The sequence below is a fragment of the Anas platyrhynchos genome, chromosome 1, assembly GCF_047663525.1.
Source record: "Anas platyrhynchos isolate ZD024472 breed Pekin duck chromosome 1, IASCAAS_PekinDuck_T2T, whole genome shotgun sequence".
Lineage (NCBI taxonomy): Eukaryota > Metazoa > Chordata > Aves > Anseriformes > Anatidae > Anas > Anas platyrhynchos.
The window spans coordinates 67,495,674-68,064,895 of record NC_092587.1 but is presented as its reverse complement, the minus strand read 5'-3'; the positions used below and the strand labels follow the sequence as shown (position 1 = coordinate 68,064,895).

Genomic DNA, 569,222 nt, shown 5'->3' with positions numbered 1-569,222 from the left:
TACTTGACTTTATTTTCTTTTTCAATAAAAGGCAGCCAAAATTCTTGCATCTCAGAAGAATCAACATTCTGAAAGGCTGCAATGTAGATTAGATTTAACCAGAGATAATTAACATATTTGCTTCCAGATTAAAGAGTCTTTACATGCTGTTAATTTGGGGAATGCGTGTTTTCTACATTCTTATGCAAAACAGAGCTGGGTTCCAGCATTAAATGAAGGTGTGCACCCAACCACAAATACAGGGTTGCCACCACTGTGTCCATTTGTTTTCTGTAGGTCAGTTACTACAGATCATTACAGCAAAAGCAGGGATGGGTTGTTGCAACAGAGGGGATGATTCTGCCCAAGCACGCTGGCCAGTAAATAACAGCTTTTTTTTTTTTTATTTTTTTTTCTAAAAATGTAGATGTGATGTCAAGAGCAAGTCTTTCTTTGCACACATGGAGAATGTTTTCAAAACCAGAAAGATAATCAAGATCTTGCATGTTGCAAAACCGGTGTGTAACCATTACAACCAAACAGAAATGAATAATGAATTGAATGCTAATTAAATACAAATCACAGCTTGGAAGGAGTACAAATATGCAGCAGATTTTCCATGTTCTTCTAGGATTACTTTAAACTACCATTCTTCAGTTTGTGGTCCTATCAACGATATACGTTTTTCATAGACCGATCTTAATTTTTTTTTTTTTTACATTCATAGTTTATAACATTTAAATGAAAACTCCCTTGCAGAAATCTAGTTATAGTGTTTTTCCTCTTTTTTGTTTTGATTTGTTTGTTTTTGTTTTCCTGAAAGAATCTCATGATTTTTCAAGATCAAACTCTTATGAAAACGTGTCTTTCTGACCACAGTTCTGGGCTTCCCAGAACACACTGCAGTGGGACAGGCGAGGGGCCCTGGAGATGCTTAAGGATCTGGAGTATCTGTCAAATGAGGAGAGGCTGAGACAGCTGGGATTGTTCAGCCCAAGAAGTGAAGGCTGAGGGAGATCTTATCAAGTTGTATAAATACCTGATGAGGAAAGTAAAGAAGACAGAGCCAGTCTCTTCTCAGTGGTGATGGGCAAGAGGCAACGACATAAAATGAAATACAGAAAATTCTATTCAAACATAAAACAAAACAAAACAAAACAAAAAAACTTCTCACTCTGAGCATTGTCAAACAGAGGAGAGATTGCCCAGAGAGGTTTTAGAGTCTCCATTCCTGAAGATAACCAAAACACTTCTGGACATGGTCTTGGGCAACCTGTTCTAGCTGATACTGCTTTGAGCAGGGGGTTTGGACTAGATGATCCCTAGAGGTGCTTTCCTGCCTCAACTATTTTGTGATTCAGTATTAGTGAGATTTTATCCCTAAGTTACACAAAAACACAGCCATCATCAAATCTGCAAAACCAGCAAATATTTTTCTGTGTTCCCAGACATAAACATGTATCCCGGCTTTGTCCCATGTCCCTGCGGGGTTGAAAACCATGTTCACAGCAGTCATCCCTTGCACTGGGATTTCTGAAGAGCAGAAGGGAGGCCCAGTTGGCAGCTACAGAGGCTGAACCTCAGTTCATGACAGGGACCAAGTAGTGAGCCTCTGCAGGTAGATTTAGATGCAGCCTAAGAGACTAATAAGTGAATTCAGAATTCCCGTGACAGCATGTATAACAAATTCAGGGTCCTGCTAAATTCTGTGAGATTAAAAGTGACCAGCAACTGAGAATACATATGTTTCATGATTTCCAGATCTTGGCATGCTAGAAAGTTAAGGCAGAGAGGTTATCCTTAAGACGGGCATTTATCACACAGGCTGATCAGCCTCAGGCAAGATGCTGTCATGGATCAGGGTGTCAAACTCTAGATTTCCCAAAACCTTAGCAGCTGGACTAGTCCTCTTCTCTCCCCCCTACTCTGCTAATGTTACAAGAAAAAATCAAGTCATGGAATGTTTGTCAAACAGCTAGAGACAGATAACATTAGTGTATATAAATAGAAGCTGTTATTTGGTAGGTTTGAGCATGAGCAATCGAGTACCTGAATTTCAGAAAAGTTCAGATCTACATCCAAAAGCTAGCTTTTCTGTTACTTCAGTATTCACTCAACAGCAGACATTATGCTTAAAGTCATTGAAACTAATGTAACAATTACAATATAATTTTATTGTCATGTGCCACTAAGGACAAATATTTATTATAGCTAGTGTATTTCTCTTCTGAGCTATCAGGGTTATGTTTCCAGTTCATAACTCTTCAAGCCTCTCCTGTAAAATCAATGATCTCTCTGTCATGTTCATGGAAAATTAGCCAAGTCCGTAGATGTACAGTGTCCCTCCTTACTCTCAATCAAACAAATCTCAGAGAGAGAGGGAGATTGATGAGAACAACCTACTTTTCTGTGCGTGGCATTTACTGCATGTGAAAAGGGGTTTCAGCAGGCCCTAGAAAGTAGCTGTTGTCATGACAGCACTGGGAAGCCCAGGGATTGAAAAGATCTTCATCAGCTCACTACAGTGATTCTGTGCCAAAGGAACCACATTGCCTGTCCGCAATGCTGACAACAGAGCCAGGGGAGTGCCTGCTTGTCAAATACCCCTCATTTGACTTTGCAAACTTTCCCACTCTTGCCTTTTGAAGCTGGAAAATACTTGCAATCTATTAAAAACTGGAATTCTCCTGCACACCTCTTTCCCCTTCAGTACCCCTGCCCCTTCCCTCGAATTAACCTATCTCGTATAACAGGGCAGCACCTAGCCTTCCTGTATTCCCTGTTGCCTCTTTCTGGCAACAAAAATGCCTTGGAGACAGCAGCAGTAACCTGCAGAAAACCTATCCAAGTACCAGCACATTCTGTGATCCAAGGCCGTCAGTGTAACAAGTGTCACTACTGTTACCTCAGGTGTTAAAGGCCAGTGTGCCTTATGCCATGATGTTTGCACAGCAGCCTTGGGGCAAGAGTCTGAGAGGATTTCTGTGGCACTGTCAGCTGCTTGGGGTCATACTCTGACAACAGTGGGATCCTATCTGGTCAATTCTGGCAATTCCATTGCATGTAAATGAAATGTCTTTCATGCTGCAGTTAGGAACCCTGCTGGGTAATTGCCACAGGCACCAGCTTTTGGAGACCTGTGAGACTATTCCATTCACAGTGAACCTTTTATTTTACCAAAGTGACTGAAAATGATCACTGCATGGCTGAGGTCTTCATGATGTAGACCAGGAAGGGCAAAGTAAGGCTTTTTTGACTATGCACAGGTTGATTGAGTTCCAATACTGTTTATTTGAAGCACTAGGAAATATAAACATGAACATTTGGAAACTTGCATTATGCCCATGCTGATTATCACTATTGGAACAGAAATTTAGCTTTGACACTTCCTGTCTTGGAACTAGCACCCTAATTTAAATATCAGAGATGCGTGCTCTCAGGTGAACCCTACAAGCCATGTCTAAAATCCGGCCTCCCTGGGACTGATGGCAAAATTCCTGTTGACCTCAGTTGGGCCAGGATATCAAAAAGCCCAAGAGCTGGGGAACTGAGCAGTTTTGAGAAACACATAGCAAATCCTGATATTGTCGGCCTATGGTGAATGGCTGCAAGCAGGTGGGGAACTCTATGTATCACAGGGGAGACCCTAAGTTTTACTGTGACCCTCCCGTAATTCAGAATTTAAATAGTTCAGAGGGTCCCTCTCTCAGGAAGCTTGGAACATGCTGCAGAATCAGGAGACCTAAAGCCTAAATTAGCTTAATGCCCCAATGACCTGCCCTGCAGATGTGCTACGTGTCTTCTAATAAGCAAAGCAGTGATTCCCTCTCCTGAAGTCTGTTCCCAGCTCAGTTGCTCACATACTCACCAAAGCAGTAGATTATATAGGACTCCACAAACCATTTTATTATTTTGTCCTGCAGCAATTTAAGCATGGTTAGGGTGGGCTAAATAGACTCTCTTTCACAGGATTTCTCTGAGCTCTAGTAGTCTGTCTCTGAAGCCCTCCACTGAATGCTATTGTGAAACGTATACATACATGGAGTGCCTGCTACAAGTTTTTAATCACATATTGCTTGATGCTATTGAATCTTTGAAAAAATATTGTTTCAGAGATGAATGTTCATTGTGTCCTTAATATTTTTTGCCTATTGACACATTTAAATTGTATTCAAGAAATAAATACCTTCCAGCACTACTTTTCCTAGGCAGTTCAGTGACTCCAAACAATCTACTATACTACTTAAGATAAGATACAAAAATGTGGCACTATAAATTCTTAGCAATCTGCTTCTTGCTTGGTGTATCAGGACAAATGGCAGTGGTTTTGCTTTATATTACATTCAACAAGATAATTTATCAGAACCATTAACTTCAGAGTTGAATTTCTAGATGGGTTTGGCAGCGCTAAGTACTTGTTTCATCTTGGTGAAAAGTAGATTCAGTTATTTAAAGCCTGGAGAACACAGGAGGCATTTTTTATTATAATGCACTTCAGAGCAAGGTGAAAAAGATCTAATTTTAAATGTAGTGCGTCTTATGACAATTCATGTCTACAGACATGTCTTTCACATAAAACTGGGAATGACAAGTTGAGAAAACTATTTGATTTAGGTTGTGCTAGTGTGTGAGAGGCACAATGAAGAGGCATATATTCTATAATAAGTGTAACTCAGGCACTGAAAGGTGTTACAGTAGCAGCTCTGTAGAGAGCGATGACCTACTTCTGCCTTGTTTCTTCCAAGGAAAATCCTTTTGTCCCCACTTCAAGTCACGGTTTCTCTGCTCCTTGCTACTTTGAGCCCCCACTTCCTAATCTTACACAAATGTTCCTCAGCCATATTTACTTTCCAATTTCCCTCACAGCCACAAGTTACATGTAAAGAGGCAGCAAAGCAGCCAGTTTAAAATGGGACTTTACAGAGGAACCTCCCCCCCCCACCCCAATTTATTTTCATGTGGTTTCATGTGGATTAAGTGCTGGACCAACAACCACAAGCCATTTGTCTTTCAATTTTGTCATATTTGCACGTCTTGGAGATCTTTTTCATACTACTACAGTCAGATCTGGAGAGTTTCTTTTATTGCTCTGGATGATCTCAGTCCATCACCTGCACTCAACTGCAGTAACTTGCTTTGGCATATTGCATGCACATTCTGTTGCATACAACTTATTATTATCAACTTATGCTCTGTAGTACAATATATATGTAAATCTAAACAACACAGTTTATATCATGCTTAAACTATGATAAAAAGAAACATTGGTTTAAAATATATGCATATATTAAATCATGAAATATTTGAGTTACTCCCCTCCTCCCTTACCTAATTATAGTATTAATGAGCAACACGCTGAATTTCGACTGAGATGCAGTAACCACAAGAGGTTGGGCTCTTGCACAAAAGATCTCCTGTCATAATGTCTGCAGTATGTGTATATTTAACTTTTAATCATAAAAGCTGTCCACCTGAAACCAAGTGGCTGCTCCCCTTAGGGCTCAGGTCTGCTGTATGAACATGAACTCTGTTGCCTTGATTGTATGAGACTCCAGATTCAGACGAGAACATATTCTCTGTTTTTCTGTAGTTCCAGTTTAATATGACTATCCAGTTCCTAATGGTTACTGTGTATGATAAAGCAGCAGCAAAACCATAACATTTAAAAGCCACTTTATCTTTATGGTTGGTAAAGCAACCCTATTTTATGGGGCAAAAGAAAAGGCTCTGAGATGTGGCTACAGCCCTGCAGAGAAACCTGTTTATGCAGAGTCACATTGAGAACTTCTTTCATGTAGTTTAAAGTATCAGCCCTTAATATTTGAAAATACACAATAAACACACAACACTGGATCATTGAGTATGGAGGTTAATAAAAATACAGCCTTGCATTACCATTAAAAAGGCTCTAATTTTTCTTCACAGGTTATTAGTTCACACAATGAAATAATCTCCTTTCTTATCCTGGAAACACATGCATAAAACAGCTCAGATAACATAATTTACATACGGGCTGCCGCGTACGCATGTTAATGTCTGGCAGTGAAAAGTTCAGACAAGTTTGTAATCCCAGATTTCCTGTGCGTGCACCACACCCAGATTCCCAGAAAGGATCCCTAAGGGATGGGGACACCCCATGTCACCAGGGTGGCAGGTCCGCTGCTCTCTGCACTGTGTCTGGACAGCTTGCAAGTCACCCAGTTTCCCAGCACACAAGACTTGTGACAGTTCTGGGCATTTTAGCATCAGAGCTCTTTTCAGCACATGTTGGTATTCGTGTGTCGCAGTTTCTTTTGTCACTCATTTCTGCTTGTGGCAATCTTTCTAAGCCTATTGTGCACCCTCCGCTGCCTTTGTTGGGGTTACTATATTGCTTACTATTGGAGCCAATCTGCATTCCCATTTAAAGTGCTATCATGTCACCCATCACCAATCATTTGCTTTCATCCCTTAAAACTTCCATACAATGGCAACCACGCCATGAGGACAAAAGCTGGAGCAGAAAGGGAAAAGAGGCAAGCAGCAGCAGCAGCAGCTGGGCTAAGTTCATCCTGCGGGGTCCTTCCAGGTGTGCTCTCCACCTCCGGCTGACAGTGTGCATTGCTTTCCTGCCCCTGCTTCCCCTGGCAGCACAGCTTTGCTTCCCATCGCAGGTACTGGATACGAGCTCACGGCAACCACTTTAGAGTCAATGCCAGCAGGTAGTCATACCAATTTTATGGCACAAGCCAGTGATGCTTTCCCTACTGAAAACTGCAAGAAAAAGGGAAGACAGTGTGGGAGGGAAAAGAGGGAAAGACTCTTATTGCAGTAATAGTGATTGTTAGCAACACTTTTCTAAGCAAAAATCCAGCTTGCTGGGCACCTTTAAAACCACCAGCATATAGCCCTACTCTTGCTGGAGGCAGCCATCTCATTAACTGACTAGAAAGTCAGTTTGCTGCAAAAAAGACAAAGATGCAGTTAGAGCATTTGAGGGCTTTGGAACTGTCCCAAAAGCATGGAGCATTCCTAAGCACTCTGGGATTTGCTACTCCTTTTGCTACTATTTTATCTGGGATTTGCTCATATATATAGCCATCCTCCTAACAGTTTAGAGCTATCAGCTGTAAAGAGATCGAAGACTTCTCAGACTACCTATAACTAGTTGCTTGAAAATGGTGCAAGGATTCTGTGCAAAGGTGAAATAACTTAAAGTGTTCTAGCCTGCAACCAGGCATACTGGGAAAGATGTATAGTAATTCATGCAGAGCACTTCTCTGAAACAGATCTCCGAAACAGGCATGGCTCAAAGCAAAGCTTTAAACCTTTTACAAACCTACCTTTTACAAACATGACCTTACTGTGTTTCATGGGGGCTACAGGATTTTAATGAGTTAAAAATGACCAAAATGACACAACTTCTGTTCCCCCTTGTCCTATATTCTGTGTAGTTAATGAAATGAAGCTTAGCTATGTTGTATTTTGCTGGTTACACAGAATGGAATAGCCTTCAGACCATGGATGAAAAGTTCTAAATAAAATGTTGTGAGTTCACAGTTATTATCCCCTCATTTGCCAAAAGTTCCAAATGTATATTATACAAACGAGTATAATTTTCCCAATGTTGTGATTTGAAAATTAATTGATTCCTCTTATCTAACACTGTGCGCTACATGGTTGAGAGGCTGATTCTCTATTAACTCCTGTCTTGTAAATAATGATCAGTATCTCATATGTAACACAGACATTTTGTCTTTATTACAACACTTACTATTTGCAGCATAATGCACTAGAAACAATAGTTACAAAATAGTAGTGTTGATACAGGCTAAGCAACCACACTTTTTTTTTTTTTTTTAAAAAGGTGCTTTTAGATCAAACAGTTCCAGGTTTCCCAGCAATTTCCTAGCTCAAGAAAGGACAACTTTAGCTAGTCCCCACTAATATACAAGTTTGCTTTAGTGCAGTACCAGTGCCTGCATGTGTAAAGTCTCTGGAACAGCCTCCAGGCAAGAAATGAAACATGAAATATCAAAAGTCACAAACACCAGAAAAAGTTAATTGGAAAGTTCAGCTTTTATTTTTTTCTTCCCATCTAGATATGACCATTACAGCACTTAAATTGAGAAAATGCAATAGCCGCTAGTGGCTCTTTCTAAAACAGGCTGATAAGCATGAAAATATTAAAAAAAAAAAAAAAAACACAATAATTTATCTTTAAAGCTAAAACATCTGAAACACCCTCCTTGTTCTTGCTGACTTTGGATTTTACCAAGAAGGAAGTTGCACGATACACAGGACAGTCCATTACACATGCAGTAAGTGTCAAGACTGAGAAGAAATTTGTGTCATGACAAGGTGACTTATGACCTGAGAGTTGCTGAATTCTACGTTTTATTTGCAATCACTTTAAAATGTACTTTTGTCAACTAATGGCAGTGTTTTTTTTTTTTTTTTTTTTTTTTTTAAAGTAAATTCTTATATATTTGTACCTACTATTTGATTTCTAGTAATGGTACTAGTACTTTGAAAAAATCTTCTCTTCTAAATAGGCTTTATTGCCTGAAAACGGGATATTCATATGCAAGTTACTTGGAAGTACTGGATGCCTCACATGATAATGTTTTGAGTCTTCAAGATATTAACTACCTGAACTTTTTATCAGTTTCAAGCAAGAAACTGGTGAGCTGGATTCAGTTGTCTCTATGCTTCTGTAGGGACAACTGTTGTATGGATAAGGCATTTTTTCTGCATGAGAAAAGCAGATTTTACACACTGGGCTGAAGGAGTACATTTAAAATTGCAGAACAGAGTTCTGCAATCAATTCCCTGCAGTTTATGAAAACCACCGGGTGAAAGATGAGGAACAGGTATTTTTTGGAAGTTTTCAGCAACCAAATCTCTAGGTCAGAGATAAATTTTGCTTCTTCTACTTATGAAGTTAAACACGCAGGGTCTGGATTTTTCTTCCCCTTTTAAACTACACTAATTTCACCTTCAAAAGAGGAAGACGGTGTTTCCATTTTTAGTCTGAAATTCTTTGAAGTATTCCCGTTCCATAGAACAGGGATCTGGATAGAATTTGACAAAAAAATTAATTCCTTATTTTAGGTTTGGTTTCGGCAATAAGGAAGTTAATGAGATCACATCTGTTTTTGTCCTGTTATACTCTATAGCAGTCCACTGGAAACAGCACCATTTGCCTATAGCTTTTTCTTTTATCCTCAACAGACTAACCCAGTCTAAACACTGTTTATAAACACATCCATAGCAAGACTGTGCCATGAACCAATTAGCAAACATTGTGATGTTACTTACCCATAGCTACAATTAAGAGTTGCAGTTTCGCAACAGCAGCTACCTGATGTCTAAGGCAGACCTTAAGAACACTTTGTTTGGCATAGAATGGAGAAACATCTCCAAAAACTACCAAAAACTTAACTCCACAAGTAACATTTGAATACCGATACATCTGGAACAGCTGGGTAACAAGTTGTGCACCTCAACTTCAGAAAGCAGCTGCTTTTAGCCTTCATTTTGAGCCAGATATTTGCTTTCAGCCACCAGTATATTCTATTTTATTTTGTAGCAGCTTCTTCAGTGTTCCCATATGGACAAGTTAAGCAGTTCCAAGGATATAACTGCAAGTATATATAATGCTTTTTAGAAGAAATAGAGGCCAGATGTTGCTTTTTTATCTTCATGTGCATTTATCCCTTAAAAAAAGTTAAATTGTTTCACATAGTATTAAAGCCACGTATAGGCAATTTGCTCATAGGCCATTTAAATGTCAACTTTCTAAAAGACAGAAAATAACATTTTAACCTACAATTCAAACTGAAATAAAATGAGACTACCCTAGAATAACTTCATAAAATAAATACAGCAGAATCCAGGATCACGGGGACAAAAGAGAATTGTGCAGAAAAGGCGTGGTGACCCATTTCTGAGATTTTAATGAGTACTATTTATGGCTTTATTAGAAAAGAAAGAAGTTACTTCATTGTTATAATACAGTTACAAGTTTGACGTAAATGCTATCCAGCACCACCACTGATTAAAGACCTTTCACTCTGCTGCTTTACACCCCCAGGATATAACCTAACCCATCCATCCAAACACTAGAGAATTTAGTACATCTGTTACTACCACTGTAATCCGTTAACATCTCTCTTGTATGTACTCCTGGTTACTACACCTTGTGGGTCCAACAGGGTGGGTACTAATTCCTTCTCAGATTGTCCAAGAAAAGTAACTTAAATAAAAAACACACTGGTTTTAATTTCCCTGATTTCCTGAAAATAAGGCATTATTGCACTAATTTAATGGCAGATGTTTATAAGAAAATATTAACCGATTACTCTCCCCCTCCCCCCACAATAATACTTATGAGCTCTTTCTCTGTGAGACAGTCCACAACATACAAAAACTGCCAAGACACCAACTACAACTTTTTGAGTAATGTCACTTTATTAAGGGACTGAAAAGAATCACATTCTCTAGTAGTCTTGGAACAATGCAAACGGTGAACAAAAGACAAAAATAGATGTAATTGGTTCCGAAAAGCATGAACATCTGTAGAGAATGTGTTGTGTTATTCCTAAGGACTCTTGCTTTTGAAAAAAAGCACATGTTCTTTATATACAAGTGTCAGTGCAATAGCCAATAAAGCAATCAGAAATATAAAAATATCCTAGATACAAACTTAAAATAAATGTTTGAAAGCTGACAATATCAGTATTCTGATATTTCTATATATCTGGAAGGAGTATGATCACTGGGATGAGTTATTCCGATGAGGTAAGAGACATTAGATGCTCTGTGATAACACAAAGCCATTAATCTTTTTCAGTAAGACAAAAATAGAGCACCCAATGAAGCTGCAAGTTTTTGCAGCAGGTGCCCACAGGAAGTGAAATTACAGTCTGTGAGCATTATTACATTCCTGCACCATTTATATTTGCCATCTTTGCCAAGAGTTGTACCAGCAAAAACTTGCAAATTCTCCCACCCTCCCCCAACTTCAGTATAAACTGTACATACTGTGCAGATATTCCAAACTGACAACTGCTTTAAACACAGACAAGATCTATAAATGTCCAAAAACCACTTAGTCATTCTTTCCTTTATTGGTTGCCATTTTTTATTTTATTTTTTTGGCAGCAAGGACAGGAAGAGATTGCAAAGCTTGACAGCTGAATAGCTCTCTCTATAAGAAGGAGAGAACAGGGTGTGTAGTATTTGTTTTGCCCCAGGTGTTTCAGTGATGACACTGAACTTAAACCTCAGCTGGCTGAGCTATAAAAATCACATTCCTCTTGTTTGCTCTGCAGTTTGCATGGAAGGATGCATTAATCTGGGGCTACTGTTCCAACAAAGGAGGAAAGGCTATTTGGTCAAACTTTCAGCTAGATACTGTCTGCCTACATCATGATTCATCTTCTTTCCTTCAGCCATCTCTTTCAATATGACCCTCCAAGCTCTGCTGCTAAATTCTGCCTCCTAGTTTTTAACTTTTCAGAGAAAAAGGCAAAATGACAGGTAGACAGCACACTGTGTCCTTTGTGGCAAAGAACCCCAGGAAGAACTGACAGCAGAGCAGGGAGTGGCAGAAGAGTACAATGAACACAAACTCCTTTTTAAGGTGGTAATGGGGATTTAATTTCAAACTGTGTGTCAATCTCAGGCACTCCTCTTTGGAAAACACTGAATTATATAGTCTCTAGTACATCAAGATTAACTTGAACAGGATATGATATGTACGATAAAAAAAGCACAATGAGAGCTGGCAGTCGCATTCTTATGAAACTTTCCTTACCACTTATGGCACGCACATGCATTGAAGCACACAGCAGTTGCTGGAATCTTTAAAGGATTTCTTAGCTTTACATCCTAGACTCAAAAGCTTTCCTTTTAAATCTTCTCATTTTTCATCATTCTTTTCTAAACCTCTTGTCTCAGGCAAATTGAGACAGCTGTGCAAGATGGAAAACTGAAGCTAGCAACATCTGTAGTGTGATGACACTTGACAAATGATTTCAGGTTTTCTTTCGTTTTCTGGAAGATGCTTTGCAGATGTCAAAGCCTCAATGAATCATCATACATCTCTCCTTAACCCGACTGAATGTGGCATTCAACATTTCCAAATATTGAATTACTGCTCACCACACCCCAGCAAGACAGGCTATTACGTCTCAAGTAAACAGGCAGGAAATGGAGGCACACAGAATGACTAAGTGATTATTGCAACATCATGATACACGTCTGGGAGAGTCAGAAGCTGAACCTGTATTTCTTGCATCTCAGTCTCATGTTGTCTTTTTTTTGTGTGTTGCAGCCTTTTTCTTTCCCATAGAGGAAGACTGGAATCTCTTAAGAGTCTGTCACTGCTACTCTGGTTGACAGGTGATGTCGCCAATGAGATAAGAATCGTTGCATTCCCCACATCAAAAGGTGGAACACACTGTATGACATCTGTTTGCTGGAAGAAATACTAACCATAGAAGTCCTTAAGAACATCAACATTTATTTAATATGATATAAAAGAAATGAGATATGAACAATCGTATCTGAACAGTAAGTGGTTTCTTATACTTACATCGTATGTGCTCATTGTATAGTATATACACAATGAACATAATTACATTTTTACACAAACTAAGCACTGGATTGAAAACCTGCTTATTGCTGTACACACCCTAACCCAAAGGAAAAGCCCAGTACCTCAAAATACCTACACTCCATTTTATTTAAGAAAAAGTAAGCACTAACATTAATGTATTTGTTGACAGAAGTGTGGCAGTAACTGCTGACTTTGCAACCTGACCAAGAAGTAATTACAGCAGAAACAGGACATATTTTACTAAGCAATAATAAAAATGGCACATTTTAAATATATCTATATGCATATATATATATAAAAATTTTACAAATAAAATGTTAAAACAATAAATTGTAGTGTTTAAAAAGTGTAAAACAGGTTTAGTGGTGATATGTAAAATTAACTGTTATGCATCTAAAAGAAGCAAAAAAGTAAACTTATATGATCCGTAATTAAAAGAACGTTAATTCTGGAAAACAAAGTTCTGACTGTAGGCTGCACATTAAAAAGAGCCTTTATTTTATGTGCACAGAAATCATAGCAGCAAGCTGGTATCAGGAGAACAATCTGAAGGTTGTTGAGTGTACATGTGGGCCATTAAAGCTCTCTTGGAATAAACATTTTCCAGGAAGTGATAAAATGATGCTCTGTGGCCAAAAGCATCAGTACTATGAATTTCATAGATTTAAAATATACTGTACAATATCTTCTCACATTTCCGTCGGTCAGGTCCATACATCTCAGGCATGAATTGTTTCAACAGAAGCCATTAGTGCTGGAAGACAGACATAGATTAAGTTACTCTATTTCAGCAACAACAGAATATTGTATAAAATAATTCCTGGGATTAAACACAGCATGGAATTTCTGACCTCATCCTAGCAGGAGTTATCAGTGATGTAGAACATCATGAAGTATTTTAGGTATAAGTTGTTTCCAACATCAGTTTTCCTGATCATTCTCTGACATCAAGAAGCAGAAGTAAGCTTTTTTTTTAAATTTATGCAACTTTGCATGAAAACCCACTCTGAGAGTTTTATCTTGATTTACTTAACTATCTCCCAACATTTTTAATATAAAAACAGTAATAGTATCCATGACCCTAACTGTTTTGACAAATGACAGGTACAATTTGAAAAGGGAAGCAACTTTATTTGAGTGCTAAACTGTGATGTCAGTGTAGCTGTGAAGTGCTCTGAAGTTCAAGTGCTCCACCCAGAGATTGCTGCATTTTGGCTATTGCTGAAATGACTTCTATAAATAGCTTTTAACAGTTTGTTAGTAGAAGTGTCTGAACTTTAGATACAGGTGCTGCTTAAAATTTCATTATCCCTCCATTACTCAGTGTAAATGTAATGCTTAAAAAACAACAGTGGTATGCACCCAGATTCTCTTCTGCAAAGCAGGAGCCGTAATGAAGGAAGTAGCTTTGTGTTAATGGTTTTTTCCTGAGTCTTAGGATATCCTATGCCACCAATTTCCTATGCCAAATTCTCCTGGCATTGTGCCAAGAGTATCATTTTACTAATTGACCGTATAAGCTAAATATAGGTATTATTTCATTATTTTCTGAAATCTACCATACATTTTCCAGATGCCGTGTATAAACAGGACTGATCCCACAGCTCTGAATTTCCCTCCAGTGCATAGTATTTCTTGCATTTGAGAGACACCAAATTCTTGTACATTAAAAGACCTATCTTTCAGCACTGCACAATACTGGAATGGCAGCCACAGAAGGCAAGGGGCAGTAAATGCTGCAGGCAAGCAGACTATGCCCCTTACATCTTCTGTGTATACTAGGCCCTGCTCGTGGATTGAATTTGTTTTGGAGCTCCTAGGAAACAACCAACAGAGGCATCAAGCGCACCAAAGAAATGGGGAATGCACATGCACATTGTTGAATAGTTTTTCCAACTCAATTCAAACACTGAACAGCCAAAAGGGATATATTTTAATTTCTGAAATCCTTGCTTCATTATAGCTGTGCATAAGCAGAGCATTAGTTTTACAACTACCATCCCAGATGCTCTGTTTTGCCATAAGCATAACAATACAATTATATTGTTGCAAAAAGTAATGTAGAATCATACTTAACATGGAAATGTTATACCTACAGCACTACCTGTGAGGCTACATCACACTGTGGACGTCAAGGCTTAGGCATTTAATTACAAAGCAGATCACAATAGGAGTGATTCAGTTTTGCTAATCTCACATTTAGCATAAATACTTTAAAATAAATTTGCTAATCTGATCACTGGAACCAATGACAAAAGGTGAAAGCAACTTAATGCAACTGGTAAAAAAAAAAGTCCTGGTGAAGGTACAGGTTGCTTTCCCTTTCAAGACAGGTGTGCTGTAACTACAGAAAGAATTCAGCAGTGCAGTTTCAGTCACACTACTGACCTGAAACTAAGTTGACAGGGGAATACTTGTCCTAGTTAAAAATAATATGCATAAGAATGCATAAGCATATACAATAGAATTAAAAAACCATTAACACAAATCAGCGTTTCCAGAAAAACTGAACAGTCCCACTTTTTTTTTTTTTTTTAAATAGTTCCACAACAATGCTTTTGAATAAAAGTACAATAATCCAAACTAAATTTAATTATGGCAGACTGTATCCAGTAGGAAGAAAGGAACATTGGTGTCAGTATTGAATGTAGTCTTTTCATGCAAAACAAGAAAAAAATGAAAATATCCTGCCCCCCCTTTTAAGAATATTAATAGATTCCCGCATGTAGTTCATGTAAATAAGGTATTTAAGATGACTAATAAGTCTAATTTTGCTAAGATGAAAGCTTGGCAATACAGGCTGGGCAGTAAATAAGAAAATGTATTTTCAGATCTCCCAAAGGTAAGTGACTGGAAACATCTCAAATTTAAAGTTTTCTTAAGTTGCATTAGCTATGGCATTTAATGTTATCATTGAAACAAAGCTCATTCTTTTAGTAGAAAGCTTACTTAAACAGTTACTTCCTGACAACAAAATGTTGATTGATTTAAATGCTGGCAAAGTGCTAAAGTGTCTACATTGATATCATATTAGTTCGTTTAAACACTCGTATAAACAAATATGCTTCCTTATATTACCATTTCCATTTATTGATTGGATAACACTACAGGTAGGAACATGTAAATCTAGCCAAACTCATGCTTTGTAACTTCCTAGAAAACACCTAAGATGAAGGGAGAGAAGCTGTGTAGAGCTATCTGTATAGAAAGAAAAAAAATACGATTTTGTAATTGTTACATTTTCATCCACCCTTAATTTTTTCCCCTTCCTGTTTGCTACATTTCATTCATCCATGCACTAAGCCATAAACTCTTTGGACTATTAGACCACTCCCTCTTATGCATTGCTAAGAGATCCAGCTCTAGTTGCCCATTACCCAGACTGAAGTATCAAGATTCATTTGTATCTGAACAATGATGTTCACAGCATAATTGGGTATCTGTTTTTTAATAGCTTAGGTCTCTCATGTAATACAAATTCTCTTACCTTGCCAGTTGTGGAGAATGTGCTTGATAAGCCAATTAGTCCTTTCTTTTTGTATTTTAATATAGTATACATTACTTGCAAGCAAGTCAGTACATTTATTTGTTTTGTTTTATGGTTAATTTATATTCAACATTGTAGACACCTTTGTGTGTCTCTTGCCAAATACTGTCTACAGACATTTCTCAGAAGGATAACAACAATATAAACACTCAGAAAAAAAATATTAGAGAAATGGCAGGAGGGGTGGGGAAAAAGGACGTACTTCTCTGTAACTATACACACATGAAATGTGATCCTTCTGTGAGCTGTGGTTGTGTAGATGGAGCTGGTGACAATAACGATTCTGGTGAAGAAGGCAAACTTTTCACTGCGAGTCATACAGCAAGATAAATAAGAAAACAAGTTACAGAAGGCAAAAGCTAGCTGGTCTGAAATCATGATTTCAAGCCATAATAAATATAAGATTGACAATCATAATTTAAAACCATAATACGTATAAACAGAACTAAATGGAAGTTACACAAGTTAAGACTTCAGATCTGATCAACACAATGAGTACAACTTCAGGGGAGAAGACAGCTGTTCTCAACAAAGATCATTTCTTTCAAGAAAGAAAACATCCCAGGAAAGACTCAGGCCTTTACAAGACCAAAAGAACCTCTCAGGAACAAACAACAGACACATGAATGCTGATGTGTTATGTTACAAAGAGGAAAAAATATGAACAATTTAACTACTTGGGACACTTCCAGACCCACTTTTATATCCCAGCACAGATTAGCTAAGCATTTGTTATTCTGCCTGGCACTATACAGTGCATTGTTAAATGGTTCTGGTTTTGATTATCAAGTCACAGAAAGGATTGCTGACTGCACTGCAAAGGTCCAGGTCACCTTTTATGCCCATATATTGAACCATTTGCTTTACTTAACCATTCCCATCACCAAATACCTTAATAATGTCTTAAATTCTATTATCTTCCTCCTCTCCTACCTGCTCCCCACTCATTTTTCTCTTTGCAAACAATTTTGCTTTACTCCAGCTTTTCATTCTAGCAAAACACACCACCAAATGTTTTACCAGTCAGATAGTATCTCCTGCTTCCTCATCTGTTTCTTCTTCTGAAAAGATGACCAACCTGATCTTTTACTTGCTAGTTGAAAATCTACAGAGTATATTGGAAACTTTCAGATTCCTCAATCTGTGCAAACCTGAGGCCATCCCTGACTAGGATGTAAAGGTAAATAGTCTACACATATCCAAGACTGAGGTGGTGTTCTACAAGATGAACAGGGAGGGATTTGCTCCAACCAAATCCAATAATAATACGACTCAATTTCTGGCAATAGTCAATTAATTCCCTGAATTAAATGCCACAAAATCTACATTAAAACCTCAGAAAAATGGAATTTCTGTAGCTATCTCGTGGGAATCTACTTTTCCCTGTGTTATAAAAACATATGCACAGCACCTAGACTAGCTCAGAACTTTCAATTCAGAACGGTTTCAGAGCATCAAAGGACATGTAAAACTTGATTTCATTGTGATGATATGTAATGTCTAATTTGTGCTTTAGTCAAATGTTTTTCCATACCTGCTGTTGCCTGATTTCCTTTTGAAGACTGTGCTGCTAATTCAAACGGAGAGATAATCCCTCCTTGCTCTTGAACACTAACTACTTCACTTTCTTCTGAACTGGTTTTGGGTTTGTGGTTTGTAACTGTGGTTACGCTCTGCAAGCTGATTGAAAAAAAGCACAGCATTTAGAACTCACTCGAACTTAATTTCAGGTGTTAACCACTGATGAGTTAAAATTTAGTTTTCTTCTGTTAACAGAAAAAAAAGTTGCAGTAGGCAAATTTGTGTAATATAAATTAAATATGTATTTTCAAACACATCTACCCTATAAGGTTAGACTTAAAAAAAACACCCTAGAAACCAAATTCCCTTCTTTTACATAGCCATACTGTTTCCCACTGCATGATACCTATTTTGATGAAGCATGCTATGAGATAGTTATGATCTGATGTAAGAGCCCGCTTAGGGTCTGCAGTGTAACTGTAGAATCTGTACAGCTTAAAATAATGTTATGAAACATTAAAGAGTAACATTCAAAACACAATATTTGTCTAGTTCTGTAATATTCCTAAACTGTGATGTAAAGGTTAAAGCAGGAGGTATAAACTAAACTGTTTAACCTGTTCATAAATGTGATGTTTTCCTAAATGTCAGTAGTGAAAAGCTTATTATAGAAGCTCTGGATGAAGCTTTCATAATAAACTGATAAAGCTTGAACTGATGTTACCTAACACATTTTTTAAGGTAAAGCAAGATTATGAACATATTCTATAACTAGGACAATACCTGAAAATAAGCATCTCCCCTCCCACCAACTCATCACCTCTTACTGAATCTTGGCAGGGAGTTAGGTTTCTCACTAGATTTCTCTATAGGTGAACCACTCAAAAACATATAAATATACCTTATAAGTATTTACGACAGTATTTCATTAGTTGCTTAGTATGTTCAACTAATAAATGCAATATGTAAGTTTAAAATAGCTCTGAACATCTTGTTTTGTTTTTACCTTATACCACCATCATGCGTTTTATCCAATTTATTATTATTTTCCTTTTCTGCTTTCTCTTCATTATTCATGTCTTTTGAGTCAGATACAACATGTGTATCTGATAAAATATCACCAGTTTTTGTCAGCTATAAAAAAAAATTGAAATCATGAAACAGAAAGCTGTAACACACAGTGGTAGATAAGAAATACAGTATCAGGAAACAGTTTTATTAACAGACAAATTTTGCCATCATGTATAGTTAGTAACTCAGAATTACATAGCTTAAGAATTTTTTTTTTAATCAATACCATTCAGGTTAATAGAGTTATCCTGAAACTTATACCAGAGGCAATGGGCAGGGCTTGCCTTAATAACTTTCAGAACTTATCTGAACTCTTCAGATTGCAGCCTGCCTAAATTTTGTATGCTATATGCTATCCCGCTCTTCAGAATGCCAGAGATTCCAGCAACTGGAGTACATTGCAGAGGAGCTTGAATTAGATACCTAAGGTCTTATTAGATATAACTGGTATTAGTGTATTACGTAATACTCCTTTAAGGGATTTGCGTACTTAGCATAAAACAGTAGACTCTCAAAAGAGAGTATTCTTGAAGACTAACAACAAATGCTAGGTATTTGATTTTTATCTGTAAGAAATGTTTTAAAATAGCTAAATATAAAATCAGAAAGCAAAAGGAAAAATAAGGGAAGAAAAATACAGATTGAAAAAGAAAAACTTACACACAAAGAGATTAAAAAAACAAGACACTGCAAGTAGGATATAACTATGTGGAAATACTTTCTGTAATCTGTTCTTCACAGTCAGTTTGCTTTTGCTTAGTGTTCAGGGCACTTCACTACCAGAAACACCAACGTAACTCACTGTCAATTGAATCTGAGACTATTTCAAGACAGAAATAAATCTGATGACCAAACAGCATGAACTACAGTTACTGCCTAGTTCCATGTATAAATTGCTGTGTCAGCTTTATTCTGCTTCCTGTAAAGTATTTGGTGCACTAAAGCCGAGCAAACAAAAAAGTCAGATGTATTAAATGATCATCAAAAAATACACACACAATGATTATTAAAGATGTATCAGTAGTGGGTTTGTTTCCAAAGATGTAAAGACCATAATTTTGTCATTTTCCAGTCAATCAAGATAGTAACAGATAATTTGAAATTAAATAAAGTTAATTTAAAATTCAATAAAATTAATTTGAAATTAAAGTTAATTTGAAATTAAGATGAAATTTAGGAAGGCTATATATAAAATAGTTCAATTTCTAGGCTACTGACAGATCTGAAACACTTTTGCACTGCTCTACAGAACATTTGTTTATATAAAAGATATCTTAATCTTCGATGCAAAGGAATTTTGCTTGATCTCCCACACTGAGGTCTGTGTTTAAAAATATTTTTCTATTGAAAGACAGGCTGATGAACAGTTCAATTAAGGACAGTTTAGTACCTCTTTAGTAAAACCCGAATTATGTTCTTGTTCTCCATCATGCTTTAGTTGTGCTGTTTCTTCTCCAGGATTTCCATTATTTTGTTTCAAATTATTTTCTTTACTGGTGCTCTCCAGTTCCTTTAGCATGTTACTAGATACATTATCATCCTTTTTCCGATTCTGTGGAACAAAATTGATATATAAATGTGTACTCTTAAAAAGTTATTACCATTTCAGTTCTGAGTCTTGTACTGTGCTAAAAAAAACGTACTTAAACATCTGATCTCAAAACAATCTTTTACATAGCATTCCACTGCAAAAGACACCACAATACAATAAGGGTTTTTTTTGTAAAACTTATAATTTTCTAATTTTTATGCTTCCTAAAGCAATCAACCTAACCATTTTTTTCTCTTCAACACTATTGCACTTTTTTCCCACCCATAAAAATCCCCAGCATTTCCATCTTCTGAAACTACGTTCATATTTAGCTTAGTAACACACAGGTTTAGCAGTATTCTTATTTGTGATCATAGGCCTTGATATTTTTTAAAAATACTTTTTCCTGGTTAAAAAAACCAGATGGATAAAAATATGCTCCTAGTGCAAAATTCACAGTGCGCTCGTATGCTCATTCACCAACTGTCTTGGGTATCTTCCAAGCCTATGCTGTTAACTGATTTAACAGAGGACAATATAACATCTGATAACGGCAGAGTATGATCAAAAAAAATATTCTATCCAGGATATTATTCCTAAAAAAAACAAAACAACACACAACAACAAAAAAAAAACACCAACACACGCAAACACTACACACAGAATACAGAATACATGTGAACATTATGTACGTGTATATATATTACACTATGTATAACTAAAGTTCATACAAGTCAAATCAAACTAAGTACTAGGATGAATATCAATAACAATTTCTTAGCAACTTGCTTTAATATTTTGGTAATAATTTAAAAAATACATATTTGTTTATAAAATATGTTTTTCCTTTTATTCTTCAAAAAAATTCAGCTGAAAAAACTTCCAGCAGTTAAACGCCACTGCATCATTTTCCTGTTTAAAAATAAATAGTCACAAAAATTATACTTTTAAAAATAAGAACTATTGCTACAGTATAATACCTCCTTTTGGGGCCTTCTGATATATTCCCTTCTAGACGGACAGAAGTTGCCATAGGAAAATGGTTTTGTATCATGGACAAATAGCCAAATACTCAATTCAGACATGCTCCCATTTATTCTCTAAATTTTTCTTCTCAGCTCATCCACACAGAACTGATTTTGCACCGAAGACTGAAGAACATGCTGAGATGAACAACATCCTTTTGAAATCTGCATAGCAGGTAGTGCTGCCACTAAGGATTTGACCACTTTCTCACCGTGCTTCCAATGTGCTGGCAAACCAGGTATGACACATATGACTAGTTTGCTCATATGGAGGTATGAAATAACTGAGGAAGGTGTTGAGGCTAGTGACACATGTGAAAACTACTAAAAGAAACATCTGCAAAGTTTTGTACTTCCTCTTCTTGAGAAAGGCAATGTTAATCACAAAAAAAAAAAAAAAAAGGAGGAGCCACCCCCTTCCTATGTGGCATTCCTGATTTCATCCCAAATGCAGATGTTCTAATGTAAAAGGAAAACTTGAATTTTCAGGGTCTTCTGGGCATCCAGGATTATTGAATGAACTTTTGTATAGCTCTAATAACAATTCAGCATGCTCAGAGGAAAAAATAAAATGCTAAGATTTATTTTATTGACCTCTAAATGGTGCATTGCATTTAATGTCTAGGTGAAACAGATGTTAAAATATGTACAAAACATAAAAGATGGTATTCACATGTAACTGTAAAAAAAAAGACAGCATGATCTGAAGAAAAAAAAAAGTATACCAGAGGATAAAAGAGGTAACTCCTTGAAGCTATTCAAAATGAGAACTAACTTCCTAACTCAACAGTTAAAAAGTAGCAGTAAAACCTACTACGCTGAACCTATTTTATTTTTGTTTTTGTCATGAGGTTTGTTGGTTGTTTTTTTTTTTTTTTGGTAACATCTCCCTCTTTCCCTACCCTTATGCATTTAATGAACTCAATGCTTTGCCTTAGATGTTTAAGAATGAGTGAAAAACATAAGTGAAAGTTTTATTTTTATGTATTTAAGGGTTCAAAAACCACAACTAGAGTGCACCATTATAAATATGGTAATGCATAATAGCATAGTAAAGAGCTACCATTGTAAATAAACATGCCTATCTAGAAATGTTTTATAAATCATTTTACTGATGTTTGAATATATTACATGACAGAAAATCTTCATAATTTACACATCAAATGAATCATAATCATCCCTGATATTGCTTTTAGTCACAGAGATTGCAATTTGATGTTGTTTGCAAAATTTGACAACAAACATAACTTGTTAACAAACAGCACAATGCACAATCAAACGTGTAGATTTGAACTACTTATTTTCCAAAAAGAAAGGTGATTTCTATTATCATTAGGTATTGACATGAAGAATGTCATCTCTCTCTCTTGTGTCTGACAGAGAATTGTGACTGTCATTTTATATGAACAATCGCAAATAGACAGGTACCTATAGTATCACGTGACTTTGGAACCAGAATTACTCCTTTTTTTTTAATTTTTATTATTGAGCCTATTAAATGTTTTGAAGAACTTGGGACCAACCTGTGCTGATTTGAATGGATTATCTCTTACAAAAGACAGACTCTGTGAAGGTGACTGGTCTGAAACACCAATAATATTTAGTCCTTTTCTCTTTTCTCTCAGGCAAGCTTGTTGGTGTCTTTTTATTCTTTCCATCTGTTCCTCCACAGTCATTCGAGGACGTGTGCTTTCTGCAAGACACAACTGCTCCACTGCACTTCTTGGTCTTTCCTTAAATGGAAGAATATATAGATTTTTTTAAGAGAAAGCTTCTAAAATGTTTAGCGTATCAGAAAAGGTCACCTAATAGTAATTAAAAAGCAGAGGAATAGTGGGCAAGTAAAGATTTCCTATGTATGCAAAGAAAGCACAAGAACCAATGATTAATAAACACAAACATTCGAATGCACTTTTTTAAACAGTGACATTGTGACCGATGATAAACATCAAGAGAATAGGCAGATGCTTTCTCCAAGTCTTCCTCTGAAGCTGAAATAACTTACCAGACATTATACCAAAGCAACACAAGCTACTTGATTGAGACAGAAATGTAGCTGAAATTTAATGATCAAGGACATTTATCTAATATTTATCTAATATTCACTTCTACCTTTTCATTCCAAGAAAAAGTACAGCTGGACAATATTTAATGGCAAGTGCAGGCTGAAACAAACTAAATTTAGCACCACTTAGAATACATAGTTCTAAGCACTGCATTACTCTTGAAATAACAATGATTTTAGTTGTATTCCTGAAATTCACTGTTTTTCAAACAGCTGCATTCAGTACATTCATAACAACTGATTTAACTTCTGAAGTGAATTGTTTCTCCAGTTGACACCCTCTCTCCTCCACCATTTTTCCTACTTCTCCTCTTCTGTTCATGTTACAAAAGTTTTTTCCCCTTTTGCCTGAACTACATGCGTCTGCCTTCTGCCCAGAGACAACAGAACTCTCTAACCTGAAATTCCATGCTTATTACTCACTTACCGCTTCATTTTCTGTCTGCTTTAGTTTTAGCCCAGATCATTCTAGTAATAACAAACAAAAGGGCATTTATTATACAGAGGTTGATAAGTTTCTCCAGACCCCAAATTTGTCTTTCAAAAGTTTTAGTCTAAGATGCTTCTTGTCCTTTCAGCTCAAGCGTGAACTTCATTTTTCAGTTGCTTAGTAGATTTATCACTACCATTTAGTTCTTTGCCAGCTTCAGTGTAATGAAATCTCTGTGCAGTTTAACATACATGACCTTTACAATTTTGTCATTCTTTCTACAGCTGTCTCCATTAACCTAGTATAACCTAGTATATTATATCTTACTTTACAATGCAGTGATTTTTATCTAAAGGAACTTAAAAAGGTAACTACAACTTTTAAAGTAACTACAGAAATTAAACTTAGAAATTAGCACATCACTATCCATCAACACTTAATTTATTTTAAAGTACCGTTCTTAGATCTATCTTCTTATTCTTCCTTAAAGTGACATAGGATGCTATTGTTGAAGACTCTGGAGTTGGTGATTTGGTTCTGGGTGGTACAACTCCCACAGGAAAATGTGAGCCTGTGAAATAGTAAAGCAATATGCTAAGCACTACACAAAACATCACCAAAACAGAACACTTTTCTAGAACACTGTTTGTCAGCCTTGGAAACTAAAACTTATGCCTAACTCTGATGCCATTTGAGGTACACAGGCAGATGACTAGCTCCAGGCATGAGGTTAGGCTGAGAAATCCATAGTTAACTACTGTGCATGGCATGAGAAATTGCTGGACACGAAAATAGCAGTGAAAAACTGACAAAAGTTGGACAGCACTGTGTGTAGTGGCTGGATTTCACAGATGGTTAAGAGAGAATTGTGTGAAAGATGGCCAGACTTCAGAGATAACTGGAAGGCAGCATTTGGGACTATATGTGGAATACAATTTGCAAGGTCAGCAGTGTCTAGGTAACCATGTAAGTACAACCATTTAAGGTGTTGAAATAGCATTGAAAATTTTAACAGTATCAAAGTGGGACTAATGAAAAACAACCCACCCATAATAACTTGTGGGAAGGAACTAATGCTGAGAAAAGGAGAGTGCAAGGCAGATGGGAAAGAGTAGGCACAGAATAATACAGAAGAGGGGCATATAGAAAGGGTTAGCATCACACAAGCAAGCTGTTTGTCAGTATGCTTATCTGACCAAGCCCTGTGCCTGATTATTACATCTGTCCTATCTCATATTAAACTATATTCCTATGTATTTTCCATGTGAGTAGGCTTTCCCTTCTGTGTATGAGTGCCAAGAGATGCTAGTCACCTTCAAGTCAGGCTAGCTTTCCAGCAGGGTAAGAGGAGTGGGAGACAGCTATAGAGAGATCACAGGTCTGGGGCCAGAGATGGCAAAGACTGAAGGTCTGCAGGCTGGCTTCCAGAGAGGCCATAGGTCTGGACCTGCTATCCAGGAGGACTCTGTTGTCTATGTGAGATCCTGACAAACTTAAGGCAGTAAGCAGGATACAAGATGTGGGAGTCAGCTGTCAAGAGATTTTAGGTCTGAGATGTGGATACTGGAGAAACTCAGAGTCGACTGCAGGAGGGACCACAGGTCTGGCCACCTCCTGGAGAGGGACCCACTGGTGTGTGCACATGTGCTTATATCTATATGGGTATAAGGTCAGCTAACAAGCTTCGCGTATCATCCGGGGGCAAGTGAGAACAGGGTCATGCTATATGTGTTGTTCCACTTTTTTTTGAGTGCTGTTTTTGTTTATGCAGCGCTTGCAATGGCACTGATCTCAAATCTGTTGTTTGGTTGTGGTTAGCCATGTCTGTTCAGTTTGTGTGCTTTTGCATGGAGGGAGCATGTACTCTGCCTCGCAGCTCATTGTACGTAGGGACAGGGAACTGTAGTAGCCAGGCTGTGTCTGGCTGGGAGCTGAGAATATTTTGTTTCCTGATGTCCACCACATATTCAGCCTCTCCTAATAATAACCTACCACTGGAGTTTTTCTACTTAGAGAACCCTTGCCAAAATGTAATTAAGCTAGTAGAAAACTGAAGTTAAGACCTACCAAAATATATATATACATATAATTAGATAACGCATGCTTCATTCTTCCTGCTTGATACATAAAAGAAATCAAATTAAAAAACAGTTTTCTTGCTGTTTTTGCCTAAAATAATAAATGTGTCTTCTCTGATAGCCAAATTATTTTTCCTAATTTTTCCTGAAGTCACAGAGATTTCAGGGGATTGACTGACTCAGTGAAGGCTCAACTGTGTCTCCCAAATTGTTCAATAGGCTGACAAAGTAGTCTGCAGTTATTTGAATGCCAAACACATTATTCAAAACACAAACTATAAAACAACAGTTTGGGTCTCCTTTACACATGAAAAGGATAAAATACAGCTTAAGTCCATTTTCCTTTTGTGTCACCTTTATGTGCCACTCAGGTCATAAATATTCCTTTGCTTGCAGAGAGCTGCAAGGGTTACTTTACATAGCCCCATTAAAACTTTTCTCTTTGATTGTTGACACTTGAAAAGAGAGGGAAATGGCTGACAGAAGAAACATGAGGAGTGTCTAGTACAGTAACACGCACAACAAACTAGAAAAACATTTTAGAAGTTTCCTCTGAAATTTACTTAGTTTCCTATTTTGGATGCTTAGTTGTGTACTTTGGATACGCCATTTAAGCATGACTTCTTAACACAACAAGAACAGAAAATTTCAGATATGAACTCTGAGTTTGCTTCCTTTTCAGCTTACAAACTGTTAAAATAGAACGGCATAAAAATGTTTGTTGAAACAGCACTTGGTTATAACGGCATATGCACTACAAAACACCACCACCACAGGAATGGTTTAATTTTTTCTACTGCATCATGTTGTTTTAAGTGAATAAACAGAACGTGAAAATATCCACCAGAAAATTCACATGTTCAGAAGTGTGAACCAGATGATAAAACACTGCTATGATAAACCCACTTCACTCTGTTTTTTATGAAGATAAATAGCCTCCACTTACTTGCTACCAACTGCAGCTATTCTCTCCCCCAACCCCAGATATTATTTATATTAGAAGAATTTCTATTTTTGGTTCCCTTACTGACGGCTGTTTTACTGAAAAATAGAAAGCAGACTAGGTTGCTCAAGAATTGTCAGTTAGCTTTATATAGTCACCATAGGTTTTCTTGCAGTGTCTTTAAAATTAACTTCCCTTTTCTTGTAAATATCTATAAATAGATACACTGTAGGTCAATAAAACCTACATACATTGTCAGAAAGGCAACTACCTCAATTTAGGTGGCTGATGACTAGTAAATCTCAGACTAAACCTCGCATTTTTCACTACCAAGTTAAAAGAGATTTAATAACTGCTCTAAGTGAACATTATACCTCAGCAAATACCATACTCAAACTAAATTGAGTAATAGTCTGGTAAACACAAGCTTAATTGTATCATCTGTCATAGGGTCATTCACATTGTTTTGCACCCAAAATGTACACTATCTTTAGTTTTAAAAGCCTGTGTAACTGATCTGATGAAAGTAATATCCTTAAATGATCATTGTTCTTGGGTCAAATTCTCAAACTGTTACACCAACCTGCTACAGATGCACTTAGCTCAACTAAGAGAAGCCATTGATCTTGCTGGCACTGGAAACATTGATCATTACGGAAAAAAAAAGGAGCAAGCTTAGGTATTCTGAAAGCTCTTAGTATGGTTTTTGGGTAGTGTTCAAACTGCTTTTCCTGGAGTCACCTTTAACAAACTATTCTGTGTGTTTTAACAAACAGAATTGAGGAGCACTTCCTGGTAAAAGACTCTACCAAGCAATTAGTAGCTTTTATAGAAGCTAGATGAAGAGAAGAATCTAAAGTATTTAGCAACTGCAAAGACCTTTATTGTCTGTACGCTCCAGGGTCATGATCATTATTCCTATTATATCAGAGGACAGAACGCAATTCAACAATTACAAGATTAAAAAAAGAAAAAGACATTGTTTCCCTGCCTTATAAGAGTCTGAAAATTCTCTGGTGCTGCCTTTTTGGACGTTCCAGTGACATAACATTGGGAGCTTGATTCAAAAACTGAATAATTGTTCAAGGGCATGAACATAAAATGGGTAATTGTTCAGGGGAACGGTGTGTGGGGAATGTGAGTGATGTGATTAGACATGGTGTCAATAAGGATTTCAGGGTTGTTGGTGAGTATAATGTTTGATTTTTCTGTGGTGTAATTGACTGAAATCTTTCTCGTCATACAATTAAATGATTATTTTATTGTGGAAGTTGTTTCATCATATTAAGAAATGGACAGGCTACAAAAATACAAAGGATGAAATAGCTTCTGTAGCAGTGAAAGCTTTGTATTCCTTTGAAAAAGGCAGAAAGGTCACAAACAACACTCCTGGGGACAAACCTTTAGCTGTAGATTCTGATTCTGACATTTGTTCTGTTTTTTCTTCACCATTAGATTCATCCACTTCAGCTACAGTAGTTAACTCTGGTTCACTCTTATAAAGCCTATAATCAGGACCCTGAAGAATGACAAGTTATGAGGTAAATAAACTGGTATTTTTGTACAAGCATTTATGTCTTAAGACTCAAAACAGTTATTTTGCGATGAGACTGCTCACTTCAGGACAATAGCTCATTGTTCAACTACTATTGCGGTATTCCTTTGTAATTAATTTGAGTAACATTTGCAGACTTTCAGAAATTACAGAAAAACTGCCATAAAAATATGAAGGGCCTTTTTTTATTGAAATGATCTGGAAAAAACTGTACAAGACTTCAGCAAAACCTGATTCTGAGGCTAGAGTTTTCATAAAAGCTCATGAGTCGAAAAATGTGATTTTCTGAAATTTACTCAGATACACAATGCACATATTTAAGTCTTAAGACTTTTTAAAAAATATACACAGAATATATGACAGGAAAATATGAAATGCAAATGATGGAGCTATAAGTAAAACCAAGTAGCAAAAAGTAAAAATGCAAAAAAAAAAAAAAAAAAAAAAAAAAAAGTAGCCAGATGGCAAAATGAAATTTGTGACTGTGCAAAGGAAGGGGAAATGCTTCAAGAACACCGTGGCAGTTTAAGCCACTTACACAGTGAGATCCATTTCTCTGATATCCTTGAACTTGGTGAATCTTCTTTTCTTCTGGCAGATGTACTGGGCCCCTGCTATAACAGAGCAAGGAGCTGCTATCACTGGGCAGAGGGGGGATTATGGGAGGATGCTCTGTAAAGTCATAGGACCGAGGGAGTGGAGGACGAGGTGGGACTACTTCCTCTTCCTAAAGATTGTAGAATAGTCACCTTATTTAGATGTGCACACCTGTTACAGTTATTTATAACTTAAAAATAAAAAAAAATTATATTACCATAGCTACACCAGCTATAGATTTTAGAATTAAAGGGACAATGTCACACTAAAATAGAAGCCAAGACAGGATTTTTTTATTAATTACTACCATGTAGATTCACTACCATCAACAGCTTCAGTATTCAGCTTATGAAGGTATTCATTTCTGTTACCTACACTTTCTGTTGGACATGTATGAATGCTGAATCATCATTTGAAAAATTAAATTCTGTATCTTTTCAAGGATTTGTATATACATGAGTCTTTCAAAAAGTTCTAAAAACCATAGATATATTTTCACATACTTTTGACAACCATGACAATGTCCCTTTAGAACTGTTACTTCTAGCCAGACTTTCAGAGGAACTAAACATTTGGGAGCTCCCACAGTTTCAGCTGCTCTCGTGGGTGCTCTGGCCATCTGAAAACCAGGCTCAATAGGTGAATAGACAAATAAAGCAATGTATTTATTCCCATGAAAAGTGTGGTGGGGACAAAAAGCAAGTCCGAAAATCAGGGTTTATACTTCTAGGATAAGAGCCTATGAGGCTCTTATGAGGAGAGGAAAAGGTGAAAAATGGAAAAGAGAAATACTGGCGAGAATATAAAGACAAATAACAAATGAAAGTGTTAGAATTACTAGCTATCATTCTTTAAAATTAATTCAAATTGCAGTATTTTCAAAGAAACATACTGAATACATACTTCATACCTTATAAACAGTTCAAATAATGTTCATTTTTATCATATGTACATTAGAAATACAGTGATGCTGAAATTGTAAATATGATAAAACCATACCTCATTTTTATATTTAATAGCTGAAAATGTCCTTGATCCCATGATGCCTGTTTGAGGGGCACAGAGTAGGAGGAAAGAGAAAAATTGTTTTCACTAAATAGATTATAAAACAGTATAATAAAGTATAATCTGTTGCTAATACACAAATCATCAACTTAAGACATCTGATTACTTCATCATTCTCAGCAATTGTGCCATTATTCAAACATACAAAAGCAAATATGTTTATCTTACAAAAATGCATATAGAATACGATCCAATCTCACTTCCTAAGAGTTAAAAACAACTAGCTTACCTCCATCTGAAGAGCTTCTTTGCTGTTTATGTTTACTTAAACCTTCCATGACATCCTGAATTCTCCATAGCTCCTTCTGAATCTGGGCACGCTGTATCCCTGCTGACTCAGTCTGCCAGTAAAGAAAGAGCATATTTAAGTGACAAACCAGAATACACTGCAAGTGAAAAGAGGGAAAGGAAAGCTTTTCTTTCTTTTGACTATACCGCATATCCTTTCCCAATAAACAAGAATAAAATGCAATAATGACACCCTCCCATTAAAAGGTAATATTCAAATGTTGTCAGAAAAAAGCTGAATGATTAAGTCATTTATATAACATGAGTCTTATTTTGATAGTAATTTGCCAGTTGAAACTCCATTTAACAGAATGGCATCTACTCTTTACAAAGAAAATCAAAGCCAACTTTGCATAGGAGACCTGCACACAAAAGAAGAGGAATCATCAGTTCCAATTCTGAAATAATTGGAGATGAACATGGTGCTTGCAGGCTAGCATATAAAACGTAGGCCTATTTGCATTTGTGGTTACACGTGCATTGGGTTGCATAACCAAATTTCTCAGCTCTTTGAGTTTCCTTGTAATCTCTCTTTCATTACTGCATACAAAATCAATCCCTAAAGCAAATAGCCTTTAATACCTCACAGCATAAACCACGCCCATCTGCCCATTTCTATACATACACACACACACGTTTGTGTCACAGAACAATTTCCTTAGAAATTCAGAACTTATACTAATTGGCCAATCCTCCAGCGTATAGCACAAGCAACAAATAAGATGCATATGAAGGGTTCTGATGTTTAACAACTGAATACCTAAAATATATTTTTTTATTCATTTGGATAGAATGATTTAATTACATTTTAAAATGTTCACTTAAAAGAAGGGATTTGTATAAACATTTAATATGACTGTCATAGCAATTAAGGTCTGAGAAAAATTCCCTGCTTGGGACACGATCACTCAAACAGAAAGAGGAAACATGGGAAAACACTATAGCTTCAAAATATAGGAAAAGCTGAAGACCCCCGCAGAACTTATGAACTTCTAATTTCTCTTTATACTTTGCTAATGTACCACACATCCTCCTTCCTCCCCCTCCCCCCCATTTGTGCACAGTTTTTAAACAAAACCACAGAAAATGAAAACTACTTAAATGCATCTTTTAAGACCTGAATGTCTTCAAATGCCACACCTGAATTTCTCCAAGACGATCAAGTTGCTCCTGCATATGGTTCCGTGTTACCGTTACATCATACTCCAGTTTATCATATTCTCTCCAAGCTCTTTCCAGTTCCTAAGTATGTAACAAAAGAAAAGTATTGGATATGTACTTTGAAGTAAAAAAAAAAAAAAAAAAGACTTTTTTTTTAATTCATTCAATATCATGAAACTTCAGGAATTAGCTCATAGATATTGGCAATAAGTATCGTGTAATTTTAGAGAATGTCATGTTTAAACAGTTTTTGCGTTTTCTGATGATACTGAACAAAATACAAACTAACGGCGTTTTGTCTATTCACAAATTGAAAAATAGGCCAGGGTGAAATCTTTAGAATATGCTGTTACAGTTAGCAGGCATGCATGTCTCAAGTTGTCCTTCCACAGGGTCAGAAAACCCACAACAATGGATGCAATTTCTCTATTTTATCACATAGAATAATAAAAAGATAGTAGCACAAGGCACGTGCATGTATATGCAATTTATTATGCAAGACTACTGTAAGTCATCCAACCCTGCCTGTAGGGTTACCAGTGAATATCCCAGGCTTGCTAATACGTCACTATATCTATGAAACTGGTGTGAAACACCAGAAGGAAGAAAATGCAAAAAGAATCCTAGAGGCCAGGTTTACCACCCCCCTTACTAAGCCTGGATCAAGCAATTTACTCTATTTAGCATAAATTAAAAAGGTGATGAGGGGAGTATATTTTGAATATTTCCTTTAGAAAGAAGATTTTCCCTCCTCTGCTTCCATTTTCCTCATCCAACCAATCCCTTTTACAACATAGTTCAGACAAAAAACAGTATTTCAGGGCCTACATCATATCAAGTTCACCACAACAAACCAATGTAACTTGATGCTGAAATGCTTTTTTGGATACACACAAGTAAGCAAACATGTTTCTTTGCCTTGTCTCAATGTAGAAAGCATCATGAAGTAGAAAAGGACAGTAAATAGAAACTCCTTTCCTTTCTTGTAAGGTTTTCAAAAGTGCATGACTTGAAAATCTTTGAAATACAATGGACCACTATAAAGACAGACCACAACATTATTATCTTTTCATTATGTAGTTATTTTTCACTTAAAATAAATTACGTATCTGATGGAATATCTGATAAAAATCTGTGTTTTTCTTTATTTACTATCGCATGAAATAGCTTATTTGCTTTATTTACTTCTTTTGTAATCACATACACATTATAAAAATACTGTACCAACTGGAGTCAGTATGCACTCAATTCCTGGCAAAAGCAAAATTCAAGAAAGACTACTCGGTGAATAGAGTGAAAGTTCCAGCTTTGAGGTTTGTTGGAATGTAATGAAAAATAACTAGAGACAAACCAATTAAGAATACAAAGATAATTGTTTAATGGTCATTGAGTTTTAACTGGCAAGAATGTATTACTTACTGCAGTAGCTCGTGATACTTCTCGACAAGTGCCCAGTAGTCCATTCTGCAAGTCATCTCTCTGTAAGACTACATTTTGTATGGCTGCTGGATTATCTGCATTCATTTCTATTTCCTGACTTGCTGATAGCAAAGCTTGCTCAAGCGTGTACTATTATAATAAAAAGAATTATTTTTAATGTTCTGCATCATTGCGCTGATTTTCATTTTATTTCAGTTATCATTGTTCTGATAATAAGCATGTAAAATAACATCCACTTTAGGTAATAAATACAATTGTCCTACTTTCTCCTTGTGTAGCTGTTGAAGCTTCTCTTCCAGTGCTTGTACAACTTTATCTTGTTCACATAGGCGGCTAAGTTTAGCCTAGTATATAACAGAAAACGATCACAGTTAGGATTGTTTTTAACATCTTTAGTAACCAATACATAACTTCACCAAATCATTACGAGAAGCTACTTAAAATTTTATTACCACAAAACATGAATTCTCAAGTTCTGAAGGCATCAGTGTTGCATGTTCAAATTAACTTCAAGAAACCTTCTTAAGATAGTACAAAAGTGATATTGTAACTTGAAATAACACTGCTCAAAACAGGACTTATGATTCTACAACTGGACCTTTACAATATAATAATACTGTTTTAATCAACATATTCTTCATTATTATAAAGAATATTGTATCATTCTTAATCCTTCCCATGGCTTACTTCAGGTGTTAGTTTTTGATAGTTACTTACTAATACCAGACATACTCTGCTCTGTGTTGGCTCCACTCTTGGCTTAGCTATGACTAAAACTGTTCCACTCCAGCTCCCATTTGGAGTAACTGTTCAGTGGACTCTAATCAATCTGAAACTGTTTACTTTTCTATTTGAACAAATTTTTGGTTCAGTTTGTGCCACTCTGACTTTTTAAACTGTACGTTAACACTGAAAGCCTGCTTTCTTTTGTAGCCTTAAAATAACTTGCTTAAATGTGCTTAAATCAGTAAGTCTACTCTTAGTTGCATTATGCAAATATGACTAGACATGCATATCTACGCATACACAGTATGACTATACATGTGCATTTTTCACAAGCAATCTCCAAACTGACCTTAATTATCAAGTCCCTTTTCTTCAGTAACTAGCAACTCAATACTTTGAAAGGTAACTTCCCATGCCAAATTTCAGTTTTGGAGCATCAGTCATATTTCCTGAGAAATTAGTTTTCTCATGCTTATAACTGAACTACATAGTTTTTTCTTTCTAAATAAATTCCTTTCTAGAAGCATTTATTCTTTGAACAGATAGAATGCTTAAAGTTTCAGTCTAAATTGTAACCATTCCTGCATGTTACAAACTTATTAAAAAAGTCCTACGTCTTCTCTCAAGTTCATGGACCAATTTCTGATGGCAGTCACCTATAGGAAGTGCATTCCAAACCCCAAAATCAAGGGAGAGATTATTATCGAAATAAAAAGGCAAATAGCAATATTTCCAAGGAAGAAGAAATACAAAGTACTTACATCAATATCCAGCTCTTCAGCTCTATATTTGTATAGTGCACCCCTACATTCTTCTTGAGTTAACTATAAGGAAGAATAATATTGCCATAAAACAACTTAATTTGACTATGAAAATTAAACTAATGTTTAGCTTAGAAGTTTTAATACAGCAAAACATCTTTTGCTTGAATGCCAACGTCACATTAAACAACACATATTTAGCCAGTATATATTACTGAAGGTAACTAAACGGAATGACAAGCAGGCTGTTGGTAGAAAGTTATATAAACAGAATATGCTATGTTTCTAATGCAAACTGGATATTTAGGAAGATACAACTCAATCAAACATGAATCACGTAGAAAGAGTAAACTGCCAGAGTACACCCAAACACAGTTACACATCGTAACGTATGTTTCCATATCTGCATTCTAAATACAGGGACTCATTCTACTTGGAACGAGTCATTCTATAGATCCATTAAGATCAAGTACATTCACAAGGAGGATATTCTGATGCAAATCTGAAATCTGAATGATCTAAGTGTACAAAGTATCTGTAAAATATATCACATCACATACGCACACCCAGTAAGTGTTGCCAAATACTTTTCTGCCTACTTTTTCCTATGGATGTCCCCCAGGATGGAATTCATAGTATGAACACAAATGGCAGAAACAAAAATTCTTGTTTTTAATTTGGACCTATGCAAACTTGTCTTCTTATGCTAGTCGGCATGTAAGGTATCCTCCCCAACTACTTTTATACAGCCCCTCACATTAAGTTCTTACCTCTTTAAGTCTGTAAATTAATCAGTAACAAGATTTAAAAATATTCTACATGAAAAGAGGCAGCTTTCCATTTTAGATAGACTGTCATATACTGTATCTATTTACTGTTCTATATAGTAAATACTCACATAACACTATCAGCCTTCATACTCTATTTAATTAAAAACATGTGCACACCGAGTCTCAACATATATGCTTTCTTTTCATGTGTATAGCAAAACTAGGTCATCATGGCTTAGTAGTGCAAGAAAGACTATAAAAACACAAGTCCATGTTAAAGGACATTTACAAATAAAAGGACTAGGGAAGGGTTAATCAGACAAGCATTCCAAACACAATAAATCTTCAACACACTTAAGTGTTTCATTTCAAGACGTTATGTCCACATACCTCATGCAAATGCACCTGGTGACAATTTAGAAGTATGTATAGTGTATTAAAACCACAGAGTAACTTTCTTTGAAATGGACATTTTATGAAAATGAGAGTTGGAATATGAAAAAAGCCACAGCACTTTTGCACCTCATGAACGTCATAAACATTAGCATTTTAAGATATCTATTCAAGCCCACACCGTTGTAGAGTTGTGTTTTTTAACTGTTGATTTTATCTTAATGAGAGAAAAATGAGGAATGGAAATATTTAAAAAAACTCATAAACATGGTCAATATAAATTTAAGGCCAAATGTCTTTAACTTACAGTGAAAACCTAGGTACATTTCACAACAGATTTTACATGAGAAAAATAAATACATCTTTGCAAGACACTGCTCAACATTCCATATGCCTTGCCTAGCATTTTTTTTTTCCCAAGTCAGTATACATATGTGTATTTCTTTTATTAAAGAGTCATTTCTTTTGCAACAGTTCAACCTTAATTAGAGCAGAGTTGAAAAAAGCTTGCTCATTTAGAATCCCTGTCCCTGCCTTCCTCCTAGAAGGAATATGTTTTACATATTCAGAAAGTGAAACATTTTCAAAGAATACTATGCATGTGCTAATTCCTCTTATTAAAATTCCACCACACTTTCAAAATTGCTGCCAACTTCTTGCTTTTGTCTGTATTTCTTAGTTTGCCACAACAGACACTGCTGGAGAGCTACTTCCACTTTCTACACTTCTACTGCAACATTTTACATAGACTTAACACAAAAGACTCTGAAAATGGTATGAAACACTTAATCCATCTCTGACAAAACGGCGGCTTCTCATTGCGCAGCACATCTATAAATCAGCTTAAGGCAAAACGCATAGAATGCTATCACACTCTACTGGAATTGTAAGAGGAACTGCAGTAGACAAAATGCAATTACACATTACAAGCAAGGCTAACAACGTCATAACCCTGGAAAATGCATTATAAGAGCTCCAACGATCAAGTTATTGAAATGTATTATATGTCACGTTCAACAAAAGCCTCCTTCACCAAATCGTCCATACAAACGCTTCACCAGAAGAGTAATTTCAGAGAAAGAGTGCCACCTACTGAACCACTGACACAGCTTGCTGCAAGCTTCTACAATTTTCCTCGACAATTTCCTACTCAAATACAAAAAAAGTCCATCTGTTAACATGCTGAAGTACACTGTGTGTTACTGTTAAGTAGCAGCACCTTGAATTCTGAAATGCAAACTGCACAGCGTTCAGCCAAATGTGTAAATGCAAAAAAGTAAAGTGACCTTAATTGAATCTTGCATTCATGCTGGAAATAATTTCTGTTAATATGCCAGTCTCACTGGTTAAAATGGCCACATTCATATTCAACTGATCTTCATTGTGAACGTGCATATACAACAGAATTTAATGATTTTAGGTTGTTAAATTAAACTTTCTAGAGGACGAGATGTCATATACCATGTAGTCCCACCATTAGATACATCATCATGTATGTCAAAAGCCAATACCAGATGAATAATGAAAGTGGATAAACCCACCACGATGGACACGATACAAGACGTCTTCATTGGGAAATTTCTTCTCAAAGAAATGTAAATTAGGCAAATCTCCCTCTTGAGACACGAGCAGTTAAACCTATCTAACCTGCCAATATAAAACACATTTATGTGAAGGTATGACTTCATTATCTTATAAGCTATTTTCGGATTCCAATAGCCATTTTGTCTCAATAGCTACATGGCAGCAAGTTTCACATCCTGAGAGGACACTAAGCATCTCTGCAAAATTATGTCACTCAGGAGATTAAAACAGGATAAAATATAGGACATTTTGTGGGAAGCATAATACTGAAGTCAACCATGATTTATTTATTTTTAATAATTCTAATAATAACAAAAGGGGTAGCATTTTAAAGTACCGAGAACAGATATCCAAGTTAAGAAATGGATGTCATCTTGCTGAACTCAGATTTTCATTTTCTCCCCTTTAGTAAACACATACACACGTAAAAGGAACTGAGGTTAATTCTCTCTCCCCCTTTCCCACTTTAGAGAATGAGATTAACACTCCTCACCCCTAGGAGTGTTAAAAAAAAAAAAAATGTAGAAATGGGTCCAGGCTGCAAAAAGCCTGTATTTTTCTCATCTGTACATATGGAATCAATGCCCTGGCTTACACCTGCATACTTACAGTACAGTGTGTAGAACAGAGTGATGCAAGTCAAAGTGATTTAAATAATTTCAAAGTGTTGAGGATTGAACAATTCAAATAAAGGTTTTCTAAATAATACATTTGGAGTAGTATAATTTTTAATTATGTTACTAAAGAACCACTGATTGTTGTAAACAAACAGGTCGCAAGACATTAATTTCTAATTAAATACAAGTTTTTTGCTTTCTTTACTTAATTCTGAATGAACTAAGTCATAAAACTGAACTGAATAGACTTAAGCAAAGGAAGGTCCTTTCTGTACCCGCAGGAATGGTTCTAGTAAACAAAAACTAGTTCAACTTGACAAGAAAATAGATTTATATCACTTAAACAGAGGGTTCTCCCAATTGCTGATACTTCTTTTAAATTTCAATGGCAGAGAGAACTGATGAAAACAATTTATATTATTCAAATAAAAACTTACGTTACTTAATCTTTAAAATAGGCTACCAGAGTTTTAAATGTGTTAACTTTGCATTACAAAAATTTAGAAGACTATTTAAGCAGTGAAGTTTTAAGTATATTTTTATCCTTTCCAGGAAGTCAGTTTATGCAATATTTTGTAAAGGAAACTGTCTGCTTTGTCTGTAAAAGCAGGTCTTGGTGTTCTCTAACACATGGGTTCTTCTGCACAAGCCTGCCAACATATCGCTCGAACTCTTACCTGAAGAGACCACATCTCTAGTGACAAAAGGTTACTTAATCTTTGTGACCCATTAGATTTACCATTTCTCTGACAAGGATCTCAAAAAAGATGCTTATTCAGTGTCAAATATGAAAGAGTGGCTAAGTCTTCAAGGTGAAGGCAGTACTTTGCGGTAATACTTTAGCAGCACAGCTTCATCAAGACAGCATTTTGAATTTTAGTGGTATTTCTAAGTCTAAGTAGCTGGGCAGACCAGACCAGGCACAGCTGTACCTCTAATGCATCTTGAATAACATTTCAAGTTTTATCCTGACACATTCAAAGCACCTCTGATCATTTTAAGTATGCTGATTTATTTCTCTGACATACTCTAAAACAGAAACTTGATTTTCTTTTTTTTTTTTTTTAAAAAAAAAAAGTTTACAACAGTGAGGCTTCTTTAAAAAAATAACAAAAATAACAAAACTGCCTTCATTTAGGACTTGAGGGCACCTTACTTCACCCATTCCTCTCCAAATGGTTCCTTCAGGTTATGTGTTAAAGCTTCTGTTTTGCACATGGGAGCACACACTGGATGATTCTGAAATCAAAGGCACTCAAAGCATATTCCTTTACTCCTTTGGAAAGCTCAGAAGTCTCTAGCTTTTTTTTTTTTTTTTTTTTTTTTTTTAAATCTCAAGCAAATCTACAATGGCGAGTGGACTTCCAAAAAAAGACCATCCATGAAATTAAACTCCAGCTGTTTTTTGTACCTTTATTTACCTCTTTTTTTTTTTTTTTTTTAATTTTGGCTCATAAGGACAGAAATGTGAGCTTAAGAGAGCTGCTCCCTTCTGACTGACAGCCAGAATTGCATACTTCATCTGCTGCAAAAAAGCACCAGCATTTAAGTAAGAACAATATCTTCATTGCAGTTGTGGCTAGAAACTTCTAAAACATTCTCTAATATGACAGGATCCATTGAGCTAAGCCCCAGTAAGCCTAAGACACTGCAGTGCCAATGGATATGTATTGGCCATGCTCATAAGTTAATGCAGGTCTCAATTCTTGTACAATATTTCCATTCACATTTCTGATTCTTCTTCCATCTTACCATTTACAAGCATCACTAGATACTCTGTAAATGTGCACTGTTAAGTCTGCTGTGACTTTATTAACAGACACTGCCTTTTGGATTTACAGTCCCCAGATCAAAGTAATTTTGATCCATCCTTTCTTCGGTAGCTAAAGGCTTGTAAGGTGCAAACAAAAACCTGTAAATCCACTTCCTAGAATGAAACAAAATTGCCAGAAATGACCAGGTAAACACCACTCACATGCTTTTGTAGTGGTCAAAATAAAGAAGCACCTTTGAACACTAATAGCATAGGATCATGCTAAGACAGATGTTGGAAGCTTATTGGAAGTTTTATGAACTTACTGGACACCTGCATAAGACACCAACTAATTAAATAGTCCAGACAGTTATTCAAAGGGGTACATTTAATACTTAACAACAAAAACGCAGCAAAAGCCATGCTAACGATATTGCAGCATTTTATAAAGCATGGATGACTTGTGGTTTTCCAAAGCAAATAAGAGAAACACCAATGTTATGAATAAATCTGAGGAACAACCAAAACTGTCACTAAGAAAAATTTTCGCAGATGATAAAGCAATTTCATTCACTATCCAAGACCTTACTTGCTGGTACAGTTGCGGTCTTAGCGCCGAGTTCTCAATCATAGTGTGAACCATGGTGATTAAAGGTTCATTCTCTTTCATCTATTTCAAATCAGGAGGAGCATACAGCAAACATCAGTTTACAGCATGGCTAGATTTGAAAGACGACACTGTAAAATATAGCCTCTACTTTAATTTTTTCTAATAATGCAGTAGATTACATTTTACCCCATGCTTTTTATATATATTCCATCATTCAGTAATATCAAACATCTGACAAATTCAATGATAGCAAACAAATGCAGCAAAACCACATAAAAATACTCAAACCAACGAAATGTTAATTGACCAAACCTCTCCTTTTTAAAAAATAAGTGCTTAAAATAAGCCTGGCTTTGCAAGATATGGAAATGAAAAGTATTATTGGATTATTCAATAAGAACATTCAAACCTTTATTAAAAATCCTTTAAATTATAGTTTTAATAACTCAATGTACATTAAAAAGATGTAAGCATCCTCTTGGAATACTGAAGAAAGGTTTAGCCTTACGTTCATGTATCACAAAATGCCTTTATATACTGCACTGTTTCATATACTTAGGAACTTTGAATCATTAGTCTTTGCATTTATCCACCCTCATATATAGTGTGCAACTACTTTGGGGCTTACATTTCTGAGCTGGTCAGACATAATTTCATATAATTTGTATTTATTTCCAAGTGTGCAAATGAAAAAAACAGGTCCACTGGTTACTACAGTAAAAACTGCTTACATCTAGGATTTCAAAAGAGTATGCAAAATATACTAGCACTGGATTTTTCATTTTAAAAATAGACCTTCCTAACACTAAGTGAAAAATTAAGAAAACTTAGCTTTCATCTCCAAAACTGCAAAGTAACCTAAAAAACACTATCCCCCTACTATTTTTGTTAGGCACTTTAGGACCTATTTAACAGTAACTGCTTCATGTATGGTTATGCAGGAAAGAAGAGTGTTGTATGTGTGTGTACGGATATTTATGACTGTTCACTCTGCTTCTGTGTGTGTATACACACACCATAAATTTGCTTTGCAATGTTTAGTTTCTCAGATTGAAAATGCTACAGAAAGCCAGAGTTTTTGATGCCTTTAAGAATTTCTTGCCTCTATCTAATGATTTTAATTATTAAAAAAAAAAAAAAAACAAAACACCTAGGTTGTACATCTGGAGAAATATTTTTTTCTCCTTATAGGAAACATTTTTGTTGTGTCAGATACAGGACTTTTTGTTGTTATTGTTGTTTTGCTTTGTTTTTTTTTCTTCTTTTTTTTTAAACATAGTATGATCAGGTGGTAAGTTAATTGTTCAAAAAGGACAATTTTCTTAGGAAGGCAAGTTTACGATGCTCTGTTTGTGTAAGGCAGGGAAAAAAAAAAAGCAAACAACTGCTTCCATTTGCTTCATCTTCTACAGCACTACATAAACAAAAATAGAACTCATACAAGAAGTTGTTCTCCTTTACAATAAAATTTTGCCCAGAAAGTGGGTGCATTTGGTGATACCAAAAGATATATCAATAGTAAGGTCCAAAGCCAAGCTATCAAACTACAGACAACTGAAATATTTGTAAACATTAAAATTACTGGCTGAAATGGTTTATTAGCAGTATGCTGGTTTGCAAGGATTTTTATTAGGAGGATTTCAAGAGCTTAAGCCTATTCAACTTTTTTTTTTTTTAATATTTTTCTTTTGACTGATAACAGACAGTGCCAAAAATAATTTCTATGGAACTGTTAAGAGTTTTTTCATCCACATGGGAAAAAAATGAAAAGCGTTTGCTCTAAAATTGTTCCGAAATAATGTTTTGTCCTCCAGCCAGCTCCAGCTTCATCTTATATGACCTTCTCCGGTATTTTTACTACCACTGGCTCTTAACCACGCTTACTTAACACTGTCTGAAGACACCAGTTACTTCCAGAAAAGTTCCAGTTACTTAAGAAATGAGATCAAAAAGCAGATCGATAAAGTAAAGCCAAAGTATCTTCATAGCAGTCAAAAATATCCAACCTTTTTTTCCCTTTAGGAAATCAATGCTTCAAAAAAAAAGACATTTAACTATTGAGACATTCGTGAGAGAGTATATACCTATCACATATTTGTTAACTAAAGCTAGCACACACAAGGCGATGTGCACTGCGCAAAATTCAGTGCAGCTGGATACGGTGGCAATGCTCTCAGGTAAAGAGAACACCTCTTTAGTGCTCTTAAAGCATTACCAACAGGCTACTCTCAAACAGAAGCTGGACACTACTCACATTGAATAAACTTCTACGTAGGTCAAGGAAAAATGCTTGTTCATAACAGAAATCAGCCAATTTCCTCTCACTTAAAAAAATCTATTTTGTTTCTCAAACTTCTGTATAATAAAGGGGACCTCTTAAATCCTGTAATACGTTTGTTGTCTATAGATGTCACAAAAATCTCTACAAATTGGAATTAAGATTTTCTTTACACATAAGCAAACCGAAGCGTAAACTGCCTGATGCCACACAGCAACAAAACCAAATATAATCCGGCAGTCTTAGTTTTCTCACTCAGCCATTCTAGTAAATACCTGTTTCTCCCCAGTCACTATCTTTGCTTTTCTCTTCACTGATGTAGGATAGAAAAGCCTTTCCCAGTTGGAAATACTGTAAAATGCCTCTTTGACATGTGATATACCTGAACAGCTCCATTACTGATGAGATAGGATCTGACTGGATACTTTGTGTTTTAAACTGTAAACCCAAGCCATTGACAACTTTTTCTTCCTGCCTCTCCCTAAACTCTCTGCTGCACCTGATAACACCCTAGGACTGACAACACTTCAGTCTGTACTGTTCTGGTGGCATCCATCAGCTGAAACAGCGGCTCCCTATCAGGGCAGCTGACCTCACTGACGAGATAACACTGTATGCTATAGGTGACAGACTGCACTCAGCTTGGCAGTTTTATCTGTTTCTTCTCAAACTTCCTGAAGGTTAAAGTAGCTGTAACAGGACCAGCCCAAGCTTTTCTTCCTGCCTTGCCTCTGCTCTTTACTTCTCTGTGCAAAACAAAGAAGGAAAAAGCAGTCTTCCTTCCAGCAATGCTGCTTCTGTGCAGTCTTTTTTCCACACAGCACAGCCCCTGTCCTTGGGTCTGTCTTGTTCCTCTAGAAAGGAAAAAGGAAAAAAAAGAAGCAACAGAAAGAACAAGAGTGGCAGCAGGGTCACCTTGCTACCCTTTCCAAGTAACTTGAAAAACACAATTAAGAGTAGTAGTAACACAAAGTGCTGCTAATATAGGACACAGAACTTGAGGCTGAAACAAGAAATAGGTACAATACAAGATATGTGGCAACCCTATCCAAACATCCATTGCTCTGTTCTGTCCTTCTCTAATTTATGACCTTTTTCCAGAACCACCTTCATTATCCCACAAAGAGGGCAGTGAAGAGGAGGAAACAGGAGCAAAACATCGAGACAGTAGGGATGCTGGCTATTGGACCTTCACTCCTTTATTTGACAACTTCTTGTTCAAGTTCTGTTTATTTTTTACACACCCCTTGGAAACCAAAAGAAACCAAAAAGTGAAGGTACCAGAAAAAGTGAAAGAAATATACAAACAATTTAACACCTAAACAATATACATAAATAGCCATTTCAACAAAGACTAAAAAAATAATATGTAGCAGTGCTTGTTAATGAGACAAACAAGCCTGGGATAGGCTGAGGTCACTACAAGAACATGCACAGAGAATTTGAGATAGCCTGAGTTCACTAGAAGAGGATTTTTTCAAAGAGCACCAAATGCTCTGAAAAAAGTATTTGGAAAAAAGAAAAGAAGTTTTTGATACTATTTATTTTCAGAGATTAAATATGAATCAAGTGGAAATACCTCATTTAAATACATTGTGCATTTAAAAGTCAGAGGGTAAGTGATTATGCAATTTGGTTACAAATGTGGATAACTAGGAGGAAAGGCCTCAGACTAAGAGAAATTTAAGTCTTTTCTTTACAACATAAAGAAAAAATGATAAAGGACAAACTAGTAAAACGATGTGAGACACTACCCCTAGAAGCAAGGGTACTCAAAAAGTCTCAGAAGACTTATTTAATACAAGTTGATGGCAGTATTATACTACAATAAGGGAAAGAAGAAAAACTGAGGAGAAACTAGGACAAATATTCCAACCTGCTCTTCCATGATTTTATGATTAATATATTTTAGACTTGATAATGATTTCTTACTGTAAGAAGTGCAGTAACTTCTTGCATCTTTTGTAGCGGCAATTTTGATACGTTCATAAGATTTAGGCACTTCCCTAAATTAATTAAACTTATTAATTCAATTAATAACTTTATCACATTACATTTAATCTGATGCAAGTTAAAAGGAAATCCTTTGCACCACTTTGCACATTATACAAAGGCCATTCTCCCCTCTTTATCCTGTCTATTACACTGACAAGCCTTGCTAATCAAGTAGCAGCATGGAAGAGTTTCACATTTCACATGGAGTTGTTGTTCCTTGGCAATTAATTACATTTTTGTATATGGAATTATTCCCTTATTCGAAAACATCATGAACTGGAAATATTTGAGTTGAATTAAATATATCAGTCTAATTTAGCAATTAGGAAGGGCAGTTTTCCCTACTTTTAGGCTTCCTGCAGTCCGTAAAAGAAGATAAAATCCTTAGAAATGTATAGCTATCTAAGTGGATTGGTCACTATTTATGCCTTGTTTCCAAGAGATCATAGGAAGATAAAGTCACTGGCAAATACGCACTTGCACGTACATGTGTGTTGAAATACTACCACTGGAATATAGAGGACATAAAGCTAACTATTCTTAGAGCTTCTAAGTGCAATGCTGTGAATTATGCAATGCCGTTCTAAGTATTCTTAGAACTGTTAAGTGCAATTTTATTAGTAGAAAGAATATGAGAAAAAGCACTCAAGAATTCCGTATTTTTTAACTAACAGACAGGTATGTGCTTATATTTTCTTTAAGCTCTTATGATTGTCTTTTATACGTGCTGTTGAAAATTCACTATTTAAAAACTTCTCAAAGACAACTTGCAAACAAGTCCCATTTGATCATGCAACAAAGACGTAAAAAATGTGGTAACTGCTCCCTTGACAATAAAGTAAGTTGGCAAAGACAGACTTATATCCTCAGACCAAAAGTTAGCAGAATTTATAAAGAAGATCTTATATGAATCTTTAAGAAATTGCTGAGTACAAGGAGAAAAAGCCATTAACCACACTAAGATTTATCTAAAAAATTTCTACATGTTTGACTTCCCTTTCATTTTATGTCCTGTGGAAACAGTTAATTATTCTCAATTTAGAAACTAAAATAATCAGAAGCACTGATTTTCTGCAAAATGTATGAGTATCATATGAGCTTGGAAATATAGTACCACTTTGGTTAACAGTTGTAAAATGCTACAATTAGTGTAATTAAAGGAAGGATATGAAGAACAGAAAAATTAAGTGGAGTACTTGGAAAAGTTTAGTTTGAATTTATTTTTTCCATCACATGCCAAGTCTATAATAAATTAAGATACTTTGTGCTACCTAAAATCATCATGTATTAAATATCCAACTTCATAAAAAGCACTAAAAATCATTCTCCCCAAATATTTCCAGCTTGACAAGAGCAGGCAAAAAGCATTAAGAAATGTAAACACACAAGAAAACTGCAAATCCCACCTGATGATCCAAATATATGGCATTCCTTTGAAGGTGATGCGAAAGAATCTCACTCTAGCAGGCAGCAGTCAGAGGGAAAAAGGAAGGGAAGGGACAGAAGGTGCAGAATGCATGAAAAGAGTTTTTAAAGATGTAAACTAGACAGTGATCTGTTTTATGTAGAAATACAATGCCTTTTTTTTAAATGATCTATTAACAAGTTTTGACCCCAAAACAGAAGCAATGAAATTTCGCCATGAATCAGACTATGAACTAAATACTACGTCAGATTTTGGTTTTACACATAAAATATAGTATGCTCACATGAAATGCCTACTTAGACAACTATAGACAAATGCCTACACAGACAACTATAAACCCCTTTGATAAATCTGTTTTAAACATATCCTGATTTTTGTACAGAATTCATTAGGATTATATCTGATACAAGGCAATATAAACAATGAAATTAATATCACAATCTTTCACTGCTATTTTTGCTTATAACAGCAATCAGTTAGAAGCCTGTAACTTTAAACTAAACTACAATACATTTAAAATATTCCTATGTCATTTTAACTCAGCTAATATCAAAAAGCTATGAGCTAAAACCTCCAAGGGTTAATAGCAGAACATCACATACATAAAGAGACAACCGTAATCTATTCTACACCCACAGTAGTCTGAGAGTTTTGCACTCAGGGTACAGTGCAAACTGATTAATGAATAACTAACAGTTAGTGAGAATGGTACATGACACACATTGCTTTATAGCTGACCTTTGGGCTGCTGGCCTCAAGTTTTAGTTGCATGAGCTGTGCTAGTGTGTGTTCCCGGATACTACTCAGTTCAGCTTGCTGCCGTCTCAGCTTTATTAGCAGCAGCGTGAGCTCCTCTGGCTGAAGGAGTGCAGTGTGAGAAGCCAAAGAGTAGAAAAAAGGTTAATTGGTATCCTAAACAACACTTAACTAAAATAAGGGTTCTTAGAATCTTTCTCACAAAACCTTTTTATAGCGATACAACAAAAGATATACCATTTTCCCAAACTGACCGCTTTCAAATATATAACAAAGAGTTAACTTTTAACTACTCAAAGTAATTAACACTGCAAATGCCATAAAAATCAGAGCATTCTGAATAAAGGACAAAATAAGTGGGGATTTTACAGGAGAAAGTCTATGTAGCCCTCAAACTTTTTCTGACATGCGTATCAAATTGAAGATACTGACTTAAATGAAGGGAATTAATTCCAACCCTTAGGATATCATTAACTGTACACAGACAACCATTTGAGCTTGGGGAAAGAATCAGAAAGTACCCTCAGAAAATTTAGGTTTCTAAAACAGTTCTTCAAATTTCTGCATCAAGATCAAGAGTAAAAACAAAACAAAACAAACAAAAACAAAGATAACTGAATTATGTCAGAAACAAGCATCTTTAACAAACAAAAAAAAGAACTATCAGGGCAAAAAAAAAATAAATCAGTCCCTCCTTCCACAGGTCTGAGGCATTAATTTTTATGACTAAGAGGTACAATACAGCCTTAGGAAGGGATAAAGAACAGTATTTTAAACCCAAGATTATATGAATAGAGTTATACACAAACTTTTTTTTTTTTTTTCCTAGGTAATTCTACAAAGCTTAGGTCAGTTTGGAAAAATCTACCTGAACCATTCCTGGGAACCACTTCTATTAGCAACACTTCAAAGAAGATGAAACATTATTAACATCACAAGTATTTTTGTTATGTTCCTGTTTACTTCTGTTTCTTACACTTCTTCAGATCTAAATCTTAGGTTAAATATTAATCCAACATTTTGATTTACTTACAAGTTCCGTGAGCTTAAAACAAAAAACAAAAAACAGCTGCTTGTTCCCTGCCACAGTCACAGAATTTCCCCGAAGAAGAGAATAAAATGGCTCCAGAGAACAAGGTATTAAATTAGTGAAAACCAAATGCCAGGTTTTTAGAATAAAGAAGAAAAATGTCTTAGAATAATGCATGGCCCTGTTGTGAGCGTGTACCTAAGTAGCCCACAAGAGGGAGCAAGGGATTTCCATGTAGCTTCAGTTGTCAAAACCAATTGCTTTTAAGGAAAACCTACACCAAAGCCAAATTGTCCAGTGGCCAATCTTGCTCTTACATTACCCTTTCAATACCTGGATTTTAAATATTTCATTTCAGAAACAATGCATAAAAATCTAGACTGCTATACAAGATACTTTCAAGTTCTCTCCAAAAATAAGCGCTTTCAGTCTGATATTTTTTTTTCAAAGCCCAAGAAAACTCATATTTGGAAAAAAGAGAACTGGAAGTAGCGTCTTTGAACAAAAGGAATAACGAATCATATTTTTTTCAAGATCAAAACTTTTTTTCATATGGCCAAATCCCAGTTTTAGCACATTAACAATCAACTACTTGATGGTACTTAAATACAATGTTTGCAAGCTTTTTTTTTTTTTCTTTTTTTTCTCAGAGGAGTCCGACCCTTCCCTTGACATTCACAGTATTGCAAACAATTTTTAACATATCTGTAAGTGCTGTAGTTTTGATATAACTCTTGGGACTCTTGCAACAAACATAACAGACTTTTGTTTAAAGAGCTACCTGCAGATTGTCCTCCTTCTGGCCCCTGTAATGCTTGTGTACTTCTGGTTTCTACAAGCAGAAGCTTGGACCTCCTTGCCCCCTACACCCTGCTCATCACCCCAATTCCAGTAGCACAGCCCAGGAGAGCTGATGGGGCCATGAACCCAAAGAAATGTCTGTGAAAAATAAGGTGCAGAGATAAGGCACCAGCTGCCAAAGGCTATCCCATAAGTTGCTAAAGATGCCAGAGATTCATGCTGGGAAGTGCAAGAAACAGGGGGTTTAAGCTGTGGAAGGATTAACCCAGGAGATGTTGCCCACGGTATGATTCACAGTCTGTAGTCTCTATTCATAACTGCCTCAAAGATTACAGAAAAAAGATAAACACAGTTAAAGAAATCAAATAAATTTAGGACAGTTTCTTTGCTTTTAGCCAAGAGTCTTGTTTCAGTTAGGGAGATGGACTGTATTCCCCAACATTATTTTGATGAAATACCTTCGATGAGAGTTCCAAGTCTATCACAGAAGAATGGGAGATGTTCAGAAGAGCATAATTTTACCAAATGCAGTTTTAGTATCCTTAAGATCTCCCCAAAAGAGTAAATGTTGTTTCTAGAATTTTCTTAGTAAGTATTGGAGAAGTAAGTATTCTGTGATACATCACTGAAATTCCTGAGAGGGTGGGATATATCAAAGTTGATTACAGAAATCCTTATTTCTGAAAGAAAATCTGGACTTAGTGACTACAGAATATTAGAATTCAACTTAAACACAGAGAACTTCTTTACTTGTTTAAAAAAAAAAATCCACCAATTAAAATAAAGTTTTCATTTAATGTAAACTCTGAATAGACTAAGATTTCAGTGTTGCCTCTTCATACTTAAAGAATTATTCTTTAACTAAAGAAAGAAGATAAAAATGATGTACCAAATAAAAATACAACTCACTGTTTTGCCTTGGAGGCTCTGAGGAGTAACAGGCTGTAAACTCAGACCTGCTGGCATTGACCTTCTCTCAGGCACAAAGACATGCTGTACAAAAACAAAATCGCACAGTATGACCCATAGTTATCTAGAGACTGAGCAACTATTCAATGTGAAAAAAAAAAAATAATTAAGCCATCTTCATGCTCATGACTTCATGCTCTCTCCTGACCTACCATCCATGACACTTCAGTAGGCTACCTCTATGTTTTAGAAATACCTGATTTCATTGTTCATATATAGTTAACAGCTATCTCATAGTTGTTGCCCTACTGACAAGCCCACGTAAACAACAGCAATCTTAGTTTTTCACTTATCATTGAAAGATGTTTAAAAACTTAAGATCTTTACATAGGTGAGGTGGTTTAAATCTTAAGTTTATTCTACTGATTTTAAACTGTCTCCTAATCACCTACCTCTTAAAATCAAGTTAGTGTTTTTAAGTTAATGGGAAAGGCTAGTTATGTAACTAAAAAAATACAAACAACTGACGGGCATGAAAAAATGAAGAAAAACAGGAGTCTTGTGTAAAAGACGCTAAATATGAAATGAAATACTAATAGGAAGCATTACAGATGGTAAAAAATATCAGAAAGCAAAACATGGCTGAAATGACAAATAAGCACATACTCTGTATCACTGATTATAGTGATATTTCTCAGATTTGCGAGAAGAATTGATTGCTAAATTTCTAGTGCAGTTGAGACTTAAAGGATGCCAAAACAAAAAGACTCCTCTGTTTATTATGGAACTAAATTTTTTTCAAAAAGAAGACTTAATAAATAACTGTACAATGTTTAAGCTGCTTTAAAATGAAGTTAAAGATTTTTTGCCTGCATCAGCAGATACTCCAAACTATAAGGATACCTGAGCTAAAGATTCAGGAAAAAGCTTCAGGAGCATTTTACACAGTCAACTCTAGGAAACCACATTCTAATTTTATATTAAACTTAAAGAACAATTCTTTTGTAATGAACTCCAGTCTCTTTAAAAACATGCATAACACAAGCATGACAGATAGAGCAGAGCCACAGACATTGGCACTCAGGTTTACAATTTTTAGTCTCTCTTCCACTGATGAGGACTAGCCAAGTTATGCTAGTCAGGGGGTAAGGTTTTATGCAAATGGTCTGATCTTCTTTAGTGATTTCCCTAAGAACTCCAAGGCATCAAAAGAAACTCTTACACTCAGTTTTCCATTGGAACCCAAGGCAGCCGAAGTTGTGGCTGAAGAATAGACTAGTAATATATGGAAAGAAATGTGGGACTTTCAGTCCTCTTGGAGTTCCAATTAGAGAAGCTAGAAGGAAAAAAAAGATGTCTGTACATACAAAAAATGTATTATATTCAGAACAAACTATTCTGAATAATTCACCTACTGTCTCCTTTTCTTCCTTTTAGAGAAGTGTAATATCACAGACAGTAATCTTAGGACATGCTTTGCCCAGCATGTTGAAAAATTATTATTATTATTATTACTAGTTTCTTATAACCATTAGATTTTTAAGTGCTTTTTAAAATCACACCTTTCTCCATGAAAACAGCAATACAATTTAATCTTCATTGCAATCAAATATGACAGTTCAACATGAGCTCTAGAGTAACTGTACACTTTCTAATAGAAATACTTGTAAATATGTTTGACTATTTAAATAAGTATTTTACCTTAGTATGATGCACCCTATGTCTTCGATCAATAGTGACATCTCCTCTTTGCACCGGTGAAGACACTTCTGACCTGTAGGTGCGCTGTGGGGAATATCCTTGGAAACCAGCTATTGAACCATGGGAAGGTGAGGTGGGAATTGAATGCATTGTCTGATCAGAAATATTAATCATAGTTTTTGGGCTACTTAAAGTACTGTGTCTAGTAAGAGTTGTTTGCTTATTGTAAAACTGGCGTTGCTGCCACTCATAGAGCTGCCACATTGTGTCGTCACGCATCGACCTTCGTTTTTCCTCGGCCGTTACTGCTCCCATGGTTCTGTCGTAAGTTGAAGGTGTTACACTACAGATGCTTTCTGGCCTTGCTTTGCTGTTTCGTGGCAGTGTTCTGTAGCCTTCTGGGTACCGTGGTAAAACTTGAGGTCGATGGCTTGGCATATTCCTTGGTAATGTCTGATAGGAGATTATGCTGAAACACAAATTTTCTTTTTATTAGTGGACAGTGTTAATATTATGGCAATATCAAGTCACTCAATACAGATGAGGTTTATCTACCTATTACCTTTTTTGAGTACTGAAAGTGTCATTTTAAAAACATGCAAAATATCAAGATGATTAAAGGATCACCTATCTTGATTGAATGCACTGTAGCAGCTGAAACTGGATCCCATCTCTGATGAAATACTTAACTAAATTCAAATGTCATCTTTTTACCAGTTTAATAGTCTAGTGATGACAATTATAGATCAAATCTGTTCTATATGCTAGATAGGTCCATTTTTTTTACGCTTATAATTTCTGTACTGTTCCAAATATAAACCCCTCTTAAATGTTCATTTTCAAAAGTGAGAAATTTTCCTGTTGCTTATCTAATAAAGCCTAAAGCAATTACTATGGATATTAAATACTCATTTTTAACAGAGTAAGAGAAAATAGCTGTAATTGTCAGAGGACAGAATTGAGGTCATAAACACAAATAAGGATTCATTCAATCCTTATCTAAAATTCTGATAAGTACAACTTAAAGCCATTTTCTGCTGATTGCATCTGTGACAGATACTTGCCTAAAGACAATGAAATGATCTCAGATTGGACACGATGCAGCCATCAGAGGGCAGCAGCTTCCAGCTACACCCTGGCAAGCCTACTTCAAACTGAAACCCTGGTACTACAAGGCAATAGGATCTGAAGTCAGTTCTGTGTGACTTCTGTGCCACAAGCACATTAAAGAAATGATGTAGGGCAAAAGGCAAAATAAAACAACATTATGTATGTTAGGTACTTATGAAATAACTTAAGGAAATTGATGATGGTAAAAAAACACTTTTCATTGAAAATAGCTAAACTGAGTATTTATAATCACCTGTATTATTTTGTTGATGAAAGCTGATACAAAAAGCTTTACATGCAAAGTCTGCTACAGTTTCTGAAGCTTTCCAAGAATTACTGAAGTATTATCTCCATTCTGTAGGTTGGGCAGCTTTCTAATATCACAGAAAATTTACAAAAAAGGGAAAACGGATTCTCAATCCTGCTCTTTTGTTGCAGAACCTACCTAAATGCCTCTACATTTCTTCACACAATGTATTATTAATGATAAGGGTTTTTCTCCATCTCCATACTAGAAAAAAGCAACCAGGACACTTCTAAGTTCAATTTCAAACTTTCAAAAATACAATTTTAGCTGTTCACAAACGGGTGTGGCAAAGTCTGATATTTTCCTGCAGATGGCTAGTAGCTAGATATGCTTCAGTCAGTGAAGCTCCTCTTCTATTTTATTAAGGGCACAGTAATCCTGCTGGATTCTTTAAATATCCGAGACAACCTGAAGAAAAGCTGCCCGAAGTTCTTAATACACAAAGACTGCAATTTAAAGTCTACATGCAATCAATTACGTGTATTCTGGAACATGTAGGAAGGTGACATATCCATCATTTATTACCAAATGAACAAAACTGTAAGAAGTCTGACCACCTCAATATTAAACCTTGGTTTACATTGTTTGGTTAAAAAAACTACAATTGATTCACCAATGTCCTCTAGATACTTGCAGAAACAACCTTCCAGTCAAATCCCAAACTGGAGAGTATTGCAGCTTGCCTGGCATGCAAAATGACTTTCACAGTCAATCAGGCAGTCATGCAGACCATGAGGTTGCAAAATATTTCTGCAAACACCATCATAAATAGCTCACTACTTATGATGAGGTTTACATGGGCAAGGTGAGGAGATGGAGGTTAAACCCTGGATTAGCAACAACAAAACAACACATGTGATACCATGCAACCTCTCCTCTGTATTTTTCACTTTTCAGGAAGACTACTCACTTTTCACCAAAGGTGTGTTTTGTTTTGTTTTGTTTTGGGTGGAGGAAAATTAACCCTATCCTAGCTGAAACCAGGATATTTACTCATGACTGGCTTGTTCAAAATTCATTCCATAAAATAATACTAAGTAGAATGATTTTGTCTTTAATAAAACAAACAGGGTTTGTCCTCCTTACAGCATCGGTTCTCTTTCAAAACTATGTCTAGATCCATGGAAATGGCAGATAACTTCAAGAATTAAAACATGTTACCATCATTCCCATTAATTTCTGAGGCAGTCAAATTACCAAGTAGACAGCCTATTCTGAAAAATCAGTAGTTTTACAGTGAACCCTCTTCATTCCAGACTGAGGATAGCTATCAGTTCTTATTTTGTACATAATTATTTAATTGAACCTCTCTTTGCTAACACTTTAGTACTATTAAAGTCCTAATTTTTGTTTTTTCGCAGATTCAGTTTGGTCCTTCATGATTGCTCTGAACGCAGAGTTATTAGAAAGCATTTTTGTTACAAGTCAGCAACTTCACCCCATAAAGTCAAGACTACTTTTCTCAAAAAACGAAGTAATGAGTTTAACAGGTCTTACCACAGCCTAATTATTCCCTCACCCCAAACTTTAATATAAACTGGAGCTTCTTCCTACTCTCAGTCACCAGCTACAGTTGTACTTAAATTTCTGTCTCCAGACAGAATCTGACAAAAACAAAACCAAAAAAACCCCGCACATTTTGAACACACCACTAAGCATTCCAGTAATTATTCAAGGCCACTTCCACACAAAAGTAAAGAAGACACCACGAGGTCAATTCTTCTTCAGCTGCTAGCTTTATGTAGAGTTACAGTTCAAAGTGGCTTGTGCTATCACTGCCAACCTTAAAGCAACAAGTGTTCTCTATAATCAAGAATAAAATATTGCTAATTAGTAGCATATTGTTAACAGTACTTCCTAGTACAATGAAATCAAATTTAGGGTTTTATGCTTGCTCACAACTGAAAAATGGCACAGCTATTCAAATCTCTATGGTTCAGATGCAAGTTTTAAAGTCCAATTTAAAAAAGTTTAATTGCATCATAGAACTTTCTCAGTTCTAATTATATAAGCATGCATATGAAATAAATGTTAGGTTGTGCAAGTCACTCTCTGTAGTGCAAATTTCAAACCTGATCAAGCTACTTATGTTGAGTACTTCATGAAACAACGCATTAACAATCCCTAATTATATTTAATGAAGGAGTAAATGCAGTGGGGAAAGTTTGAACCAATTTTGGCAAGTGTAGGTCAACCTAATGTAAAATTTTTGCTGTTTTGCAAAAACTGAAAAAAAAAAACAACCCCCATATTTTGACATTTGAGGAAAACAGATTTTCTGAACTTGGTTCTATTTGAAGCTCTAGTTCCCAGATCTTCAAAATATCTTCTGTGATACCATCTCCATTATTTCTAATCTAATGTAGCATTATTATTTTTTAATACTTTATTTCTAGAGCTTCCTGTTTGTAAGGCAGCCACAAAGCAGCGTCCCTATACTTCTGTCAGAGAGAAATTGCCATCAGCACAAAATTCAATATTGTCAGTCACTCACATGCAATTTTAAATGTTCAAGAATAAGCATTGGAGCTCAATATTAAAACTGGAAGGTATTTAATTTCACAAGGAACAAATTGCTAGGCATCAAGTTAGTTAGACTTCTATGACTTACTCCTACATAAAGCTTCTGTCTCTCTGATTAAAACCTGTTTAAAGTTTAAAAAATGCATGGAATATATTTAAGATTTTCAGATAAATATTATTATAATAATTTGTAAATAAAAACACTGTAGACAGGGCACTTTCAAGAACAGACTTTAAGAAGGATTTTTTTTTTTTTTTAATTTATTTTTTTCAATTTCTTTCTGCTAGGACAGAGATATTTCTAACAGCCCAAAGGGGTATCTGGCCATTTGTATTTATTATTAATAGTTTAATAGTTTATTATTAATAGTTTAATAGCTTAATAATTCAATGTTAATAAAAGACAAACAAGAAATCTGTTCTGAGTGGGCACTTTGGTCCTTCTTACAAAGCACAGCATATTATTTACTTACATAATAGGGACCGAAACATAACATAACTAGCCAGGATAGAAGTTTAAATATTATTTGGTAGAAAGACTACTTTAAAACAAACAAACAAACAAACAAACAAAAAAAACCACTTAGCACTTACCCTCTTGCTTCTTCCTCTTGCCCTTTTCCTCTTTGTATTTTAATCCACTGTTCCAACTGCAGCATTGAATTAGTTCTCTGCATAACTCGTTCAGACTCCATATGTGACTGAATTGCATTGTGCTGCCCTCCATCTCCAGCATCTGCCAGGACAACTCCAATGGCTTTATTCTCAGACCCATTTAAATGAACTGGTCTAAAGTGTCCAGCCTGAACTGTGCTTATGGGTAGAGTCCTGTATTCTGATCCCAAAGGATTTAGCTTTACACTGTTAATTTTCGTTAATGGTTTATCTTGCCCAACTTTCTGAAATCCATATTTTTCAGCTTCCAAAGCTTTCTTCTCTTCATTTTTGTTCGCTTCTTTGTTTTTCTGGTTATTCTGTGCCTCTGGCTTAATTAGCACCCGATGGTTTGAAACATTATTGGCCTCTCGAGGTGGTGTATTTTCAGTGGTTAACTTCTCAACTCTACAAAGGAGAATATATGACATGTTATAATATCAACAAAACATTCATTAAAAATAATATTAATAATTAAAAAGTGAATCCCTTTCCTGTATACCAGGGTTTTTCTGGTGGTCACTATCCATATATTTTAAACTAATATCTTGTCTTTGAGAAAAAAGTCCAGGACATGTTTTCCCAATCATCACTGGTAACTTCCTTCCCTCCATCCCCCAGATTCTTTTTCTTTGCTGTTTTAAAAACATTTGTAACATAGTTTTGTTTGTTTGTTTGTTTGTTTTACAGCCAGCTTTATATTAATCCCCTTTCACAAAACATGCACTAAAAAAGAGGAAATAAAGGAAGAGTCTGAAAAGTATACGTTCAATTCCCAGAGGGCTGGACATTTAAACAGTAAAAATATTCAGTAGTTATTCAAAGCTTCCAGATGTCAACAGCCTTAAATTCAGACTATTTTTACGTCCATCTTTAAAAATGGTAGCAGATTACACTGTTGACTAGCTTGTGATTCACAATACCACTGCATTTAACATATAACGATATCCTTTAAAGAAAACAAACAACTTTTCATGGTCACTCACATCAATTAGGTTTCTCTGGTATGCTATCACTTCAGCTGTCATATATTTTAAGGAAAATAACTGTGGCTTCCCTAATTTTAGGGGAGAAGACAGCTGCTGACTAAGGGAACTGCACCACAAAAACAATGGTATTTTTAAACAGCTACTGCTTTACAGTACTTACACAAGTAGTCAATGCACATAATTTTATTAACTAATGTTTCAAAAACGTCGAGAAACTGCATCTTTTTCAGCATAAAGACATGATCTTAACATCCAGCTCTGATAGCGACATTTTTTATTTCCACTTACCAGAAAAACAAAACAAAACAAAACACAAAACAAAACAAAAAAGTTGAAACATATTGATCAACATTTTTGGGTATGAGATGAAAGGTGAAGAAAAAAATGTTTTAAATGTATATCTCTTTATAAAATGAAACTAAGAACAAAGCTATTTTAAGACAGTGTCAAACTAATCTTTCAGACTGCATGTTTTGGCAACGTTATTCGTCTTTACAGTTTTGTCCAGTTCAAGTGCCTCATCCATTTGCAGAGAGGCCATCACATATATTTAATTGACCAACAGCAAACGAATGACTACTCCACTGAAAAGTGCTCTAGTTCCAGATAAATACAATCACAACAGTAAGCATTTTTGCTTACCCAATTCTTGAACATAAGGCGAAAATGTATAACAAGTCCATATAGCTTAAAAAATGTGTTGGGGAAGTGAACTGCAAACAAGCCAAGTACTTGAGACATAACTCTAGTATATGTATAAAGGAGCTAAGACTGTAAGGTCCTTATGTTACCTGCTGTTAATGAAGTTGGATACTTAATTTTAGATGCATCTCCCATTATCAGTGTACTCTTGCTATGAATTCTCAGTGATACAAAGGGAATCAAGAACTCATCTTGATAACTACACCATTTCAAACAAACAGCAAGACACCGATGTCTGCTGCATATGGTACATGAGTTAGTGTGTGAAATGCACATGTACTTTGTGTGCATTTCATACTGTGATACTTCACATGTGTATATGAGATGTGATTTTCTGGGCATTTCTGACACAGCTGTGATGATCCCAATGTCTCCTAGGTATTTCACTACAGTATGAAAGTCCTATAAAATTAGTTCTATTAATGTAAGCAGCTCAAAACAGTCTTTTTAAAAAAATATTATTTTCTTCCAGTGATTATTCCTGAGCTGCTGACACAGAAGTGTGTACACATCAAGTGTATTGCAAACAAAAATATTCACATCAATGACCTAAAACATATATCTCTGGCTACGTGTATCAGCATTATTTTTAAACACTATTTTTTTTTTCTTGAACAACATTATTAAATGAAAAGGCTAGACGCATCTGGTGCTTTTTCATAGCATAAAGGGGAGGCTAAAATTTCAGCCAACAATAGCTTTTAGAGGAAAAAAACCCTTGATGTAGAACCAGTTTTTACGTAGACGGATACCTAAACCATATTTTCTATAGTTTCCAAGTATCAGCAAAGAAATACTATGCTAATCTCCTGCTATGCTTTAAAAGTGATTTTTTTTTTCCCCCAAAAAAACTTTAGAGTGTTGTCAAGACCCAAACATTTCTGACAAGGTTCCTCCTTAAGGATATTTGAAGAACAGGATCACCTCCTTATTCCATCTCAAAACTGTACTACTTAGTGATTTAACGTTAGATAAAGGAACTTCCCAAGAAAAAAAGTGAATTAAAAATGCCATTTCCTGCAATTATCAAGCCAAAAGGGATAATAAAATTTAATCTTTTAGCCAGCACTCAATAGTTTGCAAATAAATTCTAAGTAATACTTTGGGAATAATCCCAAATACAGGTAATATTATATGTAGCGTGCCTTAATCTACCCCCTTACATAACACTTTATATCAATCTGCCTCAATGTGCTTTACTGTAGAGAAGCAGTAGACATTTTATGGATGGAGAAACTGTGGTGCAGACAGAGTATGGCATCCCTCAGGACACTCATCAGATAGGTGGCAAAGTCAAGGCTTAGCATAGTGTTCTATCCATGTTATCATACTTCTCACTGGAGATCTTAATTTAAAAAGAAATGAAAAAAGAAAACCACATAATTGTTTTTCCATGCTACCTATGTGCTTTACCACTTGTTACTATGGTTATATGCAGCAGAGCCAAGCATTTCTATTTGACATCCTTTCTGATGGTGCAGTGGCTGAACGACTGACATTCGAATCGATAAAAATAGACTTTTGGGCTCACCTTCAACTTTGTGCATCAGATCAGTCAAATCAGTGTGAGCAAGAGATCTCTTTCAATAGCAAATTTTCCAAGAGGGAAAGAATTATCAGAAACTAGCATGTAAATCTAAGAAATATAAATCCATATTTATTCATCTCCATTTTAGTATCCGCCTCTCAAAGACATTCAACAAGACTCATGGGATATTCCAGAAGGATAACAGAGGAAAAGAGAGAATGAGCATCAAATACGTGTGTTTTGGCTTATAAATTGCATTCAGTATAGATTTCTACTAGAAAATATGTATGGAACAGTAACACAGGAAAAGTACTAATTTTAGCTCTTACAAACAAATCTAAAAGAATAAAATGGATGGGAGGGCTATGTAATCAATTATCAGATGGACATGAGGACTGCAAATGTACCAAAGCCAGCTAGAGGCACTTAAAAAGAAAAAGCCATGTTTTTCTAACAGAGCACTGTCAGTGAACCCCCACTGTGGATGCTGTTATGCTAACAAGTGCTTTTTTGGCATCTTTGCTTATTCTGTTCAGGGAGAATAACTACTAGGAGAAAAAAAAACAACAGTTCTTAGTACATGCTGCATCATTCAGAAGAATGAATGAGGGCTCTAGAAGCTGACAGAGTACAGGAAAATCATGCTCAAACCTAAGAGTGTAAAGAAATCAGCATTTAGAGTAAAATGATGGTTGATGGACATCAGCATCCACAAGCACAAGCAAACAATCAGTAATCAGACAACTTGACTGGGGTCTGCAGTGTTACAACACTGAATGAATAAAATGTTCTGCTAATCCAGAGAGGTTGTTTGAGGCTGTATTTTGAGTGATAAGCTTAAGTAGTTCCTCACTGATTACAGTATTTGTTGCTAACGATTTTGATAAGTTCCTCAGTACATTATTAAAATTGAATTTACTGCCTAAGTTAAAAAAAAAAAAAGTGTAGTAAGGAAGAATTACAGTCAATAGGACTAATTTGTAACTGTCCTTTCCCACAGTTATATGTCATAAGGGAGTTTTTCTACTGCAAGTTTCAGTTTCAGATCAATTCTAAAAGAAATGGTTGTATTTTTGTCACCTCATTTCTATATTATGTTGCTCATTATATGTGGAAAGAAATAATTTTTTATGGCAAACCATGCAAAAGAAACCCACAAGTTATTTAAAATATTTGTTTTATCTTTCTTTCCCCCTCTAAGAAAATCACAGGCTCAGAAAAAAATCAAGACAGATTCTAGCTCTGAAGTTATTTCAACCTGAAACATGCCATTTGACAAACTCTTGTGTTTAAGTGGTCAGAGTACCATAAGCATGGAAGTCCCTTAACTTCTAGATTAAAAGAGCTATACCTATAACAATTCTGATTTATTACTGGGAAATTTATATTAACAAGCACAGAAGAGTTCCTCGATGTCAATTTGCATAAATATTTAAGAAAGTAAGCTCCTAACAACTCCAGCAATTGTATCATAAGTAACTTGGTCTGTTAGAAAACTGTATTCAATATAATGACAGAACCTCTATGAAAGATAGAATTGAGAAACAAAGGCACTAGCTGATTTTTTCTTCAACACAAATCATTTATTCTTAAAGCTACTTGCATGCCAAACTCTATTTTACTTAGAGATGAGGTAATATGATACTTAATACTTAACAGAATTGTACAGTATTTCTTCTGGATAAGATCATATCCTGCTACATGGTTAATTTTAAGAATTGGATTGATAGCCAAAAGGTGGATTCTTTAGAAACAGATGTCTGAGGGATTTTTTCCTTATTATAGCTAACAGACATGAAAGTTTTTAGAGACTTCAATAGTTTTGAAATGTGTTCTCTCTCAAGTAATTATTTCAAGACTACTAGCAAATTTTTCAAATAGGTCAAATTTCTTCTGTTCATTTTTTTCCTTCCTGAATTAAAACAACAGGATAGTGTTACAGAGATGCTTTTTGTGTTTCTGTCACTTGTTTTGTCTGTCAGTAAGCCCATTCATCTTGATAACCAGGCAGGAAACTTCAGATTTTGCTGCTGAGTGCTTTTCTACTAGTTCCATGTACTACAGTGATTCACCAGGGACTAAGATAAGCAGCTGAAGCAATGTAAGTCAGATAGCAGGAGCATGTAGCTGGATGAAAATCATTAGATAAGTTCAGCTACACTGGGAATCCCCCCCATTTGCCTATACGCTATCAAACAGGCAGACATCAGTGCTGGAATAGGCACTGCAGCTGAAAGAAGAAGATAGGTGCGTGACCAAATGTTTGTGGAGGCTGGAATACCCTTAATTGCAATGGACTGCACATTGGTTATTATAAAGCAATCATGGAACCGCAGCCTAGGAAGAATGACGATCACATAAAGCTGGACCAAAACACCAGCACAAGATTACTATGCATCTTGATAGGCTCTACGTCAGGAAACATGACTGGACAGCTACATTACAAACCAATAAAAAAGTGAATGTTTACATCAACAAAACTTGTGATTGCTTATGTTCAAACAAATACCACAAGTAATACTGTAGCATTTGTCCATATATTTGAATTCACTAAGCATGTTCTATACAACATACAGAACTATTACATAAGACTACAAAGACACTTATTAAAGAGGTTCTGTCAGAGATGTACCTTTTTCCAATTATTTTTTCTACTATACAGATGGGCTTTCACATGTTCAATCTTACATTGCTGCATACCTCAAATGAAGGTTCTTTCATGGGTTTAGAAAGATTCAAAATGACCCACTTTAGTATTACTACCCCTACAGAGTGTTTATATAATCAAGACTTTTTTTTTTTTTTTTTTTTTTTTTTTAAGTTCAGTGGGTCTGATTTGGGTTAACCATTTCTCTGTCTATAAGCTACCACAGCTATCTGCAAAACATTTGCAATGAAAGCCAATCCAGAGTTTTAAATTAAATGTATTATTCACTAAGTGAAATGGAGATATTTTGTTAAGGTAATCTCATTGCTTTAAATGCAATCTCTTTGAAGAGCTCTAAATTGAGAAGTTAAAAGGTGAAAATGCTATTATCGAAAAAGTATCAACGTTTGCATTCTTATCTCACTCTTGCTCATCCCTTCCCCACATCATCTATTGTTCCCAAACAAGAGGGGGGGTTACAGGAGTCGAAGAATAAAACATGTTTATATACAGTATGAAACCTTACATCAATTTTATAACAGTAATCAGACCTACCATTCCTCATTTCTAAAAGCTGAAATCTTTTATTTTCAACAATTTGGGGACAATAAACAAGATAGCTGACAGACTGAAGCATGTGTTATTTTTTTCTGAACTATAGAGAACAATGTGATTCCTATTAATCTACTTCACTATGCTATCCAATGTTAAGAACAAAATACTTCATACGATCTCCACCTATTCAAAGAATATTACAGTAGACAGCTAAGATTTCAACCTTTTGTTTAAGATTTGTTACTAAAAGATTGCACAGGCACCAATTTGGAACTGTTACTTGTTTACTTTTATCTGTCTGAAAGTCCCACAAATTGATGTAAAGAAAAGCTTCATTATATTTGACTGAGAATCTCTCAAAACATTAAAACATCTAAGATTAAAAGTATCTAATCATTCTGCATCCCATTTAATACTTCTGTCAGCACCATATCAGAACACAGGATACAGAAATGACGCAAATGAGTTAAATAAAGTTTAATGTGCTCACTCAAACAAAAAAAAGGTACCTTTTCTGTCTTTAGCATCTATGTCTATGGAATTTTATTTTATTTTTTAACTAAAGAGTTCTTAGCATTGCTGCCACTTATTTAACTCCAACATGGCAGGAACCAGCAGACTGCAGAAGTAGATCAACTGACAGCAGCTATCAGCAACAATTTCTATGCCATCAATAATGAGGAGCTTTTACATTTTGTATTGACGAGGTTTCCATTATAAATGCCATGGAGCTGACCCAAGGGACCACAATCAGGGAGAAAATGATTTTTACTTGATAGCCAGCAGCAGGTAATATTCCATTTCTGAGAACACAGGGCTTTCAGTGATGACTCACTTTTTATTGTCAACACATGGGTACATAAAAGAAAAGGCTCCAGATCAGGTAAGTGTAATTTTAATGTTTGCTTAACAATATAAAAGAATGTGCAGACTCACAGATGCACCTGTTTAATTTGGCCAGAACCTACAACTGTGAATTTGACACTTAACACAGGTTTTAGCCAAAGACTACCACCATTTGAGCTACTGTTGCTCTTCAGTCAGGAGGGCAGAGCACATCAAACACATCTGCGCATAGTACTTGCCATTGTACTCCTGATGCCCCTGGCTAAAGGAACTAGTCTTCCCCCCCTCCCCCCCCCCCCTCTGCATTCAAGGCATCCATATTTGGAACATAATTCCAAAACTGTATCCAATATTGTTAAATTAGCAGGGAGTCTTCAATACAAGGAGAAATTATCTCAGACAACTGATGATCTATTTTAAGGTACATCCTTTCATTTAAATAAGTCAAAGTAAACACGTGAAAGAAGTACATTGTTCTACTGTTTTATCAGTCCACATTACCTTTTCACAGGCTCTGTCTGCACAAGTGCTGCATCTGTCATGGCTTTCATCCACAACTCCATTTCCTTTCCTGTATCTGTGCAGAAATAATACGTCCTCATGTTTGGATGAGCTGCCTGATTGGAAATGACATGGTCATTGCAATTAAAATATAAGATTCTGTAAAAGAAAAGAGGCAAATAATGTTATTATATATTTGCTGTAATTTCTTCTGTAATAAAATTTCTGAAAATAATATCAGAAAAAATACCAGAAGAAATACTTGTTATATTTCTTTTTCACTCCATTCATATCTCCAAAACAGCATCATACAATTTTCAATCATAGCCGTCTCTATATTAACATACCTGATAAAAGATCCTTAATTTTTCATTCTATTAAAAACAGCCTCAATTAATCATTAATGTAAGTTAATATAGTTAATTAACATGAATAAGACTGGCATAGATTTTTGCCATCCTAATGATACAGTATGTTTTAATTTGGACTTACCACAGTAAATGATGTGCTGTTTAGCAGGTCAAATGAAGAACCAAAATGAGCTCATAAAACACAAAAGAGTGAAGAGAGAACATTTAGTGGAGTGAGTTATATCATGATTATAAAGATTAACTATGAAACATCAGTCATAATAAAAAGTTTAAGTGATAATAAAACCTTATTTTTATGTAAAGTTACCTTGTACCTAAATAACTACAAAACTTTCATTAGTGGCTAAGTCTAGCGATGGTCGTAGTTTACAATTCTAAAACATCACACAGCATTTAAGAACAATGAACTAGAAATAAAGGACTAGCTGTATGCGATACTTATCCATTTTCTTATTCTAGTAATAATGTCTGTATTTACATCAGACTAAATACTTGAATACTCTGCTACTGTATTATGCAAAAGTTAATCTCAGAAGCTGTTTGTCAATCCTATTTTGCATCATAACTCAGTAAAACGAGTTCTCATCACTAGGTTATTGTGTTATCAGAGAAAATTAAACACCCCAAAAATCATTCCCTTACCTTAAAGGCATATTTGCGGTTAATATGGTCCTCAGGAGAAAGCACAGATATCTGAAAACTAGGTAGAAGTATGCTACCTAGTATTCCTTCTTCTTTCTCATCTGTGAATATACATATTTTTTTATTAGAGAAACAAAATATTTTGATATATAATACTCATATTCAATCACTTAACTGAAACTCTGTATTTAACAGTACATGATCTGTAACAAGATTTTACCTTGGAGAAAAATACATTAAAGAATCACAAAGCCAGATCCATTTGTTACGTAGGTATCTGTATAGTCTCATAAGTGTGTAGGCCCACAATGGTAATTGTGCAGTCTGTCTCTGCCAGCTCATGCCACATAATACATATCACACAAACATATACACTCCCCAAAGCCTGCTCAGCACACCAAAATCTAGGCCATCAGAATATGGCCATCTTTATGCTCTTCCATCTTGGAGGAAAAAGTCAAAAAAACACCTCCTGAAATTGCCAATTCTGTAAAAGCTAAAGTATCTCAGCTACTTTGTAGCAAGCAACATGAGTAGCATTAACTAGAGTTTTTCTGTGAATCATTGTTTACCTACAGAAGACTTCAAAACTGAAAAACAGAAGGAAGTTAAGACTAATTCAGTAACAATACCTGCAATCTGCTGTTTGTTTAGTAAAAAATTTGCACATCCTTTTAACTGTTCACTTATATCAGGCATATGAAGACGGGAGATTGTTATAATTCTCAGGAACAGTTAACACTCAATTACATTTGATTTGTCAGAACAGATGTGTCAGACCACTTACAAAAAACAAGCAAAAAACCACCCTTTTCACTGAACCCTATTTTACATACAATTAAAAAAACTTATAAATAATAACTTGACATTTTAACTGGAAGCCACAACCAGCTGTCAAATCCAATTATGATTTAATAGAAGAATAATTGGATACAATTCTCAAAGTCATTCTTAATTTTATTTCAGACACAGAACTTCTATTCACAACCAGAATCTTAAGATATGGCCATATAATGCTTGTCTTAGTTGAAGACGCTGCCCACAATAAATGACTATATATCCATGAAATTAAGACCAAATTTAGATATTCCGAAGTTTCAAGCATAGAAAATTAATACTGCTACAATTAAAAGAATTGTAGGAAAATACATGTAAGCAGAACAAAAGGACTACCTTATATGTGGATTTACAAATCTTCCTTGTTCTGATATGATCTACGTACTAAATTCTGAAAAGCCATAGCTTTCTTCTGTTATCCAGAATTGTAAAGCTCTGCTCAGCTATACTAGCATCACACAAGATGTTGGATGTAAAAATTAAGCTGTCTTGCATAGGTATTTAATTGAACTTAATATAAAAACATTTTGTATAAGATAAAGATACGAAGGGAGGACTTTCAGGTCTACTCAGAAGCATGCCTGAAACAATGATCCACCACTATTCCCTTATCCCCAAATATTTACTCCTTGCTAGACACACACAATGGAATATTGCTGTTTTTTGCTGTGTCCCAGAACGAATGGCAAAGCTGGGGTTTTCTACTTCATTTGGACTGGTTTGGGGGGAAACTTTTTTTTTTCTGCTGCTAGATCACACTTCAACTTGTTTATTGCACTCAGTAGTGCCATATAAAAGCATTAAGCATTTTTGTTCCACTAAACAGCTGTGTGTCTGGAGGTCTTTGGTCTTTGTTAAAGACATACTGCTACATTCCATTTCCAGATTTTTGAAATCTGTTTCCCATCAGAGTAGCTTTTATCTACTCATTACACTGCCCCATACCCATCTTTACTTGTATGCCATATATGAATAATACAAGGGAAAAACAGCAGATCTTCTGTACAGCTCAAAGATCTTTTATTTGTTCCAACAATAACTTTTTGGTATGAAAGCAGGCAGTCTTTTATCCTCCAGTGAGAGAGAACAACATTCTCTAAGCTCTGAAAAAGTACAGTGAAATCATTCTTCATCTATAAATTAGATTTAAGTATTAGCTGCTAACATTGTAACAATATCATAAAAGTCCAGTAAGATTTAGTAACAAAATGAAAAAAACACACCAAAAACAAACCGCAACAAACCACCAACAAACCAGTAATCATAAACAGACAGACAGCTAGAAGCACTGTTTGCAGTCTAGCATTAAGTGCATTGCTCCCCTTTTCCATTTTTTCCAATAACTGAAACATAATTAATACAAAAATTTAAAAGCACGGGGTTTAGAGTGTGTATCTTTTCTTCTAATATTAGTAGTCATTTCTAACACTTTTAAGATTCACTAAACATCAGTTTACTTAAAGTTTATAAGCTTTAACTGCTTTCTTGTAAGACAATAACAGCTAAAAGTGATGTTTATTATGTAAACAATTTAGACTGCTTTGCTTGTATTTCAGCTTATTAGGTACACTAGAATATATAACAAGAAAGATTAGAGAGCTGCCTGGATTTATTTATTTTTTTTCAATCCATTTGCAGCGCTTTAGGTCAATTTGATCTGTTCTTAATGAAACGACAAAGCAGCAATTTCTTTACAACCTTTCAAAGAGAAAGCCTGAAGACTTGTTTAAAATAAGAAAGCCCCATAAGAAAGCACAGAGTATGTAATGACCACCTAACTAACTGCAGTGTAATTGTAGAGCAATTGATGCCTGCATGACTGAAATGACAGATTAATTTTGACTCCACAGCTGTTTATCCACCAATGTATACTTTTCTGGGTAAAGAGACATAGCTAGATTAAGTTTCAATAATTCAGAATCTGTTAACTAAAATTACAAAGACAGAGCTTCTGTGTTTTATGACCTGATTTTTCTTGATTAGCACAGAAATACGCTGCACTTTAACAGAAAAGCATTTTAATTTAATCAGTCACGGCTTTCAATGTCACCAGCATCAACACTTTTGCCAATTCCTAGTGTCTCTTGCAAACTGAAACTCTCTCTTACTCTTCACAAGGCTGTGGAGTTCTGTTCATTTTCCTCAATTTTGTCATGCTTTACACTCTTCTTTGCTCTTAGCCTCCTTTAAAACATTATTATTGTACACCTTATTTCAGGACCGAATACGTTTCCACAGGCACACATCCTGTTTATCCTCTAAGGAGCACTACAGCCAATAATCCATAATGGTTAAGAAATCAGTTCTCCAACATACATATCGCCAGACTAGAATTGCAAGCAGCTTATTTTTCCCCTGTAAAATACATGTGACGTAGCTACATAAAGGTACTAACAGATTTCCTCTATGTTTCAAATGCAGCAGAGACTTCTACTCATATGAAACTGGACATTTACATTACAAGTATTCATGAGCACTGATTAGATTCCCAAAAGGAATCTAATTTCTCTTTCTCTTTTTCTTTCTAAAGGCAGAGCTTCAGTCTCCCTTCACTATACCTTTCATATCCCCATTTCAGTTACTTCATTTGCATGAGAAATCAGATTTAACTTGACATATTTACTTTCTAGCAACACAAGTAGTGAGAAAAGTACAATCTAGAATGTGAATGTATTAAAGAGGTGGTTGTGAATGGATTTGCCCTTTGAGCATACTTGACAGGAAGGAAGTAATTATATGAAATTGCTAATTAAGAAAGGAAAAGAAAAAAATAAAAGTAACAGGCCTGGATATTGGCAGCTACACAACTATTTCTTCCATTAAGTTAAGTAGCAGCTTATTTTTTCTTACATTTAGTAGCGAGTCAAAATTTATCTGCTTGCAGTGAAACTAGCAAACAAACCTTTCCTGAGCAGAACTTACCTCTGTAATAGAAGAGGCACAGATCAGAGAGCACAAACCACCGCTTCTTCCACAACTTCATTCCGGTACTGTCCTGTATTAATAAAAGCAATCACATAAGTACTTTTACATCTGCAAACAATAAACAGTTCACAAAGTAAACAGAGTACTACGAAACTGTGGTAATGTGCTAGTTTTCCTAGCTAAGTACTTATTTTAAGTACCTTTGACTTCTTTTTACAGACCTGATGCTGGAAACCCAGGAAGCCTGACTTTAACATGGTTCAAGAAGTGATGCAGTGGGAGCCCATTATTTCAGCATACTAGAGACTATAATCTACACTAAACAGAAACAATCTACACTTTTTTGTTAAATGAGCAAGATAGTACTTAAAAAGCCATCCTTTGCTTTATGAAGAAACTGTCTACTAAAATTCTAATCTTCTACTACTGCTCAAGTATCTAGAGCAAATTCTTTCCCACAAAGTTTATTCCTAAAGCTATTTCATTTTCTTTTATGTTTATAATCAATTTACACCGCACAACTCCGAATGAAGGACTGCCACTACACTGCAGCATAAATAAGCTGAAGCATTGCAGCATGCACATCCTAGCAGGATTAGATTTCATAAATATGATAATCTGCTCCAAGAAGAAAGGTACGTGTGAATTATCAATATTCTTTTCATGAATAGTTTTTCTGACAACCAAGAAGGATTCTATAATGAAATCCGAAATCTTGAACTATACTCAAGAAAAACTGTTGTTTTTAAAGAAATGTTTGCATCATTTTTAGCCTCTTATTTCGAACTTTGCTCTTTTTGGGGTGGGGGCAAGTTCTGAAGGATGGAAAAGGAATAAGTCAAGAATTAGCTATGAAATATTATTCAGAAAAAGTTAAAATAATCATCTGCTACAAAAGTCTTGATAAATAGAATAAGTAAACATTTCACAGACCCTTTCTTCTAAGGACTTCAAAGTGATTTAACAAATACTAATGAAGTCTAGAAGCACTGTCCGTAGCAGTCAGCTCCTATTTCACAGCTGGCAAAGCAGACACAAAGGGGGCAGAGACTGGCTTCCTCCCCTTACTGACAAGGTCACTAACTCAGTAGTGGATTAGAATGCAGGACCCCTGGCCCAAAGGACGCTGCTTATAAAAATCAACCTTATGATTTGAAAATTTCTAAACTTCTTCAGTACAAAGGATTAATTCAAACCTTCAGACAGGCTTGCTAAAGAAGCTGTTATGCAACATCACATTTCTCCCATCACTCAAAGACATCAACAGGTTTCTACATGGTCATGTACAAAAGTCTGTCAAAAATGAAACACTCCAGGAATGATCATTCTGCTTTCCTTAGACATAGCAGAAAGGCACAAAAAATGACTATGTGGTTCTCATATTTTATTTTTTTCTTATTTGGAAGTAAAACCCTTCTGTATCGGTAACTCACAAACTTTTTTCCTCATGATTCTGATTATAATAAATAGACAAAGAAAATTGGCATTACATGCAATGAGATACCACACCATGGGTCAAACAAAACTTACTGTACTCTGTGATTATATGATTATGTTAAGTCATTTTATTGTCAAAAAGAAACCTGCACATACTTTTACTGTAAATTCCTGAGGGATTCCTGTAGATTCCTGAAGATAATATCTATTGGTTAAACTCATGAGTAAATCAATTTTCATTTACTACTACAACATGAAAACATACAGCAATCATTCCTTACACAACACAATCAAACATCAAAGCATTTAAATCATTTTACACACAAAACCATTCCAATGGACAGTCCACTTCATTTGGACAATGAGATGGACTGAAAACTGGCTGAAATGCCAGGCCCAGATGGTGGTGATCAGTGGCACAAAGGTTGTGGTAAGTCTTCATCTGTGGGAATATTCAAAACCAGACTGGACACAGCCCGGGGCAACTGGCTCTAACTGACCCTGGATAAGCAGCGGAGGTTATGCTAGATGATCAAGAGTTCCCTTCCAACCTTAACAAATTTGCAATCTTAAAATATAGTTACTGTTTCTTCATGAGTTAAAGAACTGTACACTATAATGGACTTAGTTTTTGGGAAAGCAACATCTTTACACTACTTTGTATACTGAATATCCATTCTGAATATTTCACTATTGGATTGAAACTAGCAGGTAAGAATCTTTAGAGCATTCCACTAAGTTGATTTAGGTGCTTAACTTCACTTTCCACACATGTAAAACTCAATGCAAAGGACCTCAAAATGAAAAGCCAAACCATCAAAATGAGGAATTCAAAGGGCTCTAACTTATTCAGAAGTATGAAGCAAAGTATCAGCAAACTTCTGTTTCTACTGCAGGGGGAGATTTTTATACTTGCATATATACCAGAAAGACAGATTGTGTAACACTGATACTCATTCACACAAGTACCTGTGCTGTAATTTAGACTTTGTATTTCAGTCAACTTAGTTGATCGTCTCAGGATTAAAGTTGTGTTTTTTTTTCTATGCCAAGAAGTGTAATATAAATAGCCCCATAAAGCAAAAAAAAAACCAAAAAAAAACAAACCAACAACCTGTTACCCTCATGAATTTTCTCTCTCAACACTAAATGAGAATAGAGGCCACAAGAGTATCTAAACATGGACAAATCTACAAATCTACTACTAAACAGATACTTACTACTGAAAAAAATGCTAAAAAAATCTGTTTAGTAGTAAATTTTCAAAACTGACTCAACAGAACCCAGAAAGCTACTTTATCAGAGTAAGGAGAATAAATGACAGTGGATATTAAAAATTATATACAGGCATTCACATCTTGATAGAGTTTACATGACAAGTTCTTAGAGGGTTCTTGATGGACTTAAGAAGACATACTCCTAACATGACAATCAGTTTTGTTGTTTCTTGCAGAGTAAGAAAGTGCAGATGGTCTGGTACTGCAGACTAGCAAATCTGCAGGTATACTGTCACTAAACAATAAAGATCAAATGCTTCAGATTAGTTTACGTTCAATAAGAAAACTAAACTGCCCTCTATGATCATCAAGATGATCATCTTTGATTTAAGAAAACTATAATGTATATTGTCATTCCCCCATCTTTTCATATGTGAGAAATTTGCTTGATTGACAGTTTGCATTGAAAATATTTACTTAATTAAAAAAAAATGTTAACAGATACATCCTAAAACAAGAAATTTCAGAATTTCAAAAACAATATAATGGATCATATATCCTTGTCCCGTTATGTAAGTATGCCTCAAATTCATTTGTCTATTTACCACCAGCATCGGCCTAGACTTTTCAAGCCCATAAAGGCCTGGAAAAAAAATGCATATTTCTCATTTATATCACAATGTTGCCTAATAGGTAGATACTTAATTGAAATATTACATCAGTTTCTCCTACTTTATACTTTCACTCTGGCATTACCACAATTACATTTTCTACAAACATTTGTCTTCTGTATATTATACACCTTACCAAAAAGAAACCAACACCAAACAACCAAAAAAGCAACCCAAGATTAAAGGGGAAAGCGTACCTGTTTGTAGAGCCATCCACGTCTGACAACTGGTGCATTAGGGTTCCTCTTTATTGAGTTTGATCTCTTTCCAAAATTATGAACCTTCTTTGAAGATCGTGATGTCTAAATTAAAATGAAAAGGTTAAAGAAAATGTGGTATCAATATCTGTCAAAAAATTATAATGAATTTTCTTTGAGATCTTTTTCTATCAGGGGGATTACAGAATGCGAACTGTATTCCTTTTTAGGTGAAGAATTATGATAGTTACACTGGCTTCAAAATTTCTTCCTTATTTCTTTGCAAAAAATGTAGAGACAAATCCCAAAACAAAGATTTTTGTTGTTGTTGTTTAAATGATAAAGAACAAATACATATCTGACCTTCTTATCAGTCGGGTAGAAAATCTACCAAGTTGTAGGTCTAGTTCCATCCAACAGAACTGTTGTTAATTATGAAAAATTACATCACCTGGGTATGAAAATTCTACTCTTTCCTTTTTTAAACATAGGCCTAATAAATGAAAACATGCTCAGATTTCAACAAGATATAATTCACAGAGTTCTTGATGAGTCTTCCACTTTTCTAACACATAGGGTAACTTTCTAAAATTATTTCTTCCCCCTCAAAAACCTCCACACCATAAATCCCTTGGCTAGTTTGAATATTCAATATTTTACCTACTTGCACTAAGGCCTATTTTGAGTCTTTAGTCCTTAAACTCCGGCATTTACTTCTGCTGTCACTAATATCTTTTACATCCTTACAGCTATGCAACAATCACAGATGATTAAGAAAAGCAGGAAATATAAACCATTTCAGATTTCATTCTTCTTGTACTTGAGAAACACAAAGAAAGTGGAAAAGGCATAAAGAAATGCGCAGTGCTTTTCCAATTCACACTTCATTCTTTTCAGTCTACATTTAGAAAGTTTGTTGTGCAACTAAATCTGCTAAGTGTGTGTGTTTTAAATTCTGTAAGATTGGTGCCTCAGAAACCATGCAATGCAATACAGGAAAGCATCCCATTCTGCAGAAAAAGAAACATTCAAATAAGTTTTCTAAGCTGTGTTCTTGGCTCTGCTCCAAATCTACTATTTGAGTTTAGACAATATAATCTTGTGCTTCAGCTTCCCCATCTCTACTACTGAGACTAATTGAAAAGTTATGCAAAGTTTCTAAATAAGATGCTCAAATTGGAAGGCTAAACACACACTCAATTTTTGTTGCAAATTAGGGTATGGGTTTCTCTAGGAAAACTCAACATACCTCACAGAATTGCATTATGATTTATACATGCTTTAGAGAGAATTCCACAGTAGGTTTAAAATCAAACTGAAAGCTGCAATTTAAAATGATGTGCAGCTTTTGTCAACAATGCCATTTACTGAAGAGTACAATATAGCTTAGTCTAAAAAGAATGACATTACAAAAACTATGCGTGTTTGTCTGAAGTCTACAACACAATGAAACAAGGACTTTTTCTTTTTTTTAAGAATCGGAAGGGAATATAAAAACCATTTGAGTGCTTTTATTTCCCTTGGAGATACAGAAATTTGACTCAGATCTGTTTGGAAAGCAAGACAGATCAAGTGATTGAAAACCTAATTCAAACTGTAAATCAAAATCTTTCAGATCTTCATCTGGAAAATTCTACCAGTGCAAAATGGACATTTTTAAAGAAGCTAATAGAACTATGACATCTAGATGTAAAAAAGGAAAATACAAAGCACCTCTAACAATTCAAAGCACATTATAAAATTAATTCTATATCTATTCAATTAAACCACTAAAGCTCCTATATTGGCATGTTACATAAGAGCTGTGCCAAGAGATTTGGATCAGAAATAATTTATAACACTCATCCCTTCTCTAGCATTACATATTAAAGGGTCAAAAACTCATCAGATTTCTCCAGATGTCCATTACTTGTAACACGGTTAACACATGACTTCTGAAAACACAACCAACCACAAGTACTACTATTGTCACATCTACTAAGAGATTCAGGTAATTTAAATAGATTTCTCTTAGATAGGTCTGACTATAAACCATATTGACTCCAATTTCACTGAACTCTGAGAAAAGACTTAATGCATTAATTATATGTATTTGCAACTGTAAATACAAACATACATCAACTATCAACTAAACAGAACATGAAGTGATTTCTAATTTTAGCTAATACAGAGAACGGCTTAGAAGACTTCTGATTATTTTACCACAAGAGAGTATTTGTTCACAGTGATTTCTCAGCCTCCTTTGAGGCTGAGAATACAATACGTACTGTGGGATTTAAATATTGTAGGTGTATATATATAATAATTATTATCTGGTCTCAAACTTTTTAGACCATTATTATCCGGTCTCAAACTTTTTAGACCATCTCCTCCTCTTTTTATGTCTGTCATCCCAGACCATTCCACCACACGTCTAATATATCACATACTGGGGAAACAGTATGAAAGGAAATAATTAAAAATGGAAGGGTTCAAATACTTCTCACTCCACAGCACTGTAAGTACTATTCTATGCATTCTGAGGAATGGTCCTAACAACTGTGATGCTTCTGAAAACAGAAGCTACAGGACCGTGCACAGTCCCAGTACTGAGAAAGACGCTAGGAAATTCAGCCAGTGATAGTCACTCTTTCCCCAGCCTGAAGAAAAACACGAGCAAGGTTTTTGAACTCTGGACAAATCCAGAATAGCTGGAGCTGCACATTTAATCACTATATTAGCTGCTCTTCCCTCTATTCAGCTGCTAGGGGACACAGAATTTACGTAAAGCTTCTTTCCCATTTTCAGAACTGCTAAGTACACTTAAAAATGCTCTTCAACTACCAGAAAAGTGATCACTAAACTTACTGCTTCAGTATTTGAAAAAACAGGGCTCGAGAATCTTCTGCATGTAAAATCAAAACAGCAGGAATCTAAATTTTTGGAACTTTCAACTTCTGTTCAAAAATATGTTTCTAGTCTTTAAGGCTCAAATTTTTTTCCAAACCACAAACCAAGATGATACTGCCTTCTAGATTTTGTAGGCAATTTAGGTGCCTTCCAATATTGCAGTTTTCCATGAACTGAGTGGGTTTCTGCCTCAGCATTTTATTTTGGATTAGGAGGTTGCTTTTGAAAAAAAATCTCCCAATCATTCCTTCTAACTGTGCTTTGGTATGCATAGTAGAGAAAACTGGATTTATTTTAGGTAAGACTAAAATGTAAAAAGCACAAGGAACACTATTGGACTAACTTGAAGATACAACATGAAAATATCGTACAGGTGTTTGGTCCTGAGCACCAATAGTACCCTGCACATATAGCTCCTGTTTACTGTGCTATTTGCTAATGTAGATGTATCTCATGGTTATTACTCTGAAATTTCTGTCTAACCAGAACCCCGATAAGATGTGCACAGCTATGCCTAAACTAGCCATTTTAAGGCTGGACTGGCTTGAGTACTCTGTGAAATATCTATCGACAAACTGATGCACATTATTTATAAACAATCTGACATATCTCCTGTAATGTAGACTCCATTCCACTTACTGTGAGAAAACTGTTAGCACTGTTCTGTTGATAATCAGGGCTGCGATGAAAGAGCAGGGGAGATGAACTATGAAGGGGAACTGGCGACATGCCTCACTTTATGTACACATCAAAAAAAACGATCTCCCAAATTAATTTCAGGATATGTAATCATATTGGTCTAGGTAGCACTTAAAAAAGAGGAAAAGAGCACAATAAAAATGAGGAAGACTTCTTCATTTTAAAAAGAAAGTTAGAAATGTATGTATCTGTAGCCATAAGCCTACGGAGATCTTCCTCAGAGGTCTATGCTAGTGGTTTTAAATCTAGAAATACACTCCAAGCCAACACAGGAGAAACAATACTTTTTTTAAAAAAAAGTACTATGCCCAGGACTATGGTGTATTAATTGGTCACCATGCTTTATACAGTGGGGAAGAAGGAGTAGCAGTAAGACTTCTGTCTGGGAGAGAGTCATTTTTGTCTCACCTCATATGAACTTCTGAACAACAGTATCAGACCAATGAGTCTTTCTGCCACAAAACAAAAAATTCTTCAAGTGCCATGTCTATTCTGAATCAGGTAACATTCATGAAAGGGAGAATTTATTTCTACACCCCTCAACTGTCTTCAACTTAAGTTCTACCATAAACTTTACCTCCATTCCTCATTATCTTCCAACATTAAGCACATTCATTAGCTCTCTCTGCAAATAGGAATAAAAAAATAGGTGTTGTCATTTTGCTACTCTATAACCTACTTTCCTCACTGATATTTTATCCCTCCGATTGCATTGTAATACACATAGCCTCTACATACTATATTCAAATGTTGTTAAGACAGCTAAGAATATCCCAGTTGCGAGACAAACAATGAAAACGTAGATAAAAATTAGTTGTTGCATCCAAGTTGAACCAGTGGGCAACTCCTATATAGTTGTCTTTAAAAGCAATTTAAACCTTTAGCCTTAAACAGCCACCTAATAAGAGTCACCTAAGGCTGACTAATATTAGTTGTGGTTCCATTTAGCAATTACTCTCCTCCTAAAAACAAAACATTAAAAACAGGGCTGCAGAAATTCAGACAAGTTTACCTTTGAAAAGTGATGTACAGTAATTGCATATACTGTCCAATGCACTTATAACATTAATGATTAATGTAAAAACTAGAATAAATAGACAAGAGGAACGAAGAGTAGTGCAAGAAGTCCTTCAAAAGACAGAAGTATGCACAAGATGCTGAAGTGTCACTAATCAAAGACTGTAAAGAAATTAAAATTGGCCTGTAGCAACCTCAACTTCCTTCTTGAACACTGTGAAACAGACAGACTACTCTGAACTACTCTTTCGAAGGGAGAGTATGAAAATGTTTGTAGAATGTGTGCTCCCTAGATTGGAATTAATTTCCTACATTTAATCTGAAAGCGCTTCCTAGACAGCACCATTGTAGCTAATTTTCTGTGTAACTATTACTACAATCTGCACCACTATTACAACTCTTACTGCTTCATAAGCTGTCTGTCCTGCACAAATGGAAACATACAAAAATTGAGATTATGGATTTTATTACTGTTTATAATTAATTTGTGACTCCTTTTTTTCCCCCCAGCAACAATGACAGATGAAGACACTGTTTAAAAGCTAGACATCTTTTCTCATTAAATAACATTTTTCTTATGTCTCATTAGACAGCCAGAATCCTTAATTTATATTTAAAACAACAAAAAAAGGTGTTTCAAAAAAGCGCTTTAAGAAATCTTAGGATGTTTCTTTTCTACTACATGGAAAACAAATTATATCAGTTCTTTGAAATTAAGGAATCTGCTCAATTGAAAGACATTCCAAAATCTATTTTCTGTTGCAGGGTGGATTAATCTGCCAAAAAACACTTCTCGGGGCTAAGGTTTTCACTGGGTAGTAAAAATGTGTTTGTTTTTTTTTTTTTTCCCACTTGTTTAAATGATAACTGCTTGGTAGAAGATATTAGAGGGCTTGCATCTGTCAGCACCGATCACAGCGTTCATCTTGGTATTCTAACAAATTTAATGAAGGAAATTAATTTTGTTTCAGCTGCACTTTCTTTTTATGAAAGGTCTCCGAAATGGAAAAAATGCAAACAATAGCTTTGCCAACCTTATTCAAAAAACTTAAAGTAGATATAATTGAATCCATCACATGTATAAACATCTCGGCATTCATCTTAGCTTTCTGAGAAGCTGGGTAAATGAAGGAAGAGGGATACAACATAAGGTAGTCTTGGAATCTCCACGATTTTCCCTAGGAATTTTCTTTGGAAACCAGTATTTCTGGTTCAATGTCAGTAAATCATAGTATCGGCCCTTTTGGTTTACCACAGGGTCACCTTACATCTCTCTCTCTTGTAACCACTTCTTATAGATAGTTACCTTACCAAAAGAAATTAGCCAATTGTGTATCCCTAACAATGCTTACACCCACATGTCTGAGCAGTGACTCAAGATTTTTCTCATTTACACTTAAGTAATTATAAAGGTTATATTCTGTCAACAATTTAAGTACGTGCAAGTCATAAGATCTGAGATATCTGATAAAAATTACAGCTTCAGTGATAATTTCAAACACCTCAGTTTCCAAGTAAAACATCTAAAGAACTGAATGTCCTGAAAAGGTAACAAATACACTTTGTTTCTCTTTTAAAATGGAATACTAATAAAGTACTGTCTAGTATCTGGTGAAATAAATAAATAATTTTAACTTAATTTGGGCATACTTACTCTGCCCACAGGGCTCATTGGATGAGCAGCATAATCTGATGTCAGATTGTAGTTAGTTGCTTCACATAACATGCTTACTGGTCGCTCCTTCTTTTCTTCAGACGTCATCGCTGCAGCAGTCCTGAAAATAGAGTATGTAATAGCACTAGAACATGCTGTGTATGCAGACTGCTATTAAAAAGCACCCCTAGATGTAGCCTAATACAGGCTGTGTCCTACTTTTTCAATTTGAAAGCAGTTCATACTTCATTGTAAAGTTACCTACACTGTATTTTAAACTTAAATGTCATAGATTAATTTCAAGATTTTGTTTTGAAGTAGGATTTCTGTATTAGTTTATGGTGTTGGTGGGAGGGAAAAACATGAGACAAACAGGAAGAAATGCTCTCCAAAGGCTCCACATGGCTTTACCCTACTTCTGTGAGAATATGCACATTTGTGCAATTTCACATACTGCAGTTCTGGCAGTTTCCATTCTAGCTACGATACAAGAGGTGTCACAGCAATGATGATGAATTGGACACCCAATATCCAGCCACATATAGTATCTTGAAGTCAGGTCTTATATTCTCACTTTTACATTTCATTGTATATGCTACAAAATTAATGTGAAGATAGCAAAGCCAAGTTATTACTCAGTGGTTCAGAAACTGTCTCAGCTGGTCAAGAAAATAACCAATAAAGGAAAAACCATCAGATAAAGCAAGGTAAATTACACTTGATTGTTGCTATACAATTAAAAATGAATTGTTGGACATTTGTTGGATTATTAAATAGTATATGCATTGTTTGTTAACACTGTAGAATAACTGAAGTGAAAAATAGAAATCTACTCAGTTAAACAAAGTGCATTTCTACCATATATAACCAATTTGGGTTATGGCTTTTGTCTTTTTAGATAAAATAATATTAAGCATTTAATATTGCTTTCAAACAATTTAAATAAATAAAACTTTACATATGCTAATCTGACATGGAAAAAATAAATTAAATATCACAATTAGCAATCACTGAAGCTTAGCTCAATACTATAAAACATACAGATTAAAATTCGATAGCCACTTACTGTTCATTCACAACAAAAATACAGTTGTCCTGTGAAGGCTGTCCTGTTACTGGATGCTTACAAGTTACTTTTCGTTCATTATGACTGTGGAGAAGAGATAAGAAACAAGTTGTAGGCAATTCATAGGCAAAATTATTTTTCAAATTTCCAGCTCAAGTATATAAACCTAACACATCAAGTGTATCAAACCAGTGAAAATCATTACCAATGTTTTGTTAAGACATAGCACACACACATAAACAAAAAAGGATGATAAAAAGATGATAGAATTACTCAAAAAATCTTCATGAATATTCTGAAAATAGAAGACATTTGTGTTAGGTTGGTATTGCTTTTGAATTTAAAAAATAGTACCATAAGAGTATGACTAGTTTATACATGATCACTAATAATTTACTTCAGTGAAATCTGTATATACTTTTAAATAAGACTTCAGCTATGCAAGGAGTAGGCAAACTTAAGGCATAACTGCTCTGTAAGGATAAAACAACAATACACTGAAGGCAATTGTCTTCTAGCCTAAAACACAAAATCACTCAGTTAAAATCTTCAGATAAAGCAGATAACTATCCCGTGACTGGAACAGAGCAGGGTGCCACAGGCACAGGTCTGTTTTGGCCGATGACAAGCTCATGCGCTGCTCCCCTGCGCCTCCCCTGGGAGTACCTTCAGGTGCCAAGCAGCCTGTCAGCCTACAGCTTCACTCTCAGCAACACACACCACTCATTTCACATGATCTTGTTCCTGAACCGCAGCTGTTGCTGTATCACAGCAGCTCCCAGAACTTAAAAGAAATTGCCAAACTTCAACAGCTATCAGTTACCGCCACTCAAGAAGGAAATATTTCCACTAGCGCAATCCAGTCCAAGAGGGGATTGGAGGGATGGGGTCAAGATGAGTTGCATTTACTGCCCCCAGGATGTGCCAACCAGCTCATTCCTGCTGCAGACCAGGGCCTCTGTACCTGTGGTGTCCCTCCATGCTGCAGGGTCTCACAGCCCCAGTCATGCCACGTGTGAACACACCTGCAAGCGCGGAGCTGCCAACTGGCAGAGCAGCAAGCCTGGGACACAGTGAGGGGCAAGGAGGATGGACTGCAACACTCCCCCTGGAAACTCTCCCCTATGTCATGTAGGAAGAGAGCTGGAAAGGGGCACTGATGAAATTTAAACTTGGTTCGGTGATTTAAAAGCACACAGGCTGTATTCAGACTAAGGCCAGGCAATGAACACAGACTGCAGGTGGATATAGCACAGGTGTTTCACAATGAACTCACCTCATATTATTTAAAGTGTTAAAAGCATAAATGTCATCCAAATTATATAATGCAGAAAGCAAAACAACAGTAACTGAAAACAGCACTGTAAATGATGAAGAAACAATAGAATCATAGAATCATAGAATATCCTGAGTTGGAAGGGACCCTTAAGGATCATCAAGTCCAACTCTTGACACCGCACAGGTCTACCCAAAAGTTCAGACCATGTGACTAAGTGCACAGTCCAATCTCTTCTTAAATTCAGTCAGGTTCGGTGCAGTGACCACTTCCCTGGGGAGCCTGTTCCAGTGTGCAACCACTCTCTCTGTGAAGAACCCCCTCCTTATGTCCAGCCTAAACTTCCCCTGCCTCAGCTTAACCCCGTTCCCGCGGGTCCTGTCGCTGGTGTTAATGGAGAAAAGGTCTCCTGCCTCTCGACACCCCCTTACGAGGAAGTTGTAGACTGCGATGAGGTCTCCCCTCAGCCTCCTCTTCTCCAGGCTGAACAGGCCCAGTGCCCTCAGCCGTTCCTCGTACGTCTTCCCCTCCAGGCCTTTCACCATCTTCGTAGCCCTCCTCTGGACACTCTCCAACAGTTTCATGTCCTTTTTATACTGTGGTGCCCAGAACTGCACACAGTACTCGAGGTGAGGCCACACCAGCGCAGAGTAGAGCGGGACAATCACCTCCCTCGACCTACTAGCGATGCCGTGCTTGATGCACCCAATAATTCCATTTAAAATATTTACTTCTGCAAAGAATACTTTTTTAAAAGTTATTGTTCATTGTAAGATTTTATATAACACTATGTCTTCTTTTATCACAAGTTCAGCCCTAAAAATACTCCTGGACAGAGAACAAACCTGGAGGAAAAAAATGTGCTTCAGCTGTAAGGTGGCAGAAGAGGTGCAAAACACCAGGAGTCCTGAATGCCACGTTGTCCTTAGCAGATACCTCTTTTATTGCCTGTTTGCCTCATCTTTTCAGCTTTCAAAACTAGGAAGCACAACTCATCTTGAAAATGTTCTGCTCTCTACCGTTCTCACTTTATCAAACAACCTAGACTTTACAAGACTATCTTAACATTCCCCAGGTTCTAGAAAATCCCTTTGAATCATAATCACTTTGCAATTTTTGAGCATAACTTAATTACAAGTTACCTCCATATAAGAGCCTAATAAAATATTCACTCTACTTTCACGAATGGATAGTTGGACGAATCTGCATAAACCTGAAGTCCAAGATTAGAATTCTAACCTAGCTTGTTGCACACTCTGTCTCCCCTTGCTGCAGTTTACAGACACCTAAATGGATAGACATGTTATGGAGCTTAGCTAAAGAGATGAACTCCAGTAATTAATCTTTATCTTCTCACTAAATTCAGCAGAATCCGAAGGTCAGCTTCTAAAGAAGCTTCTGTTGGAGCAGCTCATCCATCCCAATGAGGGGACTGGAGACAGACCACTGGGAGAATGTTTGTACCATTCCAAACAGCCATGATCCCACAAACACCTTTCAAGTGAAAATGGTCCAGAAGTAAACTAAAATTAAATATTCCTGAAGAAGCATCCCGTGTTTGCTTTATTTATTTAATTATCCCCCTTCTTCACTTCCAAAAAAAACTTTTTTTATTCACTCAAACATTTCAGAAACTCTCCTACCAAGCATAAAATAAAATGGAGATGAGCTAGCACTTCATAGGTTTTGACAAAATGATACTGTTCACGTTAAACCTTGACAGCTGGCTATCAGCTGATGTCCAGAAACATTCAAAAAATGGACCAGGACTTCTGGTCAAGGAGCAACAATAATCAGACTGCTACAGTGGTAGCGCATCTCAGGAACTGTGTGAGTGCACCCGGCCCACACTGACAAAGGAACAGGCAACACTCAAAGATCCTAGAGGGACAGTCATACAAAACCAGAAGGGAAAATGGAAATGGGGAGGAAAAGAGTAGAGAGAAGAGTGGGTGCAAAGACGGATCTGTTTAAGAATATTTTGTTTCAGTCTCAAATCATTTCGTGAATCAGTACTCTAAAAGTATCAAAATGGTTTTGGACAAAACACATTTTTTTTCCTTACTACTCTATTTGGCATTGAGATGTATCAAAGTGTAGCTGACATTATATACAAAAGGCAAGAAAAATCATAGACATGAAACGCTCTCCTGTGGGATATGAAATTCTTTCTAGCATTTTAGAAATCTTCCCAGTCACTTCTCTCTAAACAGGGGAGACAATGGAAGAACAATCTTTTTTTTTATCTTCTTCTTAGGAGGAGATGAAATCTCATGAGTAAATGCTGGAAAATCAGCTTGTACAGAAGTGTGACTACTATAAATACTATAAAACTGGATGAATAGACTTCAAATAAATCAATTTGAAAACCTGTTCATTACTCATCTGAAATACTGCATTTTTGGCACTCACTTAGCTGGTATTTTGACAAGACTCCTCAAAATACTTGTGTAAAATGTAGAGCATCTTGGTAATTATTGTCATAACTCTCCTACGTAACAGTAGGTAAAGGCATTCGTTTTAAACCAAATCTTACAGAAAGTTTCATTAAAAGCTACCACTCAACAGTCACAATCTTTTCTACATCCAACTTAGACAGTTGTTCAGTCATCTAAGAAACGTAACTTTGGGTCTACACACGAGCTTTATATCTCATCAATAAATCTTAGGGGAAATAAAGCAAAAATATGTTCTTTTACTGAAAACATAATTTTCAATTTTATACAAACTCCAGTCTGCAATTCAGAGTTTCAGCTCTGCATATTTTTGTGTCTGTACTTTTATTACATGGTAAAGACTGATTTACTTTGACAAAGGCAGAAAGAAGCCAGCATGCTAACTTTCTGGTTGTGCAGAGATAAAGCCTCCAAGACATATGGAAATAACGCACTTATGGTTGAGGTTAGAAGGGGCCTCTGGAGGCCATCTGCTCAAGCAGGAACACCAAAAGCACGTTGCCCAGGACCACATCGAGGCAGCTTTTGAAGATCTCCAAGGAAGAAAATTCCACAAAAGTCTCTGATCAATTTTTGGTAACAATACTTTGATAGCACAGGGTAACTATACACAAACACTGCTGTGCGTATACTAAAGGATGTAAACTGGCCTTTGGTATTTTAGCATCCATAGTGAGGTTGTATTAATGGCTTGCTACACACTAGAGCAAAGGTAGAAAAAAATTCCCCGTATATATCATCAGTATTCGTGAGGATAGTCTCAAGACTCAGTATGTGGCACAAACTATTAACATTTTCCACTGGGATGTGTTGGACTCCAGAAATGGACACAGCTGACTGAAATGACACAAGAGAGCAGCAGGATAATTCATAGTTCTTGCATGTATCAAGTTAATTCTTGGTTCTTGATTCCCATAGTGGGCCTGAACAGTCAACTGCTGTAAAAGGATTTAAACAAAATCAAACAACATAAGAAAAAAAAGCCACACTAAAATAGCTTGCTCAGGAATAAGTTCCATTTTTAGCTATCTCAGAGTAAGACAACTGAACAGGACAATTTGACCTATTTTCTCTGAATTTCTAAACTTCTTCCTGATCCACTCCTCTGAACACTGCAGGCTTTGGCATCATTTAGCAGGTAGCTCAGCTTTGGCACATGGACAAGCCCTCAGAGAAAAAGAATTTATCTTGTTTAAGTTAGAAGTTGACTACAACCTTGAATTTGACTCGCATTATTTGCCTTCTTATCCACTCTTTCTCCTTTCCATTCCTGGAGAGTCTTTGTCTCTTTAAAAGGCAGTATTATTTTTCTTTTCATCAATGCTAGACATGTTTAAAAAATCTTGGTTTTAATCTACTCCATAAAAGTATAGTAAACAGCAATCTTTTTGATAGCCAAATGTGATACAAGGACTACTAAAAAAAAAAAAAAAACTCAAATACTTTATTCAGATATATTATTCTATTTGTGAGTAGCAACATAATGCACAACTCCAGGAGTGGCACTTGCTGTTTTGATTTTACCTTGTGTTTTACAGGATTGCTGACCCCAAAATCCGGTGTATTCCCATGTTTTCTTCTAACCAGCAGCACTGTGAAATCATCAAATTGAAAATTCTGTCCAGTTTTGTCATTTTGAAATTGCTATGATCTTTATTAGTACCAGGATTTTTTGGATAGGAAATCAATTCAGATTATAGCACTAGAAATGGGAGGAAAAAAAAAAAGATATCCAGTTGGTAGAGGAGGATGCACACAAAATTGAAGGGTCACACTATCTTTCTCTGGAACAGGGCAGTTCACTCCAAGGTGAAAGTGGTGAGAAAGATCTGAGTACCAGGGTGGGGATATCTAGTTTGGTGTCTCTCCACTGTATGATTTGCTTGAGTTCCCTGTACTCTCAAAAAAAAAAACAAACAAAAAAACAGAGCTGAACCAGAGCTCCCAGAGACGCATCTGGTTTTCTCCCACTGAAATTAAAGCTAGATGCCACTTCAAAGCTTCTCTCATGCCCTTTCTTTATATACTTTATTTATATGGCCCTAGATACTAAGACCTTCTCATTTGCTCATTCTCATTGTGACCATCAAAGCAAAGGCTGAGTTCTACTTCACTGAAAGAATACAAACAAAATCATAAACCAAGACACAACTTTCAACAAAACTCCATCTGTAATTTAGAAAGACTGCTCCTTTTGGCAATGCTGAAGAATACAATTCAGAAGACTGGTATACCAGACATCTGCCTCCTAACATTTATTCTAAGCCTTAGGTAAGACTTACAGTCTGACAATCGAGACTGTATTATGCAAGCATGCAAGCCTTTTATGTCACACAGTACATAGAGATACTTTAGATGAGAGGCAAATTTATACATTTTTTATACATGCTTCATTACAAAATATTTTAAAATTACAGATAAGGCAAAAATTACATGACCAATGAAGTTCTCTTCTCCAGATTAATGCCTTTTTTTTTTTTTTTTTTTTTTTCACTGACATTTGAAGGTAAGATTAAACTGGAAACACATATAAGGACAAGTCCAGTCCAGTTTCATTCAGCTTCTTTGAAGCATTTCATTCCTGTACTAAGAAAAACAATAAAAAAAAAAATCACATCAGCAATTTTTTACCATGTATGCTTGCTTTCTAACATAAGAATGTCTCATTACTAGCTGAAATAAATGCAGTAACTTACAGTTATCTAATAAAAAGTTGTCTGAATTTGGAAAAAATTTAAGTAAATGCAGTCCCTACACAACTGTTAGAAAGGATGTGGTCTGTGGTTGTACAAAGTCTTCTGCTTTACTAAATCTGTAATGCCACATTGTACAGTAAATAGCATATGCAAGCATTTTTTTTTGTCAGTATTGTCATACTCTACAATTATGAGTCTTTTTTCAATTAAAGTTTTTAAACAACAACTTTGGAAACCACATTGCTTGGCTTCACTCAAAGACATACGAGTACAGTAATTTAACATCAGGGAGTCTCTACAAAAGAAGGTATGAAGAGACAGTAAGTTTCAAAGCACACAAAGTGCTGACAGACCTGTATAACATCACATACACTGCTATAAGCAAAGCATTTAGGATCCTTTGGGCATGCACATACTTAGGAAGGTGCTCGCAAAACTCTAATTTTTCTTGGCAGACAATGCAACAACTAATCTATAGGTGCTGCTGCCACCAATTTCTTCATCTGCTTTAAGGTTTTTCAGACAACAAGTCTGTTGTCCAGATTCTTTCAGTTCAAAGGAAGGCTGTTACAGTCATGGGAGTTTGGGTATCATTGCTGCTGCTGTAGTAAAACAGCACCTGGACATCTCTATACAGCTATATACATCTCTATACAACATTTCAATCATTATTGATATTTATTTCTCAAAATAAACATATATTCATAAGATATTAGTATTTATTCCCCCCCAAAACAAACAAACAAACAACAACAACAACAAAAAAAACACAACACCATTGCCCTGAAAGCATAACCCTTTCCTACAGTGGGACCCTTCTAAAACCAGATTTATATTTTAATGAAAATAATTATATAAAAGCAAAGCCTTCTCATGATAGAATTAACATTGTTTTCCCAAAAGTTTAGGGGAATGTCTAATTCACTTTATAGATAACATTTGGGAAGTTGTAAGATACTAAGATTCAGTAAAGGCCACAAAAATGTACCAATTTGTGAAATGTACTTGCTGTGTGTCACCAATGTACGTACGATTTTGCTGTATACATTTTAAGCCCTGTGTACAGTGTATAACTTAGTTTGATAATAGCACTGCAGTTGAAGAGAATTGTCAGTTCTGTATTATTCTACAGTAAAAATGGCTACAACATTGTTTGCTGCCTGAGACTGTTTGAGAAAACGGGAAGGTAGGTGTTTACAAGGCACAACTATCTGTAAATCTCAGATTAGATATTGGAAATCTTAGTGCTCCTTAACGGTTAACTACATAGAGAGCTTCCAGAAACTAGCGTAACATAACCCTTTTGTATTAAAAGCCTACAATGTATTTTCTAAAGAAAAATAAGATTTGGAGTAATATGGTTCAGCAGGTGGCTTGTGGACCAGAAGTAACACTGGATGCTCCAATCCAGCTGCTACTGCCTCTCCCTGTTGAAGACTGACGGCAGATGTCCAACCAACTAATGCTGCCCAAATACCCACCTCTCCCATCCAGCAAAGCTGCAGCCTCTCCTAAAGAGGCAGTGAGGGCAGAAGAAATAAAAGCTGAATATTGGAGGACAAGAACTGACAGACAACAGCTGTCCTGATAAAACAAGCTAGCTCTCTTTGCTGCTACAGCTAGATCGGTCATAACAGCAGACTACACAAAGCCACTGAGTTAACTTAGTTAAGAAGAGTTAACTAGAAAATATTAATTGGTATTTACTTATATGTTATAAGTTTTCAGAACCAGAAATAACCCCGACTTGAACTTACATGGTCTATGTGCATTTGTCTCTTTTAACCGCAAGCTCACAACCGTACCTCAACCTGGAGCAATTCATCACACCAGATACTATAATTTGGAAATTAGACAGGAGCCAGGCTTTCTTAGCCACCCTCCACAAATTGAAGCATAACTTTCAGTAAAAGTTTTTTAGTGAACATTTAGCTATTTGATAGCTGTATAACAGCTTTAAATGTTTTTATCAAAGCTCACTAGACGGAGTATCATCTCTAACACATATTATTGAGCTTAGTTCTGCAAGCCTGAGCTTCGTGATTTATTAGTGTTGGAAGCATAAGTGAAATGCACTATTGAGAAAATATTAGAGAGAGATGTACGAACTTAAAAATCAATATTGATTTATGCTTCCATTTTACTTCATTATAAATTCTAGGGCTATTTTGCAAGAGAAGCCTACTCTAATAGTTCCTTAAACTAATTTTACATGTTTTCCAATAATTATGCTTTGAAAAAAAATATAACAAGGAGAATGAACGCAAACAAATTAAGCTGCTTTATATACACGTGTACACACACACACACACTAACATTGATATCTGGCCCATGCCAACAATAATCTTGTTGTCAAAAGTATTTTCAACTGAGAATGCTCTGCAAGCTCACATGGTTTCAAGAACTAAATGTCTCCAATTCATTACACTAGATAAGGTCAAAGTCGTGGTGCAGTGTTTTAATTTCCATTTAGCTTGAAGAGACCATCACTTCTCTTCATCTCTCAAGCACTGACAACCATGACTATCCTGTAATTCAGTCCAGACTCCTCCCCACTTGTGGTTCAAAAAGGAGCTCAATAGAGCTCAGAGACAGAAAAAAATAAAGAAAACTCTTCTGTTTCACTGATAAATAGTTGTGGATGTAGGCACAAGAACAACAGATCTAATAACAGAAATAGTAAATCCTACATATACTTTGGAGCTCTCTGGTATAGAACAAATATTCCAGGACAGCAAGTGACTTATTTTCACAAAATCTAGGTATTTAGTAAATTGCTGTAATCCTGCTTATTATCAGTTCTCTGAACTAATGTTATTCCCCCCCAACATACATTATGTATGAAATTTCTTTTCATACTAATTTCCACCATATTGCAGGGCTGTTTCCCTTAAGCACAGAGAAAAGAGCACACTATGAATTTTCAGTTTATGATCTGCTGCTTGATTGCTATTTTGCTATTTTCAACATTTAGCACATAAACCAGCCTTATCTCTCTCTCCCTCACTCCCCCCTTATTTTTTTTTTTATTAGAACACCACAAAAATTCTTAACTGTGCATGCATTTCCCTCCTCAACTTTCCACTCTTGTGCAAATATTCCATACTTTCACTGTCATGTCTTCTTCCCCTCCCTACTTACTACTCTTGAATAGAAACATACAGATTACTGAAATAACCACCCTTTCTCTTTAAACTCTCATTCTCTCAGAGCTCGTATTTCACCTTGTTTCCACTTCTGGTTACCTTATATTTCAGCTGTTCTTTATCTTCACTCAAGACTGCTTGATTGTTTGTTAGAAGACACAACTTGCTCAGTACTTTTTTTTTAAGCTCGTATCATATAACTCCAAATGTTGTTTGTCTCAAACTTACAGCAATGACATCCTTTACAAAACACTTTTGAAGTATAATTGTAGCATTTACAGCACCACTCAATTGTTCCATTAAACTCTTGCTGTAGAACTACAAAAAAGCAAAGCTGCTTAATTTTATTGTGTTATAAATGCAATATATACATACATATATTTTTATTTCAGTAAATTAGTACCTCAAGATCAATGGCAGACTTTAAAGAGACTTGGTGAAATTGCACTGCCTTGCCTCACAAATCAAGCTAAGCACATCAGCAATCAGTTTGCTATGTGTTAACAGAAATAGTTAAACTCCTTATTTCTCTTGAGAGCTTTCTCCTTTGGACAAATTTCTATGAATATCTTCCCCTTATCCCATCTGCTATTATTAATGATCTATTTATTTCAAACATTAGGTGAATCATGCTGTCAGTGAAGCAAATCCCATTTTTATTTTAGCCAACATTTTATGCAGGAGTGTAACAACATAACATTGTTTTCAGCTACATGACTTCCATAATTTCTTGATGATTTTTCCAATGCCTTAGAAGTGGGCATACTTCCACAACCACATCCATTTTTATTAAATATCAACACTTATCTGTTAATTACCTAGTAAGTCTTAGAAGAAAGCCATGCTTACTGAAATCTTTTATCAGAATATATTAGGACACAACTAGACATTTCCCCAGTCTACTGAGCAAGGAAAATGGCCTGGCAAGCTTCTGCAAAGTAGAAGTATTATCATCTGGGAAGTGCTTAGAAATATTTAACAATCTGACAAAAGAAAGCAGCTGAAATGATGGCATATCTACTAATTTTAATCATGGCACCGCGTTCAGATACATCCTTTATTTCAGGCTTTCACTCACAATAGATCCTATTTCTTATGAAGTAAAGGCAGACATTGAGAATTTATAAAAAATAATTATTGTAAAAGTAAACAGCCATCATTAACACTTTAATTACAGGTCTTCTTAAAACCATTGCAAGGATTTAATTGAATAATCTTGGTGGTCCATTGGTACAGCATATGCAAATATGTGCACCAGACCCCAGAGGATAAGTAATTAAAGCTTACAACGTGTGTGGGCCTGCATTCATCTCAGACAAGAGAGTACAAATCCTATTAAAAATATCCATTGCTTATGACGTAGAGTTCAAGTCCATAGACACACAGGGTATAAACCATGGCAATGAACTGGAACGCTGAACGTGCTGGCTGTCATCCGCAAAGTCTGAGGGCACAGCTCAACCTCACACAACTTTAGTGTTGTCTTCACCATTAGGAGAACAGGAGCAAGTTGTTTCAGGAGACTCCAAATGAGAGAAATGTTAGCAACAAATAAGCAGTTTTACATTTGCTTGAAATCACAAGAAATTATTTAAATATTTTCTCTGCACACACACGCACACCTCAAAAGACTACACTGTCTTCTTGAAATGGTCACATGTAATGTTCATATGTTTGCCTGCTCATCTTTCAGATGAAAGATCTTAGAGGAGATGGAACGTACTTCAGTCTAGAGGTATGGACACCAATCAGGCTTGTGGGAAACCTTAATATAAGTCAGAACTGTTCTGTCAGGAGTGGATCTAGCTGCTGAGAGGCCACATTTCCTCTCTTTTCTCTGGTCATCATTCCCTGCTATTCTTCATCTTACTGCCTTCAAGTATTTCTAAAAAAATAGACTGGCCTCAACAGTTTAGCAAATACTACTTTCCAGAAAAAAAGTAGCATTATAATATTAAACACAGAAATACTGAAGGGTTCCTAAATATCACACTTCAGTGTGGCATTAATTACTCTTACACATCAGTACAGCTCATTAGCAGGGACAGAATGCAAACCCAGATGGACCTACAGTCTGATCTACGGGGATAACACCTATGTTCCTACAGCAAGTTTAACTTTGATTATCAGAGTTAAGTGTCTTACTGCTGCCTTATGCCTAATTGCTGGTGTTAAGAACACTCATCAGCAATTAGCAAAAACAGCTCTTTATGGAACTGGATCTTCCATGATATTTAATGATATCGGTCTGCAGCACCAATTCCTTTGCTTTGATGCACATCATCAAAAAGCAATGAAGTTCAGAGTTTTATCCAACAAAGAAAGGTCTGAGAAACATGGCCCAGAAACAGGCAGAGAAATTATGACTGGGAGCCGGAGATCAGCATCCTCCCACTGCTACCAGACACAAAATGGAAAATTGGAGAGCACACAGAGGTGATGGTCTAATGGAAACTGTGCAAAACTAGGTAGCAAGTGATTATTTAGATTCACATCCAAAATGCAAAAGATCAAGTCTTCCTTCAAAACTAGTTTTGGTATTCTTTCTCTTGACCAGTTACTCTATGCATCAGCAAAAGTGTCAGGAGTCCCAGACACCTTCTGTTAATTCAGAACGCAAGCAGAAAAAGATTGTTATCAATATCAAATACCTTCCTATGACACTTAAAAACATCTAGAATCTTTTACATCTTTCACAAACCTTCCCTTAAAGAACTCAAAAATGCGAACTTTTAATTAAAAAAGAGTACTAAGAAAGAAAAAGGAATACTCCCATATATAGATTTTTCACATTATAATTAGTTATGATACAATGCAGTTATTTTAGAACTACTACAAATAGAGGGGGAGGGGGGGAGAAACAGAAGTCAACCTGAACACAAGATTAAGTACTGTTTTCCTTTCTGTGGTATTTTAGATGCTTTTTCCCATCTTGGAGCTAAGTTTCTTATAAGGTAAGCCCATAATTTAGACAAATTTCTGAAGTAGCAACAATAATTTATGAAAACTTCAGCAGCACTGTTATTCATTTTTAGATAAGGAAATGGAATAGATGAAGGGAAACTATAAATATACATTCTTCTGTAGATGAAAACAATTTAGCTTTTTTTTTTTAAAAGAAATAAATGAAACAAAAAATGTTCTGCGATGACTGAAAGGAAATGAACTATATAAGTTATTTTCTTCTAGGAAATGTCTGCATTACACGAAAAAATTGATCTACTGCTTAGAATTACTTCTGTGTTTCAATGCATCTAGTCAAGTACTATAAAAGCTCAACTGGCCAAAGCAAATACAAAAAAAAGAGGGTCTTTCAGGTAATAGGTTACATCATTATTCAATTTATCAGATAAAGTTTCAGTACTTCCTCTGATTAAGAGTTTGCATCCACCACTCAGTGCTTAAATGCAGACTATCAACCCATTTGATGCCAGTTGGTCTTAAATAATCAAACTATTAGCTCTAAAATTTTGGAAAATTACACTCAAAAGTGTAATTACACTTGGAGTAATTGTACTCTAAGTAATTACACTTTTGAGTGTAATTTTCCAAAACTTTAGAGCTAATAGTTTAAATAATAAAAAAAAAATATTCTTATCTCTCTCCCCTTGTATTTTCACATCTTCGGTTTCAACAGTGACACAGATTGTTCTGCATTATCCATTTCCTTTATAAATGCAAAGGAATAACTCTAGCTTATTTACAAAATGAACTGTCAGCAGTTTTGATGGCTATGCAAAAATAATACGTGGCAAAAGAATATTACAATTCAGTGTCTTAATTTTACATCCAGAACTTCACAACTGTGTCCTTATCCCACAACACAACAAGTGAAATAACATTTAGTTTTAATTAATAACTACTACTTCCCTAGGAACACAAACTCTTAATAGAATGGCACTCTATGAAGTCTTTCTATTATAATTATAGGCCCACTACAGCAACAGAAAAAACTGTGGGACAAGTATTTCCGTCTCAACAGACACAATGCCACTAATGACCTTGCCAGCACTTTTTTTTTTTTTTTAATATATATTAAGTTTCTACCACAGTGGGAGCTAGAAGCTGGAAGCTGTTTTCTTTCACAGATGGTTTCTTCAAGCTGTTGCGAGACTCCAAGCTTCTGGAATTGTGGCATGCCATTCAAAGTCCACACACAAGCCATCTTTGGCCAACTCTGGTAGGATGCTCTCCCACATACCGAGTAATAAAATGCTAAGCAGCATCAGTGATGACTTCTTGAGTCTTAAGCCCAAGAGCTAAAACTTTCTGACATGAAGTGCACACACACACCTGCGACAGACCACTGAAATGAATATAATACAAGGGCAGCTCTAACAATGAAGTATTTGATATTACATAAAAATACACCCCACGACTTTTAACTGGGATAGAAGCAGCACAAGCTATCAAGCTGAGCCTCAGGGCTACATTAACATAGGTATGTAGCTGCTCATTGGGAGTCTGTGTGCCTGGCCAACCTAGACAACCGAGAGCTGTCACCTGTGCAGACACGCTCTGTACAGGTCCATGTCTTCCACTCAAAGACAGCTCTCAGGGCTATTCTCCACCAACTGCACTGAGAAAATGTCTGTTCCAAAATGACAAGCCCACTCCACCCTTTGCTCCTGTGGCAGCACCAGTGCTCACACAGTCACAGCGTGATCCAGCTCACACCACTGAAAATGAATCACTCACTGTTCACAGCACTAACCTTCCTGCAGCACCTGACGTGGTGCAGTGAGGGAGATGGAAGTCTCCTTCTGACAACTGCTGATGATTGCATTGGCTCAGCTATATCCTCAGCATCAAGACAGCAAGAGTGATGTTTTTAATGTCAGAGTAGTTCATCTGTCCTGTTTTTAACAGTGTAACTACAACAATGGAAACCATTGTAGTGAAGCCCCTCCTTCCATGAATAAATACTTTACATGAAAAAGAAAAATCACTTTGTTCCAATGGTGAGCAAGATGTAAGGGAAAATGGGACACTTGGATAGCATAGGTCACACTCAACGTCAAAGTAATGTCAGTGGGATTTTTAAATGACAAAAGCCAGTACCATGCTCCATACTGGTGGGAACACCATCTTCTATTCACTTAAGAACTTATTTTACTTTTTTTGTATGTTGAAGCTGGCTTTAGAATGGATTTTAAAGGACTAGTGTATCATATTCAAGAATATAAATTAACTGCGATTTACCATATGGAGTATTACTCATTTCTCCTTTTACCACTAGAAAACATGAACATAAGGAAGAGATTTGTGAGGCAGTGATTTTTCATGAGAAGCCCAGAAGTGAAAACTCCTTCCCTCAATTTTTTTCTTTCCAGATTCCACAGACATTCTACCAGAAAAGCAGATTTTAGGCTACAGTTCAAGACTATAAAATATATAAGTATTTGTAAAGAATGATGTTTTTACAGTATCTCTCACCTTATAGAATGTTTCCAGAATCAGCGACCTTAGAGATATTACAGATCTATAACATAATTTATACTATGCAAAATTTTTTGCTGCATTTTTTTTCCCAGATCTCCAGCTACTCCATTTTACAGGTTACATGACTTCTGACATAAAACTGTTTTGAAATGTTTTTCCTCCAGTGTATCGAAGTCCCAGCATTCTTCACTGGAATCCAGCCCCACTACTTGCTATGAATTTTTTTTGTTTTGTTTTGTTTTAAGGTATATTTATAGGCTGTGGGCTTAAAGTCACACAATACCATCACAAAAAGAAAAGAGTATTGTTCACTTGTTTGTTTTAAACTCATATTGCTGCTGTGTCCAACAAAGATTTGGGCGCAGTGAATAACAGGTATTGCAGACCAGCTCTAACTCCTGTATGGCTGCTCTCATCAACACAGCGATGAAATATCTAGAACAGGCTACTGCCTACAACTTTATGTACATTACTGTTACACCTTAACAGTGCACATCAAAATAAAAAGAATCTGAATGAAGACAGCCTTTGAGAATCCTTCTGTACCATGTTTAGAACTGGCCATTCAGTAAGCATCAAGAGATCATAAAATGACGCCTACTTTAAAGACAGCAACTTCATAAGGTTGAGGTCTTCACTCAGACTTAACTACTATTTATGAGCATTACTAAGTCTCCTATCCTGTTGGAGTCTCATAAAGCAAGGGTCAGGAATTTTAACACTGTGAGGGGCATGGGAAGACAATTCACCAGCAATTTCTTATTTTGCATGAGAAACGGGCATAAGAGTAAGTAAGTCCTGATGATGAAGATGAAATGCCACTTGAATAACTCTTCCAATATTGGATGAATGTAGAGAGTTTGGCTGTACTACTGACTTTGGCTGGGAAGTTTCCAGATGTCTGTTGACTGCTGGATATGATAACACTCAATTTGCTCATGTTCCCTAGCTACTCAGGGCAAGGAGTCTGAAAACACTCTGCCAAGCTAGCAAGAGTCAGCAAAAAACTTGCTGTGGTCTCCGCTCTTCATATACTTTCCCTCCTTGGTAGGCCCCTAGGGCTATGTGTGCCCTCCCCAAGCATTACCTGAATAGCCCTGGAAAGGAAATAAAGAGACTAAAGCCAGATTTATTTCTGTACTATGTACTGAAGTATATTTTCAATTTCACCCAAATTTTATCTTAATAGCATTGTATGTAAGAAGAAGTACTCTCATTTTTCTTCTTCAATGTTATTCAAATAAATAAATCTTGGTAGGCTCCAGGACTTCTAAAATATTAGTAACTCAAAAAAAACAGAAAAAATGAAATTGACAAGGAAGGAACTTTTGTCAGATCACTCAACATGGCTTTGTTTTTATCATCTCCTAGCTTGAATAAAACAAAGATGCTATTTGTACACAAGGTAAGAGCCAACAGCATCAAATCTTTAATGTAAAATAAATAAAAATCTTTTATTTCCTAGACCACCACCAAATCTTCTACTATAAACAGAGAGCTCTGACATTTGGGATAATTGAGGCAAAAACATCCAAATTTAAAAAATTAACACACTTTATGCTTTTTAAAGGGGCATAAAACACACAAGCCAAAATCAGCTATCAACTTCAGACAGAGCTTATTTTCTCTTTTACTTAGATAGTTCCAACCATGAAAATTATTGGTGTTGCCATATTTTTAATGATTTAAAGGTAAGTTAAAAGTTAGGTCCCATTATGTGTATTTTATATAAACAAACATTTTCTTCAGAAAGTGGAAAGGCAGATCAATGTATAAGAAAAATCAAGTAAGACGTTAACGTCAAGAAATAAAATCATCAGCTTTAACAAGAACAAGTGTGAACAAGTGGTTATACTTGCCATGAATGCTGTTCGTACTTCTCATTAGGCAGAAGGTATTTTGAGATAAAGAATTTGTTTAATGATCATTGCTCTAAACTATTTCACTGTTCAGATGAAATCAGAAATTTGTCTCTTCCTCTCTACACCCTCCCGCCTGCTCCAAATAAACACCACACTTGTAAATTGTTGAAAACTTCTGGTAGTATGATAGCTTTCATTCTTTTCATGACTGAAGTTTGTTTCTAAAGCCAGTTAAAGGAAAAAGCACTTTGCAATGAATGCTCACAGTTTATGCTTATTTAGAGAACCTATTATTTAGATAAAATAGCAGTTTCAAATAGCAAAATAAGCTTAAGTGCCACTCCCCATTTCTTGGCACTAAAAAACAGAAACAAAACAAAAAAAACAAAACAAAACAAAAAACAAAAAAAAAACAATAAAAAAAGCAAAACAAACCACCACAGGAAAAAAAAAAAAGACCTATCAAACTGGCTCAATTAGGAAGCTAAGCTAGAAGTGTCTTTCCATCATTTGGCTAGGTGATGTATACTTTTGAAATACACCAATATATTCCTCTCTTTTAGCTCATTAGTTAGCTACTTGTATTTAAACTGTGTTGTTCTCTCCTTTAAAAAAAAAAGAAACAGAAACCTAATCCTTCACGAGGATGGGAAACTTGTGAGCAAGACTATGACTCCTATAGGAAAGGAAAAGTAACTGGAAAGCTCCCAGTATCACAGCAGTAAGTCAGACTCACTATGACGCTATTCAGACAACCAACAAAACCAGAGTTTTGTTGAGTATTAACAGCTCAACAGTTTTAAGAAACAGAGTATTAACAACTATGTGATGAAACTAACCAATGTAATAAATATCTGTAGACCTACATTTAAGAAAAGCTTCTCATTCCATGTTCTTTACACCCCCAGAAAGGATTTAAGCACATTACACTAATGTATCATAAAAAAATCTCCTGGAAAGGATTCGAGCAACTGATCCTGATTCATTTAGAAGTACAGCTGCATGATTTATTTACGTAAAAGAGAAGCTGAAAATTAGAAGTTTACACACATTCTTATATTCCAGTCAACCAAACAAGAAAACAGCCATTTGTGTCATACAACTCATATGGCTCCTAACCTAGAAATCTACAAACAACTGATTGGTGTACAACTTCTCTACCCTTTTCCATTTGTTAACAGAACATTCAAGAGGGTTCACATGTATCAAAAAGCACACTTCCAATATTTTTGATGACAGTCAGAAACTGACATAACTGCCTAAGAAGTCTTAACTGCATAAGAAGTCTGTTTCAACTAAGCCCAAATTACACTAAACAAATTGGCAATAAAAAAATCGTTCAGCTTAAAAAAGAGCAAAGTAGGTATCCTAAACACCTCATTAAAAATAAACATTAAAATATTTTTGAATACTATAATGACATAATAAATAGTTATATTTGTAGAAATATATTTTAAAACTATTTTAAAAGCATTTACCACTATTATCACTTTCACTTCTGTGTTGGAAGCCAACCATCTACATTAAGACTCAGCTACAAAGGAACTTTTATGCTAATAGTAATGTGCCAAGTATCATAAATCCTAAATATATCAATTCTGCATCTGCAATATAATATCATCACAATACTGTATCATAAAAATTGTCAGCTGATGCATTAAAGACATTATCTTGAGCACAGGCTAATGCATTATATCCACGGAGCTACCTAAAGCTCTGATTCAGCCCATCTAAACTCAATCTGGAAATGATTTCCTGCTGGAAATCAATATCTAACTCCTACCAAGATGAGTTTCACTACTCCCAGAATCTCCAAACAGATGAAAAAGATGCTTTTGCATGTATTCATCCATCAAGACCTTAAAACAAAACAAAAATCACCAAAGTGACACAGCAAAACCCTGGCTTTCTCTTTTAAAATACCTCTGTGCAGATAGAGGTGCTGTAATTTTCTAACTCTAATATGGAAGATGTAATCCACATGTTGAAAGACAAACCCTGTCAAAATTGGAATCTGCCAAGATTTCTAAATGTAGTAATACTGCAGCACTTTTATAACTAGGCTTTTAATTGCTAGGGAGGAGAAAAGAGGACATGTATTTTATATTTCTTCTGCAATGAGAAAACAGTTACCTTGAAGTGGAAACTACAGTATATTTCAGTTATTTAAAACTTAAGCTGTAAATGGATACAGTTCTTTGTTGTCGTCCTCCCATCCCCATCCCAGTTTTTAGGCTGACAGATTTTGCAGCTCAATATATGACATTCACAGAGAATGTAACATACATCCAGGCAGATGATATATACTCACTGGAAGTGCATCTGTTATTCCATTTGGTCCCCCCCTACACACATACACAACCCCCAGGATAACATTTGTAAGATAGTCAACTATTAAAATTACCTTATTTTAACATACGGCTTATAAGGCAACTTCAAGTTTCTATTTTGAGAGTATTTCCACTCAGTGTTGCAAGCTAATTAAAAAAGCTCAAATAATTCCTGCTACATTCAATGTCTTAAACATGAGCACATCTACTAGATCACATACGAATAAAGATCTTGGAAGTTATACACAGAAAGTAATAAATCAGTGAACACAATTTCTACATAAAATTAGGCTTCTATTTAAAATCTTAACTTTGAATGTTATAAATACTGTGCTGCTTTGCATATATTGTGAATTATTAAACACTGCATTTGAAAAATTTGTTTTTCCAAAGAAGGAAAAAATGCCTTACGTCTAAAAAAACAACCAAACCATAGTTGTTAAAATGTACGTCAAAGAATAAGAATTACTCACCAGTCTCCGAGGAAATTCATTTTTCACTAAAAGCTTGACATGCAAACAAGAAAATGCACACCAAGATGTGAGGTACAGCCTTTTCCTATCTGAAGCTGCTCCCCAATGAGTACTGCACAGCCCTGACCCAGGGAAAAAGCAACTTAGCTGTCAGGATTGCTAGCCTCCAGAGAAAGCTGATACTGGAGTGATGTCACATCTTCTGAAATGTTGCTGCAGCCCCAAATTATCAACTCCCATCTACCAATAAAATCTCTGCTTCTAAATGATGGAAGACAACATATTTAACAACAGCATTAAATTCCAACAGGAGCTGACAGCAAAGATTTTTGGGAGCATGTCTTGGGTTAGACAAAATGCTACAGCCAGAAAAAGTGAAAAAGAACAGATGTTGGCAATGTTATTTGAATATGTTCTTCTCATTTACCTTCACCCTGAAAAGTCTGTCTGTTGTATATTCATAAAATAGAGGAATGACACTTTATGAGCTGGAGGAGGAAGATGAAAGACTAGTACAGGGACAACATCCTAGAGCATAAGACATCTTTCCGCGGGGCTCCAGCTAATTTAGCTCAGAAGTTCTTGACTCTGCTTAGTAGCCCACAGCAGGGCCACCTTTCTCATTTTCTTCACCTCCTCCTTCCCCAGCTCTCGCCTCTCTATCTGCTGGTCAGAGTACCTCGGAGCACTCAAGATCCTCAGAAAGCACTTACCTAATTCCACTAGGAAACAAAAGGCTAGGGAACTGGATGAAAAGATCAGTAGAAAGTAACCCTCCTATGCTAAGGTCAGAAACTTTGATACCAAAATGGATGCTTCCAAACTACTAATGCAGGCTGTGAGGCTATATACACCATGAGGAATACCACCGAAAGAAAAAGAACAACCAAAACTGAGGTGCCAAAGAAAATTTTTATAGAGGAAAGAAAAATATGGACTAACAATCTACTACAAAAATATAAATAAAAAAGGAGATGTATTCCATACCATGTAATTTATTCATGCCAAATGTACTTTCACAAAAATAATAACAGAAAGCAAGAACAAAACCCTAGAGTTTCAGCTGTATGGACAGCTGGGGTCCTCTACAAACCCCCAAATTTAGACTTGGATATGGACAGAGATCTTTCTTATTAAAATATGAAGTACAAAGCATTATCTGCCTGAATAGCTTCAAATTCATGTAGAATTTTTTTAAATTTGGCAGCCCACAGATTTTAAGCAGCCCTGAAATAGGAATATCATATTTAGGTTTGGTTAAGAATCAACAGTGTTATGCTGTTAAGCACTGTCTTCAGTCAGTTAAACTGAGGGCAGTACAGAAAAGACCAGAAATTATTTGACATGAGTGAAATTCTCTGCGATCTGTGAAGAAATGGACCTCCCAGAAAAAAAAAAAGCTAAATTCAGCAGGATAAATCACTCATTTAAGAATAAAATAATGCAACGAGTAAGGTGAGAAATTCTAAGGAAAGGATAGAAGAACAAATCAAAAAGAAAACACAGACCTCTGAATTGAAGAAGTTGCAACTAGGTCTAGATACTAAAAATACTTTGTGGACAGAAAAAAAAAAAAAAAAGAACTGGTATGCAGACGGAAAAGGGTTCAAAGGAGAGCTAGCCAAGACAGAGTCCAAGAACTGAATAATATTCTGTCCCATTTTTCAAAGTGAGCAGTGTCAATCTCCAAAACGGGGAGGCAGAGTGAACTAAAGGAGATAATGCACACAGATTGCCACTGAGGCAGGGATGAAACTGGTTCAAAACTGGTTCAAGAGAGGAAGCCAGGTGCAAAAACAGGAACCAACTGATGCACACTGGACTACTGCCAGAATGCAATCCTGTTCAGGAGGATAACTTAAAATTAGTATTTTCATTAGTAACTAAAGAAAAATATGAAGTCTGCTGGTGACATAAAGCCAGGGGGCATCATCAGACATATGAACAGTATTTGATAAAATATGAGAAATAGATGAGTTTCACGTGAAAAGAAATGAATAATCCAGAAGAAGAAGAATGAAAATGGAACAAAATTCAGGAGCACAAATGTAAGGTCATACCCTGAACCAACGAAGTATGTGTTACAAAAGGAGACAAGAGGAGATAATTACTGAGAACAGCATCCAGTACGTTTGCAGTTGCTTCTAACCTGAAATCTCTATGCCTTTGTGTCCTGTGTCTACTTCTGTGGTAAAACACACAGAAATCTGCATTTACACTGATTTTCCCCCCTTTCCTAAAGGATCCACAACTTGAAAAGTATGAAAGACAGCAAAATCAGAATATGATTAAGTAACACACCCATGCCAATTAATTCTAACTATTGGTTTAAACTGCAACAAAAATAAAAGTTTACCAGTGTAAGTATGCACTCTAGAGAGAAGATTGTAGGAATATGCCTCATCTGACCCAGTGGACCACCTGAGGTGGGACAGGGCTATATAAAAGGGATTCAGAGCTGTACATATAAACACGAGGAAAGGTAAAAAATGCATGAAGATAGAAAAAAAATAGATACAACTTCTCCAAGAAATGTTAGATATTTTTTTTTTAATTAAGTTGGTCTCATTAATGAGATCATTAGGATCGTTAACAAAGAGGTTAACTTCAAAATCTCGCCTTTAAGGCAAGTGACCTATTTTGAAAAAATTTCTCCTATCTGTCACACTTGGAATGGCAAAATTTGGTAGTTCAAAACCTGAGCAAAAGTGTTTTGGGAAAGGTTTGGAATATGAGATTTAAAGCCAAAAAATAACATTCCAGAAATTCACCAGTTTTACCATCAGTCACAGGTTAAGTGGTCAATACTGCAGAGCCTATGCTTCCCTCTCTCACTTGCTAGTATGTTTCTTGTATAAAATTAATCCTCTACTCAAAATTAAGTTGTCAATCTTTTCCTCCTTTTTTGTTAGCATATGATAAGATTCATAGAAACGATTAATCCTGTTAGTTCCAAGACATTAATGCCTCTCTTTGTAAGATCTGTGCTATTTCCGGCAAAAAATCTAACTTTCATTAATAGCCTCCAGCCCTGATTTCAGAGTACGATTTGATAAAGTATTAGCATATGATGTTTGGAGACACAGACAAGTAGGACTAAGGCAGCTGAAAGAGAGAACTAACGAGTTAGTTCCTACTAAGATACGGTACCTTACTGTGGTACCAGTAAGGGCTAATTTTGAATGAGAAAAACTTAGTATTGAATTACATCAGCTTTTCACTATTTTTCAGTTTTCTGCTTCAGTAAAAAACAAACAAACCAACAAAAACTTCGAAGCAAAAAAAAAATAGCTCTCCACTCCAGAACAGCCTGCAAACTGAGATAGCATCCAGTGCTGAATCATTTTAAATTTTAAACAACTAGCTTAATATCATAAAAATGCAAGTCCCTAAAAATCTAAACCAGAGGAGGGCAACTAGCCATAATTTCTCACTGTTGAACATACTACTCCAGAGGGTTATGGACTGTTCCAGTAAGCCTATCTTGATACATTCAGCTGAAGAGAAAAAATATTTTATTCACCAGTCAGGCCAAAATAAAGACAAAATAACATAACTGGGTCAAAGAAGCAGGGGGAAAACAAATTTGCTCTAGGCACTCATGTACAGATGACCTCACGGCAACCTTACCTATATTTTCCACTGGATTTAGGGTTGCGTGTTCATGTTCATTAAGGTCTAGTTTGGTTTAAGGAATGTGCTTCTGATGACTTTAATGGACTATTCTGAGACAGTCCATAAGACAAGTGCTATGTTACATAAAAGCCTTAAGTCAAAAGGTATTCCATATAAATAAGATGTACAAAAACGGAAGTTGGACAAGACCCCTGGAGGTCACCAAGTTCAATCTCAGAGCTAAATTTAAATCAGATCAGGTTGCACAAGCCCGTGTTGAGCTGAGTTTCAAAGATCTTCAAGAATGATGATTCTGCATCCTCTCTGTGCTCAACAGCTTTGTGATTTATTTTAACTGTTTAGCATGTACTTCATTTCAATTCATGACCACTGCCTCTTGCCCTCTCTTCATACACTTCTGAGGAGAATGCCTCTTTCACAAAGCTCCTTTAGGCAGCAAAGGACTTCAGTTACATCCCTGTTTCAGCCTCCTCTCATGCTGAACAAGCCTTCAGCTGCTTCTTGTACATCACATACTCTGGACCCATAACCAGAGGCCTACTGCTCTTGTGCTGGGCTCACCCATGTTTCTCTCTCTGACACTGCTGGGACCCAAACTGCACACAGTACTCCAGAGACAGCTTTGAAAGTGATAAAGTGATGACCTGATGACAATCACCAGTCTGGCCAACAGAGCTCAGCACATGGTTAACCTTAACCATCCCAGCGGATGAGATCAAGGCACTGACTCACAGCTTGCTCACCCTCCAGTTTACTGAGGTGTCTCTGTGGCCACAGTGACCTCCAGCATGATCCCTTTTCCCAAGGCCAGGGTTATCCAGGAACTCACTGGCTATGAGGATACCACATGAGGATACATCACAAAGTTATAAGTGACATTCACTGGTTTCCCGTCGCTTGAAGAGGGGTCATCACAGAAGGTAGTCTGGTTAGTCAAGCATGACTTTTCCTTGACAAATCCATGCTAGTTGTTTCTATTTAACTCCAGGTCCCTCACAAGCCTAGAAATAGTTTATATGAGAATTTGCTCCATAATATTCCTAGGGACACAGGTGAACTTCACTGGTCTTTAGTTCCCTGCATCCCCTTCCTTGCATTTCTTTTGAAAACAACAGTAATGCATGCCTATCCCCAGTCATCAGGTTTATCCACAAAAACCCAAGACATTTCATAGCTGATAAAAACCACTTACAATGACATCTGTCAGCTCACTGCGCACCCTCAGATGCACAGCGCCTGGTTCCACGGACTTGCACATGTAACTCGCCTAAGCAGCAATGAGGTATTTATTTCCTTGCACAGGAAAAAAGTAAATCATAAGCTACTCATCCACATTAGACCACAAGACTCTTTAAAGAGAAGGGATTGTAATGGTGCCCCCCAAAAGAAAACAGAAGTCTCTCTACTTAATGAAGAAATCTCTTAAAGGAACAGACTATTGCAATTTCTGAGAAACACAACATGATCTATGTTGTCTGGATACTAATGAAGTGTAGACAATATGCATGAGAGTTACTAATTATTTTTAAATGACAGTTAAGCTCAGCTGAGCAAGCTGCTCCAAATGTCTGGTTATTCATAGCAACATGCACTATTTAAACCCTAGGCTTTAATAAAATGCAATACCTGTATTTTTTTTTTTTTTTTTTTTTTATTACATGCATGTAAAATAAACAAAAATATTGCTTAGGTTACAGGGTTCTAAGAATAAAAGGTTGCTGAACTGTTTTTGTCTGGTCAGTTGGTTTTTAATGGTTATGTTCTCAAATTAAGAATCCATAGCTGCTTCAAAGACGATTCAGAAAATAATTTATAACAGAATGCAATATTAAAAAACAAAAAGAGCAAGGGGGAGAGACCTTGAGTGAGCTTATGTTCATCAAAATTAAAAAGAAGAGGCAGAACGATAAATAACTCCATGGAAAAGATATCAGCAGTCCTGGTTGCAACCAAGCCCAGCTAGCGGGTGTGCTCCAGGACCTTCTGGCAGGCTTCTGCCATTCCGACTACATCCTCTAAACTACTGTAAATCTATCCCTGAAAGCACTGATGTGTTGTTCTAGCATTTCATCCTTGTCCTGCTTGGTTCATTTAAGTTCTGTACACCATGAACAACAAAATTAATGAATTCTGAAGCAGGAGTTTTGACTGTTGGCAGAACAGACAGAACAATTTTTTTCAAAGGCAAAGCCTAATCTGGGCTTGCAACTGGAACATCTAGCTCTGCCCTAAACATCAAACTGGTTAAAGATATGCAGTAGGATCTGTATGTAGCTTGAGCATTAGTTCAGCAGTTTTAGCAGGGAAGGCAAGGCCCCAAAAGCCTGTGGGACACTTTCTGAAATATACTGATATACAAAACACTGACAGAAACTTAAAAAACTATCTGGGAATAAACAGAAGCAGCCCTTGTAGGTGTTAGTCTTTCTGAAGCAAGATGTTTATAGTACCCTAAAAGTATATAGCCCTTGATTCTACGCAAATAAAAAGAAAAAAGTAACAATGAAAAATCAAACTGTTTCCTCTCTTCCAATGCTTTTAGAGAACGGAAGGAGTACTTTTAGGTTTACTACTGGAAGACCAGGATTAAAGCAAATGCCTATTAAAACAACAGCCATGCGTACGTTAATTAAAATAAAAAAAACCTATATTGCTCAGCTGTAGCACCTTCTATTAAACAAAGCAAACTGCATGTCAATCTGAGCAATGTAATTACTTACATTAGGTACAGCTATAATAAAATTTCAGAGCAGAATTTTAAGTTGTACTAAAGCTTACACCAGCCACAATCAATTCTTGATATCAGTAATATAAAGGATAATTTCTTCCTTTCCTTTCATAAAGCACACTTTGTGATCCAATCCCAATTTGGAAAGCAACTATCTGAAAAAAAAAATAATAAAGAAAATATCAAGCAAGAATCTAGGGCTTTTTCAGCGTAGAGCAGATTTTCAAGCGTATGCCGGACGTGAATGGTCCACAGTCAGTCACCCTGAAGCCAACACTAAGACCTGAATCTTATTCCATTCCCGGAAGCTTGTGAGAACCTTCTGCTCCCCCCAGTGGAAAAAGAAAAAAAGAAAAAAAAAAAAAGAAAAAAATAAGAGAAATAGGCAGCCATTAAGAAGTTTCACTTTTACATACAGTGCTGCTCTTCGATGTTCTTCAAAACCCAAAGTTCTGTACTTAAAAGAAAAAAAAAGATTTTGACCTACAAAAACTATGTAGAAGAGTCTAAATCAACATTTACCCTGAACCCTTATTTATGGAAAGAAAAAAAAAAGCTTTAGGAGCTGATAAATACAAAGTAGCTGATAATGAAAGCAAGTTTAAAATTAATATAAATATAAACTTGACAAGAATTTCCTGAGTTCATGATAAAGAAAAAAGGCAAATTTTTATAAGGAAAAACAAAACACTCTTGATAGAAGTCTTAGCAGCAATCTTCTGTTAAAAAAATCACAAATGACTAGACACAGAAAGCTGCTGCCATACAGAGGTATCACTTACTTAAACTTATCAGCATCCTGATGTATCCCCTGTAGTAAATTTCACAATTTTTTTTTGTTAGTTTTTAAATATGAGAGTAGTAAGAATAGTATTTCTGAAACCTGAGGTTAATGAAAAATTTAAAAAGGAATCCTGATATTTAGTCTATATATCATATACAATAAACATTTATGAAGTAGCTTTTCTATACTCAAAGCTTGGCTGCAAAATTACGTAAGTTCAGATACTTTGGGCTTGTAACAGTGACAACTAATATGTAATTTAGCCTCATCTAACAACTACCTCAAATTTTACAATATTTACAAAAGGTGACTATTGATCTAACTCTTCAAAATCTGATTTCAATGTGATGAAGCTAAAGTCACTGAAAAACATGATTGTTGAGATGTGTGTAGTACCTTCACTATCACCAGAAAATTCAGCAGTTTAACAGCGGAACACAACATCAGTATCCGTAACATTAGCAAAGTTTCTGGCAGGCATATTGAAGTATTACTAAAAGGCTTGATGAACAGCGTCATGCCATTTTCTAACTAAGCAAATGTTTGCATGTAGGCAGTTAATAATAAGCAATGTTGTGGCTGCTCTAACTAGAAAGAACACGTTCTGTCAGTAAAATGAATGTAGTCTGTATGAAGCAATCATCTCGGTGTTGATGTGAGCATTACTATGAGCAGGACCAAAGATAGCAAGGCAAGGTTTGCACAAGGATCAGCATCTTTTATTGCACCTGGTCACAAAGCTGGAAATGAGTTGTAAGCTTACAAAGCAAAAGCCATTGTTTAAACTTGAAATAAAAGCAGCAGTGCTCACTGATTCATGCCAGCTGAAAACCATTATCTTGAGTTGAAATTAGGTAGGTTTATCAGACCACCTGAGAAGGAAAGGAGGTAGCAGCCAGTACAGGAGAGCAAGATTTATTCATCCTCCTTGTCCTCCCCCCAGCTTAAAGGGAAGGTGCAAAAATAAAATAAAATGGGGGGATTAGCTGAAGTGAACAGGAAGAGAGTTGATACTGGCACATAGTGTCTCTGTAGCCTCTCTGGCAGTTTGCAAAAGAGCATTCCATTGAGGTACATCAAGTATCAGTCATTTTGATATGTTGAAAATATCAAATATTCAATATTCAAGACTGAAAAAGACATTTTTTTCCCAATAATGATATGAAAATGCACATGCAGAACAGTTTAGATCTTCACAGAGTAAGTTCTGGTGATACACATAATTAGCTACATAAGCGAATACTGCCTATCAGAAAATCTCATTTTAATATTTTGACAAAAATTGAATTATTGGTAATCATCTGTATTTTTATAAGGGATTTGCCAAATAAATCATAATTTCTGCCTCCAAAATAAGGACTCTGATGCAAACAGAATCTACAAAAAAAAAATCAGCAGAGAAATGTTTTGTATTCCACCTAATTTACTTTCTAGATCAAGAGCAGCAGGGTCTTACTGATTATTTTTATTACGTGATACTGTAATTCCTTGATTAAATTTCTATGTTTGTTCCACAAGAGAAAGCTGTAGAGAACTGGAAGTATATTCACCAGTCACAACGTCCAGATTTTTAACAGTAAGAATGCTACTGATGTGTGCAAGAGGCCCATTTTTTTTTTTTTTGTAAAGGAGTACTCTGTTTGTAGATAGACTGAGAAGCTTTTCTCTGAAAAAGGGGTCAATCTTCTAAATCACAAGCTTTTCCTCAACACCACAGTGTTACCAAAACTTCACAGAGAACCAGCTGGAAACATTTTACATCTATTAGTAACATTTTTTTCCTAATGTCTTTCGGGGAAATGGCTCTACTATTTTCATTGAACTTTTTAAATAAAACTATGAAGATGAAAAACAGTCTGGGAAGCCAAATTTCTTTCTAGACCTGAAAGTCTAGAATCTAAGTATTACAGATACTACAAAATGGTGAATACTGTTAAATACTGGCTAGACTTTACATACACAGATAAATACACACACCCCTCCTATCCATTCACACTGCCGTGACTCCTTAGTTTGTATTTCCTTGATTTTTGTGTTGCTGCTTTTTCACAATGTTGTCTTTTTTTTTTTCTTTCCCAGCATTACATAGGCACAGAAGTTTTCAGAAATGTTTTTGAAAACGAGGAAGAGGAGTGCAGTCACAATGTCTCAACATCAACATAACTCTCAGATGACACAGTGCTTGTCTAATAGCTGTGTCACCGTACCAGCAAAATGAAGAAATTAAATATCTTTATCTGTGGAACTTCAACATTGGTTAATAGACCAGTTGAAACAAAGAAACAAAACCCTAAACCGTGCTTGCTTGATTTCAACACTAAATAGTGTTAAAGAAATTAAAAACAATATCTAATAGACCAAATTATCAATCTGAATATATGCTGCAAACAAGAATCGCTACAGAACAGAACCAGGAGGAGGATACCTTAGAGGTCAGGATCCCAAGTTGATGAATCAAGGACCTAGAGCGAGCAACATGTAAAGATACCAGAACCAGCTCCAAGTCGTCTGTAACTTCTACATGGTGTAATGCAAAGCCAGTAGCCGAAGTACAAAAACACTACAGCCTAAAGTTTCTCTGGGGCTATTTGGCTTTTCTTCTCGTTGGGCCAGGTGCAGCTTTGTACTGACATGCATTTCAGTTCCTGAGATATTTCTCTGACAGTCGCTCAGGGATCACATCAGGCTAATTACATCAGGGATATGCCCTTTGGCTTTACTTTCTGCTTCATTAGACTTTGTATGCGACTGTGGTTAAGTAAACCTCTGTTTCCATTCCCAATTTGTAATACCAGGATACCGAATACTCCCCACCTTTAAAGCAACTAAATGCAACAGACACTGCAAGATACAAATGCTGCAATGGAAAGCCATGGGAATAACATCAACTATTCTGATTGTTAAAGGAGCCAGAAACTAAATTCAGCTAAATCTATTGCGTACCAATTTCAAAACTCAAATCATTGGGCCCAAAAAACAATCAAGAAAAGTCTCAACTGCTTAGTGCTGGAGTACTCCAAAGGGTAAGCCATTCAGTAGCTGGTTTTGCTTTTCCTCTTGCCCAATTACCAGTTTACAGATGTCACTTGATTCTTTAAGTTGCGCTTTAGGATATAATTTTAGTGATCTGGCAAAATTCCACCACTCTGTTTCCTGTGATTGTCACCACCTTCTCTTTCCCTCATCCTCTGGGCAAATCCTGCCTAACGCTGGCGGTGCTATCACCTACTGAGCAGCAGCCAGACTCTACCAGAAAGGTAACAGAAGTTACCTCTGCAGGGAGTGTGTAAGGTCTGTAACCATACAGCACTTTGAAGTACTTTCAAAGGCAGCCCTAATGCACTTGTTTTGAAAGTTTCAATGTGAGGGCTAGTAAAAGATGTCTTTTTTTAAAAAAAATATTTATTTCTCATATAGAAAACAAACGTACTGGGTGATGTGGTATAAAACAGCATTACAGAAAATGCCACTGTTCAAGTTGTGCCTTTCCCATTGTTGCTACAATGCAAAAACCTTGATGCATCCATCAGACTTTTTTTTTAAAAAAAAAAAAAAAAAGAAAAAAGATCATAATATTTCTCAAAAAAGTGAAAAACAAAGAAAGAAAACTATTCTAGATCTCCCAATGAAGATAAAATGTCTTATTTTAGTGATATTTCTGGAAACCTTTTCACATTCCTTGATTCTCAAAACACTTTTTCCCCTCAAAATGCTTCATCATATACTGAATACAGCTTCATATATCACAGCTTGTCAGAAAGTATTGGCAGGGTTTAAAACAGCATGAGGCAGGCACTTTGTTTCTTTGTTTTTCAAATAATGATTCTCATTTAATTTGGCCAAGAGAAGACCTCTAAAGACTGCACAGCAAATATTATTCTATTCAATGTAAGCTTCAGGGTCATTCCACCAGTTCCTTAGTTTTGTCACCAAACACCATGTTTTCACTGATTAAAATGTCTTCATTCAATTGCCCATATGTTAACTTTCATGCAAATGAGGGATCCTCTGCCAGCATGGTTACAGTATGATGCCAATGTAATTCCCTGGAAAAAATCTGCACACTTTATATATAAACGCACAAGATAGAAAGGGAGTATCTGAAATATAAATACAGAAGGAAAGATTGCTGAATGAACTTTAAATACTGAAATACTAATTAATCATTTCCATATAAATAGGAGACTATAGAACATAGAAACCTTTCTGGATTAAGGTTTTTGGATAAGAATGTATCACCCATAATATATATTAAATTAATTCCCCTTTCAAATAGCCTGAAGTACACCAAAATCAACTCTCTCTTCCTTTTGATTATAATGGTTTGAAAGAACATATTTGTGACTGGCTTAGACACAAGTAAATTGCTATACGGCATATGCTTTCGTTAAATTCAGATCTGTTTCATGAACACCCAATGCCATTCTAGTATCCTTAAGGCCACTGAGATATTTAAATACTAAGCCAGTGTTTCCTCTGCCGCAGTACTGAAACACACATTAGACTGAATATTAAAAATATTTCAAACATTGATGCTCTCTGGAGCATAAACTAGCATTCCACATTCCCTTAAAAATACTGACGTATGCACATACATAAGGTGAAAGATGTTTCCATTATTTTTGTTGCACTGCCTGAAAACACATTGAAACAGTTAAAATTTATGTAGTATTTTGAGAAACATTGCCATACATCTCCCTCCCCCCCACTTTTCCTTTCCCTGTGTGTTTTTTGGCTGATTGAAGAACTTCTGACCTATCAAATAGAATGTTTTAATCTTGGTCTTCTTTCAGAAAATGTAAAGCTTCTGTATAAAATAATTTTCTAATGTTTTATTGATGGAAATCCCCACCAAATACCTATTCACTACTGAATAGCAACAATCTAGTAAATTCATGGATGAAATCTGCCTAAATTCACAGGGCTGTATCTAAACCCAACTTTAAACTTCAATGTACTGAAAAGGCAGAGACAATTCTCAACTCATTCCGACAAGAGTTAGCTACTCCTTTCTTGTACTCCCTTGTTACAGGCCAGCCAAGGAATACAAAAAATAAATAATGAAAAGAATAAGCAACTTGTGAGAGACGTGAAGCATTTTAGATTTGCATTTTAATAAAACTGTTTCTCAAATTATACTACATACATATAGGAAGAACCAATAAAGCTTTTATTATTTTTCCATAAAAATCTCCCACTCAATACAGACATAGCAAATTAGTTTAAATGAATACTGGTGTGCAGCTCTTTTCATTTTGAAAAGTAAATTTAGATCATGCTTGTGAAACAGCTCAACTCCTTCCTTCACTCTATAAAGAAAAGTAACTAAAAAATGGCATTCTCTTGAAAGTATCAGATTGTAGCATACTGTCTAAAATGGGTCAAGACTTGGTGCAGAATGCTGACAAGGATTTTAGACACAACCTTCAGTCTAAAATTGTCACAGCTCTCCATCTGGTACATGAACAGACTACGCTCAAATGTCAGCATTAGTAAAATCTTTCACTTAGAAGACAACCTGAACAAAAAAAGACAAAGCCTTCACTGGCCAGAAGATTTAACCACTCAAAAAATAGCTGGAAGGCAACTTGACTGCAAGAGATCCCCCTTCACCCCACATCCCTAACTTCCACATCCTTTGCTAATGTTTTTCCTTAGTTGTGTACCAACATCGATATTCAAAAAAATTCAAGTGGTACAAAGTTTATTTAAACATTATCTCAGCAGTGGTACTACCTCTAAATGCTTCAAAGTGACTCTACTACATTCTTAAGACTACACAGCCCTCCTAATGAAAAAGCGCCCATTTTTTTTTAATCCTCTTCTAAAAACAATAAAACAAACAAATGAAAAAGATGAATTATATGTCCTACATTTCCAGTCACATGAATGGACAACCTTGAAGATGCTTCCAGAAACCTATAATTCCTGAAAATTTGAAGGGCAGCAGAGCTATACTTAACTTAAACTTTGCACTCTTGTATTTTACTGCAAGCTAAAATATACTGAACTACAATGAAGTAAAATAAAATCCTACTGATGACTGGCTTGTGTTAAACAACTAAATCACAACATGATTTGAAACCAAATAAATCTGACTGCTGTTTTAGTTTTCAATTCAGAATTTAGTTACATTCTACATAAAGGTATACAATCAGCAGCCCTTGTACTCAATTCACCCTCTCAAATACAACCTTTATAACTATAGGAAATGCTCTTTTTGGAAAACTTACTAGAGTCAATATTTATTTCAAAGGAAAAGATAAACATTATTTTGAAGAGTAAAGCACGTAAGACAGGTTATAAAGATAACTTGGGATATTGAACACTTAAAAATTTCTGCTTTCCTTGAGACTACTGCTGTTCCCTTACAATCTGTAAAACATAACTTTTTATAGCTTAACATTAGCTGTTATTTCAAAGGGATGCCCCAGGAGAATCACACCAAGTTCAAACTCCTTCAGCAGAAGTCTCCCAGCCTGTCATGCTGGCACTGACAAATGAGCACTGCCAGGGCAGCTGATTGCTACTGTCTCAGCACGTGATTATGTTTCACACCTCTGTTGCTCTTACACTGCCATTCCCATTGCCTGCTCTGCAGCCACAAGCACAAGTCTTCAGCTTTCTCATCTCTTTATTCCCTTCCTAGAAGGTCTTGAGTTTCCTAGGTCGGCTGCTCCTCTGGAAACTCTCCTGTGGTGAACCTGTATGGATTCTTCACATTTTCTACATCTCCAGGACTCACAGCTAGCGGAACCTGAAGGTATCGACACTATGAAGTTGTCTAGTCTAGCTACAAAAGCAAAAACTTAGAAATACATTACATGCTTTGAAAATAACAAGTTAGCACAGTAATATTTGTACAACACAGGTTCACAGTTAGCCCTTACTGTCCTTCTTCTATCATTTGTCAAACAACTGCACCCTAGCATCCTGTTTTAGCAGCCAAAGTGCAGGTTTTCTGATGGGTTCTGACAACCTTTTGACACAGCAAGGCCTCAATTAAATGCATTATCCTCAGGCTTTCACAAAAATCTTCTTTTCTATCCATTTAGACCATTTCCTGTGGAACTCTGTATCAGAGGGTCAAGTGACCTGACCTCCAGCACCTCCAGATCCAGACACACCAGCCTCCGGCCTGCCTCTCTTCCAGCCACGAGTGTCGGGATGACCACGAAATGTACAGGTTTAGGGATCTTCCACTTGTGAATCCAGTCAGTCTGAACCGTAACGGGGTAATGTTTAGCAGCAAGTACTTCTATGAGGCTCAAGGAGCCCACTGACAAGCAGTTTTTCCCCGTTGTATTCCAGCTCTTCTATCCAGAGCAATGTTTTAGGTCTATATGCACCACCACCACATGATAAAGTGCATTTTTTTGCATAAAACAAGCAACCCTCTCCAACCCCAAAATGTGTTTGCTTTTTAAATAATTAAGACCTCCAATTTCAATCCAGTGATAAGCTGTATTTTAGGCAGTAATATCACAACTGAAACCTCAGAACACTCATGAAGCTTAATTAAAAGGTGGATCTTAAATCATCTTTATTCACTGGGGGAAAAGTGCAATTAGGAACTGACTTGAGTGGGGCAGACATTTTGCAGATGCTCTTGGAGGAAAGTAAGTATTTAAATCAGTTGCAAGAACTAAGCTTTGACAATGCTTTGAATCATAAATACTACCTTTCTTCAGTTAATTAAAACCTAATTGAATGTTGAGCTCTATCACACACATACATCAGCTACTATGAAGGCTAAAAAAATTTGTTCAGAAATTCCTGTTATTACCTACCAAAGTGCAAATTGTCAGTCACAACACAGACCTAAAAGATGTTTTTTCTATTTCTTAGCTGATTAAAAAATAATTACGTGCATATCTATCAGCAAAATTAACAGATGACAACAGTTATCTTCTGCTGTTTAGTGATTTGTGCTGAAACTGAGTACTGTATCTTTCAATACTGTCTTACATAAATACAATTCTTTTACAAGACTATTGAAACTCCCTTTAAAATGTTAAGATACACAAAATAGCCTAGATTTAAACCAAATTATAAAGGACATAAAGAGCATGAAAAATGACTGAGAAGTGGCGGTTCCTTAACAAGAACTGTTGTTATATTTGGAACAGTTAGCTAATTTGAAGTCAGAAGAAAAAAAGACACCCATTTTTTGGACTTCTGAGTTAAACAGCCTAACATTCTTGTTAAAAAAGCAATTCTTTACAAAATTAATACATATATGCCAGAATTATTTTACTGAAGCAGCAGAGACATTTCAAATAGATGCCATTATTAGAGAATAGAGACAAGTATGAAGCTGAGCTTTATCTGAGGTATCTAAAGGCAGTAGAAAGGAAGAGATTAATCTCAACTCACCGACACCACTGACGTTCTAACAGCAAGGCTGAGCTCACATCTCAAGTTTCCAGTTTCCAGAGAAATCATATGTGCACTGATAGAAAGCCGACAAAAGGGCATGCTGTGCTCTCCCCTGCTTCAATTGAATGACAGCTCTACTAACAGGGAACCGAGACACACGCTGCAATATCTGAAAGAGTGGGTACTTGGTATGAGCATGCTCGGTATCTCATTTTAAATGGCCTGATGTTTCAGCTCAGCATGAGATGGCCTACTTCCAAATAATTTCAGAACTTTAAGTCAAATCTAAAATCGTTAATTGGAATACACAAAACTCAGCCAATGAGCAGTACAGATTTTGCCTGATTTCCCCCCCAAGTCCCCTCACCCCATTTATTTTTATTATTTTTTTTTAATCTGAATTGATGCACAGATAATTGTTCACATTATTTCCCTGCAAGACATCCTAAGGCTTAAATACTATCATCATGTACTTCAATGTAATTGCATGATGCCACTGTAATAAACTGAAACCCTTTTCAGGATAGCATATGATCTGAACACTGAGCAGCACGACTCATAAATCAGACAAAGGGAACAAATCTCCTAAATATTCTCTGAATCAATTTAAAAATTATCCTACCCAGTGATTTCTGGGCAGCTTTTTTTTGGGTGTAGGAGAGGCAGCAAGGGAGAATAAATGATTGTCTAGCAAGAGGTTTATGTTCAGAAGCAAATTATCTTCACTTTAAATCTTTTTATGTATAAAGAAACCATCTAGATTCCTAATGTAACTATTCATGTTGGTATCAAAAGGCAGGTTTATTCACAGATAAAAATTCTATGCCAAAGAAAACAGATATTTAAAACCATCCCTTCAGAGATTAACATTTTTTAATTCACCCAAACACAGATACAAGTGGTATAGAGGTCTTCTATTTTTTTTCCCTCCCTATCTCACAGGCTTCTTTCCATGTTTATTGTATATTCATTTTTAAAAATGAATACGCTACATCTTCCTCCTCTTGTGGGAAGAAAAAAGCTATGCCCCAGGCAGTAGATACTTTATTTATTTATTTTTCCTTAAATGCTTTCATGTTTATCATTCAAGCTCAAAGCAAAGCCAAGCAGTCTACTTTGTCAATGCTATATTTTAAAAGCTGCCTTATAAGCACTACACAGCTCACCTCATAGCAATTCCATGCCACCGCAGCTGGGCACTGAATTACTTCGCTGAATTTGAAATAAATACTACCACTTGGAATGCATATGTCAAATCCTCTTTAAGTATAGAAGACAAAGATTAATAGAATGATACGCAGGGAAGCAAGACATTCTTAAGCTTCGCTAGTATCTTGAACTTAAAAATGAGGTTTTCATATCAGTGCAAAAAAGTGGTTGCCTTTAGTATGTGCATCTGCAGCTTCAGCTATCGTGATCTGAAGTCTAAGGCTCACACAGCGCACTCCTATGCTTTGAAAACCCTCTTGGCATGAAAACAAAATATTTATTAAGGTAAATAACTTAAAATTCATCCTTACCCTTTGACTGTGAACTTGCACAAAATGAATGGAAACCTTTCTACTTCAGAAATTCCTTCCAGGCATCAACCTGGATATCAGGATGCACAATGGAGCTATGCCACCATTAAACCCACTTTGCATGAACAAACTGAAACATCCTATTTCATACTCCAGAGATAATATTACGTGACTATACAAAAAGATCAATCATAAGCATGTAACACTAACTGCATTCATTTGATTTTTATCACATAATACCTCGGTATTTCATTTTCTTATATCAATACATAAGAAGACCCAACTCTTGGTACAAGGTCTGTCCAGGATGCAAAACTCAAATGAATTCCACCATCTAGTGCCAGGCTAGGAAAAGCCTGCACCATGATAAGCATTTCAGTATTTCCTTGCCAGCTAATGAACTCTTTAAAGAAACAAGAAATGAGTATTAAATTATATTCCACATTTTTATTTAAGCTCTTCTTCCTGCATCACCTAACTTTCAATTATTTACACCTTTGCTGTTCTTAGAACTTTCTCAGAGATTCAGATTAGTGAAACACAGCACAAAAAGAGATGTCAGGAGGCAAGAGTTGCCTCCTGAATGAGAAATATTGTCATCCAGGTAGGTTTGATTTCTTTTTCTAAAAAAGAAAAGAAACAACAACAACAAAATGCCATTGGGGGAAGATTAACTCTACAAATCTCTATCTAATAGTTTCTATTTGCCACAGATGCATGTGGAAGTGTGTGTGTGTGGGGGGGGGAGGGAATGGAACAGAAGCTAATATAATCCACTACAATTGAAGCTAACATCTCTTCTTTCAGGTATATTCCCATTTTATTCCAGTTAAACAGTTTCCAAGTTTAAAAGCTCTGCTCCGAAGTGAAATTTCTTTATGGATACAATCTGCCATAAAAGACAGTTTTTCATGAAAGAACTCTCTGCATTTCTTGGACATCTGCTCAACTTTGCAGAAAAGTTTACAGAAGCTTCAGAACAGTTCTTGTGTTGTTTTTTTTTTTTTTTTTTTTTTTTAAATGTATCTGTATTCTATTCTCTTAATGACCTACCACATTTAGCTACAATGACAAAATTTTTAACAGCTACAAATAGCATGCAAAAGCAAAACACTTGGTTCCACAATCAACACAAAACGTTACTTACAAAATAGAAGCGTCTCACTGAATCTGAAACTACTACTTTGCAATGACATACATTTGAATATCAAGATCTGCACATTTGATAAGAAACTTACTGTAAATGAATAGAAATTTGTCAATTTGATAAACATTTTTGAAAGAACAAAAAAAAGGACACAAATATGTAAGTAGGGAAATATACCCTGTATGTATGATTTACAAAAACATTCTTCTGATTTGTACTCTAGCTTTCCCCTGACAAAGCTAGTGTTATATTAAAATCGGAATTGGAAGCTGAAATATTTTTCTAAAGTTTCTGCATCGGTTTCCAAAACAAAGCCTTGTTATCACACAATACCCTAACACTATACCAGACTTGTCTCTATGTTGCTATAAAGATAGAATTCAATGAGCCCTAGAAGAATATTACAGGCAGAAGATTAATTTCACTGATCTCAGCACACAATTAGAAGACACAACAGAAAACGTTTAATCACTTATGTGTTGCTCCCCTCCTTTAATGTATTTGTCAAGAAATCAGATGGTGAATACTTAAAACACCTTTGCTCTTTTCTAAAAGCTTCTTGGCAACACACACAAACACTTTTGATCATCTGTTCTGACAGAAGAGCAGCTCATTTTAATAAGATTGCTGTTCTGCATTATGCTTAGGTCCATTTTAGTCTCAATATCAAACTCACCACTATTTCAGAATGAAACATGATTCACTTTTAAGCTTATAACTGTGCTTTGTATGGATTTTATTAAAGGTTTGACTTATGCAACTGATATTTTTAAAGGAACATGGTAAATTCTTCAGTAAATTATATACAGCTGCATTTTGCAAGACCTTAAATATGTTTCTGGCATCCTAGAAAGATTTCCACAATCATATCTTTTATACACGTCTGTTATACACGAGGTCTTTCAGCTCTCTTCTTGGTTTTGGCATGGTCACACAGGCAGCTTTCTTGAATTTGGTCTACTAAAAGCAACACCTCAAAATGCCTTCTCAAATACTACATCACAGAAATCTGAAGTTTCTTCCTTTTCTATACAGTTGAAAGCTATATTCTCCAGAGATTTTCACCAATTTAAAATCACACTTCCCATTAAGTTTTTCCAGCTTAATTATCAACTGACTCTTTTATAATGGGTCACCTATTCAAGTGGATAAATATTTTTCAAACAAACCAGGACTGTATCTGGGTCTAGAGAACCAAAGGAGAAAAAACATTTATCATGCACAGAATACTACATATACAAAGCTCAAATAGTAGTCATTTTCTATTATTTAAGTAATATAATTTCCACTTTTGTTTCCATTCACTGTTTTGCCTGTGCTAGATATTTCCAAGTGTGCTGATATTGTAATATTTAAGTCTTCCCACACTAACAAGTATATTTCTCCAGGTCCTTCTTTTGCAATTATTCTTTCAGCTCATTCAAAAACATTGCCTCACTTCACAACTTTCCTTTCCATTCCATATATGCAACTTGCTTTTATTTTTCCCCTGCTATTAACGAAGATTCAAACGTCCTCAATACTGAAAGCAAATTAAATAGCTGGTTACTATTACTCAAAGACGGTAACTTCAAACAACCAAGAACAAAAACACTTCAGAAAAAGGAATGCACATCTTCTCCCATTTTATTAATGCACATATCATATGGCTACCAACATCAAAAGCTGACTAACACCTAAATCTGGACACGGACAGACAAACACTGTAGAAAGACAGCATTCATTTTTCTGTGTTTGTTTTTCTTCTGTTACTATCTCCGTTTTCATAACTTATAGGAATGGTTAACTCCATGCATTCAGAGCCAGACATTCAGAAGTTTAGCACCTACAAACTTAAAATGAACAGATAATCTTCAACTATCTTACAGTGCTTGCACAAACTGCAAGAGGACATAACATTACCCAATGCTAAACACCTTCTCTAAAAGATATCCTCCCTCAACTCATCTCTTCATTTGTTTAATAACTTGCAAGTTACAGGACATGGCATGAAGGGGCAAATAAGGTATACAGCAAAGACATTTAGTAAATCACATGAGAAGAGACCTGTATTCTGTTCTTCATTAAGTTAGTGCAAGCCTTTTTTAAGTCTGTCTTTTTATAGTCTTTCACTCTTCATATGACCACAATTATTTTGAATAGTCAACCACGCTCTACCGTTTATATTGCCATTTCATTTCCAGATATAGGTATACTAAATGTTTTAGATAAAACAGTTTGTGCTCCTGCTCTTGTAGAACTACAATAGAAAAATAAGGTTTGTATCTGTTGTTTGCAGCTTATAAAAATACATTGGTCTTTAATATATCACCATAGATGATTCATCTGGAAAATTATACCAGCCTCTGCCAGAGAATATAAAACTGTCACTACTGCTCTGATTGTTAAAGTTGTTTTCTAAGTTTATATATATTTATATTGCAGGGTCTCTAAGACTAAGACCAGGCCTGAACCAACTAAATACAAGCCACATTCCTGCCTACACTTCTGAGAAGCTCTAGCCACAGAGACAGACAACCCACTTATCCTCAATGTAGAGAGAATCCCCCCAAACCCACTACTGTCCTCAAATTGCTTTTCTTTTAAATTTAGCAATTAGCTTTAGAAATACATTCAAGGTGAGCGAAAGAACAATAGCCTGACAAAGGATCCCTATTTGGTAAGGCAAATTCCTGACCATTTCTTAAACTCAGTCTGTTTATGCTATTCCTTTTCATTTTATGACTATTCCTAGAATTGCCATTGCAAATCTAGGAAGTGATTCCATACACAAATATGTTTATGTTTGGATTCCAGAAATACTGTTTAAAACAATTTAAATAGTTATTCCCAATGTCCAAATGAATTTTCTGCAAATTTCCTATCTTACAAAAATGTTACTTTTTTTTAGGGCAACTTCACTACGGATCTGGCTTGCTGATGACACATCCTTCAGTTTTACTTATGAACAAAAGCAACAAAGTATTTTCCAGTTTTGGATGCAGCACAACACAAGCAAAATGATCTGTCAAATACAAGTTTCTGTGCAGGAAACATTGAAACTCAGCAGCACTTTAGTGCTGCAAGACCTACAGTTATTTTCCAGTCCTTTTTTAATAACCGCGACACAGCACAATCCCTTTTATTAACTAATAAAGTCCAAGTTAAAACTGCTGAGATCCCATTTGGAAGGTATCTGAATTCTCTAACTTAATAGCTAGCGGAAGCTCTCTGCAAGGTTCTTAAACTTACTCAGAATGACAGTTACACAGGCATCCATTAGCTTATTCTTTATACTAATGGAAGTAATTCTAAAAGTAAAAGCATCCTTTTGTAGATTTATAGCTTAGTATTTATAAAATAAATGAAAACATTTGCTGCATTTACAATTAACTATTTAAAAAAGCTATGTTACTCTAACAACTCACTATGTTGTACAGAATACAGAATTACTGACAGCAATTAAGTTGATGAGATACCTGTAGTGAAAGACAGGAAGACAAACTTCCATATGACAGAAAATGTAATGCATTGCAAAGAGAGTATTATTTATTTCAAAATGATTTAAAACCAAAATCATCACAGAATTCGTAAGTAGAGAAGTTTACTGAAAAAAAAGAAAAATTCTGAAAGTGTTCAAATTGAAAAAAAGAGCACTTGTAGGTTCAATGAAATCTCTCAAATGGGCAAATAAAAAAAATATATTGCAGGCTCTGGGGAACCATTTGCAAATGTGTGAAGGGTAGAAAGAGGAGAGACAGACCCTGTATCTCAAGCCTAGAATCAAGCCTCAATCAAACTTCAGAATCAGGAAGCCTCCAACCAATAAATAAGTAAATACATATACAAAACCCAAGGGGACTGATGGAAGATAAGCTCACTGCAGAAAGCTCAAATACCTGATTTTCTACATTTGTTTTCATAGTTGGAGAAGCCTTTAAGGAACACATCTACACCTAACTGATTCAAGAATGAGGAATTGTCCAGTGAATGCAAGGACCTGTAGGAAAGGGTTAAGCAATCAGTCCATGTTTCCCTTCTGTAAAGAAAGGAGCTTATCTGTTGTTCAAAGTGCCCAAATTGCCTCAGCCCCACAGAATTGGAAGATGCCTGACTTTACATCTGGTTTTATGGAGCTACTAGTATTAGCTAGAGAACCAGGTGCACCTAGAGGATGCACGCAGTAAAGTAGAAAATGACATTGTTTAATAACAATGACGTAAAACGTTGCAAATGGAAAAATCTGCTATATTTTACATATTCAATAACAGGTTTTTAGATGACCATTTCTACTAGGGAATAAAACCTTCATCTTACAACAAACACCTTTTACAAAGAACTCACAGACAGTACTGTGTGCAGGTTAATCATTGCACGTATTAACATACACAAAACAAAACAAAACAAAAGGCAACAAGGATGAATAAAGGGCATATTTCCACAAATAAACAAAAACAGATTAATAAACTGGCTATGGTGGTTTCAGCCTGATGGACAACTAAATTCCACCAAATCACTCCCCCTCCCCCCCCTTATAAAGGGAGGGAGGGAAAATACAATGAAAGATGGCTAAAGGCTTAAGATAAGGACAGGGAGATCACTCACAAATTACCATCACAGCCAAAACAAACTGAATGTAGGGAGATTAATATAATTTATTGCCTACCACTAGAAGGCTAGAGCAGTGAGAAACTAAAAGCAAACTAAAAACACCTTCCCCATCATCCACCTTCTACCTCTTCCCCAAAAGGGGCACAGCGAATGGGGGCTGTGGTCAGTCGTCACTTCGTCTCCACTGCTCCTTCTGGTCACTCTCTGCCCCTGCTCCCCGTGGGATCCCTCCCACGGGATGCCGTCCTTCCCAAACTGAGTGTGCGGGGGCTGCCCACAGGCAGCAGCTCCTCAGGAACTGCTCCCACATGGTTCCATACCACAGGGTCCATCCCCCAGGAGGAAACTGCTCCAGCACGGGTCCCCCATGGACAGCAGCTCCTCCCAGCCCCCCTGCTCCTGTGTGGGCTCCTCTCCATGGGCTGCAGCCTCCTCCAGGCCACATCCACCTGCTCCACTGGGGGCTCCTCCACGGGCTGCAGCGTGGAGATCTGCTCCATGTGGGACCCATGGGCTGCAGGGGGACAGCCTGCTCCACCAGGGCCCTCTCCACAGGCTGCAGGGGAGCTGCTGCTGCCTGCCTGGAGCACCTCCTGCTGCACCAGCCTTGGGGTCTGCAGAGTTGGTTCTCACTCCTCTCTCCCAGCTCTGTTACCCAGCAGTTGTTTGTTTGTTTGTTTGTTTTTTCCCCCTCCTTTCTTCAAGCTGCTCTCCCAGAGGCCCAACCAGTGTTACTCACTGAATCAGCTCTGGCTAGCACTGAGTCCCTTTTGGTGCCAGCTGGAGCTGGCCCTGGTCTGACATGGGGCAGCTGCTGGGCTCTGCTCACAGAGGCCACCCCTGCCGCCCCCTGCTACCAAAACCTTGTCAGGTAAACCAAATACACTGTCATGACAAGAGATATGATAATGATCCTGTTATCACTGGGTTTTATTGTAAAAAATGCACTCTGTCTCTTATACTAGAAGTAGGATGCTAGGTGGTAGTGATTAAACACAAAAAAGGTGGTAGCCCTCCATACATTTAGCTGCACCTTTGAACTGTGTTCAGCCTCCAAACAAACTTGAGGAGAGCTGCTGTAGGCTTAGGAATGCGTACAATAACCCATCATGTGCAGCTATATACAGAAAGTAGTACCTCAGCCTCTGGAGGTTACTGAACCACACATAGCTATTGGCTGGGAATTCACAGGTAGGTTCTAAAACCAAGCCAAAACAATAACAACACCACTACACAGAGCAAATCCTCATCTTCCAGCATTTCAGTTTCTGGCGATCGATGAGAAAACCTTAAATACACTTTGTCAGAAACCTTGAAGACAGCATGGATCCAGCTACCAGACATCATTTCTCATATTTGGCTGCTTACCTCAACTACTTGTAGAGCTCAGTAGGACTAGCATTAGTATCAACGTATAAAAAACAGAGTTTCTTCAACTTTACAAATTTCTTCAGTTTTTACTATTTCCCTGGTTTCTCCAAAATCCTTTTCAACAGAATAGGGAATGATCCACCAAGTTGTGGCATGGGGTTGACTTTTGCTTCCAATTCCACTAGCTTGTCAAAAATACATCTTCCTCCAGCAGGCCAGAATTTACAGACCACTCCCTATTTTCCTGAAAATTTACACAAAGGTAGCAGTTTTGGTTGTGGAAGGGAAAGGTGAGTAATTCTCAAAGCAGAGACATTGAAAGATTGAAAGATTATTGATCCAGAAGGGGAATTGAACTCTGAATGATCAACAGTTAATTTACAGTCCAACTTTACTAACACTGATGTGTAATGATATTTTCAATCATATAGTTGATATAAGAATCCTTGTTAGGGGGTTCCCACTGATATATGCCTAATACAAAGTTACTGTATACTAGTATATTTGGACAACAGATTCACAAACTAGCATAACTGTTTAATTCTATTCTCAGCTGAACCGCCAGATCCAGCACAGTGCCAGATTAGCTGCTAATACCACAGGCTTTTCTTTAATACAAGCTGAGACTAATTCAGCCAAGCCATTCTTAACAAGAACTCCCACTGTCAGACACCAGCCACTTCAACCTGCTGAAAGCAGATCTCATCAGAGGGACAGTTAAAATAAAACTAGCACAAATCAAAATCTTCATATTATGGACTTCCCTTTTGTTGAAGTCAATTTAACTGATCTAATGAGCTTCATATTCTTCAATATGAAAAAGTCTGTATCACAGAATCACAGAATCTCTAGGTTGGAAGAGACCTCAAGATCATCGAGTTCAACCTCTAACCTAACACGAACAGTCCCCACTAAACCATATCCCTAAGCTCTACATCTAAACGTCTTTTGAAGACTTCCAGGGATGGTGACTCCACCACCTCCCTGGGCAGCCCGTTCCAGTGCCTAACAACCCTTTCAGTAAAGAAATTCTTCCTAACATCTAACCTAAAACTCCCCTGGCGCAACTTTAGCCCATTCCCCCTCGTCCTGTCACCAGGCACATGGGAGAACAGGCCAACCCCCACCTCGCTACAGCCTCCTTTAATGTACTTATACAGAGCAATAAGGTCACCCCTGAGCCTCCTCTTTTCTAGGCTGAACAAGCCCAGCTCCTATATGATTCATAAAAACTAGAGGGAGCTACACATTAAATGCTTTTTTTAATTGACTTTTGTTTTCAGGCCAACCGCCCAGGGATAAAGTTTTTTTATTACTCCAGTATTTCACAGCCTTCAAAAAAAGTATACAATTTGCACTCGGCATACCATTCAAACCAGGAAATAAGCTAAAAAAAAAAAAAAAAACACCACAAAATCCACATTAAATTGGACTTACTTGACTAGTAAACATCTCTTTAATTTTGAATCCTACAGTCAGGTTTTTGTTAAGATAGTAAACTCCAAGGATACTTTGCAAGATATTGATATTTTCTTAAGATACCCATCTTTAAAGTTAAGATGTATACTCACACTGGAAGTGGGATAATGCATATGTACAGTATCTTTAAGAATGAGAAGGTAAACACTGAAGATCTGACTTCCTATAAATACGTAAGAGACTTACTCTCATCCAAAGCCATTAATCACAGGAAATTAAGTTTCTCATGAAAAATAAGCGTGTGATGTATTACATGCTGAAACCAAAATACACAACCTAATTAGTCCAGGAAGGAAAGAAGACAAATTCATGAGAAAGACAGCCAATGCCTGTAACTTCAACACAAGTAAGAGGAATTTCACAGAATTCTATCAAGACACGAAATGGTTGATATTAGCAGGGACCTCTGGAGGCCATCTGGTCCAAACCCCTGCTCAAGCAGGACCATGTCCTGGTGGCTTTTGAAGAGCTCCTGTGCCAGCACTCTGTCAACCACACAGCACAGAAGTACTGCCTGATGTTTAGACGGAAACTCCTGTATGCCAGTTTGTGCCCATTGTCTCTTGTCACGGCACACGGAACCACTGAAAAGAGCCTCATTCTGTCTTCTTTACCCCCTCACTTCAGGTATTTATATACACTGATAAGATTCCCCTGAACACCCTCTTCTCCAGGCTGAGCAGTCCCAGCTCTCTCAGTCTCTCCACACTGAGGATTGCTTAGTCCCCTTCATGATCTTGGCAGCCCTCTGTTGGGCTCTCTCCAGTAAGTCTAGGTCTCTGCTACTGGTGGACCCAGAACTGGATACAATACTCCAGGTACAGCCTCACCAACACTGAGTGGAAGGATCACCTCTCTTGACTTGCTGGTGATAACGTTGCCTAATGCAGGCCAAAATACTATTAGCTTTCTCAGCAGCAAGGGCACGTTGCTGACTCATGTTCAACTGGTGTCCACCAGGACCCCAGCTCCTTTTATGCCAAGCTTCTTTCCAGCTGGGGTGCCCCAAGCATGTCCTGGTGCCTGGGCTTGTTCCTCCCCAGGCGCAGGACTTAGCATTTCTCGTTGAACTTCATGAGATTTTTGTAAACTGAATTCTTCAAGCTGTCAAGATCACTTAGAGGGCTGCACAGCCCTCTGGAGAGTCAGCCACCCTCCTCAGTTTTGTGACATCTGAGGAATTGTGTGTTCACTCTACCATATGAGTGGGCTATTGTTAGAGCAATTATCAAATTAGTTATGGATTAATATTCTTAATTGGTAAATCCTTAGAGATGCTGCCACTGTACAACTCAGATAATTAATAGTATTACAAAAATGCAATACCATGCTCTCACTAACACACAAACACCAGTCACACTAAGTAGGTTGCAAGTAGTGAAAAAAAAGTTTTGGGTACATTTCTTGTTTAGCTTGGAGAAGAAAAGGCTCCAGGGAGACCTCATTGCAGCCTTCCAGTACTTGAAGGGAGCGTATAAGCAGGAGGGGGAACACCTGTTTATGTGTGTTGGTAGTGATAGGACAATGGGGAATGGTTTTAAACAGGGGAGATTTAGGTTAGATATTAGGAGGAATTTTTTCACTCACAGGGTGGTGAGACACTGGAACAGGTTGCCCGAAGAGGTTGTGGATGCCCCACCCCTGGAGGCATTAAAGGCCAGGCTGGATGTGGCTCTGGGCAACCTGCTCCAGTGGCTGGCAACCCTGCCCAGAGCAGGGAGGTTGAAACAAGGTGATCTTTAAGGTCCTTTTCAACCCAGGCCATTCTATGATTCTGTGATACGCTTCCTCAGAAAAGGGTGCATTACAAGTGTTTGCTTCTGGCAATATTAGAACTGGAAGTTTGATAAAGGAAAAAAACAGTAACAGTACTTCTTAAAAAGTTTCAATTTAAGTACTAAACACTAAAACCCTAACCTTTACTAGCAATCCTGCCACACTGCCAGCAAAGGTTTGGGTTTTTATAAACATAACGAAAGACGTGTTCGGACTTATGGGTTGTTTCTATCTATATTAGCCTAGGGTTCTTACCAGACTGAAACATCAAAACACTGCATGAATAGAATTTAAAAAATTAATTCTGCCATGAGTGTTTTATTTTTGTTGGTTTTTTTTTTTTTTTTTTAAAGTAAAACACACATACTACCACTTCTTGGAAGTTATTATTAAATACTTGCTGTTAACAGCAGGAGTTGCAGCTTTTTTTTTTTTTTAATCATTTGCTTTAATTCTTAATACTCAGAATCTTCACCCACCTGCCCTCATATTTTAGGATTACCATTTCCTTTAGGTTTTATAATAGGAGGTAAAAACCTCCCTAAGCAATAGCATAGTGCTCCACTGCCGATCAATGTAATTAAGAATCTTCCAGAAAGAACACAAAGAAACAGACATGTTATCTAAAAAATATTACAAATACAAATATCTGAGTTACATGCATACAGACATTTTAGTGCCATCACTGTACCTTCATTCAAAATTATTACCACTTCACATTTCAAATACTAAAGAACATCAAGCCAAACTTCTCATATATATGTAAAATACATATGGGTATTTTGATTCTGTACCACTACTTCATGGCATACTATTATGCTTCTTTTAAAGAAAAATCTGTTTTGATAAATGGTTCCAGACAGCTGGGTGACTTGTTTAAGTTGACAGTCATTTGAATTTCTTGTTGGGTCTGAAGATAGAAGTAATCTTTGATAATTATTCAATTTATTCCTTCTGGATAAGAACACTGAAATGTACATGGTCTGTTCTAAAAGTAGTAGGACTGGCTTTTTCCTGGGCGAACAAGAGGTGGTCTGCGCGTGCAGGATCGGTGGAGGGGGATATTGGTAATGCTGGGAAAAATCAGCAGTCGGCTGTTGACCGTTGAAGAGAGCAGGTCACTTGTACTGTGAACACCTGTTGAAACGCCTCGTCACGGAGAATCATGGAGCGTTTACTGAAGCAGCAATACGCGATCAAGTTTTGTGTAAAGCTTGGTAAAAATGGGCAAAGAGACTCACGACATGATTATGGAGGCCTACGGTGATGCTGCCAGTAAGCGGCAGAGCACAGAATGGCACACCCCTGCTTCCTCACGCCCCAAGAAAGAACAAATGAGCAAATCCAAGCAAAAGTCCATGCTCATTTGCTTTTTTGATCAACATGGAGTCATCCACAAAGAGTTTGTACCACCTGGACAAACAGTTAATGCAGTTTTTTACGTCAAAGTCTTCACAAGACCGCAAAAATGCATTGCTCGTGTCCACCCAGCCATCGTCAACAATTGGCGGCTGCACCATGACACCGCGCCGAGCCACACAGCATTCCGTGTAGTGGGGTATCTTGCCCAGCACAAGGTGGCAACGCTGCCTCAGCCCCCCTACAGCCCCGACTTGGCCCCGCCAGACTTTTTTCTATTCCTGAGAATAAAATTGACGCTCAAGGGGAAGCATCACGCATCGGTAGAGGCGCTTCAAGAGGCCGTGACGAGGGAGCTAAACAGCATTCTGGTCCAGGCGTTCCTGGAGGCGTATGAAAACTGGAAAACTCGTTGGCAGCAGTGTGTAGATGCGGAAGGGTGCTACTTTGAAAAATTCTAATTGTTTTTTCTATGAATAAATTTTCATGAATAATTTTTTTTTAATATATATATATTTTTAAATGAGTCCTACTACTTTCAGAACAGACCACGTAGATACTTATTTTAAAGACAAGATTTAACATTTCTGCTATTTTAGAGTATCTCTTACCAGGGTATAAAGTGTCAGCATTTACATTTGTCTGTAATGTGCAGTTACCCCGAGGCTCTCAATTGCATTAACACAGAAGCAGTATTAACCCTCAAATATTCTAGACAAGTTTTAAAGTTTAGGAGCAACATTAGAAAGCTGAACTACACTGCAACCAACTATTCCAGCCAACTTTCCGCTTCCAAATAATCTACACATGATTTGGGCCTCTTGTATGAACGCACAAGACATTTGGCTACAGGTCTCATTAACATTCTCAAGTCATCTCTTCCACTCCTCTTCCTTTTTGGAAACTTCAAGGGTTTATACTGTGAACTTCCTTTCCCAGAATCCTTACTAGTATCCCAGAATAATCTGTATTTAATTAATTCATATTAGCATAACTTAAAGAGTTGGAAAAACAGAAATTTACAAGTTTATTCATGATGGTAAGTGTGATGCAATAACTAATTGTAGGGAGTACATCTGCAAACAATTACACATATGCTAATCTTTCTTTGGCACTTCAGTACTTGGCACCATTTTTACAAACTAAGGTCACTTCACCTGGAAAAACCTATTCCTATGCCAAGGAGTCAATTATCTTCTCTATTAATATTTTAATATGGAACATACATAACTTATTCACTTGAAGTACTTCAAAGAAGTTGACGTGCAGTGTAACTAACATACAAATGCAATATAAAAATGGAGACAAAACTACTAGATCCCATCTAAGCATTCAGCTTGTACCAAAGTGAAAAAAAAAAACACAAAACCAACACTTGTAAAGAGAAAGAAACCCCTGTAATAGAAAAAGGTCTGTGTTTATTAAGGTGAGCCTTATATGTGGTTTTGTTCTTGGTTTGAATAGCAAGAGCAGCAAGGTCGTTACAGGGTGTAACCACACACATCTCAAGTAGTGGAATGGACACAGTAAGTTTATTCAAGAAAAAAAACACTTATTTGTTTGTCTATATCTTCACTTAAGACTTCAAAGATACTGAAAAATGACATACCTAAGTTTTTTATACAAAGAACAGAATCTGCCTTCAGAGCACGGAAAAAAAAGAATAAATATATTTCTTCTGGGCTGGACTCAAGGCTGGAACAGGGAGGAAAGCAAAGGAGAAAGAGGGATAGGACAAGAATGGTTTAAACCAGGTCACAAGTTTGTATGCTTAACGATAACTTTACATATACAGTCATTATCATTACAAAAGTATTTCCTCTTCTGAACTAATGATTTGGTTTATTCACATTAAGATACTCCTAAAACACCAGTTAACTTTGCCTTGAAGACAAAGATTTGCTCCGTTTCAGTAAATTATTGGCCCGAAAAACATGCTACGTGTTAGAGAGATTCATTAGCTAAGTGACACATGATTTAACATTTACGTCCCAGGTATTACAAAGTTCTTCCAGAAAGGCTAATGCTTTTACCAGCCAGTGAATTGTTAAGTTCTTCAGGAAATTTTAGTGAAAAGCTGCAAAGCTTAAAACTACCTTTCTTGCTGCCTACCCTGCCCTGCCCCTCATTTAGTATTACTTCAGTCCCAGTTTACACACCCAGTAGACTTAGTTTTAGACTTAGACTTAATTTTTTAGTTAATTAAAATAAGGACAAGAAAAATTCTGTTATGTGGTAAGACTGCAATACACATTTCCACATACTTAAAAAGGTTGCAACCACACAACACACCTACATGCATAAACGAAATTGTACATGCGAGAGAAAATAGCATGCAATGTTAATATAAAGCTACTGAGATCAACTTTCCAGATAAAGAATTAAATTGTGTTACAAAAAAACAACCCCCAACAACCCAGTCACTAAGCATTTAGTCATTCCTAATTTCTGAGTTCCTCAAATCCCAACACATGGGATACACTACACTGTTTGACTATAAGTAGTCAAACAGTGCTGTAACAAATAAAAGCAGCTTTCTAAAAAGCTCAACAAACCAGAGGGATGCATGTGTCAGGAAATAAAACACTTTTGCCAAGAAGGTGCTTATTTAATTCAACTATTTAGCAGTAGTATCTAATCATGCATGTCACATTTATTAAAAAAAATCAATACCCATTTCACTTAATTCAGCTAAATTGCTTCTGAAAATTAATTAAAAGCCAGAAATGTTTTCCATATGTCATTTAGGAGTTATGTAAGAAATATTGCTGCTGTCACTGTCAATTTGAAGCAAGTTCCATCAATAGTCATTAATCATAAAATAGATTCTGGATTTCTTCTTCACAAATTCTGCTTTACAACAGGAATGGGTTATGTTACTTGGATTTGAACCATTATATCATGATTTGTCCAGACTAACAGAAGTTTTAATCAGTTTTCATATTACTGCGTGCTTCCTGCTGGTCTTACTATCTTGCCTTCCTAAAGAGAAAGAATTACCTCTGAATGTTTTACTGTGTCTAGGGAATGATGTCTAGAGACATAATAAACTAACCCAGTCTTTCAGGTGATAGTTCAAATCAGACAACACACCACTTTTCTTTGTCCATCTGGCACATTCTGTTTATTTTCTTTGGCAATTTTTAGGTGTGCAATAAGGGAATATACCCTATGCAGGCCATTCTGTTGAGACCAATTTCAAAAACATTACAAAGGATTAACAAGCATTGTGCACTTTGGTGTCACCAAAATTTAACACAGAATGATTTATCCAGAAATAATAATAGAGAGGTAACATAACAGAGATGATTTGCTGGTAATAACCAATCATCAAACTGAATGACAGGTCATCAATATAACAAGTTCACAACACCTGAAGTAATAAATCACTACAAATTACAATGGTAATTTTAAGTAGCCAACTCAACATTTGATTTCCCATACATGCCCTAGTAGTTTTAAAGTACTTTCAATATGATTGGCAGAAGACATTCAGTGCTTTTATTAACTGGAACAACATAATGAAAAATAGTTAAAAAGTTAAAATATTTGTTCATTATGTTCCCTGAATTGATTTGGAGTCAAAAAAAATCAACATTCCAGTACTGCAATGAGTTATTTTTGCTCCCTCCCCCACATTCAATCATGTCAAGGATATGCAAAGCAATAGATTTTTGCTATTCCCTTTTTCCTCTATATATACCACCTGCTTTAAAGCATAGCCATCCAATGAAGCCAAGCACATTTGTGTTTAAAGTAAGGACAAAAAAGCTAGATACAGCACTCATCTTCACCTGACGTACCTATTATTCACATTCATCGTCATTTGAGTCCCATGAAATTTTACTCCACATCCTACTCCCACATTACTTTTTTTGTCCTCATAGTTTACTTTTAGGCTCATGACAAAGTAAAAATATTAATCTGGACACTGACTGTTTTCATAGCAGGTTTACAAGAGGGGAAAAAAGATACTGAGAGACGTAAATAAAGAATGAAAATATCATCTGCTTCTAGTGGTCTGGATAATCTCTCCTGCTAAAATAAGACAGTCCTAATGGCAGATTTCTTACTAGAAGAAAAATCTTCATTTTTTTGTTCAGATACAGAGCCTCAGCTGAGTTTAACTATATAGTATCTGTATTTAAGATATATGTAGACTGCATACAGCATTTAGCATTCGCAACAGACTAGCCTCCTACGCAGGCGCTGAGCTAATCAGGCATGTCTGAGAGCTACCATAAAAACTAGAATCTGAAAAAGGAAAAACACTCATCAATTGAGAGGCTTACAGCAAGTCATGCTAATGCTTCAGAAAAGGGAACAGCACATCCTAGAATTTGGTATCACTGTCTTGGCCATGCTCACTCCAAGTTCAACAGAAGATGACGAAATTTTTCCCCCTCTCCTCCCTTGTTTTAACATGCTACTTCTACATGAGCACATATTAACTAGTCATCACCTCCTCCAGCAAAGCACTGGAACAGGAAAATACTCAGTATATGCTGCCATCTATCAGAAAGTCAAGAATTTTCCATTTCAACTGAGGTAAGCAAGCGGGGAGGTGCTGAAGAAGGCAGGGAGGCTGCTGTACAAATAGCAGCCTGTTTTCTGGTTATAAACGCAAAAACACAAAAGCTACTATATAAAACCACACACAAAAAGAGCTTTCAAAAGTGGGATGCATGTCCAAGCACAGACGACAAAAACATGAAGCTGTGATTTGGCAGTCCATGAAAATTGCCTCTGGCACATGCCACGAAACAGAAACTTTCTCCAAGCAATCATACAAGAACCTTCCAGAATGTGAAGTAGTAATAAAGCAAGATGAGAAAGGTGCACTTAAGACTGACAAAACCATGGCAGAAGAGCTAGTGTTCCATACAGGAGAAACTAAGTTCCCCCCAAGACTGCCAACAGTCTTTCTTTGTAGTCAAGAATGTTTTATAAACTGCTTTATAAAATGTTTATAAAATGTTTTATAAACAACATCAGTACAAGGGATTTATTTTGCTGAGCTGACACAAGTAAATTTCAATAAAACCACCAGGTCATATTAGTATTTATTCAGTAATTCCAAGGACATTAGGAAAAAAAAAAAGAGTAGTATGACATGATGGCATACCTCTCAAACTAACTTTTGTATCAGGGGAATGACACCTGACAAATTGTGATCCTATACTTTAAAACGTGCTCTACTGTTCTTTTTTGTTGTTGTAACAGCAGAGCAGTAAGTTTAACTTCTGTATTGGATAAGTTATCAGTTGTGATAATGAAGAACAGAATTAAGAGATATATGAATATATATGATACATTGCAAAAGAGTCAGCATCACCTCTGTAGAGGAATGCCTCACCTTGCAAGTCTACTGCAATCAAATCATCAAATCATATTAATCAGATCTGTAGGCTTATTTCAAAAAAAAAAAAAAAAAACCACGACTTTTTTTTTTTTTTTTAAGTCCTTTATTTAGACCTTTGAAAGGAGCCCAATTGTCATCAGACAAAACAGAGTCCTCTGTATGTATTACTAACAGGTAAGAAGGTGCAAAATACAAGAATGGATTATATATTCATACCAACTTATTCATAAGCTATCTGAAAATGCAAGTGAATAGCACAGGAATAATTTGCAATTGATACAAAATTATTTAGGACAGGCAAAATTAGATTGAAGAAAGTTGCTGAGAAAACCCATAATACATGTAGTCTGTGCCTGAGATACAAGGTAAGAACTGAAACCAAGAGCAGTAACTGCCAAGTGATTCTTGCAGGAAAAAGCAGCACGAAGATCAGGTTTAAATTAGGTGTTACCTCACAGGAAGAGGCTGGAGATCCACCCAGTAGTTTCAAGGAGTCAGCTCAGTGGCAGACACATCCATATATGCAGAATAAAGTGCTAACAAATACCATGACATGCTCTGGTGTGGTTTTTAGCTCAGAACTCCAAAAACCGAAGGGCAAAGGGTGTGGAGGAACAGAACACTGCACTCTTCATAGTTACTCTATTTTTATTATGCTTTTCCATAAAGGTCTTCGCATTCATTAAACAGATGTCTTTGCTCTGCAAAAGACAGCCATTTTGAAGTTATAATCTAGATGACCACTGATTAAAAAAATAATTTTAAAAATCTCCGTTTATTGTTCAATTAAGATTGAGCTATAAACTACCACTACTTGGTCTAGACATCCCCAGGGCAGTCTTAATGTTATTTCTACCATAGGAATGTGGATATCACTGTAATAAAATAGAACATTTAAGATCACAATAAAAATCTTATCCCCAAATATGCATTTAGGGAGCACGCTAGAATTGTTTTGAAACTAGCATATAATTCTTCATGAAAGCAAGCTGATGTTTATGAGTCTTTTTTCCCCTCAAACTATTAAAAAAAAAGTTAAATGAACATTCATATCATAGCACAGAACCTACGCTCTCAATTCACTAGTTCGTTAACAAACAAAAAAAAGAAACCTATTATTCCCAACAAGAACATTTCTGCACCCTAGAGCATACTTTAATTACTAATGGCACTTTAAACTTCAACCCAAACTTCCAATAAAAGCCAAGTTGTGGAGCACCCTATGACATATGCTTTAAAACTGCATGGTCTTGCATCCTACCTTATGCCACAGCAAGTTTAATATTGTAAATTAGGTGAATTAATTGGGCTTTCCAAAATGAAGCTTCCCAACAACAGTCACAGAAAAGCAACATTTTGGCAGGGAACAGAATTAAAAGACCATTTGTTTCACAAGCAGTCATCTCAGCCATTGCTACACATGTATACGCAAGAAAAATATCTTTAACTCCCTAAAGACAAAAATTAATTTCCCTGCAGAAAGAGCATTTGCATATAAAAACCATCTAGCCAGGCAAACAAGGAAAAATCAGAAATTCAGCTCCCCAAAGAATGTGAAAACACTTGCTTCAGCATGCAACGCTAAGTTGATTCTTAAGTATGCCAGACAGTAAGTTACAGTACACTACTTCCAGTCTTTAATAATGCACTGAATAGACACTGTGTAAGCCAGCTGCTTTGATGCACTGATATCATTCATTATAGATGTATGCAGGAGACCAACTCTATCACAGTTTCTACTTCGAAGACCTCTCTCCTGTCCAAAAAACTAAGTAGCATTTTGAGTTGTACATGACATGATACAGGAAGACAAAGGATCTTTGTCAAGGACTTCTTACCTTTCACAGAAGAACAGAAGGAAAACCCTCTCCACTTCAAATAGGTTATATTCAGATACAGAGAGAGAGACAAACTGAAAAAATGCAGACAATACGCAAGACCATAGCAGTCAGCACACAGTTTCACTGATGAAAACAACAAAAAAACACCTGAAAGTGATATGCATTTAAAGAGTCATACAAAATGCAAAGAGCAACATAAAAATAATAACAAAACAACTCACACACAATGGTTTAGAAAGTTTAACATGTCTAAAGTGACATGTTAATTTGACAGTGGGAGCAACAACCTTCATGTGCAGTGTATTCTTAGCCAATAAATCCAGGCTGTACATAGATATTTTAGTGATTTCATCACATTAAAAACAAAAAAACAAAAAAAAAGCACACAACAAAACAACAACAAAAACAAGTAAACAAAGAACATGCAACAAAACCAATGATTTGCAGGTACGGTAGCATCATGAAAGCATGGAAACACAAGTCAACACTGTAGCCTGCCCTATCAAGGCTTACTAAACTACCAGGGACATTCTTCCTTTCAGACCATTTTCCCCCAGATCCAATTTAAGGCCATTATTTCTTGTCTAACTACTAGAGACACAGAAAACCAATTATTCCATTCATTTTGCTGTAACCATTAATGTATTTCTAGAGTTACTTTCCCTTTCAGCTATCTCTTCTGTATGCTACATGATCTCTCTTCATAGGCTGTTTCTTTACCCACCTCTCCATTTGGCTTGCATTATTTTTTGATGTCTCAGAAATTTTCACTCGCTCAATGTAATTTCACATGTGCAGTTGATTATTCTTACTTAAATATAGTCCACACATGAGCTTAGTCATTTTACTAATTCCTACAATACATTTTAGGTAACTTGTGGAAAAAAAACACACACAGCAATTTGCATATTCTGAAATCCACTACTGTCTTTCAACAAGGGTCTAATTAAACTCTGAACAAGTTATGAAGGCTCCTGCTCTAAGGAAGTAGACTGGGGACAACCGTCTTCCACAATCCAAAATCTGCAGCACTGATGAAATCACCGAGACATCTCATTCTCAATAGGCAAACTTCATGTTTCTAGTACTGGTTATTTTCCATCTTTCCACAGTTAAAAATATACTTAGAAAATAAGTCTTAAATGATTTTATAACAGACGAGACTTAAACAGTAACAACCTCCAGATACTAAACAATGGATATCTAATCACAGATATAAACACAGGTAACTAATAAATGATGGAAAGAGAAGCTGACTAGCCCTCAGGATTAGCTATGTACCCACTACACACTAGCACCAACAATCTTACAATGGAAACTTCCACCACACATTACTAAATGCAAAGGAATTCTGCTCTATTTTTAGAGCACCTCCAACAAAAGGTTCTGCAGCAGAGGACGGATCTATGCACTGCTCTCACAATAAGACAGATCAATTGTACAGCAACCGCTGAGACTCAGTTTCAAGTCCTATCCAGCATGATCAATTTGTGGCAAGAAAGAATACTAACAAGATTGTCCTCCAGCAAGGACATAAGAATTAGCAAATTATTATTATAAACCACTACACTGCTGACAAGGAAATCAAGATGCTTTTGAAAGTCAATTAATTACAGATAGGCTTGAAAGGGATCTTATGTGGAAAGCTTACTGGACGATATACAGCAGGATAACCTCCTATTGCTCTTAGGATAACACCCACACTTTCTTTTAAATGGAGAAAATGCATCACTAGAATATGTACATCCCATCAATAAATTTCCCTTTTGTGGAGGAATGTTTAGGCTATTTTACAAGCGCACAAAACTGCTTTAGTTTTTCTAAAGCAACATTACTGGTATGAACATTCAAAATACTTTATTGATCTGCATGACTTGTGTAAATGTTTTAATTTTTTTTCTTGAAAAAGGCAAACAGTTTTTTTGAGGTTCCTTCCTTGCTGCTTCCTGGGGATGAAAAAAACAGAAGCAACAGGAGGACTGCAAAACCCACACAAACCCTGGTGGTGATAGTGGACATTGTTTGGGAGTGGTGCAAACACTGACAAATATCCTCAACTTCTAGATAGAAGTATAACTTCATAACAACAGGTATCAGAAGATACCACTGGATCAAATATCTAACGATACATCTCTTTACTCATCATCTCTGTATTTATTTTTTAATACGAACTTGTTTTGATTAACAACTCCAAAGATTTACACTTTAAGTACATCAGTTGTCTAATGGAGTAATAGTGGTACCAATTCAACCTGTTAATTTTACTAATACATCAGTGTTGCACCAAAAAAAAAAAAAATGGACTGCCACTTCCTTAAACGGAGAGAGTTATTTACTACCTATTCTATTTTAGAAGTTACCTATGTATAGTTTTATTTTTATGTGGGTGCTCACTCATTCCAGAAAATATGGCAAAAGTAGATAAAAGAATCTCATTGTCAATGTAACCCCCTGAAGCATTCAGAGAGCTTTTGCTCCTAAAACTACTGCAGAGGTGATTGGTTTTAATGGGACTTCAGCGCCAGATGTCTACGTATCAACTTCTACAGTAACTGAGGCTGACCAAAGAGGTCAATCTCCAGGACACTCCTGAGATAGAAGTGGATTCAGCAAAAAAACACACTCAAAAGTTTCCCAAAAGGATAACAACCTAGCAGCACTACCAAAACATAAGCAATACATTGCATTTGCAGTCTTTGCATGCAACAAGATGAATCAGAGAAAAATGAGTTGAGTGCAAGACTACACTAGTGGCAAGCCTGGCTTTGCTATTAATTCCATAGATACGTACTGAGGGATTAAATTTCATAAGAATACAGAGATCAAAGAAAGAAATCATTAAGTATGAAGTCACAAAAGAATGGATACAGCATTTATAAAGGAATAAACTGGTCATAATCTGGAGAAAACACAACAAGCCATGCAGGCACAAAAGAAAGTTTGGCCAAACCCAGTCCCTCCTCTCAAATCACTGTAGTCGATCATTTAACTCAAGGTTAAAAAGCTACACAAGAATTCTGAAACAGAAATCAAGCTCATAAGCTACCAATTAGTTCATCCTACTGTTGAAGCACTTCAGGGCTACTTTAGCCCAACTAATTATTTTATTCTTCAAAGACTTTTCCCAGACTTAGAGACTGTTTTTCCCCTTCCAATATTCTATTAAATGTATTATACAGAATCACAGAATTTCTAGGTTGGAAGAGACCTCAAGATCATCGAGTCCAACCTCTAACCTAACACTAACAGTCCCCACTAAACCATATCCCTAAGCTCTACATCTAAACGTCTTTTAAAGACTTCCAGGGATGGTGACTCCACCACTTCCCTGGGCAGCCCGTTCCAATGCCTAACAACCCTTTCAGTAAAGAAGTTCTTCCTAACATCCAACCTAAAACTCCCCTGGCGCAACTTAAGCCCATTCCCCGTCCTGTCACCAGGCACATGGGAGAACAGGCCAACCCCCACCTCACTACAGCCTCCTTTGAGGTACCTGTAGAGAGCAATAAGGTCACCCCTGAGCCTCCTCTTCTCCAGGCTGAACAAGCCCAGCTCCCTCAGCCGCTCCTCGTAGGACTTGTTCTCCAGGCCCTTCACCAGCTTCGTCGCCCTTCTCTGGACCCTCTCAAGCACCTCGACGTCCTTCTTGTAGCGAGGGGCCCAAAACTGAACACAGTACTCGAGGTGCGGCCTCACCAGAGCTGCGTACAGGGGGACGATCACTTCCCTAGCCCTGCTGGCCACACTGCTTCTTATACAAGCCAGGATGCCGTTGGCCTTCTTGGCCGCCTGAGCACACTGCTGGCTCATATTCAGCCGACTATCAACCATCACTCCCAGGTCCTTCTCTGCCAGGCAGCTTTCCAACCACTCATCTCCCAGCCTGTAGCTCTGCTTGGGGTTATTGTACCCCAGGTGGAGGATCCGGCACTTGGCCTTGTTGAACTGCAAGAGCCACCACAACAGAAAAATGTTTATTCCTATTTCCCTTCTGTTTTGTTCCACTCTTTTCCTCTATATTGCCTTCTCACTTTACTGTGTTTCTCATATCTACAACCATCTTAACTTCTCCAAGTCAAGAAATCCCTTTGTGTCAGACTCACCTCTTATATCAATTCGTCTCCTCTCATTTTACTTCCTTTTATAGTAGATCCAGTTTCCATCATACCACCCATATATTAAAAATGAACAAATCTAACAAAATCCCTAAAAGGTTCTCACTAGGAAAACAAAGATTAGAATGAAAAACTGCATTTTAAAGGTGGTATGTCTCTCAGAGTACATCCTAAATTGCCTCTCATTTCACACAGATTATTATTCCTCATACATCAGTTTAGTAATAAACATGATCTTTAATTTCCTTTATAAAACCATCCAGTTTCATTGATATTATGGCGGTTTTTCCATTTTTGTGAGATCTCAAAAAACAAAACAACACAAAACCTGACACCCAACCTTAGGTCAGTTACAGTCCTTCTTCATGTGCCATGACTCCAGGGTGATAGCCTAAAGGCACTGGTAGCAACTTCCTCAAGGCATCATTTTTATTTCAGAAGACAGTTCGAACACATTTAGGCAATGTGGAAACAAGCTTTTGTTTATACAGAGTCACACATGAGGACCACAGGGATCCAAAGAACAGACGCAAACAGCAGCCTGAAGGTGATGGTGGTGATTCTGATGCTGATGTGATGAGATTCTTCACCTCCTGAATTGAAGGGTTCAGTGTATTTTTAAAGCAGCAACACAGTCTCAAATTGCACTTAACACTGAAAATCAGTTTAGTAAGGAAAAGTCAATTTAATGAGGATATTATACTCTCAGCTGCTATGACACCAAGATCTACAGTTTCCGGAGAGCTGGTATAGTGAACTCAAGGGACTTAAGAAATGTCATGTAGGATGTTAAGCAACTCTACTGCCTACGGTGGTTTCACTCTGGCAGCAGCTGAAAGCCCTAGTTTTAGATTGCACTTCTCATCATTGATACCTGGCTGATGAGCAGGAGCAAGAGAAACAAATACTCATCACAAGCAGCTCTTTGAGTAACAACTCCTCTTGGAAATATGTAGTATTATGCTACATGAACGAGGTGATTTAATTTGAAGTTCTGTTTTGCAAAACACAGGGCAATCTTGTTAAAAAATACAAAAACATTTAAAATTCAGCAGGAAGCAATACACAATTACAGATGGGTAACAAAGGAATGGAGAAGCTGTCAAATGTGCTTGAAATGATGAGCTTCACCTAGGCAGCAGCAGAAGAGCCTTGTATGCCCTAAAAGCTGTCACAATAGAAAGCAGATGAAGTAACAGGTGAAAATATGAAAACAAAGGAACCACTAGTGAGGATTTTCAGAGTGGGTTTTAAGGTGGAAGAAGAACTAAAGCATCAAGAAGACACCTTCAAAAACATGTCAAGTTCTGTCTTGTGCCATGGTTAAACCAATTTCTGTATGTAAGTAAAGTCTTTATAAGTCAGCCCAGGAATCTCTACAGTGCAAGTGTCAGCACAGCCATCACTTTTGAAATAACCTCATAGCTTTGGCTACCTAAAAAATTAATTCCCTTCAAAATTCCAACTCAAGACACTATCCTATCTGCAATAATAACTTGAGCATCGTTGATTTGGAGGTTCCAGCAGACTTTTTCTGGCATGCTAACCTTCTCAAGCTCAATTTACTGTTCAGCTACATCCAACATACCACTCAGTTAGGTCACTTCGATTGAATAAAAAGCAAAGACTAATCCGTGGGTGCTTTTCAGAAACTCACCGTCTGAAGAGATGTGATTTATTCTTGGCTTTGAAATCAGGACAGAGCAATAGGCTGAGAACCAGAGCATAAACATTCTGCTTCTATTCATAACAGATTGCAGCAACACAGCAAGGTCAGAAAAACATTCTTCAGAAGTCAATTTTTCTGCTGTTTTCCCGATTGTTTCCCAAATCATCTTCCAGCTAAACAACACTAAATGTAGATGATAATTATTAAAAGTTTTATCATCGTGTTTCCGCCTAATAAAAAGTCACCTAGACAGTGCTATTTAGGTCCATAGCATTCCAGCTATTCAAGTGTTCTGGAGTTTGAGAGGAAAACATGGGGAAACTTTGCTGGAATGCATTGAGCTCTCTAGCAACAGTAAATAACCACCCATTCCTCTGCTGTACATGAAAGAAGGGATAAAACTACAACTTCATTTCCATGTTGCCCAATAGGTAATTCTGAACAGTTGCAGGACACTGCTATGGTGAGGCCATCGTTTAGGGTTAGGAAGATCACTCTGCTGTTATGCCTTAGCCTGAAGCAGCGGCATTCAAAACATCTAGATGCTATATTTAGTAGTAGAAGATTGTTGTATGTTCAGTGACTAAGCAGAAGTGAAAGATGATCTTTGCTTCCAAGACAAAAAAAACAAAGCACCCAAGGCAATGTTTTTTCCTTCTAGAAATATTAGTAATTTCACTTCTCCAATGATAGTTCACTAACAAGCAGAGTGAGCACTAACCCTGACTTGACACAGGAATAACACAGTACACACAGTACTTCAATCTCACAAGCTGCAGTATTTTTCCTGTAAACATACCATGTAGTTGCTGGAACTCCTAAAAGTCAAATTATGGAGGTACAAATCAACCTTAAAACTGGTCATTTTGAGTTAATTGTCATGTTCATTTCACACAATATTGATCATTTCAATAAGCATGATGCAAGCTCTTTAAGGAAGATGGTGCTGCAATCTGAAGCTTATATTATGCAACTTGTCTTAATTAGGCACTTCATTGTACAGCATGACTCCATTAGCTGCAATCTGTGTGTGGCTACAGTAAAGGGGTAGACTTTAAGTAGACTAAGTTTTTCCATAACTAAACGTTACTGTTTTAAAACTGGAAATATTTTATTAGAAAAACAACTTCTTGAAGTTTACTAAGATGTTTGTGTTTTTTTTTTCTTTTTTGACAATTTTAACATGCTGTGCAGCTGAGATGTCAGATAGAAATGCTCAGTATTAAAAAGCTTTAAATGAAATTCAGTATAAATTCATTTACAGACAGCTTCTAGACTACTATTTCTTGGTTATTACTATTTATGTATCAAAGCCTTGCATCCCTCAAGAGGCTTTTCCAAGTCCCTGCAATTTACAAGAATAATATGTAATAGTTGCTGACAGAATTATTATTATTATTTAAGGTAAAGGTCTTATTCAAGAAGAACATATTAAGACAACCCATTTGAAACAAAGTGAATAAATAAAACAATAAGGAAACCCAGTAAATAACAACAATTTGGTTGGGAAAGCAGAAAGCCGTAGTGCAGCTCAATTCCACATGGGGGACCCAAACATAACACTTAACAGCTCTGACACAGAAAATTATTGAGGGCAGATATCTAAGTTCTGGAAAGAGTTTCAAGTCTTTCTAAAGGTGCATGCCCAATCAGACGATGAATCTTTTGGATTACCATGTAGGATAAGCGTTACAGGTACATTAATGTTTCTGATTTCAGGACTGGGGAGAAGAGACAACACACATGAATTAAGAAGTAGCTGATGGTCACACAGGTAAAGGATAAAGGATGAATCCAGTCTACTGGCTCAGTGTCTTGACAAACTTAACTTCGTATTTGCTTCTTGAAAAACTCACCCATTAAACAGGGCTGAGAGGGTTTTAGAGACCCACCATTCCTTAGTGTTTGGAAGTTGTGTCATAAAAACAGATATCTATATTGCTTAAATAAACACTCCAAGTATATTCTTGAATGCTAAGATTTTTTTCTTGACACTTCGTTGGTTGTTACATTAGATATTCCAAAATAGTTTCTCATTACTTCTCCCCGGAGCCATTCCCTTCTTAGCAGTGACTACTTAAAAAGCAAAGATGACACCCAAGAAGCATTTTAATATTGAAGAAAATTACTTCAAGTTGAAGCACCATGGCAACTAGAAGTTGCTATGCATTTTTAAGTTTATCACTTCTGAATTTCCATTTATAATAAACCAGTGTTATTTCTCTAACACCTAAACAAATTGATAGTCCAGCCCTTCAAACAATGACATTTATGAATGGGACTCTCTCATCAATCGAGAATCAAAACAAAAAAAGGTTCACAAATGTCAATTTTCTGTTTTTTTTTTTTTATTGGGAAGAATAAATGTTGAAATACAGAGGAGAAAATCCCTCATGAATTGCTTATTGCTGTGAAACCTATTAACATTCTTGACAGCCCTCTCATGTGGCAAAAACAGTGGCCTCACAGAAGATCTAGTGCACACATAAGTAAAGGATATGTCAGAAAAGCTTAGAACACCGGTGGACATCATGGTATGGTAAGTGAGGATACCCAGTAGAAGTAAACACCTAGCAGAAATATCTAAACACAGAAAAAAACTCAAGTGGTTACAGAAAGTCTTTACACCTTCATTTACAAATATTATCCAATATACAAAGTACAAAATGTTAAAAACTGTACAAGTACAGTGCACACTGAAAGTATAACGAGAGGATAAGTAGAAGCTTTTTTGTTTTTTAAAGAATGATATTTTTTCAGGAAAACAGGAAGTTCACAGAATTTATAGAATCCATAGCGACACATTTTCAAAGTACTTTGCATGGTTTAGGTAACAAAGTATTATATAGGATATCTGCATATATTATATAGGATATCTGCATGATTGAATGTACCTATTATAACAAAGTCTTCATATTTATGCTGTTTAATACCTGTTCTATTTACTGCACAGAAAAAAAAATGCACAAAATATCCCCAGTTAACAATACAGTTTAGACCAAGTTCTTGTGACTAGGTACCTTAAGTGCCTAAATATTCAGCAAAAGATTTTTTTTTTTTTAATAAAATTTTTTTATTTTTAAGTTTTCATATTTCACGTTCATCAGAAATCTGAAATGTATATTTTGTTCTTGTATCTGAACAGTTACTGAACCCAAGTTTTTAAAGGGAATATTTAAACACCAAATAATTTTTAAGTACACAGTAAAACAGTAACTAAAGTAGAAAGGCACTATTTGTGCCATAATATAGAAGCTTACCTTTTGGATTTATTCCAGTCCAATTTCTGTGTTGAGAAAAATTACAATCAGAACTACTTGCTCATTTAAAAAGGGAAAAACTCAAATGAATAAGGAACTCTACTGTTCTACTCCAAAACAGACATTTTGCGTATTTGCTGCACCGTGCAATTGGGTATTCCTCTTGCATATAACAGTATCCCAGCAATATATAGCCATCAAAGGAGACTGCATCAAGGGCCCAAAACATGTTTCAGTTCAGTGATTCGACTTACTCTAGCTTAAAGAACTCATAAGAAAATACTGCAGACTCTTATCAACTACTACCTGCATGACAGCTGTAATATGCCAAAAAAAAAAAAATTCATACCACTTTGTGATAATTCTGCTATCTACTCTTTCTAGGATATAGCACTTTGGGGCCCAGATTATAATCTTTTAAGAAACTCAACTGCCAGGATTTGTGTTTACATCTCTGCTTAAAAAGTCAATTTGTTTTGTGAGAACAGTGCATATTTAAAACCTATTTCAGCAGTTTACTCTCTAATGGCATAAGGAAAAATACTGCATATTTGCTATTTTTGTTCCGTGTTTTTACAGCTGAGTGTGCTACAACAGTTACTTTTGATAAAAAAGCTATAGTTAGAACTAGCGCTGGCAATCTTTACTCACTTAAATATGTTTAAGATAATGGATGGTTTTTCCATTAGTATAACAAGTATTCAAACAAAGCACATACGTCCAGTTGCAGGCTGCACAGAACTTACAGATTTTGGATAGTTAAGTGTGTATATCATATTTGTGTAACTATTTTCTTTGCAGCTATCTTTGCTGAAAGCATACAACAACCAGAACAAGGGAAGAAAAAACGTAGGCCTTGATGAAATTTCTTACTAGCCAACAAGCTAAACAAGAAGATAAAATGTTTAACAAATTAAGAATTACTACTTTGCTGCCCTACTTGTCATTGACATTTCAAAACTAGGAAGTTTCTGAAGCATCAGCAAAGGATCAGAAAAAGGGCATAGCTGGAGGCTCTCTAAACCTTAGAAGAAGTAAGATTATTTGATTTCTTTAAAAGTACAGATGTCCAAATTAGCTCAAAGGTACACTGAATTAGAAAGATTCAATAGTCAAAAAGGCATATACCTTCATGAAATATAAATCCTGAACAGTCACAATCCAAGAAGACTTTTTCATAGTGAGGAAGTTAAGCAGGGGAAAAAAAAACAGATATTTGTTATTTTATTTTGGCCATTGTATATTTCCTACCAATATATAGCAAACAAAAACCTTGTATGAAATATACAGAGCATAACATGCACATTTAACTGTGACTATGTTAGCAAGTGAAAGATACAAATAGGAGCAGACCTTTAAAGCAAAGCCTTTGGTGACAACAACCTGATGTAAACATGACACATTTCGGTTTGGTAATGATTCAGACTAGCTACAGATTAGTTCCACAGACTGAACACCTGATACAGAACAGCAGGAGCAGGAAACTTAAAGCTACTGACTACTTCCTTCAGTGGCCCATACTGACTGGTAAAGCACACAATAGAAGAGTCGATGGGTTGCATTTCCTAGGGGTAACAATCTGTGTAGGAAACACTTCACAGAAAGCGTGCCTCAGCTTATGCAGACTCCCAGCCTATGACGACACAGAGATGTTATGAATTCCCAACAGAGGGAGCTGGCAAAACTTGCATGGTAGCTTCACTCTTCTAAGAAGAAAATTAAGAAATAAACCAACCACACAGAAGAATCTGTTCACACTTCTATAGGAAGCTGAATTTAAATGTGTCAGCAGCCAAGTTATTTATAAATTGGGAAACGTCATATTACTTTACAAAATATTTGAATGCAAGCAACTGGCAGGATAATTCATTCTATTTTGGATATTTTAATCGAATGTGATGATTCGCTTGAAAGGAGTTCTTTTTTGTCTGCATCTCTCTTCCTGTTTTTTGCCTACAAACCAGAAAAGCATGCTCCAGGAACATCTTAAATAGCTTCACATAAAGTTGTGTTTTGTTCCAGCAAACAAAGGGTATCTTAGCAGGCGAAAGTTTTAAAAGGTCTAAAACTGAATTCCAGTTCCATAATCTTTTCTGATTACTGGGTCTGCTTACAGGCCAATAAAGGACCGTCAGGTATGGCAGATACCATCCAGCGGAAAGGGAATGAGACACTGCAAATTAAAGGCATGCTCCCAATGACCTGTTTTTTTTTTTTTTTTTTTTTTTTTAATCTGAAAAGACTCTCATGGTGCAGATAGGATTGAAAGACAAAAAAAAAAAAAACCACAAAAAAACAACCTAACTTCGTAAGATTTTGTTGTTGTAAAAGCCACAAAAAATCCAAAAGGAGGAGATGCAGAAAAAGATAAGAATTAGTACTCATCCGTTACAGAAACCTTCATAACAATTACTTATTTGTGTAATTGAATGTCAGTCGTTGGCTGTTCTGACTTTTCAATTCCACTTGTCCCCATTACACAGCACAACTCAGATGCCAAATTCAGTGTCTCAGTCTCATTTATAAGCTACTTTTTGACTGACAGAGGACTAAGACATTTTCTTTAATGTAGTTTGGAAGATAAGAGGTTGGCAGTCTTAAGACTAGACAGCCTTAAAACTACCAGGATTTTAAACACATTTTCAGTACTTTAAATTACTACAGAAGCAAAATATAATATCCTTAATATTATCCAGAAGAAAGAGTTTGATACTTCAGTACTTTCACATGTAAGAGCTGCCAGCATAAAAAGCTGATAAGGATCTATAACTAATTAGTTAAAATGCCGGTTGATATCTACTAAAGATAAAATACAAATGAGCAAAACCCCTATACCCAACTGAAGGCTTTTTTTTTTTTTCTAAAGTAGTACTTGGGGAAAAATGGAAATATTAGTTCCTTCAGGTTATTTGAGGTTATGAGAAGACTTCCAACATTCCTATGCTTCTATACACACACACACACAATTTCCCCTGAAGAATATCTAGAAACATATAAGCTGACAGACAGCTCAGAGATGTGTTCCGGCAATTCAAGATCTAAAACAGGTTACAAGAAAGCTAACTGTCTGTCCCATCTTAGTCCTAGGCAATTCTGTTTCTGCAGCATCCTAGGTCAAAGAACAATTTTAACTGGAACGGACTTCTAGGAATCATTTAGTCCTGTTCCCCACTGCACACAGGGCCAACTTGGATCAAGTCACTCAAGGTCTTGTCATGTCATGTCCCACATGGAGATTCAATGATCTCTCTAGACAATATGTCCTAATTTGTGACTACCATCACAGTAATTTTTCTTCTTAATACCTGATTAATCTTCCCCCTGTTGCAGCTTGTGTGTGTTGACTTTCATCCTATCACTATGCACCTCCAAGACGACTATGCTTACCGCCAACTCAGCCATCAATACACATGTTGAATTGTGAACTGAAAGCCATGGTGTTACTTTATGACGAGCTGAAAGTAAACTCATTAAGCAATCAACCCAACTTGGGAGCTCATTCACCAATTACCATCACAGGCAAAACAGACTCAGTGTAAGGGAGATTAACGTGATTTATTGCCTATTCTTAACAGACTAGGGCAGTGAGAACTAAAAGCAAACTAGAAACACCTTTGCACTCCATCCACCTTCTTCCTCCTCCTACCCTTAAGCAATACAGGGGATTGGGGATTGCAATCAGTTCATAACATTTCATCTCTGGTGCTCCTTCATCTTCACTCTTCCTCAGCTCCAGCTTGGGGTCCTCCCACAGGATGCAGTCTGCTCTGCTGTGGGACCCATGGGCTGCAGGGGGACAGCCTGCTCCACCAGGGGCCTCTCCACAGGCCGCAGGGGAACTGCTGCTGCGTGTCTGGAGCACCTCCTGCCCTCCTGCTGCACTCACCTTGGCGCCTGTGAGGCTGTTTCTCAGTCCTCTCTCCCAGCTCTGTTGGACAGCAGTTTCTCTTCCTTAAATCTTCTCTCCTAGAGGCCCACCCAGCATCACTCCTTGGCTTGGCTCTGGCCAGCAGTGGGTCCCTTTAGAGCTGTGCGGAGCTGGCTCTGATCTGATATTGGGTAGCTGCTGGGCTCTGCACACAGAGGCCACCCCTGCAGACCCCCTGCTAGTAAAATCTTGTCAAGAATCCCTCTACAGATAACTAGTCAACTGTATTACTTCAGAAGCTAAAATGTTATTTCACTGATTGCTAACCACTTAAAGTAAAATAAGTTAAATGAGGACAACAGACTGCACACAGAGGACTGTCCAATGAGGCCAAATATTAAAAAAATCTTGAAAAGTTGTACCAGCTTCACAAATATCGTATTCGTGGTATGTACTAGAAGTGTTGCACCACTAACCTTATTACTAACATAAGCATCCAGCTACGAAGTGTAAACCACAAAACTTTTCTTTTAAATGCAAAATATATGTCTTCCAAGAGTCATATGTGTGAAACATGCTTCCTCATGAAGAATCCAAAATCTTGAAAGCTAAATAGCTTTTATAAGCCCTATTTCAGGTCAAACCTTCCTTCTGCACTTGCACTTTTTTGTTTCTTTCTGTGGGTTTATTTAACTTATGAATTCTTATATTACACATCCTATTTATCCCTATTCTTCTGGTAAACGCTGTGATATACCATTTTCCATACTAAGTATCAAAAGACACTTAGGTTTATGAAAATACTTGAGAAATCTTTCCCAGTTGTATCTTCTTCCAAAAAAGATACAATTTTAATCCCATTAAACAAAATTCACTAAAATATTTTCATTTGAAAAGTTATAAAACCATATTAGACAAAGTCACATTTACAAAGTAATATAATTTCCAGCCATTCTTTCTTTCACACCACCATAATGCATTATTTCTCAAGAAAGCAGAAAAGTTAACGTTAAAATTTGCATAAGCCTAAATGGTTGGGAAAAAAAAAAACACTAACACAAGAGCTAAACAACAGTGATCATGTACTTGCCCAGAGGCCTAAAACAAGTCTTTCCTGTTGACCACACCAACCATAAAGTTCATAGTTTAGCAAGGAAGAACACACTCCAATTAAGTAGTGGTATACAAAAAGGATGTTTACTTCTTTCTGTGCTAGTCCTTGTCCATTTATAGATTGAGGTAAGATAATTCACTGCCAAGAGTCCTCCGCCTCAGCATTACTCATGTGTTTTAAGTGAGAAGTGAAACAAAACAGTGAGAAGACGCTGTGCTTAAAGCAACGCAAAGCGCGAAGCTGGCGTTTCACTACTACTACCTATTTAACTGCACACGGCTACACGCACTTGAAAGACGAGGTCCTAAACTGGTTGCTGTAAACTGCTGCAACTCAAAGTTCATCACCTGCGCCACCACCCAAGTTATGATCACATGAACATGGAGTTGTGCAACATGCTAATAATCTTAAGACAGATCTCGCTAAACTTTTATGTTCAACACAGCTTCATTGCGTAATTCACAACAGCTACAATATTGTTTAACTTGAAGCAATAAATCTAACTTTGCTGAAGAACATTCCCCATTGTCTGAGTTCAAAGCAAATGAATCACAGAAAAGCAACTGACTGTTATGATTGCTTCCAAAGACAGGGTTTCGTATTTGACTGAATACTCAAAAGGGAAACTAAGCACCTATGCAAGAAGTTTCACAGTCAATGCTATTTCAGAATGTCAAATCAGAAAAATACAAAAGTTTTGAACTGAGAGTAGCTAACACTTGATAGGTGTTTAAGCAAAATATTGAAGGGATTTCTTCATTTGGAAAACAGATTAAACATCCAGACACCTTTTAAGCCATAGTGTTAAAATCAAAGTAAAGAGGAAAATATTACACAATAGTTCTCTGAAGCCCTCCCCCCCAAATACCTATACAACAGATGTAATAACAGGATTCTATGTCTCCCAAAGATGAAAAGAAACAAGTGTTGCTTTATTCTTTCAAGTACATTTTTAATCTGAAATCCAGGTGTTTGCTCCATTTTCTCTTAACTTATGTCATGCCTTTTGAAAGAAAAGGCAAGGGCTACAGATTAATGTTTGGCTCATTTCAACAGGAAACTTACATTCCAATTCTCTTGCTTCCAATAGTCAAAATCCAACCTCCCTCAGAAGTTGGTCTGTCTTAAATTCTCAAATTAATCTTCCTCATATTTCTGATCTAACGTCTTGACAATCACTATCCTCTCGAGCAATCAAGTTGCAAAGTTGCATAAACACACCCAAACCAATACCTTCAGAACTGGAAAGTCCCTGTGGAACAGGGGCAGCCCTCCGACCAGCACAGGTACACACAGGAGTAATGGCCTGAGCTGATTCAGCCTCTTCACCAGCCACTTATCATTTGAGCCTGTAAGTACTTGAGCTTCCTCGCCCTCTGCTAAACTACCTCCTGCAATATATCTAAACAGTAACATTTCTCATAAAATGTAATTTCAATGGAAAAAAAAAAAAAGCCTCCACACCACAACACATGCACACTGAATTTACTTTAAAACACTCTGTCAAAGAAATTATCATGAGTTGGATAAAAGATCAAAGCCTTTCAGAGAAGGTGATAGTACTGCAGTCATGACTCATGCTTCATTCAGTTTCTGAAAGAAATGGGTTTGATCAAGAGAAAAAGCTGCAGGCTTGACAAGTCAGGGATTCCATTATTCTATTCCATAAATGAGCTGCCCTACTATTTTTAATATTCTTACAAATAGTTTGCCATGTCTATATGAAACAGATTACATTCAAAAAGAATCATCTCAACTTTTTTTCCATGGAGGTCCGGGGGTAGCTCACTTATTCCCCCCTTTCCCTTCCCCATTCAGAACAGCTACTGCTACCACAGCATAGGCATCTGGGGTTGCTTGCACCAAAACGACAAACTTTGATTTATGCACCCCATAAGAATTACTTAGGACTTCCTCCTGTCTATTCTTCATTGCAGCACTTTTTCATCTATGCTTCCAAGTTTTCTTTAGAAGCCTGAAATAAAATCAGCTGCTGTGGATGCCTTCCACTCTTTGGAAGGCATCTACTAGACAGCCCTCTCTCTACTCTACTCACATGTGGTAAGCCCTTTAGGACATGTTAAAAATGCAAAAGCACAATGGAAATCTGTAACAGCAATCAAACTGGAAATACCAGCACACAGCACAGAGCTATTGCAGTATTGCAGCTTTGGTCTGGGACTGATACAGAAGTATGCCAGAGATTAAAAACCAAAACAACCCCAAAACAAATAAATATGCTCTCTTTAGGCTCCAGAAAACACACTGAGGAAGGACTTCTTGAGTGAGTAGTGGACTCATCTAACACAGCAAGGGATTTTAGGCATTCTGTAATATTCTTCCCACACAGAATAGATTCCTCTACCTGGTACCTGTTTTCACAGAATTTTGTAGGAATTAATCATCTGTGTGCTGTAATCGACATCAGGCATGCCTGAAATTAATTTCTTATTCAAGGCTCATTAGATGAGAATTAAAGATGCATATCACTGCCTCTCTCCATAGTCACATTTGCCCTCTATTAATAATATTATTATTATTATTGCTTTCCTTTGGCTGATAATCAGGAGAGAAGGAAACACCAAGCAAGTCAACAGTCCTTTAGTAACAGTCTCAAAGAGCACTTCAGCTAAAAAAGACAGCCATCTCCAGGTGCCAACAGCTACAGGACAACATACAGGGAAAAGGGAAATAGGCATGTGACGAATTAATCTATTGGATAGCAAGGCAGTAATTACAAAAAGATGTTCAAAGGGGAAAAAAATGCATCAAAAAAGAGGGATGAATCCATCAGTACATGTATTTCACACAGACATCCATGTTCCGAGGTGCTCGAGTGAGTCCAGAGAAGGGCAACGAAGCTGGTGAGGGGTCTGGAGAACAAGTCTTATGAGGAGCAGCTGAGGGAGCTGGGTTTGTTCAGTCTGGAGAAGAGCAAGGTCACTCAGGGACAGCCTTATCTCACTCTACAGGTACCTTAAAGGAGGCTGTAGTGAGGTGGAGGTTGGTCTATTCTCCCACATGCCTGGTGACAGGATGAAGGGGAATGGGCTAATGTTGCGCCAGCAGAGGTTTAGATTGGATATTAGGAAGAACTTCTTTACCAAAATGGTGGTTAGGCATTGGAATGGGCTGCCCAGGGAAGTGGTTGAGTCACCTTCTCTGGAGGTCTTTAAAAGGTGTTTAGATGTAGAGCTCAGTGATATGGTTTAGTGGAGGACTTGTTAGTGTTAGGTCAGAGGTTGGACTTGGTGATCTTGGAGGTCTCTTCCAACCTAGATGATTCTGTCATTCTGTGAAATGGAACTGCTTAACTTTTAAATAATACTGTAAATACAAATTTAACTACATTTACTTGTGATGTGCACTGCAACAGATTCCAGACCAAATAAATTAACAAAGTACAGGTTGTAATAACAAAATCTGCAAATTTAAAGAAGCTCTGACTTTTTACCGTATTTGCAGGTAATAATTACAGCTACAATCGAAAAATAAAAGCTGTAAGAAACAGAAGATAAGATTGCACTATTTTCTAACCTACTTAAAGGTGAGTACAAACGTCTGAAAAACTGTTTCTAAAGAGCAAAAATAAAAAAGCACCTCTATGACATCACAATAATATTACAGAAAGATGTTTAATAACTAAAAACCTATATACACGTAAGACTTCACAACATGCAGTTTGCTTGAATGGATTGTATCAATGAATAAATCAACTCAAATGATAAATACATAATGGTAGCTTATATTTGCCCTGTTACCATATAATAGGAGCACTACTCTTCGTTAGCAATGTTTAATGCAACTTATTTTGTGCATATTATATTATTGAGATTCCTCATGAGCAGCAATCCCATTAACCCAGCTGAATTATTAGCTACCTAGGTAAAAAAAAAAAAAAAAAGGAAATGTATCATTCCTTAGTTCTGCCTTCTGTGTTTATATAACAGAAAAACAATATTTTAGACAACACAGCATGTAGCAAGCCACAAGAAGTCTATACTTGCAACTGTAAGCAAATAATCAGCTACCACTGAATTAAAAAATATTAAATTCTCTTTTTGTCTGGTAACACCAATGTGTTTTTATAACAACCAGAAAAGCTGTCACACTAAATCCTCCTCCAGTTCCTTTTAAAATGTTTTAATAGCAAATGCTTCATGAACAGACATGTACATATAAAAGCATGAAAACAGATGAAAACCTACAACAATCCTGAATAAAATCTCAAATTTCAACATCTGATTCCTTCTTTGTGTCCATTCACACAAAAATAAATCAACAATATATACCAAACTGAGAAGTATTACATCATCATCATCCATATTACTGAAAATGTTTATAAAAATACATGAAAGATTTTCCTGCCCATGTAGCTCTCTTTTATCAACTCACTGTCTGCAGCACCTAGCAAGAAAGGAGGCAACTCTGTATTGCTCTGCAGCTTCGCTGTATGTTTCTACTTTGAAGCATACCACAAAGCTTTCTGAAGAAGGTAACATTGTTTTTTTGCGGGTTTTGCTGTTGTTTTTAAAACATGCATTTGAAGATGCTGATATTAACAACCAGGAAAAATACCTTGTCCTGGACAGGTCTGGGTCCTGAAAAAAAATGCAGGTATTCTTGATTTTTAGGATTCTTTGCAACAAGTATTTTTTTTGTTTGTTTGTGTGTTTGCTTTTTTAAGTTGAAAAGTTGTAAGTTCTGAATTCAATATAGCCTGGAAAGGAGATTTATTAGTAACTATTAATAGTTACAGTAGCATTTAAGACTTCGAACAACCCTACATAAAATATTACTCAGCAGAAGTTCTCCTCGACTTCAAAAAACGTAAAAATAAGTCTATGAACACACCAGAAACATTGAACATCTGATGCAAACTAAAAAGCACCATGTTTATCCTCCTCAGCTCACCACGTTCAAGATGGTGCTTTAACTCATCTTTTTTATTTAAAAAAACAACAACTTTTAATATGTATTTCAACTATTATTTGTCAATCTTTCATCATATCCACTCATATATGAAAGGTTTTCTCCCCCAAAACACATTTCAAATATTCTCTTAACATCATGCAATGATCCAGAACTGCAAAAACAACTGCAGCTTTTTCCTAGAAGCCTGGGGATGGGGCTTGCTCCGTGTCTTGCCCTGTTTCAGTCTGCATCACATGGATCTGCTCCGAAGGAAGCATCATTTCAGCTTCAGTTCCCTCCCAAACACACAGAGAAAAATTCAATTTCTACATTTAAAGTCTTTGTTTTTTAGTTACAGAGACCCAAACTGAAAATTCACCTCTCATCAGCACTGGGATCTATGAAAAACCAGTTGTGCAGTCAAGTTTTGGAAACATCTAGAGACAGAGACCCCACAGCCTCTTTGAGCAACAACTGAGATGCAGTGACTCACAGATCGTGCACTTCAACCATATTTACATTTTCTTATCATCAAGAGCTGACAAAAGCCCCCACCGTTTCTGACAGAACGATAGTGCTATGTCAGATACCAGTGAAAAAGGCAGTCGCACCAACTATCTATTCCATATAATAGTTTCTGCACTGAAAGCTTCTTCCTGACAATATTTTTCATGGCAGAACCATTTCCTGAAGTTGTTTTGCCAGAACTGACAAGACTCCTAGTATTCAGTTAGACACCCTTGGCAGGCACGTAAGTCTGGGTTTTTAATAGTATCCTACAGTAAAAGGTGGGGTAAATATGACACACACTCTCTTCCTTTAAAGCTAATACAGACATCCATCACATGAGGAGATAAATGTATTTACAAACAAATCAAATCCAGGAAGAGTCCCTTCATTTATCAATGTGATAAATGACTCCTGAAGAGAACAGCTGTTTTTTTTTTTTTATTTTTTTTGTTCCTTCTTTTTAAAATTAGCTTTAGTAACGAACATGAAGACAACCTAAGGATATAAATTCCTTCGTAGCCAAGGTAAACATTCCTTCTGCAATTACTTTTTTGGTGCTTTCCCCCCACACACCTTCCAGTTCTACCTTCATTGCTTGTTTTACCACAGAAACATTAGCGATGCTAAGTCAATTCCATACCGGTTTTGCTGGAACGTTAAAGATCACAAACATGAATCACTTTATTTAAATATACACCTTCACCTTTTCTCCTAGTTATTCATTAGGAATTGATGTTTAAAATAAAATTACTAGCATAGAGACTGAAAAATCTTTACCTGTTCAGGGTTTCATTTTCTAATGAAAATATCAATAGTCTTCTAGCTGTCGTCTAGAAGTTTAAGAGGGGACCTGAATTTTTAACACAAAAACTAGCAGAAAGCCATAGATATCACAAATGTTTTTCATATGTGGACACACGCATATAAACGATAGTTTAGAAAAAAAAAACACGAAGGGAAGTAGCCTTCCTCCCATCCCCCAAATCACTTTTATAAGAAATTCTTTAAAAAGTTACACTCGTACCAATGAGTTTATAACCTTTCATTACACTGAACTCAAATAGTTACAATTCCTAAAGATCAAGGCACATTGCTAGAACAGTTAATTCTACCATTTTAATCAATTCCTGCTAGCAAAACTAAGTTTTTGATGCTCATCTATAGTTTCAGCTGTATATTACTGCAGTCTTCAGATTTCTGTGAACAGATAGGCAAGCTGCTTAATTCAATAAACACTATTATCAATTCTGTTGGATTCTAAAACTTCTGATTATTTTAGAGGCAGCCATAAAAGCAGACTTGAAAGAATATTTTTGTATCTCTATTTCTAGAAGCAGCACCTACTTACTGTTTAAGCTAACCAAAGAAAACAGTAAAAATAAATAGAAATAGGAATGAGTTACAGTGAAATACTTAGTTGGCATTACTTAAGTACACACATAAGAACACAGTATAAAAATTACAAGCAAATCTACATAGCCAATTTTTTCCCATGCAGCAGTACTATGCAGAATGCTATTTAGTAAGCAAAATTTAACTATTAAAAAACCCTCTTATGACAGATAGAGCTATACCAAAATAAAAGGCTTCTGTCTGAATAGCTTATGCTGCCTGATGAACTGGTATTTGCAGAAGCACTCCTTGGAAGTGGTGCACATTCCATTAGCTCACAGATCTAACTGAAAAATATTCCTATAATAGACAAATTTTCAGCTTGGTTTGACTTGCCACATGACTACATGATTGCTAAGGCATCACAAGAGACAGGACAGAATGACATGATTGAGGGAAGAAGATACTGTGGGACAGGACTGAGGGACCGATCAGGTAGTTTCAAATCAAGATAAGCTCTCTAAGATGCACCTCTCCTAGGAAAAGCGTTCCAAAGGGTCACTAAAAACAAAAGCCTTTCTCCTTGGAGGGAGTCTTTACCTTCGGACTTGGTAAACCTACGCCTGTATTATACATTTTTTCAATCCCACTTATGAAAGAGTAACTGGTTTTATTGCTGCTTCAGGTACAATGAACAAAGTACAAAGTGATTTTTTTCACACAGCACTCCCTTTCTCTTAAAACTGTTACACAGTTAAGGAAATTCTACTACCAACTGCATGTGTAATCAGAGATTTTTGTTACAGGGTTCACTTGTCTTTTTTTTTTTTTGTTCACCTACCTTCTACTGTCAGCACTTAAAGCAGTTTTGGTTCATCACTGTTTCAAGCACGCTCAAACAGCATACACCAAACAAGCAGAGAGAAGATGTGACTGTGGAAGACTTCAACATAATTCCAAAGAATTCTCAGTGTTATTTCCTGTATTCCAACTCAACTATTACAAAGATTTTTGCAAAGGTTAGGTCTTAAAAAGAGAATGAAAATTAGAAACAAGTGTAGCTGCACCCCCATAACTGACCACTTTTGATGAAGAAGTACCATTGTATGGATTAAAATGCAAATTAAAATGCATAAATAACTACAAAAGGTAACTAATCTGTAAAGAAAATAGGACCTGTTCTTGTATAAAAATATCTTTCAGTTGCTATTATTTTACACAGAAGAATTTTAAAGTAATTGCATAAAAACATTATCTCTAAAGTAGAGTCCATTTTCCATTAGACTTACTTTTGGAAGTCACGTAGAGGTTTCTTTTCCCCTAAGTTCTGCTCATGCTTTTGCTGTCAGAAACCTGGCTTAAACAGCTGAAGACAGTGCCAAGACGCTAGTTGCTGACTTCTCTGCCAAACAATTCTTCTATTGTTTTTCGGGATTTAAACAGACATCTTTTTGGGTATAGTAGTAGTCACAAAACAGTCCAAATTGAAGAGCCAGAGAATTAGGAAAACATGGCAAGATCTTTATCAACATTTGAAAATTCACTTGGCTATTCTTGAGTTTATTATTTTCCTATTTTCTCCTAGGAAGTGGATAAACTTCGAGCAAAAAAAAAAAAACAAAAACAAAAAAACACACACACACAAAACAACACCACCAACCTCATCAAATGCTCTTAAATGCTTAGTTGAATTCCTGTTAGGATTAAATTTAGGTAGTGTTGGTAGAATGTTCTATGACTTCATTTCTGGTGCTGAGTAGCTTAAATGAACAACTTGAATTTATGAATTACCAGTTTTCAATATTCTTATTACTCAGTTCTCTTTTATGTTAGTTTACTTGATAAAATGAGAGTCTGGGTTTCTAGTATTATTATATACTTAATCTTAATCTCGTCCTTCCCAATCCAAACAGGAAATAATTATCTGCAAATAAATCCTAGACTTGGAAGCCAGGTGGTGTCACACTAGGTAGCTTTTACCAGCTAAATTCACTTTATAGCACTCTCTTTATATTTTAAAAATACTCCAAAGGTATGCCCAGCAATTTTTGGAACTCGTTCTTATCCACTGAGACAGTTTACATATCTATTCCCACAAAAGCTACCTGAACAGCAAAAACCCTAACTCATGCCAGCCAGGAAGTCTGCATTTCCACCGTTCAAAATATCTTAAGAAGGAACACCACTGACTTTTCCTTAACAATACAAGGTAATACTGATTGCAAAAGGCTCAACCCTTATCAAGGCCTTCCAATAAAGAGTTCTTACACTCCAATGCCTGTCATTAAACTAATGGCTAGCCTGCCATAAGACTAAATTCTGATTACGGGCTGCATGCAGGGAAGCAATTTTATTTTCAGAGTTGAGAAGCTGCATGAGAACTAGTAAAGTTCTAATATATTTGTATCCCACTTGTTATGTTTTCCAAAGGATTTACTCGTTGAGACAATAGTACAGAAAGTACAATTATTACCTAATAAATTGAGCACTGATTTAGAGCTGAAGAAAATTATCCTTCAAATGCCCGTGCATTTCAGTAGAGTAGCCACATCTTTCATTAAGGAAGGGAGAAAAAAAATATTTTGTTTTTGTCAGTAAGCAATCATTATTCAATTATACCATTGAATGTAGCTCTCTCCCGTTCCCAAAGTTGTATTATTTAAGCTCACCTCCAAGTCTCTTCAAGATGATAATGAGATTGCTGAAAGCAGGTACAATTTTAACAGCTCAATTCCATTTACAATATGAAAAACAGCTCAGCTTTAGAGTCTTCTGGCCAGGTACCTCTCACTCACACAAACCTCTTCTTCCAAAACTTTAAGTCTATTACATCAAACCAAATCACTGCCAATACCCACCTGGCAGACAGCATCTACTGATTCAAAAAACGTTGTTCCCCTTGTTAAACCTCTGCGTATAATAAGGCCTAAGTAGGAATATCAGAAACATTTTCATGTTTACATAGTTTATTTTCAAAACAAGTTAAGATCAGCAGATTACTATAGGTAGATTATTAAGTCTTTCCATACAGCAGTGTTTTGTGCACACACAGCATCCATCAAAGCTTTAGCGATAACAGGCACAGATACTCTGCAAGACTATTCCTAAGAATTAGCATAACCATAATTAACGCAACATTCCTCTGATTTACTACCAGTAAATGAATATTTATGACTTAGTGATTATTGTTCTTAAGTACTTAAGAGCAGCTGAACTAGGTCAGATCAAAAGCGTGCGTAACAGAGCACCCTGTTCCCAGCAGTGATTAGCAGCAAACACCTGGCAGAGACGCGCAGCGATACCTTTCTTCAGCGATTACAAGCCTCAGAGGTGGGATGCAAAATCAAAGAGGTGACCACATATTTTTCTTCTACAAATGCCGACTTACAGTCCACAACATCCTGAGCTGTAATTTCTAGATGTTTTCAATCACTTTCCTTCATTACATACACTCACCTTTCTGACCTTATGAATACTAGTCACAGGTGCCGGCTCGTTTGGATCTGGAATGCATACTGCTGCTACTTTTATTCCAACGTACAGCAAACGGACTATTCTACTCCCCTTCTTTCCACCATCTATGATTTTGTAGACCTTATCATACCCTCCATGTCAGTCCTCAGTGAGGTATTACAGCATTCTTCAAATGAAGAGCTTCCATCTTTGATCACCCTTGTGAAACTTTCCTGTACCTTCTATTTTATCATTTTCCTGTCAATCCAGTACTACTACAGCATGAAACTATGTTCTTATTTCAAGCTACGCTTAACTGGAACAATATTATTTCAGATGTCAAGCCTTTGCAGTCATTTTCAACCAGTGTCTAATTTTAAGAAGTCTCTTTTCTCACACTGTGGATCAAGGCCACAGTTTCTTTTTTTTTTTTTTTCTTAAGATGAAACTGGTAAAACGTAATCTAAACGTCAATAAAATATTATATTTTCTTACATCCTGAGGGCAAGGGATTCTGTCAATTCATAAGCACACGGGTGTCAATTAAGTTTTAGAAATTAGTGCTGCTTTTCATATAGAAAATGTTGTTAAAAATAGAGCTAGAAATCCTTGTATAAAAAAGGTCAGTCAGAAACAGTGGCTTAATGACAAAAAACATGCAATACACACCCCTAAGAATCAAAAAACATAACTCCTTTTTACATTCCAAGTAAAATGATTTGAACAAGTGTTTCCCTGAAAGGCCTAGGATTCCTCCAGCACTCCCAGGAGATTGCAGTAACTGGGAATAAGCTGGAACAGCCCTTGCTTCTCGCACTCTTATCACATACAATCAGGCAGCCCTGCTCACGCAGAGTATGTATAGATGCTCTGCTTCCACTTCCCTACCACTGCAGTGGGAACGCTGAGCATCTAGTGGCAAGTTCCCACAGCTATCTGGGAACACCAGGAAGGCAACAAAATGCTACAGGTGCATGCACTGTGTTTTTGGTTTGTAAATACATGCAGAGCTTCCTTTTTAAGACTGCAGCAATATTCGCTCTACGAAAAGACATTTCTCCTAGGTTTACTTCAACAAAAGGGACATAAAAGATTCAATTAAGATTTTGGCTCAAAAGGAAACAGAAAGAAAAGAAAAGTCTTACACAGCTTTGTAGAAAGACATCCCTAAAATTCTAGGATCCAGTGGCTCCATAGACTAAAGTGATAGAATAGCATCTATCATATATAGATTGCCAGTGTCGATGTCCCAAATCACACCACAGAACAAGAACACCACTATTACTTATCTGCTTCTGGGAAACAAGACTCAGCTTAACCTCAGTACCCACTTCACAAAATCTGTGCTGCTAATCACAACAGTTGGGATTTGTATGGAAATCTGAAAGACCATCTTAAAGGACATTGAGCTTATTCTCTCCTTTAGTCTGTATATTCTTGATCATTCAATATTCAACACAGTACATTTAAAATGAGAGGGCAATTTTCTTCCTAGTACCTTAAATAAGAAGCTGATCACAATTTACACATTTTTTACACTGGTTTCTTTTAAAAAAGTTACTTCAATTTTCAAATCATTACCTAAAGAACACTACAAGTCAGCGAAAAAAAACACAACTCTTGAACCCTCTTTTTATGATTGTTTTACTTTGGGAAAATAAAGTCTCATTCTCCAAGCAAATGCAAAGAAAGAGAAATTCAGTTAAGTAGTCATAACTAACAACAATCATATGAAGTGGAAAAAAGTCATTACTATAAGTTCTCTGCAGAATATTGTAATAAACAGCAATTTTTATTTTATTTTTCTTAAATGCTGAACTACTTATACACAGTGAGCAAGACAATATTTCCATTTTATTCTGACTTCATATTCCTTCAACTGTTAATCTTGTACCAGAACAAAAACCTTCAATTTATGTTTGTACCAAAAGACCTCCTACAAGCGAAAGGTTAACTTTGATTAGATTAAAAAAAATTCTTCAAAAGGCAGAACTGAGGAATGTGAAATATTTAACATGACCCACATCATCTGCCTCAAAACAGGTTATAAAGATGCATAGACTTTTGAAGAGTTCATACTACTCAATACCATCTACTGCCCAGACTGGTCGTACCTAGAAAACACATCCATTTCCTTTAAGCGCAAGTAATCATATGTAAATTCCTGTGTAGCTTCATATAAGGTATTAATATAGTCCCAGCAGCTGAGGAGGAAATGAAACCAATCCTATTTCTGAGTGCAGAAGGACAAAGCAATCTTCCTTGCATTTTTTTTCCCCTAAGAAAAGCACTTACTCTGAAGAAATGGGTCTGTTCAGCAGCATGCTGCCTCTCCCCATTTAGCTCCCTGCTTATTTACTAGCACAGAAACACAGAACCACTAAGGTTGGAAAAGACCTCCAAGATCATCTGGTCCAACCATCCCCCTACCACCAATATCACCTACTAGAACAATTCACAAAGTATTTGAATCACTCAAAAGGTTGCTTACCACTACTGATGTATGCCAACAAATATTCTGATACTATTACCTTTTGGGGACATTTATCTCCCCAACTTTGTTGATCAGTATTAACCGAGTCATTACTGTGCTACCAGGTGAATCGTAGAAGCATAAAGTAGTTAATGCTGGAAGACAAGTACAACTAAGCGCTTAAAAGAAAATCACAGCTTCAAAGATTGTTCCTGAATGGCATGCAATGTTTATATGACACCTTAAGCAATTAAATACGTATTTATTAATTATCTAAGTATAGTTTGCAGACTAATAATGGCCTAGCATAACTGCCAGTGGCCCCAAAAGTACCAAAGAGAAAAATGAACATATACAGAAATAGCTCAAAGCAGTATCACCAGAGAATCTAGAACAAACATTTCCATGACATTTTGTGCAGCATAAAACATGGTCAAAAGCATGAAAGCTAAGCTTCTTTGAAGAAACATGAACAGTGGTTTTGGATGCAAATTAAAAAAGTAAAGCATTTAAACACATAGCTGAAATCTAAGTTGCTAAGTTATGGAGATGTATGATGAAAAGTTGTGGGGAGCTGGGGGTCAGCCTCTTCTTGCAGATAACCAATGACAGGACTAGAGGGAATGGCCTCAAGTTGCACCGGGGGAGGTTCAGGTTGGAAATTTCTAAAAAATTTCTCCTAGACATTGGAACAGGTTGCCCAGGGAAGTGGTGGGGTCACCATCCCTGGGGATGTTCAAGGAAAGGCTGGACCTGGTGCTTAGGGCCAGTGGGTGACATTGGTGGGATGGTTGGTCCAGATGATCTCAGATGTCTTTTCTGACCTTAATGGTTATATGATTTTTCTCCTTTCACATTTCTTTTATTCAAGTGTTAAGTATCATTACTTGAAATTAAGTCAAGCAATTTTTTTTTTCTTTTACCATTTCAATACGCAACTCAGAATTCAACCAGCAAAACAGCAGTACTTATCTCTAAAAATAAGACCAGAGAGTTTAGTGGCTCTTGATAATGTTTGCCTTACAAGGATCCCTCTTAGAGAAGTACACGTTTCAGTTTAAAACAATGATAATTAATGCCTGTAGGAATAAAGCAAACTATTTTTTCCACAGCAATATAATTTCCTGTAGCTTTAGTTTTTTACATGGTAGTATTTCAGTAGTTGCTCAGATACAGTATTTTACTGTCTACAATATGATCGTGATTTGAAACATTTCGCTATTTTCAGTGTAATTCCCCCTCCCCATCTAAAAAAAGTTGAAGTTTTAGTCATTAAAAAAAAAAAAAAAAGAATTTACTAATAAACTACACTTACTTTTAAGGATGCTAACCATTCCCTGTAACTTTGGATTAAAGTATTAAAATGACAAAACCAAATAGATGCAACATGTAACAGCACCTAGACTATACACGTTGACTTGCAGCCACCCTTTTCTTGGTTTGTGTTGCAGTAGCACTCATTTCCAGAGCTCCAAGAAGTTCATACCCCCAACTAGGAAGTGTAATATCAATTCTGTGTAATAAGGGGCATAGCTGAACTGATTAAATCCAGATAGGAGAGCAGATGTTACCTTGCAGAGAGACACCACTACAGAGGTTACACTCCAACATCTAGTGTTAGACCCAGACACTTAAGGGACATAAAGTTTGTATGTGGTGCAAGCTACAAAGCCTATAAACCTCCTCAACCATTTTTTTTTTCCTTCAAGAACAGTAATAAGCAGTGTTTTAACAGGCATGCAGCTGGCCAATAGACAAACTCAACCGATTTTGAGAGAGTAGTACTACATCATTGCCTACTAAAATGAAAAAATAAGTATCAGCACTTTTTAAAAAAAGTTTTAATGATGCACAGGAAATTTATCTGTTTAATCATCATACCTCATGAGGAAGATTCATTAAATACTTCAAAAGAAACTCCTAAAAAAGGTCAACATTCTATTTTATAGAAAAAAACACCTGCATTCCCTTGTAGACTTCATAGCTAGCAGCACTGGATGTGTCCCAAAATAAATTCAGGGGTTACACAACTAGACTGAATAGAAAAGCACTGATGCAACAGTGAATTGAAGGGACGCAGCATCATTCACTCAGGCAGTTCCAGAAGCCAAAGCAGAGTCAATCCATATGGTGAAGTTACGCTTGTATTAGTATTTACAACATCCTTATTCCCCAGCTCTGAGACTTCAGACCCACATATTCCACTGCTGCCGCAAAACACAAAACCAAACAAACCTCACAAATCTCACACAGCTAGTCACATACCATACTTTTTAATTCTGCATATTAAATTCCTGTTATCATCATCAAATGGAAATTTTAAATGACTATTAGATCATTTAAAACCAAACCATTCTTTTTTATTTACCTAACAATTAAAAAAAAAAAAAAAAAAGGAGAGAAAGCACAGGAGCAGCTAGTCTATCTGTTCTATGACTTCCATAATTAACCTGAAATATTACTTGAACATTTCTAAGAGTTGCCCTAGCAGTGTACAGGTGGTTTTGCTTTTTTTTTTTTAAGAGAGAGATGGCACTTAAAGTTGATCTCCAAATAAATAACTTCTTAAAGTGTACTAAAAATGCTGTTTGATAGCACAAAACTATGTATTAATGAAACCACTCAAAAAATGTATTTGAGTTCCATTCTTCAAAGATGGCTTTACACTCCATTATGCATTTATTCTTGCTTCAGAAAGAGCCATTTCATAATGTATTAATTTGAACTTAGCATTATTTTACTTCCAAGACAGCCACAAATGTTTTCCCTTTCAAAGTGTTTTATTCTCAGCTCAGCACTGTACTTTTTCACCACTACCCCTAACAATCAATTTCAATATACACTTTAATCCACCAAGAAAATCAAAGCACAGCATTCAATAATCAAATATTTCTTCATCTCAGTATCATGAAAGCCTCCCACACAAAACCACAGACATGTTGGTAAAACTTTACCAGGAACATTACAGAAGCACTGTAAAGCAGTTTGGAGTTATCTAATGACCACAAAACTATTTATCTCTTCACTAAACCAAAACAGCTTCAATACAAAGAAAGCAAAAATTCCCCAACTGTAAGTCATAATTTTCTGTTGTCATTTCACAGTGGCGTTAGCACCATACCTTAGAGACCTGGAAATAAAATGAAGAACGAATCTGTCTCGTCATGGTCTGGCCAAAAGAATACATCAAAGAACAACTGAGTCCCTAACTTGTCCATTAACATCCACAGAACAGATGGAACTTACTTTGTTCTGGTTTGATCAATTAGACAGATTCTTTTGCCAAGACTAATAGCAGCCAATCCTTCACAGACAGCAGTTGAAAAGACAAATCAGCCCGAAGCAGGCCAACCTAGTGCTGCAAAGCACAAAAACTCCAGTTCAGTTGTTAATCTATACTTCCACTGCTTGTGAAACTGGAAGGGCTGTACCGAGTCCTTGGCAGCACGCACAGGCAAGTAATTCAAAGTACCACACGGCCAATTACAGAGCATCACTGATCTAAAGGAAACACAGCACACTTCTCCCTGAAAGGAACGGCTGAAAAGGGGGCTGAAATGGGCAGGTTTGTATGAAGTATGGGAGAAAATTCAAAAAGCAGTTTGATTTCACTCTGCTATGTGAGCGAGCTTATCACTGCCCTCTCTCCCCACCATTCTTGTCTGGGGAGAAAAGGAGGAAGAAGGGAGGGGAAACATGGAAGAAAACAGATGGGCTGAAGATATTCTTTGCTATCAGAAGTACATGAGTTCAACACAAACATCACTGGTTTAGACACGATGCAGGTGAGCATGTACATACATACACCAGCCCCTCTGGGTTACAATCTCACAGCTCGGTAACTCGCTATATTTCTGTATATAGAGGGAGAATTTTAAATGCATTTGTCAATCACCATGATACTGAGTTGCATCCAGCACTCTCTTTTGCTTTCGGTTTAGGAAAAAAAAAGTAAGCTTAATTAAAGTAACACAAAAAACTTATCTGGAAATCAATTACCTTTTGAAGTCTTGACTTTAAAGTCAATTAAAGACTTGACTTCCCAATATTTAACATCTATCCTAAGTGAATCCTAATTTTGCCTGAATAGCAAAAGATCCTACAGGGTTCATTTCAGGCTGCAGGCATTTGATACTGAACTGACCTCACAGTATTTACATTCCCCTTAAGAAAATCTGGCATGCAGTCCAACTGGGGAAGATATGTCTAAAACTATTTGAGCTACAGTGCTAGAAGCAAGCAAAAAAAGCAGTAGGGTGAATGATAAGGACATATATATAAGAAAAAAACAGAAGTTACAAGACAAAAGAGAAGGGCAAACAGCAGGAAAGTAAGAGTTGAAGAGACAAGAGCTGGAGACATTTGCCTTTTTTTTTTTTATTTCAACTGAAAGTAAGGAAACAAATTGGAAGACTTGATATATTTGTTTACTCAAAACAAATTAACAGCTGCCAACTACAGCTTTCTCTGCACTGCATTTTATTTCCTGTTGTGGTTGCCATACCTATATCAAAATTTAGACAGGAAGAAAAAACAAAGACAGCAATTTGTGCTTTTATACTCTGCTTTTGACCATTTCTACTATGGGAAAGAGACACCTGCTGAATTCAGCAGCTAAGCCATATCCACGTGTATGGGTCACCCTCCCCCTCCATTCATTACAAGCCCTGATTTAGGTTCCTACTGTTGCAAATAAATTATATATAAATTTAAGAGACAGTCAACAAATCCTACCCATGTTTTTCTTCAAAGTACTTACCCTATCTTTAAGCAAGTGAAAAATTGTGTTTGTTCTTCACAGATTCTCTCTGCCAGCTATATAATCTCCTATATAAAAAGCCTACTGAAATTATACAAGAGATGCAGCTTCTGAATCAACTTCAGATGAATTTCTTGACCTCCTTGAAAAATTAAATAAAACCTTTAAACCATCATCATTTCTCAAAAAGCCCTATTTCCAATTGCACAAGGCAATCTCTAAACAAAATAATAAAACAACAAACACAGGAGTTCTTGGAAAAGTTAACACTGATTAAAACACTCATCTAAAATGACAGTGCCTTCCACACTGGTTAGAAGTTTGGGGAGATTTGAATGCTCTCCTACTTTAACAATTTACAAATACCACCACTGAAAGCCAAAAAGAATAAAAAAAAAAAAGGCAAAGAAACAACTTGACTACAGAACAGAGACTGTAAAAGACTTGCTTAAAACCAGGATGCCAATAACTGCAACTCCTGAGCTGCTGCGTCTCTCAGTACTCCAAGTTTAAATCACCCAGCACTGTGAAACACAACAAACCCCACCTACAATAATAGGACATTACTGATTAAATCAGTCTTACTAGGGCTGTCTCACTTCACATAGTCCTTTCCAGTCTACAAAAGCGCAAGATTTCCACATAACTTACATATTTAGGCTGCAGAGTCTTCTGAAGCAGAATGCATCTAAACAGAAGGTTATAATGAAGAGGATAAAGCAGTGGCATTTGAACCAACTGCTGAATTTGATAGTACTTTTTGTTGTTTGAAACCACAAAGAGAGCGATCTGAGGCAAGAGTAATCCCGAATTTCTTGTTCGGCAGGTTGGGCACTCTCACCTGAAGTGAGTCAAAACCCACAACAGAGCAAGTTCTGGTATGGAGCATATTAGAAAATCTCTTTCGTGCTTTGCTTAGGATATGAGAATAAAGAGAACTTCAGGAAAAGATTTGGATTTTTTTTTGATGTCTAGAAATCTTTTCATAAAGTAACACTGCAGAAAGCAAAGATGTTTCACATAAGAAATTTCAGGTGGGGGTCTTTTAAAGAGGAGTAAAGAACAACACACCCTGTGAAGTATATACCAGTACTGGCAATGACAGGGCCCAAAGGAGACTGTTTCGTTTCATTTATAATTAAACAGAAGTCACTTTAACCTTAATACTGTGTATCACCCATAAGTAATTCCAAGACTTCACCTTTTTTGCTGTTTAGTATGTACTGTGCATGTGTACTCATCTGGATAACAAAGCACTTTTTTTTTTTTGGGGGGGGGGGGGAGGGGGGTCAGTTTTAAGAGCACAATATTTTTTAACATTATTTATGGAAAATACTGCAGGGAAAAGTTTCAATCTGGGAAAGTTTTTAATCTCAATTTCCAGAAGTAATTTTCATTTAGCAATTTAATTAGACAAGAGCTACAGAAAGAGAAATACAGGGCTCAGTATAAAATGGAATAAAAGTCAAACCACCTCCTCCAGCATCGTAACCACATTTCTCAGTCTGCTTCCTTCTAGTCTCAGCACCTCAATCTCACTAGACGGCAAAGCTTAGGTGACATTGCCAATTGTAATACTGTCAGTTTGGTTTCATCCGAAGTTGAGCAAAAGGAACGACAGAAGTAGAAGGCATAGATCAGAAAGCATTGGCATTTCTATGTTCATCAGCCGAGTGTAGTCACTATGCATGTTCCTATAAACAGGTATGAAACCCTAAATCAGTATTCCTCCCCACCACTTTTTTTTTTTTAAGCTGAATAAAGATTACTAACAGATTACCAAGACTCCCAGTGATGAGTGTAACTACTTAGGCTCCAAACTCTACCAATTTACTGTAGAACAATTTTAATAATACCACTGACCTGAACAAGGAAAACTTTAGTGATTTAAACTCATAAAATCTACTGTTATCAGACTTTTTTTTTTTCAACTAAAAATATTGGCTCAAAGGTCAAATGCTGTTAGATCTGTAGATACAATGAAGATAAAACTTTCAACTGTTACTAGTTGATACATTAATTACAAAAAAAAAAGTAACATTTCTGTGTTTTATCAACTGAAAGCATTTCAATGTTTCACATCAGGCAAACAATTGATACCCCCATCAAGCACAGAAAACAGAAATCCTACCATAAGAGAGATTTTAAGATCAAAAAAGATCATAAGAATTTCTAGTGAGCTTTAACTTGCAATTTTATTCAAATTACTTGTTAAAATAAACGTTTGATGTTGTAACATTGTTTAAAAACATGTTTCTATTTATATTTTTTTTTCCAATCTTCCATATCAAATTTCAACAGAGGTTTCAACCAAGAAGTTTTAAATATATCTGGATGACTCTGTGTATGGAAAACTACAAAATACCGTAGCCTTACAAAATGGCATGGGCAGTATGCTAAAAACACACACACTCACCAAAACACAACAGTCTTGCTCACCTTTACTCTCTCCATCAAGAAACCAAGTCATCGTTTTGGACATTCAATCAGATTATAGGTTTTTTGACATCTGAATAGGGATTTGAGAACACTGCTTGTTTATTCTTATTACTCCTATATTAAACACAGCTTTCTGGCTTTCTCATAACCAGGTGCACAGATAAACTTAAGTTGTTATGTCATCTGTTTTTACACATCCTGAAAGATATTCTCAAGAACAGTAAACGTTAGACATTTGTCCAAAGTTGCTTAGTCTCTGTAGGATTTAACACAAACAGTTAACAAAAAGCCGTCATCCACACCAAAATCTTGGATTTTTTCTAGCAATACAATTCAAATAAAAGCAACAAAAGCTGTGTTTTTCACAGAATATATACAGTTTCATTAGTCCTACTTAGTGAATAGTAAAGAAGTTTCCATGAAACGCTAGAATTGAAGGATGGCAAAGATGGCACCTTAAACCAAAAGATTCACCGAATACTTCCCTTTGAAACATCTTTGTTTACAAGGACCCCTTTTACCTGGTCTGACACACTAAAAATGTTTTCAGGTAATAAAACACAAAATCAGGTCAGTTTCTACAAAACACAAGTTGTAATAGACTTCAGAAGAGAAAACACAGGAAGCTAATTTTAAAGGATAGCCTGCTTGCTAATGTACTTTTCCTTACTTACTGAAATAACTGTTCTTACTAAGTCACCATGGAGAAAACCATGAAGAACCAAGTTTCTGAAGTGTCCTGAATACGCAGGGGTTTTTGTTTGTTTTTAAAAATCATTTACATAAAGATCTATGATCATCGCAGGCCACACAGGCATTAAAAACACTGTCTAAAAGCCTTTTTCCACTTCAGAGATATCAAAGAAGCGTTCAGCTCCAGTTTTATATCTCCAGAGCAGAAAGACGCAACATCACAAACAGCTATTTCAGCAGACCTTTGAAATCTCCCTGGACTATCCAGAACTGGAAAGTAGGAGTCTCTCCCATATGGTTTTATGGGGTGCCTGTGCTATCAGGTCCCCACTCTGAAACTTCTGCTTCTGAAGGTGGCTGCTGATGCAACATTTTCCCCCCAACCTCATGGTAAGAGAACACCCCCCCCCCCCCCTCAGCCAAATGCAAGAGCAACTGAAGAGAACAGAGGAAAAGAGCTATCTTCCACACTCAGAAGAAAGAAGGCAAGGGAAGGAGGAGAGAGAAGGGGCAAGTGTTTAAATTTAGGTATTTACTTACTGAAACACAGAAAAAACACGCATACAGCTCCATGTTGGCAGAAATCCCAGCAGTCAGAGCTGAGGAGCTTTGCTTCTAGTCAGTGTCTGTCTCGAGCTTCACAGGAGCTTTCTCCCTCTCTCACACGCACACAGAAGCACACTGAAGATCAGCTTGAACTGCCAAGCCAAAGTGTATCTCAGGTTTAATGAAAGTGTAATTCATTATAATAAGAGCCAGCATAACATAAACATATGCAGGAAAAACAGGCTTAGCACAGTACCACAACAGACGCTAGTTTTGATCCAGTACGACACAACACTCACAGACCACAGGGGGGGGGAAAAAACATTTACAATTCCTTTAAGTAAAAGCAAAACATAATGTGCACTGGGTAACATTTGGACCCATTAAAGTTATACCCAAAAAAAAAAAAAAAAAGAAAAAGACTACAGCAAGAATACCTCCTGAACTTTGCCAGTAGAGATCTATCTGCCTGCCAGCTCAGCCATTTTTGGAAGCAGCCCTCAGCTCAAGGTACTGCGGGACATGGGTACTGAGATGAGGAAAAGAAAAAGAATCTGTACAACACTGATGGAATAAGGAAGAGGAAATACTGATGGGCCCCAAAATACTTGGGGAGAGGGGATCAATACATCACTGTATGTATAAAATACACAGCTACAACTGCCACCTACGTGAGAGCTACGATCAAACAGCATTTCATTTGCTTTTCACCAGCCTTCAAACACTGTAGATACCAAAAAATGAGAGACCACAGAAGAACTCACTTCACAGTAATAAAGCTAATACATGCTTTTAAGATGTTGTTATCTGCTATTAACTCAATAACCAATTAAGACCAAAGTTAGAAAAGTAGTATTACTGCTTCCAAAACTCAGAATCTAAAACCACTGAAGTTAACTTACTAGTGGGCAGGTTATCAAAATGCCTGACCGCCTTCAGCATCAACATTTCTTGTTGAAATCAGTGTATTTCAATATTCCATATAACAACCTCTATACAGATTTTTTTTTGCATCTTTGAATTTTCCATTTATTCTCACATACGTTTAAAATGTTGGTAATAAAGAGACAGTAAGTTCTCTATGGTTTTAAGCCTATTTTAGTAAAACTAAAGCATTCAAAGTATTACCCAATTTAGAAACACACTTCATGAAAGAAATAGCTCAAAATGTCAACCACAAGATGTCACACTCAAAAAAGACTTTGTAAGCACAATAATTCTTAACTTTCACATTTGATACTCTACCTGCCAGACTAACTTTGAAACAGCTTCATAAGCAAGGTGTAATAGTCCCCATCAGACCTGCACACGAGTCTGACAGCATGTTTTTGCAGGATGCACTTTTGCCACCCTCCCCTCTGGGAGAAATCCTGTCAAGTTTGCTCCTAGGAGCAAATTAACTCCCACCCCTGTTCCTTTTGCTGGCTTTTCTGCCTGCTGTAGTCTCCACTCCTCCCCTTTCTCCAACTAGTCCCACCTTCTCAGCTTTCTCCTTCAGTACACCACATCCCCTACCTTCACCCTCCTCTTCCTGACACGTCCCCCTCTAAGCTGCTTTTTGGATGCAGTCCTATCTCTCCTCCTCTGACCCACACCCATTTCTTCTCATGTCAAGAACCCTTCCACCTCCACTCCCCATTTCTACGCTGCACCCACCCCACAGTCTCCTTTCCCTTGTGCTGCCGCAGCCCTCTTGCAGAGCTAGCCCCTTTCACAACTCCCCCGCAGCAAGATTCCCAGATAAATGCCCTTTTTGTTTTCTTCTACCTCCTCAGATTTTTTATTTTTCCCTACAAAGCAAGAGCATGTGCTTCCCCCAGGGCTCCCAGGAAACACAACTTCATACTTCCCATGGGGAGACCTGCAGAAGCAGCTTTAATGCAGCGAGAAGCGTTTCACTGAGTGGCAGTGCTGCGAAGCAAAATGCTCCCCACACTAAGTATTTTTGGTTCTTGAAACATTTCAGTGAAATAAAGAAGTAAATGTTAAAATAGAAAGCAAGTTTGCAGGCACTCCTAAGCTCTCCTTTTCTGAGCAGCTTTTCCTACCAAAGGCAGAAGGCAAGGTTTGTTTTGCTGTAATGTTACGTGGCAGTTCACTCATTTACCCACTATTCGATCCACAGGTCTTACCATGAAAGAAGAAAAACTAATGAAGGCCAACAATAAACTTCAGCCTTTCCTAAATTCTACTAAAATAAATGGTAGAGGTAACCAGAAAAGAACTAAATTCCTAGGAGGAATGCCATTATTCTTTCTGTTGGAAAAAAAACAATCTGTTCTTATTTTTTTTCAAATCCTATTTTTCCCCCTCAAGAAAGGGCTTCACAGCAAACCTGACTAGTTGTTTGATTTTTCTGGAGAGCTGAATGGGAGAGGATCTTTAGAATGCATGTAACAGACAAAGGTTCAAACAAAAGCTGAATTCTTAATTAGCATGTTTTTTTTTTTAGTAAACAACAGAACCTTAAGACTGAAAAGATCTCATCTCATTTAACTGCCTAATGGATTTTTCTTACCTTCCCAATTTTCAAGCCACTTGCCAACTCTATTGATGAAAGTTTCTATAAAAAGCATGCAAAACCCCTACTTGGTACAACAGTGAAATCAGCTTCAGACTGGGTTTACCAATGCTTTGCTTCAGCAAGCAACAGGCAAAAAAACCCTGACAAACACAGGAAAAGGTAACCTTTATAAAACCTCAATATGCAGCTTTAACCTTCTTAATTCTTCACATTTTTAAGCGTACTCACAATAGTGAATTCAGTCAGCCTTTGTATTGTCCAAAGAATACCAGTGCTATAGAAGGGTTAAGAAATATGAAATTCTAACACCCAAACAGTGTAGATGAGAACACTTCTGGAGAAGCCAAATTAGACAGACGCAAAATTCCTCAAATATCTTTCTCAGATTGATTTTTAAACAACTTGATTTTGCAAGTTAATAACCCAAATAACATAAACATGGTTTAAAAGTCAATACAAAAATCCTAGTGTATGTTTAGGACTACTGAAATGGAAAAAAAAAGCAGAAAAATCAAGTAAATGTCTGAGCTTAAATAGTCAGGTGGTTTTAACCAAAGACAAGAGTTTCTTAAACACATGCATACAAATACGTACATGCAAAGACATATTTATGTAATTTTATAGTACTCTAAACCAGTACTTTTGTGCTTAATGGTGATGCAGTCAACACAAGTAGCTAAAAACATCAGGTCTAAAATTCTCATTAATCTTAAGTGGTAAGAAGTCTGAAGCCAGTGACCGAGTATGCTTTCTCTATTAAGAAGTACCATCCTGCAATTGTCACGTGGGTCCATTTCCTTATGCACTTATCATGTAAGTAATTTCCCATACCACTATCCAGATTAAGTCCGTTTTGGGGATAAAGCACTCAGCTTTTCCAGAGCTCATAAGTGCTCAACATGGTACGTATAAGTAAATAGTCCAAGAGAGAATATTCTAAGACAAACAAAAGAAAATTCCAAACCTTTCAAGATATAATGCCATCGTTTCCAAATGGAGCTTTCCTGTGCCTTGTTTTACTCAATAACACACACAATTTCATACTGAACCAACAACACATAACTGAAGATTACATTTCAATGTGTCAATTCTATTGTCACACAGTCCTCCGTTCCAGGTAGAAGTTTAATTATTAAAAGGAGCAAACATTTCAGAGAAGTTTAACAATAAAGTCCCCATTAAATGAAAGGCTATTAATGCATGTTCCTAATATTAAGGATTTTCTCACTCTCATGGAGTGAAACAACTAACAGTGTAACCAGATCTCATGAGAACATATACAATATATTGTGCCTTTATTTTTTTAATCCAAATAACAAAGAATACCTTTTGTCCTTTGCATTTAGAGGGGAGAGGAGGATGTGGGAGAAGGACACCGTCAATATAAAGTAATAAAACACTTCTATTAATCCAAAAAACTGCAGAAAACAAAAGAGTCTTACCTAGCATCAACTTATTAAAATAACCCTAGACAAAAACCAAAACCTCCTTATGCAGTGGTAACGACGCTGTATCTATCCCTGTTTCAGAATATATTTCCTTTTTTAAAGCCAGAACAAATTCAACATCATGAAAAAAAAAAAAAAGTGTGCAAACCAGTCACCGTTTGGTATCTACATATTACGAAAATGAAGGGGCACTTCCCAAGAAAAAAATAAGGTGTCCTTTAAAAGTAATCACATCTCAATGCAGTCTGTATCCTGAGTCATTTGTTTGAAATGCCAGTCCCAGAAATGCTAAGATTTAGATGACGATTATCTCCTCGACATTATCCCAATTTGATTATACAGTGTTTACTACATCAAAGCCAGAAAAAGCACAGTAATAGATTCAGTGACACACCCACTTGGAACAGTGAAGACCTATTATTAAAGAACCCTAAGAATCATTTTCAAAAGGTTTTTATTTTCAAACACAGTCTAACGTAAGATGTTACCATAAAGCAAGGTTGTTAAATATTTTTATTCAACCCACATATTTGAAGCTGAGGCTCAGAAGCCAGGTGAAATTATTTATGTGATCAGGAAACTCAACTATCTTTCTTATATAACTCTTATTGGACACATTACAGAAATTCAACAGCCAAGTTTCACATGGTTGAACACATCAATAGAGTGTCATTAACACTCATTCCCTCGTAACTCCACAACTCATACCAGAACACGAGACAATACGTTTCCTTCAGGCCTGACCCTGAGCAAGTTCTCAATATTTTTAGCTTTTGCATAGCTTTATTGTGCTGTGGTCTGCATAATAAGCATTGATATCTAGCAAATCTGTACATTCTAATAAGCAGGTTACAGTTAAAAATCCACATGTGGGGATGCCTGTGTAGACAAGGTCATAACAACCTGTGCTGTTTCCCAGTCGTGTGGGCGCACCATGGCAGTTCAGACTCAGACAACTAGAATGATTATAATCAACACATCATCCAGAGTTACGCTGCATAAGACAGTGATTATAATGTTGTCACCCTGTCTACGTTACCTCTCGCATCTTCTTTAGCACCAGTAAAGCTGAATGCTAGACAACTTTAAAAGGAGAAGCTATCATCGGGCAGAAGACTAAACTCAGCCTGAGAACCTACACCTGTGGAGCAACAAACAGGTATTTAACTGAGGATGCCAAACTGGTCATACCATCCAAATCCTTCAGCAGACTTGACAGCACTATCTCTGCTATCCTCCTACATCTATCAAATCAGAAGTGTTTGTGCAACACATTTTCAAAAGATGCGGCACAATTTTTAAATATAAACAGAGCTATTTAGCGTTGGCTATCAGCAAAACAATCAGCTTAATGTATATCTTAACAGTTATGATAATGCCTTGAACACAGGATCTCATAAGGACAAGAGTACACAAACAAGCTACACTTGGTAAATTCATGCACAAGCACATCAGTCACTCTGCAATAGCTGTCCACACACTTTTTTTGTTCAAAGAAAACCCCGGCTGCTATTTTCCAGTTACTATGGCTAATAAACTGTTTGTAGGTTTATTTTACAATAGCTAGCTCAATCTGGAGGTATAGAAAATATTTTCTCTATTATATACGGAAATGCAGCTATAATTTTTACCCTTCTACATTTAGCAACGTGAACAGAACACCAGAGTTGAAATCTTTAGCACATTCCTGTCCTTAGTCCCATGTACTTCTTGCCATTTGTTATACAATTCTAGTGTAATGTAAGCTACAAGAAAACAGAACAGAACAGTGAAACAATCGTGTTGTCTAATAACAAGGCCCCTTCTAGAGAGCCTGGCACCAGTTCTAGTCACATTTTTGGAGCACTGTCCTTCAGTATATTCTTTGGAATTTTGTTGAGCATTTAATCATAGATTTTCCTATCTGTATATAAAATGAACCATGCAACACTTGGATAAATCCCATCTCACAACGTTTACAATGCTACTTACACAGAGCAGCTATCTTTTGCCTTACACTAAGACATAAGTAAAACCTACCTGCAGCCTGAAGCCTCTATGCCTATTGGTAATCTTCATTTGCAGATGTTATCCTACTGATGACATCATTTGTTTACAGATGACCAACCAAACACACAGCACTATGAGCTGAATTACTGAATGAATCAAGTAAGGCCTGCCACTTTAAAATTTCCCAGTTAAGGATGGTCTGACTATCTGGAGGGCAAGTGTTTGTAACAAGATCTGATCAAAATGACCTCTGGAGTCCTACAAAGCAGCTCTGTTTCCACGCTCCTCTTTCAAAAAGATGAAGAAGTAAGTCTACCACAACAGACACACTCTTCCAAGCATATTAAAATCCAAATAAAAGATACTGAAAACAAAGCAAGCAAAAATCAATACTAGAAGCAGGACATCTGCAAAGAAGAGAGTCACATTAAACATTCAGAGTGGCCTTAATGTAATTACTACAGAATAGGGCTGAATCAAGACTCTTCTCCCAATAGCAATATAAGATCTTGCCTTTCGGAAAGCATTTATGACATGACAATGCATACACACAAGTGTCAAATACGCAGACAAATGCAAGGTCTTCTTGACTTGCACAGACATTTGTTACCAGTTGGTCACACTCATAGCATAAATTTCATTTGAAACTGAATACTTCAGCAACATTAAAAGCAAAACCTCAAGAAATTGTTTTTATCTGTGCAGAATTTCTTTAACAAAGAATTTCATACGTTGACAAGCTTGAACACTCCTCTTCGGTAACGCTCAAATTTCATTTGGCATATGTTCAAGACTACAGTGACATTCAGACAAACTCATTAAAATTATAGTATTGTGACAGATAAACACTCAACTTACTTTACATAATATCTTGCACCTTCAAAAGTGTAAGCTTCCTCCCAACCTGTGGGTAAGTCTGGAAAACAAGTAGCAAAACATTGTAATTAACTTTTGAAATGATGCTAGCCATACTGGTCTAGTCCTTGACTAAGGTAGTTAAAATATTGCATCTTATTCCCGATGTTAAATGCTCTAGTCCTACAAACAAGTACTTGTAAATTGACTCAAAATACTGCCTCTCAGTTTAAATTCTGTAATCTACTACAAGCAACACACAGAAAAATCTGATTTGGATTTCTCAAACGATAAGGGCTTATAAGTGTGTCTTATGTAGCAATGTTTCTTCCTTTGCCCAGTAACTAGAACTCACTGTCGTCATGAGTTCTTTCTGCCTTGAACTTCAGTAGCATCAAATCACCTGACAAACAAAGATCTAAGCGAAATCGATTTACTGAGTTTGCGTTACATGCAAGTCGCAAGCATCTTAACAGGCATGGTATCAACTACACCACAGAGCTATTTTGTATTAGCATAATTCCACCACCGATGTTACTAACAAGTGTTCCTGCAGTGTTTACAACTCTATTCAATTTCACATGAGAATAATTTTCAATGCAAATCTAGTGGAGGAAGTGGGTACATCTTTTCCCTCTGTATCTCAGGAGTCAAGAACCCAGACACAAAAGAAAATATCTCTCTGGAAAAAACAACAACAACAAAAACAACCAACCACTAATGGTCAACTTTTTTTAAAACTAATTGCTTCCTGATGCAATGGAAAATGTGAAGATGCTGAAGAATCACCTCTATGCAACTCTAGATGCATTGCTACCATTAAAAGTTTGCTGCAGTTGTTAAAAGCAGTAATTGAAATGTATGGCTCACTCTCTGAATTATAAAATCAACGATATTTTTCCCAGGAAAAAAGAAAAAATATTTAGTCTGGATCACATGACTTTTCCTGTTTGTTCATTTGCTCTGGCTGACTTTTTTATTTCACCTCTGTCTTCTCTAGAAGAAATGAAAATCCAGGTGTCTTGATAACGACACAAGGCAAAGTTCATCAAACAGGAAGACTCTCTAGCAGAATGACTAATGGCTGCTAGAAGAACTTTGCAAAAATAATACCTTTCCAGGGCTGAATATCTCCAGAAATAAGAACTTCATTTTAAAGGACAATATTTTCCTCATCATCTAGTATGTATTTCACAGTATTATTTACTAAAAAGCTTTACAATAATACAAATTTCCAGGAGAACCTTATTCACTCAGAAGTCATCTCTTTAGGGAAGACACATCTTGTGCTTACTTTGACCAGGTTCCAAAACAACGGTCAGGACAAAACAAGATATAAAATCCAGAGCTAATCTGTTTGATTGTATCTACATATGGAGACACAAATTAATACACACATGAATGAGGAAAACACAGAAACTGGTTTGTTTTGCAGGTACTTCAGTATCTGATCTACAAATCATGGTCGGTATATCCAAGGTCATACCTCACTCTGTGTTCAGAAATAAGTTTAATTTACCTGATAATAACTCTCCTAGGTTATATACAGTACTCCAGATCCTCAAAAGCAAGCTGCATTTCCCTTACAAGGCACTTAATGGCCGAAATAAATGAGACACTTGGAGAATTACTGTTAAATCACCATCAGTCAACAGAGACACTGTTGGCAGCGTGGAAAAAAAAAAAGGGAATTAATACTCAGCTCATATTAATGGCCAGCTAGCAGAGCACTTCACATACATCTGCCCCCATGCGTACTGCTGTAGATGAAAGCCAGTCTCTCAATTAATCTGAGTACTGGAAGTGGGGAAAAGAGGAGCCCGATAGCAATCAGCAGCTCTATTTCCTGGCACTAAATGACTTCTCCCAAGCATCAGCCCCTCGCTGCGGGCTGAGCTGCAGAGTTCCTTCCACCAGCCAGAGCCCCGGCTCCCCGAACTGCTCCCAACTCTCACAAGGCTGCCCGCAGTTTCCGAAGGGGCTGTTTCCGACCTCGTGCCGCCTAAGCCCTGAGCAAAGCCCGGCAGCGAACAGCCCCATCGGGCCCAACAGAGCGGCGGGTTTCACCCGGGCGGCTGCTCGCAGACAAACAGCCGCCCGTAGAGCTGCCCTCCACCACCTCCCAGCGGCACGGCTGGGCTCTGGGGCTCCGCAAGCCTTCCTCCTCCTCCTCCTCCTCCTCCTACTTCTCCAGGAGGAGCGAGCGGCAGCAGCAGCAGCACCGAGTCCCCCATCCCTCGCGGCTCGCTGCCTTGCCTCCCCCCTGTCACTCGCGAACCACCCCCGCTCTCCGCGGGGACGGCAGCGGAGGGGGGGGGGGGCAGGGGGCAGGGGAGGGCTCCGGGGGCGCTCCGAGCGCTGCTGGGGGGGGCGCCCCGCTGCTCCCCGGGGCCGAGCCGCCGGGCGGGGCGGGCAGCGCCCAGGGGTCCCCGGGGGTCCCCGCCCGGCAGCGGGAGGGCGGCGAGGAAAGGCGGGGGGGGGGCGGAGACCGCGGGGCACCGAGCCCCGGGGAAGGGGCGGCCATGTCGGGGGAGGGCCGGGGGGCTCCCCGCTGCTCCCCCAGCCCGGGCGGGGTCCTACCTGCGCTGCGGCGGTGCCCGGTGATCACGGCCTCTCCGGTGAGCGGGTGCAGCCAGGTCGTGCTCTTCGCCTCCTCGCTGCGGGGACGCACACAGGGAGCGAGTCAGGCGGGCGCTGCACCCCCCGGCCCCGCTCCGCGCCCCCCTCTGCCCCCCGGCCCCCCTCCGCCTCCGCCCCGCTCACTTGATGAAGAAGACGCGGCCGCCCTGGCTGATCCCGTAACTCCAGCTGCCGGGCAGCGCCCGCAGCCGCTCCGCGCTCAGCTCCGCCGGGGCCGCCATGGCCGAGCCGCCGCCGCCGCCAGCGCAGCCGGGGAGAGCCGGGGGGGAGCGGGAGGGGAGGGGAGGGGGGCGAGGGAAGGAGGGAGGGAGGGAGGGGAGGGGGCGCGCGGGCACGAGCGAGCGCGTCCCCGCCGCCGCCGCCAACACCTTGGGGAGGGGCGGGGGCAGCAGGAGGGGGCGGGGCGAGGCGGCGAGGCACGCCCCCGCGCGGGCACGCCCCGCCCGCCGCGGGGGCGCGCAGCTCTGCTGGCCGTTGGGGCGGGGCAAGGGAAATGGGGGGGGGTCGGGGGGCGGCACAGGGCTCGGCTGGCGCGGGGCCGAGGCAGGGGGAGGCGGTGGGGTTGTGGCGCTTCGAGGGGACAAGCCGAGCGTGCAGGGCGAGGCAGGGCTTCAATTTAAGTTAAAAAAAAGAAATGAATAAAACTGTCGTGGCCGTGGTGTTTCTGAGGGGAGCTTGCCGTACAGAACCGTGTCCTCAAACGAGGAGGGCTGGGAAGCCCGAGGTGTTCTGCTGACAACACTCCTGCGTCCACAGAAACGTTTGAGATTCACAGCTGAGAGCTTCGCCCTCCTCTTGTCTCCCATTCTGAGCACTTACGGAAAAATAAAATCGGACAGAACAAGTTGCCCTGTGGCTTGTTCCCCACCACACCTTGCGGGCAAAGCCCTAAAACCCAGTTGTCCTGCACCAGACACTCCAGCCCTGAAGAGCAGTGGACAAGTGGGCAAGCATTGTTATCTTTAAGTAACTGGATTCGAGATAAGAATGCTTCCCTGCCCAACGTAACCAGTCACCACTGACAGCACCTGAGATTTACAGACTACCGCATATACGCTGGGGAAAACACAAGTTATTCTACAAACAGTTCCCTTCTCTCTTAAGAGCAAGAGCACTTGGACGACGAGTAAAAGTGAATAATGACTCTTCCACTGAAGGGCTGTGGAAGGCTGCCTGGTGACAGCGTGGGGGAAATCACGTGTGTGTTGGGTTCATGAGGTGGTAATTGTGTGCCAGCTTCCCTTGTGCAACCTTACTGAAGCAAAGAGCAAGTGCTCTTGATCTTGAGAACGCCGGGTACCTGCTGTCACGCAGAATCAGTTATCTTTGTTAGCAGAGGAGGACATACAGCACAGCAAGACTTACATTCACTCAGGTTCATAAAATAAATCAGGCATTAGGTAGAATTTAGGTACAAGAAATCCTTCCGAATCTTGGCATGTTCTTTTCCAAACTCCTTCCTTAGGCGACTAAATTTTGCCAGTTCTTTGCCTTGAAGCCTTCTTTCTGTTTTGCATATATTTACAATTGCTGCCTTCTTGATAAAACCAAGAGTGTAATAACCTAAAGTACGTCAGAGCCTGGCTGAATCCTCAGAGAAGGTATTCCTCTGCAGAAGTCTCCTGCAGAGAGGCCTGATAAATTGGCTGCAGTCGGGCCACGCCTAGGAAGGACTTACAGGATTAGTTTCTGTATAACTCACAGCAAACAGGTTGGCAGCAGCGTCATCACCAAGAACACTGTGGAAAACCTCTTTCAGCCTAAAGGAGGAAGAGCATTCAAAGCCATACCACTCTTCCCAGGAGAATGCTTTTCCTCCAAGCTATAAGCTATTCTGAAGTGGAGACTATTCTATGAGTATACCGAAGGTGCTCCACCTCTCCCTTTGAAGTCACATTATTTCGCAAATATAATTATTGGGCTACATGATGGTAACATGACTTGCTGGTCTCATGAACCAGGAGCTCATGCAGTGGTGGAAGATGCTGGTTCTGCTCCATTGTTCAAGGACTCTTGTGCATTTTGTGTTGAACAGTCATCAAGTAAACCAGTGTAATTAGTTCTGGAACATACAGAAGGCACATTTTGACTGTATTTACAGGAATTAATCTGCAAGATGGCATGCACCATGAACTCATGTTGATTTCCGGGAGCCCAGAGTTTTGTCACTGTGTAGAACGGAGCTCCTGAACTCCAAACAGTATGAGTGAAACCACACCTGCATTGTTTGTGTAGGCTGGTGCCATTTGCATTGACAGTTTTCTTTTCTGAAAATTGCTTTTTAGTTAAAACTTCTGTTTCAAACTCAGTGTAAAAGTTTGCTAAAAGCAAATCACACACTGAGTTTTCACAAAGTTTGCTAAGAGTGTGTCTTTTCTACAGTCTGATTAAGTGCTTGAGCGCTTTTTTAAAAAAGGAACTCAAGAATAATTTTCTTTTAAAAAGACATGCCATCCAGAAGGAGTAAAAATCTCTTTTAAAAGCAGTTTATATCACCATAACAACTGTATGCATATTTTAACATATTACATATTTTACTTTTTTTTTTTTTTTTTTTTTTTACCATAAATATGGACTAATTATTCCAAATGTGAATTTGGTCAATCCAATTTGTGAGATGTGGAGATTCATCAGGACATTCCCATCTGGCCAACATCTCCTTTCCACAGAAGAGATGAAAAGGAACTGTTGGAGCAGTGACTGCCACTGAGACAACTGTTCTCTGCCTTCTGCCCGTAGGGCCAGGTATACCTGCTGCTCCTGTCATTGATGGGAAGTGGATGGAGGATGTTGCTGCTGTGTGTGTGAGGCAGGATTAGGAGCAGAGCAGTCAGTATATTGGCCACCCACCTCTGGGAGCTTGGGATAAAGTGAAAATTTGGTTCCTCTGAACTCTTTCTAATCGTTCTCCAGTCTGAGCCCACCTTTCTCCTTCCTCTTCCACCTCTTCAGAACAGTAGCTTTCCCAGCAACTCCCTCGGGATCAGGGAAGACATAAGACCACTAAGCTCGTTTCTGAAAAAGTCATTTCAGCTGAGTAATGTAGTCATAATCAAAATATTTAAAATTCCTGAGGCAAAAGAACCCTGCCCACAAAACAACAAATCCCTTTAAATTGGATTAATTAAAAACCTGCATTGGGAGAACATTCATTGAATAAGACTCAGAGAAATCCACCCACACCTCTCCCAACAGGTACAAGGTGACAATGAATATGTGGTGATCCAACAAAAGAAGGGCTAAAGCTAAGCAGAGCATTTGGCAAAGCCAGTAGGCTCTGAAGCAGGGAGTGGATGGCAGTCCTAACACTCCACCTAAAACCTGTTCACAGGCTTGCATTCATCAGGGTTGGTTCTGTGTGTTCCATCAATATGAATCAAATCTGATGAGGTTATATCACAGAGCCTGTAAGTTTAAATTTTCATGCTGTTTAGCTAGCAAGACAATATAAAGCTTAACAAGCAAGAAAAGACCATTGCTAGGGGTGTGGTTTTATGTTGCACATTCTAATGAGGAAGCTGCTTCTGTAGTGTGGGGTCCTTTTATGCCCCGTCCCTAAACGAGGGTTTTTCTTGCCTCCATAATGATGTTACAGCCCACAGTGAATTAGGTCCATTTGCTAATCTGGTAGAAAATAAGTCATGAATCCTCTCAAATAATTCACTTCCCATCAGATCAATAAGCTGATGCAACTTGTCCTGAGGTCACACGATAACTCTATCCAACAATTGGTACACTCATGACAGAGGGAGAAAAAAAATAATCCAGTAGACTGACTGACATTCTCAGAAGTTACAGTATCTTTGTGTAGACGCAAGAAACAATTAGCCTAGGTCAGAGGAAATGAAAAAGATAAAGAAAAGCTGTCTAAGACAGTCTCTGCAGACTGCTCCATTGGTAGAATGGAGTCTCTCTTTGCTGCAAATAAAGAGCCTGGTAACACTTCTGGGCTTCTGGTCTATGTCTGGTAGCTCTGAAAGCTGAAAGTTTTTCTAGGGGTCATTGGTACAAGTGGCACAGTCGTCCTCTTCTGGGTTAGTGTAAAGCATCAATCTAGCTGAACAAGCTGTGGGTCATTAGCCTCCCAGCCATCCTCATGAGAAATTCTAGCAAACTGATTTTGGTCTGTGAGATAGAGTGCTAAAGCCTGCACTTATTCAGGCAATAAAGTATATATTTACAGTTAAATAAGCTTTTTAGTCTGGGCTCAACAGAAAAATAAATAAATAAATAAATGAAACACCAGTTTTGTTCATTTCCAAACTTTTTTATAGCTGAAATTAATGATTTCCCTGTAAGGTTGTGTTATGCAAAAGTTTTCTTCCCTTTGGGACAATAAATCCTTATATGAGAATCCAAGTACTTTCCATTTAATTTATTTAAAGATCCTGTCAATTAATGCAAAGCAAACTCCAAGGGAAGAGCCTGAGATTTGCTTTTTCCTGGCAAGCATCAGAAAGGCAAAACGGCAGATGACTCTCCAAACCAGCCTTGTCCTGTCAGAAAAATATTGACCGTTCAGTGCAATTTTGAACAGAGAACACTCCTTTTGTAACTTCAGAGACTTGCTTGCCCTATTGTCCATGTCATGTATCGCATGAGGAGCTTCTTGGCCCCCCAGTCATCCAGCCTGCGATGATGGATTCCACAGTCAGGTCTTCAGGTTTCATTTACTGATCGTATCATATTCAACATCTCAGAAAAGATTGAGGCTCAAGATAAAGAGCTGCTTTGCTGGATCCTTCTTCTCCTCCTTTTCCCACAACTTCACAGACTTCTAGTTTAGGAAGCCCTTAAGCTACCAAAACAAGCCAAGTGGTTGTCTGTAACTTTCACAAAGCAGTTGAAGGACATTTTTTATCACATTTATTACTATGATTAGGTTAAATTAATATGATTAGGTTAAATTAATATTAAAAAGGAAATGGTTTGTGAGAGAAATACAGTGATCTGAATATCCCACTTGTCCTCTCACTAGTGGTTGTGAGCCAGAACTGGTTTAAGCCAGGAAATTTCATCTTCCAAATAATACTCTCATTTGAATCATCCAGAAGAAAATCATATACTGTGCTACACACACAAATTCTCTGTCTCTCAGCTGGCTCCTCAGTTTCACAGATCTTTTCAGTATCTGGTAGACTTCAGCATCTGCTTTTCTTCACACAGTCCTTTGCTGCTGCCCAACTCCTCAAAAACCTGCTCCATTTCAAATTCTAGGAGATGCAGAAGCTTTCTCTGCTCTGGAAGAAACAGAAGACAACATGTTCCTTCTAAGAATTGTTTTTGTTCAGTGGTAGCAAATAAGGTGAAACTTCATGTGGAGTTTCTGGAAGGGCTTCACCTGTGGATTGCCATTATTTAAGATATACACAGCCCTGTAGCTACAAAGGCTTTCACTATGTGATCTTTTCATGTGCATTATTTCCTATATTTTTTAATGGGTGTAGTAAGAATTTGTGGTATCCATTTAATACTAGCAGCTATAGTATTCCATTTAATATTAGCGACTATACAATGAAGCTGTCCTCAGTAAGCATTTCAGCAACTGATAGCCTGTTCCTAGAGTAATGCAAAGTAATTGTGTAGGTTTGATCCTTGAGATTTTTGTAGACATCCTTGTTGCAATCTCAATGCCATTTTCCATAAAAAAGTACAGTGTGGATACCTTAGCCTTGAAGTGCTTTGAGTGATACTATTTTTACAAGATATTTAACATCATAGTCAAATCATGATCCATTTTCTGTTATTACCACAGTGGGAATAATATGTATGCCAGTCTTTACGGACTAGACATACGATTACCGGTGTAGTGGTTATATTCTTTAATAATGCTATGGCAGAATATTGAGATAAGTAATCTATTCTTAGTCTGTATTTTTTCCAGCATCATAGACAAATCCAGGACAGCTCTCAGCTTGTTGATCTAAAGGTTTCTTGTGTATATTTAGACACAACCTAGTATCTGTTCCAGCACTTGTAATATTGTTAACAGGGTTAACCTTTTACATATTAGCACTTTCTTCCTGAACTGGACTGTTTGCTGGAAATTGTATGCTTGTTTTACTATATTTTCCTTTACTTAAAACTTTCCTACATACATACTGTTTTATCTTTGGGGTCTCCTGTTCTTCCATAGTACTAGCTCTTCCAGTGGTAGGTAGGGCAGTTTCATCCCTTCACGTTTGGTACCTTTACATCTGATTTATGTAATAGCCACAATAAGAATGCTTTGTGCAATGCATGACATGAGTTTTACCTACTTGTTTTGGATGGGAATATAGCTACAAAAGTGTTACTGAAACCTTACTTACCTAATTGTGTCCAACTGATATTTATGAAGGTGTTTCCCAAGGCCACTTTCACATCAACAGTGAGCAGGTCAATACAGTCAATATAGTATATGGTGCAGTTCATCTCATTCTCATGCAGGTGCCTCTATCTGTTCAGGTGAATCACACCTTGATCTGTTCTGACCACACTGATTAGCACTCCCTAAATAACAATGGGATCCTACCCTAGGCAGAAGTAAAGACCTACACTGTAAACTGCAAATCCCATCTGAAATGCAGACACCTTTTGAACAGTTCCCACAAAGAATGCCAATAAGCAATATTCGCACAATTTCTTTTGAAGATGATTGTAGTCACTGATGGGAAGCTTTTGAAAAATGGTTTTTCTTCATATGAATACAGCTGTGCAAAGGGGAAAGAAAGCAAAAGTCTGTATTGTCTTCCAGCCAGTCTTTTCCATTACTTCTTGCAAATTCACTCTGATTACAATTTTTCAGGCCAGACCTCTGAATCTTCAGATCTGTTCTGCACCTTTATTTTGTGATGTAGTTCTGTAGCATCAGCTAGCTTGCATTTCAAAAGTTGCTTTCAGATCTAGCTCTGTTCTGTGGCCAAGTTAATTCCCACAGTCTTAACTGAGTTAAAACTATATTTTTCTAGAAGCTTTTTTTCTGAAATTTGGTCCTCTAGATTCCTAATGTATTCTGATCTCAGATCTGATTTTGAAAGTTACATGATTGACAGTACTTTCAAACATTGTAAGTATATTGAAATTTTCTCCTTTTCAGTTTTGGTTATACTGGTATGTCTCAAGTATTTCAGTTTTTCCAAGAGCACAATATTTTCTTAAATCTCTAGCACAGAATTTCTCATTTGCAGTCTAGTGCTTTTGATTTTGCAGTATTCAAAAAGACAGTTACTTTAATTCATCTTCCTTTTCAACAGTCCTACTTTTTTTTTTTTTTTTTTTTTTTTAAATTACATTATTTGCTTGAATCTCCTCCAACCATATTCTGCATTTCTGGATAATGTAATCTGCTGTGAAACTTTAGTTGGTATTCCATAATATTCTCCTCTTATGACTTCTAGTCCTTTATTTTTCCATGCCATCTTCTGTTTTGGCCTCTGCTCGTGCTCACATATACAGCTTTTCAGATGTGTTAAAGAAAATGCTCAGTAACTGATAATAAAAGTTTTTAATACAACAAAATTGTAGCACATGTATATATGTAAAAGTTATAAATATACAAGAGAGGAAGGAATTTGTGAAGGAAAAGCTAAAAATGCTCCACTACAGCAGGAGCTGGCACCAAGTGTTGCTAAGAACAAGTATTGCTGTACCAGAGCATGCTCCGTCCTCAAGGGTGGCCTCTCACTTGGGTACAACCAGCCACCCCTGTCATTTGTCTCTTTAGTTCTTGCATAATCTCAGTTGCTGGTCTGGAGGTTAAGTCTTATGCTCGTATAGTTCTGTCATATGCTATTTATTCTCACATGATTTTGTCACTCAGGTGGTTTTCAACCTCTTTTGGTTTGTGGACCTCTTTTTTCCAGAGGAGGCAGGAGCCCTGTGTGGCAGGCTTGTATTCGCAGGCAACAGGATTATCTTTCATTAAGCACTTAGAAGGAGTTCATAGATCACAACTCTCTAGCTCCCTGGTTAAATATTGCCATTAATACATCTCTTCTTTTTCCAAACATCTATTTCCATTTCTCCTAGCTTGTAGCAAAGGTTAACGCAGCCTAATTTTTAGCAGTTTGCCTTCATCCTTATACTTTCAATTTTCTGAAATTATTATTATTATATTTTATTCAGCAATATTCCTCTCCGCCCCACACCCCATTTTCTGCATATTTAAACTGTTTCGGGTATTTATTCACTTAGAATTAGCATCCCTGCTGTTTCTGTAGTTTCTCCTCACCTTCAGTATTTGGTATTAAATACTCAAAAGCTTTTACTATTATTATTATTTGCTTAAGAAGAATTGCTTTTGTTTCCTGCATCAAGTTCCCTCCACTCTTTAATTCATTTACCTCACCAGTCAATTCCCTTACCACCAGAGAAACCTCACAGAAAATAGCAGTCCTCTTTGGTCAGTGTTTTAAATACTGCTTTTCACTAGAACATCCATTTTATTTCTATTTCCTTTCTGTCTTGCTGCTCCATTGCTCCCAGTAGCTTTACTTTCTCATTTTTCCTCTCTTTCTCAACTCCCTTTCCTAGCTCTAAGGGTAGCTGACACCCATTCTGCTTTGGACCCTGCCTCCTTCTCCTCATCTTTGCCTCCTCCCTTTAACTTGAACTCTCCCTCCATTTGCACTTCTGCTCCTTCTAAAGAGGACTAGCATTGCACAGAAGCAAGTAAGCTGTGACAGAATGACCTCTCCTCTGCTCTTTGTTTTCCCTGAAGGCTGCATTTTCTCTCCAGCATTGGCTGTGCACCTGCCCTCTCTTGTGATAATTTCTGCAAAACTCTGCACCTCCAGCTGGTCCCCAGAGGAGTCTGAATGGTGATATGAATCACATCCCTCCCGCCAGTCTGTTATGGCTATCACTTCTTTTTTTACCTGCCCACTTGTTTTCTGTGTTTAATGTCCATGTGACACCATCCTTCTCCCACTCCTGTGCTAAGCCCTCCGTTACAACTGACATCTGGCTTTCCATTTAGCTCTTTCTGTAGCTGATGACTTCATTTCTGCACTGAGATCTGTGCTGCTCTGCAAGTCTAGCTCAGTTCTTCTCTATCTCCAAATCAGCACTCAGTTTAGCTTTCCTTGTGCCATTTCACCACACTCTTCCTTCTATCAACCAAGCTACCAAGAACATTAAACTCTGTTGTAACTTTTTAATATTTCAGGTTTTAGAAAGGGCAAGAAAGCATATGGCAGACTTGCAAATTGAAGAGATGATCTTCTCAAAGCTCTGCCACCATGCTTTATTGTTCTTAAAGCATCATGTGCAAAAGCTGGATACTATTCTCAAATTAGGAAGAACACAAGAAAGTCTCAGTGAGGTCAGGCTGTTGCGAAAAGCTTGAAAGACAAAGAGAACACTTGGGAATCTGAAATAAATTAAGTAATCCAGAATCTCAGGAAATGATAGAAAAAGAAAATAAAAATTCCTGAGTAAGGGCAGGGGGAAGGGCGTTTAAACAGATCCTATAACAAAGACAACTACAGAGGGGATTGCAAAAGCACAGAGGAATGAAGCAACCCTGCTCAATAGAAAACAGGAGTAAGCAGCAGTATGCCAAAGGCCCCAAAGACTGCTGGTGTTTCACAGCGAGCTGCAGCAGCAGAGCTCCCTGTCACATGGCCACCATGCCAGAGCAGCTATGTAAACCATACTGGGAGTATTAAACTGCATTCAAAGAAGCCACAAGAGTATCAGATGAATGTCCTAATATTTGTGGCAGGAGATGGGGCAGTGCAGTTGTTATTATGTGTGTGTGTCCCTTTTCTAATGTTGAAGGAAAAGAGAAAGTCTACTGAGGAAAGGAGATGCTTGGTTCCTGCTTGATAGCCAGATTTTGTTTCAAGCACCACACATAAAGATTGCCTGTTGCAACAAAGCACAGACAAAGAATATGCTTTTTAACAGGAGTTGTTCAGCTCTGTGTACATGATTATGAACAACAAAATAAATCTTCTGCCAGTTCATCTACCCAATGGAACCCTTTCAGAAATTATTGACCATTAGTGAAGAGATTGTGTAAAGCAGCAGCAGTTTTCATGCCACTGGCAGAAGATACAACATTTTCAGTAACCCAGTGAGTCAAAATTCAAAAAAAAAAAAAAAGGGGGGAAAAAGAAGAGAAATGAGAAAGCCATGTTTCCAGTATAATATTAGTGCCATAGCAATGCTCACACCAGAACACTTTTCCAAAGAGAAGAAGTTCTAGAAGAGGCCATGGCTGCAGGCTGCAGTCAGCACAGGTGACAGGAAGGAAGGCGGCAGTATGTGACCATGTTGCAGCAGCATGCAGGTAGCTAAAAATATTGAAAATCATCCCAAAAGGACTGACATCAGAAGGTGCTTCCACATTCCCATGGGAGATAACACAGTGGGACAGATAACACCATATTGCTCAAAAGATAAATCTAAATGGAAGAGAACTCAAATAGATTTTGCAACAGTTGTGCAAGGCACGCGTGTGCCAAAAGCGTCCAAGTGTTACAGCTGTATATCTGAAAAGATTATAGATTCTTCACTCACCTACTAAAGCTATATTTAATGTTGGCTAGGGTGCTGGTACTAGCACAATACACAGGCATTAATGTAAGTGGAGGAAAGATTAAATTGGTTTTGGAGCAGTTGTCACTAGGAAAAAAATACGTAACTGTTCTGTTGCAGACCTGAAAAAGACCTGATTCTGTTCTGCACATGTGCAGTATTACTAGACAACATACACACACACACACACACATATATATATTAGGTGTTTATAGCTAGTTCCTAAGGAAACTAGAGAAAAGAAAGACGTTCCAAGAATAATATGAGAAATTATCAGCCACTTTTACTGTGATTGCCAGGAATGAAAGAGTTAGCTGTAGAAACAGAGCTTGGTTACACTGGTGATAGAAAGTAATCTGTGAATAAATGTATTTCCCAGGTCTTCACAGGATTAGAAAAAAAAATAATAAGATTGAGATAATTTGCCATTTCCTTTGTTGTCATAGTTCTTAATTGCTGTAGTTATAGAGGCACTATAGTTATTTCCAAGACAGGAAGGATTGGTTATTGGTTAAAAAAAAGGCCCAATTTCTTGTATAGGTATCAGAGCACTTAATATACATATGCTTTTGGAATACGTGCTTCATTTAGCATGTCAGATATTTGTTAATTTATCCAAAACCAAAATACTATTAGAAGTAAGTGGCACATTATGTTTTTGGAACATTTGCATGGAAAAGAATTAATGCTAACTATAGCCCCTGTATTTACTATGACAGCCCTTAAATATTTCTCCAGTCCTCTGCTGGTCTTCAGAACAAATTTGCCATACGGGGACCAGATTACCAACCAAGTGTCTGGCTGGTAAAGTTGACAGAGAGCACAATGCTGAACAAAATGGATAGCCATGTGTAGGTCAAACAAGACAACCTTGCATGTTTCCTTGCATGGAAGGAAACATGAAACCTTAGAATATCTAAAGAGGAAATGAGAAATGTTTCAAACACTAACACATATAACTTTTAAGAAGGATCATAAGAATTAAAAGATTATTATTTTTTTTTAAATTTATTTTTAACAGATTCTGTACCTCCCAAAATCCATGGGAAATCTGAAATGGAGGTAATGCATGGAACTAACTTGCTCACCAAAAAGGCCCATGTGCTTCAGCACCCATAGAAAGCAGTGCATCTTTATAACATTTAACAACTGTATTTGAGAAGAAATAATAAATGCAGAAGAAAACCAGAAGCCTGTCATGTATTTCAAGCATTTCAAACATACAAACAAACCCAACCCAGCATTATGTCCCTGTGGAAATGAAAGTTTTAGTAATGACACAGACATTTGAACAGCTTGCTGAGTATTTTGTATGGTCTGTTTCTGTTGTAAAAATACTTCTTTAAGCCTTTAGTAGCATGGTTTAATCCAAAATCATTAAACGAATTTTTACCCAGAACACAGATGCTGTTACTGCAACTTGGCAACTTTCTTTCTGAACTGAGCTTATCCCAGAGAAAGCAGTCTTACGGACACAAGTTTTGTCAGCAGCCCCCGTTATGCAATAACACAACAGGAAAGAGTTTAGAATCAAGGAAAAAACAATAACCAAAGAAAGAAACGAGGCCTTTGCTGACCTTAAACAACAGCAATCCCAGTATCAGCCAGCTGACTTTAACCAGCTAGAGGAGCAGGGTTAGAGGGTCGCTAGGACCTTGCGCAAAACTGGGTGGAACTGAAGGAAGGAGCCTCTGCCAGGTTTGCTCTCATCTTGGCTACGAGCTCCCTATCACTGACAGAGTGCTTCTGTATGAATAGTGTATTTGTACAACTCCAGTGCTGTGAAATAAGTGCTTTCTGACGTCCACAAGGGATGCAGATATAAACAAATGCAGGACAGAAATACAGCAGTCAGGTGGATGGCCTTGACTGCACAGACCGGTTTGTACTCTATCAGGCAGCTGCAAAATATATAACCCAAAGAGAAAAACCAGCCTCTTTTCCCACCCTGCAGTGGGAAAAATCCATCCACTTAATGGATTTCAGCAGTGAGTAGGCCACAAAGTTGTTTTTTCTGGAATGGAAATGTTGCATTTATTTATTTCTCTAAATATACAGAGCAGGCAATAATGCTAAGAGAACTTCATCCATAAAGAAATACAAATCAATATTGCAGTACATGATACTTGTGAAGTCATGATTTGTCTAAAAGCTCTTAATTTCCAGTATATTCCTTCATGGCATTTGTGCTGCTGGCAGGAAGCTGCCCAGCAGCAATTTATCGGCAAAGAAAATAGATATTTGAAGCAAGGCTTCCATGTCCATACTTAGTTACCAAAACAAATTGCCTGATTTTCAAGCTTGCCAAGAACCAGAAGCTCCCAGGAGCAAATGTATGATAGGGAAGAAACAAGTATGTAGCAGATCAAAGCAAAGGCAGACTAACCACAGTCCACTAAATTACAGAGGAAACCAAGTCTTTAGTGCCAATTAGAATAGATTTTAGTTCTTGTCACTTTTCAGTTCCAGGTCTCCAGTCTGCGACCCACCAGCCAAGCTACTAACTCCAGAATTGCCTGTTGGTGACCAAATACAACAAACACAAGACAGATTCACCTGATATTTTAGGACAAGTTTCTAAGACTGTGCCACATAATTTACACTTCCAAACATCTTCTAATCCAGGATAATTTGGTGAATTTAAAATTAGTATCCTCAGATATCCAACACAGAATAGTTTGTGATTTCTTAAACTTATTGAGAACAACTTTCTGTGTAAAAGAGTATAACATCTTCAAATCCACGCATTATCTCCAATGTGTCCTGCTTGATGCAAACAAAAAATTAAAGGTCTTCTTCAGGAAGTGCCTGATACTGTCAGAGCTCCATGTTACTCCTTATAGCTCAAACTGTCCAGAAGTGAAATCAGACAATTTTGAGCAGATGCTTCTGAATCTATTTGGTATCACTCAGGTAGATAAAAATGTCCCCATAACACCCCAGTAAATCAGGCTGTTACACATAAATCATTCACAAATAAAGCTTCAAGGTCCTGTGGACTAAACACATTTCATGTTTCATCAAGATATACATGGAAAAAAGTGACTAGTAAATTTAGGCCTGTTTGCTGCAAAAGAAGACTTTCAATATTGTTCAAAGAAATCGAGTTGAAACAACTGAGTGAAAGTCCAGACAACTGATCCCAAATACTTCATTGTCCTTGCATATCACCAGTTACATCCATGGGCCCAGACTGCAGCCACAGTGAGGACTACCCCTGCATGTTAGGTCAGTGAGGGCCAAGTCCCATTAGAGGCTATGGGTGCTATAAGAGAAATAATCTCAGTAATATTTACCGCATTAAAACCAAAAGGCAATTTAACCTCAGAATAATAAACCTAGTGCTCTATGTTTATTCTGACTTATTAAGAACAACAACAACAGCAACAAGTAACCGTTACCATTTTCAGCTACATCTGACCCTACAGTGTTTTAAAGCAGTGTTGGAAGCATGTGTGTAGCATTTTATGGAAGACTGTGTGTCATTCATAGGAAAATTGCATCATGAGTCATGATTGGCTAGAAGAGCAAAAAATTCTGCTCATTATATCCTGTATTTGTTATCTTTTATGCATTAGTTTAGCTTCCCTCTTCCAATATAATTTTTTGATACAAATTTGACTGATTTTAGAAAGACAAAAAGTTAAAGTTGTCCACATCAGATGGGCCTACGCTACTTGCACAATACAGGCTAAATGCTATTCAATTCATATTACAGGGAAGTGGGTTAGACCTGTAGATCTTGTAATACTGACTGTATCTGGCATGACTTGACTATATTTTTGGTTTAAATTAGTGGTGAGGGAGCATGCAAGGTTCCTCCAGTAGGAGATTTACTGTTGTTGAAGAATGACCTAGAATTTCTACATGTAAATCTATCTCTAATGTTATAATTTTGGGGTGGTTCTCTTTAAATTTGCATATCTGTATGTAGGGCTTAGGCAGTCTCACCCATCTGCCCTCACATTCCTTGCACACTTGTGTCAATGTAAGGTTCTCAGCTCTTGAAAAAACATGACTCATATGGAAAAAAGTTTCCTTTGGGGAAGCTCCACTTTGTTAGGTCTTGTACAAGCCAGTCTGTTCTGACCTTTCCAGCTCAAATATTAGGACACCTTTGTTCAAAGACTTCAGCTCTCTAATTCTCTGCCAGCTACTTCTCTTGAAGGAAACTAGCCTTGTAGCTTCTCTAGGAAGTCTCAGCCACAACCTTCTACTTCTCTCTAATTCCTAGACTCACAACCTTTATTTTGTTTAGAGACTCTGAAGCCACCCTCTTTCATTAGTTTCTACAGAGCTCAGATAGAAAAGCTTCTTAAAGCTTCTTGATGTCCAACTCCTTGTTCAAGTCCCAGTGACAGAGTGCATCAGAGCCCATCTGAAGACCCCTCTCCTTGCCCTGGTTTTATCACATTGAGATAAATTACATAATAATCATTCTCATCTTGTCCAACAATTATTTGAATGTGTCTCCTTAAAAGTATCAGGTTATAAAGCAGAGGTCAAAGAGAGTTGGGTTGTGCTGCACTGTAAGGCAAGGAGCTATCCTGTTACAGGCTGATAGTAAGTCAGAACATTCCAGCTGATGGTTTTTGAACACACCGGCAAACTGAAACTTTATTCCTACACCCAGCAGCAATGCCAGTGGTAATATTGTAATCAATGGTATTAAAGCCTCAGAAGCAAAAAATTAGTAAATCAAAACAACAACACTAACAATCTGTGGTCAAATCCTACACCAAAGTTCTGTGTTTTACTAATGCTCAGATGCTTATCTGAATACTCAAGCATATTAGCATTTGCACAACAGAGATTTCAGCATGGAACTTGCAGGCTGCCAGTGTATGTTCTAAAATCCATTCTGCACATTTTTCTTCCTAGAAATCTGTGCTGAACATGCAGACTCAGTATTCCAACATACTTGGAAAAATACACAATGGAACAATGTATTTGAGAAGTCCTGGAATTACTGCTTGCTTTATTTTAATGGACAAGTTTTAAACATCTTCAAAAATAAGAATCACCAATCTGTTTTGCTTTTTGTGCAGACCCATTTTTTGTTGTCCAAATTTCTGTGAGCAAGAGTTGAATTATCTCAAAAATAATCACATCCTAAGGTTATTTTTTTTTCCCAGTTCTTATTTATTAGCAGCATTTTTCATTTTTGCATATTAACCTAGAGATGCTCAAATAAAAACATCAGAAATTACTGAGGAATAATTTGAAACACCACAAATTAAAAATAATAATAATAATAAAAAAGATCAGGAAAAAAATCTAGTAGCCTTACACTATAATATTTTGATGTAATAAAGCAGCAGAGAAAGATCAGACCAATTTTCCATTTCCTGTGCACATAACTCATAACGATATTTGCTTCTTAGCAATGTTGCTTTAAAGATATACCCTGTAGCATATCAACAACAAGTGTACTTGAAGAAATCAGGATCAGTTAAGAAATGATTCATGAGCATGAAGAAGGGCTGCATTTGTAACAAATATTCAGCCATCTCTGCACGTTTTGTGTTCTCACCTCCTGCCTACTAAGTAGCTTCTCAGAGCCTGCAGTATTCCCTGTGGAGTTGTGCTAGTCTGGTCTCCAACCACACCTTTTTATTTTTAAATACATTTATTTGCACCAGATGACTAAGGCTTTGCTTTCCAAGTTAGACAAAATGTTTTGCTACATGATGACTACCCTGTTTTCTTGTTTCTTGCTCTAAAGCTTACAGAAGAAGGCAAATTCTTATTTTACTGTGAGAAATAACAGGTGAAGTCACTTGCATATGATGTAGTGTTGACCTCACTTTGCTACCTCACAGCAGAAGCATGAGGGTTTCTTGCCACTGGGGCTTTAAAGTAAGAAAACCACCGTGGCTTACTTATCTCACTGTATTACACAGAGCAGTGGAGAATAAGCTTAAAGTGTGAATTAATTTCTTACTCATCGGCAAGCCCATAGAGCCTCTTGACCTTGTCACACCCAGTTGTTGAAGATGTTGCACAACAGTGCTCATGCATGTATGTCACTTGTGCACCTACCTGGAGGAGTCTCGACTCCCTGAGCATTTCCCCACTGATGTCAGTGCTGAACCTGAGGAGGAGGTGGTGAAAATATATATATATATATATATATATATATATATATATTTGTAACAGAACCAGTGAGGGTAGGCCAGTCATAGACTAGGGTAAGAATTGTGGCTGTGACTTGCTGAGATCGTATCCTTGGAGTTTATAAACCCTATGCTACGGTAATACTTTATTTCAACAGCAGAAAGCACCCTCAAGTTATAAGCTAATTAGAGACATTAAGCATAATTTGCATGTTATGGGACGTATTTTAGGAACAAGCTTCTTTGATCTTTTAAAAAAAGCCGATAAATGGTTGTCCTTTACTGTATCTAAATCAGGTAACTTGAAGTTAATATGAACTGAGTTTCAGTATGCTAGAATTTACATAGAGATGATTAACATTTCAAAGGGAACAGAGCAAACATTAAATGTAGGCATGTTATGTGTTTATGACTGACGGGGAGGTTGGTTTATTGCTGTCCTAGGAGATGAATCCTAGGTTGCTTCATAATCTTTCCAATAGAGTAGACAATATCCAGCTGGATTCAAGTACCCCCCAAAAAGGTTATAAAAAGCACTATGTGCTTGATATAAGTACTCAGGAGAGGGGGAGAGGGAGACAGATTTCACTGACTGATGAAGACTATTTTCCTGAAATACAATGATGGATTTTTTTCAACTCTTTCCCTAGGTTAGTGTAATCAGGTAATTCTAATCTGTATTCAGGACATTTGAGCCAGTAATAATTTAGGAATGAGAAAAAATATTCTGGTCTCTCTTCACCTTTGCAGAGTCTGGAAATTGACTGCAAAATGTGGGCCCAAATGCCTCATGTTATACCTGGGAACAAGTTACAATCAATCCTCTGCTTTAAAGCCCATGTTTACGTGAGTGAGATTATTAAAGGCCATAAATAACAGGGCAGACTGCTTGTGATTCTCTGAAGCACAAGTTAAAATGAAGGAGGTATATGGCACACAGCTCTCTCCTTGCCAGCTGCATTTAAGATGGGGGAAAGTCTCCCTTATCTATTCAGCTTTCTAAACTGTTTCCACACTGAGTTTTGCCTCTTCCTTGGCCAATGTACTGATATTTCTCTTTTCTGTTTCTGTACACCTCCTTATACCTTATAAACACCATTGGCAGTCTGGGGTCCTCACTCTTGGCTTCCTAAGCTATTTTCCCATTAATGATTTATTTTACAACTATGCAGCCAGCCTACCTGCTTCTGATGCCATTAGCTGCCACTACCTCTATGGTATGCATGAGACTTCTCATACATGAGCCAGTTGCTGCCCTAACATGGAAACTGTGTTGTGCTAGGAATACAAGTGCATTGGGGTAAATAAAGGCTCTTTTGTGGAAAACCCACCCCTAGCTGTCAGTTGTTGCTACTCACATTTCATACTCACATGCAGAGAGCTGTGTGTTAAGAAAAGCCCTGTGTATAAGCAAGTCAAGGAGATGGGTAGACATGCATGACAAAAAGAGGGAAATGAAAGATTATAGTAGAGAGTGCAAGCAAAGCAAATCCACTCAGAATACATATATATTTTTTGAAAACACTGTATTATCTATTCAAGCCCAATGTCACTTACAAGTGCTTTCTAAGATTATTATGGTTGAGAAAGACCATTTCCCACTACACTGTGCCAGTGGCCTTTGGTTTTATTTTTATTTTTGTACATGGACAAAAAGTCCTTTAGGCCTCCCTAACTAGTTTGAATTCCCACTGCTGTTAATAATTACAGGCAAATGGCATGGGTCATAACAAGTGAGTGGACAGCTATCTTGAACAGGGAGAGGTGAAAATCAGGTCACTGCTAAGCTCTTCTTTTTTTTCAAGAATACAAAGATTTGGATTTTGTTGTATGGCTTTGACAAGGTATTTAGTTGTATTTTATCTCAACTTGTATCTGTAAGCATATTAATAATTAATAACAATGCTCTACTATATGAGTATTGTAAATATTAGCTGCTTTGAGAGCAGCAAATGAATAGTGTTGGGTAAGGATACAGCATTATTATTGAACACAAGCATTGCCTGTAGCACAAAGTCTGCATTCATATATTCATGTTTTCCATTTGCACCCAGAACAAATACTGGGCCAAAGCCTGAGGTCTCCATCCAGGTTTTAACCAAAGTTTTACTCAGGTTAGCCCTAGGTGAAACACAAGGTAAGCAAAAACAGCTAATAACATTAACTGAATGAGTCAAGAGATGCTTCCTGGCCATGCTGGCATGTTTATTGCAAAGGCGGCCAGGAAAGGAAAATAAACAGCACCCTCCTCACCCTGGTTTATTCCTTAATAAAGTGTAATGAGGATCTGAAAAAAACTTTTTTTGTTCTTGATATTTCTTTTTCTGCTATGTTTTTAACATCAGAAATGCAGATCCTTTTTACTCTGCCGGACTAGTGAAAACAAGTGACAAGTTAATAATGACAGGTCTAGAACTGACGGCAAAGATTTTTATTCGATATAGTATTGAAGTCTCCTTAACAGATATTGTTGCCTCTTCCAATTCTCATGTTTAAGCTATCCGAAGGAGCTAAGAAACTACCTGGCTGTGGCAAGGTGGCAATTCCTCTGCTTAATGCCCTGATGTGTCCCATCTGTGTCCTGTGCAGAGTCCCTTTCCCAGCTCCCATGGGAGGGAGAGCTGAGGCTGTCCCCCCGAGCACGTCAGCCTGTCCTCAATCCTCTGGGAGCACTGCCAGTCGGTGTAGCCCCCCAAGTGGCCCCTGGGCTTCTTCTCAGCTGCTTGCCCTTTGCTGAGCTGGCTCAGAAGTCTGCAAACACAGGGCTCCATTTGGAGACCAGGTGAGTGTGACAAGTGTGGGATCGATCTGGGGTGGTTTGGAAAACACTGTCACTCCTGCGGTGTGTTTGTATGATGAGCAGGACAAACATCTCACTCTAAGAGGTCTGTCTAGCTTGCAGAAGCTATGCATCTCGGCAGAAGCAAATCGTCGTTTTAGCTGAATGCAAGAAGGGTCTCTAAGAGCAAAGAGCAGAAGAAATGCAGGGGTGGGAATCACAGGCAGGCAGGCACAAGCAGGCTCATTGGTGGGATGTGTGCTTGGGTCCAACCCCGCTCTTTGCACAGAAAGCCAGGTGGGCAGAGTTTGCAAGCAAGTGGAAGACTGGATGAGCTTAAACATGCTTAAAACGTGGGTGCTTGTTTTGTTCTTTTTTTCTTCAGTGCATTATTCCAACTACCAGATAAAAATTATTCTATATAGTAACATGCCGGTCAGCACATGCATATTGTACAACATGTTATATGTGCTCAAATTTCAGCAGCAGTCTGGGGAGCCAAGTGATCCAATTGCAGCTGCACAGACCGAGGCAGAACATGGACATGAGCTGGTGGCTTCTGTGGTCAGACAATAAAAAATCACTTTGCATCATGGTGTCCTGTCCCCCAGAACAAAGCAAGGTCCTTTCCTGGGGGTTGGGGTGGATTATCAACTGTGAAAGGCAAGGGCAAATCCAAAGCTTTCAGGATAAGAGCAGAAGAATCACAGAATTGTACCTGGAGAGAAGTGCACGGGTGCCCATACCCTGAGAAAAGAGAGAAGCAGAGAGCAGCAGTGCTAACTGTTACCATGACAATAGGCAACAGTGTATCTGTGTGCAGAACGAAAAGATTAGCAGCCATCCAGGAAAGATTCTCATCAAAACCCTACCTTTTCTACAAGCTAATGAACTAAAATGCAACCTTTTATTTGGAAGACTCTCAGCTCATTCAGCTCATGCCTTCCTACCTTACCAGCAACTAATATAACCCATAGCAATTACAAATTTTGTGCATTATAACTTTGTTCCTTTGTTCACATCCATCTGAAGGTATATTAGAATTTGGTGATAGCCCTAAGTGGGACATGAATTTAAGGAAGAACTTGCCCTGGAAAAAAAAAAAAAAAAAAAAAAAAAAAAAAAAAAAAGCTGGTAGTTTAAAATTTTGCTCTATCATTGTAGTGAATCATAAATAAATTATGAAATGGGTGTAAAATTCTATCACATTGATGAGGTGATATTTTACCTCCACTTTGCATTGTTACAGCAATGATTCCTGGTTCAGGGCCCTAGTTAATAAAATGTAATAGCTTTTTCCACTGGAGTTGTTTCTGTGATCTTTCAGCTCTCTTTGCTGTCACAGGGTGAAGAGACTGATACACCCAAAACTGGCCTCAAACTGTCTACCATCTGCTTAACTAGAAACATCAGCTTAAAGTTAAACAAATGATAGAGTAACCTGGGTGATGGGTTAGCCTTGGTGAAGGGATCAGATTATAAAAAAAAAAACACCTGAAAGTGAACAAATGACTGAAAGCATTATTCTTTTACTGTATACTATTGGCATATGCTGTAAATTAATTGCTTATTCTTATGTAGCAAGTAATTTCATTAATACACATTTGTCCAGCATATAGGTCTATGTGAATGCTATGTAACAAATAAAAGGAAGGTAAAGGATTTAGATGTACAGACACATACAAAGAGCAGGTTAATTTGAGTGGCTTTATACAAATGCCTAGAAAGACTTGTTTGGAATATTTATGCTAAGCTATTAGTCACCTTTCCAAATATTCATTTAGATTTTGTTAAGCTCTTAGAGGAGATATAATCAAATATTTGTGAAGCCTGCATGCAGCACTGCTGGTTGAATTGTGTATTGGATTCTCTAACATGAGAGCAGAGTTATGTGGGTTGCTGCTGTGTACTCCCTAACAGGCTTTGCAAAACCTTCTAATTTGAAAGACAGCTATTATTTCCCCAAAGCCTGACACAGCCAGTGTTCATGTCCTGATTTTCATTACTTTCATTTTTGGTGACTGAAAGCCTCGGACGGTATGCTGCAGAGGTTTCATTCTAATCACACTTCTTTTTTTTTTTTTTTTTTTAAACTTTACCCAGCTACTGTTTGCAATGGAAGCAAAAGGCAGGCATGAGAATTGTATTTCTAGTCAGGTTTCCTTTACATACATAGCCTATCCAGATGTCATTAATTTCTTTTCATACATGACATCATTCACAAGACAGATTTGTGGATGACTCTTACGAAATATCCTGGTAGTTTTAGAAAGATATTATTTGGCCTCACTTACAGTCTATTTTTAATAATGATATGTATAGACAGCTTATTTCTTGAAGTTTACACAGGACTTTATTGCAACAGAGATTGTAAATAGCCATTTTATTTTACAGAGCTCAGCTTGCACTGGATACAATGGAGGAATTACAACCCTAGATATTAGTATATATGTTCTGCATAAAAATCTATGAAACTACATGAATTATCATAAGAAAGAAGTAATCATTCAGTTTCTCAAACATAATAATCTTTAAGTACCACTAGGAGGATTGTAAACTACATATAAGGGGCAATTTCTGCAGTATAAAAATTGGCAGATACAAAATTTGCCTAGAGATACTAATAATTTACTACTTACCATCCACACATAGCTTTCTGTAGTGATTCTTTGTACATGAAAGTGAAGAGAGGTCTTGTGCAACAATGGTAGCTATTGTACAAGGCTCAAGTATGCATGTAAACATTTTCGAACACTTTCTTCTGTATATCTTGGGAAGTCAAGATGTATTGGCATGAAAATCAACATTGTAACAAATTCAGAATCCTGATCCTGTCAAACACATAATAGGATCAATTCATCTTTGGTCTAAGAATATAATGTGGTTTGGGGCATTGGACTCTATTTGGATTCAGTTTAAAATTGAGTATTAAGATGAATACAAGAAAGACATAAAAAACATTGCAATATCTTGGAAGATCTCCTTTCTGACTCTGGCTAAGAGGTAGTTCAGAATACAGAAATAAGGATGGGGAATTCAAAGTGATGAAAAGCAATACTTAAGGCACTGCCATAGCTCCTATTTACTTAAACAGTCTGTGTGAGTTTTGTGTCTCTGTGTGTGTCCCCAGTATCTGAGGCCCAGGTATGTACCTATGTCCAGTTAAGTCCAGATTCCTCTTCAGAATTAGACCTGGATGTGCACCTATAACACCTGGATACATGGGCTAGGAGAGAGCTGTACTGCTCTGGAAAATTTCAAGATAATGAGCAGGCCATGAGTGTAAAACGCGCCATGGAGTGTAGCTACCCCACAATATAGACAATGTCATGAGGACTTAGGCGCTTAACTTCTTTAATTCCCCTTGAAAATCATTTGCAAGTGGCTATAAGAAAAGAATCACAGATTTCAGAGTTTCTATTGCTTTCATTTTGTTTCTGGTGGCATTTAGCTATGTTGCCTTTGCTAGAGATGTTTAAATCTCACTTTATCTTACTGTAAAAGGTAGTAATTTTTACTGTAAAAATGTAAATATACCCACTTATAAAAATTAAGATTTAATTTTAGGAAAGCCAAATTGCTTTTATCTAAAATGCTGAAATGTGTAAACCACTACTACTGTGTTAGCTGCACACAGGTGCCCCACTGCTGAGGGAATTGCTAGTGTGTGTTGTACAGCAGCTCTGTTCTAATGAGCCATTCTCATGTTTCAAGATAGAAATGTAAAAAAGTAATCAGCTGGGATTCTGATTACTTTTGCTCATGTTATAATAACCATGTTATGCTAAAATAAAGAATTCTGAAGAACACTGTCTGCATCATCATCAACAGCCAAGACTAAAAGAAATGTTCTAGAGTTATGTTTGGGAAAGCCTGATCTCCTGATGTTTCAAAATGCCGTGTGTCCAGAACCAACCATTGCATTCAAGGTGCAAAGAATAGGGAAAGATAAAAGTAAATTATTTACTTGCAGAGTAGTCAAATTGGAAAAAGTTTGAAATTGGCTTTTAGAAAATGAGTGCTTCAATAACCCACCGTCAATAACAGCTTTAGCAGAAGGGAAACTAAATTTACTAGCATATATGGAATGAATGATTTAATCTATCTCTGAACAAATGCCAGTGCTAGGGTGGAATACAGCAGACGTTTTTCATGGAAACTTTAAGCATAATTTTCCAATAGAAAGTGAAGAACAATATTGTCTCTAATTGAAATAGTAGGAAAAAATTCAGTGGGTCCAGTAACTACTGTCTTCCTCCTAGTAATAAATACCACTTACAGCCACCTTTCTCATTTCAATTTTAATAATTTGTCTGCTAAAGAATCAAGATATTTATGAATAAAGTAAATAAAGTATCAGAGTATGCTAAAATGGAATTAATTCCATAGAGTAGCAACAGAATTAGCCAGGCTGAAGTGTCAAATGTTGTGTACTATGCAATGTGTACTACATATTTAGACCAGGTTACTTATCCCAGTTGGTAGATAGATTGGAGAAACCATATGTGAAATAGCTACTCCACAGTTGCAGCACAAGGTGTTAGAGACAAAATGACAGCGCACAGTTCAGGTAATAGATGGTTCAGATGTAAGAGTCTCCATTTGGTAATGAATGCCAAAGAAATGCCATGAGTCATCGCGAATTGTGACCTCTGATGCTGCTGTTTTCATCTCTTCTGCAGAGGATCCCTTTGGGGCTCTGTCCCAAGGACTGTGCAATGCCAATTCAAATCCTCTGAAATATTCCTTCATGAATTCAGAAATGTCTGTGCTAAAATATACAAAAAGAGAAAACAAAGGATCTTGACCCATAAAGATATTACTTTATCTTAAGTTTCAAAGGATTAGACTATAGAAGAAATATTTGGTATGCAAAGTTATGGTGGAAAGTTTTCAACAGAAATGTGTGTAAAAGGGGAATCCACATCATGAAATGCTTTCAAGAATGATCCAAAAGTTTTAAATTAACACTTATATTGTATGGCCACGGAAAACAGAAGAGTGACAAACAACAGCACGTTAATCCTCTTGGTAATCTTATTAATTTGTTTGTGATAAGTATTTATGCAGGTTTTAAAATTCAAATACATTAACGTGTTGATATGGATTATGTCACAGTTCATGCCACAGAGATATAAGGGGAGTGTGCTTGATTAGAAAGAGAGAGAAGCCATAAGCCAGTCCACAGCCCACACACTGATGTTCGCTGTAGAGCTATTCCAACTCATTTAAAATGGCTCAGTGATGAGGTTTTCATGACTTCCTCTGGGAGATTATTCTACAGAATTGCAAATCTCAGAAATAGGAAGTGTAAATATTCCCTCAGTTAATTTAATTAAGCTATTCTCCTTTCTTGCCCTTTCACAGAATCACAGAATCACAGAATCACAGAATTTCTAGGTTGGAAGAGACCTCAAGATCATCGAGTCCAACCTCTGACCTAACGCTAAGAGTCCCCACTAAACAATATCCCTAAGCTCTACATCTAAACGGCTTTTGAAGACTTCCAGGGATGGTGACTCCACCACCTCCCTGGGCAGCCTGTTCCAATGCCTCACAACCCTTTCAGTAAAGAAGCTCTTCCTAACATCTAACCTAAAACTTCCCTGGCGCAACTTTAGCCCGCAACCTAGTAATTTCCCTCTTTTCTTACTTTACATGTTCTTCCAAAACTATGTGCTTGAATGGCTACTAGTCTGACTGGGGATAAGGAGAAATCCTTCCTTCTCATATTTCTCTGTGTTTGATCCACTGCTTGACTTGTATTTGGAAGGAATCATTCACTGAGGGGCCAGCTCAACTTGCACCACCCCAAAAGGATTCCAGTGGAGTCATTCACAGTTTCTTTCACCATGCTGCCTGAGTACTTCAGAAGTATGCATGCTTTTATCTTTATAGTACTCCTATAAAGAAGCAAAACAACCCTATTTTAAAATACTGGAAGTAGAAACCAAGGCATTTGCATCAACTGTATTACGTCTCCCCCACACAATGCAGTACCAAGCTGAGATAGCCAAGATAATTCTAGCAGATTAGGTAGGGTGCCAGAAGCAGCATCTGCTGGTGTGCTCTGCACAGCGTAATTTGCTCTGTAAAGAAGCTAACTTGACTGTCTTTACACTGCACTAAGAAGTGTAAGTGTGGTGTCTGTGACAGATGTTAAATAAGCTCAGTTCTGTTAGGCAGCTAAGAGAAAGAAAGAATAAGGGGCTCTGGTGGAGTCCTGGTGAGAAAGCTGCTGACTGGCATGAAAAGCACAAAAGAAGATAGTGATACAGGACCTTTTGTGGCAAAAGCCTGGGATAATGTCCTCTCAGCTCTGTAAGTTTAGGATAAAAATCAGAGAATATTAAAGCTAAAGTTTTCTTAGCAATGATGTCTTGCCTCTGTTGCTTTGTTACTTATTAGGTTGTTATTTTTTTTACCTTTTTTTTATATTCAATAAGCTACAATCTGATGCGTTTATAATAACTGGAATCAGATCACCTCCCTGATCCAGTAGAAGTATTGAAATTTCACTCCAGTTTCACGCAAAGCACAATTTGGTCATTATCTATAAGGGGGAATTTGTATTTCTTTACAGGCTCTGTCCACATATGAATAAGCGCAGCTATGCTCAGCTATCTCTGTCATTCTAGTAGTGAGAAACCAGTATGAGACTAACAGAATACGAATAGATGAAGGGATAAAACCTTCTCTCACTCTGTGTTTGGTTGGAACAATCAAGATTAACAGATGTCCCATCTCTTTTGCCCTAAATGCCATTTAAATGTAATTTTTCAAGAAAAAACAGCAACAATAAAAAAAATGCTCTTTTTGCACTTTCTGACTTCTTCCTTATGACGAAAGTCCAACTCAGAATATCAGTAGATCTGATGGTCTAAAATAGGAATCACTGGCTCTAAAACAAACAACAACAACAAAAAACAAAACAACAGAAAAACAAACAAACAAAAAACCAACAACACACAAAACAACCAACTAATCAGGGTCAGATCATGAAGCTTGCTATGGCTAAGTCAGCAGAGCTATATCAATGTTAAGCAATTATAAATGAAGGAAGAACCAAACTTTAAATACACTCTGTAGGATTTGACCTTTAATACACAGCTGATAATAACTTCAACTCTCCTCTCCTCAGGTCTTCACTGATACCCATTGCCTCCAGATCCTTTTTCTCCTTTGCCCCAAGATGTTCAAATGATTGACCGGTGGCCTACTCTATCCACAGATGCTCTTTTCCCCCCTTTTGTTCTCTATTTCTTAACTTTCTCTTAAATTTACTAGATGTGGAAAGTTTGTCAAACATCCTCCTTTCTACCTTCAAATTTCCTCCCCACCTTCTTTAAAACGCTACTGTTCTCTGCCCATCTCCTGCTGGCTCTGGTACATGTACTCAGTAACTTAGAGGAGGCAGTTCTGCTTCTTCAAGTTCAGTAAATGGATCAGCTCAGCAGGGAAGGGCAGGAGAATAGCATGGTAGTGACAAGAAGGTGCTTTTAAAATGATCCAGTAAGAAATGGAAGAATGAGCATTTTATGGTCAAGTGAGGGAGGGTAACATCAGATGGTAAATCTTTCCTGGATTTATTTTATTATGCTAAGAATACATCTCTGTGATGAGTAATGTGCAATATTTTCTAATAAATTCTCATGTTTATTATATCTCATGTTCAGCATCTACAAAGAATTTTTTTTCTTTCATTTTTTCCTTTTTTTTTTTTTTAATTTGGCTCATGACCTTTCTAATTCATGAAGTATAAAAATAGAAAGTTCTTATAGAAAAAAATACAAGATTTTTTATTCCGATAGTGCAGAGCTTACAAAGTGTTTTACTAGTATGAAGACCTTTCATAGTATGAAAGGTCTTTCATAGGAAGTATGAGAAGTGTTTATTCTGAAGTGACAATCCAGAAGGGGAGTTCTATTCTCAAGACAGCCTTTTCTCTTAAATAACGAGTAACCACAAAAATTAAAAAAATGACAACTACCAACCATGTGTCTGAATACATCTTCAGATTTTTTATTTTGCTGTGGTGCTCACCTTTTCATTAATTCTCTCTCTCTCTCTTTCTTTCTTTCCCATATATAGGTCATCTTTATACTATTTTGCAAAGAATGACCTTTACCAACCTGTGTTTTCAGGTTTGTAGAAAATGTCATTTTGCTCTCAAGCGAGGTGAGATTCATGTGGGAAAGACTGCTGCTCCACAGCCCTGAAAACAGTTGCACACTTCTTTCTTCCTAAACTTGTTAAGCATCCACTTTCTGCAGGCCTTCCTAGATGAAAGTGGGGCTACCCACTCTCAGTAAAGACTGCTGCTGGGGACCTCAGTTAGTCCTTTTCACAAAGACATACTGCACCCTAGAGTAGTGGAATCAAACAAAAGGCTCTCATCTAGTTGCTTACACAGGTTGCAGTTATTAACTTCATCACTTTATACTTAACTTCTTCATAGACTTTAACCATTTTAACTGCACTGTGCCTCTGAGGTATAAATCCAAAAATGAAAACGACAGGTGTTTCCCAGAGGGTACAGATTCATCCCAGCCTGTTCAAAACCAGGCTATAAAAAAGGGGGTACAATCTCATCAAGCCTTTGGATACCTCCTTTTGGAGAAACTGCCTATATAAAATGCTGATAAGATTGAACAGGAATTTCCAAGAAGAAATTACCATAAGGCTACCTCCATGCTTGCCATCAGGCCCCTGAGTGAGGTGCAGAGGCTCTTGTCACCTCTTCCACTCATGCCCAGGGGTTTGCCTCCCCTTTGAAATTACTTAAAGCTACTTTTATTCCCCAAGGCATTCTGCATTAGGGGCTTTCCTTCATGATATATACCCATCTTCTTTAGAGACATACAAAGACTTCTACCAACAACATCTTTCAACCTGATGGCACAGTCTTTGCAGCGTGCTGTGCTCTCTCCCTGACAAGTGTGGAGAGAACTTGGCTGCTGCTCAGCACCTGCAGAGAGCAGATGTGGGAAAAAAGGGCTGGGTATGACAGCCATGCTCAGGGAGGACCTAAAGAGTAAGGTATTGTAAAGTGAGTAACCTCTGTCCACTTGAGTAAGCAAAAGGATCCTCCTTAGGATATGGAGCTGATTTGTAGGTGGAAGCTTGGTTTCAAAGATGAAGCGGTTTTGTGATCTTTTATTAAAAAAATTAAAAAGGCAAGATCTTAAAACTGTTCTTAATTCAAACATTTAATTTCAGTGCTGTGATAAAAAAAAATAAGTGCTTGGATAGAAAACTATGTAGTTACTTACACATCCCTTATTAGCATGGCTGTCACTAACTCGTGTTTGTGGATAGCAGATTTCACTCATTTGTATGTTTGTGGAACATGGACAAAGGATAACAATATCAAGCAAATATACTCTGATTTTATTTGCAAAGTTATTTTTAAATTATCCTACAACTTCTAAATACTTACATATTTTATCTATATTTAGTCAGTCCTATCAATGCTGATGTTGTCCCTGATCTGTTAGAGACTTAATACATACTTAAGTTTTTACAATATAAGTATTCCTGTTAACTTTGATAAGATTAATCATTGGACATAAGCATGTGTAAAAGTCTTCATGAAAGCTAATGCCAAGTTCTTGCTTTTTAACTCTTGGCAGAAGAATAACCCCAGGCTGGACTGGAATGGCAGGGAAAAAAAAAAAAAAATAAAAAAAATTGTATAGGCACTGTTACTATTCTGAATCACACAGACTCTAAAAATATTTTAAATACATTTCAAAATTAAAGAGTGTATTAAAACCTTCAAAGTATTTATCTTAATAGGTTAAATGTAAATATACATCTTTAACTTTGTTTTTCTATCTTTATTGAAAGGTATTGTTCCTTAAGTTAAGGATATTTTTGTGGTTAACTTTAAAGAAGAATGCTGTCTGCTTATTAACTGATAGAAAAACTGCAGTGCTTGCTGGCAGCAGGAATAGCATCGTATTTCGGTTTGAACAGCTGCTATCATTACAACCAGACCTGGCAATCCTTTCTGAATATATACACAGAATAGGCCCAAACAAGAAGATGTGACTCAGCAGCGTCCCTAGAAAGACTTCTATGACCCGCAGTGCAGCCACACCTCTGTGGCTACATATGAGTCAGCAGAGCAGGAATTAAATTTTCAATGAGTCTAGTGAGTTCAGCAAGCAAATAGAAGTTGTCGTTTCCTGGTAATTCAGCTCCCTATTGTGTCACTGACCTTGGACAAGTTATTCAGCTTTCCAGTATTTCATCTTCTATGTGAAATTAATTAAGCAAGACCTGATCACCACACAGTATTCTTTAGACTTCAGTGGAATGGCAGCAATATAAACAAAGGCAAAATTTATCACATAGCTCTGCTATAGTATTTCGGGGTTCTCAGATGACTTTTGACCAAAGTGAAATATAAATTATGCAAGAAACAGCTAACATTTAATTAAATGAAGCCTCTTGCTTTTTCAAGAACAGTTTTTTTAATAAGCCAAATTAGCAGAAGTTTTCTACTGGTAGAAGCCAGGTTGTTCAGGCAGAACTGGTCTCTTCCCATCCTGAAAAGCCTGCAGACTCCTTCTGTATTTTATGAGTCATGTATCTCCCAATTTCTTATATTATGGTTCCAATACTTCCTTTGCTTAACACTGAAGAACCAGTGCAGCTAACAAGGTAGGATGAAGGCTGGTATTTTTCATACACTCACAAGCAGAATTGCTTAGTAGTTTAAGTTACTTTGCAACTGTACAAACACACCGTGAGCAGTAGGAATGCACTTATGTCCCCAAGGACCTAATCTGGTTTGCAAAACTTCCACTAGTGGCACTTATGTACAAAAAGGAAAAATCCAGCTTCACTCCCTGTTTGCATGTGCAGAATGGGGCTGTAGCTAGAAAATAATATATTAGCATTTCTATGCTGATTTGTATTCATATTCTCAAAGCATTTTATTTACATAGTGTGGTAAGAATCATATCAGTTTACATTTCATATTTGGAAACTGAGCCCAGAAGTGACAAAATTATTCCTTCAAAATTTTCCAGTCAGTCAGACTTAGAAATGTGCCTGTTTCACTATACCTTATTGGTGTGTATATATCTTCTTCCTATTTATGAATGTGTGACTATTAGAATTTATTATTTATATTTCCATAAGGCTTATTTGTCCCCCCACACCATAGCAGGTATTCTACAAGGGCAGAATTGTTCTCATTTTTTCTGCAGATATTGTGATCCACTGTAGTATTATAGATGATAACGTAGCAGTACTGCAGATACTGCTAAGATATTAAGGACGAATCTTTGTAAAGCCATTTGAAATTCATTAGCCCTAAAACAGTGTAGCCCTATAACAAAGAATTAAACCAAAAACGTGTAGGTGGTGGGTTTTCAGTGAAAACATAACTCAGGCAAGGTTTATTCTCTCTGTATCGACCCTACAACTTCAAACATTTTCAAACACTGTCACTGTTTATCCTCAGCACTAGCAGTTTGATTTACATGCATACACTGTACTAACAACACATACACTGAGAGCTGGTTACAACCTAAATAGGGAGAATTTGTCACCTGTCCACAACAGTGGCCTGAGGTTTTCATTGGTGACAAGCACATTTCCAAGAGCCTAGAGGATTGGCTCCAGGCCCAGCATTTCAAATCATCAGAGGTTGTCACCCCACTAAAGAAAATAATAATAAAATGACAGAGACGCACCTTCAAAGGATGACAAATCACCCAGAAATGCTCACTGCCAAGCTACAGAGCTCCCTAGCACGGGGAGCTGTGCTGCAAGCCCTGTGATCAGTGATGGAGCTGTATTTTAGGAGGCTGTGGCTGTGCAGAGATGGTAAAATAGGCTGTGTAGAGAGTAAATGCATAAACTAGCATGGACTGAAGATGCAGAAGTCTCATTTTAATTTGCATGAAGCTGCTAATTTTTTAAAGAACGAATTAGCATATCTCTAATTTTAACTAGGGGCTTGCAATTAGTATATTCAGAAAACGTGGTAGTCACTGCAGGCTTTGCCAGAACAAACACCAGAATCCAGTTCTACGTCAATTACCTGGAGGAATGAGCCTCTTTGGCCATTAGGAGTAGGTGAGACACAGTGACCACAGCACATTGTGCTAGGTATGAAATGGCTCTGAAACACAGCCTCCCTTTTCCTCCCTTGCTCAGAAGACAACTTGATTTTCTCTCTGAGAGTGCAGCATTTTGATTTCTCCCTAGAGCGACAGCAGATGGATTGAAATAGTTTCCACTATTACAACAATATTTCAATCCCTCAATTGTTTCCTCCCCTTCAGAAAACTAGCAGCTGATTTTATACAGGGCAGATTCTCTTTCACTGTCTTTTATATGTCTAGAATCTGTATTGGGCTTACTCAACTTCTCTCGTTGCCAGCTGGTTTACCTTCCAGTTTTCTCAGCTCCAGGGGTCCTGTACCTCACCACAGTTTCACCTCGCAGCCGTCTTACAGCAGCCACCCTGATCTTCAAACCTGATAATAAAGAACTACGGAGCCACCCAAGCCGTTTTTCTGTTCTCCTGTGGCTGTTGGAGTAGGTTGGGAAGTGAGCGCTTCCTTGTAATGTCAAAGCATGGAATAACAGTACCAGAGCGCATTATCTGCCCCTGACAAACACTTGAAATACCTTTCTTTAACGCTGGCAGCACTCCTCTAGCTTGATGTGCCAAGGAGATATCATTTAACTGAATTGAAATTGAAACATTAACTCAGTTCCCGGAGGGGATAGTTTAGTGGTCTAAGCATCGTGTTTAAAATACCCAGACACTTTCAGTCTCACAAGATCTACTGAGCCATTCATTATTCTGAGATACAGCTTCTGAGTTTCACGCAATTAGTTTAGTATGTATTCTTTTCTCTGTGAGATCTTGAAAATCGAGTAAAGCATCTTGCAGAAGTTTCTGAGTAAAAAATTCTCCTTTTTAGCTATGTACAAAAGAAACTTTAAAAATTACAGTTGCCATTTTCTCTTGTCAGCTCTGCATTGTTTATTGGATCATGGCAAGCAGTACTAACCACTTTTTGGGTAGGGACCTAAATAATCTCTCAGTATTACACAGAGCAGTGAACCAAACCTTGGTCACTCAAGAGATTGCCTCAGTTTTCCACCTGCTACACATCCTCTGCCAGCTTGTGACTCTGCTTGAGCTTTCTCCATCAGTAATTGCTTTTAAGTGATTAGGCAAGCTGTATATATAATTGTAAAGTAATTTGGAATTATTTGAAATGAAAAATGTAACGTAATGTAATATCATGAGGAAAGGTTGAGAGAGCTAGGTCTGTTTAGCTTGGAGAAGCGAAAACTGAAAGAGGATCTTATCAATGTGTAGAGCTTAGGGATATGGTTTAGTGGGGACTGTTAGTGTTAGGTTAGAGGTTGGACTCGATGATCTTGAGGTCTCTTCCAACCTAGAAATTCTGTGATTCTGTGAAATATCTGAAGGGAGTGTGTCAAGAGGATGGAGCCAGTCTCTTTTCAGTGGTGCTCAGTGAGAGGACAAGAGGCAGTGGTCACAAACTGAACCACAGCAAGTTCTGTCTGAATATGAGGGGGCATTTCTTTACTGTGAGGGTGTCAGAGCACTGGGACAGGTTGCCCAGAGGGGTTGTGGAATCACCTTCTCTGGATATATTCAAAACCTTCCTGGATGCCATCCTGTGCAATGTGCTCTAGGTGATCCTGCTCGGCAGGGGTGTTGGACTGGGTGATCTTCAGAGGTCCTTTCCAGCCTCGACCATTCTGTGATCCTGTGATTATGGGCCACATGCTCATCATTCTTCTGCTGACTGGAGATTGTTCCAGATGAGGATTTGACATGGTGCTTTTTTGAACTGACTTTTCTGAAGTTTACATCAATTTAGTTAATGCTGGTTTGCTTTTCACAAAGTTTAGCATTGCAAAGCCTCTCTCAACTAAATGGGGCTGCCCTTTCTCCCACAGATGACTCTGGGAGATAAACAAGGGTTTATAACTCCAGAAGAACACTAGATTCTCATATCTACCCAATATCTGAGAGATACCAGTGCCTCTCTATTCCTAAGCCATAATATCTCCATTCATCCCACTGTTGTTTGGTTTTAAAGAATTAAAGGCAGCTTAGAAGCCAGCACAGTCTTAAAAAGAGGAAATGTGTGATTTAAATTTTGATTTATTGGCCAGATTTGTTTTTTTTTTTTTGATAAAAACCATGGGAAAGAAAATTCTGAGAAAAGTCTTTAAATCCTTGCAGAGAGAGGATGAGGCCAGAGCTGAGTGTTAGCTCTGAAAAGCCATGCCTTCCTTCTCTGCCTGCTAGATATTCTGGAGACCTGCCAGAAGGCAGAGTATCCACTGTACTTTCCCACTTTCTCGCAACCCACTTCCTATAGAGCTACGTGGGTTAGTTTAAGGGTCTTTCTTCCTGTTGACATTGCATCTCTTTTCTGGTATAGCCTGCAGTGGTATAGCAAGCATTGGCATACCCTTTCTGCTGTTTCTCCCCTGAAGGATGAATCATAGATCACAGGGGCTGGTGAGGAAAAGAAGAGTTGCACAGAGGCATCTGATATTCTTGTAGAAGAACAAGAACTGTTCTCATGGGGACCTCTGCATATGGAACTTGGACAAAGTATCTGTATTCCATTTTACCCACTCCCCCCGCCCCTGAAAACCCCACAAAACAAACAAACATCAACAAAACAGTTCTGAAGCTCAGTTTTTCCTGTCCACTACTTTTCCTGTGCTACCCTCCTACTTTTTGTAACCCCAACTATCATGACCTCCTTTGTTAAATTTTCTTTTTATTTTTTATAACCTGCAGTCTAGAGAAACTAATAATGTCCAAACCCAGTGAGATTGGTAATGGGAGAAATAATCCCCTACATTAACTCCACTCCGAGAGTTGGTGTATTTTTTTAGGAGCAGCCTGGAATTTTCTCTAATTGTTCATTCCTATGTAAGAGGAAAATATGTCCTGAAGTGTATTCGCTATGTTTTCTTTTCCTCTAACTAGTTAAAGTATTTCAATATGCGTAGGAAACATGATTTCTTTTTCTTCTAAATATCTATAGTATATCAATTAGGTGAGTGACATAGTAGCATCTTTCAGGATCTTTATTTTAATCATGTATATATATATATACATACACACAGCAAAGCAACTAATGTCTAGTTAAGATTCCACGACATCTGGATTTTGCAATTGGCAATGTTTTATGTTTGACTGCCTAGCTTCACAGCAGAGTGACAATGGAAATGTGTTTAAACAAAAAGAATGATGGGGAAAAAAAGCTGTTTTAAATGTTTCCCTTGTCTTTTTTTTTGTTGTTGTCATCAGATAACTTAGGCACGATGGTTATACAACAGTCTCTGAGTATAATGAACTAATCCTCTGAAACTGTAACTCCAAATGCTTTGTGATTATTTTCAAACTGTGAAGATCCCAAAGTATGATAATTAATGAACTTTATGTGACAAAAATCCTAATTGAAGTAGGAGGGGTACAGGGAGCATTAATGAAATGAAACTGATCTTTTGAAGTATCAGCTTTGAATCCTTCAATTTCATCTTTAATTATTAGATTTAGGGGAGGGCCTTGAGAAGTTCAGTGCCATTCTTGGTAGTCAGGAGCTTTGCAGACAACCACCAAGTGAGGGAATACCTCCTTAAGACTGTTTCTCAATGTGTTTTTTTTTTTTTTTTTTTTTCCAGAATTGTAGCCTGGAAGGAAAAAATAAATAAATAAATAAATAAAAAGAAATAGTGAAAAGCATAATGAGATGAAACAGCTTGGGAGTATTTCACAGAGCAGGCAGGAGAGGCAGGAATAGGATACAGCTGTTCTGATGCCTAAGCCGAAGGCACTACCATTCAGGCCTTAATGACTCTTACCCTCTCAGCACTCCCATGCATATTTACAAAGGAAATGAGACTGCAACAGTGATTAAAACCAACTAATTTTGGTGAGTTAGAAAAGACTAATCACAGAAATAAATGATAAAGAGTAATTCTTGTGTGAGTGTGTCTGGGATTTTTTTTTTTTTTGTATCAACTTAATGATGTTCATGATAGATTGTTTTACATTTGGACTTACAGAAAAAAAGACAAATTATATGACAAACTAGGGTAGTTATTTTCTACAAACCCTTCTTTATCTTCTTATATTGTTACTAATAGCAATTTCACATCCCTATCTACTAGCTAGCTGATGAAATACATGCTGTCTAACCAAGTAATCAGTGTTTTAGCTTGCCTGGTCTACAGTGCATAAAGAGGATGGTGCTGGAGTGAAGTAGGAGCCCAGGGTGCCTGTGGAGTCTCTGTCTTTAAAGACCTTCAAAATTCATGGGCACAAGGCCTTCAGCAACCTGACTTACTTTCAAAGTTGGTCCCACATTGAGAGGGAGGTGGGAGCAGAGAAACTCCCGAGGTCCCCTCCAACAGAAATTGTTTGGTGAATTTACTCAGTGGGAGCAGTGCTGCTATGTGTGCTCTGAATTTGGGTTCAGTTCCTCCTAAAGGAAATGAAATCCCTTACACAGTATTTCATATTAATGAGAACAGAACTTAGCTGTATGTGTGTTTACACTTGGGTCAGGAAACTGAAAAGTATGTTTGAAACAAAACTTTGCAGTTTTGTAATCACCTTCCCCTTTTACTTATTTGCTTACATAAAACCTGAAGAAAAAATGACCTTTACAGCTGTTTTATATTTGCTTTCAACTAGGAAATGCTATACTTCCAGTATGTAGAATTTGCTAATATTTAAAAGGATTGTAGACATAGTCCCTTAATTGAAGAAAAGATATTACATTTTTTTAAAACTCTCGGAAGCAAATTCCAGTTCTGGAACCTGACAGTATTTAAGAAACCCTCAAGACCACAAAGAAGACTTCCCTCAGAACCATGACACATTTTGAAGGTGAGAACAATGCCAAATATTTTGTCATATGTTCTACCAGCTGTCTTAGGCTGAAAGTTAAGAATGCTATTTGCCTCTGACTACATACATTTTAAATTAGGCCTGAAAATGCAACAGTTTTCTTTTCAGTCTTAAAGTGCTTCAGGTTGCTTCAGATTATTTCAGCGAATCAGCAAACAAAAATGCAATAATACACTAATGGTCATGTTCCTTGGAAAAGAAGCAAATGTGACTATTACAGAAAAGTTTAAAAGTCAGAGATCAAGCCTAGTTCCTTGGCATTCTTTGCCTGCCATTACTCACACGTTCTTCAGCGAGAGGCTCACAACCCAGCCTAGCATGCAATTCCTACTGCCATTGGTGCTGTGCTAGCACCTGGGGGGTCTCAAACAGGGACTGGGTCTCATGGTGTGTATGCTGTACTAGCACTCCAAGGAGCTCAGGTGAAACTTTAAAAAAATAGCTAAGCATGATATGAGAAACCAAAGAACTGGCAAGGGGTAGTACAGAGTGGTAGAGAGAAGATTAGGATCACAGCTGAAGCAGCTCTCAGTACAGCCACAGAGTAATCATTGCTGAAGGGCTTTTTGGTATATAATCTATGCAGCCATCTTTAGTTTACATAGCCGTCAGCACTGCAGTAAGTGAACTTCTTTAATGTGTTTACCTTCGCTACCCCTCTCTGTGATAGGGAAGCATTAGCCTTGTTGAATACAGCATTCACATACCTTGATTGGAGCCCTCCAGCCTCTGCAGAGCACCAGAGGCAAATTCCCTCCCTTCTTCACCTGGTTTCAGCCCTGCAGGGCACTGGGGAAGTGTGGGGAGCTCCTTCCTGTGTACCAGAGGGAAAGCCTCTGCATGACCACACATGCAGAAGGGTTTCAATGCCAGATGTCCCCCAAGGGGCTTCAGAGCCCTTGGCCAAGGTGCTCCAGGTCCAGCCTTGGGCACTCCACCGTGGCAGGGCTACTGGAGCAGTAATACCAGTAGCTGTGCTGGCAGCTCAAGCAGACTAACTACGTCTATTTACACATCACCACAATCATGTGGTATTTAGACAGCAAATGTAGTGGTAAAACATGATGAACACCTGCATCTTTCCCTCCCTCTGCTTTATCTCAAATTGCATGTGAGGAAATTGACTGTATGTACATTCATATCAACAAACCTGAATATAGTCTTGTGATTTTTTCCCCCCCAAATAAATGTCAAAACCCCAGAAAGCTTTGCATGATTTGCAAGGCATATTAAATGTGAAATCAGCATTTCCTCAGGGTATCTAATAATTTTAAATTCTTACTATTTTGAAACACAACTATATGAAAATCTTGTGGATACATACTAGATATAGACTCAATGGCTTCATTTTAATTTTTCTGCCTCTTTTCCATTTTAATAACTGATTATCTTCCTAAATATGCAATGCAGATTAATTGACTCTATGGTTTGACTGTAAGAAAAAAAAAAAAAAAAGCCAAAAACAGAGGCATAATCAATACCCTTTATCCATGCATGACATTTAGGTAATTGGAAAGCAAAACATAATGTAAAAAAAAAAAGAAAGAAAAAAAAGGAAAAAAAAAAAAAAGAAAAAAAAAGAATGTATTCTTAACAGTAGAAGGGACTCTGTTTTCTTTCCCAAGTGGAGTGGTATTAAAATAGCTTGAAAGAGGTAAAAATAGAAAGTTTGGCAGACACATTATGCACTGTGTGTACTGTTGAATCCCTATGCTTTCAAGGCCATTTCAAAGGTTTTAGTTTAATATCATAATTTAAGGCTCTTACTCCACACTGAACAGGAAAACACACACATACGCAAGCCCACACAAACAGCAAACTTCATGCTAATAAAGACAACAACGGATTCTTGCTCCTGCAGTTTGCAGCCAGACAATATTCCTATTGTAACTGAAAGTCAAAGCATACGCATTTAAGGAGGTTTGCCTTTCCTCAAACTTCTAACTGTCCACTTAAAACTATTATAATATCCATTCCATACACATGAGTATATTGACAACCTTCTATTGCCACTGGTTCCTAACATGCTTCTTTTTCTTTATCCTCTACTAATATTTACTGCAAAATCACCATCTGTCATTGCTGCTCACTGGCCTGCAGGTGAGCTGACGATTTGCTACATTGCTGTGGCATCTCCTTGTGCAACTCAGCTGCACGTGCTTCATGCTGAAATGTAAAATGCCACTAAGTGACGAAATACAGAGAAATGTGCCCCTTAACCTGCAGCAGAGAACAGCTTCCTTGTTTTTTCCATCTTATTTGCTCGTGCCTCTGTCCCATGTAGCCCACTGTATAGGACAGTATTTTCTCCAAAGCATAGCAGTCTGATTATACGAAACTACATGTGGCTGTCATCAGCTTTGTCATTGGCATGTAGCACCTCTGAGTTTTTTAATCCAGGTTAATGCAAATGTGCTGCACTAACCCTGTTTTTAGTGTGCTCCTGTTCTCCAGGAAGCCTGGACATTTCACCAAGTTGTTCACGTTCCGTGCTTGCACCTAACACATCAACCCTTAGTTAGCAGCTCTGAAAAGCTGCTATTGCTGCTTGTGGTTATGTGAGTTTCTAAGCAGTTTTTGTGTATTAGCCCACATAATATTAAGCCTGTATTGTGTTTTATATCCTGGAAGACTACCAAAACTTTCTGCTTTATGTTGGCCAGAGAACTGGAGGCCAAGACACAAGCGTTCCTCTGTTCTACATTGGCTTGATTTCTAGAACTTATGTTTGTATAAGGAAACATAGTGAAAATAATAAGTATTTCACTAGAGTAAGCACAGACCTACATTTTGGTTTCACTTTCTACACTGTATTCAACAGATTGGGAGTTCTGTTTGGACTTGCTCAAAGCAAGAGTAAATAACTCCTCTGCTTCTTGCTTCAGTTTGTGTGTGCCAGAAAGGAAATATTCCTAACACCCAGCATTTGTGTACGGCCAGCCTTCACGTTGGCCCTGAGCATCTTGGCAAAGACAATACCAGCTTATGTCGATGATATTTCTGCAAACACGGAAACTTCACAAGTCTCCACACATTCAGCTTTATTTGGATTTGTTACTGTCATGGAAATGTAGTAACTCGGATTTGCCTGTTGCATCTCACTGCACTTTGCACTCAAAATATTCAAGGGTACCAGAATAACTTCCCACCCCTCCCCAAACACACATTTGCATTTATTGAGCAAGATTTCATGCAAGAGTATCAGCTAGTCTAATAAAAGGAGGTAAACAAGCAGAGCAAATAGAAATGCAATTCTAGGTTAGCTTTGATAATTGAACACCTTTCTAATTGCCCAGTATCTGTTAGCTAGAACCCAAGGGGCTCTCCAGCCTTTAAAACTGGAGGTTTAGGACATGCGCTAGCCCTGCCTGGAGACAGTGCAGATCTGAAAGACTTTCTTATTCCCATACTGAAATATCTTTGGAGTTTGAACTTTGGGTGTAAATGTGACTGCTCCCAACAGTTCTCTGGGGATAGTGATTTTCCCTCATTTGGGCAGACATGAGTTGTGCAAATTGTTATTAACAAATCTGAAAGTTGAAAAGCTGTAGCTCCTTTGTTTTTAGCTGGCTGAAACTATGACTACCTCCAACACAGTCCTAGGCAGGGCCTTGTGTCTGGTTTATTTATACATTCATGGTAAGCAGACCAGGCACTGGTTATACAGACTCACTCACTGCAAAGGTCGAGGCTGCTGCTATGCTGCGAGTTTGTTTACAAAGAAAACATATGCCACATTAGGAATAGTTATGACAGACTGAAGCTTAGTATGAGCGTCAGGGGGTGTAAAGCCCTGCATTATATAGAGCCTTTAATGTTTTGAGATATTTTGAAAAATTTTGTTTTGCTTCTCCGGTCTTTTTTACTTCTGTCACCTTGCCATCCATAGCCAGATGTAATTGCGTAACTATGAAGTCATTTCTGCCAAGTTACTCTGTAATGTCTCTATTTTTCATCTGGTACTATTCTGGGATAAAAACACTATCTAATCATGCAGAAAAAAAATAATCTTCAAGATGTTCAGATGAATGACAAGTGAATCAACTTTTGAATTCTTGACAAAGAGGTGTAAAAGATTTTTAAAGTCTAAATGCATTTTCCATCCTATTATTATTATTATTATTTTGAATCAACCAGTTGCCTGTATCTTTTTGCTCATCATCATCATCATTATTTTTTTTTTTTGGGGGGTGGGGGTGGGGGTGGGGGGTGTACTGTGTACAAAGCTACAAATATGAGAGCTAGTTGTATTACAAGGATCTTAAGCATTAGAGAGAGCAAAACAAAACTGGCCCAGTGAGCCTGTTTGGTTGAATTTAGAAGTTTTAGTACCATCTGCTGAAGTTAGCATCTAGAAGCAATACATCATTTCAATTAACTAGTCCAAGTGTACTGTAATTCTGCCACTGCAAATCATTCGATGTAACAAGAGATTATAGATCCTTCAAGGCAAGGCCTTTTCACTTATCTAATATAGTTGTATATAGTAGTTAAATTACGGGACAGCTGGACTACCAAGGCACTTTATCCAATATAACGTTAATACTAGGTATATGCAGAATTCTGACAGTTTGTTATTTAAAACAAATAAATTTAATCACAGTAAATATTCCTGATAGTAAATCACAGCCAAGCCTTTCTTCTTTCCTCTTTCCTTTTCTCTTACATTTAAGAAAATGTAAGATGGAGACAATAATGTTAGCTGTTGCACTGACATAAGGGACTGACGGCTCTTACGCCTTTTTAAACTCCTGTCCAAATGTGGTAAAACTCCTTTACACTACAAAGCAGTTCAAAACTTCTTCTTCTCTCAGGTGAAATATACTGTCAGTTCTTGTGACCAGAAAGCAAGTGTCACTTCAGGCTGATGGCACTAGGTGCTAAAGCATCATTTCAGCTGTCCTTGACATCAGCAAGTTTGCTGTTGCAGAAGGCGCTAGGCTGTGTCAGTGTAAAGAGCCCGACCAGTCCTGGCAACCTCAGCCGACTGATGGGACTTTATTTCTAGTCTATGAAGGTCAAACCTGTTTGTCAAACACTGCAGAGTTACGCTCCTAAAGCACCACTTGACTGCAGTTCAGGTACCTGCCTTCTGAAATATACAGAAGAAACATACTTTAAAATAATCAAGTCTCTTGTGTGAAAGAAAAACACATTTTGCCACTTAGCCACTGGAACCAGTCTATAAATGCACTCTCCTGCTCAGCTTGACACTGGCAATTGCTATTTTTCTAAGACAGAAATAAAATTCAGTTCATTTTATTTTAAGTATTAATAAAATTTGTTCTTGTTCTTGCTGGATATCACAATAGATTGTCTAAGGTTGTCAGAGAAACAAAGTGTTCAGGTATGTCACAGCGAGACTTTTTGTTATCTAAGAGGTAGTACACTCATAGTCATCTCTTTCATTCAAGTATTTTAACAAGTCTGAATATTTATAAGGTATTGTATAGCTAAGCAAAAAAAAAAAAAAAAAAAAAAAAGGAGAAAAGTACCAGTCACCTGGCCTTGATTTAGCCTTAATTATGTAACATCCCCTTAACAGTTATTCCCTGAGACAGGTTGCTGTTTAGTATGTACCAGAAAATCAGGATGAAATACTACAAATATTCACAAAAATGATTACTTAATGTCCTTTCCCCATAGCAGTCCTGTACGACAGGACAAAATGGAGATGTTTTGAAGGACCCTACCAATAACGGTTCCGGGAAAAGAAATGCATTAGATCATGCTGTGGTCTGCTAATGATCTAGTTTTTAAACATTGTTTGCGGTGTATCTTGTAAATATGACTCAAGCATTCTGATACAAGTTGCTATTAAAATGTTAGATCCTAATTTTTAAATAAAATATACCAAATGATATCTATTGCACAACCCTTCTAGTGACATAACAAGATTTGAACTTGATCTGTGTGCAGTTATCATGACTTTTTGCTTTTATTTTCTGTGTGATTTATCTTTTTAAGAATGTGTGGATATGCAAAGAGCAATGCTCTTTTTATGCTCATGTTTGCTTTTGTTTCTTAAAAGACTGGGAAATACACCCTATTGATTTCAGGCAGAGATCTTAAAATCATTTTTCCTTATTTTTTATTTTGATTAAACTAAAAAGCATTTACCATTTTTAGCTACTCTAAAACACTGGTTTTGTTTGAAGATGTGTTATACATCAGTTTTAGCAGTTATATCTTTTATTTCATGGTCTGGATGGCATTGAGTTACTGAAATTGGACAATACCTCTGGTATATTTTCATGGTCTGTACTGTTTTGCTGATGATTTTACTAAAATCAGTGTCCTTTTTGAAAGAAAGAAAAAAAAAGGCAAATTTTCCCTTGAGATGACAAAAAATGTTCACTTATATGCATGGGCATCTTGAGATGAAACTTTGTAGTTCCTAACCCACACCAAACAGGGCTGTCATCTGATTTCATAATGGTAGGTTTGCTTTGACTGTAGTTTTCAGGCATTCAAAATCTCTGTGTGTTTCACGGAGACTATGTGTTACTTGGAAAGCAAAGAAGAAAGGCAGTGTTCAAGCTTTGTGGAAGCCTGTTTGTTTTGCATATGCATGCAGTTTGTTTCTCAAATAAGTAACTTCAGTTACTTTTTTGGTTTTGCTTAAAGAAGCACACTTGAAAAATCCTCTATTTTTATACAGCACGTTTTCTGCTTTTTGAGACTTCCTTCTCAACTAAGTAGGAATATCCTTAATGATCTCTGTCTTTCTGAGTCAAATATGTCATGGAAGGTGCAGAAGAACTGATTACATACTGACATTTGTTTTTTCCACATAGTCTGTGTTCACCCTTCTCTGTGCAGAATTAACTTTTTTCATTTGCAAATGATTAGGAAGTCAGTATCCACAGATGGTGCCTGTTGATACACTGCTAAACAATTTACTTTGCATATGTGATTCTTTTAATCTCATGAAATTTCCTCCCTTTTCTATTATATTTTCACAGTTCTTCCTGATTTCCTTTCCTTGCTAGTATTTTATTTCCTTCTAATTACAAAAAATATATTTCTTTCTTGATCAGAAGGATATTTGTTAGGTCAGGACTTAAAGGCAAGCGTTGTGCTGAACAGGAAAATCATAGTGAAAGGGTAGTGTAAGGTGGAGGGTTCCACACAGAGCACAGAATATCTAATTTTTCCAGTTAGAGCACAGATAACCTTACTTTTTAAAGGAAAGGTGTTGGATGTCCTACAAAGTCATCATGGGCTCCTGACCAAGGAACTGTGAATCTGTGGCTGGATGGCCATAGTGCAGACTCTGATCATTCCAGGGCCTGGTAGGTAATGGACAAGTAATAAGCACATCGAGGTCATAACGTTGGTTTACCTGTTTACCACTTTGCCTGTTTACCAACCTAGCATTGTGTTGATCATTGCACTAGAGGAACAGCCTTGCTCTAACTCTGCTTCTCTGGATACTATGAGATGATCTGACAATTTGCAGAGAAACTAGACAGTTTCCTTTTCACATAAGCTTGTAGAGGACAAAAGATTTCTCCTTAATATGAAAAGACTTAAAAGAACATGTCTCTTTAGTCAGTTTTACCTTCACTTTAAATACGAATTTCTGTAACTTACTCATTGCAAAAAAATGTAACTCTTGGTGACTAATGTTGATTGTACCATGAGGCTCTCAGCGGATAATAATATTTAAATATGTTAAATGTTTAAGAATAAATAATTGTAGCAAATTAATGCAAACTAATAAAGTTGTTTCTTGGTGAAGATAATTTCTTCAAGGAAGTACCATAGCAGTTGTTTTTTGATTTCCATTGTCTGTCTCTGTGAGAACAGCTTTAAAATTGTGACACTAAGTAAATGATAGAAAATGAATATGAAACTGAGACTAAGCTTAATTTTTGGAATTCAAGTGCAGTCCTCAAATAACTTACTTTAGTCTGAAAGGAGAATTAGGTCTTTTGTCTTCACGTCAAAGCAACTTCTGAACCTGATTTTTCACTTTGCAAAGGAGGTTTTGATATACCATGTGGGATTACAATCATCAAAGATGAATAGGTATGCATCTAAGTAACTATAATTACTATCTACAAATAGATGCCTGCACTGCACTTGTATCATTTTGGGCAGGGACCACATTAAACTTTGCAGATTTGTTCATAGATAGTGTAAGTTACAAGTCAGTTATTGTGGGATGATTAGGGCCATCCGTGCAGGGCAGGCTCTACATGGAATGGGTACATCACCCACCTAGAGACAACAATTCTGCTGCTTGCATCAGAGTCTCATGACATTTCAACTACATCTGAAAAGAAGAAAATACATGTAATGTGATGACAAACAGAAGATATAGGCTGTCTTTGTATACAAGTATAGCAGCAAGTGGTGGAGAATACTCTGCCCTGTTTCAGATGGCAAGAAAGACAAGGTTTTGACTGTTTCATTCCTTGAAAAAAGAAGGGAGAAAGGAATTGCTTAAGAAATGGAGAAAGCTTTTAATCCTACAATGAACTTGCAAATATAATGTTCATACATGTGGACATATTGAAGAGCACCACCAATAGCTGTAAAAAGCATGCCAAAAGCTTACAGAATCCATGTGACCATGCCCAGAGTTCGGTGAAACCAAAGGCTTAGGCAATTTAGGCTAACTAACACTGAAGAGTCAGGAGTTGAAAGTCAGTCAGTCAGTGTTAGTTCCAGTACATCAGTTGCAAAAGATGCATCTATCCACACTCCCTTCAAAAACTGAGTGAAGATTTTAAGTTTGTCATTCTGCACAAAGAAAGGAAAGTCATCTCTCTCTCTCTCTCTCTCTCTATTTCCTAAAAGCTTTTTAAATTACTAAGGCTCCAAAGAGCTCTACAATCAACTCCCATGAGATTAAATTGAGGCAGGTTTTATTACACAAAGTGTATTAAAAAATTGTGGCACTTACAGGTTAATTTTGGAATTCTTTGAACTTATTATGCTTGTGCCTATAGTAGTTGTGCCAAACTGTTCTCGGAGGTTTGGCCTGAAACTTGCCCTTCTCAGAATTCAGGAAACTTATCTGTCTTTGTGACAGGTGACATTAGGGCTCTGTCACATAGAAAACTGGAGTTCATAGTGTAGATGCGACAGCTTGAGTCCAGGGCCCTTTCTCATTGTATGCAGGTGCTTTATGCTTTGGATATCATTGGAGTGCTCTGTATGCCAAGTTTATATGAGAATTATAGGGGATCCTCTCCAGAACTGGCCCTAAGAGTACTCTAGATCTCATCCACTGTGGTCAGGCACTGGTCCTAGCTTTAACAACTCACCTAGGATATTAAACAAAACAATACAGCTGTTCCCATAAGGCTAGATTTTTGGAGGGACTCCACTCAAAATACATAAGGAACAACCCAGAAATTGGAGTGAAAAAATATACTACTGACCAAACTGCTAGAACACAACCAAGACAGAAAATAGAAAGATCTGTTTTCACACAGTTCTTAGAAAACAAAGATATTAAGAAATATAGCCAATAATTCTGTATTAAAAGAACTCCATAATCTTTTTTTAAACTTTTATTTCAAGTGGTTTCCTGTTTTCAAGCCCTTAAAAGACTTGAAAAAGTGACTGGTATGTAAATGAAGAAGTGAACAGTTTGATAAAAATAAGGGACATCATAATGTTCTACTGGAATAAAAGCTTATAACATTTTTCCTCCTCCTCCCCCCTACCCCCCCTTTTTTTTTGTTATATTCATTATAGACATTCTATTAACCCCACCACATTTTTGAATATTAAAACTTCTCACATGTGGTCTGTAAGATGGACATCCTCTACATAAAAACACAAACCTGGAGGTTTTAATATGAAAATATTAAAAATATTACAGGGCTTACCATGTTTATTATTCACTTCAGAAGGAAAACACAAAGGTGTATCCGTTCTACATTTTGTTTGTAGGCTTCACTAGTTTTTTTATTTTTTTTCGACAAATGTTACATTGATTTTTTAAACATTTGTCCTCATGGAGCAAACTCAAGATCGGTGACTAATTTCAGGCAGCAGAAAATATATTTTAACATGTTCTAAACAGGCACTAGTTAAAGTTTTGAGGATGAAAATACATGTCAGTTCCTGGAAAATCCTGAAGCAGGAAATCTTGGCCCTGTCTGAACCGTATGAAAGATCAAAAGGAGAAAAGTTTTTTATTGCTGTGTATAAAATTGGATATTTAAAGTCTAAAGTAGTTTTTAAATTGCACTTGGTCTAGTGTAGGAAATGGCTATTCTTTTGAAATATGTGTTGTCTGAAATAGACAGTGACTGAAAATGTAACTGAGCTGTGAAGTCATCTTCTAGCAGCTTTTTTTGAGTGGTGTTCAGGACTATTCTAAGCTTAGCTAAAACTATCCATGGTGAGTATTCTAAAATGAAAAACTAAATAAAGCATGCATCTACATAAATCTTGAAAGAGGATTCCTCAAGATATTTTGGACACCCTAAAAACTTACCAGTCCATTCCAAAATCAAGACTAGCTATAAGCTTTAGTGAAGAAGTCTGAATAACCTGATAAACTGGCCATGAAAACTAAGTAATTTCCTCAGCCTACTCTGACCTCCATCCAACAATGTTCATTTAACTTTCTATGGACCTTTATTTCTTTAGCTTGAGCTTCCAACTTCTTTTAATAACATCAGAAGAAAATTTGAGTTCTCAATACTTAAAATATTTGGGCAATTGTCAACTGATAAACTATTCTCCTGATGTATTTGAGAGAGTTCAGGAGAGATCATGCTACCATTGAGACTGGCTAAAAATTTTGGGCAGTGTATTAGTGTTCTGATATGACAAGTGAAGTCTGAAACCATCTTGGTGCAGACAAATCTAGTCAACACCACATGACAAGATACTCTTAACTATGGATACAAATTACCTGGGGTTTAAGATATTAGCTTAGAACCCTTCCTTTACAGTTGAGCAAGAGAAAGATGAGCCTCTGCACCGCATCCAGTCCTGCTGCTATCCATTTGTTGTGCTGGAGTGAGTGAAACTGCTGCCTTAAGGTGCCTCAGCAGGAAACCTGCAGTGACTCTGTTGACTTCCAAGTACCTAGGTCAAGGGCTGATAAATGCCAGCTTCTGCTTTCTCTTTGGGCAGTGGACAGAGGAGTAAATGTTGTGGGAAAGGCTGGTTGTGGATAAATATAGCTTATCCACTTCTGACAGCTTAAATATAGCTTATCCACTTCTGACACCACCTGTGTGCATGCGTTCCTCAGGTGCAGCAATCACCTTTATTTAGCTTTTCTTTTTATTTTCTATTACAGCAGTAACAAATATCTCCAGTGACAAAATCTTCTGTCTGTATTAAGCACCTATCTTATAATAGAACAAATCTGCAGCCAGAGATGCCTGCCTCTCCATGAATTACGGAAAGACTGTAAATGAGCAGCTGTAAGATGAGACCTCCCTTGAAAATCTGCAAAAGGATCAGAAAAGTGGACCACAAATGCTACCTCTTTTCAGGCAGTTTTCAATAGGGAAAAAAAAAAAAAAATTAGTTCTTGAAAGGAATGAAAGAAATACTCCCTGCAGCTGCAAGGGAAAAAAAACTGATGACTACTCTTTTTCTTCTGAGTACAACTAGCTCGTTGCTTGGTAGATGTGCTAGTTTGAGGCATGCTGTGGATATTCTGCATGCTGGTTGTTCTAGATCTTATTCTGAAATACTTCATATTTTCTGTGCAACATGCTGGTAACTGGTGTACCTGGTACAGTTTAGGGAGGGGCAGGAGCTTACAAGTTACAGACCTTTAATTCTGGGTAACCAAGTCCTTCATTTGATGGGAAACCTTGATCTCACTGGACCAGTTCTCAATTCTGTAAAGAAAGGGTAAAAGCAACATGTTAATAAATGCTCACTAACATATGCAAACAACACTTTTTTGAATGCTACTTGAGACAAAGTCCCCACAGAATAATCACCAGTGATTTTGGAAGGTTAACCTGCAGCCCACACCGTAAGCATCTATTATTGAACCAATGATTATGCTAGTCATAACCATTTAGGTATGAAGGACTGTAGCCAAAATGTTGATGCTACTCTTATTGTTGTATGACCTTTCCTATGTTTCCAAGAAAGCTTTGCTGTGTTGAGAAAAATCTACTGACCTAAGCTTTTAAAAAGATTGGCAGACTGTACTGAGTGGGAGTCTGCATGAGAGCAAAGGATAAATATTTGCAATACAATGGAGATAAAGATGAGGCAGGAAATGTTACTGCAGCATCAAGGCTTTATTTTACTTTTGAAATTGGGTGAGTGCCAAAAGGACTAAATCAGCACACTGGAAAATGAAAAAAAACAAACTTTCTTAAAATAAAAAAGTAAGTTATTAGCAACAGGAGTACAATTTTTATTCTGAATATGACTCCTGGAATTTTGTCTCTTCTGAACCTGAAGTAATATTAATGGAAAAAAATATTGTGTTTGTTTTTTGCAGTCCACATACATATCTGCCTTTATAATTTACATAAGTATTGTAGTGGAATATTAACTTCCATTATTTATGAATCTATTGAACTTTGCAAGGATGTGCTGACAGTTGAAGGATTATAATTTTAAAGGCAGTTCAGTTCACATCATAAATATCCTAAAAGGTTACATCCTTCAGTTGTTATTACCTTACAGTAACATCTGAAGGAATTTAAAGTCAGAGTTGTTTCCTGTCAATTCAGAAGAAGTTTCACCAAAATTATCACAGTAGAAATCTGAAAGTACAGATTTATCACTGTGTGGGAACATGTATAATTTTGCTGAGTACTTTGGTCTCATGGGTATCCTGTTACTATATGGAATCCCATTTTCTTGGTTCTTATAGGACCTCTTCACTGTGGAGTTGCCAAAGAACAGAACTGGGATCACAGCATTCAGACTGCTTTCATACAATACATACACTGCAATAAAGGGATAATTTTTTTTTTTTTTTTTCCATGTTGTAATATAGCATTTCTGGACTTCTGGGCTGTATGACTCTCAGCTTGTAATAGTTTCTTTAGAACTACAGCAAGGCGTGATTTACCCCAATTTAGGTGAAAGGTGGCCAGTCTGAGCAACATGATTTTAAAGTATAAATTTATAAATATATTAAAAACCGGCTAACCAAACAAAACCCAAACACAATGGCAACAAAAACCAAACAACAGCTATTGAAATCACTTGGCATCTTACTGCATCCCTGTGTGTAAAATGATTAATAAAATTTATTTTTTTTATTATTACTATTTTTTTCTAGTATTCTGATGGCAAATACTGACTAATCATTTCCATTTACTTGCTTGTAACAGAGAGGGGAAAAAAAGAATTTATTAGCTTGGTGTATTGAAGTGGACAAATAGATTATATTGAAAAAAATATGAGTATTTCATTGCTTTAAAAAAGAGTGCCTGTAGCATTTCTTGTAATTACTGTCTTACACTTTTTATGTTACCTCCCATAATAAATAGTACTAGCATAGATTTGTAAAAACACTTCATTTTAAGGATATGAAGGAGACTAACAAATATAAACTGATACATTTTGGCCAGATTGTTAACTTTTCCCGAGAGAATTTAAAACAGCAAGCTATGCTGACATTCATCATCAAGAACTAAGAAAATGGCCCCTTATCTATATAAGTCATACATGGATATTTTTGTTCATCACTGTTCGAATGAAAGTTAGAAACATCCTATTTCTTATTCAAGCAGTTCCTAAATGTGGGACTCCCACACTGTATCAGTATTTCATATAGTTCAAATTAGTTCAGATTTCCTGCACTAAACAGTAGATCTGTCTTTCAAAGCTGTTAACAGTCTGTACATGGCTGCAGAATGTGTGCTAATAGAGAAGGTGTCAAATTGAGAACCTGTATTATAGTGCCTGGCTTTGAACAAACTTTCCTATTGACGTATGGGGATCTGAATTATCCCTATTCAGGAAAAAAAAAGTTGGCAAAATTATTTTAAGGCAATACATTCTTTTATTCTTTTATTGCTTTCACTATGATGCTGAAGACAAATAATGATAATAATAATTTCTTATTTATTATTTAGCAGCAGTAAACTTACACATTCGTAAAAAATTGAAATATTTCTGGTTTGGGAACCTGGAAAAAAATCAAAAAGGCCTGCAGTTCTTTTTTTTCCCTCTCATAATTGAAAATAAGCACTAGTAATCAGTGGGTTTTCAGAGGTGATGGTATAAACTACTTGTGCTAAAGAAAGAGCAAAAAGAAATACAGAGCTGTCCAAGTCAAACTACAAAGGAATTTAAGGTAAATAAACTCAAGAAATCAAGATGAAGCCACAACATCAGATTATTATCCTTAAACACTTTCTTTCTTTAGGAAACCATGTGTGATATAAACCCACAGTACTTACTGAAGATGTGAACTCACTGACTCCTCTTGACTATTTCAGTCAGGATTACACCCAATAACTTCATTGGGACTACTTATTAGGTAAAGGATGACAAATCTGGTCCTAAACTGGTAGACTCTGTTGATGAATGTGCATCCTAATTTTCAGTGACATTTAAGTGAGTTAAACATATGTACAGAGAGAACGAAGCGCCAAAATGTGTTGCTTTGCCAAGTTGCCACAGTTGGAAGCTTTCAGTAAATTTCCATATGTTTATTGATAAATCCTCCATTTTGAATAAAACATCATTTCATTTTTGGAATATATTTAGAGTGACATGCTCTTAAGGCTAAGTGATACCTTGTCTTTCTCCAAACACCTGTAAAAAAGTGGTTTATTCACTTTTGTCTAAATATGTGCAAGAAAACTGAATTTTCTGGTAGCTAACAGTTATTACAAAACATTTGCATTTTTAAAAGCACAGATATAACAATAATTAAAATTTAAAACTATGAAAAAATAACAAACAATTCTAGCTAGTATTAGATTGCTCAGTAGTACTAGGTAACATAATACAAACCCCTACACATCCTTAGCAAGTGATTGTGATGCAACGTGCATATCACAGCAAGTCCTGAATTAACCATGATGCAGCTGTTTCATCTGTCAGAAACCTTGTCTGAATCACAGGGCTCCATAAAGACAATATGAAGAATCTCAGTGTTTGGAATCAAATGCTGTAGTTGTCCTGGTTAAAAAAATACATTCCCATGTCCATTGACCTCTTTCACCCTCTAAATCTAGATCTGCTATTAATCCAACCTGCAAAACCGATCAGGAAAGTACCTAGGATGGTTAGAGCTGTAACAGCTCACAGCAAGGTCCTATACTCTCTGACCACAACTACTAGCAGATGCCTGGAGAAGACATAAAGACATGTTGAATACAGAGATTATAATTCCAGTTTAGTTTCTCTGTATCCACTGATATGTTACTCGTGAGTTTTATTAAAGTAAGCATAATCCAAATTCATGTCTGGATGTTGGCAGAATCCTATCACTGTTTCTGGAAACTTTCTTAGTGCATTATCGCTTTCAGTGAGCACCGGACCTCTCAGTAATGGCTGAGGCAGATGCCATCGCCCATTACCATCGTGAACTGCCACCTTTCCTTCTGACATTATGTTTTTTTTTCCTCTTTGCTTTTATGGACTGGTATGCATTGTCTGTATCTATTGGTTTATAACAACAGATTCTTTCTCCTTTCCTCTAGCAATATTTCTAAAAATAAGCAGTTGTTATATTTACTGTCCAGGAGGTACTTCTACAGTAGCCAAGTAAAACAGTTTAGACATTCTCTCTGCTACTTGATGAAAAACCTTGAAGTAGCAAGGACAATTACTGTAAAAAATGGAGGATTAGAATGGTTTGCTTACCAGTTGCCTCATAAAGTTTGAAAATCTGCAGCACCTCAGACCAAGTGAAGGTTCAGTCTGATAGAATGTTGGGTATTTTTTTGCAGAAGCTTATAGAAATGAATTGTAGGCAATTGACTTACAGGAACAAAATCAAATATTTCAAAATGTCATGCTGGCAAAGCTTTTCTTATGTATTGTGGTTACTACAGACAGTAAGTTATATCTAGGTAGATAGAGATGATGTCTATCTGTTTCTGCATCTATGTGTCTGGTCATTTCTACCTCTAAACTCAATCTGTATGATATCACAGAAAATATTAAGAAAGCAAATGAATAAGAATATATAAAGTATCTGTGTTGCTCATGATTGGTTATCTAGTATTTTTTTTAGGAAATCTGATCAACTAAGAAAGGAAGAACTGCCCAGACCTAAAATTGGAGATTCAGTAGAGTTTTAGTCTGATGGCACATATGTTTCTCACCCCCTACTAAATCCTTTGTGTCTCACCAACAATGATTACCTTGTCTGTCTTCCTGTCCATCTGAAACTATAAACCTTCTCACCTGTTCCCTTCCAACACTCCCTCTGTTCCTTATATGCTAACAAGCTTTTTTTTCCTCAAGTTAGACTCAAGTCCAAATCTAACTAATAGTGTTATTTTAACTCACAGCGACAGTTCTCAAACTGATTAAAATCACCATTATCTGAATGAGAACTTGGGTCCCTCAGAGCTGGAATATCCAGCTATATTAGCGGGTATAAAGGTATCATCTTGTCTTCTAAGCCTTGTTCTTACCATGAAAAAAAATATTGGGTAATTATGTAGAGTATTTGAAAGCTCTTGTAAACTGGAAAACTAAAACAAGTAAACAAAATAATCACAATTTCCAATTTGTCTAAGTGTCCCATCAAAGATGTGTTATTTTAAACAGATGTGATCACTGCTGAGCTCCACGTGTATTTTCTTTTTGATCTTTGCCAATATCAATCCTATTAGCATTTTGTTCACCAACATGACAGCAAAAAGCTGGGTACTTGCATTGTTAAAAGATATGTTAGTAGATGTAGTAGATTCAGCAGCTCCCTGTAAAATCTCTCTATGTAGTCAATGAGTAGATGAAAGACAATTTAACAAATATACATTAAATCATTAATGAAAAGGAAGTTAAAAATACATGCCGTCTTTTAATGTATATAGCAGCATGTTTAAGGAGTGTCACTGTAGAATCTTTTTAAAGGATATTAGTTTCAGTGTACTGATATGGTATACAGTATTAGTTCTATTTGCGCTTTGCTTTTACTAGTTGGATGAGCAGCTATTTTTCACTGAACTCTTTGTGTTCACTGAACTCTTTGTGTTCATACCATCCTCTCTCTTTGGGGAAAGGTGACTTGTTATCTTGGTTGACAGCAGCACCAAGGACTTCATCTGCAGAGGAACTAACTGATGTCCCAGAGCAGGACACTGCCCTCTCACCGGGAATGACTAATCACAGCAAACAATCTTCCAGAAACTCTGGAAGAAAACTGGGCCTGACATCTGCCCCAAAGCTACACATGCACCTAATACCTGACACTTTCCTTCATCCCATGGGCCAACACACTGACCCTCCTGTTCAGTTCTTATAAAGACAACCTTTCTGTGACATGGTCTGCAAGGAAAACAGCTGTTTCCAACATCCTCACAAACACAACTGTAATCTTTGCATGTAGGAAGAATGGCTAGAGGCAACAAACAATTCAGTGTGCATGTGTCTTCAGACATTATACAGGGCCAGTTCTTTTTTGCTGTTACCTTCACAAACACACCTGAGGAGGTGCAGAAAGAGTTGGGTTCTCTTGAAGACTGCCTGAGAAGATGGCAAAGAAGGGTCTGGCAGTGACACTACTCTCTTCAATTCTTCCTGGAGACCCTGAAGATGCTGTGGGTACATGGAGGACCCACACAGGTCCCAATACCATGCAGAGAAGCCCAAACCGTAATCTGGAGATCCACTAATCATCATTCACCGATTTCCTTTTGAAAGAGATAGCAACTCTTTCTGGAAGATGGAGTGGCGTGAGCTGGAGACCCACAAGCAGGTCCTTATGATAGTCTGGCCCTCTTGTCTGACCTATTTTTGATTACATTCCATTAGAGTTGGAATTCTGAATAGAAATCCAAATTTCTTCCATGACCTTATCTTTATCTAAGCATATGGGGTATTTAGATTACTATATACCTGAATGTGCAGATTCTGTGAAGGCTATTCCTGCGACTGGCTGATCAGGGATGAAATATTTAAGATTTTTCTCTGTTTTGTTCCTACTGAGAGGTGAAATTATTCTGTAGTAACCTGCTCTGGAATAAACCTTACAATATTAAGTATTTTGTTTACTTCATGATAGCTTCATTTCTGTGTATATCTTAAGACTATTTCAGCATTTAATAAATTTAAGGCTTAATTGGTAAAATATTAACATAAGAAGAAATCTTTATACATTTATTATTTGAAGTGATCCCAAACAGCAAAGAAGTTTTGATATCAAATTTGGACTTTCATAAAGTTCAGGCTTGTCAGAATCAACAGTTTTGGTTCAAGCCATTCTAATAATGACTATTTACAAAGGAGATGGAGTGACTCACAAAAAGAGCTTTCAAGCTAAACTGTAGCAATACATTTCTAGAAAGTAGCTAGTTTCTTTTCAATTGTCAGCTTCTCACTTTGATCAAAAAGGGTTCAACAACGGTGATTTGTAGCACTTTTCATTTTCATCAATGTTTCACAATTCATCAGTTTCAAGCTGAAATAATACTGTATCCCACTGCAAGTGTTCCTGTAATCCTTTCCTCCTCTGATGACCTGGTCTTCAGAACTACAGGGGAAAACCCCCCACTGTTCAGCACTAAATATAAATCCTACATGAAACAGATGTCTTCCCCTTTATCTTTTCCACTGCTTTGTTATTACTTTTAATGATCTGTCTATGATTTCTCTTATTTTGTTTCTCTTAATAACCAAGGAAGAGCAGACAAATCCACATTTATCTCTTTGAAGTCTCTAACTTGCTAATTATAGATAAAATAATGGCAAAGAATATTAAAAAATAAATAAATAAAAAAATTAAGGAAGCAAACGTGCAATGTATCTGCAATATTATAATCCATTGTACCTAGCTGTTTATTATAACCCTCCCTCTTTGAATGTCATACAAGAACTCTGAGATACCAATTGGTGTCAAATTTTATTATTATCATTTTATGGAGAAATTTATGAATATTGCTGCAGATATTTTAACCATTAAATATTTTCATTTAAAAACGTTATTTAAAAAAATGCAAGATACAACCAAGATTTATATTTCCCTTCCCAGTGCTCATCTCTTTAATAAATCAGAGAATCAGAGAATCACACAACTATTTGGGTTGGAAGGGACCTTAAAGATCACTTAACTACAACCTCTCTGTCATGGGCAGGGACACCTTCCACTAGACCACATTGCTGAAATGTATTGCTCTCCTTTAAATCCTTGTTATTTCCTTAGTTTTGCTGAATTTCTCAGTATATCCTACAGCCTTTCAAGATGTTGGCTTCCTTTTAAATGTCAGAATTCACCCCATACCTGAGAATTATCTCCTACTTTGTTCTCTTTGACATTCGATTCCACAATACACATCACACTTCATTCTCAAAAAAGTCTTCAGTATGTATTACAGCTGGACTTGAAATGTTTTTATTTCCAATAGAGAATTACAATCAAGTAGTAAGCTAGACTCCTCATATCTATAAGCAACAGGAAGGATGAGAGGGAACCCAATTCTGAGATGCACAAAGTCTGTCTTGAATGGGAATCGGTTCTCACAGAATCCCTTTGGATTCAGAGGGCAGCTCATCACCTTCCCTCATCAATTCTCCTGTTCAGAGAAGAAAGGTGCTGCAGCAAGTCATTCATAGGTCCTTGAACTTTTACAACTTAATATAATTTAGATATAAAGTCCATAGCTATATAATTTAGAGAAGCAAATTTTACTAAAGAAGATCTTTTAGGGATGCCATTGTGAAGCAGTAATAGGCCTGTTCTCATTATTAATAGGGGCCAGATGCCACTGCCTAGCCTTGCAACATATGATATGGCCAATTTGCATTGACAAACCCTCTTCTGTCTCAGACAGGGTGGTCACATCCAAAATCATACTCAGAGGAATCTCTAGTATATGATATCCCCTAAAAATACTCAGCATAAGGAGAGTGATGGTAATTAGCATATATCAGCCACAAGTTAAGGATGTATTGTAAGTTCAGTGAGAAGAAGTGTATTGTCTGCTATAGTTTTCCAGGTTCAGGGACAAATTGCACAAAGATGTTCAAAAAGCCTTAAAAATAAGAATTTCTCAATTTTTATCCAGATGGAAGGTAGATAAATTATAGGATGAAAGGATAATTTATATTGGAAGGGATCTCAGGAGGTTATCTTGTCCAGTCTCCTGAGCAAAGCAGGATCCAATGTGTGATCAGATGAGGCTGCTTAGATTTGGGGTTTGAATCCAGCTGGATTTTGAAAACCCCAAGAATGGAGACTGCACAGCCTCCTTAGGCAGGCTGCTCTGCTGCCTGACCTCTTCATGGAAAAAGTTTTTCTTCCTGACTGGTGTGATCCTCTCTTGTGTCTGCTTAAACATGTAGTCTCTCACACTCTTGTAGCACACCACTGTGAATATGCTGGCTCCATTTTCTTCACAGTCTCCTTTTAGGACCAGGCATGCTGTATTTAGGACCCCAAAGCCATTTAGTCCCCAGGCTGAACAAGTCCAGCTCCTTCATCCTTTTCTCACAAGGCTGCAACTCCAGTCCCTCCGCTGAACTTGTGACAGTTTGTCCATGACTTTCGTATAGTGGGGGCCCCAAAATGGACATGGCATTCCAGGTTCAATCTAAGAAGCCCTCAGCAGAGTGTATGATCCCCTCCCACAGGCTCTGGCCATGCCCCCGCTGATGCAGCCTGGAGGCCGTTGGCCATCTTTGTTTCCAGGGCTCTGCTGGCTGTCCACCAGGGCCCGGGGCCGTTCCTTGGAGCTGCTCCCCAGGCAGGCGGGCCCCACACCTGTGCTGGCAGGGGCTCTGCCTGCCCAGGGCAGGGCTGCACCATCGGACCAGCTTAATTTGGAAACCAGCCATCCAACACTCAAAGGAAATTTTAGAAAGAGTGAAACTGGTCCTTTTATCTAACCTGAACACACTTATGTATATATAAGTTCTTCTCAACTACTGTCAATATCTGCTCCTACAAGACCTGAAATAAGTTATGTCTTTCAAGCTGGAAAACTGGTAGATTGGACTGGTAGTTTGTGAAAGCACACCATACAGAAGAAAGGAAGAGCCTGATATATTTGCTGACATTTAATCTTTGTTCTTGTATTTGTTAGACTGACAAATAACTGTGGAATGGAGATGCATGAGGAAACCTTTTTAAAGGGAGCAGTGAATCAGTGTTCTGGACTGATGTTACATATGATGACAGTTTCCTGGCTCTCCGTGGTATTTCTCCTGTCTGAAACACTGTTCTTTATGTCATTTCCCATAGCTTGTTTTTCTTTACCTCAAGTCCACTCTTTCCTAGTTTTCTTATGTAATAAAGCACTCCAAAATACACTGTTCATACTATTCTGTTCTGTTCTCTTAAACTGTCACTAGTGTCCTCCCTCCCAGACATATGCATCCTTTACATACAAAATTTTAAAAGTAGGAGAAATAGCTTGGAGGTCAACATCAAGTCATCCAATCTGCTTCCCTAAGGAGAGTTATTGTTAGCTTCACAAATATATATCCATGTGAATAAAGATGCTAATGCTTCATTATCACTTCAACAGAATAATTGGTACTCTAATTTACATCTTCCCAACAGTATCTATCTATCAAGATTTAATGAGATATTTAACATGTTGTTACTCTATGTATGTACATGTTTAATATATAACAACCTGTTATCTGTCAGCTTAAACCAGCGCTGTATGCTACAATTAGATCCTTTTCCCCATAATTATCCTAACATAAATCTGGGCAACCCTACTGCAGTTAAGAAACTTGCACTGGATATAAGTCATGACAGAATAAGGCCATGGACTATTTTAGTTTGGTATTTTATACTGTTTTACTTTCTTTGAAACTCCAGATACTTAAGAGAAATGGACTTTTAAAATGAAAAATCTATTCATTCTCCTAAACAGATGGCATAATACATATAAATGCCTTCTTTACATTCTTGTTCAAGAGGCATAAAATGAGCCATCCAGCAGGGTAGAATATGGATCAATACGTGTTTTCAACAGCTCCTGGTTCTATTTCCACGGATGTCAGTAGGTGTGTTGCCACTCATTTCCAAGAGTGCAAGATCAGATCCAAGTAGTAAGAATTCATAATCTATCTTGTCTATCTCCTTTGCAGGTGCACAAATAGTCCTGAAACCTTGAAATTCCATTGGCCATCTGTAAATTGTACGCAGAACATGGAGAGTTGCACAATCTGACAGTTTTGCTATTACACAAAGTCCTTCCAGTTCAGCCATTCAAATGGCTATTCTTGCAAAGAAACTTTCTCAGTCACATTAAAGTAGTACTTTATCACTTGTTCACCATTATATTTTCATCTGTTTTCTCGTGGTGGTATACAGCAAGATGTTAACTGCCTTCCATTCTTTTGTTTTATACAAAGAACTGCACTGAAAAGAGTACTTGTATACTTATTAGATATGATGCATGATTACATCAGGGATGAATTATAACAGGTTATTCTTTCCACCTTCCTTGGCACCAATATATGAGCAGAAGGTACTTTTTTCTGACATCAGGTAAGCACACCAATCTTTCAAAAAGCTCTGCTACTTGAAATTCAAGAAACAGAAAATGAAATGTTTCAGATCAAAATAGAGTGATGAGTTAAAAAGAATGAAAAATGTCCAGTATTTTGAAAAACACTAGGAGGAAACAATCTCGGCTGCATTGAGATTGACAGTACTGTTCCATTCCACAGACATGCAATGATATATTGACAAAGTGATTTTAACGCTCTCTTTAACATTTTTGTTGCTGTTGTTTTCCTTAACATTGAAACCTTTTTCTGATTTTGGGGGGATTACACCAAATGCAGTTTAACTGGAGTAAAGCAGACCCTAGTACATCCAGTTGTTTTGTATTTCTCCTTCTCTGATTCTTTTCTGTTATCCTTCTCTGTTAATTCATTAGGCATCAACAATTAGGAAACTATTAGACAATTTTATTTTCTTAAAGAAAACCGTTACTTTAATTATAAATGCTACTTTCAAAGAGATATTGCTGCTGGATTTGTAGGGACTTCAGAGTCTAAATATTTTTTGAAATTAGACTGGTCCACAGTGTTCAACTACTTTTGCTTTGCCATTGATACAACCTCAGGTACACCCTCAGCATGGAGCAGCGTTGGGATATGATTAAGCAAATGCTCTATAAATTAGTGCATGTTATTTTATCTTTCCAGATTTACATCTTAATTTCTCCTTCCTTCAGAAAATAAGAAATGTATTTCCATGTACCTTTGTCCAGTTAGCACAATGTGCTAGAGTGCATTTTACATGTACAGACATTTAGCTGAAATATAACATTCTATAGCTATTTGATAAACAGTTTTCTTGTAAAAACATTTCACTTTCATTTCTAATTTCAGATCACCTTACTGAGACTCTACTTATCTTCTCCTACAGGCTAGAATTTCTTCTATGCTTTAAATAATTTGGAATAGGAGCTATTGTTCATTGAATATTTGCATCATTTTCAAAATAATGTATTTCCAAATTGATTGGCTTCTTGTCACTACCACAATATAAATGTTAAAACGTGGCTACATTTTATGTTGAGGCAGATATGAGACAACAATACTCATGGAAAGCAAATTTGATACTGGCCTGGGTGAGCATCTATACTACATATACAGTTCAAAGTTACAGTCATCAAATGTCAGAAAGGAAGTATATCAAATACCTAAGTGTGCAGTCAAACAGCTTAAATTGCAACCATCAGACACTTACAATGAATTGCTCATGAATAAGCAGCAGTGTAAGGATTACTGACAGAAGCTATTTGGAGAGGAGTTTTCAACAAATCCAAAAAATAAAATGTAAAAAATCATCATGCTTTTTCAATGACAGTTCACAAACAGAGAGATGGCGTTTGGCAAACAGATAATTCAACATGAATTACTCACTCAAGACTACTAATAATACCTAGCAATTATATAATGCTTCACACATTCAGTGGATTGTACAAACTCTGACATTCATCAGGCTGAACTGACTCTTCTTGTCTACTCTTTGTGTTAAAATTCTCCTTAAGTGAAAAAGTGAGCTCTCCTAAGTGAAAAACTTAGTTTGGCACACACACATTTTTATGCAGACTGTTTGGCTATCAAAATCTCCGTCTTCATGTGTAAAAGGAAATACACAAAAAGAAATAAGGTTAAAGCCCGAGGTAAATATATGTATATGAGGCTATCTTGTCAGTTTATAGCATACCATAAATGAGGAATGGTGCTCAGTTGTTGTGACAAGCCTAGAGATGGACTTGCTATTTCTCAGCTACTGTCATTATGGCAGGGAGGAGGACCAATTTGCCTGCTGAACTGGTTACCTGCTGAAACGCTGGCTGCTGAGTCAGGAGTTGGCTGGCACAGAGCCTGTATGCCCTGCAATGTGTAACCCCATTCCTGCACAGGAAGAAGCAGCACTACCATTGCTAGCAATACATAGAGACTGTATAGCATGTGTCAAAGTATGTGTCAAAACACTTCAGGGAGTGTAGGTGGGGAGAAAAGGCCTTTGCATGAACTTTTGTTCTCCTTCCCTTCTCCCTTACTCCTTTTCCACTGTATATATAAAATTTATTCAGGAGAGTATGTGAAAAAAAACAACTTCAGAAAGCAGAATTGTACCGTTAAGCCCTCAGTAAGTACTATTGGAAGAAAACAGAAAGACTACTAGCCTGGGATCAGCCTCATAACTAAAGACAGTATTTTCGGCCATGTCTCCATAAGACTTCAATGATATTCGCATGGTAAATATTGTCAAAACATCTACCCTCTCTATTCTGATAGATGATGAAGGTGAGAAGGTGAGTAGTCTGTAAGAAATATATAATGAAATAATACAGGGCACCTGATATTGATATAATACAAAATTTGGAGGATGTCTTGAATAGATTAAAAATTAGAAATTGTTCTTAAAACTCTCAGGAGACTGCATTTCAATTTATACAAATGATATGTATTCTAAAGAGACAAAGAAAAATAAATCAGCCCCAGTGTTTTTAGTTCATGGGGTTAGAAGCCAAACTCATTAGCACATTCATGAGACATTAGCTTATCTGTACACCAGCCTTCTGTTGCTGAACAAGCCTCCAGAGTACCCACTGGTTCATTTCTCTGCCATTGTCAGGAGTGCCACATACACAGAGTTCAATATTGTCTGAGTTACTCAGCATTGGTGAGTTATCAATGTGCCCAGTAGCCACTCACTCATGTGTAAGAAAATCAAATGGTTCAGAGTCTTTGATCTCATTGCATTTCACTGGCTGTGTAATTTATGGGGCTGATAATTGAAAGTGGTATAGGTTCCCTGAGTTAAATTCTCTGCTCATTTTATAATGTGCTTTGATAAATGAAGTAGGTTGGTAAGCATTACCAGCCTGGTAATTACAGTGCTGGTTTTTGATACTTTTTTCCTCTCTTTTAAGGATTATATTTAGATGTAGTGGCAGTACAATTTTTCAAATCAGCTTTTCTTTAAGTACCATATGCCGAGTTTCTCCCAAAGCTCAACTCTTTAAGTTACAACCTCTTAGAGAATGTGTAAGTTTCTGACAGACAACCACCTGTCATATGGTTGAATGTATGGATTATAATTTGCATATCCCTTTTATGATTACAGAAAGTAATCCCTCATACCAAACATTCGCAGTTCATTAATAATCAATAGCTCTATCTTTTCCTAAAATGTTGGTATTCAGATAGAAGGGAATACATTCACAATAGTGTTCTAGACAAGTGCAAAGTATGCGAGGCTACATCTACTTTAGTAAACTCATCCGCCCTAGGAAGGAATTCCTGGCTCTGTGGCCGTGAGAAGTAACTAGAATATTTTGTGTTTGCAAAGTGATAATAAAGTGAGACAATCTGAAAAAAAAAAAAAAGTAAAATCTGTGCAGCAGCCTACCACAGCAGCATTTCCAGAGCAGGGTGCCAAAGGTAGGCAGGCGTTGCTTGCCCTGCAGCATGTCTTGAGGGTATGCACTTGTCTTTGTGGGCATAGGGCCTGCTGGCATCAAGTCAGAAGTCTGTCCCAGGCTAAAGGAGCCCAATTTGGCACCATATATTTCGTATTTTTTGCCTGGAGTAAACCCTGGAGCAAACTACCGTGCCAACTGTGCTCTGGTTTCCTCCTGGAGGAAACAAGATTACTCACTCAGAAAGGAGCCTGGAAAGGTCCTGGCATCCCTGCGGTACGGGTAACTGGGAACCAGGGCTGGGGAACTCAATTAATTAACAATGTAGAAGCCCCTTGGGATTCTGTGCTCTTGCTGTACAAAATAAGGGCTGCAAGTGTTACCACAGTTCAAATACATAATTAAATATCACTCACACCACAATTTCCATGACTGCGTGAGTTTGTCAAGCTTTTTATTCTCATCTCAGAGCAGGCTTGTCACCTGCCATGTTACATCCTGGGCTCAATACAGTGATTCTTATCGAAGGACACTGTTCATATTTCCTCCTACAGCATGAATTTCCACTGCATATCAAGTAAATTCAGGACAAAATTAAGAGAATTGGAAACAGTACTGAGTATCCATGCAGTGATCTGCCTTCTAAACATTAACCAGTCATGCTACTATTTTCTGGCTAGCTCTTTCATACCCCAGCTTTCACAAGTGTTAATTAAAATAACGAAAATAAAAACACTGATTCAGAAACACCTGTTTTTTAAACTGTTACTTAATATTTACTTAATTTTTAAAATAGTTTTAGTGCATTCACTTTAGATGGATCTGTAACCATGGTGACAACATAATATCATAACACATTATTTAAAACCACATTTTGGAAACAGAGCATTGTTCCAACTTGTATTGTTTACTCTGATGGCTAGGATAAAAAAAGGATCGAATCTGTCTGGCTGTTGCTCACATAATGATACTCTGCCATTCAACAGCCCATTCCAACCAAAGGGCTTTCCACATCTTGCCAAGTGGTACCCAAAAGTTTTGTTAAGGTAAGCGTGCATTCCCGCTTAGATGACAAAACTAGGGTACACATGTATTAGCTCACTTGTCTTCTGTCAGAAAGGATGTATAGGCAAAAAGAGGCACCAGCACACATTTCCCGTACTTCCAAGCACACTGCTCCCTGTTCACCAATCAAGCTGTGAGACGTCCTCTAGATCCTAAAAAAAATAAAAAAATAAAAAAATAAAAATAAAAAAGGGGGGGGTTTCCTTTAAAATGTCAAACTGAAGCAGATTAATTCCAGAGGTCTGGGTGCAATGCAGCTTGGGTAAAAATTCAGTCCAACATCTAGGTCATTGGCCATAAAACACACTTGGAAAGCCAGTGTGGGATTTCTCTTGCTTACACTGCTATTTGTTTACAGTAACTGTTGAATTTCAAATTTATGCTGATGCGAGAGCAGAACTTGACCTCTTGTTTTCATGCAAACATCCACCACATGAAAAAAAAGAAAGAAGCAGTAAGAAAATCTGAAAGAAGCCAAATAGTTTCCCAACAGCATGATTTTCATAGTTCCTTCTGAGGCCTCTCTGAAGGGTGCAGTTGTGCTGCTTTTTGTCTAAAATGACATATTTTTGCTCTTACCCTTTTATTGTTATTCCCGTTAGAGTAGAACTGTAAACATTTTTAATCATGATATGTTTTCACTGATTATTCAACAAATATAAGCAATGTCAAGTTAGGGGAAATGAGGCATAAAGTACTGCAGGCAGAGTTCATACAAAGCACTGCAGAGGCTTGAGAGCAGCTGCTGAAAGCCATTGTGTTGAAATTTCACTTTGAAAAAGGTACAGTTTTGTACAATAGGCTATAATGTTTCTAAAAGAGCTATTCAAAGTCTTTTGTGTAAATCATTTACATTCCCATTGCGTAAATCATTTCATTTAAAAATATCTAGTCATTTGAAATGCCACAAATATTTGTATGATCAGCATTTGAACTTGAAAATGTGAAAATACAATTAAAATATCCATTGTAAAGGCTGAGATTGTCCTTGATTCAACCTGCTTTGCAACCAGAGTATGTTGGGTAAGATATTCAAAGTTGTCTAGCAAAGTAAAGCAGCTATTTATTCAGGGCTACACATCCAGACACCTTAGCAAATCTCTTCCTTTCTTGTAATTAATCCTTCTTTTATACAGTTGATTTTAATAGGATATAAAGAGATGTTTATATTTTCACATTACCACATTTAGAAAGTAGCTCGATGTTATTTTTCTACTAATATACCTTCTGGCAATGCTAAACATGGACTGTCAAATGCCAGTTCTGATGACTCATGGCCATAACTGTGGTCATTCTTTTGCCTCAGTTTTCCTTTGATGCTCTGTCCTTTCAACTTCTTCATGATTTCTCTGCTTTTCTGAGCCACTCTGAGTCCCCATCTGACCTTCACTGACTCCAAGCTCTCTGCCTCTCATATTAGGCAGCCTACTCCACATCACCCTCATTTTTTAATTTCTTTATCTCTGCTTCTATTCAGGTACAGAGCTTATTAGATTTCTTTGGGGCAAGGGGGGAAATTAATTTGCTTCACTGTCAAGAAGCAGAGTTTTGGAGCTGTGGATGCCATGGTAGTCATGAATGCTGAATAAAAGTACAAGAATACAAAGGACCATAATATGTAACTCCCTACATATGTGAGTGTCAAGGAAGTGAAACTCTATGGAATCTTCCACCTACCCCACTTTTATTTAAATAAACTGAAAAAGGAAATACGAATAATCCAGTAATACACTTCAGCACTTTCCACAGAGCTGCTTTTGTAGAATAATGGGTCATTTTTTCTTTGGGTTTTATCTGTTAATGGCAGAAAAATAGGAAGACTCAGAAACAACCCTAACTGGGTCCAGTTCCCTTCCTAGTGAGGAGCAGGGTCCCCAGAGGATGCTTTCTTTCCTCCTGCTTTGTCCAACCCTCTTCAGCCTCTCTCCAAATGTCACAGTCCATCTCTTTCCCAGCTCTTCCTCTAAAACTTTGGGCTCCATGCCCAGCCAACCTTCTGTCCATTGCCCCCAGCTTCTTGTCAAGCTCATCCAGCTTGTTTGTCCCTTCTTCCTATGCTATCCATACTTTGCTTCTCCCAGTCACATAGACTCTGTCTTAGGGCTTGCTGCAGAACTTCCTTCCTTGTCCTCTGCTTTATGTTCTCTGTGATCCAGTGCTACATCAGGTCAAGATAGCTCATTGCAGCCTCTTCTCCCTGCATCACTTTTGGGTCTCCTCATCCAGTGAATCTTGCCTCATTGTAGAACTGCCCTTCACTGACAGTCACACTAATACATTTCATTTTCCCAGTAAGCATAACTTGAAAAAAAATTATTTTTCTTTATCATTGTTCATTGATGCAGTACGATCTTGTGATTCAGGCTGTACTTAACATTTGGGCTGAAACAGTTCTCTAGTATGGTAGATTTCAGCACTTTCAGTAAAACTTTTTGCCAGAAAAAAAAAAAAAAATAGGAAAACAAAAAAAAAGTATTATAACACATAGCGTCTGGCAATCTTAATAATAAGCATGATAACTTTAATAATAATACCATCAGCAGTCACTCATAATATATATGTTTTCTTGATTTTATGGAAGATTTCCCTGTGATATTATTTTGAAATTATATTATCTTTTCTTTTTGTGAGTAAATTATAATTGACACTACAATTTATCATTTGAGAATAGCACCATAATATTAGATTTTTAAAGACTGCTTTTATTCAGGTCACACAGTGGGACAGACTCTGCACAACAGAAAAGATCATGTAGTTGGTCTTTCAAGGTCAATGAGATTACAGTGAAACAAGCAAATTTGGTCTAGCATTGATAGATTTCTTACAGCCCTATGCCATAGCTTGGTTTTAAGATCTTCGTTATACTCCTAAATGTTCTCTCTTTCCTCTCCCTATCCCTCCCCTCTCTAAGTCAAAATAAATCTCAGTAGAAGAAAACAGTTTGCAACTGTTACTCACCATCTTGTAAAAAATTAAAAAAAATAATAAAAAAGGACAATGTACAATTCAAAAATGTATGCTGTATTTTAATACTGAAATTAGATACAGGTAGATTTTGGTTTTATGCCACATTTATTTCTAATGAGTGACTGATGAGAAAAATATTGGTGTGCAGAGAAAAATATTGGTGTGCAATACTGTAAAACTGAACATTTTCAGTAGTTCTTATGACTTAGGAGAGGGCGTCCCAGGCCTGTGCAGGAAGTTGGAAGCTGTGCGTACACTATGAAGGACCCTGTTGCTTAGATTACTGGAGGGGAAGTAAAGACACCTTAAACATTAGAGGTATAAATTCAGGTTTTTGTTTGTTTCTTTTTCAATCTTCACTTTACCCACAAGGTATATATAAGTTGACAAAAATATCTATTATCATAGAGGTATTAGGAAGTTTTCAAAATGTATAATCCAAACTTCAGAGAAGTTATACCAAACACTATAATGATTTTCCATTCTTGACTATTTTTTTAGTCATAAAATCCCTGAGACAGTTTCCCAAACCAAATTAATATTCCACCATAATACTGAGCATGACAGATGCATTTTCCTTAAATAGGTTTAATTTAGCACATAATGTGTAGAAGTTTTGCACTCTTCCTATAGGATATTTTGCTGAAATTACTCTGCATAAATCAAAGAGAAGGAACCAAAATAACTTCAATGAGTCTCCTGTTTACTTAATGTTTGCATGTTGGGCATAACTGATTCACTCTTTAGTGTGCCCTGGAGAGTTGTGAAATCCAAAAGCATTCTCTGTTGAAACAGTGTAGTATTATTCATGAAAATAAAACTGCATTGTAAAAAAAAAAAAAAAGAAAGAAAAAAGACAACAAAAAAAAATCAACTAATTAACGTGGGGCTACTGCAAGCAGATCTATTATTTCTCAATATTAAATAATTAGCATTTTTATTATGGTACCATTATATACATCATTGGCTTATTTATTAGAAAAATGAAAAGGTTCTTAAACTTTCGTGAATACGGTTTGATGCAATAGAAAATTGCTTTATTGGAACAAGCTACTCCAATCCTTTTCTCTCATTTTCATCACACATTTCCAAATGAATAATATGAAAAGTGATGAGCCCAATAAAGCTGAACTTGCCATATCTTTCCATATGCACGTGTATTGTTACCATGACATTGCAGCATGTTGCTTGTCATCTTTTCACATTTGTAGTTAATACAATGCAAAAATAGGCTAATTTATTAGCTCTTTTCCCCTACACAAGTGCCTGGAGTTCTCAGAAGTTTCATTTGAATAGTTATCTTCAAAAAATGCTCTGTAGGAATCAGACTTTCTCTAGTACCCTGACCAATTGACACAAGTCCATGGTCTGTGAAAATGTTCTATAAAGGCACAAGATAAAGTATACACATGCTTCAGAACAGTCTGGGAGAGATGAGGTTCTTTAGGTCTGCATTTGACTGTCCTCCAGTGCCAAAGAGGAATGTTGCCATTGTGTGTTCTGTTTGTTGCATGGCAAATATTCAATTGTTTTTAATAACTGTGTGTCAGTTCTCAGTGAACAAAAAATGTCAGAACAATTGCGTTAGATGAACAATGGTCTGTGTCCAAATAGCATTTGGCAAACACTTCAGTATTATGGTATTTTGCCCACAACTGGGTTTATCAATCTAATAGCTATTTATTTATTGGTGGTGAAAATAGAATAAAACTCTATTTATAAGCTGTGGAATATTTCTGATTTATTGAACTAAACAATGACAACAGCAGCATCAACCAACATCTACATTAGATTTTTCTTGTTCTTGTTCTGGGCTTATATCTGCAAGCATAGTGCACCAACAAAGTTGAGCTATTCACTGTTCTGTATTGTTATGTCCAGGCACTCTAAAAGACTTGAATGTTTTTCCTGCCTTTGCAAGGGGAATAAGTTGGCAAAGATTGTTAGAGCATAAGCCTAACTTATAGGCCTGAATACATAAGTATTCTTAGTAAACAACATTTACTTGCAAAAAGGAAGTGCAACCCACGTCTCACAGATGGAGCACAGAACTTGCAGAATCTGCTCATGGGGGCAACCTCCCCTCCAATATTTAAATATTGACCTCATTCCCAAGTCATCAGAAAGTTTAAAGTCATAATTACTTATGATCTCAAATAAAAATTGGTCTAAAGTGACTGTAGGTACACATTCAGGTCTTTCATAAAATCCTCATCTAGAATGAATGTGATAGAGTAGTCTGCAGTAACAGAAATTTACAGTCAAACTGAAATATGGTGCTATTCATGGCTTTGTCTTTGATATGTATTTAAAACTCTTATTATTACAGACATATGGTTTAGGGCAGGATTTGACTTTTCGTGACTTGCACCGAACAGAATATATGTGCAATTTTGCATGAGTATTTTTTTTTAAGTGGTTTTAAAAATCTCATCTGAAGCTAGTGAATAACCATACAAAAATAACAAAGCCAACTAACCTAATAAAGCTATTAGGTTCTTTTGAATAGAGTACACCAGAGCACCATCAGCTGGGAAAGATTTTAAAGAGATTACAGGCTGAAGATAGGAATCCCTATCTATCAGATCCCTCTGGAGGTCAGGCAAGGAAAAAAAACAAGAAGCCATGTGGCCAAAAGATGATCTGGTAACAAACAAAGAAAGGATGTCTGGGTCAGAAATGGGGGAGAGAAGGGAGGCAAAAATGGACATACTCAGTTCTACAAACTGATTGAGGTGCAAATGGAAATGAGTATCACTTTTGTGTTGCTGATGTCCCAGCTCTTCAGCATTGAAATGCTGTGTATTTTTTTTAAAGGATATTGCCTGGTCTGGTTGGACATTTGCCAGTGGTTCCCTCTGTGTCAAACATTTATTGCTGATGTGCAGTAATTGTTTCATGCTCTGCATCATCGATGCCCAGCTCTCCAAGGTAGGCTGCTCAAGCTACTGCAGAGGCAGTATGTGCTAGCCCTCCTGCTACCCTCTGTGAAACTCACCTGGCCACAGGACAGTCCAGCTGCATGTGTGCAGCATCCCTGGTGCTTCCTCAAATAGTGAACTGTGGGGGTGATGCTGGTCTCCACACAGGCACAAGTGGCTGAAAGAGATTGAGAAAACAGCAATGTCCTTTTACAGATGAGGAGTTCCCTCAGTAAAAGAGACAGAAAAATAAAACAGTCAGGAAGATGGAAGACTAAAATTGGTTTGAAAAGAAATGATATATCAAGGGTGTATTTACCATTTAGGTAAGTTAAATACTTTCTCAGTATTTTCTACTTTTTTGTGTCACAAATTTTTGCTTTGTTTTGGTTTGTTTTATTTTTTTTCCCACCCTGCAACACTCTGGTCAACTCTCCTATCTATAAATGAATGGCCTCCATTCCTAGCACTACAAAGAAAAGAAGAAGTAGAAAAGAAGTTGAAAAGAAGAGGTAACTGGAGAAGTGTTTCCTTTCTAAACTTTTTAAGTAATGATACATTAGTCTGTAAGAAAAAAACAAACAAACAAACAAAAACACAACAACAACAACAACAAACACTGAAAAGTGAGTTGGGGGTGAAAGCAGATAAGCAAAAAGACAGAGGAAGAAATACCAAAACTGCTGAAAGCCTCTTAACTTTCCTGGTAAACGCACAGAATTTCTTTTTCCAGACTAAAAGGATCACTGGCTATTTGAGACATAACAACTCACAAAGCACAGGGGATATTAAAGAATACCATCACAAACACAGAATGGCTGTTGTTCATGGCTTCTTCTACTCAGAATGATGTTCAAAACCACTGGACTACTTATTAATTTCCCCTTTTTTACCCACATTTGATTTGACAAATGAAGACACTTTCGTTTGTCTTCATGCTGAGATCTACTATGGTATTTAATGTAACTGGATCCTATTGAAGGTAATTTTCGTACAAATAAATCATACAAACTAAAATCTTATTATTTGTCTCTATAAAAGTAAGATAGTTAGCAAACCCAGACATTTTCTTATGCCTGAAGTGTTACTCATCTTGGGAAAGAAGACTTTTCTTCCCATAATTTCCAACTAAAGTCTGTAAATACTAATGAACTAATTACACAAAATTCGTATTATTTCATAAGCTACAGTAGGTTCTCAGAACCTTTGCCATTGTTATATGCTATGTATATGAAACATCTCACTAGGTTTGCAAAACATAGTTTGTCTCTCAATTGTTTTCCTTTTCCAAAGCTTCTGCTAATGCAAGTGTTGTTGGTTCACCACTCTAACTTATCAAACCTGAATAAAACTGGTTACAACATCTCAGTGGAATTCAGTGGAGAAAATAATGGATCTATGTAAAAGAGAATGTGATACCTTCTCTGCAGTTATACCTACTCAATGTTGAGAACTCTTTCTGCATGATATTCATTATTATTATTCCTGGAAATGAAAGTGGTTTGTTTACACCACTGGTTGCAAACACCCCACGTAGCTGTGATTAACAAGTGGGAAAATTAGTCTAAACGTAACTCCCTTCTGTCCTAGTCAGCCTGTTTCTGTTCTTCATAGCTGGCCTGCCTGAAGTCTCCAAGGTAGACAATAAAAGGAAAAACAGGCACGTCTTAAATCCATCCCTATGTCACTAATGAAAGGAGCTTACTGACCAGAGAATTACAGCATTCATGAAGTAGTTTTGTGCCTGAGCTCTTATGTAGAGGAGGTGAGGGTGTCTCCACCCTGGGAAATTTCACAGATGCAATTCACCGGAGAAGCTCTACTTGGCCTACACAAACATACCTGACAAAACTTTGTTAATTAGTCTGGGCTTCATAACATAGTTCCTGGTGTGGCATAATTAGAAGGATTGCCGGACAATAGGTATGTGATGTAAATTGCTGATTCATTCCCTGAATATGGAAAACTATGAACGACTGGGAAATATAACAAGAAAAGAAAGAGTGCTACAAGGAAAATACATTTGTATTCCAAACCGACAGTCAGGATTCAGGAGATCAGAAAATGACCATGCAGAAGAAAAGCATCACTCAAGATAAAAAGAAATGAGCAGATCGTAGTGATGGAACTGGAAGAGACAGCTCTCTCAAGGGCTGCATGGAATATCTTCAAGAAAGAATGGGAATCATAAAAGGAAGCAGCAGGGACAGGACAGATGTAAGAGTGAAAGTCATTGTAGACTGAAGGCAAAAGACCAGTTTAAAAAAAAAAAAAAAAGGTATTAAAGAGTAGAACTGGTGACTCAGCTATTGCACAAACTCTTTGCATATGCTCATGGGTGCCAGAGTGAAGATGTAATTATTTTACATCAGGCTTTTTGGAATCTGAAGAAGAGAATTTGTCTCATGGAAAGGGCAGAAGCAGAGGTACTCCAGTGTTGATCGCTGTTGTCTGAAATGACTCATTCAAGCCATAGGCAGCCATGCATAATTAGGAGCAACTGAGGTTGCTCTCATCTGTGGCCAGGGAGTGTTCATTTTATTGCTACCTCTCTACCTTCTCTTGAGCTGTTCCACATGCAGCTCTTCTTTGGCATAGTTATGGTTTCCAGTGAGCATGAGATGATGTCTGAAAAATAAAAATGGAACTATTTAGGGAAATTTGGATAAGGCAGTGAACACAGAAGTGCCATTTCTTCTGATTGGTCAGACAGCTGCAAAATTTTTGTAGTAGAACAGGTGAAGCTGAGTTGCAAAAAGCTTTTGAGATTACTGCATAGTAAAACATTACTGCTTCAGATTACTTTGCTTGAAACTTTTAAGAAGATGCCTCTTAGAATCATTTCAATCATGTTACTTACACACATACATATATATGAATGACAGACACTTTTAGGTGGAACAGTAAAAGGAGGAAAAATCAATCAAGAAAGATCGGGACTCTCTATACAACATAAACCCCCCAGAGCTTTATGCTTACTGACTGATTGTGAGGCACTGAGGAAAAGATGCAATGAAGTGCTCTGCTAAAACTCCTTGTAATCTGAAAGTTTTAGTAGCTAGAGCATGGAAAAGATTGCTTGGGTCATGCTGCTATTAAAGCATCATTGATGATATATCCTTGCCTGTATCAAGATTTGTTCTGTGAAGGGATTACGCTAGTATATCCATACAAATCATAACTGTCATGAGTGTCTTAAAACTGCAGGAACTGTGATCTAAGAAATGTACTGACAGGAGAGAATAAGCATATACACTAAATAAAGCAGGTTCGTTCCTGCCTATCTGACATTCATACAGCCAGAAAGAAAATGTTTAAAAAAAAAGGGTGGAGAGGATGCCATTTCCCTGTAATAAAAAAAATATTCTAATCTGTTTCTGAGGCACTTTACAGACATTCTCTAAGTTAAAGACTTATTTCAAATATCTATTTGTGAAGAAAACAGAAAATTGGACTTCTCAGTGAAGGAAGAATGAACCTTCCGCTGCCATTTTAGATCTGCACAACAGAGGTGCAATAGAAACTGGAGGAATTACTGATTAAATTCGTGTTGAAAGGAACTGTCTACAGATTTAGATACAAGCTCAGTGATAGCATCCCCAGCTGGAGGAGTAGTTTGGAACAGTGTGTGAGATGGCCAGGAATATGCAATCCAATTTCCAATAGTATGGGTAAACACTGTCCTCATTCTAAGTAAACATTAAGGAACAGTAGCTTCTAATGCAGGAATGACTTAGTTAAGTTTTCACATCACCACTGTAAAGATACGTATTGTAGTCTTATGCAGCCCTAAACCCACTGCTAAAACTGAATCTCAGACACCAAAAGAAGTGCTACAGATAGCAAATAGAAAGGATCAACTGCCAGAACATGATTAGAATTCTGTCTAGTTTGCTTTGTTCAATTTTTGCTTTAGTAGTTTGAATCACAGTTCTTAGTATTAAAACATATCAGTTTAGGCAGTTATTAATATCCTCTGAGATTTAAAAGCAATTACATTTAAAAATGGAGTTGCAGAAGATGTATAAACAGGAATGATGGTTTAAAGAAATTAAACAAAGACCTTAATTGCAAAACCAGTCATATGGCTAAGAACAGGAATAAACCTTCGTTAAATAATGTGTTAGTGACAAGAAGAAGAAATAATCTGACATTCTCTTACATGAATTAGGTGTTTCTTTCTAACAACTAAATAGCTTCCTGATGATCAGTTGCTGTCACATTTAGAACTAACTGTAAATCGAGTACGTCCAACAAGACACATTACTTATAAATCTAGGACAACAGCACAAAGGACTAACATAGACTACAGTCCTAACTCAGACTCTGGCCATATCATGTTTGCTCCTTCCAGTAATTTCACAGTAATAAATAAAGAATATGTAATAAATAAAGAATAGTAATAAATAAAGAATTATAATAAATATTTGTAATTCTAAATGAAGCTGAAAGCAATTTTGGTATAATTTTTGGTTAGCTATTCTTCCACCATACATGGTAAGACAGATTGTCTTATCCAATAGGTGAAATTGTCCAAGTTTTTCACTTCTATAGTTTAGACAAAAATAAAACCCTACTCACTTCAGTTCCACTCTTTCCTTATAAATCCCTGAATTATATATAATGTACTTTGAATCTGGATTGGGATTGGATTTGCTACAAACCCCAGATTCAGACCAGGTAAATTTATGTAAGTTTACCCAGAGTTTTCAAGGACGTTTGTGTGAAGTATAAAGTTTGCATTACAGTTAGAGTAAAGTTTGGCTGATTGATTGGGCTGCCATTAAAGAATATTGATTTTACAGCACAATGACAGCTTGGCAGATAGCACAATATTTTTTCCATCAATATTTGCCTTAATTTTTTATGAGACTTCTCATCAACTGTATTTTCCCAATGATTATGTATATGTTTGAGAATCCTGTAGGTCTTATTTATCATTACATTATTGTCTGAAGCAAAATATAAGTGTAAGATCTGGTGCAGCATGAGGCAAATGAGGTTCATCTACATATACTTTCCTGAACTTCATCTTTAAAGGGTAACTTCACTTGACAATACAGCAATTCTTTAGCTTGTAGTTCAGGAATCTAATGCAAAATTGGGAAGAAGGAGCAGAAGGAACACCATTCTAAGTAGCCTTTGTGTACAGTAACAAACCAAATAACTAAAATATTAACAACTACTTCAAATAAATATTTGAAAATACTTCTATGAAATGACAGGCTTTCAAGAAAAATGTTGCCAAATTTTCAAGGTAAAAACAAGGAATTTGCAAAAACCAAATTGATTTATTTTCTCAACTCTGACTGTAATGCAGTATCACAAGAACAGTATGGGGTTTATTAAACTTTGTGGTTGAGTCATATATCTTGGATTCTACACAGCTGAAGTTTAAACCCAAATTAAAAACAAACAACAAACAAACAAAAAAGCCATTTGTCTGAACTTATTGAACAAAGAACTCTAATTTCAAAATATATATATTCTTTGTGTTTCTTTATAAAAGTTGTCACTCATTGGAAAGGAAATCCCTTAACAATTGCTATTAAGACTATTTACTTCTTTTGTGATAGTACGTTCTAGGTCTTAAATTTCACATTTTATTATAGTATATATTCAAAATGTTTGAAACTATTAAATAAATGCTTTCTTAATCATCAACATGAATCAGCACAATGCTTACTTTTGAATAGATTAACAGAAATAATAGCATCAAAGCTGTCTGCTTGATTGGCTGGATTCTCCTCTCATTACTGGTGTATATCTGTTGAATTTTCTAATTTTGAACCTGATCTTGAATAACTGAATTCAATGGAAGATTTGCTGTTGACTTCTGTGAGACATATTGAGGTCTTCAACGAAAAGAATCATTCTCTCTCTGGTCTGAGCTAGCCAGGAATGAAAGCTGAAATTACAGCTTCACTGGACTCATGTTTTCAATCCTTCAAAAATAGAAAAAGGTGACCAGGAAAATGAGAGCAGCTAAAATCAACAATATCCATATTTATAGAAAAAAGGAAAGAAAAAAAAAAAAAGAATCTTCAAAATCAGTGTGTGTTATCTTTGTAATAATGATACAAGTGAACAAACCTCTTTCTATATGTTTTGCAATTCACTTCTGATCAGGTAGAGCTAGATCCCCTCTGCCCTTGCTCACCAAGGATAACTGTACATTTTCTGTCAGCATTATGACAATAGATTTGGGTAGCTTGGAGCATTCACTTTTACTGTCAAGCCTGTTTGTTGAATTTATGCTATGTAGTATCAGCACAGATGCTTTGTCCCAGCAGTGTTTGAAGAGAAATGTTAATGAGGCTTGCGCATGGGCATGAACAGCAGGATCAGATCTCTAGGAAATACAGGGAAACTGTCTGAGAACTAAGCATAAAATTAAAGTTAATGACTGAGAAATACAAGTGCTTGTTTCCTACTGAATACATAGCTCTGGGGTATTTCACAATGCAGTTTCATTGAATGAAGGCCTACTAGAAGATAAGAATAACACATACTGATTTTTGATACTAGTATAGGTATATACGTCCCTATTAATGTGTGTATTTGTGTGCTTCCTTATTTTACCTGCAAAGCCATATTCACAAATCTGCTTCTTAGTGAAATGAGCTATACATGTATGTTACAGTATGTTCTGGGAAAGGCAAAGTATGAACTGTACCTGAAAGTTGATGTGTCCTGTCTTATTTCATAAATGAAGTTCTGTGCTTAGATGGAGCTTCCAGCTGGGAGGTCTATATAACACAATAATAATACATTTTAAGGATTATCCTCTAGTCCAGTTACAACACAACTAATTCCTAGCTGATCTACAGATTATAATTCTGTTGAAACCAAGTTAAGGAGCAACAGCGTTGTAAGGCAATAACCTAGTATATCTATATTTTTAACAGAGATATGTTCTTACTTATGAGCTACAAATAAGTCATGGCTTTTGCACAGAGAATTTCAAAGTTCAAGCATATATTTAAGAGAGCTGGACACCTGGCAGATAGGGTGGAAGATTCTGACTTTTTTTTTTTTTTGGTTAAGTGACTGAGAAGTTATTTTTGATTGAAAGATGGCTCAACAGTCGCAGAATAGTAAATGGGCTATTGCATTTTTATTTATTTATTTATTTATTTATTTTTACAGATTTTATGGATTATTTGATAGAGAAGACTAAATCAACTAATAGTACTGCACTTTCCTCTACACTATATATCGCAGAGAAAACCTGTGTTTTCTACAGCGGAAGAAAACCTACAGTGAAAGAATATAAAGGCTGCAAAATTAACTACAGGGAAAAAAAAAGAAAGAAGAATTAAGTAATTAAGTTTACCTGTATTTGAATATATCCTTCCCATGTGTATATTAATTATTCTACAGTCTAATTACAAGATCATATATTAATTTTTTCTCTAGACTCCAGAATCAGTCATGAGACTCTCAGCATGGATGGTGCTTACTGCCTAAGGATTTTTCAACATTTGGTTCAATGTGCAGCCCCAGGCCTCAAGTAGATGCAAACTACATTCTGAAGATGAAATATTTCATTTCCACATGGACTTTTCTACTCACATTGCAGTATCTGAATTGCTAGCCAATATTAATTAATCTAATTACTAATTCTTTTGTGAGCATAAATTACCGAATGGCTTCCTTGTTACAAAAGGAAAGTGAGGCACAGCTACATCTGTTTGTAGCAAATACTAAATGGTTAAAGTCTGGTGATGTCATGAGTGGTTAGTTAGATGAGCTGGTGATAGAAATCATCAACACAATTTGTGAGTAAAATTATGCTCTATACTCAACATTTTTCATCATATATATATATATTTTTTTAATTACTTCCAGATTTGTAGGATATATTAGTAGTAATAACACTTTAGGACAGCATTTCAAGAGCAATTATACACTGCCTTCTTATAAAGTACTGGAGTGATAGATCAATGCCTAAAGCTGCAATAGCTTTTTTATTTGTGAGCTGTGACCTCACAAACAAAACAGGGTCATGTCAGGCAAACACTTCACAGTAACTTCAGGAGACCTTTCCAAAGAAATTTTAGATGCCATGGGATTGTAGGAGCATGTTCCTTTTTGGACTGCATAAGTTTATATTTTTAATATGTTGAGTATCTCCATCTTGCTGTGAATTTTCCAAGAGAAGAAATGATCATATCTTGATTTTTGTATTGGGCTTGTGGTGACATTTCCATGCAAATCAGAAAGACCCCAAGTTATTATGCCATCAACCATGCCAAGTGTTATGATGACCAAAACAATTGAAAAATGTATTCTGCTATCTGGCACATCTTGCCAAATAGAAAGCCATATTCCTGTATATTTAAAAGTGTGCTATTGTGGATGTGAAGAAGCAACACTGCTGAATTCTGGAATTAACAGAGAAAAACTTGGTGTTCATAGGCTGTTGTTTTCTTATGGAGGTAGAATATTTTTAAAATCATTCAGAATAGAATGAAAAAGTCATGCTTGAATAGGCACTTCCAGGAAAGAGCATGCATATAAAAGCTAGTGCAAGGAGGTAGGAGGTAGTTCTATTCTGAGTGTGGCACTTGCTTTTTGGGTGTCTCTTACTGCTACTTTCGCATTTTCATTGCTGAGATGAGGATAATATTATTGCACAAAGGCCTCCACAAAACATAAAGAAAGCATTTTGAAATGGCAGAGGGAAAGGTATTATATAAATATCATAAATACTGAAAACTATAAGATTCTATAGATGGTTGCATACTTATCCCTGGATAAGAATTATGAGTTTCTTTTCCTTGTGTTGTTTGTATTTCTTACAATATGTGTGAGATATACATTTTACTCATGAAGGATCTTGGATTATTTTTTCTAAGACATTTTATTTCTTTGTTTTAAATAAATATTTAATGTATTTATCTGCATGCAAATTTCTTTGCATTTTATTCCATTCAGGTGACTAAAACCTTCAGTAACTGAAGCCCTGGTGTAAAATTTATAGTGTTATTTGTAGAAGTAGCTTACTGGAAAGTAAAACAAAAATTCTTGCATTCTCTGCCTTGCATCTAGGCAAACACAATTCAGTTTTCCTGGCTGTTAAACTTAATCTGCCTCCTGAGGTCTTCCTGTAAATCTCACACACCTTATTAATAACACTGGCCTGAATTAGTAGGATAAAGACAGTTGTAAAGCTTATCTCTTGCTCCACAGTTGTTAAGTTGTCAAATCAGGGCACTTAGGTTAAGATTAATTCTCCTAAAACACATACTCCAGCTAATTCCCAGAAACTACTCTGCAATAGGACATATCAGACCCAATACCATAAACAGTTGCAGCAAAATATGATTTTAAGGTAAGACGTATGTGCTGCTGATGTGGCTGGCTTTATTTGTGCCACATGAAATTCATTTGTGCACGTGAAATTCATATCCCCAACACCTCTACCCAATATCTAGATATTTCAGCTGTTTCATTTAAAGTGTATAAGAAATCACAGCCTGTGAGAGTCATGATTTGCTCCCTACACCTGAAAAATTTACAATTCCTACAGGGGCCTCATGATATGGATGGCCTTGCTGTCAAAGAAAATTAATTGACAATTAAGACCAAAATTAAAGATGCCTGAATTGCCTCCTCCTTCCCCCTCTTCCAATGAAGACTAGCCTTTACCTCTGGGTTTCTCACTAAAATTACTGATCAGACAAACTCTTTGACATCAAAGCTAATTTAGGGAGTTTTGGGTCTCCTACAACTCTGTCCCTTTTTAGGAAAGGTAGATGTAACCCAGAACACTTGAGTGGATGGTTTTGAACTACCCTTATCAAGAAGCACACAAAACCTTTACTGAGATGAGATGTAATCCAGTCAATAAAGGTTAGAGCATGGGATTAGGGAAGATGGTTTCTGGCAACTCCTGTGTGCATAATTTAGCTACATTAAGAACATTATGAGCTCAGCTGGACCTGCTCTACTCACATTTAAATCTTTGGATCAGTCTGAACATGAATTAAAGCTTGGAGCTTAGAACATTAAAACAATCCACTATACAACATGTACCAAACTGTAAGGAGCTGTGTATAGTTTTCATTTTATTTCAGTAGTATGTTAACTCAAGAATTCCTTGGTGTGCATTTTTTTTCTGATTATTTCATTATCATGTGATAGACTAATAGCAAGGTCTAAGTGCTGAATATCTAGTCCCACAGGGGGATCTGACTCTGAAGATGTCAATGACCTGGCAGAGTATTTATGCTAATGGTTTCTGCTAATGGATCAGGACTCATGCTTTCCATATGTATCAAAGGATCTCCTTATCTTATGGTGCAGTAAACACAGTCCCTCACTTTCTTGACCTTTATGGATCTGATCCCAAGTGTGCAGCTCTTATTTGGAAACAGAATGCTTCTAATTGCTGTGGCAACTGAACACCACAAATAACATTTCAAAAACAGCTTTTTTAAAAAAACAGCAATAATGAAAAAACTCTTAACTCCCTCCAGCTTCTGTATCAATCAGAAAACAAGATGAACACCTCTAGAAAAAAACAGGTGACAATTTAAATGACCTGGCAGTTTAGCATTTTTGAATCATATACTATTTTATATGCTACAGTTAATGACTGCTGGGTATGAATCTATTGTATCTCCAAAACAAAACAAAACAAAACCAGAAGGGCATCAAAATCATGTCTGTTTCAAATTATACTATTTTAGGATGTCCTGTATTCTTCCTTAGGATTATAAGATATATATAAATGGATTTGGGTTTCTAGTCTTCAAATGATTATTTTTCACATTACTTCTTGTACCTGGACTGATTTATCACAGGTACACTTACCTGCAGTTTTTCAAAGAAGCTTTTGGAATATTAAATCCTATTTTTCCAATATTCCAAGGGAGAATAACTCTCCATCAGAGTTTCAGAGGAGATCTTTTACTTAATTTTCATGTCATGTTATGAATATATCACAGATGAAAAATTGATATGTATCAGAAAATCTAGGTGATCTTTCCGTGTCACCTCAGTACTAAAACTGAAGTACATGACTAAACATATCTGTTTAACCAACTGAACAGGAAAGATATGAAAAGTGGAAAATAGGAAAGATCAAAATGGATTTCAAGAAAGCAGGGATATGCACCCAGAAGACATTGTTGCAAACACGACTGAGTGCAGAACTAATGTGGGCCGTTAGCAGATTTGCTAAATGTGTGTGCAAATCCTATTTTTGGATTAAATGACTCATGTTAACTACATACAAGCCAACTAACTCTCCAAATACAACAGAAATAACTTTAATTAAGTCCTTCAAGGAATGGAGCTTTCTTTTTCTTTCATTTCTTTCTTTTCTTCTTTCTTTTTCTTTCTTATGCAGATGACCTGTTAGAACTGGCACATAGGCAGTTGCTTTGGGAGGCTGTTGGCTAGAGGTGGTAGACATCTCCTTTGTCTATGCCCCTTTGTAGCTAGGTCAGGCTTGCTTGGTCAGCGATCACTACAGTAATTCAAAATTTAAATTGCTATTGTCTTCCTCCACCAGAAATGAAAGAATGAGGCCACACTGCCCAAAGTCAGGACAAGGCAACTCACTCCAACTAAGTAAGTTCAGTCTTTTCTTTCAAGAACTAACTTCCTTCACATAAGGAACTGCTCCTTGTGACTACCTTCTTGTCATTCTACGTTGAACAGGCAATTGCATAAAAGGTGAAAGAAGTTGCAGCTGGAGGTTGTCAGACTCAAGATTCCACTGCATATGTCCCCCCAAATTATGCAAATAGCTACAAGTCAGAAGTTAAGGTGCTTACAGTATAGAGCTATAATTACTTTCTGATAAAAATGTCTCCATTTGTCTCTTGGGCATAAAAATGATTCATCACACATCCAATGCTTTGATCTTCCACATTTGCAAACTTACCTCCCTCTGCTGTTAACCTAGTATAGAGGAAGAAATTAGGATGGAAGACAAGCAAGTATGCATCATGATGATCAGCATGTGTTTCTGTAACTAAACTGAAGGAATATAAGGTAGAAAACATTAGCTTCACTCAGAAAGATGAATCTAGTGAAACTTGGCTCTATTTTCTTAAGCACGTAACTGGCCTAGTCTTAAATCCTTTATTTCAGCTACAGCTGACTGACATGACTGAATTTGCTTTGTACTAACAGTGCAGCATAAACCAACAGGAACAGTATTAGACATAAAATTAAGCTTAAGACCTCCTTGCATAAGAAATTTCAGTTGTGTTACTGCAGTAAATGTTGGACTTAGTTGCATTCAGAAATACCACAAGTCCTCAGCCTTCCAGTTTTATTCATATCACTAAATAATTCTCACTCCACAACTAACAAAGCCCTTGCTCTTTGTACATACCAGTCATCCTGAATGAAAGCTTTGCAAGGCTGTTCATCATGTTAGCAGAATGGTTGGTATGTGCAGAAGCAAATGACTTGAGATAACTTTTAACAACCCGGGTTGCAAAAGACCTGCAATTAGGGTTGGAATTGCAGTTCAAGACAATTGAGCCTCAGGATCAATGAAGGTACATCAAGTTATTGCAAGGTGTTACCAAGGGAAAATGTTTTACATAGAGGTCTCTGGCCTAGAATTTAGTTAGGATAGTTGTGATAGGAGCTGTGGTAACTGCAGGACTGTAGACAATCATTCCTGTTTTCTATGCCCCCAGATTCCCAAACGTAGTGTAAATCTAGTACTAACTCTATGTAGTAAACCCCACCAACTTCAACTAATAAAATCTTTTTCTCTTGAACACGCCTGTTCTGTCAATCAGTAAACCCTGAAAAATCATACTCTGCATAAGGATAATGGGCTGATGATTGCAGGGACAAAAATTTACATTTAGTATTGAGGCACACAGGAGCTGCGTTCATTGGTGTTAAGGCAATTCCTCAGGACAGAATAATTAATCATTTTAGGGTTACAGAGAAGCAGTTACTGAAGTGCTGCAGAGTTCAAAGAAGGCAAGACATGCATGAAAAACAGTGTAGGCAAAGTCAAATGTCTTTCCTTTGTTATACAGTGGAATAGACAGTTGTAGGGCTCTAACCATCTCAATGTGGTGGAGACCTCCTGGATTGTTTGGTGAGGGCCTGGTGTGGAGTTATGGCTAGGGTGAGGATTTTTAGCAGTAGCTTCTGAAAAGGTATGTCAGGGAATGCTAAATATAGCAGCACTAAACACCTCTCAGTTATAGGGCCTGTAAATATCCATGGACTGTTAAGTATGACAAGGGCTAAAATTAGTATTGGGGTGTAGAGTTGTACCATCTAAAAAGTATGCTTAGTGGTAAACACTGGGTAACAAATAAGGTTAGGGAGAAAGCCACTGCTAGCAGATATTGCCTTATACTTTGCTATTGGAGAGGATTATGTTCACTGATATGGTACTACAAGTAAAGATAACAATGAGGTCTGGGCTAAAGAAACTGGTATCTACAAAACTTGCTCCACAGCAGCTGAGAGCCAGACCCCTGCTTCCACAAGCTCACTTAATTGTGTGTCCTTTATGGAAGCCCATCATTCTGTTTCCTGACCTGAACTCTTTTCATCATAACTCAGTTCTTCTGAAAAAAAAGAAATAAGGCACTCACTTTTGCCAGACACAAGTTCCTTGTCCTGTGGGCATCACAGCATGAGTCAATAAATGTAATTCTGCAGATTCTAAATCATAACCCCCTTGTTATCACATTGCAGCTATGCCTGCCTATTGCTGTAAGAAAAATAAGCTCTTCTCCTATACTAAGTAGGTCTCATCTCAGTTCCTAGTGTCTCTGCAGAAAATAGTGGGGATCTGACAACTCAGAATTTAGCTATGTAATGTTTACCCAGAAGAGTTTACCTGGAATTTTACAACGTCTGTTTTTGCCTGTATACCATTGCATGTCCTGCTTTTTAACATCAGTTATTTCAAGCTGCACAGGAGGCTATACTTGCAACACCACATAAAGAACCCACAGCACTTCTGGAAGCCACAGTAGTGCAGTATTTTGTTTCTGTGAATTAGCATTGAACCATTAGATATTATCCTTAGTCAATCCTTTGTCAGGGTATGTTGGGAAGATTCCAACAGAAATAAATATTACTTTTGCCAATGTTACCACCTCCACATTCCTAATATAAATATATATATATATATATATTTTTTTTTATGATGAAGTGGAAGCTGTTTGTTTGTTTGTTCCTTCAAAAGGATTCACAGACTATTTTAATACAAATAAGGTGATGCATTGTTGGCAAAATTTTAGCAATTACGGTCTGCCTATCTAACATCCTATCAATTTGCTGCAGCTGTCCATTTTCCAGCACAGTGTTTTAGAGTATTTTCTTCTACCAGAGATCACAAGGATGTTATATTTTACAGAGAATAAAACAATTCTGAATTAATATTTTGATTTGTGATAATAAACACCATGTGTATTGAGGAGTTATACAAATGAACTGTACTGTTCCTATTAGCTGTTGACTCTGTGGATTTGGGGAGAAGTTTAAAGCTCCATCAGCTTGGCCAGAAAGATAATTTATTATCTAACTATTGCTCTAACATTGAATCTTGACTGTATAATCAATCATACCTCTCACTTATTAGAGCCTGTGATAGAATGTGAGAATACCTCAGCAAGCAAGGGAAATACATAGAGACCATCATTATATTATCAGGCTAAAAGTTATTAGAAAACAGAAGCATTAATTGCTGGAAAGTACCTTTCCTTGGATTAAATGGGCAGGAAAAAAGTGAATAGGACTAGGCAGAGTTTAATACATTTCCTTTAGAGAAGTTTAAATTTTCAGGTAGTTTTCTCTACCCAAACCATGGCTAGTAATTTTGTGTTTTGCATAATACTATAACCAGCAGAATGCATGATCAGAACTTGGCAGTGGTTCTTAAAAACCTACTCTGTTAAAAGAGGAATCACCTGCACATGTTTACAAACTGCTAACTGGAATCTGAAATTCCCTGAGTTTCAAGTTCAAGCCAAGACACATTATTGTTCAGTAGACATCTTTTTAAAGCACTTTTACTTTTCCAAATACCCTCAAAATCAACCATGCAAAATCCAAACAGGTGAGAAATCAAAGCACTTAGAGATATTTGAACACCCATAAGAAAACAGCTGCAAGAGAGTACTGTGTATTTATTATTACTGATATGGCCTACAATCAGAACATCAGTCAAGAACTCATTCTGTCACAACATTTACTGTCAAAAAGATAATGCTTACCTATACCTAAAAGCTAGGGAGATAACACTGGCATATATAGATGTGTAGACTTATATAAGAATTGAGTGTAGTAGCTTGTATGTTTTTTTTTTTTTCACTTCGCACAAAGCAAAGGATTTTAATAGATCAGCTGTTTAAATGGGGTTCAAAATGTATGCAGGAAGTACCAACTAGTTGTTGCAAAACAAAATATAAATTTTGTTTACAATCATGGCCCTGCTAATCCTTGACTCAGCTACATAATACATTTGCATAGGTTTATCCTATTCTAATACATTCTTTGCATTTAGTTCCCCTAGTTTCTTTTTTTTTTTTTTGGGGGGGGGGGGGAGGGAAGGTGGGGGAGAAGGTGGGGAAATAGTCTTTCCCTGAAATGTCCCTTTTTAGTTCTTTGCATTCTTTCTAGGGAACACCTGATCACTTCCCACTGGAACATGGTAAGCGCACATACAGTTAGGTTCTTAGCTTCCTTGCCTTTAGAGCACTTCTGCTACAAATATAGAACAGTCTCATTTAAAGGAATGAGACTTTATTATTTTCAGCCACAGAAACTGAGGATTTAAGGACATGATGAATGATGTTATTCCAGCATGATTCAGTACAGCACCACACCATACATTTTCACACCCACAACTTGAGAATTTTAGAAAGGAAAAGGGAAAAGTTGGTATTTTTGAAGTAGTTCCCATGGGATTTTAAGAACCATAGCATGTTATTCTCCAGCATGTCTTCTTCCCACCACTGCAGTTAAACACTGTAGCTGAAAATTCCAGGTGGCTGCAGTGATTGGAAGATTGAAGGGAAATTATTTGTTATTGACAGCTGGCAAACAACTGGAGACTAGACTGGAGTCAAATCTGCAGGTTGAGAGAAAGGATGTGTCGTAGCACATGTCGAGTTTCTGAGTAGCTGCATAAAGGTCTGAAGGTGATTGCAGCATTACCTGTTTATTGCTCTAGTCACTGCCTTCTCGATTTTTAAACTGTGGTTTGCAGTTAGAATATCTATAGGAATATATTCTGCCTTTTATTATAATGATGAATAGTTGTTATAAGAGAAGCATCGGGGGGAAGGCGGGAACTGCCTTTTGATAGCCCTGCAAGGGTCCTGCTCTCTTCTACTCCTGAAGAATTTATGAGTTTAACCTCAGCAAAACAAGGCACAAATTCTTCATTGTATATGACTGAAGGCAGGACATTCAGAAAGACAAAGTACTGCCACAGCAGTACTGAAGTCCTTGTGCTAGGCTGCCGGCAGGACTGCATTTGTCAGCAATGGCAGCAGTGGAACTAAACAAAAACGTTAAAAAGGAGGAATAAGAAAGCTTTAAAAAGCTAACATCTGGATACAGTTATAGGAGAAATTCACTGCTGTGACTGACATCTGGACTGAATAGCTGCCAAAAGCTACCTATTAAGCAGCAAGACAGTGATTCTGTTGCGTGATGGGATGTCAGAAGATGGCAAATAATCACCCATCACCATTTGCCAGCTGAAGGATGTTTGTGGCATTGGCTCTGGGCGCAGCAGGCGGCACCTTGTGCACCTGGCTGTGAGGGCTCTCTGAAGGTCATGGCCCTGCTCTCTGCCATGTGCCAAACTGCCTCCTGCTGCTGCTAGGGCCCAAGGTGGCCCCAACACACTGCAGCAGGGAGCTTGATGCCCCAGGGTACCCCTCATCTCAGTTCTGTCCCTCACGTTATTTTCCCTCCTGTGGCAGCAGCAGCACTGCAACCCTAGCCCTAGTTCCTGACCTTCTGATGAAGCAAAATTCAAGTTGAGAAGTCTTGAGCTTGCTCTGGGAAGATTGCAAATGGCTTAGAGATGCCCAAAACAGCTGTCATAGAGTGCTATAGGAGAAAAAAGTAGTTTGCATCATTTTGCAAATACCAATATAGTGGTCTGCTTCAGTTTGTTGGCACCTGTTCTATCTGTGCACACTGATTTTATGGTATTCATGTATCTCACTAGGCATGAAAAACTGTAGGTTGGTTTCAAAGCATCCCTTTGAAAATATAGTTGAATAGATTTTTTTTTAATTTTTATTATTATTTTTTTATTTTTTACTATGTCTCTGTACTGTTTAAGACTTTAAGAAACGGTAGTACAAACTTTTCGAAGTCGGTGTGATTTTTCCATATGCCCTGGAAGCAGGATGACAGACAGACATTTTGTCAGAAAAGAAATAAGTATGTATTTACCATGCTGTATTGCTAGCTAGATTAATACTGCAGATTTCCAAATAAAAATCTGTTTATTTTACTGTGGTTAACAAATAAAGCAAGAAGCCTCCGCTGTCATGTGAAATTATTACATCAACAAAAAAGGAGTTCTCTATCTGAATTTTGTTTTTACTGGTGAATGGAAAAGTGGAGTTGATATATGATGCTCATCTTATTGGCCTGGAGAAACCAAGTCAGTCCAAATCCTGATGGGTACACAACTGAATAAAAACTGTTTTGAGGGAATTTATATAATTTATATTTGAGGGAATTTATATATAATTTTATATATGGAAAAGGTAATGCACATTATGGTACAGGGCATATTTATTACCCCAGATTCTCATACATTCACTGATTTTGAAAGTTAAAAGCCTAGCAATGCCTTTTTGAACATAGTACTAAATGATCCATAAGGAAATTACACTTATATCGGAATATATCATCTTTCACGCACATAGCTGAAAGTCAAAGCTGTAGAGCAAACAGAAGGGATGCTTCCTGCTGGTGTGTGAGACAGGCATTTATTACATTGCTATTGAGTCCCATTAATTCTGGGAAGCCATTTGCCATCTTCAGCATCTGCACTGCAAACATATTACCAAGAAATGAAGTGATGGAAAAAGAGCAGAAACTGCTACATGTACCCAAATCAAGAGCAAGCAACAGGGAAGTATGGTGCACTTTGTATTTTGAATGAGCATCTGTCCAGAATTTGTAGCACTTTAAACCATCCCAAAGTTCTTCATAGAGCTATAATAATCCTGCAGGTACCCGACTCCCCCCCCCCCACACACACCCCAGCCCCACTTCTGGGGTAATCCCCTCACAACAAAAACTATTAAAACAACATTCTCTTCTTCTGGAAAAATTCTTCTTTTGACTTACATGAATCAGTTCCCTCGCATCCATACCTCTTCTTGGGACTGATCTTCAGTTCTTCTCTTTGTCATGTATTTTTCTATGGGTCTGAACTTCCCCTTCTCTGCCCTCTGTGGCCCTCAGGTTCCCCATCCCAAGCCTGAAAAGTGGTTTTCTGTAGCACTGTGCTTTCCAGCCACATATGCCATGGCATGACAGTGCATGTCAGCCACTTCCTTAATTTTTCTACCCTCAGCTTTTAGAGCTTCACAAAAAGCCCAGCTCTGAACAGGGCTTGAGATCTCCTTATATATCATTTGCCCAGCTGTTTAATCCCTTCCTTCTCCAAGGCTACTGTTTTATTATTTATTTATTTATTTATGCAAGAGTATCACCTGGGTTTTAAGATGAGAAATGACTGCAATTTTCTCAACTTCTCTTGTCCCACAGACTTCTATTTTATGATTTACTGCTTGAGGTCTCCTTCAAAAAATCTTCCTCCTCCATCTCCACAATGATTCATGTAATTTCTTCCAACTGGACTCTTCATCTGCCCCTACTCCCACTTTTTCCTCACTTTAGATTCTTAGTACTCTTTACAAGGGTCTTTGCCTACTTTCCTTGAAGCCAGTAGGCATTTTTGCCACCTCAAATAGAAGTTCAATATTAAAATAACTTTGTGTATTCTTCAGAGGCCACATTTTGCCTTTTTGCCTTGCCTTGCTTTGCCGTTCCCTCCCCTGCCCTCCCTTTTTCCTCTTGAAATTAGGGCAAGAAATTTTGTCACTAACTTATTTAGACACCTAAAAATGTGGCCTGAATTAGAAAATATCAATTTTCCAGGTAGGTTTTTTTGCACATAAAGTAGAAAAACACATGAAGCAAGAGCACAAGAAGAACAGGGCCACATTTTGAACCTGATTGACTGTGTATAAACACAACAGGAAAAAAAAGGCGAGGAAGGTAAAGGAGCACAGTTGTCAAAATTTTGTCTCCATCATCCTAATGGCAATGGAGATTTTTCTGGTGTAAGTAGCAGTACACCATTCTGAGGATGACAGAGAAGTGCTATAGTCATAGTGAATTAAACTGAATGTGCAGTTATACATTCCGTAGGGATTTAAAAAAGAACAAGCTAATATGCTTTACAGATATTTCAGAAGGTAAAATTATTAAAGGGGAAAAGTTCAATTCAGTCTCTGAGCTGGTGTGACAGGGGTGGTGAAGTATGCTCACCATGAATAAAAATAGAAAACTTTTAAGTACATAAATGAATCAAGAGACTCTTAAAACTCATGCCCTACAGCATTTGCTTCCAGCAGTTTTGACACATTTGTCCATCAGAAAGTGAATCAAAGAGATTAGCTTGAAATTATTTGCCTTGGAGAGAAGGACAAAAAAAACCATAAAAAAAATAATAAAAAAAGATTTTCTTTGCAACAACTTCAGTTTCTTGCTAGCAGAACACCAAGTAAACTGTTTTATGTTTAAGTTGCCAGGCTTAACAATATTGTTGCCATGTTGAAGTTTTTCCAATTGTCTAACACATTTGATTGCATGAAAATAATAATGCCCTTATAATGAGAAAGAAAAAAAAACAACAAGCTAGCACCTTGTATGCCAGGAGTAAAAATCTTCAGTACTTAAGAAGAAACATGATCAAGAGCTGCTAAAGAACCTTCTTCCTTTATTGAAATCTTTCCACAATATTATTATCAAAGATAGCAAACAGATAGTGTAAAAAAAGATAATGTTATCAGTTTTAGTAACCTGTAGTTACACTTATGAAATGATCTTCATATCTCATACTGGTAGATAGAGTAAAAGTAACAGATATTTATTTCCATGCCTCCCAAATAGCAGATGTTTAGAATGCAACAAAAAGCAACAACTCCTACAATACATTACCAGAAGAAAAACCAAAACATCAAACACCCCAAAACAAAACACACTTCCCTAAATCGTCTTGTCAAAAGTTATTTCTCTAAAAATAAGAATAAGCTTAAGACAGAAATCCATTATAACAATATTAATATTCTTAAAACATTTGGTGTTTTCTGCATTACTAATCTGGCTGGCTCAGTTCAGCCAGGCTTTTACTGCACTTCACATGCTCCATTTGGACTTTCATAGGACTTGAAGCATGGGACCTCTCATCTGTAGTACACAGATAATATAAAGAAATTCAAGGCAAATAACAAGAGACACAGATGGGCAGTCACTACTCCCTAGCCCTGCAAAGCTGTAATAATGAGATAGCATTGTCTTTGTTAACTGTAAAATCTATCCTAAAAAAAAAAAAAAGAAAGTAATATATCATACTTTTATACATAAAAATATACATGCATACACATGCACACACATAAGAGGTCATTCTTTGATATTCTATTCATTTATTACACTGCAATAAGTTGTCAAAAATATCTTGCTTCATATCAGGCAAAACATCCCACAGTCTAATAAAAACAAAGGCAAAGACATTTGGTCACAGAACTGAAGTGTTTGTCATCTGTGCTTGCCAACAACAAATCCCACACCAGCTAAAGGCAGACAAACAGCCTTCTCTTCATTGTGTGCTGGCAGCTGCCAAAAATCGAAATTGGAAAGATCATAAGTAGAAAAAAATTTTGGGAGTTCAAGACAAATTTGAGGCCTATGGTCATCATGCTACATATAGTTATCTATCATTCCTTGTTTGGCAGGAAAATATTATTTTTCTTTCTTTTATGTTCCAGTTTTCCTCTACCAATGGCTGTTATTGAAGTTTTGAGGTCAAATGTGACCATTGCTCGCGGCAGGATGAAGATTTTTGCAATGATTAGGCCCTAATCCAGCTCCAATTAAAGTCAATGAAAAGACTCTAATAGCTACATTGAACCAGGCACATTGCCAGCAATCCCAGACTTTGCAAAGGCTCTAAACAAAGGTGCTTATTGTACGGCGAATCCCACGTTCACTAATCCAGCTATCTCCATCCCATAAAGAAGTATCCAGATTTTTGAAGACTGTTGTAACCTTTCTGACAGGCACCAACTGGCAAAAACAATAGCCAGGTTCATTGGAAAGCTACTGAAAGCAGTATTAAACAAAACATAAACCTACATTTCAGCCCTTTAAGGATATAAATTATATTATCTGGGTTCTTGATAAGAAGTGCTCATGAATCTCCATTTGTAAGCAGGGGGCTAAACCGATTCACAGAACATTATTATGGAACAAAGATGTAAGAGAAACTCAGCAAGACTTACAATTTAAAAAAAAAAAAAAAAAAGACACCCAGGGAATCCTTACTCCCTTCCTTAAAATACCCTAGAAAACCGGATCAGTGCTTACAACGCTTTTTGCTAAGGATTCTTCATTGAAACCTACAGCTGTAAGTACTTACTTCCCATGATCCCAGTGTATTTAAGTCAAATTTCTCTGGATGTGGCCCCCTTGTAATCACCTTACTTAACCTGAAACTTGTATAATGGAGTGCTCTTACCATTGCAAGTCCCTGTACATTTTCAGGGAGGGGTTACTAGCCTTGCTTACGATGCTATGTTTTCCCCTCATTTCCACCAAATTACTTAATGACTGAGCTTGATACAGTCCTCCTGTCAAAGCAGATTAGTGTTAAATGGTTTCTACCTGCAGATGTTAGCCAGGGTTTGGGGAAAGAATTTAAGAAAATTGTATAGTACTTGGATGTACTAGTGTAAGGATGTGAGAGCTAGCAAGACAAAGTATATCACCGACAAGAACATTTTTAAAACTATTAGCCTGAAGTGCCATAATCATTTAGACAAGGTATATGTGACAACTCCAACACAAAGCATAAGTAATGGTCTCTGTCCTGGCAGACACTGGATTCACCCTGTGGTAGAGTGGCTGTGCTGTGATTGTTGGGCCACGTTCTGCTGTGGTAAAATGGTTAAATTTCAGAGAAGTCAGTGAAGTTGTATCAGTTTAAATGACTGGAGAATCTGAAAATCAAAGAAATTTTAAGTTTTAATATATTGAAATGTCATTTTTCTTCCAGTGTATGCTAGATCAGGAAAATACTATACACAGTACAAAGAAATATTAACAACCTGCTCAGGAAAGCTTTCCCCTTTTAACTACAGTAACTCAAGAGGCTCAAGAACAAGAATATTACAGCTTTATAAATAGACAAGCAATAGAAAAAATGACAAAGTAATTGTTTCTGTACAGAGCTGACATGATGTAATGGTATCCCTGTGCTGTCCCTGCTTATGGTGCAAAACAAATAACATCATCCACATCCTTCTCCAAGGTGTTAAAGGTCCCAGATAACTGTAGGCCCCAAAAGGCTCTTTGATCACTAACGGTTATTTGAGGTTAAACGCAGGATTTTTACAAAACAAATTGTTCCCAGTAGCTCCATATTTATTAACAGACCGAAAAAGCTAAATAGAAACTTAAGTCTTGGTTGTGTTGTTTTTTTTTTTTTTGTTTTGTTTTGTTTTGTTTTGTTTTTTTTCCCCAGCAAAACATTGAATTTCTTTGTAAATCTCTAGAATAAATTATTGCAGCACTTCAATGTAGAAAACAGAACTTCTTGCATGCTATGCCAACTGTGCTACCAACAATGTTTTAAAAGAGTAGGTGCTATATTAAGTCCACATCACAGTGTTTGTTGTGAGTTTGCCAGGTCCAATTAAGCAAAACCCATCAAGACTGGCAAGGATCAGCTTGTTTCATCTGCTCCTTGAAAGGCCTGATCTGTATTTTCTGTGAGAAAATTAATGGTTGGCCTCACACAGAATACTGATCACTACTTCAGGTAAACAGTAAAAGATAAAGTAAGCTGAAGAGACCAGGACTGCTGGTGCACTGCCTGTCCCATGTACAAAATATTACAGCTAAAATTCCATTTTTGAGTTTTGGACAGGCAAAATAGGAATAATTAACAAACAGCAAAAAGGCCTAGATATAGTCATATGCACAACAAAAAATTAGCACAATATTGCTCTTTTTTTCTTAACTCAACTCTGAGACACTGTTTGCCATCTGAATGGAAAACTTTAGCAAAATCACCATAATATCAGCTATGTGGCACATACCCAGTCTAACAGATATTTCTCTAGCTTTCTTTGTGCTTTTGTTGATGGCTGTAGAACAAGATTGTAAGAGCCCACTGAAAGTTGTGGTGCTAGCCCAGCACAGAACAGATTGGTACAGCAGAGCCTACACCAGTCCCAGCAGAAGTTATATTTTGTGCTGTCATTGCAGCGTAGCCCACAGAAAATACCCCACACTGAGATGTAGAACAAAGCACAGATATTCAGCTACAAAAATTTGGTGACACACTTAGCAGTGTGAAAACTATAACACTTGTGCTCCCTTATTCAAGACACAGATTCTCCCCCCAGATAGTCAGACACTCTTTTTACCGGTCTTCTTGCCTCTGTATTTTACTGGCTACCACTAACATGGCTCAGTCCTGTGAATAGGAAATGGTGGGTCATTGGGTCTAACAGCCTGGAGAGTCTGTTTTCTTCTGCATTGCTTGTGTACTAGGCCATCTAGGAATGCTTCATTCACCATTCTGCCTTTAGGAAGAGCTTACTGACCAGCTGCAAACAGACAGAAGTTTGCTGTCTCTTCCAAAAGCTAGTTTTTGTGTTCTTGAGCTGCTTGCTAGCCAGCTTGAATTCCAGCATTAGTGCTGTTCCAAAACAGAGATCATAGACAATATGACATAGCTAGCATCCCTGTAAATGAACCTGACAGTGCTGAGAATTTACCAAGCTTTGTTATCTAAAAATCTAATTAAGTATTTCAGGAGAAAAAAAAAGAGTTTGACAGCACTGTTTTAGAATATGACAATTTTGTTTATCTCTAAAAGCAATCTCTGGAAGAAAGCAGTCTAATGGAGGAAAAAACTGTAGGTGCCTTGTCCTTCAAACACCATTGAAAAAGTTATTTTTTAACTACCATTCTACATCTCACATTGAGACTGTATTAAAATTCCTTGTTGAGCTATCTGAAACAACACAGTAGGGAACAGGACATCACAAATGAAATAAATTTCATGAATTTGATACTTTGTTCTACTCATGACAAAGAAACAGTACAAGATCATTTTTAATCCCAGGGTGTGGTCTCCCTTCTGCTCAATTTATGTCAATAAATAAGAGACCACCGTTCCCCACTAGCCCTTTCCAGCTGGGGACTCAATTTTGGAATTTCTATTGAAAAGGCATATTGGAAGTAATGAATGACCAACGACCCAAGGAATGCACAGGTTTATTCTTCACTCCAGTGTAAATTTGACAGAGGACAACTGTTGTCTGATTGTTCCTCAGTAATCTTGATCCAGTGGAGTCACTGAAATCCTCACAATGCATCTTAATTCAGACACTGATGTGACCAAATTTTAGATGCTTAGAATTAGAGACTGCTTAACTAGACTGCTATGCATGACCCACATCCTTTGGATGCTATTTATAAAGACAAAGTGGACTTGCCAGGGGCAAGATGGGACTTTCTGTCTCAGGAACATTTGTTTATTAATTTCCCATGGGTTTTCTACTCAGCTATACTCATTACCAACTCAAGTGTTGCTATAGTTTCTGTCTTCACTTCTTGTCTTTAACTTAATACCCTTTCTAATCTACGTACAGATTTATTTGTTCTTTGACTTTACCTTGACCTCCGAGATTACTAGCAAAAATCAAGTCTTTGCTAACAGACACCTCCATTTCCTATCCACTGAACCAATTTAACCAGTCATATAGTTTGTTTATAGTGGCAAATTGTAGTAATTGCATGATATTCTCTGGAAAATACTGAGATAAATGAAAACATTTCATTTTAGTAATGTAAGCAATAATAATGGAGGTCATTTAGATTTGCCATATCTCTGCCAAGTAAGCGTTTTTTTTCTTCTTCAAATGAACTGTGTAAGAGACAATAAAACATAATTTCTTAAGCAGTATGTTAGATATGAGATGGGAATCCTCTTGTGCCCCCCAGTCAGGCAGTTAGTAGGGCACTCTTGGGTACTGTTCTGAAAATATGTATCTAAGTTATTACGCATGTTCATTGTAGCTATAAATGTTAATTTCTTGTAAAAAAAAAAAAAAAAAAGTGCTTTGTTAGAGCATGAAATCTGTGTGAAGAACACACAGAAGACATTGCTTCCTCCAGCAGCTTAAGACATAGCAAGTTATTTGTAGTGTTAATCTGTCCACAAGTATGTTGCAGTGTTCTGTGAACAAAGGAAACAAATGGTAGCATAAAAGACAAATTCACTATTGTGCAGTCCCTGTTAATGAAATCCTCTATTCTAATTTTCCAGGGCAGCTGGAGGATATCCTATCACTGTTACATTGTGTCTGGTTACACCAGTGAAAGGAACAAAGTGCCACCATCACATAATTCCAGTTCTTGCTCTTTCTGCTGAGCCTGATGAGTTCTGCATACTATTTACATTTTGTCCCAGACAGACCCAATACTGGATGACTCTACTTGCTTATTTGGAAAGTCATGGTTAATCTTTCCATCGTATTCATCTAGCCAAACATGAAAATAGTTCAATCCAGTTACAAATGTCATGGATAGAAAATGGGATTTTCACAACTTGCCAGCTACAGGTGCTCAATTACTTCCACTATGTCATGCTTTTCTCACAATCACATGCCCGTTAAAAGTAAGGGACTCATTTGTGACTCAGCATTACAAATGACCTCCTTCAGTGTTAACTCACAAAAAGAAAGCTGCGTAACGGTGCCTTACAGCAGCGCTCCTGCACCTAGAGTTCAGCGTTTAAGTACTATGCTGGGACCCACCTCAGGAGAAGTTGTTGCAGATCCCTTGTGCTGGGGACAAAGTGTGTTACTGTTACTTAGATTTGTACCTAGCTTTATATAAGCAGGGTATGTAGGCAGAGAATATCCTGTATATATGTAACAATGCACATTTTCTTCCCTGGAGAATTTGCTGAGGAAGCCAAGCAACGCTGATCACCTCTTTTAGCAACTCATAATAAATAACATCTTTAATTAACTGTTGTGACGTTAAGAGTGTTTTAGGGTGCTTCCCCAAAGCCTTAAATTAGCAATGGAGCTAGAGCAGGTGAATTTACAATTCCAAAGTCTTTAATAAAAATACTCTATAATTACATTATCTTTTGTAAGGCCATTTTTTTGTGGAACTCAGAAGGAAAGCATTTTTATTGTCAAAAAGCACATTTCATGGCTAAAAGACTTAAATGTACATAACATTATAGCTCTTCATATGAAGTCTTCTAAAATATTGTTGTGATGATATTTTCTTGCAGGAAAATCCATAAATATCAAATGTTATTTGTGTTTAGAACTTTTGGCTGCATTAATAAAATTGCTGAAAGTAATAATAAATTATCACCTAACCACAGATTTATTATTTTATTATTATTATTATTTTCATACCCATTTTACATTTGAATGCTTTTAAATACAGTACAGCTACCTGATCTATAGTTGTTTGCAAGACTGGATCCAATGCACAAGACACTGTAAAGCTGGGGCTTGAAGTTTGCTTTTTTCTTAACCTCTGACCTTATCTTTTTCAGTTCATCCCTTTCTTATTAGCTTTCTACTTGCTAGACTATTTTTACTTTACTTATTTTGCACTTTCTTTTGCCTTCTTCTCCCAAAATATATATGAAATTTATCTTTTTTTTTTTTTTTTATCAGTACCACCTCAATTAATAAAGTTCCAGATTCTTCAACTCTGTCCCACACTACAAAGAAACTTATTCAATTTTCCAGAATAAGACATTTTAATTCCTATACACCGTTTGTAGAGGGCATCTGGGGACAACAAAATTGGGAAAAAAAAATAAAATCAAAACTAGTGTTTTATTGCTCTAATTCTGTTATCTAAATGCATTTTTTTTTAAATCTTCTGTTACAGTGAATCATACCCTGAACTGGGTTTGGAGTTTATATGTTCTCCCAATATATCAGATTTTTAATTTTTTTTTGGCATCTCTGTCTTTAACCACAGCACCGTATGTTCCAAGCAATTTAGAAACTAAACACATTGGTGATCTACACACTCCAGATGTCAGCATTTACAGTAAGAAATAAAGTAGTGATACAAATTTTAATGATCTTAGTTCATGAAGGCCATAGAAGGATGCTAAAATTAAACCTGTTTTATAATTATTACTAAGGTGAACTTAAAAAGTAAGCTTGAGGGAGAGGAGAGACTTGATAATGACTGTAGCCTCAGCTAAATAAAATCCAAGTCTGAAATGCAAGTAGTTCACTAGCCAAAGATATAATTATTACTGAGTTAATGAGAGGTTATGATTACACAGAAACATGCTCTTCTTCCCCTTGTTTCTTCAGTTACAATTGGCTATTAGAAATCTTTCACCCTTTCAGTGATTGACACTTCTACAACATTTAATCTGCTTAATAACTGTCCCTCTTCTTCCTGACCCTTCTAATGAATTCAGTCCCGAAACTGAAACAAGGACCTATGCTTTGCAGAGCACCACCTGCAACCCAAGGAGCTTACAGTCCACGCAGCTGAGAAAAAGGCAAAAGAAAGAGACTATTTCTCTTTCATTCAACAGACCGTGAGCTGTGGCCCAAAGCATCTGACTAATTTCCCCAAGTCTCTGGTAAAGAAGTAATTAGATCAGATCTCATATATCTCACTTCAAGAACTCATAGTATTTCCTTGTTGAAGATTCCTACTAAATAAGGAAAAAAATAAATTTGTAAGAAAATCACTTGTGTTTAATACCCCTTCTGATCTATGTAAAGACTATTTTTCATTTTTTTGACTTCACTTTGACCCCTGACATTGCTAGCAAAACATAGTCAAAGAAACCTAACAGACAACAGCAATATTCTAGTGGGAGGAAACAGCAGTATTTGCTGAGGGCAAATCTGCTGTGGTTCCTGCTCTTCTGGTTCCTCACTTGAGGATGAGACAGCACCTGAGAGAGGAAGGCTCCCAAGGAGAAATCCAGGGAACAGGGATGAGGGCAGCCCCGTGAGAGCATGACTCAGACAAACTCATCTGAATCATGGCTTTGCTGCTGGGCTTTCTTGCAGGCTATATAAAACCATTGCAGTCACTGCTGTTCTTTCCCTGGCATCAGGAGAATACTTACAAGAAATCTCAGTGTTGAGCCAAGACAATGTCTGTTACTAGGCAGTGATAGTTTGACAGGAGTCAAAAGCTAAGAAGGTAGCAGCAGCACAGGGAGCTCTGAGAGCTAAGAAAAACACACACACACACACAACTACATCTGCTTTGATTTGCTAATGATGGCTCTCAGCCAGACTACCGGTGTTTGAATGCCTGGTAGTCACTGAAAAGTGACAGTAGTTATAAAGCAAATCACAAAGATGCAGCTATTTAGAGTGACAATAATTACATAACTGGAAATTATTTTCTTTTATGCATTTAAACTGAAACAACTTAAATAGGCCTCAGATTTGATGCTATCATCAGCACCACAGCTCAGAGCAATAGCAGAAAAAATACAAAACCACGAAACAAAACAACAATGCATGAGCTGGGAAACCCTGAGAAGACAGAGATCAAACTTAAAACTCTCATATTTACACTTGCTAAACTCTCCCCTAGTATGTACTTAGAAAAACAGCACTTTTAAAATGCCCTGCAGATCCAGCATGCATGCAATCACACATCAAGTTTTACACAGCATGAATGGGTTATATAGCTTTATAATTTGTGATTGTGTTAATTTTTTTTTCCTATTTTTCAATATATACTTATACTTCAAGATTATTTTTTTAACCTTAATCTTCATTTAAAGAGTTATTTTTTTTTTTCCTTTTTCTATCAAACAAAATGTTGATTTCTCCTCTCTGCATACTACTCCCTGCCCCGAGACACCACGGACCCAAATTTGTGGTCTCATATGGGAGGTGTGGTGTAGAAAAAAAGGAAAACTGTAGGTTGTTGGGACAAGAATTATCTGTATCACTTGGAACAAATTGAATATTAACAGATTTTAAATAGTTACTCATTCTTAGGGATTACAGAAAGGTACTGATTTTTAACACAATATTAATACATAATATATTTGTATTTACCAGCTACACAAACACTAAATTTGTGAAGCAAAGCACAACAAAAATAAATCAGCAAGTAATTTAGAAAAAAAAAAAAAAAGTGTGTTCCAGATCCTCCATTTATTTGGCTGTCCAGAGATGCTACTTTAAAGTACAACTTTGTCTGCTCAATGTACATTAATTCACTGACATAAAAATGTCAGACGATTACTTTTATTTATTTTCAAAAATTTCAGTACATTCTGTGCCAGTTTTTGAAGTCAGATTTATATAAATACCTGAGAGAAGACAATGTTCATCATTTATCAAATGCAAGGACTGACAGTATGCAGTATTAGGCAGAGAAGTCCCATAGGCATGTAACTTGCCCACCACACAAATACATGTATAACTCTTATGGGACAGCACACAATTTAAAATCAAGATTTAAATAATTCTCCATAAGTGTCTTTCATAAGAGATTGAAATGATAGGTATTACCATAAACTTGACAGTCAGCTATTCTGAAAAGGAACGATTTATATCATAGCTGAAATTTGTGGAGTTGTCTTTTTGATTTCATTGGTTGCCATAGGTCCGAAGTTTTTCCCATCTACAAAATGATTTAGGTCTCCAAAGTTGAACACATATACCAACTGATAAGCAGTTGAAACTACAGTGAAACACCACACATATCAATAAGTAGCAAGGTTTTATGTTCCACTTTAGGTAATAACTGTGGATTAACACTTAGGTGACTTGCTACAGAAAATACTGCCCTTTTGTTAAAAACAGATTTATTTTTTTTTCTAGTATGTGACTGTCCATTTCCTAATATAGTACTGAAGACTTGTGGTCAGCTGTTTTAATTTGTGTATTATACTTAAGACTAAATTTTGGTCCCTCTCATGCCAATGAGGTCAGTGTAATTAATTTGATCATTAAAACTGTTGCATATTACCCTTATAGCATTAAACCCTCATACCCTTACAACTCAACCTGAAGTCAGCAACAGCTATTGCTGTTTAAACTTTAATATCAAAAAAATTGATGCCCAAACTTTAGAAACTTTTGGTGGATATAAACCATATTTCCTTACTTTTCAATATTTTTCACATATGAATACAATCTTAAAAAAATTTTGGTAAACTATGGTAAAATTTTGGTAAACTATGAGCCTGTTGAACAGAAATGCCAGCTGAGTGTTTTTGGAGGCTGAACCTGTGATTACTTTGGTTGTGAGAGTTTGCATCATTGTTAAATAAGTCTGAGGGTCTTACAAAACACAAAATATTTAAAACTTTAAAAAAAATTATATTGACAAGGGAATAACATATTTTAGTACATACATCCAGTATACAGGTAATTATTGCCATTTTCTTGCATTTTATTGCAGTTTCTTGCAAATCTGAAGCAAACTATTCATCAACCCAGCTTTTTTTTTTTTTTTTTTTTTTTTTTTACCAGTCACTTTTAAAAAATAATTGTGTTACCTGATTTTAAGCATCAGTCTCACAGACACTTTATTGCTTTATCAAGTACTTCTAGTCAGAGTAATTCTGTACATAATGGCATAGCAGAAGTGTTCGGGATACATGTCTGTCAGGATAATATGTCTGCCCACACATCTGTGTTTGCAAATTAGTTTGCCAGCACTCTTCAATCCCAAATCACTCCCAGTTATACCTATTACCTACCACATAACATTTGTTTCACAGTTCTTGATATAGTGCTGTCTTGTAGCCGTCTATCTGAAGACATTTTCAATATATATAGTATTTTCATCACTGAAGTATTGCTAGAAGCCTCACAGACAGTAGCCATGAGGCAAATACATAATGTTCCATGTCCTATCATATCCATCAGCTCATTTTAATTTTCTTTGTCTCTCAAAAAGTTATTACTATAAATGTAGTTCCATGAAAATATTCATTCTTATACTACCTCTGTTAAAAAGTGTAAAGTTGCTGGAGTAAGAAGGAAAAATAGAATGGCTTTTAATCGTCAAAGTTATATTGACTTTGTCTATAAATCAGTAATCAGTTGCATCTACTTTGCCTATGTTAAAAATTCAAAATTATGAAAAAATGTCTTGAAAAATGACCTATTAAATATGTATTGTCATTAATATCCTGTTAAAAAGCTACTTAACTTTCTGATAAAAAACACACCTGGCTACATCCAATTTTTGAGATGGATTTAAGAACAGAAATTTGGACCCTGAAGAAGAGTTTTCTGATTAATCAGAAAATTACACAGTACCCTTTAAAGGTGGCAGGACTTATTCAAAGAAGTCAATTCCATAAAGTAAGTTACCTCACGCAGAGCGATGGAAGGCAGTGAAACTGGTGGAGTGCTACTGGTGTGACCTGCGAGACTTTAGCATGTGCCTACAGGTTACAGCAAAGTGGTTACTGGTTGTTGAACTACTCTGTTTTGGGGTTTGTTAATGTACATTTGTGCAAATACAAATAATATCTGAGAACAATGAGAGTTAGATGTGTTATTTTTCAACCTTGCTAATTCATCCAGCAGTGTGCATTCCTACGCTTTCTAATTTAGGAGTATCTTGAGCTTCTTTCCAGTGATACAAGGGAACTGATCAATCATTCCTAATGTAAAACCAAGTGATTAATATAATTAATTATAAATTTTAGGATAATGTTCTATTAATTAAGGGGCCAAAAGAGAGAATACAGTAGAATACAGCATATAGTACAGTGGGATGCATTACAGGGTGGTGGCTAATGCTATGAGAGAATCAATGCATACAAACATCCAGCTATATTTCCTTGTGAAACAGAGAGATTCTTGTATTACATAAATATGATACTCCATAAGGAAATTAAAGAAGGCAATAAATTTAGTAGGATACAATCTGAGTGAGTCAGAAAGACACAGGGAAGAGAATTACAATATTTCTAAGATGTCTGAGTTTGACATAAACATGATTTACATCTGAAAAAAATGGAAATAGCTTCTCTCAAGCATAAATGATCCTTCTGATCACACAAATTATGGTCAGATAGGCAGGGACATAAAGGAAACAAAATACATTTCTCAACCAGTGCATTCTTGATGACTAACCACATCAAAGAAGACTCCAAACAGATAAATATATCACAGAAACACCACTGGATATATCTCATTAAAAAATGGAGTAAAGACAAGACTTTCAAGAAAACCAAATGTGAGTGAAAAATTGCTTGGTCATAAACATAATGTGAACTCAAAATGGATAACTCATAGAACTGCATTTTTTAATTAATTAAAATATTTTGTAAACACTGTGGAATTAGATCTCAAGGTGAAATGCCAATTTGAACTATTGCTGGTAAGCAACAACCTGAAAAAAAAAAAGAAAAGACTGTGATTCACAACACAGAGATGCAGTAAAAGGAGCTGGATAGACAAAAATGTCTAAGGCTCTGATTCTACCTTCTATTGAGTGTTCACAACAATGTGAAGTCACCCACCTGATGAACAGTGGAGACACCTTCATCGCTTTAACAATATTGCTAGATGAAATATTCTGGACAGGAATCCTTGGGAATCCACAAATTGAAATGGTGATAAAAAATGTTCATAAATTTTAGACGGTCTTTGGTAAATTTAAGGACAGGAAATCTATTATTCTTGTTATTATTCGATATGTGACTGCCCGTAATAAATGAACATACAACATTTGGAAGGTTGTAGTTCAAAAAGTTTGTGGATTGGTAGAAATTCAATAAAAAAGGATTGAATTCTAGGGTGTCATCTGTCAGAATGATTAGAATGCCTCCTTCCCAATTCTGATGCCAAAATAATCAAGGGTGCCAAGTTTTCAGCCTTTAGTTTAAAATCATAATTTAATTAATCAGATTACCTTAAAAAGAAAAGCTTCTGTCTCCAAGGTACTTACAAACAAAATCCAGATGATGTTCTGGAGATTTCTAAGGAATACTCCATACTTCCCTGTACTTTCTGGCTCACAAGGCCTACATTAAGTCAAGTTGCAATAAGCTAGCCCAGAGGCAGTATGAGAATTATGTCAGGTAACTTCTCACTTGATATTTCAAGGGAAAGTAGCTTTCTGCTTAAACAACAACAAACAGCATAATCAATCCTTAATCACAAAAGAGCAGATGAAATAGAAGTCATGTCTTTTCAGTTTGTAAAGGCAACCTGCAATTGGATTAATTGTTTTTAATACATTTTTACTTTAAAACTTCTGGGCCTTGATCACTACTCTCCTTTCCCTGAAAGCAAGTGGAAACTACTCATCTCTCCATCCCATATAACATCAAATCACATCAGAAGGTTCTGCTATTCCTCACTATTCACTTTTTGCTTTCTCAGCAGATAAATGACAGTATAAAGAGACAGTGAGGCTAGAGCTCATGCATTTTCTAACCCTTTTAGGAACTGGCAAAGTGGGAGTGATAGGCTGAGGTGAAAACATCCAGCCTACTGGACAGCAGTGCACAGAGGTCAGCCCAGCCAGTGACTGTATCCCAGGGTTTCCTTGTGACAGTTTTTGCCCTGCTGAGCTTCACAAAGAGCACATTTTATCTTTATTTCCTTCCCTCTGCCCCCAGATGGATATATGTGTAAGTAATACCAAGGAGTGTTGTAGTGACAAATTCCTTTTACTCACCTCCCATGCTGAGAAGCAAAGAGAGAAATTATTGCTCCGCTGCTCTGGTACATGACCTAGAAGCTTCTGTGTGTTTCTAATACTGTGTAGATTAGGTGCTTCAGTCTTTATGTGCTTTTGATTTTAATCTGCAGACAAAAGACAGTATTTCCTGTTTTAGCCAAAGCAGTAGTCAGTACAGCAGAAGGTTCCATTTCGCATCCAGGCCATGATCCTGTGCTCCGTGACACAGGCCCCACTGAGGGGGGGATTCACAGGCCTTACACCACTGACTTTGCCTTCAGGGAATCTAAATTTTCAGGGAATCTCATTAGGATTTCTACATCTTTTGTAATAAATCTTTTTGAAGAATGAGCAGGATATGCAGCAAAAGCAAGGTCCTTTGACTTAAATGAGAACAGAATCGATTTCCTGAAACACAGTCCATCTTCTTGAAACTGGGAACAAGCATCCAGCAAATGAAGAGCTGAGAGCACATGAAGATCTAAAGGTTTAACCGCCTTTCCTAGGCATAGAGAATGTTTCAATTAATTGATGACAGAAATGATAATTTGCAGTGGTCATTCAAGTATTTTTTTCCAAAAATATAAGATGAGCATTCAGGTATGGTGAATTGGGGCTGATAGTCTGCTAACAAAGTCAGGGCTGTTAAATTGTACCATTCTGTTTCTCATTCTGTAAGCAAAAGAGAAAATGAAAACACAACACCTTAAAATAAAATAATTTCCTATTTATCTTATGTTTCCCATTAAAAAAAAAAAAAAGTAAAAGAAAATTTAAATTATATCCCCAGTTTATCTAGGAGAATGAATCAAGGAAATTAATGAGACAGAACTCTTATGCAAAACAAGCTACCAACAAACCAACAAAACTGAAAATAACTTATGTAAGATTGTAGAGTTAAAAGCTGTATCAGAAAATGTGAATAATTAAAAGTAAATATCTGAGTGCTTGGATTTCAACTTATCAGTCTTTAAATAGAAAATTTAATTATATTTTCCTTGGGTTTTCAAAGAGCAAACTGAACAAAACAAGAATTCTGAAATCTGAAACATCAATTCCTACATATTTTTCATGCACAAGAGTGGATCTTTTAGCTACACAGTACAAATATCTGTCACTTCAGTTAACAAAGCAAAAGGTCATAGCAACTTGACTTACGGAGAGCTGTCCATGAGCTAGAAGGTTATAGTCCGTCACTGAATTTCAGAGCTGTATACAAAAAGTAGAATAGTATTCAGAGCCGAGCTACATGCAAAAAGCAGAATAATATTCAGGAACTACAGGAAAGTCTGTTAACTGCAGACTACTTTTCCACTGAATCTTTATTCAAGAACCATTTTTTAAACTTTTTTTTTTTTTTTTTTCCCATTTACTTAACTTCTTGTCCCTAGTCAGCCTTTTTTATCCTTCATCAGCTTTTTAACCCTCTGCATTATAATACAGTTAATTCCTACTTCTCAGGGCTGTGTGGCTACCTATCACGGGAGCAGTAAAAAACAGAGCAATTATCTCCCTTCTTTTAGTGGCATGTAGAAATAATTTCAAGGGAGATTACTCATGAACGTGGAAAGAGTCTCAGTATCGATGGGCTGACTGAAGAACACCTCTCTGTTCAGCACTTAGGAGACTTCACCTGTAGCACTGTGTCCAGTTATGGGGCCCTCGGTACAAAAAAGTCAGTAGCATATTGGAGAAAGTCCGCTAAAGAGACCACAGGCTGGTTAATGGACAGGATGTGTGAGTACAGGCAGAAAGAGCTGGGTTTGTTCAGCCCTAAGGTGAGATGCCAAAGGGGAGATCTAATTGTTGTCTACAACTACCTAACAGGAAGATGTAGTAAAGACAGGTCCAATGGCATAGAGGTACATAGTGGAAGGACAAAAGAAATTGCTCAAGTTGGAACACGAGAGATTCTGACCTGATATAAGAAAAATTCTTCATGAGGTTGGTCAAACCCTGGAACAAGGCCCAGAAAACCTATGGACCTATTGTTTTTCTCAGGCTGTGCTTTTTTCCATGTACCCTTAGGCAAGCCAGTTGAATTGTTCTAACATCAGGATACTTTTGGCCACTGTCTCTCCTGAGAGTCAGATGTTTCCTCCTCGGTCATGTGACAGCATATGTCTAGTCAAAATGGCAGGGAATGTGTCTAATGGAAAAATACATATTTTGGGGAGCATCCTGCTGTAACCTCAGGAGTTCATTTCCCTGCAGGCTGATTTGTAGGAACACGTGCACAGGGACAAGGGAAGGCAACAACAATCTTTCTGAACATTACTTGGAGAAGTAATCTATGCCTATCCCTAATCTTTCTCAGGAGCCTTGTGAGAATGGACAGGAGATGTATACTCATTGATCTCACTGTAAGTTTAATACCTCTGATCCCACTGGGAATGAGGATGAGACCTCAATTTATTGTGACCTCCTGGGGATAGGACCACTTTGTTAGATGCCAGTGTTCTCCTATTGACTCCATCTTGGCAGAGTCTTCATTCTCTCTCCAAGTGTTTACTGCTTCTCCCATCTAAGGCTGAATTATGACTTGTATGATTTTATTCTCCTCGCTGTTAGAAAATGTTTTTTCTGATGCTGCTTGTCCTTGCACAGCAAGCCAAATTGCATTTGACGTGTTGATTTTTATTTGAAGATGTCTGCATATGGAATTGCAAGTATTTCTATATCATTCCATTAATTTGTTGGGATATAGCTTCCCATGGAGTGGGGGCACAGTATATATACTAGAACAGGTACACCTTCTTCTTGGGAATTTAAGATAACATGCAATACCATTATAAGCAGGACAAACATGTCCTTAATAAATATTTATATGTTTTCTTCTCTATAGGTTTCTGAACGTGCATTGTCATAGCTACAAAAATCACACATACATGAGCCTGTACTCAGTCTGTAATCTTTTTGGAACAGATACTCATTCTTAGTGATATTTAGCATGATTTGGCATGATTAAGACATTTAAATATTGTTTTAATACAAATAATAATTAAAAGTGACATCAAATATTATTTGTAAATCTGTATTTGCACAAGTGCCTATTTATGTTTCTAATGCCTATTTAGAAACAAATAATCAATTAAATTAGATTCAGTATGAAAGTATTTAAATGTTGGATAGAGTCTTATGATGAGGCATAGTTTACATATAGTGACTCTGGTTTTAGAGTCATTTACGGTAATGTGATCGAAAATGTTTTAAGACCAATGATTTAAGTGATCAGGCAGTATTTTCAAAGTCTGATATTCCAAAAAATATAGTATCTGCTGTTATTTTAAAAGCATGCAGACTCCAACAAACACTGCTCATAAAGCCTTCAATGTTCTGTAATTATATTAGATACATTAGCTAAATCAGTACTTCTAACTGCATATTTGTAAATCTATTTGGCAATCAGGGAAAAAGTTTACCTGTCAACCAATTATTATTGGATCATTAAATTGTCTTTCAAATGAAAAATTTGATTATGCTGAAATGTGTACAGTCGATGTACCCAGAGTACTCAGCTTCATATTGCTTAGATACATTTATTTTTCAATAATTCCTCAAATATGCCTTTCACTGTAACCTTGTTCCTTGTGAGGATTATTCAAAATCCTGCATAGGATGAATCTTTAGTGCTACAGCATTAAACACTGAATGACTATAGCTTGCACCCTGAATGTGAATTAAAGCTTAGACCTTTAAAGATTTTTAGCTCTCCTAATTTTCTTAGCCCACATTCATCTAAAATTTTATCAGTATACACAGCATTCTTTTCCTCCCCTAAATTACATTTTCTATTGACAGCTCTGCCCTGTACTATAGATGACATTTCATAACCGCAGTACATTTGCAGTGACCCCTGAAGAAGCATTGTCTGTGCTGGTAAAGTTACACTATGCAACACAGCTGAGGATGCTACAAGAGATACAATACGAGCTCTAAAATCTGCCTAGCTGCAGTAGCTTGATATCATGTGCAAGCTCATTAGCCTGGATCTTAGCACTTCTGGCAGAGCGGAAATGAATGTTTCAAGAGCTAGGTTGTTCAGTGTTTAGACATCCCAGTACCAACCACTGTTGTTCAGAGATTTTAGACAGATTTAATACCAAGTAGATGACAGAATCTTACTTACAAGAGGCTAGTATCACAGCACAATCCAAAATATAGACAGCAATCAGCAGTTGCCCAACTAGTATTAAAATACTGGAGCCAGTCTCCTCACTTGGTATAAAATGGAGTAACTAAACTGTGATGAAAATATTCAAAATTGATTGAAGTGCAAAATGGTATATTTTAATGTAGTAAATGTCTTTCTAATATATAATGCAACATGATTGTGTTTTAATATACAATTTTTATACAACATCACTTCTGACATAAGAACTAGAAAGACGTTGGTCATACTTTTTTTTATTTTTTATTTTTTAATACTGTAACAGTCTTCAGTAACAATCTTCAGTAGTTCACTCTAAAAAATGGCTACATGCTGGATGGGAAATACTGTTCATTCTTTTTATTTAAAAACACACGGGAAATAGGATTCAATTAATTATTTTTGTGCTTTGTTCTTATTTAAGAGGACACCACATTTACTCTGAACATTCTTAATGCATTTGTCCTTTAAGGTCTTCCTCTTTTAGGATTCATTAGCCTTTATTTTGACGGTCTGCCAGAAGTTTGCCAGTCCTAGAAGTATATCAGTCCTATCAGTCCTACACATTGTTTTTTTTTTTTTTTTTTTTTTTCCAGAACAGGGTCAAGAAGTACCATACCCTAAGAACAAGCATCATTCCCCTCCTCCCCATCCCTCTCTGCCCCCTGTACTTAGGTTTATTTTTTATCTTCATTTTCTTTTTGTGTGTGTGGCTGATCACATTCAGGGAGCTGCTTGCTCCATGTGCGCTAATGGAAAATGAGATCTTCATCCCTTCCACCTAAGACACTGAAGGAAAGCTGCTGCTATTGAGTCTGCAGCTCTGCCTCCCAAGCTGGCATTAAAGAGAGGTACTAGTGATTACCCAGAGCTCTGGGTAGAGGGTGAACCACTAAACTGAGTAAGCAGTGCAGCTTAGGCAGTGTAGTGTGCACATGGGAGGAGAAAGGCATTAACGCCAATTCCCCTGGCAAGGGAAATGTGGAATCTCCTGTTTCACACCAGCCTCAATGACATCAAAAAGAATGAGTCCAGCTGAAGTTTGTGTGTGAAGTCTTTATTCTCCTTTTGACCAGTGTGAGCAAACAGACCATCTAGCATTCACTCCTGTACACCTGAGCAACAGCCTTTGAGGTACTTAGTACCCATATCACACCAGCCTGGAAGCTGTCTTTTGGCCTACCTGGTCCCAAGTCAAGAGGTTAATTCAGCTTTTATTTGAATTTATTTCAGGTATCTAAAGGCAGAAATAAAATGGGACAAGGTTGAGTTGAGCTTTCCTGTGAAATCATAATTTGGCAGTCAGTGTTGCACAGCTGAGAAAAGAGAGAATTGGGAAAAAGAATAAAATACAAACAAACGTGAAGTAATAGATCTGGCTGTTGCATTGTTTTCCTTCCTCTGGATGAGGCAAATAATGTACACAAGAAAACGTTTCTGCCAGTGATGATATAAGAGTACAGGTCTGTATAGAGTACTTGAAAATTTGTAAGTTCCTCACTAATTATGTCTTAAACAAACATTTAATATAATTTCAGATTTCACTTCATCATACTAATGAGATATAAACAACTATCCTTTGACCCAAAGCTTACAGCCCCTGGCAATTTCATTTCTATTTAGCATATCATGATGTCTTTAGATGACATTTTTACAGCATGACATTGTTAATATTTGAATGAAAAAAAAAAAAAAAAAGGAATACAGGAACATATTCAAGGGAATTAAAATTATAAGGATTATGCTGCTTAGGAGGGTTTTAGTGAAGCAGGAACAGAAGCATCAAAGTAACCTTTGAGTGCAGAATTTTATGATAAATATATTAAATTCTTTTTGTTTCCTTTGCAACTTTTTGCTTATGCAAATGTTTTGCCAATATTAAAAGAAGACAGACCTTGGAATTACCTACTGAGTTACAGGGATAAATTTACAGGTACATTAACCTCTTTTGGTATGGTCCTATATATTATCAGAATTCAAACATATATATTTTTAACAGTTATAATTATTTTTAGGTATTTTTTAGAAGTGAGCTCATTCCTTCCTTCCTTCCTTCCTTCCTTCCTTCCTTCCTTCCTTCCTTCCTTCCTTCCTTCCTTCCTTCCTTCCTTCCTTCCTTCCTTCCTTCCTTCCTTCCTTCCTTCCTTCCTTTTTAAAGGTAGCAATAACCCCCCAAAAGAAAAAAACATGAAGGTTTTTTCTCCTTTATTCTGCATCTTATTTCTTCCTTCCCTCCTATTATCTGATGCCATATGTAACCCCCACTCTTGCAGAATCTCAGCCCCTCTGTCCTTCATGTATTTACTTTTCCCAATACACATATGAGGTAACAGAGGTACGTCATATCCTCTTTAAAAAATAATTATACTATATCAAATCCACAAAAGCAGTATGGAAAGTTTAAAGATTTTGTATACCTTCGTAGGATTACAACACAGAAGAAAGGATCAGAATGCAGTTTACGCAGGTTAAGACACGAATTATGTTAATTTTGTTAATTTTACTCTTTCTGTGCACATATTTGTGCATATTGTGATACAAGTTAAAACATTTTCTACAAGTTCTGTGGAATGTGTCTCGTATGAGTGCCAGTTTATAACACAGCTGTATGGTCTTTCCAATGCAAGAAAGAGACAGAGTTGAACTTCCTTAAATTAAGAAGTCATTGAGCACTCTTTCATTTTTTGAGTAAATCTTACTGCTACATAAAAACTGGTTTGTGGCATCACTGCTCCACTAAAAGAAAAATAAACCAATATTAAAGAACCGCCATTTTTGCCTTCTTGAAGGGCAAGATGGTAGCTTTCAAATGTGGAGTTGTGAATTTCCATCTCATATCACTGCAACGTTTAGGCCTGCAAGAATGTAGACAAACTCTGTAGAGGGGCAGAGGCTCCCTCCTGCATCTCTTTCTATAGGTGAGTGTAGTTATTCCCTGCTGCTGTGTTCACAGCTGTTAAATCCATGCCAGGCCCTAGAGTTTGCAAAGGGCTGAAGTACCATCTTTACACATATGGTCAAACCTGACTTGTGGCTACATTAAGAAATAAAAATAAGTATGACAAATTAAAAGGCATTACAGTTAGCAAGGGGGAGTAAATTATATTAATTTAAAGAAAATTAGTTGTTTTGTGATCAACATGTTTCATAACATCAGACAACAAAATGGAGCAGGGTAATGTAAATTAATTTATAAGATAGGCTGGAGCAAAGGACTGGAAGTCTGTCTAGGAACTTTTTCCAAGCCAATCTAAAGTTCATGACGATTGAAGGGAAACTTCCTGCTGCTATCTGTGCATTCTGTATCAGGTTCTTCAGGTCTGTGTGAAACAATTTAAACAGCTTTAGCATCATAGTACCTCTATCATACTTTTCGTCCCAGTGAAAGTAGTCAAATGATTATAATTAATCAAACAATTACAATTAACTACTTTGTTGAACTGGGACTTAAATGGATGAGCAGAAAACAGCTGAAGGCAAAATAGACTCTATGCATTTTAATCTTCTCTTTCTCTCCATGAACACTTCACAGGACATAACACATTGTTTTGAAAAAACTCTGCATTTTAACCACAGTGTGTCCCATAATCTGTATCACACATTTGGCAGCCTATGTAACTTTGATAAAGGAAAATAAATTATTGCACACAGAATAAAAAAATGTTAATTACGCTTTTCATTGGCTTCAGCTAAATCTGTGTTTTGTAATGGATTTAGGCATATGGAACTACAGCCCAGAGGCTGAAATAACAGCTTGTCTCTTGCAGGGCTTACAGACCATAGAAAGCACGCTGTCGATGTGCCTTCAAAATGACCTTTTGATGGAGAAAGAAAGAATGGAACTATAGATGCTTATTGAATACATACTGCACACTCGATTATAATTACTAGAGGAATTGGTCTAATCAGTAATATATTAGCAGATAATGCTAATTATTTGAGAAAGAACAACAGAATAAATTTGCATGCAGATGTTATATATGGAATGCAACAGTACTGAATCTATATACCTTAAGGAATCACATTTATATTACGCATATGCAAAAGTGATGAACAGAAAGGTGACTTTTTAGTGCAGATGCACTTCAGGCATTAACTCATTAACAATATAAGAATGAATAATAAATGTTTGAAATAAGCTGTGCTTCTCATATCTGTCTCTAATGAGGATATAATTAAAAGCAAGTTGCAAATGGGAAGTCTTCTATGAAATACAGTTCTTAAGTAAAATTAATATTATCTTTGGTGAACTGGCAAAAATGTTTTGCTTAGAAATTAGTAATTCCATAATCACAGGGATTTGAAAAACATATGATCTCATATGCATTACAAAGAGAAAAAAAAAAAAAAAGCTTTTTCTTACCTGTTGAATACTGTAAAGTAAGAAAAAATGCTGTAATGAAACTGACTTGCAATATATCAGTTTTTAAAGGTAAGTTGTCTGTGGCACTTTGTTCAAGATCAGTGGAGTCCTAATTACTTCATGTTACATACAGGACAAAACAGAAGTTAAAGGCATATACAAGAGTTTCCATTTCTGAGTCTCTGAGTCTGACTTCGGAGTGGTGATCTTCGCAGAGGACATTCTCTTAATTTATCTTCAGTGCAAAGGAAAAACAAACAATCTGATAAATCTCTAATATTTCATACAACTCCACTTTCCTTTTGAATATCTCATTCCAAACAAAAAGTATTTCTGTCTAAAACTAAAGACATTTACTGAAACACAGCGCTTTCTACTGAAGCTGTTCTCTGGAAGGCTTAGCAGTTGAGCCGTCCACTCAGTGAGAAGTGTGTTGAACAGTGAATAAATGTTTCTCTTAACTCTTTGAGGATATCAATCAGTGAATTCCCAGATCTGGGTGCTTTCTGCAGCTCTGTATTAGCCCAACATTTGGCTGATACAATTCATTTTGTTCTCAAACTGTAGTACCATCACCATTGCATAGATAATTTCTTTCCAGCTTTCCACTCCCTACACAGTTTTATGTCACTTCTGCCTCTCCTTCCTCACTTCCTTCTGACTTAGTGATATGCCTTACTCTTTCTTTTAAACGGGGATGTAATGAAGATAGCTTCTCCATCTTGCAGGCAAGAAGAACCTGAAAAAAAAAATCCCTCTTCCTTTCAGTGGTCAGAGATGATGTCTGGACAGAAATTTGATTTCTTTTCCACACTGAGAGATGAAATGAGTGTCCAGAATCCCTTTCTCTCCACTTGCCTGGATGTTGTGATAGAAGGAGGGAAAGGGGAAAAGACAGAAGCCATCTTTGCCCTTCAGAAAAGTAACCATTTGTGTATATCTGAGAAGAAAAGAGGCATGATAGTCTTCTCAGGAGGTCTGATTGGCCTGAGCTCTAAAAGGCATTCAAGTGAAGCAGGTAAACAGTCAGGCAGGTTTTCTACACATTCACATTCCCAGGAAGACTGGAGCTTCTTGGTTTGGTCTCTGCTCCATTTTTGTCTCACGAATTTGCCTTGGCTGGCTATATTTGAAACTCAAAGAGGTTGTAACACTAGAATCTAAATCTTTTCTGCACCTTGTGGCACACAGGTAAACAAAGTATGGAGTAAAGTTTGAGAAGTAAAAAGAAAAAACAATAAAAAAAGAAGAGCTGTCATGTATGGACAGATGTCACATAACAGTGAAATTACATAAGCAGTACTGTACTCAAGATCTTGTTTTCCTGAGGCTTCTACATTTCTTGTGTTTAAGAATAAAGAATTATGCATCTAAGAATAAACAAGGTGTGAATAAATATGGGGCTTCTGATCCCTTGCTTTACCACTAGTCTGCCCCCAAGGGTTGTTGCTACCTGAAACATGAGCTCCCTGCAGTCTGTGAAGCTTGAGATGAGTGTACCTAAGTAGCTGTAGGCTTGCAAGGGCTGGTGCACTGATCTGTGGTCTGTGTAGGCAGATTGTGAAGCTTTATTGGTAAAGAGGGTTGTCATACACAAGAACACAGCCGTCTGCTTGAGAATGCAGGTTCATAATTCTTAGTTTCAATCAATCAGGACAGAAAAATCATAGAATCATATGGTTTGGGTTGGAAGGGACCTTAAAGATCATCTAATCATCTGAAAATCTCCTGTTCCTTATTGCTTTCTCCTTTTGTGAAACAAACTTGCATTGACTATGAATGAGCTTCATTTGTGATCGTGGTTACTTTGCACATATATCACATATAATTAAATTCCTTCCTACATTAGATATTAAAAGCCAACTATCGTATTATTTATTCATCACTTTAATGCATTCTTACGGGGCATAAACAAGATCAGGAAGAGCTGTTAGCTTTCCTGAGCACAGAAAATCACAGAAAATCACATATACCAGATGTGAAATCTCTAGGAATATAGATCTGTGTGACTTGCCCAAAAGTTATGGAAGGAAAGACAATGGTCCAAATGTGCTTTATAAATGATAATACTAAAGCAAAATAAAATAAAATGAAACAAAACAAACAGGTCCTGTCACTAAGATCCCACAATCTCAGGATTTTTCTGGGTACGAATTTAAGGATGTATGGTAGTTGCTGTTCCATTAAAAAATAATGTGCTACAGAAATTGCTTGATATAATATGGGCCATCTGTTTTTATTTTTATTGGGTCCCGCCCCCCTTCAACTTAGTATGGCTGCAATTCCAAAGGCTTACTATGACAAATACTTTTAACTGTGGAAAACTGCAAGATATGCTATGAATAACACTTCATTTTTGAAATACTGATATTTTGAAGCCACTCTATACATTTAAGAACTCCAAATCTTGCTTTAAAATTAATTATAAAATTCACTATTTGTGTAACACTGGCATACTGACATACAGACTTGGGAAATACCTTGCACTTGGAATATGATAAATATGCTTTTTCACATTTGTTGAATATGTTAAACCATTCTTACAGTAGAAAGAAAAACAGTCCTTGAATTAGTCTTACTCTAAATGGAACATTAATGTGTTGATTATTTGAAGTCAGTAAGAGAGAGAGGGACACTTGGCAGCACATTTGTTGTCATTCTTTCACTTTTCTCTGTTTCAAAATCATCTGATAACTATGCTTTTCCTTCACAACTTGATATCAGGGAATATCAGGGAATAGGGAATACAGCAGAGTTTTGCATACAGACTACATCCTGGAGAACATATAAGTAGATGCTTTTTTTTTTTTTTTTTTCAAATATGGTCACATTCATTCCATGAATGAGGCAAAGAAACAATTAATGCAATTTTTAGAGACTGCAAGGGGAAAAACATGAATTTATTCCAATGATTCATACAAGGAGGATTGTTAAGCCTTGTTTTCTGCAGCCCCAGTGCCAACACATAACATGAATCTTTAGTGCCTGTTCAAGATTTTTCTATCTATTCCAAAAATAGAAGAATATTGCTTTTAATTCAACACAACTATTTGAAAATGAAATGATGAAACCTGATTTGCTAAGTGTCCTCATTTTGATATGTTTTCCACCTGCTGCATTTCCAGCAAAACATGAAGCAAACTTTATAATGGGAACATCAAATAATCGACCCAAATACTAATATTAAGTGTTGATTTTCTTCCAATTTTAATGCAGCTGGAAGCTGATAATGAAGTCCAAGATAAGCTCTAATGTTACTGGTGTAATAAAAATGATAATTTTCTTTGCAACAACAATTAATGGTAGACACTCAATGATTTTCAGAAATCAAAAACTTAAGCCAATTTGGCTCAGGTACATTTGTACCAACTTTATTATTCCAATGAGACTGCAAGCATGTAAATGGAAGAACAAAGTTTAAATAAAACTCACATTTTATTTTGAAAGAAAATTGCATCTCATCGTGTAAATGTTCTGAACTGATAGAATAGGTGATTATCTGCTTTGAGAGAAATAACCATGGCCACTCAGTAACAAAAAAAGATAAGCTGAAGGAGGAAGCAGTATATTACAGAAAGATACCTCCTGATAATCTATTTTTTTCAGTCCTTATCAGTCTACATTTTTTCCTAAAAAAAAAAACAAAAAAACAACAACAAACACAGAACAGGGTACTGATGCCAATAAAAAGTATTCACAGTTGGTATATGATTGTGAATGGTTTTCATAGCACCAGACAAAAAAGGAAGGAGACTTTATGAATAAAGACAACATGAGCTGTAACGTATTCTTTTTAGAAAACAACAAAAAAATCCTACAAAAAGTAGGAGCAAAAGCATAAGAAGCTGCAACTGGATCTCAAACATGCACAGTCACAAAAGCATATACAAAGAAGTTCAGTAATTTTTTCAATGGAGTTATACACATTAGCTTCCTTCTCATAATATTTATTCCTCCCCAGGTTTAAATTTAGCCAAAGAATAAAAAGGACCATTTTGAAGAATGTAGAGGGAAAACTGACAAAGCCTGCATTGCAATTGCCTTTTCTGTATTCATTTCATAGGCTTGCATTTTCAGCCACGTCAGAACCTTTACTCTGCCCAAACTGACCCTCCGAGCAGCTTTTGTTGTAGATTTTGATGTCATAGATTGACTCTATTAGTTGAAAAGGAAACTGAGGGAAAATGGAAAGTTCAGAAAAGGTAAACTGATAGGGAAGACAGGAAAACTACCCAATCCTTCACTATTAAATGTTTTCATTCTTGCACTTTTTGCTACAGTTTTGCCCTATGGAAACTGCATTCTAAAGAAAGAATTTAATTCTACAGAACAGTGTATTGCAAAATATCATAGGTTTGCATCTGACAAGGGATTGACATGGTGGAATAGATGTCGAAACTGAATACCTATCTGAAAGTCCTTTAGTTATTTAGTCTTTTCCATGTTTCCTTGTTGTTAGTTTATGCTCATTATTTGTGTTTAAGTAAAAGTGCTTTCTTCACAATCCAGAATTTCTAGTGTTTTGTCCCCATTTCTGATCACACTTAAATTTACGTCAGAAATTCCTCTCTTGTTCTGTACTGCATACATGAACTACACTAACAACAGGCCATCTTCTTTATAGCAGCCCTGGATTGTATAATATTTTTAATAAAATTACTCTAATTTTCAGTAAAGAAATAATCACATATTCAAATAAATACCATGTAAAGACAGCTGCTTGCTCATTGAATGGTCTCTAGCAGCAGCATGGACATTAAAAGAGCTGGATTGATGTTGGATGGATCTCAGTAGCAGCTGTGGGGTGAAGAGAGAATGACCCATAGGTAATGTAGCTTTTTGTGAAGAATCAAAGGAACACAGGGAATGGTCTCCATGCTCCATCCTTCTCCCTCTTCAAGTACATGGTGCAGATTCTCTAACAAATGGGCATCTGTAAGAGGTATTGTCAAGGGACATTGTTACACGGGCAGCAGTTTGCTTTCTGCTTGCAGGAAGGAAACCCTGCATGATGATTGCCGTTCTGCAAAAGAATTAGCATAAACTCCCAGGATCTTTGTTTTGAATGACCATAAAGATGAACAATCAGATGAAAAATGTACTCTAGTCAATGGAAATCTGAAGAAAATCAGTGTATAAATAAATGCAACTTCTTTCAGTTAAATTCAAATATTGGCAACACTACAACCATAAGGCTTTAAAAATGAGTATGCTTATAAATAAAAATTGAGCATGACTTTATCATCAACAATACAGAATTATGTAGAATGACAGTTTTTATATTAGACACCTTTTTGTTATTTTTTTTTCTGGGTAATTAATTATCATATCCTGATGTGTATATAAAGGAACCTCCTAAATCAGGTATGAGTACAGACGCAAAATCTTCATTTCACATCAAAGAAGCTGAAGATAGCATTTCCACAGTATGTTGCTTATCCCCCAAACCATAACATAGTAACGCATAGTTTTTACCACATTTTAAAGCAAAGACAATGAAAGCAATCATGGCCAGACAGCACTGAAGCTATAATGCCACTAATCAGTATTTACAAATGAGCATGCTCAACCCACATGATAACATAATTGCCACTAACTTATGAGCAAAACCAAAATCTTATGCTTACATTAAAAACAACGATATTTGTAAGAACATTGCTTAAATATTCACTTCAATATTTTTAGAAAGTTGAGTGTTTACAATACCGCTTCAAATCAAACTTTGTTTCTAATAGAACTAATTAAAAGGTATGTTTACAGACAACAGCAAGCAGTAGGCAATTTATTGTAATAAACATTTTAGCAAAGTATCACTGTCAGAGCTTGAAAATAAGACAAAATACTGCTAGAATATGTGAAACATTATATTCACACACAAAATCTAATAAACTAGCTGGTATAACAGAAATGCCCAGTATACTTAGCTTTTCTGCTGACTTTAAAGTTATCTCTTACGTGCTGTTGCCACTTTTGTCATCTGAAGTAGCTGTTGAGGAGATAGCCCCGATACATCTGCATAATGCTGAAGGGGCCCATACAGTTTACAGTTTCTGGTCCTCTCCTGCACTTTCCATGCTGTCCTTCTTACTCTGCCCTGTCCCTCCCCCTCCCCCCCCCCCCCCCATTTCTTTTTTTACTAGAGCTCTAGTAAAAACTAGGTAAAAACTTTTACATCTTTATAGTCACTTTTGCAGAACAGATTAACTGGTTGTCTGAATACCATGATAGTAGCAATACACGGATGTATTTTACTGTTTCATACTAAAAAAAATGGCAGTGGATCAAACTCCTTTGCAATTTGTAATAAACATTTGAAAACTTGCTTGAAAACTGAGAGAAGTAGCATTGCTTTCTTTATTGTGTGATGAGTGATAGGCAACAGCCAGCACACATCCCTAATTCAGTCCCGTATTTTCTGTGCTAGCTACAGTAAATTTATTCCTCCTATGTACTGATCTCTCTTTGTTCACGTGACTGTTAGGGATGTCTCATGCATACAGAGAGGTATGCGCAAGCAAAGCTTGAAGGCTGAATTTCCTGGGCTTCAGTATCACTAAAAAAATCTAGTAATAGCACCTCCATATCTTTGCCAGCCTACCTTACCAATTTCCTTATAAGAGATGCTACAAATATTATGAGGTTAAGTACATACGATATTGAAGAAAATTACAAAGCAAAGTAACAGTTTGCCTGCTGGCTTACCTGTAGCAGTGTGCTGCCTTTGACAGTGACCATTGCTAGTACCTCTAGAAGCAGTTAAAAAGTACCAGAAAGTTAAAAAAACAAACACACAAACAAACACCAAAAAAAAAAAAAAAAATGAACAACAACAAAAACAGCAAATGATTGTGTCTGTATTGACCTGGATTGTTTTCAAAGTGGTAATTGACTGATGACAGCTTCTGCACTCTCCTGAGCGATCTAGAAATAGATCAACTACATAACAATCCTGTTTTGACCTTCTCTTATTTATTTATTTATGCCACTGTATCATATAGTGCAATTCGGTAATTATGCAGGTACTTTTTTACTGGAGACATTGGTATTTTGGTGATAATTTTTCAGCAGCTCATTCCAGTTCATAAAAGTACGAGTAATGGGGAGTTTCCTTCGCAGATCTTTCCTCCACATATCCTCTGACAAGGCCTGAATGTTTTGTAGAATAGCAGTATGAATCTTGTCATCTTCAGTTTTCACGAACTTCACAAAATCTGAGACAAACTGATTTCGGTCTATCACATGCAGAGACTCACTTACAGACTTTCTGATGGTAACATGAAGGTTAGCATCTTTGAAGTAGTGTAACTGGAGAAGAAATACCCCTGTAACCCGAGTCATAATTGGAGTCAGGGCAAAAGTCCAGTCAGACTTCCAAAGGCTGTTCCAGTGTTTTAAGGGCTGGTACTCATGAGCCTCAATGCAGGCCACAAACATCTGCCTCTTGCCCAGGGATTTTTTGAACACGCAGCAGTTCCCTGCTGGAAAGTGGCAGTTCACATAGGTGTTCAATCCCTTGTGGAGGGCTCCTCTCCACAGTTCCTCCTCATCCAACATCACGCTGTGCAAATGGGTTTTGCTCGTTATCCCACTCAAGTGGTCAAACTCAAAAGAGAATTTGTCTTGGGGGTAAAAGAAGCGGTTTCCCCCTAAATCGTTATAGTGGGTCAGTAGCACAGTGCTCCCATTTACTTGGACAGGGGTGAAGTTTTTCTTGTTGTGATGGGCCCCAACGTGGGCAGCCTCCTGCCTCACCAGCTCATCATCTTTGACCAGAGCATAGAGGTCTTGGACAACCTGCCCAAACTCCCCAGGAGGGGACTGGCGCAGCAGTCTGCAAATGAGGGACACCTTCTCCGGCTCACTCTGCTTCACGCTCATGCTGAGGGTCCTGGCCAATCAAAGGTCATGGCACCACAGGTGAGGGAAGGGGACACAGGGAGCTGGAGGGCAAAACCACAAGATGTCAGGGTGTGGGGAGCAGCGGTGGGCAGGGCCCTGCTCCAGGGCCCCACAGTTTGTGACCTCACAGCAGCACCTGGGGCCAGCCCAAGCAGGGGGCTCAGTTTAAGGACAGTGCCAGGAGGGCACTGGGGGCCCCAGCAGGGGCACAGGCGTGCAAGGGAGGGGAAAGGTGCCCACTGGGAGCTGGAGCAAGCTGAAGTGATGTTCTACCTAACGCTGCCAACACCACCGCAGTGAAGAGACCAGAGCAGGCAATGTGGAGCTGCCATGGAGGAGAACAGATATCCTCCTCCTCTCCTTGACCTCCCTTGTGACAGCTGTCATGTAACCTCCCTCTGCGCATGTCTGCCCCAAGGCCCAGGCCCACCCTAAGCCCATATGGGACCAGAGGAGGTCCAGCTGGGGACAGTTAGGCCAGTTGGGTGGGCAGGGTGCCAGGTGCCCTTGAGGCACTGCTGCTTGTTGTGGACACCCCTCTTCCAACTGTCCCCTATGGCAGCTTGATCCCTTTGGCCTTCCCAAGTTTACTTCCTCTCACTACAGCCCTTTCTTCACCCTGACTACCTTTTGTTTTCCTGTGTACCTTCCCTGTGACTTTCTTTGGCTCTTTTCTGTCAGTCTTGCCCCTCAAGGTCTCTGAGGGTCTCTGAGGTTTGAGTATGAGAAGAAAAATATGCAAGCTTTTTAGGTTCAAAAATTTAAACCACTCATCCTGCTCCCCCTACTAAGAGACAATGACGTGTTGCAGATGTTTCCTTAATGTGATCTTTTGTACATGGTTTTTGAACATCATTCAAGATGAGTTCATGAATGGGAAAATTGATTTACATAGCACAATGAAGCTGCTTGAAAAACTGCATATCACTTTTGATGTTGCTCATGTGAAACATGTTTTCAAGGTGAGGAATATGTAGATTTAGAAATTAAATAAATTTAGAAGGCCAGTTACATAAGGGCCTTATATTAGCTTACCTTTTTTTTTTTTTTTTTTTTTTTTTTTTAATTAGTGTTTCAAGAAGTGAATTTCATGCTTGTATGGTAGTAGGGTGTGTGCAAAATCAGGAAATAATTTGCCACATCCAGCTCTTTTGTTTCTGTGTAAAACAGATATTTGAGTGGTTGCATTGCTACCATCTCTTCACCACATCCAAGTAGTGTTGAGTGATAAAAAAAATATGTAAGTCTTGGTAACCAGCAGTTCTGTAACTAGGCCTCAGTGGAGGAAAATGTAAATATTCTGGTTTCATCCTATGTGGCTGCTTTTGTGATCAAGCTAATGAGCCCAGAAGTGCCTGTCTGATGCTGGTCAGAGCCATTAGAGTGACTTCTTAACAATCCTGTTGCCAGAACAACAAAATAGAGATGTCTGATCTGTTCCAGCTTGAAGCTGACATAGCTCCAGCACACTTTCTTGTTCAATTCCACCATACCTCTCTTGTGAAGTCTGTAAGAGGTGTACCTGGATGTCCCATCCATCCATTGCACTCTACCCCTGGGGGAAGGATGTGGACGTAAGATACAGCAATATTTAAAGAGTTTTCTATGAAGGCTACATTTCTGTCTTTGACATACTGAGGATTCATGTTCTTCAGGTCTGCTCTAGTAATTACTCAAAAGATGTATGAATTTTCTTTTTAGCTCATTTTTTAACAATTTTTGAATTTGCATGCCACTGGGAGAAGTGCTAGCCTTGAGAATCTCATGAGAACTTGAAGCTATTTTTCATTGTTGTCTTCTATGTTCTACCTACTTCACTTTCTGATGGAAATTTAAGAGTTGATCAATTGTAAGTAAAAAGAATAATTATTTGAGGAAATGACCTGTATGGAACAAGTCTGATTGAACTTGTAAAACTTGAAACAGTTGAACTTAAAAGTCAATATGAAAATATACTCAACAGTCTGATATAGTTCTTAGCAGTGCAGCCATGTTTTCTTTTTTCTCTCTCTTTTTTTTTTTTTTTTTTTGAACTTACTCATCAGTATAATTGTATGTAAAATTCAAAACCATCTGGAAGATTATTTTACTGCCATCATTGTCTGTAACTGTACATTGGTAATTAATTAATTAATCAAATGGTTATACATGAAAAAAATACATTTTATAAGCATAGCTTTTAAAGAGCAATCTGCTTTTCTTGCTGCTTTGTTGTTGTTTTATTCTCGTTAAATTTATTATGAACATAAAGATTTTTAAGGAAAAATTAATTTTATTATAGTTTTCAGAACTAAGTCTTTGTCAAGATACTTTTTTTTTTCTGGATAGCAAAGATTTGATACTCATTAATAAAAATAAGAACAATAAACCCAACAAAAATAAGATTAAAAACAACTTTTTTTTTTATTTTATTTATTTATTTAATATATTTTGATGTGATTTTCATAACTTTGACTTCAAAAGCACCCCTGCTTAGTATTATTGTCTATGTTTCAGAAAAGTACAATAAAATAGAAAATTTATTTTTTCTGGCCAGCTTCATTTTGTGCCAATACGTAAGAGAATGTCTCATGAGTCCTGATAAGTTGCTTAATTCCAAAATGAGTTGATATATTCTTTTTTCTATTTAACAGTTATGAGTAAATTTGCAGATTTTTTAAAGATATTAAAAAACATATCCATGATATCAACCTGAGATGTGATATTTTCCATGCAGTAATGAAAAGTATATTATTAACATTTGTAGTGAATTATTTCTTTTCTTCCAAGTTTCATTAAAAGTGATTGTTACAGTTCTCTTCCACAAACTCAGAGAAAATACTTCACTACTGATATGTAATTTAAAATAATAATCTCATGTCCTTGTATTGGTTATCTAATGTATTCTTGCTTATTGTTGTACTTGTTCAGACAAGTACACAAGTACAGTGGGAACTGTACTGCATAGACAGAATCTAGTAATGTAACATTCATCCTTTAGTTTTTATGGTGTCTCTTCAAAATTAATCTAGTTCAGTGGTAATCAGAAGTCTTAATCAAAGAGCAGACAGAACTCAAGTAAGGCATTTTATGGTTATGAACACTTCTGGGAAAAGTTCTGCTAACCATAGTAGGTGTCATGTTATTACGTACTGAAATCCAGCCTCCTTGTTAGTCTTAGTTTAAGGAGCCAACAATTATGAATGTTGATTAGCTTATAGAGGTAATAAATGGGGAAATTAATTACCATTTGGGTATGATTTTTGTGACCATTTTTTGTGAATTTTGTGAAATTTCTGAAGTTTGTCTTAATGTAAAAACTTTCAAGAACGATACAAGCTAAACTATTGGAAACATCTGTATTTCATATGCACAGTTACATATTGTGTGTACAAAATTTAAAGGGTAGATAACATTGTTAAGCCTGAGAGAAATGTTAGTAGCAGAAATGGTAAAAAAATATTATTCTACTCAACTTCTTTTGCCCTTTTGATTTTTCTAGTGGCTTTTATACCGAAGCACTGAAATTAATTAACCTACTAACATTTTGTAAGCTCTGTTTTTGAAAACAAGTTTACAGTTTAAGAATTCTAAAAGTGTGAATAACTAATCTGAGTTAAATATTCTGTCTAGTTAAGAATAGAACACAATGTCATAGGTTATTATAAAGTATAATTGCTCCAAAATTATACAATCTTTCTTATTTGACATACTAGAAGACTTTGATCTTATGAAAATTTGCTCATCCTTAGTTCATTTTTCAGATTACAATTTGCTGTATGTTGTATGTAAATTTAAATGAGTATACTTACAATATACAATATGGTTTAAATTGCTGTTGAAGAGGTATTATATTAAGCATATTTTCCACTTGATAACATTATGCTGAAGATTGATTGTACTACATAGCATTTTAGTGCAGTTTTATATAATGTCTTAATACTGCATGGGTTATATATTAATGTACTTTAATTACTTAGATGCCAACTATGTCATATGGTATTTTTTTAATTTGTATAAAATACATCTAACACAGAAAGTCAAATCTGAGTCTTTCATATTGAAGGAAAATATCATTTGATAATGTGCCGGAGTCACTGTTGCCTTAAGCTTTCTCTATTGTTCTAGTTCTTATAGTATTATAATAGACTTTTTATGTGCATCTTTGTATTTTTTTATATCTTTGTATTGACTATTTTGATTTTCTTTTTCTTCAGAAAACAGTTGACAAGCGGAAGGTCCATACTATTAACATAGAAGATTTCAGGGCAATTTATCGAACTATTGTACACAGAACTGAATTTCATGAACTTTTCTGTGCTTACTCTCCAAACCACAAAATTCTAGCTGACACTGAGCTCATTGAATTTCTGAAAAAAGAACAATTTCAGACTGAAGATTCTGAAATAAGGGCCTTAGAAATTATTCTGAAGTATGAACCTGTTGAAGAAGGTATGCACAGTTTAAGCATTTGATTTATAGCTCTTTTTTTTGTGCTTCTGTCAGTGACTGTGTTTATATTCTTAATTACTCGTCTGAACTTATGTAAGCAAGAGTATTATAGTTATGTCTGTTGTATACCATTTATAAGCATATGTGCAAAATGTTATTTGCAATTTAGATCTTTAAACATTACAAATATGATAAAACAAGAAATCATTTATAAAGCACAATAAATTTACACGGTATATTGCTCAGTAATAGCACTTGACCAACTCAGTCATTCCTATTTCTTGTTGCTACAGACTTGTCCAAAAACTACATGTTGTTTGCTTCAAACAAAATACAATTTTCATAGAGTAGATGAGCTGATCTACTGCACTATTTTTTTTTAATGTCCACTGAGTATTATAAATGACCATTATTAGGAAGTCAGACTGATTTTTTAGTTTCAGCAACAATCATTTTGTTCAAGTAATTAGACAAATATGTTTTGGACTTTAAATATAAAAAATATTAATTGTTTTGTTAGCAAGCTGTCTGCATTTGAGTGTTATCTGGCAGAAAGTTACTGTGGAAGTAATTTAATACAGAGCTTTAAAAGAGGAAAACAAATCCCAAGGATATGTCTACTGAGAAGGTTATATCTCTTTGTCTTTATTGAGTATGACTAAAACTGTGGACACTTACACTCTGGTTTGATCTCAGCCAGATATCAGTAAGAATATCAGGAATGCGTCAAAGTAGTCTCACAAATGTGGTGGATCCACATTTTTGGCAAGCATGTAACCTGATTTTCTGTCACATTCTGTTTTGAATGATGTCGTTATCCATGTTATTGGGGTTAAAGCTGTCATTAATTTTTTATGTTCTCCCAACCTGAAATGCTATTTCTGTTTTGTTCTCTGATCAGCTTATAAGGGTAGGTCTCTAAACACACTGTCATGAAATTGTTCAGATACAAAGGGACCTCAGGAGGGTACCTGCTATACCTTTCTGTTCAAGGGCTCTTTTCAATCAAATCTTAAAACCGCCTAAGGATAGAGATCCTCAGTTTCCTTAATGTGCCCAGAAATGGCTTCTAAGAGCAATATCGTTTTTCCATAGATGTAAGCGTGGCTGACCAACCTGTAGTTCCTTGAGTTGTCCTTGCTCATCTTGAAAAAGGGAGCAACATTTGTCTTTCTCCAGTCATGGTGGTCTCCCCTGATAATATGACCTTTCAAAGATAACAGCCTCAGCACCTCCAGATGCATTGCTTTTGGTACCATGGGTTTTTATGTGCCAAACTATCTACAGTAATCTCTGACTTTATCCCCTTCCACTGTTGGTCATTCCTTTTCTCCTTGAACCCTGTCTGTAGGCACAAAATTTACACTTATTTGATGAAAAGAAAAAGACAGCATTGCATATTCTAGCCCTATCTGCATTTGCTGTTTCTAAATCATCCGCCCATTCAACAACAAGCCCACATATTCCTTTATAAAACACAGAAAATGCAGCAATAAAAATTCTCCATGTTGCCACTGATCTCTCATGACAATTTCAAAAACAAGTTTAACTTTACCTTTCTTAACACCATTTCTGTATTCCTAAACAAGTTTTCTGTAGTTCTCCCTTGCAGACTGCCAGCACTGACTAGCAGTTTTATAGTAGTTGTTGTTTTTCATGCTGTTTCACATGTATTTCTTAGGGAATCCACAACATTTCTTGTGTTGCAATAGAAGGTCGCTATCTAAGAAGCTAGCACTGGTAATTCAGCTTGAAACCTGAAGTTCGAGCTGTATTCTTCCAGATTTCAGTAATATCTTGCATCATGATCTGAATCATATGAACTGTGAGATGAGCAATTTGTTAAATTGATAATATGCATGTACTTCAACTGTTGAAGTCTGCTTAAAGTTGTGCTGTTGCATTTCTGCTGAGTTTTCCTGAACATAACTAGAGACAAAATTTGCAGCTAAGCTGAGAAAAGGAAATTAGAGCTAAGTGCATTTTATTGGAAGCTGTTACTTTTTTTTCAGTGGAAGTTGATTATCAGATGTTTAGCTGTGTTGGTTTCCTTTGGTTCCCAGTCTTTGATACTGGGTGGGATCAGTAACTGGTTAAGAAAAATTAGTAACAGGCCCAAGAAGGAGAAAAATCTTCCTTTTGAGATGATAACCCTGGAATATATATTCTTCCCATCCCCACTGCTTTGGAAAAAAAGAAACTGGATCACTTGTTCAACAATAAGCAGAAGACATTAGGTGTTTCAATGAGTCACTCGCTATCCAACAATAGCTACAAAACCTTTGATTCTTTTTACTATTATTTCTGAGGTTGCCTTTCAAATTAGAACAAATTTTATTAAATGTATCCTAGTCTTTCTGAAAACCAGTGTTTCCTAAGTAATTACAAAAAAGCTACCAGTTTGAAAGAGTTTTTTTGTTTGTTCATTTGTTTGTTTTGTTTTGAATGATTTATTCTGATGGGAGAGTTAATAGCTATAAAGAAGCTAAAGAACCAAGAATCTTTACTCAGTTAGAAAACATGCTTGTAAATATCAAATAAAGTTTCTATAGTTTTTATTTAATTTCTGGTTTAAGATTCTAAGCCAAATTCTTGTTTGTTTCTTCATCTGTGAGAAAGTTGTTTATCTTGTAATTGGAAATAACCTCTCTGAATTAAATAATAGCTGTTCATGCTCCAAAGGAGCATTGTTCATGCTTCTTTGACTGAACAAATACTCCTACTCAAACATTCTTAGTGGAAAGTTTCAGATATGATTGACATGATAGTTGAATTATATGGTGTTGTGATAGACCATTTTATGCAACTTTCATTCTGAATTTGGTATAGAATATTCTTCATCAGGGTGATCTGTTAAATTCATCTGCCTGCTTTGTCCTATATGTTACAGAAAGGGAAAAGAGCAGATTTTGATACTTGATTGACTGGTTTGCTAATAGTATCAACCATTATCTGATAAACTTGATAATTTCGGTATGTCAAGATAATAATAAAAGCAGTGACTAGATATGCACAATATTGATAAATCCATTGATAATATGTTGTCTATCCTTAGCATTTGTGTCCACAGAAAGAAGACTTTTCAATGTCATTAAGAGACATAACCCTCAATTATCTCTCTTAAGATGCTGTACTTAGTTCAGGAACAGTATGCAATACATTGCTCTTCCATTTTTATTATACAGTTTAAATTTCTAATGGCAAAATACTGCATTAATAGATTTGTGTATATGTGCTAAAGCTTGAATGTTTGACTGAAGTATTCAATGTATGGAAGTGATCATGGAAGTGGTGAATACATGAATCACACCTGACAGTTGCCTCTTACTAAAATCCAAATGTCAATTTTGTTCTACACAAACATTGATCTTTCTCCATTTTATTATTAATTTCATATAGAAGTCTCAGCTAATTAAGTGAGATTAAAGAAACCATGTTATGCCATCCACTTTATCTTTCTAAAGTTTTGCACAGCTTTTTGTTTTTTTTTTTTTTTTTTTGCTGTTTGTTTGCTTGTTTTTTAATTGTTGCTATTTATTCAATATTTACATGGGTGGGATGAAAGGTGCAGTGACACTTGGAAGGTGCATTCTGTTCATATTTGCAGAGTAGTGCCATTCAAAGACTCTGCTCCTATCAGTGTATTTCCTTTCTGGGAAGTACAAAACCAGGTCAAAATCACAATTCTGCCTTAAAAACATGCTTGCTTTGTATATAATTGTGTAAGCTTGACACACCTGTCAGATAAACAATTTGTGTGATCACACGCCTATCAGATAAACAATTTGTGTGATCTAGGATGTATTTATTAATTTCAAAAATATTTGTTTCTAAGTTATATGCTCTTTTTAACTTTTTTTTTTTTTTGTAAGTGTGCTATCTACATCCAGTACAGATAAATACAGTATTTTAGCAATATTTGCCAAACATCTTATGAAAGATGTTTCTTTCTTCCACAAAGAAAGAAAAATGCTTTCAAAGAAGTTCTAAAATAAATAATTAAGAAAGCATAAGGTAATAAACTCTAAAAAGCATAGGCAGGTAATTTAATATGTTTCTCAAATACTCAGACTATGTCTATAATTCCTCTCTAATATATCTCTATTTACGTATATGGCAGTGCTGAAATTTACCTTAACTGGAAGAATAGGGGGAAAAAAACCAAACTATTTTAATATATATATAAGAACATTGTATTTCAGACTATCCAAAGGGGAAGGGAATAGAAAAACACTGACCTTTGTAAATAAGAAGCTGCAAGAAGACAAATCTTTTCTTGCTTTCACTTTTTATTTCAGCACCAAATATATGTGTGTTTGCTAATTAGTACTAAAGGATCTTAATGGAGATAAAGGCTGTAGTTCCTCTAGAGGAGACACATAAGGCCTTGATTGAAGTATTTTTTCACTGTGGAATACTTCTTAAGATGTATTCCCATTTCTCTTAATGTAGAAGCAGTAAATGGTCAGAAATTAATATGATTGTGCTGTTCATCAAAACTTAAAAACAGCCCCTTCCAGCCGTAACTAATTTTGGTATCTTCATCAGGCAAGGTTCTAAAGAAAGCCAGTAGTTTTCCTCCACTGGTAAAAGAGGTACGAAGTAATGGCAGCAATAATAAAAAAATAAGCCTTCTTTTATCTTCAGCTCTAAAAACTATGTCATCTTTTACATCAGGTCTTCTCTGAAAATTTGTTTTAGCAGATGGAATGCCATTTATGTTCACATGATGCTCTTTTGCATATATGCTGCCAGATTTGCTAGATGCAGAGCCACTTTCTTCCTGCTTACAGATAGGTCTTACTGATTTACAAAGTTGCTTGGAGTTTTGGTAGTTCCTCAGAAACATGACTTTAATTGTATGCTATTCAAAGACAGCAACTACCAACCCTGGAAAAAAAAGCTGTAAAACAACGTAATTCAAGGGCTGTAATAAGTGTAATAAGCTATAAAAATAAATAAATAATTATATACACATATTTAGTCTATTGATTACAGAAATAAAATGAAATTTGAAGCCAAAGAGCTTATATGCTGGCTAACAAAGTAAAACAAATTTAACTTACAAAGTAATATTTTCACTTTTAGGGGATTGTAGTCATGATGGTATTTATGTAAACATAAGTTCTCTTCATGAGAAGACTTACTAATGACAAGACTAGCCAAAAATTATTAAAAATAATTAAGAAAATAACCCCAAACTTGGAAACTCATTATTTTTCATTAATTTAAAAGATTACTGTAAATATATGTATACATTAGTAAATAAAAAATGAAAAAAAGCAGTTGCACAACTTGCAGTTTCACAGAGAACAATATATGGCATGAAAAATAAATAGTAATTAAAATCAAATGCTGTTGATGAAAAACTTTCTCTTCAAAGGAATTAAGTCTAGTATTCATGTAATACACAACAGATAAAACAAGCAGCTTGATCGTATTCTATTTTGAGCAATATGTAAAAAACAACAACAAAAACAACCCCCCTCCCTCCATTTCTTAGAGACCCAGAAAGTAGAAACTTAATCCTATTGCTATGCCTAAAACAATATAACATGAACATGTGGGTATATCGAAACAGTTAAGATGCTAAACAAGATATAACTATCAATAGACATCAGGGTAATTCTGTAAATATGTCAGTTAAAAGAAAGACCAAGGAAATACTTGATCCACTACCTGAGTACAATCAGGTGGCTATTACTATTAATGAGACCACAGTAAGATTTCAGTCAAAACTATGGAAAAAGAAGAGTGGGGCATGTTAAAATGACTTAGTCAGATCAGAGAAGAGAAGTTGACAAGTCCTTGAGTTAGAAAATTGACTGTAAAAAGCTATAAGAGCTTACCTTTGAAAACACATGGAGAATGGAAGATGGATTGGGAACAATCAAGTGTAATATCTGTTTTAGAGAAAAAACATGGAACTAGACAAATGAAACAAATGATGAATATATAATAACCTCTCATATAATATCCCTCTATAAGGGATAGTAGGGATAGTCCATAAAGAAACTGTATCCAAATTCCTTCTATGAGAGAATAACAGCACTAGTGAATAAGGGAAAAATCATACTTTTTAATATTCTTACATTATAAAAAGCAAGTTGAGGAAGCTGGCAAAATGTCTATATGGTATATAAAGAACTCATTAGAAAATTACTCTCAGAAGTTAGTCATCAAAGATTTGGCATCAAAATGAAAGGCTACATCAATCTGCAGTTTCACTGAGCATTGTGTTAGGATCCAGACTTCAATGTCATTGATGAGCTAGATGATGGAATAGAAAGTCATATTAAATTTAGATTTATCATCTTTACAAATGGATGATCTAAAAAAAAAAAAATAAAAAAATCCTACATTCTATTTCAGGCATCAGCATTAAGAAATCCTTCTTAATTCACCAATTGGAAAGAGGTGAAGAAGAACATGAAAACTCTCAGAATTTTAAGAAAGCCTAACTAAAGTCAGAAAAATGCAGTGAATTGGATTTGTTTCTTCTGGAAAACAGATGAGGGGACGTGTAACAGTCTCTTTTGTATAAGAGACTGAAAGAAACTGAAAGAAATAGTACAAAACAGGACAAACATATTGGACACTAAGGAATTTCAGGGAAAATATCGAAAACTTCCTAACAGTAAGGTTACTTAGGTGCTGAAATGGTTTCCCAGGAAGTCTGTATACTCTTTGTCGATGGTGGTCTTTAAGAACAGCTTAGACAGACTTCTGGCAGGAATAACATTTCAATCATTATAGAACATCTTGGGGTAGAGGGGACCTTAAATATCATCTAGTTCCAACCTGCATATTTGTATGGTTAAGCACAACAATACATGTATGCAAATACACATGACTTCTGGAGAGACTTCATCTTTATTTTCTACTACTGCTTAGTATTTTAAAACATTGCAAAGATCAAAAATTGTGTAATTTAGAAACAATTATTTTCTTTGTGTTGCCATCTAACATTTACTAACAATGTTAGTAAATTCTTATTCAGATATAAAACTTATAGTCAGAGTGATACTGAAGATTGTTAATTACAACTGTAACCTGTAAATCATGACTCTTAATAGCTGTATTGAAATTTAACAGCTCAGATTGTTTGTTTGTTTGTTTAGCAAAAGTTTGCGTAGATTGATCTCTTTAAATTATTGTTAGCATAAAGTAATGTCTGATTACTTAGTGCTTAAATATCGCTATCCTACTATGGTGAAAAAAATAAGGTTATTTTCCAGCCAGAACTGGACACAATCACTGACTAATTCACACTAGATTGTGTTTTGAAGCAAAGCTGACTTTTGAGATTATATCATTTGCAAAATTATTACATTTGAAGCATGACATTGCAGCAGCAGTTGGCAGTATAATGGATCTGTTTGTCATTAAATCAGTTAAAAGAAACAAAACAAATGGGATGACTATCATGCATATGAAGGCAATTAACACAATTTGTTGTAGATGCAGTAATATAATAAGCTTGATTTCCAATGCATTTTTGTGGGCATTTATTTTGTTAAGGTGCTATTTTTATTTCAAATACTTCTAATTAAAATTTTATTTAATCATTATCTGTTTGGGATTTTCCACCATTGAAGATGGTTGGTACTAGGAATCATAGTTTCTGCAAGATTATTTTGACAGGCTCTGACTGACATTTTGGAGAACATTTTTTTTTTTCCTACTGAGAAAAAAATCTATTTGTTCACTGACTGGCATGTTACCTTCCAAAACTAAACAACAACAAATATTTTCCTGTACATTTAATTAGAACTGTTGCAATATCTTCTTCTGGATGTCCATAGAAGAACAAAAACATGAGTACACATTTATTTCATCTGCTAATTTAGAACCGAATCAGCTCCAGAATTGTACACATCTGATGTTTATTTTCATATTGTTTGTCATGAATTTTAAAATAGCAGGAAAGTGTTATGCCGTATAACCTTTAACTAAGTTCAGAATTGGCTACTAAAAATTATGGAAAGTACAGAGATACATAAAACTATCCGTTTGGCTGGCTTCACACCCTTCTTTCTTTTCCTTTTTTTTTCCAGTGAGGAAAAGAAGGCAGTTATCATTTGAAGGATTTATAAGGTACATGAGCTCAGAAGATTGTTCGATATTTAAAAAAGATCACCGGACTGTCTACCAAGATATGAACCACCCATTATGTGACTATTTTATTTCATCTTCTCATAACACCTACTTGATATCTGACCAACTAATAGGGCCCAGTGATTTATTTGGATATATCAGGTATTTAGATGTTGTTTTTCAATATTGTTAACATTCTTAGGCTTTTTTAAAATTAATACGAACTCACATGTAATGCTGTTTGGCAATAAAGGACAAAATAATCACAGACAAAAGTGGAAAATGAGAGAGTGGTATTTTATTTTTTGTGTAAACTTTTCAGTATATTTGCCAGGCCATCTGTTTGTAGTCTGGAAACAATCTATTTTATCACTTACAGTACATAACATCTACCTCAAAGCAAATTAAATCTATAGTATTCAGCACAGTATACGATTAAACCAGTTTTTAATCTCAACATACCATGCAAAAATTACAAACTTCCTGAAATAAATGTAAAATTCCAGGGCCAACTCTATTCCGATCAATATAGAAGGCACACTCTGAGTATGTCAAGGTTATGTGTGATTACTGTTCATTGCAATGAAGTCAGTTAAGAAAACAGAAACAAAAACAAAACAACAACAACAACAAAAGGTGGGTGGGAGGAGTTGTGTGGGCACTATAATAGCCATGAGGGTTTGAGGGTTTGAATGTGCAGCATATGACTCCAAGAGGAGAAGGAAACCAGAATGCCTTATGGCCAAGGTGCATTTAGACAAAACAAACAGGGAGGTAGTAAAAGGGTTATGTATTAAAGGCAAAACAGAGACAGAAAATACGAAGATCTGGAAGACAGGTGTCCAGCATTCCTATAACTTTGTACTACTTCAGTGAAGTGAAAGCAGTTGGAAACAGTCAACTGAACTTTTGTCTTTTGGTTGCTGTCTAGAATTCTCTGATGGCTTGCAACCATCAGAAACCTTAGTGAATCTGTTTCTAGAAGTATTTAAAATGATATGAGGTAAATACTATATTGTTTAAAATAATTGCAAATATGATATAAAAGCCAATCACTTACAGTTTATCTACTTATTGGTGTAAAGAAAGCATAAAATGATAAATTAGAGCATATCCAGCTAGAAGCATATTTAAGATACTCAGCGTATAAAGGGCAGCATGTAAAGCACAGGTTAGTAATAAGGTAAAACAGTCTACAAGAAATGTTTAAATTGGTAGCAAGCCAAGTATTAGAAACCCAAGACATGTAAGGGATGCCATTAACTTATTAAAAATGCAAACAGTAAATTTAAGATACTGAGGAAACTTTAGCTCTTCCTCTTAGAAACTTAGAAACTAGGTGTGAGGAGAACAACTAAATTACATAACAGCCAAGCACAACCTGACTTTGTTAATGTGATGCTGATATGCTGGTATTTTTAAGTATAACAGCTCTCAAACCTTCAGAAAAGTCATGGAATAATAATAAATATGAAGTCCTTTCAACCATTTCTTATTTTATTCTAAGCAACCATTTACCAGCATTCCAAAGTCTTTCTGTAAAACTTTGACTCTCTTTTTTATTCCCTTAGTGAAGGATAATCAGATAATGTATCTTCCTCCTTAATGCTCTAATAAATTGTGTTATCTAACATCCCTAAGATAAACAGCAGAAAATATAGCTCTGTCTAATATTTTTATAATTTCATTGAATTTCCATCTTCTTATGGTAGACTAGTATATTTGTAATTATTCAATGTGCTTGGAATATGGGGACATATATTAAAGTGTGGTATTTTCCTTTTAACCATAAAATTATTTCTTTTACTCTTTTGAAGTGCTCTCTTAAAAGGATGTCGTTGCCTGGAAATTGATTGCTGGGATGGCTCAAACAATGAACCTATTGTGTATCATGGTCATACTTTAACGAGCAAAATTTCATTTTCTTCTGTAATTCATGTGATAGACAAGTATGCATTTGCGGTATGTATACGTATGTTATGCTGTGTATGTATATGCTATGGTGGTTTTAATAAAGCCTGCTTTATTAAATGCTCGCTGTCTGATATTCTACAGGGTAAAAAACAAAACAAAACAAAACAAAACAAAATGAGGCAGTGCTTGTGGAGTGGGCATCACTGAAGTAAATTATGGAAAAGCTGTGCAATCTGTATATAAATGAAAGATAAAAGCATTTTGCTGATCTTGATTTTAAATCAAGCTTGGTGCAAGGAATTTAGAAGATCTTAATCAGTTTGTTATGTAGAATTCTCACCTGAGATCATTTAAGCAAGGACTGAATATAAACTATACAACTACTTCCAAGTCAGTCTAATGTTTTGCTTTCTTTCCTGATATCTTTTAATTCCTTTATTTCACTTACTCTTCCGTTGCTGTCACTCTTTCTTATATCCTATGTTTGAATTTATAAAACAGAGAAAAATGCTAAACTACAGCTGTGGTTGAGATTTTATGTGTTTACATTTACTCTTTTATTTTGACTTCAAGGCCTGATAAACATCTTTTTGTAAGACTCATTAGGTCAGTGCCCCTTCTGTCCATCTCTGGCAAAGCAGCAAAAGCTTGAGATCTTTTCATATTGTCTCAATCTCTTATATAGGTTTTGAGCAAAACTTCTTTTCAAATGAAGTTCTGAAACACAGTAAAGATAACTCGCATTCTGGTCACCTTTACTTATGTGTGTGGATATATATACATATGCACATGAAAATTGCAGTCATTTTGATTTCTATTTTCCTTGTGGCTTGTTTCTTCTTCATAAAATTACTTTTAACATTACATGGTCATTGCTTCTAAAAAAAAATCATCTAAGCAATATGATAATTCCTTTTTTTTTTTTTTTTTTTTTTTTTTTTCCTTCAGATGACGGTGTTATTTCTCTTTTTTCTTTGTAAATTCATTTCTTGAGAAAAGCTGTTCCAGGCACACAGCAACCAATGTATCTTTCTTTGGAAGCTCTTTGTATCAGCTGAGTAATTACTTCTGTGAGAAATGTTGCTTTCTGCTATCATCGTGTAGTCTGCTCTGTGGAATTGAATCAGCCTGATTTTTGCCTGATTTAACACTTATTTTCTCACTAATTTCTTCACATTCAATATTAGTCAATGTGTGAAATGCCTCTGATAAGTTATTTTCTATTGATTATTGAAGAAATACACTTCAATATACACTTCCCAAAGGTCAACATAGATACTGTGTGGTTTCTTTAATGTTTTGTGTACTTAACCAATCTTCATTTGATTCTCTGTAGATCTGTCCTTTTTATTCAACTCCCCCTAACTTCCTGAGGATCCATTTTTTTCTCTTCTCTGAACTTACAGTTACTGTTTCAACTGTGCTTTCTCTTTTCCATAAATATTGTGAGATTTTTATTGTGCTACTAATGTGAAACAACTGACATATTTTGGAAACAAAGAAAAATACAAATTACTACAAAAGGGCTTTTTGTAAGATATTTTGGGGAATCAAGAAGTCCTTTTTTATTTGTTAATCATAATAGATTTCAAATTCTATTTTTCAGGCATCTGAGTATCCAGTTATACTGTCTTTAGAGAATCACTGCAGCACTAAGCAACAGGAAGTTATGGCAAAACATTTAGAAGATATTCTAGGTGACAAACTTCTTACTTCAACAATTGGTGATTCAGTGGTGACTCAACTACCTTCTCCTGAGGTAATAACATCATGGTTTTTTTTTTGTATATGATGGAAAAAAAAAAAAAACAGCTTCCTGACCTCTGCCCACTCCTCCTTTTCTTTTAACTCTTCTGAAATTGCTCATCTGCTATCTGAATGGATTTGATATGGTAAAAAATAAATAAAAATTTGAACATCACAAAAATGTAACTTTTAAAAAAAATTTCTTTATTTTTGGAAAGAGCAAACATACATTGTACAGATAGATATGGAAGCCACTAATGTACTAATTTTTTTTTTTTTTTTTTTTTTGCAAAGCCTTGCAATTCACATGAATCCAATTTCTGGTGCTTTGGATACATTTAATTTTAACATATTCAAGTATAGTTACCTAAAGTTTGTGGGTTACATTTTATTTTATATGGAAACATGGCAGCTCTAATGTGTCTTGTTGTGAACTACACTCATGCTGAATAAAACTGAATATCAAAAACTAGTGTTTTAAAGGTCTAAAAGAGAAGACAAAATGAAAATTTTAAAACAACACTGTGCTTTAAAACAAAAACCAAAAATCTTCACTTTATATGTATTGTCGTATCTGTTATCTGCTAATTTATTTTAATTCCTTAGATTGAAAAAAAAAAACACCTTGAATTTTAAAGATGTTACAGAAATGAAAATTTAAATCCACATTCTCTGTTGACAAAAGTGTTGGTGGAACCTTTTCATTGAGTTCTGTTACTGTAAAAACATTTTCTTTTTCTTTTTGTGTTTCACCCTAAGGCAGTGCTTCTCAGCTGGTGCCTTGAGACCCCTGGGATATGAAGTCAGAAAAGGCAATTAGATGGGTGTTGAAAATTTAATTGCAAGCTAAAACAAATAAATTCCCATTGTTCCAGTCTTTGCACTTAATTTTCTTTCAAGGGCATAAGATTTTTTTAATGTTCTATAACACAAATATATGCATACAAAATAATTATTTGGAATTGTCACTCTTATCAGAGATATAAGATATATTTTCAGCAGTTTTTTACAGTAACTAAATGTTTTATTTCAAAATGGGGAAGAAGCACTTTCTCAAGGAAAGACAGCACACACAGAGATGTATTTTGGTGACGTTTTTGTCAGGGAAAAAAACATTTTTTAAGTGGTGTTTCTGAAAGATTTGCTAAAATATTAGGATAGTGCAATATTTCATAACAATGTTGGCTTAAATATATTTAGTTTATCTTAATAAATTTCTCATAAAGCAGCCTTTTTATTTATTTTTATTTTTACTATTTTTATGTTTGTTTATGTTTATGTTTATTTTTATTCTAGCAAACTATTTTTATATCAGTGTCTAATCTCACATTGCAACCTGGTAATCAGTACTATAAATTGGAAAAAAATACACTGTATTAATCAAGGAATCACACAATCACAGAATTGTTAAGGTTGGAAGGGACCTCTGAAGACCATTTGGTCCAACCCACCTTGAGCAAGTTGCCCAGGATCATGTCTAGGCAGCTTTTGAAGATCTCCAAGCTCCACAACCTCTCTGGGCAGCCTGTCAGTGCTGCATAGCACCAAAGTGCTTCCTGATGTTTAGGTTCTGTCTTCCTGTTTGTGCCCATTGACCCTTGTCCTGGCACTGGGCACCACTGAAAAGAACCTGCCTCCATCTTCTTTGTCTCATTACTTTAGGTATTTATATGAAAAAACGAGATCCCCTCTGAGACTTCTCTTCTCCAGGCTGAACAATCCCAACCCTCTCAGCCTCTCCTCATAGGAGAGGTGTTCCAGTTCCCTGATGATCTTGGTAGCCCTCCGTTGGACTCTTTCCAGTATGTCTATGTCTCTTGTACTGGACCCAGAACTGGACACAGTACTCCAGGTGTGACCTTACTAATGCTGAGTAGAGTGGAAGGATCATCTCTTTTGACCTACTGGTGATACTTTGCCTAATGCAGTACAGAATACCATTAGTTCTCTTAGCAGCAAGGGCACATTGCTGACTCATGTTCAGTTGGTGTCTACCAGGACCCCTAGCTCCTTTTTTCTAGAACTGCTTTCCAGCTGGGTGGCCCCCAGTGTGTACCGGTGCCTGGGCTTGTTCCTCTCCAAGTGCAGGACTTTATTCTTTGCATGTTTGCTTAAAAGCACCTCAAAGCATAGCTACATTCAGTCTAGTTGTTGTACAAGGACCATATGTCTTCTGTAGTTCAGAATCAGTGTACTGCATCTGAATCATGGAGTCACTGCATTGCATACCACAAATATTATTTCCATGGGATATGTCCCTTACAAGATGTTTATTGTTATATAGACAATGCATACTTAATTTATCCATAGCTTAAAGTTTTTCATAAGTCAGCTCTGTAGAATGTGTCTGAACATGAGTTAATGGATTCCATACTTATTCCTCACTTAAAGGTATGCCGTTTAGGTGAGATTCATTCTACTGAAACTTTAATGTTTTACAGTTATGTGATATGTATTCCACGGTAAGAGTTACCTGAATAATACCAGTGTCCTCAGATGACTTTCTGAAGTCTGAAATTATTAAACCATAATGTTGATAATGAGCAAAGAATAGGGCCATCTACATTTCACTTAGGTGCTCTGATCACATGAGAAAAAGTATTAGAATTCTATTCTCCAGTAGAAGACTGAATTTGTAAACTGAATAGTAAATTTAACTTTTGGCTAGCATCTTTTTGAAGAAACACTTTTAGTCCACATTCAAAAGAAGTAGTTGAATCATATCTGTAAAACTAGGGACCTTGTGCACATTTAAAGCTTAGGTAAATTCATTATCCTTTGAGTGAGACAGATTCTTGGTTTTAAGTCTGCTTTTCTTAAGCAGTACAAAAGAGATCTTATGGAACCAGAAACAACCAATTGAAACTGCTCTTGGTGGGAGAAATTCTCAGTTAATATAATAAAGGTCTGTTTGTCTCCTATATCAGTTACTGTTCTACTTTTATCTATTTCATCTGGCGCACAATTCTGTAGGAAGCCAGCTAGTAAAGCCAGGAAGTAAATTGGATCAGAATTGTTAACACAGGTAACAGAAAGCACTGTTCTTTAAGCCTGACAATCTTCCGATTTCTAATAAAAGTGTAATAAAATGTATTAAGTATTAGGGTGATTAAAGTTCACTATAGTTGCTCAGATATGAAACTGATTCAACAGAGTGATAAGAGTGTTCATTAGCATGGCTCAAGTACAACAAATACACTTGCTTAGAAACTGAATATAATGTAATAGACCAAACAACTCACCTGGCAAAAAAATCACTAGAAATTATGCAGTCAAGAGAATTGGTGTTTCTGCCTAGTTGAGTACTTTTACTACCAAATGCTTAATGCATATTCATAATTATATTTGTATCCAGTGAGAAGGAAAAGCTTTGAAATCAGTTTCTTCTTTTGAAACTTTCCTGGGTAACTCATCTGTATTTAGATATTAACCTGTAACTTCCATTAAACATAGGAATAAAAAGGAAGAAATATAAAATACAGTAAAAAAAAAAAAAAAAAAAAAAAAAAAAAAAAAAAGGTTATGCACTCTAATTCTCTAATTTAGCTTATTAACAGATCACCTCTTGTCTTTGCCATGCTTTTTAACAATGTGTTTGTAGAACCTATAGGATCCCTCAGAAATTTGACTCAGGACTAACTAATTCAGACCTGCTTCTCTTATCTCTCAGATTTCTTTTGCAAGGACCTTCAGTAACAGCTTCTATCCATCTCATGAGCCTGAAACATTAACTTGCTAGTGTGGAAATCCTCCTTAATAGTTAGCTACTGTTGTTCCTAATTTTGCTCATCCAATCAAGGGGTTCATGCAGCTCATATATGGCTTCCTACTTACATTCACATTTCAATGTTCTTCAAGATCCAAATCAAATGGTGGTTTTGATAGAAGATAGCTAGGAGGTGCTCCTGATATATCCCTTAATCTCAGAGCTCAGACTTTACTGGTAGTTTTGGCTTAAAATATCTTGATTACTGGGATTTATAAGGCTGCCACGAAGACATCCATTCACAATTTTACTAATTAGTAGAATTACTAATGTAATTCTCTTCCAGAATCATCAAAAAATTCTGGATTTTTTTGTTTGTGTAACAGTTGTACTTAACAATAGTGTCCTGTTATTTTGATTCAAGATAAACATTGTCAATGCCTCAAAAGCTTCCTCCATGTTAGGCTTTGTGAAAGGTGTCCCATCTTTACCTTGTATCAGTATTTAAACCAGTAATATAACACTTGAAAATAAAACTTTATCTGCAACTTTAAATTGATTTTAACTTTGTTACTTAGCAAGATTTTCAAGATTTGATATTCTCCTTCTAAGCACGGAAAGTTGATCGGTAACGAACAGAGGACATGCTGAATATAAATAGAAGAAGCTCTACTTCTCTTTTTATACTTATGTCATAATTCCAAGTTTTGTTCTGTGTGTTTCTGAGTACTGAATTTTTGCTCCTAATGTAAACATTAATTGCAGTAGTCAGTAAGTGAGTTTGTCTGATCCATTCCAAGTGTTTGTAAATTTTTCTTGGCGTATTGTGTTCAACAGTTCTGATTTATGTTGTACATTGAATTTACCAGAAAACATATTTAGTACAAGAACTAAGTTTTCTTGATTTAAGTATTTAAGTATTTAAATATTTTTTCCCAGTTGATTGTACCTGGAGGTTTACTTTTGCCAGTCTTCAAGTGCCCATTATGCTCTAAGGAAGATTTATAATGTTTTACATATATATATATTTTTTAAAATATGTTTACAGTTTATAAATTCATAGATAGTAAAAGTGTATTTTAAAAACATTTTGTGTCTTACATTCAAATTAAAAAAGTGGGTCTTCAGATTTTCAGCTCATTATCTGCTAAAAAGATTCAAGACACAGTTATTCAAAAAGATGCTAAATGTTTATCACTGCTGATTGCCAACTAAAGGACTCAAATTTCACATAGTCTCTGATTTTGTAACCATACATTTTTTATAAGTTCTTTTGAAGATCTATTAGAATTTCAGACTTAAAATGTCTGGCATGTCTTTTTCAGTTCATGTTCGATTTTTAATGGTATGGGTTAACTGTTATTGGAATCTGCTTCTGGCCCCAAATTAGAAAAACAATTCTTCTTGCTACAGTATTTTCTGTAACTGTTTTTGAAAAGAGTACTATGATTTTAAAATGTTAACTTTACATTTTTTTTTCTACCTCAGGGTATTTACCTATTTTCCATAATAATAAATAAATAATTTTGGAAACTATGTGCCTTAAAATTTCAAAGCAAATTTAGAAACTATTTGCCTCAAAACTTCATGGCTACTTTTTATCTGATGACCCAGCCTATGGTCTTTCTTTACTTAAAGCAAATTTACATACAGTAGTCATTAATATATCCATGGAAAAGTTTTTCTTTTTTTTATATACCAGGAATTTTTGATTTGTAGAAGTAAATCTTACCTATGATCAAAACAACAGATCAAATGAGGATAGAATAGCTTTTAAATATTGGGACATAAAAATATACAAAAGAAAATTCAGAACTCTTTAAAATTTAAGAAATACTGCTTATATTAAAACTCTTCTAAAAATATCACAGAAAAAGAATGGGTGCATCAATAAGAAATGAAGGAAGTGTTAAAGGGCATCCTTATTCTGAATCACCCATGCAGAGAGACTAATCAAATCTTACACTAGCATGACATTGATAGATATTAAGCATAGGATATCTCATTCCACTGGCACAGTGATGAACTAATAATACTGGATCTAAAGGGATAAGGAGACTATCAGCAATGAGGACAGCAATTTAAATAAATGGAATGTCAATTTCATTCCCCACATGTCTCATTTCTATTATAAAACTTCATTTTTACATGTATGCTTCTATCATTCAAGTTTTTCGTATGTATTCAATGGATATGTTAAAACGTGATATTTGCCACACATGTAAGTTCAGTTATCCTTTATTTAATGTGTTCGTTCCTTGTTTCTATAACTTTCCCACAGTATAGCCTTCCTTTTCACTATTGCATTTGAGTCTTAAGGAATAATTTTGTGCATCACTTTATCCAAGAACCTGAATAAGTTATGGTACTCATTGACAGTTCTTGTATACAGAGGTAAAGATGAATGTCTACTACATAACTGCTGTTTTACAGTGAAGATTATTTCATAAGTGAGATTCATATTTATAAGTATCAGAGGCATAGATGAAAGACATGTTATTGGAAATAAATATTAATGACATTTTTCCCAAGTCCCTCATTATGGAATTAGTGATCTTACTAGTGAAAAAATACTTTGTTATTCAATTAGTGAAAATTTACTAGATAAAAAAAAATAATAAAGAAAAAGAAATGATCATTTGAATAATTCTATATTTCATCCAAACTTAATCAAATTATATACATACTAATGCAAATATTCCTCTTCATGACTGTCTAAAAAGATAACGTTCAGTCTTCTCAAATAACAAGCTTAGGTTTAATATTACTGTAGTTTGTTTTCTTTTATTTCTTCTTTCCTCCCCAGAACTCATGGATTTGAGCACTATATGCTGTGAACTAGCTATTCATTTAATTACAGAATGTTTCCCCATATCCATGTCTGGATACTCAGATGATTCTTTTTAAGAAAAGCTGTGCAACACCATAGTAATTGTGTACAGAGAAAAAATGAGAGATATCTTCAGCATTCAACTTACTAACGGTTATAAAGATTTGTATAGTTTTTCAAAGCACTATGCTGGTTGAGTAAGATGCTGTTAAAAATTCTACTTCCAAGTTAATAATCTCTGAAAACCCCTATTGATAGATGACTAACTACTGGACTAGAGGTCTTTACTTTCTCTAGCAAAAGTGATAGTAATCTCAGTCCTCTCAGCTTCATATGAAACATGTCCATTTAAATATGACATAAAACAGAGAAAACCCTCAGGCAACAAATTACCAAGCTCTGTTAATTTGCCTGAATAGGTAAGCTCAGCATGACTCTATTCTCAACAACAATAACATAATACCAAAAGTTTTAAATTAATGTGTTAAATAGATATGCACTAATGTACTAATCAAACAGCAGATTTTAGCAGTTAGGATAAAAAAAATACATCTTCAAATGAAGGTAAAATAAATATTTATATGTCTACATATAAAAATGAATTAATGCTTAGTAAAATAAATAAATAAATAAATAAATAAATAGAATTCTTATGTTTTAACTGGTCATCACCTCTGATACTTCTTACCTTAATCTTGATCATAGTTTCAATATCTGTGTGGTGATTTTTTTTTCCCTGTTGTGTGGTTAGATATTCACATTCAATTATTTACTTAGATCCCCAGTCTGTTTTTGTTTGTTTTGTTTGCTTTTGAAACCTGCATCATTTATAACTGCATTGACTGCTTTGTGCTACCTCACTTCATTATATATAATACACAGGTTTGAAAGAGGGTTAAACAAGACATCTTGATATGACTAGATATGAAGACCTACAATTCATCCACACATAATTCTAGTTACTATTATTTAATATCTTTTCTACAGGCATTAAAGTTCAAAATATTGGTAAAAAATAAGAAAGTTGGAACAATTGAGGAAACTATGCTCAGGAAAGGTCAGGACAGTCATGGTGAGACAGGGGAAATTTCTGAAGAGGAGTATTCATCAGAAGAAGATGAGACTGATGAGAAAGCCCCTCTTCAGCCAAAGGGTAATTCCTCAAAAAGAAAAGGTGAAAATAAACCTTCATCAACACCCCGAAAAAAGGCAAAGGTAAAAAACATCCATCTTGATTTAATTTAGAAAACTCATAGCTCTGTGTCAGCTTGTTTTGTTGTTGTTGTTTGTTTGTTTGTTTGTTTGTTTGTTTTTTAAGAAGGAATACAGCTTATATCTCAGAATAGAGACTCAATTCAAAAAGCAGGCTTTAAAATTGCTTACAGTAATGTTTTGAAATACTAATTTCCAGCTCAAAGTTTGGAGTTTTTCTGATTGTTTCACGACACTCCAACTGGAGCATGTTTTAGTATTCAACAACAAAGAAAGCCTTCCCTGTGATCCTCTACAAAATGCATCTGCATTTTTCATTTTCAAGTCTTTTGCTCATCCTGGGTGCTCACTAACACAATAGGCCCACCTTCCTTGTTGGTCCCAAGGTCCTCCTGTAACTTCACAAACACACTTACAGTGGTTCCTGACGATGAAGGACACAGTTTTCTATTCTACCCTGCAGTCCACCAGTCTGTCTTGGAGATTTTGAACAGTTTCTCTATTCCCCAATTCTCTTCTGAATTTATGCATGAAATTAGGTGTAGACTTCTGGTTGCACTAGAACGTTTTTAAGCACTTTGTATAATAGAAAAGGTATTTTAACATTTATTATGTAAAGACTTAACATTAAATACTACTTCTGAAAGAGACACTATAAAAAATGGATGTAATTTTCTTTCTGATATTCAAATTGAACTTACTCATTTTGTTAACCAAATAGTAGCTCTGTACCATGGAAACCCATCACTCCACCAGCTTTCAAACTGCTTTCTTCAAGTTTTTAAGCAGGCAGGAAGCACCTAATATCCAGACATCTTTGCACATCATGCTATGATTATATGAATACAGATAGACTGACAATGCTTCTCAGAAGTCAGCATTTTGCTGAGAGGCAGTGGATTCTTCAGTGTCTTTTTTTTTTTTTTTTCCTCATTGATTTAAATTTCAAGATTTTTGTTTCTTTCTCTTTCTGCCTGGTATGGAGATATAGCAAGGAAAAATTCTGTGGAAGGATGAAATCCTCTGAACAGGGAAGAACAAATTTCTGGATAAGAGGATCACATATATTTGTAATATCATGTTGCAGACCAGAACATACACCACATACATCTTGATCAGTAGCAACCAGAGATGCCACATTTCACAGGCAGAAGAGAACATGGTGTATGGAGTCCCCCTCTATTGGACTGGGAGTATTTATTCTGGTGCCCTACTCCATTGCTCCATTAGGAGGGCACAAGAATATTTGAATCCACACCTGAGATACTCTAATGACACTGTAGGCTTTGGCTGCATCACTGCTTTCCACATCCAGAGAGTTACATTATTCAGGAATTCTGTGACAGTAGAGTCCTATTGCTCCTCTTTGGACATAGCACCAGAATAAGTAACACGCTTAAATTCTGTGTAGTTTAAGATCCATGAGTTAGCAATTCCTATTATTATGTCAGATGAGAACTTGCTTTCAAAAGCTAAAATGGAATGTAAACATTATTAATATCAGCAGCTCTTTTCTGGCTACTACCACTGATTGGCTCATAAGTACATGTTAAGTCAAATGAAGAGGTCACATAGTACATCAGTTTAAGAAGTAAATGCTTGTAAAAATTTCAAGTCACTTCCACTGTACACCAGCCTTTGTTTTTGCTTGCTTTGGTAATGAAGTAAGACTAAACAAAGACTTTGGCTAGAGAACTTTCCATCTTGATTAAGAAGTACAGAGTTTACATGACTTCAGAACAATACATAGAGGAATGCACCAATGACTGATTTGCTTGATGTGGTAAAATATTCTCCTGATATCTACTTCTTATAGTTGAGTTTGTGTTGTTAACATAAATGCTGTCTCCTTTTTTTCTTTTTTTTTTTTTCCCCTCCAAGTACTTCCTACCAGTATAGCTTTCCTAGCACTTCATGTATTTAGGAATATGAAGTTGGACATATATTTTAAATGAGTACTACAAAAAGCCGTGAAAAATGACTTTAGTTTATATACCAGTCTCAAAAGCAGGGAAATGTTAAGGCTTTCCAACAGCTGTCCAGCCCTAAACCAGGAAGCCTTGGAAGCATCCCTTCATTCACTCCATACCTACTGTGATGAACACAGGACAATAACCTTTATTGTCTCTGACTGGATCACCTCTTACTATTAAAAATCATATCTTAAGCTCAAATAGATATTAATTGTGACATGTTTTCCCATGCTTTATGCATCTAATGTGATGCTTCTTCTGAATCGTTAAGAATAATCATGACATACACTTTATTGTGTGTTTTTTTTTTTTTTTTTTTGCTGTTCTTACATTATTTCATATTATGATTATTAGATTAAGAAGATAAAGATTGCCATTGAGTTGTCAGACCTTGTGATTTATACCAAATCTGAGAAGTTTGTAAGCTTCGAGCATTCACTAGCTAATCAGAAGTGCTATGAAAATAATTCAATTGGAGAGGTTAAAGCGCGAAAATTCGTTAAACATTCAGGTAATTTCTTTTGATTTAACCACATGAATATTACCATGCTATGGTTCATTGCTTAGGAATTGGAAGGGTTAGAAATCTTTATGAAATGCACACTGTCCAATTTTATTTGTTTTTTTCTATAAAATTGTTTTAGAAATACCTCATCATTTGAACTGCATTTTTATGTTTTCAGCGGGTTTTGTGAGCAAATTTGAAATTCAAAGTTGTTTTAATTTCATATAGTTTTATAAGAACAAATATTTACACAGTATACAAAATGCATGAATAACTTTTGATTCATTTTTTCCCTCCATCAAATGAGTTAAAAGTTACAGTCAATACTTGAAAATGTAAGGAACAGAGTTTTTCTCCTTACATAGCTTGTGGTCCTCAATGAAGTCGAGTATGTAGTACCCCGGCTCTGATGATAACTGCAGATAAAAGAAATCACATGAAAGAATGAATAAACCCCATAGCAAGCAGTCTGTTCCATTGCACCACATCTTTCACACAGGCCAAGCTGGATTATTCAAAACTCCTTCTGTGTTGGGATATTTCCATTTGGTGCAGCTTCTGCTGTTTTAACTCCAGCTGTCTACTGGCAGTCTTCAGGGAGTATTAAGAACATGAGAATGAAGTCTGCCACAAACCCTTTCATTTAGGACCAGTCCAGCTGCCACCCACTTCTCTGTGGAGATGAATTGATGGTTGGCTAGGTGAATGGTGCTGAATGGCAATAAAGCAAGTAGGTTTTTGCCAGCTGTTCATAGTCAAAGTCCTCTCTAGTCTGTCTAGCAATCTTGTAAATCTAAAAGTATTTTGTATTAAAATTAGGGGGCAGGGAGAGGATGGAAAGTAAGAGAATGGTGATCCTGGAAGTGTAAAGCTTTCTATTTAATCACTTAACTGGAATAGTTCAGATAGAAATCATTCTAGGTTTTCCACATCTCTGTGGTTTATTCTTTTTTTGGGGGGAAGGAACACTGCTAGGAGGAAGAAATTCAACTGACTTGAATAGTTAACATCTTCTGAAGATTGCAAAGTAGTCAATTAAGTATATTTTAGAAAAGTGTTGCTCACTGGTATTGAGATTATTCGTTCAATTTACTTAAACCTCAAAACAGCAATCAAGCTTAAATTGTTTTAGGATAGATATATTTTTTTTTTTTCTTCCAGTTGAACAATTCAAGAATGAGTGGGCTTTTAAGCAAATTTCCTGTTTTGTGTCTTTCCTATTTTCCAGGGGAACGTAGTGGGTTTTAGTGTAAAAGATGTGTATTTAGCTAATAAAAAGGTAAAGAAATAGAATACTTCCCTGAAGGAATGATCCTCAGTTATTGAACCTTTAACAATAATCTGCACTATACTCCCACATTTTAAGGTTTAAAAACAGGAGTTTAAACATATCTCCAAGTGTCACATATACTACTGTATTGTGTAGAAAAGCCATGAAATGATAAAAAAAGAAATAAAAAAAAGGAAAAAAGCACACACACAAAAAAGCTGGATCAATTATTATATTTTTCTTATTATTTATTCAAATAGGATCTCTCTCCCTTTTTAAAAATAAAATAAAATAAAATAAAATAAAATAAAATAAAATAAAATAAAATAAAATAAAATAAAATAAAATAAAATAAAATAAAATAAAATAAAGTTTGCCTTACCAAAGTTTTATCATTCTGTTTTTCAGGTAATGAGTTTGTTTCACATACTTCACGATTCATTACAAGAATCTACCCCAAAGGGACAAGAACAAATTCTTCAAATTATAATCCTCAAGAGTTCTGGAATGTGGGGTGTCAAATGGGTATGTACATTTGCAGACTGTCGCATCAAAGGCTTTGCAGACTATAGATAAAAAAGATTTTTTTTCCTTTCCATAATATTTTTTGTGACATATGAGTTACATATTTTTCCCTCACTGGCTAGACTTCTCCTTCTGTCTACATATTTAGGTAATTTTTACATCCCAGAATCTAGGAATTCTGATATAGGATAATGAAGAAGAATATTATTTTCAATTATTTACTTTTGTAATTAATGTCAATTATGTTATAATTAATTATAATTATCACTTTTTAAAAAATAAATATAGTCACATGCCAAACTTTCCAAATTATTGTAGTTCATCAATTCCTTTAAACTGCTGTTTTTTGATTTTGTATTTTATTGAATACCAAGAAAAACACTGTTAAAAATAATGCAACATTACTAAGCTTTGAACCTTGGTTTGTACTACTCCCAGCTCTAAGACTAAATGAAGCATAATTTAATCTTATGAAACACTGTCGTGAAAACATATAAACAACTTTCATGAGCTAAGACATAATTTTCTTATTTTACTTCATATAACTTCATTTTTTATTAATAATTCTCTGGTATTTCTTTGTGGCTGTCTGCATGGAGAATCTAAAGTATAATTCATATTTTACTGCCTCTCTGCTTGGGCTGAAATTATTATGTTAACTATGTTACCTTAGTTTTAGAGGTAGACGTTAGCACACTGCTCATTAAACAGTGTACTTCCAGAAAAAAATAAAAAAAATAAAAAAAAATTGCAATGTTCCTTTCAAGAAAATTAAAATGGATTACATTCTTTTGCAATCTGTATTAATCAAACTCCATAACCTCTGCTTATTTGTCAGCTGTGGCTAAACTATCACCAGAGCACGTTTATAGGAGAACATGGGAATGGTAGCTTATTTATTTATTTATTTTCTACCTTTCTTATTTTCCCCTTTTATTATTATTTAATTCATTTTCAACTGAGGTCTAGCACTCCCTGTGGAGAATAGAAGCTGCTGCCTGTTTAGCTAAATGTAGGAATTGTTGGAATGCAATTGCTTTTTTGCTAAGGTTACCCTATAGCATTAAATTACAAGAGATGATAGAAAGGTATATACATGTATGTGTGATCTAGGAATGTACACCGTAATTAAATTCTCATCTGAGACATCTGCTGGGCTGCCGGTGGTTTTGTGTGACTGGAGGGGCAGCAATGCAGGAGCTGTGGGCACAACAATTACCATTGGTGCCAAAAATTCCCAGAGTATGATATGCTACTGCGAAGAAGGACTCAAACACTTCTGATCATCAGAATACCACGGCAGAGATGCCACTGTCTTCAGTGAAGTAGAAAGCAACGTTTTTTTTCAGGTGTACATATATTCTGTCTTTTATTTTGACTACAGCAAGGCCATCTGAGGGAGACTGTGAGGTGAGCAGGGCAGTTTGCCATAGGCTGCCAGCTTTGAGAAGTGAAAGTGATGGTCTCACTTTATTGCAATACAATGCACACTCATACAGAGACAGGCACCATTTTCACTCTCCTGTAGGGCCCTGGAGCTTATGGGCACCTTTGCAAAAGTCTTCCTTTTTGACGTTTCCTTTCTCAGCATCAAAATACCTTCTATTTCAAGTTACTTTCTCAGAACTGCTTTTAATAGCATGCTCTTTCCAATCAATCATGCACATTAATATTTACTGCATCCCCAATTACTCTCCTACAGTTACAGTACTTGGAAGGAGCATCAAGCCACAGCTGTCACTGAGAGATTGCTCTTTCCACTCCTGTGGCCTTGACTTCAAGCAATGGAGGACAGCTCCAAACCTAAATTCCTTACTGTTTGCTGTCCCCATAACCAAGCTAGGCCATGCAGTCAGTGCTGCATAGCTGAGGTAGTGTAGGAAGCAATGACTAGGGAGGTTGCGTGAATTTCTTTGCTCAGTGCTAGCTGCTTGCTGAAAGAACTGAAGTGTACTCAGACCCACCATAATTGTTACTAATTCTGCTTCCCATCCTTACAGTTGTGTTGTGGTATAATTTAACAGCCTTACTGGGAGTAAAAAATTACTAGTTATTATAAATTTTGTTTGTATCTGTGCTGTTATGGATGTTTATTTATGGTACAGATTTGGTCTTGGGCTATGCTATCGCTGGAAGTATCTTGCCATTACCATACCATTTGAAATTTGTTTCATTATATTCTGTCTTTGAGGTTAATCTTCACTGAACTTGATGTCTTGTTAATGTGGGATTATTTATTTGTGGTTGTGCTCTCTCTGTACTATCTGCATTGCTATTAGAAACTGGTAAATTTGTTTCGTGCTTAGAGGAAGCACTGGCCTGAGGTCCTTACTTCTGAATTGAATCATCTCTTGGGCTTATCATACTGCAGTTTACCAGATTTATTTGTAGCCTTTAAATCTCAGCAACGATCTCTTTAAAGAATATCCATTTGTTAGATCTCAGACAGGACTGAAGTCTCTCATAATGATTACACTGACCATTAACTCATCGTATACTTTAATTCAAAGTCATTCTAAAGATTTTTATACCAAACATACGATTTTTGCTGTACAGGGGCTTTGTGTCCCTTCCTGGAAGAATTAAAAATATGCAGGAAGTGGTTAGATCTGCCCTCTTGGTCAGATCACTTGCATCTTCATTTAAGAAACATTTTTCTCATGGGAATAAGCTGATTACAAGTCTTCACATATATCATTTCTAAACCATGCCAGATCCAGTCTTGATTCCCTAATCTGTTTTAGATAACCATTTGGCAGAAATGGGACTGCACTCCAAAATGTAGCTTTCAAAACTTCACTCAGTGAACTTTCTGCTGATGCACTTCCTCTAATTTAACTCAGATGTTTTAATTTCTGTGTCTATCCTGTGTTCCTATATCCCACAAATCCATTTGTCTCTCTACCATTGCACTCTATCTCATGCATGTAAGTATTCCCCCTAGTTCATGGGATTTTCAGATTTCTCCTGTCCTGTTACCCTTCTTCAGTTCCTTTAACTCTCCCCACACCTGCTAGGTTAATCTTCCCACTTACCTTTAAGTTCCTCCAACATCTGTAAGTGCTCTGGGTTGGCAGATAAATATCGTAGGTTTTGTTCGATATAATACTGCCTTCCAGGCCTCTGCATCTTGTAAATGATGAGATCTGAGTAATTCCTTCACTTTCATTACTGATAAACCCCAAACAATGCATTCTGCTATATCTTGCCATCAATTTTCTCTAAACTGGTTGCAACATATTAACTTGGAGCAGTCTGTCACTCTGCTAAACTGGGATGAAATGAGCCAACAGGCTCAAGATTTGCTGGGACTGACGAAGAGAATTATGTAACTGTGTAAACCTAATTTTCAGAGGAAGACAAGTTAAAAACCACAGTAAAAAGCACAGAGTTCCCACGAAATCGCTTTTCCATATCACTGTGCACTCAGTGCCCATTCTCTGAAAATTGAGTCTCATAAGAACAGGATAGGTTTTGTGAACAAAGAGGTCTTATGGAGAAAAATACCCACAATAACTTTTTATAGTCTGGAAAAATTAGTATGCTTCCTGCATATAACTGCAGTGTAGCACTGGAAAGAACTGGTTTGGCATATCCATATCTCTCTTTTATTCACTAAATAAAGTGGAAAGTAAGGATTTATGCATGGAAATAAATTTCAGGACAGTTATTTAAATAAACAGGTATCAATTGTTTTTTATTAATTGAGAAAACCAAAAAAAAAAAAATAAAAACAACACAAACAAACCAAAACAAAACCTCAGTGAAACATGAAAAGAGGAAGAACTAAATATGCTTTTGAATATGTCCTTTTCATGCAGTAGAAAATGTTTTCTCATATATAACAACAACCCACAGTACTGACCAAAAAATTCAGTAAATTATATGGGAAAGCCACAGTATGGCAGGTACAGGATTTTGTTTTAGAAGAGCCGGTATAGAGCATATTTTTTCTGAAGCACTCATAAAAATTTATATGCTACTGTGAAAGTTCGACTATTTGTATGATGGAATTTTTATCGAAGGTTTTGTTTTGGTGTGTGAGATTGAAATGCAGCTTAGCAATTTTATCACATCTGTCATGTGGCTAAATTTTGTGTGCAATAGTATGACAAAAATTATTGCATGAAAAGATTAGTGAAAAAGAATTCTCTATGTAGTTTTGAATGTAACCTCTAAAGCTATTTAGGGAAATGAAAACCATTTATTCAGATCTTGGTACATCTCACCTGTGCAGATGGAACTGACCATCAGTTTGACTTGACTAGGATTGTGAGCGAGTGAAAACTTAAAGATGAGACAGAATTTGGAAAGCCTCTTAAATAAAACAGAGCAGAAATTCAGTAATTTACTTTGGAATTTTCTGTTATTACATAATTGTATACAAACTCTATTTAGCTTTCTCTCAGGAAAAATGGCAAAACTAGTGACAACAGAACTGCTCTCTCTCTCTCTCTTTTTTTTTTTTTTTTTTTCCTCTTTTCTTTTCTTTTCCCTAAAATTTATTTAACATATTTGGTCATAGGTATTCCCACAATCTTAATAAACACTATATCCTTTAGAATATGTGATGGAGTGTCAAATTTAGTAAAGGAATTTATAAAATAATGGAATAGAATCTTATGAAAAATACAGACTCTTCCAATTAAAAGATGGTGAGATACTACTTTTTCTATTTATAAACATGCTTAGTTTACCAGTATGATAATTTTCTATTTTTGGTTATGATTTCTACTGGATTTTTTCTAACACTGCAGAAGTATAAAGCTAGCTCTATAACATGCCTTTTTCAACTGATAATGCTCTATCTGAAAAAAAGAAAAAATGAGTAGTCATTGCATTATAGCTTTGAATTGTTGCTGCTTGGATTTCTAGTGCAATCTGTGAAGTGACATGCTTTAATGTTTTTATTTGTATGCCTGGTTAAGTTATTAGAATGTCTTAACAGCTCTTCACGGTATATGTTGTTGCAGTTAGATACTAAGTGAGCACTCTGAATCTGGCATTGTGATCCTAAAACCTTGCTGATGACAATTCTAAACAATGTCTATGACATGGGAAAGACAGATACATCACAGTATTTAATCTTTGTACATTCTACATCTAAAAGTCTAATAGTTAGTCTCCATGCATTAAACAAAACCTTAGATGTGTTTGCAGAACTGGTTAGAGATTTTTGTCCACAAACTGAAATGGGTCATCTGCTCAAAAGCAGTAGATGAATCTGACACATCATATACCCCATGGCAAAAACACACACAGGCTGTTCTGGGCAGGTATCCTTGCAGTCTGGAGCTCATTTTTTGTTTGGGCTTGTAGTGGCCTTATCCCACAGCTGAGTCATGGAGAATGTGCTTTCAGGTTGGAAATAGGAGGACTTTCTTCTCCAAGAGTAGCTAGGCATTGAAATAGGTTGCCCAGGGAGTCACCGTCCCTGGGGGATGTTTAAGGAAAGGTTAGATGTGGTTCTTAGGGACATGGTTTAGTGGGTGATATTGGTGGTAGGGGGATTGTTGGAATGGATGATCATGGAAGTCTTTTCCAACCTTAATGATTCTATGATTCTATAAGGAAGACAGGAGAGAATTTCCTGCTAGCTCCCAGCATAGCCAATGCCCCAGAAGAATGAAAGCAGAAAGCATTAAAAAAACATCTTTTAATTTTCCACTCCATCTCAGTTGAGGTTTCAAGGATAGGACTAGTCATCATAGGTCACCTGCTGGCTCACAGAAAGGGGTTACATAGCTATGTTATTACTTAGGAAGTGAAAGTTAAATCTTGCACAAATGACTTAAATCATACTCAATACAGTTGAATAGTCTGTTCTGAAAAGATAATATGATATCAAACAAAGTGTGCTTATTACTAACAAAGTCATGTAGGTGAAAAAAAAAATTCCACAGATGTAATAGATTACAGGCTGCAATGGTTTAAGGAAATTAAACTAAAAGGTTTTCTTCACATCTTAATGCCTGTTCCCAGATGTTCCCAAGCCAATGGGACAGCAATTAGAATTACAGACTCCATGGACATGATTAATCTCATACTAAAGTATTTGGTTACACTGTCACTTAAGCTTCATTGACTAGATACTCACTAGCTCTCATAGGGCAGATAACTCATGTATAGACAAGTTAGGTAGAATAATATCTCCCTGATAAATTAAACCATTTAAATACACTCACCTTTCTGTTGGTATGGATCCATGGGCTGGAAGGTGTTTTCAATTAAGACTGAAACTGCCATGTTTATGACAAAGGTCTTGGTTACTCTGAAGCCTGCTTCTTTTTAGACAGTTGTGCCTTGTTTTTTTGGGGGGAGGGGAGGGGAATAAATGCTATAACTTCAAAGCAAAGAAACACACAAATTTAATTCTGTCAGCATTTTGTTGGCAGCAATGGTGAAAATATTTTTTTCCAGCTATCTTCACTAAATCCACAACTGCAGAAAACTAATAGAACACTAAATAATTTACCTGAGATCTAGTCAATTTAAAAGAAAGACAGAAGAAACTGCAGGGACACAATGGTCTCTGAACTCCTTGCTGACCTTGCTCTAAATGCTGTGTTAGAAAGTCAGACTGAAACACGGAAGGGAAGCTGAGTGTTCTGCCAAGAAACACAAAGCAAGCAAACTTAAAAAATGATTTTCAAAAAGTACCTATTTCATGTGTGAAGTAAATGCGACGACAACCAAAAGATGCTGAGACTTACACTGAAGTGTAACTTCCAGTCTGACACACTAATTAAATAAATACATTTAAAAAAATAGATTTTAGATTTGATAGTTTATCAGAAATGCATTAGTTACTTTTCCCCTGAGAACCTCACTAGAAAGGTTCCCTAATTGAAACCAGTTGTAGATATTCTTGGGTAATGGACAATGGATGATTTTTAATCACCTGATATCTATTTTCCAGTAGAGCTACGTGTAATTATGTAGGAACAATGTCAGCAATTATAAGCATTAGAATGAATTCATAAAAATTTCTGATGACAATGTCTGTAGAGCAACAGTATTGAATTGGCCCAAAGACAATAAGGTCAGGCTGACTGTTTGCATATGCTGAGCATGATGTGTCAGACAGTTATGCATGTCACTCAGTTTGCTCTTACTACAGCAGAATACCTTATGATGAGAGTCATTCATAAATTAAGTTTATGAGAACATCCGTTTCAAAATGATGTGATAAGCATTATGTGGTAAATAAAGCTAGAAATAATAATTTCTAATTGAATAGCTAAAGCCTGTTTTATTCTGTAAGAAGAAATCATACAGTTTAACCAAATTCCTTGATCAAAAAAAAAAAAAAAACAGAAAGAAAGAAAAAAAGATGATATATAGGTGGTATGTCAAAATTTAAACTGTTTAGTGAAGATGAGTGAAGAACATGGTAAGGAAACAACTCCTTGTATACTTTTCTTTTTGTGGTAGGTAGTCAGATTTGTTCATAAAGTTTGGATAGGATCTCACCCATTCACTGGCTTGGCAAGAGGGTTGAAGCACCATAAAGATTAAAAACAAAACAAAACAAAACAAAAAAAAAAAAAAACACACAACACAATAACTCATTAAGCCTAGGGCAAAGGGGATGTGGAGGACATTTAAAAGACTGACTTCGGGTGGTGTTTCTACCAGCCTTAATTTACAAGCACCCAGAGAATGCAATGGAAATTAGCATGACATGTTAAGGCAGGACCACAATAGTGAGTAACGCTCAGGCTCAGAACAGCCTGAAGAGGCTGCCATAATTTGTCAGTCTTAATTATGCTGGATTTTTTTTCTAGTTTCTCAGATAGACACAGATGGAAAAGATATTTAAAAAACAGCGTGTTCCACTGTTTTCCTGAATTATGTATTATTGCCCATTGGTGATAGAACATGTTATCTTCTGTATATCTGGCATTAGTAAGAAGGGTTTTCAGGGTATTACTGTACACATTGGAGCAAACTCCATCAGGATGCATTGTAGATTGAATAATATTTTCAATATACTAAAAGGGAAATAGTCTTCATACCTGAGGATTCTGTGATAGTTAATGTTTGCACAGGGCTTAGAAATTAATTTTATATTTATTGTTCAGATGATGAAGGTGTTACTGTATTTTAGTTTGACAGAATCTTTTCACTGCTGATAGAGTTCCACCTGTTGTGTTTGCTGCTTCTGCTAAATGCATGTTTGCTTCCAGGTATACATAACAGCTGACAAATTGTCATCATGTTATGGTTTATCTTACATTGAATTTCAAAGTAATTTGATGACTGAATGTCCTCCCTTCTCATCCACATTTTGATCCTTCTCAGTTAGGATCATACTCAGCATGATTTTTATTCAGTCTGAAGATACGATCTTTTAAAAGACACCTACATCACTGAAAAAAAAAAAAAAAAAGAAAAAGAAAAGACTATCCAGTCATGTAAAGATTTATGAAAATATTTATGTATATTTGGACATTAATGTGTTGGGTCCAGCCGTGAGTCACACGGGAGAAGAGAGGATAAAGTAAATGCCCAACTGGGAGTGCTAGCATGGAATACATGAGATATCTTCAAATACAGTCATATATCATCCCATAACCAATGACAAGATAAGCGAGATCATTAGGATGTGGTCCTGTTTTCACAGTATTTCCTAGTCGGTGGAATTCAATTCACATCTGGGATATCTAAGACACAGAAGATGGTTTTGCTGCTATTTGCCCTTCATGAGTCTTGTAAGTGCAGTATTGCACTTACTGTGAGCAGCCCATTAAGCAGACAACTGGAAAGACGTGAGAAGATAGCAACAAGACTGATCAAAGGATTAGAAGTGTGATGTATTATATTTCTTTAGATTTAAATGAGTGAAGTAAATCATGGAGATAGGAACATTGGCACTGAGTGCTTTTTGCATATGATATTTTTGGAGTTTGCATAGAATTCAGACATTTTGAGATGGATTTAAATGGTATAAAATACAATTAAGTAACTCATTTTAGGGAAAATTCGTGATAAATGTGTACTTATCCATTTTAAAATCTTCCATTTTAAATGCAGAGAATATATTAAACCTCAGGGTTGCAGCAGCTAATAGTATCAGGAAGAAAAGAATAAAAAATAAAAAATGCCAAGTTGAAATAGGAATATTAATTGAGAGGCAGCATCTCAAATACAGGCCAAAGACGCACAGTTTTCCTCAATTGCCTTCAAATCATAGTATCTTAGAAATCTAAGATCACCAGTTTTCACTTTGGCTTTCAAAAGCTGTTGCTTTTAGTCTAAAAGTAATTATGTCTTGAATGGTATTACGTATAGAAAGTGTTGGATTTGACTATTTAGACTGTAGTTAGTTCTGCAATCAGTTGCAGGAATTAATTCAGTTAACTGCTTCTGATAAAAAGATTTGGGACAAAATATACCCTTTTTATTCCTCTCTGTATTAGGGATTATTTCATCTTTTGCTTCATAAATGCATTAAAAGTCTCTACCATTAAATAAAGCAGCAGCACAAAGCATGTTACTACAAGTTCTATTATTGAATTCAAAAAATCTGAGATGAAACATTGGGTAGAAATTTAGTCTTCCTTGCAGAAAGAGGTTGCTAAGACCACATTGCTAGGCAATGAAAAACTTAGGCTTTAATATATGAACTTTGCCATTTCTCAAGAAGTATAAGGGTTATAACTGCATCTGATTAAAATGTAAAACTGTAAAACAATGGTATATCATAAAGCGTTTTCTGAGGAGACACCAGGCAGCTATGAACCTTACAAACAGTTTTAGTAGAGGTATGTAATTCAGAGAATATAACACACAATCTTGCATTTACTCACCTTAATCAGGTTACAACTTTCAACAGAAGAAAATCAGTAGGTAGATTAAAACTAGTATTCAGTGAGTTTTTAAATTATTCTGTGGTAAAATTAAATTAAGTAAAAACATAGTGTTGATATTTGAAGATACCAGCCCATAATAACATTGACCTTCACTTGTGTGAAGTAATTTTCCTAATATGATAAAACGTAAAGTATTCTCCTTTGCTTGTTTCTGTTGTTAAATCAGATTTTCCTGCTTAGTAGCTTATGAAGCTTGACAAATTTAGCAACAGTCTCATTATGTGCAATCATGTAATTTGTTTCATCATGTGGAAGCTACAAATACATTTATTTTTTGCTGCTATTTAAAGCCACGACTTTTTGAATTACCTTATTTCAGTTACATTTTTTAAACCCCCTATTCTGAAACTGTGGCCTAGGAATTACCTATGGACTGAGAGATCTTGAATTATCTGTGAATCATGCCAGGATGTAAGCATCAAGGAGCCTTCAGGGTTGCAGCTCTATAGAATCCACTGCATTGCTTGAATCAATGCATTTGATAACTCCATTGCTATTTAACAAGGGTATTACAGAACAGCATTTAAGTCTGTTTCAGAACAGCATTTAAGTCTGTTTCTGGAAGGTGTGTTGAGTCATAAGAACAAATAGTGAATCACTGCCAAAACTATGCCACAAGAGTACTTGCCCTATTAAAAAATATAAAAATAAAAAGTTTATAGAGTGCACCGGACAATATGAATATTTTAGCCTAGTTTTTGTTGTCAAAGGTAAAATAGGTTTAAAGTTCCTTTGCATATTGCCACAGAATCTATGCAAGTGTCTTTGTTAGCATGCAGTTCAAATCAAGAGCGCATGTGTTGTTGTTGTCAATGTTTTTTAATCGAGTTTCCCAGTTGTTCCTACTTACTAACATGCACAGCAGTTCATGTTGCAGAGCAATCATACCTTGCACAGATAGGATTCGTTTCAGATGAAACAGAGGATGCAGTCTGGGACCATTCCAGCAATTAATTGATGTTGCGTACATGGGACCAGGCTAGAGCTCCTCTGAAGAAACCCCACCAAAGACAAGTATAATGAAAACATCAGTTCCTTACTACCAGCTGCCTCACTCTGCAGATCTACTGCTGTGTTATTTAATACTAAGTTTTTTAAACGATCATCAAAGCAGTGAAAAAACTATTTATTTATTTTTTTTTCAGTGAAACACAGCCAAATTTCCGTTATTTTCCACAGGAGATAATAATTTCTGAATTATGCTACACATTCATTCAATAGATTTATATTATCACATAAGAACACATAATAAGGTCCTTTTCCTGAATTATTATTAGGAGTCACTTGTACTGCTTAAAGTCTTCTTTTTTTTTTTTTTTTTTCCTGCCAAGCCATCAAGTAAATGACTTTTTATCATTTTCTATTTAACACATATCATGTTATCGCTTCACTGATTTGACTTGTGCATTTTCTATTTTGAATGTGACAGGAAGCTCCAATGTACTGGAATAGGGGAAAATTTCATTAAACAGGTCTATTTCAGTGTTGGTTTTATCTCATGAATTACAATATCATGTTGATGAGAACTGTGTTGTTACATTATCATTGCTGCAGCAAACCAGAAATGTTTTGAGCTGCCAAGAAAAGGAAAATCTGTCATGTGTATACTATCAATAACCATCAGCACTGGAGACTTAAGCTCATAGGGTTTCCTCACATAAATTTACAAACACTTTTAAAACTGCTTCTAAGTCTATAAACGTATATGTATTTACACAGAATATGCTAATACTAAAATAAACTTCTTGATCTTCTTGGGTGGTCAGGCACTTGGACAAGCTCCCCAGGAAAGTGGTCACAGTACTGAGACTGCCAGAGTTCAAGAAGCATTTGGACAACACTTTCAGACATAGGGTCTGTGTACATCTGGTCCTGTACAGAGCCAGGAGTTGGACTCTATGATCCTTGTGGGTCCCTTCCAATTTAGGATATTTCATGATTCTATGATTCTTCAGGGTGATATGGTTGTGAGACAACTTATAGACCTTAACTAAAGTTTTTTATAATCCTATGGTTTTGCCTTCCATAGCAGAACTTTGCAAGCAGGTCCAGGGTCCTGGCTATTGCTTCTGTAGAGACTCTGTTATGTGAATTTAGTCTGCATGGAGAGCAAAAGAACTCTCATTTCTTATTCTCTGAGGTTTAATTTATAAGAAAAAGTGAAAACACAACACATTGCACCTCTTTTTGCATATGAATCGTTCATTATTGAATACTGCTATGTCTAAGAGAAGCAGCAGCATCTAATATGAGATGAAAAGTATACATATTTTAAGCCCTTTTGCTCTTGATTTGAATATAATTGTCAGAGAGTTGGTTTATAAAATGGTGTCAATGATTATTCTTTGAAATACATATTTACTTATTTTTTTTAGTGGCCTTAAACTTCCAGACCCCAGGAGTGCAAATGGAATTGCAAAATGGAAAATTCCTAGACAATGGTGGTTGTGGCTATATTCTGAAACCAGAATTCCTGAGAAATCACAGTTCAACTTTTAACCCATACAATGTGGGAAGATACAGTAAGCCAATGTCTCTGTCAATAAGGGTAAGCTTAGTTAACTCAATTTGTTTGATAAAAAGTGAAAACAAGCTAATGTTATGTATTTCAGACCTATATATTATCCATTATTGTTTTCTTATTTTATCCTCACTCCTGGTTGTTGGAAAGTTTAATGTTATTTTTATCAACATATCACTACTATAGTACCTATTGCTGCTTGGATGGTTTCCCATCTGTAATTTGCTTTTGTTTACAAAAAGTGTCTAGATATGCAGAGGGTATAAGAGCTTGTAAAACCCATGATTTCCATAGTGTTTTGCACAGAAATGTAAATGTACCTTGTATTATGTCGTAAGTGTAGTTGACATAAGAACATCACTTAGGATTGTGGGAATTGAACTCTGAAAGCCTTCAGAAACCAACTCTACATGGTATTATTTTCTTTAAGTATGAGTAATGCTATGTATACTACAATAATGCTACTTAACAAATGCAAATATTTAAAGATATGCTAGGAAGCTTTATGCTTCATTTAAGTTTAGATATCTTCCTATGCATATATAAAAGACTATTTTTCATATTAAATTCATATAAATAATTGTAAAAAAAGAAAAGGATCAATAAACCTTTGAATTATTTCTGTTTCTCCCAAATTAAAACCTAATTTAATTCTTAAAAATGTTAGAAATAAATGTTATTTAAAATAATGGATTATAAAAAACCCTTATTTTGCAGTCAAGTAGATGTTTTATAATTATTTTCTAGATGGAAAACTACCTTTTCCCAATGAAAAAATGCTGTTTCTGATTATGCAGTATACCACTTGCATAAATGCTATTTAATTAGCATAAAATTAGTGTATAATTGATATTTCTTTCAGACAAATAAATAGTGGAGATAAAACATTAGCTAATAACAATTATAAAATGCTTACTTAATGTGTGCACCTAATCAAGAACATTTTAGTGTCCTAACAGTGAGCATACCAATTACGAATAGACATAACTGGATGATTTCAAGCACCCATGCATATACGTACATTACTTTAGCCCTTATTTGTATAAAGCTGGAGTTAATTAAAATTAAAAAAAAAATAAATAAATTCCTGACTGTAATCTAGGAGACAGGCAAAATCATTGACAATGGGAAAGAAATTTCTGAGTATGGAGGAAGCAGGCACAGAAAAAGGAAGCTTTTTAGACTGATGGCTTAGGCTGGGATGACAGGGTGGATAGTGCAGAATGCAAAGCAGCAGTGGCAACCCACCAGCTATGAGACTGTGGGGCAGAGCCCTACTCATAGAGTGAGCTGCAAAAAAACAGGAAATGATTGAAGAAAAAAAAAATAAAAATCAGGAGTGAGAGTCAAAGGAAAAACAGTTTCTGCTAAAGATGATGAACTTGATGAATGGAGAAATTTATAGTTAGAGGGCAAATCTAGGGATCAAAGTTTCTCAGGCTGACTAGCTGAATTTAGAGAACATGAATGAAGACAAAAACCACACAGGGCTTGATTTTACTTAATTCAATACCATTCTTACCTGATGTGCCACAGTTCCTATCACAAAGATTATACATAGCCTTTGAAGAAGAAATATGAATATGCAAAGTATTTTAAATGGAGATTTCCAAGCATACCATATTATTTTTCTATTCTCTCTGTATGTCTATTTCACCTTGGGCCTCACAAGTGTATTGTATTTATGGATTTGGGTCACACATAGCTGAAAACAGCATTCTCTTTGCATCCTCTCAGAGCCTTAGGCTGGGTCTAGCAAAGGGGTAAAAAACATGAAGTAGAACTTGTCCAATACAGCTGGATTTTGCTGATGATGTTCAGGACATGTCAAAGGACTTCCCCTTGTTCTAAATGGGCTGTTTGTCTGCACTTACATCTTGAAAAGCTTTCTACTGAGGGTAATAGATATTTTCTAGGAAGTAAGGGGCCAGCATCTGGGTTTGCTAAGTCACTGCTCCTCAGTGTTTCAGGCTAGAACTTTTCTTGGACCAAAATGTTACAGAAAGTACCTAAGCAAAAGGTGGAGTTTGTGGTTTTTGACTTTTTGGTGGATGACAGGGGGATAAGAATCTGTATGCTGAGCTTTGATGTTTAGTCTTGAGATCTGGATCAAAGTATCACATCTCTCACCTAGGCTTGTGGATTTATGTATCTCTTTTGATACATTTCAGCATTGATTTCTAAAAAGCAAACACTGTACAGATGGTTATTCTCTCCTAGGTGTCCTGAAATAGAGATAGATGGCAGACAAAGTTGTGACTTTCATAAGTCCTTTCTTAGGCTGGTTGCCAGATTACAGGGCACTCTGAGGCAAAATTTCCAGGTAACTAACTAAATTAAGGAGAATATCATCAGGGAGCCTACTAAAGGCTGACTTTTTACATGTTCCTGTGAAAGAACACGAACATAAGTGAGGAACACTGCTACATACCCTGCAACACTGCTGATGTCACCCTAAGTGTTGGTGCTAGTCCAGTAGACACAGCTTTAATAGAAATTCATGAGCTTGATCTCAGATATTGCAAAAAATCACCACTGATTCTTTTTTTTTTTTTTTTTTTTTTTTTCCTGGTAACTAAATTACAGGCAGCATTGAGTGAAAAAGCTGAAATCTGAAAATTATTATGTAAAACACAATGATATCAAACTAGTCAAGAATTAAATTAAATAGGAAGTGCCATATTCTTAATTTCATTGTGTTTAATGTGTATTTTTGTAACAGTTTCCTTATGGCTGATATATGCTTCTTATAGTAGTTTCTTATGGAACAGTTTTTGCTATGATGGCTATTATATGGCTATCATGTAAAGTTAATTCTTACAGTTATTTCAATACATTACAACTTTAATTTTACAGCTCATCAGTGGTCATCAGTTACCACCCAGCAACCTGTCAAAGACTAACAAGGCTGACCCTTTAGTGCAGATAGAAATCTACGGTGTGCCAGAAGATCAAGTAAAAAGAAAATCTAGTGTCATAAAAAGCAATGGTGAGCATCAGTCTGTCTCTTAACTGTGAACAAAGGACAATAATATTTTATATGGAATGACCATTTTTCCTTCCCAAGAAGCTGTTATATTCTTACAGAGTCTGCAATTATTTCTCTCTAGATGAAGATCTTCTGGCACAAAATCTCTAGCAGAGTTTCAAGCTATGTGCCATTTTTGTTGAACAGTAAGTTTAGGAAGCATAAGCTCTCTATTAGTAGCACTCTCCTGAAAGAAGATGGAATACACACTGTGTTTACTCACTGTTGCAGGCTGGTCCCAGTAGGCAGCTAAGCAACACTGCTGCTGTCTCACCTTACACTCTCCCCACCCACAGTGGGATGTGGGAGAGAATTGGAAAGGTAAAACTTGTGGGCTTAGAGAAAGACAGTTTAATAGGTAAAGCAAAGCTCCGCATATAAGGAAAGCAAAGCAAGGAATTCACTTAGTCCTTCACATCTATTGGAAGATGGTCAGACACTTCCAGGAGTGCAGGTCTTCATTGTGCATAATGGTTACTTGGAAAGACAAATGCCATAAATTCAAATGACCTTCCTCCTTCTTTCTACCAGCTTTTATTGCTGAGCACATCGTCATATGCTATGGTTATATACCATATACCATATGCTATATACCTTTGGTTGCTTGGTGTCAGCTGTCCTGCCCATGCCCCCTCCCATTCTCTTTTGCACCCTCAGCCTACTTGCTGGTAGGACAGTGTGAGAAACAGAAAAGTCCTTGACTATCAGCAACAACTGAAGCATCAGTATGTCATCAACATTTTCGGTCACAGATCCAAAACATATCACCATAAGAGCTGCTATGAAGAAAATTAAACCTCTCAGAGTCCAAACCGTTACCATGGTACATGTAAAGGAATTTTTGTGAAGAAATGTCTGCAGTTTCAACATTTAGGTTATATCAGGTTTCTAGTAGGACTACTCCCTTAACTGTTTAACAGGTGAAGTGTGCAATCTTGGTGCTTGTCTTCAAGCATTCCATTACCTTTATCATATAGATCTTCTTGAAGTCTCAGCCTTAAGGTTCTCTGTGATCTTCCTTCTTCTGTGTCTCTCTCTCCTATTTTTCCTTTCTTCTTTTTGTAGACTGCCACCATTTTAAACTGGTCCCTAAATTCCTTCTCTCTCTGTATGAACACTGTTCAAGGCAAAGTGTCCCCCTCCTGTTCCATGTCCCCTTTTGTATTTTGTTTTTAGTCATGTAATCATTTTTCTACCTTAATTCATTCAGCACCTGCCTCATTTCCAATGCTGTAAAGAGAGAAACTGGCAAAAACATGAAACTGCTGTGGCTATTGGAAAACTTAAGTTGAGCAGATATTCTGAACCTGAGTATCACTGTCCTATTTTGCTCTCTTTAAAGGGACAGTGGCAACTTTCTCAGCCTTTTAATTTATACTATTATGTAGCTAAAAAATGATAAATCCCTAGAAGGAGATGGTGTGTGTGCTGTAGGCAAGTCCCAATCTGTCCATGTTGGCTTCATTCTAAGCACTTCCTTCTGATCTGTATCACTTCAGTCAGTGGGAATCTCATCATTTATTTAAATGTGCACAGAAATCTAGGGAAAAAGAAAGCATTGTACCAGGTCAGAATACTGATAGCAGATACAACTCAGCTATGAAATGGAGTAAATGAAATGGCATTTTGATACTGTCTATCTTCTCTTTTCATTAGCTTTGAGTCCTAGATGGGATGAAACTTTCTCTTTTACTGTCCAAGTTCCAGAACTGGCTTTGATACGCTTCTGTGTGGAAGATGAGATATCACTGGTTGCAAATGAATTCCTTGGCCAATACACTTTACCACTGCTGAGCCTGAGTAAAGGTAATATTTTATGAAGCGAGCCACCAATAATAGCTCAGAATAATCTACAACAATCCAGGCTTTTATCCTTACTCTAGTATTGATGGAGCACAGCATTATGTTTATTTTCTACAGGAGAATTGTATAACCATGGGTTAAAAGTTGCACTCTGTATTTTTAAGTCATTGTAGTCTCTGAATGCAAACCCACACCACAGAAAACAAAAGACTATTAATAATTAATAATAGCTAATAATTCCTACTGGAATATTCCATTCTAAATAGAAACTGCGCAGGCAGTATTTTAACTCATTCTGATAGAAAACTGGAAGAGCGGTAAGTCAGAACTTCCATAAAATCAACAGTTAGGCTCCAAACCTAAAGAAGCCAAATTAAAACAAAACAAAACAAAAAAAGCACAAACCCCTCAGGTTACCTGCAATTTTCAGAGAGCAGAAGAATTTAAACCAAGCTAAGTATTTATGGTATTTTTCTTGGTAGTGTTTCTTCTGTTGTGCCAGTATAGTTCCTGCAGACTTACATGTATGTGATGAGTAGACTTATGTGATGAGTAGGCACATGAAGAGCAGGCACAGAAGTCAGTAGGCCAAGGAGAAAGGCTTACGTAAAATGGCTGTTACTACACTGGATTTCCAAAGGTATTTCTGAATGAAATAAACAGAATCAGCTTTTATTATTGAGCGTAGATATGAAGGCAAAAACTGGAGCTGGCAATGGGCACTGTGGCTTTTTTTATTAAGCTTAGCAGGATTTTTAATGGCTATTTCTCTTCAGGTTCTGTAGTCATAAAGCTGCTTGTGATTCTTAGTTGAGGTTTAGGAGTTATAGAAGAACAAAGACATTACCTTAAAGAACACTTGCCTTTCTCCAACATAAATCTTTACACTGATTACTTTCTACTTTTATTAGGGTATTTCAGAAAAATGAGGAAACATTACCCAATTTTTGAGACAAATTTGAATGGCAGATGCTAAAGCTTACACGTTGTAAAATAATCAGTATTTGTATTTCTTTTTTTTTTTTTGGTGTAATTATTCATTGTGTCTCTCATATGTCTCTATGGTGTCTATGTCTCATATGTCTCTATGGTTTAATTTGGGTTTAATTTGGGTCATAAATGGGAATTTAAATGGATTTTTTTTGGAAAAGTAAGAGCATGCAGATTCTTCAGGAAAAATTTTGAGTGGAGTAATTTAACGTATTAGGAAATAGCACTGTAGAAACAGTGCCAAATCGCCCTAGCCCTTAACTACTGCAATATAAAATTGGAAGATGCCATCAGGATGCCCATAGGCATAAATAAAATGCTTCTAAGTGATGAGCCAACAGGTAATTTAAAAATTTATTATGATATTTAACATTGAACCCTCTGTATTCCAGGTCTGGAACCATGGCTTTGCTTTAGCTACTTAAGCACCCTAAATAGTGAAAGGGGAAAATAACGTCTTACAAGGGGATTCAAAACAGTCTACAGGTCTTAGGAAACAACTATAAATATTGAGTTATGAATAAATTTTGCTCCTCTGCATAGCTCTGGTGCTTCTTGCTGCGCTAGAGGAATGCCCTCTTCTTCCGTAGGATTCATATCCCTGAGGTTTCCCCTGAGGGCAAGTTGCTTCTAAAAGCTGAGCAGTGCTTACATCTTTTACTTCCTTGACAGTCTATGGGACAAAGTTCTGCCATTGCCACCCTCCCGTGCTCTTCCTCTTGAAAGGATTCAATCTATGTCATCACCTTTCCCCCTTCCCTAGCAGCAGCTTCACCACTCAGCTGCAGATTACATGGGGAAGGATGCTTGCTGCCCACCTGTAGCACTATTCCGTATTTCATGCAGTGATTAAGTAGGTATACTCAAAGAGGGGTACAATTGTGTAGCTGGGAGGTTAAAGGCTAGAGGAGGGAGTCCTGGGTTACGGTCCCTTTCCTAGTGACTCTGTTATGTAGAACACCAATACAGGACAGAAATTCAATTGTCCCACGTCCCATGCTAGCTACCACTTGATCAGTTAACAGTTAATTGTTTCATATGAATTGGAACAATTTCAATCATAAAAAAACCCCTATCCATCTCTCAGGACTCTTGGTAGTATATTCCGTAGCTAGGGACTATGAACACAGTCCTTGGAAATGAGTCTTCATCCATGAAGTGAGTTTCTTCATAGCAAATACAAAAAGTCTTCCGCATACTGAGTGGATGCTCTAAAGATTGATCACAAATGCATCTTGCCTGGGCTCAGCTTTAATATCTGCTGCCCAGAAGATGAACCTTGGGTACAAAGTGAACTTTCATGTTGGATAAAAGAATCAAGACAATCCAAAACCAAATGAGGGTCTCAGAGATTACATGCACATCCAGAAACACCTAAAGAAGGGCTGTGAGAACTGCAGTTCTGAACATGGATTATTAATCATAACAGATACTTAAATAACTCATGTTATATTTACATAAATAAAATAGAGTATTTTTTATCACAACTGATATTACTATTGTGACATTAAATGTAATGCAGACATTAAATTTTAATGAAGCAATATAAGGCTTTGTGTTTAGGGGAGAGGAATTTTTTGTTTTCAGAGGAGCTAAGTTTCAAGTTAAGAACAATAGCTTCAAATGCTTCTACTCACCAGATGAACATACAGTTTATTTTAAAGAGTTATTTTGAGGTTCATTAATTATGCTGCACTTGCACAGTAGATCATAGAACAGCCTATCATAATATTTTTATTTATGGTTAATACACTAACCGAGTGTCATTATATTTACAGGTTACCGTAATGTTCCCCTGTTTTCCAAAAATGGTGGCAAACTTGAACCTGCATCACTGTTTGTTTATGTCTGGTACTACTAATGATGCTCCACATTAGTTGTCATTCTGGTGGATCACACCCTGCTCAATAAAGCAACATCACTAGGCTTGCAACAACCCAGTAGTCTGATTTCCAGAGCGGCATGTTCTCAGTGACTTTATTAAGCTATGGGACTTCTTGTGTGAGTAAATGGTATCCTGAATAAGTAATAACTACTGAAGTTAGCCCCACTATTATTTAGAAATAATTCATAAAGACTGAACTTTTTTGGACATTCTGTTGAATTCAATTAATAATTAAATTTGCAGCTAATTACAACATTTTGATTAATTACTGAGAATAATAGTTTAATATTTATGATCTTATGCTACAAAATTATGAGCATGTTACACAGAAATTTTTATTTGTATTGAACAAAAACTTTTACCATTGTACAATCATCTTTCTAGGGAAACAATACATACAATGTAAAGTCCCTTTAAATTTATAATAATGGCAGTTTCTGATTGGGCTATGCAACCTTAACATCCACTGTAATTTTGCTATCTGGAAAAACATCTCTGAGAAAAAACAGTTCTTAAAATGATAAAAACTTAGATGCTAATATTTGTACCTTTTCTCAGCCTGATCTTGAACCTCCTGCTGCTAAAGAAAGACAAATAATTCACAGGCTGATTTGTAAAGGGCCTATGTTCCTTGTAGCAGCAGGGAGCTCAGGATACATCTCACTGCAAACTCAGCAAGTAGGAATCATCATGTTTTGAGCTGGATTAGAAGAAGAAATTTAGGGAAGGCAAGGACTGATTGCATGGTTTAAGATCTCTGAGGGCAACATTTTGTCTGACAGAGATATCACTGTAGATCTTGTCCATAAGACATAATTTTTCCACCTTTCTTATAAAACTGAAGTATTATTGAGCTTCCACAGGACTGTATCTACCCCGCTAATTGCAGATTTGTTACTAGGGTGTTTTTTTTGTTGTTGTTTTGTTTTTTTCCAATGAATGTTTTATTGATAGATTTCTTTCTTTAATGCCAACAGTACTGCTTATGTTTGCAGACTGTTCTGATAATATTCTATTTTTAATGCTACATTTTTATTGCCATTTTAATGCTATCTTATTTAATGTTGCTCTAAGATGGAAAATCACGGTATGCTGTAAACAATGATTAGAAAATGTCATAGGAAATAACACTGTTAGAAAATTGCATTAGAGTTATAATGAGGAAATCGAGACAGTAGACTAAGAATCTAAAATCAATATTGAACTGTAAGGTCAGGTAATTTGATAACATTGCAAGCTGAGCACAATGTGTTTTCTGTTCCTGAGTGACAAGTCACTTGATTCTTTACTCAGGAAAGCCTATAATCTAAAATATTAGACTTACTGATTTTTGTAGTGATCATATCTATATGTTAGCCAATGGCTCCTTCACGTGATAAATAGCTTTTTTTCAGCTCTGAAGAATCCTAATAATAATAATAATATTCAAGCAGAGTTCGCTTCACTTCCCCTTACTAAGGAGGAGTTTAATTTCCCAAGGCAATCTGGTGTATATATTCTCAGACACAAACTGACCAAGTGACATAGTCAATTGGTTTGATGCTGAAAAATACTCCAGCTTATTTAGATTCCTAAACAGCACTCCTAGTCCCACTTCAGGAGCTTTATACAACATTACCTCCTGAAGTCTGATTTGTGAGTGTCCTTTGGGAGAAGAAGGCAATTATCTTCAGCTTCTGGCATTATTATCCCTCTGTTGACCACTTTTCTACCTGGTAGAACAAATGTCAGACCTACTCAGTATCTGGTAACTTAAAATTTTACAGCAGATCAGATCACAAATCAAGGTGTCTCTTGTGCCTTAAAAATGTGCTCTTGCTTCTGGAAAGGTTTATATACGTGCTCAACTCCGTGCGTGTGTGTGTAAGAGGCTGGCAGTAATGGACAGTTCATTAGGGCTGCTCACATGCTAAATGTTTAAAGATGTGCTTAAGTGCTTCCTTGTGTTAGGTACAAATGCTTTGGAGAACAGCGCCCATAATTAGCCCCAGTGAACTCAAAGGTAGCACTTACATTCATTGGTTATATGTATATATAGCCCTAAGGTCAATGCATGTATTCACTTGACTCCTTTATACAGTATAAGAATGCAATGGGGTAAGATGAGAGAGCAAAGACTCCTTATAAAATGATCTTAAATAAATAGAACACTGAAAGATCATATTCAATGCTTTATTTATTTGTGATTAGCCCCTACCTCCTCCTTTCTTCCCAAAATTGACCAGTTGTGTCTGGTTCTCCGATGTCAGAATGAAAGAAATGTTGGAAGTATCCTATTGACAAATTAATATCCTGGATTTAAAGTTGCATTATATAAACACTTAAAAGCACACCAACATATACAGCACAAAATGTCTGAAGTGCAAAGTTGCTATTTCTTTTTTAATTATTATTGTTTGTTTTTAAAGGTATGGATTTTGTAAGATTTAATATGAAATCTGCTAGACTTCTGAAATGTATTTGCACCCAGGAAACCATTCCATGAATCTCTCTGGTAAATTGTCATATGCAGTGGGTCACAGAGGTCAATGATAAATTGCACCATTATCAGCATTGTTTCAACACACTTAGTGGAATTAGTAGACAAAGAACTACGCTCTGACTCATGCTTGATGTGTACTAAATTCGGAAGTTTTAGTGTACTATTTCATATGAATAAAACTAAAATCTTTATTGCTGTCATAAGAATACCTGCATGCAGCTACAAGTTGCTTGCTACAGCATGTGATTTCTTAAACTCACACAAGAAGGAATCTGTTGTAAGAAGAAGGTAGCAATTTTAAGACAATAGCCTTACGATTATAAATGTTAAGATCAGCAGATGACGCATATTCTCAAGGGCAACTGAGACAAAATGTACTATGGAGAATGGAATAAAGAAACATTAGTGGATAAATAATTGAATTGTCTTAGACAACATTTAAATTACACTGTTTCCCAGTGGATACCATTTTTCTTCATTTAACTGGACACTACTCAGTTGAATGTTAACAGCTCCCACAAATGTTCCTTTGCTTTTCACAACAAGCTTCAGTATATGGCTTTTGAGCTCCATGACTTTGTTGTACACAACCTGAAATAATATAAAGGTTAACAGAAAAAAGCATGTGAATCTATTTGTCAGACCATATACTTACAACTGTACAGCATTCTGGATGATGATGATAACTTTCCAATAATTACTTTAAACTGCCCTCTAGAATTATCAACTACTGTCCATGAGCCAAATTCAAGTTAGTGAATATATCTCAGAAATACATTTGACCTTATATAGTTTATATAAAGGAGATTCTGCCAGCTTAGGCTTGTGAAATCTGATGACCAAGTATTCATAAATAAATTTGCAACCCGTGTTGCAAAGCTTGAGAAAAAAAATAGGTACACATAATTTTCCATGTGAAAATTGAAATTCTAACTTGAGCTGAGTGTTGAACTCAATTGTGGAGATATATCAGATACTCCATGAAGCTCAGCAGGGAAAGATAACACTGTTGATTTTCGAGAGGAGAGATTCAGATAAAGGGTACTTAGCATGGACAGTGGTATGAAACCATAAGATAGGTAATTACAGAAAAGTATAGTTTATTATAATTTTTAAATATCTTCCCATAGCAAATGCTTTGATGGTGTTACTGATGTTACTCATCTAAAGAAAATAACAACATGAACAAACAGGAAAACTGTTTTAATATCAAAATTTTTGTTTGCAACAAGGTATATAATTTTTCTTATATGTTGCACTGATACACCTCATAAAGGTGTATCACATCAATGTACAGTACTTCAGAATATTGTTTCTTGGTACTGTACTTGTGATTAAATCACATCCTGCACACCAAAATTAAGAAAGAACATGCCAAAGCAAAAACAGATTTTCTTCTGAAACTACCATGAAATTTCATAACTGTTCTGGATTCAAGAAACCTGCATCATTAAAGAAACAATAATTTTCCTTTGAAAATTGTTTTTATAAGACTTACTATTGCAACACAAATAGTTGTATGCATGATTCTGGATGCTAATTGTATCCAAATATGCCCACTATAAAAATATTTGCATTTTTTAATGGACTCATCAAATTGTTGACATGATAGAAAGCTCAGCCCACTCCCTAGATGTTGTGGGTGTGGAACATCGTTAAGAATGGACCCAATTCAGCAAGTGAAAACTACTCAATTTGGATGTTTCTGTTAGTCAAGAAGTGTTAATGCTTCTCAAATTAAATGAGACAGCTTGTTTAGCATCTCTTTAGAAAATTACTAAGTTTTAAAAATATCTTTGAAATTACCTTGATATGCTGAGAATGCGCTGAGGTTCATTATGAAATGGTAATGATATATTTTCTGAATTAAAAAAAAAAAATCTGGAGTGATAGGTCAACAAGTAGGAGCTGCATTCAGGACAGACTCCTACGTTTCAGGCTCCGCATTAATCAAAAACTGCTGAGTGATCTGCATATAGGCTGATAGAATGTGAAAGAATGCTGTCAGCTAGTTTCAGGCCTCAAAGGAAAGCTTTGTTAAGAGAAGTACATTTAATCTAAAATTTGTATGGAGGGAAATGTTTCCAATGTTTTTGCTGTTTTAGTTGCAATGGAAAATGCTTTAAATTTTAATTTCACTGTGAAGCTTAAAAAGCAAATGCAGTAACATACTGTCACTTCGTGAGAATGGGAAAGTGGAACTGCCTACGATGAGCTTGCCATGCAGCCTTCTGGGATTTACTATGCAGTCTGAATGCAGTCTATACACATGGCACTGCTGAGGAGGAGGAACATTAGACTGAGCCCCCCTGCCCCAGGATCTCTGTGGGCTGGACTGCAGAGTCCTGTCTGTACTTTGAATTATAAGAAGTAGAAATGGCCATGGGAGACATCCTTCAACCAGGGACAGAATTTGTAAAGGCTCAGCCGCAGTAATGCTCCTCTTGCAAAGTGGCAACAAAAAGGTGGTTCTGAACCTCACAGGTGGACCCAGGAGGCATGAAATTGCTGGTTCTCCCTGACAGCCCCACCAGGCACAGGCTGTCCTTGTGAGATTACAGATTGCTCTGGTCTGTGCCGCGAGCTGCTGGAGTGGCACAGCGGGCAGCAACAGGCAGGACACCGGGACAGGCTCCTTGGTGTAATCAGTGTAGCAAGGGTGAATGGCCATGGGTTTGGGGATAGAAAAACTGCCCCTCTCTCTCTTTTTATCTGGCTTTTAGAAAACTTTGGAAGTTATAGTTTGGAACAGCTGTCATGACTGTAGTGCCAGGTGCTTTTCAGTTTTTGTTTACTGTGCCTGTTTCACCAAATTGCATATGAATAAAAAATTCCAGCTTTCCTGTAAGAAGGAAACCAGCTTTACAGTAAGCAATTACATACTTTAGAATAAATCTATGATTTGATTATTTAAGTGACGCTAATTCTACTGTATAAACATGCAATTTCTTTGCCAATATATGAAAGTTATCATCTTCAGCTTTTGCTTTAAGTCACAACAGGCATGAACTGTGGTAATGAACAACTTTGTATCCATGGACAGAAAGAAGCTTTAAGTTTTGAGCAATGCCACACCTTGACATGTGGGGTGGGTGTCTTTCATACGACCCCAATAAACAGTTTCTAAAATGACCTTGCTCCAGCTGAATTTGCAATATCATCAGGATGTGGGGACAGAAGAAAGACTGTAGACAGCTGAATTAGTATGTGGATAAAACAAATACCTACCACCTGCCAGAATTTCAAAATGAGGACAGTTAAATCCTGAAATCTACATTTAGTAATAATATTGGCCTCCTATTTATACAGTCAGATCAAATGGAGGTGAGTTATACATGGCCATGCAGTAAATCAGCAGGACAGCCAGGACTGGAATTCAAATATTTTTGGCTCCAGAAAGAGAAGCACTGTTGACCTACAGGAGTCTAATGACATTTTAATCACAAATGAGGGACAGTTGCTTCTCCTTAGGTAGCCATGGCACACTTCCTAGATTTGCTCTTAATTGTCCAAATTAGCTTTGACGCACAGTGCTGGCCGGAGCTGTGGTGGCTCCTGGCAAAGGGCCCCTCGTCCCCCTCCATCAGGCTTCCTGGGGCAATTCACGTCACCGCAGGCCAGCAGCCCCTCTGCTCTGAAGGCAGCTGCAGTAACACCCATGGACTGGTACAGCCCAGGTGTATTTACTCATGTTTCCCCCATGCCCAAGCTTCATAGGCAGGATGGAGGGAATTCCGTCTTGTTCTGGCAAAGCACACATGGTCCTGTCTTGGAGGTTCACTCATTCTGGGGGTGTGCATGCATGCAGGCACTTCAGAGACAGACGACAGTGAGAGTGAGGGCTTGTAGCATGCCTCATGGCAAATGCAACACATACGAGCAAGAAACCACTGCAGCTCATTGCCACTTTTCATGGTGAGAATTTAAACTTAAATCGTTCAGATTAATTTTGAATCAAGTTTTCTTACTTTTAATGAAAGTATTCTGGAACCTCCCAAGTGATTACTTATTCCCAATAGTGACCTATAAAAGCTGGTATATTATTCTTTTTTTTTTTTTTTTTTTTTTTTTTCATTGTCCTGCACCCATTTACCCATTTTCCCTGTGTTCTTTCTTTTCTTCACAACCATAATTTTTTAATGCAATGATACACCAGTGTGGATGCAACAAACACTGAAATCCAAATAGAGGAACAAGAGAAAAAAGGAGTGCTTGTTAAAAGCAACTCCAGAACATTCAGCATAGTTCATTCTACTGTTAATCCTCCTGGACCTTCACATTTTACTCTCACACATATGAGTAAAAATCAAAAATAAAATGCACTTTTGCAAGGTTGATAATTTGCTGTAGGCAGTCATAAGCAATAAAAGTACAAAACTAAAAACAAAAATACCCAAGAGAAGCACATTTCAGAATTTTCTCAGTCTTGAACATGGAGAGAAATTAATATACAGTTTCCTTCCAGCCGTTTGGCTTTAATAAAAACTTATGAACTCATAAAAAAGGCTAGTACATTTCTGTACACAGCATTTTGGACAGTAACTAACTTAACAGACAGATGACTTATATTTTTAGTTGTTTTTCTTCCCTGGGGCTTCTGCCTCAGTCTACCAGCCTTGGACACAAAATGCATACAGAATGATATCACATATGGAGGAACAGAGCTGCTAACAGCACAAGCTTCGGGTTTGAAATGTCCAAGTTCAATGGAGCCATATGTCCCCACTGCGATTAGCAGTTCCTTGTGAAAAAGATTGAGCATCTGTGAAGAAGGTTGTAAGTTTTGAGTAAAGGATATTAAAGTTTGCACGGATTTTCTCTAATATCAGTAGGGTGGTCCTTAACCACAATTAAAACCCCTCCCAGTGAATACTGTCTGACCACAGCCAGGATTTTGGATTTTCTTGTATTCAAATGGGTTTAGTAATGATTAGAAACAAAATTGCCTAACAGTGTTGCTAGATGGTTCTTGTCCATAGCTCATTTTAGATATTTTTAAATGAATGTTAAATATAAAAATATATATTTTTAAATAACCTTCAAATGTAAAGAAATTACTTTAGCCAGGTTGATTAGCCTCATTTTGCTCTTTGATTGAAAACAAACAAACAAAAAAAGAATAAAAATAAACCCTATTATCTTTTTGTTTCACTGCAACACTATAGGCAGAGGAATCTATCTCAGCTGTTAGCAGTAGTACCACTTGAGGAGCCTACTTACAGCAGTCATCGATGTAAGTAGGTAACTTTAAAATCATTGAGAAAAGAGAAAAAAATCAAAATCCAAGGACTGGGTAACTAGGAGATAAGGACTCAGTCTCAGCTGACTACTTTATATTTCATTGTATCTTATCTATGAAACAGGGTGGAGTGATAATATTTTCTGTGCCTTCTGCTTTGAAGCTTGCTCGAAGTACGTTTGTAAATTGCCTTGAGATCTTTAGGAGATTTGCTATATGTAATACTTACCATCTCCAATCCCACCTACTGTTTGAATCTCATCTCCCTTTACAAAAGAATATAGTTTATGCCGTTTCTCATTTTATGGTAAACATTTGTCCATCCAAATGTTTCTCTGCTTAACTCCAGAGGCATAAGCACTTCAGTGGTAAGTGAAATAATTATATATGGCTGTGAATTGCTAGATTTTGACATAACAAGAACTGAGCTATTTATTATTGTGCTATCATTTAGGACAGTGACAGCCAATTTGGTTGTCCATTTTCAAATGCGAATTTGAATAACAGCATCCGTTCAATTAGTACTTTTTATGCTATTATATAAAGCTGAATTTAAAATGGTCTAGGTTTTGGTGCAATGATGCTGGGGCTCATTTGGCTAACATTTAACAGTGATTATGGTATAAGACCAAACAGTGTGACTAATCCAAACACTTTCCTAAAGAGAAAGATATAAAGAGACTGCCTCACTTCTGAGAAAGAAGCAAAAGAGAAGATTGTTTCCATTTATGGTTCCGCTTCTGATATGTTCCTTCTGTTTGATAGTACTCATTGTAACAGCTCTAAATGCTCTATTGTTATTGTATTTCAAGAGTAGATAACAGAAATCAAGCACATAAGAAAGGATGGAAGAAAGTGAACAGTACTCACAATTTCATTGTAAGTAGGGTCAGTGCTTTTTGGAACCGTTCTTGTTTTCCTTCGACTGACCTCATCAGGGTCCGGCAGAAGATAAAATTCAGCATGTGCACTTGGGGCAGAACCATCTGGGAGGCGCTGAAAAACAAAATGTTCATAAATATGAATACCTCTGCTATAGCAAAGAAAACAAATAAAGAAATACCAAATGAAATCTGGACTATAAGCAGACACAGAAACATATTACATTCTCAGTATTCTCTTGGCTAAATCAGAGTGCTAATGCAGTAAACAACAGGCATTCTTAGAATTCAGCTTCATATTGAATCAGGAAAAATAAATCAAATAATACAAGGACAATGCAAAATTGCCTATCTTTAATATTTTACATTCTGGTAGAAAAAAATCCTTACGCCTTAATCTGCTTTAACTCAATTTAAACTGAAACAAAGACTAGTCCTTCCAGTTTCCAGAGTAATGTATAGAAACTGGATTCCAGCTGATATGCTCCTATTGATTTTAACCCCTAAATAGCAGTGCCGATGCTGGTGAGAACTGTTTGTTTCTAAGGGTATTTCATAAAGCATATTACTACAGAGGAGCCAGGAGCATTTCCTGAAGCAGTAAGGGTAGGATAAGGAACAGGATTCTTATAATAACAGTCTGTCCCATCTCTTCCATCACATAGCTGCAACCTCTCTTTAATTTTCTCAAATTACTTAGTGATATTCCAGATATTCCAGTTTATGGTAGCTACTCCAGATCAGAGCCAGTCTATTTACCAGGCTCAGTCATAAGTTACTGCTGGTGGGTGGACAGCATTTGGATAACCTCTAAGCAGCTGTAAGCTTATTACTAAAGCAATATTTCAGTTACTCAGAAAACATATTGGTAGTATGAGAGGCTTTAAAAGAACATGCAAAAAATACAATGATGAATAAGTATGGAAGAGGTATCTTCCCAGTATATGTAACTTAATTCTTAGCTTATAATTAAGCAGAAACCTTTGTGTTGGTAAAATGCATTAAAATCAGAAACACAAAGTGGATGTAAATGTGTGGGTGTTTATCTACATAGTGGTAATTTCAGTAGTATTATCAGTATTTCAGGCAGCAAGTTTACCTGATAGCTCATAAGCAATCCAGTGACATGATGCAAGTGAAAATGCAGGCAAAAAGAAGAGATCTTGAGATATATGGAACACATGAACCCAGAGCATTCCCCATGCAGTTGCAGTTATATTTCCCATTGTAGTTTCACCTGGCTCAGAATAAAATGGTTTCTCAGATTTTGATTATTCACAGTATGCGACCAGAAATATGGGTCTTTCTACAGGCATTATCAACACCATACTCTTGTGATAGGAGAAAACACTGTTGTCTTAGCAATAAATAACTTCTCTTTTGGGAAGAAAAACAGTGCTTGTATGTGTAAGCAACCAGTTCTTGCACAACAAATCTCTGATTTTTGTTATCTGAATTGATCCTTCAAGGCAGATGATACGGTCAACTGGAAAGTTTAATATTGCTGTGGTTAACACTATATGCTCAAATCGTCACATATGGTCAGCTCTATGTGAATGATTAATGATCTTGACACTAAGCTCTCCAAAATATATCTGATGTAAAATATACATGGGATTTAGTTAGGTGAGATTCAACTGCCAAAATATGAATGACATTAATGGCATTTTCCTAGGACTAAGTACTGTATTGTTAACACAGGACTCATAATTTACACTATCAATTTAAAAGCCCATCTCTATTGATCTAAGACTGTATTAGCACTTCAGTTAAGAATGACAAAAGCAGTAAATTGAACAGTCTGTTAAAAATCAGGAAAGAAAAAGATATTTAGCATATTACCAGTCCAAGAAACCAGGATGGTAACTGTAATCAAGCTCTTCCCTTTACTGTGAATAAAGCATCACTGTAAGTTGAAGATACAAAAAGGAATCTGCTTTAAAAAAATAAAGGAGTCATTCTTATCAACTCAACTGCTGTGACCCAGCACAAGGATCTTCACTATCTCAAGCATGGAAATGCAATATAGACAGAGTCTTGTAAAATGTCAGGTTTTATAAATTGTCTCAGCAGTGCATTGCCTAACCAGGGACCACATCAGAGCTAATACTGGATGTTGAGGTAAGCAGCAGCTGAAAAGGGTACTGGGCTGAGGAACTCAGGTGGTAGGTAAGAGGCTACAAAGTAACAGAGAGAACAACTGCATCTGTTCAATTCCACTCCTGTTTGAACTGCCAAGATAGCACAGGGTGCAGTTGCCTGTACTGTGCTCCACTGCACCCCTGAAGACAAAAATGCAGATCAGATCATGCATAGCGATAATCTCCATATCAAACAGGCTCAGCCTGGCAGTCACCTGCCAGGGAAAGAACCCAAGCTGATTGCTGTGAGATTGTTTAACAGGACCTGGGTACCAGTAGTGTACACAATGAGTTGAAAAAAAAAAAACAAAAACAAAAAACAAAACAAACAAACAAAAATACATTTGTTGCAATGCCCTGGATCTGCTCCTTGTACCCTAGTAGCAATTCTGGCACATTGGCCTTCAGCCAACTCACCTAACCGGTCAGCTGACCCCTCCCAAAACTCAAGGAAGACACTCTGTAGTACCTCTGTGGCCATAGGAAACATGGAGAGAAAAGTACTTCCTCACTATGCCTTTGAAAGTAGCTAAAGACATGTTGAAAGAGGTGAGTAGGAGGAGAGGGTCAAGACAGAACATCAAAAAAAAAAAAAAATTTAGCAATTGACAGAAGAAAAATCAGGGCAGAGCAGTTGCCCTGCGATCTTTCAAAACTAAAACCAAAACCACTTCTCATGAATAGCCACAATCAGCAAACTCTTAGAGGTAATGTAAAGGGCAGCCACCTGAATTCCAATTACAGATCCTAGTTCCGCCTGTTTGTTTGGGCTTGTTTTGGTTTGTTTGTTCATTTGTTTTTCCTTCTTTGCAGATAGTGTTTTCCCACTTCATCTTCCCTTGCTGGGAAGGCACAGGGAAGACAAACTCCAGATTCCACAGTTGTCACAGTTCTCCATCGGCAGTGGCACTGGTATGCCATCAAATGATCAAAGAGCTTTAGCTGAGCACTCTTTAAGCCAGATCACATCTTTATGACGCAAAATATCTAACAAAAGTTGCTCAGTGTCAAAAAGGCTCTGTTTCATTGCACACATCATTCAAAACTACAGAGGAAAGGCAGGTATAAATCAGTCATGGTTTTACAGGAGCAGAGTCTGGGTAGCTCATATGTTGAGCTTGTGTCGGTTTCTCTTCTGGCTGGCACAATAGTTTAATTGTTTCTTGTGAAGGGCCTGCTTCACCAAGGGATTTCTTGAGACAAGACTACTGGTGGTCCTTGAAAGAGCTGTACTTTGCTAGGCCCTCCTTGCTAGGAACAAAGTGGGATATTGTTGGTTTGAAAATTGTAGTTTGAAAACAAGAGTGAGATTAACATGGTAGAACTATAGTTTTAAATCTAAAATAGATTAAATTTGGAGTAAGTTGTTTTATTAAGACAACAAACATGCCAGACAAAAATCTCAAGCATTTGGGAAATCTAGGTCTTTCTCAGGTTTTCACATATGAGTTAAACTTTTTTCTTGCTAAAGATGATGTCTTCTGTCATATTCCACAGTGACATGTTTAGAGAACAGATATGCTGGGCTATCCTTTCAATTCTGAAAACTGCACTGGCAGATGTATAAACTTAAATAAACATGAAGAATTATCTGACCTAAATGGCAGACTTATTTACTCCAAACAATATCTATTCTGGGGTGGGTCCATTATAAACATGTAGTCAGATTTCTAGCAGCTTTATGAATAGTTTTAAAACCCAGCCAAAAATCCCTTTTGTTATTAGTGGATCACAAATCACTCATTTCCATCCATAGTCCAGAAGAGAAATCATAGGGTGCCTTGGGAATGCCATTTTGCACTTTAACTACTTTGCAAAACACTTCTATCTTGAACGTACTTGTGATCTAGCAAGCAAAAAAAAACTTTTATACTGAATTCTATTTGCTTAATTCTCTAACCATTTAATTAATCCCAAAGTAAAGGAAGTTTACTTCCTTTAAATGAAGTTACTTCCAATTTAGATTACTGTCTTACTTATGTATTCTTGTAAATACATTCCAGCAGTAAAAATCCGTAAGGCTGCAAAGGTGTAAAAGCTAGTTCACAACAGAAATGCCATTACTCTTCTTGTTATGCCTATGGACAAAAAAACAACCAACCAACCAACCAATTGAATGAACAACAACAACAAAACCACAACACAACAGTGATTTTGATCTGTAAAAAAAAGAAAAAAGACCCTCATAATGACTAAATGACATAATGACTAATTACGGCCCTCGTAATGACTAATGGAGGAACTCAATCACAACTGTCTGCATGTAAGCTAAAAAAAAAAAAAAAAAGAAACACAACAACAACAACAACAACAACAAACAAAAGTTTCTTTTTGAAATGTTATTATTCTAAATTCATGTAGTAGGTGATGAAAATATTTAAAAGAGAGATGGAGTGAGAGAGGAAAAAATACGCTGGATCTGCTTCTTTCCACATCTGTAAGTCAATACTGAAAAACTAAGACAGACGTATCTATTATGGGTGTGTTCCATTCTTCACTCCAATTTTATTTTCCAAAACTAAAAAAGTATTGATATTTACTTACAGAAACCCATGCAGATAGGTTATGTCCTGTGTAATTTAATTTTACATATGATAATTGTAGCTGGGAAATAATGGATGAAATTCAATTAATTTTTCCACAGGAATTACATTATCTTAATGACTTTTCTCCCTCAATCATTACTAAGCATCCTCAACTCTCCTTCATGATGAGTTCTTTATTAACATTATGAAAGGGCCAACTACTTCAAAATTTGCCATATTTAAACTACACAATTTAGCATGACAACATGAATGCTGGGTTTCACTCATAAGAATGTAAAGGAAAGTTTTATGATGTTAATGCAACAGATGCTGGGGATGATCTATTGTAAAGTTCTCTAAAACTCATCTCTTCCTAAGTGACATCAAATTTTCTCTTTTGGTGACTGTTGCCTCAAATTTGTATCATCTCATCAGCTTCTCATAGTGTTAGACATGCAGATATTTTCCCACTTTTTGTCCTAGAGTGAAACATATTGATGGCTCCTGAAGATTTGATAGTTCCAGCTGCTGTTCTTTTTCTCATTTTTCACTTTCAACCATCTTGACAAAAAAAAAAAATGATCAAAGGTAACTTGCATTAACTAATGCCACCTTTCCTCCTCTATAAATAACTTCCTTTCTTCCTCCAAAATTAATTTCCTAGACATTTTTCAAAAATCAATTTTTCTCTTGCCCTTCTTCAAGGAAAAAAAACATATATAATAAAAAATCAGGGCCTAAAAAGGTTCCTATTTTAGCTACTCCCACAAAATGAAAATAAGAGAAAAGCAAACTTTCATTTTGTCCAGTAGCTCTAGCTCTGTTTTCCTATCTCTTACCTTCATCTGTTGTTTTTCTTTGAAGAATTAATCTTCTATATGGTGAAGAAAGGACTGCAAAATATTCCTTGATATTTAAAATAGAGTCATCCTTGCATTTTAAAACACATAAAACACATACTACTATAGCAAATAGGGAAAGGAAAAACAAACAAAAAAACAAACCACTTCAAAACTCCAAAGCAAATACTAAATATAGTGATGAGACAGATTTGCTTATTATCCATCAAAAGAGAATTAGAAAAAAAATCTACAGAAGAAATTAGCCTTGTACCACAGTAACCTGTATAAAATAGTAGTTGCCTCCTGATTAAATTAAAATGAGACAGAAATGTGGAAGAGCCATCAGTGTTGCTGCGCTGTCTTTCACTTTCTCTGAGAGACAGTGTAGTCCATGTATAACTTAGCAAAGAAAAGCAAAACCTGTGTAAGCTGCACCTTCAATAACTACAGCTTCTGCCTTACGAAAAGCTAACATTGGCTGGGCTAATTCTGTATTTAAGTATCTGAGAAGATAATCAGCCCTAAAATAATGACATTATCAAGCAAAAAACTCCTTCAAAACTAGAATAATGTTATGTAAACCTTAAGAACAAACCCTGTGAATGAGACACTGAATACCTGTAGTCTACTCTGCTACTACACTATTCATTTTCCTACCACAAAATATTTTCAAATAATTTAAAAGAAAATTCAAAAGAAAATCATATTTGCAATAACTAAAAAAACAAATACAAAAGAAGATAATCCAGTATATTGCTATGGTGCACTCTGCATGCTCTGCTATTGCCAAAACAAATAGAAAGCAAGCAGACAAAAGTAATTGCACAATAAGGTATTTTTTTCACAATCATCCTTTTTTTTTTTTTCACCACAAATTTGAAAACATTTAGCTGCTGCTCTGCAAAATAAGTTTTATTATATTTTCTGGTGCTGAATTTCTTGCCCTCTTCTCTGTCAGCAACTTCATTCCTATTACTAACTTCATTTTTATCTCCTGCAGACATTCAGATATGTACATGAACAGAGATATTCTGTAACAGAGGACACTGGCATGGAGGTTGCTGGCAAAGCAAAAACAACAATAAAAAAGAAATGAAATTGATCTCAATTTAATGCAGGTGAGTAAAAAAGATATGTTGTTTCAGAAGAATATATATGATGTTTCAGGGAAATTCTCAAAGGCATTTTTGAAACAGTCTTTTTCTACTTTTCTGAAACCTGGTAGCATCAGTGGTGTCAGTGAAGCAAGCCTCCAGATGGGCTTTGTCATTTACTACGATAAAAATGCAAAGGTGCTGTATCTGCATCTCTGATTTAAATCCAAAAATAGCTTATGCATATTGTGTAGTCCAATACCTTGCACATCCTCATCAACCTACCCGTTCTGCGTGCAGCCTGTCAGTGCACCAAATGGGCAAATTGTGCCTCATGTAAGCGCTGTTAATTCAAGGGAAAAAAAAAAACAAAGCAAGCAAAACAAAACAAAAAAAGTTTTGTTAACTGTAGTTTGTTCCATCCCTTTCTCCCGCACATGAAATAAGGCATTTTGGAAACAAACAAACAAAAAAAAAAAGTGCAAGTTTTCTGTTTCATCTTTGATTGTAGTAGAGTAGCAGGGAAATGGACTTGTGCAGTATCGCTCTTAATAAAAGATGATATGCTGTATTTCTAACAGGGAGAGCTACAGCTACTCTGGCAAAAGAGGGACTAGAGCTGTCCTGGGTCACAAAATCTCTGAAGAATGAACCAGACATCCAGCCAACACTCTCCAAGGTCTCATGGCTGTCAAATAAGAAAAAATAACCCTCATTCACTGAGACAGAAGGAAAACTTCACAGCTATGGGCCAGAAATTCAAACACCAGTTCTGGGCAAAGCTGTTGAGATACTGACATATCCAAGGGCATAAGTGAGCTATGTATGTAAGTACCCATAAAAGTCTAAGCAGGTTTCTGTAATGCTGTTAAGGAGGTAGGTGAGAAATGGTTTCATCTTAATGTATTATAGACAACTCCAGGTGGACTTGGTAAAACCGCCCATGCATTGGTGTCTGGCACCATTTGAGATAAAGGAGATGCTTCAGATATCTGCATAAATGGTCAGGCAAGACGCAGGCTTTATGTGAAGCCCTCCTCTTCTGCAGCAGCAGCTGGAGGCCAGATGAGACATGTTAGTTTGTCTCCTGTATGTTCAGGAAAATGAACTGGGCCTTAAATACCCTCTGATCAAGATAGAAGCTCAATTGTTTAGGTTAGTCTCCAGTTTCTAAAATATTCTAAAATATTGGTGCCTCACATAACCTCAGGTGCCAGAAGATTTGTATGGAGCAGGATATATAACATAGGCTTCATGGAAAACTGGCACCCTTTGAGCAGCACTGGAGAAGAATGAAGATACTTCATGGTACTCAAAATAACCAAGATCAGACAAATAAACTCTCTCACATCATATATGTATGTGTTTTAATTTCGAAATGAATCCAGTCTAAATAGGCCAAGGCAGACAGGCGTTGTTGTTGTTATTATTATTATTTTAATTAACAAATATTTATGAAACATTTAACAATTTTTATTTTTTTTTTTTCTTCTAAGGAGGAAGAGTTTCTGGAAAACAGCCTGTGTCCCACAAGATTCAGGGCTACCTAAGAACACATCAGAACTTCTGATCTGCTTCAGTAGTTTGAGAGGAAAATCCACCTAACTCCACTTAGAATTAAGTAAATAAAATGAAAACTTTCCTGTGATACGCAGAAGGTCACAAGGTTATTCAAGGCTTCTAAGCCTTTATTTCTGTAAAGCTCCGAAATCAGAACTGAACACTTTCAGAAAGATGAAGAAAGGAACTGAGATGTAGCTAGTGTTCAGTTTGAAAAGAGCAACTTGTAATGATGATCCAAAAAGAGATGTATATTAGGATAGTCACAGTCCTGAATGAAATGGGGGAAGAGTCTGTACAACCATATGATTATAACTTTCAGGTAAAATAGGCTCATGTCTTTTAGTGACCATACACAATAGCAGAGAAGGAGGGCTACAAATTAGTTCCATCAAGTCATGATACAACTGTATTTGCATCCACTATCATTTCTGAATGAACAAAAAAGAAAAAGATGATTTAGAATGACTTGTGTCCCTACCCAGCCCACTCCAAGCTTACATCTAGCTCCTGAGGCTCTAACACCCCTCTAATACTCCTTGTAACTCCAATGCCCAGCACTAGATTACTGGGTACTCACATAATGTGGGTATCAAAAACTTGTCAAGATTGCAAAAATAATATAAAAGAATGCATATATAAATCCTGCATAACCAGAAATGCAAATGTATATTAAACATGCAAATGTATATTAAATGTACTGCTTACAGTAAGATTTGAGCAAGAATAACATACTTTTTTTTTTCCTGAAAGAAGGAAGTGACAAGATATACTCTAGATTCCCGAATGCCATTTTGCATTGCAATCTTCAAGTCACTTAAGTTGTGTGTTTTTCTTTTCTTCAGGTCATGTGTTTTTTTCCACACAGATAAAAAAATCAATATTCAGTCATGCCTTAAAATGGTTTATTCAATGGATGAGCAATGTTGGTGCAGGATGTAGAATGCAGAGAATAGATTTCATGAATAGATCTCTGAAGCTTTTGTTCCAGAATTACCACCAAGTCTGTAAAGAAGCTAAACTGCATTCCTTCTTTGTATTTTCCTCTCTGCACTCTATATTATTGTTGTGTTCAGAACATTTAATTTTCAAATTTGTATTTAGTTGCAGGGTCTATGAAACTGTCTGAGATACAGCGATCTACTTTGGACCCTTAGAAACATCGATCCCAGAATGTCTTATCTCCTGAACAAATACTTAAGACAACATTCACCTTTTCACTTTTCTTTTGAAATTACTCTGCTGCCTGTTAGAGTGCATAAAATAAATTTCCCTTTGAGAAAGGAAACACATGCAAATGTTGTCATTTTGTTTCTTTTTGTCACATATTCTTTTCTCTACTTGTCTAGTCACAGATCACAAATGAATGTAAAATGCATATAGAAATTGTGACTACATTTTCTGTGCCGTCACTCTGCAGTTTCTTAATTTGTTAAAGAAAAAGTCTGTATGTGCCTGATCTAGACTACTTCTAATTTCTGAAACTGTATAGAGCTCCCTCCACTTTTCTTTAGGAGATTATTCTACAGCTTGTCCCCTCCTTTTGTAAGAAAGCATTTTGTTACATGATGCATGAAATTTCTCCTTCTTAATTGTCATTCATTACTTGTAGTTACACTCACGCTCAACATCCTAAATAATTCTTCTTGAACGTTGCTGTGTTCTCCCTTAAATATTTGACAATTGACTTGTGTCCTTGTTAGTCAGTTCTCAACTAAGTTAAGTTTAAGTAACAATAAATCACATCTGGAGAATCAATCATTCCCAAACAACCCTACTGAGAACTCTTCTTTGAACTTGTATTCTAGTTCTTAAGAAGTTTTCAGAGAGCTACATTCTAGCATGAAAGTCTTATAAAGATGAACTTACTTTCTGCACCATGAAACAAGGATCTGGCCTTTCCATTGGCATCTCTCATGGCAACCTCATGTCTCACCATTTGCTTGTTTTATTTTCACGTATGGGAAATAGATCTGTAACTCCCTGAGGGGATAGTTTTCATTTGTCCAAGCTAGTTGTAGTGTTCTGTAAATTACTTTTATTCTCTTGATCATGCTCTGTTTCCACTATTATTTTTAAAGTTTTCCTCATTTGCAACAAATGGCAAATTTAATTTATGTTCACCTTCATCTCCCAGATCACTCATACTGTTAAATAGAACTCATTGATCTTATTTTATTCAACACAGCTCAGGTATGTAGGGAATTACTTATTTAAAAATTAACTGTTAGAATTTAGAGCTGAGGTAGTACTGTGACTGTGACAGATGAAAGGGTTTAACAAGAAATAATAACAAAACTTTCCATACAATGTATTTATCAAATGCCTTTAATAACAAATAAGATGGAATCCAAAAGTAATCCTTGTGTCACAGAAACTGAACTCATCTCTTTCTAGTTAAACTAGTGTTGTGTAGCCTTTGATTATAGGTGTTCAGCTAATTTTCAGTCCAAAAGAGAACATGTCTATCTAAGCTAATTTGCATTCATTTTTAAAGTAAAAGCATTTTCTATGAATATGAAATTAAATCCAATTTCTCTACAAGCTGAAGTTAGTACAAGAGCCTTCTTTTCATGGCATTTTATTCCATTTTTCTGTGAAAGTCTAGGGAGAATTCCATCTGAATGTCTTACCCTCCTACATCAGCCAAACTGTTGATTTCATTCTGTTACCAATACTTGCTGACTAGCTTTTGTTCAGCTCAGAGGGATTTTTTCCACTTGTTTTACATCCGTGGATGACTGGCCAGACTTTGCTTACCTCTGGAACTTCTCTATCCCTGTTGGCTAATCCATGGGCCTCAGTAAAGAAAGCAGGATACATTCATAATATTCTGAAAGGGTAATGTCACTTTTAAATTAATTGGCAGACATTGCATTGCTGGTAGGTAATATATTTTCCATTTAAATCTATATAATGCTGTTCATAATGTGTAAAAATTAGTCGGCCCATGAGAGGAACAATGGGAACCAACTTTGATGGACTAAAAATCCCCACCCCTTCCCCAGCTCAAGCTAGGCAGTGAAGCATCTACCTGTGCTGTAGTTGGGAACTTCCCTATAGACCTGCATCTGCAGGCTTAGAATTAGATTTCATTCTCTTGTTTTAGGGAAGACTTGGCTCTCACCTTTCTTCCCAAAGCTCTTCAACTATCAAGTTTCACAAATGTTTTTGGAAGCAATTTGTACTCGGATAGCGTAGGACACAAAATGGAAAGAGGCTGGATGTCTGTATAAGCTTAAAGCTGATTACTAATTCATCACCCACATATCAGCTACCCCAGAATCATTAATCACCAGGAGTGGTTCATGACAGCTTCAGAGCTTTTAAAACAGGAAAGCTGGAAGAAGTTTTGGAAAGTACTATAGGAGTTTATTTTAATTTCAGCAAATTTCCCCCATGTAAAATTGGTTCTGAATGCATCACCTACACCCGCTTTCCTGAATTCCAGTAACATTTTACATTTATTGGCATGAAGATCAGGATAAGTTGGCTTTGTTTCTCCTCCCCACTGCCCCTGAGGAGTTATTCTGTCCACAAGAAATGGACAAAAATGTTTAGCAGCAAGGACTGAAAGTTTAGCTGCTTATCTGGAAAAATAGGGCATGCCTGAAGTCATGACAATTAAGTCAGAAGAAAACACACACTTCTTCTGAGCCAACCCTCAATCACTGTTCCCTTCTGGTTGTCTATGGAGCACAAAAAGAAATATACTAACTGACTTTTTTTTTTTTTTTTTTTTAACTTCAGAAATGGCTATTTCTTTTGCTTCTGGTGTCTTGTTAAATAGACAAGCAAGCCCAGCAGTGGTTAGCCTGGTTGTTTCTGGCTATGCAGTACTATGCTAGTTCATAGTCTGCTCTGTGTAAGATTTGTTATGATCTTGATATTCTGCATTTTCTGTGCTGGTTAATACATGGAAGTGAACTTGAGAACTGTTCAAAAACCTATGTGTCTCCAGTGTTCATAAATCCACCTTTACAGCTTCTGCACAGATCTAGGCGTTTACATCTTTCAGGCCGCCTCTCAGGCATTCTTCCTAGCACTCCCTCTGTGCTCTCCTGTTCCTAACTGGTGCCATTCTTCTGGGTATTGTCCTGCCAAGGCTGGGTTGTTCTTGATCCTCCTTGACAAGCCATTTCACATCCTAAAACCTCCCCCTGGATCCTGTATCTTCCTCCCAAGACCACTTAGTGCATTTTGTGAGGTATGGCACTATTGAGTTTCTGTAAGAAGCTAGCCTTGATTCATCTCCTGCTGCTGCCACATCCTCCAAGACTCAGGGGAAAACTCTCCCAGTCTCTCCACACAACCTCTCCAGTTCATGGATACACCAACATTTCCTTCTATCCCAGCTTCATTTTCGTAAGACAATATTGCCTCTACCTCCTGTGCATAAAGTGCACAGGCACTGCCTGCATTTGAGGGGTGCAAGTAATGGTCCAAGAGGCTGACTTAAAGTTATGCAATATACATGTACGGAAAATCACATTTTATTACTATTGCATATTTTCTATCTTTGAAAATTGGATTATTTTTTTCCCTCAACAGTGCAGTTGATACCTTCAAATCATAAGTAGAAGCTGTGAGTCTGATGTGAGTCACCTGACTTACAGAATCTCAGGATTCAATTAAAAGTATGAATTTCTAAGGGAAATCATGAGACTGAAACATTGATAATATCTTGTAAACCTTATATCTATTTAACAGAACTCAACTTCACTGTGCATACATAGCCTTAAAGTATTGGCAAACATTTGCAACCGGTCTTATATCTCTCCCTTCTGAATGTTTTACCATGTGCATTGCTTGTCAAGATGCAAGCATTTTTTTCAGTGGAAAAATATAGTTTGTGCTTTCCAGAAGGTTAGGTTAGATTAATGGTCCCTTCCAGTCTCAAAATCTATAAGGCTGTTCTACTCTATTGTTTTTTGAGGTATTTCTAATAGAGTTTTCTTCAAGAAGGACTGGCTTTCATAACACATAACTGAAATGTTGCTATTGTTAGAGAGAGGATATTTGGAAGCAGATCTAGTAATGACTGATTTGTATATATGCAGCACATCTGGCACATGTGGATGCATCAGAACAAAAGTGCCTGCTCTGTGGAATCGATGTATACGCCAACATTAGACAGTCATTTGGTATGTCTGCACCAGACCAATGCTCTTTCATGTTCTATAGTATTTTCTACTATGACAACCCACATGAAAAATCCTGCAAAGCTAGCATTGCATTCTTTTGACTTCCTCCCTTAAAGAACCTGTGTGATACTTGAGAATAGCTATAAACACCACCAGCTCCTTATGGATTAACTTGTACATCACATATTAATATAAGGTTTTCACAACAGGATCCAGATCTATTAAAATGCTGAGAACAAATCCCCACAAATAATAAATTTTATTTACATGGTTCAAAATTCTGTATCATGATGCCTATCTGTTCTATAAGGCTACATCTGGGATTAATTTGACCCACTACAATTATTTTCACATCTGAACACATCATAAAATCTCTATAAATAGATAAATTTAATGGGGAAGAGCGGCACAAGAATTATTTACTATAAATTATGAAATAAAACAAGATGGCAAAGTAATCTCTGCACAGATGAACCACTAAAATATAATTAGTGAGACTCTGCAAGAGACTGAATATACCTGAAATAGCTTTAACATGTCTTGAATAAGATATGATCTTGGCATACTTTTTAAATCCCTGTTCAGCTTAAAAAAAAAAAAAAAAAAAAAAAAGAAAGAAAGAAAGAAAGAAAGAAAGGAAAAAGAAAAGAGAGCATGTCAGAGAGATTGATCTATACAACTAGGAAGCTGAGAAGACTACTAATGGGATAAATAACGTTTCTTTTATAGGTTGCTAGTCTGAAGGCAGTCCAGTATCACAGTACCCCAAAGCACAACAGTTTCATATTTCAGATCAGATCATATTAAGGATGGCTGGCTTGCAGGAAGGAATCAGAAGCCCAGGATTTAAAAACATGATTGCCTAAGTTAGGCTGCTAAAACACTCACCTTATTTTCAAGCCATGAATCATGGCTAGTTTTACTGCACTGGACTCCTACCACTTCTCTGCAAACTTACTGAAAAGGATTTCATTAAAGTCACTAACCTTCCTGAGCTAGATGCTAACTTAACTTTGTGTTGTCCCTCCCCATAAAGTGAACTGAACCCTGCATGTCATCTATTCTGTAATTTATTTTCATTTAATTAAATGACATGTACTTTCTAAGTTGAAGAACACAGTTATGAACCTATACATTTAAAATGACAAAAACAAGGAGAACGACTGTTTCCAACATCTGTAGCTCTATTTGTGTACATCTCCACATTACCCACCTGAACTCACAGTAACAAATGAGCACATCAAACATTTACATATTCCCCTCCCGCAACCTAGAAGTTTATCAAAGTCATTTAGCTTTAGAAAGTACAATAAGAAAAATAAAGAGGGTGTTATACTATATCCTGGAGGTAAAGTTCATATAAATTGGGCCAGCAGAGGCTGATCTCACTTGTCAGGACAGCACATTCGAAACATAGGCAAGTCTCTCAGGACAGAGAAATTACAGGATTTTATAGAGTAAAATTAATATACTTGAAATGAATATCAGAAGCTGGAGTGGCCAATGAACAGCTGGAGCTACATAATCCACATGTGACTTGTACAAATAATTAAATGTTCAGCCCCATTTTATTACTGGATGGCACTCACATACATTCCTCAGTTTGGCCTGATGTAGGGAAACCTATTGCGATCCAGTCTGAGATGGAGGCAGCTTCAATGTATGTAACAAGAACCTGCATACATAAACACAAATCTTCCAGATAAACAAAGATAGCGAAAGATCTCTTTGCCACAGCTTTTACTCAAGACCTGAGCAACAGGAAATTCAAGAGGACATCCAGGTGGCTGAATTCATGATGATATAGCAGACACACTGCCTCAACTGAGGTACCCATCTAGATCTCTCATGTTACTCTCAATAATTTAATCTGTCTTGTGCTGAGAGAGCTCTGCCAGCTCTCTCCTTGCATAGTCTGGCTCCAGAAATGTGCAGTATTTACCACTTAGCATCGTGAAAGAGAGTTTGTTATAAAGATGAGCATCATCACACCAAGAGACACTGCTTCTTTAAACACTCCACTACTCCCTCTGCTGACCTCTTCCCTGCTTGTAGACCAGTCATGTTGGGTTGAAAGAAGGGTGTGGATAATCAATAGAACCAGGCTGACATCCCTCAAAGAGTTATGCATGAGGCCGTATATCTAGATGGCATCAAAATGTGTCAGCTGAAAGGGCCAAAACAGACATCAAAATTGTTTTTCTATATGGCCTGGAAAAGATCATTGCCAGATATTAGGTTTCTAAATAAGTTCCATACTGAATGAGATCAAAGGAAGAAAACAAGTATTAAATATTGAAAAAAGCATCATCATAATTCTGAGTTAAAATTACTTATATCAGAAATGGTGTTTTAGGATTAATGTTTTCAAAGTACTCTGCAAATATGAAGACTTATGCTTTATAGATTATGATGAAAATACTTACAATATTCCTCATGTGTTTCAGCATTATTGTCAGACGGGTGCCCTCATAAGATATGACTAATTGTACTCCAGGCTTATGATCAGTTGACTGAGGACCTAAAAAAGGTCAGTTTGATTTTTTAATGAAGAAATTAGTTGAAGTAGATGTCTAAAATAATTCAGAATACATGCAACAAAATTATTGCCTGCTTAAATCAGTGATCAAATTAGAAAACACAATTAAAGAGTGTGATCAAGAAAGTGGTCTGATGTAGTACTCATCTTCTTGCTTCTTTATGCATTGACAATGAGATTTTTGTTTTCTAACTGCCATCAATCTGAATTTCAGTGGAAAATTTGTGACTGAGCTAAAAATAATTCTATATTTTTTATTACACTAGTTAGTATTGCTGCAATTTTTCCTTTTTTTTTTTTAGTTTAGTTTCTACAACCAAAAATAAACAAAAACAAACAAACAAAAAAAAAACACAAAACAAAACACAAGTTTCCAGACCAGTTCCAAAACAATAGTAGATTTACGATAACAACAGATTTAAACTCTTCCTTCCTCATCCTGTATTTCTCCTGCTCCAGGCTGGTTTTTATACAACTCTCTCCTTTCACAGATTTTCTGCTAAAATGAATTTACAGAGTCTGACTTCATTCTCACTGAAAAAATAAAAAAAAAAAGTAAAAAATCAGTTTCCAAGCAAGAAGAATCAGGCTCATAATATGGAATAAATGACTAAGCATATCCTGTTCCTTCCTTCTGTTGGAGGCATTGAGCCAGCTGTCTTCACTGCCAAAAAGGTGTGTCCTTGAATTGAGACATGTGTCTTACCTGTCCCACTGAGACAATGCAGACAATAAAAATGTTTTTTTTACCATGATATACCAGGTAACAGTGAACACAATAACCTCCCATTGGTATCTCTCTGACCGTTTTATTCTGCAGTGCTAACCCTGAACATGGGGGACATGAGCTGTTTTGCACCACTTGGTCTGAGGCCCAGGGCTCTCACCACACTGTGATCATCAAAGGCAGCCCAGACACTACCTGTATGAACTAGCCTGGTTTTACTTGCAGAAATAGGGTTTCATTTAATTAGACCAAGGCTATGTTGCATTCAGTATTTTATATTTACTCTACTTGAAAAAATAAGAACTTAATCCTGCTAACCTTACAACAAAACAGTGATCTTGCAGGAACTACATTGTGTTCTGCCTTCCTCCCCATTAAAAATACAGCTGGGCTTGAGACCTCAAACAGAAAGGTGCTGCTCCCCTGCACATGTCTTGGGATCTGCCAGTAAAACATCATCCTACCACAGGGAGAGATAATGACACAAGACAAAACAATACAATAGTAATTAATTCTTTAAATAGAAACATATCATATTAAAAATGGAGGGAAGGATGATAAGAATGAAAGAACTGCCACCACACACTGGGGTTACGCAGTAGAAATAAGAGGTGTTTTAGAGAGCATCGGTACTATTCATCTTCAATAGCGGACAGGATTTTCATAACTCTCTTTCAGTCTCAGCAGACACCTGTGCACTCTTTTGCTCTCTCCATTTCTCTTTTGCACATGTGCACCAGAACTATTACAGCCAGGGTTGTAAGGGCAAAAAATCAACCCCTCTCTCCTCAGCCTCTACTCTGTTAGTCAGCAGAGGAAGCGGCATGAGGGAAGTTATAAAGAATAAGCCATGTTGGCTATATTTTTCCGAAGAAACCAAAAGAGTAACCTCTTGAGTGAACAGAGGCTAAAATAACTGCTAAGCAGATAGAATTACAGTGCTGTAATGTACTACAGAGAGCCAGAGAGCTAGTGTAATTGCCATTTATCCTAAGGAAAGGAATTAAAATTAATTAAAAATAACAGTGGGTACATAAAATTGCCATAATATATTTTTTTCTGGGCAGTCTGAATATCAACACTTCTGAGTTGCTGATGTTTGGACTGGAATTTTAGAAGATGAAGCCATCTCCAGTTTCTTCCCTTTGGAGACTACAAAAATATATTTTTAATCATACCCTAATTAGAAAAGAGCCTGAAACAGACTCTTGAAGAATTGAAATGTTATGAAGAAATCACTAAGCTAGGACTTAGAAGACTGAGATGCAGTCCTTCATTTGTTATTCTCCTTTATGAGCTGTGACAAATCACTTAGCTAGACTATAACTTATTTCATTTGTTGTATGCAAAGAAGGACAGTGAGGGATAAGAAAGTGAGGAAAACTCTATGAAGCAGAAAATGCTGATTTTTTTATTTTTTTTTTCCCTAAGGGTAACAAAAAGCTCACAATCCCCATTGCACACTCCCACTGCTCTGCAAAGCTGTTACCGTTTTTAAAAAAAACAACTGTGGGGGCCTTTTCCTTTAAGTTGCAGCAGGAAACATAGAATTCTAGGGCTTTCAACTCAGTGTAACACAAGGGGCTTGTGCTTTAATGCAAGGACACAATTCTCTTGAGGGGCTCTGTTAATTTTGTGAATTGGAGTGGGTCATCTTGAGCAGTTTAGCAAGGGCAGCAGACCTCAAAAGCTAAATTACGTCATTAGAATTCAGTGAAACATTGTGCCTTTCTCTCCTACCACTACAACCACTGCTTTTTTCTGTTTTATAGTGTGAGTGCTTACGTCCAGTGGAGGACTTCTTCTACAGTTGTTGGCATTTTCATTTAGAAAAAAAAAAAAAAAACACAACAAATGTAAGTAAGTTTCTAACCAAACTGAAAATAATCAAGTGTAGGAGGAGAAAATGCAATTCTAATTGACTGTGTAAAACAGAGTATGAAACAGACACTATGGTCATGGCTATTACCAAAGCATTTGCTCCTGCTATGGGAATAAATTGAGCACTAATCAAAGCACAAAAGCAAAAACAAAACCAGCCCTAAAATGAAGAAAAAGGGGGGAAAAACAATACAAGAAATCTGGTAAATGTGGAAGAAACTTCTATTCCTTATATTTCATAATAAAAGACAGTTTCTATTAGCTAGACTTAGATGTTATATTTTAGATTCTCCTACATTCTGCACTAAATCATAGTCTTTTTGAAGTCTAGGTGATTTTAGCTTCAAATAATACTAAAATACACATACAATAATTACTTTCAGTCTATCCAGCTTGGGCAGATGGACTTGAGCTCAAACCCTGCATTTTTAGGAACTGTCATGCTCTACTTGCACTTCATTATATGCAAGCACCAAATGCCGGTCTGTTGTAGATATAGGATAAAGCTTCACTGACTTCCATGAAGCAAGATTTCCCTCCCAGGGGCCGATACTTCACTCACTGGTGTCAATGCAAAACCTGTCAAATATCAAATGAGGACCCTGGAGTAGGAGTGCCAACAGACAGAATGGCATTTGTAACATTTTTATAAATGACTCGTGTCTGCATGCCCCAGCACTCGGGAGTGAATGTCAGCTGCCAATTTCCACTACAGAGAAACTCAAACATTGTGCCAGTTTATAATTTTTTTTCATCAAGAAGCATGAACACTGGAAAAAAGTGGGTCTATTCTTCTTTTTAAATGACAAAACTAAAGAAATCAGTTTTCAAATTAATTTCTGTTGAAGGTGGAATAATCTTCAGAGCAATCAATGATGTAGTTCTTTTATTATCTCAATGGTTTTTCTAGCCTGTTGGAGAACTACCTGCTCTAAATGCTGTATTTTGTGCAGTGTTTGCTTTAGCAGCATTTTAAAACAAGCTCTGCATTATGATTTGCACAATGCATGAGAAATATAAACAGTGGAGAAGATGCTACACAGAAAACTGATGAAATCAATAGGGAAATTATAATTTATTATACCCAATTTCACATGTAGACTGCAAAGCAATATGCAAACACTAATTAACAAAATGTCATAGCAGTACCATCAGGGAGTTAATATTATTCTGTCTTCTGTACCCTTGGATATGACTTATACCTTCTTGGTGTTAGCCTGTTCTGACCAAGCAAATGGTACTGGAACCTGTTCGATTTCCCAGGACCAGAGCTGAACACGCCTAGCCGAACAGTTGTTTGCTCTAGCTACAGTTTGGGTTTTTGAGCCTCCAGCATACCTGACAGTGGATCACAGAATCACAGAACGGTTTGGATTGTAAGGGACCTTAAAGGTGGTTTAATTCCAGCCCCCCTGCCATGGGCAGTGACACTTCCCACCAGATCAGGTTGCTCAAAGCCCCATCCAACCTGGTCTTGAACACCTCCAGGAATGGAGCATCCACGGCTTCTCTGGGCAGCCTGCTCCAGTGCCTCACCACCCTCTGAGTGAACAATGTCTTCCTAATATCTAATTTAAATCTACCCTTTGTTAGTTTAAAACCATTACTGCTTGTCCTATCACTATCTTACAAAGAGTCCCTCTACATCTTTCTTGTAGGCCCACTTTAGGTATCAGATGATTGTTGTAAGGTCTTCCTGGAGCCTTTTCCTCTCCAAGATGAACATCCCCAACTCCTTAAGGCTGTCATCACAAGGAGATGTTCCCAGACCTTTGATCATCTTCATGGCCCTTCTCTGGACTCGTTCTAATAGGTCCCTGTCCTTCTAGTGCTGGGAGCCTCAGAGCTGAACGCGGGGCTCCAGGTGGGGTCTCATGAGAGCACAGCAGAGGGGGAGAATCCCCTCCCTTGCCCTGTTGGCCACACTGCTTTTGATGCAGCCCAGGATACAGTTGGCTTTCTGGGCTGTAAACACACAGTGCCACATCATGTTGAGCTTCTCATCAACCAACACACCCAGGTCCTTCTCAGATTGCTCTCTGCCCAACCAGTATTTGTCCTTGGGATTACTCTGGCCCAGATGCTGAACCTTGCACTTGGCCTTCTTGAACTTCATGCGTTTCACACAGGCCCACCTCTCAAGCCTGTCAAGGTCCCTTGGACAGCATCTCTTCCCTCCAGCATGTCAACCATACAACACAGCTTGGTGGCATCAGCAAACTTGCTGAGGGTGCACTTAATCACACTGTCCACATCACTAACAAAGATGTTAAACAGAACCAGTTCCAATACCAGTCCCTGAGGAACACAGATATATTCACTGATTCTCACCCTGCTCTCACCCTGTAAACTAACAAGAGGTGCGTATGGCCAGCAAACATCCTAAACCCAAGTGAAATAGGAACACAATTTATGGCAGTTGCTTTACATCAAGAATGAACAACTGCAGCAGATGAGAATGCTATATAACATGAGCAAAATAGCCTACTCTCCTGAGGGAGCATTCATGAAGAATGGGATTCTTCATGGAGTGGCGTATTGTACATACTGCTTTTTGGAATGCTTGGATCTTGCTTCAGAAAGACACAGAGATGTTTCCTCTACTGCTCTAAATAGACAAAAGCACACTGAAGTGCATGCGACACTTATCAAACCTGCCAGAACTGGACCTGGGTTGTGAACTGTTATAACCAATACCAAAGATTTCTTGCTTTCATAACTTTAACAAAACAGGCTCAATTAATCATATTTTCATGAGATAAAAACTCCAGAGAAAAAAAATAAAATATATAGATTGATATAAAATAATTTTGATAGATTTTCTTTCTTCTTTTTATTTTTTAAGAGTCTTTATAAAAGCCTGTCTGTGAAATCATTCCTAATATCCGCTCTCACTCCCTTGTAGTGTGCTTGGTGTAATGAAATGCTGACAATATTCAGTGTAATTCAGAATCCATCCCACTGGGAATATTGAATCAGTATTCATGTCAAAGTAAATTTAGCACTGATTTTTAATCTCTTCATTGCTAGGAGCACAGTACAATTTCATAAATTTTAATTTTTATTTTACTTTAGTAAGTGTAATTACCTACAACATTTGTGAATTAAAGCTGTGTAAGAGAAGGATGCTATCTTGATCAAAATTTATAACCTGCTTCTGCTGGGCATTGGCTTTATTTTTTATTGATCCTAACTAAAAGACAGATGATTTGCTTGTGTAAAGGATGAGAGAGAAACCACCAGGTTCATGGAAAGCTGCAAACCGTACTAATCCTGCATTATTCTTCAAAACAGGCAAAAATTAAGGTGCTTATATGTTCATAAATCAATAAAATCTGTGGGTGAAGGACGTATTGTTTTCATGGTAATTGCCTTTCTCCCGCAGGCACAATGAATTTCCCACCCCAGTCCAAATATGGCATTTCTACAGGGCTTTCTTTCAAGTCAAGTGTTTCGGGGCACCCTCAGCAAAGAGGAGCCTCCAGGACCAACAGACGGTGCCCTGCCCAGAAACTCTTTGTATGCTACCTGGCAGCTTGTCATGATCACTAGCCTGCCTTAGCTGGACTTGTGTCTTCCTTTACTCACAGGACAAATTGCAATAGGGCAGTGAATGTCATGCAATGATCTAAGTGAGCTAGGTACCTGGGGTATGGCAGAGATCTAACTCCAACAACAAGGGGTGAAGCTTAGAGTAATGTATGAAAATTTTTCAAGTGAGTAATTAGTACGTACATGGTTGGTAGGCTGACAGCTGCAATCAGCTGTGGACGAGGTTCAACCTCTTTCGTCACCAACCAGAAGTGGTGGCATACTCAAAGCAACTCAGTCCATAATTCTTGATCTCTGTTTTTACAGTGTCTAAACTCATTGTGTCCTGGTGTGGACCTTGGATCTACTGCTATTCTATTAACAAATGTCAGCAACCAATTTCTAGGCTAAAGGGAGATTTTAATATACATACATAAATACATACAGACATATATATATATATATATATATATATATATATATATTTCTGTTAAACAATGTTTTTGTCCCGGGCCTACAATGAATGAGTCCAGACTTTAAAAGGCAGAGTTCCTTAGCAGGAAAATGATACCCTCTGTAGCTACACTACATTAATCTCTCCTGACCAGGTTGTGATCTTTATGTAATGGGGCCACTGAGTTCACAGTGAACCAGCGGATTGGGTTTTCTGTCACGTAGCTTTCATTAAATACCCACTAAACACATTCTTACCTTTCTTTTTTTTCATCCTGTTCTCTGATTTTGAAGTAATTGACAACAAACTTAAGGACTCACCCTTCAGATTATATTGGTTTAGGACACCACCATAGGACTAATTTATTTTGCAACTTTGTTACAGTTCAGTTCATGCTTTGCACAAGATATTTACACATGGATTCTCTGTAATAACTAGGCACCTAAACCTAATTGAAATGTCAAAATCCCTCTAAAGACCCCAGACTTAAACTCCCTCATGCCTCAGCTCTCTCTCATGTCTGCAACATCGGTTAGAGTCTATAGAGAGCAGTAGCCCATGGACCCAGATACATATCACATTTGTACTCCAGGCTGGATTCTCTATGGTAAGATTCAGTTTTGAATATTTAAAACACCTAGGCCATTTCTGCATTATCCTCTCATTCTTTTGTACAAGTTAGAGCAACCATTAGTAATTTCCAATATTCATAATGGATTTAATATGATAATGGCATCCCTAATCAAATAAACTACATCGGGGGAGTTCTTCCAAAGGCTGAGAAGACAGAATAGGATTTATTTTGTTCTGATGATTTTTTTTAAATGGTCACAGCAAAAGAGATAATAAAGCCCCTGTCTGCAGAGAGAAGAAATTAACATAATGGACATGCAAACTAAATATGCTGAGCTATTCCACATTTCAGAATGGAGTGTGAGAACTGGTCATCTTGGAAACATTCTGTCACTTGGAGCAAAAAACAACCAGATGAATTGTTTTGGTGCAGGATGCAGCTGCAAGCTTATTTATGAGATTTTATTTTGCCTAAAAATTGACTATTGAAGTTTATTTTCAGTGTAGAAATAGTGCAGTGGAAGATAAGAAACATCTATGGTTTACATTATATGGTTTATGTTTTGGCCCTTAATTCTGTAATGTCAGAGATTAGATTAAATTAAGTGCTGCACAGAAGAGGAAAATGGTTAAGCATTTACATAGGCTAAGGGAACAAAGTGGAATGTCATTTAGTAAGAAGTGAATTACCACTACCATTAATAATGTATGCCTAGGCATTAACATAATGTTCTGTTATTTACCTGCTCCACTCATTGTAAAAATGACTAAAGTCATCCCTAATGTTCTTTTCTTGCCCAAGTATACATTGTTCTTTGTTATGACTCATATCCTTTCCTCTAGATTCTTCTCTGAAAATTGTTTTGTAAAACAAGAAACATGCCACAGTTTGTCTAAATAAACTTTTACTTTGCATATAGGTATGTTTATTCAAAAAGAAGTAAAGCAAGGCTGAGGAGCATATGCCAAAGTGAAAACAAGCTACAGGTCACATTACTAAAACATTTCTAGAGACCTTGAGAAGTCAGGAAGCATTTGTTGGTTATCTATTGATCAAAAAAAAAAAAAAAAAATCCACATTAAACACTTTATTCGCCTAAGAATAAAGAAGATTGGTAGTTCACATACCTAAGGTCACAGATGATGATGTTTCTGTGAAGGTTTTTTTGGTCCAATTCAAGAAGAAGCTGAGTACAAGCTCATTCTGAAAGAAAATAAAAATACTTCAGGGAATAACACGTGCTCTATTCCTTGAATTAGTTCTCTCAGAGCAGATTGCTGGTAGGCTTTTGATGCATATATTGGAGTCAGCAATGAAGGCCAACCTTTCCACTCCAGTCATGGGCAAGAACCCCATGGAATGATTTCTATGCAGGCACTGGGAAGACAGTGGTGCCCCTTACCACTGGCTCAGGGAGGCTGCACGGATGCCTACCTCACCCCTTTCTTTCAACACCCATCCAAATAGCAACGTGCAATATAGGCCATATATTTGCATTCTTACTGGATCTCAGTATCTCCTATATACACATTAGCAGCTGCAACTACATATACAGTGCAGCACATCTATGAAACAAATGCAGGATAACATCTTTCCTGAGTATTGTGCAGTCAGCATGAAATTTGTCCTTGGCAGAGGACCAGCCTCAAGCATCTGACCTGACCTGTGCCCCACCCTCAGGCTTAGATATTGCACATACCTGACTTGGAGCTTTAATGGATGCTCACACTGAAAAGGTCCATACAGAGTTAACTCCTACCAGAAACAGTCATATTTTACCAGCCTGTTTCAAAGAGTAAGCCACCTTACGCACTGCCCTATCACTTTGTTTTTTATGTACTGCCCTGTACTGCTCCAGTGAACATATATAACAGGTAGTTACATTCAGCTTTAGAGAATTAAACCAATAAACCAAATCCCCAGATTTGAGTATTGTGCAAGGCAATAAAAATATGAATTCTAAAATGAACTCTTATGATTCCAAATCAAAGGTGGACAGTAATTACATCACAGAATCACAGAATTTCTAGGTTGGAAGAGACCTCAAGATCATCGAGTCCAACCTCTAACCTAACACTAACAGTCCCCACTAAACCATATCTCTAAGCTCTACATCTAAACGTCTTTTAAAGACTTCCAGGGATGGTGACTCCACCACCTCCCTGGGCAGCCTGTTCCAGTGGGCAGCCTGTTCCAGTGTTATTCCCTTTTTCATAAAGTCATATTTCAGAATGTCCATTCTTTAAGACTGTAAGAATTGCTACATTCATACTGATGCCACTTGGACTGATGCATTAACAAATGGGTTGAACAAGAGTCTTTTCTGATTCTAGCATTAAAATGCCACCTTTTTTTTTTCCAGGCCATGCAAAAAAAAGTCTCTTATCGACAAGATGTATTTCATGTAGCTTTTGTATTGTTTCAGTTTGACAAGATGCAGCATGATTTGTGAAAGGAAAGAAATAAAAGGAAGAGTTTAGTGACAAATGCAGCTAGTGAGGAGTTACTGTAAGTTCAGCAAACAGAAGAACAAGCTGTATATGGTATGGAGATAAAATTTAGCAATCTGGATTTATTTTAGCAGTTGTCTTTTGTTTTTCATTCGACTGCTTGGGATTTTTTCTCCCACATTAATATTTGCTTTAAAAAAAATAAAAAAAAAGATAAATCAACATTTTTTTCTTTGAATTGAATGACAAATAATGGAGCTATTATCAATGGATTGCCGATATACCTGTCCGTTCTGAGCATAAGTAATTATTTTCTCATCTCATGAGGATAGGTTATAGTGGAAAGCCCATACACCTGCTTCAGCTTTTAACAGCTTTAAACAGCCAAGTTACTCCCTGTGGGACCTCCATTTGCTCTTTCAGCACAAGTCCCAAGGGTAGGAAATCTCAAGTGTTGAAAGAATGTATTTTTTTTGGCAGCTCAGCCTTTATTTGACAGCATGAAAATAAGCAAAGAAACTTAGGTAGCCCTTTGAGTTGAAAGATCTTGAGAGAAGTGGGTAGGATGTGGAAGGAAGGATACACTAACTGACTTGAAAGAGAAATAGAAAAATTCCACAGTGAGCAGCCTCGTGTTCTGCTTCCTCTGCTTACTCTGTCAGCAATCTGAAAATAGATATAATAGTGAACAGAGAGGTTTGTAAACAGGAGATGGGAAGATTTTTTTTCAGGAGAGAGTTCCAAATTCTCTTCCTAGAGGAAAGAACACTGAAAAAAAAGGACATTTGGTTTAAGAACACAAGAAGAATCAGTGCAGATCATACACTTGGCATGAACATAACGGGCATGTACATAGCTAGTTCCACAGCACTAATTTCAAAGCATTCCCAGTCTGTGTGTCCGTTGTATTCAATTGGTATTGAAGCATGCGGGCAAGCAGCAAGGATAATGTTGGTAAATGGAAAGAAAAAAGCAGGCCAGGTTGCAGGGGCAGATTTATCAAGGGCAAAGTGTTTCAGAAACAATGGAGGTGCTCTGTTACAGGTTTGCTTCAATAGGCATTTTGTACACTGCTATGTACAAGACAGCATTTTCTCCCTGAACTGTGCTAATCTACCTACTGCAGGATACCACCATTTAGGTTTCCATCAGCAAAGTATATAAGTACCTTCTTAAGTTTACTCTTCATCATCAGATCACCAAAACACATGCTGAACTTACAGGTGATTCCTAAATACTGTTGCAGTTAATGGGACTTCAATCAATTGGACACCAGTCCAGGACTGAAGCACATGCTTAGAGTTAAGCATACATCTAATCACATTGCTAAGCAGAACCAGGCACTTCAGAGCCTTGAATGCATGCATATATGGTCAAAGGCACATCATATTTAGGTGGACAGAGTGAACAAGCAATTGTTATTACAAAGAAGTACGACCATAGGTGGGAAACTTAAGATCCCATGACTGTCTTGGCAGATGGGCAGGGACTGAAGATGACCACAAGAATTCATCTACTATTTTTCCCCTTAAATTATTATCTTTAAAACAGTAAATGGAAATTCCATAAGATAACAGCCATTTGGGGATTTTTAGGAAAGCCCCCTACCAGTTCTCTAACCATTCTTACCTACTTAGATAACAATTTAAAAGGTAATGTTGGTATTTTTCCAGGTCACTCAAAAACATTAATCTTTTGGGGAGCAGCCAAGTACGTATAGGTGCATCAGTGCTCGTCTGGTTAGAACTCTTGCGTGACCTTTATTCAGCCATTATCTCAAAAGAGATGAATTCCACCTTCACTCACACTAGTATACAGCTGATATAAGCAATTTCAATGACATCAGGGGAACTAGCACAGCCCTGTACCACTGTAGCACAGTAGAATTTGTCACTGCTTTCCATTAGAGCTTAACTAGAAAAGTACTCTGCTGTTAGTGAAACACAGCCAGATTTCAAGCCAGATTTAATTTCATCCAAAAAAAAAAAAAAGAAAGAAAGAAAAAAAGAGCAGTCTGCTTTGCTTTCAGCACTCTTTTCAGCTTTTAGAGTAGATTTGGGGTCAGAGAACACCCAAGCACCTGTTATACTTAACCAGGATGGAGAAGCAGCAGGAAAGAAAGAAACCAGAAAAAGCTGACCTTGTTGCAGCTATTATAAATTCAGGAAAGGACAGAGGAAAAGAGAGGACTTTGAACCCTCCCCATTTGGGCTCTGCTTGATATCTGCCTGTAGGAGTACAAGAGTGGTGGGAGTTTAAGGGACCCACATAACTTAGGTATGCTTTGTACCTTTGTGTTATATAACTCCATGCGGGCACTGCCAGAGATATTTTCTCAGATCTGTAAATCTCAAGTAGCTCCAGTGAATAAAATACAAATGAAATTTGGTAAGCTCTTATCAAGCTTTGTTACTTCTACAGTGCAAACCATTAGTCACTCTAGAACCACATTGTGGGCCTGTTTTTCACTGTATGTTTGAAAATGAGCGAATATAGTCTACAATCATTTCCATTTACATCCTCTTTAAAGTCATTTCACACAGCCTTCAAGTCAACATAAAGCTTCTCATAGAATCCATCCATACCTGATACACTGTCACTGTTTGCTTATCTGATTGCACTTGGTTTATCTCTGCCCCCTAAATTTTTAAATAATTTGGAAAATTAAAGAGAAAATTTTTATAGCAACAAAACACAATGCACCTCATTTCTTCATACTAATTAGCTTACTGTGCACTTACACGTATTTTGTTGTTTTTTCCCCACTAACACCAAATGTGATAAACATCTCCCCTCAAACCTCCCTACACACCACACTCACAAAACCAACCTATGTGAAAGATAAGGGATGAAAGAAATAAGTTTGTTTAAGGTATAATCTTAACTACATAGTAGTTTTGCAAGATCAGTATGTACATGTATATCTAATGTCTAAGCTATGCTATCAATAACAATATGTACATATTAAATGCCACTTCTTTTAAATGATGAGAGATGGGGAAAGTATACATAGAAAACTACTATCTGGCCGTTGGTACCAAATACACAGCACAGCTACATCATACATTGCTTTAGATTCAGTTTTATATTTTTATTTGTAATGCCCAAGCCAGGTGCAAGTTGTCCTTTAAAGATAAGCAAGAAAACCTTCAGCTTAGTCAGTATCTAAATGCTGCTGCTTGTCAGCAGGGCCAAGAGCAGACCCAATTAACAGAGACTTACCTTGCTTTTGTGTTCACAGGGAGTGTGCAACCTCCTACAATACTACTGAAAAATGACAAGCCACTAGGGCAGTCCTAATTTATATTTGTTGTGATTTGGGCTGCAATCTCCATTCAGCCCATCACTCGGAGTTAAGAGTAAAATAGAGAAAACTGTAATAGTAGGTGGCAGCAGCTGCCTTTTGTCATAGATTTGATTTATACTACAACAGTGTGTATTTTTGTCCTCCCCCATGTTACCAGCTGTCCAATTTTTGTTCCTTGATGTTTCACCTATTATTTGTGGCAACACTTGGCTATTTTGCCATTTAAAGAAGCAAAACTTCAGGAGTCTAAACATGGTTGAATATGTAGCCTTGCTTAGCCTGATCTAGAAGACTCAAGCATACCAGCGCATGCAGCTCATCAGTCAGTCAGCAACAGTGCTAAATATTTCTATGATGTGATCACACATATTGCCATTGATTTGAGGGGAGTAGAATGGAATTAAAAAAGATTCTGAAACACATTTTTGATCATGTCCCAAATGAAAATATGAAAATCAACTTTTGCATTTTAGTAGTTGATGTTATGGATATAGCTTGTTGTTCATGTATATAGTCTGGTGGAGTAGTTATTTATAAATGAGTGTTAACCTGAATTAAAAAACAAGCAAACAAACAAACAAAGCATTCCTATTTCAGGCAACTCTTTAACAAATGTCTATAAGAAAACCAGTAATGAGGTTTATGCTCAAAGTAAGCCATAGGCTTAAAAAACTTTGAAGAAAAATGGGCATAAACACGTTTAAGCATTTAAAATAGCCCAACAGCAAATATCTCCATCAACAGATTTCTCAGCACAGACCAATAAGGATGTGATACTACAACTCAGAGGTAGAAGAAGGTGGCTTGATGCTTCTGTTCTTTAAAGAAGAGTTTAAAGAAATACTTAATTCCATTTGAGCTACAGTACAAATGAGAAGACAGCTATTTCCCACATCCCTTCCTTTGTTCAAACCATTTAGCAGAAAAGGTCAGTGACATTCTGACCTACTCTTAATCATAACACAATTTTCACAATTAGAACTTAGTCTGGACTGAAAAGCATGCACTTAAGGCATGACTGAGGAACAAATTTGGATATAATCCAATTCACTTTTTATTTCTAGGGTTTTTAATTACTTAGCTGATAGAACCAAGCATGCAGTTGGTCCTGTGCAGACTTGACTAACTCTTCAGTGCTGAAAAAAGGTGGTCAATGGTGTCCAGTGAATCACGGTAATGTGTTTACAGTGATAACAAGGGTATTTAATTATGAAATAAAAACTCTTTCCCTTCTTGGCTTAGCATCATCTCAAACAACGCTCCAGGATACCATTGAGCTAAAATACAGCAGACAAAAATGGTTGTGTCAAGAACATACAAGGATCCCTGTTCTACAGGCATCTACTCTTACTTTTCTTCTCAAATTTCAGAATGAATTATTTAGTCCTACATAGTTTTACTCTTTCATAGGAATGACTGTTTGGTAAAGCTTGAAAACAGACATCTCCCTAAATGGTTTTGGTCAGGCTCCCTAGAAATTTGAGAAAAAGGATAAATTTGACTGTAAAGTGGTCCTATGCATGCAGAGAGAAAATAACTGTGTTTATTTTTATCAAGAAATCCTCCTAACTTGGCTTTCTGCTCAGAGTAAAATCAAGAAGACACTATGACACTTTTGAAAGAATCAAAAGGGAAAAAGTAAAAAAGAAGCCTTCAGCTGGGAGTACAAAGGAAATTACCCACTGACTGGTATCCTTGTTCTAAGTGGGTCAGAATACATCAGTTTTCTATATTTCTTACATCTCCCAGCAACAGAAGCATATTGAAGTAAAAATAATAATTCAATGTTTATAGAGTATCAATAATTTTAAAGGTTATCACTGAGAATTGCAAGTCAGATGCATGAAGGTTAGCAAGATGATTTCCAGCATGCAACAGAACTTTATAGATGGAAATAATCTCATTACTCCATTTACTATTGTGCCCCCTCCAAGTCCTGCACACAAGTAGCTGTATGATTGCTTTAAGCATGTAATTGTTTTATCCTCCTCATGGTTTACCAGTAGAGGCTGTACCAGACTTGAATGGTTTTTAGCAGCTGAACAGTCCAGCATGTCTGCATACCCCCCACTGGACCAGTTTAGAGCTACACCAGCTTATGCTCTCAAACAGATCAGCTCACATTTTCCTACAAATACCCTATTCATTGTTGTGTCCTAGTGTCTCAGCAGCAACACTGGAAGAACTTATCCATCTCCACAGGTGTGCACTGCAGGACTGTAAAGGGAGGAGGCAAGGAATTAGGAAGCCCATTGCAAGGCAGCACGGTAAGAGCAGGAGGGAGAGGAGAGCTGTGTGTGGTTAGAAAGTGTTTTTATTACCATCCCAGGACTTTAAACAGTCTGATTTTTCAATCGTAGATTAGACTTCAACACAGCAGTGCTTGGCCTAGATTGAAAATTCATGTACCTTACAGAAGCCCAGAGAACAGCAGAAGACAGAGAGCTCTTCATTTCTAGGTCGCATTTTTCCTCTGCTGTGACCAAAAGGTGCTAATGTAAAACAAACCCGTGACTCTACCTTGAGTGACAGAGTTTACACAACAATTAACCTCAACCTGTAGAGTTTATTTTGCAAGGTCAGTCAGGAGAGCCAAGCACAAGTCAGCTGTCCATGTTAAATTAAGTGCAACTCTGTGACACACATATAATCTATCACTGGAAATCTTCTCAATTTCAACTTGGCACATAATTTTTATTAATAGTAATAAGTAAACTCCTGTTTGGTTTATGTATGGACAATTTTCTCTTTAATCTCCGCTACGTAATCACAGCTGGGAAAGTTATAAAGGTAGGCAGTAAACATTTTTCTCCTCTCGCAAGATGTTTGAAATTTTGAAGAAAAAATATCCCATCATATCCCTCTTTTGGCACCCTAGACTGTTGACATTATTAAACCAAAACAGCCTGAGTTTGTGCTATAGCCCTGAGGCAATGGGACATGACAAGGCCCATCTGGCAGAAGCCCAGGCTCTGCTAAAGAATGTGCTACCAGTGAAACAGCAGAAACAATGTAGGAGATCATGCCCCAGCTCCCTTGAATTTATTAAACTCCATATAACCATAGGGTCCAATCTTTCCTGTCCATCCAACACCTTTCCTGTCTATTGCTGCTCACAGGAAGACACTTCTTTTTCTCAGACCCAGTAATTGACCATTCAACTTATGAAGTTATGCAGCATAATTTAACATGATGCCGTTAGCCTGGTGTTTCGCAATGTTGAGGTGCATAAGGCTTTGTCCTGGGCCAGACAGTGAAGAGTCAGTTTTTGTTACTATTGTGACTGTCCATTTTGAAATAGGAGGAAAACACCAAATCTTAGAAAACGATGAATAAAAACCTGTCAATTTGAATGGACACGATATATCACTCTGATAATGAAATATTCTGATTTTGCTTTATTTGCAAAAGTTTCTTCTACACATTACTTAAATTTTGAAATGAAGAGGTAGCTCTGTCTGAAAGAACGGGACTTTTCATTTAATAACTGTCAAAATCGAACTTTTCAATATTTCAAAATTTACTCCTTTTTTTAGACATTACATTCCTCAGAACCTACTCCTTACTGTCAAAAATACAATGAATTACTACTTTTGGATGGCAGCAAAGGAAGAGAAGTTATTTTGAAAAACACCCTGCCAGGTCTAATAAACTATTTTTCAGTCATTCTTGTCTTTGTCTTAAGCTCTGATGAATGCTACAATGGATCCACCTTAAAATGGGTGCATCAGAAGTGTCATTTATGGCATTTAGTTTTTCAGACGAGGCAGTGGAAAGCTTCCTGATTCTTTTGGTATTATGCTACTAAAAGTCATGTGCAAATAAAATAAATACCGGAAATGCTCACATTTGCCATCTTGATGGATCCACTTAATAGCTGCTTCAGATAGAGATTCAAATCCTTCACTCTTTTATGTTCAAGATCTGCAAAAGGTATATGCCATGAGTGGGGAAACCTGCAAGAGAAGAGTATTTGTAATTATTACTCTTGTACTGTATTTGCTGAAAACATTTCCAGGTCTACTTAACAGAACATTAACTCTTTCTAAGATGTTTTGCTGGCAGGTGAAGGGATGGGTAGTTTACATAGGATTGTTTACTCTCTGCTTCTGGTTCTTTTCTGATAACAATTTGCTAATATTCTGTTTCATACTGTACTCTTTTTTTTCTGTCTAAACCATTACATTTATGTTACACGCACACATATACATATATACAAGTTAAAAACCTTAAAAGGCACTTATCTGCATTTTAGGGTATCTAAATACCTCTAAAAATTGGTCCTTTATGATTGTAGGAAAACATTACCCTCTCCATTTTTTTGCATAGTGCATAGCACAACAGATCTGATCTCAGACCAAGGCTCATACTATACAAAGCCTTGCCATACAATAATGAATGCCAAAACCTTACAGCAACAATGTGACATTTTATGAATATACCAATTTTTTTTTTTTTTTTTTTTTTTTTTTTTTTTTTTTGTTTAACCTTAGCTATTTAGAGTGTAGGTAAGTTTTTCAGACTAGGCCCCTGAGCCTGAATGCAACTTCAGGCACTACTATAACAAAAATAATATATGAAAACAAACTATCATCACAATTAGAAAATCAATCCCAACAAAAGCAATAACAACAATAATAGCAATGTTCTGTATATTTTTTATTAAGATGAATTTCACTTACTAAATAAAACATGTTGGCACAGGGTGGTTTTATATCAATTTTCAAATGCTATGGTGAATTAAAATGTCAAAACCTGCTATTTTTTTCACTTGAATCATCTTAGTGTTTTAGATACAACATGGTAGATCAGTCAAAAAGTGAGATTTTTAACAACACACATAATCAATTTACATTAACTTTGCCCTGACAAGGACTATTTCTGTCAGGTTGAAGGATCATTGGAAAATCTAGCTATGCTGAATTGCATGTAACGGGTTTTATGATATAGATTACTAATATTGCTAAACTAGTATTATACTTTATGTCCACTGATCTATATAATACAGGGTAGCAGAAATATTGATCTGGTCATATTTCATGTTACATCACCACTGCAAACACTTAACCATGTATTGTTTACAAACCTCTTTTTCCTGATACAACCTGGTTTATGCAGCAGACCTGAAGAGATATCTGAAGGCTTCAGACAAATTACTAAAAAGCCAGCTAGCTCTCAAAATACACTGAAAATAGACACTTGCCCAGCCTTTTGAAAGACAGCTGGTCAAATCCTACTTTGAATAGGTTTTACCCAATTCCACAGCTCAGTGATAAGATGTCATCAGCTTTTCAAAAGCCAGCCAAATAGCAACACATGGAGCAGTGGATTCCCATCCCCAGAGAGGAACACTGGCCAGCATTGCAAACCACCCAGCTGTAAAAATAGCACAGCAGCCTCACCTAGTGAAGATAAAATGACCAAAGACAATTAAGCTACACTTTTTGTTACCAAGAGATTCAAGGTAATTAGATTTCATGAACTGTAATTAGATTTTTTTTTGTTTGTTTGTTTGTTTGTTTTTAAGCTTGTTTAAGCAGAAGGCCTTTTATGAAGAGAATACTGATTAATAAGGATATTGTAATTCTTTATGAGAGGACAGGTCTTTAGCTATCTTGTGTAATACTTCTGAGGAAAAACTTAACACTGGTATAACATAGTCTGCAATTAAAATGGCAAAGGGCCAGGATGATAGCAGCATATTGTATAGCCTTTTGATTATTTTTGCCTGTATCATGGGAAGATCAGGGCTCAGTTAGGCACTGTAAAAATGAACACTGAGAGGCAATTCTTGCCTGAAGAAATTATAGTAGCAGGGGATGTGACATGACCCAGAATCATGACATATATGAGCTGTACACATAAAATTAGAACGCAGGTCATTTGACATATATAGACAGGCTGTGAATGTTTTGGGCTTCTCTAGGACACAAAAGGGACTTCTTTCAAGAGGTGGTAGGGAGGATCTGTTTGGAAGCAGCACAAAATAAATGAGGCTGCATAACACAAAGAGAGGACTCTGTAAAATGTTGGCCCTCAGAAGATGCATCCTAAGCACAGTGGCCAAACTGAGGACAGATACATGCATTATCTGTAACTTCAGAGACAGCTGATTGATGGCACCCATAACTCTCTGCTGCAGTGAAGGACAATATGAACCTTGTAGTAGAACTGAACAGTTCTTTAAAGTGAATTCATGCTTTTGCTGAATTGTGCCTGTGGCTGAAATGGAGTTTGCACTTGTGAACATGCTTGTGTTAGAAAAGGTTAAGCTTCCAAGTTGATTTTGAGCTTTGCATCTAGTTTAAAGAGATCAGAAAAACATAAACTTGGGCCATTTACACACATCCTGGGTACCAGATCCCATTTGCTACCAATTAGTTTGAAGAACATTTCCATGTATAAACTATTTCACTTAAATGCTTTGTTGAGTGAAAAGACTTTTGGTTACAAAAAACAAACAAACAAAAAACACACACACACACACACAAAAAAACCACACAACAAACAACACAACAGACGACAACAACAACAACAACAACAACAAAACAAAAAAACAACCAACCACAGTTAATACTTTGTCTAAAACTAAATAAGAGAGAAGATGCCAGGGTGCAAGGGCTTGTTTGGGGAAGCTGTACTTTGAATTATAAATATGGGATGAAAGTTTACATGCAATAGCAAAATTTTACATGCTGAGAACTCTGAGCTTCTGTCTTTAGTTTCTTGTGACAACAATATGAAGCAAGCTTTTTGCCTTCCTTTGATGCTTCTGGTATTGGCCAGTGCTAGAGGCCTGCATCACACAGACTAATGGTGTGATGTGGTATAGCAGTTCCAGTGAGAATTTCACATATAGAAATAGCTTAGTTTTTACTCTTTGGGCTGCACTAGAAGCCTCCAAATGACAAAGCTACATTAAAATTAAAAAAAAATAAATAAATCAAGATGTTAGCATATGAACATTCATATAGAGAAACATCATAAAATGAATTACTTTAACACAGTCTTGAGGAAAGATCATAGAGTGATAGGTTACTGCTGGGACAGAGTTTTGGCAATAAAGTTCTGAAGCTCTTAGAAAGCCTCAGTATATGTAGATTAACCTCCTGTGAGTCCTGAACTCTCATTTGTATTAAAAATATTATAAGTTATTTTAATAAAGGTAGGTTTAGTGAAAAATAGCTAGTGCTGGTTTTGAAATTCACTACAGGATTTCTGAGGTCTGTACACTTCTAGAAAGGAATATATTTTCCTTCAAGGGGTGTCTTCACTGAAAAAAAAAGAAAAAAGAAAGGAACCAAAACAAACCAAACAAGTCATAAATAGCAACTTGAATATTTTATTCTGCAAAGTAATAGTTTGCATGCAAATGGTTCCAAATCAAGACAATGATTCAAGCACTTTAGGTGCTCAGTGAAATTCCAATTCTGACCAACTGCTGCAACCAGCTCATGTGGACAGTCATAATGAGTCAAACTGGATCCAAACTCCCTCAGTTATGGGAAAGATTCTCTAGAATTAACCAGTCTAAAGCCATTTAACTGAATAAATCTCACAAACTCAAGGAAATACCAAATTAGACTGAAATGCATTGATTCCATTTTGTAAGTCAAAATCATGTTAATTGCAGCTATTTATCTCAGGTCAAACATCAAAGACCTTTCTATCTTTCAAGTGTATCACTGGAATATCATCTTGGTTCAGGTAAAATGTTTATCTTTATGGTCAGCTTTTTGCTTTATTGTAGATTGAGCTTGAAGAGGTGCTTGTATGAGGTAAGCCAGTATGACTGTTTAGTATTTTCTTCTCAATAGCATATAAAATACAAAGCATGTGATATCTGTAGAATATATTACTCTACTTATATTACCAAAGCCATGGAAAATTATTACATAAAGTAAAGCTGTTTCACGTAAGACAGAAATATGAAGCTATAAAGATGTACGCTTCAGGATATTCAAAGCAGGAATGAACATGTACATTGATAAAAAGGAATACTCAGAATTATTGCAGCTAATGATGGCTTATTTTTCAAGACTTATTAACTATTATTATTGAGTGATGCAAGGCATAAGGTATTGTTTTAAAGGACTGGGAGAGCAAGGAAGGTTACTGAGTATTTCTCAGCTGAGAAGTATGTGCATCTTTTTGTAAAAATGTTGATCATGCCTGTCAGTATCAGAGATTGTCTTGTTTCTGTTTGGAGCCAGTGTGAACATTCTTACATTGTTTTAATATACTGATTTTGCACAATGTTTTGACAAGCATCATGCAGAAAATAAAAACAATTAAAGACTCTATCATGCCTTTAATGAAGTCAATACCATTTACCCTTTGATTACAGAAGTATCTGTCAGGCTCAAACTGTTCCCCTCTTCTATTCCCATTATAAAGGATGAATAAAATATATAAAAGTTGGACTGTCACAATGGTCTATGATTCAGTTTCTTCTAGCCTGAACAGAAAGGTTGATAGAATATGTCTCATTGCCTTTGTGTTTCTAAAAATATGTCTGCCATACATTTTCTCACATTTTTATCTGTGCACAGAGAGAACCATTTAACATTCACTAATATGCTGCCTTACTCTGGGAGTGCCTCTGATGGAAACTGCTTCTGGAGCTGGCTGTGAAGTTTTGAGAACTGGTCAAACGATTTCTCCACAAAAGTGACCACATTGCAGGTTTGTACCACCTGGACTAGATATAGCTGTATTGGGGAAAAAGGAGAAGCAGAAAAAAGAAATGATCAGAGAGGAAAATTAAAAAAAAAAAAAAAATGTACAAGTGAAAATATAGGGTGATTTTTACAAAGAAAACCTTTCTTTAATGTAGTGCCAAGTGCCACAGAATTCAGTTAGTAATTTATATCTTTGCTACACAGGAGGAACTTGCCTGGATAGCATACAACTGAAAGATCACTGTAGTGCGTGAAAACTAATAATGCACCATTAAACCATCATATAACAGTCTCCAATTTCTATTAGGCTTCCTAATTTTGTGCCATGCTTTCCTCCTGGATGCTTTAATTAGCTCTTGATTTATTTTTCACTACAGGGCAGGAACTTTTCTCCTTAATGGCTCCCTGCTAATAGCCGTCTGCCTGGTGTTCTTTCTCTCTGCTACCTCATTGGCACTGCTGTGATCCTTTCAATGTGGCAAAAGCACATCTTATATAAAAGAGGAGGAAGAGTATATAAGCTCACAAAAGAGTCATTGAAGATCAAGTGAAAAATACAACACATACGGAGTCAGACTTTTTGTTGAACCCCAAAATGGTGGCTCTTGCAATTGACTTCTCTGTGTTCAGCATCATCCATTCCTGGGGGACAGTCTCTGGAGCTGGAGGCTTTGCAGAGCCTGTCACTGACATCTGTGCAAGTGTGTGGATCAAGTTATTGAGCTTAACGGGAAAGCACTCCAAACTTTCCTTTATTTTCCTGAAAAACAAACAGAAGAGGTGCTATTGATGTATCTGGATCCCATTTCTTGATCCTTAGTTTCACAGATACAAGAACCAAAAAAAACCCATACCTAAAACCTACCTCACATGAATATGTACCATATGCACACCACTGACCATTATTTGCAGAAATACATTTCCATCCCTTGAGCCCCACTGCTTTGAGGACCACTCTTGCTGTAGCTTCTCATGACTGACCTTGAGGTAGTTATACTTCATAAGCTGGATACAACCAGCCTATCAGACGAGAGACAGCCAGAATATTTTCATGTGTATTTTGAGGAATTCCAGGTTAGAACAACATGTGCTCACTTCAAAAGGGACGGAAGATTGTCTTTGCAATTTCATTACATTAATCTCACATGGACATTAATCGCACATATGTCTGCACAAGGCTAAACATCTCTTGCATCCAATTTTTAATTTAATTGTGAGTGTCTTGTTAAATCCCCTACACAATTCTTAGAAGCCCAGTCTTTGTGGAACAGCTTAAGATGTATATATTTATTAAAAAAAAAAACACAAATAAATTCTCTTCTCCTCCTATCTTCTCCCATCTCATCCCTGTGTGAGAGGAACCAGAACATACTTCTAATTTCCTAGCTTTGAGATCTTTCATCAGAAAAGACACAATGGAAAGAAAAATTACTAGATATACATGCAGATATGTAGCACAAACTTGTTTTAACATCGAAGTGAACTTGAATTGAGAAATAACACTGCAAGATAATAACTGGTCTTTGAAGAGAATATGCAGTGCTTATTAGAAAACAGTTGCCCTTCTGAATTCAATTGCTGGTTAAAATCTATTTAAAATGTGTTACTATTTTTTTTTCTATTTCCACACTTAATTCTATAGCTCTCTGAAGACATTCTGGATGGGTTTTATGTTATAGAACAACATCCTATTAGTTTCAGGCCATATAGTAGCAAACCTCTATCAAATTGTCTGGTGTTCCCCCCATTCCCCGTTTTGGACTATATCTAACTAGCTTACAGGAATTGACAATACCCTTAACCACCTTCGTCATTACCTCTTTGAAGCTGAGCAAATGCTTCATCTGTCATTTAAGATTAAATTCTTATTCATGTGTTTCTCTGTGTGGGCTGGATTGCATACTACAGTCAATTGAAATCAACTCCATTCATCCCATTAGCCTGATTTTCATGATCTCAGACATTCTGGCTAAAGACTATAGCTTTACAGATGCCACCATACCAAAAAGAATATTCTACCTGCAGCTAGCTCCCCAGCTTGCTCCCCCAACCTGAGATCTCATTCAAAATACCATGTGAACTCATCATACACCAATTAGGCAGACTAAACTAAGGAAACAAGATGTATATGCTTTTCTTAATGTAATAGCATGAGAGGTATCTCTGAATTGATTTAGTTCATTACCTTAATTATTAATTACATTCTTCATAAACAAATACCTACAGACTATTTAATAAATAATTAATACTAAAATTGAAAACAAGAAAATATATCTAATTTCAAAATATTAGTACAAAATCACTGATTAGTTAGGTCACATCTGAGGTGAACATTTCTTTTTTAACTCTTATGTGTTTAATTTAATGTTTAGTTTAAACACTTGCTAAATCACTGAGACATGATTTAGGTTATAGAAACTGTAAATTGGCCATATTATAGCAAACTGATTAGGGATTTTGCAATGTTACTATAAGAGGTATGTTTACTTTGCAACTAAATACAGTGAATTTAAATTCACATAAAACAGGTCTCTGCTTATAAATTAGTATTAATTCAGACATCATCACTGTCACAGAGCAGCTGATATTGGAATATTACTATTTAAACAATCCAGTATTTTAATAGTTTGTAGTTTTTTCCATGGATCCATTAAACTTCTAAAATACTTTTAACACTTAGATTGCTAATCACATGCCTTCTCTAAACCGAAACAGAGGCTTTTGTTAATGCTGCATCACTTGTCAGTGTTTAAAGGTAAACATCTAAAACAAAATAAAGCCAGAATTATATATAGTTTTTGCCATCTCTATATACTCTGCTTTCTCTGTATGTGGTCCTCTCTGTTATAATAGAAAGCAATAAGCAATCAGTATGTCCTGTCATTAAGAATGAGTTTAAAAGGCCTCTTTGCTACTCTGATGACATCTCAGAGTGTGTCTTCACAGCAAGGTACAACAACTACAGTTAAAGTTTGCTGAATTTTCTTTCAAGGGTGAACAAGCTTAAGAAAACTCTCTATTCCACAGTTTCTCAAAGCTTCCTAACTATGTATGGAACAGTGATGTACATCAAACTCGTGTCATCTTTTTAAATTTTGTGTTTTATTTTTGGTGTATATTACATCACTGACCCAGTTTACCACATTGTGGCAATCTGATTCCCCTTTCTGCCAGCATTTTAAAAATTCATTATAAATTCATAAGAATCTGTACTAGAACCTTCTCCTTGAACTCTCTCAAATGCTTTCTCTTCTATTGAGCATCATTAAGTTTAGCCACTGGTGAAGAATTTGTTAATAATGGGTATCATTTACTGAGATCCTCTTGCTCCCTAGGTCACTACCACTTTTGCTGTGCCTATAGCTGGCTCTGTCCTCACAATGATATCACTGTGAATCATAGTATTTCTAAAATAAAGTTTGCTGGCAGCAACATTTTTTGTTTGTTTGTTTGTTTGTTTTTTCCACATGACAATGTTTTACCACACAGATTGCTGTCTGACCTATTTTGCGGAAACATGAGTTAAATATCTGGGATTATTCAAAAGGAATAACTTTTCATGTTCCACCTGCTGCACGGGCTTTGACTTTCAGATTTGGTTTACAGATTTTCTGCAAAACTGTCAAATCACTATCAGGTGAAACATGCACAGACTGGTTGTAAACATTTGTTTACAACCAGTTTATGTAAACAGATGCATGAAATATTTGGCTTTTTCAAGAGTGCCTAGTGATGGAAGTATACCCCCAAGTCTACATGAGAAAGTAGTGAAGTCCAAAAAGATTTATTATGTGAAATATGTGGTGTTGAGACTCCAACAGCCATGCTACGTGCCTTTTAGGGGTTTACTTCAGGCTAACTCTGATTCTATGGGCAGAGCACATCAGATACTCTTTTGAGGTGCACCTTCCGTTCCAGTTTCATCACTGCTAGTCTTCCTGTGCACCTCTCTCCCATACAGAGAACATTGCCTTCCCTGAGCTGGTGACATATGGGGTTTATGCAACAGTATGAATGTCTCAAACAACATAACTTCAAGGAGGAAGTTTGCCTCTGTTCATTTGATGCAGGTTTACCAAGACCTTTACAAACTACTTGAGTGCAGCTGAAAGAGAGTTTAGTATAGTAGTTTTGTCTATGTCCCATTAGAAGTCACCAGCTGTCACTGTTTTTTCAGCTGTTTGGAAGATTTCTTGCTGGAATATCTGCAGTCACCTCAGAAACAGGGGTTGTCTGATCATTTAAAGATTAGTGTCATGTTTTGAAAGGGGTTACTGTGAACTGTCCAGTTTCGCAGCTGTTGGCAGTTGTGGTTTGGAGTGGATACATTTGACCTAGGCAATGGCAGGTACCTAATAAATGAAAAATAAGTAAAGATGGCAGCTGACCTTAGCAGCACCCCTCAATCAAGCAACTGAAGATATGCAATGGTACTTCGCTGGTAATTGCCAGATCCACAGTGCCTCTCTTATTCATGAGTTTCTAGAAGTGAGTTAGATTGCATACTACAATCAATTGAAATCAACTCCATTCATTGCACTAGGCTCACTTTAATACCTTAAAAATAATTTTAAATACATATCACTTTACAGGCATATTAAAAATGTCAGGCAGCAGTCGACACCATGCTGACTTTTGAAGATTATCTACAGAAAACCAAAGAGGAAACTTATATCCAGAAATAGGATGACTTTCTTTTTTTCATTGTTATAACTGAGTTGTGAGGTAATGAGGAAAGGAGGGAGGGAAAAGGATCAAGTTGAGTTTCAAGGATCAAACTGAGTTCAGGGCAGATGCTGGAGAGACAACAATGTTTCATTTGGCACTAGGTGCACAGAAATTACAAGCAAACACAGAAACTCTTGTTTAACTCTCAATCGGTGCACTGTTTATTCATGATCTGAGAGTGTGACCTTCCAGAAGGCTGCAATCTGTGAGCTTCGGAACTGCTGCTCATCAGCTCGTAATAGTGAACTGACCCAATGTGAGAAGAGAACAGTACACAAATGAAACCACAGATTACTGAACATGTCTTAATTCAAAAGTGAGAGCAAAAGAAACACTGAATACTTTAGAATACTGAAAGGATTTGGACGTTAAAGTCCAAACTCTGGTATCATTATCCCATTGGCTAAAAAGGTGAAGGGCAAAGAAAAAATTAACATTGTTTTGCCAAGAATATTTGTGGCATCATTCATCGTTTTATGCTGTTTTTAAGTGCCAGTGGAGGCAATATCAGTACTATTCTCAAATCAAACTCAGACAATTGCTAAAAGCAATCTATTTCTAGAGAAATACAGTGAGAAATATTCTTCTCCTATTTCCACTAGCAGTTGTTTTTTTTTGTTTGTTTGTTTGTTTGTTTGTTTTTCCAGCTGATACGTTATATGATTGAAACTGAAAGATCACAATAAATAACTTGCATTTAGAACAACAAATAACTCTTGGCAGTTTTCAGCATTCCAATGACCACATTTCTTATCTAGAAATGAACTTTTTAAAAATAATGTATATAGAAATGAACTTTTTCAAAACAATAAAATGTTTACAGAAGTAATTGTGCAGAGAAAGCAGCTATGAATTTCAAAGGATTTGAAGGCTACTGGAAGTTATGGTAATAAACAGAACTTCTAATTTCACTTGCTTTCTAAGGACAACCTGAAAAATAGATATAGGAATAAAGTATGGAGAGACCATGAGAAGTGTGGGATTTGATTTTTTTCTCACCTGTGCTTTTTGTACAAAAAGGAATTAGGGAGGAATTTTTCTGAAGAATGGGAATAAAGACAACATAGGTAATGCAAAGCTCACAAAAATCTCAAAATATTAACATTCCTAGGAGCAGGTCAGAAAATGCTTATATTGACGGTAAGTCCTGAATAGATCTAGGTATAAGCCATACCAAAGACTGCCTGGAAACACTTTTCAGAAGTTAAAATTCTACTAGACATGAAAGCTGGCATTCTGCCTATGTTTAAACATGTAGAAGTGTTAGCTAATGCATGCTTTGAATTAACACAAATTATGTTTAAACATGAATACAAATTAGAATTTAAAAAAAAAAAGTAAAATGAGATCCATAGAAATTCATGAGCTAATGAAAAGACAACTTGTACTTAAAATGAGCATATATGATACAAACATACACTAAGGGTATTAAAGAAGCAAATATGCAACCTAACAATATCTGAGTTTTCTGTATGATATAATGATCTCTATGACCAGTAACAAATTCAAAGGAAATTAGAACAATAGAGTTCTCTAAAAGCATTATAGCAGAAAATACAGTTTCAAATAAGATCTGAGCCCACAGCACTGCACAGATCTGCAGCATGATGTTACTTTTATTGGTAAGCAGGACTTGAGGGTCAATTCCCACTCTAAAGTCCTGCACTTTCCTCAGCCTCAAAACTCCATAACCACCTCACCCACTTCGAAGAAAGAGTATGGAGCTCTCGTCCTGAATGCTGCCCTCATCCTTTATCTTCTGTCTAAGCAAGACTGCTGTGAATTTAACCCTAACCGTAACCTTATTCCTACCCAGCTGAAAAGCATACTAATGCTTTTAACCTCCAGAAGAGTTCTAGGCACTGGCTGAGTTTTGCGTGACACTAATTCAATTTTCGCTCTGAAGACTCACGTTTCCCTATTTGTTATGTATAACCTAGTCTTTTTTTTTCTCTAATTAAGTGAAATGGCTTTTGTACCCATGAGAGGCAAACACATCCACCCAAACTATGACAGATTCAAGACTTTTACATTTTAATTAGAAGCTGCATGTTTCCTATTTGAAGTGGAAATGTAAGTCTGTAATTTGGGAATATGTAAAATTTTAAAGGAAAGGATAAGGTAGGAGTTGACAGTAAATGTGAAGCTGTAATTAAATTTTAAAATAAACCAATCTTGTTAAGGGGCAATAGGAAAAGCATATGAGAAAACAAGAGTTAAAGGAGAGAAATCTCAGTGCTCTGCTGTGTGCAAAGTGATGGAACAATTGCTCTTGCCTAAAGGCAGTTCACGCGGTGAGAGAATTATGCGGCCTTATGGAAGTGTCCTTTAGGGCTTTGAGTTTGGAAAGACTGTCAACTGGACGTGCCCTGCACATGCACAAGAAGAAGCAGTCAGAAGGGTGTTGCTTTCTGTGCATGTGTATGCAGTGACCAGCAGGCTGTGATTTCAGACTGTCCTTTGCAAATGATGGTGTTGCAAAGGACAGGTTCTGACAGGGAGAGATCTTCTCATACTGTGCCTAGAATGAGAAAGTGTGCTTCCAAATCCATTCAGTTTCCATTGACTCAATATAGAGCATCATCAAATTAACAGTTGGAAATATATGTACTACAGAGGCCTGTCCCAAAAGATCACAACTGCAGGTTTTTTAATAGGTCATCTGCAACTCCTCACCAATAATCCCCAGTTATTATCACAAACAAGTAAAACGTGATTATCCTCATACAAATAAAGCATTACATATACCTATACTCACATACAATTCTGTTCTGTTATACATCTATTAAGTCCTTAAAAGGAAGAATAATTACCATTTTGCAGATGGAGAAACTATGGCTAACAGAGGCAGAGTAACTTGCCTGAAGCAACACAAAAGGTAGAAAGAAGATCAGAAAAGGGAATATAATGCAGGAATTTTAAGTCCTCATTCAGACGGTTAACAAGTCAAACCTTTTTATGGGAAGATTTTACAAAACCCACTGCAAACATTATTCAGATTTTGTTGTTGTTGTTTTTGTTACTTGGAAGAACATTCAAACATTCATTCAAAATGTCTGCAGTCCAAATCATGTTGCATGGAGTTAGGAGATCTAAAGGCAGTGGTAAACTGGCTATAAATAAGCCATAGTGGTTTTACCATTCCAACTGAATAAAACCAGTAGACACTGAATAAGTGTCTTCCTACATATGTACCACAAGTGCACAACTGTGTATCTTTGAGAAACTTGAGAAGGTTGGTTATAAGATGCATAAGGAGTGGATTTTTTAAAGTAAACATATGAGGATGAATTATCCTTTTGTGTAATTTCATTGATTACAACCCCTTAACATAAGAGGAAAAAAATGTGTTCAAAAAATATAATAAAAAAAAAAAGACAGCTTTTCTTTATGCCTGAAGGTGACAAACTTTCTGGATTATATTGCCTTTACCTTGTAAAGTAGCTTGTAGCCTGGAGGTCTGAGTCCTGAGGACGGAGGTTATCATAGACATATTTCAAATCCTGAATGCTCTTCAGTTCAGGCAATCCTGCATGCAGCATCTTAAAGTAAAGAAATGTCATTACTTCCTTGTACTACTAAAAATAAAATTAAATTAAATGGGGCCAACTGAGAAATGGAAGGATTTACACAGAAAGGGCTTTTTCTAAAACACAAAGTTTTGCTGATCTGTAAAGTTGTTCTGGTGCTAGAGCAATGCCTGGAATACTAAAGGGAACATATTGCACTGTAAACTTTCACAATGAGGTACCAGGAAGAGGAACTGGAAAATCACCAGTCTATTTGAACTATTTATTTTCTATTCCAATGTCACAATCTCAATACATGCCTTGCTAATCTTCCTTCATAGCTTTCTAATGGTGATAATGTACACAACAGGATGCTGGGAAAATGTAGCCACCTGAACAATAGTAACCACTTTTCTGTTACACTGACAATGATAGCCAAGCCCTAATCCTATTTAGTGCAACATCACCTTCTCATCCGGAACTACGACTTCCACTAGCACTGCTCTGGACTCTTCCTGCAAATGGATCGTACAGTCATTCCCTTTACGGTCAGTGGAGGAGAAAGATCCTTTTAAATGTTCACTTACAGAAGGAGCCCTGACTTGGCCACTCAGAACTGCTCTCTGAAAGAAATACATAATTCCCCTTCCATGAGGGATGGAGTTGGTCTAGTTAGTTGGCCACGTTAGGTTAAAAAGACAAATAATACAAATATTTCCCTTGGAAAGTTACAGTACAATGAGCAGTGTAGACAACTGTGTCCAGTTGACCATACATCTCTCTCCAGGCAATGTAAAATGTCACAACAAAAATCTTTTTGATTCACTTCAAAACATACTGATTTTTCTCAACGATCACAGTAAGTTGAGAGTGTGTGAGAGTTTTGTGTGTAATGGAGAAAAAAATCACTCCTTCACATTGCTCAGAAGGAAACGTATGTGATTTTGCAGTCACTGCTGTGCATTCTTCATTGACATTTATGTCTACTGCAGATAGAATGTCCTGCTGAGTTTTGCAGATAATGGCAAAGAAAAAAAAGAAACACTGATCTTATTTTACGGTTTGGTTGAAGGTTAAATAGAGGAAAGCGAAAAGGGATGAGGGGAGGGTGTCATTTTCCTTATTACTTCAAACCTCAATATTTTTACATCAAGTTTCAATATTTTGTATGTTTTCTTTTTGGCATTATGAGGAAAATCTTGCTTCATGTAAGGCCAAATCAATACTACCACTGGACCTTTAGATTGCTGTCTCACACAGTTCTGGCTAGCAAGGAGCAGAAAGACAGAAAGTTCAACGAGGTGAATGTAAGTAGCTTGTTTTCTTGACTGGATGAAACTTCGTGAGTTGAGAGCTGGGACAATAACAATGTTCGGCACTTAGGGATACACACTGCGTCTCCAGCACATTTTCGTCTCCAACACATTTATAAGAAAGGTAACTCCTGTCCCCTTTTAAAATTAAGAGAGTTGTTGCATAGACAAATTAAGCTTCTTGCCCTTCATTAGAAAATGGAACAATGACAGATCTGAACATAATCTGAATGATCCATAGTGTGACTGCATAATGGGATTCTTTAGGATCCCTGAACTGCAGAAGGGGGAAAGTCATTTGCCAGCCCCCAAAATGTCTTCAGCTGGGTGGTACCTACACACTGTTTTGCTGACTGCAAGAGCTGCTAGAGGGTTATTACACTGCTTCATCCCTCTTGCTTCATATTACCATATCTATCTTGCTTTCCCTCATGGAGGAGGCTTCTAAAAATGTGGCTAGTGTTTCTAGATGCTAATTGGACAAGAGATGGAACAACTGTTCAGAAAACAACTACAGGTTGCCTAGGGAAACTCAAATACTAGATGCTTAAGTTTAAGCGTCTGGATTTATCCCCTCTTGTCTGGCCACACGTCTTGACCTACCACACTTAATCATCTCAGGCCATCTTACTTGTTGAGCGGAACTGCTTATGCTCTCCTTGGGCCTGGATTCAGAGCTCCTACCAGCCTCTGTTTAATAGCTCACATCAACTCTTTAACAAAAGCAAATCTAATGAACTACTGGCATTTATACAGCTGAATGCTGTCAACAGACTGTTGGGTCTCCCACAGATGTTTCTGCTTTTCAAAGTGATGGAAACTTCATGGATTATTTCTTACTCCCAGCAGAAAATGTTGGAACAGTTCTAGAAACATGCTGCTCACCACTATGAAAAAGCATTAAGTCCCATACTAGGGGAAAAAAAAATCATGAAAACACTTTGCTAGAAACCACTAACAGTCACTGATCATCCAGAGTACTGTTTACAGCTCTTGTCAAGCTGTACTTTTTGGAAATGGCTTTATAGTTTGGATTTTTTTAACCATGCTTTACAAATAGTGTCTTATAAAACAGAATGGGACAGGGGAAAGAGAGCTAAATGATGCAGATGCAGATTTCCAGATATTGAGAGGTATCTTAGACTGTCATTGATACACATAGGCAGTGGTTAGTTTGTCTTGTCCTTTCCTGATAACATCTGATATTTTGCATAGAAATTAATTCAAATTATGACTTCACGGTGTATTTAGTTTTCTTAACTAAAACAGTTTCAGAACTAAAACATTTTGATACCTTCTTCCAACCAACACTCCATTTCAAGTACAGAACCAGACTCACCTTTCCAAACATCACTGGCAAAAACAAGGCATGCACAACTCATCTAGTTTTATAATTTCCTTTTGACATCAAGTGCTCATCAATGAGGTGTGAGTACACTGCCAGTTATTTTTCATTATGAAATGCAACACAATTGACTGAACTGCAGTTCATTGACCAATGCTTAAACATATTTGTATCCTGAATTTTAGCTCAGCACTCAAAGAACAGCAGAAACAATAGAAGAGGCAGTATGCCCTGAATATAGACAAACCTGAGCTGTATCCAGGCAGAGATAGCTAGGTATTTCAGAGTTCCTGCTGGGAACATTTTCCTAACACTCTCTCTTTATATTATCTCACAGTAATCTAACATCAGTATCTCTGCTGGTTGCAGAAGAAGGGACTGACTGCACTGAGGACCTGGGGGTGAACAGGAGATGTAGCTATATTTCCAGCATGCAGTTTTAGGCAACCTGTCCAGAAATGCAGAGATAACTGCTATGGATGAGGGTGCACAGGTGCTCTTGAATTTTTTCCAGAGACTCTTTAACTTTAACTTAGATAGTATTTCCCAGAATGGCATTTTGTACTGCTTCCAGCCACTATGGTTACTATGTGTTTGGGAAGAAGCAGGGTTGAGATTTGGTGCAATCCTTCCTGCTCTGTATTGGGTAATCACACAATGTACCACTGCATGAGAATTCATGGACAAGACAGAGGCAGGACAAGGAAATTCTTGCTGTTTCTCTCCCCCCACACACCTCTCCACCATTGCAGAAGCTGGAGACAATAGAGCTGTGTTTATGGAGTAACATTTTGGCTGTACTCCAGCTTCCACAGGAATTCTGGTTATAACTTCATATAGAATTTTCATACACAAACATTACCTAGGCTTTGCATTGGGCCCTGGACATAAGTTTTGGATTAATAGTCTAACCAAGCATATAAACAAATATTAGTTAATTTAATATTCTCATTCTACCCGTGAGAGGGGAAAATTATTAAGGTTTCATACACAAGTAGAGTCATAAAGAACTGATGGAATCTGCCACAGCACGTGAATCAGCATGAATACTTAAGGGATAAAAACACCTAAAGATCTTAAAATTCTATACAGAAGGATTTTAAAATCTGTCTTAATATAGGTCTTGCTACTTTATTTGCCATCCTAAAAAGGGAGTGTGGAATTGTGCAAAAAAAAAAAAGGCATCACTGGTAGCTGCAGTGCTGCTACATACTCTTACATCAGTCAATGTGTGAAACATTTAGTTTTCTTTGGCTTGCTGTAACCATAAATGAGGTTGGCAAATGATTGCTTGAAAACCTTGAAAAATGACTAAGTGAAAATTCCTGAATTTAGACCTTGCACCCAGGTTATTTTACAACTTTCAGCTATTTTGTAAAAAAACAAACAAACAAACAAAAACAAGTGGCAGCTTAGCTTTTCTCTTCTTAGAAATTAGTACATGAAATTGCATATTTTCTTTGCACAGGAAGTGCCAGCACTAACATTTTCTGGAGTTCAGCTTGATACCTCTTCAAATCATAGTGCTACAGGAGGCAGTAGAGAAGCGTTAAAAGGGAAGAGAACACCAGAGGAAATTGATTTTTGGTTTCATCTTCAAGTTTCTTACCATCTCCAGCAGATTCAAGAGTAACTGGCTGTGTTTCCTGACTATATTATATGCTCGACAACAAAGCTCCACAAACTCTTGAAAACGCTGTGGGTTTTTTCCACCTTCTGTGATGAAATACTCCATCTCTGATGTGAAGATGAAAGAAGCTCGGTCCCTTAAAAAGAGAACAATTACATGAGAAATTTCATTTAAAATAGCAAATCATGCAGGACGGTTAATATTTGTGTCTCATTATTCATATTTGTTTTTCCAGTATTATCTTCCTCATTATTTCATCTCTCCTTTCCTCCAGTGTGGACAGGTCTATTGGTCTATCTGGTATCCCTGACTAATTGGGGCAGAGACAGGTTTCACAGTAAGAGCTTCCCAGTAAGAAAGACAACAACTGAACAAGTTTGGGGCTTACTTATTTTCCTCTGTCTTTTCTTTACTTTTCCTTTTAAATTCTCATTGCTTAATTTCTTGACTTCTGCCTGAAAGCGAATCTGGAAACATGTTCACGCCTAGTATTGAAATATTTAAAAGCTGTTCTCAAACAGGATGGGATATAAATATCAACTCTCTACCAGGCGAGAAGTGAGTTAAAGAAAAAAAATGCAATCCCACAATCCAAAAGCAACAACAAAAATATATAACATATGATGTGATCATTAAATATACACCATTTTGAAGGGATGTTTCTAACTTGAGTTAAAACAGAATAAACCCAAATACATTCTCTTGTTCTATGTATAGTTACCCTGTATTCACTCAGGAGTAAATGAGGTGCAGAATCTGAAACCATGGCTTGCCTTTTTTCTTATCACTAGCAATGTTTGTGACTATGGCATGCTATAGAAGTAAAAAACAAATTAACCAGGCTTCTGCTAACAATGCTATCAGTTGATAGTTTTAGAAAAGACAGATATACTGCATCTTACCACAGACAAAACTACTGCAGTGATTTTCTCATCACAAGTGTGTATACAGATGCATGTACACAGATTAGAGGGCTATATCCCACGGAAATACACACAGTTGGTTAACCCTTAAATCAAAATAAACTCGAGTAAACCAAATACTTTTGGGAAACAAATGCAGAAACAAAGCTGAGAATGTCTGTTTCTTGCTAAAACCTCAAATGTGGGCAGAACCTGCTCTGCTTGCTGATTCATTCATAAACAAGACAGAGAAGAATTTCCTTGGAAATTTCATCATTTTCCTACAAAAATGTTTGCTTGGTATTACTGTAGAAAGTCCAGTTGCCATGAGATTCAAGGCTGCAGATGGAAGTCTCAGTTACATGAAATGTTACATGACCTTCCCTTTCTTATTTGTGGAATATTATTTTTGCTGTTTACAGTGAAGACAACTTCCTTGAAAACAGACCCCCTACAGGCATCATTCAGCTCAAACCAGCCTAGGTCTTCTTTTTTTTTTTTTTTTTTTTTTTTTAATTATTACTTTTATATTTTTTTTTTCATTTTTTAAAAAAATATGTTATTCCATTTCATTTAGGCAGTATTAGGAATGACAAAAATCTCCACAATATTGATTCTTATTCTTTTCTTCCACATTTTCTGTATCATGCAAGATGTGAGATGTATCATGCAACATAACAGTGTGACAGTTATATTACAGTAAGACTTTTTCACAGTGATTTTGTAGTTCTGTGCTGTAGCTCTCAGAGAATTACAAAATTGATTCTATTACTGATTTCAGAGAGCAAGATTTTCCCAGAGCCATCTCTTATTCATTCATCTTTCAGCTTATCTTTTGTCTATCAGTGGCATTTAATGTAGATGTTAAGTATTAATTAGTTAGGTTCAATTTGGGTCTCAGAAGTCAATTTGTTGAAACCAGTAAGAAAAAGAGATTGACCCAGAAAATAAACATTTTCACTTATCTGTGGGTAGACACCCAACCTAAAATCTTATTTGAAAGCTTTCTAGCACCTTAAGAATGCGTAAAAAACAGAACTCAGTTTCTTGTCCAATATCCCAAGCCAAAATAACTGCTCTAAATTTACCATAATGTGTACTATATTCAAAGCTCATATTTGATTTCTGATGTCCAGCTGCATGAAGAGACACAATTACACTATGAAGACAAAGCCCTTTCTGAGCTAGTCCAAGTATCCCACATTAAGCTACTTGCTTAAAACAGATAGTTACATCAGAAATTACTTTAATGGAAGAAATATTATGTTTAACATTGCTGGGTTGGGCTGTGGGCCAACTTCCACATAATGCATTGACTGCAACATTAGTCAATTCCCCTACTGCTGTTGCTAAAGGATCCATTTGAACACATAACTGATATGTTGGTATTTACATGTATATTACTTACAGGTTAATTTTTCTTGTGAGATAATTTTAAGCAGTTTTACAAGGTTCTTAAATTTCTCAGTATTATATTGAAGACATTATTATTATTAATTCGGTAGGGCTCTCCGCCCTTATTAACCTGCAAAATACAGTATAGAATTTTTTTTTCATTATATAAGCCTGATTTTGCTCGAGGTATTGTAGTATCAGAACCTCACCCATAAGTAACCCCTGCAATGAGTCAGACACTAAAGCTCCATGTTTGCCTGTGTCTAAGTAAGCTGTCCACTCAGAAAGGGATCACTTTGCAATTGAAATAAAAAACATGAAAACAACCTAGTATAAGAGACAAGATCCATGAGAAGGAACAACAGAGTCATTTGTCATGATAATATTAAAAAGTAAAGTTTCAGTGGGAAGAGATACTCATTGACAGTAGGTTAAAGATTCTGAAAGAAAAAAAAAAGAAAAAAACAATTGACAGGGCTGAACATCTATGTAAATAGGCAAAATGTTCTTTGCTGTTTTCACAGACTCCTCTGGAATATAAAAATATGGAAAGTGATAATCTAAAGATTAGTCCAGAAAAATTACATACAGGCAAGTGTAAGTCACCATCAATCATGCATGGGAAAACTTACATCAGCAAATGATGGTGGATGTTTTAGCTTGCATAAGAAAAAAAGCAATGACTGCTCTGGTTTTGTATGAGCTTTTTAATTTATCACACATACATGTGCAGATGAACTTCACCCAGGTGTACAGCCTATGTTTCTATATTTAAGCCATCTCTAACCAATAGCCTTCTCTATGGCACAATAGCTTAGATAGTATTACAGATAAGCTTGTTAATAAATATAAAAAACATCACTTATTTGAACATAACCCTATTACATAATTTGTTCAAATGAAATTATCTGAGATAATTATCTATCTATCTAAAAGATAATTATCTAAAACTATCTAAACATTAAAAACTTTATACCCCCAAATATACTCAAGATCACAGATAAAACCTATAATACTTTAAATCCATGGGATGCGCAAGGACCCATATTCTGTACTACAGCCAATGGGAAAATAAGCCATAGCCTAAAATCTGTATCTATTACATTTTTTTTCCCCATGCAATTAATGAATAAGCTGGCTTTAGTTTAACAAAACTAGTATGATTAGGTACTTTCAAGGAAAAGACTTTTACTATGATATCCCTGTAGAAGACCAAAATCCTTTTTATTTTCTTGAGTACCACCATTTCTAGAAAAAAAACCTTATTGAGACAATTGGTATGTCTTGAGGTGGACCATACCATAGATGTACAGTGTATAATCCCCTCAAAATCATTAAATCTATCTTGTCACTCTCTCTCTCTCTATCTTCCTCCTCTCTTTTCCCCCATGGCACTAAAGATCTAGATGAGATTAATAAACCTTTTTTTTTTTTCTTTTTTTTCTTTTTTTTTCTTTTTTTTTCTTTTTCTTTCTTTATGGGAAATCAGTCAAAAAGGTAATACCCCATTTTATTCCAGAGCCTGATTGCAATCCTGGACATTAAAGAGTTTTGCTTTACTATGGCTGTGACAAAAGAGTGTGCTCACATCATGCACTCATGCAGGGAAAAATAAGATTAGTTTTATGTTTTGGTGGTTGTTGTTGTCGTTGTTGTTGTTGTTTTCTTTATTTACTGCTTTCAGAGATATAAGATTTTCATTGGAATGTGTTTTACAGTTCCTCTGGAGATTAAGAATGTTTGAATAATATGTCATCAGAGAAAGGAAAGAAATTAAACCTCAAGCAACTAAACAGATCATCATGCAAAAACAAACTTAGTTTGGGTTGATGGGAACACTTATTAGGACTTTACTATAGGCTAGAAATATGTTGCATTCGCTCACCCTCCCCCCTCCCTCTCTGGGATGGGGGAGAGAAAAGGGAAACTGAAGCCTGTGATAAAGACAGTTTATTAAGACAGGAAAATAATAATAACAATAATAATAATAGTACAATTAATAATAATGTGTACGAAACAGGTGATGCACAATTCAAGTGCTCACCACCCGCTGACGGATGCCCAGCCTAAGCTCGAGTGGTCTGGCCCCCCCACCTTGGCTAGCCACCCCTATATATTGTTCAGCATGACATCAGATGGTATGGAATAACCCCTTGGCCAGTTTGGGTCAGCTGTCCTGGGTCTGTCCCCTCCCAGCTCCTGCTGCACCCCCAGCCTGCCCACTGGCAGGACAGAGCAAGAAGCTGAAAAGTCCTTGGCTTGGTGTAAGCACTGCTCTGCAACAATTAAAACATCAGCATGTTATCAGCACTCTTCTCATCCTAATCCAAAACATAGCACCCTACCAGCTAGTAGGAGGAAAATTAACTCTGTCCTAACTGAAACCAGGACAGAAGACCAGTAAGATCATCAGGTTTTGTTATGAAATAGTAGATGTAACCTGATTAACCAGTTTTTTTAAGACAAACAATAGCTTGAGTATTTTCTATTATGAATCTCACAGCACAGAACATTCGAGATAGATACACTGACTGTATTTTATATAAGTAGCAAAAGCACATGAGATAATCAACAACAGCAACTGAACTTTACTCTGATCCTATCTAAACTTCTTAATAGTGTTGTTAGTGTTTAAGGCACATGCAATAATACAATAAGACAGAACCAGATTAGTTTTTTGGATGTAGTCAAAATTGTCATATGGACATATGAGATAGAATGTGAAATGTTTGCAATTTAAAAATCATCTTCTCAGTAGTATAAACCCCCGTATATTCCCTGACTGCTTTAAAACCACATAGGCTGAGTCAAGAGTGATGGATAGCATTCAGCATGATTATGTGGAATTTAGATGTATCCAGTAAAATAGGAAAAGCTTTTAGGGAATGTTTGAATGCTGACATCTTTTGCTTTATGAAAAAAGCTGAAAGCTTACTGAAGAACACACACACACACACTAAATGAATATGAATGCTTATTTCTATAGGCTAAGTGAAGATACCTAATCACAGTAATGATATACATATACATATGTATATATTTGCAGACATAGAAAAAAGAAAACATGAGCAAATGTATCCCCTGCATATATTACAGAATGAAGAAGTAAACAACTGCACAGTACAATTTATCTTAAGCACGCATACATAGAGTCATAAAAAGATATGCCTGGAAGGGCAACCGCAAGAGATACTCCATCTTTCTCCTTATGCAAGGACAAGATCAACCATAAACACACTTATGAGATTCTTGTTTATCCAGTTTTTAAAGACGTAGTGACAGAACTCTTCTACATCCTCCCTATTGGATTTCTGTTCCAGTATCTCCCTTCACAGATTTTTTTTCTTAATGCCTAATCTAACCTTGCTGCACTTTCATCCTATTAATTCCTGTACTTTCCTAAGGGAACATGAAGATGCTGTCTTCTTTACAGCAGCCTCTACTGTATTTGCAGACTGTTATCATTTCTTTCCTCAATCTTCTGTTGACATTTTTTTCAACCTTTCCTCATATGTCCTGTTTTCCAATTGTCTGATAATTTTAATTACTTTTGTCTGAACTCCTTGTAATAGGTCCACATCTTTCTAAAAGTAAAATGTTGAAAGTATTCCAGTAGAAGTTTTACTAGTGTTACATGAAGCAAAAAGATTACTTCACATCTCATGCTTTACAATTCAATATTTTATCATCAAATTATATTCAATTTGTCTGTAGTACAACTGTCATGTTCCTTTCTGTAAAACTATCTATCACTGCTAAGTCCAAATTTGAACATGGTCAAAAGCTCTTGTAATAAGTGTCTCCTGAACAGTCAACAACCGTATTCTCTGTCTCATCATACTAGTTACTAATGAAAATATCAAAAGACATCAGTCCTACAACAAACTTTATGGTATGCTACTTGGTGTATTCTTCCATCTTGACACTGAAACGCAGGCTGGTAATTTCCATGAATGGTTGTTAAGGCAGTTCTGTGCTTTTTATAAAGTATGAATACCTCCCTTGCTGGACTTGACATCAGTTTTCCCATTGACTTCAGTGATGGTTGTAACACTTACAGTATCATTGGCTTGTATTGCAAATCTATGTTCAGCTTTGTTTAGAATACTTGTTCGGTTTCTGTTTATTTTACTTAAGGAATATTGCAAAATGTTCCAAATATATGTATCTGCTCCTGAAAAGAGTAAAAAAATGTCTTGCTGAGACTTATTTCTCAAATCACCCCAAACTGACATATATCCATCCGTATCTAAACAGAATGACAGTCTAAATTTCAATTGCCAAAGTAATTACGATGCTTTAGAATGGGATAGAAGAGATAAATGAATTAGCAAATTTTAAATAGCTTCCCCCGCAATAAAAAAATAATGTATTCTTCCTGAGGGATTTGTATTGTACTGAATTGTATTTTTGATAGCTTTTATTTCCAGTAGCAGAGATGGAGACTCACTTGGCTAAACAGAGAACTCATGACTAAGCTTCAAGGCAAAAAGGACATATATAGGGGTGGAAGGACTGAAACTCTACCAGGGCATGTAGAAATGGTGTTAGGAAAAACAAAGCTCAACTAGAATTAAAACTGGCAGTGGACATGAAGGGAAACCAGAACTTCTACTAAGATATCAATGACAAAAGAATGAAAAAGCAAATGTGGGCCTGCTGCTGAATGGTACTTTACTGACACAGGAACACAGATAAGACTCAGGTACTCATTGCCTTCTTTGCCTATCTTCACTGACGAGGCTCCTCTGGTGTCTGTGCTGACAGGTACAGTTCAGGGAGGAAACAAACTGTCAGCAGTGGTTGAGGATTGAGTCTGGTACTACTTCTGAGAACTTGACCCACATCACTTCATGGTAGTGGGTGGCCTACATCTGATGGTGTCAAGGGAGCTGGCAGATGTCATTCTCTCACATGAACAGTTGCTTTCCCTTGCCATCCTGGCGTGCCCTTCCAAAAGAGCCTCCATCTATCTGTTGCAGCTGCCCAATCATGTGAGCTACCCACCATGTTTCTCTGATCTTGCTGAGATTGTATCCCTGTAACTCTGCACAGACCTCTAATTACTCCCATTAGTTTCTCATGAGGTATGTGCTAGTATAAGCAAACTTCAGAGAGGCACCCAGTTGTATTTATTTTCCAGGAATCTCCACTGCCCAACTCAATAAGCATAGATTATGCTGCCTCTCCTTTGGTACATGCAATGTCTCAGATGTGATCTGGTAACTTTCCTTTTCATCACCTCTTACCCTGCACAGTCTGCTGCCCCCCACATGAAACTGCTTTACTTCCTCCACCAGTGCACATTTCCAGTAGCCTGCATCAGGAGCTTGCATTTCCTGAAGCAAGAACACCATCTCCCCAGTAGCCTCCATCAGGAGCCTGCTTGAGGTGAAAGTCTCTAACATTACAGCGGTAGCTGTACATGCAGCCAAGCACTGCGATTAATGGTTTGTTGCCTGTAGGTCAGAAACAGACCACAGGGGTTTACTCTAGGTCCTATCATGTTCTGTATGTTTATCAACAACCTGAAGGAGAAGAGAGAATGCATCCTCAGCATGTTTTCAGATGGCATCATACCAGGGGTGAAGCTAAGGTATTATGGCAAAGCTGCCACTCAGAGGGCCTCAGGCTGGAGAAATGTATGAACAGGAATCTCGCAATATTCAGCAAGGAAAAATACAGAGCCCTGTCCACAGGTGGAAGAGCCCCTGCAACCACCCAGACTGGGGCCTGCCCTCTTGGAGAGCAGCACTATGGAAAGGGTACAGGGCCCTGGTGGCAGCACACTAAGCATGAACCAGTAGTGGTGGACCAAGTACAATCCTCGGAAACGATGAAGACTAGTAGCATCCTGGTCTGAATTAATGGGGGTGTAGCCAGTAGACCCGCTTTACCAAGTACTTTTTAGATCACACCTTGCCAAATTAAGAAAGGTGTCACTAAACTGGAGTAAATTTAGCAAAGGGCCACCAAGATGTTTGGAGGGCTGAAGCACTTGCCAACAAGGAGAGGATGAAGGAGGCAGGCTTATTTACCTAGGGAAAGAAGAGGTTTTCAGGAAACCAAATAGCAATCTTCTAATGCCTATAGGAGGTTACAAAAAAGATGGAGCCAGGCGAGAATAAGAAAGGTCAAAAATTGAACAGCTGAGGTTATGACTGACAGTAAGGGGGAAACAAACAAACAATGACCAAACAAGCAACACAGACACAAACACAAACCAAACAAACTGTTGAAAAAACTGCCTTCAGTATGAGAATAATTAAATATTGAAACAGGTTACCCAGAGAAGCTGTCCTGTGAGGTTTTCAAGATTGAACTGGACAAAGCCCCAGGTTACCTGTCCTGAATTTAGTGTTCTCCTTATCCCCTTGATTCTTTCATAGAAATGCTCCAAAATACATTGAACATCCTTGGCTCAGGTAAACTATATGGCCTGGACATTCAAAACATACATATAATATTTTTGACCTATGGTCTTTACCCAAATGACAAAAGTCAAATCAATACCCGACAACAAGGTTTAAAATCTATTTCCTGTCATTTCTACTGCTGTTTGAGATATCTACTGTGTAAAAAGTTTCTAAATGTAAATTTGAAATCTTGCCTCCAATTACAGTTTTACCCATCTCATTTTTATATTAATATCTATTTTTTAGTGTCAGAAACATCAAACTAGAAAGGATATCCTAGATTCCTTAGGTAACTGAGGATGGTTCTTAAACCATTATGGTTTTTCATTATTCATTACATTTGTTCATTACATTACTTCTTCTTAATTTCACTTTGCTATTATTAATAATTTTTATCATCAGAATCTTAATGTTAGCTTCCCAGTTAAATCACTGTATTGGACAAACCCACTATTTTGCCCAGTAGTAAAAGTAATATTTCACACATTGCACTGGCCTATTCTAGATGATTTATCTGTGTCTGTCAGTAATTGAATTGTTTACATTGAGATTTAATCATGCTTAACTGATATGGTGGAAAACAAGCTGTAATCCTCGCCTAAGCTAAGGGTTCTGATTCATCATTCAGTTAACATCTAGTTTCCCCATGTAAACTGAGCCACAGTACTTATTTATTTGTGCCCCTTTGCCTGTCCAAAGTGCAATGGAATGTCATTTGACCAAATTCTCTTTCACAGTGGGCCAAATGAAGTTACTGAAATGGAAATTCGATTACATCTGTTCCCATAGGATTACTGTGCTAAGTGACAGCATAGCTAACACAAATATTGACAGCTAAGGTTAGATATGTTCCTAGTGTACACCTAACATTTGCATTGTGTATTGCCATGGGGACTCATTTGGGACCTTACCTTGTGACAAGACAACTGGCAATACACTCATGATGGGAGAGCAGAAACTAGCTTGAGACATTTCTTGATTATTTTCATACTATTTCCCCAGTCTTTACTGTGATCACTAGTTATTCTGCAATCTGACCACAGTTTATTCACGTATATCATGGAATTTCAGATATGTTGTACAGTCAGCTGCATGTATGTTTTGGAAGAATCCCCCCAAAAAATCCTACCTCAGGGATGTACTCTGTTCTAAGAACATTCATGCAAATTTGCATCTCATATTGACTAGTTGTTCATCGATACTGTGTCCAGTTATATTCTGGGGCTTCATGTCAAGATCCTTTATCCAGAGAGACACACATGAAGTAGCCTGTATTCTGAGTCACTAGCAATCAGATTGCATAACAATTTTAAGGTGGATTTAAGTACTTTATATACTTTATGTTCAGTAGCTGTATTTGAAATTGTTTGGTACAGCTTTCCTGATGCCTTATACAATTTTCTAAGACTATCACATTTTTCGTACTTGTTAGGAATTTTTTACTGTGTAGAAAGAACAGCTGAGAATCGCTCATAGGGAATTGGAGTGATTCCTTTTGTTAATAAAGATTGTTGGACAACTGCTTTTTGTGTTCTGGCCAACCCTCAGCAGTGAAAAAAAAGGTTTTAAATTGCAGTCATGAAAGATGCTTTAAAACAAGTGGGCTTTTGCAGTCATGAAAGATGCTTTAAAACAATTGATATATCCCATATCAATTAATTATTTAGCTAACAGGTGTTTTCAGAATGAGATGGCTATTTGGAAAATACAGTAGTAGATGTTTGATGTTTGTATATTGCCATGCAAAATAAAGGAATAAATCAGTGAAGAAGAAGTTGAAATTTCTTAGGGCAGGGTATGAAATGTACATGAATTAAATATATCAGTGTGCTTGTGCTTTCTGCTTAAGGATGAAGGACAAAGAGGTATTATTATGCAGAACAAGCTGAAACAGATACCAAATCTAAGCAACAGAGATTAATTTAAAATTGCTTGATGTATACAGACTGTGTGTGAGAACAGCTCCCCCGAATATAAATAGGTATGTAGAATGCTTTGGAAAAAGAGATTTATTATAATAAAATGATTCTGAGGGTAGCAGGAAAGAGGAAATCTATGTCTCTGAAAGAGTTATACTTTGAAAATGATAACAAATAAAACCATATAATCAAAGTGGACAGTGAACATAAAGTCTTTTTTCCCTTTTATTCCTATTTTATCGTTAAACCTTCTGCCTCTAGAGCCATGATCTATAAAACTTTGTGGGGTAGCTGAGAGAAAAAGAGAGGAGGAAAGGGGAGAAAGAAACCTCTGAAACAGGAAGATGATAGGAAGTCACTGAAATAACTCATTTGCAATAAATCTCCCAAAGTGCTTGGAATTCCATCGGCATCAGTTCTCTAGCCCAAATAATTGTTAGCAAGAATATATGATAACTCCTTCAGGAAAGTGTCTGTTCTTAAAGACTGGAAAGCAGTCAATGCCTTGCTTCAGCAGAATGAAAAGCCACGAAGGATATTGGGAGCTGCAACAGATGGGATCTGGGTTCCAGGGAACTCAGTTGAGTAGAACAATGCACTTGGATGATCAGAAGTGGACAGGGTCAAATCAGTGCACACTGTATGGGGAAAAAACATGTTCCCCTTAACCATCTGAGTACTTTGAAAAGATTAACAAATAAAATCAAGGATATAAAGTGAACAGTGAATATAATTTACACAAAAAGCTTTAGCTGAATGTCCTCCACAAGAGGCTATTACTGAAAAATAAATATCCAATAGTAAAGCACAAACTACTATCCAATCTTGATGATTAGAGAAAGTATCAAAACAACAATAAATACCTACTGTTCAAAGCAGACATAGATAACAGAAATGTACCTGAAACTCAAGACTGCAAATTGTGCTGGTCACATATTTCAGACCTGATTTGTGCTTTTGGTGTTTAAGACATGACAATTATGGGTACCTAACTTCGGAAGTGATGGACTTCTTGCCTCATAAATTCAAGCCCCATTAGGCATTGTCACCTTTGAGGTGACACTGTTTCGCCTTTATGTCTTTATGCATATTTCACCTTTCAGTCTTTGTGTAAAGACTTAGATGTATGACTAACTTTAAACACTTGTATAATCTTACTAAGATCATTTGGATTACTAAAATGTTTTAAATCATGAGATTAAATCTTTCTAAGCTTTCAGTCATATTTCTGGAAGAAGAACGCATAGAGGAAGTGTTGAAAGTCGATGATGGCATGGAACTCTATACCTCACATAACCTACTAACTCCAGGTTGATCATATCAGAAAAACAAATTTAACCTTCAGAAAATGAATTACTAGACAGGCACACCAAAACATTTAGAATAAAAATTTTCAGCAGATAATACAGGCTGGTCCAAAATAACAGTTTGATTGTATGTTAATTTATTTTTCAACTTTCACATTTTAGATTCTTCCATTAAGGATTACTATAAATATATTTTTAAAAAATGAAAAAAATGAAAAAAGAAAAAAAAAAAAAAGAGAAATTCTCAATTTTCTAACTTATCTCTTGCTTGTTTTTCCTAGTTTTAGGAAAAACATGGAAAACATGTAGATACAATTTTTTTTTTTTGACTGTATGCCAACATTGACATTTTAGAAAGACATACCTGAAAAGAATACATTTCTTCAAATAAACACTTCCAGTAAGACAGGAATTTTAATTTTAACTATTAACCTTAAAAACAAAATGTGTTACTTTTGAAATAAGACACATTTTTATGCATGCTCACACTTTCTTACATGCTATTTAGTATAGGAAAATACTGACATAGGAAGAAAGTGTGGGAAACATAATTTTCCCATATTTTTGAAACTTCCTTCAAAAAACTGGAATTTCCCAGTGGAATAGCTAGATTGCTTCTGGTAATTAACTTTGCAGAAGAAATCAACTTGGCAGATTTAACTTCTGGGAAAACCACGCCAACAAGCAGAATGAGTTTGGCAAAGAGACAAGAGGGTCTCTGTGATTCAGATCAGGGAAAGAAAGGTCAATGACTGGGTGTTTAAAAAAAAAAAAAACAGACACTAAAGTTATCATGATGAGCATATATAGTGTGCCATTTAGCTGGACTACTCCATACCTTGCCATCAGTTTTCAGACTTGTTGACTAAAAAAATATAGGCAACAGTTCTTGAAGTGACTGGTAGTGGAGAGGATGAAACTGCTAAAGTTAGAATTAGTTCAGTTAGCTCAGGATTTAAATAAATCTCTTACAGCCTAATTCAGCAATGAAGAAATATTCAAAAGGAACTGGTCAGAACTGAAAGGAAGAAAAGACAATCAAAGAAAGTGTGTGAGGTTCAGCCATTAGACTGACACCTTCTTCAGTGCCATTTGATGCCTTAGTCCTGTATGATTACGTGGATAATATGACACTTATTTTAGTCAAAGCGGGTCTTAGATGATTGCCCTGGAATACTCAGTAGTTAAAGAATAGGACAGTTATATGAAATTAAATGACAGTTTGAAGTATTCCTGAAGAATTCTCTACTTGAGGGGTATGTAAGGTCAAATTCAGTGGCTGGATTAAAGAATGAAGGAAGTCAAGTTTTATTACCACTAAAAAAATGTGTCATTTAGTGTGACTAAAACATTAAACAAATAAAAGATAAGAAAGTCTCATGTTCAATCGGAAAATTCCCTGTGTGAATTTGGGAATAATCTGTCTGCCAAACTCTGTTATTATACTTTTGGTTAGATATATCATACATAGACTTCCAACACTTCTTCTGAAAGATTAGTTCTTAGACCCAAGTAAAGATAGGCTATTAGTACTACTGAACATATTTTGCTGCACTGTGAAGGTACATGGAACTGGAAAAGATAGAAAGTTCCTGATTCCTCTTTCCTCTGAAATCAGTAGGAGCTGAGCTACTGACTTCTACCTTGGACTCAAAACTGAGCAGATTTATTGGATACCAGTTAAACATGAGGGCAAGAATTAGAAAAGTTAACTAAACCCTTGAATACAAAAGAGCATGACTACATGAATCATATCAGTTTCAAAAGTTTCTCTGAAGATTCATATTGGATTTGATAGAAAGAACCACAGCCCATGAATGATGGTTTGATTCTCAAAGCTGCCATGTTTGTTTTACAAACTTTGTTTTACACTAAAAGAAATGCTCCACAGCAGAATGTTGGAGAGGACCTACTGTTATGAAGCTTTATGAGGAATAAGAGCTTGCTAACGGCAAAAAGCACTCACTGAAAACAGAAAATGGACAACCATGGCAAGCAAGTTATCTTCCTAACTTTTAAAAGGAATGTCCATTTTAAACATTTCAGATAGGGACCCCTTATCTATAAGCATTTACTCACTTGAATAATCTTTTTATAACTTTTTTATTTTTTTAAGCTGTTTAGGGATTGGTATCAGATGCTTTCTATTCTTTAAAGCTACCTCCAGAACTTCACAAGCATGTATACAGCACCTATTGTACAAAACCCCAAGGGTAAGCACAAATAATTCTGAAGACCTGGAAGCATTTAATTGCTGTTTTATCAATATTATTTCAGGAGCATGGTATTGTTTGGGAGTGCAAAGAACCCAAATAAAAATCTAATAAGAACTCAAATGAAAAACTAGTATAAAGAGCTTTTAAAGAAAGCAGAGGCTAAAACTATTTCAGGATTTGCATTGTGGGAATGGATAGATACAAATAGCATGGAGGGTTTTAAATTCTGAGAGGGCCTGAAGTTTGTGGGAAGTTGAAATGCAATATCCCTAGGTTCCTGTGTTACAAATAATATGCTACATTTTACGAAGGTGCATACAACTCAGGAGAGCTATAGCTATTAATCTTGCACCTGCTCAGCTGCATGTAGGGACAGGGAAGACAAACAGTGTCCCATGACATTCACAACCTACAGAAAGTGAGTCCTTGTTTTGCTAAGGAACCATGACAGAGTTAAGTGAAGGTCCTAAAATGTATTACCATTTTATTTTATGGTTTAAGAGCAATATACTGCATGGAGAAGCAGGAAAAAAATGGCCACTATTTATGGAAGTTATTATTCTTTTTTTTTTTTTTTTCATAGACTTAAAAGACAGTAGAGGAAGACTGAATGATAAAACAGTAAAATCAACATCTGTTTTTATTATTGCTATTACATAATTTCTATTTAAATTTGATTATTGTGTGTCCCCTTGTATTTCATTGGTCCTACCTTTCACACCTAAATAATTCTTTGCTCATGAAAAAATACTGCTCAATTCCTGCTAGGCTCCAAAAGTCAGTTTGCTGGAGTGAGGGATGCAGCACTTGTCTTTGAGTGTGCATGAGTATCTTTTTATGACTCTGCTCTCCTTTATTCTTTCCACAGCAAATAAGTAGGATTAAGAGAGAATATCTTGAATGATTGATGATAATTCTGAGCACTGCAACTAAATCTTTTGACTGCCTAGATTAGAAGTACTTATTAGCCTCATCAGCTTCCCTCATACCAATACTCCCACGCTGTTATTTGTCTTAAACAGTGAGATAGTTGAAAATAGTCAAAGGCCAGCCTGAGGGGGATTGGCGTAAGGGAACGAATAATTCCAACTATTAATCCTGGAAATTATTAGGAAACTTGGAAGAAAGTCATCACCCATACACACACTACTCATCACTGTTAGGGATCATTCACCCATTCTCTATTCTGCTGTACCAGTTCCTTTATGCATTGAACACATGAGCATTACCCTATCTACTTTTATTACATCCCAATTAAGCCCTCCATAGTATGTTCACAGTAGGAACCAGAAGACACAATCACACTATTTTGTTTATAATGGGATAGTCACAACAGATAAATACAAACATAGAATAATCACAGCCTCATCCAAATAAAACAAGATATTTGCAAAATAGACCCTGACCTTACTGTGGTTGGAGGTGAAACTTTGAAAGATAATGAAAAGATTATAATTTCACCCACAGAGGCATAATGTAATCATTCTCCGTATCTATTTGGAAAATTTGGTTTCTTCTCTGAACATGGCAAGGAAGTTGCCAATTAAACACATTTATTGTTTTGGATCCGTTATAGGAATATTGTCAGGAGAAAAAAAAAAAAAAGAAAAGAAAAGATGTCTGAATCCTTTTGACATAGGCCAGTCTCCTATTCTGGCCACAACAGAGCTGCATCTAATTCAAATCTCTGACAATACAAGGATTTAGATGGTTTTTTTTGATGTTTTTTGTTTGTTTTAGACTGAAAGGGGATCTCTAACATCTCATTTTAATTACTTTTCCAGTCATTCCTATATTTATAAAGGTTCTGTGAACAACAGAAAGATGATGTCCTGGAAACTTCAGAAAAAAAAATCGCGACCTTATTTGTATTTTTTTGTATGGTTGTTGACAAGGCAGAAAAATTTCAGACCATTGTTTTCAAACCTACTATATGTGTTAATATAGATACTAACCTTCTTATACTTCCAAATGTCTGTGCATGACCTAAAAATTTTCCAAAATCTATGTGGAACATGTGTCCAGCATTTGTCAGCATTATGTTGTCATTGTGTCGGTCACAGATGCCCAGAATGAAGGTGACAACACACCAGCCCGCACAGGAATAAAAGAAATTCCTTATTGCCTAATTAAGAAAACAAAAACACTTATTAGAATTATGAAGAGACATAGCTGTTTGCAGTGCTAATAAGAAAAAATGTTTTTCTACACATGCTAAGTATGTAGATAAAATTTAAACAGAGGACTGTTTTCAGTAGTAAACAAACAAAAAATACAGTAAATGCAAAGTTACAATGCAACAAAAATTTTGTGCATGAGGTTTTCAACTTGTGATTTACAGACACTTGGAATTCTGTGGAAAACTTCTACGGTGAAATGTACCTAAGAAAAGCAAGCTTCTTTTTGGAAACTGACATTTTATGTTTGTTAGTCTGCCTCTATAATGCAAAAGTAACTGTTTAGAAATATGATGTAAAACAATTAATTGGACAAATTTCATTGTAAAGAAAGTGGGTTATTTTACACAATTGGTTTGTACCTACATTGGTCTTTTATTTCCAGAACTCAACTACATTAAATCATAATTGATGAAGTCTCACAATATTCCAGCCCGAAGCATTCAGCCCCATTTAACTGAAAGGATCTTCTAATCTAAAAGGATTTTAGCATCTTCTAATCTGAATAGACTATAGGATCAAAACACGTTCCATGTGGAGAAACCCAAGACAATGATTAAACCCCAAACCAGTCTATCTGTCCTGTTTATAACCTACTTCTCTGGCAAGCACTTTTACACAGTGGAAATGTGTACTTTCCTGCTTCATGTAAGTAGACTGGCTCATTCAGATTTATCCCATGAATCTCTTTACAGTACTACATTGTATTACTGCTCTTTCTCAGAAACATGCCTACAACAGACATAGAAAGAAGTACATGGTAAAGCTAACGATATGCTCACCAGACACTCATAGATGGATTCCAAGTTTTCTGCTTACTTCAGAGAGAAGTATTTAACAACTGTGGACTTTTCCTATTAGAAGAATATACCCAATTGCTGTCACAATACACACATTCAGCATTCTCTCTGAGGTGAGAGTTATTCTTGATTCAAATCATGACCAATCTTCTACCCCAAAGCGTAAGAAACGGGTCTTGTCTTTTTTTAATCTTACCTACTACAGTTTAAGAACTGTAAATGCAGTTCTTATTCAAAAGTCTTAATCTTACATGAATGTTAATCACAAAGTGATTCATTTATATAGAAACCAAAAAAAATCTTAAATTGTGGGCATTATATTTTTGGACAAAACCTACATTAGACAACATAAATAATTATTTAGTCATTCAGGATTTCCATGCAGACACAGGGTGCCACCTGCAATGGCTGATACAGGTGACAGCTCTGTGGAAGACATAGGCCATAGCATGAGACTGGTGAATTTTATGTCTAACTGTACTACTTACCCGCTTAGATGACCTTGGATAAAACACCTAAGCTTACTGTGATTCTGTTCACCCAACTGTAAAATGAGGATATTAAAGCTTATTCTGCATAAGCTTTTTGAGCACCTTAAACACAGTATTATATGAATAAAAAAAAAAATAATTACTAAGTAAAAGAGAAAAGTTCATTCATCAGCAAATGCAAGGTGAATGTATAGTAGCAATTTTATGCATGTCCTATGCAATTAGAGCTGACTTTTTTTTTTTATACATTCAAGAAATCAAATGAAAATAGCTAGAAATTGGTTTTAGAATATTCTGCTTTAATGGTACTTCCTACAAACGGTAGCAACAGCAACAAATCCATTTTTCAGTGAGTTACTAATAGCTATCTCAATTTTCAATTGAAAAGTTGGCTGCACATCTACCTTAATAGTGTAAATTTACAAACCTGTAAAAAAAAAAAATCAATACAGATTGTTCCTGATTAATTAAATCAAGATTATATTCTAGTAATTGAAATGCTCTTACCAAAAATATGGGTGAGCAAAAACGTATGGAATAACTACAAAACACTAGAGACTATCAAACATATCTATGTTATAAATCTACGTGCCTACTAATACACTTTTATGAAAAAACACTTCATTTTCAAAATGCTAAACACTGAAAGCTGTCCTTTAAAATTCATTTAAAATTTTGGCTACTAATCTACTGCTGGCATGGAGAAGGGATCAAAAATTGTCCCAGCAATACAAACATTAAAAAGTTTTTAAAAAGTCTTAGAATATGCTGAGCCAACAAAGAATGAATAGAAACAGTTCCTTTCAAAGGGAAACCTCTGCTTCTATAAATAAAATTTTAAATTTCTTGGCTCATGCATAATGCCTGGTTTCATAAAAACAGATGTATTACATGGGATCCCACAATGTGATGTGAAAAGCATGATCTTATGTATCATGTGACTAGGCAGCTTCCATAAAACAGCTTTCTAAAACTGTGGATATTGACATGGACATTTCCAAATACAGGAAATTCACTAAGACTTTGCATGGTTAATATAAAATAAAATGTTTAGAGAGCTGGACCTAAAAAAATATTTTGGAGCTCAAAATTTAATTTCTACATCAGCTTCTCTTTACTAGTATATTTCAAAATATTACTATGATACATTATTATAGAAAATGTGTTATAATGCACCTGATCCAGAGAAATATCTCTTTATAAAGAGAATGTCAATTTAAGCCAGTTTCCTGGTTTCTACGTGTATGCATGTGACTTGCTTGTCCTGAATGTGAGTCACTTATTTTTGCTGCTTACTGTTATGTTTTTTTCTTTTCCATGGTAAAGGATGAAAAGTATAATAAGGTTCATTACGATGTTACCTCTTGGTAACTTGACTCCAGCTGATGGTGATGACGGAACCATTTTTTAATTGTGTTTTCTTTCAATGGTCCTATTAGTCCAGATTTCCTGTGGATTTTGGCTAGTGTGGTAGCATCTGGCACCATCTGTACCAATCCTGGTCAGATACAGAAGAGATCACATGAGAAGCCCATAACTTTAAAAATATATGATGACCATTAATGCATTTGCATATTTTTGGATCATCCTATGCAGAAAAAATGCATGCTTAGAAGCTTATAAAATAATGAATATAAATAAAATTCCAATCTATCTTCTTCATTCTTTTTTTGTTTTAGGAAACAAAAAACAAAGGTCAGTGAAAAGTAGCAGTTCCACAAACAACAAATATAAACACTAATACCAATATTGTGTACATAACTGCCTCAAGGTACCAACAAGGCCAACAATTTAACAAGTTTCAAAATGGGTAGAATATGTATACAAACAACAAAAATCTATTAAAAAAATCAGATCAGATATTTACTGTGAAATACAAAGTTATTTCATCCGTGCTTATTGTCAAAAATGTTGCAGACTGTTCTCTGCAGTATATTAGACTGATCACAGTTGGGATACAGGATACTAGACAGTGCAGAAATTAGTCAGGTCCAAGGTGACATATAACAGGTCTTTGAAATGTACAGAGAAGCCAAGCATTTTGCAATGCTTCATTTGAATCCTATGCCTCTACTTCATGTACTCATTCCTTTTTCGGAACCGAGACCTGGCTTGACAGACTTGTCACTGTACCTGTGTGTGGTTCCCAGGCACCTTACCCTGAAACTCTGCATTACAGGAAGAACTTCTAGCGATTTTAGTCGGTGACAGGCTCCCCTACAATATCAAGCCTGGAAAGTGGCATCCTACCAGTGCTTTAACTGCTTTTCACATTTCTGTGTCTGCTTGAGACTCAAGTGATTTCTGTGTTCCCATGACTACACAATTGCCCTCTTCTATCCCCCCTGTGGAAAATGTGGCTCATGGAGCAAGGTGATAGCCCAGGATATGGAAGACCTGTGTATACATATGAACTTTTTAGCACATGCCCTGTAGTACCACAGGCATGTCATTTGATCCTTAACCATCAACTGTAAATCAGTTATATTAACACTATTGTAATTCATAAGGAAAGACATTGTGAGGGGAGTCACTGGGAGATTTTCTACTACTATGGTGCTGAAAGGAAGAGACCATCAGATAGAATATTATTTGCTGATGTTCCCTGTATCTTTCTTAGTAAAATCAAATTAACTGCTCATATATCAAAGAGACTATAATATGTTCAGAATTAATATTCTTTGTGTCATTTGTGTTTGAAGAAGAAGCCTTCAGGCTTTGACTCCCATCTTTACAAAGAAGGGAGGAGTCTTTTTCAGGTCACCTTAACCACCTGCCATGTGCGTGAGGTCATCTATACTTATTCCTAGGGTCCCTTTAGATCACTCACCCTCTCTCATTTTCTCTGTCTCATCATCAAAAAAAAATTAATCATTTTATATTATTATATTAATATAAATATTTACATAAAATATATTATTATATTATTATGTTATATAAAATATATTAAATATAATATTTAAAAATTTTATTATTATTGGTAGTTTTTGTACAGAAGGTAATCTCAATACTTCAGTCTTCTTTTTGTGCAAGGATTATTTTCAGTAAAACATTTGGAGTGTCTGTAAAAAATAGTAAGCTTATTGCTGTCGGTAAGTTTTTTTTTAGCAAGCAATTGGCTTCCCTGCTACAGCTCTGCTCTAACAACCATAAAGGAGAGAAATAAAGCTTTCAGATGAGTCAGGCTTGCCCTAAGCAGCATTAATCGCAAGAGTAATATTTCAAATTCAACATTGCAAAGCTGTCATCACTTGTCTACAGGTACCTTCTGTAGCCACATGTTTCTAGGTTCATTTAAGCATCTACGTGGGATCACACAGGATTAAAACTTTAGTAGGTATGGACAATTTTCTCTAAGACCCTCTTTATGTGTGAAGTTACTTTTAAGAATGTGGTGCAAGCTGCTGATGTTGAAACTTTTGGAAAATTCTAGAATACAAAATTCATTGAGTTTGGAGAGCAATGAACATTCTGGATTATGTAGGTGTGAAATTTAGGGCCTGAGTAACCAAAGTTATCAGCTTTTTTTTTTTTTTTTGGGGGGGGGGGGGGAGTGAGGGGGTGGAAGTGGCAGATAAACAGGACACCTGTGAAAATAAAAGTTAAAGGGAGGATATTTTGTATTGCTATTTACATAAGATATGAATAATGCGATAGGGGTAATATTTGTAATCTAAAACTGACCTTGGTCTTTTCCTGTGGACAAACACTTATAAATTATCATTTGCATATCCAGTCCCTCTTGGAGCCAAATGTTGTCCATCAGTCGAATAATTTGCAGAACCAGCATATCTTGACGTAGATCATCGCCTATCTGTTAAAATAGCACAAGAAATCCAAGCTTCTCCTTCAATACCACACAGACATAACTTTGTATTTTATTTGGACTTTTTCCCACACCAAAATAGCTACATTCATTTTGCAGTAAAAGCCTCTTATTTTTCTTCAAAGTTGCTACTTATCTTTCTGTGTCAGGAAGAGGACTGGATAGATGGCACACGTAGGCAGCAACAGTTTTGGCAGCCATAGAAATAGTAGCAAATGCTCTCTGATTAACTGCAGCCTTTCTGCTTATTTTTCATATGCAATTATTAGAGTTTGAAAACTTAATCTGGAGGTAGGATCCTAATTTAGCTACGTTTTAAATTCTACCTAATGCTAGATCCCTTTTCTCAAATGACAGCATTTGACCTAATGTTAAGCTTCACAACTTAAAGCTTGAAGTAGACTGAAGAGGAATCTTATCATCAATTTATATTTTATCCATGACATGATTCATATTCAGTTTCAAACAGAGATGCAGTGCTGACTACTCTTCTCAAGGAGTCTGTTAAACAGTAATCTTAGTGAAATGGGGTTGTAATTGTAGCCACGAGAGGTGATGAAGAAACTATCTTCAACTGTGGCTGTGTAAATAGCATGTGAAAACAAGTCCTGTTTTTTTGTTTGTTTGTTTGTTTGTTTGTTTGTTTTGTCTCCCCACCACCCCCACTCCCATCTAAAAGACATGTGCATGTGACTTAATTTTTATGTTTTGCACTTTTGTTATGTTCTTTTTACATAAGCATTCCAATATACAGACATTTACCGCCATTAAATGGCGGTAATGTAGAGGACACAAACTTATCTTTGAAAATAATAATAATGAAAAATCTGTTTCTTTCATCTGAGGGTAATCTTGACTCCAAGTAATTCTTCTCAGAACCTAGACCTGAGAAAAATCTTAGCCTCTCCACTTACCTGTTCTCCTACCCTCACATACACAGCAGACAATTTAGTATAATAACAGTGCTTATTATTTTATCTATGCATTATCCACCATGAATGAACAATTGAACTACAGTTCAAATAAAAGATACTTTAATACAAGGGGCTGCTGTCAGGAAAAGATGACAGTGTCAATGACACTGCTCCTACAGCAACTGGACAATTGGTGGTTCTGGAACATTACCAGGCAGGGGAAATGCTGTCTAGGTAGAACTAGCACAAATGTTTAAATGCTTCATTGGGAAGGATTTGCTCAAGTAAGTAGGAGCCTTCCTATTTAACATTGAGTCTCAGGTAAAATAGTACAAGAAGCAGCTTTCTGAATGTTCAGAAAACAAAACATTGCTAGTCTCCCCCTAGCATGCCTAGAGATTATGCTTCTAATTCCTGAGAATCATAACTGCTCTGAAAGTCAATTTCATTCTGGACAGCCTGCATGTTTTTTATTAAATTTATTTTTATCAATTTTTAGGCTTCTGGTTTGGAACATTACACTGCAAAAGATCTAGGAATAATGTCTTTGTCTGGCAACATAAACCACTTTGTATCCATCAGACATTTTATGATCTTCAGTGTTCTTCATCTAAAAACAACATCCATTGTTAGGGAACACTTTTACTCTTTTGAAAGAGAAGCAATTTTAGATTGCACATATTGTCTTTTGCTGATGGAGAAGCACTGTCCTGAGCTCTGAAGCTCTGAAAGTGACTATTGGAAGATAAACTAGAGGAACTCTGGATTAATTACTCCGACTAACTCTACTAAAACAGAGCTCCTCTGCTGTCCTCATCATCCCCATTCCTCAGCCCATTATCCCACACTCTCTGATAGGATTGGAATTAGATTCTGTCCAGCAAACTCTGTCTTTAACACTATAGTATTTTGATTTTTGGGAGTTGGACAAGGTTACAGGATTCAATCATATTGAATAATCCCTTCTCTGACTTTGGTGTGGTAAATAAACTAATATAAACTTAAAATTTTAACCTGGTTTTCTCCATTAAGGAAAAGTAAATGCAAGAAGTCATTTGATTATCTACTGATCAAATGTTGAGTACTGGAGTGCATTTTCTGTTCATATTCCAATGAAAGTCCTAGTGTCAAAAATAGCGTGAAAAGTGAACAACAGAGCCAAATCAAACATTATCAGTCTCCAGATTTAAAATATTAATCAGCTGGATTTCAAATCAACCTTTTACATACAAAAGGAAGTGAGGATTAGAGGAATAACTTACCTTAAAAATAATATTGATGTTTCCACTTGGAGCATTTGCATTGATGAAGGAAATTTTTAATGGAAAAGCATTGGATGTAAAATATGAGCATGACTTCAGGGAAAAAAAGGTGAGAGAGGACAACCGAGTCACATATACAAAACTTGAGGTTAATATAATAACTCCAAAAAAATATATCATCTTTAAATACTTCTCAGTATCTCTAATGACAAAAATAAATAATTACTAATATTATTGGCTATTTTGTTGGTTCAGGAAAACAAAAAAACTCTTTTTCCACTGGCAATTTGTTCCACTCCATAATCAGATAATATGAATGGATGATATTTTACATACTGTTTTTTATTTTAATGCAGTCCTATTAATGCTAACATTTGGTTGGGATTTAGTGGACAAAAATACATAAGACTTATCTAATCAGAATCTGCAATGCATTGAAAAATCTTTAGTCCTTTTTTTTATTATTATTAATATTTTTCTGCAAAGGAATTACAAGGTCATACAATCTTTACGGAAACAAAGAACCTGTTAATTCCAGTGGTCACCTAAGTCTGGATGAGGATACGGGAAATTCTGAAAATCCCAACCTATTTTATGTGGAATTTATCTTAATTAAACATAAAATCTGACCTTTCATGCCCTGTAGCTCCTTCCACCTGAAGATCTGAAAGGCCTTTAAAAAGCATTAATGAGCCAAAAACTGAAAATCCTGTGTGTTAGGCTAGTATTATTATCATCATTATAAAAAGGGGAGAAAAACCAACAACACAACCAAAGACAATGGTAAATTAATGGTTTAGTTTCTAGAGATAATGAGCACCCCACAGCAGCTACTGCTATGCTTACTTGATGGAGAACAATGGGGGCTAATTTGAACAAAAACACTACTAGACACAGCTGTCTATTCCTTTCCAACTAAATATTTCAAAGCATGGTACACACATTCAAATATCGTCTTAGCCACACCATACTGTTGCAACTGCTGCTATAGCTATTATCAGTGATGAAATCTTGACCCCCTACGGAATTTTGACAATTGAAATGTCTGAATCTGTACTTGAAAGTTTACTGTGATATAATGCATTAGTGATAAAGCTGGGCTGCTAGTAAAATCAATAGATGATATAAAAATTTATTAAATTTGAGGTTACTATAAGCATTTAAAATGTTAGTTTGCATGCTTGTACTGATAAGTCAAGAAGATGCAGATATTTATAGAATGATAATGGCTTAAAATGATGTAAGAAAAAGGAAAAAATATATCTTTTCAGATACTTATATTTAAACAATTTGTATATATCCAGCCAAGCTTGTGCTGTATAAATAGCATGACTGTATGCTGAGATACTTTCCCATTAGTCAATATTTCCAAAAAGCCTGAACGCAGTGAGAAGCAGCAGGCTTCAAATTCTTCTGACTTATATTATCCACAGTTGGCCCAAACCTGCGGGTGCTGGAAGACCTCTGTTCTCTGAGAGATCAAGGCTGAATAGCAATTACTTGGAGAATCACAGGTCAAAGACAATTGAAGGGATCAGCACCTTTTTAGAATCAGGTCCACTGTGGATAATGAGCCAGAGAACAAAAATAGAGCACAAATTGCTGTAATTAGGAACCTATAACCGATAATATATACAAGTCTTCAGGTTTGTTTTTCCTTGCTGCTGGATACCTTTTTCTTTTCCAGAGCTGGAACAGCTTATTTCTAGCATAATATTGATTATGAAAACATCCTAAACAATGAATAAATGAGTCTTAGCACTGTGGTCAAAGTCAAGTAATGCTAAACAGCATTAAGGTTTCCTTTATTTACAAGTCACTTTTTATAGGAGTCATAGACACATGTGACTTACTCTAAATATTTAATATTTTAGCAATTCTCAGTCATGTGCCTGGTCTTACTGAAGCAAAAAGAGCTAGGTCTAGATCTTTAGCAGTTCCCATCTGTGAAATGGAAGAATTTTAGATGAGAAAAAAACTGCCACTAGGAGCTACATGGATAGAATGGAAACCAAGTCTCAGTTTCAGGGGAGGCAAGTGCCATTGCCAATCCCAATGCCACAGCAGGGCAGCAGAGCTGGGAGGAAGCTGCTGAGAGTTTGAAGTATGTGCTGCTGCTGCATGACATGAGATTTACAAGCAACACCTACCCCAGCAGTTTCCTGCACCTCTATCTCCAACAAAGGCCCCTGGTTTCAAGGGGATTAGGCTAGATGTCAGTTTACCAGATGACTCATGCTAAATACCAGTAGGATTATTTCCCAGTCAATGCATCAATTTATTCCCTCTCCCCCTTTATATTAAATAAAAAAAAAAAAAAAGTAATTCATCATATGAACTAAACTTACATCTGCTTCTATGCCTTGCACAACAAGTGCAGGATTCAGGGGAAGTCGACAAACCTTTACCTCCTGGAAGAACTGCTGAAGTCTGCTGAGTTCCATCTTTAACACCTCCTGCAACATGTGAATCATTATGGCAGCATGAAAGAATATAACACAAGTTTTTAAACTGTCGACTGTCTTGTTATATTTTAATTAAACATAACATTTTAATTAAAACTTACACAAGCAGATATTGATATCACAAGGAGGAGAGGTTTTAAACTAAAATATGGGAGATTTAGATTAGAGGTTAGGAGGAAATGCTTCACTCAGAGGGTGGTGAGGCCCTGGAGCAGGTTGCCCAGAGAAGCTGTGGATGCCCCATCCCTGGAAGTGTTCAAGGCTGGCTTGGAGCCCTGGGCAACCTGATCCAGTGGGTGGCATCCCTACCCATGGCAGGAGGGTTAGAAGCAGATGATCTCTGAGGACCCTTCCAACCTGAGTTGTTCTATGATTCTGATTCCAATTCTGATTCCAATTCCAATTTCTAGTACACGGAACTAATAGTATCCATGTAATCTTATAACAGCTAATAAGGTTACACTGAGGTACAGTTATTAAAAATAAAAACTGTAATTTTATTCCACCTTAATGCTTTTACTACCTAGGTGCTCTACCAGTTCATGCTGTTATGTAGGTTCAGATTCAGAGCCCTTTACTAGGGTATCCACCAGTGCTGCTGCACCTCATGTATTTTTTGCCTTTTTGGACTTTACAATTTGTTGCCTGAACACTGTGATCTCCCTCACATAACAGTAGGTGTGTTAACTGCAAGTGTCACAGCAACCACTACAGCCTTGCGATTAATCTTTATCATTTGAAATATACATCAGTAATGTATAATGCATCACTACTATTTATATTTCTTTACATGGATTTTTCCCTTTGCAAATAGATATTTTTTCTTTTTACTTCCATGTTTGCTTTTCTGCTTTTAGTAGCAATACAGAGTATTCTGAAAAATCCTTTGAAAATCTTTGAATCCTTAACAAGGCAATAAGAATTCATAACTTTCATGATAACTAGCAGTGGCAGGAATATTTTTATCTGGCTTTCTGGATTGCCTCACTAAGATCTCAGCAAGAAAGTGTTTTACACATCAGGTATGTAACAACAGCTGTTTTAGAAAATTAACACATTTGAATTGGAAATGTACCTATGCAATATGAAAACTGTACTCACCGTAGAAGACTACAAGCCTTCTACTGACAAGAATTCTGGTGTATTTGAGATATTAAGTACAGGCCACTTTGATTGTCACCTTTAAGAAATAAGAATGTTCAATGTCTCAATGACAACTTTCAGCAAAGTTTTCAAAAAACACTGCACCTCCACAGGAGACATATTTTGGGATGAGATGTTGAATGTGAGTCCTTTCAGTTCAAAGTTACCCAGGTTTGTTGTCATTGTTTCTGACCTCGTCCAAATCTAGGAAACTATGGATGAAAGAATTTAAATGGTTTAAAAGAACTGTTGATCTCTAGAGCATTAATGGTAAGAGAATGCCCATTAAAAATGTGTATTTTCCTTGTTTTTATACCTGTCCAAAATTTTAAAAATTTTAGTCAAATCTTAGGTTTATCTAAATAAAGGGCACTATAGGCAAGAGGTGCCACTTGGGAAAAAGTAAAATTACCTTGAAAACTTTAGATGGAAGGGGAATTTTTTTATTATTATTTGTATTTTGTATAACAAACCTTTCTTTTTTGGTCACTGGCAGCTTTTACTTTTTCAGCGATGTCTTCCAAAATTCTAAGAAGTTTCCCCTCCTTAGAAAACTCATTGTTCAGGGCTTTTCCAGCAGAGAATTGGAAAGCAGCCAGTAGTTTCCGATACCAGATTTTGAAATGAATTTCATTCTGTGCATTCTTCAACAGCCTGAAGGGAGGAGGAGGAAAAAAAAAAACACAAACGAAATCTGTGTATCTAAATCTGATTTTTATTTTATATCACTTCTAGCAGGAACAGTAAATGCACTCCAGACTAATCTGTATTTGGTGACTTTGTGCAGCTTAGCAACAGAGAATGAAAAAAAAAAAAGTTTATTTGCTGGCAGTACTCAGATCCCAGAACTAATGAGATTTCAAATGTTTTGAATCAATAGGAACCTGCCATTTCTTACTGTCTATACTGCAGTGCTTATATTGCTCCTCTTTTCTGCAAGGAAATTTTACAAAGTGAAAACATGTTTTTTTGTTTGTTTGTATTTTTGAAGTCCAGTTTTAAGTGTATATTCCTAACTTTTTTTTTTTTCTTCGGCCAGTACACTTACACAATCAAAGATATCTTTCAGCAAGGAGGTGCATTTAAAGACCATTTTAGTTTCAGCAGTATCATCAGTTCCAGAAGCTTTCACTATTTTAAGTTGAGGAGACATTTCTGAAACTGGAAATACTTCTGAGAAGAGTGAAATGAGACCACTTTATTCCTTTTTTTTACTGATAGGTGTTGGTCTAGAGTAAAAATTCAGCTTTGAGTTTTACTGAAGTTTGTCAAAGCTTTGGAACTGGAGTTATTCCCTAAATAAAAGTCAGATGTAAAACCAAAAACATACTTATTTTTCCATAGATTTACCATGCAGTACTCTCTAATTATAAGTTCATTTGGGCCAGTAAAGCTGTGGGGTTTAGGTTTTCGTAGTTAATTTACTTGATCACTGGGGATTTTTTTCTTGATGAGGTCCAGAGTTTTTGTACACCTTTAATTTATTTTCGTAAGCATAGATAGAATCACCAACTTCATATTGCCACTAACATCTTGCCCATTACCTGGGATTTTCATTCCCTAAGGGACTGATGGACTGCTGTCCATTGTTGTTGCTGTTGTTTGTTTATATTTCTGAACATCCCTCCCTACAACTTCAATCTTAAGAAATTAATTGAATCCAAACCTTAAATTTCTTATAAATGCCTGAATTTTAATGCAGTTTCTCTTAGCTGATGAGGTTACTCAAACCTAACAAATAATTCTAGTTTTCACAGGACAGAAATTAGAGAAGTTGACTTTATAGCACATCACATATGACTATGTCACATAACAAAAAGTAGGCACATGATATATCAAGCACTGATATTTAAAGGTAAAAAAAATATAATGACGATAGACTCTGACTTCTACAAATCATTTATAAGGCATTAAAATATGATGACCACAGCTCATCCATCTTTTGGTAATGAGGGATTCCTATCACTTTTCATAAGGCAATGATCCTTCTAGGTCCTCTTTTCCTATATAACTCAGTGCAGAATATTATCACCTACTGGTCTCTGAAAAGCATTTCCTGTTACGCAGAAACTGTGAATGTCTAAGGGTTTGGTAAGTACTGAAAATCTCAAAAGTATGTATGGTGTTTCTGTCAGAAAAGCTTACACATGAAAATGAAGAGGTATCAACAAGTTTATCAACAGCACTCTACAGGGGAGATTAAATGACATTTCTTTCTGTAGTTTGGTAAAAATAGATAATTACTTTTTGTATCATCAAAAAAATAAAATAAAATTGTCTTTGCAGTGCCTGGTGGAAGGGAAACCCCAGCACAGAGACAGCTGTCATACCCTGAACCCTCCACATACAAGAATATAGCTGAGAGCACAATCATATATGGTGGCTGATAAACTAATTCCTCCAGATTTCTAGAGCATTAAGACCAAGTTTCCACGGAATTCTTTTGTGTTTTTGCTTAAATGTAGATAGATACCTTGTGCCATTTTAGCTACCTTAGAAAATCCCATTTGTCCTCCAGTTGCTGCCTTGGAAAGGTATGGGTACACTGGAGGCAATATCTCGTATGTGCCAAACCCATGCAGATGTCTCAGACACCTTATGCTGTGTAAAATGGCCTAAATTTGGGCTACTGAATCCCACTCTGTAGTGGCCTTTTTAGGTCAGCTGTAGGCAGATAAAGTGATTTAAAATAAAAACATACTCTGTCCATTTCAACTGCAAGTTAGGAGCATGCTTGGTGATTATTTTGTGAAGAAAAACATTACTGGTTCACTCCAAACTATCAAACAGGCAGGAATTTTAGTTTACTGAAGCAGAGCCCAGCTTAGCCTCAGTCTAGATAAACAGCTTGCATTTCCCTTGGAGCACAGGCAGAATTAATTTGTTCATTTCTGCCCCACAAAAACAAATGCAGGCGCACCTAAAAAAAGACTATATCACCGTGATCTATATTTTGAGTTGGCCAGATTACACCAGTGCAAAATCTCTGTACACAATACACTTGCATACTGAATCAGCTCCTGAACATTTAAGTCACATTTGTTCACCTAGTCCATTTTTCACAGTACATATTTATAGAATCCAGAGACACTACCTTTTCATGTTTGAGATATCCCTTTTATCCTCTCAGATATACAGAACACTAAAATGACTTTTATTTCCCTAAAATGAAAGAATTTCACATATAGGAAGCAAAACAGCAAAAGCAAAACGCTTTCCTATTTTAAACAGAGCTACTTACTCCTCACAGAAGGTGGAACAACCTAGCAGATACATTTTTTTTTTTTAAATTATTATTCTTACAGCTAATCATTCACATAAAATAAGCTTGGATGAATTCTAGTACATACACATGATTTATAAATGTATTTTCAACCTGAGGGAAGACTATAAGCCAGATTCAGATAGCTTGTGCAAAAGGTGTACATGAGGACAGAGGATGGATAGAGACTGAATCCTGTCAGATGAGCTTCTCGAGCTCAAGCCATGTGGGAAGTTGAAGCAGCCATAGTGATCTCTGTTAAAATCCACTTCCTGCCAGCTGCAGTCTGACACACACTCTGCAGGCTGAACCCACATGGCAGCTTTTGACAGTCCACGTGCTTCCCCAGCAACCTCATGAGGGACTTGGCCTCAGTACTCTGCACTCAAAGTACGTCTGGTGACTACAGTACAGGCAGTGCAACTCCCTTCTGCCTGCCCGTTAGGGTAGGTACTCTTTTAAAAGCATGTAGACCTCAATTTGTAAAATGATTTGAATTAAGTGGGTCTGACTTTTATATCCATTTCATAAACGTAAGTCCCAAGGAGGATACGAAGGCCAGCTGTTAATGTGATGACTCATTATAGGCTTTGCTGAAATGTTTACTCAACAACTGAACAAATATGCAGTTGTAATTCTGTCGTCCCAGTTTTCTGGCCCACACATCTTCACCCTGTCATTGCAAAAGCTCAGCACAGATAGGGAAGTCTGCAACTTCTGAGGTCACAGGATGGAGAAATACTCAAGACAGTAATGAAATTTTCTAGTTAGGACTTGACGCCTAGCTGTGACAGAGGAAGACTACATCAGAATGATTTAAAACTCAAGGCTGCCAATAAGGAAATAGGTAAAGCTTTTATTATTTTTATTATTTTTTTTTTCATGACAATTTTCACAGCATTCTGCAATACAGAACTCAATATAAAATCCTGCTTTATGCCAGGCCTAGACATAGGATCTTGCTCCTAACAACAGAGAAGCAACCCTCACTCTTCAGGGTTCTGACTTGAGACAAGTGCCTTTGCTCTCACCAAGGCCAGGGGAATTCAGATGTATTGTCCAGAGGCCACTTTCTGGGAAACAGCATAATGGGTCTGGAAACAAAATGATGCTGACTTGAGAGCTAGCAATGAAGCCATCTAGACTGCTTACATTTAGCAGCAGTCAGAGGGTCCTGGGGTGCCCTGAGAGTTGCCCCTAACATTCTCCTGCAACCAACCGCTTCTCTTCCTCTCTGCATTCATCCATTCCACACCTGCAAGCTGGCTCAACCCACCTTTTATGGCACCTGAAACTGCAGAATTATGTATTTGTGTTTTCCAGGAAGAGAAAAATAGGAGTGCTGGAGAGATTTTTGCCACAGGGCAGAAAGGAAGGTGGGACTGAATCATGCTGAGTTGACTCCTGTGACAGAGAAGGAGAAACAATGCTACAACCAGCAGTTATGGAGAAAAGAGAAATGAAAAATAAAAATAATGAAAAAAAATAAGAAATAATAAAAAGGAGGGAAAGGAATAGGATGTTGTGGATCTTATTGTCAAAACGGGTGAGCTGGCCACATTCTCCTATTCTGCTGTGGGGAAAGGGGAAAGCTGGTGCCCTAATGGCTTTGCAGAAAACATAGACTGCTCTCTGGATTGGAGCTGGCAGACAAGTGAAAGAGCTCAGGCAACTCTGCTGCTTGAACATCTGGTCCTTGTCTCCTTCAGAAACAGGAGGATGATGAACCAGAGAGCAATGCATGACAGGACAGATTAGCTTGCAGACCATTACGCCACACTGTAGCAAGAGAAACACAAGATGCAGTGTCAAAGTTGGAGTATTGATTCTTGTTAATTCATGTTTCCAAGTGGTGTCTGGTATTACTACACAAAAGCTGTACTCTCCAGCACACACACTGCTCAGACTTTGCTCAAGGTGTTTTGAATTCAGAGAGATGCCATGAAAATGAGGTTCCTTAGGGTTTCATGGGCAGTGCTGAGGCCCTTATTGTCATTGGCCAACTTGTGGTAGACTTGACCAAGGAAGGCAATATGCTTTATTGTGGAAGTATATTTTATGATTTTTTTCTGTTTCACTTAGCAGGAGGCAGGAAAACCCACAGAGGGAGAGAACGTTAGTACAAGACTTTGCTCATTATAGCAATAGTTATTTTAAAATGTTTCTCTGCAGCCCTTTGAATCAAAGACTAGCACACAAACTTTCTCCACAGATGCACAACTTCCATGTCTAAGGTTTGCCATCCAACATGATTTTCATTAGACATCTTGCAATATTCCTAAATTCTCCTTACTGCTTTGTAGTTACATACAGGAATGGACCACACCTGCAGCATTTGAAGGATCTTTTCTTAGTTTTCTTATTTATCTCCCCAAGATTATATTGCACAATGTTTTTACTTCTCTACTAGTGATAACAGTAATAGTTCCTTTGATAGGGATATCAACATAGCAAATAGTACACAGACACTATGAATTCCAAATAATTCCAAATACCTTTAACAACTACCCATCATCCTCCATCCCCCTGCTCCCACAACTCCCCTATTCCTCTGCAGTATACAGCTAAGTGTACTGAATTCATCTTTGTCACTTGCTAGCTGGTCCTCTCAGGCATGACTTCTTCAGAAACAGCCAAACTCCAAGGCAGCAGAATGCCAAGCTGGCAAATATGACCGTGTCTTTTCCGATGACTTTGCCAGTGTCTAGGACAGATGATTGAACTTGCTGATGCTCTGAGGAACTTGTCTGTAGGATGGCAGCTATTGCTTTAGAGGACAGAAAAGAACATTGCACATATTGCAATGTAATCTCTGTTCCCAACTGCATTCACATCTGTGAGACGCGCACTCCTTCACTGGACAGCAAAATTTGATTTCATTTACCTTGGTGGAAAGCCTTAAGGTGGCTCTGTTCTCATGGTCCTTTATTATATAACAGAAATATACAGGCTACCTCCATTGACTTCCTTTAAAAATAGATACAGAATAATACCTGTCTTTTCTAACTAACCTCACATTTTAAGAAGCTTTGATTTAGATACTACAAGTCAGAAAAGAAAAAAACAGAAAACAACAGCACCATTCTGTGTATACCTATTGTGGTATGTAAATCAGCAAAGCTATAGATGTAAAAATGAACAACTGAGATGCAAAAATGCCTAACATATTGAGAACAATGCAATTTATGCAAGGAAGGCTGGAGAGCAAAGTCAAGAAGGCAAAAGAGTTAAAACCAGGATGGAAGGGTCATAGCACTTCTCCCAAATGACTGTGGAACCACACATTTTCCATAGCTTTACAGAAACACCTAACCTCTCATTGGTCATTCACTTGACTGGAAGGATCAAGATTGAAATCCCATTCACTCTCCCCTTCTTTGAACAAGTACAAAGCCAGAAAAAAGGGGGAGTTTACGAGAGAGCTGACAGAACACCAGCTCCTCTGCTGATCCTTCCTCCCTCCTTTGTTTTTATTCCAGAAAGATGAAAGATTACATTTTTTCAGGAGACTGAGTGAAGCATGGAGCCCTATTTTATCTGAGTCTTTCTAACCAAGTAAATCTTCCAGGATGGAAGAGAAGCATCTGTTTAGAGGCTTGTAGCACCAGTCCACTTTCGGCTCTTCACACCTCTCACACAAGCAACCTACAAGTCAGTCTCACCGGCTGCTTCTGACATTACAAAATTGCTTTTGTGGACAAGTTTTTCAAAGCACTACCCTTGAATAGAAAGTATTTCTTCTTAAAGTGAAATTTTATTTCAAAAAGCCGTAAGACACATTTGGTTTTGTCTTTCCAACTCATTTTTTATAATATAAAAATGAACAGATGTCTAACTTGTCAGTCTCCCTTAAACAACAACAACAACAAAAGTGGCAGACATTATAAGATATGCTCCTTACACTTGAGAAATATTTCTATGGGAGCCAAGGGACTAGCTGCCTTTATCTGCTAATCTTCTCTCAAAGATCTTCATGAAAAACGAAAAGAATTTGCATCCAGACAAATCACTTCATCCAGTAAATTCAATTGAGCATATTTCCCCTACTCCTGCTTTTCCCCTACTGCCTTAACTGTGGAATGCGTGTCCTGCTGACTCACAAAAAAAATTAGCAGATCAGTGAAAACAAAGGCTATGCTATGTGAGTAGGTTGCCAAATCCTGCTACGGCTGCATAGCAGACCAATGTTTTAGTTGATACATAATATAATTAGTTGCACACACTTCTGTATTGGGAAAATAAACTCCAGATAAAATTGGTTTTGTTTGAAGGAGAAAGAGCATTCACCTTCAAAATTAACCATATAAAGAATGAAAAGAATGAATAGGAGAGTATAATGGTGCACAGGTACCAGTTATCACTACCAGATAGTAGATGCTACCACTGTCTAATCTAGAAATGATTACTCTTAGAACATGTCTTCTGCAATTTGTTGAATGGACAAGTTAATGTCAATATATGTGCTACAAGAAATGTCTAGAAAAAAAGAAGTGGCAACAGTTTGTGTCTTTCTGATCCAGGGTATTAAAAAGAAAAAAAGAGTATTTTTATTAAAGGTTTTATTTTTATTTTTCTAGTCTGCTCCTCTGCTTTGAGTGGGGTCTGCAAGCACCAAAACCACTATATTTTAGTAACGCACTACCACGAACACAAGTACCTCCAGCGTAACAGAATGAGTGGCTGTTCCCCACATCTGTATACAAAGCATCAATCTAAAACACCAGAGATGAGAATGCCTTCATCCTGATGCGTCAGTAACAGCGAAAATGACTTTTTTAAGCTCAGGCTTGGAACTCTAGCTCTAACTGCTCTCAACTTTTAACAGAAAGAGTACCACTATCACAATAATGAGAATCAAAGAGAATGATTGGCCTTATTTTCCTAAAAGTGTGTTTGGAAAAAAAATAATAATAAGAAAATACATTTAATATCTGCAAGAAGATTAGAAATGGGACATATTATTTTCCATTTAATGAGAAATACAGCATTTAAGTCTGGCACTAAATCTGAGAAGTCTGGTTCCATCTTTGCCAGCACCCTCTACATATGGCTAGGTATGTTCTTGTCTGCGCATGTTTCAAATTTGCATTTTTTCCTCTGAACAAATGTGACATTATTGTCAGTTTGTCATGCAGTATCTTACTTACACCAGAACCAGCAGTTTGAGAGCTACAAATCAGGTATTGTTGTAATAGCTTAGAGTAAATTTGCAACAGAGAAACAAGCCATTCTTTCCAGACATTACAGAAATTGTATTCTTCCCAGTGGGTATATGCATTGGAAGCTTTCAACGAGTGGGATTAGATGGGATAATCACCACTAAAATAAGCAGACATAATGGCTTTAATGGAATGATGTCCAAATATGCCAGAAATTAACAGGATATATGAAAGTGACTAGGCTACTCTACCTTCAAACCATATAAATAAAATGCAAAATTAATCTAGATTCAATGGAATCACAGAAGGAGTTGCAAGGCATTGTACTGCAACTAAATTTAGGCCACAGTTATTATAGCAATACACAGAGGAGAATATGACAAATGTTTTTCTTCATGTTCCTATCATTTGGGTAGTTCATGTCTACCAAAATGGCTTTGGATAGCTTCTGTAGCTTCCTGTTAGCTTCACAGCTGGAACAACAACAACAACAACAAACTTGTAACACTATAAAACAAAATGTATGACACATAAATAATTCTGTATGGCTCTACATGCAGTGGGCAATCCAGATTTACTGCAAACTACAGCGTTAAACCTGAGTTACACTGAAACATTTTGGTTAACTTCCCTTTAAAATGCTGTAAGCACTTTTTTTTTTTTTTTTAATACATACCAATACAGAAGTAGCTTCAGGGATGAAACTAAAATTGTCTTTCTATAAGGTCATTATGGCCTTTGGCTGCTCATATAAGGAGCGGTACCAGATTATAGTCATACATTCTAAGCGAGATCTGTGCTTATAATCCTAGAGTTTTCAAATTACTGTTCTTATGACTCACCTTGTGCATGGGGAAGGAGGTACTTTTGTTGGGTGTGGGAGGAGGAGAGACGGATAGGGTAGGGTAGGGTAGGGTAGGGTAGGGTAGGATGAGAGTGACATAATTTTGCAAAAATTTGTCATTTCAAAAAATTTATTCTGCAGGGCAGAATGAGATTGGCTCTTGATTTTCCTATCCACTCTGCACTCACAAAAATTTCCTTTGTTTACCAATGTCTACAGTCAAACTTCGTTACCCTGCAAGTAGAGTCTTTCTCAGATTTTTACGTTATACTCAGATGTCAACAGCAGCAGAAGGATGGATGAGGTTTGATACAAGTACCTTGGGAGTTTACATAAGGCAGCATCACTTCTTGTTCTCTGGAAGAACCTGTCTGTAGATCCACTGTGTTTTAAGCACAGGTAATGCAGGTGCAAGTAGAACTAGGACCCTGATTCCACATTATTTCCTGTCTTGTCAGTCTCTCTGGGATCTTTGCTGTCATCTAGACGTCTCCACTGTAGCCGGTAGCCCTGCTTACTTCTTTTCCTGATATCTAACAAAGGGTATATTTTCAGATCATAGCTTACACAGCAATAGGAAGGAATAATGAGCCTTCAGCAGGTATTGCTGTATGTGTTTCAGTAATGATGGCACCTTAATGTAATAACAAGATTGCAGAAATTTGTTTAAAGTATTCCTCTCATATCATATGTAGTGTGCTTTCTGTAAGATGTCAAGTCTTCTACTTCTGGCAATTTGCCATGCAGCATCTCATTAGAGAAGCCTACTGAAAAGTACAGCTTTAGTAGTTGGACTAATGCTGCACAACAACAAAGGATGTGTGGATCAGATGTGTCTATCACAGCAACTTGCTACCTCTGTGCATGTGTGTGTGTGACTTTGTCAAAAGAATAACTCTGAGGGAACCTCCATACCTCAAATTAAATGGAATCATATGGTCCTTTACACATCAAAAATAACAAGGAAAAACTCATTTGTTAGCAGGGAACAGAGGACAGGATCAGATTTTTCTATGGGCGAGTCTCAATTATACTTGTTCATCCTTTCATGATTATGACTCCTCTAAGGGAGGAGTCTCTTCAGACTGCAGTTCTTATGCATAAGTACTCTGCAGTCTTCCTCAAACTAGGTTTGTCTCTACCATGTTTCATTTAATTAAGGCAGAGGAGACCACAAGGACCAGCTCTTCTCAGCTCATTTCTGTCACTGGTAGGATGAAAGAACAAATATTCATATTGCAGATAACAGTGTTTCTGTTATCTTCATATCCCTTTCTCTCTAGGTCACTGTTTCATCCTCTCTGGTCTACCTTGTCTTCCTCTTTCCTCAGTCTCTACTCATTTTACCCTCCCTGCTATATATAACATGTTTCTTTTGCAGGGGTAGGAAAGAAGGGCAGAGCAGACAAGGAAATATCTTTGGATTTCTTTTTTTAAATACTGATCTGGCTCTGATCTTCCTTCCATTTCACCACTTTATTACCACCAAATATTGGCTCTGTAAAACAAGAAGTGGGAATTTGAAGTTAAGCAGATACACCAGGGAAAGCTTGCTGTAAAATATTACCAAAAGAAAACTTTTTTTTTTTTTTTAATTGGCCCAAGGATATTTTCCTAGTCGACAGCTGGCTTAGTTGCCAGGAAAAATAGAAGAACTGGAGGGCAAGCACAGTATGAAAGTGAGGCATAGACCTACATGGAATTAGGTTGGCTTAGTTCTATGCTTGCTGAAATTCATCTCTCATTACAGAAAGCCTGATGTTGTTTCATTGTTGGGTAGTAGATGTTAAGTTTCATCTAGGTTTACAGGTCCGTTTTAGCTCTACTGAGACATGTTCAACTGGGGGACCAGACCTGAGTAACCATTTGAATAAGCTAAATTCCCGTTTAATAAACTCATAACTAAGACAACATTATTTCTTGATCTTTTACAATCTCACGGTTAAAATTCACAGATTTTTAATACCAGAAAAATGTAAAACAGATATAAAAATGAAAATCTGTCTTAAATTCCTGATTTTATTTGTTGTGTGACTTTGGACTTCTCTTATTTTTTTATGCTTTTTTTTTTTTTCCTTTTCAAAAAGAGAAAATGATTATTTATCTTCTCACAGGATGCTGTTTGTTTGCAAGCTGCTCTTATGCCACAGAGGCAAATTCTATGGTAAATAGGTGTGTTTAATAACATTGCCACCCCCTCTCTGTGTGGTACTCATATAGCCAGCATTTTTCAATCATAAAGAAGAAAACAGCAGCCCTGGTCTTTTTTTTTTTTTCCCACTCATGAGAAAAGCAGAACTAAGACTTATTTGCTGTGATGAAAAGTTTAGTTCTAGTTCCAAGATTCACAATCACATTTCTGGAAGTATTATTGCAGTAAGCAGGTGTCATATTTCCATATGTCCTGACTCAGGTAAAGAGTGGAGCGTGCTCTCCAGGGGCAGCTACTGCATTGCCAGAATAAATATAGATCAGCCATCTGACACAAAATGCTATTGGGACTTTGAAACTCACTGGCTCTGTTATAGGCATCTTCCTTGCATCAAACTGCTGTACTCCTGCTCAGTCCATGTAAGGGTGCAGCTGGACAGTAGACCAAGAGGCAGAAAATATAATTTTCCTCCCATCCCTCACCAGACACATGCTCACTCCTTTTTTATTGGTCAAATACCCCCAAATCAACCTCATTTCTCATTACATGCATTCTCTGCTGAGTGAGCAAAAATCTATGTGGCAAAAACTAACATGGATAAGTATCATATTATCAATACCAGCAAAGTAGTGTCAATACTCATAGGGTGGCCATCATGGACTACTCTAGCAGAGACAGGCAAATTACTATTTAAAGCTCCTGCAAGTGTCTGTTTAAAAAACTCCTGACGATAAAGCAGAGCAAGAACTGAAGACTTTGCTTGTGTCAGCTTTAAACCGATGCTAAAACTGATATTAAAATGGGCTATTATTCAACTGGCTTTCCATTTTCATACCATGACCAACCAATGTACTGAGAGACACACAACACAAAGCACTGACAATTGCAAGAATATTTGTCGTGATAGCTGCTTGAATTTGTTTTAACAAACTGCCCTATCAACAAAAACACATGCATGTTATCTCTGCATCATACAAGTCACTTAGAAGATGGCTAAGCAGCGCCTATGATGAAAATGAAAAGTTCAATTAATAAAAAATGCTTCTCCTGATAGAAATTGTCACACACGATAGAATTACATTATCAAGAAGGTTAAGCAGAAGAACAAACACTAACTTCTAATACCAGTTACAAAGACAGCTCAGACTCAGCAAAGGAAATGCTACAGGTCAAAGTAGAAGTAAGTTGAGTAAGGTAAGCAGAGTTTTATCAGCTATTGTTAAGTCAAGCCCTAAGCTGTGTTGAAATGTGCTCGCTGTCTGACCTCCCCTGTGCCCAGCACCCGCAGTATAATTATTACAAACTAATTCCTATCTGCAGGATAGAACCCCACTTTTATTGGTAGTATACAAACAAGATCTTCTTTAAGCATAACATTACAATGTGCTACAGTCTTTATGATGAGAGACTGTTCTTTAAATTAATCCATACCCATGGACTTGGCTCTGGAGATCCCTTTCAATCCCTTCTGCATTAGCCAAGATGGCAGCTGCCACACTAAAGCTAATAAGCCTGATTAATATCACTTCAGTGAATTTGATTTTTTTCCACACATCAGATAATTCTATACTAATGCAGACATTTATATCCCTTTATTATCAGCTGACGTAACATAATTTTTCATTTAACACTAATTGAAAACTACTGGTTTCTTATTCCAAAGATCATTTGCTGTCATTTATAGCTTACAGCTTTTTATACAGCTATTTTTCAAACAATATCATCATTAAAATTTATGTGTTCTCTCTGCTTGCAAAACTTTTATACTAAAAAGCAAGTGATATGAGCAGAATGAAACAGTCAAGGAATTTCTTTATATATTTGCCATTATATATTTGTAAAGTTTCTAGTTGAACAAGTTAATAAAAATATAAGAAACTGCTCTTAATTTAAGCAGTATTGAACTTAGTCCCTCTAGTTATTTATCTTTTTACTAAATAATTTTGGGTTTGTTCAGCTTGCCTTCAGGCTCAGTTTCTTCAGATGCTAACAAAGTGCACATCCCTGCATTGCCATTTGCTTTTATTCTAATGTGAAGGTAAAATCCTTCAGTGGCTGCAAAGAAATGTCAATGGTTATATATCAAGGAACTGACAAGAGGTAGAAGCATCCTTCATCAAACTTCTGGGTGAAAGACACCATTAACATTTCTTTGATGGAGTATTTACAGGGCCCCATCATAGTCATCACTTACAGCAGGTAGAATTCTTTGGGACTAAACTCTTCATTTGACCATTCTTCTCTGTCTGGGTTCTTATCCTATGGTTTTCACCATCATACTATCTTCCAGCCATAACACGGTGTGCATGGAACAACACAGAAAGATACCAATGAAAGGCTCCATACAACAATCCTTAAAATGGAAGGAAAAAAAGTCCTGCAGAAAGGGTGCTAAGGACCACCCTAATGGATCAAGAATCAAAGGAACATGGAAACCAAAACCAGTAAACAAGCAAAGACAGTTACAAAATTCATTTGCAACTTAAAGAATCATGTAACAACTGATATTGAGAGGAATCTCAGGTATCTGTGTGGTCTGATCCCATGCTCTGATAGCTCTGATACTGGATCTGTTTTTTCAAAGTGCTTGGCCTCAGCAGTATGCTGAAAGAATTCCTGAGAGAGAGGAATGAACAGAGCTGCAAATTGATGGTATAATATTGAGCCCTTAGGACACAGGGGTGGTTTCAAAGGATACAACCTAATGATGGGCAGGACTTCAAGGACTCCATTGTCCATCCTACAAAGTCTTAAAATTCTGGTGACCATCATAACTTTTTGGAAATAGGAACATGAATAAACAGGCAACAATCTGCATTTCTAAATTGTGAATGTCACTCTGGTCTAGTCTGTATTCAGCCCCATCAACTACATTTTAACTCAAAAGCAATTTCCTGTAAGCATTTCTAGCTGGTGCACAAGTGTCTTAGGAACAGCAAATATTTTATAATTTCTGTGACACAAATTAATTTTAGGGTATGAAAAAAGACTCCATAATATTCTTTACATGGTCTAAACATCAGCCAGAACTACCCTTGGGTACAAAATAGAAGAGACTGCGATTTTGCCTATGACACAGCCTTGAAAACATCCATCTGCAAGTTTACAATGTAAAAAAATAAAAATTAAGATCACCTCTGTTTGAACGAATGGCTGCATACATAACACCATTTGGTCTACAGTCCTCCATATACTTAAAAAGGCAAAGGAGGACAGCTTAGTCAGAGTCAGGATTTGTGTGAAATGATTAAATACAAGTCTCTAGTGGCTCCTTTGAAAAGGAATTTGATGTCTGCTTTCTAGAATCAATAACTTAGCCTGAGATAGAAGCATAGTGTGGTTACATGTCTGTGGTCTCCAGAGGAACATGTAACAATATAGGCAATCAAATCAAAATTGCACTACAATTGCAGACGGGACAGCAACCCCACAAGCTATACTTGGGAGTAATACATTTTTTTGTGGAAATGGTTCTAGATCTCCCAGTTTTCTGAGGTCTTCACCTGAATCTAAGTATCACAGCTGGGAGAAATTAACTCATTTCTTAGAGGACAAAGCAGAACAATATTACTTACTATACTACTTTATCTCTGCTCTCCTTTATTGCATTTCTGCATCCCTGCTCCTGGAAAGCTACTTTGCTTCCTTTGCTATCCTTCTTGGTTCCCTCAACGACTATCAAAAAGTCTGTTTATCCATATCCAGCCTAAACCCTCTTTTGCTTCATTTCCATCCTAGTTCCACCAGGAACATTGTGGCAACTCCCTCCCATCTCAAGCTAATAAGGACTTCTCTGACGTATGAGCCTTGGAAAAGAACTGGGATCTTGAAGCAGGAGAGACAGAAATGTTTCCACAGCAGGGTGGAGGGAATTCCCAGTTTCAACCCTATCAATTGTCAGAAGCATGTTACTTTTCACATAATACCCTCTACTCACTTGCAAATGAATCTTGAAGAAAGTGTTGTCTTTCCAGATACAAAACAACATAGAATAGGTGACAAAGACTGCAAGCATGAAAGCAGTGCACCAGTGTATGTATAGCTGTAAATATAGCAACACTACTGCATACATGTGAAAAAGCACTGGAGCAGGAGGCGGCCTTGGGAAAACTGTTATTTTAATTTCACTGGATGACAGACTGTGAACAATTGCTGAGGGAATTTGAACATGAAAATCTGAGCATTTATGTAAGGCAAATTAAATAAATAAATAAATAAATAAATAAATAAATAAATATTTAATCTACTTGGATATAAGTCCAGTTACACAAGCTAGAAAAATGAAGAATAAGAAGCATAAAAACAGGATTTTATTGAGAGAGATGTTGAGGGCTCCTTTGTTTGTACTGAAATACTTAGAATCACTTTTATCTCTAAGGATTTGAATCTCCAAGACATTTATTGGATGAGATGAGAAAGGAAATTTCTGTTTGTGAGAGAGGGATGGTGCTGATTTGAAAAGATCATCCACTTGTGAATATGCCATTGCTGCTTTATTCAGGTGACCATTAAGTTTTTGTTACTATAATAATACCTATTTCAGTGCTTGCTCTCTTTTTAATGTGGAGGATTTTACTATTCGTATTTTTACTAACAAGATGGTTTGTTGATTTGCTCGTTCACTAACGTATACCTAGATCCTAAAAAGGGAAACAAGAACTTTCAGCAGAAATTTTTTTCTAGTTTGGGCTAAGAAATCTTTAAAGCCATCTCCTAAAACATCTTAAAATTGGTCACCTCTGCGTTTTTTCACATATTAATAATGTTAATAATACTAATGGTGTTGGCTTTACTTCCATGTCTGTTTTTTCCCACAACAGAATCTGCGCCACTCAAGATCTACAAATGCTCCATTGAGCTCTGCTTGCATGGCTCAGCCACACCTTAGAAATTCAATTATTTTTTTTCTTATGAAACCAACAGCCAACATGTTATTTTGCTTCTGTCTAGTAAAATCTTGAACTAAGTAGAAATTTTGTACAAAGAAAAACAAGTTCATATTCACCTTTCAAAATTTTCAGTGGGGATAATTTCACAGAATCACAGAATTTCTAGGTTGGAAGAGACCTCAAGATCATCGAGTCCAACCTCTGACCTAACGCTAACAGTCCCCACTAAACCATATCCCTAAGCTCTACATCTAAACGTCTTTTAAAGACTTCCAGGGATGGTGACTCCACCACCTCCCTGGGAAGCCTGTTCCAACGTCTAACAACCCTTTCAGTAAAGAAGTTCTTCCTAACATCTAACCTAAAACTCCCCTGGCGCAACTTAAGCCCATTCCCCCTCGTTCTGTCACCAGTCACGTGGGAGAACAGGCCAACCCCCACCTCACTACAGCCTCCTTTAAGGTATCTGTAGAGAGCAATAAGGTCGCCCCTGAGCCTCCTCTTCTCCAGGCTGAAGAAGCCCAGCTCCTTCAGCCGCTCCTTGTAGGACTTGTTCTCCAGGCCCCTCACCAGCTTCGTCGCCCTTCTCTGGACCCGCTCAAGCATCTCGATGTCCTTCTTGTAGCGAGGGGCCCCAAACTGAACACAATACTCGAGGTGCGGCCTCACCAGAGCCGAGTACAGGGGGACGATCACTTCCCTAGCCCTGCTGGTTACACTGTTTCTGATACAAGCCAGGATGTCCTTGGCCTTCTTGGCCACCTGAGCACACTGCTGGCTCATATTCAGCCTACTGTCCACCATCACTCCCAGGTCCTTCTCTGCCTGGCAGCTCTCCAACCACTCATCTCTCAGCCTGTAGCTCTGAATTTGTTTCAGCTCTTTGAAAGATAGTCAAATGGAAACCTATAGCTACACCATCACAGAAGCTTTGACCAAATTTTCAATCAATTTCCCATATACATAATGCCAGAAACACCATAACCTTAAACTTAAACCCCACCCCACCCTCCACATAACTTAAAAAAAAAAACAAAAAAAAAAAACAAAACATAAGCAACTGGGTTTTCACTCAAAAAATTGCCATCAGGAAACAGCACTCAGGTGACATACTATACAGCAGGGATACAAATGGTATGTCAGAGATTATCGTGTTTAAAAACAAGCCTGCTTTGAAGCAAAGAAGTGAAACAGTCACTTAATAGTTTAGTAATGAGCAATTCAGACAACACCAAAAGAAGGAAGTGAACTTTTTATCTCAACCTTTGTTATAGGGACTGTCTTAAAATGTGACTTGAACCTCCCCTAGGCTGAGTTGGAAAAAAAAACAAACATGCTGATGGCTTTGGGATGGTATTCTTTTAAACAATAAATGGGGAAAAAATAAAAATAAATAAATAAATATATATACATATATATATATATAAATAAATAAATATATATATATATATATACATACACCAGTCAAAAATTACCTAATGCAACACTCACAGGGTTACCTCAGCCATAATTCTCTACTTTTAAATCTCCAGTGAATAGCATAAGAATCAAGACTGTTTTTCTCAGCTTCATCCTGCACTTCAGAAATGTTTGCATCATTTGCACATCTAAATGTTTGTATCTAAGTTGAATATTTCTGTGAAAAGCCTTGATTTTGGTGAACATTTCCTCAAAATGATTTCAATGAAAAATTCCTTACTAACTCTACATTAATCCTTCAGCCATAAATCATATAAGAGTTATTTCAGTAAAAATACTACTATTGTTATATTACAATAATAAATCTCTGAATATTAGAATAATGACTTTTCAAAGACAAAAGGCAATTCTTGTAGCCTGATTTTCTTTCTGAAAGAATGAAATAATGTAATGAACTTCAAAAATAGTGTTCTGTGTATTTGACAGACACCATAGTGAAAGCTAAAGAACAATCCAGCTGTCTTCCTTTTGACTGAGATTTGTGATAGTTGTCTGAACAACTGACTAGAGTTTTATAGGATTTAGATTTGAGAGGAATCTTCATTCTTTTAGAGGTCACTAATCACTTTCTGTTATTTAATTCAAGTCTGCAATAAATACCAGTTTTAACCAAGTAGGCTCTTTGCCAAGAAAACACTGAATAAGATGATGTGAGACATGGTGCTTTGCAATTCTTTTGCTTAAAAAGACGTTATTACAGCATGTTAGCAGTATTGTTTGATAAAAAAAAAATAAAGTGCAAAGGCAACCCATCAGACAGTTCTTTCATTCCTCTCTCAGTTTATTTTTAATTTGGTCCCCTGCCAAATGACAAATTATGATTACAGAGTAACATAACATTTAGTATGGAAGAACATTCAGAGAACAATTAATGATTAAGGAAATATTTTCAAACAGAAGGATTTTTTTGAATTTAATCCTGGAATACTAACTATCTGCAAATACCTAAAATACTGAATTATAATAATTTTGCACTGTTAATGTTGCAGGAACTTTTATCAAACCTTATCCACCTCTTCTGTAGAAATACCATCTTTTATTACAGTCTTTGACGTTTTTATTTTACAACCTGTTAATAATTATATTTGGTTTTACATTTGGGACTTCTTTTCTCAGAACAATTCCCATTAGTCACAAAGTAATTTTCTTTCAAATTATGTATTGATGGCATATATTTAATAAAGTCTTGTTCATGATTCTTCTTTTTAAATGTTTCAGTCATTTAGACATAGGTCCAAGGCCTAGCTTTCATTCTGATGAGGAATGATTAAACCCAGAAATATTAACCACAGAAGCCTACAGCTGACAGTGATGTTAAAATGACCAATGATTCATTATACTAAATGTCCTGTATCCAGTTCAAACCTCTCTGTTTGTTCATACGTTTCCCTAAAGATGTCACCAAAAAAAAAAAAAAAATCAGAAATAGGAACGATTTACTAAACTCAGTCTTGTCAGACTAAAATTTCAATCTTTGACCTGTCTTTGACTAAGGCATGATAACCATAAATGAGTACTCCCAACATATCCATTCAAGAAACTCAGGGCCTGCACTGCATTTATACAAGTCATGCAGTAAGAACTCTGTGAAACAGTCAAAGAAAAATGTATTGAAAACAATTCTCTAGGGTAGCTCAAGACAAATTTTGTCAAAAACTGATTCAAACAGCTATAGTTAAAACACAAAAGCTTGCTTAGCTGGAAAGGGTAGAGTAAAAGACCTTTCTATATATAACAGAACAATGGTTATTTTATTTTTTTAACATGATATGATGCATATTTGAAACATTTGCAGATTCATTTTGCAAATGATAATTGCCATTTGTAGAAAAATTATACGAAGAAGATCATAATGAAATAATTTTCAGCAATCAGAATCTGCTTGGTATCACCACAACTCTGTAGCAGAGAAGCAGCTTGCTGGAGGACCACTCTCAACTGCAGGGCTGCCCTCAGCTGAAGAATGCAACATTTCACCACAATAGCAGCTGCTCAGCAGAGAATCACAGTAGATTCTCCATGCTGCTTGTTTTCCAACTGAGGATTTCACTCTGAACAGTCATTACAGTCCAATTTAGGAATGTTGTGTCATGTTTACATTACAGCTACTGCCATTATTTATGAGTTTTATGTTTCAGATTATTAAACTGGTCCCATTTCATACAGTGGCCTAGCTCAATGAATACCTGCAGAAATATTTGATGGAAAGACACAGCTTCACGGATTATGTTGTCATCTCCTTCCAGCAGCCTTTCACAGTATAGAACCACAAAACAAATCATCCACATCAATCAAATTCATGGCTGCAAATTATCCATTTGAAGTGACAGAACTAAATGAATGTTTTGTCAAAAGTTTTCCTGATTTATTACTACTCTGATTTACTTCCCAAATGTTCCTCTGGGACATGCAGAGATTATGTGCAGTATCTGCCAGGATAGATTTTGGCTGTTTTGTTTTTGAAAGAAGCAACAATAAAACATTTTTTATGGAAGAAAGATGAAAGGAGCAGATTAAAGCCTAGCTTGACAGCTACACAGAACCCTGCTCTGAATCCCTGCCACAGCAACACCAGCTCCAATTCCTTGGTCAAAAGCTATGGCTTGTGCAAAGAGGATGTCTTTCTCCTGTGCCAGAACAGCTGGAGAAAGGGAGCTTTCAGCACTGTTCCATCCCACAAGCTGGTCATTTTAAGTCCATCATATCCAAGCATGAGACACGTAACAGACCATTAAAACAACACACTCACTCCTTTCCACAGAGGATATCCCAACAGACAACACCTATATTTCATGTTCAGTTACACTGTTGAATGGGTTATAATAGATATGACTCTAACCTAATAGGGAGTTTTTCAGTTCAACTGAAAAACTAAATTTGTCAGCTTCAATATTTTTAAATGTAAAAGGAGAAAAAATGAAAGAAAACAGACAAGTAGTGTTTTGAAAAATAATATACTGAAAAACATTTTGCTTAGTGCTACTTTATAAATCATGAAGTAGCAGAAATAATTAAGCTTACTTGCTCTTTTTTTTTTTTCTTCTTTTCAGAAATCTTTCACGTTTGTTTATTTTTCAGATCCAACTGTTTGCTTCTACATGCATGTGGTGGCATATTTTTCATTACAGTAACACACACTGATAAATTTGTCCCTTAGAGACTTTTTTATTTTTGCATTTGGCAATGTTAATCCTCTAGTTTTGGGCATGGAATTTCCTCTGTTCTAAAGGTTGGGAATCAGAAATCTTTATTTATTTATTATTTGAGACCTATTATTACTATTATTATTAACATTTAATAATAATTAATGATTAATAATAATTAATAATTAATTGTTATATAATGATAATAATGATAATAATGATAATAATGATAATAATGATAATAATGATAGAGCCTCAGTTTATTATTTGAGCCCACTGAATCAGAAATAGCGTGAGGGTTATGTTATAGTCCACAAATAGTAGTGAAATTAAAAGAGGCTGAAGGTCAGTGTTATCTACCTCAGATGGTTCACACATGCAAGCATGGGCAGGGCAGCATTGGAGGACAGTGTGTGTCACAGCTTGGGCACTTTTGTTCATCCTCTATTTTGGGGCGGTTCCCAAAGTGAACTATTTCCAAACCATGCTCCACTACTGTACTGGAGAAATCAGTCCAAAACAGAGCCAAAGAGGAAGGCCACAGTTATGAAGTATAGCTAACCAGAGATCTAATAGTTGGTTTTGCTCCCTGGTCCTTTTTTACTGAGTGGAATTGACAGACCTAGAACAGATAAGTAATGTTACAATATACTACCACCTTTTATCAACTTCAGCTGTGGTCACAGCCAATTCACTCTTCTATTTCTTTACAGCTGAAAAAAAAAGAATTCAAAACAGCTTTTTTTTTTTTTTTTTCCTTAACAACCAAATTATGTTGACTTAAATGCAAGACATGATTTTGTTTATTTAAATGTACTGTTTGCCCACTCAGTCTGTAAATACTGGGGGTCAAAAATAACAGATAGAGTTACGTTCTTTTTTCTTCTTAATAACAAAATATTTTTGTTACATTTGAAACCATCTTTATCTAAGACTGGAGTCTGAGAAAACTGAAAGTCTGTGAGTTAGAAAACAAAATAATTAGTTTTCTAAGGCAATAACCAAAGTCCCACATAGCTAATAATGACACACTTAGTACATTGGACAGTTAAATCCTTATCTCACAAAAAAAAAATAACAGTCTAAAGACTGTATTTTATATAGTCTGTATATGCTATACACATGTGTAACTACAGCAAAAGAACTCCAAATTATTGATGTTTCCTAAGTAAGCATTCCAAATTCAGAATGAAAATCCCTAGGTGTGAATCCACTCTATGTTTTAGGTTCTCTACAGACTAAAATACAATGATGATCACATCAAGTCCTCCTAACTCAGATGAAACTTAAAATCATTACTTGGATGAATGACACCTTGCCTCAGAATGCTGTAGGATAGAGTAACTCCATAACTGAACTCAAATTCTAATACAGAGCAGCAAAACAACTCATCAAAGATATGCTGTGATGGCTACTCACAGGATTAAAGCTATATATGTGATTAAGTGTTCTGATTCTGATTGATTAGGAGAACCAAATTAATGCAAAACAAAATTGATAACTTTTGTATTTACATTAATGTCATTTTAATGGGTTGGGCTTTTCAGCCTGCTCTACACAGCTATTTAGGATTTCATTAATGATTAGCACACTTGACAACCTCTGACTGTGGGAGAGAGACACCATAATGTGGGATGAGAAGGAGCTGGAGAATGGCTGCCTGTTCAATATTAAGATAATTAAGGGTGTCGGACAGATGAACGTCTGCTTGATGTATTCCTTCTTTTGAAGTCTTCAAGTAAAATATAGTTAATATAGACTAGTTCTGACAGAAAAAAATAACAGAACAATCCTTTTGGAAAATATAAAGCAATAATCCTGATCTTTAAACCCTGTAGTACTGAATAAAACTAAGTGGTAGAAATTTTGGAAAACAGTATTGAGGGACAAACCTCCCAGTGAAAGAATATAACTGATGCCTTTTTAAACTTGAATACATTGCTTATGTTCTTCTTATTATTATTTATTTTTTGGCCTCCTACAGCTATTTTTGTGCAGAAAAAGAGATAAAAATAAAATACGATGGTCTAGCCTTGAAATCAGTAGTCTAATTCATATTGCTTTCAGTGTGCTGGATTTCACCAAGAGTTAGCTTATTCTTATCTGAGATGCATCGTAGTAAAGACAGAAGATAACTCCTTTTTCTCTTGGTCATCAGACAAAATGTAGTTGAAAAATGTGATAAACCAGAAAAATTCTATAAAGTTTGAGTGACTTAAAACTCTAAGAGAACTCCAAGAAGAGAAGTTACAAAAGAACATTTTGCCTCCTACAAGGGTTTCACTTAGCTTTTTCTCTTCTTGAGCTAAGCATATAAAATGTTCACGCTCTGCAAAAATTTATAAACACCAGCACTCTTCCCCAGCAATGAAACCTGTTCCTAGCACCACCTTCAAGCAGCTGCCACCAATCTTAGAGGACACTGCACTTCTCCCCATTATTCAATCCTCCTTGTGAAAGGTAACCATCTGTGAGACATATTCCTAGCCACCTGCTGCCCCAGCCAGCTGTTTCAATTGTATGTTGCAGCTGCCACTTATGAAAGAAACTAAAAGCAAAAAATGCTCCAAGCAAGTGGGAAACTGGTAGGTTGTCAGAGGTAGAGGCGTGGATTAAAACTTGAGGACAAAAACTGAAAAAAATTGTCTGTTGAACACAGTAGCAAGGAGATAAACAAAGACTGCCAGCAGCTGAAATGGCCCAAAGGGTCTCAGCAGGTTTCTTTCCCCTCAAGCAACTCTTCTGCTATGCTAGAACCAGCTTAAAGCTTTGCTTTTCAACATAGCTCTAAGGAAACAGGAAAATTTGCTCAAGCCTTCTCCCCTCTCAGGATTTCAGCTAGGAAAAGACTAGAATTAGAGTAAACATTTAGGAGACAGTTGACCAGAGTAAATGTTGTCCATGCTTCACACATATGAGGAAGTTACATAGCAGTAAGACTAAAAGGGGATTTCAGTTGTATGCAGGTCCTGTGTTGACACTGTACGCATGGCAAATTCAAAAGAAAATATTTAATCTCCTTGTGAAAGGAAGTGCATTCAAAAGGACTAGTGAGAAGCTGAAACCCCGACAGATGCAGACAGCCTAAATTTCTAAAGAATTTGGAGAGGGGAAAAGTCATTCACAGTAAGAAAAAAAAAAAAATCAGGGTGAAAGATCAAATTACCTGTTCACTCTAAATAGCAAAATTAATGGGACAAATACACAGCAGATACAAGCAAAGAATGGAGTTACTTTCACTGAAGCTATCCTGATTTACAACAGCTGAAGATGTCACAAGAATCTTAAAATTAATATTCTATTCTGTCCACCTGTGCCAATTTATGTCTCCTCCCCCCCTCCTTTTTTTTTTTTTTTTTTTTTTTTTTTTTCCTTTAATATGATCTTTAGACAAACTTATCAGTGCTTTATGGCAAGGTCTCCAACAATTTGCTATCCAACATTAATATTAAACAGATGATGAGCTGGTACATCATTATTGGGTAACAGCTTATCTCTTGCATGCAGGGAAATTGAGTCAATTTTAAATAACTGAGCTATTATTAAAAAATATGTTTGTCGTTAAAATAACTAAGTGCTGCCAGTCACCACCAGTTCTGGTAACTAGTGTCTAGATTTACAACAGTGTTGTAAAACATGGAAATTTAACTCAGTTGATGTTTCCCCTGTGGTCATGAAAATGCATCACTAGTTTTCTGAATTACATTAGAGTCTTCCATTCCAAGTTCTATTTTGGGTAGGTACACTGTGCATAATGTTGAATTATTTAATAGTAGGATGTTAATATAATTTATTACAATTAAAATAGATACAATCTTGTTTCTAATGTTTGTTTTTACCAATCCTTGCTTCTAAGACTATTTGATTGCTAATCTGGTAATGAAACAGAATGAAGTGCTTCAGAGAATATAATGCTATCTAACTGCATTTCTTAAAAGAAGTTATGGGAGCATGCATGAGTGTGCATGCACACATATGTTGCCCATATTATTAAATCATTGAGTTTCTTTTAAAAATCTCTTTAGAGATGACTGGAAGAAATCCTCTGTTTTCCATTACTTCCTTAAAGACTGAAATTCAATTTGCAAAGTAAAGGAAAACTTTATTAATATGAAATTACTGTTAAATTTTCTAAATAGATTTTATTACTTATGAAACTATGTTTTAAAATTATGGAACAAAAATATTAATAATTATATAAATTTAAATGTTAGGTAGGTACAAAACTGTTTACTACTGGAGAACATGGTGGAACAGAGTAGCCAAAAACAAAAAGTATATTGTGTGATGAATACAAGAGGCAAAATTTTAAAAGCATGTGCTTGATTTAATTTCTTCATTTTAGACTGAAACATTTGAACAAAAAGCCTAAATAAAAGAGGTACTCATGCTCGTTCCACTAAATTGAACAGGACTACCAGATGCTTTCATGATTACTTTAGGTAGCTAAACATTAAAAAAAAAAAAAAAAAAAGGAGCCAAATCTTTGCTAGGATTGTGTGCCAGATAAGGTACTGAAAATCCAGAAGATTATAATAAATAAATATTCAGACTGAAGCAGAGTTTGAAAGAAAATTCAAATATCTATACCATTATCACAGGGTTTCTCTCATGATATTATCTGACTTTACTGAACTGACAGGGAAAGTTAGTGCATGCTAAGAGTACATTGCCAACTGATGGTTAAGTTTAGCTTCCAAGATCATAATGCTGACAAAAGTACATCTGTCTTGTGACTCAGTAAGACAACGATGAAAGAACACTCTGAGGAATAACTATTAAAGAAATTATATTTTTATATTATTAAAGTAAAAATGTAGATCTTTGAATATTTATATACATTTACATATACAAAATGTATTTGTGTGTGCATATGTACTATATATATGTGTATATTTACATATACATACAAACACATACTAATTTTAAGATTTAATCAAAAGCTGTCCCTTTAGAAAATTATAGTTCACGTTTCAAGTAGAAGATACTTTCTTTATGCTTGTTCATTTGGGGATAAATAGCAAATCACTATTTATAGAGTTTGGAAGTATTATTAGTGGGAAGTGTCCACAATCGTGTACAACACCAGGATACGTGTAACTAGAAAGACGTTTAGTAAATCAGTAGTTTCTATCTGCAATCAGTGCTCAAGAGGATACTCAAAATATCTAATCCATACATAATAGCTGATGATATCTCCAACTGTTAATGCACACAGGGAGGAAAAGTGCTTGAAAAATAACTGATAGTTGGATGATGTGAACAGGACTACTATCAGTTGAAAAGCAGAGAATACAGTGAATGTTCAGAAATATTCTATTAGAAAGAGGTATGTATATCTAATGTTATATATTATGCTATATATAAAACATATGTATTTTGCCACATTAAATTCTACTGTGCCAGACAAGGATATATATTACCCAAGATACTCTGCCATATTTTACCCAAGACTGTATATATGATCAGACAACTCAAACAAAATTTGGGAAGAAAAAAAAAAAAAAAAAGGTATCTACACAGGTCTCCATTGAAAAATAAGGAGGAAGAAGGTTACAGATAATCATTGTTCTTCTGACACCAAAGAGTGAAAGAAAACACAGCCAAACTGATGATGTTCCTATTGTCCATTCAACTCTAGAAAACATTTCTAATTATACAGAAAATCTACTATCTCTGTTGGCACACTTAAGGAGTCTAGATGGGACATTTTATATTCAGCATGACTAAGTTTAATATAAGACAGTAGAAGTCTCAGTCATACATGTATTTTAGGCACTGTCAGAAAAATGGCTTGCTAAATGTGGTTCCTCTTTATTTGACAGATACACTTATTAGGCATATTATTATTATCCTACTCATTTCAGTGAAAGAAAGACACTCTAAATTCTGTTTTATCCACACTAACACTTCCAGAGATCACGCAGGTATGAAAGTATGATCTATGCTCTTTCCAACCTCACACTTCTTCAACAAAATGATTACATTTCGAGCTGTTGTCTTTGCTTTTCAGGGAGGAAAGCTTTTGCTTTCACAGGTCTGAACCAGCTGAACTGTAAATGAAAGCTCATTTCATCCATCATTATTAAACATGCAAAGAAAACCAGCTTGATTTTCAGATCACAGAGCAGTACAGATGACAGAAGGCCACATTCCTATTCAGAGAGCCTTGAAGTAACAGCATAGCAAACAGAGTAATCACTGCATGCAAATAATACAATTACAGAGGTCTTATATTGTACAGATTGATGGTGAAAGGCAATTACTGTCAAGAACTGTTGCATCGCCATAATCACTAAAAAGAACTACTTGAAACACTACTATCACAAGTTAGACTGACACGCAAATGGAGTAAGAGATTGACTTTGACACATAAGAGAAGTCTGAAATCTTCAGAAGAGGTCAGAGAAATCACAAAAGCAGGACCTTTTACCAGGAAGCCAATGTTGCTTGGATATCTTGCAAATTTCAAGGAAAACTACATTTGGTTCAAAATAGACGAAGAAGAAGATTACAAATGGTATCACACCTGAGTGAATAGACTTCTTTATTATTATTATTTTTCCCTGTAGGGACAGGATGAAGGCAGAGATCAGTAGGTCTTTTTTACAATTTACCCATACCCAATACTGAAAAGAGAATAATGAGGGAGCAAAAAAGAAAAAAAAATAGTTGTTTTTGTTGGTTTTAAACAAAAACAGAGCTTGTCAATAATTAAGTTATGGATAACATCCACTGTAATGGAGAATTTATATGGTAGTAATAGAAAATAATCTTACCAGTAAAGTTGATGGGCTATTTGTGTGCTTTGAAGAGAGCGATGCAACAGGAGTTTTACTAGAGGGCTTTCAAGACTCCATTCAAACTTAAGCACCTTAACAGACAATAACAAGAATCACTTTCATGCTGATTTTGTTGTCTTTCCTTTATAATAAAATAAAATGAATCAGAAAGAACATTATCTCCAGTGAATAGTTTGAAGGAACCAATCCAACTTACGGAGAATAGGGAATGAATAAAGAAACTTCTGGATGTAAGTGTCTACCATCATCTGTAAGACAGGCAGATATCATCCTGATTCTGGACACGTTAAAAAACATGCAAATATGTAGCCTTTAGTATATTGAAATTTTACCCTGACTAATTGGTTTGGAAAATAAACTCTATCCAAAAAGTTACTTGTGAAACAAGAGCTGATAAAGGTGAAATGTAACATAAGCATCCTACTCTGCTGAATGCTGTAAAGATGTGCAGGTTCCGCTGCTTCACAGAAATGGATTATGTAGATTTGTGCATGCATGTATATTTATGTGTCTATACTAATATATGTGTATGTGTGTGTGTATATGTATATATATATAAATTTTATTTTATTTTTTTAAAAAAAGGAACTCTGAAATGATGAAGTGTAAGTAATCCGTGTATAGTGGTACCAAGTAAGAGGACAAAGATTTTGATTGGCTGCCTCCTCCTTAACTACAGAACAGCACCTATTCAGCCACAAAGTAATTATTTTAAATGCAGTGGGCCCATTACTTGTAAAATATAAATTTCCAGTGAAAAGCAATGTACCTCTCTAAAGAGACTGTTCTACAACCAACCTGGTCTGGTTACTCTATGCTGACAATGATTTTCCCGATATATTTGGTATTAAGAAAACTGCAATTAATTGCAAAGAAACCTCTCATTCTCTGACTGCAATGAAGCCTGGCCTGGTGGTCATAGCAGCATTTCAGTTGTTCACTTTTTCAGATGTTTCCAACCCTGATATCCCCCAACTTTTTTTTTTTTTTTTTTTTCCCAGTTGTGGAAAAGACTTCTTGACGTATATGGAAAAGTTCAATCAGTATGCCAAAACAACTGCATTTTCTTGAGTGAAAAACAGTCTGTGCCTCAATCCTATTAATTTAATCATCACATCAGATGATCAGTCTTTCTTATTATTCCTCTTATAATGTATTATGCAGAAAGAAACCAAAATGTTTAATGAAGTTATTGATCTGGACAGAAGACTTCCTTGGCTATCAATTTCTTTCTTACCTGAACCAGCTGTGGGAGGTATTCTAGCAATTCATCATTTGACAGATTTTCTATTTGTTGGACTGCTGTTCTGCGAATATCTTTATCTGGAAAACTAAAGCAAAACAAATAGATATCATTAAGAGGTACCAAGCCACTGTTGATGCACTGCAACCCTCTTGAGCTCTCACTGATACTATATACTAGAAAAACAGGTTTTCTCTCAAAATGGAATAGGAAAAAATCAATTCATTTGCCTTACTGTAACAAGAGTCAAGAAACACATAGCAGATAGCTTAATTGAATCGACTGTTACAATGCCACACAAGGATAAAAACCAACTCACAACACTGATCTTCAAATCCTTTTTTTTTTTTTTTTAACTTGAACTATCACGTTATAATTTCCTTTATATATATCAAAATATAAAGGAAATTTTGTGTCCTCCCTTGCTGTTCTTACTTACCTGAAATACAAAATTTCTGTGCAATAGAACCTGTCAACAGTCACTTGAAGACATATTGTTCTGAGCAACAACTTGAAAACTTGAAATTTTCCATAACAGAAGGGTTCATTTTAGATAAATTATTGGACCTACTTGAAAGGCCTGACTTCTATGCTGCACTTGGCTACCACCTGTAGCTCTTTCAACATCCTCCTCCTTCTCTGCCCCCTCCCCTGTCATTTTAGCAATGTGGCTCAGTTCAGATTTTAATATTTTATTTGTCTGCTATGGTACCTATTTGATGATGTTTATAATACAGTTAATAATTGCAAGCATGATGCCAAGAGGGCCTTTATGGAGAGAGAGAAGAAATACTTTATAAATAAATTATCAGGTTAGTCCCAAATTAGCCTATTTTACAAGAGTTATTTATTTATTTACTTATATGTTATAGGCAACCAGTTAGCAATATGAAGTCTTCAATATACATATGGCTATTTAGAACAAAACATAATTGAAGAAAGACTACATATTAAAAAAATTAATCCCTTTCATATCATCCCATGATCTAATTTTGCAATTGCTCCAAAGGCCTCACTACCAAATGTGCAAATAATATGGAAATTAATCTTTACCTTCTCACCTAGCTCAACATGTTACTGAACAGCAAAGTATGTTCTATGCTTGGCACCAAGTCAAGCAGAAAAATATTAGTTACTGCTTGTCCTTATTAGCAGCCAACATTAGAATATATGTAATGTTATGATGGGAGAAACTCCTATATTTTTTACAGCTAAACAGAGAACAACAAAATTAGTTTAATCTAAATCTTCCCCAAAAATCAACAGCTAACTTTTGATTTGTTTAGAATTAGTTTGCCATAAATCAGAACTGAGATTATTCCTAAATTAGCAAAAGTATTTACATGAAATCTGATTAGAGTAATGATGAGCTCAAGTTCATAGGCATTGTAGTGAAAAATCTACAGGTTATTTATTTCAGGAAACACGACACTTGTCACAATGATCTTGAGTGAGGTTTTGGGTAATTTGTTGGCCTTAGTTACTAAACTGTTTCCCTCAGCATGTAAATCTCAAGGTTAGCTTGAGGCTGAGTTGGATCTTTTTTAAGGAATAGGCAATCAATGTATTTCCTTAACCATCTGACAATTTGCTAAATCTCAAATGTAATATCCATTGCTCTTTTGAATTTCAACATTGTTTAGGACCACAGCAGAAAAATATTTAATTTGATTTGGTTTACCTTCTATATTTCTATTTGAGCAAACATTTAACATCCTCAGAAACACTGGAACTACAACAACTGGTGCTTATGCTACTCATGCACACATGCATCAGTTTATTTGCTGAAATCTAATAATGTGGTAAGGTCTAGAAGGCGATCTGAATAAGAAATGCTACGTTTCACATGCCTGGAAACTATGCTATCCTTGCGGTCCTGGGCTTGAGGGGGTTTCCAGTGAACAGTCTTGCAAAATTTTGAGTGTTGCATCAAACCTGATCTCAGTAATACATTATTCTTGATTAGAGGAGAAACAGACTTCATCTCTGAGGCTCACTGCAAGAAATCACTTTAGGCCTAAGGAAAACATCTTCATTGTTTGGATATTGGGGACAAACCTGATTTCCAGGGCTTGCTACAATGAATATGTAATCATTTCTACATACTGAAAACTCAAGAAGCACAGAAGATGAAACGACTGTATCACAATGGATTCAATATTACAGTGTTTAGGGCACCCTCCTAAGAAGCAGGAGTTCACAGAATCACAGAATCACAGAATTTCTAGGTTGGAAGAGACCTCAAGATCATCGAGTCCAACCTCTAACCTAACACTAACAGTCCCCACTAAACCATATCCCTAAGCTCTACATCTAAACGTCTTTTGAAGACTTCCAGGGATGGTGACTCCACCACCTCCCTGGGCAGCCCGTTCCAGTGCCTCACAACCCTTTCAGTAAAGAAATTCTTCCTAACATCTAACCTAAAGCTCCCCTGGCGTAACTTTAGCCCATTCCCCCTCGTCCTGTCACCAGGCACATGGGAGAACAGGCCAACCCCCACCTCTCTACAGCCTCCTTTAATGTACTTATACAGAGCAATAAGGTCACCCCTGAGCCTCCTCTTCTCTAGGCTGAACAAGCCCAGCTCCTTCAGCCGCTCCTCATAGGACTTGCTCTCCAGGCCCCTCACCAGCTTTGTCGCCCTTCTCTGGACCCGCTCAAGCACCTCGATGTCCTTCTTGTAGCGAGGGGCCCAAAACTGAACACAGTACTCGAGGTGCGGCCTCACCAGAGCCGAGTACAGGGGGACGATCACCTCCCTAGCCCTGCTGGTCACAGTGTTTCTGATACAAGCCAGGATGCCGTTGGCCTTCTTGGCCACCTGAGCACACTGCTGGCTCATATTCAGCCGACTGTCCACCATCACTCCCAGGTCCTTCTCTGCCTGGCAGCTCTCCAACCATTCCTCTCCCAGCCTGTAGTTCTGCTTGGGGTTATTGCGCCCCAGGTGCAGGACCCGGCACTTGGCCTTGTTGAACTTCATGCAGTTGACCTCAGCCCATCGGTGCAGCCTATCCAGATCCTCCTGCAGAGCCTTCCTACCCTCGAGCAGATCGACACACGCACCTAGCTTGGTGTCATCTGCAAACTTACTGAGGGTGCACTCAATGCCATCATCCAGATCATTGATGAAGATGTTAAAGAGGACCGGCCCCAGCACCGAGCCCTGGGGGACGCCACTAGTGACTGGCCTCCAACTGGACTTGGCTGCATTCACCACAACGCTTTGGGCCCGGCTATCCAGCCAGTTTCTAACCCAACGAAGCGTGCGCCAGTCCAAGCCAAGAGCAGCCAGTTTCTTGAGGAGAATGCTGTGGGAGACGGTGTCAAAAGCCTTGCTGAAGTCAAGGTAGACCACATCCACAGCCTTTCCCTCATCCACCCAGCGCGTCACTTTGTCGTAGAAGGAGATCAGGTTCGTCAAGCAGGACCTGCCTTCCATAAACCCATGCTGGCTGGGCCTGATCGCCTGCTTGCCCTTCAAGTGCCGCATGATGACTCCCAAGAGGATCTGCTCCATGAGCTTCCCTGGTACTGAGGTCAAACTGACCGGCCTGTAGTTCCCCGGGTCTGCCCTCCGGCCCTTCTTGTAGATGGGCGTCACATTTGCTAGTCGCCAGTCAGCTGGGACCTCCCCCGATAGCCAGGACTGCTGATAAATGATGGATAGGGGCTTGGCCAGCTCCTCTGCCAGTTCTCTCAGTACCCTTGGGTGGATCCCATCCGGCCCCATCGATTTGTGCACATCCAAGTGCCGTAGCAGGTCACCAACCAGTTCTTCGTGGATGGTGAGGGCCACATCCTGCTCCCCGTCCCCTTCCACCAGTTCTGGGTACTGGGTATCCAGAGAGCAACCGGTTTTGCCACTAAAGACTGAGGCAAAGAAGGCATTAAGCACCTCTGCCTTTTCCTCATCTCTTGTAACTAAGTTTCCCCCCGCATCCAGTAAAGGATGGAGATTCTCCCTAGTCCTCCTTTTTGTGTTGATGTATTTATAAAAGTGTTTTTTGTTATCTTTAACAGCAGTAGCCAGATTGAGCTCCAGATGAGCTTTGGCCTTCCTAATCTTGTCCCTGCACAGCCTCGCTACATCCTTATAGTCCTCCTTAGTGGCCTGCCCAATTTTCCAAAGATTATAAACCCTCTTTTTCCTCCTAAGCTCAAGCCACAATTCTCTGTTGAGCCAGGCTGGTCTTCTTCCCCGCTGGCTCATCTTTGGGCACATGGGGACAGACCGCTCCTGCGCCATTAGGATTTGCCTCTTAAAGAGCGCCCAGCCTTCCTGGACCCCTCTGCCCTTCAGAACCGCCTCCCATGGGACTCCACCAACTAGTGTCCTGAGCAGCCCAAAGTCAGCCCTCCGAAAGTCCAATACAGTGGTTTTACTGGTTCCCTTCCTGGCCCCGCCAAGAATAGTGAACTCCACCATTTCGTGGTCACTCTGCCCAAGACAGCTCCCGACAATCACATCCTCCACCAGTCCTTCTCTGTTTGAGAAGAGAAGGTCTAGCAGGGCACCACCCCTGGTAGGTTCACTAATCAGCTGCGTCAGGAAGCTATCTTCCACTTTCTCCAGAAACCTCCTAGACTGCTTCCTCTGGGCTGTGTTGTGCTTCCAGGATATGTCAGGGAAGTTGAAGTCCCCCACGAGTACAAGCGCCGACGAATTCGCAACTTCTGTCAGCTGCCTGTAGAACTCCTCATCCGTCTCCTCATCCTGGTTCGGCGGTCTATAGCAGACCCCGACCAGGACACTAGCCTTGTTGTCCCTGCCGATCCTAACCCAAAGGGACTCGATCTTGTCATTCCTAGCCTCGAGTTCTACAACATCGAAAGACTCTCTAATATAGAGAGCCACACCGCCACCCCTTCTGTGCTGCCTGTCCTTTCTGAAGAGCCTATAGCCAGGCATCGCAGCACTCCAGTCATGAGACTGGTCCCACCACGTTTCTGTGATGGCAACCAAGTCGTAGCCTGCCCGCTGCACGATGGCTTCCAGCTCCTCCTGTTTGTTACCCATGCTGCGTGCATTGGTGTAGATGCACTTCAGCTGGGCCTTTACCTTATTCTCCGGCCTTGCCATTGCTCCCCCTGGCACAGCCCCAACAGTCCTTGCTTCAGCCCCATCCCCCTTCTTACCTAGTTTAAAGCCCTGTCAATGAGCCCCGCCAGCTCCTGGCCCAGGATCCTTTTTCCCCTAAAGGATAGGGACCCGTCTACGGCCATCAGACCAGGTGCTGAGTAAACTGCCCCATGGTCGAAAAACCCAAGATTTCTGCGTAGGCACCAGCCCCGGAGCCACGTGTTTAACAGGTGGGCTTTCCTTGTCCTCTCCGTACCCCTCCCTGTCAACGTAGGGATGGACGAAAATACTACCTGCACTCCTGCTCCGTCCACTAACCGTCCCAGCCCCCTAAAGTCTCTTTTGATAGCCTTCAGGCTTCTGTCATCAATGTCATCACTACCTGCCTGGACTATCACAAGAGGATAATAGTCTGAGGGGCGTACCAGGTTGGGGAGCTTCCTGGCAACGTCCCTGACCCTGGCCCCAGGGAGGCAGCAGACTTCCCTATGGGTAAGGTCAGGCCGACAAATAGGGCCCTCTGTCCCCCTAAGGATAGAGTCTCCCACGACAATCACCCTTCTTTCTTTCTTGGTGGAGGCAGTCCTGATGCGTGGAGTCGACCTCCTCGCCCTAGGCATCCTCCTGGGAACACTTTCTACCTCTTCCTCAGTTGCTGTTGATCTCTCATTCTCCAGGGCCTCAAACCTGTTTTGTAAGGGCACCTGGGAAGGTGGGGCTGGAAGGGGAGGGCATTGCCTGCCATGTCGCGCAGGGACCTGTTTCCATTCCTCCTCAACTCCCAGATCCCCTCCCTCTGTCCGACGGCGACAGGGCAGGGGGTCCACCCCCGTTTGGGGTGTCTCACCCCGGTACCTCTCCTTGAGGCCCTGCAGGGAGTTGCTCCAGAAGTCTATCTCCCGCTCACATTCCCTGATGGCCCTCAGCCTCTCCACCTCCTCCTTGAGCTCCGCCACCATGCGGATCAGATCAGTTCATCTTAAGTATGTATATCTGATCAGTTTTTGAAAGGTTTTGAACCATAGACACCAGATTCCTGAAATGACCTATGAAAATGGCTTCTGAAGACAGAGATTCTGGCACTTCTCTCCCTAGCTGTTTTAAGATTGTCAACAAAATATCTAAGAATTTAGCTAAAAATGAAAATTAAAACAAACAAAAAAACAACAAGCACTTACAAATTATTGAGTCTTTCTTTGCATAGCTATAAAATGTGATTGAAACTGGTAATTTTTATTCAGATTTCCAATTACTATTAGTTGTGGTGGTTTGTTTTTTTTCTGTATGTTTATTTGTTTGTTTGTTTGACCAACAAGCTATTGGTCAATAGGTAAGTGAATAAACCTACAGTTTTTTACATCCTCATGCATCTGTTTGACTGCATTGTAACATATTGTAGCTTTCTTCTTTTAATATTTGCCCTCACTTCGGGTAAACTAAGTTCTTCGCCAACGGGGATTATGACTTGTAAGTTTATCCCAGATTTCTATTCTCAGAAATGCTACTGAAGAAAAAACAATATGTAAATGATGGTTGGTTTGTATAATCCTCAGCAACAGTTCACACTATGAGGAACTTCAGATGTCCCCTTCACAGCCTGTCTTGCAACCTAGATTCTCCTTAACTTATTAAACTGATTTCCTTTGATATTTAACCTCAATAAACCTTTTGCTGTTTTGTACTTTCCTCCCTACATGATACCAGTGATTGACAGCCATCCATGTTATAACTTCTGTCTAAGTAATTGTAAATTGCTGGGTCTCCCATGAGATTTTAAGATGGCTCCTGAAAAAGCTTAATTTTGAGCTGGATGAGTGTACACTACAATTTGCTTTATAAGTAAGAACAACTTTCAGTCCTTGATTCTTTTCATATAGATAGCCAGTAGGGAGCTATTTATCTAGCTGTACCTTTCAGCTAAATCAGATTCAAACAGAAAACCAAATGCTGCTGAGGCATCCTGTGGTTTGCGACATTCTCTTGAGATTTTGGCATCTGCCAGTGGTGGCTTTGATTGTAAATGAGAAATGGATGTGATTTTTTAATTTATTTTTTTTTTAAAGATATATTTGTTGCGCTGCCTCAATGTCCTGTTTTTGGCTGGGATAGAGTTAATTTTCTTTCTAGTAGCTAGTATAGTGCTGTGATCTGGATTTAGGATAAGAATAATGCTGACACCACACTGATGCTTTAATTGTTTTTGAGCAGTGCTTACGCTAAATCAAGGACCTTTCAGTTTCACATACTGCCCTGCCATTGAGAAGGCTGGGGGTGCACAAGAACCTGGGAAGTTGACATAGCCGGGACAGCTGACCCAAACTGACAGAAGAGATATCCCGTAACATACAGCATTATGCAGAGCAATAAAAATTGGGAGGGTTGGGTGGGTGGGCTGTCCGCTGCTTGGGGGACTGACTGGGCATCAGCTGACAGGTGGTGAGCAATTTCACTGTGAATCAGTTGTTTTATATATTTAATTATCATCATTACTATTATTATATTGTTATTATTTTCCTCTTCCTTTTCTATCCTATTAAGCTGCCTACCTCAACCCATGAGTTTTTACCTTTTTCTTTTGTTTGTTTTTGATTCTCTCCCCCATCTCACTGTGGAGGAGGAGAGTGAGCAAATGAGGAAATGGCTGTGTGGTGCTTAGCTGCCTTTGAGGCTAAACCACAATAATCAGATAACCCTGTACTAGAAGATATTTGTTAAATAAATGGCACTGTACATTTCATTACATTTTCTAACACATGAGGACCTCTGTGGAGAATGGCCTTTCATGACAAATTTTTTAGGTTAGAGGCTTATAATGTGCCACATATTTCTGCAAGTCCGTTTATATTTCTAGTGTAAACTTTCTGTTCTGTTGCATTTTCAAAAAAGAATGATTACAGTCCTAAGAAACACATCTTATTAAGTCTGTTAGAAACAAGGAAGGCTGAGCTAGCAAACTTACTGGAATCAAGATACCAGTACAAACTCAAAAAACCTTTAAATAATAAAGGATATGTCACTAACAGCTACAACCAGGCCTGGTGAGAAAGTATGGAAGAACTTTTAAAAGTAATATGCAAATAAGTTTTGGGTGACAGTTTAAGTATTTTAAAAGTAATTAGAAAAGAAATATAAAGAAGGAATGAAACTAAGGAATCCCTTTAGTTTTAGCATTTCTGTTACAGATAACATCAGCAGGGCTTTTTTTTTTATTGGTGGTGTTTTCTTTTTTCATTTCTCTGAAGGCTTCTACAGAAAACACTATGCAAACACATGAAAATTAGAAAATGGCAAGGTCTAGAAGAAAGTATAGAAATAGAAAAAACTGCATTATTAAAAAGGACATGGTGTTTTTGTAATTTTCAGTTGAAAGAAACTCATTGTGATACGGATTGTGAACCCTTCCCATTCCCACCCACTTTAAAGAAAAAAACTTTGTTATCAGTTGCAAAGTTGATGGTCTGACACACTAGCTCTTACTTTGTGCTGATCTATTGGCAGACGGATCTGTAGAATTTACTTACAGAAAGCATATGTTAAGTAATGTTCATATACAGTGTCTACAAGAAATTTTGCCTAAACAACTAATAATAGGTGATGTCACATATGGGAATCCATATCCTAGAAGAAAACAAGGGAAAGAAGAAACAAACAAAAAGTACTCTTCCATATGGAAAACTGTGTGATCTAGAAAGTCCCTGCCACTCCACAGACAAACTCTGTTCTTTGTTACAACAAAACAAAACAAAAAAATAAAATGGAAAACTAATATTTACATGTTTAACGATCTGATTAGATTGTACTTTTATGTACAGAAAGCATGCCATACGCTACATAGTAATCTCTTGCTAATTTTTCTATTATAGCTGTCTATTGCAGTACTTTCATAATTTTGACAAGCAAGCTAACAAAACTTTAAGGCAATGAAAAAAACAAGATGGAATTAATCACATTCTGTTGCTTAATGTAAAGAGTTGACTATTCCTAACAATGCATACAACCCCATGTAAATTACCACTAAATTTCAGGTACATTACTAAAAAGCAGTTTTATAAATTTATCAGTAGTATATTCAATGTATCAAAGTATAAATTTAAGTGTAGATTATTGTTTTATTCTTTACTTCTTTGCATACGCCCCTGATTGCTCCCCACATTGATATACAGCTATGTTCCTTTAAACCAAGTAAGATGCAGGCAGGCAAGATATGCTTCAGCTCTAGCTGTTTTACAGATACTCTACTGGAAATTCAGTTGTAGACTTGTATTGAATACTTCAAATTCATTTAAAAAACAAACAAACAAACAATGACAATCTGATTCAAAACTTCTAAAATCAATTTGGCTTGCAAAGGTTTGTGAACAACCTCTGGTTTCAAACTATCACATTTTATTATAATTACTGGTTAGAAAGTGAGTTTCATATACATTGGTATATAACCTAACCTCTGCAGCTCAACAGATATTCTGCTAAATAATATGAAAATGAACGGTAATACTTTGAGTGTCAAAGGCTAAGGGGTCCCATAACTAAAAGTACATAATTCCTGGCCAGAGAGAAGTAGGAGGGAGCCTAAATTCTGCTATTTGGGTTAATGAATTCATTTTGCCTTTCATTTTAGGTAATTTGAATAGCAAAATAACCTGACAAAAATTTACAAGTATGATTGCTTTATACATACGCAAAACATTCACGTTCTAGCAATACATCAGATACGATAGCATTTCTAACACTGTCTTTGGCTTCTCTCTGTCATAAAGAAAATTCTCTGAATAAACAAGCACACTGGTGTCATTTCCCTGGCTAGTCTGCCATGCAAAGTAGATACAGTCAGAGAAAGTTCTAATTCTGTAAAAATTTGTCTTTTTACCAAGCCCAATAAGTGAAGTCAACAGTAAAATTGACAAGGCACCAATAAGCAATGCTGGGTAGGAGGGACCACCTCTATATGTTCTGCCTTTGGAAAAAAAATAATAAAAAATTAAAAGTCTGGCAATAGCTTATAATCACCCTACCCTGAAATTAGTAGTAAAACTAATAATATAAAATCTTACTCTGTACTTCTCCATGCCAGCCTCTTCATCCCATCTTAATCAACTAAACAAATACTCATTGGTTTTTAAGTATTGGCTTCCAGGGCTTTAAGAATCAATGCACTCGATACAAGTACTGGATGTAAGATTGCTACTGAATTTCTCTGTGAAATATAACATGATTGTGCTTCCAATTTATGAATGTTCTTACTTTACACAGAATAAATAAGTATGGTATCATTTGGCTGCCTTGAGATATGTCTAGAAAGTTGAAGAGCATAAGCAGAAGGAGAGACATGCCCAAAGAACAAGAAATATCTATTAAAGTGTACATTTAACTGTGTAGAAAACAATATAGAAGTATCAGAATGTTGAAAAGAGAGGTTTAACTCGGATGCAGATAACCAGGCTTGATCTGATGGGTCATGATACCTCTCCCTAAGCTCTCTGGCATTGCCTTCTAACTCACACAATGAGTTAGCACCTCCAATAACTTGAATCATGCAACCTAGACATCTTTGAAATTAGAAATCTTTAATGAAATGTAATCCCTCTGTTTCTGAAGGTTAGCTTCCCAGTTGTTCATGCACCTATAAAATCCTGGGGATATGTGGAAGACAGAATACTTTTTTAAAATTTTTATTTTGTTAAAATTTGTACTGTGATCCACAACTTTTCATAGCATTAGGGTGAAAAAAACAAAACAAAACAAAACACAGATTGATGTTATCTTTGTTGAGAAAGAAATTATAGGGGCAAACAAACTAAGGTAATCATCAGAAGCCCTTGTTCTTTGGCACCCCTGCAGGTGCCAGTCACACCCAACAGTGGCACCAGGAGAGACAAAGTGATGACATTTTCTTGTTTTTCCATCCCAGCAATCTTTGCCAGAATGAATAGCATGTATGCAGCATCCAGTACACACTGAGAAGCTTTGTGACAGACTGACTCATATTTAAAATCCTGTGAAGCACCTGACAGGGCTAATCTTCTGCACCACACCCTGATGCAGAGCTGCATCTTCGAGGAACAATCAAGCCCTTTGCAGAAAGGCCATTCATACAGGGTATCAAAATTCGACAAAAGGTCAGATCTGAAAGCTTGGAATGCTCTGATGAACTGTCTCAAACTCTCTTGCTACTCTGGGGTGTGGAAAACAACATGCTGCCCACATAGTCCTTTTTACATGGATCTTCTATAAATTATTTTATATTTTTTCATCATTTAATAATGGTAAGTGAATTTTTCCAAATATGCTCCAGACCCTGATCTTTCAGGATCTTTCCTTCCATCATTCCCACTAAACATAAGACATATACACAAACACGTGAAACTTCTAATATTTTAGTTTGTTCTTATATAAAACTGAGATGCAGGTATTCTTAGGAAATCACTTTTAAAGGGAAATATCAGTTAAAAGTTAGTTTTATATTATTAAATATCTGTTTTTTGTTTTGTTTTATTTTATTTTATTTATTTATTTATTTTTTAAATAATGTGGAGGTGAGTGTATACAGTCCTTTCTCAACAAGTGAGGTTCTAGGTGAAGTAGTTTTTTTCTCTAAATGTGCTGTGTATAATATGGAACTGAGATTGCAAAACAGGTGCAGCTTTTGCTTATCCAGACATGTAAGGGCTTGATAAACCAGATTTGCTCAGTCATTTCATCTGCAGGTTTAATGTTTTCACAGGTAGATCACTTAACACAAAACACCTCCCAAGTCTTTACAGGAAACATAACTGCTGACAAAATTCTGTCCTCTGACACTTACTATTATTACATAATAGACTATCCCAAACATCAGGAAAGCCTCCCAACAGACAGTCAGCTCCTGGTGTAAGAAGTGGGGGTGGGATCACAACAGAAGTTACTCAAATTATGGGGACCTGGCATCAAAGTTTCTTCTTCAAATAGATGGGCTACAGGTGGGTCTGCACGTATTTACACAGTATCACTGTCTGGAAGCACAGTTCAGTCCTCCTTATCTCCCATTACTTCATGTCTGCACAGTAGTTTGAAGATAGTGTTATGTAAATGCTAAGTATTTGACTGATCACCTGCTACCAGAAACTGACTGAATTGGCTATACAGCATGAAATACTCTTTTTATTATCCTGAAAAATAGGATATCTTCTCAGCCAAGAAGGCAGGGCCAGCATGTTCAATTTAAGGTTATCACAGGAGTTGCAATTACGTCTTCAGTTTGACACAGGGACAGAACCAAAAGCACAATCACTGAAAGAAAGCATGATCCTATGCTGAGCAAACTGAAGTGCTGAATTAATCAGCAGCATGTGATCATTCTGCTTATCGTTATTTTCCTACTTTGTTAATTTTCCCTTACCTGAAAGTCAGGAGCCCGAATGCCTCTAGAGGGTTAGAAAATCTCCATCTCCTCATGACAGAATACATTTCTGATACAGTTGTTCGATCCCAACTGGGTGCACTGCCCAGTACCAGAGGAAGGGAGCAATTTTGATTATTGCAGTAGTAACGATAAAACCATAAGATTCTTCTCTGTTGCTCTGAGAGTCTGGAAGAGAAGATTAGAAATTTGGTTTGAAATTAAAACCACCTGGAGCTTTGTGTAGCAACAAACTTTATTGTATTGGGGGACCAAGTCATACAGAATACTGCTTTTCGGCTAAGTACATGTTTTCCTTGGGGTAGGATATCATTTTCTGCAGACCAGCTTTTATAAGAAAAGTGATACTTATACTCTGGATCTGTCAGCCTTGGGTCATATAAAAATGAAGTGTCAAAAGACACACATGTATGGATATTTCACTTTCCAAGCACTCTCATTTTTCTTCTCCACTCTGTTGTTGGTGTTTGTTCATTTTAACTGAGATTTTCTGACAAAGGTGCAGTTTTCACTGGGTAAATTATTGTTACCTCCATCTGCTACACATCATCTCTAATTAAGTAGTGTAACAACTACACATACAGCACTCCTAGTCATAGCTTTCATTCTTGCTCTTCCTTGGTCTTCCTTTGACTAACACAGACTTGTCTATTTCTAGCATATTTGCAATAAAAATGGGGCTTAGGTACATCCATGCACGTACCCAGGAACATGACAGCACATGCATTCACACACACGCAGTGTGATCACACCTAATTTTAGCATGAGCTTGCAGAATGGTAGGAAAGCTCCCAATGGCTTCTGTTTGCAAGGCCTAGCATGCTGTTTCTCTGTACTTATGAAAAAAGGATGCAATACAGAATTCCACACAGAGATATGAGATGGATGAATAACAATGATAAAACAGCCAGATAACACACAATATTTCACCATAATATCTGATTCAAAATAATAAATCCTAGGTCTTAGTATCATCAAAAAATAGAAGAATAAATCCCCCATGAGAAACAAGCCCAGACAATGTCCTAAATTTGATATCAGAGCAAAGCTCTGAAAGTGCAAAATGGTCTCCAGTTGACAGAAATCATTACCGAAGCCAAGACAAACATCAGTATTCTTGGTCATAGTTGATATGAATGGTGATCATCTACTCAGTAAGATAACTTAAACATGACCTTAAGCTGATCTGGATATTTCAGAGCAAGTTGTAAGAAACTTTGTAGAAGGTAGTAAGCAAATAGTTTATTTCCAGTCAAGTATTATATTATTTGAATGTGTATAAACTGGCTTCAAAATCCAAGCATTTCCATACCTGTCAATATCTTCCTCCTCCTATTTGCAATGATTTGGGGGCATTCTTAGACAAAATAAGTATCACTGTCCTTCTCAAATTCTCAAGACTGCAGCTTTCACAGCTTAGAGCAATGAGCTCCTTTGTGGTTCTATTTTCACCAAGCAACTTTTCTTTTTTTACAGTTTTAAATTGCCATATATTTGAAACAGAGAGTGATAGAACAGAGGTGTTGTTTGGTTTTTTTTTTAATGCCACAGGAATGTTTATTCCTTTCCTTTAGGAGAAATAAATGTATGAAGAAAAAGAAGAACATACCCCTATGATAAAAATTCTGTCATGTCTTTTAGTGATCATTTCGAGAAAAGTATCGTTTTAGCAGTCATTTTAAGAAACTGCATCAGAATTCACAGCATATCTATTTTGACAACAGATAGATGTTTCTCTCTGTGAAGAAGTCATACAGAAAAAGAGATAAAAGTAGGCCTAAGACTTTATTGCCATCTTGTTTTCTTTTGCATTCAGATGGTTTTCTGCAGGACGGTTTTGCTAAAGGACCCCTTTTATATGCTGACTTTAAGCAGAGACTGAAGCTTTCAAACAGCATCCTCCAAACTAGACAATCTGTTGTTCAGATTAAAGCAGCTAAAGCCTCCACTGAATTTACAAAGGGAGATAAGAAATCAATTGTTGTATTAGGTTTTCTAAATATTACATTTCTCCCTTTGACTTTGCTTTAGAGGCAATGCCATTTTGTCTTGCCATGTTTCTATAAGAAATTAGATTAACATCTTTTAAAGATTAGATTAACATATTTTAAAGATTCAAGATGAAACTAAAGGTTAGGGTGTTTTTATTTATTTATTTATTTATTTTAATTTTGAGATTTTCATTTCATTTTCTTAGTTGTACTAAAAGTTCACACATACATGTGATGCGACATTTAAGATATGTGGTAAAATTATTCTGTGTACATATAACATCTGCAGATTGTTATGCTACTAAGGCTGTTTTTTTGTCTAAAATGGGTTAAGATATAATAAACCCTATTCACTGATAAAAATGCAGTTCATTGAGCTTTTTCTTTTAACATCTTACTTAAAACCTAAATAATTCAGTAGTTTTCTTTTTTTTTTTGATAATTTTTCTTAATCCTTTTAAATGAAGGAAAAGCTTCTGTGGAAGATTTGTTAGCTGGTGTTAATTATCACTTATTTTGTGGAGAAATGGTAAGAAATAGTTTAAATGCTTCTGAGTGCTCTGAACATTCATGTGCAGTCCTAGAAAAGAACAAGACAAAATAGCAAAAAGAGTCAGAAAAGCAAAACAACGTTAGAAAATTCAAATTTCTGTCCCCCAGTTCCATTTTGCACTTTCTCTTCTGTGGGCAGACTAGTGAAGTGTGCAGTATTACTGCCTTTTTTTTTTTTAGACCTGTACTATCTACCAGGCTCTAAGTAGCTATTTTAATCAAAATTCACAGTCTTGTTATGACTGGTAGGCAAAGTAGAGTCTTATTAGACAATTGGCAAAAAAGAAAAGAAAAAGGGAAGCTGAAACAGTAGAAAAAGTATAAGGAAAATTATGAATGAAGGAAAGAAAGATGGCAGAAATAAGACTGTCATCTTCCTGGTTTCAGACCAGTCTGATCCTTCCACTGGGAGCCACTGTGCACAAGCAGGTTGTACCACATTCGAAGTGCAGCCATTGTCCCAGATGGCTAGTTTTCTGGGGGGTTGTGTTTCCACCACAGTAATCCTAAAAGAAATCAAAGGCTCACATCTCAATTGTTTTCAGAATTCAGCCAAAGCGGCTGGCAGTGACTAATTAACGCTCTTAGTCCATCCCCCTGCCCCTCATGTGGTTTGGTGGTGACACCAAAGATCACATAATTTAGGGCCATGAGCAGCACAAGAGCCATATGTTGAGGTTCACTTCCTTCGTTTCCACTGACACCCTCAAGTGACCCATCACTAATCAACATCCAAAAGATGCTGGCCGTAGGGTCCAGCATTCTGAGAGCTAACTACCAGAGAGACAAGGGTTTGAGAGTCAGCTGCTGTGAAGACCATATGCCTCAAACAGCAACTGGGGAGACCCGTGTGTGTGTAATAGGAAGCGGTCCAAACACCATCAACCAGAATATGGCTGTGAACTTGAGGGCTTTTATGTCTGGTCATCAACAGCTGGGGAAAGAGGGAAGATCTGGAGCCAACTACTAAATAAAATGAGCTCAACTTCTGGAGCAATTGATATTTTAATGCTGAAGATTTAGATATAAATATGTATGTTCATGGATATATTCTACTGGCAGACTTTGATCCTGATCATGCAGAGTGGAAGAACAGAATCACACTCTCTGTGCTGTCCACTTTTGTGAGAGTTCTGTGTCTTTGTGTATGTGCTGGGAAGGCACCGCCTTGTGTCTGATCTGATTTGTGTGGTCAGATGTTTGTACTGCGTGTGCCTACCAGGAAAAAGCACTCCATCTCTCTAATGGCTGAGCCTGTGGACACCAAGCCCTGGCCACGTTGCATCCACAGTGCTATTGGATTTGACAGCCTGTAACAAGGACAGCCATGCAGTTGTCTGGTTTTAGCCATTTTCTCCTTTCTCTACCACATGGTTTAGAAATTTTTCTGTCCATTCACTTATTCCCTCTGCTTTCAGTAGAATGACTAGAAGTACAGCCTGTGAGAGGTTTCTTGTGTCTTCCATCCACAGACACCTTTTTATTTTAAATTAATATCTGAGACTTACAGGCCTGAAACATCATCAAATGCGTTGTTACTGAAATGTTACCTAGATTTCTCCTTTTTTCTTGACACATGAAGGAAGGAAGAGAACCTGAGATTTCATGGTAATAATGTGGTTGGATACAAATATATTTTTAAAAACTTCAATAAAACTATCTTGACTAAGGAAGGTAAAAAGAATGCTTCTGATATTGGTACAACAGAAAATTGTAGGCTGTCAGATTCCTCTGGACCAGAAATCGCTTAATAAACATAGACCTTCTTTATTCAAACCCCCAAGTATGCCACCCTTCACCCTGATGATACATTTGGTAGACCATCTTGACCACAAGAGGGGATAACTGAAAACAAGCTGTGGGAAAAGCCAGGACTACCATTCTTTTTCCTCCAAGAATGTTATTGAACTTATTGAAATCTTAGCAGCAGCAACTTGAATCTGTCTTCTGCAAACTTCCCAGACGGAAAAAAGAAGCATTCATGCCTCCTGTAAGTGTTACCACCTCTAATGAACTTCTAAATAATTTAATGAATAATAAAGCTTACTGTATGTTACAGTGTAACTCTCTGTAACAGCAACTCCTAGGAAAGAATATGAGTGAAGTAAGCTATAGATGGTTATATAAATACAATAAGGCCAGGAGACAATATATATATATATATATACATATATATATATATATTTCAAAATGTCATGGTTTCCTTTAAAACCTGAGAAACATCATCACGGACCAGATCACTGGTCTATCTCTCACCCAGTGTTCTGCCTCTGACAGTGGCAACCTGAGAGGCAATTTAGGCAGGGCATGCCAGCCTGGCCACTTTTGGGGGTTTCTTCCCTTCATATTCCCAGAGAATCCAAAATTGTTGTGTTAGGGATGTTATAGTCTCTACCCTTGCTTCATCTTTGTAATATCTCCTTATGAGCCTGTCCATGAATCTGTGGACAGCCTTTATGAATCTGATGACATTGTCTACCTCCCCAGCATTGTGCCAGTAGATTTTAGAGGTTCACCACTGACTGCTTGAAGTGTTCTTCCATTTATTGACAATAGATCTACTTCTGCCATGGGATATCCCTAGCTTGAATATTGTACCTTTATTTCTTTCCTTTTTTTTTTTTTTCTTCCTTGTCCACCATCATCATGATTTTGGAAATATTAAACACACCACTCTCTCAGCCTTCTCCTCTCTACATAAGAAGTCTCAGATTTTTTAGCTTTTAGCTTCTCCTGATTAGGCTACTACTTCATCCCTTCAAACATGTTACCCTTCTCTACCTTTTCCAGTTCTCCTGTGTCCTTCCTGAGTTGTAGATGCAAGAACTACACAGCATACTCAAAACACTGCCTTTCAAGGTTTTAGACAGCAGTGAAATGACATACATTGGCTTCTCCTCTACACCCTTCTTGATGACACTTAGTATTTGTTAGCGTTTTCGGTTGCTGCACATTGTACTCATGAGTTCAGGGAAATAGCAGCAGTAATTCAAAGATGTATTTTCTGTGATGTAGATGCAGGTTTTGAATTCAGTGTCATGTACAGATTTCCTAGATAATTTTTCCTTAAATATATCCTTTTAAATTTACCCACACTGAAACTCACTTGCCATATTTTTGCCTCCTTATTTTTGTAAGGTCCTTTTGGATGTCTCCTCCATGACACAGCTTCTATCTGGCAGAGCTTAGTACCATCTGCAGAGTTGGAGATTTCACCATACACTTCCTTCTCCACATCATCAGTGGAGATATTGAATAAAATTGGTCCCAACCTTGAGTACAGAAGGACTCTACTGCTGATTACTCTATTATGAAAAGCCATTAAATGTCCAAACTGGTCTTTAACCAGTTTTACTCTATACCCATGAACACTTTCTTTAACAATCTGATATGGAACCTCACTAAAGTGTTTTGAACATCGAAATACTTTATGTTCATCAAATCCCCCAAATCCATGAACCCTCTGACAACCTTCTAGAATAGCAGCAATAGGTTGGTGAGGCAGGTTTCTGTTTACAGAAGCCTCATTGGCTCTTTGCTGACAGATTTCTCCATGCTTAGCTAAATGCTTAATGATCTTACTTCTTCTCACAGAAGCCACCATTTTACTACAAACAGAGGTCAGATGCATTTACTTGAAGTACCCCAAATCATTTATAGAGTACCTTTTGCAGGTGGGAATCATGCAGACAACTTGCAAGTGCCTTAGCACAGTGGCCATTTATGATAAAATACAGTCCTCCCATTCATATTAGTAATAAAATAATAACCAGACCACAGACCCGAAAAGTAATAAAAATAACTTTACATTATATTCTGTCTTTTTAAAAAGATGAAGCAAACATTAAATACACTTTTTTTTTTTAATTAAAAAAAAGGAAATCAACATAGAAAAGTCTTCTTAACAGATATATCACACAGAGAGCTAGACTGGCTTTAAGTTATTTAGTTATTGTAAAACTAATGTATCTTTTGAACTTTGATGAAAGATTAATTTACATAATTAACTGTGACTGGTATAATGACTTTCCATAACTATTTATGTTCTTAATGCCACTTGGATTATATCTAAAATTATTTTATATAGTACAACATCCTAATTGCTTATGTAACCTGAGCATACTTATCTTCTTCAATATACACAGAGCATTTGATTTCATTTTGTTTTTATTTGTCTTCTGTTTAAAGCTAAACTTTGCATACTTCTTTCCTTGTTTTAAAAAAAACAAAACTAGTAAGTGTTGTTTTAATGATTATATGCTATTACTATATCTTATTAGTCTGAGCAAGTTGTCGATAGAGAATACTGATTTTCATCTATCTAAAGGTTTTCATTCTAATACTGTTATAGACTTATCACATCACTTGAAAATCTTCTGAATCAAAAATTGGATTCTCCCCTCAAAGACATGAAAAGATATAATGATAGAGAGGTAAAAACAACCCTTTTCTAAAACAGTAAAGTACACTGCCACTTCCAGGGGTTTATTTAGGCTTTGCTGTCATCTATTCTCTCATTTAGAGGTGCTACTTCTCAAATCAATCACCCTATGCTCCTTCAGAGAAAAAAAAAAAAGAGTTTTTAAAGAAGTGGACTCATTTAATTGTGATCAATAGAATAAGTACTTCAAGCGAAGATTCAGCAGAACTAGTTGGGTACAACTTACAGCAAGAGAGACTGTGCCTGTGAAAGTCTTGCAATATGCTTCAGGCACTCCTTGGTTGGCTCTTCAAGATCTTTTTTCTCTTCAGGTTCAGGTTTAATGAACTCCAAATTAGTTTCTGGAAAGTCAATCTTTATTAAAAAAAATAATAAAAAAGACAAAAAAGATAGAAGTCCTCTTAGCAATATGTAGTCTCAGATACATCTGTTAATAAATGTCATCCTGGATTTGTACAGGAAGCACACAAAATATGAGAGAAGAGGAGGTAACTCTCTGAGGATGTTCACTGCAAGTAATACTCTACTTAGAGAAGTTGGTGATATACCCAGCCCACAAAAATCAGTGGGAGCTTTGTCTCAGACATTCTTGAGAGAATTTAATCCACTGTATTTATTAGAACTGCATGTACTCAAGGCTGAAGTTGTTTTTTCCTTCCTTCCTCCCTTTCCTAGTTTTTCATGAGATAGGTCTTAAATGAAAAGCATCCATTAGATATTTTTTTTCAAAAAAAAAAAAAAACAGGAATAATTCTGATATGCAGTTTAAGAGCTTAAAAGATGGGAATCAGATTCCTGATATTAGTTCCTGATGCTTAATTTCATATACGTTGTATAGTATCTACCATTATTTCATTCTTTGCACTTTCACATGGGCATCTGAAATTTAGGAAAATGTTTTTAAGATACAGAGAAAGAAAACATTCCACCAAAATTATGAATCTTGAGGTCACGGTAATCTGAAAATGTAGGCTGTTCCGTAAAATCCAGTTCAATTTGCACATCCTATTTTGGTTTGCTCACATCGTAATCTCTTATCTATACATTTTCTATATGCATATAAAATAGATATGCATCACTCTTCTAAAGGCTAACAAAGTTATTCCCTACAAAATGTAAGCATCATGTTGGCCACATCAGAAAAGCAATCTTTATGGCAGTATTTCCAGTATGTTCACAAATCACGATACTGTCACTTATATGGCAATAACTTAGAAGAGCATGGGGAAATGAGAGACTCTCCTTTCCTGTTCCTTCCAGCAGAGAAAGATTATAACAGAGTAGCCATTTACTGTCTGGGCTTCCTTTATTATTAAGAGAGAGAGAGCTGTTCTAAGTCATCTTCTTGGCTCAAACTCCTCAGACTAGAAAATCCCTATTTGCTTGTCTATTAAAAATAGGGTATTCTTAGACCAGATTAATTTATCTGTATTATCTGTTCTTTTACATGTCATTTGCTAATAGTCATTTCAACTTTTTAATACAGAAAGCAATTGGCTTTGCCCTCAAAGTATCCACTTGCTAATTTAACTTGGAAAGGTGACAAAACTACCAGGCAGACCTAATGCATTTTCAATACTGGGAGCACCATTCTGCCAGAGTTTGTGGGTTCTCAACATGTAGTTATGGAGGGAGAGCTCTACTGCCATTTGTTGACAATCTGCTTGTAGATGCTTCCTTTACAGCTCCTTCATGCTAATTGCAAGCTGTATTTTACACTTATAATTGCACACAGTTCAGCAGTACCCAGAACTAAAGTTCAGATTTGAAAAGCCATCTGCAAGTCATGTAACTAGTCAGCAATTTTTGTCAAAAGTATTTTTGGAACCAAAATTATATTAATAAAAAATTACTGCATGAAAATCTTCCGTAGCTCTCAGAGGTGTCATTCTATATACAAATTATCATACATATTTGCCACTGTGCAGCATTATACTTTTCATCCTCTAAGATTAACATGCCCTCTCTGAGTAGCTATAGTAGAAATAGGATTTCTAATTTGTGTGGTTTTTTTTTTTTTTTCAGTATGTTGGAAATGCACTTTTCTTAGCTTTTTCATTTTCTTACCTGCAACGTTACTGAAGTTGGTATATCAGTACTGCAGATGCCTGGGGTAATCATTGATGCTGGAAGTATGCTGTCCAACTTCATGCTAAGAAGCACAGTTCCATGGATGAGCCGCCTGCAATGGACACAGACAGAAATACTGCCTCAGTACTGGAGGTGACTGGGTTTATTGAAATCACATCTAAAAATACAGAAATGGACAGCTTAAACGACAAGTGAAAGGATAACAAACCTTTCATCTTTATGTGGTTAGTACAAATCTGGTCAAGATCAGTAACGATTGTACACTGGTGGCCTGTCTGCCATAATGCTATGTATTTAGTTGCAGGGATTGTGGCACAAATCAAGCTGATGAGAAATTCCAGATCAGCTCTGTACTTTACCATTGACTTCCTGTGTGACAGGGGTTGTCATTGAAGCTAGGTATAAAATGAGGATAACATCATATTCCTATCTCAGTATTTCATTTTGGGAATATGGTAGAGACTGTGAAGTGTCAACATACTATATAAGGTGGAGGGAGTGGAGAGCAGCATACATTTAATTCACAGAAAGAAGAAACTCATGACAATCTACTGCGACCAGAATGAATCGTGCTAATTTTATCAGTCAAAATGTGTAAATGGCCAGGAAGTAGTACAGCTTCAGCATTCAATGATCTGGAAGGAATTTGAATGGGATGGTTTGTACCACATGCACATTTGTTTTTTGGATAGATGAAAGATTATGGTCTGAAGTACCTATCTGAGCACTACACGCACGATAAAGCTGTGTCAGAAACAGGCATGCATGTAGTCTTTAAGTAAGAAAAACAGCATGATTTGGCAGGTCAACACAATTCATTCCAGAAAACCTGAATAAAATCAGAAAGTTCTGGTATCAATTCTAATTATGACTAATCTGCTCAAATTAAGAATGTAGTACCTGGATACCATATTATATAGTACACCAGACTTACCCTCTAATTTGTCTATATCTTAATGGTTAGTTAGGATAAATTCAGAATTTTGATATGCTGAACATCTCTTCTTTCACTGGAAAATTTTATTACTATTATTCCAAGCACTGCTCAGTCAATGAAACTGTGATAGAATGGGCTAGACTGTCTTCTGCCAACTCTAACAGAAACACAGCCAGGTAGACAAGTTTTGAGCAAACAGCTTTTTACCAGAGATGAGGATGTTAGAGGAAAAAGATAACTCAGATGGACTTTCTGATGAGTTTGCATCACTGCTGGAAAAGAGTACATTTTTGAATTGCATACGAAAATAAATTGCTGCAAAGTCATCTGAAGAAGAAACAGGGGACTCCTGCAAAATCATTTTTGTGATTCAACACTTGGTGCAAACGTAACTTAGGGCTAATTTTTGTTTTTCACTTCTGAACCTATTGATGTCATAAGTGCAAACATTTTATTTTATTGTGAAATACAGCTCGAGAGGATTAAAGACAAAGCTATTTTCTAGTTTCTTTTGCAGCTGTAGGCAGGCATATTTGCAGGGGAAGGGAGGCAGAAAAAGAAACTGTGATGTGAAGAAGATGCTACTTGGGGAAAAAGAGTTTGTGATATGAAGTTTTTCACATTCAGCTGATGTGAATGTGGAAGTGATGAGTCGTGGTTCAAAGCTGTTTTCCTGTGATGCTTAACTGGAGTCACATCTCTTTGTGCATCGCCTTGTGGATGGAGTCACATCTCTTCAACCATTCCCTTGTGGACAGAAGTTTACATGATAATTTGAACTAATTACCCCTTAAGTTACCAAGGAGAGGAATAGCTGAGAACTGAATGAACTTGAAGACTAAATTATCCTTTTGAGTTCTCTTTACGGCTAATCACTTTTACATCATCCTCTAAAACCATAGAGGGCTTTAAAGAAGAATATAGATGGTAGATTTTTTTTTCCTGGGTAACCTGAAAATCTGTATAGGCAAATACAAGAAGTACCACAGACCTCAGAGGCACTGTATGTGTGTTTAATTGAGACATTTTCTTAACTCATTATTACAGCTCATTTGTACCGAGTACAGTTGTGGCTAAAGACTGTCCTGGAAAGTAAAGAACAATTGGTAGGTGGACTTCTCCAATCTCAGAGAAGCACCAAAGAAAGCAGAATGCTTTCAGAAGCTGAAGGACCTAGAATGCTCAGAATTTCAGAAGCAGAAAGACTAAGAATGCTCATATGTTAAAGCAGATGAGAGGACTATGAGTAAATCCAAAGACCACTGAAACAGTATGGAGATACTATCTCCTAAGAAAAAAAATGAACTAGTTTTTAAGAAATATATTTATACCTGTATACAAAATACCCTAATTTATATCTACAAATAAGTGAGTAACTCAAGCTGTAAATCACTGTTTAGACCAAGGTGAGTCAATAAACACAGGCAGTATTTTAAAAGTGTGTGAAGAGACAGTGACTACTGAAATATGATATATTTTCAGGTGCAGCTTTCCCTAGCAAACTTTGTGGAACTACATGCACTACACAGACAATACTCTTCTTTTGAACACAAAAACAGAATGATAACAAACAGCCTCGTGGGTGAACGAAAGTTACATTATATTTAGGAAAAGGAAAAGAGGCAGCAGAGTGTGCAGGATCCATTCAGAAAAGGAAGGAGCCAGCATCATGAGCATTATAGCCATAATCTTTTCTGAACAGACTCCTCTCTCTGCTGTCTTGGACTGATGAACTCAGGTAGGTCACTCCCCGTTTTTTCTAATAGTTTTCTCATCTATAAAGTGAGGACAGTAATGCTGATCTTTGTAAAGTGATCACAGTTATAGGTGATGGCTTCCATGTAGCAACTGGAAAAATTCTCTTCAGCATAAGGCCCATAAGAAGGTGAATAAGCAAGTGCTGCCTTGTGTCTGCTGCCATTTATTTATTTATATTCTCACACAAAACCAGGGCAGGTAGAAACACCTGGAAACCTGGAATTACAGATTTCCAGCTGTTGTTTCCAACAGGAACTAAAATAAACTGCCACAGAAGAAGAGGACACTGCAATGGAATGACAACACAAGGCACTCTGTCTTATAAATTCAACCTAATATCCTAAATTCATATGGGACACCTCATTCACCACACCAAGAAAGAGGAAAATTTTATTGCCTGTTCTGATTTGGAAATACCAATGCAAAATAAATCATGTTGTTAGAATCAATGAACTCAGAGCAATGGGCACTGTGGGAGACATTACAGCTCCCAAATTGCCCCATATGATGGATTCCTGATTTGTTAATTAGCTCTAGACTGCTAAACTATTCAGCCCAAGAGACAAACACATTTTTCTGACATGAAGGAATGGAAAATTGACACTTCGGTTTGCAAACACTTTTGAACTGACTCTTGAAACTAAGATTTCTTGATACAGGAACATCATCAAGGGCCTTATTGATTTATGAACATTTGATAAAATAAGAAATGTGAATACGGAGGCTCACCAACTGGACAAGTCAGAAGCCATCATCGTTACTGTGTTCATTCACAAACGTATGTAACATGAGAGGGGTGTGACTGTTTAGACAAGATATACCAGGAAAAAAAGATGGCAAAATATGATACAAAAATAATTCAATTATCCCCAAACCTGACATAATAAACCTTAGAAATTCAGGGGTAAATTTAAAGGAAATCCAAAGCTGCTATGCTATAAAGAAGCATATTTTATGGCCTAAGAAGTGTTAATTCTGCACTGGAATGATATCATGAAATAACAATTCTAATTACATGTACTAAAACATTCTAGAAAATTCACATTAGATAAATAATTTTCATCTGCAAAGAAATGTTATATGTCTTACAGACATTTACAAGGAACAGATCTTCACGCCACAGATTTTCTAGCTTGATTAACTCCCATAAGTCTGAAGACACAGAATATTGCAACTTGAAATTTATCAGATTACTCCAGATTAAAACAAATTTGAGGCCATGCTCTTAATTCTTACTGATTTTGTGCCCTAAAACCAAACATACAAAAAAAAGTTTATAAGCAATAATTTTAATGTAAACAACTACACATAGGAAAAGACTAGAGAAAATTTGCAGAATCTCAGTTTTGTAAAGAATTTCAGAGAAATCTGCAGAAACATGCAAGGCTGATTAGAAGAAATACCAACACATATTTAACAAATGAGATAGTGGCCACTCTCTATCCATCAGCTAGTATATCCTTCTTATACATTGATCTGTAAAGGGACTTTGACATGGAACTGCTTGGGTTGGAAAAGAGCTGGTCCTGCCCCAAAACATCAGAAGCTTTCTCTGCTTCTAGCCAGAGATGAAGGGAACTTGCATACATTAATAGCTAAAATAAGTTCAGTTTTTCTTAATGTTCAGTTCAGACTAAATATAAAGAATTAAAATATGAATGGGTGAATACACTATACGATGAAAATAGCCATTTTTGAGAGAAAATAGGTATCAAGGAAAGAAAGAAGGAAAGAAAGGTATTTTAAAAGCATCTGAATGCTTTTAAAAGCAGCTCTCTGTCCTTATCTTTCCTGAGCCTAAGAAGAATGGCTTGGTGACCAACTGGAACAAGGATGTTCGATGACCCAGGCAAATACCTCGGGGCTACTGGCTACTTCAAAGAGCCTATTTCTGTCCTTTCCTTGTAAATTAAATTCTAGACTTGAGGATCTGTTACAACTCTTTCAAAAACATAAATTCACCTCTAAGAAAAGCATTCATTTGAGAAAGAGGTATTTTCCAAGTCAGCAATGTTTTGTTAGACATCTCCTGGTCAGATTTATTTAATCTTTTTATATACATTTACATCGTTTGTTCATTTAGAGACTATAATACTGTAATCTTTGCAGTAATACAAGGTTCTGTTGATACATTAGCATAACACTACAGGTAAAGACCTTTTCTTAGTACCTAAAGTTCAGAAGTACTTTGCTGAAAAGTCTTGAAGTTTAGTTTCATTCCAGGCTCCGGGGGAGCAAAGTCTGGTTAATTGTTCATTGATAGCATTATCTATAAAGAATCACCTCACAGTTTTAGTCCTGCTGCTCTCTATGTAGCTAACTTTGAGAGCTACTTTACTCTATCCAAAAATATTTATGACCTTCCAAGGAAAATGAAAAGCAGGCTGGGTGAATGTTAAGACATTTTCAGGTTTCATATTTGAGAAGGAATTTCAGGGCTATCCTTATTTTTAAATCAGTCTATCAATTCAAGTCATGGTAAATGAATAATTTTGTGGAGTTGTACTTGGCTAAAAGAGGAAAAGGCATTTAGGTTTCTTTGTGTTAGTAATTGCTATAATTGTAAATGACACAGCTAACTGATTAGGGGGTGTTGAACATGCTATTCCTAAATTATTCCAACCCAACAACTCAATTTTTATTTTTGCTTTAAAGGGTCATTTCAGCAGTGATCTGAACAATTATACAGCAGATGAAAGGAAAGTAACACTGCATCCCCTTCACTGTGCTGATTTTGTGTACTAAGATAATGGAGCCATTTTTCAGTAGAAGTTTTAAAATTATCTGTGTCACTTGGAGATCTACCTAAGAAAAATCAGTATGTTTGACCTGAAGATATACATTACAAAATATATAATACGGGGAGTTGAGGACTAACAAATATTTCAACAATCCTTGATTTAGAACTTAAATGCTGAAAAATATAATAATAAAAAAAAAGGCTGTAGTAGAAGAGATGCTCTAGTAGAATAGGATTCTCATGTGTCCTGTTTACCTCCAGAGATGCCTTCCTAACTGTTTCCCAGTTAAGTTCCCATGCGTAATGTTCTGCCTCTGCATGTACCAAGCACACATCAACTTGCTGGGGCTGAGAACAAGTTAACAATTAATTTCAAGATTTTCAGCAAAGATATTCCCTCTGCATGTTTCAACTTAAGCATCATAATGGTAAAAATACATTAAGTACAATGAATATTTTCTTTAATAAGACACACAAAATGGAAGAGTGATTGGTGTACTCTTCTTCTGACTAGCCTAATGAAAAGTCACTGAATAAAACTCCTGAGCAGTTGTTAGAGCAGAGATTTGATTCACATTTCTTTCCTTCCTTCAAGCTAAGAGCTCTCATCATTCAGTCATAGAAGAATGTTCTCTTTCTCTGAATAGAAATTCAAGCGATCTTGAATTTTCTCCTGAAAATATGGAAAAAGCCTCTAGCCCAGTCCAACCTATTGGCTAGCATTTTAAACCTCTTAGCCTAGAAGTTCAGAGGAATCTAAGGTCTTTCATACCAAGTAAACACATACATGCAATTAGTTTCACTTTGGTGTTTTTTTTTCTTTTTTTTTTTTCTTTTTTTTTTAATGGTGATTGCTATGATGTGCAAAAGTAGATGAAGATATCTCAAGATGAGGAAAGAGCTATATTTTAGATACAGATTATTATGCAGAAACTTGTGGGGCTTGGGCATATTCGTCTATTGCCCATCTCAGGTATCTGTGCATTCAGCATGTCTGCTGTTGTGAATCTTATGCTGTGGCATGCAATGTTAAGGTGTTTAAATAAAAATTAAGTATCATCATAACAGCTTGATCTAAACTCAGATTTCTCACTGTTACTAAAATATATAAAAGGTACTGTAGAAAGTTTACCTTAGATCTCCGTTCATGCATCATTGCAGAGACAATCAAGCCTACAAATATCTTTAAACCACTGTTATACTGTGTTATGTTTTGAAAAAAAAGAGACTAAAAAAGAGGAGAAAACTTAAGTGGCCAGTAGACGGAAAGCTGATCATTGTGGTCACCACTAACTGTCTGACTGAGTAGAATGAAAGACAGCAAGAAAGGAAAGCATACTGAAAACAAAACCAAAAGAAAACAACAACAAAAACCACCATGATTGTGAACAAGAAGCTGTGCTGAGAAGGAATTTATAAAGCTGCAACATGGGTGCAGCAAAACCTTTCAACAGGCTTGAGGAATTTTACTGTGTTTAACCATTATGCAAGCCAAGTTCAAAAAGAAGGTATTGAAAAGCTTATAGGTGGAGCTCTTATAGGCACATCAGGATCAGTTTACTGTAATCTAATCTGAAATTAGTGTTTTTCTTTCTGTATTCTTCCCAAATTGAGTGTAACCCTGTTCAGAAATGGTCTTTTCTCAAGCTACCCTACAAAAGCGAACTTACTCTTTTGGATACAATGGGGAGCATGTCCAAGCAAGCACCTCTGTGTTTTTAGAAGCACTGTTCACTCCGAGTAGTTTTATTATCAGTATAGTTTCCCTTGGAAGAGCCTTTATTCGCAGAGGAAAGTTGATTCTAAATGAAAATAAAAAAAAGAAAAATAAAAAATTTAGCACTGTTACCACAATTGACATCTTTTCCCGTTTTTCTATATATTGACATATATTGACATATATTAAGCTATAAATTATGAGATTGCAACTCTGAAGGAAAATGCAACTGATAGATCCTTTCAACAAACCAGCTACATGTTTATAAGTATTGCCAGACACTAACTTGGGTGATAGTACTTGAGAAGGGGCAAAGAATAATTCATTCACTTCACTGGTAACCACTAGAGCTGACAAAGGCAGGAAAAGCCTAGTTAAATTCTTGCTTAAGAATTATCTTATCGATCGATGAAGGGTTAATTCAGCATAAGTACCTCCCCTAAGGATGAACTGTAAACCAATAATTAGTTATTTGCTGGCTTGTGTCTTCAAAGGAAAACAAAGCTTAAGAAACTAGAAGTTGTGCTCTGGGTAGGGTATGATAATAATTCTTGTGTTCACATGTGCTTCAGTGGAGTGATATTTTTCAAGCATAATCTAAAAGCAGATTTTGTTTTAACAGGAATGAATGATTCTTTTTTTTTTTTTAATGAAAAAAATCAGATATGAGTGTTTATCTCAACTTCATATTAAAGCAAAATTGATTGGTCGTTTAATTTGTATATATAGATTAAATGATTGACTTAAAAACATAACTTAGAGCAAGACTAAGAAATGATAAACTTTCATGCTATATGGAAAAATCATATTACTATCCAGACATGTGTAAATCATGTGTAAATCTATTTTCTTTTTCCTGAAGAGAATGTCTATAGTGGATGGAGCCTTTCCATTTTTTTTTCCATGTTTATTCAGTAAAAACTTAAATTTCTCAAGGAGAAAATGAGATTAACTTTTTTTTTTTTTGTATAAACAAAATCAATATAAGGGGCTAAAGGCTAAAACAATTATTTTGCATTGACAGCATAAGCATTAAGAAAACAAAAGGTCTGCATAAAATTGAATTTAAAAAAAGAAGATAAATTTAAATAATACAGACTCCATTTAATTTTCACATATTCAATCTAAATGGCCAGAACAATACAGCTTTCAGCATTAAAAAAAAAGCATAGTCATGTAGTAAACAAATGTAGAAATTGTTATTTAAAAAGTATCAAAGCCTGAAAAGCATAAGGATTACGGGTAGCAAAAATATGACAAGGTAACAGTATAATGTAAAATTAACATAAGATTTTTCTCCTAGTCTTGTCACTCCACATCTGTCATAATTCTACTGGCTTCAGAAAAGTTTGCTTGAAAGCACTGAAGAGTTGAAAAAAATATTTGGTTTCAGCTGAAAGTCTCAAGCATGCTATATTTGCATGAGTGTCAGGATTTCATATGATCAATCCTAAACACTTCGGAAATTATTCAGATTTGCATACCTCTCTGAATTAAAAAAAAAAAAAAAAAAAAAAGCAAGACAGCAATTTCCAACTCTTTGTAATTAACATGAATAGAATCGAGAAGCGATTCTAAATTGTCTTCCCACATGTCCCTATTTATAGCTTTCAACTCTGCTTCCTGTCTCATGCCCCCTTCCTCACTCATAATTGGAAAAAAAAACTTACGGAAAACTGTTTTACATGTCATGGATGGTTTGTTCTGCCTTTTTTCATTTAGAGGCCAAAAGCTCTGTCCATATTTCATAATACCTTTTGACAGTGTTACACAACTTTAAAGCATCATTAGTATTTTCTGTGATGAGAAACAAATAAAAGCCAAGACATGCATCATCTAATACAGAAATTTGTTAGCACTCCCTGTGAATGCGGAGAAATTAAAAAAACTGATAATATCCTTCTCCTTGCAGAAAGCAAATGCTTGTCAGAGACTCCCTAGGACACAATATATAGCACTACCAGACATACATGTATGCACATGGAAAAAACAAAGCAAAAGTTAGGAATCCCAAGGCTTAAACCATGGGCCAAAGATTAGCAAAATTTCCCTTCCAGTGACATGTGATATACAAAGAAGGGGAGTATTTGTACCATTTAAGACTTTTTTTTTTTTTAAACACATGTCTAAGTCTACCCTGTTAGTATTATACTTTCTGACTGCATGAGGCTGAGACAGAGATGACTCAGAGGAAATAGGAAATGGAAAAGCATGAGTGAACAATTTCAGCAGTAGAGAAGAACAGAGAAGCTACTCACTGAGAAAGTGCTGTTTACAGATGTTAGATAAAGTTATACAGCTGGTTTCAAAGGCTAAGAACCTAACATCGTAAGAGCACTCAACACTGAAGAGCTCTGGGGCACTCTGGTCTTTGCCCTGAGAAAGTATAAACAAGATAGACAAGCCAAACAAAATATGGGGAAAAAGGAAATCCAAAGCCAAGAAGGTGATGAATGGTAGGCTTAATGTTAATTCCATATTTCATGTCTGTAGGTTTAACATAAATTACTGAGGATGGAAAAAGAAAGGAGGTGGTGGAATGAGGAGATTAAGAGCCAGTTAAGAAAAAAAGTAAGAAAATAATTGAGAGACCTAAGCCATTTAAAAACGAAGTTGATGAGAAAGTAGAGGGGGCAATTTTGGACTGTTCACATTATTAACTAGATAGTAGCAGACTGTTCAAACTTTGCACCAATGTGATACCATTTTTTCAAAGATAACACACACGTTCTAAAAGAAAAAATAGACTTCTAAAAAGAACAAAGACAAAAGACACAAATTGAGGCATCCTCCTTAAGTATCAAATCATTCCTACTTTTTCTGAGAACGTTCTAAGAAGGACAAAAAATGATAAAAGACATCACCAAAAGGTCATGTTCAAACACACACACACACACAAAAAAGAAACAACTACCAAGTTCAGACAGTAATAGCTTAAAGCAGTGTAAAACACAAACTAAATACGTGAAAATCAGCAAATAAAACAAACCTTATCTTTTATTGAAACACTCTTCCTAGATTCCAATTATCAAAACACTGCTCTCCATTTTCTTTTGCCTTGTTTATTCAGTCCTAATCAGGACTCATTTTGAATTTGCTAGTTTTATTTTTTGGCCTGATTGATGCCTAACTGTTCAGTGAATAGGCGACTTCCTAACGTAATGGAAGCTCTTCTTGGTAACCTTTTACCACATTCATTTTCAATGGCTGTGATCAACTGAAAATAGCTTATACATTAGAATGAAAGTAGCACTTTAACAACTCAGGACAAGGAATCTTATAAGAAGGAAATCATCTTCTCTGTGAATTTCTGAACGTATTCCCTTCTGTTTCAGAAAGTGACTTTAAAGCTAAAATATAACCAATAGTGAACACAGTTACAGTTTTAGTGATGCAGATTTCCTACAACAACAAATGGTGCCACTTGATGGCGTATAAAAACCAATGGCAGCAATGCTTACTTCATTAAAATATTCTATTCTTAATCCATTCCAGCTCAAATTCTTGCAAAAAAGTGCTAATGAGTGTTTATATACATATATTTATTGTATGACATACAAACCAGCCTGTTCTTGAGTATGTTTTAATTTATGCTAGTTAGGCACATAACACCTTCAATGCTAAAATGGCACCACCTCTACAGTTCCTCCTCTCTGTATGTTTCAGATTATTCCGAATATATAATCTGAATGATTTATATATGTTATATATGCTATATATGCTATATATAAAATTCAATTATAATCAGTATTCTATCCAGTTTGGTGCTGTTTGTTGTTTCTCTTGTTTTGAGAGTTAGCAGCACCAATAGCAAAAACACAATTTTCCATTATACAACTGGATAACTATTTCACATTTAGTATAAATTAAAAACAAAACCACAAACATTTCCTTTCCTGTGCCTGTTGTCATACAGAAAAGATCTTCTCACCTTACTATCCTGATTAATATTTGGATACAGTTCCAAAGTCACACTGTATTAAGCACAACTCAGTACAGCTGTCAGCTCCTTTCTTTATTAAAAAAAACATTTGATTTTGCTGTTAAGTGTTGTGTGAGTTTTAAAGTAAGAACATGTGTGTTATAAGCACCTGTTTCTGAATAAAATCTGCCCTGTCAAGCAAGCAATATTCTGGTGGATCAAAGACCAGGAGGGAAAACTCAAGATGTAAGACTATCGGCTGGCTTAAAACACCCCATCTGACCTTTGCATTTTGGCTAAAAATAGCAGCTGTTTGCAAATCCAGTTCCAGATACAAGCTAAAACATACTAAAATCATGTCACACCTGACTGCCTAGATTCTCAGCTTGTGCTTCTGGATCTCATTAAGTCCAAGAAACCTTCCCTTACAATCTGAGGCTTACAGAAATCTAGGCTAACCATTTCTATGTGGAAAGGTGGAAGGAAACATGGAAAAACCTGCCAGACAGATATACATTTGTGGTTTTATACTTTGAAATTTGATTCAGATTTTGAAAATGATTTTTAAAACTCATGCAACAAAAAAAAAAGTAAAAAGGTGCATTTGTGAACTAATACTACTAAGTTTCATGCAATTCTAGATCTTGTTTCTGGTGTTAAGAGCTTCTTACAAGTACCTATGAAAGAATTTGGTGTGCATGGTTAACTGTTTTTCCATTAAGCTCTTTGCTGGAATTGCAGACATTTAGTATGGATTTTGCAGAAGGAGAGGTTTAAACAGAAATAATGAAGCTTTCATCTGATTTCTTTATGTTTTCACAGAAATGGAAGAAGAGCAGAGTTCCAGTCATGTCTGAAGAATTTATTTTTATTCTATTGCCTTGTATTTTGCTTTACAAGGAGGTTGTGTGTAAGAGGCTTTCCAGAAAGGAATCAGCCATGTTTTAAAAGCCAAAAATACTCATAAACAATACAGTCCTTCCTCTATATTTGAATTATATCTGTCCATATGTACCAAAACAAAGAACTTGACTAAAACATGGGTAAAAGTGAAAATTCCTACAGAGCAAATGGGAACAATCCAACTTTTTCAACACAAAGATAGCAGTTCCTTCCCAGTCATACAAAAAAGGTAAGGGTTCAACACAAACTTTATGGACTCAACTGAGGTATCAAAGAAGATAGTAGGCCCCAAATGAACTATTTGCAGACATATTTCCAGACACATATATATATGCAAATATGTCTGCAAATAGATGTATGCAGAAATGCACCCATTTTATTTCTTAACAATAGGGCATTCATACTAAGCTTCTCATCTGTTCAGGAGTGTTGTGTAATAAGGCAACAAAAACTATTAAGATAGAAATGCAATGGGTTTGACGTAAAACTGTCTTGCTCCATTAGACCAGCTTAAAACTGATTAATATTTTAGAGGAAGGCAAAAAAAAAAAAGTAAATGGATTATACATTTTATATTCAATTATAATGTAACAAAGCACCTTTTAGATTAATTGTACTCTTTGTTCAATTACAATGTAATCAAGCTACTTTCAGATTTAGAATACAATGGCAATATAAAATATAAAAATTTTGAAAGACTAAATATAAAAATGTCATGCTCAGAAATCCAGAGAACGTTACCAAAATGTAAAAAAAATAAAAATAAATAAAAAGCCTACTTCTCTCCAACCTATTGCAAATATGCCTTTTGTCCTTCCATTGCCTAAACTGAATGCTATTTAAGTTTGTGCCTTGCTTTTCAATTGAGTTATTTTTCTCAAAGCAGACAGGCACATGGCAGGCAATTGGCAGCCTTTATTCTAAAATTCTAGTCTCTTAAACGAAAGGTCCTCAATTTAAAACCAGCCTGCTTACATAAAAATCAACAGCCATTGTCCTTTCTAAACAAAGAATTAAAGAAATGTTACAATAAGTTCTCAAGCTGGATTGCGTATCTATTTAGAGGTGTATCCAAAGTGCAAAGTCCTCACAAGAGAACCAAAATATAGGCTCTTGTACCTCCTTTCAGTTTCAGCATTCTCCCAAAGCCAGCAGTGCTGAACAAAAGCTATTCTCAGACCAGCTGAGTTTAGTTTACTCTCAGACCAGACTTAGCTTAGTGCTATTGCTCTTCCCTTTGCCTATCCCATTCCTTTCCCACTCGTACCTCCCTAAATTTCTCTGAATTCTGTGGGGTTTAATTTGCACAGAAGATACGTAATAAAAATGTGGGCCTTTGTTCTGTTTTGTTTTAAATTAACATTCAGTTGGTAAAATCTTCAGAAAAGCATACATCAAACACAGACCAAAACTTACTTCTCATTCCACTCTGCCAGGAAAAAGAAGGATCTTTTAACTGGTATACGTTTGCAAATCTTCACTTGACATATTGTCTTCCCAGCGTAGGTCAGTGAACAGGAAAAAGAAAAAACTTTGTAACTACAAAGAGAAAGGGAAAAAAAGATTAACTGCAATGTAATATGTCCAGCATGGTTTACCATTGCTAAACAGTTCATAACAGGCTAACTGTTCATTAGGGCTATCTGTTCATAAACTTGTGAGTGCCCATTCTTATGTAGCAAAAGAATAAAAATAAAGAATCTCATTTTAATGTTTTATTTTTAAAAATCTACACTTTAATGTTCAGAGTTCAAGAAAAGTCTTCAAGACACCTTAAATTCTGGTCCAGATTTTTGGCATTAACTTTTTTTTTTCCTCACTATTGCAGTCAATGCAGTTGCATAAATTGCATTATTGCAGTTTAGACATAAGGTTTGAAGTGTTTCAACTTGGTCATCATATAAGTTCAGTCAGCAAACTATTTACACTTACTTTTTTCAGTCTGTAATAACAACAACAACCACCAAAACAAACAAACAAAAAAAAAAAAACACAAAACAACAAAACAACAGGGTAATAATTAAGGGAATCTATACATTTATTGCAGAAGAAGCATTAAAGACATCTGTGCTGGTATTTGTCACATACTTATCTGACTGGTTTCACAGTGTAATTCAGGTCTGCAACTACTTCTCGGTTTCATATTCTTCTTACTGAAATATTTATTTATTTATTTTTGTTCAAAATGAGAGGAATATTTTGCAATCAACTAACGTTGTTAATTAGTCTTGTAACTTCCAGATCCTCCTAAAATCCTAAAAAAATTGTCACACTCAGCTTTAGACCACATGCTGTATAAGGACGATGAACATGGGAAAGAAAATGGAGTCAAACCTGAAGAGCAAGTTGTGGTGGTTTTACTCAGGTGGGCAGCCGAGCTCCACCACAACTGCTCTCTCACTCCCCATCTCCTCAAAGAGGAAGGGGGAGAAAATACAACACAGAGAACTCGAGGTTTGAGATGAGAAAGGTTTAATTAAATGGAAAGGGAATGGGGAGGAAAAACAGAAACAAAAGAAACAATCAGTCCGCGTGGAAGCACAGAGAGAGAGGAAAAAAATTATTCTCTACTTCCCATCAACGAGCGGTGTTCGGCCACGTGCTAGGAAGCAGGGCCTCAAACGCGTAGTGGTTGTTCAGGAGGAACAGCCCCCTCCCCCATGAGAGCCCCCCCTTTTATTGCTGAGTGTGACATCAAGTGTTATGGAATATCCCTTTGGTTGGTTTAGGTCAGCTGCCCCTGCGATGTCCCCTCCCCATCACTTGCCCACCCCCAGCCTGCTGGCTCTTGGGGTCTTGGAAGGAGTCCTGATGCTGTGCCAGCACTACACAGCAATAGACACAACACTGGAGTGATATCAGTGCTGTTCCAGCTACGAGTGCAGAGTACAGCACTGTGTGGGCTGCTGCAGGGAAAAGGTGAATCCAGCTCAGACAGACCCAACACACAAGTCTGAAGCATTTGCAGAGTAAAGCTTCCTGGCTTTGCCTTATTTACAAGCACTGTTGTTGACCTCTTCAAGAATGTTATAATAATTGTTAGAATTATTGTAGCAGATGTATTTTTTTTTAATGTGTAGTACCTATGAGGTATCTATGCAAAGAAAGGAAAAAAATACCAAGAGTAAGAAAAGCTTTTGCTCTTAAATATGGCATCTATCTTCGCGAGTCCAAAGGCTACAAACAATTGGAGTATAGTGAAGAAAATAATAGATTGTTTTACCATAAAGTTATTAAGCACTGCTGTTTAAACAGAATTATTGATACACAATATAGTGATATATCCCTGATTTACATACCCTAAGACCTAATCCTGGAAAGATTAATCTTTATGCAATGTTTAAGTTCAGAGTGCACATGCTTCAACATAAATGTCTAAGTGTCCAAAGGAGGGTAACAAAGATAGTAAAGGGTCTGGAGGGGAAGACATATCAGGAGTGGTTGGAGGACTTGGTGAGGACTTGGTTTGTTCAGCCTGAGGAGACTGAGGAGACTGAGGAGAAGCCACACTGTGGTCTAGAACTTCCTCAAGAGAGAAATGGAGGGGCAGGCACTGAGCTCTGCTCTCTGCTGACAGAGACAGAGAGCAAGGAAACAGCATGGAGCTGTGACAGGAGAGGTTCAGGCCAGATATCAGGAAAAGTTTCTTCACCAAGAGGGTGGTGGGCGCTGGAACAGGCTCCCCAGGGAAGTAGTCACTGCACTGAGCCTGCTGGAATTCAAGAAGTGTTTGGACAATGCTCTCAGACACATGACCTGTTTTTTTTGTTTGGTTGGTTTTGTGTGGTCCTTTGGTGACCCAGAACTTGGACACGATGATCGTTGTGGGTCCCTTCCAACTCAGATATTCTCTAATTATTTGTAGAATGTTTTGCCTAGGTATCCTCCCTGTCAGTTCAAAGGCATGGCACTCTAGTCTTGTCCCAAAGATCATTTTATATCATCCTGAAATAGAGAGGTATTTGAATTTTGGGCTATAGAAACAAATGCAGCCAAAGCTGATGCTAGCAACATTATGCCATTGGCATCAAATAGGGAACATCTGCTTAGGTTCTAAATGAGACAAAAGAACAAACTGATAACAGAAACAAGAAGGAATTAAAATACCATAAAGAAAGGGTTGCAACATTATTCTGCAACTGGTAAGGTCTGTACCTATTTTTTCAAGAACATTAAGACTGGAATAAAGAAATTGAGAGCATAAATATAGAAATTGATAAAGTGCCAACCCACAAAAGTGAGCTTGAGAGGAATTTGTTGAGACACTAAAATGATTCTGTAAAACAAAGGTAGGTCCCCCTCCCTTATCCCAAACAATTAGAGGAAAAGCTGTTTATTACATACTTGAATGTATGAAGAAACAATGAGAGACAGATAGTCAGAGATGTCTAAATTCTAACATTTATATTGTATATATTATATTTATACAAATAAATATACTAAAATAATGTTATGATCAGCAGCAAGATCATAAAATCTGACCTTCTGGAGAGGGAAAAACAAGTGCTGTGACATGGTCAGCATGAAATTATACAGTACAGAAATAACCATGAGGAATGTGGGTATGAAGTTAGAAAAAGTATCTGAGGAAAGTAGATGACATGGACTGCAGTCTATGTTAAGAAATTCATGTTATGTATGAATATTGGAAAGACTGGAAAGGAAGATTAAGGAAGAACACAGATTCTCATTTTCATATGCTTGAACATAGTGTTCAAGACATCAGTGGCGTTTTAGGCCATATGTAATTTCACATTTTTCTGGTAAAACATAAAATGCAAGGGGAATGTTATAACCATCTGCAATATCAGGATAGTGATTGTTGTTCTCCATTTATTGCGTTAACTAATGCAAATTCTCACAGATTTTTATTAAACTGCTAATTACAGCTAATTCTGTATAGTACACTCTTTTGCTCACAGTCTAATGCAAATGATCCCAGTTTTTTAATCAGTCATTTGGAATTCAAGGTAAAGTGGGAGCAAGGGGAAAGTACTAATAAAAACTTGGAGAACAGCATTTTCAGTCATAAAAATAATGTAACCAGACTGTAGTGATCTCCCCTCTGATTCTACTGGAGTGGTAAGAGGAGAACGTCAGTTTTACATAGAGTAGAAAAAGCAGTTATTTGAAATGACAACTAATTTGAAAAAAAAAAAAAAAAAAAAAAAAGCTGAAAAGAATATTTCAATCAGCCTTTTACTGAAGTTGTGACCCTTTTTGATTTCCTCTGACAGGTGTATATACCATTAATGCTTGGACTCATAAACTGTACTTATTTTAATCAACATCTATAAAGAGGATTGTCAATACGCATGCCTTACTGAGTAATGTGGTTTGAATACACAATGAACAAAAATTGCTCATAAAGTCTCGTTCAGATTGGGTTTAAGCAAGCACACTCTGATTAACTTGGTAACCCTTCCAGTTACTTGTGCTGCAAAGGCCACACAAAACCCCAAACCAAACTCTCTTGACATGCGATACACATACTCTCCTCTGTCCCTCTGAGCATGCCAGTCACACAAGCATTTGTACAGATACCCATCGAGGTCGACATTCTGACTTTGCCTGTTAACATCGTTCCATACTGGTCAAGAACAACCATGTAGGCCACCTCTTCCATTCTCCTTCTATCAATGGGGCCTGGAAATCTCGTACTTAGTCAACTTATGTTGGTGCTTTTTATGCTAAAAGAGTAGTGGAGATGCACCCACTTAGTTTCTAATGTTAATACAGGAGAACCACCAAAGCAATAGAGGTAAGCTAGCACCTGTTAAAAATACGTGACTGTGAGAGATGAGACAACACCCTTATTGTGAACACTTGCTAGATCTCCTCCTACCTGTTCACCCACACTTCTGGTATGTTATGGGCAGCATAAATCGTAAAGCTGAGCTGGGAATCAAGACTGATGTCTGCACATGAAGGGTTTTTAGGTATGCTGGCAAGCTGGAAATCTGTTTCAAAGCTGCTGCTGTAAACATGGATGAGACGAGAGATGGCCATGGAGAGCTCAGTCACAGCAGCCTCCATTAATGCTAAGAGGAGAGAGAGAAATAAATAAAGGTTAGCAATAGGTCAGTTGTGATGAAGCATGTTTATCTTAAACCATCAGTTATGGCTTTAAAATGCTTCCTAATAAAATTTAATTAAAATGATATAACCTACCAACTGAAGCCAATTAGCCATCTGTGCTTCTGAAACCAGCCTTAGCTCATTTCTGGTGTATCATTAGCAGTCTTTCATTACAGTGCCTTCAAATTAAGGCATTTTCCAAGTAAGCCTTTTAAACTACAGCAAGTTAGCGTGTGCCTCAGATACATCATTTAAGCCTGTTAATTTTTGTGCTGGAAGAATTTGTATTATGTAAGCATTTTGTAATTATGCAACTAAGTAGTTGCTTATTTCAAGGGAAATAGCAATGCTGCTGTAGAATGGAGAAAAGGCACTGGTTAAATTTTAGGACTGTAAAGCTATTGCAACTATTGCAACTATACATAAACAACTCACAAAATATATATAAAATCAGCCACAATCAGACATGGTCAAGTATTGGTCATAACATTCCACAGACACTGAAAGATGTATCTACACAGTTACATCAAAAGCAGGCTGTCCACTCATTTACATTGCACCTTTATTTATGTTATTTCCTTTTGGCATCAGCTCTGCAGTACTCTTTTTCTGCAATTACTGGCTTTTATTCACCTTCCCTCTCTCTGCATTTCTGGAGTTGCTGGGGACTGACTGTAATTGTAAATTAAAATCCCTAGCCCCTGCAGCCTCCATCAAGTGAATGGAGATGGTACAAGCACTCTTATTTCTCAGGTAAGGGACATTTGAGGAAAGAAGTGTCAGAGCACATTGTATCATTCCAAGATCAGAAGGATTTGGCTCCCAGAAGGGTATCCAAAATTCTCCCTCTCCTCCCCTCTATCTCCCAGGTTTCTACATGAACAAGAACACACACACATTTATCACCTTTTGCCACAGTTCTCAACATACTCCCTCTGCTTGTCAGGACACTGCACTCAGTAGCCATTTATTCGCCATGTAGTAGTATTTATTACAAAAAAAAAAAAAAAAAAAAAAGTCCCAGGAACAGGAAGCCTGACACCTGCATTAGCTTTCAATATTTGGGATAGGAGCAAGTATCCTGACCAATAGCAGCTACAGAGCTACAGACAGCATGATTCACTGAATTTATCTATCCCAGTTTCCTACTGGAAACGTCTCCAAACAAAATATCACTGGTCTGGAACTTTATTTCCCTTCTTTGATACCTTTGGCCTTTAAACTAGAGAATACTCAGGATTATTGAGTCACAAATGCATGGCAAAAAGTCCAAAGGAATTGCACTTTATATCCATCTTCATTCTATAATGAAGACAATTATATAACAATACAGACATACTCAACTTTGAAACAGTTCAACATATAGTGAAGTTTGCTACTGGAAATACTGACTGGAGTTACTGCACACGTGAAGGACTGGCTAGAATAACACATATTCTCTGGTTGTAATCATCTTCCACATACATGAGCAGAATCATTTTAGAGACTAATCAATTATGAAAACTCAGTCCTTTTACTCTGTTTTTTATATAGTTCTGTGCCTACCATATATTTCTTATTTCTTTTTACTTATGCTCTCTACTATTTTCTCTATTTATAATCATTTTCCGTAATTGCTCTACCTTTAGCTTTAATGCATTTTTCTATAGGATACCATATTATTCTGAAACCCAGTCCTCTTGGTTGCACAAGATGTACACCATCCAAATTAAAAGTTTAATTTGCACTGAATTCTTTTATATTCCAAGGAATTCCCTATAGTCATATACATAAAACCTTTTTAAGAGGTCTAGAAGAGAACATCAGTGGATTTTTACCATAGCACAGTATTTATAGTGAGAAAAAACAGCTATTTAAAAGACTCCCTGACTCCAATCTGTTCAAAGAGACAGATAGGTAGAAGTAATGTAATAGCAAAGTCCTTGTTTATGCAAATTGGCCCTCTGAAGTGAATGATTGCCAAATACAACCTCTTCAGCATTTTCTCCAAAATGAGGGGCAACAGAGTTTGGAATCCTTATAAAACTTCCAGCTGTTTGCTGAATCATGCCCTTTCACCCTGCAGTTTATACAACCTGTATTCTATGCTATATGGCAATTATTCTTTTTTTTTTTCAAGAACAAGAGGAAATGTATCATATATCAACAAAGCCACAGAAAGAAGGAAATATTCCTTGCAGAAGGAAAAAATAATATTCATGTGAAACATACACAGTAGGGTAATGTGTATACATTTTCCCTAATAGAAGATTTTCACAGGCTAGATGCCTATTGGTGTATCCAAACTCTCGTCCACTGGCCACATTTGCAGAGGAATGATTCTATCCAGCTACCTCAGAGACATAACTGAACATCAAATCGGTAAAAACAAAATCCCCCAAAACTGAGGGAGAAAAGGAAAAACATAAGGAAAATCACATTTTGTTACCTCATTTACCTGTTACATGCAAAAAGGTTTCCTGTGTCAGGGATCTGCTCGTCCTACAAGAGCTATGGGGCTAGACAGGGCAAGGTTAAAAGTCTTCACATAGTTACAGGCACTGTCTGCGAGACACACACACAAACACCGGTGAAGGAAGCTGGGAAATTTTCTTTCTTTTCTGTTTCTCTCTTTCACCCAAGAATTTGCAGAATCTGTGCCCAACTGCAGAAACAGAGCCAGTTTGGATGCAGGCTCTGGTGGGCACTGCAGACTGGTTCTGTTGCTAAGAAGGCGTGAAAGGTGAAGACAGCAATGGGGCAATCAGTCTGATCACCAGCAAAAAGAGATGAATGAAATTTCAGCGTTATTTACATAATTAATAGGAGATCCAGCATGATTCTTCTCATGAATACAGTTCCTCAAGTGTAAGCAAATGTCCAAGTATGACTTGGTCTGCAACTACAACATTTTTTCCTACATGTGTTTTTTTACTTGTCAGTTCTCAGTTTAAAACCACCCAGTAGTTTTTATGCCACAGTCAGCCCTTTCCCCACTCTTCACTCATTAAGCCTGATGGCAATTAGCTAAATTAGAGACAAACATCTTGGCTAGTCTGTAAGTGTCCATTATTCACAAGAGTTGGTCAGCACCTTTTCACTGTATTTTTAGGAACTGCTGCATAGGATTTGATACACTAAGACTACACAGCCCATTCATGAAGCCAGAGAGCTCTACTGCTTTTAATGACTAATAAATCTTAGATGAGAAAGGACTATAGCATTTCGATAATTTTCATAGCAAAGGCTGTAGGCAGATCTATAGCAGATCCAAAGTTTTAGTTATGCCAGAGTTTATCTTCCAAAAAGGTGTCCCATGCATAGTTAATCTCCAAAGGTATGATGAGTATACCACATCAAAAAGTGAATTGTGACTGAGATTAATAATCTCACAACTGAAGCCTCAATTTATTGCTGGTATGGATTTATTCAGCATCACCTTCTCACTGTTCCACTGTGGAAATGAGATGAAAACAAGGGAAGAGAATTTTAATGACAACTGCCAGATATGTTTATTTCTGACACATGCTCCTTGTACTTGAAGTTTGAAGGCATTAATTTCACTGTTGATGAGAAACAGAACAACCCATGCCATCCCTGAAAATGTAAATGAATATATCTGCACGTACTTTCAAGAGATAGTAAGCAATATACTAGCTTATTCCTTATTAAAAAAAAAAAAAAAGTACTTTCTTTTTCTCAGTCCAGTTTTACAATTCACATATGATTTCAGTATCAGACTTTGCAACAGAGTAGGCACTTTGCTAGCAGATGACATCAACTTAATATATATTAAACATGCCCTGTCTGATTCTGTACACGTTTTCTCCACGTAAGACACAACAAATACCTGGTTGAAAAGAATTTGAATGGAAGGCTTAAGATTCTTATCTTTAAGATTCTCAAAGATATTTTGGAGAACTTTATTTTGACATTACTCTTTCTCACTTATTTTGAGTGAAAGGCTCACCCTCAAGATTTAGCTGAGGTGCTAAGGAATATGAATTAGACCACTGTCAGAAGAAAATGAATAAGAAAAAGGCAAAATATGAAAAGGCTGCAATGCCAAAACTGACCAGCTGAAGTTTCCATGCACCAATATTTTTGGTGTTGTTTCCTCCTGTTAACTGAAGAATCCTGTGAATTATCTTTTGAAAGAAACTTAAAAATCTGCTGTTGTCCTAGTACTAGTACAGAAAATATTTTTGCAACTGTTTTATTTTTTTTTTTTTTTTTTTTTTTTGAGGACTGGGGGATTATTGTTATACAAAAATTGGTCTTAGTTAACAGCTTGACTAAGCTGTCAGTCAACGACTTAAAACTTGACAACTAGGTCTTAGTCAACAACTTGACTTTCAGGAAAACGTATCAAGATGTAACACAGCAACAGCTTAAAATTAAAGAACCATGCTCAAAATTAAAAACAATGCAGGAGAGGCTTATGGAGATGAAATATATTCAATAAAAGCTCTTGACATTTTTCTATGCTCTGAAAACAAAAAGTGATCTTTCCAAAACAAATTTATAATGGCTTTGTCCCAGGGAAAGAAGGAAGGGTTTTCCATTTAATATAGGAAAGCTTTAAAATAAAGCTCCCATTTTCCTCCTTCCTCCTTTTTTTTTTCTTATTTTTATTTTTCTTTGATAAATATTTTTATGACCAGATCTAGAAGTAACTATCAAATCCAAAACTCAATCACTGATCTTTACACCCTCAAATGTAATGACAGCTTCATTTTGTTAAATATATCATCATCAAGGCATCTGTTTTCTACATTCACTCAAAAAGAGAAATTTCAGCAGTTCTGATAGAAAAGACTGTTGGATTCAATATCACCAGTTAATGGTGCATATTGGACTTTCAGGGATGGGCCCCAGAGAACTACGGATCAAGTTCCAAAAGCTGCTTATCATGTCTGATCCGGTGAAATCCTTGCCTGAAGTCACAAGGCTGTAGACAATGTATAAACGTTCATTCATCAACTTTTGAGAAAGGCACACCAAGTGAATTTTATACCAGCGTGCAGCCTTTTTCATACTCTAGATTGCAGTGAACCACAATGTTAAATCTCTATTAACTTGAATAATCTTATTCTTTATTTTCTGGGAAAACTATATACTGCAGAAAGGTGATAATGTCTCAGAATTAAGAAAAATAAACCACGTTTAGCAGTCCAACATTAGTATTATTTTCTGAGGACATCATACAGGGAACAGAACATGATCCATACTTAGATGTAGCATGGATGAGTACTACTCTGTTCACAGAAATGGAATAATTTGGTCTACAGAGACAACACTGTTAATAGAACCAGTTATTGCAACGCTAAATCAAGGCTTAAGATTTTGAATATACACTTTGACCTGAGTAGTGCATGGTGAATGACTAACATTAAACCTCTGTTAATCTTTTATTAAAGAGAAAAAATAAAGCAGTTTCTAAACAAAATAATAAGTAAAACTTTCACTTTGATATTATCTTATATCCTTTTCTCTTCTGTGGGAGTGAGAAGCTATAATGGAGAGAAGCAAAGCACCATTTGGCAGTCTTTTATGATACTCAAGGTAATAACTGTCACTTGGGGGAAGGAGGAAAACAGCAAAAAATATTAGCTGAAGTAACTGATTATTACTCCTGCTGTTTGAGTTTGATCCTGCTTTCTTGAAGATAAGCATGAACACAAAAAAGAAACAGAAAAGAACAGCACAAATGGGAAATGTAGCCTGTCCTCTCAACTGTCAGTGCTGACTTCATTTGCAATTGTGCTGCAAAAAGCATGCTTTTTCACTTCTCCTAGGTCTGGAAAAAACTGCCCTAGGTTAAGATGGTGATTTTACTTTACTTTTGACTTACAGGCTTGCAAATTTTTTCATGCATGCCATTTAGCCAGCTAAGCATAATGAAGTAAAAAGAGGGCAGGGAGCCAATGAGGTGGAAAAAAGAAACACTGGTAGTTTCACCTGGAATGCAGGTCTTACCTTCCAAGTGATTTTTACTTTTAGCCTCAGCAGGTGAAAATACCATCTGAATTCTTCTCAGGCTCAGTATCCTCAGGATGGGAGACCCCATGGTATTATCATGAAGGTGAGCACTGAGGTGTTTGTGACTGAAGAAAGCTCTTGATCCCCAAAAGAACAGATGTGTGTAATGCTTTTATCTACTTCCTGGGCATGAGTTCTAGGTTCCAGCAGATCAGTTTTGGGCATTGCTCTTTTACTTTTTTTTTTTTTTTTTAAATCAAACATAACCTTAATAACAGGCTTCGATATGAGATCTAGACTTTTTTGTTTTAACATGTTTGCCTAGCTTTAAATATTTTGCTGTCTTTTAGAAGTTTATTTAGTAGGTCTAGATGTAATGCACAGTGTGTTAATACATACATGAAATGTATATCAGTGCATGTAATTGAATTTTTGGTTACCCTGGAAAACTTTGAATGTAGTCTTCTACACAGAATTACTAATGGCCTGGCAAGTTCTGACTTGCAATCAGTAAGTTGCAGTTTCTAATATTACATTACCAAAAGGATCCTACAATTGTTATGAAATTCAGGCGTGCCGAGAACAAACAGTAGTATAAATATTTGCAGTTAAAAGTTTCCTGGCATAAATAAATAGGTGCAGAAAAGTAGAGTAAAAAGCTGAGAGATTCCTTTGCTTATACTCAAGAAATCAGATTTTCCTTGAGGAAGCTGCTGATTCAGTGAAGCCCAACCTTGAAAATATCATTAAGTACAGGAATGCTTTAAATCCTTTACAGACAGGTTTTCTGGAACAGTGGGTGATTTCCAAGGTAGATGTTGATTAGTAACTATTAATTCCTTTTTGTATTCAACCATTTTTTTCCATTAGTAGTGTTTAAGGGATAAATGACTATATCCAAGGGAAAATAATCCTATAAACTCCTTACCATCCAGCTGCTCCCTTCTACACTTGCATGTTGTCCCCATACTCCCCTGGTCCCCTTGCTGCTTAGCTTTTCTTGGCAGTTTACAAATAGAATTGCTGTTTCTTTTTTTGCTGTTTGTGAAACTGAATAATGGTGGAACAACAAGCCTGGAATTTGGAGTCCTTCGTTTAAATCACATCTGTGTTTGAAATGCTGCTGCAATCTCTGTGGTTGGTTCACCTCTTTACCTCTCTGGGCACATTGCAACAAGAGCAGCTAAAAGAGGGAATGAGAAAAAGTACATCTTAAATGGACACTTTTTTCCTCAAACAAAACAGACAGACTGCCATTCTGCAGCACACCTTGTCTCATCCTGAAATGCAGATGGCTGCCCCTTTGAGAGTGTCAGCGTAGTGCTCTGGTTACAGGATGCAGGCAGCCACGATGGGGTAGGGCAGGACCTGAGCCCTGGAGGTGGCTGTCACCGCAGGGAACCCAACACAGACACTCATAAGAGGACAGACTCCTGCTCATCCCTTAGCCTGGGAGCAGCTCTTTAGTAATGCTAACAGTACTGAGGCAGTGATGCTAAGTGGATTTTATCTGAGGGATTAAATAAGGTAGGGTCTATTATTTTGTCCATTACTGTTAATTAACCTACTTTTATGACAGTATATCATCCCAGACAACACTGTTTACACAATGAAAGATGACAAAGAGCTGAAGCTTAAGAAAGGAGGAATGAAAATTACTAGAGTTGAGGAGAAAAGCCACACACAAAATTATTTTTTCAGGCTTTTAAGAAGTTCCTTATTTTCTCTTTTCTCTACATAAATAATCAGGGTTAAGGAGAGCTACTAAAAATAACATTGTCATCACTACTATGACCACCACTAAATATAATATGTTCTTTCATCTGGGAAATGCTATGTTTCATTTATATTTTTGTATCACTTAAATTTGTATTTAGCATAATTACCATGTAACTGAATACATAAACATCTGCAATATGCAAACTAAAACAGTTCACTAATACAAACAAACAGCAAAACATTTTCTGATGACATCTTGAATTTTTAAAAAATAAAACTTTACCTTTGTCTGGTGTTTCCACACATTGAAGTGTATTCTGGAAAGATAAAACCCAAGGGAAAAAGTAATCAGTTACTTCAGAAAAGAACAGATAGCACGTAAAATGGTGTTAGGGACAGTACTCATGGAAAATAAAGTTGTTTGGGGTGAAAAAGGGGAACGTTGTTATGACAATACTGGTCATGACTGATGACCAGTATTACTTACCTACCTTCCATCTCTAGCCCCTGCTCCCTCTAGCAGCTCAGACAAGTTGCTCAGGATGGGATTTCTGGCAGTATTTAAGAACGTCAAAATACAAAGAAGCACTTAATCTGCATTCAAGGTGCATACACATCTTCAGCCTTTGCATTGGTTTTGTAGAGGTAAGAAAACCCCATCCATTCTTTTGCATGTCTTGTATAGACAAATACCACAACGCCTTGGCCTGCTCAGCCAGGTTTTTGACCTCCTCTCCAAGCTGAGGAGCACCAACTTCCTGCTCAGGCAGCCTATAAGCTGTTTTCCTGCAACAAATCAGCACAAACAGCTATGCCTTCAAAGGCCTTCAAGCAGACAGCTAACTAGGATTGACCAACAGGAAATACCAGGCACAGTGATCCACGGATCATTTAGGCCTTGGCTGCCTAACCACAGCTCTTGATGCCTAACATCCAGGGCAGTACCTGGATTCTCAATTCAGGTGCCCCAGTGCTGTGGATGGGAACTGCTGGGTGCTTATGGCCTCTGAAAGGTCAGGTAAGTTATGTAGCCTGAAATGTCCAGGCTAACTTTAAAGATTTTTTTTTATTTAAAAAGCTGCTCTACTAAATTCCCAAGCCCAATAGCTGCCACAGTCAGGCCTCGCTCCAGGCTTCTCATACACTGGGTAAAAATAAAAGTTGCTACAGTGCACGTACTTGCCTCTCCATATAAGAAAATCTGCTGGCAGGACATGGAGCTCTGCACCAAGCCAGCTTCAGCTCAAAAGCTTCCCCTGCTGGCAGCACAGTCAGCCCTATTTTTGTCTGGCTCCTACGTCAGACTCTCATTTACCAAGGTGACATAGAAATATATTAACTGAGGTGTGACTCAACCAGAGAGTCTGTCAAGGTAATTTGGTGCTTCAGTATGCCCACGGCTTGCAGTATAAACCCATGTCCCCACAAGGTTTATTATCCTTTACAGTCATTAATCCCTCTGCAACAGGTTGAGGATGCTACATATTAATACACATGTATTCAGCAAGAGGCATCTTAAAAATGGCATTTCATGTGGATGTGACATATGAAGTGCAATGCTCGAAGTATATCATCCCTCAGGTACCCATCTTGGAGTTGTCAGCAGTTGTCTGGTAAATATGAAGAGGAGTCAAATGCTTACTTGAGGGAAGAAAAGCAACCTCTGTGTTGAGAAATATGTTTTCACAATCTTTATATGCAGCAAGACAAATGGGAATGGAGACCTTTGTTCAATTCTCTCAGATTTTGGAAAGTAAACAACCTTTTGGAACAGCACTTATAATTTCAACATAGTGTAGCTCATTTAACATACAGTGGATTAGTGCCTGTTCTGGCAGGATTTGATCTCATAGGACTTTTTGTAAGCTGCTGTAAGAAGGGAAGAAAAAGGAGAGATGAAAAACGTTAGTTGTACAGCAGGCCCAGTATTTCCCCTGAACGGATTTTAAACTCCCAGAGTTAGATTGGTTAGAGACTGAATGAATCACCTTTATAAAGAGACACAATCAGTTAAGAAGAAACTATCACTTGTGCCAGTTGCTTTCATAACATCTTAGTCTTAGCCACACTGGAGGAATTCATAGTACGGGCAATGAGGCAGTAAGAGGGCAATAAGTATAGTTTAATTGAACACAAATTTGAAGAAAGTTGTTTATTTTTTTTTTTGCTTTTTCCCAAAAAATGAAAAAATAGAAACAGTGATTTTTGTTGTTGTTGTTGTTTTTAAAGTAAGCGAGCACCCATGTACAGATATGTATATCTGCACATATCAAATAGCAAATGTGTATTGCATCCTATGTAATGTACATTGGAAGGAGTAAACAGTAGTTTCCCTGATACATTATGTGCACACAGAGCTTGTCAAATGAAAATGTAAAAAGGCATTCCAAACAAAATCATACCATACATTACACTAAAGCATCACAAAAACATGGTGAAAAGTCAATTAGAACTTTTCTTCTGGCATTTTGCCCTTATCCAGACTGTAATGCTGCAGTATTTGAGTTGTGACAGGTAGCCTCAAATTTCATTTCAGTTGTGGTGCAAGTTACTTGCTTGTCTGAGAAAAGACTGATCCTTGTAGCAGTTAGGCACCCTTCCTGTCTTCCACCCTAACAAAGAGTCTTTGGGATACAGTGTTGATGAGCATAATAGAAACACAAAGCAGATTGACAGGATAGACTAATATGGCAAGATTTAATCACTTGACCAGGATTTGTAACTCACATTAAATACCCCTACACTTCAGTGTGAGATTGACTTGAAAAGGGATTGGAGGAGTTGGTACTCCATTAAGCATTCATCCAGAGTACTAATTCTGGCTACATATGTTGATACAGAAGAGAACTGGTCTATTTTGTTTGTATAAATATTTGTAAACATGAATAAAATCTGATTTGTTTTATATATTTGTATACTATTCTATGTATAATGTAGTTTTATATTATGTGTAATCTCTGTTTTCATAAAATTGAGCTGCATTTGAGTTATAGAACATGCAGAAATATACTTTACTGACTTATGACATTTATACTTCTGTGGCTGCTGAGCAAGACGAGGCTCTTCATAGACTCAGACCTGAACTTTTTACAGATTGCCAGTCTAATAGACCATCCTAGCACTTATTTCTCAGATGAGTGAGAAGCATATAGCAGCAGCATATGCTGGTGCAGCAGCAGTTCAACTCCCCTCCCTCAGTTTGTTTCAAGTCAGCTGTTAGTCAGGTTTGCTTCACCAGGTAAGGGACTAAGGGGAGATGGGTGTCAGTCAAGGTCGTAGACAGACTTTATAGGAAGGTTTCAAGGGACAGGCAAAAAGTTCAACTAACAAAGCCTGAAAGGAAATGTTAGAAGAACAAAGAACTCAATATCTTAAAAATGTATTTCTTTCAAAAAAAAAAAAAAAAAAGTAACAATCTAGTCAGTATTCTTCAACCGAAGTGTGAAGACAAGCAGCTTCTTATGGGAATATTAGGACAGAAAAGTATTTTAAGACTAGTGATAAAACGTTCAACTTTAACATTCAAAAGAGTGTATTTAAGAACAGTATCATTTCTCTCACTACAGATGAGCAAACACAATCATTATCATCACCACCATCACTTAACATTTTTACTCTCTGGAAATTCTAGCCAGGACCAGCACTCTGCTATTCTAGAGAATGTACATACAGATAAAGAAAGGCATTCCTTTCTCTGAAGAGCTCATAACTGAAATAGATAGAAGACAGAAAAAGGAAAGACTATTACTCCATCTATACGAGGAAGTACATGGAAATTGTTTCAGTAGAACCTCAATATATTAGAGACAGTCTATAAAGCCGAGCTGGAAATTCCCCAGCATTGGACACATGCTATGGAATGAGCAAGGGCAAGCTGGAAACCCTTGGAGCAGGTTTCATATTATTTTTATTCATTTTACACAACAGAATAGATTAGCTCATAATTCAATTATTTGCCTAATAATAATGATCAGTTCGTCAGTTATTTTAGAACAGTATTTGCATGACAGTGACTCAGAAGAAAAGCAGAAGCTAACATGATCAACAGAAACATTAAACTTGAGAAAGATGACCTGCACTCCTAGTTTTTTTATCGCATTACCTTATTCTTCATGTCATGACAGGCGGGACAAGCAATACTAACTGGGCTACAAATCTGTCTCTTTGATCACTATATCTGTCTGTTGGAATTCACTGAAAATGGACTTATGGATACTCAGTAAATATAAGCCAGTCAGAAGAGGCGGTTTACATGTTGGATTCACAGAGCTGACCTGAACACACAAAGAGAAAATACACTAAAACAATTCCCATTCATTCCAAAATAAACATTTTAATAAATTAGTCCTAGTACTTTACTTCTGCTCTATTTCCTTCCTAAAGGAGACTATCTTCTGTTACTCTCTTCTATCTGTTTACAGGAGCAAGCTCTTTATCCACCTCTTAAATATTCTGGGTTAACAAAATACTTTTCTCAAGGGGAAGGTATTGATCTGCCTGACATCTCAGAGGACAACCTGAGGTTTAACTGAAAAGCAGGCCTTGTTGTTACTTTTATCTTTCTCTACTGTATTTGCCCTCTAATACAAAAAAAAAAAAAAACAAAAAAAAAACAACCCTCTTCTTAAATGGAGATACTCTCATTTCCATTTGAATCAGTGGCATGCCAGATAAAATGTGCACTGTTACAAACATGTTTATGTTGTTAGTTAACCTGAATAGTGATTTCTAATAATTGACACTGAAGCAGACACAAAAAGATTCAGGATGCTACACAGACAAGATTTACAGTGAACCATGACCTGGAAAGAAAGCAGGGGAGTACACTTAAGTGAATCAGCTGGTCAGCTCTGAGCAACATCATCAAAACAGAGCTATGTTTTTTCTTGCAGCTTGTTCCTTAACAATACTTACCAGCTTTTCATCTTGAGAAAACATTCAGTACTCTACCCTTCAGAGAGAAAGCACCCACGTAACTAATTCTAGAAGGGCACAGCTGGTTCTGTCCAGGACCATGCTCAATATCTGCTCTGTGAGCTCTAGTGTCCCCTGTTCCAGAAACATATAGCTTTACTTACAACCCAGATCTGCAGAAAACCATCACAGATACTCTAGAGTTTATTTGCTTGGGTGCTGTACTATACTTAAGCTGGAAGCTACTGCTCCACTCTATCCCCACCTCAACGTATGAGAGGAATGAACAAAGGCTAAGAATGCATAGATTAAAGGTATTTTGTGAGCATCACTCCAATCACTTCAGCTAGTACATTGTTTTTTGGCGAGTCTTCTCACCTCTTAATGAGAACCTTGCCCCTGTAAAATGATGAGCATTTAAGGGTTTGAACCTGTCAAGTGTAAGTGCATATGAATGACAGGATAATTAATTAGCTGTATGTCACTCCTATGACATGAGAAAGGTTATAAAATGAATTGTTAGCTTTCTCCAGTCTTATGTATGGGACCTCAAACTGCCTATCAGGAATAATTAAATTCCTTTTATGTAGTTAGGCATGTTTAATTAACATTCACCGATTAACCCAGTTAACATTAGATAGCCCAGTGTTTACTTTTCTGTCCCAGGTGTTAGACATATCATGAGACATAGACAAAAAAATCATTAGAAAGAAAAGAAAGAAGGAAGAAAGAGAAAGAACAGCTTTGTAAGAAGGCAATGGTGTGAGAAAGCAAGCATCTTCTCTATTTGGCAAACACATCTATTCGAGCTCCACTTCCAAAAATAAAATAGGACATCAGCTTGTCAAGGCAGTCTTAAGAAGGCTTCAGTGTGTGTCTGTATATATATATATATTTTATTTTATTTTATTTTATTTTTTTACCTGTGCTTTCACCAATGGCACCGCAAGGAGTTTCTTGACTGCATCAGTAATGTCTCTGGTTTCCACAAAGCAGAGGATACTGCAGATTGCTTTAGCAACTTCAATCACATTATCAACTTTATGCTGCTGATAACAGAGAAAGAAGAGGAAAAGTTTGTTGTTGTTGTTTTTGTTGTTGTTTTTAATAGGCAAACAGCATTAGTTTGGCTATGTCAAACTTGCTACTGATCAATAGTTTGCTAGGTATAGCTTTTTTTTTTTTTTTTTTTTTTTTTTTGTAATCCAATTTTCTTCCACAAAATGTACCCCATTGAAAACTGTGACAAATTTGCTACGACTGATCTTGAGGCAAAATGGAGGTTTATTTGAACTTCATAAGTGTAGAAGCACTATAAGAAACTTCATAGAAAATCTGAACCTAAATGATTCACAAACTTTCTGAGGCTTTTATCCTACTGTGAATCTATCCCCACTATTGTCTCCTACCCATCTCTGTGGGAGATGGCAGAGATCCATGTTCCTCCTAAAAATAGTGACTGTGTGGGAGGCTGCATAAACTGACACCTGTGGACTGAGTAGTTTTGTAACTGTTTTTTCTGCAGAGTATATATATATATTTCAATCTATTAAATCTTATTGATAATAAATTCATAAGTTTTTACATACTACCACATTAAAATAAATCTCTACATGAATAATGTCAGATATGCATTGGGGAATTCAAGAAGAAATTTGAATCCCAAAGGAAAGAAAAACTCTTCATAAGTATCAAGTACCCTATGTTCAGGAAAATAAATAAATAAAAAATATGTGTTTACTACACAGTTATATGACTTCCTTAAACTTTAAACATTCTCTGAAAAAGCAGAAGCTCTTCTACAAAATATTCTCCATGTTTTCCTACTGATAAAAATTCCTTTCAGTCAGCTACAGCATGTCTATGTACTGATAAAGTCATTTCTCTAACTCATCCATTTCATGCTTTAAAAGGGGTATGAAACCAAACTAAGATGAAATTTCAGTTTTCAAGCTAAGGTTCTATATTCAGATAGTACTGAGAAGGTTAACACCTGTCATTAATACAAATAAATATAAAAATATATTGAGGTTACTAATTTCATATTTAACTGTATTTTTAAATGTAAGTTGATTTTGTTTGTTTGTTTAATGAAAAAATAAAAACAGCAACATCTTTTCATACTAGAGGCTCTAGCGAGAAAAAAGCTATGTCTGCCTGTGATCTCTTGAAAACTTTAGACCTTCATTTGGACTGAAGCTGATTCACCCTTTTGGCAATTTACAAGGAGTGCACTTCTCCTTCCTGCTTATTTATCTCCTATCACCTGGATTTTTAAATTGAGCTCTTGTAGGATTTCCCCTCTATGCACACATACATTGCCAAAAGAAGTAGGAGCCTTTACAAATGATACAGCTTTCTTAGCATCTATAACTATGACAAAACTAAAGCATTATAGAATATTATATGTGCTATATTATCATTATATATGAATTACATATTATATATGCTAGTCTACTGTGCAGTTGAATAAAAATTATATACAGGTGTATATATGCAATACTATATGTATGGTAAATAAATACAATCTTCATTTGTTATTATTTTGTTGTTGTTCTCTGCATGTGGATATGGATTATTAGAAAAATGGATTTTGTATTGATACAGACAAATACATGCAGGGCCAATTTCTGAGAAGTAAATGAGCATTACATGAACACAAGTGTAATTCTTGAGTAGAGCAATAGCTATACTGCTGGAGAGAAAGAAACGCCCACATTACATATTTTTATATACACATATATATGGTGTTTCTCAGAGAGCTGGGTGCCTTGAGGAACATCTCTATTTCTGTATAATATACTATTCAGTTTAGAGATCAATTTAAAAGTATTTAATGTTTTTATAGAAGTTACTATACCATATACCTTTGTATACAGTAGCTACTTTTAAGAAGCAGATTATACATCAAGGAACAGTAAGCATATAAGAAAATTGTGTAGTACTAAATACTATGAGTGATGACTTCTTTTGCACTCTCTTTTTAGATATTAACATGTACAATTTTTCCTTTTCCCTTTGTGCATATATTATTCTTTTTTTTTTTTTTTTTTTTTTCTTACAAAAGTAAGATACTTTCTTTATAGATGTCCTAAAAGTCAACAAGATTTATAGTCAACATCTTGTATATGATTTTTTTCCCACTACATATGTAAATTCCAGCAGAACCTTTGAAGGATATTTTTGGATTTAAGTTATTTATATGATAAAAAAAAGCTATGTCTGCAGTCCGTATTAAAAATTTTAAATGTTTTCTCTCTATGTTAGTAGTATAGTCTGAATAGATTTAAAAATAAACTGGATGTCAGACTATTAGGGCAATTAAAATGCTTAGTTGTCTGACTGGACAGATTCTAGGAACACTAAATTTCAACCCCAACAGCATCAATTTCCGCACCCATGAAACATCCACCCTACTTGATATCGGATATCCTAAACATTTCATTTCTCAATTTTAGAGGTTTTATCCATTGTTAAAAAAATAAAAATAATAATTATAAAAAATTGCCATTTATTGGTCATTGCCAATGTAGATGACAGTGGATTTGTCACAGAAGTCATGCATTGGTATCTTCATGGCTTTTTAAGGCATCCATAAATAAGCAGATTTGGAAGGAGGTAGATAAATAAGTTATTATTTTATTTTTATTTTATTTTATTTTAATTTATTTTTGAACTGAGGATGTCAGGATCTGTCTGATTAAAATTGAATGCTTATGGAAGTTCCATCTGAGCAAAGAACTTTAGCAGATGTGTGTGTACTTCTAAGCAACTCCCACTGGCTTATCCACACTGAGTGTGGATAGTGTTTAAGAAGTGTCCCATCTCTCTGCAATGATGCAGGTTCTGGTTTCAAAATAATTATTCCCATCTAACCTTGGTATAAAGCGCAGTTAAAGACCACAATTTTAAACCTTCTTAAGTGAATCTACTCAGATTTTAGAGAGAAAAAAAAAGTAAACAAAGATTCAAAGAATGAGTCAAGGGTTCTCTTTTTTATTTTTAAACTGTATATTCATGGCTATAACTTATTACATCACAGCTTCAAATTTTTTCTAGCCACTTATTAAAGCAAAGCAGTAACACTAGCTCTTAATACTATTAGTTTGAAAAAGGCCTATGTGTTACAATGCCTCCTCTGATTGAAAACATCTGCATGGTGATTTGACCTATGTCATTAACTTGCAGCTTTGTTCTTTTAACCAACTCACATAAACTTTCTTTAGTGTCCTTGTGCAGACACCACATTGAGAAAGAAAAAAAAAAAATACAGAGAAATTTAGCTCCATAGTAGAATATGCATATTTGGTGCATAAAATGAATACTTGAAAAGTATTCTGTCTTCCCTTTATAGATAAATTAACGATCAAATAATTGCCTAGTCAAGGTAAAAATCCTGATCAAAAACAAATTTAACAGTGTTTGATTTTAAGTCTGAATAATATCTATATAGCACAGATTGCAAAGTATGGATTGTAATGTATCATTAATTTTGAGACTATAGCTACCTTTAAATTTTGAATCCTTTTATTATAGGCATTAAAATTTCAAGTGAATGTGAGTAATTATACTGATGGGTCTACTTCAGTAAAGAAATATATATGCACATTTGAGTTTGGAGCCCTTGATTTTTCCAAATGTCTATGACTGCATCCCATTTTATACACTAAAAATTCTCCTTTGAGATACTGCTTACAGAAGCAAAGTTCAGTGAATGACTACACTATCAAAACCAGAGATTTTCTTTGTAGTTGGCACAGTTCAACAGCTTTTGAACTTTTATACACTTTGCATAAATAAAAATGTAGAATACATTTACCTACATAAATTTATGTACATATATTGATATATAAATATTTGTCTGTATGCATATGTGCCTTTATGTGTATATATATACACACATACTTGTATGTACATTTATATGTTTTCTGACTATTCAAAATAGCAATGCCCATGAATTAAGAACATCCAGAAATATTAAAAATTGGACCAGTACAAATGACATTTCTTAAATGAAACAGTAATTTTAGGTTTTAACATATTTTTCAAAAAAAATCCACACCTCAGTGTAAGGAGTTAAAACTCATTTCTTTCCAGTACAAACCTTTGAAATTCAGTTAGTATAACAACCTGAAACTCAGATAAAGTAGATATTTGTTTTCTTCCAGGCTACCACTCAAATATGCATTTGGCCTTTAGGTTTAAATGCTGCCTAAAACATTAGTTAAAACTAAGATTTCCTTCAGGGATGTAATATTCAACTGGCAGCCCACAATACTTTAGAAAAAGCCCTTATAAGTTGTTTTTTTTTTCTGCCTAAACCTAATTCTGCAGTCTCAAGTTTGAATATATATATATATATGTATATATATATATGGATATATATATATCCTAAATATGTAGATACTTGCCCGTGAGTTTGCAAAAAAAGTTTGCAAGGACAAGTTTTGCAGGTACCATGTATATTATACCTCTACTAATTCAAAATATTATACTGTCAACCCAGTGATACTATTTTATTTACAGATTCCCTGATGCTTAGAAACAGTCATCTCTGATATTTTACCTTTGTAGCACATTCTTCTTAATCTCAAGTCTTGTTAATAGAATTTATACCCTTCCAAAGTCAGGTTGAGCAGCCTTAATTAAAAGTCCTCTTTAATTACATTTGAGACAGATTAATAATCAGATACCTTTCAAATTGAAGTTAATGCTTTTCTGGTATAACGGAGTGAGAACAAATACCTCATTTTGCAATAGATGCTCCACTTGATCTCTATATTTCATAATAACTGAGACAAGGTTCAGTCTGGAAATTGGAGAAAAAAGAGAACAACATCAAATTAATAGCAGTCGGATAAAGAGAATATTTTTTTTTTCCTCCCCATTCTATAAATCAAAAATAGTTTAACTAGCAGGGATTTTAATGTTGATATAAAATAAGGACAAACGCGTAAGCATTTGGTATTCGTGAGCCTGGTTCTCTGTGGCTCTTCAGTAGCCACTTGCCACAGAGTGTAGATGTAGAAGTCCTCTTTTAGCTGGAGGATACAAGTTTCACAAGTGAAAGAACTACCGAAGTGATTTCCTAGTTAAATGTTTATTTAACTCTAAATCCCAGTTATTTCTCTAAGATTAAGCATGTGCTTACACATTACCTTGAAAGATGGACTTAAGTATATGCTACGATGCCTTGTTTCTCAATCACTTCAGGCTGTAAAGCTGCAGAGAAACAGGCAAACATCTCCAAAACATCTGAAAATGCTCTACATTTCAAAAGCCCATACAAGCCAAAAGTATAAAAATGTGTATTATAAAAAGGGGCATAATTGTTACAGATTTTGTTAAACTTTATTTGCTTACAGTTCTAAAGTTTACATGCTCAAACCATTTCAGCAACTGCCTTTTCCATACTATTACCACAGCTGTGAGTTGATTTTACATTGTCATTCAATTAAATCCTGAAAACTGGTTTAACTCAGTGGGAGACATCTGCCACACTGTAGTCCCATACCTTTGTCAAACTACACAGGTTGCCACAAATTTTGTGCAGACAGACTGCTGTGCCTCAGCAAAGCTTCATTAAATGTTGTAGGGTTATGAACAAGAGAAGAGCACAGGCCTTTCTGAACTGCAGTTTTTGAACTGCAGGACTGATGTTTCAGCTGTAAATCTTACCATTTTAGAACCATAGGTTCCAAGTGCTATCCATAACATAACCAGAGCCAGTTTTGCTTTTTAAGAAATATTTGTGTCATTTTCTGTTTCTAATCATAATCACACTGTATTTTAAGCACAGTGAAATTTTATTTGCCATTTAAAAATGTGCATATGGCTAAAGTTACTGCATAAATGAATACACTTTCTTTTTCCTTTGACAACTACATCTATAGGGTCAAGTCTTCAGAAAATGATAGGAAAACCTTAATTCCCACTTACACATCCTGCCCAGCCTACTCACTGATAACTGGATACTGTAAGACCTTGACAGTACTAGGTATACTAGTTAAAGTATACGTGTGCTTTTATGGAAAAGTGGAATCTTCAATTTACATGCCTTCTTTGGGGTTTTATTTTGTACTTGTTTATTTTGGTTCTGTTTTTTGTTAAAATGTCACTTTCTCGCTCGCACTTTTCCCTCTCCTTTATGTCCCACATTCCCTTTCTACTAGGGTTCACTCTCATTAGAAGGATTAGAGGGAACTTCCTCAGCATTGTGGACTGGTAGCTGAAAGTCATCAAAGTATTTTGATTACTTCAGAGCAAGCAGAATATTGTTTACAGAGGAACCGTGTGAGTCCTTATGTACCTAAGCTAGGCTTACAGCAATCAGAGCTTAGGGTTGCAACTATGGTCCAAAGTATAGGTTGTACAGTATGTCACTAGATTTTCACCATATATCATATGCTAAGAGGAGGAAAGAGGAGGAAATTTCACTGAAATTGTCACACAGAATAATAATAATAATAAATAATCAGGTAGACCTTCCTTGTGGTAATACCAGAGTGCATTTCCCTGTACATGCCTACTGTTCACCTTCTCCTACAGATGGCTTTTTTTTTTTTTTTTTTTGCAATCTGCACTAGCCTTATCTAGCCAGGCAGTTTGAGCATTGAGAAGCTGCCTGGCAATTCCTCCTGTAATCCTGTTAAATCATAGCTAATACAAGTTGTTGCTTTGCTTTGACGAGGTCTGCAGGCATAACATCTTTTTCATACCATTACCCAGCTCAGAAGTACTTTTGGACATGTAAGCTTGCCCTATTGCCTTGATGCACACAGTTAAGCATGCTTACTAGCATGCTTAGCCGACTAACTAAAAAACGAACAAACAAATGAACCCGTATTTTCCATCAGTTGATTCTACCCTAGAGAATTTTGTATAGATAAATATATGTATAAAGTAGTCATAATTTTACATAAAAATTTCAGAAAAAAAAAACAAAAACAACATGCAACAAGATGACCAAGGTACCTCTAACTGTTATCCTGAATCTTCAGCTACTAGATAACTAATAATAGTCATGTTACTATAATATATACCAAATACTTTAACATCTTTTACAGCTGTGCAGAAATATGATAACAGAAATATGAATTATGCAGAAATATGCCAGCCAGTGATCATTCAGTGTTTTTTTGATACTAAAGAAAAATTTGGATATTTTTTAGCAAGGCTTTGAAAAGAAAATAAAAACAAATAAAAGTATGAAAAATTTTGGAGAGTTAGTCTTGGCTCCTGACTGGTCTATATGGGAAGAAGGAGATGGTCAAATATAGCATATACTTAACAGCATTAGTTTTTCCATTTTCCTGGCAGCAGTACCTACTGTGGGATGGCACTGGGTTTCCTTTCTAAAAGACCACTGACAACCATGCTGCCTAGCTGAGTTTTGCCTAAATGCGTGGATCAGACTAGCCATCACGTTATAGCACCTCAATGTTGGTGACTATGGGCCAAATTCAGTTCTGGTACTGTGGACTGTAGTTCTGCTGATGCACTCACAATTTACGTTGTGTTTAATTTTCAAGCCAGTGAGTGAAAGTCAGTGAGTGAAGCAATGTAGGGGCTGCTGGTTTTAGTTGTTCACATTTGCCTGTGAGAGCAAATCTGATTAAAAAAAGTAAGGTTCCAGTTAATTCTTTTTTTCTTCTCTGCTAAGTTCTTCATCTGGGAAGGAAGAGCTCCATGTATCAATATATGCTGGAAGCTGACTGTCCAGAAAGCAGCTTTGCAGAAAAGGACCTTGGGGTCCTCATGGACATCATTGAGCTGAACATGACTCAGTAATACGTCCTTGCAGGGGGAAAAAATATCTAATTAGTATCCTGGGCTGCATTAGGCAAAGTATTGCCAGCAAGTTGAGGAAAGTGATCTTTTCCCTCCATTCAGCACTGGTGAGGCCACAATGGGAGTATCACATCCAATTCTGGGCTCCCCAGTATAAGAGAGAGGTAGACATACTGGAGAGATTTCAATAAAGGGCCCCAAAGATGTTCAAGGGATTGAAGCATATCTCATGTGGAGAAAGGTGTAAAGAGCTGGGACTGTTTAGTCTAGAGGAAAGAAGGCTGAGAGGAGATTTCATCTATGCATATAAATATCCAAAAGGAGGGTGCAAAAAGGCGAAGCCAGCCTCTTTTCAGCAGTACCCAGTGAGAGGACAAGAGGCAATGGACACAAACTGGAACAGAAGAGGTACCACCTGAACACAAAGAAACACTATTGCATTTTGAGGGTGACTGAGCATTGGCACAGGTTGACCAGCAAGCCTGTGGAACCTCCATCCTTGGAGATACGAAGAAACAGTCTGGTCACAGTCGTGGGTAACCTGGACTGTGCCCAGACATAACTTCATTAGATCTTATAGAAAGAAATGCCTATTCTTGACCATTTTGAATGTGCTACTTGCACTTCATGTTCCTTTATACTTGCATTGGAACATTCAGTAAATGATCCTTTCCTATGCACATTTTCTGTGCTCCTCAATTTCATATATACTTTACATCTAAAAAAATACCTATCTTTCATCTCTTTCTCTGGATAAAGACATCAGGATTTTTTATGTCTTTATCAGTATATTGTCTTTTATTTGTTTCTCATATGGAAGGCATTTCATACCTCTTAGAATCTTTACTGCCCTTCTCTTCACTGAAGTTCTACTACATCATATTTGAAATGGAAGAATCAGAGCTGCCAGCAGTATTCAAGGTAAACAAATACCCTACACTGATCCTGTGACATAATATTTGTTTTTGTCGTTCTTGTTTTTATTCCTTTTATAATTCCCAACATTTGCTTTTATCTTATTTGCAACCACTGTGCACCAAACTGACATTCAGAACTATTTATTATAAACTGAACTTCTCATTCCTGGTGGTAAAATTCAACTTGGAGCCTATGCATTTCATACATGAATTTAAGACTCTTTCCTCCCATCTACATTTATCATCTCAAAATTTCATCTTCCATTTTATCACATGGTTGACTTAAAACTGTAAAATCCTTCTACAGATCATCACAAGCAGTTGTGCACATTATGGTCAGCAAACTTTTGTTACTTAGATATTACTCCCCCCCCCCCCTTTTTTTTTTTTTCCAGTTGAGTTAGAAATGTAGTTGACAGCACAGGGCCTGACTGCAGATCATTCTGGGTCACCACTGCTGGAAAATTATTTTTCCCCACCCATGAACAACGAATGGGACAAGCAGAAAAGAGCAATCTATGACAGCTCATGCTTCTACTTTTTCAATACTTACTGAACTTGTGGTTGAAGAACGTATTTATTGCCCATGCTATCAGTTATTCATTGCCCTACAGCATCAAAGGAAATCTTGAGGAGTTTTGCAACTCAACATCTTTTATCACATATCCCTTCTGAAGACTCTCCTTGCAATGAAAAAGGCCACACAATTTACATCATAAGAAATAAAACAGTGAATAAGTGGTGTATATATAGACTGTATGATTAGTTTGATCTCTCTACAACGACCAGAATGAAAATTTGAGCCATGCTCCTAGGAAAGCAGATGGGTCCTCAATAAGCACCAGACATTCTCCTTGAACAACTCACAACCTCTCTGTTTCTCCTCCATCTGCTAAATGACAGGTGTGGCATCTAGCTTCCTTGGCAAAGTACTTTATGACACATTGATGAAAAACATTACAAAAAGCATTAAACAGCACTTCTTTCTAAGTGCTTGAAATGGAACATAATGAAAGTTGAATGAGGAATCTATCTTATTTATTGCTTATCCATGGCAGGTTAGATTTAGAGTCAGACACACTTTGTGTACTAAGTTAAAAATCTGTTATAGCTAGCCCCAATAAAAAATAAAACAAAATTTGACTGAACTGAAAAACCACAAGGATAATGAAAAGTAAATTATTTTTACAGTATTTACTCTTAAACATTCTCTCTGTCAGAGCAACACACACTTGATTATTACGGTTCCTCTAATCCTGGGAAACTTAGAGAAACATGAAACCTCTTCAACAACATGAAAGGGTGGGAACTGGGTAGATCTATATACAATTATAGATTTTTGCTAAGCAACCAATAAGGTCTGAAAAGAAGAGTCTTAAAACACCATATCAATTTTCTTTCCCTTTGGTATCATTCCTGTACCCAGCAGGTCTTGGAATTGTCTTTTGAGCTCAGGAGGCTCACTATCAATACAAACAATTACAATTAGAAATCCTATTAAATACCAGTGTTCTTACCGAGTCAGTCTCCAAGCACAAGTATATTCTAACAGCTGATTCACACTGAACTGTCTTTGGTCATCCTCGTACTGTAGAAGAGAAGTATATAATGAGGTATAATATTATGACAGGAAGAATGTACATTAGACAGATTTGCTTGGTATTTTCCAAAGTCCTGTTGTTCCAAGTTCCTGTTGTTTCAGGAACTCCTTCCTTACGGGATACATTGTTTTTTCAGGAGATTTTATTTGGTAGCTCTCTGATATTACACCAGCTTGTACTGAACAATTCTGTGAATTCGCCTTGACACATTCTGCTGAACAAACCTGTTTCTCTTCAGATGTACTCTCTCCTCCAGCCCCACAGATTTGTTTCCCTCTGATGTACAGATAGGCAGCTCAGCCCATGCCAGACTTATATTGCCAGTGTATCAGGCCACCACCATATCCTGAAAAACCTGACCTTTCTTTGACTTGTGATTGAGCCCAGATCCCTGTAACACACAGAGGAAAGTTACTGAAAAGCTTGTGACAAGCATGACCCCAAATTCACTGGTCTTGGATTACAAAGGAATAATAGTTATGAACAAATATAACTTTGGGAGGGGTGAGGGAGAGAAGAATTATATAAGAAAACAGAAACAGCTTAGAGGCATCTAGTGGTGGAAAGCTCAATATGGATAAATTCACATAAATTCTGCTTTAGATTGCTATGTAAACATTTAGTAATAGTACCATTTAAATAGCATGATCTAAGCTAGATATTTTACAGATGTGCTGCAAAGAAGTTCCATCTGGAGTGTTACTATCTGTTTTATCACATAGTAGCAATAAGTTGAAGATGAATTAAACATATGAAGAAGGGGGTGAAGGTAAGAAAAACATTCTCATGTATTAAACCTCAAATGTACATGCTTGGACCTAAGCTCTAAGCTGCACTTTGTCTTGGTATTTAATCATATGCAAACACCTGTGTTGCTGATCTCAGTGTAGTAATGTGAAAGAGTTAAATTTTTACAGGGGATAAGACAGGGTAAGTATCTGGGGGTTAGGGAACAGGATGCATCTGGGAATAGACAGTCTCTCAGCTGATTTCAGGATCTGCCTCTGAACCTCACAGAAATGTTCCTACAAATATGATTGCAAGACATGCACAAATAGCTTATGTGTACCATCTTCCTGAGTGCAGCACTAATTGCACTGTGCAGAGCTCTGACCTAGTAACTGCACTTCTTGCTTACTAGTCAAAACTGTCTTTTGCCCTTACCTACACAGAGGTTTGGAGGCTCTTATCTCTAATAGCTATTAGGCTACTTAAATGCATGTTAGAGGACTGGTGTAACATCTTGGGCCTTGAGAATACTCCGTAGTGCTACCTTCCTATTCCGGGAACGAAGTTAACTCCAAATACTCAATTGTTGCATTCTCTAATGTGATTTGTATTTGCTACTTCTACACAGAACAATAGGCAAATCATATGCATCTTGACTCTCAGGAAATGATACTCCATTTTTTTTTTAAAAAAGTATTGTTATTCTACAGATGAGTGGTGTACATATTCAGCAAAATCTACTCTGCATTTTTATAATGTCACTGCATGCTTATCTGTCACACTATTACCTTTGGAGATCTTACAAAAAGCACAGCACATCTGAACTGAGTGATCGACGAGGCTGGAGATACTGATCAAGACTGAGAAATAACAAACTTCCTCCTTGCTCTCATACATTGCAAAGACTAGAGGACAGGGAGGGATAAGCTTGGAAAAAATATAACACAGACTGAACAGAGGGAGCCCTGAAGCTCAGAGAGAAAGCAGATACGTGATTGATTTGAGCCAAAAGCTTTAGGGGATCTAATGGTCTGTGGCAGAAACGTGGGTGTAATGATATTATTTAGTACCTAAATACATATGGGAGATTATTATATAGAAGGCTGTCAAGTTATGAATATGCTTTTGTGATATTAGTTAAATTACAATGTTAATGGAGATTTCTATAAAGTAACATATTCCGAAGTTCAACATTCTGAAGGATCCTGCAGATCACAGGTCAAATTCTCCCCAAGAGTAAGCACAGATTAACTAACAAAATTAAACAGTAGTTGCAGATATACATAAGATGGATCAGGAAAGCTTTATTGCATCTTAAAAGTCTCAACGTTTATGTCTTTAAAGAAAACACATTACCTTCCCATATTTTTATATGAATTCTAAGGGAGGAAAATTTATTTTTTTTTTAAATTGCCTTTAAACCTGTGACATTCAAATACATTTTACAACCACCAGAGCTGCAAGCTCCAGAGAAAAACAACAATAACAACAGAATTGAATTTGCGAGCTCTGCGTAGACTACCTCAGGTTCTGGAGTTTAGTGTGGAAGAGCAGGTCTTCACACATCCAGAGAAATCTATGAGGTTGGGTCCAGAGCAAAAGGAAATACTGTAGCTTGCAGTGCACCATAGGACGTGTCTACTCTGTTGGGTTTTATCTTGTCCTGACAGATCTGCTGGTGGTGCCCCAGCAGAACACAAGCAGAACACTTTCTGATATGAGTACTCTGTCACAGGCACGCCCTGGAGCTGGAGGAAAACTTTTGGTCTATGACTTATGCCAGCTCAAGAGTTGTTCACATTCTTTGCTATTATTAGTAGCCTGAAGTAACTTCATGGCCTGAAGTTTTCACAGCTGTGTCAGTTATCATAAAGTAGTGATCAATAATTCACTTGAACAAATCTTAAGATGTCACCCTTCCTTGTTAAACCCTATTGTACATTATTAATTACAGTTCCACAAATCCGTTGCAACAATAAATATTTTCTAATGGCCTGAACACTGCTAGTTTGTCTTCCAAGCTTGTTACCTGCCTGAAATAATGCTTGAAAGACTATTTTTGTTTGTTTGCTCATGATCATTCTATGTGGTAATTGTAACTATTTCCAAATGTGAAATGTCAGGAGCTGCTCAGTCTCTACTCCAGACCTCCACAATGCATTTCTGTATATTAATCCTCATTTAGACCTGTCAAACTTCAACAGAGATGAAAAAGACTTTGAACATATTAATAGGACATGAAGCATTTTACAGTAGCACAATTTCAAGGGATACTTAAACACAAGGAAATGGCTCCATTCTATCTGAGGTAGTACATTGTCTGTCTAAAAAGATGCAAACATGTAGATAATGGAAAAAATCCTACTTGTGATGAAGCACTGACTTCACTTTTCTCAGCTTATGCTTTGACTGTTCACACAACTCATTACATCTGGTAAAACATTAACACCAGTAACACTGGTGTATATGAAAATAAATATATTTTTGAACTTTCAGGAAGTATCATGTGCTGGCTGTTTTTAGCCTATCAATTCCTTTCTGGAAACAAGTGAGACTTTCATTAGAAATCTGTAAGAATTCTTTGCTGACTCTTTCCTGGAAAGATTTATGCTTTACATGGACAATAAGGATTTGGGGACAGCTCTGAAGAAATGAGTCTCTTAAATAGACAGAGCACTCTCTGGAAATGGTATCTGGATAAATTTTTCTGCTTCTATGCTATCCCACTGTACATCTCTTCTTAAACATCCCCCAGACACCAGGAAGTTAACATTTGTGACCCACTGCAACTTATGGAGGTCCTGCTTAAGGGTTGTCTCTTGGAGACCAGCTAGGATAAAATACTGAATAGGAGAGATATGGAGTGAAAACAAATCTAGCACTCATTATTCAGAGTATTGTAACCCATGGATACTGGGCCATCATTTGACAAGAGAACATTGGATTTTCTCCACATTCATTTTAATTCACAAGATTTCAACATGTGGAAAATAAATCTACAAGGTGCAGAATTTCCCACTGCTGTCAAGAGAAGCTCTTTGTTTATGTGGAATAAAATTGGGCTTCAATATGTTTCTATAATATCAATAATATAACCTTATGCTTTATAAGCTCTATTTGAAAGTTGAGTAGGAATCTGGCATCTTGAAGATTCGTGTCTTAAATGAGTTTTGTTTGAGTGTTAAGACTGTAAATCTCATGACTGTAAAACAAGCAAACAAATTTAAACTAAAGGTCATCCTTTGGATGAAAAGCCTGTGATTCCAAGTAATGCCCAAGGACAAATTTCTTGCTTTGACTGCTCAGTTCAAGACAATTTACTTTTTCTTAATACATCATAAAATGGAAAGTCAGCTCCGCATAAAATGAAAGCAAGCAAATATTCACCTTAAAAATGCTTTTCAGCTGAATTTATAAAAGAATTTCAAATGGTTACTGGCCAAAGTTTATACATTTTCTAGCTTAAAAATAAATTGCACATTGCTTATAAGCATCCACTTATATTGGTTATTAAGATTAATAGTGAAATAATACCTATTTGCATATACAGACATATATTTTAAAATACGCATCCCGATTTCAACAGTGTAACATCAGCAACAATTATTATGAAGGCAGTCTCCAGATGGTGTTGGTATAGTGTTTTGCTTTCTTAGCACACAAGCAAGATTTTAAGTCTCAGAAGAGAACCCTGTACATATCATCATGCTCAAAAGCAAATAATTTCATTTGCTCCTTCTTGTTTTTTTTTTTTTTTTTTTTTTTTTTTGTTTTTTTGTTTTTTTTTTTGCTTTTAATTGAAGACAGAGTATCTTGTAGAGACCCAGTCATTGGCTCACAAGTTTGAAGGGATTGCTGGTGAGTTGTCTGAGGCTCCCTCTTTTCAGTATGTTAGTGTAAAAAATACCTTCAGCACATTCTGTATGCATATAAGTGGCAAAATGACCGTGTATCAAACTTCTAATTTATGTCACTTAATTCTCACACAGAAAACATTGGAAATTGTAGCTGCCCAGCAGAAGGGCTTGTAATATAATATTCCATTTAACAGAGGTGATGACCTAAAAGACGTAAATGACCTTTCTACCATTACATACACTTAGGCATGTCCATAATTGTATCTAATCACCATTACTTCACTCTTCTCAAGCCCATCTTTCTTTCTGCTGTACAGAAAAAAGTTTTCCCATCTCTTAACACAGGATGCATTGTCATATATTTTAAACCAAAAAGGACTATAACCACCATCTAAGCTCATTGTCTGGTTAATCTAGACAGTGGAAATTACACTGATCCCTGCCTTGATCTCAACAACAGTCAAATGACAGCAAGGTATCACAGATAATTTCCCAAGACAATGCTCATTCCAAAGATCTCTAGATGTTATTTTTGCTGCTGCAATATGGGGATAAGGTGAAAATAAACACGAGAGAGATGCTTACTCACTCCCTTCTGAAGACATCAATTCACTCACTCACTCTAGACTGAGAGCAAGTATTTGGCAATTCATTGATCTGAATTATTTTTGAAGAAGTGACCTGGTGATGAAAACTTCTGTGCTTATTCATATTACTTTATTTTGAACAATGCTACACCAAGAAGAATCAAGGTTTTCTTAAGAACACATAAATGAATAATATTAGCAGTGAAGAGTGTCAATAAATTAAGTCATAGCTGTACCAACTACCATGGGATTATTCTGCTTTTATCTGTAGAATAGTTGAGATGTTAAGCAGAAAAAAAAAATGTTTGGCCTTACTATATTCCTCTCTTAGTGCTTCATATGATAATGTTATATTGAACTTGATGTTACTTATGGTAACACAGCAGAAATGAAATGAACATCCCTATTCTTTTTTGTCAGAAATGTGTCACCTGACCCATATTTTGACAGACCTAGTTTGATAGCATACCTATACAAAGGCATCTGTGAAGAGCGTCAACACACTGCCGGTGAACACTGCCCAGAACATCAAAGTTTATGCCCTACTGAAAACTTTGTGTTAGAGGTAATTCAAGGTGGTCCACTGGGAATAAAGCTCACATTTATTACCATAGGTCAAGGTTAATAAAGCTCAGTAATCTGTTGGAAAGGTTGCTTAATATCAAATGATCTGAATAGAAATGTATCTGATTTTAAACTGATTAAAAAATATTTTCTCTAAGGATGTATGCATGTGTATAGACACACACACATGTTCTAAGGCATCTTACACATGCACAAACACACTGAGATTCTGGCTTTTATCAGCCTGCGTTGGTTTTCAGTGATAGTGACCAAAATACAGATATGATTCATTTTAGACAATACTTTGAGTGGTTTTCCCCAGTCATATTTATATAGAGACAGTCCAATAAAAACCACCATCACCACCAACAAACACTTCATTGACAAACTGAAATCATTATCAACATTAAAGTCTAATAAAAATGATTATTTCTATAAAGGTGGCCTTTCATCTTTTTCAGTTGTGTGTTCTCTACAGTGACATACTAGATATAAGCACAGGAGCAAAGCAGAGAGATTTCCCTGTACGTTTTAACTAGAGTTCAGCAATAATATATGCATACTCATGAAAGCAAATAACCTCTTTGATTATTACTGCAGGTTGCTACATAAAAGGGTTGGTGGAATTTTATTCCTTCAGACATGCTGAAAGAAAGTGGAGGAAAAAAAGACATACCGTTCGAGCCAAACTTTGTTTCAAATTTGTGGTGACGTGTAGCCGAAGCTGAATGCAGGTGGTTGACTTGCGAAGACTCTCATGGCTGCCCAAAGTACAATTACTACAATTTGGGGAGAAAAAAACAAATGGTTATCTCTACATATCATTTCCCATTTTATTCTACCTCTCTCCTTCTCTTAAAAGCACTTGTGGAATAAATTATCAGTGCAAAGCAGACCGAATAATATAAAAACAAAGCTTGGTATCTACATCTGTGCAAACTGATGGGGTTTGGTCCTGGTTTGATTTCTTGTGAAACAACTTAAGAATCATCTCTTGATTGTAACTTTGACCGTTCTGTTCTGTAACAGAACAGCAATGAAACAGAGAAACAAACTGTACGTGCTCCCAAATCTTGAGACTGTCAATGTATTCTTCAATCCCAAATTAGTGCAAGTACACCAAGTATGGATGCATCACTGTAGGATGACTTGCAACGTTTGATACCCATTCTGAAAATCAAATATTAACCATAAGATTGAAAATCATATACATTAAGACAGCTGCCCCTTGATTCTCAAAGAAATCAAAGGTTTCATCCTGTGTAACTCACTTAAAGATGGTAAAAGAACCTGTGAGTCAGTCTTCCACTGCCTCAAATCACATGCCAGCTAAGGTCAGACATAGACCTCTACTCACTCAGCTGGAGTGGTTCCTAAAACTACTCTGCTGGTCAAGGATGCACTAGCTTCCCATGACAGGGGAGTTCCTTATTCTTATCTGCCTCTTCAGAGCAGCTTCTAACCCACTTATAACTGAGAAGATGCCAAGAGTGATAATGCAGCTTTAGCTTACCACTCAAAATTTCTTGGATCAAAAATCATTTCAAACTTTACCTTCCTTTTCTTGTTTTAATCATGTGGAATAACGCAAAAATAATTTCATCGTTAAGGGTTTCAGTGTTAAACATATTTTTACATTAAGAAAAAAAATCCTTTGGAATTAATGGCTGTGAAAAATGACACTGATTTTTGCAAAGGCAAGTTCATCTCCAAAACAAGCTAACTCTAGTGCATGTTCAATTAGATTCATGTTGCTTCTTTCAAGTCTCCAGACACAAGAGTGCCAAAAGGGATGTTCCATATTTATACAGTCTTATAGTTGTTTCATAACTCTCTGGGCCATGAAGGAAAGAAAGAGGATTCTTTTCAAGTGCTGTGGAAAACTCAGAATTCAGATGTAAACTGTATTTAGGCAGGAAGAAACCAAATGAGGTTTAATACATGTAAGAGCAAGTGCAGAGTACTACACCTAGGAAGGAACAACCGGACATATCAGTACAGGCTGGGGGACGACCTGCTGGAGAGGAGATCTGAGGAGAAGGACCTGGGGGTCCTGGTGGACGACAGGTTGACCGTGAGCCAGCAGCGTGCCCTTATGGCCAAGAGGGCCAACAGGATCCTGGCATGCGTGTCCAGCAGGTCAAGGGAGGTGATCCTCTCCCTCTACTCTGCCCTGGTCAGGCCTCACCTGGAGTACTGTGTCCAGTTCTGGGCTCCCCAGTACAAAAAAGACAAGGATCTCCTGGAAAGAGTCCAGTGGAGAGCCACAAAGATGATACGGGGCCTGGAGCACCTTCCCTATGAGGAAAGGCTGAGAGACCTGGGTCTGTTCAGCCTGGAGAAAGGAAGACTGAGAGGGGATCTCATCACTGCGTATAAATACCTGAGGTGTGGGAGACAGGGATTTGGCCAACCTCTTTTCAGTGGTTTGTGGGGACAGAACAAGGGGTAATGGCCACAAGATAAAGCATGGGAAGTTCCGCACCAACATGCAAAAGAACTTCTTCACGGTTAGGGTGATGGAGCACTGGAGCAGGCTGCCCAGGGAGGTTGTGGAGTCGCCTTCTCTGGAGATATTCAAGGCCCATCTGGACGCCTACCTGGGCAGCCTGCTCTAAGAAACCTTCTTTGGCAGGGGGGTTGGAACCAATGATCTCTCAAGGTTCCTTCCAACCCCTACAATTCTGTGATTCTGTGATTTCTTTCCACCTAAAGAGAGTCTGAATGTCATGATTTTGGCTGGTATAAAGTTAATTTTTTTCACAGGTGCTTCTGTGTTGCTGTGTTTTGGATTTATGATGAAAAGAATGGAGGGGGGGGTAACACACTAATGTTTTAGTTGTTGCAGAGCAGGGCTCACACAGAGCCAAGGACTTTTCTGTGTCTCCTGCTGCCCTGCCAGCAGGGAGACTCGGGGTGCACCAGAGGCTGGCAGGTGACCAGGCTGACCGAAGGGACATCCCATACTATACAATGACATGCTCAGCAAGAAAAGCCAGGGTAAAGAATGAAGAATGTTCAGAGTAATGGCATTTGTCTTCCTCGTGAAATATTCCAATTGATGAGCCCTGCTTTCCTGGAAATGGCTGCCTGCCCATGGGAAGCAATGAATGAATTCCCTGCTTTGCTTTGATTGCACACATGGCTTTTGCTTTACCCAGTAAGCCACCTTTATCTCTACCCGTGAGTTTTTGCACTTTTACCTTTCTGATGCTCTCCCCCATCCCACCTGGGGAGAGCAAATGAATGGCTGTGTGGGGCTCAGCTGCCTGCTGGGGTTAAACCACAATGCTGAATAAAATTGTCTGGATTTACTTCCCCAAAACTACCCCTGGCCCTATGAATGACTTAGAGGCAGGACTTGCATCTCGCACAGCAGCAGAAGTCCCTAGCAAAAATGAATGGTTACATTTAAATAAATATGCTGTACATAATTGCCACTCAGTACAATTACAGGAAATTCATGTATCTCATAAACGTTCTGCACCTACCCTATGCCATAGGTAAGTAAAATACATACTTCCCATTAGAGATCACAAAGGGTATAAGTGTAAATGTGGGATTTTTTTTTAAACAGACATTAAAAGTTACGGAGGAAAAACCCATTTCCATCCTACAGGACAAATATCTAGAAGCAAGGTTATTTGATTGTGCTTCCATACATCTGCAAAATTGCTTGTTAATGACATAAAGTCCTTAACATAAGTGAGAGACAGTTAACATCAACACAATCAAATAGTTGTAACTGTTGGAAAGTGTCTCACCAATATGCCTCAACCCTTCTCAAATTCTTTTACAAGCAGAAGCCCAAGTGACCAATTCACATTTTCTGGGACTACACCAACATAAAGATTCTTTTTTGTTGCTCCTCAGCTCACATTTGTGTTGTGTCTACCCAATTTGCTATTTTTTTTTTTTGGCAACTTCTTTCATTCCTCATTTCATCAAGTCTAACAATAAACTGACTGAAATAATGAATTTTCCTGTGATATTTATATCCTTTAGAACTGCCTCACACCAAAAACTTTTACCCTTATTTACCTATTATTTCTGATCTTTCCCACTTTGACCTACCTTAGGACATAGACACACATCTGTGAGACTTTACTCACTTTTTCCGCAGTTCCTCCAGCATCTTTATTCCCCCTGTACTGCCTACTTTACCCAAGTCAATGCTAGAAATTGGAATAGCTATATCAATTTACACTAACAGAACATTCCTTTGTGGTCATAATTTTATACCACAAATGTACAAAAAACATCTTTTACCAGCGTAATTATTCCACATCATCATGCTTCCAGGCAAAAATAGCTACATCAACTGAGGTTTAATTTTGTGGCTATAATTACACTTATGGTAGTGGCTTGCGTTAGCTCTGCTTTATCAGGCAGATACTATACATCACCAAATCCTTTATTGACATAGCAGTGTTGCCTGAAACACTGTAGTCAGAGGTACTGGCTGTACAGTTGATTTCATGACTGGGTTTTATTTGCACAAATGCAAAAAAAATTTTTTTTTTTTTATAAATATTGTGACACAGCAGACTAGACAAAATGAATGAATGCCACCATAAAATGATGTGGAACCTGTCATAGACAAAGAGTGAACTACAAGAAATAGATGAGCAGCTTTGTCATGAATTGACAGATGACCTTCTAGCCATACCCAAGCTGAAACACACTACACAGCTTGGACTTTTGCAGACTACTGTTCTATCTGTACTATTGATATAAAAGTAATATAGCCATCTTTGGAGAATAGCATCGTAAATAGTAACTGGTTTACAGTGCTCTGAGCTCTGTAAAGAAAACAAAACAAAACTAAAAGTACATTATTAGCAGCTTTACCCCTATTTTTGCTGGAATACTATGTGGAAAATACAGCTTTGATGAAAGCTCCATGGTAAAAGGCAAAGTGATTGTCTTTAAGAGACAAGGTAATTAATTGGTCAAAGTGACTTGCCTGTGGTCCCACAACATATCAGAAGCAGAGAAGGGGAATATCCCTCACTCTCGTGATTCCCTCACCGCTAGTTGATTTTGCCTCTCCCCAGCAATGTTCTCTGATGTGCTATAAGCTCCAAATCCTAATGCAGATCCATCAGACTCTTTTTCTTAAGAAAAAAAAAAAAAAGAAGACTTAGCTGAGCAGCATCTCTGAATGAGAAACTTAATCTGCAGCGACAAGAGAAAATAAACTTCATTTTTTACAAAGAACATATTCACCCAAAAGGTGCTGGCTTCTAATGATTCCAATCTGCATGAATATAACTCAGCCCACTCTATAATTAATAGCTTAAACTTCACTTTGAGTGAAAACCAATTCTTATTTAGGTCTCAATTCTCAGAGAATATAATTAGCAAGGCAAAAAAAAAAAATGTCATCAATAAGGTCACAGGCAAGCATGTGAGTATAAATGATAAGCATTTAGATTTTTCTATTCCATACTCCTGCTCACTATGTTAGCTGAACTGCAAAGCAGTAAGGTAACTATGAAAATCACAGAGTGTGGATAGAATGTAGATGGAATTAAAAATACATATAAAATGATATTTTAAAAAAATCTGATACCTTCCAAAAAATAATTAGAAATAAAGCTTACAGCTACCCTTGGACAATATTCCTTTGCTGGGTCTGCATTGCAGCTCTCTCTTTACTAACAACAGCCAGATCAATAAACAAAACAAAACAAAAACAAAAATTGAAATATATTTTCATGTTCTTTGTTTTATTAGGCACTTCAGGATGCTCCGAGGTTCTGGTCTGAAGCTGTAAAGGTAAAAAAAAAAAAGAAAAGAAAAAGATTGATTCTTTGCTGTCACATGGCAAGATATGTCTTTGGCTTGCTGCTGGCATTGACAACTTGGTAGTTATTTGACCCTAGCTGCTTAACCCCAATGTAATTTATTTGTATATGATTTAAAGGCAGATGTAGAAGTCTTGGATGAAGGGATGACAAGGGGAGGATTTTCAGAAACAGCAGGTACGTAGCCCACCAAAAAATCAAAGATGATTATAAACAGGACAAGTGTAAGGGAGTGGAGACCACACACACAGCTAGGAAATCCAGAGAAGAAAGGTAGAATTAATCTATACTTATGAAATGATACTTATGAAAATCAGAAACTTCTGGAAATAGTGGTAAAAATTGATGAGAAAGATTTTCACTCCTCTCTCCTTTTAAGGATGAAGATTCTTTTAAAAGTCTCCAGATGCATTTAGACTGAACATGGAGAAAAGGAACTTCAGGAAATGAGTTGGAGAAGATATTAACATACTCTTTACAGTGACGGGGAAGGGAGAAGGTAGTAATGACTACTGATAGCACTCTATCAACAATGTAAGAAAAGCCTGTAGAAAAGGGAAGTGTAGGAAAAAAAAAAAGAAAGCCTGCAGGTTGAGGCAACGCCAGGATTTCTGATCAGTAAATAAAATGACCTTAAAGACCAGAAACCAATGAGGTTCCAAATCAGAATTTCACAGATTGCTTTATAAGTTATGGACTGAACTGCAGCCTATACGCAGGTTTCTGACTTTTTAAAAATGTGGCTGTTTGAAATCTGAACTCACACCTTGTGTGAGTCAGATCACATGTGAACTCAAGGATATCACCATAATAAGGAAATAATGGATGATCACAGAATCACAGAATTTCTAGGTTGGAAGAGACCTCAAGATCATTGAGTCCAACCTCTGACCTAAAGCTAACAGTCCCCACTAAACCATATCACTAAGCTTTACATCTAAACATCTTTTGAAGACTTCCAGTGATGGTGACTCCACCACTTCCCTAGGCAGCCTGTTCCAATGTCTAACAACCCTTTCGGTAAGGAAGTTCTTCCTAAGATCCAACCTAAAACTCCCCTGGAGCAACTTAAGCCCATTCCCCCTCATCCTGTCACCAGGCACGTGGGAGAACAGGCCAACCCCCACCTCTCTACAGCCTCCTTTAAGGTACCTGTAGAGAGCAATAAGGTCACCCCTGAGCCTCCTTTTCTCCAGGCTGAACAAGCCCAGCTCCCTCAGCCGCTCCTCACAGGACTTGTTCTCCAGGCCCCTCACCAGCTTCGTCGCCCTTCTCTGGACCCTCTCAAGCACCTCGATGTCCTTCTTGTAGTGAGGGGCCCAAAACTAAACACAGTACTCAAGGTGCAGCCTCACCAGAGCCGAGTACAGGGGGACGATCACCTCCCTAGCCCTGCTGACCACACTGTTTCTGATACAAGCCAGGATGCTGTTGGCCTTCTTGGCCACCTGAGCACACTGCTGGCTCATATTCAGCTGACTATCAACCATCACTCCCAGGTCCTTCTCTGCCTGGCAGCTCTCCAACCACTCATCTCCCAGCAAATGATGAAATTGATGAAATCTTGCAGTGCTGACCATAATGGTCACTAGCACACAAGTATTTGCTCCTCATCTCACTGAAAACTAAATGGATTTTGGAAATCATCAGGCCTTTCAGGTGCTTTTGCAGAAGGCACATTAAGGTGATCATAGGTGATCATTAATACAGTCAATTATAATAGTAAATGAAAGTTTTTGACAGATCTTCACTTGTGTGGTTCACTAAACCACTATTCTGAGAACAATTCACCATGTCACTGTTTTGGTTTCACTTTTTTTTTTTTTTCTGGATTACGATAAAGCAGGAGCAGCACAGTATTAGTTCCCTTTGCTGTCTCATAACTTGGGGAACTTCTACTGGAATTCATCTCTGACTGATTTCCAAGTACTCTGCTAGGGAAGAACTCTACAAAACTATATCAATTTTCTCTGTTAGCAACATAGTGAGGAAAGCAATTTGCACTAAGATAGCCCAAACATAAGAAAAAATTCACCCTGAGGCAACTCCGCAGGCTGTGTTAAGCTACCCAAGGGATGAGTTTGGTCTGGGGTTTCAAATTTCAGACACAGAACTCTGATGAGGAAGCAGGAGAAAGGGAGCTGAAAATACAGCACAGAGTAGAATTACAAACTGCTGAGGCCAGAAGTGCAACTCAATCCTTTCTGCACAGCAGTGAAGGAGCAAAGCAAAGAAGCTGAGGACATTATTGACCTTGTTTCATTGCTAATGAGACATGCAGAGATTCTGCAAATGCAGGAATTTAAGTAATCCACTATTGATGAGTTCTGCTCAACAGTGAAAATAACCCTATTTAGAACATACTGTACACTGTACTGAAATGCACTGAGCTCACCCTCAACACAAAGACTCATTATTTCCATTTTCTTTGGAAATTAGTATGAAATCAGAAGAGACTTGGAAAAAAAAAAACAAAAACAAAAACAAAAAACAGGAAAAAACAGCAGCCTTGGCACTAGCCTTCTTACATGATCAGATCTATGTACAGATCTATGTACAGCCTCTCTGCTCAGTGGTTCCAGTGGTGCAGTGCTTCAGACAGCTCTCTGTATACTGTATATCTGAGAGCTTAAGGAGTGGACTCAGAAATGTTAAAGTCTCCACCTTTAGTTGCAAATTATAATTGACCATAAACATCTTGACCTCTGTACCTGTATAAGGGCAGAAGTATTCAAGCTATTCAACGACAAAGCTAATTTGCACAGTGTGACACAACTTGCTCTGACAACTACATTACTTTCATTACTGAAGCTGGCTTGCTTTAGGCTAGTTCAGGTAATCTTTACACTATACTGAAAATGAGATTGCTTCTAAAAGTTTCCGTTTCAATTACAGACATACAGTATTTTAACACAATGTTATGTCTCTAACATATGAGCTGTGACTCCTGCAATACCAGCTTAACATGTTACCACAGAGAATTGCCAGCTTCTCCCCCTCTGCTAAAGTCACCGTTCCTTTAGCAGAAGCTGACATCAAGAGCTTGCGCTTCAAAAAAAAACCTGCTCACTTTTCACAGAATCACAGAATTTCTAGGTTGGAAGACACCTCAAGATCATCGAGTCCAACCTCTGACCTAACACTAACAAGTCCTCCACTAAACCATATCACTAAGCTCTACATCTAAATGTCTTTTAAAGACCTCCAGGGATGGTGACTCCACCACTTCCCTGGGCAGCCTGTTCCAATGCCTAACAACCCTTTCAGTAAAGAAGTTCTTCCTAACATCCAACCTAAAACTCCCCTGGCGCAACTTTAGCCCATTCCCACTCGTCCTGTCACCAGGCACATGGGAGAACAGACCAACCCCCACCTCGCTACAGCCTCCTTTAAGGTACCTGTAGAGAGCAATAAGGTCACCCCTGAGCCTCCTCTTCTCCAGGCTGACATCTGAATTTAAGATGCCAGTGGGTGAGAAAAAACTAGCTGAGTCCAGTAGTGTTTTCAACCACCAGAGTTGTTTACTTGAATGAATATTAATCAAAGCATTTACTTCCTAACTTGTAGACTATATACATTCAGAAAGACCTGTTTGTATGTATAATATGATTTTCCTTCAACTTGCAGTCAGTACAAAAGTTTTAGCTTCATTTCCTTCACTACTGCTGCAACTGGGTATAAAGAAAAATTACCTGCTAAGCAGCTGTGTTTCATACTGTTTCTCATCTCTTTGCTGTTTTTTCCCTTTGAAGACATGAATACTCTCCTGTGAGACACTGGAATTTAGCAGCATCCTTTTAAAACAGATGAGAAAGACCAGAGGACAAAGGAATGGAACAAAATATTCGAGGCTTGATGAAGCTCATGTAAAGAAGCCAAGATTTGCATCCTTGCTCTGGACTACACAATAATCTCTGTAGAACATAATGCAAGTGCCATGTGATCCAGGAGTTAAAGGAACAATATACTCGGTGTTTGGAACATAATGCTCTTACTTTCACCATGGTTCTGGTTACATTGCACATAAGCAGAGGTTGTAACTTGCACAGCTTATATTATGGAATACATAATCAATACCACCTATTAATGAGATACTTACTTTTGTAAGAATTCATCAGACCCACAAACACTTAGAAGACATTCTTCTTGGACTGGGTATTGATTTGTGCAACAGAGGATCTCCGCAATTAAGTTGTGAGTAATACAGCCAGCTGTAAATAAAGATAGAAAGAAAAATAGTAGCTTCCAGAATTCCAGGTTATATTCTTGAGAAAAATATGAGAATTTCTTTGTTCACTACTGCTGCAGACTAGCTCCATCAAGAGGAATTAGAACAAGCCACATCTGATTTTACTTAATTTTGCTTTAAATACTCTACTAGTCATAGAATATATGTTCATTTATAGGAAACTGGCTGTTTTTTTAGGTAGCTGGAATGGAGAGCTGAGCAATTTTTCCAGGTAGGAAGGAAGAGACCAATGGTTAATCTTTTCAAATCTATAAATACTGAGTCATTTTCCTGATCAGTGTTTTGGTACATTGCCCATACGTGAACATGGTCTAATGCAAAAGTTGACCTTTTGCTGCACAAGACACAAGTAGGCTCCAGAATTTTACTTCTCATTGTATCTGTATTTTCTTAGCCATAACGAAGAGGTAAATTAATGTACAAGCTATATGCTTTATACAGTCTGCTCTTCAGAAGTACTCCATCATTTTGACAATTTTTTCCACAAATATTTCAGCTTTTAAAGCCATTTTCTAACCCTTCCAATATACTTCCTCTCTTCCCATTTCAGAAGAACTGATCAAAAACTAGAAAAGAATAGCTGCATAATCTGGCAGTCAAATTGCAAATGTGTCTGATAAATCCAGTCTTTATAGGTATGCCATGCATACTCCACCACCACTGGTGCTTCAAACCTGAGATAACTCTTCAGCAGAAACAGTATCTGACTTTTCAGTGAAAAGTTTTCTTATAGTGTACCAAAATGTTTTCACAGTGCAAGATAAAGTCTGAACTTCCTCCAAAATTCGTAGGCAATCTCACTATCAGCAAATCATACTACAAAAGCATATAAGTAGATTTTTCTTTCAGTATTTCATTTGTGTTGTTTCTTTATTGATTCAAAATTAATGGCTGCAAGAGCTATTAATAGAAGGTTTAAGTAAACTTTTTGACATAAAAATAAACTTTTGGACATAAAAATGGAAACTACCCACAGTTAAATAAATTTCTACAAAAATTAAACATGTAATCCACATTTGAATGTTGACTAAATTACACTGCTCCAGATTCAGGCATGAGTTTGAAACTGAGCCTAACCAACCATTTTAATTGGTTTTATTTTTATATATATTATTATTTATTTATTTTTATTACCAGAGTAACCTAGAAGCAGCCAATTAATGCTGGCAAATCTGGTCCAGAGCTGTTACACCACTTGGTTTGTTTTAAAACAAACCAAAAAATGCAAAACTATTTTTGAAGGGAAGTTTAAGGGACTGTGATACTGAAAAATCTTCAGAGAACAGCTGACATTTTAAGGGAGACAGAGTTGGTTACTATATATAACTTTGCTTTGTTTTTCTCTAGGGAAAAAGCAGAAGTGTCAACAGATTCAAAAGTTATTTCTGAAAATTTTCATTTTCTTCACAAAGACACTTTTCTTTAGAAAACCATTTTGATTACACAGTTTTTACCAGCTATACTGATATCGTGGGTCCAGCCCTTTGACAACTCACTGTCTTAAGTAACTCCTAATAGATGGTTTGACATGTAAACTGCAGTACTTGTTTGCTAAATTTACATGCACCAGAGAAAGGAGAATGGTACAGAATTTTGCATTAAGATCATAAGATGCACATTGGTCAAGTCACACATTGGAAAAAAAAAAAAAAAAAAAAAAGGAAACTTGCTAGTATCATTCATAAGCACTCCATAGATTTGTTTTCCTTCCCTTGCTTTGCCAAATGTTTTTTTCATAATTTAACAATTCTTTATGCCCATTATGTTAGATGGGACAAAACACTGAACTCCCCCCTGCTATGAATGTATCCTGTTGTTTATTAAGCCTGTAAGCAAGTTCATGTTAGGGACTATTTTCTTACATTTCCATCAGTTTTAGCTGTGACTTCTGAAGTATTTCTGTAAATAAAGTTGCACAGACTGACAATCTGAGCAATCTGTAAGGTAAATGATGCTACATGATAAACATTTGCCAGTTGTTAAAACTTCTGCATTACAGGGGATTTCAGTATCGATCTTTTGACTATCTGACAGAAATGCTGGAAATATTTTCTGTTCCACGTGTCCCAGGACCTTTGGCCCTTCATTTCATGGTATCCAAAAAATAGTGATTCAAGACAATTCAAGTTAATACTTTTCCAGGTTTTCTAGTAACTGTGTAGGTGCTCTGAATACAAGTAACCAAACTTGTATGAATAAATGTGGAAACCTTTTCTAAAGTATTTATAAATATATATGTTTTAATATATGCTGACTGACATTCTGTAGAGCTTTGGATTTTCAGCTTTCAACCTGTCAAACAAACTAACACTCACCTTGTTAGAGTCAAGTAATTCTTTGACAACTGAAGAAAAGATTCATACACAAAAGACTATCGTTTAATGAAACAGCACAGGGAGGGGATTATTTTTTCATTTATTTCATCTCTACGTATGTGGATTAAGACATAAAAATTACCAGATCTGTAATCAAAAGTCCTGCCATTCACCATGGATACAGGATATACTGGGGTAGTGACAGCTTTCCACTAACACTAGTGATCAGGTTGAGAGGGATATCAGGAAGTCCAGTCTAGTCTAGCCTCCTGCCTGAAGGAAGGTCAACACTGAATTCAGACCATCTTGCTCTGGGATATCTCCTGTCAGATCTTGAGAACCTCTAAGGATTCAGACTTCATGGCTTCTGTGGGCAAGCTGTTCCAATTCTCAATTACTCTAATTTGTCCTTATCTCTATCTTGAATTCCTCTAGTTTCATTTTATGAAAATGTACTTCCCCTGACTTGGTCATAACCTTGGTTGCAGAGTCTTAATGACCACACTCTTATGTCTTGGATTTAGCAACAGAGTGAAGGATATGAAAAGTTCCATGACTAAGTGGTGGATACCCCCTACCTTTTAAATTACGCACAAGCTTAAATTCCTTAAGAATTGAAGTCTGAATATTGCCCACTTCTGAAACTGCCAGAATTGGTCCTGATTGTGATTTAAAAAGTAGAAATCTACGTGTTAGCAAAGTTGGTTATGTAGTGTGATTTTAATTTTACAGCAAATATGTTGAATGAATGAGCTCAAGATTCATATAAGGTTTACCCTCCAAGTATTTTTCCAGATAACAAATGCATTTTGTTATGATCTCAACAGAATGGAATCATAGAAGGATGTGGATACCTCAATCACTTACCATGTTTTGTAAGAAGCAGAGGATATGGTGAAGAATCTGTCCAAATGCTGATTCTAAATCTTGATTCACCAAGAATATGGTCTGGGAACTTTGTTGTAACACTCCAGATTTTCCCAGTGTTTGTCTTCAAGTCATAAGCAGGATAGGCATTTCTGATTCTGAAAGAGCACGATGAAATTATGCCTAAATAGGTATGCATTATGAGAAAGAAAAACAAAAAATCTACAAGATACTGATAATATTATTTAGAGAAGTATTAGGAATAAAATCTGGTGTAGAAGGTAAAATGTTTTCATACATTAATCAGACAACTACATACCACTTAACATACATATAACTACATCTTATATGTACACGTAATTAAAAAAAAATCAGTAAAATCTTCATAAATTTCACAAAATCACTGCTAAGTATAACCTCAATGAAGCTATTAGGAATTTAAACACAAACTTCAGTGTACTGTGAAGAAAATAATTTGAGTACAGCAGAAATGAGTGTTCTCAAATATATGCTTTGATATTTAAAGTTTTAACATAAAGCTTACTGAGAGCACGTGCGCAAACAGCTGTGACCAGGACAGCTGGTCAAAATGAATACAGGAGGGTGCTTTCTATGCAAAATCTTAAGTCCCTGTTTTCACTCTGCTCTAGGATCCAATCTGAAATCTTCATTACTAAAACCCAGGACATTTATGTAAATGTCTTTAGAGAGCAATAACTGTTACAGTCACTCTGTCCCTCTGATCTTATATACCATTACCTATAAAATAAATTGCCCCTCCTCCTTCCAATTACTAAAGACTTGCAGAAACTAATTTCTCCTGAGGTGCCGTTTTCTAATGAACACTAGTCACAGGTATTATGGCTGTCAGCTGAGATTAAACTTGCTCTTAAAGCAAATACACTTTGCAGCTGCAGGTAAGGGTACATATTGTACCAGCTGAAGCTTTACATTTCACTAATTGGACTGAATATTTTGGCAGCAAAACTCAAACATCCTGTACTAAGCATCCTGCATTCTTTGTTGTTTGTTAGTTCAAGCAGCATTTTGTAGTATATGAGTTGGCAGTGCCTTACACAGTCTCTGACTACAGTATATTTTGAGCTATGGTTCTCTCACATAAAGTTCTTCATTACTATGCCCTCCTGCCTCAGGGTGGCTACTCAAGTCTCAACAGCACAAACTCTTCTTTTATGCCGTATATTTCTATAGCATGAGAAGAAGAAAAAATTGGGGTGGGAGGAAGAAAAGAAAAAGCCTATGCTCCCAAAATTAATAATCCAATGAAGCGGCCCATTTCTTATAATGAAAAGCCAGGGGGCATGATGTTTCAGTGGGCTGAGAGGAAATGAGGCTTGACAATACCTCCAGTACATAAGATAGATTTATACTCATAGTAAAAAATCATTATACTACAGAGGCTGCTTTGGTGACCTGTGTAGTTGATGTCAGTCTATTTCTTTTTTGAGCAAGGTACGCATAAAGCTTTCTCCAAGCACCAAATTTCCTCTTGTAACTTATTTCCATAAGAGGGCCAAAGATGGCTTAAGACAGAAAACTTCGCTACCTGTTTTCCAGCAGCAAACTAATGGGTTATGTAGACATGCAGGGCACACATCACATCCTCAACTTACCGGCAGACATTTCAAAACTGAGTAAACCTCATCTTCTTCCCTAACTTCACCTTGTCTATATTTTAAGATAATATGGAGACATAAATTTGCTTTTTATGCCTTTTAGATAAAAATGCATTTGGTTCCAGAGATGTTTATTTATGGCCACCTATTGTTTTCAAGTGATTAAAGGGCTTCTGGTCTGAGCTGTTAGGCAAAATATGGTCATTCCAGAATTTGGAAAGTTTTGGTCTTCCAAGGCATAGTTGTAGAAATATTACATGAAGAAAATCTCATGCCACGTTCTGCGCTGAAACAATTCAACATATGCTGAAAGTACTAACATTTATAGGGATTTGCTACTTCACAGTGCTATGTATTTCTCTGTTTCGCAGAACATATATTTGAAATCAGTAGGAGCTGGAGGATCTTTGCATTTTGTAGCATTGAACCCTGAGATTGTCAGCCTGGCCTCTTCTGATATCAAACTGGCTTTAAGATGTATTCTGAAGCCACCTATGGGTGAGCGTTCACTGTAGTTATGTCCACAATTGTAAAGGAACATGATAAAGGATTTTGAAAACACTTTTAAAGTTAGGTACGTATACATTGACATGTTGCAATTAGAGACTGCTACCTGTACAAACATTACCTAAAGAAAAACAGGTTGGGTTTCTATTTGAGCTACATGTTGGAGCTGCAAGTTTGCAGGACAGAGTCTGAATCATACATCTTACTTCTGATGTATAAAACTGACAGTTATTGAGATTGTTTGAGGACTGAAAGGATGCTCATTTGGCAAGACTAAGAGGCTAGTTATTAGTAAACTTATGATTATTTTTTTTTTCTGTTACATTTTATCCTGAGAATACTTTTCTCATTAGATAGAAGGAAAGCAAAGGCTGTTTCTATTTTCCTTTTAAAAGAGTATTTGCCAGTGATGCATGCTAAAAAAGATATTTCAAAACAGAAATGTCTTAATACTAAGACAGGAATGTCTTAATACTTAATACTAAATGTTTTTTAACCCTGTAAATAAAATTATTTATTAAAAAAAAAAAAAAGCTTTTCCTATAATTAGAGTGTTAGAGTGTAAAGTCAAGTGCAGAGTGTTTGGACAAAAATCTAATGCTTTTGAGGAAAGCCCATCATGTGGAACATGCGTCTGGTGTTAGTGAAAAAAAGGGGAGGGGTTTAGACTGAGGAACGTGGGGAGAAAAAAAAGAAAACTGAGATATATTTGATTAAGTATGTTTTGAAGCTGACCATTTACTCTATGAATCTAAAATATATTTGCTATTAATTCCAGAACAATATCAAACTGTATTTTTTTCTTTCTTTTAAGAGCAGCAGGCTTGGATGACCTTAAATGCTGTCAATTCATTAAAGTCTATTTAAAAAAAAAAAGAACAAAAATCCCACAATTTTCCAGCTACTTTTCTGGGGATAAAAAAATAACAACACACACACACAAAAAAACACAACAACAACCCTCCCCCACCCCCTACAATACATGTATATGTGTAGCACATACACATGCATTTGTGCTAACTACTTGATAGCATGATCAGTGAATGTCTACAAAGGGGAATGAAGCTACACAGTCTATAAATATGTATTTTTTAGTGGTGTTAGATTTCGATACAATTTTTCTGACAAAATTAAGAAAGTAAAAAACAAAAGAAAACAAAGCAAGAAAACAAACAAACAAAAAAACCCACACATGCACAAGTTCTATCCCATTAAGCCACACTATTAACTTGAAACTGTAAACAATAATTAAAGGATTTTTTTTTTGCTTGATAAATCCAATACCTCATCAAGATATTATATAGTAAAATTCTGTTCTCAGTTAATCAGTTCTCCCAGTTCTTTTTTCCTGCTCTGAGCTATGTAAGGATTGATATTGTCCAAGTAAATGACAAAATAGATCTTAATTTTCACACACATTAACACTAAAGATGTACTTATCATTGATAAAGGTGGCAGAAAAGGCAGAAAATATTATTGGAATTAATATTTTGTGGATTTTAATCTTTAAACCAAAATTAGCAGTGTTCCTGCATTTAAGCTGATACCAGAATTAAGACACTGTTCAGGAATGAAGGGCTAACCAATCCAATTAATATAAATAAGTGAAATGTCACAGTTGGCTGAATAATTTTTTTTTCTATACTTACTCCTCCACTGCATTGCAAAAAGCAACCGTGTTTTCATTACTCCCTTGATTTGCTTCAACCAGCTGGATAGACCAACCTGTAACCTAAAAATACCAAAAGGAGACCAAAAGACAATTATTTAGACAACATACACATAAGGAACGTAAGACTAAACTTGCATTTGGTTCCATGAGAATGAAGTTTTGTATCTTATCATCCCTCGCCTGATTTAGTGGAGTGCCAAATAAACACAAATAACACCATTTGACTGCACTTTTAATATTTTCAGAGATAAAACAGAAAGTCACAAAGCATCAGCTGCCCAGGTTTTAATGATTTTTTTTTCTTCCTTGAAGAAAATAAAGATTTCCAAGACTTAAAATAAAGCTTATGCTGATGTGAATTTTAATTCTTTTTCTGTCTTTCTGTCCCTAATGGAAGCTCAGGATTTCATCAAGCTCTATAAACGTTTCAGGTAAGTCCCCAAGAAAGACAGGAAGCTAGTGTATTCTTTCTGAAGATGAAAAATCCCCTGATGCTTTCCCTGAAGTTGGTCTGAGCTGCTTTTTTTTTTGGGTGGAAGTATCCCCTTGTGTGCTTGCTGTACTACCCTTCCATTAGAACATAACCCCCAGGAGAGTGCTACATCTGCATGCCCCTCCTACTGTTGTACATACAGACATATGGACTCAAGGCTCAGCAAAGACATCAACCTTTAAACCCCTTCAGAAAGAGAAGCAACTAATGCCATGGCACAGAAGTAGAAACAGATATAGTGAAAGATGTATTTTCTCATTTTAATAACATCAGTGAATTATACAAAATTATATAGTTATTATTAATTTATAAAACCTTACAATTACACCCTTCCCCCCCCCCCCCCCCCCTTTTTTTTTTTCTTCTTCTGGAGAAGGAAGTACAATATGCCGGAAAAAGTGCAGGCTGGGAAAATTTTAATTACAGTTAAAAATGGGCTGAGTATAAAATAGGAAAGACCTATGGGGAGCTGACTAGTGAGGAGACCACAGCTACAGAACTGAATGCTCAGAAGTTACAAACCCTTAATAGGTGCTGTCAGTCTTGAAAATATTAGATACAATGAGTCCTGTTAACCACATTAACCATCCTGACGCTCTCCTGCAGGAGACAGAAGTGAAAACAGAAGCTCTCTTCCTCTCTGTACCTTTGCTGGCAACATTTCTGAGTGAATCCTAAAGGCAAGCATATCCTGTGTTGACTAGCAGTAGTCTACACAGAGGGAATGATATACCATTGCTAACTAACTCAAATCAGTTCTGGGGGCAAAGGTATATACAGACACATAGTTCTGTATTGGGTTTATGTGGCAAGGTTTTGGTAGCAGGGGGGCTGCAGGGGTAGCCTCTGTGAGCAGAGCCCAGCAGCTTCAGCCAGCTCCAAAAGGACCCGCTGCCGGCCAGAGTCAGGAGAGATGCTGGTTGGGCCTCTGGGAGAGCAGATTTAAGAAAGGGAAAAACAAACAAACAGCAACACCACCACCACCACCACCACCACCAAACAAACAAACAAACAAAAAACCTGCATAGTAGCACCTGGGAGAAAGGAGCTTGTTTTGCCTGTGACAGTAATTGGTGAGCAATCTTCCCTGTCTTTATTTCAACCCTTGAGCCCTTTTTCATTGTAGTTTCTCCCCCTCTTCCTTCAAGGAGGGAGACTGAGAGAGCAGTTGTAGTAGAGTTTAGCTAGCCATCAGTGTGAAACTTGTACAAGTTACCACTGACAAATCGTGGGTGAGAGGTAAAAGAAATTTATTTTTGTCATTTCTGTTTTCAGTGTCCAGAAAATTTAATTTCTTCCCATTGCATATAAAGGGATCATATTAATTACATGATGTGTTGGGTCTGTCTGGGATGGAGTCACCTTTCCCTGCAGCAGCCCACACAGTGTTGTGCTCTGCACTCGTAGCTAGGAAAGCACTGATATCACTCCAGTGTGGTGTGTATTGCTGCATAGTACTGGCACAGCATCAGGACTCCTTCCAAGCCCCCAGGAGACAGCAGGCTGGGGATGGGCAAGTGATGGGGAAGGGACATCACTAGGGCAGCTGACCTAAACCAACCAGAAGGATATTCCATAACACCTGATGTCACACTCAGCAATAAAAAGAGGAGCTCTTGTAGGGGAGGGTGCTGTCCTCCTAACAACTGCTACACATTTTGAGGCCCCGCTTCCCAGGATGTGGCCAAACATCTCTTGTTGATGGGAAGTAGAGAATAACTTTTTTTTTCTTTCGTTCTTTCTCTCTGTGCTTCTGTGCAGCCTTATTGTTCTTTTTGTTTCTTTTTCTCCCCATTCTCTTTCCCTTTAAATATATCATTCTCATCTCAAGCCTCGAGCTCTTTGTGTTATATTTTCTCCCCCTTCCTCTTTGAGGAGGGTGGGAGTGAGAGAGTGGTTGTGGTGGAGCTTGTCTGCCCACCTGAGTAAAACCATCACACATGATCATATTATTTTTCCATAGGACTCTGGTCTCCACTCAATGCAGAGATCTGAAAGTGTACAGTGAACGAACAGGTAATTGCAGATCAAGAGAACTGATGATAACAGGGATAAAGTAACAGAGTGCATCCCTGGAGAACTGGGATCTTACTTTTCACTCATCCATAGATTTCTAACATCATGCTAGTCAAGTCACCTGAACCATCCTTCCTAAACACGAACACTAACTGTGCGTGCACTCCTCATTTCTGAAGTCCCCAAACTGAAATCCTGAAGTTTGGTCTGATGGCTGGACTTCTATGAAATGAGCATTGCTAGTTATCCTTTAAACATTAGATACTAAATAACTTAAGTGGCCAAATCTACGGGATACTTTCAATGTTGTCCTTTTTGCTTTCTTTCTAGTATGGAAAAAAATAAAATATCTTCTCACAGAGAATATATAAAAACAATTTCTTCATTGTTTTTGAACATCTTAGTGGTGACAGGGCCACAGAAAATTAATGATGGCTTTATTACATAGGACATATTTCAAATAACATGCATTAAAACAAACAAACAAACAACAACAAAAAAAAACTAAGGCCATACAACTGCATCCAAGAGCTAAGGGTCAGATTAGTAGTAAAATTTCAGTAGTATGAATATTTCAGCTTGTGTACTTATAACCTATCTCAATACTAAACTCCATGTTTCAGCATCCTTTCCATTTCAGGTCCATCCTCAGCCCTAGTTCTCAATTCCTACATGTATTATTCAAATACATCATTCACATGTCCTGGACTTCACAGATCCGAACTGTACTCATTCACTTTCTGTGAACAAATTGTGGTGCTCCACTTTGCCACCATTCTGACAGTCTTACTCAGCATTTACCCTGTTCCTCTGCACCCATTCTTATCCTCTCTGAAGTTCCCAGAGCAGTAGCAACGGTTTTCCTCTTCCCAGACTTTTTTACACTTTCCTCTCTCATTTTTTTTTTCTTTTTGCACCTACTTTCTCTTTCTTACCATCTCAAGGTTCAGTTGCCAGCCCCTTGCCTTGGCTCTCTTTCTGTCCTGATATGGTTGCTTCTCTCTGAAAGAATTCCTGTGACCACACTGATTTTTCTGCTACAAATCAATTCTCTCCTCTTTCCCATTTCTTCCTCTTCTAGCTAAACAGCTCAAACACTTCCCTGACTTAATCAAATCCTCCCACACATTCAATTGTGGTCGCCCTTGACTCACTTCTCTCTCTCCTCTTCCCTCCCCTATAATTCTCTCCTACTCCTTTAGAAGTAATTGTGCCTGTTCTTATATGCCCGATTCCTCTAGCGCCTCTTCGTCCCATACCACAATTTAATCTCTTCCTGCTTGTTTGAATCCCACTATTTTATACTTTTCTCCTGAGAAGTCTTGTTGTTCTTTTTATCATGATGTCAAGAATGCTTTGGTTTTCCTATTGTAAATAGAAAACAAGCAAAAAAACAAACAAAAACAAACAAACAAACGCAAACAGACCTTTGTCTCTCCACCCATAATCTTCTACTCCTACTTCCTGTATTCATCACTGAACTCCAAAATGTGGTGTCTAGAATTACTGTTAAGAGTTCCTATCCTCAGATACTCCCCCTTTTCCCCTCCCCCAACATACACACACACACTCCCCATCTCTCTAGGACGACATATGTTTACTTCTGTAGTTCTCCCTATTCACAGAAAGAGAAACAAGTCAATCTAATGTCTCTTCCCCTTTGCTTTATGATACTGTGATCACTGGGAATTAAAAGCATAAGGTGAACCTAAACTGTCTTTTAATATTCATGGTGCTAATGTATCCTGTAGGCTATTTCAGGATTCCTATAATGATTCAGAATGCTAACAAGGACTAGAGGAAAGGGAGGATTTATCATTTTATTTTTCCTTCTCTATGTCAGGATTTTGAAAGAAGGAAAATGAGGAGAGATACAACATCAGAGAGTCACGGGAGTCCCAGAAGACATCATTATTAAAAGCAGCAGAGCCACGAATAGAGCTATGAACACCTGATAGAAGGAGGGAAAAAAAATAATTTGCTTCAGAAAGACAAGTAAAGTCTGAGTGCCACAGGGACCAGCTTCCACTGTACTCATCCCTCTGCACTCACCCCTCTGTGGTAGTTTTATGGCTCAATGAGCCAAATAATTCTAAGGGTGCAAAAGCAGATTACAGATTATATTTTGAAATGCTGATGAATTCTAGACCACAATCTAGATTCTCTTCTGGTGTAAAATGGCAAGTTTCCATTAGAGTTAGTGGAGATACTTCATTTTATACCAGGTGAGGAACTAGAGGTATTACTTTAAAATGAAATGAAGTCTGTTTTTAATAGGTAGATTGCAGAAATGTGTTGACTCAGTATAAATTGGGTGAAACATAAAACAGGTAGGACACAGATTCTACCAGTATAAAATTCTCATTAGCTAGACAGAGTAGGTGTCTTCCCTTCAGAAGTTATTTTTTATGGTCTGCTGGGTTCTCCTCTGATATTACAATCAAAGGAAGAAGATGCTCAGAGTTTATCATGCTGCATAAAAATCTCTTGAATAATCATAGAATCATAGAATCATAGAATATCCTGAGTTGGAAGGGACCCTTAAGGATCATCAAGTCCAACTCTTGACACCGCACAGGTCTACCCAAAAGTTCAGACCATGTGACTAAGTGCACAGTCCATTCTCTTCTTAAATTCAGTCAGGCTCGGTGCAGTGACCACTTCCCTGGGGAGCCTGTTCCAGTGTGCAACCACTCTCTCTGTGAAGAACCCCCTCCTTATGTCCAGCCTAAACTTCCCCTGCCTCAGCTTAACCCCGCTCCCACGGGTCCTGTCGCTGGTGTTAATGGAGAAAAGGTCTCCTGCCTCTCGACACCCCCTTACGAGGAAGTTGTAGACTGCGATGAGGTCTCCCCTCAGCCTCCTCTTCTCCAGGCTGAACAGGCCCAGTGCCCTCAGCCGTTCCTCGTACGTCTTCCCCTCCAGGCCTTTCACCATCTTCGTAGCCCTCCTCTGGACACTCTCCAACAGTTTCATGTCCTTTTTATACTGTGGTGCCCAGAACTGCACACAGTACTCGAGGTGAGGCCTCACCAGCGCAGAGTAGAGTGGGACAATCACCTCCCTTGACCTACTAGCGATGCCGTGCTTGATGCACCCCAGGACACGGTTGGCCCTCCTGGCTGCCAGGGCACACTGCTGGCTCATATTCAACTTGCTGTCTACCACGACCCCCAGATCCCTCTCTTCTAGGCTGCTCTCCAGCATCTCATCGCCCAGTCTGTACGTGCAGCCGGGGTTTCCCCGTCCCAGGTGCAGGACCCGGCACTTGCTCTTATTGAACTTCATGCGGTTGGTGATCGCCCAGCTCTCCAACCTATCCAGATCCCTCTGCAAGGCCTTTCCACCCTCAACAGAGTCCACAACTCCTCCAAGTTTGGTGTCATCAGCAAACTTGCTCAAAATACCTTCTATTCCTACATCCAGATTGTTTATAAAAATATTGAAAAGTACCGGCCCTAAAATGGAGCCTTGAGGGACCCCACTGGTGACCGCCCGCCAGCCTGACGCAGCCCCATTCACCATAACCCTTTGGGCCCTGCCCGTTAGCCAATTGCTCACCCATCATATGATGTTTTTATTTAGCTGTATGGTGGACATTTTGTCCAGTAGGATCCTATGGGAAACCGTGTCAAAAGCCTTGCTGAAGTCCAAAAAAATCACATCAGCTGGTTTCCCTTGGTCCACCATATGGGTGATCTTATCATAAAAGGAAATCAGGTTAGTTAGGCAAGACCTACCCTTCACAAACCCATGCTGGCTGGGACCAATGACTGCTTTGTCCCCCAGGTGCGCCTCAATAAGTTCGAGAACCATCTTCTCCATGATTTTACCAGGCACTGACGTGAGACTGACAGGCCTGTAATTGCTAGGGTCTTCTTTCTGACCCTTCTTGAAAATTGGCACAACCTTTGCCAGCTTCCAGTCTACCGGGACCTCTCCAGACTCCCAGGATCGTTGAAAAATAATTGAGAGAGGTTCCGCAATGACGTCCGCCAGCTCTTTCAGCACCCGGGGATGAATCCCATCCGGACCCATGGACTTGTAGGGATCCAGGTGGAGTAGCAAATCCCGCACACGTTCAGGGTCGGTTGGGAGTTTGTCATCCCCACCGTCCCGGTCCTCCAGCTCAGGGCACCCTGAGTCCCGAAGCCCATCATCGGCATTGAAGACAGAGGCAAAGAAGGCGTTAAGCGTCTCTGCTTTGCCTATGTCATTGTCTGTGAGGAGACCTTCCCTATCAAGGAGCGGCCCTATGTATTCTTTAGTTCTCCTTTTTCCATTCACATATCTAAAAAAACCCTTTTTATTTTCTCTCACAGACACAGCCAGCTTCAACTCTAGGTGTGCTTTAGCCACACGAATTTTCTTCCTACAAACACGAACAGCATCCCTGTATTCTTTCCATGTCACCTGGCCCTCCTTCCAGTAGCGAAACACTCTCTGTTTCCGCCTAATCTCCATCAGAATGTTCCTGGTCAGCCACGCCGGCCTCCTGCCACGCCTGCCTGACTTGCGATATTTAGGAACTGCCTGTTCTTGTGCTTCTAGGAGGCATCGCTTAAAGAGTGACCAGCACTGGTGGACATCAAGGCCTTCAAGAGCAGCTTCCCAGGGGACCTTGCTGACTAGTTCCCCGAGCAGCCTGAAGTCCGCCTTCCCCATATCTAGGGATGAGGTTTTGGTGGCACTTCTTCTGTACTGTTTGTTTGAGTGCATCCTCCTTGTAAACACTGTGGGAAATTCTGACTGCCAAGAATTCAAAAGTTACACAATTATTAGAAAATATACTTCAGATTTCCCTGCATCTCTATTTTAGGAAGTAATGAAGACCACATTAGAACTGAATAAGAAGTCTCACATTTACCTTTGGCCAGCTGAAGTGTAACACAGATGACAAAAGCTCTCTACAGGACTAAACGCTTTTTCTTCCCTCAAAGCATAAATTGTTTTCTTTTTCACCAGGTGTTAAAATGAAGTGTTTCTAATACATGCTGCATCAGTATGAGTGAATATGCAAAGTTCAAGGACACAGGCAATAAAGATCAAGAACTTTAAACACTTAATGTCAGAAAATGTACATACCTCTCTGTCATGTCCAGAGCTGCTGGGCCAAGTAGGTCCTATGCTGTATCTATTGGAACTGTTGATTAAATAACCCTCCCCATTTCTGCTTTCTTCTCTCACTTGTGCAAATGGGTAGTTGTCTAAGAAAACAGGACGTTGAGCATCTACATCGTCAAAACCTATCTGAAAATATGTGTTGCCTATCTCCACATTTGAATCAAACGCATTTGGGACTGTAGTTACATGATTCCCTCTGAAGATTTCTCTCTCTTGACTGTAAGGGTAGGAATCCACCAGAGAGAAGTTTCTGTCATCAGACAGTAAAGAAGACTTGAAACCAATCGCTGGTGACACTGTGCCTTGTTGCCAATGAGATACTGGATTTGCAGGGTGAACTTCGTCATAAGCAACTGGAGGCTGACCACAGAAATGCTTCTCTGGCACATTCAGACCAAAGTTGTCTGATGTGAAAAAATGTTCTTCATGATGATGTGAATGTGATGAACCATAAAAAAAAAATTCATTGCTGACTTCATCAGCTATTTGATCAAATCCTAGGTGGATGTCTCCATTAGAATCAGAATGGTACACTGGATAAGGTGCTTGGTCCCCAGTGTGTCCTTCATGATATTCATCATATAAGAAAGGAACCCTTCCAAAATATGCCATAGCTGATTTTTATCTTCAGTCTTATTCCTCAAAGAACTTTTACAATATTTCCAGGGTCAAAAGAGTATTGTTCATAACTGAAGCTACATACCCCCACTGAAATAAAGCATAGAATAAAAGTTAAACAAACAAACAAAAAGATGTTATAAAAAAAAAGCTGTATACTTGCATATATATATATATAAATATAAATAAATAGATAGATAAATAAATAAATAAATAAATATAGTGGTTTCTCCAAAGAGTGTGAAGATTTTATTCATCCAGAGCATGAGTACTCTTTTTCTTGATCCTCATTTCCAGGTGCCCTTAAAATTAATTTAATTTTTTTATTTCCTGGACTCATAAATAATATCAACAGGATGCCTGGAACAACTGATCTAAAATACTAATTCTGACAAATATTAAATAAAATGTCTGTTGTTTTATACTTGTATACCACACCATAGGCAGGAATCTAAAACAAGAGGGTAGGAAATATTCATATTAATGGCCACTTTAATGGCAGTTCGTTCATATACTTCTCTCTTTTTTTGTGACTCTACAATTTATTCATATTCTAACACTTTTTATCCTGGTGTAATCAGGTGACAGAAGTTTAGCAAGTGAAAGAACAAGGGTAAAATATAGAAGACTTGGATCTCCAACTAATATTCCAAATGCTACACCCCAAAAGCTTGTATATGGCATATATAAATGAAATATATATATTTATAAATAAATCTTTTTTTTTCTTTTTTCAAAACAAATGTGTCTGAAAATCCCGAGGTTGTATTTTTGTTACTAAATTAAAAGGCCAAGACATAAGTTTTCTGCAATAGTTCATCATTCACACTGTTATCAGCAAACTTCCTGATCTGATTTTGGGATGTGCCAACTAGTCCTATGCTTCAGATTAGCAGCGTGTATTGGAGACCTTTTTTTTTTAGGAAGAGAGTTTACTTCTAAAATCCAAATTATTCTGTGCTACTTGCCTTTAAGGATACGGCCTGTTTTATTTACTGATACAGAAGTAGCCTAAAATACAAATGGCATGGAATAGCAATACCACATAAAGTACACAGTTGTGCTGGGTACTTTATCACACAAAAGAAATAGAAACATCTGATTTAATAATTCAATAAAAAATATATTCCCTAGCAGTAAAAAAACACTACCAAGATGGAAAGTGCACTCAGATATTGTTAAAGCTCAGCACCACAAATTACTTTTCCAATATGTCCCCAAGATTTACACTATATTAGCTTAGATAATGCTGCCTTGCAATGAAAACCTGTATTACAGCAGAAGGTATTCATCATAACTTTATTTATTTTTGTTTTATTTGAAGTCAAACTCTAGGTGGCATAGGTTCCTGTCACCTACAGTCAAGAACAAAAAGAGAAATGAAAAGTTAAATAGGCTGAAATGAAATCTCCAAGTTAGAGGTTGAAACAACTCTTTCAGGCACTGAGCTTAGTGATTCCATGTTATGTAGCTTGGTTTACTTTGCTCTAATTGTGCTGGGGGCAAAAAATATATATTTATTTATGAAGTTTCACTAAGCCAGAAAACCAAAATGACCACACTGAATGGGGATCTACACCATGGACTTCAATTACGAGCCTAGTCCCTGCCATTTCTGTCACAGTGAATCATGAATTATACTTTTAGATTCAGATGACATTTTTTTTTTCCCAGAAATATTTTAATTAGCACAGAAGTAACAATTGCTGTCTTTTGCAGCTTCCTCTCTTCTTCCCCTTTCTACAGCTGTTGAACAAAAGAAAGGTGACAAGAAAGAAGATGCATCCATGAAATCACAGAAATCACAGATAACTTCTTTTATTCCTTTTTTTTTCTTTTTTTTTTTTCTTTTTTTTTTTTTTCTTTCTTTTTTTCTTTCCCTAGAAAATTGCGTTTAAGGAAAAATAAAAAATAAAACAATGACCTCTCCCTCCAGTCCTACATTCCTTAATAAAGTTTGGCTACCTGTAACACTGTAGTAGAGGCACAGACAATACAATGCTTTTTACTCCCTTTTAACTGTTTCAAAAATATTTTCTTGACATTTCATACAAGTTCCATTTATAATAATACATAAATAGCTAATAGCTAACCCTGTTTCTTACACCACTACAGCTTTTATGTATAGTATCCCAGTATTTAGCTGTTTCTGAGACAGCTAAATAAACACACATCACACCTCCATCTACCTGCGTATGACTGCTTATTTCCTGTACTCTCCATACTGTTCAGGAGAAGTACTGCTTTCTTAGCCATCTTTAAATGCAGGCAAGTTAGATATAGTGCTAGAAGGGCCATCTGCATAGTCTGCTGCCCTGTTCTTCTCAGTGGGCAGAGGGGCCGTGAGAAATTAGGAGTCTGCACTATGCACCAGGCTCCCTCTTCCAGCCCTGACCACTGCAAGGGGAGGACCTCAGGGAGCAGACACATACAGCACTGTTTGTAGAACCGTGTCTACTTTATATGGACACACATTTAAAGCTAACCATTTAGACTGGAAACTTGGCATGTCATGCTGTAATTCCCAGTGGTTTAAGTCTCACCTGCTCTTTGGTTTAGTAAGATTAGGCTCTGAAATTAGACTGATCCTTTTCAAAGCAACACCCAACTTCAGGAAACGGTTTGGCTTTTTGCCAGCCACTATTACTGTATCCAAATCATGCAAAGCGTGTTGACAACACTGAATTTTCAGAAATCACTAATGAAGCAAAATTTATACTGTGAGTTTTGTTGTTGTTTTAAAGTTTACTTTTTAGGGTTTCTGAATTCACATTTTGGAGATTTTCATTATTTTTCCATGCAATTATGAAGACTTCATTTTCTCTTCAAATGACAGCCCATGCTTTCACATAATCGTATAATTCTGGGATCTGGGGCTTTAAGGGAAAATTCCTCAAAATTCTGTAAAGTAGTCATTACAAACCAAGGGAGCAGACATCATTACACAATGCTCCCGACATTGTAGCTTCTGGCTAAGCACACATAAATACTTCCCTTACTTCAGCATGCACGTACATACTAGCATAAAAGCTTTGTGCACTGTAGGCTCAATTTTCTCTTTTCATCGGATCCCAGAAGTGCAATACTGGGCTAGTGCTAAGCAGTAAGAATATATGTTGCAACCTCTTACCTGAAACACACAATTTGTTAGAAGGATATAGTCTCCTATTTCTTCCTGTTCACAGACACATTCAGATGACCTATATGCTTTCAACACGAAGGGGGTGTAACTTAGTCGTCAGAAGCTTCCCTTCCTGTTTAACTGGTTTACTAAAGGTATGATTCTTTCCCACCTCTTCCTTCAGGGAAATTTCAAACAGCAGTAACAATAAAAAGGAATCATATTATCTGTTGTCTCTCATTATTTGAGAATCCTACTCCCTCCCTCTCTTCCTCCCTTCCTCCCTCTCTCTCTCTCTCTCTCTCTCTCTCTTTCTCATGGTGGTAGATGATCTCACGCTTAAAGTACAAGTATCAAATGTGCTTAAAATAACAAGACAACTTCATGTGAAAGGCTTGGAAAGATTTGCCTCAGAATGACTTCTGCATTACAACAGGATTCAGAAATTTTACTCTACTTCATCTTCATGCAGCTTCTATTTGCCACTGGTGGTGAGAGCTCTGGAATGAGTGCTTTGCTCACAGGAGAAAGGGAAGGTACAAATACTGTCTGGCAGACAGGTTCTCCACATTTGGCTCCTCACTCTGAGAGCTGGGACAGTCTAAAGGGGAAGATCCTTAAGGTGGGATATTGGCCACAGACTGATGATGGCTTTGTCCCTCTAAATAGGGCCTGAAGTAAAAATACAACACTGGTTATGAACATATTCCTAGTCCTCAAGGAGCCCAGGACCCTCTACCACTAAAAGAAGCAGCAGAGGCTGCTCCAGGCACAAAATGGAAGGAGTTCCCTCAGGGATGATCTGCCTCAAAGCTTCATACCTTTCCTTAAAAAGGTATAAATTGCCATGCTGAGGTAGCTATTCAAAACTCACAAAAAATCCCAATCCTAATCTACTCCACGGTTGTTACAAGCAGGAAAATACCCTCAAAAATGGTGAGGTAGTCAGTGTAAACATGACTATTTCAGTTATAAAATGCTGTATGGCAAGACTGAACAGATTAGGATAAAGCACTGAAAGTTAATAATTAATTATAGATATCTTGTATCTGATAAACTGAATGAAGTAATAATTTGATAAATTGTTCTTGGGAAAACTCTGCCCTTCAAAGTACCACAAAAGCTGTCAGTGATGTCATTGCAATTTAAAAGCAGTTAGCCAAGGACAAAACTTATTTCAGTTGGTGAAAGGTAATGTTTTTCTTCTCATATATTCTCCAACCCTTAAAAAATGTCACAATAGTTTGCTACACAAACTATTTGGTGGCATTTATACTGCACTGTAGTTGTTACCAGTGATTACTTTGAAGCGATCCTGAGAGACAGGATCACACCAATTTTAGGAGCTGCTATTTCAGAGTTTATGGCAGTGTGACTGTGTGATGTTGCTTCATCTCACAGTGACTGGATGTAGTAAAAGGAGGAGGGTAGAGAAAACAGAAGAAATATGCATGGGGAGAGCTCATATTCCCAAACAAACACAGAAGGCTATTTGTGTAATATGAACTGGGACATGTCCTCCTCTCCCCATGGTGATTTCCACAAGAAATTTATGAAGATTTTCCTTGGGAAACCCTGAACATTTTCGCAATTATTTGTTTTCTGTTTCCCATCAAAATAGTAGGCAGAAAACTGCTGAGTCACTTTCTACCCTGATTTCCTCCTAGCACTCTGAAGAATTATCTCCCTCTCCCCCCCTCTCCCCCTCCCCCTTTTGCTGGCCTGTGGTACATCATCTCCAGAGACAAAAAAAAAAAAAAAAAAAAAAAAAAAAAGGAGACTCCCTGGGATGCCTTCTTTTCTTCTGTTAGATACACTTGCTGCTCCACCAACTGGCAGGAGCCTATAGCTCACTAAAATTAAAGATGAATCATATGTTGATTTAGCCATGTATAAACTCATGTGTATGACCTAGGTCTGACAAAAAGCTGCAGGTAAAGAGCTGGCAAAATAATTGCTCTTACGTACCCCCAGATGTACAGCATCTTAAGTAAGCTGTTGCTCAGTCTTGCTTCACACAGTGTGAAGCTTTCACAAATCACACCCTTTCATTTGAAGCCTTGAGGCTTCGACTATAGCAGGTTTCTAAGGGGAATGCAGCAAAGTGTTTCAGCAGTCTGTAGGGACAGAAACCTGGCTAAACATCGAGCCAGTAAGGAGACTGTTCCATTTCGTAACAGATCCAACCTCCCGTGTTACTGTTCTCCAGTGCCACCTACTGTCATTTTTCTGAAACTGTAACGCAAGGAACAGAGATCACCGTGGCAAGCACAGCAGCAATTAAGCTTTATGTCTGGCTGCAGGGGATGCCATCATGTCTATCATTATTACTGACAAATATGGCCCCTGTCGGAATTCTGCCCTTTATGAGCAAGATTCATGGTTGTTGATACCCTGCTTGCAGATGGTGTGATATTACTTCTCTTAGACCAGTCCTCCAAAGCACTGCAGCACCAAGGTGATGGCAAGGTATCAGCAAAGCTATACACACAAAATAGGGTTTTTCCATATGCTAGTGAAAACAAACAAACAAACAAACAAAAAAAAAAAGTGAAAAATGTCAAGATTTATTTAAACAGAAGATGAACAAGAATTCTGGTAACAAAAAGATGTGGTTAATATCTGCTTTGCTGCATTACAGATTTGTATTTCCTTCTCACTTACAAGGTTCACAGAGCATGGACTATACCTTACCTGTTTAGTAAAACCTAGCATGGTAGATTCTTCTGGGCAAGGAAAATAAAAGTTGTAACAAACACCACATAGTGGTTGAGTCATTATGACATAATTGATCTGTGAAGAAGACTTTTGTTGTAAAGGGCAAAAAGGACTTTTCAATTCTGAAAACACTTCTCACTCATTTATTCAAATAGAATAAGTCAAGGGAAATGACAGGGAGAGAATAAAGAGGGGGAGGGAAGCAAAGTTTCACTTTTCTGTGAGAAATAGATAGAATATTATTATACACTACATAGAAACCTTTACATGCTCTGCTGACACCTACACATAACATACAAAGTTACTGAGTTACCAACACCCTCCTGAGCTTTGAAATACCTTGTAGTGAAAAACCTGTCCCTACAGTCTGTACACACCAACTGGAAAGCTAGCCATTACTGAATGTAGACTACATATTTTAATCCCTCTTTTTATTTGAGCATCTTTGTACTTTGATACTGTAAAAGGAACAACACGCTTTACCAGAGTTGTTTCTGAGGGCAACAACTCCAGCTTCAAAAATCAAATTGCTGAGAAAATTGAGTGCTAAAATGGAGAACAGCCACATCACATCCATCTTAGAACATAGTTAAAATAAGACATTTAGGATGATTTTTATATATGTGTATATATATAAATACATGAGATATATAATACATAGGCATATATATGTATGCATATACATGTATGTATGTTTACATGCATGTATTTATATATGCATGCATACACGTGTAGATACTGTATATGTGCTTACATACATACATTAGGCTTTTATATATAGACAAAAACATATCATAAATATATATCATATATATATATATTTATATATATATATTATATATATATAATATATTATATATATATATATAATATCATATTATTTATTAGACTATCAAAGTCTAATAAACACTAAGTGGCCCAAGAAAGGAACTTAAATGCTTCAGAAAAGGAGAACTAAAGCCACACACTTCAGGTGAAAGAGACAAACTTTCCAAAGCTGAGTGCCTAAACCCAAAGCTCTTTTTCATACCGCTCTTTAAATTTCTCTTTGTGTTGTTTTCTTCCATTTCTCTTACCTCCTGCGATTTTGCTGCTGCTATTCTTTTTGCCTTCCCAATCCAGTGTGCCTGCTCAGTGGCTTTGTCATTGCAATGCGTTCAACAGGGTTTGTTGACCTTCCAGAAATTGTTCATATCATACATTGTACAAATATAAAAACATAGTATTGTGTTACTAGCACACTGTTAAGACAAGCTCCTTATGTACTTCAGCATGCTTTTTCCTAAGGAAAATTTAGCAAGCTGGTTCATCACCATTTTTAAGACCCCTTCCCATTGCAGCCATGGGGCTCTACAGGATTTCTGGAGCAGAAAGAGGGTACAGAACAGCCCCAAAGTGAAGAACTCAGCCACTCTGGTGAACCTGAGCCAAGGTGACTTTGTTATTGTAGCCTGGCAGAATTGATCCCATGCTGCCTCAGGAATCTGTTAGTATTATCATCACATTGAGGAGAACCAGAATTAACTATGGGTTTAAATTCAACTCCAAAGTGTCTGCAAAACAGGGAAAGGGCAATGGTAATAAAGACCCACTTGTATACCTTGCATTCATGACCATGACGCCAAAAGTACTTTCAGGTCAACCAGTAAAATTTTAAAGTGTTATATTATAAACCCTTACATAGTATACTACAGGCTAATACATACTGTAAGCCTAGTATAACAGCTGACTGTTACATGCTCTATTGTCTTTATCAAATAAAATAAGTAATAGTTTAAACACAAAAGTACAGACATCTAAGGTCAAAACACTAATTTACTTGCACAGTATTAACATTGTCTTGATTTGCATTTCTGAGAGGATGCTTTTCTTACATTTGCTATAATGTCCATATTGCAGTACAGCAATATCTTTAAAAATGCAGTATTTCTGAATTTTCCCTGAACTTTTCTTGCACAAAGGTAGCTTCCTGCGTCTTTCTTTCTGCTTTAGTTTTATAGTCATACTTGCTGACACTATGACTGAAACATTTTATTTGAAAACAAACAAACAAACAAACAAACAAAAAAAAACGAAACAACAAAATATGTCTTTTACAAAAAATTAGTCAGTAGTGTATATACAATTTTAAAGCAACTGAACAGCATTCCTTATAGGTAATTCAGGATATGAAGCATCTGCTTAGATAGCTAATTTGGCTGCATACTTAGGTTGCATATGCATGCCAGCACAGCATTCATTATTGTTTTCATTAAAACTTTACCTGCAGCATGAAAACCAACAATAATTTACTTGAGTTTCCTTATAAATAATGCAAAGGGACTGCTTATCTGCAGTAATATATATTTCTGCAAACTGCTATGTGAAATTAAGCTCACAGCACCCCTCCACCACAGTTGGACAGGCCCTTAAATTAGTGGCTGGCAAAGAGATGCTCTCAGTGCTGAAAATCAAGCTTCATGTATCTATCAGAGCAAAGTACTTTCCCCATCAGCACTACCTGTACAGATTATTCTTACAGTAGTGATTGTTCTCTGCTGTGTCAGGTCCTGTGCTAGCCTGTTCATGGTTTTGCTAAAGATGTTTCTGTATTTATGAACAAAAGGACCTGTATAATGGAACAGATCAGGTGTGTCCGCTGGGGATGAGTAGTAAATTCACACCACAGCAGTTCTGCAGCTGTAAACATGCGCTTTGCTTGTTGACACCACAGGTACTTACCTCACTGCATTAGCCATGACTTAGGTTTGTGTCCTATCTGGCACTATTTTGGGTGGCTGATCCAACCCCTATTGTTACAGTTGCCCTGTCTCTGTCTTCCTTTCCAGTACAGGAACAAATCTGCTGAGACAGGAGTCAGGAGTGAGTAGCATGGTGCTTCACACCACAGGTGAGCATCTGTGTTCAGTTAGAGGGGAGCTGCAAGGCCCCACTGTGGAGTGCAGAAGAGGAAAGTTGTGCTGGGGTATCTCAGGGGAAAACAGAAGAGGAGCTAGTATCCCTAGTTCTACCTTGCACAACAGCCTCTAGAGATGGCCAGTGTCTTTCAGAGACAGGTTCCCAGCTCACAATGAACTTAGTTAGTCTGGCAAGCACTAGGTTAGGAAATGAAGAGAGAGAAAAGCAAGAGAGGTCTTCTCAGTTCCACCCATCCAACAACCTATGAAAATCACTTATTCAAAGAGTTTAATAGTTCTCACATTGACAACAATTTCCTAGTACTTTTGGATGGGAAGTCAGTGCAGGGGAAATTACTATAAAAGAAACACGCAGTATCATCCATCATCACCTAGGCCTACAAGACAGCTAAAACCACCATGCACTGATGACACAAAGGCAGACAGGAAGGTAGATACTTTCCGCCACAGTTGCTGGGGAAAGTGAAAACCCAGGAAGTGATGAGGTTTGGTATAGTTTCTGCAGTAAGCACCAAGTCACCCCTGCTCCAACTGGTTATGCCTTGCTCACTTCACTCTTTAGGGTTCATTTGTAAAATCAGAAACCTCCATTTAGAAGAAATTTTAGACTGAAGACAGTGATCCTGTTACAAAATGATGCATCACAAACAGCACAACCATCTCCCCTACTTCCCAAGGAAGAGCTGAATTAACCGGATGAATTTGATTCTAAACATGGGAACACTAGGCTGCTCCTACCTGTTCTGGTAGCATCAGTGTGGGAGCTGTGCTGATGCAAAACTCTGAGCTAGGGTACCTGACTGGAAGCCTGCAGTGTTCAGGTCAAGCACAAGCCTAGGGTATGCCTAAAAGCAAATGAATACAGAACTCACCATCACTTAGGTTTTCATTAAGGGTTGGGTGTTTTCTGGAGGACAAGAGAGGGACAGTCTCAGAATGTCTAGGAGAGCAAGTCAGTCTTACAGCCTGAGAGCTTAATAAAGAGTAACAAGTAAATTTGAATACACCTGATGCTCAGGTGTCATCTTAGAAGGCTGCATCACAGGCCTCCAGGACACGGTCTAAAATAAGGTATCACGTTGTACCATATAACACACCCTTCCTTTGAAGCCTAGCCTCACAGCATGTTACTGTCAACAGACATGAAAAAAGCTTGATACTGGAATTTGAGAATATATGCATGATTTATCTTGGTATCAAAATAAACCTCATCCATAAAACCCCTTGAACATTTGCACTTACTTCTTACTGCCTCAGTTAACTGTGCCATGTCTACTTCACAGCAGCAAGTCCAGGAAAAATCCAGACAGCCTAAACGGGCTGGAGCCCACTCATAATACATTGTTCATGTCCTTTACTGATGCATACTAGAAATAGTTATCTTATTCTTCACTTGGTTGATCTACTTTTATCTCCTTCATTCAAATGGTGTTATGCAAACTTCACGTTTGCTATCAGGCTATGAAGAAGCCTATTGTAAGTAGGATACGGTTTTCTTAGATGTAAGTGCACATGCAAAATAGAAACAGCTTTTATACTGAGGTTTTATTTTCCTACGAGGTTCAAGTATTTTATCATTTTAATAATATTCCATTTTCCTGTTGCATCCACTTTTAAAACATCTTTTGTATTAGCTCCGAATATTTTAATTCCTTCAAAATTCCTCTGGAGGGCACTATTACAATACCTATAGAATTAGCTACAGATGGATGTAATAGAGATAAACACTAAATAGCCTTGTTGACAGGAGGCAGAGTGTCTTTTAACCAAGACAGCTTCTTTACTGCTGTCTGGTCTTTACTTCAGAGAACATGGGAAATTTTAATCTTAGCTACAAAGATAAATAGAGTTTAGAAATCATTATAGAGGTTTGTCTAGGAAAAGGTGATGTGTGGGGTGTGAGTGGGGGAAAATCTGTTAACATCTTTGTTAGAAAGTACTGCAATTTGGTATATCTTTCAAAGACTTTGAAAAAGTGATATTTCCAAGGTCTAGCACGAACTGTGAGGCTTTGGGTTGGGAAGGGGTATAGGATCCTATTGTCCCTCAGACTCCATATTCTCTGTGACCACTCCTGTAAACTTGAAAACGGACCAGCAACTGACACTTCTCCACACAGGCACTACAGCTGCCCTATCCCACTGCACAGGGCAACACGATATACTCCTCCAGGATTTAAGAAAAAGCCTACCTAACATAGAGAGGAAGAAAAATAACATTTCGGAGTTGGAAAATAGATTGTGACGTACCATAGTTTATTAATAGCTGCCCGTTTATTCAGGACTGAGAAGGAAATCAGAAATGAACCTCGCAGTTCATTGGAAAACTTTTTAAAAAACAGGATAAACTCATGAAAGCTTGGAAAGGTTAACTCAAAAGTGAACGTGTGTCTAATATGGTGCCCTCTTGTGACCACACAATATATTACATGATGTTCTTTTTAATCTCAGCTCTGAAATTTTGTAGGGTAAACAAATGATGAACTGTGACCCTCAGAGTTCATGTTTTAAAGTTTTTCTTTTGCATTTTCTGGGAAATACCATATTTATGTGAAAAAAAAAGTTTTTCTTTAATGTCACTGCTTTCTCTTGTCTTTTCCTTTTATCAATTGCATGTACAGTTATTTTCCAATTAAACTAGAAATTATTTGAGCAGGTAAAATATTTGTGTGATAGCTTTTCTAGCAAGTGGTGAGACTCTTAGGATACTATGTTGTAGTGAAGAAAATGTTATTGATGTAATATGTTTTTAATTAGGCCATCAAGAAAAGGAAATAAATTTGAGGCAAGAGTATATTTCAGGTATAGCAGAAATAGTTGTTGTGGTTTAACCTGGTCACCAGCTAAACACCACACAGCTGTTCGCTCACCTTCCCCTTTCCCTCTCTGGGATGGGGAAGAGAAATGGGAAAGTGAAGCGTGTGAGTTGAGATAAAGACAGTTTATTAAGACAGAAAAAAAAAAATAATGATAATAATGTTAATAGTACTACTACTAATAATGTGTGTGAAACAAGTGATGCACAATGCAATTGCTCACCACCTGCTGACCAATGCCCAGCCCATCCCCAAACAGTCCGGCCCCCCCATCCCAGCTAGCCACCACTATGTATTGTTTAGCATGACGTCAGAGGGTATGGAATACCCCTTTGGCCAGTTTGGGTCAGCTGTCCTGGGTCTGTCCCCTCCCAGCTCTTGCTGCACCCCTAGCCTGCCCACTGGCAGGACGGAGCAAGAAGCTGAAAAGTCCTTGGCTTGGTGTAAGCACTGCTCTGCAACAATTAAAACATCAAGCATGTTATCAGCACTCTTCTCATTCTAATCCAAAACATAGCACCCTACCAGCTACTAGGAAGAAAATTAACTCTGTCCTAACTGAAACCAGGACAATAGTATATAACTAATATTAACAAGGAATAATTAAAAGTTATAAATAGAACAAAAACCTACTAAACCAAAAATAAAGGTTCTAAATTAACTTCTTTTGAACTTAAATTTAGATCTACATTGATATTTTCATGAGTAAAAATTGTCTTTTCTCTTTTGCAATGATCCCTTCCTTACCTGAATTTCTGAATTCAGACTGAATTTTCTGTACCTAATCATTACCTAATTCAATGACATTACCCCCATGTGTTTCATTTCAGCATTTTTTTTTTCTTCCTGATGTCTGCTTTACCACACTAAATGTTGAATTTTCACAGCTTCTTCTCCTAAACACTAGCCTTCAATAACAATTAGAGAATTTTGTTTTAGAAGATTTAAAATAATAAAGAACCACAGGAACTTTTCAAATAGATGTAAGAGGGAGAAAAAAAAAGACAGGTCAGATTTTGGGTACACCAACCTTGACACTGTCCTTTTAAAATA

The 569,222-nt window shown here is 36.8% G+C and overlaps 4 protein-coding genes across 38 annotated transcripts; 1 reads left to right on the top strand and 3 right to left on the bottom strand.

The window, feature by feature from the left end:
- Positions 1-12,467: 12,467 nt before the first annotated feature.
- On the bottom strand, positions 12,468-179,616 carry PLEKHA5 (pleckstrin homology domain containing A5). 32 transcript variants are annotated; one of them, XM_027458748.3, is made up of 30 exons: positions 179,372-179,570; positions 179,189-179,265; positions 176,612-176,669; positions 78,995-79,078; positions 77,929-78,049; positions 71,670-71,774; positions 68,145-68,217; positions 64,386-64,486; positions 63,373-63,488; positions 55,545-56,012; positions 51,011-51,479; positions 49,310-49,393; positions 46,552-46,671; positions 45,794-45,847; positions 40,094-40,174; positions 34,388-34,450; positions 33,164-33,244; positions 32,880-33,029; positions 31,440-31,541; positions 30,241-30,352; positions 29,946-29,992; positions 28,888-29,076; positions 28,196-28,313; positions 24,229-24,344; positions 22,802-23,011; positions 20,113-20,274; positions 18,658-18,785; positions 17,665-17,810; positions 16,353-16,437; positions 12,468-13,337 (listed from the first exon to the last, which is right to left on the bottom strand). In XM_027458748.3, exons 1-30 carry the CDS (start codon positions 179,467-179,469, stop codon positions 13,319-13,321), a joined length of 3,837 nt encoding a protein of 1,278 aa, XP_027314549.1. In that variant the 5' UTR covers positions 179,470-179,570; the 3' UTR covers positions 12,468-13,318. The 32 variants fall into 32 exon arrangements, 28 of the variants coding, with proteins under 28 accessions (XP_027314549.1, XP_027314613.1, XP_027314715.1 ...); XM_027458812.3 differs by having other exon boundaries at positions 16,333-16,437; positions 179,372-179,569; XM_027458914.3 differs by lacking the exon at positions 40,094-40,174 and having other exon boundaries at positions 179,372-179,569.
- A 118,361-nt stretch (positions 179,617-297,977) lies between these two features.
- Positions 297,978-299,067, bottom strand: CAPZA3 (capping actin protein of muscle Z-line subunit alpha 3). The gene has a single exon (XM_005017099.5). The coding sequence runs from the start codon at positions 298,920-298,922 to the stop codon at positions 298,056-298,058; it is 867 nt and encodes a 288-aa protein (XP_005017156.1). The 5' UTR covers positions 298,923-299,067; the 3' UTR covers positions 297,978-298,055.
- A 40-nt stretch (positions 299,068-299,107) lies between these two features.
- Positions 299,108-347,295, top strand: PLCZ1 (phospholipase C zeta 1). Of its 2 annotated transcripts, none has more exons than XM_072040516.1 (13): positions 299,108-299,289; positions 299,784-299,905; positions 303,140-303,374; positions 311,432-311,633; positions 313,289-313,433; positions 314,992-315,144; positions 322,655-322,882; positions 325,207-325,363; positions 327,036-327,152; positions 339,403-339,575; positions 342,405-342,537; positions 344,278-344,382; positions 347,148-347,295. In XM_072040516.1, exons 1-13 carry the CDS (start codon positions 299,274-299,276, stop codon positions 347,228-347,230), a joined length of 1,869 nt encoding a protein of 622 aa, XP_071896617.1. In that variant the 5' UTR covers positions 299,108-299,273; the 3' UTR covers positions 347,231-347,295. The 2 variants fall into 2 exon arrangements, with proteins under 2 accessions (XP_071896617.1, XP_071896616.1); XM_072040515.1 differs by having other exon boundaries at positions 299,109-299,289; positions 344,233-344,382.
- A 126-nt stretch (positions 347,296-347,421) lies between these two features.
- PIK3C2G (phosphatidylinositol-4-phosphate 3-kinase catalytic subunit type 2 gamma) lies at positions 347,422-559,936 on the bottom strand. Of its 3 annotated transcripts, none has more exons than XM_038172918.2 (33): positions 559,728-559,935; positions 555,941-556,687; positions 548,324-548,406; positions 544,531-544,688; positions 541,199-541,310; positions 531,966-532,068; positions 525,469-525,539; positions 519,990-520,053; positions 515,168-515,293; positions 509,614-509,647; positions 501,418-501,613; positions 496,989-497,111; positions 490,701-490,832; positions 483,572-483,686; positions 481,731-481,858; positions 474,500-474,688; positions 462,033-462,126; positions 460,772-460,866; positions 433,538-433,718; positions 431,805-431,912; positions 429,457-429,549; positions 427,139-427,268; positions 424,816-424,952; positions 421,942-422,111; positions 405,811-405,967; positions 401,467-401,576; positions 393,874-394,066; positions 393,215-393,336; positions 388,473-388,581; positions 379,996-380,071; positions 371,589-371,683; positions 355,846-355,971; positions 347,422-350,327 (listed from the first exon to the last, which is right to left on the bottom strand). In XM_038172918.2, the coding sequence occupies exons 2-33, from the start codon at positions 556,589-556,591 to the stop codon at positions 350,175-350,177; spliced, it is 4,434 nt and encodes a 1,477-aa protein (XP_038028846.1). In that variant the 5' UTR covers positions 556,592-556,687; positions 559,728-559,935; the 3' UTR covers positions 347,422-350,174. The 3 variants fall into 3 exon arrangements, with proteins under 3 accessions (XP_038028846.1, XP_038028847.1, XP_038028848.1); XM_038172919.2 differs by having other exon boundaries at positions 515,168-515,290; XM_038172920.2 differs by lacking the exon at positions 429,457-429,549 and having other exon boundaries at positions 559,728-559,936.
- Positions 559,937-569,222: the final 9,286 nt, after the last annotated feature.

Coding starts and splice junctions, on each gene's coding strand:
- PLCZ1 (XM_072040515.1), top strand. Junction 327,153..339,402: donor GAATGTGGGGTGTCAAATGG/GTATGTACATTT, acceptor TATTTTTTTTAG/TGGCCTTAAACTTCCAGACC. Junction 344,383..347,147: donor ACTGCTGAGCCTGAGTAAAG/GTAATATTTTAT, acceptor TTATATTTACAG/GTTACCGTAATGTTCCCCTG.
- PLEKHA5 (XM_027458748.3), bottom strand. CDS start 179,469: ATGGCGGCCCCGGCGGAGCTGAGCGCGGAGCGGCTGCGGGCGCTGCCC. Junction 79,079..176,611: donor GGTGCAAGATATTATGTAAA/GTAAGTTGAGTG, acceptor TCTTCTCCACAG/TCATAATGAACGAAAAGTAA. Junction 64,487..68,144: donor GTGCCTCTTCTATTACAGAG/GTAAGTTCTGCT, acceptor GTATATTCACAG/ATGAGAAAGAAGAAGGAATA.
- PIK3C2G (XM_038172918.2), bottom strand. CDS start 556,591: ATGGCATATTTTGGAAGGGTTCCTTTCTTATATGATGAATATCATGAA. Junction 541,311..544,530: donor TCTGCTTCTTACAAAACATG/GTAAGTGATTGA, acceptor CTTTATTTACAG/CTGGCTGTATTACTCACAAC. Junction 355,972..371,588: donor TGAAACACATGAGGAATATT/GTAAGTATTTTC, acceptor TTTGTTTTTCAG/CGCCTCCCAGATGGTTCTGC.
- CAPZA3 (XM_005017099.5), bottom strand. CDS start 298,922: ATGAGCGTGAAGCAGAGTGAGCCGGAGAAGGTGTCCCTCATTTGCAGA.